At 39.1% G+C, this 576,716-nt stretch overlaps 25 protein-coding genes and 1 long non-coding RNA gene across 35 annotated transcripts; 13 read left to right on the top strand and 13 right to left on the bottom strand.

Annotated features, from left to right (window-relative positions):
- Nucleotides 1–5,696: 5,696 nt before the first annotated feature.
- LOC117381810 (protein sprouty homolog 3) lies at nt 5,697–16,504 on the bottom strand. The gene is made up of 2 exons (XM_033978838.2): nt 16,067–16,504; nt 5,697–7,028 (listed from the first exon to the last, which is right to left on the bottom strand). The coding sequence occupies exon 2, from the start codon at nt 6,961–6,963 to the stop codon at nt 6,082–6,084; it is 882 nt and encodes a 293-aa protein (XP_033834729.1). The 5' UTR covers nt 6,964–7,028; nt 16,067–16,504; the 3' UTR covers nt 5,697–6,081.
- A 7,286-nt stretch (nt 16,505–23,790) lies between these two features.
- Nucleotides 23,791–50,667, bottom strand: pof1b (POF1B actin binding protein). Its single transcript, XM_055226939.1, has 13 exons — nt 50,005–50,667; nt 45,589–45,681; nt 34,467–34,702; nt 32,995–33,019; nt 32,631–32,711; nt 32,041–32,133; nt 30,392–30,505; nt 30,048–30,200; nt 29,636–29,755; nt 29,179–29,322; nt 27,172–27,242; nt 26,795–26,915; nt 23,791–26,203 (listed from the first exon to the last, which is right to left on the bottom strand). Exons 1-13 carry the CDS (start codon nt 50,461–50,463, stop codon nt 26,198–26,200), a joined length of 1,716 nt encoding a protein of 571 aa, XP_055082914.1. The 5' UTR covers nt 50,464–50,667; the 3' UTR covers nt 23,791–26,197.
- Nucleotides 50,668–52,069: 1,402 nt separating this feature from the next.
- Nucleotides 52,070–60,599, top strand: LOC117381732 (putative monooxygenase p33MONOX). 3 transcript variants are annotated; one of them, XM_055226947.1, is made up of 9 exons: nt 52,070–52,194; nt 53,339–53,453; nt 53,535–53,605; nt 55,252–55,427; nt 55,667–55,778; nt 55,893–56,020; nt 58,077–58,180; nt 58,402–58,586; nt 60,013–60,599. In XM_055226947.1, exons 3-9 carry the CDS (start codon nt 53,581–53,583, stop codon nt 60,222–60,224), a joined length of 942 nt encoding a protein of 313 aa, XP_055082922.1. In that variant the 5' UTR covers nt 52,070–52,194; nt 53,339–53,453; nt 53,535–53,580; the 3' UTR covers nt 60,225–60,599. The 3 variants fall into 3 exon arrangements, with proteins under 3 accessions (XP_055082922.1, XP_033834627.1, XP_033834626.1); XM_033978736.2 differs by having other exon boundaries at nt 52,070–52,211; nt 60,016–60,599; XM_033978735.2 differs by having other exon boundaries at nt 52,070–52,211.
- A 2,533-nt stretch (nt 60,600–63,132) lies between these two features.
- Nucleotides 63,133–68,083, bottom strand: LOC117381673 (rho GTPase-activating protein 24). Its single transcript, XM_033978668.2, has 9 exons — nt 67,991–68,083; nt 67,665–67,778; nt 66,603–66,810; nt 66,333–66,465; nt 66,172–66,245; nt 65,963–66,084; nt 65,383–65,554; nt 64,084–64,869; nt 63,133–63,391 (listed from the first exon to the last, which is right to left on the bottom strand). The coding sequence occupies exons 1-9, from the start codon at nt 68,040–68,042 to the stop codon at nt 63,133–63,135; spliced, it is 1,920 nt and encodes a 639-aa protein (XP_033834559.1). The 5' UTR covers nt 68,043–68,083.
- Nucleotides 68,084–75,895: 7,812 nt separating this feature from the next.
- Nucleotides 75,896–76,507, top strand: LOC117381170 (histone H1-like). The gene has a single exon (XM_033978068.2). It carries the CDS (start codon nt 75,902–75,904, stop codon nt 76,493–76,495), a length of 594 nt encoding a protein of 197 aa, XP_033833959.2. The 5' UTR covers nt 75,896–75,901; the 3' UTR covers nt 76,496–76,507.
- A 632-nt stretch (nt 76,508–77,139) lies between these two features.
- LOC117381172 (histone H3) lies at nt 77,140–77,602 on the top strand. Its single transcript, XM_033978070.2, has one exon. It carries the CDS (start codon nt 77,149–77,151, stop codon nt 77,557–77,559), a length of 411 nt encoding a protein of 136 aa, XP_033833961.1. The 5' UTR covers nt 77,140–77,148; the 3' UTR covers nt 77,560–77,602.
- Nucleotides 77,603–78,174: 572 nt separating this feature from the next.
- LOC117381176 (histone H4) lies at nt 78,175–78,521 on the bottom strand. Its single transcript, XM_033978075.2, has one exon. It carries the CDS (start codon nt 78,508–78,510, stop codon nt 78,199–78,201), a length of 312 nt encoding a protein of 103 aa, XP_033833966.1. The 5' UTR covers nt 78,511–78,521; the 3' UTR covers nt 78,175–78,198.
- Nucleotides 78,522–79,117: 596 nt separating this feature from the next.
- LOC117381174 (histone H2B 1/2-like) lies at nt 79,118–79,633 on the bottom strand. The gene has a single exon (XM_033978071.2). It carries the CDS (start codon nt 79,620–79,622, stop codon nt 79,248–79,250), a length of 375 nt encoding a protein of 124 aa, XP_033833962.1. The 5' UTR covers nt 79,623–79,633; the 3' UTR covers nt 79,118–79,247.
- Nucleotides 79,634–92,547: 12,914 nt separating this feature from the next.
- On the bottom strand, nt 92,548–100,168 carry LOC117381672 (histone H3.v1-like). The gene is made up of 5 exons (XM_033978667.2): nt 99,841–100,168; nt 96,326–96,902; nt 95,001–95,348; nt 93,621–93,628; nt 92,548–92,872 (listed from the first exon to the last, which is right to left on the bottom strand). Exons 1-5 carry the CDS (start codon nt 100,148–100,150, stop codon nt 92,553–92,555), a joined length of 1,563 nt encoding a protein of 520 aa, XP_033834558.1. The 5' UTR covers nt 100,151–100,168; the 3' UTR covers nt 92,548–92,552.
- Nucleotides 96,322–96,915, bottom strand: LOC117381171 (histone H1-like). Its single transcript, XM_033978069.2, has one exon. It carries the CDS (start codon nt 96,913–96,915, stop codon nt 96,322–96,324), a length of 594 nt encoding a protein of 197 aa, XP_033833960.2.
- A 794-nt stretch (nt 100,169–100,962) lies between the features above and the next one.
- Nucleotides 100,963–101,348, bottom strand: LOC117381175 (histone H2B 1/2-like). Its single transcript, XM_033978072.2, has one exon. It carries the CDS (start codon nt 101,335–101,337, stop codon nt 100,963–100,965), a length of 375 nt encoding a protein of 124 aa, XP_033833963.1. The 5' UTR covers nt 101,338–101,348.
- A 24,036-nt stretch (nt 101,349–125,384) lies between these two features.
- On the top strand, nt 125,385–136,116 carry LOC117381665 (dual specificity protein kinase CLK4-like). The gene is made up of 13 exons (XM_033978657.2): nt 125,385–125,470; nt 125,970–126,055; nt 129,048–129,145; nt 129,994–130,078; nt 130,546–130,612; nt 130,722–130,835; nt 132,300–132,466; nt 133,126–133,220; nt 134,013–134,142; nt 134,220–134,302; nt 134,693–134,772; nt 135,293–135,383; nt 135,885–136,116. Exons 2-13 carry the CDS (start codon nt 126,022–126,024, stop codon nt 136,038–136,040), a joined length of 1,200 nt encoding a protein of 399 aa, XP_033834548.2. The 5' UTR covers nt 125,385–125,470; nt 125,970–126,021; the 3' UTR covers nt 136,041–136,116.
- Nucleotides 136,117–141,148: 5,032 nt separating this feature from the next.
- LOC117381663 (glucose-dependent insulinotropic receptor) lies at nt 141,149–144,903 on the bottom strand. The gene is made up of 4 exons (XM_033978656.2): nt 144,554–144,903; nt 142,869–142,954; nt 142,196–142,437; nt 141,149–141,499 (listed from the first exon to the last, which is right to left on the bottom strand). Exons 1-4 carry the CDS (start codon nt 144,901–144,903, stop codon nt 141,149–141,151), a joined length of 1,029 nt encoding a protein of 342 aa, XP_033834547.1.
- A 2,458-nt stretch (nt 144,904–147,361) lies between these two features.
- On the top strand, nt 147,362–149,709 carry LOC129456820 (uncharacterized). Its single transcript, XR_008648955.1, has 3 exons — nt 147,362–147,444; nt 148,723–148,839; nt 149,447–149,709. It is a non-coding gene; the product is annotated as an uncharacterized LOC129456820 (long non-coding RNA).
- A 1,758-nt stretch (nt 149,710–151,467) lies between these two features.
- On the top strand, nt 151,468–164,112 carry LOC117381362 (brain mitochondrial carrier protein 1). 3 transcript variants are annotated; one of them, XM_055226943.1, is made up of 9 exons: nt 151,468–151,592; nt 152,489–152,608; nt 156,031–156,169; nt 157,337–157,431; nt 158,182–158,267; nt 158,869–158,964; nt 159,890–160,014; nt 162,087–162,300; nt 163,063–164,112. In XM_055226943.1, the coding sequence occupies exons 2-9, from the start codon at nt 152,545–152,547 to the stop codon at nt 163,102–163,104; spliced, it is 861 nt and encodes a 286-aa protein (XP_055082918.1). In that variant the 5' UTR covers nt 151,468–151,592; nt 152,489–152,544; the 3' UTR covers nt 163,105–164,112. The 3 variants fall into 3 exon arrangements, with proteins under 3 accessions (XP_055082918.1, XP_033834210.1, XP_055082917.1); XM_033978319.2 differs by having other exon boundaries at nt 152,486–152,608; XM_055226942.1 differs by lacking the exon at nt 151,468–151,592 and having other exon boundaries at nt 152,318–152,608.
- A 3,964-nt stretch (nt 164,113–168,076) lies between these two features.
- Nucleotides 168,077–171,130, top strand: btg4 (B-cell translocation gene 4). Its single transcript, XM_033978488.2, has 4 exons — nt 168,077–168,436; nt 168,760–168,897; nt 169,664–169,940; nt 170,665–171,130. The coding sequence occupies exons 1-4, from the start codon at nt 168,264–168,266 to the stop codon at nt 170,875–170,877; spliced, it is 801 nt and encodes a 266-aa protein (XP_033834379.1). The 5' UTR covers nt 168,077–168,263; the 3' UTR covers nt 170,878–171,130.
- A 417-nt stretch (nt 171,131–171,547) lies between these two features.
- LOC117381604 (heterogeneous nuclear ribonucleoprotein A/B-like) lies at nt 171,548–180,940 on the top strand. The gene is made up of 9 exons (XM_033978592.2): nt 171,548–171,660; nt 173,743–173,904; nt 174,534–174,702; nt 175,664–175,822; nt 176,519–176,650; nt 177,145–177,229; nt 177,991–178,152; nt 179,075–179,150; nt 180,613–180,940. The coding sequence occupies exons 2-8, from the start codon at nt 173,768–173,770 to the stop codon at nt 179,137–179,139; spliced, it is 909 nt and encodes a 302-aa protein (XP_033834483.1). The 5' UTR covers nt 171,548–171,660; nt 173,743–173,767; the 3' UTR covers nt 179,140–179,150; nt 180,613–180,940.
- Nucleotides 180,941–184,230: 3,290 nt separating this feature from the next.
- sec24a (SEC24 homolog A, COPII coat complex component) lies at nt 184,231–222,337 on the bottom strand. 3 transcript variants are annotated; one of them, XM_055226937.1, is made up of 24 exons: nt 221,976–222,324; nt 213,563–214,114; nt 212,302–212,499; nt 211,452–211,520; nt 207,628–207,690; nt 207,158–207,288; nt 206,606–206,781; nt 205,149–205,251; nt 203,781–203,907; nt 199,355–199,464; nt 197,177–197,289; nt 196,482–196,600; nt 196,343–196,398; nt 195,059–195,265; nt 194,403–194,526; nt 194,167–194,325; nt 193,537–193,710; nt 192,611–192,721; nt 192,266–192,441; nt 191,819–191,956; nt 190,318–190,422; nt 189,540–189,632; nt 188,963–189,066; nt 184,231–187,322 (listed from the first exon to the last, which is right to left on the bottom strand). In XM_055226937.1, the coding sequence occupies exons 1-24, from the start codon at nt 222,034–222,036 to the stop codon at nt 187,208–187,210; spliced, it is 3,384 nt and encodes a 1,127-aa protein (XP_055082912.1). In that variant the 5' UTR covers nt 222,037–222,324; the 3' UTR covers nt 184,231–187,207. The 3 variants fall into 3 exon arrangements, with proteins under 3 accessions (XP_055082912.1, XP_055082913.1, XP_033834177.1); XM_055226938.1 differs by having other exon boundaries at nt 203,781–203,904; XM_033978286.2 differs by lacking the exon at nt 211,452–211,520 and having other exon boundaries at nt 221,976–222,337.
- Nucleotides 222,338–225,748: 3,411 nt separating this feature from the next.
- sar1b (secretion associated, Ras related GTPase 1B) lies at nt 225,749–238,492 on the top strand. Its single transcript, XM_033978822.2, has 7 exons — nt 225,749–225,960; nt 231,281–231,356; nt 233,335–233,454; nt 233,868–233,933; nt 234,482–234,585; nt 235,120–235,251; nt 236,000–238,492. Exons 2-7 carry the CDS (start codon nt 231,299–231,301, stop codon nt 236,114–236,116), a joined length of 597 nt encoding a protein of 198 aa, XP_033834713.1. The 5' UTR covers nt 225,749–225,960; nt 231,281–231,298; the 3' UTR covers nt 236,117–238,492.
- Nucleotides 238,493–255,859: 17,367 nt separating this feature from the next.
- jade2 (jade family PHD finger 2) lies at nt 255,860–399,052 on the bottom strand. The gene is made up of 15 exons (XM_033978797.2): nt 398,333–399,052; nt 378,931–378,994; nt 376,651–376,733; nt 359,787–359,944; nt 321,538–321,737; nt 317,375–317,586; nt 316,023–316,190; nt 312,140–312,256; nt 308,363–308,740; nt 306,788–307,018; nt 306,266–306,430; nt 285,986–286,103; nt 269,400–269,543; nt 262,468–262,592; nt 255,860–260,376 (listed from the first exon to the last, which is right to left on the bottom strand). The coding sequence occupies exons 2-15, from the start codon at nt 378,992–378,994 to the stop codon at nt 259,753–259,755; spliced, it is 2,787 nt and encodes a 928-aa protein (XP_033834688.1). The 5' UTR covers nt 398,333–399,052; the 3' UTR covers nt 255,860–259,752.
- Nucleotides 399,053–405,058: 6,006 nt separating this feature from the next.
- cdkn2aipnl (CDKN2A interacting protein N-terminal like) lies at nt 405,059–407,436 on the top strand. Its single transcript, XM_033978709.2, has 3 exons — nt 405,059–405,300; nt 406,691–406,796; nt 407,198–407,436. Exons 1-3 carry the CDS (start codon nt 405,089–405,091, stop codon nt 407,204–407,206), a joined length of 327 nt encoding a protein of 108 aa, XP_033834600.1. The 5' UTR covers nt 405,059–405,088; the 3' UTR covers nt 407,207–407,436.
- A 672-nt stretch (nt 407,437–408,108) lies between these two features.
- ube2b (ubiquitin-conjugating enzyme E2B (RAD6 homolog)) lies at nt 408,109–425,226 on the bottom strand. Its single transcript, XM_033978287.2, has 6 exons — nt 425,005–425,226; nt 417,370–417,450; nt 415,896–415,921; nt 413,586–413,675; nt 413,036–413,124; nt 408,109–412,570 (listed from the first exon to the last, which is right to left on the bottom strand). The coding sequence occupies exons 1-6, from the start codon at nt 425,046–425,048 to the stop codon at nt 412,442–412,444; spliced, it is 459 nt and encodes a 152-aa protein (XP_033834178.1). The 5' UTR covers nt 425,049–425,226; the 3' UTR covers nt 408,109–412,441.
- Nucleotides 425,227–439,021: 13,795 nt separating this feature from the next.
- Nucleotides 439,022–453,119, top strand: ppp2cab (protein phosphatase 2 catalytic subunit alpha b). The gene is made up of 7 exons (XM_033978204.2): nt 439,022–439,341; nt 447,561–447,770; nt 448,716–448,889; nt 449,028–449,117; nt 449,801–449,962; nt 451,196–451,314; nt 451,938–453,119. The coding sequence occupies exons 1-7, from the start codon at nt 439,243–439,245 to the stop codon at nt 452,008–452,010; spliced, it is 927 nt and encodes a 308-aa protein (XP_033834095.1). The 5' UTR covers nt 439,022–439,242; the 3' UTR covers nt 452,011–453,119.
- Nucleotides 453,120–454,860: 1,741 nt separating this feature from the next.
- On the top strand, nt 454,861–459,419 carry txndc15 (thioredoxin domain containing 15). The gene is made up of 6 exons (XM_033978203.2): nt 454,861–455,050; nt 455,915–456,207; nt 457,316–457,462; nt 457,776–457,939; nt 458,429–458,559; nt 459,128–459,419. Exons 1-6 carry the CDS (start codon nt 454,960–454,962, stop codon nt 459,322–459,324), a joined length of 1,023 nt encoding a protein of 340 aa, XP_033834094.1. The 5' UTR covers nt 454,861–454,959; the 3' UTR covers nt 459,325–459,419.
- A 965-nt stretch (nt 459,420–460,384) lies between these two features.
- LOC117381727 (pterin-4-alpha-carbinolamine dehydratase 2-like) lies at nt 460,385–481,677 on the top strand. Its single transcript, XM_033978730.2, has 4 exons — nt 460,385–460,579; nt 461,668–461,799; nt 479,295–479,375; nt 480,542–481,677. The coding sequence occupies exons 1-4, from the start codon at nt 460,484–460,486 to the stop codon at nt 480,635–480,637; spliced, it is 405 nt and encodes a 134-aa protein (XP_033834621.1). The 5' UTR covers nt 460,385–460,483; the 3' UTR covers nt 480,638–481,677.
- An 8,916-nt stretch (nt 481,678–490,593) lies between these two features.
- pitx1 (paired-like homeodomain 1) lies at nt 490,594–509,253 on the bottom strand. 4 transcript variants are annotated; one of them, XM_055226945.1, is made up of 4 exons: nt 509,104–509,253; nt 507,676–507,730; nt 494,472–494,674; nt 490,594–491,773 (listed from the first exon to the last, which is right to left on the bottom strand). In XM_055226945.1, exons 2-4 carry the CDS (start codon nt 507,719–507,721, stop codon nt 491,213–491,215), a joined length of 810 nt encoding a protein of 269 aa, XP_055082920.1. In that variant the 5' UTR covers nt 507,722–507,730; nt 509,104–509,253; the 3' UTR covers nt 490,594–491,212. The 4 variants fall into 4 exon arrangements, with proteins under 4 accessions (XP_055082920.1, XP_055082919.1, XP_033834898.1 ...); XM_055226944.1 differs by lacking the exons at nt 507,676–507,730; nt 509,104–509,253 and adding an exon at nt 499,050–499,451 and having other exon boundaries at nt 494,472–494,677; XM_033979007.2 differs by lacking the exons at nt 507,676–507,730; nt 509,104–509,253 and adding an exon at nt 499,050–499,437 and having other exon boundaries at nt 490,595–491,773.
- Between the last annotated feature and the right edge of the window lie 67,463 nt (nt 509,254–576,716).

Genomic DNA, 576,716 nt, shown 5'->3' with positions numbered 1-576,716 from the left:
TTAAGATGGTTAATTATAATGAGTCAATTCCAAAACTTTAGTTTAATACTTTAGTACAGATATCTAAGCGGCTTCTGGGGTCAAAATAGGTCAGCTGTGTATTGTCTGCATTTCATTATCATGCGTTATGTTTCCTAAGAATCTGAGGAATAACTTTGGACCACTGTAAACCTGTAAAAATTAACTAACATTTTTATGACACTAAAAGTTATGCACAGCGTCTTTAAAGCAGAACACGCTTACTCCAAATGGCCAAAGAATTGAACTTAGGACTTTCTTAATTTGATTCTTTTTAGGGGTCAGTGCTCAAATACTAATGGTGAGGGGTTTAATGGTAAGACGCGTATGGAGGGAAACAGTGAATAATTCATTCGGTGTCTCACGCCTGTACTGTACACATCAAGTCTATGTGAGGGGGTAGGGCCTTAAAAGCTGCTCTAATGGACCCTGATCCGACTGGTAAGCTTTTCTATCATAAAACCAGTCACCAAAAATGCAAAGGCTGTAATTCCTACTAATAAATGAAGTCGTGCCGTCCATTATACTGGTTTCACAGTAGGGATGGGCAGTCTGACAAATCAGCTCCCAGTGAAGAGTCGGTTCTTCTGGCTCCCAAATGGCTCATACCACATTTGACTCCCTGATGTGAGACTGCTAAATCAGCACATTTCAAAATGTGTAAACAAGCAATGAATGAATGAATGCTTTCACTACATCAGCTTCCTCAACTTAATCAACTAGATTATTGGTCTACTTACATAACTGCATCTTGTCTTAACATAATAATAATTGCAAGGGTTTCTTAACATATTGTCCTAATAGATAAGTAGTTCTCTCCGTTGATCCATCTTTCAATCTGTGCCACATGGGGTAACTCGCAGAATCATTGGGTAACTGCAATGTGCTGCTTAGGGACAATTCTTCAGATTCTGAGTCATGATCTTTGTCAGGAATACCTATGTGGAGAATAATAATGCAACAATAATATTATGCATCTTCCAAGGACAAGACAAATCCACTGTATCTAAACAAGGGAAAAACCTGCAAACTCCAGACAGGAATGCCAATCAAACTCTAAATATATTGAGTTAAAGGCCCCGTACATGAGTTTATTCATGCATTACCGTAACAGCACAACTCCCGTCTGACCTCTGCGACTTGTGAAAAACACTTGTACAGAAGTTCAGAAAGCACATAAGATAAGTGACTGACACATTTGGAACAGCGCAAATTGGCATTCTTTAAGTTTTCTAACCGAATAGTGTAATCTCCACTACTGTCCCAAACCTGGATGTTGGTAGCATGTTGTAAAGTGCTGGTGCGTTGGGTGTGTGTTGGTGAAGCCTCTCAGTGCTCTGCTCCATTAGAGGCCTATGACTTATTAATGAACCCAGGCAAGTGAAGGGAGTGGTGTGAGACTTCACTCCTATTACCATTGTTATCTGCTCACAATTGGTGTGCATATTTTGTACAGGAATTATTATAGGATATAATTTATAAAGCGCAAATACTTATTTTCCACTTATTCGAAATATGATGAGTACAGATTTATATCTCTAAGGGGGGTGTTGTTTAATTTAGAGAGTTGTAATTTAATTCTGTTTTTTTCTGTGTAATCCTACTGTTATTTCTGTCCTGGATTCGTCCTGCTATAGACCTGGTTTAGATCCGGTGATACAAATATTTTCTTTGGTGATACTTGAACAATGGCCTGTATGAATTTCTAATGCTATGTTCACAGAAATCAATAGTGTATGTGTGATTAAATTACACTTCAGTGAAAGAATACATTTTTGCTTAGCAGTGCAGCCCTAACCCTTCAGGGGACCAACATTTGCCTTAGGGGCCCTCGCCAAGTCACTGTCACTTGGGCTTAAAGGGCCAGTACATGTAGTAAGTAAGTGTGTTTGTAATAACAACATAAAACAGAATTACTAAGATTAAAAAGTAGGTCAAACATCAGCACTGTGACTGTTCTGTAGCAAATTTAACCTTTTTAACCACAGCCATCTTAATTTTATAAACTATAGCTCTTTTCCAATGTTCAAAGTAAGTACAATCCACAACTTGACTTTTTATAACACAGAAAACCAGACATGTTCAGTTTCTAATCACCCTTTATTGGTTGGTCTCAGTGGAGGGTCGCAGCCACGCCACAGACATTCAGTGCTCTTCATAAATTAATATCCATCCACACTTTCCATAGTGAATACTGTTAAATAAATACCAACAGAAGAGGAAATGCATATTGTTCCATATAATATATTCACTTTAGATAAACCTATACATATATTTGTTCATTAACGCTCCTTTATACAAGACGCCAATTTGTACCGGAAGCATTGCTCAGTAAATGATCCTCAAAGCAGTTCAGATCCCACCCAGTCGCTTTTAATCCTAGCCTGGCCAAGTTCCTGCAGTAAAACCTAAAATAGTGTATGCGGTTTTGGAAATTCCTCAAAGTCTGAATGAAACTTATCCATGCAAACCACCAGTAGAGGGCGCTAGGACTGTATCTGCAGGAGGATTGAAAAGTTTAGTAGTTTATATCAAGCTAAAAATGGTAAATATTGCAAAACGGGTTAAAATGTTAAAGCATTCCACATGATTTTTCAATGCAGATGGTTGGCCAAGCTAGAATACGCAATATTGTTCAATTTTACAAGCCCAATATTAAGAAAAGAAACTCCCCTTGAACATGATTATATTCATCCGTACAAAAGTTTGTGATCCCCTTCATGCGTGGTCAGTAAAATAAAATAAAATAAAAGTAAATATAGTAAAAGTAATTTTGAGTGCCCCTGTTTTACTCATTTCAGTCAGTAAATAAATAATGGCTGGAACATTGTTGTGAATGATAATACTGTACTGGGAATATTTCTGTGTATACTGAAATACTTTGATGACCATTTCAAAAATAACTGAAAGAATAAAAATAGTCCTTACAGTAGTTGGAGCCCATATTTATGTACATATAAAAATATAGCAAAGGAATTCGTCACTCACTCAAACTCACGCTTTGGTGTTGTTTTGTGCAGAGGCCTCCCTTTGTAGAAAACAGTGATATTTAAAATTTTAAAGAATATATTGAGACATCACAATAATGGAAACACACTTGTGAATGTATCTTGCATAGTTTAAATCAAGTTTGTCCTGAGCCTCCTCTGTTTTCTGAAAATTATATCGCTCCGGTTTGAATGGACTGAATTCAGAATATTTCTTTTGATTTAAACAGTTGTAGTGTAGTTTAAAACAACATAAAACAGGTGGGTTTAGTGTCTTGCCCAAAAACACAATGGCACAGGTCTAAACAGGAATTGAACCACCACCATCAAGTTCATGTAAATGCTTTAACCACTCAGTTGCTAATTTATTTATTCATTTCATTAAACATTTTTCGTGCAGTGTTCTTACTACAAGTCCCAAAATCTAGACTGGCAAACTAAAAGCATCTCAATTGGTCAAAACTATTTAAAGTGATAGTATGTAACTTTCTGGAGGTTTAGAGTCAAGTGCATAACTCCATGGAAATAGAAAGTTCACTTCAGAACATTCTCAGTGGAGATAAATACGTTTTATGCCACATACTGTGGAACTTTGTCGTCAAAGGAACATTTCCATGGAAACAAGCAGGAGGAGGAGGCTCTTCTCCAGGTCAAATACGAGTCAGGTTTGTGGAGATGCAAATCCGGTCACAGTAAAGATGTGGCACAATAAATACATCCATGAAAGTTACATACTATGGCTTTAAAACAAGAGTGATATTCTGAATCCAAAGGGTTCGTTCATGTGGACTTTTCTCTGTTGCAGTGGATCTGTGGGAGGCGTCGAGTCTGGGTGTCTGAAGCATGACGTCAGTTTCCGGCTCCATCTGCCTCTCTCGGCTCTGCACCATTAGGACCTATCAGCCGCTAATTGCCTGTTTGATCAACTCTCCCTGGACCTGCAGCGGAGGCTTTTAGGCGCGTTAGCACAGGACAGACGCATGGACAGAGGATACGGATACGCTCCTCTGGTCCACTTCATTTATACTTTGTTTTGGAAGGTAAAACTGGAGATTGTCAAGAAATGTAGCTGTATGTCGAAAACAATTTTTATTTCACCCTTCGCTTTGTCATGGGTATTCCAAAGTATGGCATCGAATGTATCTATTTTGCATTTATTCAATTATAAGACTTTTCAATGCTAAAAATACCTCGAAAAGCACTCTTGCTGTAAAGGGGCTTGCCTCTCTAGAGATCTGACCTGTAATTTGACCCAGTAGCATCACCTGCTTCTCTGTATGTTGATAGTTTAACAAAGTTTAGTGCCAAACTGTAGGCTTTGAACATTGTAGACAAAGCACTAACATAAATAATCTAGCTTTTGCTTAGAATAACTTAAGTCGTAGTAATCCTATTGTGTACCTTTTTTGATCTTGTTGTAGACCTAGTTTAAATCTAATAGTACACAGAAAGGCCAAATATTTTCTTTGATTGTACTCAGTAAAAGGTTTGAGAATCCTAACGCATGGTAATGTAATTCGGGTTCATGCCTAAACGCCTATACATAAGAAAAGGAATGCGAAACCTTTAAGTACTGCTTCAAATTTGGACCAAAGAAAAGTTGCTACGTAGAGTCTGTATCTGGGCAGAAAAGAAGTCGTGAGGTACATTTGGCGACAGAATGACTTTGTAAGGAAATCCGACCACAGCGTCAGAGCATCATGGCTAAAAATAACTAAAGCCAAGACAAAGGGAGGCTTCGCAAAAACAACACGCACACATGCACATCACTGTCCACACGGGTACTCCCTCCCAACGTTTAGATAATCCTCATCGAACATAGGTCATCTCTCTTTATCATTTAGAAATCAGAGCATAAACAGTGCATGGTCTTTTTTTTTTATAGATGTGCATAAAGTCTTAGATAAATCCACTGTCTTTCAGAGGCCATTTTGGAAAGCACCTTGGTCCATTGCCCTCTGTTTGTTGCTTAAGAGTGGAGGGATAAAGGTGAGTTTTTGAGCAATAAATAAATAGATTTTGTTGAGTTTGCAGCTGAAGGCAGAAGGAGTGTTTTTGTCTAGAAGGCTGGGAGGACAGGTGTCAGTCACAGGCACAAAACAAGCTTTGGTCCCTCCGGAAATGGAGATAAAGGTACGTTATGGTGAAGACGCATAGTTGTAAGTTCAACCCAGTTAAGGTGTACAGGGAGCTTGGATATGTGGAAGAGTCAGGAAAAGGAAGATGATGTTCAAATAATATCACCAAAAATGACGTCCAAAATGGGAAATGGGGTTTGAGATGATGACACCAATCCCTTTAGATAAGTAGTTTTCTTTTTGTGTTAAGTTTAAGTTTGATTTATGTGGTCTCAGCATCAACTACACCATGTTAAAAGAGTAGGTAGAGTGATAATCAGAAGCACATATCAGAAATCTCAAAATAAAATGTGTTAGTTTTATATGCTAGGCTATTTGTTAAAACTGGCAAAGAGTTAAAATACTCAACAATGACTTTTAAGGGTTGGTAACTGTTGAAACCCTCTTTATTATTAATAATTTTCAATTTTTGTGAGCTTATCCTTCCTGGATAAGCACGTTGGCGTGTGATCTTTAGCATCAGCATTTTGCATTGAATAGTTAATAGCAAGGATTCTAATCTGTTATCACTCCTACACCCACAGGTATCTTAAAACAGTGCATTCTGCTGCTCTCTCTGTTGTGTTTTACCCAACTTGAGTGATTTGTGGTAGTCGGAGAGGCCATTGGCACATTGTTACATCTCAGTCCAGTCAGCCACAAGGCAGCTATGGCTACTGTTTTCACAAAAAAGTGGTGTCTCCCTTAGAAGATTAAAAATTGAAGCTTGAGAACATGTATGCTACAGTAAAAATGCAGTCTGTTTTGGACCATGTGATCAGTGTCAACATAACACATTTGTTTTGCATAGTACTTAGTTTTGAATCCTGACTGTTCCACATATTCTTCTGACCCTTCTTCTGACTGAGTTGATCATAGGTAGGTTTGTCGCTAAATCTTCAGCTCTGGCTCCTTGTTGTTCTCTTTGACGCGTTTAGCTTTAAATTGTTTTAACCCTGTCATAAAAGTTTATCCATGGTTTTGCTTCTCAGCGACGGAGGAGGACCAGCGTTAGGGTTGGAGGCTGAGATCTTGCGGCACACAGTATTGGTGTTGGTACATCTACATCCGGGGCGCGTGGCTCTGTCGTGGGCGCACTGGCACAGGGCAAGGCACAGGCGGGCCGGGGGGTAGCAGCACAGGCAGGGCAGGCAGAGGGTGAGGAACGTCATGGCGCTCCATCGAGAGCAAGAGTGCGCGGAGGAGCAGGAGCACGGCCGATCGGCGCAGTTCTCCTCGTCGTCCTCAGCGGAGCAGTGGTAAAAAAGTCCCTTAACGCAACACAGACATGTCCCGTACTCCACCAGACTTTCAGGAGAGCACAGGCAGCGCTGGTTACACGCCCAACATGAGGGAAGGCGGCGTGGGGTACAGCACTCCAGGCATTTACAGCGACTGCAGCGTTCACAGATAAACATATGCTGTCCGAATTCATCCTCAGTAAGGCCTTTCCCAAAAGAAATGTCCTGTTTTAGATCCGCTTTGGGCTGGGAGCGCACTACAGAGCCCAGGCCGGAGTGAGAGGGGGTAAGACTGGCGATCAAGCGTTGATCAGATGCTGCACTTGTTCGGGACCAAGTGGAGCTGACGGTGCTGGAGCGACTCAAATGGGAGAAATGAGGGTGGTGTTGGTGGCTTTGACTGCGAGGCAAAGCGGGCGGGCCGTGGACTGGGTAGACCCGGTCCTCGTGGACATAGATGAAACCAGTCTGGGGTCCCTGGTCGAATCCCGCCACCGGACGATCCACATAGTCGTTGTTGGCGCGAATGGCTCTGATCTGGTCTAGAGACAGCACCTGGTCCAAGCCGTCGGCATCCGTCCTGAAGGAACGAGGGTCCATCACGGAGAGTCCCGGGTCAAAACCAGGACGGACTGCTCCCCAAAGTCACGGGACATCAGACAAACCTGCACATATAAAAGAAAAAGCTCAGTTACATTACAGGTTACATTTTAGCAGTATCATTTAGGAGTTTTATGTTTTGAACCGCTGGTCATTTAGGCCTACACGTTGCCTACATACAGTATTAGGTTAGCACATTGACAAAACAAGGCTGGAACGGGGTCAGCAATTGCTTATTTTCTGCCTGATTTTTAAACATTGTGTGTAGGACATGTTTTAAAATGTACTGATAGTTTAGCCCACTTAGTCCATTCTCTCACATTGATGTTGAATTCTGAAGAAACATCTGTCATGATAGTTTGCTTTTTCCATGTGGTTCTCGTCCAACAATGTCTCTGATTGGATAAAATAATATGTTTCATGTAGGTGTTTTGATATAGCTTTAATCATTCAGGCTAACTTTTTTTCACAAGCTGTTTTTACATGTTACTGTGTGTAGTAAAAGGCATTTTCCTGAACTAGATCAACATAAGAAACTGTAGCATGAAGTCAATACTTTGAGCGACCCCCAGCACATGCTCCCCCAGGCCCCAGGATCCTAGTTTGAAAATGGCAAAGAGGGAGAGAGACTAGTTTTCAACAGGTAACCCTCTTTTTAGGTTAGTGCTTACCTTCAACACGACCCTAGTGTCCACCTCAAAGCACACTGGCTAACATATGTACATGAGTAGAAGAGTCAGTGAATAAGATCAGCAAACCTCTTCTCTCAATTATTCCAACATAAGTTTTGTGCTGTTTAAGTTCATTAATACAGAGTGATTTTACTGACCTACAATTTCCTATCACAAAGTTTGACATGTGCTCTTAGCGTGTGTCTGGTAGAGCATATAAAGTAATAAAAAATGTGATTTGGAGACAGCTTTGTAAATCTGGTGTGGCCCGGAGCAACATTTTTTGTATTTTTAAGACATACAAATGAAAGAAAGTTGGTTTTATGAATGCTTCTGTTCAGTGTCAGGAGGCCTTTCACTCTTTATCTCCGATCTGCAGCTCTCTCCAATTGGCCTCATTTCTTTGAGAGCTCGGGCTGTACCCACCCATCGGCCCTTTGGACTCAGTACAACATCTCTCTGCCACCAACAGACAATGACAATGTGCTGTATTATGAATCAAAGAAAACAACATAAAACAAAACACTTAACTTTTCTGATGGAGGGCTCGTTGTTTGTATTTGTCTCTATGGAGATATTATGGGTTTGTCTGAAATGATACACATTGATGGAGACGAGCAGAAACCACCAGGCTAAGTTACAAGTCAGGTCTGTGTAGAGGCAACACTGCTCAGAGTATAGTGCGTTTAATGAATACATAGATTAATTTTATGCCATATTGTAATATTTCAAATGAAGTAATAACATGTATCCATTGACAAAAACTAAATACACCTACACCTGTACTTGCTGCAACACTCTTTCCTTCAAATCCACTGGAGCAGTAGAACTATCAGCCTCCTCACCATCTCCATATGTTCCTTTTCACCAGTATCAGAACTCTAAGCTTAAAGAAAACACATTATCCGTTTGCGAACAATCAAATACACTGATCATGATTTTACATTTTGTTGATCGCAAACTGTAATACCTGAAACAACCTAAGAACAGAAACAGGACTTGCATAACTACTTTGATGCCACCAGCCCCACCTCTTTATAGCAGCATTTCACAATAAAGAACAGTGGATTTTAATTTACCATGTACTGAAAAATGGCTGTGCAACAGTTTTTAACATCCGGAGGCTGAATTTTACAGGAGATCACAAGCAAGTACAGGGCAGTGGGCGGAGATATGAAAGAAAGGTAGACGAAAACAGGGATTTTCTGAGCACTCGAACCTTGAATGCAAAACAACACCAGACTTTGCATGAATCAATTGAAATAAATCTTTGACACGTATGAAGGAAAAGCTTAAAACCAATAGAAGTGCAGTTGTGTTGACTGATTATGTAACTGTGAATACATTTCTCAGTAACTACAGCACAGTATGAGTTCAGAGACTGCTCAGAGAAACTGAGAGTGTCTGAAAAATCCAATGCAAAAACAATCAGAGGCAACTCAAGACTGTGAAACCGGAGCTCACACATCCATCACCGGAGGACGCACGCAGAGGGGCAGCCTTCACTTAGACCAGCTCTACTGTGAAGATTCAATGTTACAGGCTAGCCACGCTAATTCAACTCCAATTTATAATCAACTGTATTCTCGGTGGAACGGTTTACTTTGTTTTACTGGATTGAAAATATAACAAAAAGTACACACTCACACATTGCTCATAGGGTTAAAGCTGTAACGTTTGTGGTGGAGGGTCTGCCACTTGCTTGTCTTGTTGGATAAAACACTACTTTACCTGGAATGTTCCACAGTAGGGCATTAAACAGATCTAACTTGCATTTATTCAATAGTAATCACTTGCTTTTCTCCATGGAGATAGATACATTAATAGCAAACTGTGGAATATTCCAGTCCAGTCCGAGTCTCCAACATAAATGTGACACAGTGCAGTTTTGAGATAAAATAACATCTTAAACACATTTTAGTTGACATAAGTTGTTGTAATTTTACCCGTTAAAGCTGCTTGATGGGTTGCACTTGCCAGACCACAGGGCAACAACAGTACAGATGATTTTTTTTCTGGAAATTAGGATCATACATCATGAACTACATTTTGATTTAGCCATGTTTGTTGTAGCAGGTAAAACATCCAGATAAATGCATTAGACAACAATAGAAAAAATAAATAAAATAGACAGATGGATAGATGGAGCAATCCCATTATACTACTGTTAAATATTTTTAGTATATATGACATGGTTAGAATGTTAAAATCAATTGCTTTCCAAGGCTAAATTGTTGATAAGTGACAGTGACACAACAATATCTATTCAATCTGTTCAATTTTAAACCTGCACATGGTGGTGTTGATGAGTTAATAGCGTCACTAACATTACTAAAACAATCGTGAAAGTTCTGCATTTGTAGATTTCAAAATGTATCTTCATTATTCAGTCAATACAATTTATGCTCAAAAAAGTTAACATATGAAGTGCTTTATTAAGGAAATTTTCATTAATTTCAACATGCCATTGTTGTTCGGCCATGGTGTCAGTGCTCGTGAATAATCGTTAAATTGTAAAACAAAACAGAAAAATATATTGTGAGATCCCTACTAAGAAGATGAAAATTTGCAATATACTGTAACTCAACCTCGTTACCTTGGCCTGTGACATGAGAGGTATAATACTCCCTACAGCTGGAGCATTGACTGGACTGAAGTAGAATGGACTGGACTATCAGAATGTCTTGAGGGTTCATGTCTCCTGTACTGATGGTAAATAAACTTCTCCTGCATTTGAACTCCAGCCTCACGTCTCTTCTTCAATTTATTGTACAACAAAAGCCCCTGACTGTATTTGCACAGGGTAAGTGATAGGCTGCTGTCAGCTTGTGCCTGAGTGGGTCCTGTAGCCTGCAGACAGATAAGAGCAGGTCTGACTCGGGCGGATGTGTTTTTAAATGAGTCCAGGACTGAGGACTAATGAGGTCTGGTCTGGGCTATCACCACAATCTACTGTCCACAGCACCAGACGTAACCTCGTTTAGACCTGCTGTACACGACATGGACATGCTTTCAGACCTGGGTTTGGCTAGTGCGATCTTAAGCCGATTCTCTTGTTTTTTTCTAGGTGCAACTAACAAGGATTCGGTCTCAAGATTTGGAGATGGGTCTCTGAGTGCTTCCAGCAAGTGCCCACTGCCCCTGACAAGTTGTCCCAGTGGCATTTATCAAAACTCCATGTTTTACACGTTGAATTGGTTCTATTATTCCAATGTAATAGCATCAATTAATCAAACTGTATTTCTAAATTAATTTAATCCACAGTATGTAACTTTTTAGCTGGTTGAGCTTGGTTGAAATGTTCAATTGCCTATAATCTTTTGATAATCTTCTACAGTATGGCATGAAAACGTGTCTATCTCCATGAAATATAGTTGACTTTTGTATGGAATCAGAGAGATGCCATAAATAAATTATATAGTTCCTATAACTAGTCTTGGATGAGTATAACCTACTTTTTGTATAAAAGAAATCACAACTCTTCCTGGGATGCCATTAGTTGTCATACTGGATAGGCCTAATAGAGAACCAAAACACACAATCTAAACATAAACAACTTCTATTTTATTTTGTTAATAAATAAATACTAACAAAAATAAATGCAGAATTTTAAGGTTTAATTTATATGCATCCATGTAACTATTATATAACTATTTAAGAGAAATTTTACATGTATGTCTACTACCTTTTTTGTTTGAGTGTTTATTGTTCTTGGATTGCTTTGCCTTGTACATTGCAGCGTCTTTACCCAGGAGGAGACTGGAGAGCTGGGAGGCAGTAGGACCCAGGGGCCTTTGGCGGCGCCCGGTGGGACCTCAGTCAGATTGAATGACCATAAACCAGGATGAGTTTCCGGATGTGGCGAATCTGAGCCGAGCGGAAGGACTGAAATATAGACTGTCCAGATCCAAGAGCAGAGCAGGCCTGAGGGAGTGGCCACGCACTGGGAAAGTATTCCAGTCCAAACAAGAGCCACAAATGTTTTTACAGCAGATTTCAAGAAACAGGGGAACTACACTTTAAGAAAGCTGAGCATGTGTTATTAATGCCACAAACATAAATAAATCTTCAGCTACTTCTGAGAATGCAACTCCTGTCAGGTTCAAAATAACATTGAAAGATGGGTCAAATGCAGAGGACAAATTTCCTATAAAGATGGTCAGTGCTGGACTGAGACGAAGAATCTGCTCTGGACATTTTGATCTGGACCGGTCACCCGTACAATCACCGTCTTTATACTGATTCAGTAAAAACATGATGTTTTAATACCAGTTTGATATTATATATTACGTTACAAATTTAATATTTGTGTTTATACCCAGCCGCCCTGCAGGTGGCGCTCACTTAGATATAGGGTGGAGAGCTCAGTCACACAGGAGGAGCTCAGAGTAGAGCTGCTGCTCCTCCATGTGGAGAGGGGCCAGCTGAGGTGGCTAGTGCATCTGTTTCGGGTCACTCCTCCTTCCTGGAGAGGTGTTCTGGGCATGTCCCACCAGGAGGATGCCCCAAGACCCAGGACACACCGAAAGGACAATGTCTCTCGATTGGCCTGGGAATTGGGATTGGCCTTGGTGCTAAATGTAATACTATGAAAAATCAAGTTGAACGAGTCCCCGTGTAGGACCCAGAGTCCCCGTGTAGGACCCAGAGTGCGCTTGTTGGTGCTCAGAGCGCAGAGTCACGATCTGAGCTCAGCAGTGGAAATAGACTGAAGTGGCCCCAGGCACACACTTGTGTCAGGACGTCTGGACTCATGTTTTATGTCACTTTTAAAGAGAATAGTTTTGCTCTTTTGCTGAAATCACGTAAGAAAAAGCGATGTATAAATATATAAATAAAAACTGTTGTGAAGATTGAATAATGCAGAATGCCTTTCAGGGGTTTAAAACATTCCCAGCGTGCGGCCTCTCGAGATCCAGTCTCGCCCCGTCCGCTCTGAGGGGCCGGGCCGTAGTGAACTCAGATGTCAGAGCGTGTACGTGGGCCACTGAAGTGTCACAACAGGTGTGGTGATGCACAGGTCTGACAGTGACCGGCCCAAAAAGCTCCTCGGCCAATTATATTTAACATTTTTAATACAAGACTTTAGTAAAAAAAAAAAAAAAAAAAAAAAAAAAAGTCTGTTTGTTAAAGTTTTATTTTTATTTTGGTGAATTTTCCAACTTTCTGGTAGGAGATAATGCTGTTGCCTGTCAAACATAATGTTCACAGGGACCAATCCGTCTGTTTTACACAATAGTCATTATTACACAAGTGGCAATACCTTTACTTTTTAAAATGAATGTTAAAAGTGTCAAACTCGGTGCTACTTCTTGCTACTTTTTGTTGTTTGTTGACACACTTCCAGTTCCTGGTGTAAAACTATGATAAATATTTACCACAGATACTGGTGAATATATAAATTACCAAGTAAATATATATTACCAAGTTATGTTTAGAAAAACATAAAAACCTGTCATATGCACTTTAAATTCATCAAGGTTAAAGGTCCACTCTGTAACTTTTGTGCTTGTGTCCATGGGGATGTTGATGCTTTGCTTAGAATGTTCCAACATATGGCATTAAACTTATCTACCTCCATGGAGACAAGCATGTTGTCCTCCAGGCCAAGTCACAGGTCAGATCTGTGGAGAGGTGACCCAACCCACAGTAAGAATGCATATTTTTAAGGCATGTTTTTTTAGATATAATTTGGCAGTTAAAATATCTGTGACTGAACACACGGAAGGTTTAATACTGTGGAGCATTCACAGTAAAGCAAAGTACAAGCAGATGGCAGACCTTCCTCAAGAAAAGTTCTGCAGTGCACCACAAACTTCAGGGATAGAATCTTTTTCAAGGCATTCTGTGAAAGAAGGAAACACAAAAGCTAAACCTCTGACAAGAAGTTTTTATATAAAGTAAATGTTTTTTGATTTTTGTGATTACAGGGTGCTTAATAAATTTAATCTTATTAGGAACAGACCTTATGCTAAATACACTTTGATGAATGTGTGGACTAAACAACAAGGTTCAGGTTTTACATGTGTTAATTATCTGTATCAGGATTTCATTCAAGAATACTGCCTTAACCCGTAGAGTTAGAATCTCATTGTAGAACGTGAAAGCTTAAAACTAATTGATTGCATTGCCTCGTACTCTTATGCTTGATAATAAATTCTTAGATCATGCATTTGTTGGCCAGAGTTCTGACTTGGTTTCCTGTGCTGTGAGCTGGAGGTGCTTCAGCGCATTACAGTACATTATATTGCATCCGCTGCCGTCCATTCACTCACATTATGTCGTACACCGCACCCACTAACGGACAGGATCAATCAAGTCTGGGATTTAGGATGCTTAATAACAAAGTTTTAAAACTAAATGATCTGGTTTCAATTATCTGTTTTAGCTATGAATTTTGACATGAAAGCATCTGACTTGTAAATATACATTTCCCTTTAAACATTTTGCATTGCTCGTAGACTGCATAAACATATAGCTGATTATAAAAGGCTAGCTAATGACTTTGAAAGAGCTGTTGCTAAGTATTAAAAATGAAATAAATGTATTAAAATCCATCTTAAAGGAGTTATGAAAAGTGAAATATATTGGATACCAGTTGCCAAATACAGCTGACTTGTACCAAAATTACTAGTTTATTTTATTTTTGGATTTTAGACCTAGTATTTTTTATTCTACTCTAAAATTACATGATGACTAACCCAGAACTAACAGCAAGCACTGAACTACGACTAACCTGGACTACAGAACTAACCCAGGACTTCATCAGGTCTTCAACGGGACAACAAAGTTACCTATAGGACTTGATATACAAGGAGGATTAATGCTGGGTTTAAACTATACGACTGACTGCGACTGAACCAGGACTGAACCAGGACTAAACCAGGACTAAACCAGGACTAAACCAGGACTAAACCATTACTAAACCAGGACTAAACTAGGACTAACCAGGATAGCTCACGTTGGCGGTTGATTGCCCCTCCCCCGTCCCACAGCGGAGATGGGTATCGACATTTTACATCCGACCTTGAACACAATCAATGCCAACCCACATGTCCCCATCACACTGCCCCACCAGATAGACCAGCACAACCAGGACTGAACCAGGACTGAACCAGGACTGAACCAGGACTGAACCAGGACTAAACCAGGACTGAACTAGGACTAAACCAGAGCTAAACCAGGACTCAATCAGGACTAAACCCAGACTGAACTAGGCCTGAACTAGTAATAAAGTGTCTAAGACTAATGGCAAACTTTGACTAAACAAGTACTCAACCGGGATTAAACCACGCCATAGAACTAAACCGAGACTGAACTAGTAATAAACCAGGACAGAACTAGGACTAAACCAGGACTAAATCAGGACTGAACGAACTATAGGACTGAACCAGCACTAAACCAGGGATGAACAAGGACTTTCCTGGGACTTAACCAGGACTAAACCAGGACTGAAACAGGGCTAAACTAAACTGATTACATCTTAAGTAAGGTAAAACTTTGACTTAACAAAGAGTAAACATGATTAAAACCGGGACAAGGACTAAATGAGAATTAGCACAATCTATGCCAAGATTATTCTAGGCAGGATTAATGAAACTTCCTCAACGTGGTTTTATTCAGTCAGGAGAAATCCAACTGTAACTGGACTCCTAGATAGTTTTAGCACTTGAAAAAAGTAATCACTTGGTTTTAAACTCTAACAACACTGAAATGAGATAAACTGCTGCTAATTCAGTTATGTTAATCTTAATAGAATCTTATTTCAAGCTAAATTATCTGTCAGTGAAGGAAAAATGCATCAAAGGGCACTTTCACACATTACATCAAAATTGGGACGGAAGAAATAACTCAACCAGGACTAAACCAAGACTAAACTAGGACTGGAACAAGACCAGTCCAAGTGTACATTAGGACTAAAGTGGACTATAACAAGGACTAAACCAGGACAAATGTCAATGTATCTTAATAAGTCAATTTAATAGGTACAAAAAGAAAAAAAATATCATACTTATCCACCAGATTTGCACTTAAAATACATGGTTACATTATAATAACTACACCTAAAGCATGAAGAAAGACGTACTTAATTAACTCCAAATCATAACCTGTTAATTAAGTAGTTATTAAGCCTGAATCATTCTTAATAAATGCTTTATTAAGGCTAATTATGGTACAATTGTTTACCCGTGTCGTTACAGACTAAGTTTTGGCCTCCTTTCTTAACTCCGAGCATTTTGCTGTTATTTAAAAATATACTGACAAAATATTCACCCTTTCAAGCTAACATTGAATACATTGAAATCCATTGAAATCCATTAGCTGCGATGCAAAATCCCTGTCTCTCTTTCGGTCCATCTCTCTCCACTCGCAGCCCAAGGTCATGCTAATCATCAATAGTTTAACAGTGGATCAAATGGCTGTAGGCTTACCTCTCACTGGGTCTAGCTCCATGCTCTCCTCTTAGTTTATGCAGCTTGCCACGAACTTGCGCCAAAAATGACCAAAAATTGTTGTTTGAAGCAGTCTTGGTTAACCTATTTTCTTGTGTTTTTGTTGCTTGAGCAGGGATTGGCTCTGTGATATCCTTGTAAATATTTAATGACTGTTGGCTTGTTGGGAGGATGCTCTTTCTCAATGTCCTCCTTGTCTTCGTCGGATGAATCCTTTGCAGCGATTTATGTATATACAAAAGTGTCCTGCAAAAAGGGTTTAAGATTTTAGTTTTTAGGAAAGTTTGAAAGCAGCACCAGTCTGAAGTTGCAAAATATATACACTTAAAATAGTCTCCGAAAAAGTTGAAAATGTGTGTTTTTCGTAGTTTTTGTGGGTTGAAATTAGCTAAAGTTTGCTGTCCCGTTTGGAGTTGCTTGTTGTTTGAATCAAAGCAAAATGAATGAGCTGAGCCTGGGATGCACAGTGCTCACAGGGACAGCCCGCCTCCTGCCCCCCTCCTCTTCCTCCTATTCCTCCTCTTCCTCCCCTCCTCTCAGTCTCACTCCCATCATTCAATCCGATTCAATTGTGCTTTTATGAACATGACTCTGCAGAAGAGATCCGGGCTCCACTGTTCCTCTGATCGCTGCACCAAATGCTTCATCAACATTTAGTTCAGATTACTTGAATTCTGAATGTCTATCTTATTTTGAACTAACTAAAAAAATGAACAAAATTTAAGATTTTAAGATGATTTATACATAATGCAAATGCATTAGTCCTTTTCCACAGCTACCCCAGGGCAGACTGATGCAAGCGAGGCGGCCAACTGCACCACTGGCCCCTCCGACCACCATCAACACTCACATACACCATTTTTATACTTGGCAATGTAGGTGAAGTGTCTTGCCTAAGCACGCAAGTTTGCACTAGAGCCACTTCTGCCCCAATGTAACATCTGGTAATCTCTCATCCAAGCACTAAACAGGCCCAACCTGCTCAGCTCCCAAGATCAGACAAGACTGGCCTGACAAGGTGGTAGTTAAAATGTAAATGTTCATTTTGATTGGTTCTGATGAAGTCTTACGTCAAGCTAAGTGTAAAATATTGAGAATTATTATTTTAAAAAGTTGTTATTTAAGTAGTAACTTTTTCATTAAGGAAGATTAATTAAACAGTTTCTAAGCCTGAATCATTCTTAATAAATTGTTCATAAGTGTCAGAGTCATTATGAGTCCAGTCTTTGTTTATGCTTTAGACTGTTAAAAGTGTAGTTATTATAAAGTGCCACCAATATGTCTAATGGCATGACTCTGTGTTGTACCTGCAGTGGAATCTCACAGGAAGCACAGCTGCCATCTGTACAGCGCAGTGTGGAGCTGAGTAAGGCCACAAAGTGCACATACATGACATTTTCACACAAAACATGAAGCGCTCCAATTACAGTCAGACAGCACTATCATTTTTCATCTGCTTTATTACAGCACAGATATAATGCCCTTCAATGTGTTTAAAAGTGCATGTACCCAATGTTTTCATGTATCTGAACAAAAACATGTCTTGCCCCAGTACAAATATTTATAAGCGGCTCTTGAGGTAAAAAAAAAATAAAAAAAAATAAAAAAAAAGTCTAATTATAAATCATTTTCATCAGGCCTCTAAAATTTAATATCATGAATACTTAGGATGCTCAAAATGCAAAAGGTAAGTGAGAGATAACTTTGTTTCTGAACATTTAAGATTATTTAAATGAAATGTAAACTGCAAAATCTTATAAATAATCTGTGTTTTACATGTCATTTTAAAAACATAATCTTTTGACCTTTTACTTGTAACAATTGTTTTAATCATACATAATGAAATACTGGCATAATATTTAAAAGTTGTTTCAGACAAGGATTGAACTGCTTACCCTTTGGTTGGTGGACGATCTAGGTAGGGTTATGAACAAAAAAAAAAAACTGCAATAAAAGTGCAGTATTGTGTCCCTTTTGTTTGCGTCAGCAGAAATAATGACAGCATTGAAACCAGGCCATTTGACATTGATCTTTTCTGACCCAGAATAGTCGTGCGTTTTGCTTAACATGCAGGTTTGAAACATGTGGGATTAACACAAACAATTTACCATGAAATCTGAATTAAAATGTGGAGGTTTACTTCATTTGTTGTGTCATCAAACATCCACTTCATCTATTTGAGCAGCACATGCATAACTGAATGACACCATAGAGACAGAAAGTTAAAGCCATACACTGAAAGTTTAATGCCCTATTGTGTAACATTCCAGGCATAACAATAACATCTCCACAGAGATGTGGAGAAGAAAGGTAAAAAAGGTATTTGTTTTGTATTTTTTATTTGTTATTAACTTAAATTTGTTAAACGATAAAGACACAAAAAAAATCCTACTCTGCTAGAAAATAGTTGCTCAGCTTTTGAATGGTAGTTGGTTTGAACTATAGTAACTTAAAGGAAATAAAGGCATAAATACATAAATATTATAAGTAATACTAAATAATCAAGTCATATAATTTCGTCTTGATTCCAGATAAATATTGTGAATAGTTTTTTCACTCATAGATATGACTTTGTTGCACTGGAGTGAGAGCAGTCTTCAGCAGTCCATTAGAGGCCCTCAGTGATTGGCTGTGGACTCGGGCCCTGAAATAGCAGGATTGGCCACGCTCCAGGCCCCATTTCCTGTGCTGTGTCTGAGAGAAACGCATTTCCTGAGCGCGGATAAAACTTTACTAATGAGACAAGAGCATCCTCGGCTCATCAAAGAGTGGGAGCAGCGGAAGAAGCGGAGCACCGGGCACAGGCTAATGGACCTCAGCATTCAGAGTGTGCACAGTTTAAGGCTTAAGAAACATACTGGGCTACATCATACTGGGATGGGCACGCTGAAGGACTTATGGAACTATATGTACAATTATATTTATTTGGTCTCTAAACTGGAATTGACAACAAGTGGGTTTAAAAGGCACAGTTTTTTTCCCGTCCAAAAGCAAAATACATCTTGCCCCAGTACAGATATGTACATTGTATAAGCAGGTCTTTTAAGGCAAATTAATTCCACTGTGTACTGTCTGCAACTAATAATATTATATTGTGTGAAAATCAGGAAGTATACTAGTTGTGGTTAAGGTTACTGTGATGACAAACTCCACTCCAGTTGTGAAAAGCATTTATAAACTTATTGCAGTCAGTAATTAGGCTGCTCAGAATAGATAAGATAACTTTGAAATAACTTTGGACCACTGCAAACTGTTTAAAATGAACTAGTTCAGTTTTTCACAGTTTGTATCAATGAATCATTGGATTTATATAGCACCTTTCATGACACCCAAAACACTTTACTTGCATTATTCATTCACTCCATACTCTGTGGTGATAAGCCTCTATTGTAGCTACCGCAGCCCTGGAGCAGACTGACGGAAGTGAGGCTGCCCATCTGCACCATCGGCCCCTCCGACCACTACTAACGCACTCACGCACACATCACTTTCACTGCCACAAGCGCCACTACCCACTGTGGCACATGGTATTTCCAGCGGTTTCCCATCCAAGTAATAACCAGGCCCAGCCTTGCTTAGCTTCTGAGACCTGAAGAGATCTGGCTTTGACAAGCCGGTATGGCCACGTGTCATTTTAAGATCAGGTACGGTGCCATAAAACAATGTGTTTGCATTGTTTTCGTAATAGGGCAGATGTAACATTTAAAATAAGAATTATTTCATCAAGACATATTTGATGTGGAAAGTTTTAATTTAATGAATAAAAAAATATCTGAATTGTTAAGGAAAAAAATGCCAAAGATGGTGCACTATGCAACTTTTCTGGTAGAGACCTCCGCCTGCTCGCGTCCAGATGTGAATGCGTTGCCTTGAATGTTCCTTTAAATTGAATTTGTCTTGTTAGTCTTCAGTTGCCTGTGTTTATTGCTTAAAAACACCATGTCAACTATGTCTATGTAATCCCTCAATCGTCCTAATCCATAGCAAAAGACGAAGTGGAGTCTTGCCTTTCCACAGATCTGACCTATCATTTATCCTGGTTGTATCTCCTCCTTGACTCTTTGGTGATAGATTACTGCAGTGTGGAACACTTTGCATAAGGGCAACAAGTTTTTTTTTGCTTATATGTCACTGACATCCTCAAATTGCATTTCTATAGTAATGTAATAACAGGCTTCTTAAAAAGAGCTTGGCTGAGTCTAATGGGGAAACCAGTGAAAATGTGAACTCCACACTGGTAATTTAACACGGGATCTTCTTACAGTTTGAAAGTGCTAACCACTCTGCCACTGATAGGATGACAATGCACTAAAAAGTAGCCCTCACTAAACTCAGATATAGCGCTGCTGCCTCTCTACAGAAATTGTCTAACCTCATCAGATCATATCAGACGGTCACGCTTCACTTTCTCTGTGCTCGGCCTCGTGATGCTACTGAGCAGGAGATATGGAGAGTCCAACAGAGTCCGTTTGGACTCTTTAAAGGTCAGTTTTTATATATAGTGGTAACAAAGTATAATTTACTTATACTGCAATATTTAAGTAACAAGGTTTAATTTGAGAAGAGGTTCATTGACTTGTGTCCTGTTCTGCAGAACTGTGAGGATCCACTTCTTCATAGTGGCATTTCACCATAAAGCAGCAGACTTACATTTATGTGTTTTCAATTTTGTTAAAGTAAAAAAGTAATTTATGGATGGGGACATGATAGGTCCACAATTTCTTAAAGGAGACATACTGTAATCAAGCTTTAATTTCATGTGAATACGCTTTTGATCATGTTATAACACTGTTCCTTCATCATTAATTTACACAAAGTTGTATTTCAGTTAATTCATGTTTGAGTAATCCAGTGTTTTTACCTAAACTTCATCCCCATCCACAGATCTTTACTTACAATGATTCAAAAATAAGACTATCACAGAGCCATTTTTCAACAATATGTAATACAAATTTGAGGCTTGTGAAATAGCACTATGAAGAGGCATCATTAAACATCATTAAAGTGAACAAAATGTAAAATAATGATCTATGTACCTACTGTATTTACCTGATTTTTACTTTAAAGATTAAATCAGGACCAGTTCATTTTAAACAGTTTTCAACAGCCCAAAGTTATTCCGCACTTACCTTATGCATTCTGACCATCCTAATTATTCACCACGATGAGTTCATAAGCACTTTTCACAACCTTCAGAGGCCAGAGTGGAGTTTTGCTGTCACGTTAGGTTAGTCTTGTCACATTTTGAAGTGTGACATATTGCTGAAGTAAATATAGACTATAAATGATAATATTGAAACCAAACCATAAAACAGAATTATCCTGTAAAAATTGTTCCAAACGCAATGTTTTAGTAGTCATAAATATTCATAATTCAACCTTCTACAGCTTAAATCTCATCATAATGCCAAAAATGTATGAAAAATGTCCAATTAGTACAAAGAAAAAGTACATATGATGAATACTGACTCCCAAAAAATGATTGTTCCATCTGTCATGTATTGAAGAATAAGTTGATATAGTGATTGTCGTGACAGGTTAATGCTAACAACAACTAGCATGCCAACCGCACAATTGATAAATCTCTTACAATAAAAGGCTTTATAATTAGATGCAGACAGTACAGAGCTGCTTATACAATAAATATGCACTGGAGCAAGATTTTTTTCTTAACTACATGGAAGAAAATCAGTCACTCAAAATACAACTCTGTGTAAACTGAAAGAAAACCATTGTCAGATAGATATAAGCTCGATAAATGTGTCCTTTAACACAATAGATAGATCCCTTATTGAGTACATGTGATTGTAATCCCTGTTGCATACACTACCCTTACCATAGGCACGTGCAGTGATGAGCTCGGGCAGTATTGGCAGGACGTCCTGTTGATGAGGCACATCGATGGAGCTGAGTGGGAGGGTAATGGGGCAGCATTGATTTTGATGGATAACTCCGGACCATACACAGCGCTGGAGAGTCCTGCCCCTTCTGGGAATCCTCTATGGAAAAATGAATGGGAGTCAACGGAGAGGAGTATGATATTTTTGGTTTTGTTCCTGCGGTCGTCTTTTTCTATTGTCATATTAAATTATGATAACATTACGTTTTTATTGGTCTGTGTTTTGTGTTGGGTTGGTTGGACACATGTGGAAGGATAATGGACCCGTAAATAAATTAAGATAAATTAAGACTTTTCCATCAGCTGCTTGTCTCTATGGAGATGTTATTGCTTTGCCTGAAATGTTCCAGAGTATGGCATTAAACATGTTCTATCTTGCATTTACTCAATTACATGTGATTTTATTGCTCAAACATATTCAAAAAACGTGTATTCTACTGTGATCAGCCCTGCCTCATTTGTCTCCATGGAAGTTTAATGCTATATCATGGGACATTCCAGGCAAAACAATAACATCCTCATGAAAACCTGCCACCAGAAAAGTTACCTAGTGCACGATTAAATCCTCAGGTTCAACATTTGTGTACTTTTGACAGTACAGATGCAACATTTTTAACTAAAACTTGATTTATTTAAAAGATGTTTTGTTTCTCTTTCTGCATTCAATCATACACATTCCGCACACAACAAAATATATTGGAAATGAGGGTGTCTAGAGAAATTATATATTGCACTTTTAAGAAATTAGGTTGGCTTTTATTATCAGGTCCATGGTAAATAAAATGTGTATTAGATAATGTTGTCCCTGCATCTGTAACAGTCCCATCCATCCTGGAGTAACCTACCCCGAGAGAACTGAATCTAAGTAATCCACCCATTACTGCTTCTACAGGCGTGCAAAAGAATGCATTGCTCCCTCATATGACGTGCGTAAAATAATGACACTTAATGAGAGAGTATTTGCAGCTCTTTGAGACGTAGATGCAGCTTCAGTCAGTTTGCTCTGGACCAGGGCTGCTTGTATAGTTTGCCTCTTAGCTCCACAGTGGTTGCAGTTATTGAAGTGAAACCAGTGAACAGATCTGACATGACCTCATTCTCTGATGCCTCTACACAGCACATGACAAAGGGCAGGGCTGAGCGACGCCATCTGCTGGATAACTAGTGCTGACACAGTTGTCTTGTTTCATTATATTAGTTTAATTTAAATACAAAACTCTACTAGTTTAGACCTAATCGTTAATAGGGGAGTCGCTAATTAGACCCTAACTTAATCCCACACCTTTGATTTTTTTGTTATCAATTGCTGTATTTAATTATATTTTGAAATTATTTTTTATTAATGATAGAGAAATAGCACTACTCTGTTATTTGGTTTTGTGGGTTTGATTTTTTTTTTTCCCCTCAAGAGCTCAAGTCAGGTGGAGGTGGATGGATAATCTTTTATTTTCATTTGAACCCCTGAGTTTGGAAATTGTTGTGTTTATAAAATTAAATTAGAGGATGGTATTGTACTAGAGACAAATGTGAAATAATTAGTAGCATGTTGGTAAAGTACAGTAGAGCCAGTTTTCATTCCTGGACCAAGTCGGGCCTTTTTGTGTCGAGTTCTCCCAAGTTTTAGTGTTACAGTTCGATAATCTCCCAAGATGCCATGTGAAACCTGGGTTCTGGAGCATTTCAATCTGTTTGATGGGCAGTGAAGTGTATCTTGATGAAAATAGGCATGCATTTATCTTATTAAGTTTACTTCCTACAAAAAAAAAAACACAAAAAAAAACAACAAACAAACAAACAGACATGATAGATATACAAATAATTTTAATAACAACTTACCAAAGATCAAACATATTTCTGTAGCCTAAAGCTAAGCTCACAAATGTTTGTAAAATATATTAAAACATCTATCAACTAAGAGCATACATGTTAAAATCCAGCCAAAATTTACCCACAAACAGAACAAAAATCCAGTGAAAAATAACAACAGGTGATTTATCATTAGCTTAGCTCGCTACAAAAGTAAACACACTCAACATGATTGAGGTTTGATGCTGTCCACTAGGTTCATCAAAGCCTAAATACAACTTATAATTTTAGCTTTTCTACCAATCAAATCACCCATGATGCCACTGTATGATAATAAGTGAGTACATAGCCTTCTCTGGTGGACATTCATGTTACTGCAACAAAAATGTTCTATGTTAACATGAGATGATAAGCCCTGCATTAGCATTCCTAAAACATCTGTCACCAACAAAACAACATGCTTCAGTCCCATCCCATAAACCACCACTTCCCCAGACCACTTTACTAGTCATGTTTCCAGATATGTAAAGAAATTATGCACAACAAAACAAACAGGCAAAAATATAAACAAAACAAAAACAACATATATCTTTCTACCTGACAAAGCTGCTGTGTTCTGTCTGCATCTAATAAAATGGTTTCATAGCACGATAATCAGGAATTGCACAGTAGCATACTAATTGTTATTAGTTTTAACACAAAAACTCTGCTATGGTTTCTTTAAGTTGTGAAAAGTGTTTATAAATTAATTAGGATGTTCGGGATGCACAAGGCAAATGAGGAGTAACTTGGAACAATGCAAACTGTTTAAAATTCAGTTTTCAGTAAAAAAAATCTGATACAGCAGCTTTAATTATGGTATTTTATAATGAAAACATTTGTCATTGCTTTAAGATTAGGCTTCTCACTACAAAATATACATTGTAATAGCAGAAAACATTGACTTTTTTTGTATAAGTCTTGAGTTCCACTGGGCCCTGAAGTGGATTTATAACATCAACATTTACAGAAAATATAGAAAAGGAAATGGAAACACAACTAGTGCTTAGATTTAATGACCCAAGCACCTAAACAAAACAGACAAACATGAAACTAAAAGTAAACCACTCCCATTTAAAAAATCTTTACAGTGGGCACCTCCAATACATTCAAAGAAATCCTTATCTCTACATATATAAAACACGGCATATATACGTTTCTATTTACATGCATTTAGACATTTCCCTCATGTCTAGGTCAAGGTTGCGGTGTATTCACTGTTGTGCTACAAGCAACAATTAAATAAAACAAACATACATATTTTTTTTTCATTTATTTTTAATGTTTTATTAAAATTTGTAAATGTTTAAAAGAAAGATATGAATTTGTAGAAGTGCTGCAGTCATTTAAATAAACAGATTTTTTTCCACTGTATGCAATGTGCTTTTCGGGCAATTTTTTTTTAAATTAATATATTATTATGTCATATATTATAAATTATCTTTTGACTAGTACTTTTTAAATACAATTGTAAATCAGAGCAGTGAAAGCTTCAGCTGTATTCAACCTGAATAATTTGGCAATACACTAAGCCTCATATATAACACATATAGCACATCCAGAATTTACCAGAAGATGGCAATGTTGCTAAATAATCTGTTCCTACACTCAGCTGTCAAGATTTTACTTCTATGGGGCATTAACTGCTAACATGTAACATATTTAGATCACCATGTTACCTTTTACTGTTTTATAATTGCCGAAAACAACGTAACATGTTATATATATTTCACTTTCGTTTTTGAGTCCTCCCTCCCTTTTCCTCCCTGTGTTAAGTCACTCCCCCTTTAGAGCTCTATCAACACAATCAGCGCGCATCCCACTAATGAAACTACTGCACACAGCTTCAGGTTTGTCACTGGAGGGAGGATGAAGGTTTATGGGCTGAGCAGTGGACAGAATCTTACATTTAAAATAAGGAATAGGGCCACAGAGATATCGCTAATATACTCACACATACATGGAGGACATCTAAAACCCCTTCAAGCTGGTTTTTGATGAGGGAACAATATTATAAAAAATATTATTATTATTTATTTTATTTTTTTTTTTACAAAATAACATATGCTATGAAAACTTTTTTAGTAAATGCTTTTTATGTCATGCAGTGGAAAACAAGCTCCATAGATTTGCTTATTAAATTTGCAGCACAGTTTTATAAGGATTTGACTAGACCCCTTCACAAAGCCACTCCCAAAAACACACCTTGATTTGAGCCACAATTTGAACCACACCACCACCATTGGCCTGAGCACAGAGCAGGGTACTCTGGGTACACCAGGTACTCCGGGTACATTGAGTAAAAGGGATTTTAGTGGAAGGGCATGCAATGGGTCATGCGCTGGTCAGGATCCACGGTCGTTCAATCATTCCTGTCAAAGAGAAGCATTTTCTTTAGGGAATTGTAATGATTTCCCATTTCAAAATAAAGACAACAAGGCCCGATTTTAGTGCTACAGCTAATATATTATTTATATTATATATAGATATATATATAGATATATATATAGATATATATATAGATATATATATAGATATATATATAGATATATATATAGATATATATATAGATATATATATAGATATATATATAGATATATATATAGATATATATATAGATATATATATAGATAGATAGATAGATAGATATATATATATAGTTAATCGTTTGACTAGTTTTGACTAGTTGACTCATCACTTCTATTGTACACATTTTTTTTACATTGTCATCCAAATAAAGATTTAAATATGGTGAGTGAAGGTTTCAAGATAGAGAATATTTATGAAGTGTATTATTCAAGACTCTGTACAGATGACAATTAAGGTCATCAAAATATAACTATGATTATTTTTTTTATACCCAACTAGAATCATGTGCTTAAGGAACAAAGTAAATCAAGTAGAGCTGCAACAATCAATCAACTAATCATGACTAGTTAAGTGTCGTGTTCTGTGTACTGTACCCGTTTGAAAATTTCGCTTCGCTGTGTACGCTCGATGACAACGGTTTTGTCCTGTTTCACCGGGGAGGTCACATTATAGTTATCATATACCAGACCCAGGATGGGATACTGATTTTTGTATCTGTAAAAAAGTGGAAGAAAGTTTATTATTATAATTGTTTAATTATTCTGTATTTAGACTTACCATTTTGGTTCTCAAACTATGGATCAACTAGTATATTTTCATTTATAAATCTTTTGATAACAAAAGTATTGTTTATTTTCATGACAATTAATAATGAAAGGATTTTTTTTTATTTATTTAAGAATACATTTTGTAGCCCCTTCTTATTAAGTATATTGTTATTCTGACAAAAGCATGACATAGTAGACTGTACCTATTGGTAATTGTGGTCCTAGTGACGTTCTCGGACATATTGTTTCTTTCCTGTAGCAACCTCTTGATTTCCTGAAAAACAACAGATTGAATAAGATAAATGTAATATAATTTACAGACATCCAATAATATTCAATAGTAAAAGATATATAAGTATATCCCACATAGTTAGTCAAGTGTCAATGCATCTGTCCTCAATTTAGAAGTAGAAGAAGTACTGCTAGTAACAGTTCGAGGTCGTAGTAGAAGTAGCATTTATAAAGTGTGGAATTCTACATCAAGAAGCCATTTATCCATTCACACCAGCATACACTCACACATTCAACAGAATACACAAACACTGAAGGTAACAAGGGGTTTAAGTATACTGACAAGACTAACTCACATATACAGAAATGCTACGTTTATTTATTTGCATCACTAATTCCCATCAAATTCCGTCTCTATGAGGTTTTTGATGAGTAAAGCTAAAATTAATACATATTTAAACATTTAAAGATGTGTTTAGAAAGGCAGATGTTTGTGTGTCACTGTTAAGGAACTATGCATTATTAAGGAATACATAGATGAATGGATAAATCAGTAAATAGGCATAGTAAGAATTTGCACCGACAACCTTTGGGTTAGTGAGCAAATGCTGTGCCAACTGAGACGATGCAGCAACTGATAATTACCAGTTGCTAAAACTGGATTATGCCGTAAGAGTATAAATAATTATGGCAATTATTAGTTGGAGGATTAGTGTCTTGGTTTAGTTCCTATACATGGTTATTACAGGAGAAATTGATTCCTTAATGTACAGTCACAACTTTCAATTCTTATCTTTCACATGTTAAGTCCATGTTGCTCTTTCATTCATATGCGAACCAATCCAAACACTTAAAGATCAGATAAGAAGCTACAAATTGTCATCTTGTTGTTATTGTTAACTAAATAGGATAGATAAGATTGGTAAAAAGTGAGTATTGTAGTGATAATATCAACAGTGAGGTTTTATCTGTTAACATCTTGAATTCAAATGCATTTTGTGTGTCAGATTTCAGTCACGTGATTTCAAATGTCAGTAGAAACATACCTCAGGTTAGAAAACAAAGAATGCTGCGAAACCAGAAAGTCTAGCACACCACAGAGTCTAATTAAGACACAAACATTTTCCTACCAAACTTTTAGGTATATCTTTACAGCTTAAAAAAAAACTATCCGACCACAAAAATGACCAAAATTTAACTATTTCAAGTATTGGTGGAGAAACAAACACAATTTCCAGTAGACAGTTAACATAGATTTAATTATAATTGTAGGTAGGTGAGGCAGATTGCTGGAGATAAGGAGCAGGTGTACAAAGGAGTGGCTTGGAACAATACAAACACATACATTGAGATGAAAGGCTTCTGCTACATCTATTGGTTAGAACTAAAACCAAACTCATAAATTTAAGTAATTACAATAAGATTATCTATGCAGCGCACAGCCAACAATAACTCAGCCACTTAATGATTCTAAATAAGAAAAGCCTTTTAATATATATAATTACGTTTGTGTTGATTTATTATACACTGTAAAAGATTTTTTTTTTTTTTTTTTGTACTACGTTTAAGATAAACTGTAACTTTTGGAGGTGGAGGGTCTGAGATGCTTTGGTTTGTCTAGCATGTTGCGGACTATAGCCTTAAATTGATATATCTTCATGGAGACAATCCGGTAACGCCAGGCCAAGTTAAACACAAGAGGGTAAAATAATTAACATACAGATGACTCATTACGGATAATAACTAGCTTGTAGCGCCAACTATTTTTGCAGATGATTATTTGTTCAAAATACGATTTCTTTAGAAAAAGGTTAGATTGAGATGATCCTACTTTGGGCAATGTTAGTGGAGTGAAGTGTTTTTCATTGCCTTCATTTATTGCAATATTTTCTGCAGCACTTTCTCACAGTTACATGTGTTATCACAGTAGGACTATGAGCATGAGGATTGTAGACTTGTAAAGCACAGAGTGATCGTACCGCCTCCTGCTTTGTGATGGTGGTCTGCCTTTGTTCCAACATGGCGAGCAGCTCGGAGATCTTCAGCTGCAGGCTCCTCTCTGACGATGAGCTCTGTGTGGTGGTGGTGGTGCTCACTCGGGTCTGCATACGTGCCATCTGGGACTAAAGGCAGCAAAACAATCAACCAATCTATTAAACTTTTATTCATTCCCAAATTTCCAAAGCAGAACTTTTTATTGCTGGATGGAATTTTTTTCAACAAAATATCCTTTTTAGTAGTAGGAGAATGTGGAGCACTCGGAGGAAACCTATGGAGGCACGGGGAGAACATGCAAACTCCACACAGAAGGACCCACTCAGGATATTCTTGCTGTGAGGCTGAAGTGCTAACATCTGCCACCTGATAACACTGACGGATTGTTGATATTGCTCTTTCATTAAATCACATATTTCTACTTGTACTAGTTGTATTTACCTTGAGTTTCTCGATCTCACGGTCCTTCTCTTCTCTCATGGAGTTCAGGTCCTCGTGGTACTGACGGGAAAGTTCCTCTGTCTTTATTTGCATAGTGCTGCTGTTCGCCTGCCCCGCCATCTAGGAGAGACAGGGAAGAAAAACAACACACAAAAAAAACTTGTGTTTGTTATTCAGTGTGGATGAGGCACTTTAGGTGTAAAAGTGAAACATTTAAACATTTATAAAAATACTAATTTCTTTAAAGTCACATACAAGGCATTAATGCATTTACAAATTATATTTTCTTGTCTGGTATTAGAGTTTGGATTTTGCACAAAAATGTATCATTAATAATTTCCTATTCCTTACAAAAGATGTGTTGCACATTCTCCACATCATTTGCAGTTCATGTTTTTGGCCCCAGTGTTACCTTTGTCCGGAGCATGTCGTTCTCCTTCTCCAGTGCACGGAGACGCCCCTCCAGCTCCTTCACCTTAAACTCTCGACTTGAGTCGTTGTTTTTGCTGCTCATGAGCTGAGACTCCAAAGAACGCTGTGAGGCTGTGACATCCTTCAGAGAGCACTGTGGGCAAATCAAAGCAAATATCACAATACATTCTGACAGCTGGCCATCCCCCCAGAGTAATTAGTTTGGCATGTTCATTAAGTCACAGGAGGAGTGAAAATTGAGGCGTCTTTTTCGAGTCTTCATTTAGTCGAGTAAAGAGAGGTGAGCAAACGTGTGATGAATCTGTTAATGTCAGCGCTGTGTACCTGCAGCTGTCTGTTGTTCTCACGGACATTCTCCAGAAGTGTGTCATACTGTTTGGCCTGGTCAGCTTTGAACGCCAGGTCTCGCTCCAGAGTCTCCTTCTCTGCCTCCAAACGCTGACAACACAAACACAACAATCAGAATAAGTTTTATTGCCATTGTCAGCAAACAGGGTTAAAGATTAGAAGAACAAAATTTAAAGAGCTAATAATGTCAGGAAGCAATTACTCCATACAGTGCAAGTAATAACAGCTATTTCTCAAAAAATGAGACTGATATATCAGGGCTGAACGATATGGGGAAAAATATCCCATCGAAAATGTTCTGACAAGCACTGCAATTAGATTTGCGATTTATGTTTAATCAGAGGATTCTATTCAAAGTTCATGAACATTTGAAATGCGTCCAGAAGAATTGATAAAAAAAAATGAAATATGAACTGACAAACATGTTTGTACAGTTCTAAACTACAGGGTTAGCAGTTTTTAAGACTAAGAAGATTTTGTTGTTTGTGGAGGAAATTATAATTCACAAATAACAGCCTTTGATTTGCTAATTACATCCATTCAAATTGCAACATCGATTTAATTTATCTACTGATTATTATTGCCAAATGCCTATACATTTTATAAAGCATTTTGACTGAGACCAAGAGACTAGATGAGAACCAGAGGGAAACTATTGACTTTCCTTTCCAGACAGTTGTGTCTCATCATGATCATGATTCAACATAAAGGTGAAGGAAGTGGGCAGGGCTATCAATTCATTTTGAAACATTTTCTTCAGTCATCGTACAAAATACTGGCCCTTTACTAAAACACACACAACTCTAGGTATGTGAGAAAGTCACATTATGGTAAATTGACATATCAAGCTAAAACACAGTAATTAATGCATATATGTCAAACAGAGACCTGACTTTACCCCCGTCTTTTTACCAGTGATATTATTTTGGCCAGGAGCCTGGGACTTCAGAGAGGCAAAAAAAGAAAACCAATTAAAATCTGTGGGAAGAGCTACCCTGCTGTATGGGAAAATGCCAATACAGAGAGTTGTAGCTACTTGTTCATACAGCACAATCGTTGCACTATTATCAGGTTGTGCAGTGGTCCAAATTGTAAAAATAAAGTAGATATGATTTTGGAGCTGCCTCACTTTTCTCATTTAATTTATCAACAAGGGGAAAAATTTTCAGGACAGATGAGCATTCCCAACCAAAGTAGTTAAGGCTAATGGCTCCAAGTAGAGTTAAAGGATTTTGGAAAATAACTACAATTTACTCTAAAAAACACTACTAAGACTGGCAACATGTTCTCAACCCATAAGAACCCACGGTGACACCAGTGTAACAAACACTTTGCAGAAATGTTTCCTATGTGGTATATCCCACATAATTTTCCTTTAAGGAAAAATGGGTCTGGGTTCTTATGGGTTAAGATTCAGTTCACTTTTCACATTTGAATCAGGAGATGACTATTAAACTCCCCAAATTATATCTTCACAGATGTTTATCTTAGTATTTTAAAGGGCATCTAACATGTTCTGACAGGAGCAAAGTATTAGCTAAATCATCAACAATTTAAAGGCATTGATCAATTGCAACATTATAGTATTCATAATAATTTTGTTTTATGTGTAATTCAGTTCTCACCCGGAGGTCCTCGGACATGTGCAGCAGCTCCTCTCTCAAACTGCTGAAGGTGGACAGCAGCAGGCGCATGCTCTTATCTGCTGTCAGACGAGTCTAAGGGCAAAACACACCAGCTATAACTTTTTTTTTCCTATTTTCATAGACTACACTCAGGAAATACCTGAATCTGTGCAATGTTTAATGAATACACTTTAGAATAATAGAGCAGTATAAATTCTAGCTCCTCAGATGTTATGTCCAAACTTGGGATGTGCAATGAACTTAATTTTAATTGAATTGTGATGTAGTAGTTTCAACCGTTAATGATCATCTTGCTTTTTATTTGAAATGTCTTTAGCCAGTCCAGTACAGGAGTAGAAAGCACTAATTTGTTACTTAATCTGAGGTTTATTCATTTTGTCTTCATGAAGCCCATTGTTTAAAACCATAAGAAAATGTATAAAATATTGCCCAGCCCATGTTCAACTTGATGTATTGAATTTTACTTTTTACGAAACAGCTCTGTGACCAAGAAAGTATAAACACATACAATTATATTTAAGTACCCTCACTGCTGTAACATACCACCAGAGCAGTGTGTTTGGTCTGACCTGGAGTAAGTAACGCATTTGTTGTTTAGTCAGTTCAGTTGCTCCTTTAGGGATGAGAGCCTCCACCTCGTCACGATCCACCTGTATACCACAGTATAAATCATATACAATAAATACATGCAAATGATAAACAGTTGTATTAAATTAGTTAATAAATATCAACAAATACTTAAATATTATACAATACGGCAATCCCAATTGATTAGCACATCTATTCAATGGATTGACATTTTCTTACATTAAGACAGATTAATTGCCTATTGTAAACAAGCAATATTTTCTAATGTATCATTCAATGTATTATTCTGTGGCAGTATTGTTAAAAAAAAAAACATTGGTAACAGTGAAATGCTGTTTGCTTTACCTTGTACTCAAAGCTGTCCATTTTCCTGGTAAGAAAAAACAAAAACAAAAACTCCATTTACCATTTGGTGAAAACAGTGTCCCATCAGGACATTCATAGCTGTGTATATGCTGGTAGGGGTTTTTGGGTGTCATGCAAGTCAAAACTGATATTTCATAAAATGCCCACCAATAATAAATGTTCCCACAGTAAAGATGACTATAAAATGTGTTTCTTTTAAAATGTATCAAAACAGCTGTAGCAACTGGTGAACTAATTTGTTCTTAAAATCCTGTATCCGATGGTGGTAAATGTTTCAGTTTGCATTATAAGGGCGTTGGTAACACCGAAACTAAAGGCCTGCCTTAAGCCTGTTCGAACACGCTGCAAATCAAAGCTTTTCTATTGAGGTATCCTACAGCAACCGTCTAGGAATCGTCTCAGAACGCATGAATAAAAAGGTGTATGTGCTCCCCGGGCTGCCCATAATAATGACACATAAAGATGTCTAGCAAGCACAGCGTTGGAATTAGAACTTAATGATCCAAGAGGTATAAAATGAAAGCACATTAAAGATATACTTTGGAACTTTTCTGGTGGAAGGTCGGCCAGTTTGGCATTAAACCACTTTACATTTGTATTGTTAAAAAATACTTATAAACATATGTTCTACAGTTAGCTGGCTTAGGTGGCTCCACATATCTGACCTGTAAAATGCCCTGCTTGTCTCCATGGAGATAGAAACGTTTAATGCGATGATGATGAACATTCCAGGCAAAGCAATAACAGCTTAATAAAGACTGGTGGGGTGTGCGGACTCTCCACCAGAAAAGTTACATATCAGGACCGGATCTAGGACATTTTGTGCAGTATACTCTACATGAAATATTCCACAGTATGGTAACGTGGTGACTTCTCTATGGTAACATATCTATCTGCACGCAACTCCACCAGTTCTGTGGATGGATGAACAATGTCATACCACGATACTACTATTAACTAATCAATGCATAAGTGAAGCATCAAAGCAATTACCCACAATGCATTTTTCCAAGTACGGCAAACAGGTTTGATCAGCAGACCGTAACTTTAAGTTTGGCAATTAGCTACAACGACCAAGCCAAGTCTAAACTGACTAAATCTTTGTGATGTTCAGGATGGGCCCAAGCTTGTCCCGTGTTTCCTTCTTGTAATTGCATTCCTTAATAAAAAAATAGCTTTGAAAATCATATTCTGGTGACAACGCTATAGAAAAATGTGACGATTTAACTAGAGATCAATGGATAGTTTGGATATTTCATGACCGATGCAGATACAGATTCCCATATTCCAGAGGGTTAAGATTTAAAACAAAAATGGACCAAAGGACAATGATTTAGTAAATATAATTCCCTCTAGTAGCATGTTACTGCAATAAAATAGATGCAAAGCAGCTTTTAATATAGCAGTAGTACTATTTCATCGCATTAAATAAGTCTCATAACTATACTCACTGTCCCTTAATCTTGGACACATGCTCGGAGATGCAGGAGTGGATGTCACAGTTTTTACGGTAGACTTCGGCGAGCAACTCTCCGAAGTATCTTGTGTCCAGTTTGGTGTGCTGTGGCACCTCCGTCAGGGTGGTCTTTACATCTGTCCGTGAGAACTTCTCTATGATCGGAGGAGGCTTGTTCTGAATGACGTTCACAATCTCAACCTCCTCAACCTCCACGGACTCATCCTCCTCCTGCAAGACACAAGGAAAGGAACAATTTCAGTTTACTACAAAGGTTTCATTTTGAATTTGAGCAAAATTTGTCTCGCTCCAATGCAGATATATTGTACAAGCAGCTCTTGAGGTCAAAATAGGTCCACCGTGTACAGTCTGTATGTGATTATTAAACATTGTATTGTTCTGACAATCATGGTTAGCATTCTAGTTGTTAGCAGTACCGTGACCTCTTGCTCTGGCCTCTGAAAGTTGAGAAAAGCAGTTTATAAATTCATGATAGTAAATGATTAGGATGTTTGGAATGCATAATGTGAGTGAGGAATAACTAAAGACCACACAGCAAACTTTTAAAATTAACTAGTTCTGTGTTTCACATTTTTAAGATAGATGAAATGTGCTGTACCTGATTTTTACTTTTTCTGGCATGATGACCAAAAAGTACCTTACTGCTGTTATGGGCAAAACAGACAAAAACAATATACTCCAGTTTGTTTTTAGTATTTATTTAGCCTGTAAATGTCATGCAGAAATGTAACTTTGTACTGTCCACTGAAATATATACTTTTGGCGTACAATATTATTTGATTTTTCTTTTTTTAATGCAAGTATTTCCCACCCCTGGCTATTGCTCTGGAGTGATTTGGTCAACTGTAATCTTACATATACCCGTATATATATATTTTTTTATTTTGTAGAGAAAACAAAAATCCTGTTGCGGTTTGGAATATTCAGTGGAATACATTCTGATTGGTTCATTTGCATCAGAGCTAAATGTCACATGTACCGCATTTCTGTCATAGTCTACATCAACACTATAATGACAAATGATTGTGTTCATAATTATAAAGGAACATTGAGCTCCTTAGTGCCTTAAAAGCTCTTGCATGTTACGTAACTCTAAGTGATACCAGGTGGCCGATAGTGTTTTTAAAATTAGTTCTTATATCCTGTTAAAAACCCATCATAGCATGTGGTTTGGAGTAGAGTTCATACTTTGTTTTGTGTGTTTTAAATGGCAATGGTTAAGAGCCTCTATTGTTTATGTTCAAGAAAGGAATATTGAATAAAAATTAAAAAAAATGAAATTGGATTGAAAATGTGATTAGTAACAATTACCCAAATAGTAAAATGTTTATTTTATTTATTTTTGCAATTTTTGAATAAAGTAAAATAAAATAAAAAAACATTAAATTAAAATTAAAATTAAATTAATAATAATAATAATCTTAATCATAATGATCCAAGACAGTATTTTTGCTGAATCTGTGGGAAACACTGAACATCAAACCTACATGTTGCCATAGAGACAGAGCCCCTCCCAGTGTTGGACCTACAGGAATGTGCGCAAAGTGGACCGACTGAAGCCACACCTGAACCTTATCTCTCTCCCTCTTTTCTCTCTTACGTAATGCGTGTTATCTAACTGGCTCCTTCACTCTCACCTGTCCCACAAATACTCACAGACGACACTGTTACTGAACCACACACATGCCCCCTCCCCGTGGATGAAAATAAGAGCTAGGAAGATTTTCAAGAGACTATGGTACCACAGGCTCATTGAAACTTATTATTAATAACATATTACCTCTAACAGTAAAAAAAAAAAAAAAAAAAAGCAAAACAGCAAAGGTCAAATGTTATAGGGCTGCAAGATTAATCACAATCACATTAAAATCCTAATTTGAATGAATATAGAAAGCAGAGGCGTTTAAAATGTGAACTTTGACCAGATTCCTATTATTAAAACATAAATCACAATGCTTGACAGAAAAATAGCAATTATATCTTTTCCCCAAATCATTCAGCCCTAATTTGTTGAACCAATTTGCGTTCATTTTAGTCCTCTTTAGCCACAAAAGTTATATCACCACAACCTAAAAATACCACCTCACATGACCGTATACAGCGATTGGGCAAACAACAAGCTAGCAATGCCTTTCAGATGAATGAATAAAGGAAAAGTACCGTACCTATTGCATTATGTGCTTTACTCCCTAACCCTGAAATGTACTGCGTGTTGTGATAAGGAAAAGTATAATTTCCTTTTGGATTAGAAATAACCACCTGGCCACTATTGAACTCCAGGCAAACACAGGGTATTTGCCTATCTGAGCTTGTTTTTGATGATGGATGGCTGTGGGAAGAGTTCTACAGTTACACTAATGGTAACCAGGAATGCTGTAATGAAGTGGATTTAGGCACAAAGTACAGTTCAGATTGCAGAGGGTGTGTCTACAGCGGGGCGGAGGCCGGGGGCGGTCATGCCTGACATTTTACAAAGAAAGAGAAAGTTACATGTCTTATGCAGTGAGATTGTGTCGAGTTTAAATGGAGAAAACATACAATAGTTATTATATGATTGGTCAGAGTACATGTTTTATAAATGCTTAAATTTCTCCATGTGTGCAACAGTATTTTGGTTTAGTCCTGGTTCAGACGTGATAGAAACCTGCTTTAGTGCTGCCTTAGACCTGGTTCAGTCCTGGTTCAGCCCCGGTTTAGTCACGGTTAGTCACGGTTTAGTCATGGTTCAGTCCCTGTTTAGTCCTGGTTCAGTCTCGGTCTAGTCCCGGTCTAGTCCCGGTCTAGTCCCGGTCTAGTCCCGGTCTAGTCCCGGTCTAGTCCCGGTCTAGTCCCGGTCTAGTCCCGGTCTAGTCCTGGAGTGATGTAGGTCAGGTGTAACACTAGAGGCCTCTTCTTCGGCACAGGGTCGTGTTTCTTTCAGTTCTTTGTTCCGCAGTGAAAAGCGCTTTTTGTTCCCAGCCAAAAAGGTGACATCACGAAACATTTTTCACAGCCACCGATGTGACACTGAGCTGAGTTCTACTTTTCAAAGACCGTTCATACCACAAGCCACACACCTCAAATATCTCACACATGACAAACACCCTGTTATGACTGTACTGCATGATGCTCTCAGGAATGTCACAACGTTAAACAGTCGTCGCTAAACATCTTGTGAAGTTTTTCATACAACTAAATGGACAGGATATCATTGTCAAGATTAATATTTGTAAGATCAGGGTATTTTTTTCTCATTATAAACGCCCAATATTTAATTTTTGATAAAATATTGGGCTTGATAAAATATTTTTGATCAATTTTGTGAAGTGAAAAGTACATTTTGGGTCTTGATAGTGTCAAATGGCAAATATCAGTGAATGGCTACAACAGCAAGTTAAATGTCGGCATCAGATGAAGAAATTTAAGTGGGACCGTCCCTACACATTTTGACATATCCTTAGGCATATCCGGAGAGCTCGCAACCTGTATGAAGTCTGACTTTAAGTGTCACACAAACACATTTTCAGATACTGCAAGTTTATAAGCATGCACAGTGGATTACTTCCTACTACAATAAGAATGCCTGAGTCACTCCAGCAGTAGCAGCAGTAGATTTTCCCCTGTGGTCAGAGTACACAGAGTTGGCTGGATTACAGTTGCTTTCAGTTGTCTTTCCTTGGCCTTGTTCCCAGGACTATCCCTCACACGGTGGTCCAAGATCCAGACCAGTGTTTTCAAACAGCTCTATTATAAGACACATCTGTCAAGAATTTAGCGTCTAGGGATGGGTCAAATAAGGAGACGCAAGGGATGACTAAAGGCACAGATAAATTAGTTAACCGTTTTAACTTTTCCATCCTTCTATCCTAATCTGCTGTGATCACTGGGTTATCAAGATTAAATGTCAGATCTGTAAACAGGAAACGTGTCAGTAAATAGTTTGTGGCACGAGACTAATCTCTTTACGAGGCAAAGTGTTACTACTGTACATTACTTTGGACCAATTAAACATGTAGTGCAAGTAATTAAGGCTTGAGTGAGTCTAAAATTCAAGCTGATTATTAGCAAGGAATGATGCAGTGAAAGTAACTTAGCTCTATAAGGCTGTAGTTGAATAAAGAAAGTCTCAACTTAACACCTACCCTGTGTATCCACTCATTGACTAATGTGAAGGTGCCACAAATATCTATGATCTTACCACACACCTGATCCAAAACTGCACTAACAAGACAAAAATACATGGCGAAAAGTGCTAGAAAACTGTATGAAAGCTAGCCTGGCAAATCCAGAATGGTATATCTCTGTATTTTTTATAAAGAGGATTATCAGTCACTTCTTGAGCCAGCCCAGAACCAAACATGTTTGTGCAATCAGATTCATTTATTTTAGTGATGTATGTTAAATGAAGAAGCTCATAGGTCAGCTATCACAAACAAAATCACATTTCAGATTGACAGAGTTTAGTCCTTTGCTGATTGATTTTGCAGAAATCTGTTTTCAGTCCCTTGTTATAACTTTTTCCTTGCATTTTTCATTGTACTTGTTTTGATATGGATGAATTTTGTATGTCCCTGATGAGATTCATCAGTGAACAGACTCACACTAATCTTCAATACTTTACAAAGATGTATTCTGGATCCAAGACAATGCCAAAGCGAGACTGGCATCATAATTCACTCATATCAGTCAATCTCAATAATTGACTGATATGAGTCAATTTAAGCATACATTTTTGACATCCAATTTTGATTTTGATTAAGAAATGTGACAGTATGATGAAAAGCTCAAAAAGCCAAGTTTGCAAATATAGGACAACATAAATTCAATGCATCATTGCTTCAGTATCACCCTCTCATTTTCTCCAATGTCTATAATTACTGTGCAATCCACAAAACAACAGCTGGAGTTAATATTCAAATCAACTACACCAAAGTTCAAATGGGGTCATGAAGGGGGCGGGCTCTGTCTTAAAAAATGATAAGAGACAGCCTTCCTAATCATTTTGGAATGCATCACTCTGCAGCATGGCGTTACAATCTGTTGACACTGCGTTTGAACGTCTGAACGAGTTAAGCACTCAAACACTATTTACAAAAAATATCGGGACTTCAGCTTTGACCCACATATAACAGTTCAGTCATCATATGGTTACTCTAAGTATTTTGATTAATGCATGTTTGTATCATCCTGCAGAAATTTCCTGGTTTCACCTACCCCCTATTCCTGCTTACGTCTTTGTACTGACTGGTGAATATTAAAAATTGTAATAACACAATGTAAAATCATGTAAAAAATAATGTCATCCAGCCTTATACCTACCCCTTAAGGCAGTGTCCACCAGTAATCTGACCAGAACTGAAGAAGCCGCTTGGACAAGCAGCAATACATCTTCATTCCTACAACTTTTTGTCCAGTTGATGGATTATATATTTTTTTTCCCTATCTAAAGGTTAAAACACTTGGTTCCACTTGGTGACATCATTATGTGGTATCCAAAAAGTGCTACATACACCACGTCAATGCACCTCACTCCTCAGGGTTAAGTGTCTTTATCACCTCAAAGGAAGAAACAGAATAATGGTTTAATTTGTTATTAAATTAATTATTTGTATAACTTAAAAATCACAAAAGCAGTTGCCTCACATTATTGTTGATTTAACCAACAACTAAGTCAAAAAGTGAAAGTTGAAAACATATGCAAAGATCATCACTTCACATACTTTGAATGAGAAAGTATCTCTTTGCCGTACAGCTAACATTGCTCTTTTGTTCTCGTATCCAACTAACTTGTTCCAACTTTTGCACAATTAATCCCTGATTGAATGAGACAAAACAAACGGAGCATATTGCCAGCACAGGTCGGACTTGAAAAACAGCTGCATGTGTGGCTGTTAAACACTCTGGAGGGCCACACCTCTCACTGTACCACGCTTCATAAATCAGGTGCCATGTTTCAGCTGAATATTTGTCTGACATAGTCTTTAGCACCAGGCTGAGACTCAGGCCTGAGAAAGGGCAAAGGCGGGACAAAGAGTGCATGTTACTGCAACATAAATTATACAGCAAAATGAAATGTAAATCAGATGAGACATTATTGCTTCTCCTGGACTGTAGTGTGGCATCATACTGATATTTTTCCATGGAGACAAGCAGATGACACCACCAGGCCAAGTTACAGGTTGGGTATGTGGAGAGGTGAGTCTGCACAGTAAGAATAAAGGTTTCTCAAGGTGTTTTTGTAAAAAAATGTAAAAATAAAAAAATATGCAAAATAGATGTGTTTAATGCCATAGTGTGTGAACTATTCTAAGAAAAAAATGAAATTGAGACAAGCAGGTAACAGACTCACCAACAGAACATAACATAAATATATCATATCACCTTGTCATTTCTATTAAGCGTCCTCCCCATATTGGGCTTTGCATTCATTCGCTATGTTACAAAACCAAAGACTGTGGATCTATTAGTTGACAGGTCACTCAAAATCAAATGGACAATACAATTTGAAGGGTGAAAATTAACACATCATCTTTTAAACTGTCTTTATCCAGCCTGTCCCGCCATGTCATTTCCTTGAGGCAGTGACAGTATCCATTAGCACAAGCTACATTTAAGAGTGTGGGGCCAATGTCACTTTGTTGTATCCTAAGGGTTTATTTGCCTGTCATTCATAATCCTACATGACATGTTGAGTACAGTTATTTCAGCACTGACAGAAAACTACTACAAACAGAAGAAAGAATTACATAATATAGTATCTTGAGATGGAGGAATACCTCTGTGCAGCTGACACAACTCTTTTTCTATTTTATAAAAAAAAAAATACTGTGAATTACCCAGAGGAACAGAAGGATAGAGAAAAGTAAATTCAGCTTACCTATTTAATAATAGTAATTTGAATATAAAATTCATACATCTTTTTTTTTTTTTTAAATAAAGCTTTATATTATTCATTCACTCCACACCTGGTGATGGTCATGGTCAGCTACAGCTACTGTGCACTGCACCATGAGCCCCATTATTCCAATTCAAGGTGGGTGAAGTGTCTTGCTTAAGGGCACAACAAATATCCATTGCCAAAGACTGTTGTTTCAGGAACCGTTACACTGAGTCAATGGGCCAGATGTCATTTTAATCTTGTTGTAACTGCTCCGATGGCGCCTATTCTGAGGAGCCTACATGAAGGGTGAGGTGAGAGGATCAAATGTAATTACAGCTCAGAACAGACGTGACACACAAATCTCAGTTACTCTTCAGAGAAACTTTAATTGTTTTAAGCATAGGTAAACACTCATGAGGGAACACCCACAACGTACTAATCTCTCATAGTTTTCCCTTTAGTCAGTCAAATAGTAATGCGGGACCTAAGTCCCACATACTATGCAAACTGTTGCATAGTATATGACTAAGTGGCGACAGTGGCTCAGTGGTTAGAGCGTTGGTCCCTCTCGGACCAAGTTCTGTTCGTTGTGTCCTTAGGCAAGACAAGACACTCACATTGCCTAGTATGAAAGTGGTGTTTGCGCAAATGTTTGGTGGTGGTCGGAGGAGCCGATGGCGCAGATTGGTAGCCTCACTTCCATCAGTCTGCCCCAGGGCAGCTGTGGCTACAATAGTAGCTTACCATCACCAAGTGTGGAAGTGAATGAATAATCACTATAGTGTAGCTTTGAGAGGCTTTGACAAGACTGTAATGTGCAATACAAGTGTAAGGCATTATTATTATTAAACATATCTGTCTCTCCACAGATCTGGCCTATTTTACTGGTGGCAAGCAGGTAGCCGACACCACAACAACAACCACAACAAAAACATGTTCATAATGTTGTTTTTCCTAGCATTTCAAATTATTTCAAAGCCATTTGAAAAAGCAATCCACCTTTTACAATGGCACTCAAACTCTAAGCATCTTCCAGTCTATGCAGAGTATAAACAGTCATCTCACAGATCAAACTTGAACAGCCTTATTTTTTTTCAAAAGCCTGATGCTGCAGGTTCAGGTGTAGCAAAGCCTTCTGGGAAACGCAGTCACGCCTACATTCAGTCCTAAAGTTTGTATAGAATGTGACAGCTATAAACCACATGCTTGAAGGAAAGCCTCCAGTCAAAACGCACACATTTTTCAAGTCCCTAACAACAACTTACGTTAGAGAGTTGACACACCCATGTGCATAATTCTTTTGGTTTTATTTTGACGGCCACAGGGCTTTTGAAATGTCAAACATTTAGAGAAACATTTTAGTAAAAGGAAGCATTCTCCATCTTAGCAAACCACATTTGTCACAGCATTTTGTTGAAAGTTAATGTTGACAATGAAAATGCTATTGAGACAGGTCATGTTTGTCATATTTCCTAATTTGAATAACAATGACAGTCACAAAAATATGTCTACATTCAATATATAAATCATCTTTTGTCAATTTGATGCAAAAATATAGCTAGGAATTGTATGTGTCTAAATATACTGCAGAGTTGTAAGATCATATTGTAACAGTACAATGAAAAGTGTAGTTTATTTAGTTCAGTCTCCATTTGAGTCACTGAGGGAGTGGCTGTATTGACTTAAGCCTGTGAGAAGTTCCATGATTTTGACAGAATTGAAAGACAAGGATTAAATCATCATTGTATTTTCAGGAGGAGGTCCACCTAAGAAGTCACACAAGATTTGATACAGTGGAGATTAAATGGAGCACAGATTTATTTATTTTACTTAAAACACGTCTTAAATGTGAAAAACAGAACTAATTCTTCTTTAACAGTTTGCAGTGGTCCAAAGATCCTCACTTACCTGATCCATTCTGAGCATCCTAAATATTCACAGAGAGGAGTTTATGAGTGCTTTTCACAACTTTCAGAGGCCAGAACAGAGTTTACCATCAAGGTAATGCAAACAACAACAGGCATGATAAGCGCGCAATTCCTGAATCTTTGACAATAAAACACTTAATTAGATGCAAACACAACAGACCTCAAGGCAAATTAAGCAATGCTACTATTACAATATGGGTGTGCACGTTCTAGCCTACCAAAAAAAAACAAAACTGATTTCTGGTTTGGCATTGGAAAACTTAAAACTAATTAAAAACACAGTCAGTTTCCATTGAGTGTAAATTACGATACAACCAAGGGAGCTTCTAAAATGAAGGGAAACTGGTGCAACAAGTACTGGGTGAAGTCTATAACCATGGAAATTCCACATGATTTATTACAGTGATCAGATTGAGCTTTAATGGGAATTAAGTCTAAAAAAAGGTTAATAGATTCCTATCCTCCATTCACAACCCTGCACATTTGTACAAGGTTGGGAATGACACTGGAACGCCAACATCTGACTGCTCAGACGAAGCTAATCATGTACATTTATGCAGGAGATAGAAGTGTAGATAGTAGGGCTGAGAGATTTTGGAAAAAATATAGAACTGCAATCTGACAAGCACTGAGATTTATGTTGATCACAGGCAATTAATCTTTGAGAGAAGATGGAAATTTGAATTTTACAGTAATCCAAGAGGTTTTTAATATAATACGGAGATAATTGTTGTTTGCAGAGGAAATTATTTTACGGTAACAATTGCAGTCTTTGTGATGATCACTGAAATGATGATTTTGTTTGATTGTGATTAATCTTGCAGCCCTGATATATCGATAGTATAGATTTAGAGCATCAGAAAGTGGCATTGCTTTAAACAGACTTGTTTGGCAGTGTATTCTGTGTAATCCGATGCAGTTGGACTCTGTTTCAAAGTGCATCGTCAAATGAATGACGATATCGACCTGTTGTGACAAGTTGCACTCTCATCAGCTGAAAAGCCAGTGGAGTTGGCAGGGATGAATCTGCTCTGATGTGAGTATGATATGAAGTGTATGGTATATGATTGTATTTGTATTTATTGTGTTAAGATACGAGTATGTTTTTCTTGAATAATTAAAGAATAAATTACTAGGGCTGGAGGCCTTTAGTCAACATGCATGCAATTGTAATTAGTCGATTAATTGGTTGATGGTGTCTTAGTGGACCAACATTAGTCGACTAATAATTGTATTTTAATTATAAGGTTAAGTTAAGTTCGTGAGTTAGTTAAAGATTTTGGTTTAATTGTTGGTCAGGCTGGGCAATATGGGAAAAAATAATTATCACAATATTTTGCCCATAGTGATCAATCTCGAAAACATAAACAGGTGGACTTCAGGTATACAGCAGGGCATCAAGATCACTATAGTTTTTATTTTGTGTTACAAGGATCAATAATTATGGAGAAATCCACATTTAAAGATTGGAAGTTTGTACAATATGTTAAGCCTAAAAGCACGCGCATGCTGCCACTTTGGGCAAACACCTGTAATGTCAGTGCACTAAATTAGGTCTCAAGTTTAACTCATATATGGTGAGAATACAGTTGTTAACGTTTCTCCTCTTTCATTGCTCTGCTGCTTCTTGTCATTATGATCCAAGTTACAGAAAGTAGAGGAGCTACTGCTAGATCAGAGAGAAGGAGGAGGAGTGGGGGCAGACGGCAAAACTTGGTCACAGTCAAAACTTGTGAAATGTGAGGACACGTGAGGAGACATAAATATACACACTGTGTACTCTTCAGTACCACATGTATACAGATATGTAATACCTTTGAGAACTTTTGCCATGCCCCCTTTTTAGTCGACTAATTGGTTGGCAGGACATCTCTTTAGTTTGCCAGGAATTTCATTAGTCAACTACAGCTGCCCTAATGTTTATATTATTCTCACAATTTCCTTCTTTCTGATGCCACAGAGATTCAACTACCTTCATCTGAACACACTCTGTGGCCCCACACACTTTCATTGCATCTATAAATCTCCCCTTTGGTCTTCATTTAGACGTCCTGTTTCGTAACAGCTCTAACATTATCACATCCTTCTACTCAAATTGCGTATTCCTCCACTGTAAATAGTAATTACAACATTGTTCCATAAATTACCAAGTATAGCAACATTTATAAATATATGCATTTGTTTGGATCTGTCTGGATGCATTTCAGAAAAAAGTAAATTTGCCAATTAGTAGTAGTAGTACGTGCAGTTAGCCTATTTAGCAACAAGTTTGTACATATAGCCAAACAGGATTTCGGATTATTATTTACCTCTTCCTCCTCTTCCTCTTCCTCCATACTGGGCTCTGGGCTCTTAATGGGACTTGACGACTGGCTGAAGACTGAGGACTTTCCACTGACACTCTGTGAAGGGACAAAACAAATTAAATTAGTCCAAACAGACATTAAAAGATAACATTAAATTAATATTTCTATAGCCTCTCTATTGAAATACTTAGATGTTGAAGACTGAAATATTATAATTTATATATAATATGTTACTACCAGAAACTGAAACCAAAATGTTTTAGATGCGTTAGAAGTTTTATTTCGATTATGGGACCTTTCCCATCATTCAAAATAAATACATAATACATAAAAAAAAGAAAAAGAAGCAATGAAAGAAAATTTGTAAACACATTATAGACATATAAAATCAGATAAACAACATAGCAGCATAATCTTTCAGAAAATGATTTAGTCCTTGATTTGTACTTAGGGATATTCCCTGACATGAGACTGCTTTATTTAAAAAGTCAGCTGTGGGCAGGTTCAAGCCCATGTTACGCAATTAACGAATATAGATGTTTCCTGTATGAAAAAAAATAAAAATTATCAAGTCAAATGAATCTTAGTGTCTACGTGTTATTGGGTGTAGTATATCACGATTTACAGTTTTACGAGGGCTCTTTGAGCTCAGGACATGTGTGACGAGGACACACCCCTGAGGACACACCCTGTGCATAGTTCCACCTGGACCAAAAACAAGTCCAGCTCTGTCTCAATCCTAACCAGAATGTTATTATTTAAAATTACTAAATGCTTCTGGAGCACTTGGAGCATGAAGGAACATACTTATTTTTTTGTGTCAGGAGCATTTGAGGAGGCTGTGCTTTTTCAAAATATCACCTGCCTATGGTTGGACAACGATGCAAATCATTATTATTTTAAGTAATTTTATTCCTTTACCTTTTACCAAAAATCAACAGAATTTTGTTCATGTTATGGTATAAATAAATCAAACACATCTGGTGTTCTCGGTCAAGCACTTTCACTCGAAAATATGCAAATGTTGGTGTGGGAATAGAACTGCCAATTTTGTGACTTCACTGAGTCACACCAACGGTAATAATGCGTCACACTACGGTCTTGCTCTTCTATAATCACATGTGACCAGGTAAACGCAGGCAATAAATATTTACCAAAAATAATATCTATATATTTTTGGATTCACCAAATGATAATATACTTGGCAGTCCATCAGAAATGTGCTTAAAAATAAGTATTGTTTGGAAGTTATTTTTCCTTTCATTTTTACTTGCTTCACAGATTTATTTTTAATCAGCTCTTTTTGATGACTTTAACAAAAAAATAAAAAAACACCATCAACCTGAGAATCAGAAGCATATTTTTATTGTAAATTGGTCTGCAAACACTGAGCCACCCACCCTCATATAAAAAAAAACTATCTAATCTTATCTCAGCAAAACCAAGGTTCTGAACTAAAGCCAAAACAAACCTTAATGTTTTGGATGAGAACATCTATAAAAGCAATGAATCTAAGTCAGTGTGACCCTGCTGGGCAGTGGAAATCTAACAGTGTGGAGGATGCACCCAGTTTCCCTTCAATGATTTAACAAGAGACTTCATATTGAGTCCAGATCATACATCTAATAATGTCCACAAAAGTATCATGAGGGCCTGCGAAGTCAACGGTTCCCAGTTTTCAGGCATGCACACTCATGAGCGCACATGACAGGGCTTGCATGCAAAGGTCATAAGAGAAAAAAGGTGTAAAAACTGCAGTCAAAGTTTGGGAGTCTCTTGTCCTCATAGTTACACTGTTGTTTAATCCAAAACCAGCAAGGAGCATGTAGTACAGGCAGGACTCATCTGCCTCACAGGCTCAGTTGTGTTTGAGTGTGCCCTAAGCAGAATTCTCATAAACATAAAACAAACTGAGTAATTTGTAATTGCATGCAGCCTATTCATTCATTTGTTTACTTTGTCAAATGAATAGGAAGGACTTTGACCGGGAGTAACTGAAGCATATTACTCTCTAATTTGAATGTGAAGTTTGTATGAAAATACTGTATTTCAAATTATTGGTGTCTTGTATTGCAATGTAAAAAAGGTTCACTTCTAGTTGTAGTTTCTGATAATATGAAACATGAGACAAAAAAAAAGCAAAACAGAATAGTAGGTTTTAAATTTATATTCCAAAAGCAATCTACATTTTAATGACTTTAATTACCTTGTTTTAACTTGGGTCTGAAATGGTTTTGGTCGGCAGATACATGAGGACATTAGAGCCCTGTCCATCAGATTGAGTGTTTTACCAGAACCTCAGTCTGTGAAATCTCAGAGCTAAGTGTGAGAACTGAGACTGCACCGCCACAGGCCCCTTCACACCACGGGACCAGACCAGGACCTGGTCCAGACCAAGACCTGGTCCAGACTGAGAGTTCAGCGGATGCCTACAATGTTTGTCTATTGAAGTGGCACTACTGTATAACCAATCTAGCGTGCACACAAATGTTCTATTTTAGCAGGAAAACAACTATTAATTTCAAATGTTCCAATTAATCTATCGTTAACTTATGTGGTAATGGAATAATTGTTAGATACTGAGATGGATAAGTTTAATGTCATACTGTGGATCCATCTGCCTGTAACCTGTAATTTGACCTGTAACATGGCCTATTTGAAGAGCACATACACATACATGTTTTTTCCAAGGGGTTTATGAGCAATAAAACACTGGCGGTTTAATAATGCAAGATGCAAGTTTAATGCCATAGTGGAACTTTCCAGCCAAAGCAATACATGAAGGCAAGCCGGTGAAAAGTCCAGATATTGCACAGCCCTAGTCCTACATTTTAAAAGAGGGATGAAGAGATATTGAATTGTAATATAGTTAGCTATAGTTTTTTTTTTTTTTTTCCCTTTGATTTCAGTTTAATCCCATTTGAAACCTGCTTTATTCCAGTCAAACTGAATTTTGTCACTTCACAACAAGGTCTTGGGTTCAGTTCCCAGCCTAAAAGGCCTTTCAATGTCGAGTTTGTATGTTCTTCCTTAATTGATCTTTTAAAATTATTATTATTATGTAAAGAATACCAATTATCACACAACATGAACAAAACAATAAAAAAGAACACACTTTCCCACAAACCTTTATATAAACACATTTTGTAATTAACCTGCACAACTGGTTATACTATGATCTTTGTGATGTCACTTTCAATGGCACTGTTCCATCATATGAGAAAGTGCATTACCTAATAGGAAAATGACCCTCTTTCCACTGTATCAAATTGCAAAGCTCCAATACAAACAGTTTCAAAAGTGGTTCAAAAAAGATATCACCTTTTGACCACAGCAAATCAGGAGCACCCTACAAGAGCTGCAGTTTTAGAGATTATACAGGCTGCTTTGACACTTGTATACATCATATTAAAACAAAGAACACACAACAAAACCCAGTCTATATCAGGACTAAACCGACATCAAAGCAGGGCAAAAATCGCTTGTATTTATGTTTGTGTCTGACCCTTAACATAAAAGCTTTAAAAAAGGTCAAAGTCAAGTGTCATCTGTCAGTCCAAATGGGGGGACAAAATGGAACCATTCAAGTCCTTCAACAACAAAATATTTGCTATGACTTTCTTAAAAAATTGTTTGGCGAAATGTCCACAAAAGAACAGCTATTTGTTGATAGGTTTGGTCAATAATCGCGGATAGGTCTTCAAAGTAAATAGGCTAAAAGACATAAACAATTAATAATTTTAGATGTTACATTGGCTTAGCTTTGCAATAAGGTAAATATCACTTTAATAAACCTTACTTCATTTGTTAATTCAAGCGTCTATATCCTGGTTGGACGATTGGATTGTCATTTACGTTACTTCATCGGTGGATTGCTTGAATAATTCAAATCCCGTCTGTAAGCCTCTATCCTACTTTTTTGATATTATTTGGTCTAATATAACACAATGTAGTTGTTAGATCATATTGTGGTATGAACAACAACATGCTTAGCACAAATGCAACAATCATCTTGTGTGAATTGTCAAAGAATCCCTGCCCACAAGTAAAGCGCTCTACAATGGTTCAGAAAGCAATAACAACAACTTTACATGTATGTGTCAATGAAGGATCAACAGAGCTGCTGAGTGTATAATTTGTCTGGCAGAAGCTTGCATAAAAGACTACACCTTACTTCAAAGGGATTTCATGCAGCATTTGAAGCAACAATATTAGCCTTTGGCACAAATGTAATGAAGTGGAATCTCTTTAAGCTAAATAATGAAAAGTTTAATACCTGTTGATTCAAGTGGGATATTATGGCTTTAACCTCAATGTAAATATAATGTGGTTCAATATCAGAGGTGTTGTTTGTTCATACGGAGAGATCTTTAGTGTCTCTGTGCCAGGGGCGTTAGGGGGTGCGCACTCAGGACTCACCTCCATCTGTCTCTGGAACACGAGATCCGACTCGCTGCTGACGCTCAGGCCCGGTACACTCTGCACGCTCTGCAGGTAAACAGGAGACACCATCTGCTGCATCATGGGCTGCTGGATCATGGGCTGCTGCATGAACACGTAGGACTGCTGCTGCATGGCGGGCTGCACGGGAACCAGGTACCGAACATCGTAGGAGCCGTTCATCGCGTAGGGCAGCGGTGACACGGGGGCCGCAGAGATCACAGTACTGGCTACGGCGGGCTCAGCGGACGCGACGCTCACTGTCCGGTACGTGGCGGTCGTAGGCTCCGGTGAACCAACGCTCAAAGTCCGGTACGTGGCCGTGGTCGGTTCCGGAGACGCCAGTTTGGTGGTCCGGTACAAGGTGGAGCTCGTGGTCGGTTCCTGAGACGTCCTGTACGTGGTGGTAGTCGTCTTTCGACTCGTCTGAAGCGACATTTTAGATCAGCTCAGGTCCAATACTAAGCAGGAAGTTTTAAAAGTTTTCCCAATAAAAAAGCTGTGGGTTGTTGAGCAGCGGAGAGGAGACGCGCGCCGCCCCAGACGTTTTTCCTCTGCGGGACACAGCGGATGGGAGAGTCCGGTCAAACAGACATACCATGGGAAAAGAGCAGAGAAGTGTTGGAGGGAGGCGCCCAGTGCTGTTCTCTGCTGGTTGTATGCAAATTGTAATAGTTTGGAATGGGAGGGGCCAGGAGTCAAGTGGTTCAAAAGGTCAGGTAGTGTGAGGCCACTAGAGGGCGCTCAAGAGTGGAGGAAATGCATGGATCTAAGAAAATGAAGAAAATTGATACATCTGAGAAAATGTGAACTTTTTTGTTATGGCTTTTTTCTTTCTTTCTTTTTTAAAATGCATGGATCTGAGAAAATGACACGTGAACTTTTTTGTTTTTTCTTTTTGAAAACGGATTTGAGAAAATGTGAACTTTTTTTTAACATATTTGAGAAAATGTGAACTTTTTTGTTATGGCTTTTTTTCTTTCTTTTTTAAAATGCATGGATCTAAGAAAATGTGAACTTTTTTGTCATGGCTTTTTTTCTTTCTTTCTTTCTTTCCTTCTTTCTTTCTTTTTTAAAATGCATGGATCTGAGAAAATGTGAAGTTTTTTTGTTGTGGCTTTTTTCTTTCTTTTTTAAAATGCATGGATCGGTAAAAATGCGAAGTTTTTTGTTATGGCTTTTTTTCTTTCTTTTTTTAATGCAGCAAGCTCTGTTATATCCAATAGGAGTGTCTAAACCTTTTTTTTTTTTTTTTTTTACAAGAAACATACTACAGGTGGAGGGCCACATGACTCTGGTATAAAGATTTAAATTAGAAGTAAAGTACCTTATGTGTGTAGTGGTCGGTATTAGTCAGTTAAGGTGGCGTTGCATGTGTGGTGTGTTATAGTTCTTTATATGGCTTTATAACAAATTTTCAGGAGGCTGTGATCAATTCAAGCCCCTGTTTAGGTGTTTGATTTGTTTAACAGCACAAACCAGCTCAATTGATGTAGTTCCAGCTATAAAATGTATATATAGGTTCTTTATAGTCAGATTGTGTTAAAACAAAAATCTGATTAAAGGCTAACTGTCACAGAGTCACAGTGCTTCAGACTGAGTAATACCTTCAGTTAAGTTAATACAAGTTATACAGTTTAACTTTTTAAACAAAATTAATTAGTATTACATCTGTACCACGTATTTTTTTTCTTTCTATGTCTTAGTGAGCACTTTTTGTAAAGCAAGTTGCTCATAAATAACGGGGAAAAAATCATATCCGGAACGCAACGTAATGTGGCTGTATTGTTTTCTATGGTTACCTAGCAACCATTCAACGCAACAACAGCTAGAATGGTTGGAGTTTGGCTTTTCAAAACTAGCTTCCTATCCTTATTATAAAATAAAACATTATTGTCCTAATATTTACAAATATTTATTAGCTCGAATTTGTGAAAGCAACGCGATATGAAAAGGTTAAAATCGGCTAACGTCCTCACCAGAAGGTGCACGTGTTCACTCTCGCGATACAAAACGAGAGCGAGCCACATTCCTGTTCGTTCATTTGAGGAAGTGTCCCTATTATTTATCGCCAACACAATAATGGCTGCTTCTCTACAAATGTGCCTGTATTTACCGTCGAATATAGTCGACATTGTTGGGCCAAAGACGTCTGAGAAGTCGCTGTAGGTTCGTATTTCTCACTGGTAAGACATTTCTTCTCCATCAAGTTATGGTTTGAGAGGACGTGGCTTGTGTCGAGCATCTCTTATTTAACACCAGACTACATATCAGAATGCATGTATTTTACAGCGCTACGCTTTGTTGCCGCCTAAACCTATGATAAGTTTGTCGTTTTAACACATTGCGACACCATAATTTGCCTTTTTGAATTCAGCTTGAACAGTTATTTGGATTTCTCAGTCCTTGCTTTTACTGTAACTTACATCGACATCGACGATTCCAAGAAGTGACACACAATATGAACAAACGAGCACACAAAGGGATCAAATGTCACTCATTAACTATGGTATCTTCATCCATAATGCAGAAGAGCTGATAACATTGAGCAATTCAGTTACATTCTTTGTCTTATAAGCATCTGTCTATCGATATTTGTATGGAACTTTTGTAAATAATTGGCGAGGTTAATGAAAACATTGTGTTGTGGTTGCTATTCTGTAGGGAGGGGGATTATAATGTTGTAATGAGGTCAATACAGGAATATAGGTTCGTGGAGATGGAGAATATTCAAAATACTTGTCATGTCATGTTTTGAGTTCATGTGAATCTCAGTTGATCGTATTCGCACTTAACAGCAGTGCAGTTTAATTGCAGTGATATGATTCAATGTAAAATGCAATGCACGTTCTTGCTTGAGGATATCATCAATATTGGCAGTTTTATTGACACGCTGCTTGTTTGTCGTCCATCAATGCAGCCTCCACTGCAGCAGCGGCGGATTACGTAATGATTCAGCGCGTTCTCCTTCATCCTCTGGTTTAAACCGGTTTGAACTCGCCGCTGATAGTGTTAAAAGTGTATTCTTATTGTGTGTTTTGTGGATAGAAAAACATTAAAATATAGGCTAAATGCATTTCCAAATATAATGTTTGATTGAGGGAAAATAAAAATGAAATTCCGTTGAATGAAACAACAAACAGATGAGAAAAAATTAATTATTTTGAATGAACACCACCAGCTATGTTAAAATAATAATATTGAAATGCAATGATCTCTAATGCAATGAATACTACATTCAAGACCAAAACAAGTTTATATTCTGTATGATTTTGTAACCTCATTTCTGCTTTCTTTTTACTTGTGCACATAGTAAAATCTGTCCTGGCTGATTACCCACAATGCATCACCACAGGGCTTTGTATTCTGTTTCTGACCAACAAACATAACCTTCACTGCTGACCTCTGCAAACCACTGCACAGCAAAGGTACAATCTTCTCTAAATAATAACAATTACACACAATTATCCATTTTTCTCTGTTTAACCAGACCTGTGATCTGTCTACAGTCTGCAACTAAATCTGCTTTGATCAAACTCCTTTGACCCTGAAACAATGGCTGGTTCTGGTGATTTTCCTGGTGAGTAGTTAAATAAATAAATGTTATAGTGAAGTTGACAAGGAATAAGATAATTATATTTTTCTAATACAAACGCTTGTAAGTTTTGGCTTATTAGATACCTTGTCAGCCACGTCACTATAGACTGTACAAAGAAATTGTGGTAAATACTGCCTTCATAGAAATAAATACATCAAGGGAGTATTATGGGTGGGCGATATAAACTAAAATTAATATATTTTATTCAGATAATGTAAAAACATAATAGTAATTTTAACAGGCATAGTTAAACACATTCCTTATGCAGACAAGATATATAAAAAATCACTTTATACACTTGTTTGGGTAATTGCACTACACTCTTTTTACTGTCATTTTTAATAGTTTTAATTCTAAATGATATATATGATATTCTATTTTTGCATATCTAACATAAAAAACAACAAAAAAAACAATTGCGATATTATCCATCACTAAAAGGAGTTGAGTGTTCAGTGATGTTTGTGCAAATTAGCCATGTGCTTTTGTTTTTTCTATTATCTGGCTTTTCTTTTTTTATTTGACTTTTATGTGGTGGGATAAAGTTGTGAAGTGAGGCAGCATATGTGTAATAAACAGAGGTCATTCTGTAATGGTTACCCAGAAACTATGTTGTAAATCAGGTCCAAAGCTCACCTCATTTGTGTAAGACAATGACAGCATATTTTATTCTCTTCAATGAATGTTCAAATTATAAGGAAAATGTGTTTGCATCTGCATTTTGAGTGGATTTTTGTGTATTGATTACATAGAGTATTACCCCTTGAAACTTTTGATGACCAGTCAAAAGTCTTCCTACTCCAGTGCACAAAATATCTGAGCACTGTACATATCAATACCTGATAGTTAGGATATTTTGAATTATTAAATCATGTGATTGTAGAGCTGTTTGAAGAACATACCATCAGTCAGACCCACAGGACTGTTGGACAGTACGCACAGTCGACACAGAATGAGGTACAGAATTTTTCTGTGCAAGCATAATAGGTATAGGAACTTGTTTGCACTCCAGTTCATCATTTATGAGTTTCACAGAAACAGGCACAAACAGAAGAGGAAATGATTTGTGTTTTCAGATTCTTTTGGTATGTTTAGGTCTTTCTGCATACACCTGGGGGTCTCCATACTACAGTATGGGAACCACTGACAAAGGGTTTCCTTTTCAGAATTTTCAAACTGCTACTTGTAGTGTACTGCTACTTGGAAGCTGCCGCAGGCGCCGGCGTCATTATTTGGGTGCTATTATTTTGCATGGGGCTAGCAATTTTGACAGCAGTCTATATGGACTACAGAGCCATTTTAAAGCCTCCTAGAGAATCTGAGAGATGTTGACTTTTTGGTCACATGAACATAGAACATTTTACATAAATCAACACTACTTTATATTATATTTTTGAGGCAAAACTGTTCCTAAATTCGTCATTGAACCCAGAAGTACCACCTCAAAGAAAGCGCAGTTTGAAGCGTTTAGAGGCAAAACTGGGCGGGGCCAAATAAGGTCAATAGAACTGTTGTCGATATTGACCACGGCTGCTGTTTCACAAAACAATGTCCACTTTAAATAAGGCCTTACTGTGTTTGTATATGTTAGACTATGATGTGTTTTCTATTGCACCTTGTGCCCTCAGCGATCGAAGGCTCTGGCATGGGCGGCATGAAGCTGCCCATCGGGATGACCAGACGTGCCCTGAGCTACGACGACAACCTGGAGGCGCCCATGTCCACCCCCCCACACGACATCAGCATCAACAACCTGTGGAGGAGGCCCGTCATCCCAGAGAGGAAGTTCACACAACTGGCAGAGGTCAGGGTTTTTACAATGTAGAATGTGTTGTTTTCTCTCTCTCAGATGGAGACGTTATTACAATATTGAATATAAGATGGAACGTGTTTGCTTTGTGTGGAGAAACTCACTTTTAATGTGTAAACGTGTGAATGCAATAAAAGGAGATTTTTGTGTTGAATCAAACACCTCAAACATCACTGAGCAATTTAAAAAATGGAACATGTTTTTTTTGTCCCAAACTTCTGTTTTGTCTTTAGGAAGATGAGTGCAGTACAGCTATCCGTTCCACAGTGGACAGCGCCCCCTCCAGGCCCCCGGCTATAGTGAAAACCAAAGCTTCCTCTTTAATTGTGAACTCCATCATCACAAGTAAGACAAACACAGCTCATTACAGACCGTAGATTTGATGAGATTGTGAACTTTTACTTGTTCTAGTGTAAGATTATTTTCAAGTGCTAATGTGTTCTGTATTATTTTGCTCAGAGCACACCCATGACAGCATGTCCAAGTTTGAGCAGAGGGCAGGACTCAGTGACACAGGCTACACTCCACACAAAGGACTGACTGCAGAGGAGACCAGGCACCATCACCGCATGCCAGAGGCCCTCCAGGTCAGAGCCAGGACTAACCCAATGCAGACAGGAGCTAATACTAATACAGACACCATTTGATTAACTTTTCTCTAAACTAGAAACATATGTGAACAAGTAACACTAAAATTATTTAATTTAATTGTTTTAATGATTTTGATGAGAGGTAGTATAATGCCACATGGTAAAATTACTATGATTATATGTTATATTAGACCCGCATTGTTTAACACTAAGATGATGATATAGAGGTTAAGGAGACAATAGTTTACTATAGGACTACATCAAAGTTTAAAAAGTGTGTGGAATTATGTTGAGTAACTTTTTCCCTTGGTTCCCTAATTAAGTTTGAAATTTCAGGATAATGGCCCAAACTGCAGCTCATACTAACGGGACACTAAATATCACACCCAAATTTTAACTACTGAAGTAACACCGTAGATCAGTGGTCCCCAACCACCGGGCCGTGGACCTGTACCGGTCTGTGGATCAATTGGTACCGGGCCACCGGCCGTCCAAGAAATAATGAATTATTTTCGTTGTATTTATTATCTGAGTCTGAACAATTGTTTATTTTGAAAAATCTTTTATTTTGAAAAATGACCAGATTCTCTCGGTTACATTTCCGTCACTTGAGCGCCGACAACTTAACCACTTAGCGTTCCGACGGCCCGCCCGCATTACATGTTACAACTTTACAGCAATGTACGTGTATTTCTGCGTCACCCACACAAACAATCTACACATCAAATGAAAGCTACGGCATTCATCTTTCTGAATATGTAAACTATTTACACCTCTAGTCACCACAGTGCTGAGAGGAAAGCCGTTTTTACAGAGAAGTCAGAAATGTAGATTTGGACTTCACTTACCATTGAGCGCTTTGGTTCTGTCAAACATCAACATATTCACACAAAGTTGGTCTCATTCGTTCCGTAAAGGTCCAGAGAATATAATCCAGTCAAGAAATTATGTCCACAAAGGAAGTTAGAGCCTCCATGTCCAATCTGCTGGAGGAAAGTGAAATCTATTCCATCACTTCTCTGCATTTCTTTTGTCAGTTTCAGGCGTAATAAACTTCTGACAGCGCCAACTTTGTTCCTCAGCGCAAAACAAACTTGTTAGCTTGTGATTAACACCAAAGTTGGCCAATAAGGTGGGGGCTGTGGGTTACTGGAGCTGCGGACAGTGAATGAGAGCTACAGATGACTGAAAGAGTACGCCCCACTCTCCCCCTTGTAGAATCAAGCTGTTACATTACACACGTTTAGTGATGTTTTCCTCTTAAAGCCCATGAACTGCGGAACACGCTGATGCATGACATGCAGTGGTTTACTGCAAACAGACGGAGTTTTCTGCGCGTGTAAAAAGACGAGACTGGATATAAAGATCCGTGCGTAAAATTACGCGCGTGTATTGCGTAATTTTACGCAGCAGTTTTGCGTTTTTATGTGTGTCCCAAAGTGTATAAATGCTCAGCAGACAAACTTACAGTGATTCTGACACCTGTGGGTAAAACTATAGGGTGTTACCTTTACAAAGACCCCAAACTAGTGCAGTTACTACTGAGGGTTCAATAATGGTGATTATTTTAATTTGGAGAGGTCAGAACAAAGGCAATTTCACCAAAATGACCCGGAATGCTAAGGGGTTACAAATTAGCAAAATGAGTAAAAAAAAAAAAACCCGGTCCCCGGTAAAATTTTCAAGCGTTGGCCGGTCCGCGGTGACAAAAAGGTTGGGGACCACTGCCGTAGATTGTGTAAAGAAAAACATTATACTGTCTGTGAGTAACACCTCACTTAGTTGAAGTTGGATTCTTTGCAACTTTCATCTTCTTTTTTTAGAAAGTTGCTTGCAAATTTGATAAGTCACGGTTTGCGTTTTCTATTATTTTTTGGTCCTGGGGGGCTCAAGGGGATTCAATCCAAAACAGAACTGCCAAAAATCTGTAAAAAAACATTATCACATTATCATATTATTTTGGGCTGTTTTTCAAAAGCTTTGCTAACTGCTGAAAATCCGGCAACCCTGTTCTCTACCTTTTTTTTTTTTTTCTTTTTTTTTTTTTTTATAGAAGCTGCAGATTCAGAGCCTCGAGCACAGAGAAGACAAACAGAACTCTTCAGCTCAGTCCACTCCATCCACCACTCCACACAGCTCCCCCAGACAACAGCGCAGGTAAACTGGGTACAAAAGGGAATTAAAACCAGGATTAAGCTAAAACAGGTGCCAGCCAAAACTTGAACACTTAACCAGGTCTGAGGTTAACCAGACCACAGTATAATAATCAAAACAGACACTTGACTTATTCTTTGTCGCTTTACACAGTAATAATGTAATTTTGGCTGATAAAACTTAATAAAAACCATCATGTAAAAATAAGTTTTGTTTTTCTGCAGAGGTTGGTTCCAAAGTACCGGCTCTGAGGCCAGTATCACCTCCAGCTCAAACTCCAGTGTGGACCTCGCTGCAGGGGACGCCGGAGGGGGCGTTGTTGAGCGCTGGGGTGTGTTTGGTCCGCGACCAATTGTCCACAAATCCACCTCTGATGTGGGGTCTGTAGGATCTGAGTCCACCAGTGCAGGTAAACACTGAGAAAATTGGGTTAGTATGACATTTGTTAGATGATTACTGTAAAAATAATTATCTTTCAAAATGGCTTAAAGAAGTGGGTTTCTTGATAATGTTTCTTCTATAATGTAGAAAGATAGGTTTGATTTACTGTTTTTCTGAAATTGTTTATTAGGAACAAAACAATATAAGAAAAATGCAGATTTAATACAAGGATTGCGACTGCCAAGATTGGAAAATACAATACAAATCCCATTTACACACCGAGTCCAAATCCCAAAATAATCCCAAGATTTTGATAAATATGTTTCATAATGTTTTGGTTTTTTATTTTATTTTTAGAAATGTCCCAGTACAAGGGTAATGGGTAGCAGTGAGAAATGGGCTCATCATTATGCATTATCTGTTTGTTGAATTTGGTCAAGGCCAGCATGTGGCATGTTTACCTTGTGAAGGCGACCTTCAGACTCCAGTTTTTACGAGCGAATATTTTTTTTCTGCCCAAGTCTGATTTTTGAAGTATGAGAGCATTTTGGGTCAGACAGGTGGAGGTGCACATGAGGCAAATCAGGAGCTTTTGGACACTATTAAAATCCATGTTCCAGAATGACTTTAGGTACTTAACTCACATTTGGTGTAGACTGAGATTAAGGGCCGGCTCATAGAAGAATCACTCTACAGTTCTAACGCCTTTTACGTTGAAGTAGACATAAGAGAAGGGGTTTCCTTGTTGATTCAGTGGTTGATGATATGTGAAGTCTCTTCTCAGAACACTGTGAAAGGTTGTTTTATGTATACTTGAAGGTGTATCAAACAATTCAGCATGTGAACAGTGTATACATTAGCTATTTGTTCTGAAACTTTAACATCTACCTGAGATATTTGACTAAAACCAGATTTATAACTATAGGTAACTAAATCAGGTAAGAAAATGGAACTTAACTTTTAAATTCCAAGCCAATGGCTCAAATTAAACAAGAAATAATTGTATTTATCAAAAAAAAAAAAAATCATATAAATAATAAATAAATACCACCCTGGAGAATTCATATATTCAAAAACTACCTAAACCTAAAACGTAAGTGTTGTTGCAAAGCTTACACTGCTTTGTGTGATGTATTGCGATTAAATCCAAATTACAATTTGATTTTCACAGTCTATAGTCTGTATAAAACCTTCCACTAACTGTGTATGTTCTGAAATACATCGAATTCTGGCATTCGCATAATTTCATATTACAGTCGTCTCTTAAACGTTAATGCTCCTGGTCATTTTGATGGTAGGATTGTGTTCAGATTTTAAACACCAAGTCTCATTGTAATCACGGCACTCGTCACAAAAATTGCAATTGGCCATTTTTCCCCAAATTCGGCCCATCTGTTTTGATAGATTGGTGCATGTACAACGAGGTAATCAAAATCTCCTCTTCACTCTCCCAGCAGGCTTTGCTCTGCAGGCATACCAAGGAGCTAAGAAGCCAACCCCGATGGAGGTGATGAAGTCCCAAGCCACTCGACTCGCGGACCCCACCCCTCAGCAGGTCAACCCCCCGAAACTGGAAATACCCACCATTGAGGGCCGCAAGCAGGGATCGCGGCCTCACAAACTGAAGCACCGAGACATGAACATCCTTACGCCGTCCGGGTTCTGAGGTCACCCGGCACGTCACATGACCCACCGCGCTCCAATCAAATCTCTTCTATGACATCACATCATTCTACAGGCATTAGATGTTTGACTGAGATGGGGGCAGGTAAATTGACTATTGTTCATATGCAGATTTTGTGGTGTAGTTGGACCTAAATTGCTGGATAATTGACCTTGTCACTAACATTGATGCAGTTCATTTTCTGGATTTTATTTTAGATATAGATATAAGATGGATATCCTTACTCCTGCCTCATCTGCAAGAGGGACACTTAATAACACATTCTAAAATCTAAAAACAATGAAAAATGCATAAATTACACTTACATTCTGCACATAACATGCATTCTCTTCACCTCTAATCACAGACTCGAGTGGTGAGATATATATATATATATATATATATATATATATATATATATATATATATATATATATATATATATATATATATATATATATATATATACACACACACACACAGGCAAAGTAGGTTAGTGTATTGCTTAAAGACACAGTGGCGATATGCATTCAAAGCGCCAAACTCCAGGCTTGTGTGTCTCAGTCATTTGCTTATTTTGAGAAGGTTTTTATTTTGTTGTTGGGTAAAAAAAATCTTTGCCAAATGTTCAATATTGTGATTAACTTGGTCCATTGAAATATTGCCTATCCATCATTCCTATGGCGTGTCTGGTATTTTTTGGCCAATGGTACTTCTGTGGTTTGACTTATTTATGTTATGCTCCAAGTTACAAGAACCAACACAATACGGACCTAATAATGAAGATATGAAGACCAATGTGTGTAGAAAGGTCAGGCTATTTTTTGTTTGTTTTCTTTTTTTTCTTTTGGAGGAAAGGTTTATTGGAAAAGAGTTTCAACATTTAAATATAAATTCTGTTCATTGTTGTAAAATGCACTTTATACTAGTTCCATGTTACAGTTAGTTGGTTGATTAAACATTTGTTTGTTATTCATTAATATCTGGGAAATTCTGATTTTAATTTATAAAACCAAAATATTTTCTCAGGAAACTTGAGCTGAAACATTTCAATTTGATTTGTCATTATAGTAAAACCAAACAGTAGAATATATATTTATATATTTTGTAAAAGAAAGATTGGTGTGTATTGCATTAGAACAGATGAGAAAGAGCTGTTTAAATTGTAAGATTTAAGATTTGTAAAATAAGACGAAGTATCAAGGGCATTAATGTTTTGAAACATAAACAGGTTAGTGTTGTTAAAAGGATCATAAATACTGGATCAATAGCTATATTTTCTCTTACTAACCTTGTTTTAAGAAGCAAGTTGCCCAATATTCTAGCATATATTATTGCTTATAGGCCTGCATTTTATTTTATTTTATTTTTCAAATGATCCAAGTAGCAGCTGAAATATATAGCATAAAATTAGAGTAATAGTGACAAAGTAATCTTTTGAGTTTGACAAAAAATCTAATCTTTGGCTGAATATTAGCTATCATATGGTGTATTATTTGTTGTATTACTAGTTAATGGGCACATACATGTTTTAGATTTGTTATGTAATCAAACTTGGTCCGTTTTAATGTTATTTTTTCAGCCAACCTTTTTTGTAAATGTTGACTTTGAATTTGCACCCTGATGATAAATAATGACTAATGACCCTGATGATAAATAATGAATTTTTTGTCATAAAGCTATTACACTGGCTACAAAGTGTGTATTAACATTTCTCCGTTCAACAGGTCATTTATTTACTTTGATGTATTAAGTTTAAAACGTTGTGTGTTTGAATGTGTTTATACCACTGACTGGTTTTTGCATTTATATTGTTTCAATTGATATTTGAAGGTTAATGCAATAAAATGGCTATGGAAGCTAATGATACAAATAATTGACAAAAAGGTTGAAGATGAAAATAAATTGTAATAAATGTTGTGATGTCTTAAAAAGAGGTAAAATAATATTGAAAAACATAGTGTTTACATACAACTTGAAAAATAGCATTTAAGGTGTTCTCTTCAAACTGTTAAAACATCAAAGTGCATTCACCATTTGAAGTCTGTATTTCTGTGCTGAGGTTGTCTCCATTTTGTCTAATTGTAACAAATCCAGAAATAGCAAAAAATTCAAGACTGTTGATATTATTAGGTTTGAGTGAAATGTGTGTCTACATATTCTGTACAAATGTTCTGCCAAATCGGAAATAAATGTTACACAGAACAAAAAAAGTCCAAACTGCTTTTATTTATGTTAATAATTTAATGTAAGGTTATCACAGCAACATATCCCCCCATTGTTTAGAGAAAAATGGCCAGTAGTATGATTTTCTTTTTCATTTTTCAGACCTTGTGAGATCAATCGAATGAAAATCTAAGTATGTTTTAAAACTAAGTGCAAACAAATTAAATTATTGGCAAGTGAGATTCGGAGATTAGTGGAGGATCCGCCATCTGCTGGTCTTCACTGAAATGTTACTGCTTTGCAAAAAACAGCAGTGTGGCATTAAACTCATTTATCTCCATGGAGTCAAACAGGCAATGCCTCTTTACGGATATGATCTGTAAAATCTGGCCTGGTAGCAAGTCCACTTACAAAAATAAACAAACAAAAAAAACTATCCTTGTAAAGCAAAATTTTCACTGAAACAACCAGGTGGTGTACTCCCCATCAAATATGCTACATAGAGTACATTTAATTTCTGTCCCATTGTGACATGACAGAAATAAAATATAATCTTATTGGTAAGAAAGTGTGGCGTTTACTGACGTTTAATAACATTTTTTTGCTGAATTTTGAAAAACTTGACATAGTTCAATCCTGTGAAGACAAGCACTCTCATTCACTAACTGGAAATTCAGACTGAAATTGGACATTTCAGGGTAATTTGACCTAGCAGTATTTCATTATATTTATATGTTTTTGGTCCTTATAGACTTTGTAAAACTCGTGTCCGTGGTTTATCCTCCTTTGTTTCTTCCTCCTCTGGATTCTTGATCTCTCTGCACATTTCCAAGAACTTGTCCATCTCTCGCTGCAGTTTGTCATTGCGTTGGTCGGCGTCCGCTTTGGCCCACTCCATGTGTCTGATTTTACTTTCTGCGACACTGTGGCTGCGCTTCTGCTGCTCCAGGGTAAGCCTCAGGATGGCTATCTGCCTCTCCAAGACGTCATTACAGCACTCCAGTCTGAAGGAGAAATGACAGAAGAGACGGGCAGAGGCGACATAATGACAAAAGATCATCTAATGCAAATAAGAGACGATGGAAAGATAAAAGATAGTGTGTCATGAGGGTAAAATATCAAGCTCAATTTTGGAGGAAAAACTTTTGAGGGAAAAACTTTATACTCCATACAAATTTTTCTACTAAAAATATTTAAAAAAAAACAACAACAAAAAACCACAGACATGCAATATAATGCATTTTTAACATAAAATAATTATAGTTTCTCTAGTAGTACTGGTCTTATACTAGTTCTACTTTAGAGCAAGATCCAAATGAAATATTGAGGAAAAGTCAAACGTTGTACTTTTTATGTGATTTTGAGTGATACTTGTGTCTTTTAGTATTGGTTAATATCTGGGTATTAATTTTTGACAACCCTAAGTGGACAATATTGCGTCGGGGATTTCTATTACTTAAGGTTACTGATTTGATTTATTTTTGAAGACTTTTGTCCTGAAATACTTATTTATATGGCAGTGGTTGTCAGTTGAAATGCATGAAAAAAAAACACAACAAAAACAAAACACAGACACAAACTCCAAGGACAGACTGATTGTAGCTATAGATCTTTGGGAAACCTTATTTACCTTATCTAAAAAATACAATTAATCCTGTTTTTTGTCAGTATAGTCATTTTTGGCACTACGACCCACCTTTGAATCCTGGCCTGATACTCCTGTCTTTGCTGGGCCATCTGCTGCTGCAGCTCAACCAGCAGCGAGTGTGTATCTCTGGCTTCACTCGTCCCGCTTTGTCCCTCCTGGTCGTGCAGCTCTGGAGGTCCTGAGGGGAGGAACACCTCAGAGCTGCCCGTACTTAGTGGACTGATGCTGGGCTCTGAATGCGACGTCGGGGTGGTATAATGCAACGATTCAAATGGCTCTTCATGCTCTTTGTCAAAGTCTTTACCATCAGCTAACTCCAGTGCAGGTAAACTTGTGTGTCTTTTTGCAGAAAAGGCAGGGCTCACACTTTCCTCCAGTGGGATAATCTCACAGGACGACCAGGAACTAGAAGACTCCTCATTTTGTTCATCTAAATTTTGTTGTGGCTCAGCATTTTCAGCTTGGACATTTTCAAACGATCCACTGTTGGAGCTCTCTTTTTCTATATTGTCATAAGCAGAGGGAGTACTAATACCATTTGATATACTACTACCCCCGCTGAGCGAAGCTAGTCCCTCGTTGGGGGCGTCAGGGGTCCAGTAGTCGACATTGGGGTCCCGTAGATCCGACCAGGCCTCAGTCCAGCTCAGGCCGTCTGGTTTGAGGAGGATTAAAGGTGCAGGATGCTCCTCGTGGTCGCCGTTGTGATGCAGGTTAACGTTGTTGTGCGGACCGGGGGAGTGCGGGGCGAGGAACAGGCAGGTTTCAGGATGGGACGATGTGTGACGGTGACCCAAGAGCTTCTTCTGATAAAACTCAGATTTGGGCAAACAGCTGAGAAGACAAAGGAAGAGATGTTTGAGTGTGACATAACCTTCTGAAGTCAGTAACTAGAGAACTACCAATGAATCAGCCCTTTCCTATCCTGGCTCACCCCAAATTGATATCTGTAGGACTCTAAAGTGAGTTCTACATATCAACCTGGAACGGCTCTCGCTGAAAGCAATCGGAAAATGCAGAAGAACATCATGACAGATATTTGAATGTGATTGGTTGACGTGTCACAACAGTGCAACAAGCCGAAAAATCTAACTTTGGTACATCCAGTTGAGAGAAAAGCACAGACATCATCCCTGCCCACAAATGCACAAAGCAGTTACAGAGCTGCAGGTGATTGGTCTCTTAACTTAGTCTCTTAAGATGGATTCACGGGAGTTTTTCTCATTGTCATTAATAAAAACATCGCAGGTCCAACACTTGTGCATCAGCAAACATAAGAAATGTGCATTCTTCTGATATCTCCCTCGGGTTAATATAAAAAAATGTGTAGCTAGGCCAATACTTTACCTTTGTCCTGCCTCGCTGTCTTTCTCTGTGATGAGCGGCAGAGACATCTGTCGCAGGCAGGGGGCAACGTACGGACCCGCAGCAGGTCTCAGAGATGGAGGAGGCACTTTAGAGAAGAGGCTGTGGTACTCTCTGATGAACTCCAGCATCAAGACCTGCACCAGCGCCGCCCCTGAGAAAGACAACAAGACGAACATTCAATGGGCCAATAATATTTAATACAGACTGATTATCTTACAAGGAAATTTTATGGTTAAGTGCAAAGTTATCAATAGGGAAAATCAGGTCATTGCCACCCATCTGAGACTATGGCATCATCACCTTTTAGAATATGAAATCTACTAATATGTGGGCCAAGATCTGCTATGTTGAAGCTCTTAATAACGCCGTCAATGTTCTGATTGAGGATACGGGCACCTACTTGTCTCCTTGCAGATGTTATTGCTTTGCCTGGATCACGTAGGTATGAGAGATAGTCCTGCTCACTGCTTTTTAAGGGATACTTGAGCAAAGAAAAAAAGAAGCCCAGCCCTCATATCACTGTGTGTCATAAAAAATGTGTTTCTTGTGAATTTCTTACCTCCCACGATGCTTTGTGGATCCTCGGCTTTGGAGCGAAGGATGTTTGGCCCAAAAACAGTGGCTAAGTTCTGGCAACTCATTTTGTTGCTACTGGAGTAACTCTGTACTTCATTTAAAAATCTGTCCCAAAACACACAAGAACAAAACAGAATACATCCAGTTTGTATCACGTTAGTTTATGCTGATGATGTAGCGCTTAACACTTACTGGCAAATGAAGTTGAGGAGGTTGAAGTTTGCAACAGGAAGCTCATGAAGCAGGTATCTTAACTCGACTAAACCCTTTGAAAAAAGACAACACAACAGATAAATGTAAATAAAATAAAAGAGGACATATCTGCGATTAATTTATTCAGTGATAGTATTTACACGTGTGCGGTCGGTGGACAGTTTCCTCCCACACTGCAGAAAGTGTTGGTAGTGGCTGTATGGCACCAGAGGCTCAGGCAGCTGACGGAGGTAGAGTTTCAGCAGCGACGCTACTGTGTGGACATCTGTGCTGCTGCAGGAGAGACAGGTCGTTTTATATTTATGACTAGACCCAAGAACTCACTATATTACAATGAAATTCTATTAAATATTATTGGTGTATAGATGATAAAGAGGAGACAGTGTTTAGTTTGTGTGAGTGGAGCTTACCTGTCAAACATGGGCCTTTCCCCGGAGTCATAGGCCTGTCTCAGTTCTTGGACCATCCGTGTCTGTCCCGGTTGTCGAAATAGTCCAACCTCGTGAAGACCCCTGTCCCGAATAAAGTTCACACACTGCTCCACCACTAGAGGCACCAGCCGTACCCCGTATTTACGCTCATATAAAACTGTTTCCTCCAAACGCTGACCAAAAACACCTGCAACAAAAATATGAAAATAATTATGTGCTGCCCACCGGTGTTGGAGGGTTTAATTCCCAGCCCTGAACATTGGCAAAGTGTCAACGTTCTCTGACTATTTCATGCTAATAAGTCTTATATGTGTGTCTAATATAGTGTACAATCCCCAAAGAATCTTTAAAAATTCATCACTAATAAATACATATACAAATGAATAAAAGAAGCAAAAGATTTCATACAACACAGAGACAAGTTTGCCATGGATGTCAGGAATAATGGAAGGCACTAAATGTTAGATAACATTTTAGTATACTATTACTTTTAATGCAAACAGGATAAATATAAATACAGTAAATTGTGGTGAACTTAATTTGTGCAACAAACTAAACTCAAAATCACAATCTCATTTTATTATTATTATTATTATTATTATTATTATTATATATTTTTGCATTATCTCTATACCAATATTGAGATGATATTTTCAAAATGCATCAGGGATTAGCAAAAATGTCTTGTGATATCTTGTGTTGGGTGAAAATGTGAATGAACCATATAATTAACCATAAAAGTGCAGAAATACTATTTTTATGAACTTAACTTTTGGGAAAGTACGTTTCTGCTCATTTTCAATCAACTCTTTTTGCAGTCAGTTGTTTTACATATAGACAATATACTCGATATGCTAATTTTGTACATCTTCAGAGCAACAACATTTTTCCATAAATCTCCCACCCTTAGGTAGCATTTAAATGGACCTCGCTGTATGATCAGGTTTAACATTTGTGGGTTTTCCTTTAGGCTTTACCATATAATTGATACAGGAACAATTGAGAAAGGTCTCTGAAAAAGGCCTGTGCTGCAGTAAATACCTGTGAATGGGATCCAGGCTCCTTTATTGAGAGTCTTGAGCCACTCGTCTCCTTGTCCCGCGCTGTTTGAGAGGAAGAAGTACGAGCCGGGACTGGCCAAGACATCTCTGTTTCCTTCAAAAAGCATCATAGACATTTATGTTGTGAGTTGTGTGATATTGGTGGAGAGTCAGCCACTTCCTTGTCTCCATGCAGATATATAGCTATTGCTTTGTCTGGAATGTTCCATAGTAAAACAGTAAACTTTAAAATCTATCTGACACGAGTACTGCTACTTTTTCCCATTAAAAAGTGAGTATAAAGGTACAAAGGAAGGGAGGAGGTACCTTTATGACGAGTCCGGTCATGTTTCCAGGACTTGAAGCAGCTGAGTCCCATAATGCACTGCTCTGGATCCAAAGAGTCGCCCGCCAATCGACACAGAACTGCAGACAGACATTTACAGATTTTATTATTATATCGGGGGTCTTTACAGCAGCATATTTCCAGACGTCAGTTGTTTTGATAGTCGTTTGGTCAACCTGAAAAAAAGTAGTCATCATTCAAATTATAACCAACTATTTAAACATCACCACCAGTCAATGCACCATCAGAACCATCAGTCACAGCAGAACCAGAGGAGCAGCGAGGGGACTGCATTAAAAAGAAAAAGTGAATTTGATCAAACTCCTTTTTCTGTCCATGCCACCTCTGAGTGTAACCTCACACCCACAACCATTAGAAACACAAACATCTATCACACTTTCAAAACACTATTAATACAATGACTGAGCTGTGGACACTGATCACACCTGCCTGTTGGACTGTTGTTGCTTGTGTCTGTTTCAAGTACATTTTATGCTTTTTTTTGTTTTCTTAGGCCGACATTAAAGAGGGGTGCAAAATCGACTTTTTGGAGCGTTTTACCATGTTATAATGTTGTGCCTTTATCAAAACCATGCATGAAGAGGTTTACATGTCATCTGTGCATGTTTGAGGATTTTAGCGATCTTTCCCGGGCCTTACTCGACCAACCCCTTCTTACGGAAAGCTGTAAGATTCAGTCCACAAGTCTACGTCACTCACACTCCGTTCTATCCTGAAATAACCTGAAACGGGTGCTGCATATTTTACATTCAGATTCAATTGACACCTGGGCTTTGACACTTTTAAAATGAGATATAGTACTGTATATTGTATAGTAAGCACAGGACAGAAAAAAAGTAAATACAATTGTTGACTACATTTTTGCAGCATCTAAATGTTTTTTATGTCAACCTGTATAACTGTCTATAGCCATAATATGGGTCATATTTTAATCTTCTAATTCATGCTATGAGTGCTTTTAACTCACAGTAATAAATCAATCACAAATGTACTCAAAGATGTCTAATGTTTATAAATAAATAGCTTCCTACTCTCTCGTGGGGGCTCCACTGTAATTGCATTATTGGGACATACGACTTTATAGCAACTTGATGAAAGCTACAAATGTCTATTACACACAGAGATGGATGAGCCAGAATACAGACTCGCACAGTATTTACATAAAATGGTCTTCTTAATGGGTAAAACATGTAGACCTCAGTGCATTAAAAAAAAGGGGGGGAACTGAGACGAATTTTAACGTTCCTATAGTTACAAGTCACAGTCACAAGCAATAACTGGGGAGAAAAAATACACAACTCACCTCAATTTCCCAGAAGATACTACATGACATCAGCCCTTTTCATAATGATGGACTAGCCTTTTCTGTTCATTTGCCAAAACTGTTTAGTGTTCTTGTTTTATGCATTTTATTTTTAAATTATGGTGGAAAATCTTAATCAATAAGTGAGATTTCTAAATTCATTGAGGCTTCAGATTTGATCAAATTTTGTCCCAGTCGTGTAAATTGTTGGTCAATATGTCACCGAAATGTTATACAGTTAGTTTGGCGTCATTTGGAGACTAGAAAGGCTAAAATAATACAACAAGCATGTGGCAGGCAAAGCATTTTGTGGGTTATTTCTTATTTGTTATTGCAAAGGCTACTTTTCTGTTCTTCAAATCCACAAAATAGTCAGCGACAAAATCCTTTTCTCAAAAATGGAAAGAAAAAACACAAGACCCATCCTTGTTACTGTGCTTAAAAGTCTAATAAAAAAAACTGCTTCCTCTTCCTCTTCTTGAAGATCAGCTAAATACAATTCATTTGGTTTTCTATCCCTGGCAGAATTTATACGGCAAAATCAATAAGTCTGGTTCTTGTGACCTGAAATCTAACAGCAACTCCGACTTCAGCCTTGATGTTGAGGATGATGCTCCATATAAAGATCCCATGAACAAAATTCCAGCACAGGATATTTATAAAAATCGTGTCACTTTTTGTATCACGTCAATAAAACGGTAACAAAATGTGTTGAATTTAAGTCCACAGTTTGTATTCCAAGCAAGGCATGTATTTTCTTGTATTTCTATTTTCCGCTTTCACAAGAAATCAGAACGTTTGTTTTTTGCAAACGTTGATCTTAAGGCCCATTGTCAAAAATGAGTCTAGACTTCAAATAATAATCCAGCATTGGCAAGACATCCAGCGTTTGCTCCTTATAGTTGGATCTTATAGTTCAAGCTTCAAAAATAATAGAATTTGTCCATCGTTCAAAAGTGGCCCCGCCGTAGAGGACTTTCCTGATTCCTTCATGTCCAGTCTCTTTGTCCCGTCTGGTCCTGGCGTGTCCCTGTCTCGTCCCGTTTCCCAGCAGGCTTTGTGCCCCTCAAGCCTCCCTCCCTCCATTCTGCCCCATCAATAACCGGCCGGTGCGTTCGTGTGACGGCGGTGCATTAGGAAAATTGGATCTCTGCGACGAAGCACTGTTTTACCAAAGTAATCACTGCTGATGGCAATAGACCAAAGAGAGACAGTTTTACTGCAGTGAGAAGGCAGGGGGCTAGGAGGAAGGGAGCAGGACACAAGGAAGCAAATAAATGAACTAAGGATGAAGTGCAGCACAAGTTCTATACTTTATTATTCACATTTTGTGTCTCATTCATTTGGTCATTCTGTGTTGTCAGTAGTTGATCTGGTTGATGTTGGCAATAAAAAAATATTTTCATCATAAATTTTATATCTTATTTATGATGACTAAAACTAACAAGTGCGGCTCCCTTCAGTAAAGTTACGTTTACAGGCACTGAGCACAGCAGCAGGTCCCGGGGCAGGGCTTTGCTCCATGAGACACAAACGTAACTCAAATATAACTCATTTTTTCTGCATAAAAAATATATACATTGTACCAGAATTACTAAATGTCCTTTTGTGAATCATTGAGTCTTATAATTCTGAGTATAATTCAAAGTTTGTGGCTGTGAGACGAGGCAAAAGCTCGGACAAAGGCAACTTCTGGTGGTTTATCATCATTAGCTTTTTGTGCATTTATTTCACTTGTCTGTGCCTCTGCACCAGTTTTAGCATCTCTTTATGCAATGCATTGGGTTTGGCTCATGTTCAAGCATATTATATACCCGGTGCATAATGCATCTAACTTTATATGCAATTGGCATGCATCCATAAACAGGAAACAGCTGTTGAACTCATAGCAATGTAAATGTTGAGCCATTATGCTCTGCAAAACAAAGCTCTCAAAACTGGAAATAGTGTCTTGTTTTCACCTGACTGAGTTCTCTCATCTCACAGAGCCGCACCGGCTCCAGACATTGCTGGGAGCTTGTACCCTCTACAGTTCACTTTAGACAGGAGAGACACTTGCGTCCCATACCAGTCTGCTCCAAAGCAAACCAGTGGAAACAAGGCTAAGGTACATAGTATAATGTTATTCAGATACATGAGGTGAGTGTGAGAATGACTCCAACACTGAACAAAGGGCAAAAGAAACGGAGGCTGCACCTAAAATAAATATATACAAATCAATAAATAAAACATCACTTTACAGTCCACAAATTATCAACAAGCATAACCTCAGTTTAAAAAAAAAAATAAAAAAAAATCACTTGTTCTTGAATCCAAACCAACATGGTATTTTACTATAGGAATGTTTCAAATCATCATTGTAGTATAAATAAATAAATAAATAAAAATAAAAAACACATATCAGCAAAATTTGTATTTTCCTATATCCTGGTCCATACTTTGCACCAAGACAAAACCTGATCTAATTCTAAGAAATTATTTCTTACCCCCTTCCAAGTATAAAGATCTAAGCCATTTCATATTAAGTCAAAAAGACAAATGAAGATTTTGAGAGTTAAATTTTCAAAATGATAGAACTTTCCAAACAGCTGTTCACAAAGAATGGGCTACATTAGAATCAGAATCAGAATCAGAAGACTTTTATTGCCATAGTCTGTGAACACAGTTCACAAACTAGGAACTTGATACGGTGAAAAAGTGCAACATAAACACACTGAATAAATACAAATACAAATAAGGGCATGCACAAAGTTAAAAAGATATGCTTAAAAAAATCAAATGAAATACTTAAAGGGAGAAAATATGTACAACAGCAGCATCAGAACAACAGTGCAAAGTGGCTTATTAAAGTGACCGGTGTTATAAAGTGTCCAGTATAGTGCAGATATTATAAAGTGTTCATGAGACAAACTGCAGAGGGGAAGAAGTTCTTATGAGGAGAGATTCTGGTCCCAATGGACTGTAGCCTCCTGCCAGAGGTAAGTGGCTCAAATAGTCCATGTCCAGGGTGAGAGGTGTCAGTTGCTATACGGCCTGCTCGCCCCCAAGTCCTGGAGACGTACAGGTCCTGTATAGATGGAAGGCTGCAGCCAATCACCTTCTCAGCAGAGCGCACAATGCGCTGCAGTCTCTGTCTGTCCCTGGCTGTGGCCCCAGCGAACCACACAGTGATGGAGGAGGTGAGGATGGACTCAATGATGGAAGTGTAAAACTGCACCATCATCTGGACCGGCAGCTTGCGTTGCCTCAGCTGCCGCAGGTGGAACATCCTGTAATGGGCTTTCTTGATGAGGGAGCTGATGGTTGGCTCCCACTTGAGATCCTGGGTGATGCAGGTGCCCAGGAAGCGGAAAGAGTCCACAGTGGTGATGGGGGAGTCTGTCAGGGTGAGGGGAGGCAGGGGGGCTGTGACTTTCCTGAAGTCCACAATCATCTCCACTGTCTTCTGGGCGTTAAGCTCCAGGTTGTTGCTGCTGCACCAGGACACCAGCCGGTCCACCTCCGTCCTGTAGGCAGACTCGTCACTGTCCGAGATGAGTCCAATAAGGGTGGTGTCATCCGCAAACTTAACCAGTTTGACGGAGTCGTGGCTGGAGGTGAGAGCAGGGGAGAAAGTACACAGCCCTGTGGAGATCCTGTGCTGATAGTCCGAGTGTCCGAGACATTCTTCCCCAGCCGTACGCGCTGCCTCCTGTCCGTCAGGAAGTCAGTGATCCACCTGCAGGTGGAGTCAGGCACGTTGAGCTGATCGAGCTTGTCCTGGAGCAGAGCAGGGAGGATAGTGTTGAACGCAGAGCTGAAGTCCACAAACAGGATCCTGGCATAGGTTCCCGGGGAGTCCAGATGCTGGAGGATGAAGTGAAGGGCCAGGTTAATGGCATCGTCTACAGAATGATTGGCTCTGTAGGCAAACTGCAGAGGGTCCAGGAGGGGGGAGGTGAAGGACTTGAGGTGGTGCAGGACCAGGCGCTCAAATGACTTCATGACTGCGGACGTCAGCGCCACAGGTCTGTAGTCATTAAGTCCAGTGATCCTGGGCTTCTTGGGGACGGGCACGATGGTGGACAGCTTGAAGCAGGCTGGGACGTGACATGACTCCAGGGAGGTGTTAAAAATGTCCGTGAAGACAGGAGCCAGTTCCTCAGCACAATGTCTAAGGGTGGAAGGAGAGACACCATCTGGGCCCGCAGCCTTACAGGGATTCTGCTTCCTGAAAAGCTTAGTCACGTCCTGCTCCAAAACTGTGAGGGCAGTGGGGGAGGAGGGGGGGTCCAAGGTGAGTTTGGAGGTAATGTCCGTGAGGGAGGAGGGGGAGGGGTGTGAAACGGCAAACCTCGCATAAAAGCCATTTAACTTTTCTGCTAGTTGTTTGTTGTCCACGGCGGGAGGGGCTTTGGGCCTGTAGTTGGTGATTTGCCTAAGCCCTCTCCAGACAGAAGCAGAGTCGTTGGTGGAGAAATGCTGCTCCGGACGTGTATTGTACTTTGCTTTAGCCTTTTCCACCTCTTTGCTAAAAGCATACTTGCAACGCCTGTAGCCTTCACGATCTTCTGCCCTGAAAGCCATCTGCTTTTCCCTCCTCAGATGTCTCAATCTGGGGGTGAACCAGGGTTTGTCGTTGTTAAGTCACCCTGGTGCATGATGAAATGATGCTGTCCTCACAGAACTGAATGTATGTCGTCACAGTGTCTGTGTACTCATCCAAACTGTCTGTGGACACTACAGACTGGGATGTGTTCAAGGCTGCCAAACACGTGTGAAGCTCCGCCACAGCCTCACTGGTCCACTTCTTAGAAGTCCTCACAGCAGGTTTGGAGAGTTTCAGCCGTTGTTTGTAAGCAGGGATGAGGTGAACCATGACGTGATCGGAGAATCCCACAGCAGCGCGACACCATGACAACCATGTACTTACAAAACAGTAGTGCAACAGGTTTAAAACAGGCTCACATAATGACTCCCATGCAGTGTACACCCTAAACCTGCATGATTTTGAAAAATAAAAAATAAAAATCAAGTTATCGAATCAGAAAGAGCTGCTTAATACAAGTATCCAAAAAAATAATAATAATAAAATCCCCAAAAATGTTTGTGAAGGTCATTATATAGAGGTTAGAATGCTGTTTTTCAAAAACATAGGCCTATTTATTTTTTGAAGGACATAACTTACGTCAACCCAACTTATTGCAATGACACTAGTAACAACTCAACATTATAAAATCCTTATAAACTGAGCGGGACGACAGGTTTGAATTCTATGGTGGAATTAGCTTTTTCTCTGTCATATTACAGATTTGTTGACCTGGCTTAGGGTTAATATCTCTGTAATTAGTATAAATAATAGTGATATGTCATTGTTGTCAGTTTAAAGTACATTAAGCCATCAGATTGATATTCCAGTCTTGTTGACAGAGTCCATAACAAATAAAGATAAGGTTTATGCTTGTAACATTACCTTTGTTTTTTGTTCCATGGTTTCCACAATAATGAAGGATCCAATACCTTCAAATAAGCAATATCAGAGAAACCATCTGTCCTGAAGTTTTGTAGGATTTGTTGTTACTATTTTGCAGAATCTGAAAAAAAGATATATATATATATATATATATATATATATATATATATACACATACATACATGCATGCATATATATGGTTAAGAAACAGTGCAATCTTATTAAAATTAAGTGTAATATAGGTTGTTTTTTCCCCTTTCACTGCCTTTCACTTGATTAAAAATACCCAAAGTCAAAACTACATTAAGTTGCTACCTGGACAATGAGTAACTAGTCTAATCTTTTACATCTGTAATGATTGAAAATAGTTTAAAAGCAAATACAGGTGCAGAGAGAGAGAGAGAGGGGAGAAAAAAAAAACAGGCACTCAAATCAACATTTGGCTGCTGCACATCTACTGAATAGAGTCAATCACAACTGCCAAAACAACACAACAAGATGATATAAATCACTGCAAAGCGAAATGTAAAGGACTAATACAAACATTCAAAGCTCATTCAAAGCCAGACGAGAGCGTTAGACTGTAATTTGTCATGTAGTGTAGGACATGAGAGACGAAAGCATGACCCGCAAGACGTGTGTTTACTGCAGCTGAAAAAGACCTCTGTTTCAACTAAATGCAAAATACAGACACACAGTTTTTAACACAGAACTATTCGTAGACATGCCTTTTTGCTATAGTGCAGTCAATTTTCACAACTTAGACTAGATTTGATCAAATTTTGAAACAAAACGTAGAAGAAAGTCTGCCTCCAGCGTCGGATGCGCGCAGATATTGACGCGGTTTCGAGCCTTAGGATGTCGTACAAATGTCTTGCCTTGAATAAAAACCATGTTCGTGCGAAGCGGAGGTTGTGAACTTCACGTTGATGTATAATATGTGACAGAAAAATGTTAAAATGAGCGAGATTTTCCGTTTAAAATGCGAGAAGAAAACACAATGCCGAGACAGAGCAGCTGAACAGTCGGCATTGAGTCTCTACGGTTCTCATGTCTGTTATAAATATCCTCCGCGCGCGCTCCTGCCCAAGACTCGGATCTTACCCGACACGAACCATGGCAGAGACAGCTCCAGCACCAGCCCCCGCTCCGGCCAAAGCCAAGGCCCCCAAGAAGAAGGCCGCCGCCAAGAAGAAGGATGGCCCCAACCTCCAGAAGCTCATCATCGCTGAGATCACCGCCTCCAAGGAGCGCAAAGGTGTCTCCGTGGCGGCGCTGAAGAAGGCACTGGCCGCGAAGGGCGTGGATGTGACCAAGGCAAACAAGCGCATCAACACCACCCTGAAGAAGATGGTGACTTCAGGTGCAGTGAGTCAGACTAAGGGCACGGGCGCATCCGGCTCCTTCAAACTGGCCAAGACCGAGGCCAAGCCCAAGACCGTGAAGAAGAAGGCCGCCGCTAAACCCAAGAAGCCCGCGGTAAAGAAAGCAGCCAGCCCCAAGAAGAAGGTCGCTGCTAAGAAGCCCGCAGCCAAGAAGCCCAAGTCCCCGGCCAAGAAAGCGGTGAAGAAGGCAGCAGCCCCCAAGAAAGCGGCTAAGAAGCCCGCCAAGAGCCCCAAAAAGGCAGCGCCCAAGAAGCCCAAGGCCGTGAAGAAGAGCCCAAAGAAGGCCCCCGCTAAGAAGGCTGCTCCCAAGAAGGCCAAGAAGTAAAGTCAAACCTGACTTATTACCCACAAAGGCTCTTTTAAGAGCCACCACATTTTACTAAAGAGTTCTTCTATTTGGCCACATATCTGTTTAAACAGGTAGAGATTTATACTAAATGAAAACAGGGCGGGGAAGTCTGTGTGTCAGAAGACCAGAGTAGACAAATATAATTTATGAACCGTATGAAAAGTATGAAAGAGGTGGATTATTACTATGTTATTGTTTTTGACAAAAGAAGCCACAAATTCACTATGAAAATTCACACTATATATCCCACAATTTAATCCCACATTTAAATTTTGTGAAAAGAGACAGCTGCACGTTCTGGCTTTTAAACAACATAAAGTAAACATGTTTGATCTGCACAGTAGAAGTCATGCGCGTGACACACATTGAGATTAAAACTATAACTAACAACATTTTCTTGGTGTGAAAATTTCGCTGTGTGTTTAGATGCGTCGTTGTGGATTATGTTTAGATGCAGACACACGGAGGCGGCAGAGGGGACCTCCAGTGTCCCGTTTGGAGGCGGGCTCAAAGTTTGAATGCGCGTCCGCAGCATCCACCAATCCGCTCTAAGGTCAGGCTCTTCAAAAAGCCGCTGCTTCTGGCTCAACTGCACAGATCGTCTTGACTGAGAAGTACGAGCGTAAACCATGGCCAGAACTAAGCAAACTGCGCGTAAATCCACCGGAGGAAAAGCTCCCAGGAAGCAGCTCGCCACCAAGGCTGCCCGAAAGAGCGCCCCGGCCACCGGAGGTGTCAAGAAGCCTCACCGCTACAGGCCCGGGACCGTGGCTCTGAGGGAGATCCGCCGTTACCAGAAGTCCACCGAGCTGCTCATCCGCAAACTGCCCTTCCAGCGTCTGGTCAGGGAGATCGCCCAGGACTTCAAAACCGACCTGCGTTTCCAGAGCTCCGCCGTCATGGCTCTGCAGGAGGCCAGCGAGGCTTACCTGGTGGGTCTGTTTGAGGACACCAACCTGTGCGCTATCCACGCCAAGAGGGTCACTATCATGCCCAAAGACATCCAGCTGGCCCGCCGTATCCGCGGAGAGAGGGCTTAAACTGTCCCGTGACTGAACAAAACAACGGCTCTTTTAAGAGCCACCCACAAATTTAAGAAGGGCGACTTGTTTTAAAGACTTAAAATTATTCATCCCCATGTGTTCCAGTATCCAACTTTAAACACCAGGTGCCAGCACAAAAGACAATTTTATTAAAACATTCTGTCTGTCGATGAAAAAGGTGAACATGGTAAACGGTATTAAACAAATTAGTTTTCATTTTTGTTGAAGATACAAATGTATTTTTTTTTATTTTTTTTTAATCAATTTTCTATTTAACGTTCAGGGCAATACTTGGCAAATTGCAAATAAAATACAGTCTGACAAAGTAGTAATTTCCCCACTGTGGGCATGTTTAATAATTAGAACCAAAAGCTTCTCTGTCGATCAAACCCCGTCTTATATTGTGGCAAAATTGCCATAAAAATGCCAATGCCATAAAAAGAAAGCTACTTTACACTTTTTTTATGTGTAAAATGTGTTATGTGTATACGGATTATTTTCTAGAACAGATTTTTATTTTCTAGAATATACATTGTCATAAAACTAAACCAGAAGATTTGAACAATGACCAGAAGCTCATTCTTCCGCGTTGTGGGTGGCTCTTAAAAGAGCCGTTGATGTTATGATGTGGGACGTTTAACCTCCGAAGCCGTACAGAGTGCGGCCCTGTCTCTTCAGGGCGTACACCACGTCCATGGCGGTCACAGTCTTTCTCTTTGCATGCTCGGTGTAGGTGACGGCGTCACGAATCACGTTCTCCAGGAAAACCTTGAGAACACCGCGGGTCTCCTCGTAGATCAGACCGGAGATACGCTTCACACCGCCGCGGCGAGCCAGACGGCGGATAGCGGGTTTGGTAATACCCTGGATGTTATCACGGAGAACCTTACGGTGACGCTTGGCGCCTCCTTTCCCGAGCCCTTTACCTCCTTTTCCTCTGCCGCTCATTTTTGCTGTGTTCACGTTAAAGATGGAAACTGCGCTAAGGCTACTGCTCCACTTGTTTTATATGGCCTGTGCGGACGTTAGAGAAGACTTTGGGCGGGCCGTTCTTTCACCAATAGACATTGTTTACCCAACAGAAATGTGTTTCTCCTCTTTCTAAAAAGAAATATTTATGATAGTATCAAATTAATCAAACAGCAGATATCTTTTTATGCATATTCAAAATACAAACTGGTTTAGACAGTCAAAGGCCGCAATAATTGATAGTATTTACATGTACATGCACTTAGATAAGAATAAGTGAATAGTTTTCATTCGCTTTAGTTGACTCCAGGATTTACTATTGAGACAAACGCCACACCAAAATCAATCAAAATCAAAGTGAGAGTTTATAATGTACGTTGTATGGGCAAATTAGGGTTAAACACTACTGAGAACCAACAGGGCCTGAAACAGTCACTCAGACTCCCCCAGCTGTTTGATTTAGTGCAATTTATTTTATTGTTCCACAGCCCAAAATCTTTAAGGGAAGAGGGAAAATAAAAATTCAACAATTTTAGTCAATAATAAACCAACATTTATGGCAAGGGAAAATGTATAAAGTGGCGAGAAACGTTAACTAGCAACTTTGTTAATTGGCTATATTCTCTTAATATGTGGTAAATACATGAAGAAAAGGCTCTTTTTCAGATGTGGGTGGCCCTGAGAAGGGCCGTTGTTTCGTTTTAAAGAGGCGCAGTTTACTTGGAGCTGGTGTACTTTGTAACGGCCTTGGTGCCCTCAGACACGGCGTGTTTAGCCAGCTCTCCGGGCAGCAGGAGGCGCACAGCGGTCTGGATCTCCCTGGAGGTGATGGTGGAGCGCTTGTTGTAGTGCGCCAGGCGGGAGGCCTCTCCACCGATTCTCTCGAAGATGTCGTTGACGAAAGAGTTCATGATGCTCATGGCCTTGGAGGAGATACCGGTGTCGGGGTGGACCTGCTTCAGCACCTTGTACACGTAGATGGCGTAGCTCTCCTTCCTGGTCTTTCTCTTCTTCTTGCCGCCTTTCCCGGCGGTCTTGGTCACGGCTTTCTTGGAGCCCTTCTTGGGCGCGGTCTTTGCTGGATCGGGCATTTTTTTTGTTCTGAAATCAGGAGAACGAGTACCTCACGAGTGCTCGTCTGCTGTATTTATAGCTGCCCCATGTAAAGCAACTACGCTGTTCCTCAAATCTGATTGGTTAAATGGAATACCGCTCTTTTTTCTCTCACTATCGCCCCCTTTGGTCCGAATGTGACAATACACAGGAGTAATAACAGTTCTCTTGTTCCATTCTATTAGAAGTATGATTAGACGAGAACTGTGCTTCCTTAGCTGTAAAAATATAAAGCCCAATTGGATAAAATTTGATTTTTAATAGGATAATTAGAGGTGGTGATTGGACTCGAGTCAGACTGGAGTATTTTGAAACTTGAGTTGGACTTGAGCCTTCTGATTTGACAAGACTCCATACTTCTCAAATTATTTTAGGATCAAACAGGAACATGTCTCTCCCCACTTACCTATTTGTGACCAGGACACTTTTAAGTACAACAATTTTAGATCACAAGACTAGACTCAACTTGGATTTGTGGTATTATCTTTTTAATAAATGTACATTTAAACTTCATTTTTAAACTTCAGGCATTGCAACTGCATCAAGACTACTTTTGTGATGCATGTTTTCTTTATGTAAAATAAGACAATGCATTTACATCTCACTGAATGTAAACTGTAAGTAGGATGTTGCTATGTAGGCCGATCCATACAATTGGTGCTCTTTTTCGGTTTCTGTTTTGTTGTATGAAGAACAGACACAGAGGCTCGGGAATCGTTCTGTAGATCTTTATTGTACAGTCGGATTAAAGGCAGCGTGCAGGAAAATTCAAAGCAGAATCAAATGCAAAGTCTATGCAGAGTCTAATGCAGAATCTAACAAACTGAGTTTACACCGGTGTTTTAAATCCTCCCAGAGCAGGTGTCACGCACCCAGTATGAAAGAAGCGCGAAATGTGACCTTGGTCAAAATGTAATGTTATGTCTGAGTTTTCTGTGATAACAAGAAATGACACTGTTATATGGGAAACAGAACATTTTGTAAGCAATGTAATAGATTTGTATATTGTCCACATCTTCCTGTTTGAGCCCAAGTGTGAAATCTTATGTTGGAGTTTTTGTGATCACAAACTACATTTTTTTTGCTTTTTAGCTAGAGTTTCTACATTGAAAGTGGCAGAGTTTGGGCCAACAGTCTTTACCACATGTGACCAGGCCTGTGGTATTGGAAAACAAGGTGAATTCACTGATCGTGTTTCTGAATGAGAAATGTTTTTTCATTCTGAGAAAGAGCCTTAAGAACTGTGTGAACTGATGAGAAATATGAGAATGATTTAACCTGTGCCCTGTTCAGAAACATGTTTGAATCAAATTAATTCAAGTCTTTGTCCAAGTTTAGTTTCAAAATGTCTAATCATCCCATTCAGTTTTTTCAATCATTTTTGCCAATGTTTGAACAGAGAAATGTGTCAAACAGCTCTCACAAAATCCTTAATAGAGATTAAATTTAAGACATATGTTCCACAAACACTCTGACATCTGACATGGTAAAAATATTTCGCGGATCGCGGCTGATACAAGCGGCTGAAATGGGCTTCCTCCGCAGAGTGGCCGGGCGCACCCTTAGGGATAGGGTGAGGAGCTCGGTCACACGGGAGGAGCTCGGAGTAGAGCCGCTGCTCCTACACGTTGAGAGGAACCAGCTGAGGTGGCTCGGGCATCTGCTCAGGATGCCTCCTGGACGCCTCCCTAGGGAGGTGTTCTGGGCATGTCCCACCGGGAGGAGGCCCCGGAGAAGACCCAGGACACTGTTAGGCGTGTTCTTATCAAAATGACGACTGGATTCGATCAGTTCAAATCTTAAAAGTTTATTCCCCTGACAGTTACAATCTAATACAGGACCCGGGGTCATATGATCTATCCCTCGTGTGTGCAGCAGGCGGTCTGTCTGCTTTTCCCTGGCCCCGTAACATATAAATATAACATGAAACATGAATATGCAAATATTATGTTGAGTAGGTTGTCGCCCAGGTTCCTCCCTTCGGCCTCGCTCATCTCTCCGGGCTGCACCAGTCTATTTTTCCGGCCTTGAGTCTCATCCGACCACCCTGTAAAGGAGCGTCTACAGACCCCAACAGCCTTCCCCAATTCATATCACACAATATTGCTTTTAGCGTAGTTTCAGTATTATCACAAGATGCTCCACTCTAGTATAAACATCGTGGCTGTCAGGCGACATGATTCACCTCCTACAATGTTGCCTTAACTCGGTTAAAGGAGTTTCTGCAAGGGACCAACTGTCTCCCATAATTCACGTTTTACCTTTAACCTAATTTCAGTGTTAGTAGATGGTATTCAACTTTTAGTATGGTGCTTGTTAGACAACCTCCAAAAAGATACAACATTCAAAGAATATATAAATTCAGTATAAAAATGGTGATTACATAATAATATTCAAAACTTATATGATTTCAGTATCAAAAGATATATATGTATATGTGATGGCCCTAAGAAACTTTATTCAATCAATATGCATTCCATATTTTTGATATATGTATTTGTAATGCAACTTAAAAGCTTTATTACTTGACATACCCTTCATTTCCCCCTTTTGACCTCTTCTAAGAGGTCACATCCCAGAGCAAGGTAACATCATGTGGCAGCTGGTCCCCTCCGTCATCCTCCATACTCAACAAAGGATACTGTCCCCTCTGGTCCGGACAAACTGCAGTGTTAATGGCCTTAAGACACAGGGCACGAATGCAAGGCACACAACAGCATCCCACCAGTGCAAATATAGCAAGCACGGCGACCAATGAAGTAACCAATGAGACAACCAGACCTTTCCATTTACCCAATACATTATTTAGCCACGTATTCATCGGGTTGTCTACTCCAGCCGCGTTGTGCATGTCCCTAGACAACATGCGCAGTCCTTCCAGAGCCTTAGACACTGACCCATCAGGAGCTGTGTTATTAGGAATAAAGATACAACATTGATCATTAAAAATATGACAAACCCCGCCTTTCTCTGCGAGGAGCATGTCTAGGGCCATTCTGTTTTGAAAGGCTACCAATGATGCTGGGTGGAGCTGATCGGCCAAACCTTCTACTAACCTCCCTCGTTAAGTTACTAAACTAAGCCTAAGCAAATTATAGTAAATATAATTGATGGGGTCCACATTTTTGTTTGGGGTGATTGGGAAAATTGCAGCAATTAGAGGTATATTTTCAAAGCCGGACGCTATTCGGTCCGCTAAGTTATATTCATCCAGGACCCCTCTAGGAATGCCAATAGCATCAATATAAGTGGGGTTGTTGTGGTCCAGAGGTTCTGGCATTACCGAACGTTTAGCCCTCTGAGGGTGGGGTAGAGTCTTATTAAGGTGTCCCCAGAGGGTGATGGGCATAATTAGCCACACCATAGCACCAATGCCCATAAATTTTGCCTTCAACTTGTACCTCAATTGCATGTCTCCGCACAGCCAATATAGATCTCCCCGTATCCTGGTGTAGGGCACTGGATTTGGCAGCTGCACCACGTGTTCACACCAGTCTTCTAGAAACTCTCCCCACTGCAAAGATTCGCCTTTAGTAGAATTAAAACAGATATGATTAGCTCATACTGGAGTGAACATCGGGGGCTGCACAGGCTTTTTCTGGAGAGGGTATAATTTGGACAAGTCAATACATATTTCATTCTCTTTAGTGTTATTACTATCAAATAGGTTCAACATACAATCATACCCATGATGATCGTCTAGGTGAATTGGCGCAGGGTGGGTCTTCAGAGTCGGTCTGGCCGATGAGCACACAATACAATCTGTAAAGTTGGTCACTTTGTATAGTTAACACTGGGGGGACAACCCCTTTTTTAACAGGGCATTTGGAGTCTTGCAATAAACAGTGGAACATAAATCAAATTGGAATGTACTGGATGACCCCTTGGTGTCCTGTATGGTCATTTTGACATACTTATCACATTCTGAGATTGACCGTGGGTCAAGTTTTAGGAGAATCTTTTCCACATTGGTTTGTACATGTTTTTGATTTGCTTCCCAGAGAAGGATGGCGAAGGCAACCAGCACACCCACAATCAATATCACTACAATTCCCCATTTCCCCCTTTTGCTCAGGGGGAGCTCCATGCAATCTAAAATAGCTGTGCGTGTGTGTGAGTGTACTTAACCTTCCACCAGGACGTATTACCAAACCATGTACAGGAAGGAGAGACCAAAGCCGAACACCACACCTGGAGTTTAAAACCGTCGAACGTCACCGGAGCAAACAAAATACACCTATGGAAATATGTAAAAAGAGAACAAACAAACAAACACCAAAGATTCAAGGGTCCACCGGTCTGGTCTGTGTTAGATGAAATCACTTATGGCCTTTGCCTTCCAACCGGACAGCCCTGTTGGTGTGAGCAGTCACTCTGTATGGGCCAGTCCAGCATGGTTCAGACCACTTATGAGACAGAACTTTCAGATAGACCTCAGAGGGTGGAGGCAGAGCAGCCTCCTTGGTGGACACCTCCAGCCGTTCTTCCGACACCTGAGAAGAAAAAACTAGATAACAGATGCCGCAATTGATTCCAGTATGGCTTGTACTGGAGATTTGGAAGGGGCTCCTCTTCCTGTGGTACCAATGTAGCCCCTGGCCCTGGCATCAAACGTCCAGTGAGCAAGTCATAAGGAGAGAAACCAGTAACTTTGTTAATAGACTATCTCACTGCCAGAAGAGCCAGGGGTATGGCGTGGAGCCAATTAAGCCCTGAAGTAGAACAGATCTTAGCCAATTTGTCTGTTAAAGTGTTCAGCCCGTCCTTGACTTTCAGGATGATACACAGAACCAAATTTATGACACAGACCAAGCATTTTTTCAACCTTTTGAAGAGCATGGTTGTGGAAATGTGTACCATTATCAGACCTAATCAGAGCTGGAAAGCCATGAGTAGGAATATAATGATTAATCATGACCTTGATCACAGAAGAGTATCCTCGCGGTTCACAGAATAGGCTTCAGGTCAGATACATTCTAAGCTGTTTTTATCCAATTTAGGTTAGTTTACCATTACCAGTCACCAGGGGGTTCTCAGAGACTCTGGACCTGTTGGGAGAGAACTATAGACTTAAGTTAGTCAGTGCTTTGTAATCAAGACCTTATGAATTTGAAGATTTTTAAGGACACTTGTTTCAGGTTGGAGAGGAGTGTCCATCCTTTTCCTAATTAAGATCTCATGTAAAGAGAAATCAAGAATGCTGGCTGTGGATCACGTTGCCATCAGCGCTAATGGCAAAGCATCCAACCACGTCATTCTAGTAAAGTTCATGTTTTGTTTTCCCATTTGCTCAAGTGATGAGGCCCCCCTCTATAAAATATAGCCATATATAACAGTCTGTCAGTTGTCAGGTGGTCTATTGTGACACTTATTTGTCCTGTTGGTTACATATTTGGTACATATTTGTCATATCTGTGCCAGTCCAAATACTGAGCTCGAGTCAATAACCTGCCAGTGTCTATCAGTTCTATTGAATGTTCAGTTGTTTGTACAGTGCTGGTGGTAAATCCCTTCTGTGCCTATTGAGAGGCATCAGTGTGTATAAGATGCCATAATTACTGCCTAAACCATAACTGTCCTTTGGTAATGTTGTCCAGTTTAGCTGTATATTATATCAACTGCAACCTCCTCGTCCAGTTTAGCCTTAAGTTATATAACCTGCAACCTCCCCCTGTTTAACAACTTTATTTTATTTGATCAACATTCATATAATTCAAACATTCATTCACAGCAATAATTTATTCTATTTGTAAATACTTAACATTATTTAATACCGGGTTTTGATTAGGATTTGAAGCGGGACTTATTTCTTTCAAAATTTTTTTCTAGTGTTTAATTATCTCTAAATTTAGACACATTCATACTGCTGAACATTTTGTTTTTCATATGTCAGATGTATTGAAATGGGTTTATTGTGACTCCCCTATTTAGTTGTTGTTATTAGCTCAATTGTTTTACGAGCATTAAAAAGCCACTGTTTTATGTTCTGATAATATAATTCAGTTTAAAATACAAATTTCAAACACATTCAGGAGCATTAACATTTTGATCTAATATAAAGTATCATAGTATATGAACTAAACATTTACACCAAACAATTTAAAGCCTTTCAGACCCCAGCAGTCTCAAATTTCACACATAATAAAGCTACATATTTCTCTCCGCATTGGAAATTCTACTGTCTAAAAACTTTGGTTTCTAATTTTGTTAATTGTGGCCATTCTAAATGCCATTTCAAATACGTTGCATATGCATTATGTAGCAGCCCCAGTTTGACAGCGCTGATGTACAATGAAAAGAAACAGCCTAAATAATGTTATATTGATATATGATTATTTTCAGGAATGGAGGAAAACTATTTCAAATAAATGAATACACTTCTAAATTTTGAAATTAAGTTAAAAAACAAAATCTTTGACTGTGTGGATCCGAGAACAGGCTCCAGTCATGAGTGCCCAGGCAAACACAGCCCAAACGCAGCAGCAGAGACAGTTCTATGGGGCCTTTAGAGGAGCAGCAGAGCACTTGAAGCTTTTGATTCAGTTCATTCATTTGTCATGTGACCAGTAGTGGAGGAGCCCAGTCCACAGATGAGTTTCAGAGCCATCAGGACTTTCTTTGGTTTTAGTTCAGTTCATGTTTCTCAGTGACGCAGCAGCCATGTTTAGACAGTCTTTAGACAACAGCAGAGCAGAACCAGTCCAGGTCATGTGACCTTTCAGTTCAGAGCTGGAGCGATGCACCCAGAGAGCCACTGCACTCAGACCACGCCCACCCAGACACAACAGGCCAAAGACCCATCCCAAATCCACTTCAGTCAAAACTAAAATCTATTCAAAGTCTATTCCAACTTGCATGGACAAGTTGTTCATTTTCACCTCCAAAAAAATATGTTAACAGTTTGCATAAGAAATCTGTATCTATATTACAATATCCTAAAGTTAAAGTGAGGAATTTCCAATAATTATAAAGACATGGTTTGAATTGTCTACTTAAATTTCAGCATGATCTAATTAAACACAAATTCTTCTAATGTTTATTTGAATGCTAAAATAAATCTTTATTGTCCGATGAGTTTAAAACATACTGCTCCTTCTTTGCATTGTACAAACATCATCAACTGTGGCACTTTAACCACTGGTCTTGTATCATGTAGGTGTGGTTAAACTCAAGTTTAATTATATTGCTGGGATCATTATTTAGTAAATTGCTTTCATTTTAAACCACTTACAGAGGCACCAATATGGGATAAAGTGTATTTATTCATCATTTATCATCAGTACAATTTTGTTTGACATTTTTGATCATGGGTTCAGATTGTATTTTATAACTATGTCTGTTCATTTGTTCTGTGTCCACATTTCATTCTTTAGCTCGATAGAGATAGTTACAGATTTTCTGAACTGCAGCTTTAATGGCGTCACAAGCAGCACTGATAGTTATTACACAAATCCCTCATATTTTAGACTGAATTATATTATGATATAATCTAATAGTACAACAATATTTTAGTATAATAATATCTTGTCCTAGGATGCCTCCAATCTGCAACTCGTTTGCACCCTTTAAAAACTCTCCCACTCTTTAAACACTGTCTTGCTCAGTTTAAGAACTTTCCCATTACTTTACAAGACTTTCCTGTCACTTTACTATGTCTAATACAAGTCTGTCAGTCCATGTTTCTTTTGTCATAGTAGCGGTACAATTATGTTTGTACATTGTCAATTCTGTCCGTCTCTAAGTCTGATTTACACACCTGTAATTTGGACCATTGGGAATGAAAATGTTAGTATAAACATAATGTATGGATCCAAATCTTTCACCACACAGAGGTCCCACCAGATTTGACCTTGTCCACCCAACGCAGAGGCCAAGACGTCTGTGCGGGGTGGGGGTTCCAGCGGGACATGTGTGATTTCAGTTTTAAAGACCCGACACTCCTAGACCCCAGGCTTTCACCTTTATTTTCTCCTCCCCCAAATGCAGCCTATGCGGTCTCTGCTCCAGCCAATACTCCATACTCCAAGGCTAAAAAAGAGAAGTCAGAGACCCAAGCCACCCACAGTGATTCCAAAAGAAGAAGTTCTGTCCCTGCCAGTTTATCCAAATATTGCTCAGCTGAGTGGGTCCCAGGCCCAGGGCCCCAAGCCCCCACAGTCCAAATGTCTAGTCAGAATGCACACTCTCCGTCCATGTTGTACTGTATTATTTCAACTCGGTGACACAAGACCTACACAATTACACTAAAATTCCACCTCAGACTGTTGCACCTGCCTGGTATAACTCACTTAATCACACAAAAAATCTTAGACACAATCAGCTCACCTTGTCGGGGAGCGGCACGATTTACTGGGTTCTCAAAAGACTATACGTCTCCGGGCACAATTTCTCTTATCACATAAACACATACATTTTCAGGTCACCACGCCGGGCAGTCCACGGTGGGTCACAGGACTCTAACCTGAACGCAGCCGTTAACCTTTTGACTAGGGACTCTAACCCCGTCAGCAGGACTCTAACCTGCTTCACTATCAGGACTTTAACCTGATAGAGGTCGTTGACCTTGACTAGGGACTTTAACCCCGTCAGCAGGACTCTAACCTGCTTTAATATCAGGACTTTAACCTGATATAGGTCGCTGACCTTTTGACTAGGGACTTTAACCCCGTCAGCAGGACTCTAACCTGCTTCACTATCAGGACTTTAACCTGATAGAGGTCGTTGACCTTGACTAGGGACTTTAACCCCGTCAGCAGGACTCTAACCTGCTTTAATATCAGGACTTTAACCTGATATAGGTCGTTGACCTTGACTAGGGACTTTAACCCCGTCAGCAGGACTCTAACCTGCTTTACTATCAGGACTTTAACCTGATAGAGGTCGTTGACCTTGACTAGGGACTTTAACCCCGTCAGCAGGACTCTAACCTGCTTTAATATCAGGACTTTAACCTGATATAGGTCGTTGACCTTGACTAGGGACTTTAACCCCGTCAGCAGGACTCTAACCTGCTTTAATATCAGGACTTTAACCTGATATAGGTCGCTGACCTTTTGACTAGGGACTTTAACCCCGTCAGCAGGACTCTAACCTGCTTCACTATCAGGACTTTAACCTGATAGAGGTCGTTGACCTTGACTAGGGACTTTAACCCCGTCAGCAGGACTCTAACCTGCTTTAATATCAGGACTTTAACCTGATAGAGGTCGTTGACCTTGACTAGGGACTTTAACCCCGTCAGCAGGACTCTAACCTGCTTTAATATCAGGACTTTAACCTGATATAGGTCGCTGACCTTTTGACTAGGGACTTTAACCCCGTCAGCAGGACTCTAACCTGCTTCACTATCAGGACTTTAACCTGATATAGGTCGTTGACCTTGACTAGGGACTTTAACCCCGTCAGCAGGACTCTAACCTGCTTTAATATCAGGACTTTAACCTGATAGAGGTCGTTGACCTTGACTAGGGACTTTAACCCCGTCAGCAGGACTCTAACCTGCTTTAATATCAGGACTTTAACCTGATATAGGTCGTTGACCTTGACTAGGGACTTTAACCCCGTCAGCAGGACTCTAACCTGCTTTAATATCAGGACTTTAACCTGATATAGGTCGTTGACCTTGACTAGGGACTTTAACCCCGTCAGCAGGACTCTAACCTGCTTTACTATCAGGACTTTAACCTGATAGAGGTCGCTGACCTTTTGACTAGGGACTTTAACCCCGTCAGCAGGACTCTAACCTGCTTTAATATCAGGACTTTAACCTGATATAGGTCGTTGACCTTTTGTCCAGGGACTCTAACCCTGGACTCTAACACATAAACACTTTCAGGTCGCTAGATAAACATACCTACGTCTCAAAGATTATACCAGGCAGGGCAAAACTCTCAATTGCATAACAGTCTAAAACACACCAAGTTCACCGAGTTGAGCAACAGATAAGATCTAAATCTCAACATGTCCTCTATCAGATAAAAACCTTCAACACAACACAGCACCACATCACACAAGTTCACCACATCATATGACCCCGGGTCTGCTCTTGTTATATTAGTACCTTTAAAAGAGAAAAATATATATATGCTCACCTTGTCTGGACCGCTCTTATACGATAATAGCGCCTTTAATACATGTTCACCTCCACTGGGCAGCACCTCTCTCCTTAATTTTGATATGTCCAATAGCAGAAATTCGGTTCTTTATCACAACAGGCTTTCTGCTCACCTTTCAGAGTTGACGGGCCCTTGGAGAGAAGTCCCGTCCAAGCGGAGGCGCGCGGAGTCCTACTCCCCTCGCGCAGTTGTTTACGGCGTCAGTTTTGATCACGTCGGGCTCACCAATTGTTAGGCGTGTTCTTATCAAAATGACGACTGGATTCGATCAGTTCAAATCTTAAAAGTTTATTCCCCTGACAGTTACAATCTAATACAGGACCCGGGGTCATATGATCTATCCCTCGTGTGTGCAGCAGGCGGTCTGTCTGCTTTTCCCTGGCCCCGTAACATATAAATATAACATGAAACATGAATATGCAAATATTATGTTGAGTAGGTTGTCGCCCAGGTTCCTCCCTTCGGCCTCGCTCATCTCTCCGGGCTGCACCAGTCTATTTTTCCGGCCTTGAGTCTCATCCGACCACCCTGTAAAGGAGCGTCTACAGACCCCAACAGCCTTCCCCAATTCATATCACACAATATTGCTTTTAGCGTAGTTTCAGTATTATCACAAGATGCTCCACTCTAGTATAAACATCGTGGCTGTCAGGCGACATGATTCACCTCCTACAATGTTGCCTTAACTCGGTTAAAGGAGTTTCTGCAAGGGACCAACTGTCTCCCATAATTCACGTTTTACCTTTAACCTAATTTCAGTGTTAGTAGATGGTATTCAACTTTTAGTATGGTGCTTGTTAGACAACCTCCAAAAAGATACAACATTCAAAGAATATATAAATTCAGTATAAAAATGGTGATTACATAATAATATTCAAAACTTATATGATTTCAGTATCAAAAGATATATATGTATATGTGATGGCCCTAAGAAACTTTATTCAATCAATATGCATTCCATATTTTTGATATATGTATTTGTAATGCAACTTAAAAGCTTTATTACTTGACATACCCTTCAACACGCTGGAGGGACTATGTCTCTCGGCTGGCCTGGGAACGCCTTGGGGTCCCACCGGAGGAGCTGGAGGACGTGTCCGGGGTGAGGGAAGTCTGGGAGTCCCTGCTCAGACTGCTGCCCCCGCGACCCGGCCCCGGATAAGCGGAAGAAAATGGATGGATGGATGGTAAAAATATTTCATTCATATTTTTGGAAAAAAATCACCTGAATTTGGTATCATTTCTATCACAGACACAAACTGCACAGACTGTACATATTAATCATGGATCTATTCTAATATCTGGGTAATCTGGGTATTGCAGCCAGGGCCCTAAACTGAATTTGCCCTTGGGGGACCAGGTCATCACAGCCACTGATAAAACGACTGCAAATTCTAGAGGCTCACAGCAGCAATAACCACAAGTATAACAGTATAAAAACATGTAAGGAGGGGGGGTCTGCCATTTTTTTCTTGGTTTCTGGTGCATTTTAATGTGTTCAGTTGACTAAAGTGGGCTTACATTTATCAGTTATTTATGTCATAACATGCAGAACTGGATAGAGTAGCCACACAATGTACTTAGGCAAGGGCACATTTACTTCAAAATCATATCACTCAAGAAGTACAAAGTATTGATCCAAGTTAAGAGCTGCATAAGAGAAACAGCCTGGACATAACAGCAGATTTATAATCTTCATCATATTCAGAAATAAACCATTTTTGAATATGATGCCCTTTGTCATGAGAGGGTGGCTCTTAGTTTTCAGTAGTTAGGCAGACGTGTGAACACAGCCAGCCTACAGTTTGTGGTATAAAATTGCTTGTAATTGGGCAAAAAGGTGCTCGGATCGTGCATATTTGTATGAATGAGCGATGCAGAATTGGTTTTTGACATGTTCATCTGATGAGATAATTTGAATAAATTTAATCGTCTGTGAGCGTCATTTGGGTTCAGAGTCAGGAGAAGGCTTAGTATCCACTTTCTTTTGGTTCTACTATAGTGACTATAGTGTTAACAGAACCTCTGAAGAGTACTGGGCTCTGGGCTGGTGAAGTAAGGAACCTGAGGTCTGGGGGAAGAGGGAGTAAGAATGAGCCTGGTCATGAACCTTACTACAATGTCAATTTGTACCCCAGATCCATTTGGACCCAGGCTCCTTTTTATTTGGCAAAGCGATGAAGGAGAATGTGTTAGAGGCATTATTCCAACAGGATTCTAACCACAGGGTTTTTATCTACACAATCAGTGTAACCAAACCAAAAACTGTGTAAACCCAGGATTGTGCTTTGTTCAGAGGAGAGAACACTGGCACACATTGGCAGCCTCGCTTCCATCTGTCTGCCCCAGGGCAGCTGTGGCTGTTATATAGATGGCTGTACTAAAAGTTCCAGCAATACACCATGCTGTGTCTGTCCCCGAGCCAGGTAAATTTACAGATGTGTTAGCATAAATCAATCTTGAAATTGCATGTTTTTGTTCATTAAATATACTATTTTGACAAAAGTGACATTCGTAAATTTGGATATAACTTTGTATTGATAACTGATCTGTCAAAGAAAACTGAAAAAGCTTTAACAGTAGCTTTCATTTAATTAATGCCAAATATATTTACCACCCCATGGGGTAATTGACTCTCTCATCTTTAAGTCAAGAGACAAGTGTGGAGAAACAAAGACATAGTTACTCCCAATGCTGCAAAGGAAAACGCAGGCATGACAATCAGTTAAATCTTTAACTAAGAGTAGGTGGCTCTTAAAAGAGCCGTTGTTTACGTTATGTCGATGTCACAGTTTAACCTCCGAAGCCGTACAGAGTGCGGCCCTGTCTCTTCAGGGCGTACACCACGTCCATGGCGGTCACAGTCTTTCTCTTGGCGTGCTCGGTGTAGGTGACGGCGTCACGGATCACGTTCTCCAGGAAAACCTTAAGGACACCGCGAGTCTCCTCGTAGATCAGACCGGAGATACGCTTCACACCGCCACGGCGAGCCAGACGGCGGATAGCGGGTTTAGTGATGCCCTGGATGTTATCACGGAGAACTTTACGGTGACGCTTAGCGCCTCCTTTCCCGAGCCCTTTGCCTCCTTTTCCTCTGCCGCTCATTTTTGACGCTTCGTCGTTGTGAAAACAGTTGAATAAATTGGCCCCAATACTCCGCCGTATTTATGCGGCCCGTGCGGACGTGGAGGAAGACAGGCCCTGTACTTCACCCCAAAGGTCGTTGACCCACAGAAAAACAACAGATTTACCTTTTGAAAGCACAGTAATCGTAATTGTGTTACAAGATATTGTCTAGTAGCAAACTTTTTTTTTTGTATTATTAATAGATGACTATGGTCATCGAGTGTCGAGAATAAGATCCTTTAACATATAGAAGGTTGTAATAGAATTTAAATTAGAATTAAAGTAAATTTTATGTTTTTCAGAACCTCCACTAACGCCGTCCCGCTGTACTTATGACATGTAATTGATGTCTCTGCTCTGGCAATGTAAACTTGTACCCGTTTTCACAATCCAGCTTCGATGCAGGTAACGCAAAAATAAGGCTGGGGCAGACAGAGCGTTAGCCGCCGTGTAGAGAGCAAAGGTTTATCCAAAGTCTATTCATTTTGAACCACACAGCTGATTAGAGTTTCACTTCTGTGATCTATGAAGATTAGGCAAATGCCGGGACTGTTAAACACGCTATATCTGTGCTGAATATCATTTGACTTTGAGACTGTATGGTATTATCAGAGTTTATGCCCTTAGATGAATGTGGGTGGCTCTTAAAAGAGCCGTTGTGTTGCGGTTAGGGTTAGGGTTTACTTGGCCTTCTCGGTCTTCTTGGGCAGGAGAACAGCCTGGATGTTGGGCAACACACCGCCCTGGGCGATGGTCACTCCTCCCAGGAGCTTGTTGAGCTCCTCGTCGTTACGGACGGCCAGCTGCAGGTGGCGGGGGATGATCCTGGTCTTCTTGTTGTCTCTGGCGGCGTTACCAGCCAACTCCAGGATCTCAGCAGTCAGATACTCAAGCACAGCGGCGAGATACACCGGGGCCCCAGCTCCAACGCGCTCAGCATAGTTTCCCTTCCTGAGAAGCCTATGGACACGACCCACGGGGAACTGCAGACCAGCTCTGGAGGAGCGACTCTTTGCCTTTGCTCTTGCTTTACCGGCTCCCTTACCGCGTCCAGACATGTTTACAGATAGAAGTAGTAGAGCGTTCTCACTTAGAAAGAACAGATAACTGCAGCTGCGCACGGGCGCTTATATAGCAGCGCTGCTGACTCCTGATTGGACAGAACGAGCGTTTATCCGGGCGTCCAATCAGAGGCTTTGTACCGCAACACAGGGACACCCCCCCTCCCAGAGTCCCATTTGATTTCGTTAAATTATAATAACATTATTTTTATTACAAGAACTACATTTTAAGCCAAAGTCATACTTAAATATGTAAAATGCAGTTTCACACCCAGGTCATTCCCACCATCTATTGCACAACTTCATTATTTCTTATACCTAATTTCTGTCCATATTGCGCTTTATTTCATTTTCTTTATTCGCTGCCCTGTTAAAACAATTGCAAAATGTTGTATATAGTGTGTAACTACCCTGGTTTTCTTCATAAAAAAAGGACTTTCATAATGGATGTTCATGTGTTTATTCTCCTGCAACACCGTGAACACTAAAACGTAGATAACTCTGATATATAAAATATCTCTAAAATAATTACTAAACAAAATGTGTTGTTCGCCTTGATCACCAGTGATAGTTGAGTATTTTAAGCTCTCATGTATTTTCTCTTTAACTTTCGGGGAAAAACATGCGCTCACGTGACTCACAAAAGGTAAACTATTTTTACAAATATTAATAACGTAAGAAGGCACATTGACACATCTTGATAATTAAATATAGAATAATATTTTTTAAACTAACTTCTATTAATATAAAAACAAGTATACAGACGTACATTATGCCTTTTTGTACTGGCATTTTATCCTTTGATTAAAATTGAAAACCGAACACGTCAAGAAAACTCAATTTCCTCTTGGGGATGAATAATTCCAAATGTTTAAACTATTTATATGGTCACTAAATATAATAAAACAAGTCGCCCTTAAATTTGTGGGTGGCTCTTAAAAGAGCCGTTGTGTTGTTCAGTCACGGGACAGTTTAAGCCCTCTCTCCGCGGATACGGCGGGCCAGCTGGATGTCTTTGGGCATGATAGTGACCCTCTTGGCGTGGATAGCGCACAGGTTGGTGTCCTCAAACAGACCCACCAGGTAAGCCTCGCTGGCCTCCTGCAGAGCCATGACGGCGGAGCTCTGGAAACGCAGGTCGGTTTTGAAGTCCTGGGCGATCTCCCTGACCAGACGCTGGAAGGGCAGTTTGCGGATGAGCAGCTCGGTGGACTTCTGGTAACGGCGGATCTCCCTCAGAGCCACGGTCCCGGGCCTGTAGCGGTGAGGCTTCTTGACACCTCCGGTGGCCGGGGCGCTCTTTCGGGCAGCCTTGGTGGCGAGCTGCTTCCTGGGAGCTTTTCCTCCGGTGGATTTACGCGCAGTTTGCTTAGTTCTGGCCATTTTCTGTGCTCTGGGTGTTCAGTGAAAACCTGAGACGATATGAAGTGGCCGCGGAGGCTGCTTCTTTTTAAAGACCCGGGACGAAGCGGATTGGCTCCTTAGGGCTCGCGCTCTGAATTCAAACTTTAACCACGCCTTTGTCTCGCGCGCTTTGTGTCAGTTTGAGGGTTGAAATACATTTGGACCTGCCACAGTTCCCTCTGATATGTAGCATCATATTTAATAACACTACATGTATGTATAAAGTAAATGTGTATAGAATTGTTATAAAACAAACTGATCCAAAACTTTTACCATCAAAATTTTCAGACTTTGGTCATGTGTTTTCTGTGTTTCATTCAGTTCTCAGTATTCATTTGACACAGCAGCTCAGGAGTCTTAGTCCTGTTTTCATTGACCACAGAAAATCACTGGATTAGTGCAGTCTGGGCTTCATACTTTACAGTTGAATCTGGGGCTGAAACCAGCAAATACATGCAAAAAACAAAACAAAAAAATGAATTCTGCAGTACGTTTTAAAAAACATCACTTTAAGAAAACTGAGATATGTCAGAATAGTTCTGCAGTGTATAATGTGTTGTGAAAAATTACCACCATTACACAACTATTCATTCATTCTGTGCTTAGTGTGCTGTTACTGTCCCTGTTTGATTCATGTGTGAAATCTTGTTTTGCTTGAGGCCAACATGTGAACAGACAGTATTGGAAAACAAGGTGAATTCACTGATCCACATTGTGCATGAGGTGTGTTCTGGTCTGATAAAGGAAGAAAACTGTTAAATGGCATTGAAATGAGCTAAAACGATGAAAAAACCTCATCGCTCATCTCATTAATTTTCATATTAGTAAATATTATCATAGTGGGATGGATCTGCACTGGTTTGACATAAACACTGGTAAAAGTTGCATATTATACTGGGACAAAGTTGAGCTCTTTTGCAGGAGTGGTGGCTCTTAAAAGAGCCTTTGTGGGTAATAAGTCAGGTTTGACTTTACTTCTTGGCCTTCTTGGGAGCAGCCTTCTTAGCGGGGGCCTTCTTTGGGCTCTTCTTCACGGCCTTGGGCTTCTTGGGCGCTGCCTTTTTGGGGCTCTTGGCAGGCTTCTTAGCCGCTTTCTTGGGGGCTGCTGCCTTCTTCACCGCTTTCTTGGCCGGGGACTTGGGCTTCTTGGCTGCGGGCTTCTTAGCAGCGACCTTCTTCTTGGGGCTGGCTGCTTTCTTTACCGCGGGCTTCTTGGGTTTAGCGGCGGCCTTCTTCTTCACGGTCTTGGGCTTGGCCTCGGTCTTGGCCAGTTTGAAGGAGCCGGATGCGCCCGTGCCCTTAGTCTGACTCACTGCGCCTGAAGTCACCAATTTCTTCAGCGAGGTGTTGATGCGCTTGTTTGCCTTGGTCACATCCACGCCCTTCGCGGCCAGTGCCTTCTTCAGCGCGGCCACGGAGACACCTTTGCGCTCCTTAGACGCAGCGATCTCTCCGGTGATGAGCTTCTGGAGGCTGGGGCCATCCTTCTTCTTGGCGGCAGCCTTCTTCTTGGGGGCCTTGGCTTTGGCCGGAGCGGGGGCTGGTGCTGGAGCTGTCTCTGCCATGGTTCGTGTCGTGTAAGATCCGAGTCTTGGGCAGGAGCGCGCGCGGAGGATATTTATAACAGACATGAGAACCGTAGAGACTCAACTCTCTGTGCTGAGTGGCCGTGTCTCCTCTCTGTGTTTTCTCTTTCCAGTTTAAACTTAAAAATACACAAATATAACACATTTTAGATAAACTTATTTACATCAGCCTTTAGTGCACAATGCTATCTTTTAATTTAACGCACTTTCATAAACGCAGAGTCCTGTGTTTTAAAAAACAAACCATCAAACCCCGACCGTGCCCGGACAACCGAGACGCTTCGCTTCGACTTTTTCCTACATTTCGTCTTAAATTGGACAAACCTTTGATAAATGAGAAACATTTTGTATTTAGATCAAGTAAAGAGATGTTAAACATTATATTTACAAATTAAAATCGTGGTGTGGCTTCAGCGTTTAGTTGTAATGGATGAAGTTTGTGGCGGTAGTAAACACAACTGTGGAGGAGCGTTTTCTCTGTTTGCGCTGCAGCTCTGGTCTTATTCTTCACGCAACATGGGACAAAATAATCATTAATATCATTTTGGCCTCCACATACAGGGTTTATAAAGTGAACATAATGTGTCAGTAGATATGTTTACATGCAAATCTGACCAATACCTGATGGATTAGATTATTAAAATGTAACCTAAACATCTGATCATTGTTATCTGATTTTTTGATTTTCTCTTTAAGTGTAATGTGTATTTATACATTGTAATGTCTATAAATGTGTATTTACTTTATCTACATACACGTTAGTCTAAAGTTTCAACACATTTTTTTTCATTTATGTTTTTTTTTCTTTATTTCTGTGATTATTTGCACTGTAGATTGTCACTGAATGCATCAAAACTATGAATGGACATAATGTAGTACACAAAAAAATGACCAAAAAAGAAAAAAATGTACTTTCTTTTTCCTTTATTATATTATTCCGTGTATCTCGTGCATGTATCTAGGCAAGGCAAGTTTATTTGTTTAGCACAATTCATACACTAAGTAATTCAAAGTGCTTTACAGAATAAGGACATTAAAATCATACAAATCAAAACAGAAATAATCACAAATAATCATAAAATTAACATTAAAACAGAAATCTCTAATATCTAAATGTAGTAAACATGGATTGAAAAGATATGTCCAGATTTTGACTGTTTGTGTATGTCACCAGATGTATTTTTTCATCATATTTATGTTGTTTATGTTAAGTCAGATGTAATTATGTGATCTCTGTATCTGATTTTCACTGGTCACGTAAAATGACTCCTGCTTTGCTTTGCAGATGTCCAGACTCACATTTACTGAGCTCTAATATATTTGATTAATGTGTTTCCTATTAATACAAAATATAATTTCGTTCTTTGTCGCAACACAAATAATTATTAATCCCTTTACTATTTAAATGGTATAACACTACACTTCTAGACGCTCACAGTTTTGATGCAACTGATTTAAAATATATTTCAGTTTGTATTCTGTACGGGATGTATTGAATATTTGCTTATATACTAAAATGCAGTGCAGGTAAAGTGACATTGGAGAGTTTGTGTCATTTGAATGATTGTCATTGAGGGTTGGAAAAAATGAGCAGGCCAAAAATTGTGTTGTACCTGTTAACAGCCAGTGCTGTATTTTGAGAGCAGAAAAACTAGACTGGATATTTTCTTTGTCTCTGGTTGCTCCTCCTGCTGCTTGAGAAGAGCCTCAGTGCAATTACTCTGGTTTTCTTCATTAAAAAAAGACTTCACGCTACACATTTATTGAATATTACATATTCACACATATTCAACACTATGTAATTAAAAAACAGAGAAATCTGCTCATCTCTGTACATTACAATACTTTAAAAATAAATACTAAATAAAAGAAAATTTACCATGTTCACCTACACATCACCAGCAGTAGTTTGTTTTTCAAAGTTTGAAGTGTTTTATTTGAACTTTTATTTGTACTTCTCTCTATTGTCCTTTCTCATTTTCCCCAGGTACTTTTTCTCTTTAACTTCCAGGGCAAGCAGTCACATGACTTTGCAAAATTGTACATTTACTTTTACAAATAAAATACATAAAAATGACAATAGCATTTGAAAAAAAATTATTTACTAAGTTACTCTGAACATTTTTGTACCACAATTTGTTCAAATTATGCAGACGTTACTGTCTTCTGAGTTACCATAGAAATAAATGGGCTGACATATTACTGAGACTCCCACAGATGGACTGTGGTTTTCAGGTCTTGACCATGAGGAGCAGGACCAGAAATGCTGTTGCTTCTGTAGATGTGGATGAGTCTTTAGGTGAACCTCTGTGGATCACATAAGGTTTCTTTTCTCTCTTTTTCTTAATTTTAAACAGGTGTTATTAACAAATAAAATGCATTACAATAACAATTCTGCAACCCAATATAACAGTAACAATGGAATTGGTCTCAAAAAAGACCCAAACAGCATTAAACAATAAAAAGCACACATAAAACAATAGTCAGCATCTCACTAACATTGGTAATAAACATAACTATAATCATTCAGATTAGTGTATTATTGCACAGCAAAACACTCACCTACACACACCACAAAAACAGGTGTAAGAAAACACCACCTCCAGTTCAATAACAGTTTATCTGTTCAAAGTGGTCAGGTTTAGTACTGCACCCGAGTTTAATAGCTGGTATATTACAGCTCTGCTTCGGTGTCAATTGAAATGTTACAAATCTTAATTTAATAATCGAGTATACCCATGGATTATTTTCTAAACTGTGCAGACGTTACACTTAACCAACGTTCTGTCATCAACTGAACCAGAAAACGTGCAGCGCGGTGATTTGAACAATCACCAGAAGCTCATTCTTCCGCGTTGTGGGTGGCTCTTAAAAGAGCCGTTGATGTTATGATGTGGGACGTTTAACCTCCGAAGCCGTACAGAGTGCGGCCCTGTCTCTTCAGGGCGTACACCACGTCCATGGCGGTCACAGTCTTTCTCTTTGCGTGCTCGGTGTAGGTCACAGCGTCACGGATCACGTTCTCCAGGAAAACCTTGAGAACACCGCGGGTCTCCTCGTAGATCAGACCGGAGATACGCTTCACACCGCCGCGGCGAGCCAGACGGCGGATAGCGGGTTTGGTAATACCCTGGATGTTATCACGGAGAACCTTACGGTGACGCTTGGCGCCTCCTTTCCCGAGCCCTTTGCCTCCCTTTCCTCTGCCGCTCATTTTGATTTTCCTTCGTTGTCGATGAACACTGATGCATTGACGGCGCTGTTCCGCTTCCTTTATGTGGCCTGTGCGGACGTAAGAGAAGACAGGCTCTGGACGAGGCCGTTTTTTCACTAATAACCACGCGATATGGGGTCATTCCAAGGGTCATTTACCCTCCTGAAACAGATTTAATATAATAGAGCAAACGTTTGTGTTACAGGATATTATCAAAGTAGACAAATCAAACACGCTCATATCCTTCCATCCTGATACTATCCAAACGAGTTTACTGCTTCATTATGACGGAAGATTACTCTATAAGACCGGTTTTACACCCTGTTGACACTTTACACTTAGAAACTTAAATTACTAAGTTAGCATATTTGTAAAATACAATTTTAATGTTAAACAGTATCATTATGTTCTATTGTAAATTACATCAGAATTTTCTGCATTCTGCTTAGTAAATTGAATTACCTCTATGTAGCTCATATCTACTGCCCACGTTTTTTGTTTTATTAGAACAAGGTTAAGGAAACACTCAGAGTACTGCACCGGGTCCAACTCTTGTGTATGATAGCAGAACATCAATGGACATTAGTCTCCAAACAAAGCTCCCCTGTAACATGACCAAAAACGTGAAAGTAGACAGCACTAAGGTTTCATGGACACAATCAGGAATGCGGGAGACTACTGCAGTTCTAGGCCATATATATGAAGATAAATGCAAGATGTCTTGGAAATGATGTTATATAAAATAGAAAGGCTCTTTTTCAAATGTGGGTGGCCCTGAGAAGGGCCGTTGTTTCGTTTTAAAGAGGCGCAGTTTACTTGGAGCTGGTGTACTTGGTGACTGCTTTGGTGCCCTCAGACACGGCGTGTTTAGCCAACTCTCCGGGCAGCAGGAGGCGCACAGCGGTCTGGATCTCCCTGGAGGTGATGGTGGAGCGCTTGTTGTAGTGCGCCAGGCGGGAGGCCTCTCCACCAATTCTCTCGAAGATGTCGTTGACGAAAGAGTTCATGATGCTCATGGCCTTGGAGGAGATACCGGTGTCGGGGTGGACCTGCTTCAGCACCTTGTACACGTAGATGGCGTAGCTCTCCTTCCTGGTCTTTCTCTTCTTCTTGCCGCCTTTTCCGGCGGTCTTGGTCACGGCTTTCTTGGAGCCCTTCTTGGGCGCGGTCTTTGCTGGATCAGGCATGACGAGGCTTTTCGCTGAACAAGTGAAATAACTGTGTCTCACACAGCCTCCGTCCGCTGTATTTATACCCGCCCCATGTAAAGCAGCTGTGGTGTTCCTCTGATCTGATTGGTCGAATAGCATACCTCTCTCTTTTTTCTTTTTTTTTTCTTTCTCTCACATTAATGACCTTAGGGCCCGAATGTAGCAATATACAATAGAAATACACAGCCATAATATACAGTTTTATTCTCTGGTTGTTCGATTCAATGCTGACATATATATTATAAGTCTATAACTGAAGCATGATTAGAAGAGACTGTGCTCTGTTACTTAGCTGTAACATGGACTGAAGATGACTCAGATGTCCTGATATTAGTGATATAGGGCACACAAAAACACATCTTAGTAATGCAAAATGTGTTAAATTTACAGATGGATCTTTATGTATGGGATGATTTAACTTCAAAAACAAACCCCACTGGTTAAAATCAGACATTCAATTATCAGATGCGGGAGTTGCGCTCAAATCAGACTTGAAATGCTTCTCCTTGAAAAAAAAAAACAGGAACAAACTGGAACATGTCTCTCCCACTTTGTTAGTTCTGATCAGGATGTTTTAAGTAGGATCATTTAGTTTACAAGTTTGCATCAAATTGTATTTTGTAATTTGATGTAAACACTTGCAGGCACTTGAATTTCAAAGCAGAGGATTTGGACTGGACCTAGACTAGGACTGGCTTTGGACTTAGACTGGACTTGAACTTGGACTGGATTTGGACTGGGTCTAGACTAGGACTGGCTTTGGACTTGGACTGGACTGGATTTGGATTTGCATTTTCCTGTGCTCCTTGATTCATCCAGCTCAGGAGCCTTAGTCGTGCTGTCAGTGACCAGTGTGTGTGGGTGTGTGTGTGTGAATGGGTGCGTGGTTCCTTGATGTAAAGTGCTTTGAATGTCTTGAAAGTGGAAAAGCGCTGTATAAAAATGTGACCATTTACCTTAATAGTCAGATACAAAAGCACTACATATAAATTGTACTTTTTTGCAGAACAGATTAAATGCAAATGAGTTAATTTAGCTTCTAAAATGCTCGCAAGTATTATTTTTTTTTTAGCTCATCTGATTATATTGTGACCTGAATAATCACAATGATCTATTGAAATGTAATAATATTGACATTCCTAATGGTGGTGCTTATCTTTGAAACATTAAGACACTTTTTCATAAAATAGACAAAGATAACCATTGTTTGAACTGCTTCTTATGTGAAGGACGTTTTCTTTCAGTGTTTAAGCAGAATTTGTTTATAAGATTTTGAACAAACACTAATCATAATCACTAATCATACAAATGAGTACAGTCATTATAATGAATGACTTATAAAACATTCTCTTATATCATTTTTCTAATGGAGCTAGACAATCTGCTTATTTCCATGTGATGCTCCACAGTGTGGCATTAAACTTGTATATCTAGCATTTAATTCACTTAAGTTGTTTTAGAGTTCAAATACACAGAAAATATTCCAGTGAGCCGGCTTGCCTCTTTACAGATCTGAACTGTAACTTGGCCTGGTGATGTCGCCTGCATGTCTCCATGGAGATAAATCATTTTAATGCCATATTGTGAAACAGTCAGAGCAAAGCAATAACATCTTCTATCCATCTCAAAGAAACGAGCAGTGTCTATTTCTACAGGCACTAAATATTGCTGCACTACAAAACCCTGTGACTGACAGCAGATGTGGAAGAAGTAAATAAAAATACAGATACAGAGGTAAAAAGATATTAAAGTTAAAGTAAAAGTATCACATGAAAAAAATCTTCTTAAGTAAACATATTTAGGTACCCATTTAAAAATGTAGAAAAAGTAAAAGTATTTCACACAACTGTTGTTAATTTGTTAAAGTGTTAAATGTAGTGATATTGATTAAAATTATTCATATTTTGGTCAACAGCAGCAAGACGAATAATGTCTTAATTTTACTTACAAATTTTCTGTATTTATTTTTATTTGCTCAAAGCTGAAGCTTGACCTCGAAAACTTTAGTCAAGATGTTATCACAAACATGGTAAAAATAAACCCTCAAAATATATCAAAACTACTTTTTTATTTTTCAGTCCAGTTAAAAAATGTAGTGGAGTAGAAAGTACAGACACCAGCTCTCAAATGGAGTAAAATAAAACTAAAAAGAATCTAAAGTAAAATGTACAGATACCTAAAAATTCTACTTAAGTACAGTACTTTACTATGTGTACTTTGTTACCTTCCAGCACTGGTTGCTGGGCAGATACTTAAAGCACTGCAGTTTATTTTTAAAGGCTCTCCTGTTAGTGAAAGTTAACAAGAGCTGTTCAGCAGCCAAGGGCAGCCAGTGCAAAACTTCAAATACTGGATTGGAGTCTATGTGACAAATAGAATCCTTGTGGGATATTTCTGCTACTAACTCCTAAGTCTATTTTCCTTTAACATCGATCCTCTTTGAATTGTCAGCCTATTTCTGGACATCTCCCAGTGTTGTCTTTTGAGATTAAAACAACGTCAATGCCACCTCAGACTGCAGTATTAAGAAGAGACAAGTAACCACACTTCGCTCTCCATAAAAACCCTTACAATCCTTCAGTTGGACCATTATAAACAAACATGGCCGCTCACAATTGCATTATTCTTCACGGTAAACAAACCTCCGCACTGTAGACTCTTCCCACGTGCGACAGCTCCGTCAATCAAATCCTTTATCTACTTCCTCGATGAACCACTGCTGCGGTGGCCTGCCAATCAGAAAAACATCGCTGTCAAAAGTATAGGTTACTACGTTATATTGAAAAGCACGGTAGTATTATGTACATTAAAGAGCCCATATCACTCTATTTTCTGTTATAATGTTGTTTCCTCATCACAAACAGACCTGGAGTTGTGTTTTGTTTCATTCACACAAGTTTAACACACAAACCCTGCATATTTAGGCTGAGTTCTTCTCTCAAACTGAAAACACCCTGTTCCACCTTGTGATGTCATGTAGAAATACAGGAAGTGCTCCACTGAGCTTTTAAACTCCATACACCTTCTCTAGAATCACTTAGATCATTTCAGCCCTGGAATTGCCAATCTCCAGTAAACTAACTAACTACTGCTCCATGACATCACAAGGTGGAACAGAGCATTTTGAGCTTGATGTAAAAAGATTAATTATTCAAGGTTTCTCAAACGTGTGGGTGAAGCAAAACACAACTACAGGTATGTTTTTGAGGAGGTAACAGCCTTCTAATATGGCTCCAATAATGTGGGATTTATCAAGAAGCGATGGAATTATATTTTGATAGCAGTGAAAAAGATTTGTTTTAGTATTACTATACTAAGTGTAAACGAGCGTCCAATGACTTTTACAAATGGCACTCAAATTAACTCTTTATTTCTATGGAGACAAGAAAGTGGAGGATGCCTCACCACAAAGGTTAGCTTATCCATGGTAATTAGCCTAAAGTTTAAGACAGTGACTAGTGAAAGTAGCTGAGGTAAATGCTAGCTAGGTTTACAGCTAGCACTTTTCCTCAACTCGCTGCTTATTTAATGTTTACCTCAAATATTTAACCAATCAGTTACTTTTCTAATAAAAAGTAGAGTAGCATCCAGAAAGAAGAACAAAACGGCGGTGTGACTGGTGGTACTTGGGGCACAATGTTTCCGATATCACTTAAATAAATATGTTATTATAAAAGCAAAACTAAGTAGTCCTACACTTAATTCAAAGGAAAAGGGTTAATCTGAGAAAATACCATCTCCGCTCCTACCATCACCTCTTTTCTCTTCCAGCCGTCAACTGAACAGTGACCTTTGACCCCTGTGACTGGCGCAGTGTTCACGCGCCTGGAGGGAGGGCCCGCGCGCTCAGGTGTCCCCGGCTCTTCTACATGTGTTCAGCCCGGAGCGCCTGTGGAAGAGCTGCACTGGACCTGGAGTCTGCCTCTGGAGTCTACACTGTGGGTTTATTATCGAAGCAATAGCGCCCTCAGCTGCGCGGTTTGTGTAGTATCTGTGTTTTTAGAAATGCAGGGTGTAGTTTCATAGTCCACCGCTGGAGGGCAGTGTTTACCTGTGTGTTATACGTATTGTACTACGTTTCAGCTGAAGTCACAGTGGGCCCATAACTCAGAGGTCAGTGGATCGAAACCATCCTCTGCAAAGCGTTTTTTTTTTTTGTTTTTTTTTTTTTTTTTAATTCCACAATCGATGATGTCATACTTTTCGATGGCAGGAAGGTTTTCCACATTGATTATATTGTATTTTGCCATGAGCCAAAAGGTAAATGCACAAATATTGAACCTGATCGTTTCTCTTAACTACAATCTGCATTTTAACAATATTATTTTTTGTATCACCATTGTATAAAGTAATACTCGCCTATAAAATACTGTGATGTCATCTGAAACCCAGTAACATGGGTAATTCACAAATAGACAAAACATTTAGTGAAAAGCGTAGGTTTTATTCTGTAGACTGTATAAAATTTTGTTGTATTTGCATCAGAAGATCCAGGAATAAATAAGATCAGACCTTAATATCTACAATACATAATAAACATTCAACATGTCATTGTAAACGTCAGTCAAAATCCACTGTCTGCTCTGTGTTGTATGTTTGATGCAATTTTTTCTTCTGTTTTAGCCGTTCCTTATTCCTCTTCTCCAGCCTGAATGAAAAGTATTTCCTCATCATGACTTATCTCCTATCTAAAGCATATATAAAATACTTGTGACCTGGTTGTGATCTTCTGTATGCAGCAATTGAGGTTCCTGTGTTGACTCCTGCTCACTTCTGGAGTCACCAAAAGCTCCCGCTGCAAAGATCCAATGGGCTTTGTAAAGATATAATGGGCTGGAGAAGGCTTTAGTATTCCATCCAGTCAGGTCAGATTGGATGGAAATGTGTTGAAGCACTATTATACGTGTGCAAAACTTGGACATAGCTTTTACTAAGAACTGTTGTGGCTGCTGTTTGTATTCATGAAAACAAAACTGTGCTTGATTAATATTTGATAAAAACACATAAAACCTCAAAATCAACAATACAACAACACAGCTTACTCAATGACTTTTGACACTTTTGAATGCTGATAATAAAACAGTTTATTTAGAGTCATTCTGGCGACGGTTGCTTGGGGAAACCCGCTCACATTAAACTGGCTGGATACTGAAGTTGTTGTTGAGTATTTCCAGTGCATAAAGTGATCCGCCTCCTTTTAGGATCCTACAACTCTAAGCCCAGCCACATAGGTGAAACAATTTACAACACAATAATAATAATAATAATAATAATAATAACACCACCACACTCAACACTACACTTTTTAATTTTTAATTTTATTTTTTTCTTAACAGTAACACACATAGATTAAACTATTTTTAACACAATAATAATAATAACACCACACTAAACTTTACACTTTTTTTTTTATTTTGTTTTGTTTTTGGGTTTGTTTGTTTTTTTTCTTAACAGTAACACACAAACATTAAACTATTTTCAACACAATAAAAATAATAATAATAACACCACACTAAACACTACACTTTTTTTTTTTTTTTTTTTTGTTTGTTTTGGGGTTTGTTTGTTCTTTCTTAACAGTAACACACATAGATTAAACTATTTTCAACACAATAATAATAATAACACCACACTAAACACTACGCTTTTTGGGTTTTTGTTGTTTGTTTTTTGTGTTTTGTTTTTTTTTGTGTTTGTTTTTTCTTAACAGTAACACACATAGATTAAACTAATTTCAACACAGTAATAATAATAACATCACAATAAACACTACACTTTTTGTTTGTTTTGTTTTTGTTTTTTTTCAACGGTAACACACAAAGACAAAACTATTTACAACACATTAATAACAACACCACACTATTTTTTTTTTTTACATTTAACACTAACACACTATTTACATGCTATTTGCAACACAGTAATAATACACCACACTAAACTTTTTTTTTTTTTGTTTCAGCTTGCAACACAATTTACATACTGCTATAAAAAGGATACTCCACCTAACTGTGAGGTGGTGTTGGACCCCCAGCTCCTCTTTTGTTCCTTCAAAGAAACACAGAGACAGAAAGGTGGTTATAAAAATAACTAGTACTTGTGTTTTTCCGGTGGAATTGGCGTCTGTGCTTCACTTACCTTTTCCAGCACGTCCAGTCCAGCTCACGCCCCTGCAGATCAGCCTCCATCCGCACCACCCGGTCCGGCTTAGGTCCAGGGAACAGGGGCACAGACTCCACCTCCACCTGTGGGATAAGAGGGGTTGGGTTAGGGCTGGGGACATTGTCAAAAGCAGGTAATGGCTCAGCGACCTCCAGAGAAGAGGAGGTGAGCTTAGCAACCTTAGCTGGACAAGTACGCTTAGCAGAATTGAGACGTTTAAGGGCCTGACGAGCATGGAGAGGAGGGATATAGGGAGGAAGCATAGCGTCAGGAAGAGGAATGATCTGAAGGCCCCTTGCAGAAAGTGCACAGGAGGGCTTAGGGACTTTTAGGCCCCTGGCAGAAGGTGCACAGGGGGGCTTAGGGAACTTAGGAAGAGCGCGGGAGAAACGTGCATGGAGCTTAGCAAGAAAGGAGGGCTTAGCAGGACGACGAGGGAGGAGCTTAGGAGGACCAGCAGAGGAGAGTTTAGCGGGAGGGAGGACCTTAGCAGGAGGAGCAGGGTGGAGCTTGGCAGGAGGGAGAGGAAGGAGATTAGCAGAATTTAGGAGTTTAGGAGGAGGAGCAGAGGAGGGCTTAGCAGGAGGAGTAGGGAGGGGTTTAGTAGGAGGAGCAGGGGAGGGCTTAGCAGGAGGGGGAGGGAGGGGTTTAGCAGGAGGAGCAGAGGAGGGCTTAGTAGGAGGGGGAGGGGGAGGTTTAGCAGGAGGAGCAGAGGAGGGCTTAGCAGGAGGGGGAGGGAGCGGTTTAGCAGGAGGAGCAGAGGAGGGCTTAGCAGGAGGGGGAGGGAGGGGTTTAGCAGGAGGAGCAGAGGAGGGCTTAGCAGGAGGGGGAGGGACGGGTGTAGCAGGAGGAGCAGAGGAGGACTCAGCAGGAGGGGAAGGGAGGGGTTTAGCAGGAGGAGCAGAAGAGGGCTTAACACGAGGAGCAAAGAGAACCACAGCAGGAGGGAGAGGGAGAAGAGTAGCGGAAGACCTCAGCAGGGGAGGGAGGGGCTTTGCAGGAGCAGCAGAGCAGGGCTCAGCACGAGGAGCAAAGAGGAGCTCAGCAGGAAGGAGAGGGGGGAGCTTAGAAGGAGGGAGAGGGAGTAGCTCAGCAGGGGGAGCAGAAAGGAGCTTAGGAGGACGGAGAGGGAGGGGATTAGCAGGAGGAGCATAAGGGCGCTTGGCAGGAGGAGCACAAGGGTGCTTAACAGGAGGAGCAGAAAGGAGCTTAGAAGGAGGGAGAGGAAGGGGCTTAGCAGGAGGAGCACAAAGGCGCTTAGCAGGAGGAGCAGAAAGGAGCTTAGCAAGAGGGAGAGGGAGGGGCTTAGCAGGAGGAGCATAAGGGCGCTTGGCAGGAGGAGCAGAAAGGAGCTTAGAAGGAGGGAGAGGAAGGGGCTTAGCAGGAGGAGCACAAAGGCGCTTAGCAGGAGGAGCAGAAAGGAGCTTAGCAAGAGGGAGAGGGAGGGGCTTAGCAGGAGGAGCATAAGGGCGCTTAGCAGGAGGAGCAGAAAAGAGCTTAGCAAGAGGGAGAGGGAGGGGCTTAGCAGGAGGAGCACAAGGGCGCTTAGCAGGAGGAGCAGAGGAGGGCTTAGGGGGCAACGCAGAGTCACCCAGAACAAAAGAACCAGGCAGCACAGTGAAGCTGAGCTGAGACACCTCAGGAGAGGATGTCAGCTTAGGAACCTCAGAAGGAGCAGAGGGGGGCTGAGCAGAGGAGGGGCGCTTAGCAGGAGGAGCACAAGGGTGCTTAGCAGGAGGAGCACAAGGGTGCTTAGCAGGAGGAGCACAAGGGTTCTTAGCAAGAGTAGCAGAGAGGGTGGGGGGGCGAGAGGGAGGAGCAGATGAGGAGGAGGCAGAGTTCCAGCCAGGCCTGGGAAACTTAGAAAAGGAGGGCATAGCAGAAGCAGGAAGGAGAGAGGGAGAGAAGGTAGGGTGGTGTGTGTGTCTGTGTGTGAGTGTGGACTTAGGGCCTGAGGCGGGGTCCTGCAGGAGGTCTAGACGCCTGATGAAACACTGAGCCAAGGATCACACAGATCTGTGAAGAGGAACAGAATATGTCACACACTGCTCCTCACATGCTGACAGCAATCATCCAAGAGCACAGCACAGACAAAGAATATAAAGGGTTAAACTCATTATAAAGACAGAGCACTGTCCACACTGGAGTCTGACCCATCTCTAATACTGTTTATCTCAAAGACAAACTCAACACATGATATATGCAACACTCATATACAGTGAGGCAAATAAGTATTTGAACACCCTGTGATTTTGCAAGATCTACCACTTAGAAAATTCATGGAGGGGTCTGAAATTTTCATTTTAGGCGCATGTCCACTGTGAGAGACATAATCTAAAAGAAAATCTGAAAATCACATTGTATGATTTTTTAAATAATTTATTTGTATGTTACTACTGCAAATAAGTATTTGTACACCTGTCTATCAGCTAGAACACTAACCCTCAAATACCTGTTAGTCCACCTTTAAAAAGTCCACCTCCACTCCACTTATTATCCTAAATTAGAAGCTCCTGTTTGAGGTCGTTAGCTGCATAAAGACACCTGTCCACCCCATACAATCAGTAAGACTCCAACTACTAACATGGCCAAGACCAAAGAACTGTCAAAATGCTCAAGAGACAAAATTGTAGATCTCCACAAGGCTGGAAAGGGCTACGGGGCAATTGCCAGGCAACTTGGTGAAAAAAGATCCACTGTTGGAGCAATTATTAGAAAATGGAAGAAGCTAAACATGACTGTCAATCTCCCTCGGACTGGGGCTCCATGCAAGATCTCACCTCGTCAATGATCTTAAGAAAGGTGAGGAATCAACCCAGAATAACATGGGAGAAGCTGATCAATGACCTGAAAAGAGCTGGGACCACAGTTTCCAAGGTTACTGTTAGTAATACACTAAGACATCATGGTTTAAAATCATGCACGGCAGGGAAGGTTCTCCTGCTTAAACCAGTACATGTCCAGGCCTGTCTTAAGTTTGACAATGACCATTTGGATGATCCAGAGGAGTCATGGGAGAAATTCATGTGGTCAGATGAGACCAAAATAGAACTTTTTGGTCTTAACTCCACTCGCCGTGTTTGGAGGAAGAAGAATGATGAGTACCATCCAAAGAATGCTTGGGGATGTTTTTCTGCACATGGGACAGGACGACTGCACTGTATTAAGGAGAAGATGACCGGGGCCATGTATTGCGAGATTTTAGGGAACAACCTCCTTCCCGCAGTTAGAGCATTGAAGATGGGTCGTGGCTGGGTCTTCTAACATGACAATGACCCAAAGCTCACAGCCAGGACAACCACGGAGTGGCTCCGTAAGAAGCATATCAAGGTTCTGGAGTGGCCTAGCCAGTCTCCAGACCTAAACCCAATAGAAAATCTTTGGAGGGAGCTCAAACTCCGTGTTTCTCAGCGACAGCCCAGAAACCTGACTGATCTAGAGAAGATCTGTGTGGAGGAGTGGGCCAAAATCCCTCCTGCAGTGTGTGCAAACCTGTTGAAATCTACCTAACCTCTGTAATTGCAAACAAAGGCTATTGTACCAAATTTATTTTGTGTTCAAATAATTATTTGCAGAAGTAACATACAAATAAATGAAATAAAATAATAAATAAAATAAAATTTCAGACCCCTCCATGATTTCTAAGTGGAAGAACTTGCAAAATTACAGGGTGTTCAAATATTTATTTGCCTCACTGTATTTCTCGTGGGTATGTTTTCTTGTTGTTGTGAGGCTATAACGCATTAAGTGTTACATTTATGTACTGCAGCTCATGTTCATGAACATTACTGTGCATATAGAGTAGTTTTTATTTATTTAATTTATTTTATTTAACCTTTATTTTACCAGGCAAAACATTAAGAACAAATTCTTATTTACAATGATGGCCTGGGCATGCCAGAGCCCTACTTTAGGGTCACTGGCATAATCCCATTCAATATTATGGTTTATCATCTCTTTTCTACAGCCATATATCACACTTTAAAATGTGTTATCAGGTCAGGCCTATGCAGTTGTTGATTTAATTTGTGTAAAATTATTACAACTTTGTAAAATATGAAAATAAAGCCAATGTGTCAGAAGATTAACATTTTTTTTTCTCTGAAATATATAACTTAAATACTTTTGCGGTGTAAATAATTGGATGTGTTCGGCTTTGTCAGTCCCTATACTTGTTTATATACTTGTTTATCAGTGCAGAGCCAGCAGTGTCCAGTTCTTTATCAGCCCTTTCCAAAGTCTGTAGCCCCTTTATGTCCTAATACTATTTTATATTCACTAATGTTTTTTCCTTTAAAATTGACATATTATTATAGAATCATACCTCTAAGCTTATTACAGATTCAGCATCGTAGAATGTTTATATATGGTCAATATATAGTCTAACCTCAGGGTGTGGGCAGCACATTTGAGTGTAGCATTACAGTGAACTGGAGGCACTCAGGGGAATGTGTCATCGTCATTTGGTCCAGAGTCTCACAAAATCAGATGCACCTTTAAAAAACTTTAGCCCTTATTAAACTAGAAAAAGGTCTGTACACGTGATGCCAAAGCTGGTCTGAGTGCTCTATGGCTCCATTTCTTGGGCCCTAACAGTGTTTGAGGCCTACAAGTACATGTTTGATTTTCTCCTTGCTCACAATTTGCTCATTAGCTCTGTTACCTTCTGCAGGTGTCATGTTTTTCATTTGACCTCATGTAAACCTCAAGAGCTCACATTTCTTTAAGTAAACTTACCATAACCATGATCTAGACCAGGGGTGCTCAGACTTTTTCAGTATGTGAGCTACTTTTAAAATGATTGTGTCTGAAAGATCTACCACCTAATACAAAAATGTTAAACATATATTCATTTGTAAATGTATTATGAATTCTTACATGTACAGTGCATTTTGATGTAGTTTGCACAACGTCATGAGATAATACTGCACAACACAACTGAACTTCTTACATGTTCATAATTACTTGAATGATGATTACTGCTCTGACTTGCACTGAATGGAATCAGTGAGGGATTTTTTATAGCCATAAGAAACACGTTAAACGAAGTATCAGTATTTACTGCATTTTTTCACACAACTACTTCTGTTTTACACATCCATCCGTATTTTTTCTTGTACGCATCGAATAAATGACAGGGAAAATCCCCGCAGCCCCGCGCTCTCATTCGTCACCTTCGAGGGGCAACAGAGGCAGATTACCATAATGAGGGTAGAATATTTAGACAGCCCCATGTCTCCGCTTTGAGACGCCGTTTGAATTTACATGAGAGCACGACTGGGCGCAGAGTTACGCTGCTGGAAAGTCCGCAACCCGCTCTATCAGCGACGATAGGATCCGACGCTATTGGGTTAAACTAACTCGCGCTTGTTTATGCAGCGCCCATGATGTGACCTAGGGTCAGGTGTAATCTGACTGTTGTCCTGTGTATTAGTCATGTGACTGGATGGATGACGGGACGTGATCTACTCAAAATGCCTTCGAGATCGACTGGTAGATCGCGATCGACGTAATGAACACCCCTGATCTAGACTTTGATAAAAGACCTTTGAGTTTAACTAGTGGTTGTTTTTTGAGTAGTAAAGTCAAACGGGGACTAACAGTGAACCGGTAAACAATCAAACCTCGCGATTTGTCCTCAGTAGAGTCTCGTAGTCCTGGTCAGGGGACGGTCAGTAGAAGTCTGGGTGAATATGTCTTGAAGTGATGTCTCCTTTCTCAAGAAATCGTCAAACGAAGTTCACCAATGCAGGTTTCCGAGCGCAGCCAAAGTTGCAAAATTTGCAGTGAAGTTCAAAAAATGCACCTGGGCGCTAGGCAACAGCAGCTCTGTGCGCACTTGAGGACGCACGCGAGGACGCACGCGTCTGTGGACGGTCAGTGTCCGGCTGTCCCACAGATAAGCGCCCTGTGCATGTTTGTCAATGTTTTTGCGCTATATATAATTGGCTAATGGTTGTGTACTATATATACTAATATAGTTTTATTTTAAAGTGCATTTTTTGAATTGTGGAGTTCACTGGGCTTGTATTTTAAAGCGCGTGTAACCTTTGATTTATCATATATTATTTTGTTTTATGTATTAACATTTATTTGGGTCATTAGTATTTTGTTTATTACTTTGTACTTATTTTATTAACAATTAATATTATTTATTATATTATGCTTGGATGAATTACATTTACTCATTAATAATTTTGGTTCCTATTATTGTTGCAGTACAGCGCATTTGAGGAGCGCACCCATAAAAACGTAATGAGCGTGACGCGCACAGGGCGCGAGGGAGATGAGATGTTGAATAAAAAGACAAGTTGTACACTGTCCTGTCGTGTTGGCCTATTTAAGCAAAGAAAACAGCAAGAAAACATTATATTGAATCTAACTGTAACCCGCCAAACCCACAGCCTCAGAGACTGGTGAGAACAATATTAATATATTATATTATATTGTTTTCCTGTTTTCATGAGATACTTTCCGCCCTTTACATTGAACTTACTTGCGCACCCCTGTGAGGCCCCCAGGAGAAGTGTTTTATGTCTAGTAGAGGGGACGAGACGCAGATGAGACAAACGCACCTGGGGCCAGTCCGCTGGGAGCGCAGAGGGGACAGACCTGCGGGACCCGGGCTCACAGTCCCGGGAGTGTCTTGTAGCATGTGTCGGAGTTGAAGCCTTTAGCAGCTTCTTGGCGCCACACTGCCATTGTTTTTGACCGCGTGGTGGGACAGCCTGGACAGCCCAGGGCCCAGACATTCCGTAGTTTTAAATATTTCAAGGTCACAGTAGATAAGTCACATTTGATCAGCACTAGGTCTGTTACAATACCACATTTTGAAGCATGACATATTGTTATAATAAATTAATATGAGGTTTAAAGACTTTAAAGGTGCACTATGTAACTTTATGCCATAACAGCCTAATGAAGAACATTTCCATGAAAATAAGCTGGCCAACTATAAATCAGGTTTGTGGGGATGCAAGACCCAGTTTTTATATGTTTGGTGGAGTTGTTTTGATGCAGTGTGGTTAGTGTGGTGGTGTTTTGCTGTATTATGGTTAGTGTGGTGGTTGGTGTTGTTCTGATGCAGTGTGGTGGTTGGTGTTGTTCTGATGCAGTGTGGTGGTTGGTGTTGTTCTGATGGAGTGTGGTGGTTGGTGTTGTTCTGATGCAGTGTGATGGTTGGTGTTATTTTGATGCTGTTGGAGCTGTTTCTCTGGGATCAGCCCTGTTTGACTTCATGATGTGGAAATGTTGTTGTGTTTAAATGTGGCATGTGGAATTTTTACAGTGACACTAACCACCTCGACTCAAGTTTCTTTCATAAAAATAAAAATATCCATGCGGTTAGAGCAGGGGTGGTCAACTTTTTGACACACGGGCCACAATGGGTATTTAACAAAAATGTAATCAATTAATTATTAATTTAATTAATGCATTTGGAAAACATGTGTACAATGATATATATATATATATATATATATATATATATATATATATATATATATATATATATATATATATATATATATATATATATATATATATATATATATAGCAGAATAGCTCAAGTTCAGTTTAGCAACGTGACAGCTGATATTTTACTCTTTGAAAACCGTGACAGTTTCTTGGCATATTAGGCATACAACCTTTGATCACACTTTAGTAAAAAAAATATTTTGTTGTCCACTCTGTATTAAACACTCGGCTCTCACTATCCACTTTTCTTTTCTTTGATAAGCAATTTTTTGCAGAAGGACTGATAAGAGAATAAGAGAGTAATACAAGCGAACAATGTTGATGTAACTGAAGCGCGCCATTGTTTGGGGAATCGTTGGCATTACAGGTGAAAGGTAAATTTAACAAGGTTTACCCTTACCTATTTTAATATAATTGGTCACGTTTGGCGGGCCAGATTAATAAACCCAAAATTGTTTCTCAATGTGGTCCCTGGGCCGTAGTTTGCCCACCCCTGGTTTAGAGCCTCGTTCAGACACTGGACAATGTTCATCATATTGAATATTATTTCGTCAAAGCCTCACTGTGTAATTTTTAAGTCCAAAAATAAACTCAAATGAAGCATGATTATTTTGTTGTTGTTTTTTTTTCTTTTCATCTTGGATATTTTTATTACACTTTAAAAAGTAGAAACACACATATCCTTACAGTGAGGGGGCTTGCATCTCCACAGAAGTGACTCTTATTTGTCATAGAATGTAAAGTACAACAATCACGTCTTTGAGGTTGAATAGTGGCACCACGTTTTGAAGCTATTGCAAAGAAAATAATTTTACTTTAACTTGTATTCATAGTGACAGAGAAGACATTGAACTTTGTACCTGTTTTTGTTTCATGTGGATAGGCCCAGTAACTAGAGCCATAAACCAGGTCAACAAATTTGCAATCTGACAGTTAAACAGCAAATTCCACCTGAGGATTCTGACCTGTCTCCAGTTGTGTCACATAAACACAAGCCTAATTTATCATGTAATTCTACTTCTGAGACCTAACCTTAGAAGCTACCTGCTGGACTTCGTGTTCCCATTTCCTGTTTATGGACGTGCCTGCAGGAGCCATGTTATCCAATAGAGTCTGGCTGGAGACCTCCACCCTGAGGACACTACCCCGTAGACCTCTGCAAAGATGCACCTTGTCCAAGTGCCCAAACATAACAAACCTCCACCGCCATGTTCCTCACCATTTTTGATCGCTTTACTGTATGAACGACTTGTATTTTCTATTAGTTGTTGCCTTTGTTCGTGTTTTTTCATGTCTATTGAAGGTGATAAAGTACATTTTAAAGTGTTAAGAGTGAAGCACATCAAGTTTGAAATTAACTAGCTTCCTGTTGTCTCTGCTCTCCTCTGCTTGTGGAGGTAAATTATCCGTTTAAAACATGTGTCACCAAAAAAAACATCAGCATACGCTTACATGTGGGCATATTCTATCTATCTATCTATCTATCTATCTATCTATCTATCTATCTATCTATCTATCTATCTATCTATCTATCTATTTATCTTTATCTCTCTAGCTCTTTATCTATCTGCCTGCCTGTCTGTCTCTCTATCTAGTCTTCTTTATACAGTCTATATCTATCTATGCAAACTCAAAATCTGATTATTCTCATATTTTTGGAGCTGAAATGTTGTTAAAATGAAATGTAAACTGCAGAATCATGTGATCTCTTTGAGCTCTTGGTCTCTCTGATTGCTCACATCAGATTGTGCAGTTTGCATGTCCTTTAAAGTGATCAGATATTACTTCAGTGGGTTTATAAACAGTGTCTTCTGTCATGGCTGCTCTTTGTTTACTTTCAGGGCCCTGTGCAGGTTGGTCTCGTGAGGGTCCTCAGGGTGCAGGTCTGCAGTCAGGTTCGTCTCATGTGATCCGGTGGTGACACCGTGTTTGAGGCCGGTGAAAGAGGAGCCGGGGGTCGCGAGTCGATGCTGGACCAGCAAGTCTCAGTTCACTGCAGCTGGCCCCAGTTTTACGGGGCACAGTTTTACGGGCACAGTTTTACGGGGCGCAGCTCGCAGGAATGTCTTGGGTTTACTGCGGTGGTGTATACGTAACGTGCCTCGTGTTGTTTTCAGCGGGACACGGAGAGAAAAATACTGCAGAAAAGTATCCACCGAGAGAAACACGGAGGAGAAGGAGCATGCACAAGGACAGAGACAGGTAAGAGACATTTCTGTAAAAGACAGACTTATCACGAAGCGGACGACAGGGGGCGGTAGAGAGCAGAGGTAGAACAGGCTCACAAATTACATTACAAATGGTCTGGTTTGTTGGGTGTAGGTGTTGAGAATCTCCACCAGATGTGTTTAACTGAAATAGGCCTGTTTGTTTGGTTCGTTGTTTGGTTGTTTGGTTTATTATCATTGTCTAGTACTAACCCCTGTCAATTTTAGCAAAAAAAACAGCCTAGTCCTTCATTACTGCTTTGCTGTACAGTTGTCCATCACTATAAGCGGTTCACCTTTCGCATATTTGTTTAGTGCAATTTTACATGCTTTTTTACACTATATAAACGTGCATTTTGTTCTGCTTGACTGGTTAAGGGACTGTAGACCATTGTCCTTCAGTCTCCTCTGTGCCGTGTCTCCTGTACAGTACAGAATGTGTTCAGACAAATTTACATAAATGTTCGATCGCAGTGTGACTCTGAAGTGCTGTATGTTTGTAAGTTTTCTCCCCGACAAAACCCACATGTCAATGAAACGTTCTGCACTGACAAAGGCCTGTCTGAGAAAAGTGTATTAAGTGTGTGGAGAGGGGTTTTACAGACTTAAAACATATAGAATAATTGTACAAAATAAAGCTGATACTTCACGGATTTCATCTGTTATTTGTAGAACGTAACCCCCGCGATAAATGAGGGACCACTGTATTCAGAAATTATAATAGAGCATTAAATTTTCAATAAGCCTAATGTTGAACCAATGTTGATTTGAAATAAGATGCTAATAAACTTCATTCAAATATTTTCTGACACTATGGTGATAGATGTATTCAACACCAGGGGCCCAGCAGTTTATCAGTTTGTTCTACTGCGTTTTCATTTAACATTTTTCACTTCTGCCCATAAACTGTGTAAAGAAGGACACTTTTAGAAAGGTACATCTTTGTGTGTCAGATTTGTTGTAAGGACAGCTCAATTATTTTTAGGTGTAGAATACTTCAGTTAGTGGTGTTATGTCAATATTTATTAGGCTCCAAAATTAGCATTAGCATTAGCACTGATCATAGACTGTATAAACAAGTTGACTAAGTGAGTTTGCCGTCCATGAAAGAAGGTGCCGTGTCTGTTATTAATGTTCATATGTTGAATCACAAAAAGATAGCGAAAAACAAAACACCAGGATCATCTAGAGCGGGTTAATACAAACATTTCAAAGTCAAAATGACACTATAGGAGTTACAGAGAGAGTGGTGACAATATGTCAATGTAAAGTGAATTGTAGCCAGAGGTGTGCCCATGCTCACTTTCTATTTGTAACATTACATTACATTGGAAATAGTGGTGCACACTGTCCCTTTGATTGCAACTATCCGGCTACAGTTGTGCACAGAGCCAAGTGTATATCGTAATATTTTCTGTCACACTTCAAAATGTGTTACAGTGACAACAGGTCTGTACAGTGCGTGATCCTTCTGGGGCGTTGGTTTCAGCTGTTTTGGTTTTGTGGTGAGGACGCATACTGAACATTGCATCTGGATCACATCGATGACAACTCAGTCGAATTCAAACTGTCACCAAATAATTATGGTCTTTCATAACTGCGGCACTGTGCCAGCTTTCCATAAACATACTGTGGCGTCTTTAAGCATGTCAGAAAATTTGGTTATGAGAAAACTGTTAGTGCGACTTATAGTCCGGAAAATACGGTATTTTTGGAAGAGTATTGACAACTGGTTTTCTCTCACTTTTTTCGTAGTTTGTCCGTGGGTGTGACTTATACTCAGATGTGACTTATATGTGAAATAATTTAAAATATATAATTTCACATCTTTGTTATTGTCAGACTGACAACTGCGCGAGGCCACTCTAGGCTTGTGTACCAGGATCTACTATTCCTGTACCATTGAAAATAAAAAATTTTCAACATTATGGTAATTTAAATCTGAGAAAGACGGAACAAAAATGTCCTATAAAAGAAAATCATATTCTGCTGAGTCTGATGGCAGCCACACGGAAGCTGAAACGTCAACCTCCAGAGTAGGCGGAGTTTGTTTAGAAGCGACACTAAGGATGAAGAATTCAATGGATTTAGTGATTTGGAGTGAGGTCGAGAGTAAACTTGTTAGCTTGTTTTTTATGCTTTAGTTATCTGATTAACTGTTAATATCTTATGTTAATATGTATTCAGTTCACTGTCTATGCTTTATGTAGGTCTATGCTTTATGTAGGCACGTTAGCGTGCTGTACTACTATTCAGCCTGTTGTTCTCTATTTCATTGTTATTGTTATAACGTGCCTTTAAAGATAAAACTTCCGTTCTCGGTCTCAGAATTTATAAAATAAATTTCCCCTAAAACTGTGACTTATAGTCCAGTGCGACTTACACTCTGGACTGATTTATAGTCCAGGAAATATAATTTTTTTTCACCTTTTTAACAAGTATGTCTATGTCACACTTTCTTTCCCAAAATACCAAGTAAGTTTAAAACATCACTTTATTTGCATTTTCTAGCTTCACTACAGTTGTTTTGTAGATAATTCACTGTAATAAGCCCTTTTCACGGAGCAGCCTGGCTCATTCCGGTTTTCTCAGAAAGTGCAGAGCTGCACTTCCTGCTCCATTAGTTCTGTATTGGGAATTAGCCAAGTCTTGCTAAAATAAATCAATATTTAAATATCTGGCAGCAGACAGCAAGATACAAATAAATCACAGACATCATGTCAAGACCTTTCCTGCAATGTAAGTACCTAACTGGAGGAAGCATCTGTGTTCATAAAAGTAGGTATTTTTGTCTTAAAGCTTTACACGAAGACCCCATGGAGACACAGAGAGGGCAACTGGCACAGTACAGGTTTAAAAATCTACTCAAAAATTTGCAGCAGTTTGCAGTGTTGGGTAGAATACTTAAAAATGTATTTAGTGACAGAATACCGAATACCTGCTTTAAAATGTTCTTGTACCATATTCCGTTACATGGTCCAATCAGAGTACTGCATTCTGAATACTCTGAATACTTTCACGCAGACTTGCATTTAAATTATAATGTAAAATCACAACATAAAAACATCTTTATGTCTGTTTCACTGTTTGTTATACCACAATGATTTTAGGACAGTAACTGTATACTGAATACCACCAAAGGAAAGAGTAACTGTACCGGAATACAGTTACTCTTTTGTATTCTTAATATGTATTCTTGGTACATTCAGTTACTTTCCAACACTTGTAATTCGTTACTTTTCACCCTTGGGAGTCTGGTGCCAGTCCAGGGACAGACCTTGAGCTCATTATCCCCTTGTTGAGGCTCTTTATCGGGCACGTCCTCTGGCAGCAGCCCCGGGGGAAGTCTGGGTGTTGGAGCCTCTTAAGTGAGTGACAACGGTGCTTGTGTTGTCAGCGCCGATTTGCAGTCCATCACCGACACTTGAGCCCGGAGACCCAGAACCCCCCAAGGAGAAAGGGGTGCAGGCGACTATAAAAAGAAAAGCTGCCAAAAGACCAGGCAACTGCAACATGGGAAGTAGTGTGGGAGATATGTCATTATTATAGTATTAACCTTAATTTAATGCATTCCCTTATATTATATTTTAGCATTGGTATTTACTATTATTAAGGTGAAGATACACTTTATTTCTACCATAGTGAAATGTGTCCTTGTGCATTTGACCCATCCTTCAGTGTCTCTGGGTTATACCTGTCAGGAGTAGTGGGACCCACCTCCACATCTTGAGCTAGTCTTGGTCAGGACTTCCTTAGCTGGAGGATTCTGACATATGGTACATACGGTGAAATCGGAGTGCCTGGAGGAAACCCACCCAGACACAGGAAGAACATGCAAACTCATGCACAGGAAGACATGCAAACACACAGAAAGGCCCAGAAGTTTCTTGCTGTGAGGCAAGAGTGAGCCACAAGGATGCATTATTCTTTGTACAACTTGCTTTGGTGATATGATGCAACATAAAACATTTTGTTTACTGACAAAAAATACATATTTTTTCCTGATTCTGATTTAAAAAAATTATATCACAATGGTTGCTTTGGAGATAACACGTATCATCTATAATAAAACTATTTAAGTTTTTAAGGTTGCACATCTTAAAAACATCTATTGTCTAATCTGCCAAACAAGGGTATAAACTGATTTATTTATTTATTTATTTATTTATTTATTTTTGTTACTTTTGTGGTCAGTCTGCATTTTGTGATCAATCAAGACATTTACAGGCATTTTTTTTTTTTTTTGCAGAATTGTTATATTGTTATCCAGATCTTGTTTTTTTGTTAATATCACCTATAGCCCCAAAGGGAAGAGTTCATTACATTCTGCCTGGTCACTACAGACTGCAGCATCTTTTTAGGGCAAAAGTATCTGCCCATATAGTTTTCTATACTTTTCCTCAATTTGAGAAGACTTGTTTCTCCACAGATGTGATCTGTGACTTGGCCTGGGGTGTCAACCTGTTTGTTCTGTGGAACATCACCATGGAGAAGCAGGTGGTAAACCACCCACCAGAGACGTGCTCCTGATGACATGTGGGCCTTATGCACTTGACCCCAGATGAAGATAGGGTCAAATGTAAAGGGCACATTTCCCTATGTTGAGGTTTTCTTATATTTATTTTTAAACTAAACTTTTATAGCTTTCTGGTTTCATTATGGCATATGTAAACATTTTGTACCATTCTCACTGGAACAACTGTACAAGCTCTAAATATCTTTGGGGGTGTTGCTGCTAAAATAGCCAGCTTCTTCCTGGCTCCTCTCTGTGGCCGTGTGGTTTATGTGCCCAGCTGACGTGTAAATCAGCCCTCTGTGCGTGTTGTCACATTAAACTCCACATCTGAGGACAGAGACGCGCCAACGACAGCTCGAGGTGTCGAAAAGATGAAGACCAAACAACGTGCAGCAAAAAGACCCCTGCTATGACGGGCATGTGGGAAATCTGAGCACTGGGGAAAAGAGGGAGGGCGCGAGGGACGGAAGGAGAGGAAGGAGAGGCCTGAGGGGGCAGGGGCAAGTGCTATCCCTTAAAGTAGGGGTGGATAATTTTCTTGGACCCTGATCACAATTTAAATTTTATAACGATTCATGTAAACTAGTTAACATTGTCTTGAAAAGGTAAATTAATCATCTGCCTCTTCTAAACTTCAATGTGATTGGTTAAAGCCAACTGTCACTCACTCACAGGCTTACAGATGGTGACCAATACAAGGCGTGGGTAGGAAAAAAGAGTCTGCTTAGACGATAGACCTGCATTAAACAGAAAATTTGTGAATCACGATATGAAAAAAAGCATATTGTCAATGAGATCACCTTTATTTTTATCATCATATTGTCCATAAAGCCACCGACCCCATACCAAACCCTCTCTCCTTCTTCACTAAAAGTTTAAAAAGAATATTTCTACACAGGGAAAGTTAGAGGCAGAGGTGGAGAGGGGCCGGTGGAGAGGGGGAGATAGGGGAGGGGGGTCAGGGGAATGTAGGTTGACGACTTGACAGATGCTGGGCTACAAAACGCAAACTGTAAGGTTGAAGACATGTTGTTGTCAAGATATCCATCATACTGCAGAGTTTAAAGCACCGTGCTCCAGATTTGAAAAACTTTACAGCCAAAGTGTTTCCATTTGGACGTAGTTTGTCACAATGGAAATTATTACAATGATCAAATTTGCTGTTATTAAAGTGGCATTATGCGTATCGTGAGTAATAAAACTTTGTAAAACATCTGAAACGTGTAGGGCCTGTAGCACCTTTGCATATTCTTCCTGTGTCTGGATGGATTTCATCCTTCCCCAGTTGCCTTGTAAAGTCCAGACTGGGATCTCTAAGTATTTTTTTTTTTTACACAGAGGAATAATAGTTATGCGAAATGAAGGAATTCATTGCTCATCTATCATTTTGAACAAAATTCTCTTAGATGATCAGAGTTTAGTGCTTCAGTCGTTGTTTTTACAAAAATCTGCCATGTTTTTGCAGCCTCCTGATATATTTTTTTCCTTTTTTTTTTCCTTGTAAGCAGCCATATTTGATACAGACGGACCTTGCATGACCCTGATTGGTGTGATTAACAGGTGAATTAGTCAAAGTATAAGTGTAAAGTATAAACATGTTCTGAAATGCATGGGATTCTTTGGGTATTAATTTAGCAGTTCAGATTTCAGTCTTCTCTTGAATGAGGATGCTTCTGAGCGTGTTTACAAATCAACTTGTCTTTTTTTTCTTATTAAAAACTAAAACAATGGCCTTCAATATTCATTTCTTGGTCATAAATAATGCAGACTTTTAATCACTGTCATTTATCTAAAAAAAAAAAAAAAAAAGTCAAATTTCTTTCTCGAAAATCTGTACTCTGCTTCAAACCTTATTCATTTACTTACAGAGGATTGGCTGTAGATATCTCTATTAAAAAGAAATGACCGAATCTTAAAGGTTGTGATGCTACTTTCTGGTCTATGTTATGCTACGGCATCTATGTTACAATGTTGTATCCTCATCAATGTTTGAGTAACCCTTTATTATTAATGTGTTTACATCCCCAATCTCTACATGTTCAGTAGAGATTGTAAATTCCAGGGCTGAAATTATCCACATGATTCTAGTGAAGGTGTGTGGAGTTTAAAAACACAGTGGAGCACTTCCTGTATTACCACATGACATCACAAGGTGGAACTGAGTGCTTCCTGTTTGAGAGAAGAAAGTAATGTGCAGAAATTATGGGGTAAAACATGAGTGAATTAAATAAAATACAACTCCAGGTATGTTTTTGAGAAGGTAACAACATTCTAACGTGGCTTAAAGCTCACACCCTACTTCACATGTGTCAAACTCAAGGCCCGTGGGCCAAATGTGGCTCTCCACATCATTTTATGTGGCCCTTGACAAGGAAAATTAAAAGTTATGATGGTCTTAAAACGTCATTTTATCAGGAGATACACAGTTACAGTTGCCATATTTTTTACATCTAGGCAAATGCATATGCAATATTTGTAACATGTAAGTAATAAAATAAGTAATAAATACAGAAACAGTTAATTAACAAGTTTTAAAAGTAGTTAGATTTATTCATTTTTGAGTTCAGCCATTTTGCTGTTGTGGCCCCCGGTGAAAATGTCTTTGACACCCCTGCCCCAGTTGAACCTCTCAGGAGCAGTGGATTCACAGGGACCCTCCAGATCTGAGCCTTGGTCTTAGTCTGTTCCTATTTCGAAGATGCTGTTGACACTTTATTCATTTACACCTCAGTTTGACTTGGTGACAGAAACATGGTGGCTCAGTCACCACACACACTAACACATTCACACAAATTAAGAGGCGGCTGAAGCGTCTTTGCTCAATGACACAACAATAATATTCAGTGCAGGTGGTGCAGATCAAACTGTAAACCCAGATTCTGTCACATAAAAATGGGTCATTGTTTGTTTTGGTGGTGTTCAAGTTCTTCTGCAGCTCATAGTTTCAGGAGAGAAGGGGCCTATGGGAGATTCACAGCTTTTGAAAGAAATATTCAAACTTTCGATCCACAAATGTTGAACCTTATCATTTTTATTTGTTTGGGATTGGCTCCACAAACTTGTTATATTAATATGATGTCTTAAAGTCCTTTCAGGTGACAACAATCACGTCTTTGGTGTTGAATAACGGCACCACTTTCTTTGATAGCTTCTAGTGGAGGCTATTGTGAACTTCACTTTTGGTTATTTACACTGACAAAGATGTTGAACTTTGTGTCAGTTTTTGTTTCATGCAGCTAGGCCCAGTAATTACAGAGATATTAGCCATAAACCAGGTCAAAAAATCTGAGAATTAAACAGCAAATTCCACCATAGAACTCTGCCCTGTCCTCCATCTCTGTTTAAACTAAAGGATGTCATGTGAAGCCAACCTATTGTTTTGTACCTGTGGTGTTGATAACTACATTACATTCATTCACTGCATTTCTTCTTTTTTTTTTTTTTTTGCTGAAAGTGCTTTGTCTTAATTTGTCCCCGGGGTCTTGCTGAAGGTTAAAGGGACGTAATGCATCCCACAGGGCAGGAAAAGGAACCAGGAAAACCCAGAGCAGGAGCAGGTCCGGAGGTCGTGGGTCTTAACTATGAATAGATTTGAAAACAGAGAAGAGGGAGTGTCTTTAACCCTTTGGACAAACCTGCGTTAACTGGACCACGGTCAGAACAGAGGAGGACCAGACCAGGACTAAGTCAGAACTAGATCAGGACTAACCCGACGTCAAAACCAAACCAGAGACTCAAGCAGAGATTTCAGGTAAACCCAAACCAGAATTTTAAAAGGAATTTGTACATCACTTAAAATTCAGAATTTTTTTTTCCTCCATTTCATTCAAGATTTTTTTTTTTTTTTTTTTTTTTTCCCAATTACTGAAACCAATAAACTCAAAATCAACAATACTCAATCAATACTTAAATTAACATACATATTTAGTAAATTTTTTTCTAATTCAAATTTAAAATCATGCACAATCTGGGACAAATGGAAACACATAAGGACATTCACACTTACACACTACATCAAAATTGGGACTAAACTGGTACTAAACCTGAACTAAACCAGGACTTGAATTAAACTAAACCTAAACTAAAACTAAAGTGTTCATCTGGACCATCTGGCTCAAACTGGGACTGGAGTTTGAACCCACACTCCAAGTCAACTTTTTGATGGAATACTTATGTGTACATGTCAAATTTGTGAAAAATATATATAGGTGTGTGGTTTTATTTTTATTATTTTCTGTCTCTTGTTTCAGTTGTCTTCAGATTGGGCAGAGGCTGAGGAACACCAAAGGTCGACCCAGAAAAATGGGCCAAAACGACCAGAGTGAATTAACTGCAGGTAAAACATATCCTTATTTTTTTTTCTTTTAAGGAGACAAAAAAAAAGTCGCCACCTGGATTTAACTAAGCAAATAGGTTGTAGTTGCTGCAGTTGGTCTGGTCTAGGTTCAGCAGAATGAGGTCAGCTGACACCTGAATATACTGAATGACCAGGTTATTCCATCAATGGATTTTTTCTTCCCTGATGGCACGGGCATATTCCAAGATGACAATGCCAGGATTCATCGGGCTCAAATTGTGAAAGAGTGGTTCAGGGAGACATCATTTTCACACATGGATTGTCCACCACAGAGTTCAGACCTTAACCCCATTGAGAATCTTTGGGATGTGCTGGAGAAGGCTTTGTGCAGCGTCAGACTCCACCATCATCAATGCAACATCTTGGTGAAAAATTAATGCAACACTGGATGGAAATAAATCTTGTGACATTGCAGAAGCAAAATCGACACAATGCCACAGTGAATGCCAGCGAAAGGCAGAACAACCAAATATGAGAATGTGTTACCTTTTTTTTTGGTGGCGACTTTTTTTTGGCCAAGCAGTGTATTATGCACTACAGAGGTGGGTAGAGTTGCCATAAATTGTACACAAGTAAAAGTAGTGTTAACATTAACAAAATAATATTACTCGAGCAGAAGTAGTAGTGGTCCAAGAAATGACTTAAGTAAGAGTAAAAAAGTATTTGGGGAAAGAGTAACTTAAAGAGTAGCTGTTGAGATATAACATCTGATTTACAATTTGAAGTTAACCAAAGCCAAATTCTTATATAATGCACAAAATGCGGTATTTTCAAAAGACAGACACAAAAATGAGAAAAAACAAAATCATATCTGAAGAAGCTGTGCAAGAAACACAAATGTTCAAATCATTTCACATTGTCGACTTAAAGCTTTTGTCACTTGTAGACTTGTAGAGTTGCCAAAACTTTTACTCAAGTAAGAGTAAATGTATGCTACTAGAAAAACACTCTAAAGAAATTGTAATTCAGAAAGTTACTCAAGTAATTGTAACTGAGTACTACCCACCTCTGATGCAGAATTGACTCTAATACCATTTCCTTATCAAAAACGTACAGAGAGTTATATTTTGCTTTATTCACACTTGTTTGATGAATCCTTCTTTAGTAAGTCCACTCTTAAGCTTAATAAAACACATGATTCTGAATTCTCGGTTTTGTGGGAGACCTCTGGACTCCTGCTGTTTTTAAATCTAAATCTGAGCATTTCTGCGTCAGTTTGTATTCATTATAACCACATGTTTCTGTTAGTATGCTGGAAAAAAGTTGTTAATTCTTTAGGCACTATTCCAGTAGTTTTATCAAATCAAACTTTCAGACAGTAAAAAAAAAAAAAACACATTTAGTTGGATGAATTAAGCTATTTTGCTCCTAAAATCCTGATTATTTTTCATTTTTACAGTTATTTTGTAACTTGAATAATCGTTTATCAATAGTCAGCGTTTATTTTTCAGTCATTGGACTAGTCACACAATTTCTTATCATTTGTATTAATGCATTTTTAACGTAAAACAAAAATAAAACACACTAAAGGTTTCTAGGTAAAAAAAAATATTTAGTGGATTGTGGATTTGTCTATAATTAATTCACAGTTCTTTTTTTTTTTCTTTTTGCTTACTTTAATAATGCCACTGTCTTTGTTATAAAAGGTGTTTTGTCGTGTTGTGTCTGCATTGTCCAGATAACAATTACGATTATTAAAATCGTTAACAATTATTGTAGTAGTTGATTATTTATTATTATATTATTCTGACTAATTGCTTCAGCCCTAATTATCAGTCAGTCATCTTGACATCTCTAGTCGACCACAGTCCTGTCCACCTGATCTGGACGTTGCCATGGGCACCACCACCATCGTCATTGAAGTTGTATTATTTTTCATTGGGGCTGCCGATCTTGACAGCAAATAAGGTCTATAGGGACTAAAAAGCAGTTTTAAAGCCTCCCAGAGAATCGATGCAGTGTTGACTTGATGGTGCACATGAACATTTAACATTTTAACAAAAAACAACCTACTTTATGTCAGATTTTAGCGGCAAAACTTTTCTCAAATTCTCCACTGAAATGAGCACGATCCCACTTAACCACAAAGAAACCACAAAGAAAGTGCTGTGGGAATGCAAACAAATAATTTGAATTAATCATTAGATTTGTATTTACTGTGACAATAAACAATCACTCTAGGCTCATGTACATTTGTGTGCCAAACTGTAACTGTTCTGAGATGTTTTTAATCAGTTCTTCATATAGTTGTTGTGGATAAACTAATCACAGCTCGTGCTTTTGGCGAAAATTTGGAGCACAGTAACTTTTGGCAACATGGCAAGCTTTCTGACTGGCCGTAGACCTTAGACTGTATAAAGAAGTGTACTGAGGGAGTGTGGCGTCACCCATAGTGTTCAGCTCCAAACCAATGAAGCCAGTCAAGGCTAGCAGTTATAGCGGCTAGTCTGCAAGCAGAGACCATTTTTGGAAATCAGAGTACATCTATCGTAGCAACCAAAAAGTTAATCCATAGTGAAGGTGTTGAAGTTACATGACCCTTTTCCACCCACTTCACTGGTTTGGCACAGGACAGGCATTTAGTAACGCTGTCAGTCAAACCTGTTGCTAACGCTAGCGGAACGACCTCTGGGAAAGAAGGTGCCTGATTGGTTTGTTATCAATGTTCATATGGAGTGGATTGGATTAATATGAGCAATTTTAAGACCAAAATGATGAGCCTGACAGCAACAGTTACAGAGAGAGGGGTGATGGTCAATAGAAAGTGAATTGGAGCCAAGGTCGATGGAGCCAAATCGTGCCCATGCTCACTTCCTATTTGGAATGCGGCGACTATGTCCATTTTATATATAGCTTATGATTCCACATCATTACATTACATACATGACTCCACTGACACTGTCCTGTCTGCACATGGTGTAGAGGAGTGTCTATTTGTGTCTATAATGTCCACACTCTATTTGTCCCACAGACCCCGGCACTGATGACATGTCCCCAGCCTCAAAGCCTCATAAAACAGACTGCATCAAGGCAGAGCTGACAGAGAGCACCGCAGACGCTACTGAACAGGTATGCACAGCCATCTACAATAACAAACAATACCTCTCAGCCTTACACCATTAATACCATGAGCCTTATGTAAGATATCATACCAAATGTATTTATATAGCGCTTTACATCTGTCAAAGTGCTAAACATAAACAGAAACATACTCACATTATCTATTTGAACGTATTATTTCACGTTCACTGTACTCTCTATGAAAAAGTAATTTGGCCATTGCTATCTGCCAAAAGAGAACACTGTATGAAATGTATCTGTAAGGGAGTACTTCACAGAGTCCCGGAATATCTCACTTGCTTGTTAATCATTGATACAGGAACATTTATTACAAGATCACATGATTGTTTAAGTATAAGGACTAGCCACACCAGAGCTGAGATGGGAAAAAGGGCTTTTGGCTGTTTTTCTTCCTAAAAATTGAATATATTTCAAGGTCATGCAAAATTGGATTCTTTGGTGCCACAAATGCAGTTTAATAATCTGGTAAAAAACATTTATACTCATACCTGGACCTGTTTTTAATGTTTTATATAGACTTATGTTCTTATTTGTTTTGTGCATCTTCAATGCAAAACTCTGCACTAGTCTCATAGGAAAGCGATTATAAACTCATCACAGTGAATTAGGATGCACAAGGTGAGTGAGGAATAACTTTGGACCACTGCAAACCGTTTAAAATGAACATGTTCTGTCTTTCATGTTGTTAAGACAGTAAAAATCAGGTACAGCACCTCAATCACAAAAAAACATTTCAGGTAAAGCAATAACAACCAACCTTGGTGATATTTTCCTCTGCTTCCTGTTTTTATCGACCACAATGGATCTGAACATGGACATCTCTCCTGTCGTCAAAGAGAGGTCAAAGGGCAGAGAGCGGTGACTATAGTGACGAGGAAGGGCATCTGGCTTACCAAGAGGGACTGTTGCTCAATGGGAGATGTATGACAGTAATTCTCAAACATTTAAGTACCAACCTTGCAGTGACATCACACTGGGAGTGTTCTGCATGTATGGCTATGGTGGAATTTTCAGCAGTTCTCACAATGCACACATAAGCAAACACAGCCTGATAAGTTTTTAGATAGTCTCCAAAAATACAAAAATACAAAATGGATTAAACAACACATTTCCGTGAGCCTGTGATCCAAACAACATCAATGAGAGTGACTGAAAAATTGTTGGCCAATGCTAGCTGTCTTGTGACTCTAATGCTATTTAAGAGGGACGTGTTTAACAGCATGAATAACCTCAGATTAAAGTCTAACTTGAGTAGAAGACCTTCAGACAGAGCAATGCCTCTAGTTAGCTTCAACACCCCAGGGCTGCAAAGTATAAATGAACTTTTTATGCCTAGTGAGGCCCTGTAATGAATCTATACTGTTTACATGTATCTCTGTTTTCTACAGATGAGGTTGTATCCACTTTGGGAAAAGGAGCCTTCGGTAAAGTCGCCAAGTGCCTCGATCGACACAAGTGAGTCGGACTTTAATATCTCAACATGGGGTTTGATGATTGTAATAATCCACATATCAATAATAAAACAATATTAAAACATTTATCCCATATATTCTGTTTTCCTCAGAAATGAATACGTGGCTGTGAAAATCGTAAGGAACATCGACTGTTTCAGTGAAGTGGCTCGGTCTGAAATCGCAGTTCTGGAGGAGATTAACTCTTTGGACGATGACAACATTTTGTGAGTAAAACTTTTGTGATAATAGTTATACAAAAGTGACACTATTGATACTTTGCAATGATATCATGCTGGGGGTGTTCTACATGTACTCTACTGTATCATCTGGGTGACATTAGCTCAGTTTGTCCATTGATCCAAAGGCTGGTGGTTCGAATCCCACTCTCAACATAAACATCATTGGTTGAGTGGTCAGATCCATTGACCCACAGGTTGGATTCAAGCTCCCACAGATGAATACTGTCATTGTGTCCTTGGGCAAGACACTTAACCCCCATCACCCCCAATGTCTGTGTACTCTGGTGTGAATGTGTGTGTGAGTGGGTGAGTGGTTCCTTGATGTAAAACACTCTGAGTGCCTTGAAGGTGAAAAAGCGCTATATAAAATGATCATTTACCATGTGTGACCATGTGTCTCTAATGGTTAGGGGTTACAATGGGAACACAATGCACACATTAGCAAACACTGTCAAAAAAGATTGTAAAAACTTGTGAAAACGAGAAAAAACACAGAATGGATTTAAACGAGACATTTTCAGGAACCTGTGATCAATACGATGGTCTGTTTTTTTCAATATAAAAGGTGAGCGTGACTAACTGAAAAACTGTTGGCTAACTAGCTTGTGACTTTAATTTTGTGTGAGAGACTTACACACAAAATTTACAGCACAAATCATGTTGTAGTTCCAGCTAAGTCAGTTCTTTATTGTCAGATTGTGTAAAAATAAAGCCCAGATTAAAGTCTAATAAAACCTCAGACAGAGCAGAGCCTACAGTTACCACCACACCTCCAGGTAATGGTGATGACATCAGCTGCAAAGGATCAATTGTGTGTCTGGAAATCCTGAATGAGTCAATGTGAATAGTTTACATAGTTATTGTCCCTGTGTCTGAGTGCTCCAGCAAACATTTACTTGAGTCACTTCTTAATAAACTTTACTTCTTGTAGTAGTTTTCATATCCCTTACATTTGATATATATTTGAGTATAACTATACATGTCTACTTGAGAAAAGCTTTGGTTACTCTTCAAGCTCATCATATTGACGCTTTAATAATTCTTAAAATCTGTGTGAAATACTTTTACTTAGTAGTAGTTTTTATGTGATATGTTTGATTGTATTTAAGTGTTTTCCCTTTCTATGTGCACTTATACTTAAAGGCTCTGTACCTGACTTTTAAATTTTTTAAATGTGAAAAACAGAACAAGTTAATTTTAAATGGTTTGCAATGGTCCAAAGTTATTCCTCACTTACTGGAGTAAAGCTAACAACAACAACTAATATGCACTTCCTGATTATCTGAAAATAAAACACTTTATAATTAGATGCAGACAGTACACAATGGACTTATTTTGACTTCAAGAGCTGCTTATACAATATATCTGTAGAATTTCCGTTCATAAATACTGTAGTCTACCCACTCCTGGAGATTTAAACATGCCTTCTATGTGTGTGTGTCTGTGCAGTGCGTGTGTTCGGATGCAGGACTGGTTCAATCACGAGGGACACATCTGCATTGTGTTTGAGCTGTTGGGACTGAGCACCTGCGAGTTTCTGCAGCAGAACCACTACGCCCCCTTCAGCCTGGAGCAGATCCGACACATGGCCTTCCAGCTGTTCAGAGCCGTCTCCTGTGAGTGCGCCAACTCAGGCTGTTTAGATTGTACAAGGCGACAATGTGAGTCTGAAGTACTGTGCCGATTATGGACAGTATTGTGAAGTAACTAAATACACACCAAAAGTACAATATTTTAGTAACTATTCCAGTGCAGTTACTTTTTCATTCAAGCTGGGATGAGACCTGCCACAATATACAACTTGACAGGAATACATTGTGGAATTTCATCATCAAATGCAGGCTTTGAACAGCAACGTATTCATGAGAAAAATAGAAAACCCCGCTCTTACAGTGAGTTTATGTGATTTTTTGTTTACTTATAATACTGATAATGCGTAACAAACAGTGAAACAAACATAAAGCTGTTTTAATTGTATGACATGTTTTTTTTTTACACATATTTTTTATACACATTATAATCCAAAGAAATTCAGTCAAATCGATAAAATAGTGGGCATACTTCTCGGTCCAATAGTAAAATTCAGGTTTTTTATTCTTTTTTTTTCAAATGATTCCAAAATAAGTTTCATTAAAACAACATAGCTGATTAGATTACATTATGACATTAGCAGAGTTCTAGTTGCACAAGTTTTACCAGACTGGATTTAGAAATTAAAAATGATTAGTTACAATTTTAAATTACAGCAGAGAAATCTAATGTATTTTTTCTTCAGTCCTTCACAGAAACAAACTGACGCACACAGACCTAAAGCCAGAGAACATTCTGCTCGTCTCCTCTGACTTCAACCTGGAATACAACGAAAACACAGTACGCATCTAAAAAAAATTTATTCGGTAACGTATAATAGGCTGAGTAATAACCAAAATAATAAATTTTTCATAAATACACAAAAGCATTATTCAAAGCAATATACTACAACTTCACAAACCTGATGTGATGTGCAGCAATTTCATTAGTGGGACGCACGCTGATTGTGTTGTAATGTCACTCTGAAGGGGGAGTGACTTGGCACAGAGAGCAAAGTGAGGGGAGAGCAGAGCATCTAAAACAAAACTCATAAAACATGTTAATGCGTTGTTTTCAGCAAATATAACATTTCAAAACAACAAAACGTAACATGGTGGTCTAAATATGTGATGTGCTGGCAGTTAATAGTCCATAGACTGTACAAAGAAGTGGACTAAGAGAGTGTGATGTCACCTATAGCGTTTGGTTCAATTGAAGATCATTGCTCGCTGTTATGGGGCGAATTTAGAGCCGAGGTCCATATTTGGAATTCTAACTATGAGAATTATAGTAACCAAAAATCCAATCTGCTGTCAATCAGAGCTGTTTCTAACGCTAGCAGGAGCAACCTCTGGGAAAGAAGTCGTATGATTTGTCTGTTATTAATGTTCATATGTTGGTTTACAGACACAATAGTGGAATAGAAAGACCAGGATCATGTAGAGCGGGTTAACACGAACATTTTAAGAGCAAAATGATGAGTCTGACGGCAGCAGTTACAGAGAGAGGGGCGACAATCTATGGTTAATACGCCATAGAAGTGCAATACCTCCTCTTTATCTTTTTAATACACTGTTTTATTTTGTTTTGCAGCAGCGTGATGAAAAGAAGTTGAAGAGCATTGATGTGAAAGTGGTGGATTTTGGCACCGCAACATTTGACCACGAATATCACGAGTCTCTGGTGTCCACCCGGCATTACCGCGCTCCAGAAGTCATTCTTGGTAAAAATCTCTGAAACAAAAATGCGATAAAACGATAAAATATGATCATAAACTGATGTGTGATTATGTTTATCCAGATCTTGGGTGGAACCAGTCGTGTGATGTCTGGAGTCTCGGTTGTGTTCTGATGGAGTTCTATGTTGGGCGGACACTTTTCCCGGTAAAAAAGTCATCTTATTAATGCAGTCTGTGCTTTCTGTTTGTATTTCTTTGAGCACACTTCACAATTTGTTTCCAGTGGGGGTATTTTGTGTGGTAATTCATCATAACAAGAGGGGATACATCATGTAAAGAAATACAATTCAAACAAATATTAAAAAACACCAAAATATAAATAAATGTCCAATGTTTTTGTAATTAAGAACAAATCAGCATTACAATTGTTTTCAGTAAAAGCTATATTTGAGTTGAATGCGTTTACCATCTGGTAGTAAGTTTTCACAGTAGGCTAAGTTAACAAAATTGCTATGAAAAAAGTTTGTGGGTATTTCTTGAAAATTTCTGTCTGTCATAGTCATGCTTCATTGTTGTGACACATTTTGTTTTTCAGACTCATGACAGTCAGGAGCATCTGGCCATGATGGAGAGAGTCCTGGGTCCGATCCCTGCTCACCTGCTTAAACAGACAAAGTAACACAAGCTTTAAACGTGCTCTATCAGATTTTTACAGCTTTAAAAACCTGAAAAACAGAACTATTTTAAATGGTTTGCAGTGGTCCAGCATTATTCCTCACTAACTCTATGCATTCTGAACATCCTAATTATTATGAGTTTTGAGTTTTACAAGTGCTCTTCACAATTTTCAGAGACCAAAGCAGAGTTTTGCTGTGACGGTACAGCCAATAACCTCTGGGATACTAACAAGCACTTCCTGATTATCGGACAATAAAACATTTTCTAATTAGATACAGACCATAGACAGTAGACATATTTTCATGTCAAAAGCTGTTTATACAGTGTATCTGTGCAGGGGGAAGACACATTTAGCTTAAGTACACTGGATACAGGGTTTTCAAAGTGGAACAAAACACAGCAGTATTTTGTTATTAAACTATATGATGTTTTAATAGAATTATCTACTGTTCCTAGTCATTTTTTGGCAAGTTTAGTGCAAACTAGGTACATTTGTAACACTGTTTGTGTTTGGCAGAAAGCAGCACTATGTCCACAATGAGCGTCTGAAGTTGGAGGAGGACATTTCCAGAGACACTTACATCCACAAACACTGTAAACCACTGAAGGTCAGAACTCACTGAAAAAAGACATATCTGACTATTGAATTGCGTGATAACGATCTATGGGCTCACCATCATCCAGTTTTGTATCTCTGTTTTATCTGTAAATATGTGTTTTTAACTTTGTCTTGTACAGTGTCCTTGAGTGTCCTGAAAGGCGCTTTCAAATAAAATGTATTATTATTATTATCATTATTATTATGTCTGGGAATCATCTATCAATGTATTTAGATACCAGTACTAAAACAATACCTAGTTTACGTTACAAAACATTTTTGCCCTAAGAAAGGAGGTATGGGGCACTCAGGAGGGGCTGGTTTACAGAAACATGATCCCCTCAGCCATCACATTCCTTTTGAAAAATAATTTCTCAAGGACAATAAAGTCTAAAGTCTGATTGTCTCCCTAGAGATGGATAGGTTTAATGATGAATTAGAGTAAGAATTTGATTTTAGATTAATGCGATGTGTTACTCCTCTTAATGACATCTATGTTGTGTGTTTTCAGGAGTACATGCAGTGCAGCAGAGATGATGAGCGGCAGCTGTTTGACCTGCTCTCACTGATGCTCCAGTACGATGTAGTGCGTAGGATTACCCTGGAGGAGGCGCTGTGGCACCCCTTCTTCATCCCCATCAGAGCCAAGAAGAAACAGTGCATCTGATGTCCAACACAACAACAGAGTTTGGCCTTTGAACTTCTGGATTCAACAGAGCTAAACCCAAGCTAAACATTATCTAAGAAAGCCTGGCATACATTAGTATTTTATTCACGGACGGACTGTCTAAGAAGTCAAATAATCAGTGACAGAAAAATAATTAAATGAGATCTATTCTGCTAAATTGGCTTTTCAGAGCTTTCAACCACGTTATAGTTGTTTCCCTTCTCATTACCCTCTCAAGTTGTATGTAGAGTGATTCATGCACATTTCAGTAATCTTTATTCTCCTGTATTCAACAAGCCTTTGATCTGATTTACCCATTTTCACCCCCACCGGTACACGCCTAGGGCTCTATACTTACTATGTTGTATGCTTTTATTTTCTTAACCGCCTATATAGGTAGGATTCAGCAGAGTCACATAGCTATTTTGGCGCAAACAAAAAAAAAAAAAAAAAAATCAGCTGCTTGCTAGTGTGATGTGCAGCCATCCCATCCATAGGACGGGCCAACATCTTTCACTCTGATTTTCCTGCTCTTTTTCAAAGCAGTGTCTTTCCCAGGATGCACAGGGGGATTTACAGTAGTACAGTTAAAATATGTTTTTTTATTTGGTATTGCTAATTTTCCCAATGTACATGACAGTATACTACTGTATAATCACGGTAATGCAGTTTTTCTCTCCCACCCCTTTTTCTCTCAAAATTCATTGCAATTTACGGTATCTACTATAACAATAGTAAAACACTGTTGGAATTTGGATTATAACTACATAACAGGTAACAAGCACAATATGTTTTCTTTAAAGAGGGGATATTACACCTTTAAGGGCTAGGGTTAACTGTTAACACCTAACATTTATATCACCAGGTTACCTTTTATTGATTTCAAAACGCTATATTTGTTTTACAAGTTTCACTTTTGTTTTTGATGCTCTGTGAACCCCCTCCCTTGGCTTTTTGTACTCCATAGTGGAACAGAGTTGTAGTTTTGTATCATGCTTTTGTATATTATGTAAAAATGTGTGAGGTAGGCTTGTGGGCGGAGCCTTGTACAGGACTAACCATAAGGGCCCAGGAGAGATCATCAAATTACTCAAACATGCATGGATGTTTTTGATGAAGGAACAGCATTATAACTTGACAGAACGCTTCAAAAAGTAAATTTTGCGTAATACCCTCTCTTTAAGATAAATATTTTCTCATTGCATCAGATTTGCCTTAAATGTTATAGTGAGATGAATTGCATAGATTCACATACATACCCCTTTTATGCAGTAGAGCTATGGAGCCTAAAACAATGCACATGGCCAGTTTTCATTGTATTTTCCATCATGATCTACCTCAGTTAGATTATAAATAGTTTTAAACGTGTAGTATAAATGTACAGACGTGTGGAGACCATTCCTTTGTAAATGTGCCTTTGGTTTCAATTAGCAGCAGTTTGTTAATAAAAGTTTTGTCCTTTGAGTATCAAATGAAATCTCTGAGTCTGATTTTAATTTCAGTGTTCAAATATTTCACATTATTATTTTAAAGCACACTGTGTAGCTTTTCTGGCCACCTGCATGTGTCTATGGAGATGCTACTGCTGTACCTGGAATGTTCCACAGTATGGCATTATACTTATCTTGCATTTTCTCTTAATTACAGGTGGTTTTATTGATAAAACACAATGAAAATATGCATTGTTTCCGTGATTGCCAGGTTCAATATGTGGAAGATTTCAGGTCAGAGCATTAACATGATGACAAGCAGGTGCCAGACTCTCCCTCATAAAAGTTACACAGTGCCACTTTCATTTTGTTAACTAAATATTTAAACTTTTATGTTTACATTACCGAAAGGACAAGATCGCGGATACAAGCGGCCGAAATGAGTTTCGTCCGCAGGGTGGCTGGGCGCACCCTTAGGGATAGGGTGAGGAGCTCAGTCACACGGGAGGAGCTCGGAGTAGAGCCGCTGCTCCTACACGTCGAGAGGAGCCAGCTGAGGTGGCTCGGGCATCTGCTCAGGATGCCTCCTGAGGGAGGTTCTGGGCATGTCCCACCGGGAGGAGGCCCCAGGAAAGACCCAGGACACGCTGGAGGGACTATGTCTCTCGGCTGGCCTGGGAACGCCTTGGGGTCCCATCGGAGGAGCTGGAGGACGTGTCTGGGGTGAGGGAATTCTGGGAGTCCCTGTTTAGACTGCTGCCCCCGCGACCAGGCCCCGGATAAGCGGAAGAAAATGGATGGATGGATCGATCGATGTTTACATTTCACCTGACCTATGGATGTTGACCTCAAGAGCTGCATATTTGACTTCAAGAGCTGTTTATAGAATATATCTACAGGGCGTTACAGGGCGTTTTGCCCAAATACATGGGGAAAAAATAGGTACAGGCCCTTGGTGTGACCGTAGTGACAAAAACATTAGTCTAATAAAAGGAATTGTGTTTTGATCAGAGAATTTTCCCAGCAGCCATTCATTTGAGACAGTTTTATGATCATGACACGATTAGCTTACACTGCATGTTACATCTGCTTCGTCACAAAGCACTCTGGGTAATCGACTCCATTTGTCTGCTGAGAGAGTGCGCTGCGACAGCTTAGGTAAATGTCGGAGTGCGAGCGGTTTGTTGATCGAGTGTGCTGACACGTAAAACACAGCGCACATATCAAGATGTAGGAAGTTCCCATGAGCACAGGCTTATCCCATTGTAAACAATCTCCTTTGGTCCCTGCCTGATCTGTGACTCTGAGGGAAGCAGCCTTTTCCATTTATTAGTTTGTGGAGAAGAGAGAGAAAAATAAGGTCTAATCTAGCAGGGCAAGATTGAATCAAAATGGACACAATTTAGTAAATCACAAAGGCAGTAATTTTTGAAGTACAATAAAAATCTCCTGTCTTATTCTGCATAAAAACAGCTGATTATGTAATTTAGATCTGTAAAAACTTATTCTGTAATATGATTCTTGTATTAGTCAGTTTATATTTTAGTCTTTTTGACAATTCTTCTCATAGGTGTAACTTTACATTGGACTGGAGGACATGTCCCCACCAATGTAGAGTTAACCGGAGGCCATCCCGATCAATATTTATGTCACCTTCAATGGCAGATCATCTCCAGACAGTAGTGACGCACAAGACGGCCCGTAATGTCAACATTAAGGCAGATATCTGTGTAAACCCGTCACTCAGTCATTAAGGTAGGTTAGATTACTCAATAAGAAGTGAAGCGAGTGGGGGTGGTTGGCTCCAAACACTCACTAAGTGGAAGTATTTTGAGCTCTGGGGTCTAATTTATAAAAGGTTTACATAGATTATTCTGATGACGCCCAGTCAAACACCAAAGTACGGGGAGAGAGTTACCTAATGAATCCCATATGGCAGACTTGATGTTGGTTAGCCTGCAACCAACTTACCCTACCTACTGCTACTACTGCTCCTACCCCTACTACTACTACTACTACTACGCAGAGAAGGCCTTTAAATATCAATTGCCTGTATTTTTAGAAGCAAAACGAAGCCCAACAAAATTTTGTCAAAAACTCCAAACAGAGAATGTCAAAGTCCCCAATTAAGTCCCCAATCCAGGCCCTGCTCCATTTCACTGAGGAGCACCAGGTGGAGGTGCAGATGGAGGCCACAACTTGTGTATAAGTCTCTCCATGGCCTTGGTCCAAAGTACATCTCCGACATGTTAGTGCCATATGAACCATCTCACACTCTGAGGACTTCAGGGACCGGCCTCCTGCTGGTGCCCAGAGTCAGGACTAAACATGGGGAATCAGCATTTAAGTTTTATGCAGCTAAAACCTGGAACAGTCTTCCTGAAGATGTGAGACAGGCCTCTACTTTGACAATGTTTAAATTCAGGCTCAAACCGGTTCTGTTTAGCTGTGCATATGACTGAAAGGTTTTTATTCTGCACTCTTCTCTTTTAATGGTAAATTTATGATGATTATTTGTGATTATTTATGTTTTGATTTGTGTGATTTTAATGCCTTTCTTATTCTGTAAAGCACTTTGAATTACCTTGTGTACAAATTGTGCTATACAAATAAACTTTCTTGCCTTGCCTTGCCTACTATGCCAAGTTGAAACGTGGAGATGTGGAAGTGACTCTGTCTAGAGCCACCAAAGAGGAGGCCTTACACAAAGCTACGAGTCTAGCTCTGAAGAGGCTGAAGTAACAGATGAGAAGCACTAGAACAGGTTCAGAGCTGGAGGAGAGAGACCAGGCAGACAGGATTGAGGAGCAGGAGCACCAAGTTGGGTCAGGCTGTTTCTCTGAGTGGGAGGTGGAAGCAGAGAGAGAATGTCTGAGAAGAGTGAGGTGGACTTTCACTCAGATGGTGCAGTAGAAAGTGAGTTGGAGTCAATGGAGACGGAAATGGGCCCATGATCACTTATTTGGAACACTACCACAGTGCAACTCATTCATCATTTGTAATACCAAATAACTGATCTCGCTAAATCTCCCACTGTAATGTAAAACAGAACTCCATTTTTTAACCCTAACCGAACTTGTAAAATCTAATATATATTTGATTTGCTATTGAAAAATAAGAACACACTGGGACACTGTTTTTTGCACTAAACCTCCATTTTGCTGTTTTATACAAACAAAAATATCTCCTTGGAATGGCATTAATTAAAGCATGTCAAACTTTTGTTTCATAGTCCATGTCATTGCCAGATCTGGAGCTTTATCCGATTTGGCACCATTTTTCAAACTGAGCATGCCCAGATACTTAGGTGAAATTGGTGCAAGCAGTTAAGTTGCTATAGTAACAATGCTTAGGGCAAACCAGTTTTGAGATTAATTTGATTAAATTTACTCTATATAAATAAAAGAATAAAAACTGCTTTACTGATAAAGTCCATGAAAATTGTGTATTTAAATTGTTAATAAACATTAAAAAGGAGAGCAAAGCTGAAGTCTGACTTCAGTAAAACAGAGAACTTTGATTCTGTCAAATATGATTGTTGTTGTTTCCATTTCTTAGAATCTGTTAGAAATATAAAATTGTCAAACTTTGATATAAATATATTATATTATTAAGCTTAGCAATATTTGGCTGCAATGACAGAACACATTGTTCCAAATCGGGCAATGACAGTCCACGTTAACTTGCACACGTAGCATTAGCATCGTCTCTGTTTGTGTTGTGTTGATGGTGGCCGCTTCCTCCCGTCCCTGATTGTTGTCGAGTTTTTCGTTTACAGCCTGAGAACATTTGAGCGAGCGTCTGCCGTACCTCCTTCTGCCAGAAGGCGTAGACCAGTGGGTTGAGGAGCGAGTTGGACAGTCCCAGTAGAAACAGATACCCCTCAAGGAGCTGCGTGAGCTGACAGCCTCCACACAGGAGCTTCACCACGCCAGTGATGAAGAAGGGGCACCAGAGAAGCACAAAGCATCCCACCAGCATGGCCACGGTGCGCAGGGCCCGGACGTGACTCCAGTAAGGGCTCTTAAGCTGTGGGATCAAAAGGGACATACAACATTATCACACTGCCGTGTTTGCAAGGAGACAAGGGATCAATGACAATGTTTGTTTATTAGTCCGCCAGGGGTGAATAAAACACAGCACTACTACTACCAAAATGCACTTCACCCACCTTGCCTTGTGTAAATGTGATCTGTGAGTATAAGTGTTGGTGATGGCTAATGGTGCAGACTGTCTGTCTCACTTCTGTCAGTCTGCTCCAGGGCAGTAGAAGAACAATAACCGAGTATGGACTGAATGAATAATGCATTATAAAACTTGTTAGGTGTTTTTACAGGCTCAATATAAAGCCAATGTGAGAGAGAAATTGCATTTATGTGCTGTACCAAGGGCACTCACTGCCAGCTCAGTTAACTTGGCCTAAGTCATCAGAGGTATAATACTCCCTACGAGGGAAGCATAGCCAGACTAGTCTGTACTAGACTAGAATGGATTATTCATGTCTACGGGTGCTGGCTCCTGTTCTGATGATAAAATGGATTTGTTCCATACTGAGTATAGCATTTCCATGAACATTAGCTGGTATCCTCCATAAAACTTCCCTAGTGCACCATTAACACAGTTGTCTATGTCACATGTTGTTTAAATATAACTTGTTAAAATATAACAACTTTAAATAACATTGTGTGTTCTACATTTTGTTGTTTCAGTGGTTTTGAAATGTACCTTGTTGTGGTGGTCTGAAGTGCTGCCGTGCTCACTGGTCCTGGACCCTGCCTGTCTGACCTCCAGGATCTGTCTCTGGTGAGAACATGCGATCTTCAGGATGTCCAGGTAGATGTAGAGGAACACAGAGACCACGGGGAAGAAGCAGACGCTGTACAGTATAATGATCCCCACGTCGTAGATCACAGAGAAGAAGTCACAGAAGCCACGGTACAGGTCGGACTGCAGCGCCGGAACATACACTGCCACAGGAGTGTACAGAAATTACTTAACTGTTATGATGAATGGTCTGTTGACTGCTTTGCCTGGAATGTTCCATAGTAAGGCATTAAACTTATTTTTCCCCTCTGACAAGGCAGTATTGCAATGTGGGGTGGGTTTTTGAGGAAGCACCCGAAAAAACCAAAACAAACATGGCGATACTATTTTAGCTGAAATATGGACTATTTTGCTTTGCAATCAAGTACATTTAGCAAGTCTGATTTCTCTATTCACTCTGCTGTTGTGGCGCTTAAACCAATCATCTTAAATTATTCTACTGAACAGCCTGTCTTTTCTCAAGCTGTTTAAACCTGAGCAATCCCAGATTAATCATGTGACTCTATAGTGCTACAAAACAAGTCTACAGTCACTTTCATTCATTCATTCAGTCTAAATATGAGTTCCTCCTCACCTGGCATGAACCCCAAGGCAAAGGCACAGACCCAAAGAGAAGCCAGGGCCCAGAACGCCACTGCTCTGCCCGACCTCTGCGCGTACCTACAAGTGCAGGTACATGTTAGACTACAATTTCACAAAAGCATAGTTAACATCATTATATTAAGGTTTTCAAAATGTTGCTTCCTGGTTGGTCATGGGTAATTCCATAACTGTTATCTAGCAACCATAATGTAAACTAAGCCAAAACATGTCTAATTTATGCACTAGTTATGTTTAGACAAATAAAATGAAATAATAACACTTTTATTTTGTTAAATGAAGGTTTAAACTGTCAGAAAAATCCTTCCTTGAGCATAATTTGTCTGTATTTTGGATGGACTTTTCCGTGTTGATGACATAGGTAGAGGGATTCTGTTTTAGAACTCAGTCGCTCCAAGTTTGATCCATAGTAAAAGCCAAAGCTAAATCTGTCAACTGGACAACACGTTGTAGGAGTGAAGACGTTTCACTGCTCATCCAAGCCGCTTCTTCAGTTCTGGTCAGATTGCTGGTGGACACTGCCTTATATCTATCTGAAAGGAGGAGCTAATTACACAAACTATAAACAGCTATTGTTTACAGTTTCAGCCATAATGGCCTCCATTCAACCTTTAATGGCCCTACTGTACTCGTTTTATTGTTCTTTTTGTTTAATTTGTTAGCTTTGGGTCTGAGAATAGAATTATAAATCAGTAACAGGTGATGTCTGAGGCCCCCATTCCCGTTCAAGGAAGGATTGTCTTTCCTAATCCCTTCTTTAACTCCCTTCTTAACCCATCTCTTTTCTCTGGCTAAGATCTGTCCCTCACTATCTTCAAAGGAGTGGTTAGTGGATTTGAGATGGAGATGTACGACAGACTGAGGTCCAGAGGAGCTCTCCCGACAATGTTGGTACGTTCTCTTATGGAGTGACTGCTTACTTTCTCCAGTTTCTCTTCACTACACTGAAATGAGAGTAAATGACTTTGTTTATGGCCTGGGATTTGTCCTTTGGGTGAACCACTTTCTGTCTTAAACTGTTTGTAGGTTTGAAATAGTCAATTTGGTCAAATCAACAATTGTGAATCAGCACAACCCAGCAAGTAAAAGTAGATGAGTTAGACGAGTAGACGAGCCGACTTAACCTGGCGTGTGACTCCTGTAGTCATTGATTCTACTGATACAGCTCTGTACATTTAAATACACTGAAAATTAATTGGCCTATTTATAATATATTACTATATATTAGATGGCAACATAGAATAAATGTGCAGAGGCCAAGTAAAAAAGGCTGTTTGCTGGATACAGTCTGTGTGGTTCAAGTCAGCTATTTTTCAGAATGGAAACAACAGACGCAGAGGCATCGCGTAGCTGCAGTTGGAGCATACAGAGCAAATTTACTGCCTCAAAAAAAAAAAAACAAGCGTTCAAGAATGATTTTTTTTCTCTTATTAACGCTCTTAATGGGAACGTGGGCTTAAAGCCACAGACTTTTCTATGTTTTTCAGTGCTATAAACCCAACCCGGAAAAAAGAACATACTTTTATTTTAGTCTATTTTTTGGCTAAAAAGCTACATTTTATTGTGGCTTTAACTGATGTAAAACTATGCTAATTATTGATCACAGGTAATATCGAACTACAGAGAGTAATAATTAAAAAACATCAAAACCTGACATACTTTAAGGGCATTTTGATGGCGGCGTAACGGTCCAAAGATATCAAGAACATAGACATGATGGAAGCGATGCATGGAGAACTCACAAACGTCATCCGCAAAAGACATCTGCCCCGACTCTGAGCCATGTTCGATCTGCTCTGTGTAGCATTATTGTTAGCACCATCTGTGTTTAAATCCTCTGTGGCTAAACCTGTGATGGCGACTCCAACCAATGTGTCTGCTACGGCCAAGTTCAACACAAAGCACCAACTTTGACGCTTCTTTTTGAAGAGGATTTTGAGTAGAGCCGCAGCGACGAGCAGGTTGGTGGAGATGATGGCACAAGAGGCAGTGATCAGAATGACAGCCATAATGTGAGGCTGGAGGGCGATCGTAGAGGAGCAGTGGACAGTCTGAGATGAGCCAACTGGATCAACATTGGCAGAGGGTGAAGCCAGAATGGACATGTTTGGAAAAAATATCTGCAGAAAATACAAAAAAAAATTTACATTTTCAGACAAAGTTGAGGGGTAAAAATATATATATATATATTGCTGCAGTTTCATGAGTCAGTTCAGTGGTGTTAGTCCTTCACAAAATGTAAAGCTCCAATGGTCCATAGGAAAAATTTTACTAAAAACGTATTCACGTATTCAATGTCAAAATTAAACAGTTCTGAAAAATAAATAGATAAATAAAAATAGAATATTATTATTAAAACATAAATTGCAAATCTGATCACAATGCTTGTCAGAGACACATAGATATTTTTCCAAAATCCAAAGAAATATCCAAATTCTTCAAGATTACAAAAACACTCAAAACTCAGCAGTTTTAATCCATTTAGACTTGAAAAAATATTTTAAAATAAAAGCAGTATGTAGATTTGTCATAAAAATCACAAAGTATGAATGTGCGCTTCAAAAATTGCTGAGCCGTCCCAGGTTTTCGTCATAGAGTTTGTCTTCTCCTTCGTCTCTGTGAAGATGTGGAATGAATGAGAACAAACTGCACAGTGACAAGGACCGCCCACCTGTGCCCAAGCCCCACCCAGTGTACAAATATGGTCTGATATGTTTGAGGAAGTTACATTTTTATGATATTTTGTATTTGGTCAGCTAGATCACAGCAGGCAGTATAGAGGGATTTTAGGGAAGTATCTGTAAACATTACTGTCTCATGTGATTAAAAGAGCTGTTTCTCATTTTTACTGTTTTAAAAACGTGAAAAAGAGAACTAGTTCATTTTAAACGGTTTTAACTTATGCATTCAGAGCATCCTAATTATTCACCGCAATGAGTTTATAAGCATTTTTCACCACTCTCAGAGACCAGAGCAGATTTTTGCTGTCACACTGTGATGGTCATAGTAAAGCTATAACAACAACTAGCATACTAATGTGCACTTCCCCATTCCCTGACAGTAAAACGCTTTAAAATTTGTTGCAGGCAGTACACAGTTGACTTATTTTAGCCTCAAGAGCTGCTTATACAGCTCAAATACGTGGAAAGAATCTGGTACAGGGACTTTAAAGGTGCACAATTAAAATTTTCCCAAATGTCCCATTGCATGGCATTAAACAAATGTAACTTGCACATATCCAATTAAAGGGTGGTTTTATTGCCAAACAAAAACATGTATTCTGTGTGATCTGCATCCTATGGACAAATCAATCATAATTTTTATAGAGATGAGCAGGACCAGAAAAGTTACATAGTGCACCTTTAATTAAACCTAAAACATGTGCATCATATTAGGTGTCAGTAGGTAAACAGAGCTAGTTAAACTCTAACCACACTGACAGAAAACATGGAGCTGATGGAGCCATTTTCCAGGAGATTTGACACAATAACAGACTAATGATGTTTCCACAGCCGAACACTCAAAACATCATCTGGACTCAGAGAGGAGACAGACGCACTGCAGTTAACACATACAAGATTATACTCAATGTTATAGTCAATTAACAAACTATCACCACCTAGAATAACTGTGTTTTCTGTTATTTTTTGACCAATTAGGTTACTAAGATAATGAGTTTTGTAATCCTTCCTAATCTGAAGTATTTTGTGAGGACTTTTCCCTATTCAGAAGATATAATATTTAGATTTCATTGATGCCACAAATTACATGAAAACACATGTTTGATGTACTGATTTGCAGGGTTGCAATATGTTGGCACCTATTGCCCTTGGTAGAAGAAGTACACAGTACTTTATTACTTTTACATCATTGCTTTACACCACTGCTATTCCAACCTCTCTGTGTACTCTGTGTCACTCATAAAAAACACAAATCATATTATTGCAGTTAATAAGTTAATAAGGTTAGTTGGTTTTAATCCAGTTGCTTGATTTATTTATTCATTTTTTATTAAATTAAGAATTCTATAGTGGAATTTGCTGATTAACTGTGAAATTGCAGATTTGTTGACCTGGTTTATGGTTAATATCTTTGTAATTACTGGGCCTATCCACATGAAACACTGGCACAAAGTTCAAAATCTTCTCTCTCAATTTAATACGATGAGTTTGTGGAACATGTTCCAAACAAATAATGATAAGGTTCAACATTTGTGGATAATAAATTTGGATATTTCAAGAATAATAAATCTCCCATAGAGTTATATACAGTTTGCCCTCCATCTGAAACTATGACACCATCAAATTCTAGAAAGTGAACACAGCCTATTAACCACACAATGCCGTATCTTCTATGGGCTACTGGATGGTTCAGGCTTTTCACTGGTCCATGGACGTCAGCATTATTGTGGCTCTGGCTCTGTGCATGTAAACAAAACAGGGACACCACTTTATACACGGCTGACAGCTTCGAGAGGAAATATATTGTCTGTTGTTTTAGTAATTTGAAGTTTCTTGGACTAAAATCAAATAGGAGGACGAGCAACACTGGTGAGTTAATGTTTCTGGGTTGAATTCATGGCTTTCTGGAATATGGTACTGAAATGTCAGGGGCTTATGTCTATGGTTGATTTAAAGAAATACTCAAATTGAACAGCTATATTTGTTGAATCTTATCATTATTTGTGATCATTTTCTGGAATTGTGTTCACAAATTTGCTATAGAAATCATGTTGTTTAAAGCGGTTTCATCAATCAGGCTTTTGTGATTGAATAATGTCACCATATTTTGAAGCATTTGTAATTCAATAACTACAAATATTAAGCATTAGTTAATATTGTGTGGGGTTTTTTAGACAGACATTTTCATTAGTGAGGTGTTTGACATGTTTCAGATGCTTACTGACAGCCATCTTCTGAACTGCCCCCAGAATAATTGCTTAGTTTCAGATGACATTACAACATTCTAGGCATATAATATCAAATTCTGATGCAGCTAAAATGAATGTTGTTAAAATGCAGATTGTGCAGTAGTATACAGTCAGTTATTGTAGAAATGATAGAAATGATCTGGTTTAGCATTTGAGAATACACCCTTTGGCTATGTCATGGCAAAAAGTTATGTTATCATAAGAAAATCACATTATAGAAACTGAAAAACACCATCTATCTCCTTTGGGACAAGCAAGTAATACCACCAGGTCAAGTTACAGCTCAGATCTATAGAGAGGCAAGCCTACTCTCAGTAGGAATGCATGTTTTTCAAGGTTTTTCAGTAGTAAAAATACATGTAAAAAAACCAACAGCACACAAAATAGATACGTTTATTACCAACATATGTGGAATATTTTGCAAAACAATAACATCTCCACAGAAGTAGGTGATGGACCTCCTTTTAACACAGGGGTGCCCAAACTCTTTTGACTGAGGGCTATATCTTGAAAAATATTCGACACAGAGGGCCACAGACCAGTGGTCAGTACACTGGATAATTCAAATAGTTGCATTTAACATACTTTAAATAAGGCTTGAAATATTAAAATTAGGTCTGTAGGACAATGTGATGTGATGTTATTTAGGTTATATTGGTAGGATTACTCAAATTTGCTGTAAAAAGTACTGATTATCATTAATTGGGCCAGTTCAACTGAAGGCCTGAGGGCCAATAAAAATTGGTCTGAGGGCCGCATTTGGCCCTCGGGCCATAGTTTGGACACCCCTGCTTTAAAACCTTTAACAAGATTAACAAGTAATTTTCAGGTGTCATCTTTTTTCTTGTTGATGATATTTGCATGAAGCTGGTTTGAATTTGACCTTTGACCTTTATAGGCTAATGATGTCTTTGAGGGCGCAGCTGGTTTCCATGGTGCTGTGTTGTGTTTATGGACTGGCGTCTCTTTTCTGTTTACGTCCAAACCGCAACAACTGGATCTCTGTGGGAGGGAGGTGAGTCTCAGGTCTAGAGCTGCACAATTAATCACAATCGCAATTAAGTGGACACAGCAAATCGCAAAGGCTGCAGTTTTTGAAGTACTATCATTTCAGCTGGATATTTTACCCAAATCATTCAGCCCTGCTCAGGTCTACACCTTACATGTTTATGAATATGTCCATGAACAATGACTTATTATCATAATGCGGCGATTTTAAAATTATATCTTGACCATTTTTGAAAACAAAAATTACATTATTAAAGTGATAGTATGTAACTTTCTGGAGGGGGAAAGTCCCCTGCATGATTCCTTGGAAATAGAAAGTTAAAACAGGAGGAGGCCCTGCTCCAGGCCAAATAAGAGTCAGATTTGTGGAGATGCAAGTCCACTCTCAGCAAGGACGGATGTTTTTCTGTGTTTTGTCAGTGCAATAAAACATCCATAATGAAAAAAAAAACATGCTTTTATTTATTTATTTTATTTTATTTTATTTTTTATTTTTTTTGACAAAACAGTTACATGCTAAGCCTTTCAAAACAACTATTTTTTATGTTGACAACAGGATCATAATATGTGACTCATTATTAATGAATTATTAATTTTAGGATTTATGTTTGCAGGAGTCTGTCCTCCATATTGCAGCACATTTCTCAGAGATTCTTTGGATTGCTCCGAACATCTCTATGATCCACAGAAAACACGAGAGTTGAAGCTTCGTGCTTTCAATGTGCCACTCCCTCCTGAAGCCAGCAGAGGGAGACAGACACTGAATCTGAGGCAAGAGACGTGTCTTTATTTTGTGGTATTGTAAACTATTGGAATGTTACATTAAAATACAAACCCTTAAAAAGTATTAAAGCACTGTATTGCATGTATAATTTAAGAGCTGGTTATGGAACGCAAATAATCCAATTGAGCTTTGGCATCAAATATAAGCTTGAAATAGAAATATTAAAATTAGATAATGTATTTTTTTGTATTAAAAACAATGTAGAACTTTCCCAATGTTTTCCCAAAGCCCTCCCAAAGCTTTGTTTTCACTGAGTAATTCCAGCTGTTATGATCAACTTCAGTTGTTGCCAGAAAAATACACAAATCAAATGATGAGAGCTGTCATTTTGAATGAATTAATTTAATTACAACAGCATTTTGCATTGGGTTCATTCACTACAGCATAGCATATATACAAAACCAACGTGAACCACAACTGGTCTCAGTCTGAATGCAAAAATCCAACATTTAACCAAATTTCCCTCCCTTGAATTCATGTTGAATCCCAAATGTCCAGTCCTAACAAAATGAAATTTAAGTCAAATGTGTTAGACTCTGTTTGCCTGTTGTTAACCAAGCAGACTCCTGATTGATAAAGAAGTAATGATACAGAGGATGTGGTGAAAGTGAAACAGTAAGTTAAAGTAGAACGCACATTGGATATTGGCACAGATAGGAAAAGGCTTTGGGCGGGTCTGATAAAATTAAGGTGACGATGAGGTCGAATAGTGTAAGCGAGACTGCTTTGTTTAACATGTAAACAATGTCTAAAGGAGCTCAAACTAATGCTGGTTCATACACGAGACAGGGTTTATAGTTTTTGCATTGTGGATTTGAAATGTAAAGTAAAATGTGTAATTCAATGATATGCTGCTGGTTTTAATCAAAAATGAAATGAGTTTGGGGTGTATTTTTATGTGTGTGGCTTAAGAAAAGGTCTAGGCCTGTAGACAAAGGTGGGTAAAGTAGCCAAAAAATTGTATTAAGTAGTATTAAGTACTAGTAAGTAAGACAACTTAAAATATAATTGTTAGGGTAAAAGTAGAAGTAAAAGTATGCTGCTAGAAAAGTACTCTCAAAAGTACAATTTCTTTAAAAAGTTACTCAAGTAAATGTAACTGAGTACTACCCACCTCTGCCTGTAGATCATATTGTAAGTAGACTTTTCTTAAACTGGTTTTACAAATGCTGTTTTGTTTACCAACCACATATGGGAACAAGTTAAATGTCAAAAACAAACCCTTCAATTGTGCTGATTCTCTGGATTGTATTTTATACTTTTTGGAGTTGATCTAAAATAAAATTATTGTTTGTTTTGTCTGTCATTTCCCCCCCCTTTTTTGTATTCTATAATTTTCGCCAAAGTTAGGCTACAGCTACCTTTTGTTCTCACTAGAGTGCGTTTATATGTATCTTATAAAACGCCAGTTTAAATTGTTTCCCCATCTTTGTTTTGCATTTATCCTTCAGCCTTCAGCTGTCTTCAGCCTAAAATGCATCTTTTTTTCTCCAAAACATTCGCTGGAATAATCAGGTCCTTCTTTGTAGTGAAAAAAAAGAAAAGAAAAAAAAAAGAAAAAAGAAAGTTGTTTAGTATTTTATTTTGAAGCTTGAACTTCCTGTTGCTATGACTACCTTGCACCCTCCATTCATCTGTCAAATAAAATGAAATAAAATAAAACACTACTTCTATTTGGGATGAAGCAAGTGGTGCATTTACCAACAATGACCCAGATTGTTCCACTGCGCTTTTGTTTACTTTTTAATGTTATTTTGGCTAACATGTCTTTATGGAAATTTTGCACCTTTTTCTTCGTTTATTTTGAAGCTCGGACTACCCTCCATCCCCTCCTCTCTCCATTCACCGTTAGCTCATGGTAGCGATAGCAGCCGTAACTTTTGTATTTTTCCTCCACCAAAGTCTCGCCATGTTCGGGCTTTGGACCCTGAGAGCTCAGTCCGAGGGGAAGATGTGTTTTTAACGATCCCCAAAAGGTGAGTGATCCTTTGGTGGTTTTGCTTTTTTGTGGTTTAACTTGTTGCTGAGTGTTCTGTACTGAAGTGTTAGCGGTTAGCATCAGAGGACTACAAGCAGCGCAGGGTGAATTTTATAACATTTTTTTTTTTTTAATTGAATTGTTGATATTTTTACATAGCCATAAAATTCATACGATACACTTCGAATAAACGCAAGATTTACAATTCCGTGTTCAATATTTACAGTAAATACGACTTTAAATCGAATCAGCTGTCGTTGAGCAAACGCCCGCCCAAGTTTCGACGTTAACCAATAGAAATGCAATGTAAATGATTGACGTAGCCACCCGTCAATAGGATTTCTGCAATATTAGTGTCCTGTTTCATGCGTTTATCATTTCAGCTAAAATATACAGATGTTTAAAATGTATATTATAATTACGAATAATTATGGTTTAGCGTGTTACAATAAACGTAATTTTCGTTTATGATAAAAGATGCAACCGGATGCGCATAGTATAATTTTTATTTATATATTTTTTGTTTGTTAATTGTAATGAATGTACAGTTTAAACAACGATGAACTGAATAACGTGTGTGGTTGTTCTTAAAATTATACTGGAAATAAATTAACGCCCGCCCTACAGGAAATATAAGCCAATACGAATGCTCCGTACGTGATTGACAGGTCTCTTAGCCAATAGAAACACCACAACAGAGGACCGGGGCTTTGTGGGCTGCTCTTTGCGCTGCAGTCCGCGGAGATGCTGATGCTGAGGCAGAGCCCGTGTTGACTCGCAGCTAGCTTTGGTTGATTTTTAGTTTAATCTCAATGTTTCTCGAGATGTTGTGTGTTCTGAGGCTGCAGCCTTACTTTGACCTGTGTGTGGGCGCGGTGCTCTTGGTTTTAGCAGGTCTGCAGCAGGTGGAAGCCGACTCCGCAGCCTCTGCCTCCGGCTCTGAGTCCGACATGGCCAGCCTGAACTGGAAGCCCTTCATTTATGGGGGAATGGCCTCGATTGTCGCAGAATTTGGTACGTGATGCATGCGCCACAGCACACAGATTAAACCACATGATAAATAGTGAGTGATCCCAAAGTGCACAGCGCGTAATTGTACTGTAATATAAACATAATTTTAATACAAATATATAGTATTAAATGCAAGATGTTCAAACGAGTGCAAATTAAAATGCTCTATAGATCCCATAGGCTGTATTTATTAGTATTAGGGTTGTCAAAAGTATTGAAAATCAGATACTAATTAATATTAAAACTAGTAATGAAACTAGATACTCATTTGAGTAGGTATTGATACCAAAAAAAAAAAAAAAAAAAAAAAAAACATTCACACGACAGAAATGAGGCTTTCCTGAATAGCTTTAGAATAATCTTGAGCTGTATCAGAACAGGTATAAGACCACATACACCTGTACAACTGGAGGATTACACAGATATAAGGCCACATGGTAATATAAAAGAATGTACTATGATTTTATGTTGAAAATCACATTCTATTGTCTAAACAAATTTCCATTCAATATTTGTCTTATAAAACAATATTAACTTTCCATGGTATAGTTTTTGAACATTTCTGAGACACTTGTGAGTTGGCTGTTACCTTAACAAATACATTTTTGAATAATATGGAAAGTAAGAAAACATGTAGAACAGTGTTTCTCAAACTGTGGCACACATGCTCATTCAGATGGTATTTGGACAGCTCTTCATTTTGTGGGTTTGTCTCAATTAGAGTTAATTATTTCCACTTTTTTGTTCTTCTTTGGATAATTTCATGTATAGAACTACAGTCCTATAGACCTGGATCTGGTAAGTGTTTTGGTTTTAAATTGCAATGAAGTCTTACTAAGACACAACACCTATAAATAGTGCAGTATCATGTTTTAGTTTCTAAATAAAGTCAAATATCAGATTAATATGATCTCATTAGTGAGTTATTAAGTAAACAAAAGCAACAGGGGTGGGAACCCTCAGGCCTTCCTTTTAAAGTCACTTTTTATAGTGGAATTGCAGCATTTTTTAATTTTTTTCAACTTTTGTATTTTTATAACACTAAAAAAAGATTACATGCAACTGTCCATGGCTTTGAAGGGTAAAACTATGAAAATAAACCTACTTTTTGCATTTATGTGAAGGACATGGATAATAATCAAAAAACATTTTCTTTTTAATATTTTTGTAACTTTTCCGGTCCAACACCTGCTCCATGGAGATGTTATTGCTTTGCTAAGAATGTTTCATAGTATGGCATAAAACCTATCTCCATGGAGACAAGCAGATAACGCAACCTGACCAAGTTACAGGTCAGAACTGTGGAGAGGAGACCCTGCTCACAGTAAGAACAAGTATGAACAGTAAAAAACTTGTAATTAAATAAATGCAAGGTAAATAAATGTAATGTCTTAATAATAATAATAATAATAATAATAATACATTTTATTTATATAGCGCTTTTCAAGACACTCAAAGACACTTTACATAGAAGAACAATAAAAAAAAATACAAATATACAAACATTTAAAATCAACACTCATAATAATTAAAGATTAAAAGCTTACTGGAATAGTCCAGGATAATCTATAACACAAGCCATGCCCACCAGAAAAGTTACATAGTGCACCTTTAAGTAAGGCCGCATGTTCTAAAATGGCTTTAAGGGGTGTGAGATTTTTCCCTAGACAGTGCTTAATATATTTTCTTGCAGTTTTGATGCTAAAAATACAAAAAATATTTTATTAATGAACCTGTAACAAAGATAACCATCCTCGCATGACAACATTACAGCAAAAAATAAAGGCCTTAAAGTGTCGGGAGAGTCTGAGTGTTAAATAAACAAAACATTAAGTTTTGTGCCCAAAAGTCGTTCAGAGTCTTTGTGTTTTAGGTTATAATATGGTTGAATTGCAACATCTTGTAAAAGCTTTAACTATGTTAAGATAATGACGTCACAAAACCAAGCTTGCATATAATTTGTATTCATGCAAAACATAAACAAAGAGACTCATTGTCATTGTCTTGCTTATTACTTAATACTTTTCAATGGAATGAGTCAAACTATTGTGTCTAGGGCTGTAGTGGACTAAATAAATTCTTGGTCGACTAAAGACGTGCTGCTGTTGCTTTGGCGACTGAAAAGGGGTTGTAGCAAAGCTCTATGTAACTCTATGTATCTGATCCAGACTGCACTCACAAAACTATACCTGCATGGAAGTTCATTTCAAAAACAACTATGTATGCAGAAAAAAACTACTAGGAAACATTTGTGTATTTATATGTTAAAAAAATACATAGTAGGTTTTAAAATGTATTAAACTCACTATTTATGACTAAATCATTAGTCGGCTAATACAAATTTTGGTTGACTAAGACTCCATCAACAGATTAATCGACTAAACAACTTAAAACAGTCTACTGGCCTAATTGTGTTGTAGTTTCTTTGGTGATTTGAGCCAATGTACCCTTTATTCATTTAATCAACTTAAATTACAAATGACAGGTGAGAGTACTTTTCACTAAAACATAGTTTTAGCCAACCACAGAGGGAAAACCTGTATAAATTGCTTAATAGTTATGATTAGACTAATACAAATAAATGACAACACATTTATTTTGTTAAATCAATTTTTAATTAGTCAAACACAAACTGCCACTTACTGAAGTATTTACCACAGGTACTATCCCACCAAACCATGTCAGAATTAGAAACATGAAGTAAACATGTGCCAAGAAATGTTAAAATTTAAGTGTTATTAAAATTGTTTACAAAAACGTACTACATAGTGTTTATGTTATACCAGCAAGTAAAGTTGGGTGACTATGGAAACAAGGAATACTTTCCAACATCAAGCTATGTATAGTCTCGGGTTTGAATCACTTAGTTTTAGTTTTGTTTTTTGTTTTGTCAGATACTCCCCAAAATATATGGTTTGTTGCTTCTGATTTCTTCTGGTTTTAGTCCTGGTTTAATTCATGAATAACTGCTGGAGCTTTGCCCTCTGGGGGGGTCAAAAAGTCTCCAAATCTCCTCAAAGATATTCACCTCACCACAGGTTTAAAGACGCTGTCTTTTTACTGTCTTAAAAATGTGAAAAACAGAACTAGTTCATTAGTTTTTCTATGGTCCAAAGTTATTCATCACTTACCTTATGCATACCGAGTGTCCTAATTTTTCACCATGATGAGTTTACAAGCACTTTTCACTCTCAGAGTCTAATGTGTAATTTGGCCATCATGGTAAAGCTAACAATGACAGTTAAATTCAGATTTATAATTGGATGCAGACAAGACATAGCAAACTTATTTTGACCTCAAGTGCTGCTTATACAATATATCTTTTCTGGGGCCAGACACATTTTGCTCAAATACATGGGAAAATGGGTTCATTATATACTTGTTACTTGATGATAACATTGTCCTATGTGCTTTTTTTTCTTCAGGCACGTTCCCTATAGATTTGACCAAGACACGGCTGCAGGTCCAGGGCCAGTCCCAGTACACAGAGGTGCGGTACAGGGGTATGTTCCATGCACTATTCAGGATCGGCAAAGAGGAGGGCGTCCGGGCACTCTACTCAGGGTGAGAACACAGCCTCTGGTCTATGTATCAGTGCTTTTCTGATTCTATAATGTGATAATGTCCTACTCCAAGATGAGGGCAAGAGACACTTTTTTCCTATGGATTACATTGTACTTTGCAATGAATTATCTACCTGACCGGATTATTTTAAAGTAAATATTATTAAGAACATGTTAAATGTATTTTGCTATTACACCAGTAGTGTTCAACGATTGATTGAACACTATCACTTATCACAGTATCACTTTACTTGCCCTTTATGGGAGGTCAAAAATCAAGTATGTATTTGTACTGAAGCTATAAATACATATTCATACTAAAACTAATATCAAAACTAGATATTGAACAAGTGTTTGATACTAAAACACACACACATAAAACACTCACATCAACAGAAACAAATCTGACCTTTGCTCGATTGGTTTATACTGTAATGATCTTAAGCTATATTTTGTTATGTTTTAGTAACTAAATGTTCATTTTAGCCCTCTGTGCGTAATCCATTTTTTTATTTATTTTTTTGCTATTTTGCCTCTACATCAAGATATGAACATCAATAACAGGCCTTATTTATGGATCAGACCTGGACGACTGAGGGTCTACACAGACATATTGTTATTCATATTTTCAACATTTCTGTCGTATCCTTTATTTCATTTTGTTAGAATCAAATGTACAAACCAACTTGTGTTGCACTTCATACTCTTTCAAAACATTTGGCACTATACGTACCCTTGAAATGTTACACATTTATCATTTTAATACATTTCCAAATAAGACTTTTTATGCCCTGAATATGTTACATGTTATGTTTTTCAATTGACTAGTTTGATATTTATTTTAATAATTTTGGAAATTCACGTGCACCATACCACGCCCTCAATTTCCTCATATTTTGGCATGGCACGTCTCTTGTTTAGAGCTCCACACAGTCAGCAGTAGCGCTGACACAATCTGCCAGCAGATTATCTCGCTAACACTGCTGCGTGAAGACTGGGGGCAAAATATTGCCCATTGAGTTCACTGTAGTACAATTGCTTAAATTTGCAGTAAAAAAGTTTTGCTTATGATCACTAGGGCCAATTCAGCAGGAGGCCTGAACAAAAAATGCTCTATTTTTAGTTTTTAAATATTTAGCCAACAAAAAAAAAAAATGTCCCTCCACAGGATTTCTCCAGCTCTGCTAAGACAGGCCTCGTATGGGACCATCAAGATCGGGACCTACAACACTCTGAAACGCCTCTTCGTCAGCCGCCCAGAAGGTGAAACAGCCTGGAGATCCTATTCATGGGTGCACTATGTAACTTGGGTGTAGAGGTCCAAATTACAGGGTTAGCTGGTTTCATAGAGAATAAGATGGGGTATGTCATTGTCTGCAGAGGAAACTTTGCATAATTGCATTCTTTGCAATCATTTAAATTGCCATAAATCTTGGAGCTCTATGAAATTGTTTTAGGGTTTCCTAGTTTAGCCTCTTCCTTGAAACACCTTTGGCTTTTCCTCTGAGTGTACAAACCAGTCAGTTCATTTGCAAATTAAATACAAGGGAAAGTTTTACTCTCTCCTCATTGATTTATTATGCATTCCAAAGATCTATTTTAAAAAAAGAAAAGAAAAGAAAAGAAAAAGTGGTTTACAGTTGTTTAATGACACCATGTTAGAGTTACCATATTTAAATAATGTATGACAGGTTAGATAACTAATTTCACTAAAACATAGTTAATATCATTATACTACTATTACTAAATATTTTTTCTTAGTCTTTTGTAGTTTTGTAATTTTGGTAAATGTTCTCATTTCACTACACATTACCTAGCAGCCAAGCAGCCATACTGTTAACAAGTTAGTTACGCTGCTCATGTCCAACCAGGACGTCAAATTATAAGTCCAACCTGTCATATCCATCAGTATTCATCATCTCAAAGTTGAGTCTCAGGTCTTAAAATTGTCACTCTGTTTTTCTTTCTATAGTAATGTTTTAAACCCTGTATCTCTGCTGTCTCTCTGCACAGATGAGACAATGGTGATAAACGTGTTTTGTGGAGTGGTGTCTGGAGTCCTGTCCTCATCTTTGGCAAACCCCACAGACGTCCTCAAGGTTAGAACTCTTCTGTTCTGATCTAATGTTTTTTTATTTATCCATTTCACATTAATGTTCATATTTTTTATTATTGCAGTGAGATGCCAAACTCTATTTAATAGTTTTATTTCTTGTATATCTGACAGTGGCTACAGTTACATGCATATTCAAAACCTGGTTATTCAGATTTCTGGAGTTACAAGACTATTGAATTAAGCAGAGTTATGTGAATTGTTTCTTGGTCCTTCTCAATACCCACATCAGATTTTGCAGGTGGCATGTCACTTATATCATTTTAAAGGCCCAGAAATCAGATTATAACCAGATTATGGTGTATATGTGACAATAAATCTGTTCTGTTTTTTAGCTTCTTCACTGGTGTCATATTATTTTCCCTTTTTAGATTATAACTTTCCTGTTTTTTGTACCTTGGCAAGCCAGCTCCTCCTACTTTTAGTTTGAATGCGGGAGGATCTGAAACTCAGCATAAACTCCATCCAACTTTTTGGCAGTTCAATCAAAGCCATTTATTTGCATTTGGCATATGCATCTCTTACTGGGTGTAAATGCATGTGGTTTTCTATTTTTGTCTTGGATAACATTAGTACAATCCTTTCAGATCCGAATGCAGGCTCAGGGAAGTCTGCTGCAGGGGAGCATGATGTCCAACTTCATCAACATCTACCAGACAGAAGGCACCCGGGGTCTGTGGAGGGTGAGGGCTCAGGGTTCTGCATGTATTTCTATGGAAGAATGTTCAGTAGTTACATGGTGACACAATGCACACTTTCGCAAACACAGCCTGGTGAGGTTTTATATTGTCTGAAACTCAAGAAAAATACAAAATGGATCTAAATAACACATTTCCATGAGCTTATGATTAATACAAGCATTTATGTTGCTTTTTAGGTGTTTGATTTTCAAACAAAAGGTGAGAGTGACTAACTGTAGTCACAAGCTAGCATTAGTCAACTGTTTTTCAATGTTATTTGAGAGAGACTTGTTTAACAGCACAAATCCACTCACCTGTCAGCCAACTGAGTCAGCTATTTCTGGTCAGATTGTGTTAAAACAAAGCTCAATTTAAAGTTTAACTTGAGTAACAGAGCTCCAGACAGAGCAGTGCCTACAGTTAGCATCATCTTCCAGGGAATGTTGATGACATCAGCTGCAATGTATCAATAACAGCTCCCTCTGGTGCACAAACATAGACAAACTACATAATACACAGCATTCAACACAAACCTGGCATACTAATAACTGATGGAAAAGGGCTTGTTAATGTAATAGTCTAGAGTCTAGACTATTACATAGACTCTAGACAGTATGAGGAATATTAATTAATATCTTTCATTAAAATTTGATTTTCAACAATATTTTCCACATTATAAACATTTGCAAGTTTCAGTGGTCACTGGCTATGTTCACATGAACATCAAAATCTGATTAACTGACTTCTGGAGATTTAATATTGCTTAAATGAGAAGCAAACAGCTAAATCTGATGTGACTAATCTGAGGGGCCTTTTATCCTTAAGAAGGAGGCCTTAAGAAGAAATCCAAAATGAACTTGAGTATTTTTAACGTAGATTTTATTTAGATTCCATCTTTGTGATTTGACCCTTTCCTCTTTCTTTTCAGGGCGTGATTCCCACAGCTCAACGTGCCGCCATTGTTGTTGGTGTAGAACTTCCTGTTTATGACATCACCAAGAAACACCTCCTACGCTCCGGCCTCATGGGAGACACCATCCTGGCTCATTTCATGTAAAGTTTAGTCTCTTGAGGTTTCGTTTAAACCATCCATTACACAACACGATACAAAGGCCATGGAACCCACACTTTCGTATTTACCTATTTGTGGTGTACACTGCAAGAGCAAGGTTAAGTTGCCTCAGTGTTTCAGTTCTGATTGTCTAATTTCAAAATCAGGAGTAGCTTTTACTTGTTTTCAGTAATTAACAATTCAAGACAAATATATCCTATGAATGAGTAAAAATTCAAAAACATGCCAGGAGAGGTTTTAGATGTTATCCATGTATGTTTGAGTAATCTAGCGATCTCCCACGGGCCCTATTCGAACCCTGCTTACCGTTAACAGCTGATTGTGTTGTGACATCACCAAAAGAGGGAGCAAAGGGAGAGGGGAGTCAGAGCATCAAAAACTAAGCTAAAAGTAATTTACCATGTTAATACTTTGTTTTCGGTGATTATAGGATTTTCAAAACAATAAAAGGTAAAATGTTGATCTAAATCAGTGGTTCTTAACCTGGGTTCGATCGAACCCTAGGGGTTCGATGAGTCAGTCCCAGGGGTTCGGCGGAGGTCAAGACACGCACCCGACTCATATGATTTGCGGACTGCGAGCGTCTCCAGACGCTGGCCGTGTCCTAATTCGACAAATGCACCCTTTGCTGTGCCTATCAAACACTGCTCCCTCCAAGCTGCGCGCGTGCTCAATTGCGCACTGCTGACACGGTCTCCGCACACAGAAAATCTGTGCTGCGCACAAAAATATCGAACCGGAGTTGAAAATAAAATAAACACACAACAATTCATTCTGCGCTATTTTTCAGTGTGAGTCAGTGAGTGTGGCCGGGGACGAGCTGCTCCAGCCAGTTTTGTGATTCACATACGTATTTGCGCAGCTCATCAACGTCATTGACAGGCGTCCTCATGTCCCGCTCACTGTGTTTCAGCTGATGTGGCCGATGTGGAGTGAAGACTCGCTAATGATTCTAAGTGTTTAACCCCTTAACGTTCCAACGGCCCGCCCTCGGGCAAAGATCCGTGCGTAAAATTACGCACGCGTAATTGCGTAATTTTACGCACTGTTTTGCAACAGTTTTGCGTTTTAAACATGACGAAACGGACAAAACAAAGTAAGTACGCGACCGAGGACACTGTGGATGTTTGTACAAGTTAAACTAGAGGCATCTCGGACCCGGAGCGGTTCGTGGAACCGAGTAAAGATCTCATGGTGGACTGAGGAGTAGAGGGACCTTATGTTTTGATGGACTGGATGCTGTTCCTGATCGGTAAGCGTGGTTTATTCTGCTATTGACTTAATTGTGGGTCAAATGTGTATTATGTGTAATCATTAGCATTAGCTAATGCCAATCTGTGCCCCCCCCCTCCGACTACCAATCATTCACTCACACACCACTTTGGTGAAGTGTCTTGCCTAAGGACACAATGACAAATCTAAAGACACAATGAGAGAAGTTGGTCTGAGCGGGACTCATCCTCCAACCTCTGTCACAGAATGACTGTCACACTGTCACATGTACAGTGTATTTTTCCAGTGTGTGTTTGTTCACACAATAGCAGTGTGTGGTTTGTAAATATATATTTATTTTGACCTATACCACTTGTTTTGAATATATTTTATTTACAAAAACACATTATATATTGTGTTTTGATATGATATATAAATGTACACTAATAGAACAGCTGGGTGTGCAGATACAGTATTGTATGTATTGGTTTTATTCTTTGAACACAGTGATGTTAATGCACAATTTATTTTGTGCACCAGTAAAACACACATATGGCTTGAATTTGAAAAAAAATTATATTTTATCTTTCAATAAAGAAGGGTTCGGTGAATGTGCATATGAAACTGGTGGGGTTCAGTACCTCCAACAAGGTTAAGAACCACTGATCTAAATGGTATGTGTTAGCAGTTAATAACCCCTAGAAGTGTAATTCCCCATCTTTAAAAACACTAGCCAGTGTGAGCAGTTTCAATGAGGCTGAAAACAATAGCTGCTATCTTCAAACTGGGATAGTGCTGTGTTAGTGACGGCATTTGGAGATGATCTGATCTGTCTGTGCAGCTCCAGTTTTACGTGTGGCCTCGCGGGGGCGCTGGCGTCCAACCCTGTGGATGTGGTGAGGACGCGGATGATGAATCAGCGTGTCCTGTCCGGGGCGCCACTGTACAAAGGCACCATGGACGGCGTGATGCAGACCTGGAAGAACGAGGGATTCTTTGCTCTCTACAAAGGCTTCTGGCCCAACTGGCTCCGGCTCGGACCTTGGAACATCATCGTATCCTTCAGAGACTCAGAGTAGGACTACGCACAAACTAAACTCAGGTTAAAGGCCCTGTACCTGATTTTTACTGACTTAAAAATAGGCCGAGCAATATGCTGATGTTATTCCTGGCACAATATGCTATTTTGGCAAAATTGTCATATTGTGATTCTCAAATTTTTTCTTTAATGTAGTGCCATGCTCCTACTCCTCCTATTGGTCAGCCTCAGCAATGCACTGAGTGACAGATAGTTTTAACCAATTGTAATGTGTGAACTTTCAGAAGAGGCAAATTACTTCTTCAAGGAAATAGAAAGATACCATGTTTACATTAATCATGATAAAAGAACTAGCTCATTTTAAACTGTAGTGATCCAAAGTTATTCCTCACCTTATGCATTCTGAGCATCCAAATTGTTCACCGTGATGAGTTTATGAGCGCTTTTCACCACTCTGAAACCAGAGTAGAGGTTTGCTGTGACTTTAAAGGTAACAACAACTAGCATGCTATTGCGCACTCCATGATTCTCAGACGCTTCACAGTTGGGTGCGGACAGTACACAGCTGACTTATTTTGACCTCAAGAACAGCAAATACAATATATCTGTGCTAGGGCAAGCTCAAATGCATGAGGAAAATTAGGTACAAGTAGGCTTTTCCCTCCAGTGCCACTGCTTTCATAAATATATTCTCTGCAGGTGTTTTTAATCAGTGGTGTCTTCTTTGTTTTTGAGATGTTTTAAAATCTGCCTTTTGTCCTTAACTGAAGTCCCTCAGTTCTTCATCACATTTGAGCAGCTGAAGAAACTCCCATTTTAAGCTGAAGGGCTGAAGTTTGTATCTCACACATTTGTCACATCACTGGAGCCTGCAGCCTCCCATGCAGCTCATATTTTATTTACCTCCATTTGGAAAGACTTGAATCTCTCTCCTTTGACTGACACTCCCAAGAAGCTACCAACCCATGATAAGTCACCACACACTTCTGTACTGTGTAGATAATGTACAGATTTCAAACACAGACCTGAAGTAGGCCAATGTGAATAGAATTTTAATTGTAAATCATGAAGTTTATACAAATTTATTTATAGTTTGGTGTGTGTTTGAATTAAATACTATTTATTCTAGTTTTATGAGTTACAGAAATGACCTATACACTAGGTTTTTGAATAGGGCTGCAAAATTAATCACAATCAAATTTGAATGGACACAGGCAAATGAACAAGGCTGCAATGTTTGAAGTATTCCTATTTTCTCCACAAACAACAAAATCTCCTGTCTTATTCTGCATGAAAACTGATAACCCTGTAGTTTAGATCTGTACAAACATGTTCTGAAATGTGATTCTTGTATATGTTTGTCAGTCTTTTTGTCAATTGAGGGAGGCAACAGTAGCAGTAGACAGTAACATAAAAACGTCATTGGTAGAGCAATCAGATCCACTAACCCACAGACTGGCACTGCAATTCTAGCACCCACAGATTAATGCTGTTGTTGTGTCCTTGGGCAAGACACTTAACCCACCTCCTCCCCAGTGCCTGCGTACACTGGTGTAGAGAGTGTGTGTATGTGAATGGGTGAGTGGTTCCTTGAAAAAGCGCTTTGAAGGTAGAAAAGTGCCATGTAAAAATATGAACCGAATCCTCTTATTAAAACAAAAAATCTAATCACAGTCGCAATGTTGACCAAAAAATTGCTGTTAGAGAATTTTTCCAAATCTTGCAGCCCTATTTTGAAAAATATTAGGTTTATATACAACTACATTAGTGACACCGTCTATAGACACTGGATACACAAAGTCCTAAAATCCAACAGAAAACTCCAAGTGGGCCCCACCAAAACTACAGATTGCAGTTTTATTTATTATTATTATTATTATATATATATATATATATATATTTTTTGAATTGACTTTTCCTGACGTTTTTATTTATAATTTTATTTTTTCGGTTTAATTATCAAAGATTGTGAGGCTCACTGCCAAACTGTATGCTACACTTAAGACAAGTGTAAATACTGTACAGAGTCCCTCCTTCTATTCTCTGAGAGGAGTTAAATTGTTATGAAAAATTGTAGCATTGTTAGGTGAATGTGGGATGATGGGAATTATTTGGGGCCACTGTGCCAAAAGAATCAATATGTTTTATTTTAGAGGGGTATTTTATTGTTTGTAAAAAAAATAAATAAATAAATAAAAAAAAGGGGGAAAACTACTTTTAATTAGTCACCTTTATTTAATTTCACATGGGGTTTTCTGATGACATCGCCACTTAAAAAATTAATTGAGATGTGGATATACACATTTGCTTTAGTTCATCTGCAGATGTTGTGGTGTGGTTGGAGAAATTTTAGAGATGGCCAATGCTGATGGTGAGAAACTGATGGCCGATAAGCTCTGTCGATATTTATGGACCGAAATGTGGAACCTAGATTCTGCCATTTAAATTTACTACAGACTCACCCACAGCCCTGTTTTACTACACACCTATAAGTGCTGTGTAATCATATTTTGTGCAATTATCTCTTTGCACTTCAGTGTTCAAGTAAAGCTTTATTCGCATTTTTTAGGCAGCAAGTCCACCAAAATAAAATATTGTCCTCTGCTGGGGAGTACTACTCAAGTAAGAGTAATTGTAAGAGTAACTGTCGGGACATTTGATTTATAATTTAATGGAATTGGACTTTCAAAGAATATACACAAATGAAGCAAACTAAATCATTTGTGTTTCATGCGGTGCAAGAAATTTTCAATGTTCATAATCTCATACTGTCGACATAAAGCTTTTGTCACTTGTGAACTTGCTCACAGTGGGAAGAGTAACCGCAACTTTTACTCAAGTAAGAGTGCTGTACAATATATTACTCAAGTAGGAGTAATACGGGTTTGAAAACTTAATTTAAAAATTACTTAAATAAATGTTCTTGAGTAAAAGTGCTGCCCACCTCTGTATCTGACAGGCCAAACATTCTTAAAGTTTTTTATCTTGCATGTTATTATTGATACTTTGCAGTGAGTTCACATTGGGGGTGTTCTACAAGTGTCGCTATGGTGGAATGTTTAGCAGTTACCTTGATACAATGCACACATTAGAAAAGTGTGAACATGGTCTGAAAACTTAAGAAAAAAAAAATTTAATTGATTTAAGCTACACATTTTCAGGAACCTGTGATCAATACAAGTGTTCATGGTCCTGTTTACGTGTTTGATTTTGAACAAAAAAGGTGAGTGAATAACTGAAAAACTGTTGGCTAATGCTAGCTTGTAATGTTATTTGAGAGAGACTCATTCAACAGCACAAATCAGGTCACCTGTTGTAGTCCTTGCTAACTTAAATCTTTGATTGTATTGTGTTGAAAATAAAGCTTAGATTAAAGTCTAGAGAAACAGGATCTCAGACAGAGCAGTGCCTCTGGTTAGCTTTACAACCCCAGGAAATGATCGCATCAGCTGCAAACTATCAATATTTTTAAAGTTGTCTTACATGTTACTATATTTGATTCAGCCAGCTTTTACATAACTTATCCATTAAGAAGTTTCTGAAGTTGCTTTTATTTGTGTAGTAAGTTACAAAGTCAATTCAAACTTTTTTTTTCCTTATCATTTTATCTTTACTTAAAAACTATGTATAAAAACAAATTTGTTTTGCCAATTTAGAATGTTATTGAAGCACACTTTTTGTTAATGGAATCTACTGTCCCCAATATTTATGTTAATGTTTTGAATGTATTTTTTACAGTATGGGCAAATGTACAAATTAACACATTGTCATTAACACATTGTGTTCATTTGTAGGGATATTACAATATCCAAACCTCTTGGTACGCTATTTTCTCAATATGCATCTCATGGTGCAATATTTATTGCGGTATTTTGTGGAGGCTAACAAAATTGTGAATTTGGTTCTTCCTTTCCTTTTAAAATGGTTTGATAAGCCTTTGGAATTAGCACTTAAAGAGGGGATATTACGCAAAATCGTCTCTCGAGATTCCAGGCATGTTATAACATTGTTCCTCAATCAAAAACATGCTTGAAGAGGTTTTAGACGTCATTCATGGATGTTTAAGTAATCTACTGATTCCTCTCGAGCACTATTCAAACCCTTTTTACGGTTAGCTGTAAGATTCTGTTCAATACTCAGCTCACAAGTCTATGTCACCCATGCTCCCACAAGACAATTCTCCATAAATATACAAATGCATGATACAACTCTGTACACAACAACTTCACAAACCTGATGTGATGTACAGTAGCTTCATTAGCAGTATGCACAGCGAATATAGCATTTTCAAAACAATATAAGGAAACATGGTGATCTAAATATGTTATACATTGGCACGTAATGTCCCTTCTTTAATAAGTTAGTTTGCACTGAAACAGAGCAAAAGTTCATGGTCTATATATATAAGTTTTTTTTTTAGCTGATGACATAACAATGAATTTAAGCAAACAGACTTGTAATTCGATATAGTGTGAAGAGCCGTAATATTTTTGGCAATACGATACGATATTCTGGTTATTGTTACATCCCAATTGCTGTATAATGTGACCCCAAAACTTTTTATTTGAATGTTTGTTCTGCTGTAATTTATAAATGAAATACCATATATTTTTATTTATAGTTACCTTTCTTATTTTCAGAAAGAGGATACAAACCATTTTTTTTTTACCTGTACTTTTGTCTATAGCGCCCCCTACATTCAAGGCGCACTGTTGACTTTTTTGTATTTATGAGTGCTTTTGTGTATCACTGGTCTATTTCTGCTTGAGTCACTTTGAAAGAATTAAATAATGTGTGGATTAATATGCCTTAATTTTGCAAGTTTTTGTTTTTTTTTTCAAAATATTAGCCAGCATTTAAAGTGAGTATGGAGCAAAGGAGTTATTTTCTAGTCATGAAACTGCCAATAACTGAACTAATAAATGCAAGAAGAATATGTTTAAAACTGTACTGTGGAACAATCTAGACAATACCATTTTCATGACACAACCAGACACTCCACCAAAACATACAAAATAGGTCAAATCCTTCAATCCTGACAAAGTCTTGCTCAAGATCAGAAGATGGGCTGTATGCTGCTCATGACATGTTTAACTCAGATACACTGAAGGATGGGTCTAATGCAGGTAATATACTTTAACCTTGGATAGTAATTAAGATCCACCATTTGGAAAAGCAACAGAGCACCCGTAGAGAATTTCTGTATTTGTCCAGAGGACCAAGTCCATAAAAACAGCATTTTCAGCACTGAGACCAATACAGTTTATAAATAAAAGTGCAAAGTTTAAGAGGCATTCTGTGCCCACTGAGCAGTAAACGGTATGATTTAAGGTGGACTGTAACATTTCTGGTGGACAACATCCTTCTCTCCATGGCAACATTATTGCTTTGGTTGGAATATTCTGATGTATGGATTTATCCATGTGCATAGAGACATGCTGCAGTGGCAAGTTCCAAATTATATCTGTGTTTAGGGTATATCAGTTAGGAATAATGAAGATAATAAATACGGTATTTACCTAATAAAACAATTGACTGTCAAAGTACTGCCTAAGTATCAACACTAAAACAGTTTCTAGCTGTCCGGTGATTAATAATCCTGTATTCCCGTTAAATTCCGTGAAAAGCCAAATAAAATAGACTGCTCTGATATCCACGCGTAATTTGCACTGCTAATTTGGACGTTAGTTGCAAAAAAAAACCGATATGTCAAAGCTGTCTTGTCCCACGCTTGTTAGACTCATTAACGTCAGGTGTGCTCCGTGTGTGCGCACCTGAGCTCATTTAACACGCCCCGCCCCGCGCACGCCCCGCTGCAGGAGCGCCTCTTTTAGCTCCTGTTTGGAGAATTCCGCAGTCACGGGCGCGGACATGTTTCCCTGATCTGTCTTTGTTTTAGTAGTTTGTTTTGTAGGGTTTTCCTACTTTACCTGTTTTAATTGATTTTAATCGCTATTCGCGTGAGTTTTGCGCGCAGACATGAAGGAGGAGATCGCCGCCGCTGTGTTCTTCCTCGCGAGGCTCGTGAAAAGATACGGAGCTTTGGACAATGATGACAGGGACCGGTTCGCAGTGGCGCTCACATCCGTGCTGTTTGAGAACTATAAAAACCACTGGCACCCAAACGCACCCTCTAAAGGACAGGCCTACAGGTCAGTGAACGCACCACGCTGTCGTTTGCGCGTGCGCGCGACCGTGGCCTACTTCATTGTTCAGAAACGTTTGTCCATTGAAAAATGTAATTCTCTGCATTTGACCCTCTTCAAATGCTCTGGTTTCTATGTGCAGCAACAGGAGTGATTAGATTTGAAATCTTATCAAAAATCATCAGTTTGTCACATGATTTCTTTCACCTCTCTGACATCCATAAATAGCTTGTGGCGGTGTTTAAGTCTTCAATACATTTATTTCAAGAAATAAAGTCTACATGACCAGTCTGAATGTCTCTTACCTCTGACCCTGTTTTGTGTCTCAGGTGTTTGCGCATGAACCGCACCCGCCTCAGGGACCCCATCCTGCAGCAGGCCTGTGAGCGCAGCCTGGTGCAGTACCAGGACCTGGGGCTGCCTCTGGAGCTCACTGTGTGGGTGGACCCTGGAGAGGTGTCCTGCAGGTCAGAGCCCAAACTTAACCGGCTCATGTGTAGTGACATGGAGCACATTCAAACTCTACAGTTATTGTGTCATTCTTGACCAGAAACCAGAACAATTATCAATATCACTGCATTTAAAACTTATTTAAAACTCAGATTAAAACATATTCATACAGATCTCGAGGGCTGTTAAGTGAACCCATTAGGAAATGTACATTAAATAAAAGCATAGATGCAGTATAGCAAAAATGCTAAACACAATATCTACAAGATTAAGAACTTCTTCCACTGTATTTCTATGGGTGTATTCTCTATCCGTAAAGTATATATACTGAGTTACTTCTATTAAAGTGGTTTCTGTACTGATGACTCCCATAACGGCATTGCCTGCTCTGATTGGCCAGAGCTCATAAAATAAGTAGACTGTGGTTTAGAATGACAATTTTTGGATTAAGTTTTGTATAAATGTGTGGTCTAAAATGCTTGTTAGAATATTTACTACTTTTTGAGTATTTTTCATGTGCACTTTTCACTTTAAGTACAGTTTTGGCAGTAGTATTTGTAATTAAGTAAATGTTTAGTCATTTGGGTAATATTGTACTCGAGTACAAATTTTCATTCCTCTTTCTACTACTAGTATATTCATGTGGAAAATAATTATGACCCTGTTATCCCAAATATCTGAACTAATCCAAGGAGTCTGCTATGGGGCACCCTCACAGACTTGGATCAGGTGAGTATGGCTCCGTGATCAAAATGTCTTGGCCAATGCTCCCTGTGTCTGCAGGTACGGTGAGCACAGCACCCCCTTCTGCGTGTCAGTGGTGAATGGCAGTCGCCACGGAGATGGGGCGTTCTCGCGGCGTATCAATGACGCCGTGGAGCGGGCGAGTCTCGAGATCCAATCAGGAAGTTCTTCAGATGAGGAAGAAGGGGTTGAGCTAAGTCTGAGCATAAGCAGTAACAGCAGCAACCAATCTAGCGTTTGCCCCACCCCCACACCATCCAACAACCCCGAGCCCAAGACCATTCCCACAGTCAGCAACCCCAACAGCGTGTACAGGGTGAGTGAATCTAACGCACCCAACAGTATGTTACTTTTAGCATCGATTATCTGATTTTTCAATACTTTTGAGAACCCTAGTATCGAAACTAGATACTCATTTGAGCAGGTGTCACTACTTAAAAAAAACAAAAAAAAACACACACATTCACAGGACAGAACTGAACCTTTCCTGAATGACTTTAGAATGATCTTGAGCTGAATCAGTATGAGACCAGAGATTAGTATATGCCCATGGACCACTATGGAACCTATGTAGACAGATTACACTAATAAGACCACATAGTAAAAGAAATTGCTATTTGTTTGTCATTCTATTATCTGATGTGTTTTGTTTTTGTCAAAATTATATATTTTTTTTTGGAATCTGTATTTGGTATCAAGTCTATTCTTAGTATTGGAAACAAGTTTGTCCCTGATAAATAAACATTAACCTGCATGTTGTTATGATGCTCTAATTTCAAAGAGGTAATGTTTGCAGATAGAAATAAGCAATCTTGCTTGTTTGTTTATTGCAGTCACATTGGTCTTTGCAAATCTTAAGACCCTAGGAATTGGGGATTTTGTTGCAATCAAAAAGGTGGTGCGGGGGGAAAAAAGCCTAACTCAGTACTTCCAGTATACTTGCAAATTTTGTTTTCAGATTTTAAATTCTATTCCTGCAAGTGCTTAATAAACTCTGTCCTGAGCTCGCTGATGGTGTAACCTTGTTTTTCTGTTTTCAGTTCAGCAAGTTTGCTCCTGGAGCCCCACAGACCTGGCTCACTTACCCAAAGAGGAAGCCCTTTTGTGGGGAAGCCTTTCCACCTTTGCCCCCTCCGTCTGGTCCGGCTCCACAGTTCTCAAACCAGAAAAGCTTCAAGTCGTACAGAGCCACGTTCACCTTCAGTGGGCCCAGGGTGGATAAGTACCACTGGGTCAGCAAATCCCGGTCCTAACGCTCAGCTCGTGCACTTTGGAAAATTATGTTTTTCTTGTCGTGACAGTTTGTTGTTGTTTTTTTGTCTTTAAAAAGTAATACTTAATTATTGAATGGTTTAATTTAGTGCTGTTTAAGCATATTTTTAACTGTAAAACGTAACGTTTTAAAATCTCTTGATGTAAATGTTTTAAACTAAAATTGAAGGAAATGTGAATAAAGTAAAGTGGAGCTGTCAATGAAAAGAAATAAAAGCGTCCTTTCAGTTCAGATATGGCTGTTTTTGTTTACTTGGAGGATAGACTCATTCATAACTTCAGTGAAGTGCGGCTGGATTCTTTGACTACATTAAAGCCAACAGTTTCTGTACTTAATATTTTAATTTTAGCCAGTAAAATTTGAGAAAAGCCATCTTCTGTAACTGCTAGTGTGTTTGTGGTTATTGGAAGATAATTTTTGTGACATGAAATTGGGAGAGTTTAGTTGGTGAGCCAGCAGCTATTTCAAATATATTTTTATACTGTAAACATAAATAAACGTCCAAAATGTTTGAAAAATCTGAACCGGAAACTCAAAATGTGACTTTTTGTTGCGTTTGGACCAAAGCAACTACACGACCAATCACATTCACTTTAAGATGACCAGGTAAACCCCGACAGCCAATCGCAAACAGCGTTGTTGTGACGTGGGTCCAGATTTTGTTCCCTTCCGGTCGTATATATTTTGCCACGAGTTAGCGGCGAATTCGGAGCGTGTCCATTTTGAGCAGCAGTCCGGCGTTTTGTACAAATTTCAATCAATAGTAAGCACAATTTTACTATTAATTTTCACCTAATCAATGAAGAGAAGCCGACACATATGCAGCTTGTTTGTTTTTGTCCCTATATTCACTTAAAGCGCAAGTATTTTGTGAATGCTTCCACGTTAGCCGCTACGGAAGCTAACTATTGGTAGCATCGAGCCAATTCATTGCTTTATAACAATTTGCGATCATTTCCAAGCAAATTTATCACTTGGATCATTTCAAATCTTGCTGAACTGTATTTTAATATGCGTATGTGGGACATTATTAGTTTTTTTTATTGAAACAAAGCGGTTTTTAGCTGCACGGCCTGGTTTTGCATTGGCCGAGCGCGGGTCACTTAAAATGTTAAGCCTCTGTTAGCCCGCTGTTTATTAGCCTTATCAACTCATCAAACTCTGCGCTGTCCCACGGCTAAATTACGACCGATTCCTCTTTGTCTGCACGCATATTTGCGTTATGAAGCTTTTGTAGCAATTTGGTCCGATATTTTTATTTTTAATTTGTATTTTTGGCTTCAATGAATGGCTGGATTAATGGTTTTGGAGATTGCACGTTGTTTACAGAGTTGAAAGGACAGAGGGCTGCTCCTTTTTCCTGTTTGCAATGTGGACAAATCCTCGACTATGCAAAGTTATGCATCCACAACTGTTTTGGAAAAGAGTATTTTTGTCCAGCTTTGTACTACATTAATGGGACTGAACATCAAAACTTATTAAACTTAAATCTAATCTTTGATCTTCAACTTTGTAATCATTGAAATCATAGAATAGGAATCTATCAAAATATGAATAAAAAAAAAAAAAAAAAACTTACTTTGGGCGAATTATGTTACATGTTGGAGTTAGTAAAATTCCAATTCTTATACCACAATGATAATAATAATAATTTAAAAAAAACATAATATAATGTGATTTTCAATATTAAATAATAGTACTTTCTTTTATACTACCATGTGGCCTTTTAACTGTATTCTGTCGGTAGGTTTCATAGTGGTTAATAGGCATATACTAGTCCATGTGGTCTTATACTTGTTTTAATAGAGTTCAAGATCATTCTAAAGCTATTCAGGAAAGGTTCAGTTCTGTCCTGTGAATGTGACTTTTATTGTTGATACTTGCTAAAATGAGTATCTACTTACAGTACTAGTTTTAGTATTACAAAATTGAAGGCAGGGAGTTGCTATAAAAAAATATCATAAACTAAACTTTGCTTTACTTCTACCCCATTTTAATGAAAAAAATTGCCACGCCATTTTCAAAGTTGTTGTGATTTTTCAGGCAAGCATTCGGATTAGATATGTTCAGAGTTCACAGTTAAAGCCGTCCAGAGAAACTGAGAAAGACTGAAATGTGAACTGACAAACTAATACAATGATCACATTTCAGAACATGTTTGTACAGATCTAAATTACAGGGGTAGCAGTTTTTATACAGAATAAGACAGGAGATTTTGTTTATGAAGGAAATTCTGGTACTTCAAAAAGAACAGCCTTTGTGAGTTGCCATTTGCCTCCATCACATTTTGATCAAGATTCACAGCCCTATTACATAGCTATTTCACACAATCTCAGGAGAGGAAAAACACAACTCTTCAATTAATGTGATTTGATATAAAGGTGATGCTTTGTTTTGAAACGTGTGTTTCAAAACAAAGCATTTAAATTGGGAAACTGGCTATGGTTAGGGTTAGGAAAATGTTTTGGGGTAGTTGTGGGGGGTACATGTTAGTTGCCTGGCAAATCCAGATCCTCCTGTGATATTTTTTTCCTTTTTTCCCTGATATGGACAGACCATGCCTGTCTCTGATTCGCTAATCCACCTGGCAATAACACCCATCTGGGATTCACCGGTGACCAGACTCACATCTTCATAAAGTATTGAAGAAGTGTGAATTCTGGATCCCAGGCAAACATGCTGGCAGAAGTATATAAAGCTGTAGGAGATGGGGTTTTTTTGTTTTTTTTTTATCTAAAGTTTTTTCAGCAAAAAAGTTTTTTATAGCTGCAGAAGATAAAATGTTACAGTGGCAACCAAAGCTACTTGATCACTTCCTAACACTAACCTTGTCCCCTCTGTTCAGCCTCTTTAGGAGCAGTCTTGACAAAATGGCCGACTCTGAGACCCTGTTGATGGAGACGTCGGATCAGAATGGAGCAGAGGACGAGAATGGAGCCGAGGCCATGGCGGAGGACAATGACGACGGAAACAAGATCGACGCCAGCAAAACCGAGGAAGACGCAGGGTTAGTGTGTGCGCTCCACAGTGATTATGTCCCCACTTCAAATTTCAACATGCGTATGGGGCACTTAAAAGAGAAAAACGTCTATAAGGCACTTAGTATATTATAAGAGTGTAAGCATAGTTACTTGCCCAATTTTCATTAGAGGAAAAAAATTTTTACTTGTACCAAAATGTATTTCTAATACAATCTGTGCTATTGGGGATGTTTTCATAGATATCAATATTGGCACTACCTAAAGCTGAACGGGAATCGCATTTATTTCAGAAACGTGTAGAGGTCTAAACCACAGGGCCTGTGGTTTTAATGAATATGGTTTGATTGCACTCTTTTTAAAATTGCATTTTTGATTTGATAGCAATTATTGTTCCAGTCCCTAGATTAAAGCCACTGTGTGTAGCTTTTTAGTCACATACTGTGGCTTTATGTAAAAAGTTTTTACTTTATATTCCCAATCATGCAGGTGGCATGCCACCTCCAGAAAGTTACATACTGTACTTTCTAAAGTGTTTCCTGGTTCCATTTGACCAAAATGATTTAAGGCAGCAGTGATCAGAGTATATTAGTGGGTAATTTATTCCTGATCTGTATACCTGCTATTGGACTTACTGGACTTTGTTTTGTGTTGACAGTAAAATGTTTGTGGGCGGCCTGAGTTGGGACACGAGTAAAAAAGACCTGAAGGATTATTTCTCCAAGTTTGGGGAAGTGACGGACTGCACCATCAAAGGAGAACCCAACTCCGGCCGCTCCCGGGGCTTCGGCTTTGTCCTGTTCAAAGACGCAGCCAGCGTTGAAAAGGTGAGTGGGCGAAAAGGGCTGTAGTCAACTGAGGTCACAAAGGCTGAACGATCTGAATCTCACGCTCACTTCCTATTTGGAAAAACTGACAGTTTGTTGAATAAACTTATGGTACTTAAAAATTGCCTTGGTGATTAGCTAATTGCATCCATTCAAATTAATTTCAATTCGATTGCAGTTAATAGTGCAGCCCTAAAAACATGTCCTTCTAATCACTGTTGACATTATCTGTCAAAGGTATCAAAAATATGATGCTAATAGATACTAGAACTAGATTACTCATTTGACCAGGTATTGATACTAAAGTCACATTCACAGGACAGAAATGAACCTTTCTGAATACCATAGCTTTAGAAGGATCTTGAGCTGTATCAGAACAAGTATAAGACTTCATAGACCAGTATACGCCGATGGACTACTATGGAACCTACGTGGACGACTGAGGGATTACACAGATATAAAACACATGGTAATATGCAAAAGTACTGATTTAAAATCACATTCTATTGTGTAGAGTAGAGATTATCACTTGTATTGAGTATCGAGTCTATTCCTTGGTATCGAAATCAAGTTTGAAATCTTAGTATCGTGGCAACACTACAGCATGTAATATAATTGGCCCAAAATAAAAAAAAATCTTTAATATTGTGATGAACATTTTTGGACATGTCCTTCCACAATTATAGTTTATAACTTTTTTGGCCAGTGTTCGCATTTCTGTAAATATTTTACATATTGCCCAAGTGGTGATACTATTCAATCATAAACGGGACACGAAATCACAAAATTAATGCTGATGATGGATTCATCTGAATATTTCACAGTATTGACCACCAATCTGTGGCCCTCCGCTTCAAATATCTTTCTATATACGGACTTTGGTGATAAAAATTTGGACACCCCTGGCTTAGATGGTTACTTTTGTGAGTGTAATGTTGGTGAATGTTGTCTTTTATTTTAGGTTTTGGAGGTGAAGGAGCACAAACTGGACGGACGTCAGATCGACCCTAAACGAGCCATCGCCATAAAGAAAGAGGGGATGAAGAAGATCTTTGTTGGAGGCATGAAACCAGAGACGACAGAAGATAAAATCAGGGAATACTTTGAGACGTACGGAGAGGTGTGTATAAGGCCTGTGTATCGTGTATATACCATAGACCGTATATATATGAATGGACATAGTTGGCCCACTAACCGGCACATTCTAAATGGGAAGAGCATGGGCACGATTTGGCTCCATTGACTCTGGCTCTCGTTCACTTTCTATTGAAAAATGGTGGCCTATCTCTCTGTAACTGCTGTGGTCAGGCTCATCATTCTAGTCTTAAATTGTTTGCTTTAACCAGCTCTACGTGATCATGGGGTTTTGTTTTTAAATTATGATATGAACATTAATAATAGACCTATGAGCTGCCTTCTTTCCCTGAGGTCGCTCCCACTAGCGTTAGCAACAGGTTTTATTGACAGCGTTGTTAAGCACCTGCCCACTGCCAAAAAAGCACGGCGGGAAGGAGCGTGTACCTGCAACAGATTGTCTCTTTGGTTTCACGCTGGAAATTACAAATGCAACTGGGCTCCAGATTAGCCACAATAACTGCTCGCATCGATGAGCTTCATTTGGAGCTGAACGCTGTGGGTGACTTACTTACTCCACTTATATATACAGTCTACGGCATATACACAAACATGTACACTCAGTATCTGTTTTTGTATGCAACTTTATAAAAGTTTGAAATGTTTACTATGTATTCATAACTATCTATATTTTTCACCCTCTTTGTGCAGTTGTTAAAACCTTTTCCATATTTCCTTTCAGCTGGAGTCTGTTGAACTTCCAGTGGACACTAAAACACAGAAACGCAGAGGCTTCATCTTCGTCACATTTAAAGACGAGGCCTGCGTCAAAAAGTGTCTGGAGAAGAAGTACCACTCCATCGAAGGAAGAACGGTGAGTATGAGGACTTGAACATAAAGATGAGAGAGAGGAGAGACAGACGTTCGACACATTTATTAGTAGTACTAGTATTTTCTAGTACGTCACACTTTTACGCTAGTGGAGAACCTTTTATTTTTGTTATACTTGTGGTGCTCTTTATCATAGTTGGGCATTTTTATATGGTAAAAGGAGACATTCTGCAAAACGACTTTTCAGAGCTTTTAACCATGTTGTTTACTTTAACCCTCTGAAGTAGTATTTAGTGAAGCATGTTTGAGTAATCTTTATTCTTCTATATTCAAGATGTCCTTTCTCTCAAAATACTTTTTCCCCTGCCTACCCAATTACCTTTGAGGAAAAATATTTTTGATTCAAAATGTGGTATTATTAGAAAAAAGTGAAGCCTCAGATAATTGTATTTGTTTTTAAAGAGGGGGTATTACATTTCTATGGGGTATTAACTGCCAATACAACCATAGCATAATTGTATGTATTTTTCTTTCCAGTGTGAGTTGAAACGCGCCCAGCCGAAGGAGCAGTACCAGCAGCAACGCGGAGGCTATGGAGGGCGAGGAGGCGGCCGGGGTGGAGGTCAGATTCATTTCAAACACTTATATTAGAGCTGCAAGATTAAATGCAATTAAATCAAAATCACAATTTGAATGGATGCAACTGGCAAATCACAAAGTACCAAAATTTCCTCTACAAACAAGATAATCTTATTCTGCATAAAAACTGCTAAACTTATAGTTTAGATCTGCTCAAACATCTTCTGAAATTCTTGTATTAATTTGTCGGCTCATATATTTTTTCTAGTGATTCTTCTGGACATGTTTAAAATGTGAACTTTGAATATGAACTGACCACTTTCTAAACTGAAATATGCAAGTTTATTGTTTTGGAGACACTGCATTGGCATTCATTTTCTAGAGAATTGTCTCATGAGGTCTTGAAATTCTAACTGTTCCATCCCTACTTGTAGTGGCATAAATATTTCAAGTAATTTTGCAAAATAGACTAAGTTTATTTGGGTTAAAGTTGGGGTTAAGGTTAGATTGGTGACAATTGTGGTTAAGGCATCAGTCTCTAGGAAATGAAGTCAATGGATCCAATGTCTCCAAAATTTAACTTTTGTGCATATTTCAGTTTTGGAAATGGTCAGTTGATGCATTTAAAATGTGAACTTATAACAGAATTCTATTGTTAAAGCATAAATCGTAAATCCAGTCACAGTCACAGCGCTTGTCTGAAAAATCACAATTTGATATTTTTCCCTAATTGTGCAGCCTTATGTTTCATGTGTTACGTTGGTTTCTTTTACTAATTTTAAACTTATCTTTATCTTATTTCAGGCCAGGGCTGGAACCAGAGCTACGGAGGGTACGGTGGCGGCTACGGAGGGGGCTATGGAGGCGGGTACGGAGGAGGCTACGGCGGATATGGAGGTGGTTATGGCGGTTATGGAGGATATGGAGGATATGACTACTCTTACTATGGGCAAGGACATGACTATGGTACGCCACTTAAAGCTCACAAGAATCACTTTTGTATAATATAGGACCTTTAAGCCATGCTGTTGTTGCCTCAACAAAAACATACCTGAAGTTGTTTTGTTTCATTCACACATTTTGAGTAAGTAATCCTGAATTGTTAGGCTCTCTGCCTCCCCAAAGCTGAAAATGCTCTGCTCCACCTTGTGATGTCATGAAGCAGTAGTTTTCAAGTCAACAGCTACGTTTTACCTTTTGTTCAATAGATTGGTAACTGTAGGACATCAGGATTTTACATTTTGACAATCCTGTTAAGTAATTGTGAATAAAGTATCAAAAATATGATACTATTAGATACTAAACTAGTATCGAAACTAGAAACTCATTTGAGCAGCTTTAGATACTAAAAAAAGTCATATTCACAGGAAATGAACCTTTCTTGAGGAGTTTTAGTTTGTATTTGAGCTTTTATCAGAATGAATATACGACCTCCTGGTAATGTAACAAAAGTACTATAAAGTCTTATTATTTTGTATATGAAAATTGCATTCTATTACTTTAAAAAGCATGAGTTATCTTTACGATGGCGTAATCTGTATTGAGTGTTAGTACCTGATTGCCCGTACAATATAAAATTGTATTTTTAAAAATTAATATAATTGAAGCAAAACTTTTTTTTTTTTAATCATGTGTTTTTACTCTATTCCCATAAATTATAAACAACTGAAATGAATACAATAGATTTTTTAATACGACTTGATTTTTAAATGTTTTTGTTTTTTTAAACTTTGTGAATGATGAAAATTGATGTGACAAACAGCCAACAGTACCCTTGTGTTCAGAAAGTACCTTGGACAGCGACAGTTTGGAAGTCTCTATATAGAATCTGTCTTTTTGAAAATTGTGAAAATGATGCCTGATATTAAATATTCTGTTTGTGTTTCAGACCAAGGAAGTGCGAGTTACGGCAAAACTCCACGACGTCACCAGAGCGGATACCGGCCGTACTAAGTCTGCGCGAGGTCAGTATCACCACATGTGAGTTTGAAGTGGAACAGAACCATCTAGTGCTCCAGTCGACAAAACACGTGCCCTGCAGATCAGTTAACAAAAAGGGGGGTGTGGTAAAAACTCTGTTACGCATCCGTGTATCTGACTCAAACTGCACTCTCAAGACCACACCTGCAGGGGGAGTACTATTTATACAGAAAAAAAATACAAGGAAACAATGTATTTATATAAAGACAGATTGAACTTGTAAGTCATGAGTTTAATCTGCCTTTTTACATATAAATACCAAAGCTAACTCACTTCTCCTTTCTGCTGTTGTCCCATATAAATCCTTAGAATATAAATAAAACGATTAGTCGACTAATACAAATGGACTACAGCCATTGACATTTACTTGTTCTTGTCCCAGATGTTTTACAAAATGATGCACCATTTTCTATAAGCGTCATGTTCAATATTGAAGCTGTTTTGGTTTCCCTCCTCAAAGTTGGGGTCCACAATTTTCAAACCGTAAAAGTAGATTACCTAACTGACCCGCATCTTTCTCAAACCCTTTGAAAACTGCAAACTGGTAATGTGACAGACGCATTCACAGCTTTAGAACAGTTTTTTTCACACAGAAGTGAAGCACGTAGGCTGCCCTGACAGCCAATCAGCTCTCAGCACAAAACGTAACAGAAAAGAATCAGTCTGTTGCATCAGTGTTAATCAATACAAAAAATATCTGATCTGGGCAGTGGTTTAATATTGTCAGAAAGTGCTGTTTTAACGAATACAATCTTTAGGAGAAAAAAAAAAAAACAAGTGCTCATCGGCCCCTCTTCTGACCACTGCTGAATCACACCACATTAATCGTAGGTATGGTGGATGGAGTGTCTTGCCTAAGGACACAAAACAGTCTGTATTACTATAGCTGGTGAATGGTCTCACTGTCAAACCACTGCTTCCTAAAAAACACATGTGCAGAAGATCAACATGATGGGGGTGCACAATTTTGGAAGAAAATTGAATTTCAATTTGTCTGACTCGTGTTGCAATTTGAATAATTTGAACAAAATTCTACTTTTTGTATAACTCCTAGAGCAGTAACATCTGAGAGACTTTTAGACCTTTACAAACATGTTCTGAAATGCATGGGATTCTTGTATTGGTTTAAACTACAGGGTTAGCAGCAACTGGTCATCTCTGTTGAACTAAAGGTAAAAGGAGCTGTTAACTTAAACTACCACTTCATAACATCACAAGGTGGAACAGAGCATTTTGGAATTATTTGGAGATGTAGACAGACTGATAATGCTGTTACCTCCTCAAAAACATACCCGGAGTTGTTTTGTTTTGTTCACACGTTTGAGTAATCCTGGTTTATAACATGGCTTAAAGCTCACAAGAATCCATTTTGTGTAATGTAGAACCTTTAAGCTTGTTATTGTTGAGCCTAATGCTAAAGTCCGATTTGTTTTTGCCTTTTTTCAGGACTCCACTGGGACTGACAGACCTCTTTTTATGACAGAAGACCATTTGTACAGAGCCAACCCAAATGTAACTTAACCATGTCTCTTTGTTTTTCACCTTTTTTAAGTTTAATTTTAGTTTTGTTTTTTTTCCTCCTCCCTGTCCGTGTTGTGATGTTTCCTCTCATTTCCTTTTTGGAAGTGAACATTTTACTGTACTTTTTGGTACCTGTTTTGATTCTATTGTATTGTAAGGGTTGTATTTTACATGTTGGCTTGCTTTACAGAGTAGAAACCAAGGCCCTGTAAACAAGCTTTTTGAGGAAAAAAGAAATAAAGCATTTTTGAGTGATGTTTATTTGGTTTTCCATGTTTCCAGCGCTCCTACAACGTCAACGTGTGGGATTACAACTAGTTTGAGTGACTTCTTTTGCATTTTTGTAATAACGTTTTGGTTTTTGTGCATCTTTTCATGTCAGGAGCAAGAAAGTGAAATATTGAAATGAAATCTTTGATTTTGCCGTCAGCGTGGATTTTGGTTAAAACATATTTTTAAAACAAATGTGCTTTTTTTTTGTAACTCCTAAGAACGCCCTAGAAATGATACATGCAGTGGTTTAAACTTGTGGCCCTAATTAAACGTTTCTGTCCTTATTTTGGTTCTAATGTTAAATCTGTTGAATGACTCAAGATTCTGTCTGCTTAGTTTCCCTTTGTCTTAACAGCTGAACGTTAAAATTAATAAAAACATGTTTTATCATTTGCATATTTCATTGTTTTGAACGGTGGCATAAAGGAGATATGATTTGTTGCGCTCACAATCAGCAGAATGACAGGTTATAGGACACGTCAGATTCTCAGGTGGAATTTGCTGTTTTGTTGACCTTGTTTAATGTCTCTGTAATCACTAGACCTTTCCACATGAGCCTCTGTCAGTACAGATAAACTAAGGTTAAATTATTATTCATAATCGCTTCTAAAAGTGATACAAGTTGGTACAAGTAAATGTAAAAAGGATGGTTGTTGTCAGCTGAACTTAAAGGGCCCACATCACTAATTTTTCTGTTTCCTCATCACAAACATGTCTGGAGTTGTGTTTCATTCACATATCTTTAACACAGACTCTGCACAATTACACTGCGGTCTTCTCTCAGACATAAAACACTTTGCTCCACTGTGCTTTTAAACTCCATACACCTTCACTAGAATAGTTTGAGTGATTTCACACCTGGAATTGCCAATCTCTACTGAACACAAGGCAAAAGGAGCTGTTAACTTGAAAACATCACAAGGTGAAATAGAGCATTTTGAGCTTTGGAGATGTAGACAGGCTAATAATGTAGGATAACTCAAACGTGTGAATGAAACATTGACTCCAGGTATGTTATTGAGAAAGTAACATGGCTTAAATTTCACAAGAGCTATTTTGCAAACCAAACTCGGGTGTCCTTTGGTGGGTGCTCTGGGAGTATGGGGTCTGGGGCCCTTTGCTAAGGGCTGTCTGGTCCCTGTATGACCGGAGCAGGAGCTGTGTTCGCATTGCCGGCAGTAAGTCAGACCTGTTCCCAGTGCATGTTGGACTCCACCAGGGCTGCCCTTTGCGCCTAGAAATTCTGTCCATAAATATAATGAACAGAACTGGTGACAGGGGTCTGGTTTGGGGATCACAGGATTTCATCTCTGCTGTTTGCAGATGATGTTGTCCTGATGGCTTCATCAAACCAGGACCTGCAGCACTGGGGCGGTTTGCAGCCGAGTGTGAAGCAGCTGGGATGAGAATCAGCTCCTCCAAATCTGAGGCCATGGTTCTTGACCGGAAAAAGGTGGTTTGCACTCTCTGGGTGGGTGGTCTCTGCCTCAAGTGGAGGAGTTCAAGTATCTCGGGGTCTTGTTCACGAGTGAGGGAAGGATGGAGCGTGAGATTGACAGTCGGTGCAGCGTCTGCAGTGATATCGCTGTATCGAACTGTTGTGGTAAAGAAGGAGCTGAGCCGGGTAACGACCGAAAGGACAAGATCGCGGATAGAATCGGCCGAAATGAGTTTCCTCCGTAGGGTGGCCTGACGCACCATTAGAAATACAGTGAGGAGCTCAGAGTAGAGCCACTGCTCCTACATGTCCACGACCTGAGGTGGCTCAGGCATCTGCTCAGGATGCCGCCTGGACGCCTCTATAGGGAGGTGTTCTGGGCCTGTCCCACCGGGAGGAGGCCCTGGGGAAGACCCAAGACACACTGGAGGGACTATGTGTCTCGGCTGGCCTGGGAACGCCTTGGGGTCCCACCGGTGGAACTGGAGGACCTGTCAGGGGTGAGGGAAGTCTGGGAGTCCCTGCTTGGACTGCTGCCCCCATGACCCGGCCCTTGATAAGCGGAAGAAAATGGATGGATGGATAAATCACCGTGTATTTGCACAGGTGGGTAGCTCAGTTACACTGAATAACTTAAAAGATGTTCAGTGATTGGCCTCTTTACTGTTTAGATTCTTGCGTGTCATTATTTATAGTAATAGTTTTTATTTAAGGGGACAATGTATGGTGGCATAATATGTTCTGCACCAGACTGTAACATAATGACTTGTTTCTATCTGCAGTTCCAATATCTGAAATTACTGGGCCTATCCATATGAAACAAAAATGTCAGTGTCAAACAAATAATAAGGTTTAACTTTTGTACTTTATAAATATAGTTTAATGGACCCCTGTCCTTCATTTGAAAAGCTGACATTAAATAATGAAACTGAACACAAACAATCAGAGCAGAATGAGCTTTGAACTTTGGCCACTTTTCACAACTCACACATACACTGCATCTAGACCTATATCTATATACAGTCTATAGAATAAAACCAGTTTACTAAACACAGAGAGCATCACCTGTTTGTGGGATAGATTACTGTACATTTAGGGGGTTCCTCGAGGTTATGGAGCTCTGGTCCCACTGGGGGCACTTGGCTCAGTCTAACAGAAAGAATATCATCTATTTGTGGGAAAGAATATTATACATTTTGCAGTATCCTGGAGGATTGGGAGTTTTGGTTCCACTGTGTGCAGAGGCGCTTAGGTGATCCTTTCTGGGTTAGACTGAACCGTTTGTGGGATGGATTATTTTACATTTTGGGGTTTCCTGGAGGCTCTGGTCCCACTGGGGGCACTTGGCTCAGTCTAACACAGAAAAGATAACTCATTTGTGGGATGGATGGGGTTATGTACAAAATGTACTGTAATCTATCCCACTAATAGGTAACTCCACTCCAGATGTGGTTAAGATTAACAACATTAAAATGTGATTTAAGTATGTAATTAATTTAGTCATATTTACAATGGGAACTATCCCACCAATCGAGACGCAATTTGCCAAAAAAAAAAGAAAAATATGTTGATCTAAAACATTGATGGGCTCAACAGTGACAGCCTGCTTTAGTTCTTATTTCCCATAGACTTTTGGAAAAATTTGAATATTAAGATTTCCAAAACATTGCAGACTAAGCACAAAATGTAAATTCTTACAAAACAAAAAAAAACAAAAAACAACCTGTCACGTTAAAAAAATAAAAAAAATGGTCATTTCAAAGCTTTCAAATTGTGTTTTGGTCTTCACAAATTTTCACCCAAATAAAAGACACCAAAAAGAGACACTCCGGTAAAAAGTCCCAAACATTTTATTGTAGCGTCATTTCACCTTAAGTTTATACTAAAATCATAATTACCTTTATATAACGCAGTCTGTTCAATGTACAAGTATCAATAAGCATGTTTAAAAGATCACAATGGCTTCGTTATGTCTGTTAGATTCCCCATATCCTATTATATTAAAATATTTCATATATAGAGACAGAGGCTTAATAATTATAATAAAAATAAAAAGTGAGTTCTCGTACAAGGCAATTAGAGCATTTAATCTGATCGGGAGTTTTAAATTAAACAACTGTCAAAAGAAACAAAACTAGGATTTCTGAAAGTCGACACTACAAAAAGCTACTGTACATGTTACAATGACTTGAATTTTACAGGCGAACTACGTAACATTTCTGGAGGACCTGCTTGTCTCCATGGTGACACTTGTTTTGCCTTGAATGTTGTGCAGTATAGCATTAAAACGTGTGAGTTACCTAGATACAGGTCTGATCTGTGGAGAGGCAGCCCGCTCACAGTAACGATGCATGTTTTTGACGGTAGAAAACATGAGTTGAATAAATGCAGGATTTTTATGTTTAATGCCATACTGCGGAACATTCCGGGCAAAGCAATAGCATCTCCATGGAGACAAGCAGGTGGCGAGCCCTCCAAATTTTAAGTTAAATAGTGCATCTTTAATCTTGTTTTGATGGTAAGGTCAACAAAATATGTATCTGTAATATATTTGAGTTTTTTTTCCTTATTTAATGGATTATTGGAACTTGGGTTTAAATACAAAGAAAAAACACACATTAAGTGCAATTTTTTCAAACCCTATAAGCAGAAAATTGTGGTTTCAAAAGTAGTAGTCGTTAACAAATTTGGCCAATATTTCAGACTTGTTTTGTGATATTTTTTAGTTAATGCAGTTGTCAACACTGCTCAAAACAAGATTAAAAATTTGAATTTAAGCCATTTTAAGTCATGTAGAAATGTAGTTTTTGCAGTGAATTGATGAAAAAACAGGACATTTTCAAAAGGATAACACGCAACCTTTTTGCTCTTTCACGACCACTAATGTCCATCTGACTTCAGACAATTCAACAATTTCAAAAATAAACTAGAATTTTGTCGACACACAAATATAATGACTATAATAAAAACCACACTCCTGTATAAACATGTGAAATGCATTTGTATGAGGTACTAGCAGTGCTCTAATGACATTTTTAACCAAATTACGCCAAAAGGATCGACCAAACATTTTTACATAGCTACGCAAGTAAAATACAGGCGTAACATGTAACTTTTCTGGTGTTGCTTTACCTAGAATGTTCCACAGTATGGCATTAAATTTATCTCCATGGAGACGAGCAGGTGATGCCACTGGGCTGAATAATTGCCAGTTCTGTGGATTGTTTTTTTGAAGCTGTATCGTTCGGTACTAAAAGTAGTTCAATAATTACAAGATATATATAACATCTCCATGGAAACAAGCAGGTAGCGGACACTCAAGCAGAAAAGTTACACAGTGCAACTTAAATTTTTAATCTGAATTTTGACCCATCTTTCACCCAAGCACTGTCCAGAATTTGAACCAACAACCTTCTGACTATAATTGTTAGACTGGTACTGGAGTTTTATTGCAAAATTACTGTTAAAAATAAGAAAAACGTTTAAATAGATAACCGTTTAATTATTTATAACTTTGAGATTGCATTCCCCCTTTAAAATGTAAGTTTTTATTGCGATTTCATTTAAGTTTAGACCTGCACTTTAGATTATAAATACAGTGGACAATCCAATATGGCTACCTCATACAAACACATTATAGTGAATAGACATTTAAATGCTCTGTTGACGCCCACTAACAGTCTCAAAAGTAGGTCTTCACTGAAAAACAGGGGTGTTCAGATACACTTAAGTACTTTGTTTTGTCATTACTGGGAATTGTAGTGTCTAATTGAGTTTAGCTATTAGATACACAATATATAGATACTTGCACTGTATAGATCTGGTCGGATTTAATTTGAAACAAATGGACAAATTTGTTAAAAGGTCCAATATTACGCAAAATTGACATTGAGCCATGTTATAAATGTTGTTGCTGTTGTTAGAAACATCAGAAACATACCTGGAGTTGTGTTTGTTTCACTCACATGTTTGAATAATCCTGTATTATCTGTCTGTGTCTGTCTACATCTCCAAAGCTCAAAATACTCTGTTCCACCTTGTGATGTCACGAAGCGATGGTTTTCAAGTTAACGGCGACCTTTTACCTTTTGTTCAGTAGAGATTTGAAATTCCAGAGCTGAAATGATCTAAATGATTCTAGTCAAAGAGTATGGAGTTTTGAAAAACAGTGGAGCACTTCCTGTATTACCACATGACATCACAAGGTGGAACTGAGTGTTTTCTGTTTGAGAGAGGAACTGTTAAACATGTGTGGATGAAGCAAAACAAAACTCTGGGTATGTTTTTGATGAGGAAACATTATAACATAGATCAGGAAACAGTACGTACAACTTTGAATATTGCTTTAGTTTACTTCCTTCATATATCCTTGATTTGTAAATTTTGTAAGTTTAACCATAAGGTACAAGACTAATTTCACAAATATTAATTACTGCTACATCTCCTTACAAAGTGGTATCAGAACATCTCCGTTTTTGAATCATTTTTAGTGAAGAAAGTGAGAGAAAACCACCAATCCTGCGTATCTTCATGCCTGGGGACATTTACACAGCATTGTTCTATGAGAAAAACACTGAGTCATTAGATCTCTATGGACTTGGATCACCTTTGGGTTGTAGTTCGCCATCTGATTCTTTAGCTGGATACAAAAAAGCGCCAGTAGCTTCAAAATAAGTCGTTCATTCCTTCTCTCTGATTGGTCAGTCTGAAAAGTTAGATTAGAGTTTATTTTTGTCCCACATTCGCGCTGATTTACATAGATCTGCACACACGGGAAAGGAGAAGGGTGAGAGGGGCGGGGCATCTGGATTATTTGGAGATCTGTTGTTGCAGATGAAGAAGGAATTCGTAATAGGACAGCGCAGACTCCGTTCGGTCCTCGATCATGTTCTGCAAAAAGCTGGTCTTCAACTGGCTCTCGTCTCTAAAACAAAAAGGGAAAACTGTAAACAAAAAAATACCAAAACCTAGAAACTGATAAAACAGTTTAGATCAGGGGTGTCAAACACATTTTCACCGAGGGCCACATCAGCAAAATGGCTGCTCTCTAAGGCCCAAATGTAAGACAAAGCTAACAAATTTTATAAATTGTTAATTAACTGTTTCTGTATTTATCACTTATTCAAGTTAGAAATATTGCATATGCATTTGCCTAGATGTAAAAACATGACTGTGTAACTGCATATTTCCTGATAAATTGAGATTTTAAGACCATCATCTCTTTTAATTTACCCTGTCGAGGGCCATATAAAATGATGTGGAGGGCCACATTTGGCTTGCGGGCCTTGAGTTTGACACATGTGGTTTTGATTCTCATTTGAACAGGTATTAATACTGAAAAAACACACAAAGAGCAAAAGTGTACAGTTTCTGAATAGGTTTAGAATAGTCTCAATTCAAATAAGAACTAGTATTAAATCACATTGTGCTGTCATGATACAAAAATTTCAAACTATTTCAATACTAAAGAAAAGACTTGATATATATATATCTCGATAAAGATACCACGATAATAAAAACACTAAACAATAGAATGAGGGATTATGATTTAATATTGAAAATCAGTGGTCCAGGTAGGTTCCATAGTGCTCCATGGGCGTCTACAAGTCTATGTGTCTTATACTTGTTCTGACATTCTACATCTATTCAGGGAAGGTTAATTTGCTACTGGTCTTAGTATCGATCAGTATCCGATTTTCAATACAACATGGTCCATGACAACCCTACATGGTACTATAAAAAGGTCTGTTCTTCTATCATCTAAAAATATTTTATGTTTTTCAAGATACCTAAAGCACTAAACATGTTGGCATTTTTCATTCACTCCACAGCTGTCCTGGGGCAGACTGATAGAAGGCTGCCACTCTGAGCCATCCATCACTTACTCACAAACCACATTAGCACAAACAAGGGGGGTGAAAGTGTGTTGCCTGAAGATACAATAGCACTGCTGCTAAACTAATCTGAGAATTTTGAGAATTTTGAGGTTTAAATTACACTGTTAGCAGGGTTAAAACAGACCCCATGGAGACAAGGACTTTACACAAAATATAGCAATACCCAGTCACAATGAAGACACAGGGACATTTAGTGCAGAGGTCATTATATTACAGAAATAATAGAAGCCTTTATGATTTGCGTGGTAAGTTGGATTCACTCTTTGAAGGCTGTAAACTTTTTAAACCACATTAAGATGACATTTAAATTTTATTGTAGGGTTGTCAAAAGTAGTAAAAATCAGATATTAATCGATACTAAAACTAGTATTGAAACTAGATACTGATTTGAGCAGGTAAAAAAAACAACCACAGGACAGAAATGAAGCTTCCCTGAATAGCTTTAGAATGATCTTGAGCTGTATCAGAGCAAGTATAAGACACATAGATTAGTACATGCCCAAGGACCACTATGGAATACTATACTATAAGTACTATTATTTACTGTTGAAAATGGCATTCTATTGAAAGAGTATTTTTTATTATCTTTGTGGTATCTGAATCAGTTTAGAGAATAGAGCCTATTCCTTTGTATCGATAACAGTACTTTTTATAAGTATGTCCTGACCTGATGATGTGTAGTGTGGGAGCGAAGGGTCTCTGGTCCTTGAGCCACCCCACAAACGCTCTCACTCTTTGGGACTCTGCTGTGTCCAGTTCTGGGAGGAGATACTGGGGAGAAAACACAAAATCAGGGCGATCTGAACCAGTCTGAGATAAACAGCAGGAGATGGACTATAGTATGGGATGAACGATTTTCTAAATGCAATTTTTCTGATGAGCATTGCGTTAAGATTTGCAAATTATGTTTTAATAGTTGGATTCTGTTCAAGGATAACATTTTAAACATGTCCAGAGGCATTAACATTTGAGAGTGAATTCTGCACTGTAAACTAATACAAGAATCCAATCCTATCCTATCTAAACTACAGGGTTAGCCTTTTTTAAATAATAAGACTGGAGATTTTGTTCAGAAAAGCCTAAAGATAGCAGAATGCTGCACAAGTGTTGAGGCATACACGCAAGGATATTTTGTTGTTTGCAAAGGACTCAAGTAAATACAGTCTTTGTGATTTCCTAATTATGACCATTTCATTTTAACTGGGATTAAACTTGCTGCTCTAGACTATAGTAGAGTTTAGTACCAGGTTTTCAGGCACGGCGGCGTAGCTCGGCACGCCCAGGACTTGTGTGAGGAAGGCGGGGTTACAGTTTCTACCAATCCACAAATACATCACCTGCACAAACAGAAGAAAAACTAAATCAGAATAGCCAGGTAAAACAAATAAGAGCTATTTAGCTTATACCACAGTCAGGGTGAATTCCAATGTCTAACTGCTGTGTAAAACTTAGAAGTAGTCCAGCAATAGTTAAATCACATCTATTCATGGGTTTCAAGCCATGGTAACCGTCCTCCGTGGTCATAGTAATTAAGCGATTAACATAAAAATATTACATCTTTGTGATGACCCATAAAGGACCTTTCCCCATTCAAAGTCCTTCAAATCAGGAAGGAATTGTTGAAAAGCATTAATTGATACTTTGCACTGACATCACGCTGGGGCTTGTTCAGTAGTTGCTCTGATGACACAATGCACACATTAACACTAAAAAAAAGTTTAGTGTCTGAAAACTCAAGAAAAAATACAAAAAGGATTTAAACAGCACATTTTCAGGATCCTGTGATCAATATGAGCATGCATGGTGCTGTTAGTCGTTTCATTTTCAACAAAGACCAACCTGGGTAATGCTAGCTAGCTTATGACTGTAATGTTATTAAAGAGGGACTTGTTTAATAGCACAAGCTAGGCCTGCAACCAGCAATGATTTTCTTTGTTGTGAGTTAAAACTGCATAACGCACAGCTCCTCATTGTTTAATGCTGAAATAACCAATGAGTGCTGCACACGCTCAGGTCACGTACCGTCCCTGCGTCCATCAGAAACGCCCCCTCTCTGCAGAGCTTCTCCACAGACAGCTGCAGGACTCTGGGCTGAGGGATCGTACGGTCGTTTATGTTTAAAGCGCCCTGGACACAAAATACACAGTAGATGGCATTTTAGTTGATTTCACAATTGGAAAAGATACAATTCATGCAAAAAATATGAAGGCTGGAATGAAGTAATTTCCTCTGCAAGAACTCCTTTAATCTTTTGTGTTTCACGTCCATTAAGTAAAGTTAAATAATCGCATTTCAACTGATGTCACTATTTGAAAATGTGTAATTAACAAATCATGAAGGCTGAAATTATACAAGTGTGTACACGACTGTAGTTTCCTGTGAGAACTTTATTTAAAGAGGACACGTCATATATTACTGTGGCTTTCTAGCTGCTTTTAGGCCCAGCCTCTGTCTAAAAGGTACAGAATCTAAAGAGGAACACGGGGTCACTATGTGCTACTGCTCATGCTTTAGGGCAGCTTTGCATTGGAATCTCATGTTTCAGAAAATGGCTTTTTAGAGATGCACAAATACCACTTTTTCCAAAACGAGTATAAACACTTCATTTGAATAGTTGTCAATACTGATACCAGACATTTTTTACAGGAGTTCTATTACAGTGGTAAATCCAATTAATTATTGAATTATACATTTTATATACAATTTCATTATAGTATAGCCTACTTTTCACTATACTACTAGAATTTACAGTGAACAGCCCCTCAAATAGCCCAATATAATTTAGATAATAATATTATTATATTAATATTTACTACGTATTTGCAGACTGTGTGCTCTGCACTAACTGCTGAGGAGACACTTTTAGCGTAACAGTGAGGGTTTTCTTACTTAACCAGTCACACGTTGACCAATATGTACACGTTATACCTCTTTAAAAAAGCTCTGAACCTGCTCTATTCACTCACTGCCATTTACAATAAGTCCCCATACATGCCCAAATAAAGAATCACCAGCACCACTTAGCCACATTAGCTGCTACAATCTAAACACAAGCACTGCCCTGATGTCCTCTGTGAACTATAAAAAGCCTTGGCAGTCCTACATATTTTTACAGTTTATGTCACATATGATTAAAGCTTAATGGGCAGAACAGTTAAAGTGCACTCTCAGAGCTCACACTGCTCAGTTGAAAGGTGAGCTGTGAGTGTTAAAATAAGATCCATAAAAGGGACCATTTTCAGCATTGTTTCATGCAACACACCCACTTCTGGCACTAGTGGGAATTAAACATGACAAAAAATATTAAAAGCATTCTTTTACAAATGCACTTGAAATCCATGTATTCATAATGAAAAAGATGGAAGTTGTGGCCAAATTGGTCCGAATTATTGCGTGGGGGAAAAAATGACAGCAAAGTAATTTCAAAGGCTCAGAGCGAGAGGAACAGGATTCATGAATTTTTTTTGTGAATGAAGCAAAATACAACTGTGTGTTTTAGATGGTTAGAACATTCCCTCCTCACCTCGTCAGTGAGATCGTCCACTCTGTAAAGTGCCGGGTGGATCATTAACATGGCGTAGACCAGCGGCTGGTACTTGAGCTGACACATGGCAAACACGCGGTCGTCCAGTCTGGTGCTCGTCCCCACTCTGAAGGCTTTCTGTAAAACACAGAAACAAAATCATGCAATAGGTTTAAATCATTCTTAATACACTATAAGTTACCAGCGAAATTCTATTTTTATCCAGTACAAAGTAATTCTGCAGCAAGTATCTGATACTAATGAGTTTTGTAATAAAACACACTGAAACTACTCTAATGAATGTTACCATGGCAATGATTATTTTTTTCATTCAACCCCAGTTTCAAGTCATGTAAAAATTAAACATAAGAGCAGAAAACCTAAAATATAAATAATGTATTAATGTACAAAAACACAGTATTTTCACTGTATGGAACAGTACTGTACCTGTTTGTGCAGCGCAAGCACATAGAGAGGGAACAGTCTTAAACAGGCGGGGGCCAGGAGCCCGGGCTGCTGGATGGTCAGGACAGACTGTCTATAACACAATAGAGAGTCTATGGCTGCGTTCGTCAGAGCGTCTCGGGCATCACTCAGGCTCGCTGTCACCGAACGGTCCACAGCTACAAAGAGAGAAATATATAGTTAGAATAATAACGCTGCTTTCCTCATATTGCCCAACTGAAGAGAGGGACAAAACAGGGAAAAGCTGGGGACTGGTAAAAGTGGGGCCAGACGATATGAAAAAAAATTAATCATGACTCTTTCCTGTTTAAAGTGCATAGTACTCACCCATACAGGCCAAGAGTCCACTGATGGCCTGAACATCAGCTCCAGCAAAAACATCAGACAGAGAATTCACCACCGGCAAACACAGCGTGTGCACTCGGATCCTTCGCTCTCCTGCGAGGACAAGTATGACATGTAAGGAACTCATTTCTCATTAAAGTGAATGCTGCTTTCCTCCCCAGAAAGTGTGTGGAAAACAGTGCACAGTGGTCTCATATTCCTGCCTTTACATCTGATTAAAAAACATTTTGTCTCAAACTTATAAGAAAAAGTAAAGAAAGTCACTACATGCTGCTTTAGGCTGAGAGCTGATTGGCTGTGAGGCCCACCATGGTCTGGTCTGGCCTGAAAAAGCTTTTCTAAAGGTGTGATACCGATTGTTTAATAATATGGAGAAACCATTTGCCGGTTAACTCTCCTGATATTTTGGGGCAATATGTAGGACCAATTTTGATAATTTTCTCCAAATTTGGTATGTTAAAATTACTACAAACTCACCTACCTTTTTGTTACTACAAATCTATAAGAGCTGTGTAGTCACATTTAGTGCAGTTATCTCTTCACAATTAAGTGTTTAAGTAAAGTTTTATGTGTATTCTTTAGGCAGTAGGTCGGCCCAAGCAAAATGTCAGCCTCTGCTGGGATTTGAGGCCCATAGTCGACACGCTGAAAAGTGCAAATATTTACCCAATATATTTGTCTATCTCTAGTATTTTTTATCACTTGCATACACATGTGCTTTGGCATTTCACATTTAAAACTAAAATAAATTATATGTCTACTTTACATATGACAGCTTTGATCATGAGTCTATGTGAGCTGACTCAAATCTGTGTCTATCTAACCATAATTATAACATTTATCCAAATCTTAATCCTAGCCCAAAACTTAAACATAACCCTGACTTTTACTATAACCCAGCCCTGTACCTTTGCTGGAGGTGTACAGCAGTGCAGCCTGGAAGGACACTAGCTGCAGGTCATCTAGGTTTTCATCAATGGACATCTGAACAGCGAATCCGGCATCTGGATTCACGTTTGGGAGCGAAAGTAGGTCTGTGGAGCGGACAAAGAAATTCCCATGGAACGTGTGGATCGACAGGCCTGAGGAGAGACAAGAACAACCATTTGTAACCACCAGTTAATGTAAACAGGTATTTAACGTTCAAGACAAATGATATTTTCACAAATAAAAAAACATGATTTTGTCTACTAAAGATGATTTGGGGAAAAAAAAAAAAATATATTTATATATATATATATATATATATATATTTATTTTTTTTTTTTGTGAAGAGCATTGTGATTAGATTTGTGATTTATGTTTCAATAATAGGATTCTGTTCAAAGTTCACATTTTAAACACATGCAGAAGAACTGACAAAGTAATACAAAAATCACATTTTAAAACATGTTTGTGCAGATCTACCCTACAATTTGTTTGCAGAATAAGACGGGAGATTTTGTTGTTTGTGGGGGAAATTATGGCATTTCAAAGATTGCAGTCTTTGCGATAAATCTTGCAGCCCTAATGCATTCCGCACATACTCTCAGACTGACCTTTAGTGCAGCGTATCCTCATGACTGCCTCAAAGCCGATCTTTCGTGTTAAATATCTCTTTAGATCCTTCTGGAAGCGTTCAACCTGAGCGATGTTGTGCTGCTGATGGTACGAGGGGTAATAATACACAGAGCCTGCAGAGTATCTGGAGATGCAGCCTAGAGGACAGAGGCAGGGGTTTTATCATTAGAGTCATCTCATCGCACATAAACCTAACATGTGACAAACACGTTACCGAGGGAGGCCAGGTCACAGTACTGAGCGCTGAGCAGGAACAGGTCTACTGCCACCTGCTGGCCAGAACAGTCCAGAGCCAGTTTCTTATAGAAGTCTGTGGCTGGAGACAAGTGCTGCACATCCTGGTGAAGAAAACAAACACACTGACAAATCAACAAAAACAGTCTGCTAAATATGTCTATTTACATCTGAGAAATTGCATTTCTGTGATGCACAAACTACAATGGTGTGCTGACCAAGACTGCACTGAAAAAAAAATCTTTAGAATCCAATCATATAATTAGTCGACTTTTACAAATCAAGATGGTCTAAGACACCACTGATCAATAATGGACTAAAATAATAATGTCCTCCAGTTCTATAGCAGAAATGCAACACTGGCTGTGGTCATATGCAAACTCAAAATCAATCATGACAACAGATTTTTTGAGTTATAAGGTGATTAAGATGGCATAAAAGTTAAAAGTGACCTCATGGTCTCGCTGACACTCACATCAGATTTTGAAGTCTTCATGTAATTTAAATTATCTTAAAGGTTCAGAAATAATCTTATAATCAGATTTTAGTGTGCATTTAAACAAAGCCACAGTAGATACATCTAAACTACAGAAACCCAGGTTCACATTCTGCAAAAGTCTTTGCTGTTCTCGTCACCTTTGCGGCGGCCCTCTGGTTGGGGTCTTCTCTGGACTGCAGTGCTCCAGCCCCAAGGTTTGGAAGCTGGGTCTGAAACACTGACATGCGCCCCCCAGTGGGTGACAGCAGCTTGAATGCAGCCTGCAGCGCGGAGCCCAGAGCCGACTGAGTCTCCATGGTCTTCTCAAACAGAGTAGGCAGGCTCTTTAAGAGGTCCTGCACCAACTGTAACACAAAAGGAGAAGCAATATTCATAAGGTTACGTTTTATAGGAAATGAACAGGGACTAAATGGTATATTTGAGAACGGGGTGGGGGATACAGACAAAATGTAGGTGCCTTTAAGGGCTGTAGTCGACTCCAAGACATGTTCTGCCAATCAACTAGTTCACTAAAAAGGGGGCATGGCAAAAGCTCTCAAACTATTATGTATCTCTATGTATCTGACCAAAACTGCACTCACAAGAGTACATCTGCAGAGGGAGTTCATGCAAAAACAACCATTTATGCAGAAAAACGTAGGACAAAACAATGTATTTATATAAAGACAGATTTAACTAGTGAATACAAAAGATGCAGAAGTGTGGACATTTGGACATTTCACCTTATACCAATGTTTGGACACTGTAAATATCTCTTTTTGCAGCTTTTTGATGCTTTGCTTTTTGTGTAAATTTTCTAAGTGTGTAAACCTTCAATTCAATATTGTCTTGGGAACTAGTTCTATAACCCAGCTCTATTTGTGAATGTTGTTCATAAATTGAAATTCAGTCATTTCTAATGGTGAGAAATCAACTTAGGGCTTTTTAATGGAGAAGCCTAAAAGCTGATTACCAACCACATGCTTTTAACTGACGTGAAGAAATTTTACTATTTTTGTTTTAAATGTCAATCATTAAAAGCCAGCATCGTTTATGTTCAGTAAATTCATTTAAAAAAGCCTTTTATATGTCTATCAGTCATCATTAAGACGATATCCCAAATCTTTCTTGATGTAAAGACAGTAGCTCAGTTGGTAAAGTGTTTGTCCACTGATCCAAAGGTTGGTCGACATAAGCATCATTGGTATAGTAGTCAGATCCACTGACGTACAGGTTGGTGGTGCAATTCCAGCTCCCACAGATGAACGCTATAGTTGTGTCCATGAGGAAGACACTTAACCCACCTCACCCTTGTGTCTGCGTACACTGGTGTATGAGTGTGTGCGTGAATGGTTCCTTGATGTAAAGCACTTCGAGTGCAGGGAAGGTGGAAAAGTGCTATATAAAGATGTTAGGATTTGCCATCTATAATGTTTTCTTACCTCTTTACTCTCATTAAGGTTTACTAGAAGGCTGTCTGGTGTTGGTAAAAATATATCTGTGGAATACAAGTACAGCAGTTATGATCTTGTCCCATATTAAACACATTGATCTACAGTGTCTGTACCTGTGAGGCCTTACCTTCTATATCAGACACTATGAGCATCTGTGGCTGTGAGAGACCCTCCTGGAGGTTATAGAAGTGAATGGTGCTGTCGAATGTGATGAAGCCCACTTTAGTTCGAGAGTCTCCGGGAAGTCTGCAAACAGTAAGGAATGAGGTCATAACTGGAATTCTAGCCTTAAGTTGGAATCACACCATTCTTAATACAGTGGCTTTGTCCTGGGTTGTCCTGGATAAAAGGAATGAAAGCCATTGCTTATTTCAGTAAGCTGGTGACAATATGCTCCTACTATTTCAATACAATAGCTACAAGTACTGGCCGACACCCAATTTAAACAAAAAATAAAGACGGAACTAAATCTAAATGTGTTATACAAAGCTGTTCTGTAGTCACTTGAGAGATAAATAACAAATAACAGCTACACAAATAAAAATTAAAAAAAAATTTTGTCCAACTACAACCAGTAAATAGTCTTACTACATCAATACAAGTGCAAATAGGATATCAGCTAAACCGCTATTTGGAAGCCAACACCCGATGTAGCAAAACTTTTCAGGATCGCCACAGATTTCTGATTGTTGCATCCCTAGCTCCCACTTAGTGTGTTTGGACTTTTTTTTCCCCACAGCTGAAGCTGTAGATGTTCTCCAAGACATTATTCCTGCATGAAGCTCAATGTTCAGTTCTATTTTAAAAAAAGTAAAGACATACGAGTTTAAGTTGTCGAGCAGAGACTGACAGAAGACGTGCAGATATCCGGTTTCCACAGCATTATGAGACACATCCAGAACAAACAGGTACACGGCCGGCTGCGGAGGTCTTAACTGAAACAAAAATATTAAGAAGAAAAAGGTTAGTGCTGATAGACAGGTCCGGCGTGATCACGTAGCTCTAGTTGTCACATTAACATGTTAGCTTCTGTTGCCATGAACAGGTCTCAAATGTTATGTTTGTGACTGTTTTACGTTTTATTTTATGGTGTAAGCTGAGATAAGTCTAATCCTAACCTTAATCATAACCTGTTTCCTAACTTAAAAACTTTGAACTCTGGTCATTTGAAGTGATGAAGTACATGAACAATCACAGCAGACTGTCCCGACATTCTAGCATTAACCCAAGAAAAAGGTTTAACAACAATCATAAAGAGACTTTTCATCAAAAATACTAGATTTACAAATTTCTTGAGTAATTTTGATGTAATGCTTTGTCTTCTTAAAGCTTTTATCTTCATCAGATGTTTTGGAGACTGTATCGACAATAGCTCAGTTGATAGTGTCAAATCCTTGAAGGTGGAAAGGTGTATAAAAATATGTACCATTTATCATTTTTAAGTTAATGATTATTTGATTACTTTATTAGCCAACGATTATTCCAGTAATCTTCACCAGATGTCATCTAATTTTCTGCAAGGAGAAGCTTAATGCTACACTCTGGAATAGCAAACAACAAAGTTAAATCTATCAACTGGACAAATCTTGTAGGAGTGGAGACGTTTCGCTGCTCATCCAAGTTCTTCAGTTCTGGTCAGAATGCTGGTGGCCACTGCCTTTTAAATCTAACTGAGGGGAGGGGCTAACTACACTGAAACTGTAAACAGCTATTGTCTGTAGTTTCAGCTGAAACTACCCTATTCAGCCCTTAACGACCCTGCTATTGTTCTCAATGTTCTGTTTAAGGAAGAATTCTCTTTCCTAACAAAAATAGCTTCTTTAACTCCCCTCTCAAACCATTTCTTTTCTCTGGCTAAGATCTGAACTTCACTATCTTCAAAGGAGTGAATACCTGCTGTTTGATTCACACCATCCACTGCAGCACAAACTCGGAGTGCTCCAGACACTACACCACAGAGCTCAAGTGGTGCCTACAAACACAGACGGAAAAGTAAAGGAGGAGCAACATGTGGAGAAAGCCCTCTCTGCTTGTGGATATCCAAAATGGGCCTTCAAAATTCTAAGAGCTAAAAAAAACAGGGAATCTGAAGTTTTTCAGACACACCCGCAGTGTAAGGGATGGTAACACCTCTCCTTCTAGGTTTCAGAATCTTCAGACAGTATGAGATTCCTGTCTTTTTCAAACCCACTAACACTTTAAGGCAAAAATTGGTTCACCCCAAAGACAAAACTCCGAGCCATAAACAAAGTAATGTAGTCTACTCCATTCAGTGTAATGAAGAGTGCAGTGAGCGTTACACTGGAGAAACTAAACAGCTGCTCCATAAGAGGATGTACCAAAACCGACGGGAGAGCTCCTCTGGACCCCAGTCTGCCGTGCATCTCCATCTTAAAGCCACTAACCACTCCTTTGAAGATAGTGAAGTTCAGATCTTAGCCAGAGAAAAGAAATGGTTTGAGAGGGGAGTTAAAGAAGCTATTTTTGTTAGGAAAGCGAATCCTTCCTTAAACAGAAAAGGGGGCCTGAGACATAATCTCTCCCCCATCTACAACTCCATCCTCAGACCCAGAACATTGAGAACAATAGCAGGGTCATTAAGGGCTGAATAGGGTAGTTTCAGCTGAAACTGTAGGCAATAGCTGTTTACAGTTTCAGTGGAGTTAGCCCCTCCCCTCAGTTAGATTTAAAAGGCAGTGGCCACCAGCATTCTGACCAGAACTGAAGAGCAGCGAAACGTCTTCACTCCTACAAGATTTGTCCAGTTGACAGATTTAACTTCGTTGTTTGCTATGGCTCAGACCTGGACGACTGACGGTCTACACAGACATACACTCTGGAATATTCCAAGCAAAGCAATAGCATGTCCAAGGAGACAGACTTGGCCTGTATTTGAGAGCAATGTATTAATTACTGCTATTGATATAATTTTTTGGAGCAGCAATTTGGTCGCACTAATCCAATCAAAAAAAAAAAAAATCAGGTTTATTTAAACGGTACCATGTATTCTGAGGGCGCAATGAACTCGATGGTTGCGTTCTGAACCTCTGGTCTCTTATGGGGCTCTCCGTATGCTCTGCTCACTGGGTTATACATGAACTCCTCTGGAACTGAAACATAAGAGAAAACACAAATACATGACTATAACTTTAGTGAATTTTTGCCATTACAATAAAGAGATACATTTCTAGTAGATTTAGACTTATATAATTTTGGAAAATGTCTGAAAGTAATTTTTCCTGACAAACTTAATTATTTGTACTTTGTTACAGAATCTAGATTCAGAGTGCACATTATAATCCTCACATATTAGGAGCATTACTATTTGAGAGAAGACAGAAAATGGAGCTGCTAAACTAATACAAGAATTAATTTCAAAACATGTTCGTGAAGGTCTAAACCCTTGATTTTCAGCCACTGTGCTAGGGAACAACGTTCCCTGGGGTGTGATGCTAACTGCAGACACTGCTCTGTCTGAGGCTTTGTAAGAGTTTAATCTGATCTTTATTTAACACAATCTGACCAGAAAAAAACTGAGTTAGTTGGAACTACAACAGGGGAGATGATTTTTACTATTAAGCAAGTCCCTCTCAAATAACATTACAGTCACATCTAGCTAGCTAGCATTAGCCAACAGTTTCTCACCCTTTGTTGCAAATCAAACTCCTAAACAGGATTATTAACGCTCATATAGATCACAGGCTCCTGAAAATTTGTTGTTTTTTTATCCATTTTGTATGTTTTTCTCGAGTTTTCAGACTAGCTTAACACTTTTTGGTAGTGTTGGCTAAAGTGTGCACTGTGTCACCATGGTAACTGTTGAACATTCCACCATACACATACATGCAGAACACCCCCAGCATGATGTCACTACAAGTGTCAATAGCCTTCCTCAGAGTGTTTTGAAGGCTATAGCTGAAACACATTATCGCTTTAACAATCATGATCATTGGAGTTTAGCACTTAAGACTTATCTGATTTCAGCCTTTTTTCTGATTTTTATTAGCCACCAGGTCCAATACGAATTTCCTTTCAATTGCAATCAGCCTTTTTTCCCTTGTAAAATGCATTGTGTTTTAAACTACATGATAACTATGATTTTTAGGCTGCTTATCAGATCAAGATAATGCAATATTATGATTAGACTTGCAAAACAAGAACATAGATTTAACAAGTGCAAACCTGTCACAAACTTAATAAACAGGTGTCACTGCTACAGTTTTGCCATTGGCTTTAAATCAGTGTTACATGAAAATGCTAAATATATTACATGCAAAGCCTTCAGCCAAGTTTTGACAGAAAATGTGGCATAGTTACATAACACTGATTGAAAGTAGGTAGACAATTTTAATAATGTAATAATTTAATCACAAAACTGTTCAAACTAAATTTCATATATGCCCTTTAGCAGAGGCGGTTGGAGTACCCAAATCTTGTACTCAATTGTACCATTACTTGAAATGAATATTATTCAAGTAGAAGTACAAAATAGGGGTCAAAGTTTGAAGTTAATGTATTTGAAAGGCCAAAACTTTGTCCTTTAAATAATGCACAAAATCTGGAATTTTCAGACACAAAAATGAAATGAAGTGGTGCAAGAAACACAAATATTCACATCATTTCATATTGTCAATATAAAGCTTTTGTCACTTGTAAACTTACAGTGGGAAAATGAAGCACAACTTTTACTCAGTGTTACATTAAAATGCGAGTTAGAGTACAGTTACTTCAATAAGAATATTACTGAAGTTAATTAAACTTATATTCAGATGCGACTTATGTGAAATTATTCAAGTATAGCATTTCACATATTCATTATAGTCACACTGACAAATGCGTGAGGGCACTCTAGGTTTGTGTACCACTATGGCAGCCACGCAGAAGCGGCACTTCATCCATTTCCGGAGCAGGCGGAGTTGTTCAGAAGCGACACCGAGAATGAAGAATTCAATAGATTTAGTGATTTGGAGTGAGATCGAGAGTCAACTTGTTAGCCTGTTTTTATGCTTTAGTTATCTGATTACCTTTTAATATCTTGCGTTAACATACCAGACATGTATTCAGTTCGTTGTCTATGCTTTATGTAGTTGAGTAAATATGCGGTATGTAACGTTGATTATACATATTAGTTACCTTGTTTGACCACTAGATGGCGCTGGTGTGTTTGTAATACATGTAAGTCTTTTATACATTTCATATTTCATTTATCCTCAATTATTTCCTCTTCAATTATAAGACTATAAATGTGATATTGTTTTCATTTGGAACAATATTGTAAATGTTTAGTTTATCATAAGTCTAGTTTAAGCTCGTGAAAACTACTTCCCGTTTTCCGGTTCAGCCTTTTACACTAATGCAAAGTCTTACTTGACAGAACACTATTTAAGAAACTATTAAAAAGTAAAATATAAAAGTTTTCGGTTCAGGGGTTTGCTTAGTTGCAGGTCAAAGTGGTATGTATATTTTCCATGCGCTCAGATTTTTTTTTTGTGTTTGCTAGTTCTAAGGTGTGAACTGTGATGAAGAAGTAAGACCACAGTAAACATCAGTGAAAAGAACACTCGTGTCTCTAATGTTTTGGACAAGTCGCATATGTTAATATCTTGCGTTAACATACCAGACACGAATTCAGTTTGTTGTCTATGTGTTACGTTAGCGTGCTGTACTGCTATTCAGCCTGTTGTTCTCTATTTTATTGTTATTATTATAACCTGCCTTTAAAGATAAAATGTCTGTCTCCGATTTTGTAAAATCTATCCATCGATCCATTTTCTTCCGCTTGTCCGGTCCGGGTTCGCGGGGGCAGTAGTCTGAGCAGGGGCTCCCAGACTTCCCTCACCCCAAACATGTCGGCCAGCCGAGTCCTGGCTCTTCCCAGGGGTCTCCTCACGGTGGTACATTTTGTAAAATAAATTTCCCCAAAAAATGCGACTTATATATGTTTTTTTTTTTTCCTTCATTATTACATACACTCACCTAAAGGATTATTAGGAACACCTGTTAATTTCTCCTTAATGCAATTATCTAATCAACCAATCACATGGCAGTTGCTTCAATGCATTTAGGGGTGTGGTCCTGGTCAAGACAATCTCCTGAACTCCAAACTGAATGTCAGAATGGGAAAGAAAGGTGATTTAAGCAATTTTGAGCGTGGCATGGTTGTTGGTGCCAGACGGGCCGGTCTGAGTATTTCACAATCTGCTCAGTTGCTGGGATTTTCACGCAAAACCATTTCTAGGGTTTACAAAGAATGGCGTGAAAAGGGAAAAACATCCAGTATGCGGCAGTCCTGTGGGCGAAAATGCCTTGTTGATGCTAGAGGTCAGAGGAGAATGGGCCGAGTGATTCAAGCTGATAGAAGAGCAACGTTGACTGAAATAACCACTCGTTACAACCGGGGAATGCAGCAAAGCATTTGTGAAGCCACAACACGCACAACCTTGAGGCGGATGGGCTACAACAGCAGAAGACCCCACCGGGTACCACTCATCTCCACTACAAAAAGGAAAAAGAGGCTACAATTTGCACGAGCTCACCAAAATTGGACTGTTGAAGACTGGAAAAATGTTGCCTGGTCTGATCAGTCTCGATTTCTGTTGAGACATTCAAATGGTAGAGTCAGAATTTGGTGTAAACAGAATGAGAACATGGATCCATCATGCCTTGTTACCACTGTGCAGGCTGGTGGTGGTGTAATGGTGTGGGGGATGTTTTCTTGGCACACTTTAGGTCCCTTAGTGCCAAATGGGCATTGTTTAAATGTCATGGGTTACCTGAACATTGTTTCTGACCATGTCCATCCCTTCATGACCACCATGTACCCATCCTCTGATGGCTACTTCCAGCAGGATAATGCACCATGTCATAAAGCTCCAATCATTTCAAATTGGTTTCTTGAACATGACAATGAGTTCACTGTACTACAATGGCCCCCAGAGTCACCAGATCTCAACCCGATAGAGCATCTTTGGGATGTGGTGGAACGGGAGCTTCGTGCCCTGGATGTGCATCCCACAAATCTCCATCAACTGCAAGATGTTATCCTATCAGTATCGGTCAACATTTCTAAAAAATGCTTTTGGCACCTTGTTGAATCAATGCCACGTAGAATTAAGGCAGTTCTGAAGGCGAAAGGGGGTCAAACACCATATTAGTATGGTGTTCCTAATAATCCTTCAGGTGAGTGTGTCTTTATGCTGGTGTGACTTATACTCTGGAGCGATGTATAGTCCAGGAAATACGGTACTCTGAAAAGTACAACTTCTTTAAAGTTACCCAAGTAAATGTAACCAAGTACTACCCACGTCCGTCCTTTAAGCTCCTGTATGGGCCGATATTTTATTCAGACTAAAGTGCAAATATCAGTCGAACTTTGGCAAAATCAGTGCATGTGTCCCTCTCTAAAAGCTGTACAGACGGTCCTCACCTTCGTTGACTCTGTAGCACAGGTTACACTTCCACCGTCTCTGGTCCAAAAACGATACAAAAGGATTTATGTATGTCCGACATGAGCGACACCGCACAATCGTACTGGACGTCACCACCGGCAGCTGCTGCAAGAAACCACAAAAAAAATTATTTGTCACGCAAATGTCATTATATTAAAGGTCTTATATGATGCAAAATTGACACTTGTGAACTTTAAGCCATGTTATAATGTTGTTACCTCATCAAAAACATACCTGGAGTTGTGTTTTGTTTCATTCTAACACGTATGAGTAACCCTTTTTTATTAGTCAGCTTTGGAGATTTGGAAATGTAGACAGAGTGTTTTCAGTTTGAGATAAGAACTCCTAAATATGCAGGGTTTGTGTGTTAAATGTGTGTGTATGAAATAAAACAAACTTCAGGTATGTTTGTGTTCCAGATACCACACTACAACATAGATTAGAAAATAGTGACACCTTTGCCCTTTAAAAGGTGCACATGTGTCACTTTTCTGGAGGAGATTCTGCCCATGAAGATGTTTTTGCTTTGCCTGGAATGTTACACAAAGTAGCATTAAATCTAATCATCTCTATAGAGAAGGCACATAAAGCGAAGTTGCAGGTCAGATCTGAAGAGAGGCGACCTGAACAGATACTCATTTTGTGCCTTACCTTATGTACTTTGTTTAGTACGAGTTTGACTTTTCAGTGTTTGTCATTTACAGTAGATATAGAAAGGCAAGGTACAGCTTAAACAGACTTAAACCAGGGAAGTGGGGACTGATCTATATTTACCTATACTAATCGTAATTTTGGCTTTGACCTTTACACATTTGCGTTTTGAGACTTGAAGGAGTTGTCTTTAAAATGACCTAGTTATTTTTCTGTTTTTTCACATTTTTAACGGTTTGCAGTGGTCCAAAGTTATTTCTCACTTACATTATGCATTCTGAGCATCCTAATTATTCACCGTGATGAGTATAAGCGCTTTTCACCAACCCTCAGAGACCAGAGCCAAGTCATGATTAAGCAACTAGTATGATTAAGCACACTCCCTCATTCTCTGCATCTAATTATAAAGATTTTTATTGTCAGACAGTACAGTAGGTTTATTTTAACCTCAAGAGCTGCTAATACAATACATCTGTATATCTGTAAGACAAGGTTGTCTCAAATACATGGGAAAAAACAGGTACGAGGCCTTTACGTGCGTATGACAGACTTTTTTTCCTAATTTCATTCTCTAAATTTATTCAAGGCAAAAGGACTACATCTCCATGGATACAAGCAAGTGATGGACTCTCCACTAGAAAAGGTTGCACACTGGAGCTTTCAATGTGCTATTTGGGTCTAGAGGAGGTACATACCGAGAGGTCTTTGAACGGGTGCAGCAGCAGACCCAGGGGCAGCTTGGCCTTGTTGAGCAAAGACTGGGTCTGAGGGATACTGGTCAGTGTACAACGGAAAACTCTGAAAAACAAACACACACATTTACTTTAGAGTTTGTAAAAAAAAAAAAAAAAAAGTGAAATGGGACAATATGTAAAAATCAACTTTTATCCAAGTTTAAAGTTTATATATTAGGCCATTTTCTGATCCATATTATGTTTCCTCATCAAAACCATACATCTGGATCTGTGTTGTTCAATTCACACATGTTTAACACTGAATTAAACACACTCTACTTCACCTTGTGATGTCAGTCTTTCACTATGTTTTTAATATATAATTATAAATATATAATTAATAATATAATATAATAGTTAATGATTTCAGCCCTGGAAATTCCAACCTCTATTGAACACAGGGTAAAAAGTAGCTGTTAACTTGAAATCTAACTAAGGTGGAACTGAGCATTTTGAGCTCTGGAGATGTAAACCGACTAATAATAAAGGGTTACTCAAACTTGAGTCAATGAAACAAAACAATGCTCCAGGTATGTTTCTGACAACATTATAACATGGCTTAAAGCTCACAAGAGTAAATTTTGCATAATATAAGACCTTTAAAGTTGTTGTAAAGTTAGTGTTCCTCAATATTGCTCAGGGAGATTCACCAGTGACCAGGCTCGCAGTTTTGGACAAGTGCTTATTCTGGATCGCAAGCAATCAACCCCTTATGCCCGCCCACTCCTCTACTTATCCTGCAATTATTCAGACTCCAGGTCATACATGTAGGGTTCAGTAATGTCACATTATACATTTAATGCCATACTGTGGAACACTTCAGGAACCCCACCAGAAAAATTACATAGTCTACCTTTAATAATGTTTCAGCTAGTTTTGATTTGGTTAACTGATAACTGCTTGTTTTGGTCATAAAAAAATTGGAACTAAAGAATCAATCGATCTAGACTTCACAAACATAACCATGAAGATAGAAAACATTTTGGTTTATGTCACATTAACTTCTCTTTCAGAAAGTTTGATTTGGCCTGTTTGGTCATGGTGACAATTGTGAATTTTAGTTAAATATCTCCCTCCCTCTTTTTTCCTCTCCTCATCTTCTTTCTCTCTTACATCAAAGAACCACTCACCCATTCACGCACAGAGTCATACACCAGTCTACGCAGATACCAGGGGCGAGGTGGGTTAAATGTCTTGCCCAAAGACACAACATCAGATCTGACCACTCAATGACCGCTTATGTCGAGAGTAGGATTCGAACCACCAACATCGGATCAGTGGACGGTAAAGCGTTTGCTTTACCACTACTGCCCTCCCTCATTCTATCCCTCCTCTTTTTCTGTCCTTCCTCTCGTCCTGAGTTAAGGATTTCACTGCAGTTTGGTCATGTTGTGTGTATATTGGTGAGAGGGACTGACTCGGGGTTGCAGTTGACCCTCTGCAGGTCCTGGGGCAGACAGGGCGTGGGAGGGATGAGGGGTCCAGGGGGCAGCAGGTTTCTCTCCTGGAGCAGGTTCACGACCCTCAGAGCCTCAGGGGTCCCAGACTGAAGACTCATGGCTGCCAGAGAGGGGCTGAGCTGGGCCGGGCCAGGCTATGACAGAGTAGAAAGGAACATTCAGTAGGGATGGTCCAATATGGATTTAGTGAGCCAGTTGGTGGTTTTCATCATCATGTGATAACGTCATAATTTCAGTTTTTTTATTTGGAATATAAATTAATATTTTTGCTCATGAGTCTGTTCGAAAAGACAAATCTGATGCAGTCAAGACAAACTGATGCATTTCACTGATATTGACAATTGACCAATAAACTATTCCAATGGGTCAGTTTAAAAGGTAATATGTGAAACATGTGCTTGTAGTGGTTTATAAACAAGAACATAATGCCAACAGAAGCTGTGAGTGCGTTATCTGTCATATACTGAGACGTCATATCTTAGTGACATACAACTAGGTGCAGTATCTGACCTGCTGGTAGGGCTGCTGTTTGAGGGGGTAGGGCTGAGCGGTGTGCCCAGGTGGAGAGCTCTGGTACCCGGGCGGAAGAGACGGGTAGTGCCCCAAGTGTCGTCCTGGAGGGCCTGGCTGAGCAGCACCACCTGCAGGGAGAATAGGCATTGATACTCTATACCAATCAAAATTATAATTTTAAGTTTTTTTTAGACAATACAGTAATTTTATTACTACATAATTGTTTATTACACAATGTGGTTTTACACTAGTTCTGATCAAACTCTGAAACTGTTCAGGAAAGGTCCAATTTAACCAGTTGGATGATACTAGTTTTAGCATCGATCAGTATCTGACTTTAATACTTTTGACATGTTCTAAACTGCATGGGATTCTTGGATTAATTTGGCAGTTAAGATTTCAGTCTTCTCTCAAACAAACCTTCATGCCAATTAAAATTGCTAAGAAAATCTTAAGGACAGACTCACTGGTTTTGTTCTCCACGTGATTGTAGCTGTTGGGAGCCTGGGGGCCATTGCCAGCTACTGTTCCTGTTTCAGAGCAAACATTTGAAAACATTTACTAATAATTTAAACTTCTTATAGGGTTTTAATGGAAAAGTAACCACAGATTTCAAGGTTAAAATAAGGTGAGACAAAAAGGAGATACACTGACGGCATTTTACACAAGCGATGGGAGAATGAAAGAGGACGATGTCGAAATAGGACGTTGAACAATACTTAACTACACAACGGGCATTCCAGACACCAAAGTCAAGATTAACAGAACCAATAAAAAAATAAACATATTTAGTGATTTATTTAAAGTGACAGTATGTAACTTTCTGGAGGTGGCACATCACAAGTTAAAGCCATACTTCCTTGGAGATAAATAAGTTTTATACAACACCGTGGAATATGGAACATTCAATTTCCATTTCCAGGCCAAATAACAGTCAGGTTTGTGGAGATGCAAACGTCCACAATGAATAACATGCTTTTGTTTTAAGCTATTTTTGGGCTAAAACTTACATACTGTGGCTTTAAGCTGTGGTATCAGACTTTTTTCTTGCAGATGAGTCAGTTTTGTAGATTCAGAATATTCATCTCATTTTAGTAGAATAATTTAATTATAATTTTATTGATATTGGTATCTGGACATCACTGGACATTACACAATTAGAAAAGTTTATTTGGCAAAATCAGCAGATAGCCTTTGGAAATTCAAAATACAAAAGTACCCACCAGTTTGCCGCCATTTGTATTGGGACTTAAGAATACACAAACTATCCAATTACCAGGCAACTATTGCAGTTGTTGGTTTTGAGATTTTGACTACAGTGGTCCCTGGTTATATCGCGGATCACCTGTCGCAGGTTTTTTTTGGTGAAATTTTGCATGCATGCACTGTAGACCATTGTTAATCTGCTCTGTGCCGTGTCTCCTGTACAGTACAGTACAAAATGCATTCAGCCAAATTTACGGTCAGAGGAACTGAAATACGTGAGCCACAATTAGTTTAAACAAGAGAAATGTGAGAAAATATTACTGCCTGTCTGAGAAACGTGTATAAAGTGTGTGGTGAGGGGTTATACAGCCTTAAAACATATATAATAATTGTAAAAAAAATAAAGCTAAAGGTTATTTTTAGAAGGTAACCCCCGCGATAAACTGGGGACCACTGTATTTCAGATTCCAAGGTTCACATTTTAAAAAGGTATTACACTTCTATGGGGTATTAACTGCTAACACCTAATGTATTTTTTTAGAGTTGTGCGCAGAGGCTTTGGAAAGAATTGTACTGCTAACCGTAAGGAGGGTTCAAATAGGGCCCAGAAGAGACTGCTGGATTACTCAAGCATGCATGAATGACTTCAGGTAAGATTTGTTGACGGAAGAACGGTTAGAACATGGTAGAAGGCTCAAAAAAGTAAATTTGCATAAAACCTCATCTAAACACATCCAGATTTTATACAGAATAAGACCTCATGGAGATAACTGCAACTCAAAAAATTATCAGTCCCACTATGTACAAATAAATACATAAATAAATACATGGTCAGTGTTTTTGCCAAATAAACTTTCTGTGTTATTTCTAAGAAGGGTCAACTTCTACATGCATGTGAAGAAGAGCTGAGAAGAAAGAAAGGTGATGAATGAATACATGAATGAATAAATAAAACTAAAATCACAACTGGAGTAAACTGAATCAGGGATGCACTGAGTGACTTCTGTTCTGGGGTATTGCGTTTCACAGCTTAGAAGTTTTCACCACAGTCATTTACATGGACACGAGGCAAGAGGCAGAACACAGACATTTTGGAAATTATGGAAATGTAAAACAAAAGAGCAAAAAGAGGCAGGGTTGGGCAATTAATCGAAAGACAGATTGTGAATCTGTCATCTCCAATAGCCAGTGATATGGTTGGAATTTTTGAATCGAGAGGTAACTTAACTGTTTTTTGTGTTAAAGAAAAGAAATCATGATTTTTTTATTTTCTCTCAGATCACAGAGACGTGTATAGGCACCAGTGTAGACTGTGGTTCCACATGTGCTCCCACGAAATTGCACTCTTCAAAATGTTCTGCTCAAGCTTGTAGCTTTGCCAGAGGTGTGTAGTATACAAGAAAAAAAGTGCAGAGTTTGACAGTGGCCTATTGATACTTTGCAGTGACATCACGCTGGGGGTGTTCTACATTTATTTGTATGGAGGAATGTTTAGCAGTTACCACGGTGACACATGAGCAAACACAGCCAAAAAAGTTTAGATTGTCTGAAAACTCTAGAATAAATACAAAATGGATTTACACAACACATTTTCAGGAGTCTGTGATCAATACAAGAGTTTATGGTGCAGTTTAGGTGTTTGATTTTCAACAAAAAGGTGACTGACTAACTGTAAAAACTGTTGGCTAATGCTAGCTAGCTTGTGACTGTAATTTTATGTGTGACAGACTTGTTTAAAAGTACAAATCAGCTCACCTGTTATAGTTCCAGCTAAATAAGCTCAGATTGTGTCAAAATAAAGCTCAGATTAAAGTCTAATTTGAGTAACAGCCTCAGACAGAGCAGTGTCTACATTAGCATCACACCCCCAGGTGTTGATGACATCAGCTCTAAAGCATCAATAATGAAATAAGATTTTGTAGTCCCAGTGAAATGCTTGTAAACTGTGGTGCGAGATCCTGTATTGTTGCAATCAGATACTGTATTTACAATCACATAATTCAAGCTGTAGTTTATCCTGTGAGGAGCTCTGTCAGATTCACACTGTATTGTATTGATTTGTATTAAATTTATTTTTTTTAACTACGAACCAGATACTCTGTCCTTAATAAACATTTAACTGAATTTTCCCATATTGCTCTAAACAAGGGGCAGAGTGAAAGTGCAGTTTCAAAATAACACTGCTCATGACTTATTGATACTTTACAGCTAATGTCAAGAACATTCCCTGGGCGTGTGATGCCAACTGTGGGCACTGCTCTGCCTGATGCTCTGTTACGCAAGTTAGACTTTAATCTCAGTTTTGCGAGCCGATTTTATACTATTAAACAAGTCCCTCTCAAATAATAGTCACAAACTAGCTAGCATTAGCCAACTCAGCTTTTTGTTGAAAATCTCTAAACAGGACTATGAATGCTTGTGTCGTTACACTTTGGATTTTTAGACCATTATAAAACTATAGCAGCGTTTGCCAATGTGCGCCTTGTGTCACTATGGTAACTGCTGAACATTCAGCGATACACATACATATAGAACCCCATCATTGCAAAGTATCAATACTAGACCTGGGCTTTTTTAATCCAGCTCCGCACAAGTATCTGATAATAATTGTTAAAGCAATATATTCCAGTATAACTATGTTTTATAGATATTTGCTTATGAGGGTTTGTTACACCAATGATCATATTGGTCACGCCCACCACCGCATGCTGGACTCAAATATGGCCCTCAGGAAAAAACAATTGCCCGTCTCTTCTACATATAAATCATTATTCCAGTCTGTTACGTGGCCTAAACATGTATGTAGTAGATATGACTAATCCAATTTTAATTGAGATGGAGATTCAATTGCACATCCCTACTCATCAATAGAGCCCTGTGTCAGTCCTTGCTTTTAGTCCCGGAATCAGAGCATAAGTTAGTTTTGCTTTGGGGTCAGAAAATCTCAAAAATTTTAACATTGCCATAAACTTTACTAAGGGCACAATATTATCTGAGGGTGCTATAGACTACTGTACTTCTCCCTGGCAGACAGTGCATCCCTGATTAGCGCAGTAGGGATGAGTATGGAGTTGAGGGGTCAGACCTGGGCACTCCACATCCCCCTCCTCAGATTCAGAGGGGGGGGCAATGTGGTTGACCCCATCCCACTGAGCTGCATGAACAAGACAGACCACAGGGTTAGAACAGGAGTAATCACTGGTGTAGAGAGAGACATGAAGTGTATAAAAATATTATTTTTGCAAATATTACATCAACTAACTTCAGATCAAGAAAATCATCATAAGGACAGTCAAAGGTTTCAATGTATGCAAGAATTACATTTTATATTCAATAAACATGACCAAACTGTGTCCCCAGATACAAGGCAGATATGTTCAAATCAAATATAGCTTTGTAAAGCTGATAGTTACAAAAACATTGGACATGATGGCCAAGCTGTTTGTTATAATTTGGTGTTTTGGTTCTCAAGATGATTATCCAATCGGAAAGCAGAATGAGCCTTGCATGAGTTTCTCATTTGAGTTGCAATTTTAAATGCTAAAATCCAGTAGGATCAAAAAAGGCTCTTTCTGATCTAAAAAGGTCACTACCTAAATCCCAGCACCTGGAGCTAATCACTAATCAGTGCTAGTGCAGCCTCTGTAGCTCAGTGAGTGAATTCTGGAGGTTCTGAGCTTTCACATGAGGCCTGTCCATGTACTGACAATGAGAGAAACTTGTGTCCTTTATCTGCAGGTTAAGGCTCTGGCAACCCATGTTCAGATTGTAGCACTTTAAAACAGGAACACAGGATACACACAGTTCCTTTAGTTAGTTTTTTTTTTCCTTTTTTGTGTGTAATTTTAAGAGAATAAAACTTGGGTATAGTGCCTTTCGGTAAACACTGAGGTCCAATTATAACTTTAAAGCCACAAATGTCCAAGAAGTCTTACCGTCAGCCTTTGGAGGGGGAGGGGTGGCATTGCCCATGGGGGGTCCTGTAGGAGGAGGAGTGGGCTTCATTGAAGGCGGGTGACCCATGGGTGGAGGAGGTCCCATGGGTGGCGCTCCAGAAGGAGGGGCACCGTACGGAGGTCTGCCGGGTTGGTATGTGTGGGGGGCCATAGGGGTGACGGGTGGAGGAGCTACACCTAAATAAAGAAATAAAAAGTTGAATGGATTAACCCTATTTGATATGGCTGAGTACAAGTCAGTCATGATCATTACTTATCGTTCAATATATCGTGATAGATGGAACAATTATTTTTGGGGGTCAATATTTATCTGAAGTACTTTTTCTTTGTACTAGTGGATAAGGTTGTTATAAGTAACAAAAATCAGATACTAACCAATACTAAAACTAATGCTGAAACTAGATATTCACTTGAGCAGGTATCGATAATAGAAAAGGCACATTCACAGGACAGAAATAAACCTTTCCTGAATAGCTTTAGAATGATTCTGAGCTGTATTATGACAACATAGTTTGAAATTTTAGTATCACGATAACACTAACCAATATCACCTTTAACAGTTGTAAAATGCCCTGTCATTGCATCAGATAAACCCAAATGTGAACAGATTTAAATAGAAGCTGAACTTTGCCCAAACACAGAGTGTGATGTGAGTGACCAGAGGGCAAAGTGCAGCGCCAACGTATCAGAACAGATAGAGACATGTCTAATCTACTCATGAGAGGACCAGGTCTATACAAAGATTTAACCAAGACTAAACCAAGTCTAAACCAGACCCTTAACAAGAACTAAACCAGGTCTTAACAAGAACCAAACCAGGTCTTAACAAGAACCAAACCAGGTCTTAACAAGAACCAAACCAGGTCTTAACAAGAACCAAACCAGGTCTTAACAAGAACCAAACCAGGTCTTAACAAGAACCAAACCAGGTCTTAACAAGAACCAAACCAGGTCTTAACAAGAACCAAACCAGGTCTTAACAAGAACTAAACCAGGTCTTAACAAGAACTAAACCAGGTCTTAACAAGAACTAAACCAGGTCTTAACAAGAACCAAACCAGGTCTTAACAAGAACTAAACCAGGTCTTAACAAGAACTAAACCAGGTCTTAACAAGAACTAAACCAGGTCTTAACAAGAACCAAACCAGGTCTTAACAAGAACCAAACCAGGTCTTAACAAGAACTGGTCTTGTTAAGACCTGGTTAACAAGACCTACTCCAGGTCTTCTGTGCCCATACCTGGCTGGTTGTACGCATGCAGAGAGGTAGGGGGCAGCGCTGGTCCTGGGGGTAGCGTGGCAGTGTGTGTTGGGGGCGGGGCACTGTAGGCTGAGGTGGGCGGAACCATAGACATTGGTGGAGGCATGTGATTGGTTGCTGGCTGTCCATGGGGCGGGGTCATAGGCGCTGGCGGGTTGGTGGGCGTCGCGTTGTACTGCCAGGGCTGTCCCATAGAGGGTGTCTGGTGCGGGCTGGCATAGTACCCGCTGGAGGAAACTGGGGGTGGTGGAGGTGTGCTCTGAGCAGAGGGCATTCTGGGCACTGGGCTGGCAGAGAGGGGAGGGGTATGGGGCAAAGAGCCTCCTCCCAGGGGCGGGCGGGGCATGAGAGGCTGGTAGGAGCTGACTGGAGGGTGGGTTTGGGGAGGGTGGGACTGGTAGGGGGCAGATGGGGCAGATGGAGGGTAGAGTCCAGGGCCCATGGGTGCTTTGGCCTGGAGTTGGTTGTAGTTCTGGAGCGGAGCCATGCCGTAGTTCACCCCGGGCAGCTGCTGAAGGTTCTGAGAGGGACCTAAACAGAAACAAATCAGAAAATTAACAATTGATACTTTGCAGGGACATCACATTGGGGGGCACTACATGCATGTCTATAGAGGAATGTTCAGAAGTTACCATGGAGACACAATGTACACATTAGCAAACACACAGCTTCAGACAGAGCAGTGCCTCAAGCGTAGCAATATGGCCGCACAATATAATCACAATCAATTCAAAATCACAGATGGAGAATTTCCTCTGCAAAGAACAAAATGTGTCTACAGAAAAATCCTGCTGTACCTGTAGTTTAGTTTAGACTTCTGCAAACATGTTCTGAAATGCATGGGATTCTTGTATTAGTTTATCTGTTCAGGTGTCAGTTTTCTTTAAAATGTTAATGCTCCTGGAAATGTTTACAAAGTCGACTCTGAACCAAATCCTATTTTTAAACATATCACAAATCTAAAGTGTTGTTGTGTCACTGGGCACTTAACCCCACATTGCTTGGATTACAAAAGGTTCTATCCCCATGTGACCAACTCGTCCATGAAAAATTGTACAAAATTTGGATATGTTCATTAATAAAGCGTTTGGCTTGTTCCATTTCTGTATCAAAAACGTGACATTTGGTTCAGTGTATTAAGATTAGATAAAGATGGAGGTTGTTGGAAATAGTTTATCTTTAGAGCATGGCCTTGAAAGTTTGAAGGAACATTGTCACAAAATCTTTCACGATTGAGTGGCCTCTGAACTGAAGCCAATCGAAAGCTCGAGAAAGTTCTGGCCCATAGGTGTTATACTACGCACATGCAAATCCTACGGAACATTTATCAACAAACTTTGCAAAATGTTTTGACAGACAAAGCTATTGCTACAAGCCCTGACACTAAAGGGGACATAATATGCTTTTTTCTAGTACCAAGTAAAACAACAACAAAATAGATCATTATTTTGAATTTAGTTCAAACCACAAAATTCATCTTAAACGGCTTAGTAATGGAAATGGCACCATTGATTTCTTATATCACTTTCACATTGTCAATTATTCTGGATGTGTTTAAAACGTGAACTTTGAACAGAAACCTTTTATTAAAACATAAATCACAAATGCGTTAGTCAGTATCAATCAAACACAGCTGGTATCAATTAGATGTTTTTCCAAAATTGTTCAGCCCTAAACGCAAATTAGCAAAGTCCAGTCCAAAAGGGAGAGGTTTTACAGTGAAACTGCCTTGCCCTTGTTTATTAATTATCATTATTGGTCCCTATTGAGCATTGGCTGTACCACAGTTGACTCAGAATAGTATGAATCCTAGTGACTCAAGATGGTACCATCAAATTGAAAACATGTTAATTGCAAAGACAGTGTCCAGCTGACCAATGAGGGAATACACTGTCTACATGGCTTAAATATATCTCCCATTTATTTCACTACAGGTTTTTATCACTTAAAAATACCTAAACACATCCTTTCCACAGATCTGACCTGTGACTTGACCTGGTGGTGTTATCTGCTTATCTCCATGGTGATTGCTCAGTTTAATGCCATATATGTAACATTTAAGTATATTTTTCAAGGATAGTGTCATCAGTCCAACATTGAAAATCTAGTCAATATTTGTTGCCAACATATTTTCCAAGTTGTCTCAGTCTCTGTGTCCATGTGTCAGTCCTAGTTTGTCTAGGACAGTCCTCTGATAGTAAAAGCATGCGGTTTGGAGCAGAGGTCTGACTTTTTGTATTAAATTAGAAGTCGACCAGTGGGTTTTTCATGTCTGATACCGATACTCGTATCTCCAACAACAGGAAGGAGGCATAACTATGACTGAGTGAGTGAGGACTAAACAAGCACTAAAGAACTAAACCAGGCCTAAACCAGGACTAAAGAAGAACTAAACCAGGACTAAAGAACAGTGAACTGCCATTTTCTGCTATTATAAAACAGCTTAAATTTATGATTCAGAAGTTCAATCTGTCTATTTTGCATTGAAATGTTCAAATTGGTTGTCTGTTGTCCGTCGGTCTGTTATTGACACCGTTTCACTGTTTGATTGTATCACTTTCTGTTGGTTAAATCAAATATCTAGTTAAGCCCCGAGAGGCAATTGCTTCTGCTTAAGTTGAAATAAAGCCTTAAGTCTTTCATTTAATCAGATGGTGAACTCAAACCAAATTCTGGCCTACGCTGGTTATCTGATATGCTAAAAAGTCAAAATATTGGCCAGATATATCAGCCAACCGCTTCATCTATGGCACTGATTCAATGTCTGTCTTGTTTAGGAAATACAAATATAGAAAAACATTTTTAATAAGAATTGAAATAAAATTAATTTAACATAGTTGATAAATACCACATTACGTTCAGAATTGATATTAGTTTTAAAATGTGGAGCAGAGACTTGTCCATGGTCTCTCCTGTAGCTCCATGTTATATAATGAGACAACACAATCCACTTACACACAGACCACAGAGCAAAGCCAGATAAGTCTGAGGAGGACGAGGGATTAAACAACTCCTCAATGAGCCAAGATAGACACGGGACTAAACACAAGATACAAGATTTTCTGCTAATTATTTTGGCTTTAAAATATGAATAATGTTAAGAATTAGAGAGGGGAAAAAAAAAATCACCAAATTGACAAATAATTCCCCATTTACTTTTTGGTATATAATAAATGACAGACCTTATTCGTGGCAGGATACATCTTGACTTGTTTTAGGGTTTTCTTCCTAGCCATTTCCTTTGTTTATCTTTATTTTTTAACACATATGCAGTTTGAGCAAACAAATTCCTCAAACTTTTCAGGTCTCACACTATAATAAAAAAAGGACTTTTACATTCCAGTTAAAAAATGTGAGTAGAAAGTAGACACCTGCTTTCAAATATAGTGAAGTAAAAGTAAAACGCATCCACTTTAAAATATACTCAAGTATAAATTTCAGGTATATGTACTTAAGTACTTTTTTAAAAATACAATTAGCTAAAAATGACTTTATGTTCATGAATTGATATGTTACTTTTTAAAATCACCGTGGTCCAATTTGTGACTATAAAGATTTGAAAATGGCAACAATGGCTGTGGTTATATTCACACAAAATCAGATCATTATCAGTTTCTGGAGTTAAAGGAATGGAGAGGATTTTGCTGTTTACATGACACTTTAATGATACTATAAGATCACAGTCTCTCCAAATACATCAAATTCTGCAGTTTTGCAGTCCAGAAATCAGATTATAATCAGATTTTGGTGTGCACGTGAACATAGCCACTGATTTCTTGTTTAAATGAATTACGGCCTCTACACACTGGATAGGATGGAGATAGTAACACGTAAAAGGAGACATTATATTCACAGATACAATAAAGTCATTAAAACAAGACAAAGGATCTTTTCTTTAACAGTGATTTTTTTAAAATTCACACGACACTCATTCGTTTACAGTGGGCTCTCCTCGGGGCATCTGGGAGAAAAAGGCAAAGATCCCCAATTAAGGTCATATCAAAAGAACCAGCTTGAAAGACTGGTTGAGAAGTGCTTTTTTATATTCTAAAGTTATGTCAAATTATTAAGTTATTCATTAACATTTTGAAAACGCAACAGGGACTGTCATTCCTCAATTTGAGTCAGAGCAGAATTTGTGGCAAAATTCGATGTGGATGCCCAGCTGCTTGTCACTTACTACAGCAACACATACATTATATTATTCTTCAAATATGTTTACAGTGGGTACGTAAAGTATTGAGACCCCCCTGGCCGTCCGGCCAGCTCTAGGCGGGGGAGAAGAGCCGTGGTGAGAGAGATAAAGAACAACCCAAAGATCACTGTGGCTGAGCTCCAGAGATGCAGTCGGGAGATGGGGGAAAGTTCTAGAAAGTCAACCATCACTGCTGCCCTCCACGAGTCAGGGCTTTATGGCAGAGTGGCCTGATGGAAGCCTCTCCTCAGTGCAAGAAACATGACAGCCCGCATGGAGTTTGCTAAAAAACACCTGAAGGACTCCAAGATGGTGGGCAATAAGATTCTCTGGTCTGATGAGACCAAGATAGAACTTTTTGGCCTTAATTCTAAGCGGTAGGTATGGAGAAAACCAGGCACTGCTCATCACTTGTCCAATACAGTCCCAACACTGTATGGTGGTGGCAGCATCATGCTTTGGGGGGGTTCAGCTGCAGGGACAGGACGACCAGTTGCAATCGAAGGAAAGATGACAGCGGCCGAGTACGGGGATATCCTGGATGAAAACCTTCTCAGGAGTGCTCAGGACCTCAGACTGGGTCAAAGGTTTACCTTCCAACAAGACAATGACCCTAAGCACACAGCCAAAATAACGAAGGAGTGGCTTCAGGACAACTACGTGACTATTCTTGTTCTGGCCCAACCAGAGCCCTGACTTAAACCCAATTGAGCATCTCTGAGAGACATGAAAATGACTGTCCACTAATGCTCACCATTCAACCTGACAGAAAAGGATCTGCAAGGAGGAATGGCAGTGGATCCCCAAATCCAGGTGTGAAAAATGTGTTGCATCATTCCCAAAAACACTCATGGCTTTATTTGCTCAGTATTTTGTAGAAGCATCCTTTTGACCTAAGGGTCTGAATACTTATGGCCGTGTGATATTTCAGTTTTTCTTTAATAATTCTGCAAAAATGTCGACAATTTTGTTTCTGTCAATATGGGGTGCCGTGTGTACATTAATGGGGAAAAATGAACTTAAATGATTTTAGCAAATGGCTGCAATATAACAAAGAGTGAAAAATTTAAGGGGGTCTGAATACTTTCCATACCCACTGTATGTTAAGTTAAATATGAGCCCAACATTTGTGTTACCACATTTAACTGTGAAAAAGCTTGAGCAAACAGATCAGTGCAGAGACACATCGAGGCTGACTGATTTCAGTGTAAAATGTAATGTGTGTAATGTGTTGAGTGTGTAATGCCTGAGTGTTTTTCTAAAAATAAAAAGGTTATGAAACTTTCTTTGCAAGCTCTATTTAACTTAAAGGCAAACTAAGGTTTCATTTTTAACAATTTATGGTGAGTAAAATAATGAAAATAAAGTCAACCAAACGACGAGCAAGACTGACACAAATTTCAAATTGGAGAATGGCAGGGATTATCCAAGGCACAATTAACAACATGGAACATTTGGTGCCTAAGATGAGACTTAAAACTGGGGGGACAGGACCTTCTCTGTGGCTGGCCTTAAGCTTAGGAATGCTCTGCCCCCCCACATCCCAACAGCCCCCACAGTGGAGTGTTTCAAGTCTCTCCTTAAGACCCACTTTTATCCTCTGGCTTTTAAAAGCGTGGGAGTTGTTTTTATTTTTTATGGCTTTACCATTTACCCTTTAATGTATTGATATTTTTGCTCTTATTTGATTTTACAAGTTTTATTGCCTTAAAGCAGAGCTATTCTGCAAAATCAACTTTGGGGAGGGGAAACAACTAAAACATGGTTAAAAGCTCTACATTTACTCACCCAGAGTTGTTTTTGGAGTGATTTGTACATGCTTGAGCAATGTTTAAAAGCTTATTTTTCAAGACAGCGTATTGATTCAAGACACTATATTGTCGATTAACCCCTGTTCTCACCGCTACTGGTGCACGCCCACTACTCTACTACACCCTACTTCGTTCTCCAATTTTATTTTTTTTTATCTGTAATATGCATGGGATTCATCAGCATCACTGATCCACAGGTGTCATAGATTTTAACAACAGCAGACACAAGCATAACATTTCTTCTTTAATGAGGACTAGTGGAGTTAAATAGAGCTTTATTTTATATTTCCATTAGAGTTTATATTTGTATTGTGTAGCACTTTTTTGCTTATGAAATGTAAATATAAATAAACTGGACTGGATTTTTTTTTAATGCTTTTATGAAAAAATTTTAACTGAGGGCATATTACTGTTAATTTGCTCTATTACAGATCAAATCCTGAAATGTCTGTGTCAAGGTTTGAACTGGTTTGGAATATTCTAGTTTAATAGGGAGAATTTAATAGTGTTAGAATCATCTCAAGAGATCCAATTGTCTAAATCACATTATGCAACTTTCTGGAGCTGCCACATCAACTGCACGATTCCATGCAAATAGAAATTTAAAACCATTCTCTGAGGAAATAAAAACGTTTTATGCAATACTGTGGAAGGTTATTGCCAAACAAACTAAACTAAATATCCATGGAAACAAACAAACCTCCTCTAAGCCAAGTAAGAGTCAGGTTTGTGGAGATGCAAGCCTGCTCAGCCAAAAGACACATCTCACATTGTTGAAACTAACAGGTCAGAAGTTAGAAATTACACAGCACCTTACTTTGTGTACATTTGTCTATTGTTTGTTTTTGCCAATAATTAGACAGATATTTTTGTGGCATCTTATGAAATACTCTTGCGATTCCATGATGACTCAGTCCCTTGTAGGGCTGTCCTCATCTTTGACTTTAGTGTCGCAAAGATCACATTTTCTGGGTCACATTTTTAGAGAGGAGTTTGTCTTCTAGAGCTGACCCAGAATGCCACATGTGCAGAGACAGGGACAGAGAGAGAGAGGGAGAGAGGAAAAGTGAAAACGCATGCAGCATAAACCTGTCAACCTCAGTTCTGCTTTGCTCACTGCTCCCATTGCACAACACGAAGCCTGCGATTACTCAGAGGTATTCAAACTAGTGACAGAGCATTTACGCCAAGGGACTGGGCGCACTTCTAATAATAAACTATGCCATGGGAATACTATAGGTGCTAACAGACCTGAGTTAGACATTTGAGAGTTAGAATGCCTACTTTATGAATAAGAAAAGTACAGTTTAACAGAATCACGTATTGAGCAAGTTGAAAAGTCGCATGTTTTGGGTTATCCTAACAAGTTTTTTTTAATTGTGTGGAATAGTAAGGGTATAGGTCTTGCACCTTGATATTCCACTTTACATCAAAACTATGCAGTGTTTAATGCTCTAAAAGAAATGTTTTTCTATGACAACAACAATAAATATTTTGAATCTAGGTATTGACAAAAATGTATCTTTTTTGTGTATCCTGATAGCAATAAAAATAAAACATTTTGGCAGCCTAATAAAAATGTGCAAAAATGTGTCCTTTAAAGTATTACTAAGTATCAGATGAATGTGGAAATACACATAAATGTCAGTTTATATCCTCGTTTGGAAGTTAACGACTTAAGTTAATTCAATTTTTATTCATTATCATCTTTTTTGAAATTGTGTTGTTATTTGTATAAACAAAATACAAGATATTCAAAATTTATATATCTTCAAAAAAGGATTGCCTATATTATTGTTAATTAACCTTATTTCCCACCTCCAGAGTTGAGTCAATTGCTTTGTCAAATTTCACATAAAAAAAAGTTCTGAATACTAAAAATGGCAAACAGTTAAGGTTAAAATAAATATATAAAATCATGTATACATTTTGGACTATCCTCACAAGTCTATTTTTTGGGGTGAAATTTTTACATGAGGGATTTATACTCACTTATTTTATTAACTGCCCATTAACGAGCAAAATCTATCAGTGGGCCTGATCTGATCTCATAGTAATATTGATTATACCCGTATAATCCATTGGAGGCTCAACCTGTTGGCTTGCCATATTACCAAACTTTATTTTTAAATTAAATTCACGTAGCATCAAGACTATTGTTGTCCGTAATTATTCCCGACAACGTAAGTCCATAACTTTCCCGTTCAGATTAACTGTAGTTAACTGGGCTACAGCTGACAGCAGGTTAACTCGCAGCATTAGTGAGAAAGCCAGTTAGCTCACAATTAGCAACGGCATCCAAGAAGTGCTGCTACTAGTGCTAGCCAAGTTTATAGCTTCATCTTTAGTGCCACCTTGGATAAAGTTTGCGGATGTTTTTACTCACCGTTCGCGTAGGGCTGCCCTGCTCCCGTCCCGTTCTGGGAATTGAAACCCGCAGTTGACATCTTGAAATAATACACCAAGATGTAGTGGAGAGGTGAGGCTAGTCGCGTCTTCAGCTAGCCCCCTGATGCTAACAGTTTACCGCTACGTCAAAACTGTAGCCGCGGCGCGATGGTTTCTGTCGCTAAATCGGTGTTGTTCACAGTGGAAAAGTGCTTGAATTAGCGTATCAGTGTGCCATGGCCGCTCCCGAGAGGCCGTGGAGCCCGTAGAGCCGTGTCGGGGGGGTATCGGGCCTGCTTTGGGGTCTGTCCGGGTCTTGGAGGAGTGAGAAGATTCGCCTCTTTCACCGGAACTAGCGGCGGAAGTTGGGATCACCCAGAATCAGCGTAAAACAGCCGGGCATGCGCAGTCTGTACACGTGGCATTTCCTCTCGTGCTCCACATATTTCACAGTACTGGAAACAAGAGAGTTTGATTACGGTTATGTATGTTTTACTACGTTATTTAAGGAGTTATTTTGCTCACTTAGGCTGACACTTATGCATAAATCAGTCCTTTAGAACAGGTTTTCTACACTTTAGCGTTGATATTTCACTTCATTTACATCTGATAATAATGTATAGGTAAGAAAAACAAGTCAACATTGCTGAGGATACAAAACGCCACAGGTGTCAGCAGGTGCACTGAGGACTTAAGCTGTGTAAATGAGGCTAAAAACAATAGCTGCAAGATTCAAAGTTGAATACATGTGCTATTTGCTTTGAGCGCTGAATGAAATCAGAATGAGTTTGGTGAAATGCAGAGGAGCACTGCATTATTTACCACTTATTCAAATTGATAAATTAATGTTGAGATATACAGAAAGGTGGGCTGAGTAGCAAAAATTGTCCTCATGTAAGAATAACATTAGTTCAAAAATAATATTATTCAAGTACAAAGAAATAAATGTTTAAATATTTTAATATTGTTGACATAAACCTCCAATGCACGTTCTACCTCCAGTACACTTCATTTCAAACCACTCACACATTCATACAATATCTGACAGAGCAGGAATTGAACCAGCAACCTTCAGATTAGAGGATGAACGCGCTACCAACTGAGACACTATCAGCCGAAGACAAGCACCAAAAACAACCAACAATTAAGATCTGGAAAGAGATGGCTTAAATGCAAATAGGGCTAAAGGCCATAAATAAAACATTGATTTCCATATAGGACAAAGAAATTGCAGTCAGTTTTCCTTGTTCCATTCTTATTCAGAATTAGTTTTATTCATCCAAAGCGGAAAATTCTTTAAAACATGATGTTCACAGCTCACAGCCCTGCTAGAACAGTGGTGTCCACGCAGAAGCTGATGCTGCACTCTACAAGCTAGGGCTGAAAAAATTGGGAAAAACATGTAATTGTGATTAATTGTGTAATAATTCAGCATATTTTGTTGTTTGTGGAGGAATTCTGAGGAGTAGTTTAAAAATTGCAGCCTTTGCAATTTAATAATAGTGTTTGAAATCAGTTAATCTTGCAGCCCTATTGTAAGTCCATCAGTGACGAGTACCTGCCAGTCTATCACTTTAACATATCTGTGACCTGCCTGGTGTGGGAGGAGGATGAGCATATGATTAAATGAAATTAGATGTTTTCATAATAGCACACTTAATGTAGTTTTAGTTGTTGTTAGTTCTTGTCATTCAGAAGTCAATTATAAGGTTTTAAAAGATTTGCCTCCATTGCTTGGTTTCAGATGACATCGCAACATTCTATAGGCCCAAAATATTTACTACAGATATGGGCAGCTAAAATAAATACAGTATTATTGAAATCCAGCCTTTTGTCCAGTTCTTGGGTCTAGTCACTAATGGAAATGACCAGGTTCAACATTTGTGAATTTACTTTTTAAATTGTTCATAACAAATTACAATGTCAGCAAAACAGCTTTAAAGAAGTGGTCTCTTCGACCACTTGTTCAAGGGGCCATCAATAAATTCTGCCCTGGTTTTGTGTTCAGATTATAGAAGTATTTCACTTATTCTGTTATACTCTGTCATGTGGTGGGACTGGTACCTTCCTGCTAACTCTTTTGAGACTGCATCACATCTCAAAATAAGTGAATAAGGTGCATGTTTATAGTTTCGCTGTATATAAGGAGATGAAGTAATGGCTAAATAAGAATTCTACTCCTGATCTTTCATATTACTTATTTTAATGTATGCATATTAAATAAAAACAAAATTTCCTTTTGACATCGTAAAGACAATTGGTTATTATATTGATTACCATTGACTACACTGAGTTTCAAAAGACTACAAAGACAAAACAAGAAGAAAAGAGGTGAAGCTCAAATCCTGATGACATACTTTTCAAACATTCTGTTATTCAGTTTGGTTGGGTGAGTCTATAATAGAGCCACAGGGGTGCCGCAATCATCTACACTCAAGCCAAAAACTTCAGCAAGCTGCTGATGACCTCACAGCTGCCTTATCGTCTGTGCATGACTATCTTAAGGACTTGTGCCTCTTGTTAAACACCACAAAAAACAGTCTGTATGTACTTCTCAAAACATCATACTGAACTAAAGCAATCAAAAGTATTTCTTAACGTACAACTTGATCTGGTCCCAGAATTTAAATAACTTGGAGTTGTTCTAGACCCAACATTGTCCTTTAAAAGTTACATAAAAAGTGTCCCAGGTAATTCAGTTCAATAAACAGAATTTTCGTCACATCCAGAATAACTTATACATCAGTGCTGCTAAAACCCATTTCTACTCTATGAATATTGTTTAACTACTTGGTCTTGTGCCTGCCCCACAACACTTAAAACCATTGAAAACCTCTTTAAAAGTGGCCTAAAAATACTTGATAAAAAAACATTTCCCACCACCACTGTCATGTTCTGAAAAAGCATGGACTATTGGACTTTAACAACATGGTCAACCTTAAAATAACTTGTCTAATTTAATGGCCCTACACTCACTCACACCACCACCATTAAAGGAGTACATTAAATATAAAAGACAATTTAGCAAGGACCACGCGAGCCACCACCAGAGGTGACCTGCTGATCCCCCACAGACGTAGTTTGATCAGAATGTATTATCTGTCCAAGGTGGGATCCTGTGACTATTCCACAGGTTCCCATCTCCCGGTAACCTTGAGAGAATGTCCCACGTATAGTTCTTTTAAAGCTCCAATGAAAAACCAAACATGCACTCATCTATACTGACAATGTGATTTTAACTTTTCTATAGACACATATTTGCATGTACGGGCAAGTATAGAGGGGGTGGGTATAAAATATAAGTGACTTGAATGTGTGGCCAAAAATAATGGGGACTGTGCAATAAATGGAATGTCCAATATTTTGTATGGTGCAATAATGGGAACTGTGCAATGAGTGTGATGTGAAATTAAGGTAATTATGCAATAAGTGGAATGTGCAAAATTAGCTTTTGGCTTTTGGTGTTTATATTCATGTTGAATCATGTCTGTTCATTAACATGCATGTCCCAATCAAATGAATAAATACATCAAATAAAGTATACTTTGAAAAACACGCATTCTCACTGTGAGGGGGCTTGCCTTTCCACAAATCTGACGTGTAACTTCCCTAGTACTCCACTGTCAGGTACATATACTGAAGATTGTCCATAAGTATTTTGCACAATTTCCATTGCATCATTCGACCAGTTTAGTGAATAAATAAACTCTAAACAGTGTGGAAATTACAATTAAAAGTTTTGTTGCGCGTGTGTCCGTTTCCCCTTTCTCTGTCGGACTGATGAGCGTGACACAAACAGGAAGCGGTAGGGCTGAAGGTTTTTTGGGCAGAGTTGTTGGTCAGACAGCCATTGCAGTATCGTGGCTCCGTAACTAAACGTCAAAATCCACGTAAAGGAGGACCTGGCATCACACGGGGAGCCTGTGTTTACATGAATATACGAGCTAACACTCTCACACCACCGATCTACGTCTGAAAAACGGGTAAGTTACGGAATACAGCTTTAAAAACCAGCGAGTGAGCAGACTTGGCTACGGATTCGGCAGCGCTGTTAGCAAATTACCCCGGCTGCTAATGCTAACGCTAACATTACGAAAAAATCCTGTATAATTTAACACCACGTACTCGTTTTATTAGCAAATTCCGGGTGATTTATGGGTTATAGGATATACACACACCATATTGGCCTTGTTACCATGTTCTACGGACTTATTTGGAGGTATTTTAAGTTAATATTTAGGGTTTTGCTAACGTAGCCGATGGGTGCTACGTCGCCGCTATTGGAGAATATGACACGTAGCCGAGGCTTCTTCAGAGCAACCTGTTAGCCATCTGCAGCCAATTCTTATTAAATTACCACCACGGTCATATTTAGGCTTACAAATATGTAAAATGAAGTCAAACCATGTCGTTTCTTCGTATCATACTGGCATTTAAGTCACGAAACCGGTGGCTTTTAGATTGCGACATGGCTAACAGAGAGAATGTATTTTGACACTGTTCTTGGATAGTTCATTACATCACAGAAGATAAGAATTGAATATACAAAATAGTTTAACACTTTTAACTGTAGTGAAAACGAAGTAACATAAAAACAAGTTGGCCAGTACCTTGATTCCTACAACATGAAAATACAAAGCATTTTTTATTTGTATAGAAGAATTTGTACCCAAGTAATTCCAAGTGTTTTACAGAATAAGAGACATTAAAGTTTATATTACTTACTATTCATTTGCCCTGTAGTTTTAAACCTTTACTTATAGGCACAGCTAGACGTTTTAGATGTGCCAACTTTACTAGATAAGTGTTAAATCTCAGAACAGTTGTGTAAAGCAAATCTTTGTCTAAGCCTATTATAAATATATTCCACAAAATGGCTTTACCTGCTCTATATAGCAAGTGGATGAAAGTTATTAGGATTGTCGAAAGTGTTGCAAATCAGATACTCGTCAATGCTAAAACTAGATGCGTTTTCGAAGAAGTATTACTCCTAAAAAGTCCCATTCACAGGTCAGAAATTAACCTTTCCTGAATAGCTTTAGAGCGATCTTGAGCTGTATCAGAACAAGTATAAGACACATAGACTAGTATACACCCATGGACCACTATAAAATCTACCTGGACGACTGAAGGATTACACAGATATAAGGCTACATGGTAATATAAAAGAAAGTACGGTACTATGATTTAATGTATTATAAATCACATTCTCTTGTCAAAATAAAGAGTGTTTTTACTATCGTAGTAGTAGAAATTTTAGTATTGTTACAACACTAAATTGTATACCTTGCTCTAAATTAGTATATATAATTAGTGTATGTAGTAATAGCATTCTGGTTGATACAAATATTCATGGTCAAATCCTTAATTTGGAAGTCATATAATCTAAATGTACCTTGAGATAATTTGTTTCAATTCTATCATGCAAATTTAATACATTCTCAAACTATGTAAATGTTTAAAAATTCAGAAGACATTTTGAAAAACACCAATTCTGTTTCTGTTTACATAATTCAAGATTGTTGAGTCATGAAGCTCACAGGAGACTGGAATCTAGTTTTCAATTAAAGAGGGTAGACCAACACCTGGATTCGATTTACATCGACCGATTCCTTTTTGCTTTAACCCTAAAATGTATAAAGCTTAGGTTTTAGGGCTGCACAATTAATCACAATCAAAGCAGAATCACAGTTTGGACTATGCAGCCTTTGTGATTTGTTAATTGTGTTCATTCAGTCTTATTCTGCATAAAAACCGCTAACCGAGTAGTTTAGATCTGTGCAAACATGCTCTGAAATGTGACTCTTATATTAGCTTGTCAGTTCATATTTCAGTCTTTTAGTCAAATCTCCTGAAAGTATTTAAATGTGAACTTTGAACAGAATAGTTTTATTAAAATATAAATCAGAAAAATCGCAATTAGATATTTTTCCCAAATCATGCAGCCCTACTTAGGCTAATGTTAATGTTGACTAATTATCGTAACAGGATAATTGTATTGTTTGTACATTGATTTTCTACAACTTTCTATAAAGCAAAATTCATTGATGTTCATTGATTTTTAATGTGATTTGCTGCAGCCTCTCAAAACTAATATTGCCTTTACTTAGAATGTAGTTTGATCTAAGTTCTCAGGTAGGACGGCAAGATTAATTTCTGCCAAATAGACATCACAATTTGAATGGACTGGCAATTGGCAATTAGGAATTTGCAAACACGGCACAAGTAACATGCATATCAACCCTGTAGTTTAGACCTTTACAAACATGTTCTGAAATATCCCTGTGTCAGATGCCCTCCCCTGTGTGTCAAATGACTTTCCTATGTCTTATTTTGTGTAAAAGCTGCTAATTCTGTAGTTTAGACCTCTGCAAACATGTTCTGAAATGCAATGTGGGATTCTTTTAGTAGTTCAATTCAGATTTCAGTTTTTTCTCAAATGAATGCAAACTTTGAAAAAAAAATCCTCCTATGAGACAAACAATAAATAAATAAATACCGGTAAATAAAATAAAATCAATAATGTATGTTTCCAAAGAGTTTTCAGAAAAGTTCTAATAACTAAGGAGTCTTCAATTAAACACAAAATAACAACACATTTCTTGTCCATGGGATGTTTGAGTAAAATTCAATACTTAATTTTAATTTGAAACATTGTCCAAAGATTTAAACTAAAAGATGAAATTATCAACATGAGTAGATTCAGATTGTAGCCAGTTGAAGCCAAATGAATGGGAGAAGCATTTACCCCTGAAGCTGCAGCACTGACTTAATGTGACAAACCCTCGCAGTCAAACCTAAGGAGCGTGCTGAGACTGGTTACCCACTGGTGGCTTTACATCGAGAATAGATTAAGCTCAGTTACACAGTGGATACAGGAGGCCAAAGGGATCAACTATAAAAGGGTGAGTCACTGCGGAGAGTTCAGATATAATGTCATCTAGTGTGTTGAGTGTGACGTTCTGTTTGAAATTAGTTTGATAAGTTAAAAAAAGAACAACGCAGTTTTGTTCTGATTTAAATCATGATGATGTTTTAAACGTAATTGACTTATTATGTCTAAAACTAGCAGCTCAGTTTCGTGCAGCAGCAAATCAAACTACTCTTTACTAACCGGTCTTTGAATTAAAAGTCCACTGTAACTTTTCTGTTAGAGGAGCAATCATCAGTTTGTCTCCATAGAGAGGTTATTGCTTTGCCTGAATGTTACACAGTATGGCATTAAACTGGTCTGAGCATAAGCAGGTGATGCCACTGTTATAGGTGAAATCTTTGGAGCTGCGACCCCGCTCTATATTCGCAGTAAGAGCATTATTCTCAAGGTATATTATATTTTCAAGATATATTTGTATTTTTATAAATGCAAGATACATTTAAGGTCATATGGTTCAATAACATCTTCATGGAGACAAGCAGACAACAAAAGTTTCATAGTATATTTAAAAATGTTTACAATAAAATGTTGATCTTTCAAAATGATAGCTGACGTATTGAATATCATTGTTGTATTGGGCATAATTTAACTTTAAACGGTTAGACCTGGTTTAGTCCAAGTTGGTCCTTTAGCTTTAGATTATTCCTGACTCAGACCTCGTTTAGTCCATGTGTTATGATCTTCTTTTGTATGGGCCACATTTCTGTTAAATATGGTTGTTCAGTGTTTCTCAAACTGTGGTACGTGAGCTCCTTCGGGTGGTACTTGGACAGCTCTTCAGTTTGTGGGTTTGTTTCATTTAGAGTTAATTTTCTCCACTTTTTTTGTCCAGCTTTGGATCATTTCATGTTTAGAACTACAGTAAAATGACGTAGTCCACTTTTAGACCTGGTTTAGATCTGGTGGGACTCAGAAAGCCAATTGTTTTCTTTGGTGTAAAAAGTTTGTGAGCCACTGTAGTAGTCAAATCTAAAAAAAAATAAAATATCTTATTTGAAATTGACTGGATTAGAGGCCTGTGTCATATGTGTAATTGTAATGATAGTAGTTCTTTAGAGACTTGAGTGAAAGAAGCCATTTTGAGATTCCCCAGGTCAGATCCTATTAGTTTGCTTGATTTGCTCCTCATTTGTTTGTCATCTGTGCTGTGTTCACTGAACTGTTAACAGTGTAGGAAAATGTACTTTAAATCATGGCTTTTGTTTACATAGGGGCTGTGTAAAAACATAACCACTGCTCAGGCCACAGTGCAGGATGGAGGTGTAGGTACGTCTGTCACAATAACACATTTTGAAGGACAATATATTGCTACAGAGATGTACAGTACTGCGATAAACGATTATATTAAAACTACTTTATGCCACTGACACAAAAGCAATAATGCAGGATAATCTCAGTCAACATTTTTATTAGACTGTGTTAAAAGACTACAACAAATTTACTATTGCGCAATAATTAGCCACAGAAATCATTTATTCAACCTTTTTCAGCTCAAATGTTTTTGTACCACAACAAAAATACCGCACATCTCCCCTTTTTTTACAAACAAAATGTACACATGATAAATATTAAGACCCAAAATATATTGTCCTGCCTTCCATGTACTGAGTGATGTCGATATAGTAATTATCGTGACAGGCCTGGGTGTAGGTGATGTTAGCGCTCTTTGGCTCACTGCTCTTTGGTCGGTGCAGCTGTTGCGTCATGTGGGACCATTATGTGGGACAGAGGTGGGACAGCCTGTGCCACTGTTAGACAAGGAATCCAGCTCCAATCACTGACTTTAGCTGCAACATTTCATCAGAATAATCAGGACAAATCGATCACTAAAATCAGCCTTTTAATTTGATCACTGTTCATCCTGGAGTTTGGCCTGTATGATTTGACTAACGGTTCAGTTTATTTGCCATTTGCAGTATTATAAAAATACTCATATTCATTGCGATGTTTTATGGAGGCTAAAAAAATTGTAAATATGCTACTTTTTCTCTCTGTTTTTAGTTATTGCTGCACCATAACAATGCATTGAAGTAAAGAGACTTGTAATTCAATATATTGTGAGACCTTTGACAATACAATATCATGATATTTTGGTTGTTACATCCCTATAAAAACACATTGGATAAGTGTGAAACCCAACGTGTGCAGCATTCATTCATTCATTCAAATGCCCTTAGCTCAGAAACCTTTTTTTTTTTTTTAAATCAAAAGATGGCAACATTAACATTCCTCTTACATATTGGCTCTATTGGCATGTTTTATATTCCAGAATATGTTTATGTATTTTTACGTTTTGTAGGACAATGTGAAATGTAATTGTACATCCTGATACAAGGAAGTAACATGTTTCATTCTGTGTGTCTGTGCAGGACCCACCAGCTCCGGATATGTCCTTCATCTTTGATTGGATTTATAGCGGTTTCAATAGTGTTCTACAGTTATTAGGTGAGTAATCTATGGCATATTTCTTAACCCCATCGTACACTACTCACTGCCCTGTCACATGAAGCTCTAAGGCCAAAGTATCCTGCAATAAAAGCTAGACATGACAGTTTGGCACATCTCAAAATATTCGTCAGTTGCAGCCCTAAAATGTACAAGTAATGAACGGCAATATGCTTATGTTATACCTAAGCTGTTGCATAATATTACTGTTATATATACATTTTTATCTGTTACTTTCTGATTCCAATCTGGTTAGCTGCTAAAACTTCATTTTGTTGCACTGTACAGTAAAGTTGAATCTGAAACTAAAAATGTTATCACACGGGAGGACCTTGGAGTACAGTCGCTGCTACTCCACGTGGAGAGGATCCAGCTGAGCTGGCTCGGGCATCTGTTCCTGGGGATGTGTTCAGGGCATCTCCTACTGGGAGGACCCAGAACACACTGGAGGAATTATGACTCCGTGGCCTTTGTGTCAGATGCCCTCCCTTTGTCAGACCCAGGACACGCTGAAGGGACTATGTCTCTCAGCTGGCCTGGGAATACTGCGGGATCCCCTTGGAAGTTTCTGGGTAGAGGGAGTCTGCTTGGACTGCTGCCTCCATGACTGGCCCCAGATAAAGCAGATGAAAATAAACTGATTATTATTGTTTTCTATTGACACTTTGCAGTGACATCACACTGCCGATTCTGATAATAACAATTTTCACAGATAATTTTTATCTGCCCCTTTTCCTCTGAGGTTTTCTCCCTCAGTGTACACTCTGAGCCCTCTGCTCCAGCCCCAGGTCAGAGGCAGAAAGCAGAGGACAAATGTTTACATATATGAGCTTTTATTATGTTTGGAGGAAAGATATTTCTGCAGAGCCGCTTTGTACCAGCACCACGACACGGGAGAGGGGATACAGGCTGCTCACGTCAGATCTAAGAAGTGATTTAAAAGTTTTCAATGCGATGACAATAAAAATACGAAGCAGCTGAGACGCTGACTGTGCATTAATGCTCTAGCTTGACATAGATGCTATCGGGCTGACGGGTTTGGACTCTGCGAGTACATAGTTGAATTTTAGTTCTTAATCAAATTAGAGGAGGACTTTGTACAGGACTGTCTGTCTGTGCCTCTCGCCGCTAACTTTAGACTCACCGTTTATATACACAATACAGTTTCGTGTTCAAGGAGCAGCCACAGTGCTGCATCCCTGCCCCTCTCTCTGTGTTACAAAAAGCGAGAAACCCACAGATAGAATATGGCTTTTCTGAAGCATATTGTTCATAATAAGGAAAATAACAAAATAAAACAAATGACATTTACAATGTGGGAAGAAGAATTAATGTGGCCTGTAGGAATCATTAGCGGGACATAGTCTATAATTAATTTATATTGAACATGTGAGCAGACTACAACCCAGTATTGGTTCATTTAAAATGTGTCACTGGTAATGTTATTTCAGAGGGATTTGTTTAACAGTACAAATCATATCTCCTGTTGTAGTTTATGCCAGTGCTGTCTGGTCAGATAGTGTTAAAACAAAGCTCAGCCTAAAGCCAAACTTCAGTAACACAAAGCTTCAGACAAAGCAGGGTTTACAGATATCATCTACATTCCCTGAGAGTGTGATGCTATCAGCTGCAAAGTATCAATATTTGAGTGTATAGGCCTCTTAAACAGCACAGTGAGTACAGTGCGCCTCTCTGCTCTATGAAGTGGCTCCTCCTGTTCCTCCTGTTGGACCAGTGTCTCATATCCAGCCTCAGTCACGTTGCTCCTCTTTGTGTTTACAAAGTTCACACGCAGCAGAATATGGGCTGCACCATTAAAAAAAATAAAAAATCTAATTGCAGTTTTTCTGACGAGTATTACTTTTAAGTATTGCTACTGTAATTATAAAGTGCATTCTGACCAGACTCTTACTCCAGCAGCATTCACATTTTGAGTGATGTGTATGTAATGTATGTTATGTCTCCACCTCTGTTTCAGGACTGTATAAGAAGTCTGGGAAATTAGTATTTCTGGGTCTGGACAATGCCGGCAAAACCACACTACTGCACATGCTCAAAGATGACAGATTGGGCCAGCACGTTCCCACCCTACATCCCAGTGAGTCAAACATTCTCTCTAATCTTTATAAGGCTAGCATCACGGGAAGAGGCAAGTTTAAGCTTATGTGCTGTCGGCTATAGCCATAAACATTTCAGGTAGTTGAAAAATTTGAACGATTGGCACGACTGGATCAACATGTTTCAAACATTGGTCCTCAAATGCCAAGGCGTCTAACTAGAGGCGTTTGACCTGAACGGAGCATAACACCGCATTGTAATTCTGAAGGAGCTATTGTTATTGCTGTGGGGGGAAAAAAATCATATTGTATATCATTGGGGTGTTGAAAGTATGTAGTAAGTCTAGTATCAGCCTTTTCTTTAGTATTGACATTGAATTTGGTACTACCCATTTTTAGTGTCTTTTTGTATCTATTTTTTGTGTAAAATGGTAATCCTGTGTTTGTTTTGCAGCCTCTGAAGAGCTGACAATCGCTGGGATGACCTTCACCACATTTGACCTTGGAGGACATGCACAAGGTCAGATACAGGGTTCATTTATGACCGGCACTGCACCTGATTTTTACTAGTTAATTTTAAACGGTTTACAAAGGTCCAAAGTTATTCCTCACTTACCTTACACATACAGAGCATCTTAATTATTCACCATAATGAGTTTATAAGCGCTTTTCACAACTTTCTGAGACCAGAGCGGAGTTTTTCTGTCACAGTAAAGCTGACAACAACTAGCATGTTAATGCGCACTTCCTGATTATCAGACAATAAAATGCTTTCTAATTAGATGCAGACAGTACTCTACACTTATATTGTATAAGCAGGTCTTGGGGTCAAAATATCTGTACTGGGACAAGACACATTTTGCTCAAATACATTGGTGAAAATTGGGTACAGGATTTTACCACATTATTAATTTATCAGATTTAATAGTTGTAAGAAAAAATACTAATGTTACATTTCATCCATCATATGTTTTACCTGGTCAATAGGGCAGTCACAATCATGAGGTTATAATGTTTTTGTGTAGTGTTAACACAATATAGTTTTAATTTCTGAAATTCTTATTACAGCGCGTAGAGTGTGGAAAAACTACCTCCCGGCCATTAATGGCATCGTGTTTCTGGTGGACTGTGCAGACCTCGGGCGACTGGGAGAGTCCAAAGCAGAGCTCGATGTAAGGAACAGGAATACAATGCAACAACAGACTTTTATTCTTGGGTTTAACTTAAAGGAACTGTATTTTACTAGGGATGCACGATAATATTGGTAACTGAAGCATATTGCTAATAATAAGGGAAATGACAAAATAAAATGGTATTTACAATGTGGCAAGACGAACTGATGTGGCCTGTATGAAACATTAGCAGGACACAGGAAGTCTATAAGTACTATATTACACTACAACCCAATACTTCACAGTTGTAAATGTCATATTTTTTTTTAAATCTCTGTATGCATTATATGATCTGCTTTAGTCACATTTAGAAAATTTCTGTGTAGTTTAGACCTCTACAAACATTTGCTGAAATGCATGGGACTATTGGAGTAGTTCAGATTTCAGTTTTCTCTCAGATGTTAATTCTTCTTGACTGGTTTTGAATTGTGCACTGTGAACTGAATATTTATTTTAAATAAATGCATTTTAAACTCAGTAAAATCTCAGTATTTGTCAGAACAATGCCTAATGTTGTAACTGTTGTGGTTTCAGGCGTTGATGACAGACGAGACGATTGGAAACGTGCCTATCCTGATCCTGGGGAATAAGATCGATCGGCAGGAAGCCATCAGTGAAGAGAGGCTGAGAGAGTGCTTCGGACTCTACGGACAGACCACAGGAAAGGTACCCCCCCCAGTCCTGGTTTAGTCCTGGTTTAGTCCTGGTTTAGTCCTGGTTTAGTCCTGGTTTAGTCCTGGTTTAGTCCTGGTTTAGTCCTGGTTTAGTCCATGAACTACCTCTGAAGAAGGTGGGAACTTCAGGGCGGAAAATCTACAAAACTGTAACAAAATGGTCATGACTTCAACATCAGATAAAGACATGGTTCACATTATGGAGATGCACTGAGATATAGAACAGGCAGGCTATTAATAGCTTGTTCAAATGGTTTGTTTGTATAAAGCTTTTTTTTTCACTAGCAGATGGCAAAACGGAGCAGACTTTCATCTGCAAAACTCTTATGTGGCCAAATAATGCAATGTCAAACTATAATAAATATTTAGCACAGGTACTATCTGCACAACTTTTTTCATTGCCACAGAAACTACTTTTTAGGATAGCCGTCGGTTCCTTATATTTCTCAAGTCTCTGCTACTGTTTGCTTTTTGTCATTCTTGAAAAAGCACCATGACAGAGAATCAAGTGTCTGGGATAGTGTCAGGTAGTTGGTTTCCCATGGTTCTTTGTAATAATGTGCCTGATAAAAGCTTCTATATTAGTTATTACCTGAAAAAATGCTTTGTAAAATGAATACAGTCTGTTGTTGTTGTTTTTGGCTATTTTTCATGATTTAAGGAGTATTTATCTTGACAAAGATACTTGTACATTAAAAGGTACAGAGCCTTTAACTCACCTCTGTCTCTTCTGCCTGTAGGGGACCATCCCTCTGAAAGACCTGAACACACGCCCCCTAGAGGTGTTCATGTGCAGCGTGCTGAAGCGACAGGGCTACGGAGAGGGCTTCCGTTGGCTCTCCCAATACATCGACTAATCAACAACAAACCAACCGACAGCCACCATCTAAAACCACCAACCAGACCAACCCACCTGCTCCATCTGACCACCGGGGGGCGCTATACCCAGCCACACACTCACAGCAGCCATAAGGCCTTCAGAATCCCCCATAGACTGGATACGGTTGGACATTTTGCACTTCAGAAATCACTTCATTTTTCTATTTTTTTTTTTTTTTTCAAGAGGGCAATGTCGCAAATCCGCAAAAATGGTGTTCAAATAAGTCTAAGAACTTTTGTATCTTTTTAGTGTCTGTCTCTTCACCTCTGCTATTCGTATAGATTACTCTATATATATATATATCACTGTAAATTTATAAAACTCATTGGTTTAGTTCACAAATCTTCCTTGTCTCCTCTGAAATAGTTGTAACCATTGCCGTTTTTTTTAACAGTACAAACTCTACCATTCACATTGTAATTTAGCCATTAATTCTCTTCATTTTTACAATAATAAAAAGCTAAATATGGCCACGTAAACAGCACTCACATATAGTGTTGAAACTATTTTAATCATCAAACTTAAAGCTGCAGTGTGTAACTTTTCCACTGGGCGTTATGCCGTCTTGCTCGTCTCTATGGAGATGTTATTTCTTTGCCTATTCCACTATATGGCATTAAATGTTTGTATCCATCTTTTATTTAAGTACAGGTGTTTCTATTGCTCAAAAATGCCTTGAAAAAAACATGCATTCTTACCTGCTTGACTACATTGAGATGGGTCAGTTTAATGCCATACTGCGGAACATTCTAGGCGAAGCAATAACTGACAGAAAAGTTGCATAGTGCAGCTTTTAAAAATCATTCTTGAGGTGAGTTTTCTATGTTGTAGCGTCCAGATAAGCAGATAGAACACATTTTTAAGAGACACTTTTGGTGGATGGATGACCAAATGAGTGGGGATTTTAATAGGAACAACAGGGCTCGACAGTCTCGCCCACTTTGAAGTCTTCTCTGGTTCTGGAAGTAAAATGTCTTTGTATTTCTTGGAAAGGTCTATGGGGAAAAATACAAATATTAAGAGTTCAATGCATTGTGAAGGCTAACCAGCTATGTAACTATGTAACCAATGTCCATAATACGGTTGTTTTAAGCTCAGAAAGCATGTCTAAAACGTTGTGAGGCAAAATGTTTTAATAACTGTGGTTTATAAAGTTTCAGAAGTAGATTTTACATAGAATTATAGGTCTTGTGGTCGTTAGTTACTACATTAGCCATGAGCAAGCTTTCAAACTTTCAATATCATTTTTTTCCTGAATGTTTATGGGAAAAAATAATGGGAATTTTACTTTCAGAACCAGGAGGTGGTTCCATTGGCTCCATTGACTGTAGTTAAATCAATGGAAAAGTGGATATTTAACTCAAATGGCTCGATGCAGTACCTTGTGTTAAAGGAGGGAGTTGTAGTTTAAAAGCCCATATTATTTAAAAGGGTGGAGTTTTAGTGACCAAGCAGAAGTGAATTACAAAATGTGTCCAGAAAGTGATATTTTTAACGAAAAAGTTATAAAGCTGCACTATGTAACTTTGGTTGGAGGGTCTGCCAGAGTCACTCACTTGTCTCCATGGAGATGTTATCATTGCTTTGCCTGGCATGTACCACAGTATGGCATTAAACGTTATTTAGTCCGCACTTATTATTATTATTTGCATTGTTATTGCTATTGAAAAAACACTTAACCTCGATCAATGCGTTTAATGCCATCCTGTGGAACATTCAGTCAAGCCAATAACGTTTCCCTAGAGAAAAGGAGGTAGCAGACCCTCCACCAGAAAATGTAACTGTTAATATTTATCATAAAATGAACATTTAGAACTCGTGAGCAGGGTCGTAACAAAAACAAATTATGAATAAATACATTTTTATCAATCTTACAAAAATATATACTGAAATGTGAAAACAGTAACACTTAAAATACTGCTTTCTGGACATATTTCATAGGCCCTGTAGTAAAAATCGGGCCAAAATCTTGATTATAATGTCAAAGGGACCATACATTTATGAAGTGTACTCTACATCGTACATGGAGTTTTGTATTTCCAAAATGGTGTCCTTTAGACTCTGTGCATTACAACGCAGACATTATGCATGCCTTCTTATTTTTCCATTATTCCGGCAAAAAGGAGGGAGGAAAACATGCCAAAACAAACCAGGAACGCTGAAATGTAAAGTGTTTTTTTAACGTCCCTATGTCTAATACACAGTCCATTCCCATTATGTCCGATTAGACCAACAGAAAGACGACGGGACGATGCTGTTTTTTGAATCAAACAAATGTAATAAATGTTTGCAATGAATAACAGGCTTTGAGTCCATTTGGAGTAAAAATAAATAAATATTATTAGTACAACAATGTGTACACAAGTGAATGTTTCCCAGTTTGAACACTGCAAAGTTCAGATCAGAGGTGGGTAGTACTCTGTTACATTTACTTGAGTACTTTTCTAGCAGCATACTTTTACTCCTACTTGAGTCATTTTTATGAAAGTAACAGTACTACTTGAGTAAAAGTGTAGGTTACTCTTCCCACTGTGAGTAAGTTCACAAGTGACAAGCTTTGTGTCGACCGTACGAAATGATTTGAATATTTGTTTTTCTTGCACTGCTCCTTCAGGTTTGTCTCATTTTTGTGTCTTGTCTTTTAAAAATACCAGTTTGTGCTTTTATTTAATGTTTTTTTTTGTTCATGTTGCATTAACAAATTAGAAATCAGATGTTATGTCCCAACAGATACACTTTAAGTTACTCTTACTTGAGTAGTAGCCATACCAAACACACGGAGACAGACATTTCTCAGACCACTACTTTGTACTTCTACTTGAGTAATATTCTTTTGAGGTAACATTTCTCTTACTCGAGTACAATTTCTGTATACTCTACCCACCTCTGATTAAAATGACTTGAAATCTCTATGTATCTAGTTTTAAGCTGTTTAATTTTCTTAGTTTTTCAAGCCTGTTTTTTTTTATGTATTTATTTATTTTAAAGGAACTGTTTGTACCCTGCGCGCTTTCACATGAGGCATATACTGAGAATCTGTGCATCCTCTTTCTGCAGGTTAGAGGAGAAGTATTGAAAATCAGATACAAAATGGCACTGAAACTAGCATTGCAACTAGAAACTCATTTGAACAGGTACAGACGTATAGGACAGAAATGAACCTTTCCGTAATACGTTTAGAATAATCTTGAGCTGTATCAGAACAAGTATAAGAAACATAGACTGGTATAAATTAATCGACCACTATGAAATCAACTGAGGGATTACACAGATATAAGGCTACGTGACAATATAAAAGAGGAAGATTTACGTTAGGGAAACATCTCTTATCTCTGAATTCCTTCTTGAAATCTCACTCAACATTTCAGAACTGGAGCTGGACCTAAGTTACAAAATCCAATGGCAATAAAACCTTTCCTGTTTGTAGTTGTAGTAGTTTCTCTGCCACTAGAGGGCACACTCATGCTGTCATGGACAAACCTTAATAAGACGTACTGTCAAAATAAAACATTTTAACATTTAATTTAATATATATTTTTTATCTCTGGAGTCACTTTTAACTTATTTTTATGCAGAATACTTTGAACTGCCTTTAACTCACATAAACATATAGAAACAAAATGGTGCTTCAGTAACAAAAACAGATCTTTTTTTTTTTTTTCTTTCAAATAGGGATCTGATCTGATAGCCAGGAAGTGTGCTGTTACAATGCTAGTTACTCTTAACTTTATCATGACAGTAAAATTCCACTTTGGTCTCTGAGAGCTGTGAAAAGCGTTTATAAACTCGGTGAATAATTACGATACTCAGAATGCAGAAGGTGAGGAATAACTTTTAACTACTTCTGTTTTTCACATTTTTAAGACAGTAAAAATCAGGTACATCGCCTTTATGGGCTAGTACATATGGCTAGTACAATATCAGTCCAGTCCTCAGTGACTCAAAATGAAGAATAGTGTAGCTTTGTGGTGCGCCAAATTACTTATTGTTGTTTATTTGCTGAACACAAGGGCTACTGTCCAGAACAAGAACAACAGCCGTCTCAACTCAGCACAGCCAGTCTCCTAACTCAACACTAACCATAGACTGTAAATATACTGTAAATGGATATAGCTAACCTGCTAGACACCGCGCTCCAAGCAGGAAGTAAGAATGGACACACTTACGACTCCATTGACTCCAATTTGGCTCCAATTCACTTTCTATTAAGAAATTGTCGCCCCTCTCTCTGTAACTGCTGTTGTCAGTCTTGTCATTTTGGTCTTTAAATGTTCGTATTAACCTGCTCTACATGATCCTGGTATTTTTATTTCCCTATTGTGTCCTTAAGTACATATATGAACATTAATAACAGACAAATCAGGCATCTTTTTCCCCTGAGGTCACTCCTGTTAGCGTTAGCAACAGGTTTGATTGACAGTGTTGCTAAGCGCCCATTTTCTGCTAAACCAGTGGAGCGGGAGGGAGGGGGCGTTACCTTCAACAGCCTCACTCCGGGTTGGCTCTTTGGTTGCTATGATACTCGCGGTCAGAATTCCAAATATGGAAATCCAAATCTGTTCCCATAACTGCCAGCGTCGATGAGCTTCATTTGACAGGAGCTGGAGCTGTAAAAACAACTGGACTGGAGCTGAACGCCATGGCTGACGTCACACTCCCATCACATAAACTCGTTAGCACAGTAGCCAAGTGTCACAAACAAAAGCAGTTACATTAACAACAACACATAAACAGTTACAAGAACAACAAAAGGTGTCAACTCTGAACTAAACACAAAATATTAGGTCATTACAGTCATTACAGTATTAGATCATTGTAGTCTCAACCTTAAGTATGCTTTCTTTTCAATTTCAGGTCCATTATGAATTCAGTTTCATTTTTTATTTCTCTTTATTTATCCAGGGAGAGCCCAATGAGAGCACTCAGACTCTGCTTTTCATGAGCACCCTGTTAAATACAGAACAATACAGACAAAAAATAAATAACTGCATAGGTCCATTTAAAACGGTACAAAGGAGCAGGAGCAGGTGTGATTATAAATGTTTATCACCAGATTATTAAAGTGTATTAGTGGCACCAATGTATCCAGTTTTGCAATACTGATGTGCTCCATTTTTGGGAAGCAACATAACCAAAAGCTTTTTTTCCCCCTGTTTCAGCTCTAGTGCGGCCACTTTTTAGACATAGACAATCATCAATCAGATCTATTGAAAGTTCCTGTATCAAAGTTCAATAAACAACTGACATATCCAGGTAGTTTATCAAGCAGTCCTTTATAAATACATGTTTTTAGTGTTGTTCTCTTCTGACAGACAGCGATGGCCAATTTTATTTTCACACAGTGCACAGTGATGAGTTTAAATTCATCACCTGAGTGAAAGAAGGTATCTAAAGGTTTCAAAGTAGAGGCTGAAGTCTGTATGTATATTATTATCTCCATAATCCAGGACAGAATGAAAGGTTGCTGGAACTATTTCTTTTCAGCAATTCAATGGAATACAAGATGTGTTTCTATAGTAAATAAATATCATTTTGATTTTAAACTGTTACATAATTCAAAGATATGTATTTTAAAGGATAAGAATTTTGTTAAGCTAAAAAAACAAGATATTTATAGGTGACTCTTTCCATCAATGTATCATTTAGAGTATAAAGATCCAAGTACTTTGCACATCCAAACGTTTTTTAGAACAATTTGGAGGGAATTTTAAATGTATTTAGCATGTGTTAAAATCTCAGACTTAAATAGTGAGTATCAAGGTGACTTAATACATTTATTCAAAGACAACATTTTCCATTCAGTTACAATAATATGGAAAGGAAGGGCATCTGTTGTAAAAATCTGCCAACTTATGGGACATGGAAATACAAACATTTCTTCAATCTTAACGTAGAACCAAACAGTAAATCAACTCTTTTTGGCAACTTTGTGTAAACTAGGCCAATTTGCAACTTTCTGGTCAAAAACACCCAAATGTAAGTTTTTGTGGCCTCCAGTGGCTTCTGGAATTTTAAGTACCGGTACTACATGACATCACACAGGACTGCCCTGATTACATTCAGGTGTTTGTGATTACAAACACCTGGCTACAGCAGTGGAGTTTGAAGTGTGGACACCTGTTAGACAAATCACACTCTCCTCTTTAGTCCTTCAGGTACTATCAAGTTAAGCAGCTCTATTTGAAATGGGGTTGTGAACTTGTGGGCGGAGTTATGTGTTAAGTCCTACTTTAATGTGTGGACGTCTGATTTTCAAACCGCAAAAGTAGGATGTAGTTTAAGTTTCCCTTGTCCCTGTCTCTCTCAAACCCTTTGTCCCATCTTTATTATTCACATGCATACGTTTTTAGACACATATGTTACGACCCAGCTCGGGTGGGGACAAGGAAGTAACAGAAGAAACCAAGATGGAAAATGGTAAATTAAGAAATAATTTAATTAACATGGATGTTAAGGGTAAACTAAACAAAAGTGGTCTAAAAAATTTTGAAACAGACAGTACCTTGTTTAAACAAAAACAATAGTGAAGTTAACTAAAATAAAAATTTTACAGTAACAAAACTAAATCTTGACAAACAAACACAGAATCAGTACTGAGGGCGAGGTGTCTCAAAACAGTCACTACCACTATAGTGACATGACCAAAAGAGACACACAACATGCACACTGGCCACACACAGGTGTCCTGAATCTTCTTAAGTAGGGTGGGAGGCAGCTTAAGGTGGGCCCCAGGATTGGCCAGGCGGGGAAACAGTTCTCCAATCACAACCAACGCTCCAACAGCCATGATTATGGGAAAAGTAGAAGATTCAGTGACGCGCACAAGAAACACAGGACAAATACAAACAACAAAAAGAAATTCTAGGGCCATAACAACGTATTCTGCAAAATTGACTTTTCAGAGGCCTACCCCTCTACCCCTGTTTTCACCACTGGTACACAGCTCAGTACTTACTTCCTTCTTCAATTTTATTTTCTTAATCAGTGATATGCATAGGATTCAGCAGCAAGCACAATATGTCTTCTTTAAAAAAAATACTGATAAAATCGCTTTAGGGTTTTTCCCAGTCTTCAAGTTCATCGTCGTAGCTTCTGAAGCATTCTCCAGTCACTATATCGGCCACACACACCCCCACTGCGATAACAGGAGACAGAACCACAAGAACCAGGGCTAGAACCAGGTGCCTACAAATCCCACAATACTTCTCCCCTGCCCCACACGAGAGCTGGTTTTCCTGGGTCTGTGCACTGCCTTTGTCCCCCTGCTCTGGTGGTACTGGTTTGGGCTGGGAGAGGATCGGTGGTGGAGGGTCGAGTTGGGGGTTGGACTCCCTGGTTGTTGTGGTTGGAGATCCAGGGGAGAGAGGAGCAGAGTTGGCCGATTCCGGGTGCGTGCTGCTGGGACATGTCTGAGCAGAGGAAGGGTGGTCTTCTGGAGGGCAGGAACCAGTCATGGTTTTTGTAACTGTAGAAAAAAGAGAAATTTATTAAAATACATTTGAAAATTCCAGTAAATTCACAATGAAATACTAAAAATATATTAAAACTGTTGTTAAAGAAGGAGTATTACACTTATGGGGTATTAACTGCTAACAGATAGATCACCATGTTTATTGTTTGGAAAATGCTATAATCACTGAACACAACATATTAACATCTAACACAGCTTTGTTTTTGATGCTCTGAGTCCCCTTCCCTTTGCTCTCAGTGCTAAATGAGTCTCCTTTCAGAGCGCTATCACAACACGTGCATTCCACTAATGAAATTACTGCACATCACGTCAGGTTGTAGTGTATTGTTTGCGTGCTTTTAAATAATTGTGGAGAGTTGTTTTGTGGGAGCAGGGGTGATGTAATCTTATGGGCTGAGGCTTTGGACAGACTCGTACTGCTAACCATAAGGAAGGTTCGAATAAGACCCAGGAGAGATCGTTGAAATACTCAAACATGCATAGATGACATCTACAACCTACAACCAAGCTTGTTTCCGATGAGGGAACAACGTTGGAGAAAGCTCCGAAAAGTTTATTAGCATAACACCCCTTTTTAAGTAAGATGATTCTACAGACATAGAAAGTTAAAACCATGCTCTCCATGAAAATAGGTATGTTTTATGCCATAGTATAAAATACTATAGCCAAAAGAACAACATTTCTATGGAAACAAACAAAAAGAGGCCATCCTCCAGGACAAATAAGAGTCAGATTTGTGGAGATGCGAGCCTGCTCACAGTAAGGATACATCTTTCTATGTTTTTCATTGCTATAAAGACATCCAAAAAACAAGCTTTTATTTGTATCTGTGTTATGGCTAAAAAGTTACAAAGTGTGGCTTTACATATATGATAAACATGACCTCTGTGTCCTCAGATATGATGTAAACATGTGATTCAAACATCAGTGCAGAATGAGCTCCTCACTTTGGGTTGTCAGATCCTATGAACATAACCAGTTTGTCATGAACACAAAAGGACTCTGTCTGAAATGAACATCAGTATTGTAAATGTTTTGAATCAGAAGAAGATATGTTACAGCTGTTAAACTAATTATAGCAAAAGAAAAATTCAATTCTATCAACGAGACAGAAAGGTTTCAAAGACAAAGACGTTTCGATACTCATCTGTTTCTTCAGTTTTGGTTAGACTGCTTGGGGACACTGCCTTATATCTGTCTGAAGAGAGGAGCTAAACTGAAACTAACATCTGTTGTTTACAGTTTCTGTTTGTTAGCTAGGTCTATCGAACTGAGCTAAGTGTGAATTGTGCCTGAGTCATATTTGCATAATCATTCAGGCCCCTAATGGTTGACTAAGATCTGACCACTGAAGGTCTAAATATTTTGGTCTGGTTAAAAAAAAAAAAATGCAGCACAACACAACTAGTTATAACTTATTGGTCACATGGCCATATTTTTACAAAGCGCTTTTCCACCTTAAAGGCACTCAAAGTGCTTTACATCAAGGAACCACTCACTCATTCAAACACACTTTTATACACCAGTGTACGCAGACACTAGGGGCAAGATGGGGCAAGTGTCTTGCTCAAGGACACAATGACAGTATTCGTCTGTGGGAGCTGGAATTGTACCGCCAACCTGTGGGAGAGTGGATCTGACTGCTCAACTAATGATGTTTATGTCAAGAGTGGGATTCGTATGAACACTCCACCAACGGAGCTACTGCCGCCCTTTATTAAAGTTGCACTGTGTTACTCCTCGCCATTCGCTTGGTTCCATAGAGGCGACATTTTGAGGACTTTTCACCATTTAATAGAATATAGAATAATATGAATTGTCTATTGCTCTAATAACATAGCTTTTCCTGGAATGTTCCACAGTATGGCATTAAACTTACCTTGCATGTATTCAATTACAGGGGTTTTATTATGATACTGACGGATTTGAAATGACCACTTTCATCATAAAATCATCCTTGTTTTTCTGAGTTCAGTTACAGCCTCACACTGTTCACGTAGCACCACTGGAGAGTCCCTGTAGTTTAAAGATACTGACCATGTTTGATTTGTTGGGCCTCAAACTGCATTGAGATGTTGTAGTTTCACATTTTAGTTAAAGGTCACCTCTCTTGTGTTTACTACAGTCTCTGCCTCATTCATAAAAACATCTTCAGTTTGTTCTTTGCTCCGAGCTGTTTGTAAATCTACACTCAAAAAACACGTCAGCATCGAAACTGCTCTGAACAGATCCACTGTCTCTCAGGAGAAACTAGTAACAATATGTCACCAAGAACTTTTATTTAATTACTGTCAAAACTTACTCTGAGTGGGGTCGCCTCTCCACAGATCTGACATGTAGCCTAATTGTTCTGCTATTAATTGTTAACTTTTGAAACAGATTTTTGCTAATAGACTTATTCTAAAGTAAATCAAAAAGAACAAATGTGTATAACTGTTAAGCAACTGAAAACATACTTATGAGAACATTTATTTACTCCATATGTGTAAAAGTATTTGGCCTTATCATAAATACATGTTGTCCAATAGTTTACACACAAAGTCCTCATTTTTGCACAGGCCAGAATGTTACGAGAAAAAATACGTTTAACTTTTGCAAACTAATCTCGTGTTTATTTTTGTCGACTCATTTTGAGCTGATTTAAGCCACAGAACATTTGGTCCTGTTCAGAATCTGCTCAGTGTTTTGTGCGTTCACTGTTGGTTTGTTTTATGTGACCGTTTATTCATATGGGAAGTTTAAAGCTCTTTTATGGAAATAGGCTGGACCGATATGTGTTTTTTCATGTCTGATGCTGTTACTGATTGCTTAACTCTGCTGATCTTTTTTGGCTGATAAATAGGGTACATTTTGATAATTTTTCTCAAATTATGTAATTGTATTTGAATTTAAACTGATCTACAGCCCTTTTTTTAACCACAAACCTATAAAAGAGCAGTGTATCACATTTAGTTTAGTTGTCTCTTCATATTTAAGTGTTAAAATAAAGTTTAGTGAGTATGATCAAGGACAAAATTGACCAAACCAAAATATTGACCTGTGCTGGAGATTTAAGACCGAATCCAATTATCAGCCTAATATATCAGCCAACCGATATATCGATTTATCTCTAATCTTAGATGGAGGGCAGGGTTCTATATAACTCCACCCGAGAGTCACTGTTTTTGGAAGAAATATCCAAACTTCCACAAATGTTGAACCTTATCATTATTTGTTTGGAACTGGCTCCACAAACGTTTCACATTAATCTTATGGTTTAAAGTCCTTTTGCCTGTCAACTATCACGTCTTTGGGGTTGAATAATGACACCACTTGCTGTGATATTGTGGAAAAAAATCATTTGACTGTTGTTTATTTATACTGCCAGAGAACATGCTGAACTGTGCCCGTTTTTGTTTTATGTAATTACAGACGTATGAATCATAAACAGGGTCAACGAATCTGCAATGTGACAGTGAAACAGCAAATTCCACCACAGAATTCTGACCTGTCTCCAGCTCAGTTTAGACTATAGGGTGTATATATATAGACTATATCATAACAATCCATCCGAAATGTGCCATAAAGTATCTATGTCCCTAGAAACAAGCAAATGATGCCACCAAGCCAAGTTACAGGTCAGATCTGTAGAGAGGAGAATCTGCTGAGAGTGTATGTTTTTCAAGGTATTTTTGAACACTAGAAAAACAGTATTGAAACAAATGTTTGACAGAAATGTTTTAATGTCACACAGCGGAGCATTTCAGGCGAAGCAATAACATTTCCATCCAAACAAGCAGGTGATGGCCCTCCCCCAGAAAAGTTACACAGTGCAACTTTAAGAATATATGCAACTGTACTGTGTTTTTTTAACTGACCAAACAAATGTAAAACAACTTGTCATATTATTATTTTCAGGATACAACAATAAAATACAGAGGCAAGACAATTAAACTAAGTAAAACAAAACTAGACAAACAAAATGACAGATTTGTTCCTTTAAAAATTAGATTAGTTACTTGTATATTTTAAGCTGGTCTAATCAAAGGTTTGGGTCTTACCTGATCCGTGCCAAGCTGTGAGTTTCTATAGAAGTAACTGATGCTATTTCTTTCCTGCGGCATTCCACTCAGAGGGCGGGACTTCCCACCTACTCCTGCCTCCTAACTCCTATTCCCGAAGTCCTAACTCCTGTCTCCTGTTTCCTAACCAGAGGTGGGTGGAGTCGTGATTTAAAACTGTTCACACTTCACTCATTTGTCAATTTAATGGGACAGTACGTGGCCTGTACTCTGAAAAAGTACAATCACAGCTGAATCTGTGCTCCCAGTGCCTTTACCTTTATCATGTGAAAGCTCAGACCCTCCAGAATTCACTCACTGAGCTGTAGAGGCTGCACTAGCACTGATTCATGGTTGGCTGCAGGTGCTGGGGTTTAGGAAGTGTGAACTCAAATCAGAGAGAGTCGTTTTAGGTTTAAACCAACTGAATCTCAGCATTGAAACTGGCAACACAAATGAAACTCATGTGATTCTCATTCTGTTTTCTGATTGGATAATCGTCTTGCGAGCCAAAATACCAAATTACAACATAAACCATCATTGGCCATCATGTCTAATGTTTTCGTAACTAAGAAAAAAAAACAGCATTAGCATTTTTTTTTATTTTTTATTTTTTTTTATCAGTAAAAGTTATATCTAATTAGAATTTTATGTTCAGTTTGTTAAAATGTTCAGTAGTCAAAATCTTACATACAGTCCCTTTAAGTTTCGCCTGGTTCAACTAAATGGTAAAATACTGTATTCCCCCTCATGTTTAAGTGGTTTCTATTATATGAAAATACAACACAATGATGTTTAAGTTTGGCCAGCTGAAATATTAGTTCAAACTGGCTTCAGAAAGTTGTGAAAAGCACTTATAAACTCACTGAATGCATAAAGTCAAACCCAGTGACTCTCCCACAGAGTTATAAAGCCCTGCCCTCCTCTGCTGAAGTTATGACTTAAATCTGTACAGTGTGAGTGCAGCTGTGATAGTTGGTGTGAATTACAAATCGTTCCCGGTTTCGGAGATATCAAATAGTACTTCCTGGTTGAATATTTTGGTCAGAAGCAGAAACGGCGTGGCTCACATAGTTTGGGCGTGGTCATACAGATCTGATTTCAGCTCTGACTCCTCGGTTTATTGTTCTGCATCAGCTGTGAGATGTGCCCTGAAGAAATAGGTTTCACTTTTACCGTAGTGAGATTCCTGGATTCCTGGATTAGATCCTCCGGCCTAGTGCTCAAGTTTACCCCGTTAAATATGCCTGAAAACAATATGATTCAGTTATAAACCTTTTGCTTGTGTACGTTCAGTCAACACAATTAACATGACAATTATGATTTTGCTGAATAAAATGTCAAAGTATGAACTGGAAAAGTAAAGCTGAGTACTCCAGAGATCTCTTCCAGGACCTATTCAAACCCTGCTTATGGTTAGCAGTAGGAGCATGTACAAGGCTCCACCCACAAGCCTACATCACCCACGCTAGCACATGACAGTTCTCCATAAATATACAAATGCATGACATGAAGAAAAATAACTTGACATGATACAATACCACAACTTGACAAACCTGATGCAATGTGCAGAAGTTTCATTAGAGATTGTGATAATGCTGTGAAGGGGGAGTTACTTAGCATGGGGAACAAGGGGAGCGTGGACTCAGAGCAAACTTATTAAACACCATTATTTTTGGTGAATATAGCATTTTCAAAATAATAAAATGTAACATGGGGATCTTATGTGTAATACCCCCTCTTTAAACATCTTTACAGACAGGAGCAGCTTTAGAGACAGGAGCAGACAGGAGTCACTGTGGGACATGACTTCAGAAGGAGGAGTGTGTAAATATGCAGCAGGGAGATTATACAACAGGAACATGTATGATTCAGTATTGAATGAAAGATGAATATTTATACTGTTCAAATATTCATCTGAGGAGTCGATGAGGGGATGATGTGGTAAAGGACTGAATACACAAAGGGACCACATACCACTAATACTGCTACCACTACTACTACTACTACTACTACTACTACTACTACTACTACTACTACTACTACTACTACTACTACTATTACTACTACTACAAGTGTTTTGTACATGATGAAGTCTGTCAGGCCTCTATCCTCTATGTGAAATTAATACATCATCAAAATCATGAACGCTCACTGTCCATGGATAGGACGTTGCAATTTTAAACTAAAGATTATATATTTTGAATGGGGAAAAAATGTAAAATGTTGCATAGCAGGAAGCTTAAGCCCAGGAAGTAATTATTATTATCATTGTTTACACTTTAATGTCCTTGTCATGAATAAAATGTGTGTGTGATGTTTCCTGAGCGCAGGTTTGTTCTGTTAAAAAAAAACCCCAACATTTTCTTAGAGCTGTTCACTGTTACCTATGGAGCTAGTTTGCTTTTTAAAGATATAATCAGTAACATTTCAAATATTCAAAATAGTTAATGGAAATTTTAGATTGCATTAAAAAAGTTGACACTTTTGTGGTCAAATTAAAGGCTGCTATGCACTGTGTAACCACCAGGGGGCAGTATCTGTACAGCAGCGTGACTCTGAATAGATGCCAGAAGTGTTGCCCCCTTTTTTTTTCTCTCTCCTCTTCTTCTCTCATTCATCCCACAATCTCCTTCCTTCCTTCCGCCTCTTCTATTCTCTCTCTTCCTCCTCTTTCCACCACTCCGGTCTCCCTCTCTCCTTATCCCCCACTCTCTTCTTTTTCTCTCCTCCTCTCTCCTCTATCCAACTCTCTCCATTCCTCCCTATCTTCTCTCCTCTCTATTCCTGTCCCTTTATCTCGTCTTTCTCCTCTCTTTACCTACCCCCGTTTTAGTTCCTATTCTCTCTCTTCTCCCTCCCACCACTTTCTCTTTCTTTTCCTTCCTTCTCTCACTCCTCCTCATCTTTCTCACCCCTCCTTTCCTCTACTCTTCTTTCTCATTTCTCCCTCCACTACCCCTCTTCTACCCCTCTCTCTCCACCTCCTACACTCTCTCAACAGATTTTCGGTCTCTCTTCTCTCTCTCCTCTACCCCACTGTGTCCTTTTCTCTCCATCTTCACTCCTCTCCCCCCTCCTTTCTCTTTCGCTCTTCTTTCTCCTCTCTTTACCTACCACTCTCCCTCTTCCCCTTTTTAGTCCCTCTTCTCTCTCTGCTTCTTCTCTCTAGTTTCTCTCTCCACTACCCCTCTTCTCTTTCTCTCCCCTCTCTCCACTTCCTACTCTCTCTCGACAGATTTTTGGTCTCTCTCTTCCCTCTCCTCTATCCCACTCTTTTCTTTTCTCTCCATCTTCGCTCCTCTTTCTACCTCCCAGTATCTCTACCCTCTTTGCTCTTCTCCTTGTCTTCATCTCTCCTCCCTCTCTCTTTCACTCTTTTTTCTTCTCTCTACCTACCCCCCCTTTTTACTCCTTCTTCCCTCTCTCCCCTTTCCTCTAAGTCTAAGTCTCCTCCGCCTCTTTTCTCTTTCTGCCTCTACCACCTCCCTCTCCTCTTTCCTTCTATCTTCTCTCCTCCCACTATCTTCCCCTCTACCTCATCCTCTCCTCTCTTTACCCTCACTCTCTCCCCCTTTCCTCTCTCCCACCTTTTCTCTCTCTTTTTACTCCTCCTTGTCCTCTCCTCTCTTCTTCCTCTCTAATGAAGTTTTTATAAATTCAGATGGACAAAATCATGACAACCACCTACCAAAAAAACCCAAAACACTTTTTTTTTTTTTTTTTTTCAAACAAATTTATTTAATTTTCTTAACAAAAACAGACATTTTAAGCCCATAAATTTCATTCCAACAGCATCGATGTCCTGGAACTAAACAATGGTATTTGACCCATGCCTCTGCAGCCACGAAACTAAACTAAAACTCCAGTTACACAGAGCAGAGCGAACATGTGTTTAAAGACGCTGTACCTGATTTTTACCGTTTCAAAACACGAAAAACAAAACTCGTTCATCTTAAATGGTTTGCAGTGGTCCAAAGTTATTCCTCACTTACCCTATGCATTTTGAGCATCCTAATTACTCACCAAGATGAGTTTATAAGTGCTTTTCAGTTTTACCATCACAATAAGCCAAACAACTCTTTATAATTAGATGCAGACAGTTCACAGCTGCTCATTCAGTGTATCTGTACTGAGGCAAGACACATTTTGATCAAATACATCAGGGAAAAATCAGGTACAGGACCTTTAAATAAAAAAAAAAATCTGCAAAAGTTTGTCCTAAAAGCGTAAATGAACAGGTTTAGCCGTATCAGAGCAAGATCTGAGCGTTCTGTACAGTTATTGTAGAAGAGAAGGAGGAGCTGGACTCAGAGACAGACTGGTCTAAAGTCTATTCAAACTAAAAAGAGGAAGCACAAATGTCAAATGTTGCTTCTAAATCACTACAACCAGTCTGCTGCCTGTGAATGTATGAATTATCTCTGTATCGTTTCTACGTGGTCAGGACGCTGGGAAGTCCTGGTTCTAAAGTAGTCCTAGATTAAACCAGGACTAGTTTAGGCCTTGCTAGTAGTCTTGGTTCAGTCCCGTTCAGGCTTTCTGTAGTCCAGTCCTGGTTTAGTATTGGTTTAGTCTCAGTTCAGTCCTGTTTACTCTTGGCTAAGTCTTGGTTTAGTCTTGGTTCAGTCCTGCTTTAGTCTTGGTTTATATCTGGTTTAGTCTTGGTTTAGTCCTGGTTTAGTCTTGGTTTAGTCCTGGGCGTCTTGATTTAGTCTTGATTTAGTCTTGGTTCAGACCTGGTTTAGTCTTGGTTTAGTCCTGGCTCAGTCTTGGTCTAGTCTTGATTTAGTCTTGGTTCAGACCTGGTTTAGTCTTGGTTTAGTCCTGGCCCAATCCTGCTTTAGTTCCGGTTTAATCCTGGCCCAGTCCTGGTTTAGTCCTGGCTCAGTCCTGCTTTAGTCCTGCTTTAGTCCTGGTTTAGTCCTGCTTTAGTCCTGGTTTAGTCCTGCTTTAGTCCTGGCTCAGTCCTGGTTTAGTCTTGTCTCAGTCCTGGTTTAGTCCTACTTTAGTCCTGCTTTAGTCCAGGTTTAGTCCTGCTTTACTTCTGTCTCAGTTCACAGTTTGACTTTCTAACCATCCGTTGGTTAAATCCACTTTTGTTCCTGCTGTTTTGTCGTGAACTACACAAAAACACATTGAATCGTGTGAAATCATGTTCTGTTTTGAATCCTCAGCTCCCTCAGTCCAGCTCCTTCAGAAACACATGTTGTATTTATTATTGACAAAATAAACCAGTCTCTACGTTAGCTACAAGATGGAAGAAGAGGAAGAAGACGAGGAGGAAGAGAGGGCGTTGAAGCCACACTGTAGACAGATATAAAAACAAACTACCATTTTATTCTCTAAAGCTGCATTTGAACGCACAAAAATGAAAAATGAACCTTATATTTGATCACATTTTCCCATCTAATCGTAATAATTTTGACTTTAAATGTTTGTTTAAAGACGCACCCGCTCGTCTTCATGAAGATGTTAAAGCTTTGTCTGGAATATTCCACAGTATCGCATTAAGTTCATCTATCACCATGGGGACAAACGCACGATGTCACCAGGGAAAGATACAGGTCAGATCTGTGTAGAGCGAGCACACTCACATACAGGTTCAAGATATTTAGCGATAAATACAAATTGTAAACGATTAAATGCAAAATAGATAGATTTAATGCAGTAGTGCGGAACATTTCTAGCAAAGCAGTAACAGAAAAGCTGCGTTGTGCGTCTTTATAATCGAGTTTAAATGGAAAAATGTGACATGTGAGTACGGTTAAAGTATGGTTAAGTTTTCGTGTATCGAGTGTAAAGTTTACTCATTCAAATCCTATCTCTATCTCTACCTGAGCCTTTTAGAAATCGAACTACCACAACAAGAGAATTCAGGTGATGCCAAATTCTCAAAAACGGATGATTTTAGCGAGTGTGAGTTTCCAAGAGGAGAGTGGAAGCTGTGGTCGTCAGAGGAGGGCATCCGGAAAATATGATACAGATGTGAAACTGTATGTCGTCCGCTCTGGTCTGACCCTGTGCTGTCAGAGCTTTAACCTGCAGACAGACGAGTACCACGGTGTTAAACTACAGGATTTAACCTTTCTGTCTCCATGGAAACAAGCAGCTGACAAAAACAACAACAATAAAAAGACCTGGAAGTGAATAAAAAGACAGATAATTTTAATGCCAAACTCTCTCTTTCTCTACTTTCCATCCGACTGTCATCCAGCTGTTTCCCTCGATGCCATGAACAACTGTCTGGAGGAGAGAGGGAGGAGAGAGGGAGGAGAGAGGAAGATAAGAGTTTTTCTCATTCTCAGTTTATGGACAGGCCTCATGTGAAAGATCAGAACCTCCAGAATTCACTCACTGAGCTCACGTGAGGCTCGTTCTGCTTTACAAATGGATCTTCATCATATGGATTAATGTCAAAAGTTGCGTTTCACGTTGTTCCTCTGGTGACCACAGCTTTTACAGTGAGTCGTGCAGATGTTGCTGGTTTGGAACTTTTCCTGCTTTGCCCATAAAACCTGGAACGTCCTAATCAGCTCCGAGTCATTCCCGTATTTGTACAAAACTATGTCTCTTTACATGTACAACCCTGTGTTCAACCTCTGCGTGGAGAGACAGAAGAGAGAGGAGAGAGAGGAGAGAAGAGAGAGGAGAGATAAGAGAGGGAGAGAGGAGAGAAGAGAGAGAGGAGAGAAGAGAGAGGGAGAGAGAGGAGAGAGAGATAAGAGAGGGAGAGAGGAGAGAAGAGAGAGAGGAGAGAAGAGAGAGGGAGAGAGAGGAGAGAAGAGAGAAGAGAGAGGGAGAGAGAGAAGAGAGAGGGAGAGAGAGAAGAGAGGGAGAGAGAGGAGAGAAGAGAGAGAGAGAGAAGAGAGAAAGAGAGAGACAAGAGAGGAAGAGAGAGACAAGAGAGGGAGAGAGAGAAGTGAGAAGAGAGAGACAAGAGAGGGAGAGAGAGAAGAGAGAAAGAGAGGGAGAGAGAGAAGACAGAAGAGAGAGAGAGAAGAGAAGAGAGAAGAAGGAGACAGAGAAAGAGAGAAGAGCAAGAGAGAAGAGAGAGGAGAGAGAGAAGATAGAGAGAAGAAAGAGAGAAGACAGAAGGTAGAAGAGAGCGAGAGAGAGAAGAAAGAAGAGAGAGATAAGAGAGAGAACAGAGAGAAGAGAGAACAGAGAGAGAGAAGAGAGAGGGAAGATAGAGAGAAGAGAGAGATAAGTGAAAGAGAATGAGAGAGACAGCAAGAGAGACAGACTCTTTTTCAAAGAAAGAGAAGAGAGAAATAGAAGAGAGAAAGGAGAAAGAGAGAGAGAGAAAGAGAAATACCAAAGACTAAAGAGATACTAAGAAGGGGATAGAGAAAAGGGAGAAAAAGAGATAGAGAAGATGAGAGAGGGAGAGGGATGAAAGCAGCATTTGGCTTGGTCTAAATGATTATTTCTGTACAAGCTACAGCCTCTTTAACTTTCACTGCACAAATATGGGTAAAAGTTAAAATAAATTGAGTTTTGTATTTTTTTTTATTGCAGTGATGACGTCAAGAGGCTGTTTATTCATCTTTTGTCTTCCACTGTGGATGGGATTTCATGCTAAATAAATATCTGCTGTAACTGCTGCCTCGTGGTGTAGTTTCTGTTCTTTGGTCATCAAGAACCTTCACCATTTTTAGACAAAACGCACAACAGCCATCAGACCTGGGTCAAAATCATTACACTTTAAGTTTTCATTTACTAAAAGGTAAATTTGGAAAAACAGACAGGAGTAAATGAACCACAATGGTATGCAAGATTTAAAGCAATTTTAAGAGGTTTTGTAGTGGGACAAACGGACCCAATCATGTAACTCACCCATTTTGGTTTTCCTTTAAAGACGTTGTACCTAATTCTGCCGCACTACAGTAGATTATATTATAAAAGCAGCTCCTATAGGGTCAAAACTGTGATGACACTATTAGCTCTTGTTTTTTCCCTTCCCATTGTTAGCACCTTAACCTCCATCTGTCACTCTTAGAATTTTTGAACTATTATTTTTTTTTCTATTGACTTCAATTGTAAAGCTCTCCTCCCTTTACAAACCTTTATATACCTTTTTCAGCATTTGAATATATAATCAATATTAACACAACTCTACGGAGCTCTCGCTGTTTAACTTTTTAACTGTTGCTGCCTGAACGCCTCAGACTTTTCTATAGATTTTGGTCTCAGTCACAGCTGACACTGGTGTGACAGGAGATAATCTGCTGTTTTATTTCTACATCAAAGTCTCTGTGCCGATGTAAGACACTGGACTTGAGCTGTGACGACTGAGGCTCAAATCCTGCTCAGTGCTTGAATCGCGACATTTTTATTACCCAGCTTTCTTCACAGCTGGCACTAGTTAAATTTGATTGTGTGAGCAGATAAACGTACGTCCAAACAAAAATCTTTGAGAGTTTCTTATGTCCTGGAAAACTAAGATCTCGGGATTGAGTCTCTTTAATAATATAAATATTACCTATTGTCCCCAAGTCTGCATATATCGAATTCAATATTTTAAAGCCCAGAACTTATTTAAGAATTCAATGACTCTAAAAGGTGAACTTAATATTTTTATTTATTTGAATTTATTTACAGCAAATACAGGCTTCAGTCCATGTCGTTTTACTCCTGTCAATTTTTCCAAACTAATTCAACAACTTATCCACATGTATCCATAAGTATCTCTCATATCCAACTTAAAAAAGCCAATTTGAACTTTTAAATAATAAAAAAAGGTATTTAAATACTCCATCATGGCCTTTGACCCCAGGGCTGATGGTCATGTGATGTACTGAGATGGAGCGTGCTCAGTAGTAGTCTCCAAAGTAAAGATTGTTTTTAAACTTCTAACCCTCACGTCGTCACTTTTACACATTTATTTAACTATTTTTACTTCTTTTTTCTTTTTTTTTTACATTTCTCTGGTTAAAGGTTTGCCCTGAGTTTCACCATGGACTGCTTTAAGTACAAAATACATCAACAAACACAAAATTATTAAAAAATAAATTTACAAAGAAAAAAACAAAAAAACAAAACGCAGGCCTCTAGAGTAGATTATTACATTGTCGTCATTCATGTGAGAAAAACACTGCAAAGAGCAATATCTAGCAGAGTTAACGTTACGCAAATTCAAAATATTAAGCAGAATTTCAGTAGTTTTGACTGTTATGTTTCTTTTACTTTCAAAATGTTTGTAATTTGTTCCAAAAATAATAAATTAAACAGAAAAATCAGCCAATATGAAAAGGGAATTGCAAAAAAAACAAAACAAAAAAACCCAAAAACACTCCAATGGCAGAAAATTTGGATTGAAATTAGTCAAATATATTGAGTCATAGCAAGTTAAAGGTTCAGTACGTAACTTTTCTGATAGAGATGTTATTGCTTTGCCTCTAATATACCACAGTATGGCATTAAACTTATTTATCTCCATGGAAACACCACCACCAGATCAAGATTTGTTCACCAATAAAAAACACCTGTGCTTGAGATAAATAAGATTAATGCCATACTGTGGAACATTACAGCAATAATATATCAAGTTAAAGGAGCACAGCAAAATGTTTCTAGTAGAGATGCTCTTGCTTTGCTCAGAATGTTCCACAGCACTGCATTAAACTTATCTGTTGAAATGAGCAAGTGACACAACCAAAACCAAGATTTGTTTGGCAATAAAAACACCTGCACTTGAGATCAATAAATGCCATACTGTGGAACATTACAACAATAACATAACCACAGGAAAAGTTACGTACTGCACCTTTAAACAAGCTTAGCCCAGTAAAAAGTTTAGCCGACTTTTAAAACAAATATTCTACCAAAATATTCTGACATATATATTTTACATTTCTAAATTAATCTTTTATTCCAATTGTAATAATTTGGGTTGATATAAGAAAATTATATTGGAATAAGTCAGAAATATGTTTAAAAATAACATAAGCTAATTAAACTGCTCGTATATGACTGAACATTCCAGATTAACTACAGTAGATATTGGTGTTTGCAGTGAGAAACAGCGAAGCACAAGAGACACCAGAGTTTAAACTCGAGGCTGGGGCGGCAGACGGGCTGGTGTGAGATTATTTTCTGTGGTTCAAAATGTGCAGACAAAATAATATCAGGTCCACTAATATAAATGTGATAAAATATATATTAATTGTGATTTCCTTCTTCTCTTGTCATAGGTGCATGATTCAGAGGTGATAAACATTAATTAATCTCAAACTCGAGCAAATGTCAATGGTAAAATTATCCCTTTTTGTGATTTGGACTGCTCATTTGACAATAGATTTTTTATTTTTCTTATTTACTTTAAGTGAAATATGATAGTTCCATGTTATTTATGGATTAATCAAAAGTAACTCCGACTTGAATAAAGTAGAATTGTTTTCAGATGGTTGTATTTGCAGGGTACACATCTGTTTATCTTATTATGTTTCGATTGTTTATGGGTAAAGTTGTCCCACATACTCATTTGAATAAATATTGATACTGTAAGTTGGACCTTTCCTAAACAGTTTTAAAATGGCCTTGGTCTAAATCAGAGCCAGTGTAAGGCCTCACGGTAATAATAAAGAAACTACTGTTGTTGTATGATGGAAATTACATTCTAATGTCTAAAAAAAAGTGTTTTCGGTACAGAGCTTTTATTTAGCATTATTTATTACCAGTTCTCCCAAAATTGCCAACTTTTTGCCCCAATCCTCCTGTTTAAACTCCGATATGTCCCACTGTATTTGAACACATCACTGTAAAACCCAAATGTGAAGTTTTGTTTTCCCGATTGACCAAAGAAAACTGCTCAAACTTCCTCATTTTTGTATTTTTCAGGCACTAAAACAGTTCTTAAGGTGACCAGTCCAGTGGCTTTTATTCAGCGATTGTTTCCAGTCCGATTGAACAGCGACTGATTGGGTTTAAGACATGATTGATCAATTGATTGTTGGTTTGGTTGATTGAAGATTTTCACTTTGATTTGGGAGGAACAGGGCACAGGGCGAACGAGAAGGCACAATTTCCTAAGAGAATTTCTTTACAATGATAAAAATGAAACCAGTCGTAGCAGTAGTCGTATATTTGAAGCATTTTTTTTATATATGGCGTCAAAATATCTTGGTTTAGTTGTTTTAAGATTGGGGTCTCGATATGGGAAAGTTGCGTTTTTACTCTGAAATTGCCTGGGATCAAGAACACACACTTCTCCAATACTTTACGAAGATGTGAGTCTGGTCACTGGTGAATCTCCCTGAGTTCAGATGGGCGTGATTGACAGGTGGATTAGCCAATCAGGGACAGGCGTGGTCCGTCCGTATCAAAACAAATATGGCTGGAAGGGAAAAAACAGATTTCTACAGAATCAATGAGCGAATCACTAAACTCTGTTAATCTGAGGTGAGAAAAATGGTTTTCTTCAAAATGACGGATGACCAATAAGCTCCTTCGTTTCACATGCGTCACTGAAATAAACAAATCTGATTGGACGGCTGTGGTTCTGGCTCGAGCTGCGATGGAGGGAGTGGTGACCAGACTGATATCCCTCTGTATCACTCAGAACAACGGTTTTCTTCACAAATAAAACTGTAATTTGTTTGTATTTAAATAAACTTTGAATTGGACCCCAACCCTAATTTATTACATATTTTACACACAAATGCTTCCAGATTCAAAACCAGTCGTGAGTTGTGCTTTTCAAGATGGCGTCTCAAAACTAAAAGAAAATGTTGGAAAAACGTATCTTTGCAAAAAAAAAAAAAAAGATATAAAAGTGAACCAAGATTTGACGCACTGAAATCCATTTATGAGATTATAACTAGATGAACAATGCCCCAAACGTATTATTTTGAAATGTGAATATTGGTAAACAGCTAAAACTAAAGATAATGTCCGTTTCCTATGTCTTGAACTAAACTACATTGCGGTAGCTGTTGACGGGCTACATTCAAAAAATTCCCCCCAAACAAAGATTTTTTTTTGTATTTCCATAAAAGTTTTGGTTGAAGAAAGCGTCACGGATCACAGATGACGAAACCAGTGATAGCTCAAAGTTTAATGATGATTTTTTTGTACGTTTTTTTGTTGTTGTTTGTTTCATTATGAAGCAAGTACACTTCTTCGTAGCATCTCTTCACTCGTCGAATGCAACAGCCGAAGTTTACGGGCTCCGGACCTCGTTTCGGCATCGCTCTGCTCCCCGTCGGAATAGTATCCATCGGTGTCATCCAAAACGCCAGAGTCTTTAGGCGATTTCGAGGAGTCCATGTTCGCGTTGTGATTGTTGTCGTGGTGATTTCGCGATTTGGATTTCCCTTGCCGGGACAAACGCATTCGGATCGGGCTGGAGGAGGACGTGAAACCGGAATGAACGTGGTCCCATGGTGCGTCGGCATCTTCGGAAATGTGACAGGAATCCATTTTGGAGACGGGAGGCTGTGGAGAAGGATCCAGACTGCGAGCTTTGTGGTGGTGATGGGTGAAGGATCTAGAGGCGGACTTAGGTTTGGACCAGAGGGAGGAGGGGGGAGCCGTGGAGGGGCTCGTCCCAGCTGAGGAGAGGGGCGTGTGGGAGGAGGAGGAGAGAGATCGGGGCCCTGGTCTGTGGTGGTGATGGTGATGATGGTGATGGTGGGAGCCCCGAGGTTTCCGTCCGATCTGAGGCGTTTTCCAGGCAGAACTTTCCATCATGAGGTTCAGAAGGTTCTCCTCACCGGACAGCAGCTAAACACACAAGACACACAAGAATCATTAGCATAAGGAAATTTTAGAATTAGACTATAACACACTTAGATCATTATTTTATGTGGGTGAAGTGTCTTGCCCATGGACCATAGACGGTTTAAAGAAGTGGACTGAGGGAGTACGATGTCACCCAAAACCCTGGGCTCCAGCCAAATGAAACTGATCAAGGTTAACAGTTGTAGCGGCTAATCTATATAACGAACACCCATATTTAGAAACCCGAGCTTGTGTATCATGGCAACCAAAGAGCCAATCAGGAGCGAGTTGTTGAAGGTACAATGCCCGCTTCCTGTGGCAGGGGGAGGATGCTGTCAATCAAACCTGTTGCTAGTGCTAGCAAGAGCAACTTCAGCAAAAGAGGGTAACTCGAGGTCTGCTAGTCATGTTCAAATCTTGATATCGGACAAAAGAGTGAAATAAAAAACACAGGATCATATACAGAGGGTTTCTACGCATTTTCAGATCAAGATGATGAGCCTGACAGCAGAAATTACAGAGAGACGGGCGAGGTTTGTTCAATAGAAAGTGAATTGGAGCCAGAGTTGTTGGCGCTGAATCGTTCCTATGCTCAGTTCCTTGCGCCATACCGCTGAAGCAAGTTCCTCGTTTCTGATTTTTGTTCAGTGACAATGGCAATGACTGATTCTTGACATAGTATCATTTATTTATACTGGCATAAAGAGCAGAGTGCAATAAAAGTCTGCAGTGCAAGGATCGGATCACAAACCTGCATAATGCTTTATGTAATTCTCTGCACAGAATCCACACTATTGTTCCTGACCTGAAAATTATGCATTAAAAATCTTCCAAAGAATTGATTTATTCCTTGTATCCGGTTTCTGTGTAAACATGAGTTTGAAGTGAGTGGAAAGTTTCTGGTTCCTGTTTTGTTTCCTCCATAACAATGAGGTTTGGAGTCCTGCTGAGCGACGCTGCCAATCAACACAGTCACAGCACTTTCCTGGAAAATACACCACTTCCTTGGTTCAGAATCAAATTGAAGGAAAGTATAGAGCTCTGGATCAGATCTGTGGAAAGGCGGGTGACTTTGAGGGTAGTTTTAGAGACTTTCTGATCCCAAAAACTTACTCTGAGCAGAAAACCAGAACATCCAGGTCCACGAGTCACGATGAGACTCCCCAGATGTAGCTCAGCCTAAAGGACTAAACCAGGACTAAACCAGGACTAAACCAAGGACTAAACCAGGACTAAACCAAGGACTAAACCAAGGACTAAACCAAAGAGTAAACCAAGGACTAAACCAGGACTAAACCAGGACTAAACCAAGGACTAAACCAAGGACTAAACCAAGGACTAAACCAGGACTAAACCAAGGACTAAACCAGGACTAAACCAAGGACTAAACCAAGGACTAAACCAAGGACTAAACCAAGGACTAAACCAGGACTAAACCAAGGACTAAACCAGGACTAAACCAAGGAATAAACCAGGACTAAACCAGGACTAAACCAGGACTAAACCAAGGACTAAACCAGGACTAAACCAAGGACTAAACCAGGACGAAACCAGGACTAAACCAAGGAGTAAACCAAGGACTAAACCAGGACTAAACCAAGGACTAAACCAAGGACTAAACCAGGACTAAACCAGGACTAAACCAGGACTAAACCAGGACTAAACCAAGGACTAAACCAGGACTAAACCAAGGACTAAACCAGGACTAAACCAGGACTAAACCAGGACTAAACCAAGGTCTAAACCAATGACTAAACCAAGGTCTAAACCAACGACTAAACCAGGACTAAACAGGAACTAAACCTAAAAATAAAAAAATAACAATAAATAACAGCTGCCATTCAAAAGGTCATGTCACAAAAATGAGACAAACTAAATCATATCTGAAGAAACAGTGCAAGAAACACAAATGTTCAAATAATTTCACATTGTCAACATCAAACTTCTGTCACTTGTGAACTTACAGAAAGTGGGAAAAGTAACCAAAACTTTTACTCAAGTAAGAGTACTATTACACTGTACAATATATGGCTCAAGTAGGAGTAAAAAGTATAGGGTCTGAAAACTATGTTGAGGAGCTCGATGTGCAGTTACCTGGTCCGACAGCAGGGTGGCGCTCTTGTCCCAGTGTCCGAGCATGTGGTCAGCGGTAATGTGAACGGACTGAGCCAACCAGCTGTCAAAGAGAGAGCTCTGCAGAGGGAAGGAGGCAGACAGGCCTGGAACACAGACATGGGGCAGAATTTAACTGGGGAAAATCTCTGTGAATCATCAGGCAAATCAATCGTCCTTATTCTGCCTCTAAATGCTACAAAACTGTACTTCTTTGTTCTGGTTAAGCGGGAATCACAGGCATTTCAACGGAGAATCTGAGAGAGATTTCGTCACTACAATATGAAACAATGTAGGTTTCTTTGTGCAAAATGTTCAGTGTTTACATGCAACAAAAAGCCACAATGCACCGATTCTCTTTTAGTCCAGATAAAACTTATTTGCCGTTAAAATCGGCAAAATAATACAACCCCAGTGAAGATGGCAAGTCCCGGAATAGAACAGGTTGGGTCCTCGTGATGTCAAAACATTATAAACTGTCCATAGTTTAATCGGAGTCGGAGGACAGGTCAGTATTCTCTCGTGGAATTTTCTTTTTAACTGTCAGATTGCGGATTTGCTGACCTGGTTTATGGTTAATATCTCTGTAATTACAAACAGAAACTTTAGTACAACGGGCAGAACACAGGAAGACACAGAGGACACATAAAATAAACAAGAGAAACAAAAGGTTTTACTTAAATGAGCTGATGTCATGAGGACAGTGGTGGAACGCAACAAAGTACAAGTAGTAAAGTACTGCATTTAAGTAAAAATACCTAAAACTTCTACTTAAATCAATTTGACAGTGGATACTTTTTTACTTTTATTTCACTACATGAGAGCAGGTTTCTGTATTTTCTACTCACATTTTTTCAACTGGACTGAAAAGTTAAAAGTACTTGTCATGTGATGTGAGGGGGATTTTTAACATGTTCATGGAAACATCTGGACTAAAGTTTTCAAATTCAAGCTTTGGCTTTGAGCAAAACAAAAATAAATACACAATGTTTATAAGAAAAAATAATTGATTTATATCGCTACTGCGAGAGAGAGAGAGAGAGAGAGAGAGAGAGAGAATGAGAGACAGTGAGCGATAGAGAATGAGAGAGCAAGAGAGAAATAGAGAGCGAGAAAGAGAAAAAGAGCGAGAGAGAAAGAGAGAGCAAGAGAGAAAGGGAAAGAGTATGAGAGAAAGAAAAAGAGCGAGAGAGAGAGAGAGAAAGAAAAAGAAGAAAGAGAAAGAAAAAAGAGAAGGGGAGAGAGAGCGAGAGAGAAAGGGAAAGAGAGAGCGAGAGAAAAAGAGAGCAAGAGAGTGAGAAAGAGAGAAAAAGGAAGAGAGAAAAAAGAGAGGGAGAGGTGTGAGAGCGAGAGAGAAAGAGAGAGCGAGAGATAGAACAAGAGAGCGAGAGCGAGAGAGAATGAGAAAGAGTGAGCGAGAGAGAAAAAGAGCGAGCGAGAGAGAATGAAAGCGAGCGAGAGAGAATGAGAGAGAGCGAGAGAGAGCAAGAGAGAAAGCGAGAGCTAGATAGATAGATACACGCACACACTGTGGGGGAAAGTTACGGTGCAGTAGTTCATTCAAAACACATCTTCAAAACATCGTCAAACAAACATCCACATTATGCAGTTGTTCTTCATTTTCTTCATTTTCCAGGTACGGCCTGAATGAATTTCTTTCTTACATATGACTGAATTTGCCAATCAAGTGTTGTCACATTTTATAGTGATAAAAGTTTTGAAAAATTTGCTGTCTGTTTTGCAAATGTAATGTGGTATTTGCCATTTTCAGCCGTTGCATTTGCAGCTGTTCCTTGTAAATATTTCTGTCATGATTTTTCAGAGGAGAACGGCAGGAGGTGCTGTTTGGAAGCGTTTAACAGCAGCTACCATCGAGTACACAAGCTAACACAAGCTAACACACACACACACACACACACACACACAAGCTAACACACACACACACACACAAGCTAATACATGCACAAGCCAATACACAAACTAACACACGCACAAACACACAAAAACTACACACTTGCACACTGTTTTCATGACGCAGCAGGAATGAACAGAGCAAGAGGGAGGGCACGGAGGTGTGGGAGAGAGGGAGAGAGGGAGGGCAGGTGATGAAGGGAAAAGAGGAGACATGCTGAGGAGGGGAGAGAGAGAAGAAGACGGAGGGAGAATGGGAGAGAGGCGGAGAGGGGGAGAGAGAGAAAGGGGAGGGCAGGTGATGAACAGAAAAGAGGAGACATGCTGAGGAGGAGAGAGAAGACGACGGAAGGAGAATGGGAGAGAGGCGGAGAGGGGGAGAGAGAGAAGGAGGAGGCAGGTGATGAAGGGAAAAAGAAGAGACCTGCTTAGAAGAGAGAGAGAGAGAGAGAGAGGGAAGGTGGGAGTGAGGGGGAAAGAGGGAGGAGAGAGAGAAGCAGGGGAGAGCGAGGGCAGGTGACGAAGTGAAAAACAGAAGTCATGCTGAGAAGAGAGAGTGTGAGGGAGAGAAAGTAGGGAGAGTTGGTGACGAAGGGAAAAAGAAGAGGCATGCTAAGGAGGGAGAGAATGAGAGAGGGAGAGGAGGGAGATGGAGAGGAGCAGGGAAGAGGGAGGTGGGAGGGAGGAGATAGAGATGGGAGACACAGAAGAGGGGATGTGAGACGAAGGAAGGGGGGAAGGAGGGCAAAAAAAGAAGTCATGCTGAAAGGAGAGAGAGCGGAGAGTGAACGAAAAGAGGGATGGAGAGAGAGGGAAGGGGGACAGGTGCATGAGAGAGGAAGAGTCGGTGATGAAGGGAAAAAGAGGAGACATGCTGAGCTGAGAGAGAGAAAGAGAAAAGGAGGGAGAGAGAAGAGGAGAGAGAAAGGAGGGGGAATGGAGGTGTGTGAGAAAGAGGGAGGGAAAGAGGACAGGTGACGAAGGGAAAACAAGAATCATGCTGAGGAGAGAGGAGGGAGAGGGAGGGCAGGTGACTAAGGAAAAACAGGAGAAGGGCTAAATAGAGAGGAGGTGAGAAAGAGGGAAAGAGAAGACGTAGGGTGAATGGAGATGTGTGAAAAAGAGGGAGGGAGGAAGAACAGGTGATGATGGAAAAACAAGCGTAATGGCTGAGGAGAGAGGAGAGAAAGATGGAAGGGGAGAACGAGAGATGGAGAAAAGCAGGAGCAGAGGAGGGAGAGGGAGGGAAGGAGGGCAGGTGAAAAAGGATAAACAATATACCGCTGAGAAGAAAGAGGAGAAGAGGAGAGAGAGGAGCAGGAGAGGGAGCACTGAGGTGTTTGAGGAGTACGTGATAGAGGAAAAACTGGTGACACGAAGAGAGAGGAAGAGAGGGAGAGAGAAGGAGAGAAGAAGAAGAGGAGGAGTGAGAGGAGGGGCAGATGATGAAGAAAAAATAGAGACAGGTTAGGAAGTCAGAGGGAGAGAGAGTAGTGAGGGAGGGAGCGATAAGGGGGGATAGAAAGGAGGGGGGAGGATGAGGAAGATAAAGGGAGGGAGAGAAGGAGAGGAGAGAGAGGGAGAGGAGAAAGGAAGGACAGATGATGAAGGGAAAATACAAATAGAAACATGTTGAGAAGTGAGAGAGAGAGAGAAAGAGAGAGAGAAAGCGAGGGGAGGAGAGAGGACAGAGAAAGGGAGAGGGAAAGACTGATGAAGATAGAAGGAGAGAAAGCAGAGTAAGAGGGAGGTAGGGAGGGAGAGAGGGAAGAGAAAGAGGAGTGGGAGAAACAAAGCAAGAAAGAGGAAAGATGTAAGAGATTAGAAGATGGAAAGAGAAGCAAAAAGAGATTGAGCTAAATGAGTGAAGGAGAGAAAGAGCGAGAGAATGGAAAGAGGAAGACAAGAGAGGGGGAGAGAGAGGGAGAGGAGGTGGGAAGAGAAAATAAATAACTTGAGCTTCTGCAAAGACAGATAATACTACAGAGAGTGTGCTGGAGTCTAGAAGGTTTAAAAGGTGCTCTACTGGATTTTTACCATCTTAAAAACATGCTGTGACAGTGCTCTGAAGGGGGAGTGACTCAGCACGGAGAGCAAAGGGAGAGGGGACTCAGAGCATCAAAAACGAAAGTGAAGCTTATTACATAGATTGTTTATGGTGAATATAGCATTTGATCTAAATATGTTATGTGTTACTTGGTTAGAGAGAGGAAGAGAGAGCAAGACGGGAAAGGAGGGAGAGAGAGAGAAAGGGGGAGAGGGTAGGAGAGAGAGAGAGAGAGAAAGAGAGCAAGAGAGAGGAGGAGCAAGATAAAAAGGAGAGAGAAGGAAGAGCAGAGAGGGGAAGAGAGAGACAGAAAGAGGGAGAGAGGGTAAGTGAGCACGAGGATGGGAATGAGAGAATGATAGAGAGGGAGAAAGAGAAAGGTGAAGAGAGGGAGAGTGAGAGAGAAGGAGAGAAAGGGAGAAGCAAGAAAAGAGGGAACAGAGGAGGAGAGAGAGTGTCTTGGTCCCAAACAGTGGCAGGATTGTTGTGCAGAGCCAAATGTCTCCCTGGAAACAGCGGGAGAAAAAAAGAGGAGGAAAAAAGAGGGAGGGACGAAAGGAGAAGTGGCCGCTGTAAGTCAACAAGCTCCGATACTGAAAGCACCAACACAAATAAGAAAACTACAGGAGACGGAGCGCATGAGGACAGGCTGCATGAAGTATTATAGTGTGCTCCTGACAACTGCACTGGAACAAGTACTGTGGAAGTATCTGGGAAAAATATCTGAGTATCTGGGAAAAATATCTGAGTGGGATTTTTGCAATTGAGATTAGCTTTGTGATTTATGTTTTAATAATAAGATTCTTTTCAAAGTTCATATTTAAACACGTCCAGAAGAATTGACAAAATTACTGAAAAATGAACTGACGAGCTAATACAAGAATAACATTTCAGATCTAAACTACACACTTAGCTGTTTTATGCAGAATAAGGGGATTTTCTGATTTGCTAATTGTGTTCATTCAAACTGATTTGGATTTGATTGGGTCTTGATGACGGTACGTAAAAGTTACTTAGTGTATCTTTCATCATAATATATAGATGTCAGTGTATCTACCTACAGTTCAAACCAAAACATGAAGTAAAGTCTGTGTCCTGCCTCGTGCTCAGTGAATGAACAGACTCTGAAAGTAAAGGGAACGTTTCACATCTCAATTTCTTGTTAAAATTTGGAGAATAACTATGAATTATTCAGAGGAAAAGTGCAGTTAGTGTTAGAGTTAGCAGGACCATGCGGAGTGTTGGGCTGATTTTAATGAGACCTGCTGAACATTTCAAATTGGTCCCAAAATAGAACTCAGTAATTATGTTTTACTCCAACTTTTCTTTAACTTGCTGCACAAATGTACAAATGTACATGTGGGACAAGGACGCACATTCATAGTATCTTCATTTGATTATTTCAGCAGGTTAATGGTGCACTATGTAACTTTTCCTATGGAGTGTCTGCCACAGAAAGTCCCACAGTATGGCATTTTCATGGAGAGACAATGTGGCACCATCAGGTCAAGCTACAGGTCAGATCTGTGAAGAAGTGAACCCACTCACAATAATAACATGATAACATCTTGAACTCTTGGTCGCTGTTGCATTATTCATCACGTTGAAGATATCACATATTACGTACCTGGAAAAAGACCTATTGAGGATACAAAAACTCAATATTTTTCACAACCACAGTATGCAGTAGAGTCACTGAGTGATTGGCCAGTGGTGCAGATTGGAAGCCTTGTTCCTGTTGGTCTGCCCCAGGGCAGCTGTGGTTACAGATGATGAGTAAGGAGTGAATACTGCAGTGGAAAGCGCTGTGTATCTGTAAAAGCTCTATATAAGTCCAAAGCACTATCATTATTATCATTAAAGATTACTTTTGTCGCAATACTAAAAGATATTTGCCCTGATACAGCTCAAGATCATTCTAAAGATTTTCAGGAAAGGTTCATGTTCATCCTGCAGCTTTTTTAGTATCACACCTACTCGAATGAGTGTGTAGTTTCTGTACTAGTTTTAGTATCACCTAGTATCTGATTTTCAGTGCTTTTGACAACACTATTAAAGATTAAAGCTTACTCAGATGCTTATCCACTTTTAGAGTCATTTGGGGTAAAAGGTCTATAAATATAAAGTGACTGCACCTCTCTCCAGCACAGACTCATTTGCATGTGGTCGGCCTGGTTCTCGTATACGTAATGAACATAAACTTTGATATTGATGCGCCTGGAGCTGTTTAGCGGTGCCGCGTGGGCGCTAGCTAACACCTTTCTTTAGATTGTTGTGAATCGTCGGTTTAAATAAAAGGTTGAGTAGGTGGGAGGAGAGCTCTGCTGAAATCACATTTATCTCTATTCAATTTTTATTACAATATTGGTTTTATTGTATGACGCTGTCAGCCGTGTGTCAATGACAAGAGGTGAGCAGGTCTGAAAACGCTCAGCGCAAACAAGCTAAACAAATGACTTTTAGGAGGATATGGGACAATTCACAGCTCACTAATGACAAAAGGCAAAGTGAGATAATGATAACTGATGAAAATAGCAGATGCCATTGGTCCAGCAGAAATAGAAAGAAATTAAAAGACGCTGTACCTGATTTTTAGTCTTAAAAATGTGAAAAACAGAACTAGTTCATTTTAAACAGTTTGCAGAGGCCCACAGTTATTCCTCACTAACCTTATGCATTCTGAGCATCCTAATTATTCACCAAGATGACTTTATAGATACTTTTCACAGCTTTCAGAGACCAGAGCCGAGTTTTGCCGTCATAGGGATGCTAACTAGCACGCTAACCTGCACTTCCTGATTCTTGGAAAATAACATGCTTTATAATAGATGCAGACAGTACACAACAGGCTTATTTTGACCTGAAGAGTAGATTATACAATATACTGGGGCAATACACATTCTGATCAAATACAAAGGCCGACATGGAGTTATCAGTGTTGGAATATAGAGCTTACCTATGTCTTTGAGCAGTGATCCATTCTCAGACTTCCATCTCTCCTTCTTCTTGTCTGGACTGCTCTTCCTCCGCTCTTTCCCTCTCTCCTTCCTCTTCTCCTTCACTCCGTTCTGCTTTTTCTTCTCTCCTTTGTGGTCTTTCTCTGCAGACAGACAAAAGCTCAGGTCAGACTCCACTTGTGCATTACAAACACTCAAAAGTTAAAGTGCATATGACAGGTGTTCATTTTTTTCTAATTATAACTTGGTTTGGTGGGTGGTACCTGTGATAAATACTTCAGACTTTTAAATCAGTTCAGTGGTGCGGTGAGCCCTAAAACAGAATCCCTCTACCCACATCGTCAACATGGAAAATAACATCCAAAATGGAGAGACAATTTACACACAGTTTAAATTTTGATGTAATAAAATAAAGGTGTCATCTGTTTTTATTAGTGTAATGATAATTACTTTCGGCCTTCTTAACTTAATGGTTGCGAGGAAACAGTTATGAAATTACCTCTATGTACGAGTCATATCTGATGCCCGTGTACAACCAGGAAGTGAAATTATAAACTTCACCAAAATAAAAAAGACAAAATGGGGTAAATCTTTAAATTAATCTTACACATAATTATGTTTACTATGTTTTATTGAAAAAGTATTCTAACCTATCATAAGCACTTTATTCATTATCCAAAAAAATGACTGAATTCTGTTTTTTTGTTGCAGGTGAAACGTGACATTGAGATGGAGATATGATCCTGTGACCTTCTGGTTTGAGGGCAGTTAACACGTAACAGTATCATCCCATGTGTTGAAATAAACAATGTTTTGTTAAATATAGAAAATATTAGGGCTGGAGAATATATCGGCATCAAATCAAAATCTCTATTTGATTTGGTGCCATTATTAAAGGCTGATGCAATAAGCTGTTTATCTGATCTATGATATAATGTTATTTCCACATCACAAAGCACAAACATACCTGGAGTTGTGTTTAGTTTTATTCATAGATATTTAACTCAAACCCTGCATTAAGGCTGAATTCTTGTTTATGGTAGGAAGTGCTCCACTATGTTTTTAAACACCATACAATTTCACAAAAATCATTTGGCAAATCCAGGGTTGAAATGATCTAATCTCTACTGAACAAAAGGTAAAAAGCAGCTCACAGATCTGTAGTTTCATGCCACAAACCTCCAGCTATGCACAAGGACGTTTGACATGATCCTCAGGGAGATCTGATCCACATGTAGATGATGCATTCAGGGCCTGCCTAAAGCTGGGATATTGAGCTGCATTGAACAATATTATACAGAAAACTAAGAAGATTAAAAACGCAATTTTTATAATGCAACTTTCATACACGTTTATTATTATTATTATTGTTGTTGTTATTTTCAATGTATTGTCTTATCCAGCTGTTTCCAGTTTACGGCTAAGTCAGGCTGTATAATATGGCACGACAGGGCAATGTTTCAAAAAAATGCTCTCAGACTCAATAGTGCATTATTTCAGACATGAAATCAATTTATTGCACAGTATTTTATGGATTGGTTCCTCTTGTTATGTACATCCAGCATTTCTTGCTGCAGTTCAGAGGTGATGGTCATCAGCCTCCATGAGCATTTGGCACAAGGCTTCGAGAGCTGCTTCACAAGAAAAAACATGGGAAAAAACAAATAATTTGGCCTTGCAGTGTCTCAACTATAAGTGAAAATGAATTATACTTTCCCAGTGACGTGCTAAAGATTTAGAAGGCCATTGCTCATATATCTAGTGTATAACAATGGCACTTAGGATATATCAAACTCTACCTGAGTGCATGGTGCGCACAAATCATCCCAAGTCATCATTTTGAGCTCATTGCTTTAGGCATAAAAAAGTTAGGCATAACTTTTGGACACTACTCTCTGAACTTCAGCCAAGAGCAGAAGCATCTGAGTTTGGGTAACAGCAAGTCAACAAGCACTAACTACAGGCCACTGTCTCTTCGGTCTGGACAGGCCTGGGGGTCCGGCCCATGGTCCTGTGCTGTTTTCCACGTGCATTGGTCAGATATGCACTATCTGACCAAGCAGTTCTGTCTCACACTCGCACATGCCTGGTTCCGAGGTTCAAGCATCCAGATCGTAGCGCTGATTCAGTACGGTAAGTCAGATCTTGTGGTTGTGTCCTCTCAGCACTGGTTCCAAGTTGGGAAAGCCAAACCAGTGCACAGTGGACTATAGGTCCGGGCAGGTTCAGACTGTCAGTTGTCCTCCGTTCTCAAGGGTCGTGGCTGGTTTCCCGATATGGAGCAAATCATCCAGACACAAGCAGGGATCCGGTCTGGTTCGTTATATCTGGTTCTGAGTGCCCAGTCCCTCACACACTTGGTTCTTCCGGGGAGAGCTTCTCAGACCGGGGCACCTAAAACCACCACCCCACTCCACCTCATCTGAACCTGGCCTGATCCAGAGCTGCTCTCTGCTGGTCCAGGCTCTGGGTTTGGATCTAGTCCGACTGTAGCATTTCTCACACTAGGCTATAAAATGTATGTCAACCTATTACAATCAGCTGAGGAATTGTACGTTCAACCAAGCACTAGTTGGCACTGTGACGCCATATTATACAGCCTGATAATAATAATAATAAAAGCTTATGAAAGTTTCAGTATGGAAAAATAGTACTTTTAACCTTCCTTGTTTTCTGTATATTGTTCATACTGTTCATATTTTATTATACATACACTCACCTGAAGGATTATTAGGAACACCATACTAATATGGTGTTTGACCCCATTTCGCCTTCAGAACTGCCTTAATTCTACGTGGCATTGATTCAACAAGGTGCTGAAAGCATTCTTTAGAAATGTTGGTCCATATTGACTGGAGCATCTTGTAGTTGATGGAGATTTGTGGGATGCACATCCAGGGCATGAAGCTCCCGTTCCACCACATCCCAAAGATGCTCTATGGGGTTGAGATCCGGTGACTGTGGGGGCCATTGAAGTACAGTGAACTCATTGTCATGTTCAAGAAACCAACTTGAAATGATTCGAGCTTTATGACATGGTGCATTATCCTGCTGGAAGCAGCCATCAGAGGATGGGTTCATGGTGGTCATGAAGGGATGGACATGGTCAGAAACAATGTTCAGGTAGCCCCTGGCATTTAAACAATGCCCAATTGGCACTAAGGGACCTAAAGTGTGCCAAGAAAACATCCCCCACACCATTACACCACCACCACCAGCCTGCACAGTGGTAACAAGGCATGATGGATCCATGTTCTCATTCTGTTTATGCCAAATTCTGACTCTACCATTTGAATGTCTCAACAGAAATCGAGACTGATCAGACCAGGCAACATTTTTCCAGTCTTCAACTGTCCAATTTTGGTGAGCTCGTGCAAATTGTAGCCTCTTTTTCCTATTTGTAGTGGAGATGAGTGGTACCCGGTGGGGTCTTCTGCTGTTGTAGCCCATCCGCCTCAAGGTTGTGCGTGTTGTGGCTTCACAAATGCTTTGAAATAACCACTCGTTACAACCGGGGAATGCAGCAGTCAACGTTGCTCTTCTATCAGCTTGAATCACTCGGCCCATTCTCCTCTGACGTCTAGCATCAACAAGGCATTTTCGCCCACAGGACTGCTGCATACTGGATGTTTTTCCCTTTTCACGCCATTCTTTGTAAATCTTAGAAATGGTTTTGCGTGAAAATCCCAGCAACTGAGCAGATTGTGAAATACTCAGACCGGCCCGTCTGGCACCAACAACCATGCCATGCTCAAAATTGCTTAAATCACCTTTCTTTCCCATTCTGACATTCAGTTTGGAGTTGAGGAGATTGTCTTGACCAGGACCACACCCCATTGAAGCAACTGCCATGTGATTGGTTGATTAGATAATTGCATTAAGGAGAAATTGAACAGGTGTTCCTAATAATCCTTTAGGTGAGTGTAGTTTCACAGCAGTGGGGGTTTGCCCAGTTGGAAAGCTCAATCTCTCAGCTTTAGGTAGGCCCTGAATGTACATTGCCTGGCCAAAAAAAAGTCGCCAGTTGGATTTAACTAAGCAAATAGGTTGTAGTTGCTGCAGTTGGTCAGGACTAGGTTCAGCAACAGTCTGTGCTAAAAGAATGAGGTCAGCTGACACCTGAATATACTGAATGACCAGGTTATTCCATCAATGGGTTTTTTCTTCCCTGATGGCACGGGCATATTCCAAGATGACAATGCCAGGATTCATCGGGCTCAAATTGTGAAAGAGTGGTTCAGGGAGACATCATTTTCACACATTGATTGTCCACCACAGAGTCCAGACCTTAACCCCATTGAGAATCTTTGGGATGTGCTGGAGAAGGCTTTGTGCAGCGTCAGACTCTACCATCATCAATGCAACATCTTGGTGAAAAACTAATGCAATACTGGATGGAAATACATCTTGCGAGCTTATCAAAACAATTTCACAGCTTTTTTTTGGCCAGGCAGTGTATTATCTACATGTTACATAGTTTTACGAGAGGTTTTGCAGTAATGCTAAAGCTACCAACAACTGACATGCTAGTGCGCACATCCTGATTCTCTGACTACAAAAATTGCTATAATTAGATGTAGACAGTACACACACAGATGACTTATCTTGACCTCAAAAGCTGCTTATACAATATATCTGTACTGAGGCAAGACACATTTTGCTCAGAAACATGGGGAGAAAAAAATGAGCTACAGGGACTTTAACCTTCACATCTTGGAGTGTTGTGTTGACAGGAAAATGTTGAAAGCATCACAGGTCGAACTCACACCTCTCACTTTTTCTCATCTGTTTTATGGTAAGAGCAGAGATTGCAGAGGCCTTTTAGCGCTCCCCGGGGTATCTGAGAGGGACTCAGGGGAGCCACTGCTAAAATGTTCCTTTGTGTTTCTTTAATGTGTGGAGCGTTTTATCTTCTGATCTCCCACACAGCACCAGGCGACATTTTCACGATTTAACACAAAACTCATCTGATCTGCTTCTGTTAACTGATGTACCAATGGAAAAGTCTATTTGGGTTTTGAAGAAGGCTTTCCCAGTGTCTTAAAATCATTGAAAAATTAGGAACCAGTTGTATAAAGTTTGCATTAGATAAAGTCTGTAGAGTAGCGAAAAAATGTACAAGTAAACCTCACGTTATTTAAAAAAAATACATTCATCTTATACAGTGCATTTCCACATGCTTAAAGTTGCATTATTGATTCAGTCCACACTTGGTGGTTGTAGACTTCTATAGTAGCCACACTTACCCTGGGACAGACTGACAGAAGTGAGGCTGCCAATCTGCACCATCAGCCCCTCCCACCACCACCAACATTCATACTAGACAATGTGGGTGCAGTGTCTTGCCCAAGGACAGACCAACAGTTTGGCCACTGGCGTCCCACTATACTTCAAAAAATATTACTTAAGGACAATTACAAAGTAAATTACTTCAGTAAAAAAAGGAACTTTAGATGCTTTAAATTAAACAAATTTTAACTATGGCTACAGACATGCAGAATTGGGAATAGATTGGAACTAAACCTAGAATAAGGATGGATTCACAGTTCCCAGTATAGTTCCTAATTTTTATATGTATTTGTATGTACAATTGTGAACGCACCCTAAAGCAAGACTAGAACTGGAGAAAACCAGGACTAAACCAGTACTAAACCAGTAATAAACCAGGACATGTGCGTGCATCCTTGGTCTCTGAAATGAGGTCAAATAGCTGGTGCTGTATGTGTGGGGAGAGAGCTGTTGCTAGGCAGACTTGAGCTAATCCATTTGCAAACCACGCACCAAGGAGAGGCTCTGCTTAACACAGCGCAGAGGAGCAGCCGAACACAAGCTTCAAACAAGCTCATGTAGGGCAACAGCATCTATTAAAGATGCACTGTGTAACTTTTCTCATGGGGGAAAATAGTCACCTGCTTGTCTCATACGGCTGTCAAAAGTATCGGAAATCAGATATAAATAATTGCTAAAACTATCAAAACTAGATACTCAGGTATCAATACTAAAAAAAGTCAGAGTCACAGGACAGAAATTAACCTTTCCTGAATAGATTTACAATGAACTTGAGCTGAATCAGAACAAGTATAAGACACAGACTAGTGTACTCCCATGGATCACTATGAACCTACCTGGACGACTGAGGAATTACACAGATATAAGGACACAAGGGAAAATAAAACAAAATTCTCACATTCTATTGTCTAAAAAAATAATGATTTGTATTATTATTGTGGTATTGTAATTGGTGTTGCGTATCGAGTCTATTCGTTAGTATCAAAATAGAGTTTTAGTATCATGACAAGACTAAATTAAGCTAAAAGCTATATGGTCAGACATAATTTTACACTTTAAACGTTGAATTTTGTGTAAGTTCCAGCAGGTTCTCCTCTCGTTGTGCCCTACTTTCCCTGTTAAACTTCCCCATGTTGAATGACACTTTTGGAGTTGGTTGTTGATGTAATTTCTGGTCACGTTTTGGGTTTTCCGAGGAGAGAAGGGGGAAGAGGGGGGGAGAGAAGGCGAGAAGAGAGGAGGAGAGGGGAGAAGATGAGAAAGGAGGTGAGAAGAGGGGAGAGGAGGGGAGGGGAGAAGGAGGGAGAGGAGAGGTGAGGAGGGGAGAAGAGGGGAGGGGAGAAGGAGGGAGAGGACAGGGGAGGAGGGGAGAAGAAGGGTGGAGAGAAGAGGGGAGAGGAGGGGAGAAGGAGGGAGAGGGGAGCAGGGGAGAAGAGGGTAGGAGAGAAGAGAGGAGTGGAATGGAGAGGAGAGGAGAGTAAAAGATGGGAGAAGAGGGGAGAGGAGGGGAGAAGGAGGGAGAGGAGGGGAGAAGAAGGGTGGGGAGAAGAGGGGGGAGGAGAGAAGGAGGGAGAGGAGGGGAGAGGATGGGAGAGTAGAAGAGAGGAGGGGAGAAGAGGGGAGAGAAGAGGAGGGGGAGAGGGAGTGGTCAAACGGGCTGCTTCAGTCGTGGGGAACATGCACAGTGAAATCAGTAAACCATGACAAGACAACCCCATGATCTGACAGACAGAGAGGGAGAGGAGAGGAGAGAGGGAGAAGAGAGAAAGGAGAGAGAGGGTAGACAGCAAAGGAGGAGAGAGGGGGGAGAGGAAGGTTTGAGGATGGAGGAAGTATTTGTCCTCCGATAATCAGGAAGTGCAAGTTAACATGCTTGGAATGCATTAGGTAAGTGAAGAACTTTGGACTCTGGAGACATAGTGCATTTCTCTGATTGGCACCTGTCAATCACAATGAGATTTTGAGAAGTAAAACTAAACAATCTAGGAAAAATATATAATTATATTTATAAGATTTTTATATTTTTTTATTTCTATTTTTTTTCTGACAAGTATTACAGTTTGATTTGAGATTTCTATTTTAATAGCAGGATATCACTGATATATTGTCCATTTTAATTACATTTCAAATAAGTGAATTTAATTTTTCCTTAATCTTTATTTATACAGGGAGAACACAGCGAGAGTACTCAGACTCTCCTTTTTATGAGCGCACCATTAAAATAAAGAACAACACAAACAAAAACAAATAAATAAATAAGTGCATAGCTCCATTTAAAACAGTAAAAACAGGAGCAGGTGTGATTATAAATGTTTATCACCAGATTATTAAAGTGCATTAGCAGCACCAATGTATCCAGTTTTGCAAGTCCTTGAAATGTATTCCATTTCAAAACAACCAAAAGTGTTTTTTTTCTCCATTTCAGTTCTAGTGCTGGCGACTTTTTGTATCTAAAGGTCTCAAAGTAGAGGCTGCATGTGTATTATATCTCCATTATCTCGTACAGAATGAAACGTTGCATGAACAATTTCTTTTTGTAGTTCAATGGGATACAAAAATGTTGATTTAAAACTCTTACACAATTTCAAGATATGTATTTTAAAAGATACATTTTTGTCAAGTCAAAACCCATTTATAAGTGGTGACCATTTCAATCAATGTATCATTTACTGTATAAAGATTTGTAGCTTGCATGTCACTTAAATGCTTGTTTTTTTCACATTCTTACTTTTATTTGCCTTCAAAGGTAATTTGGGATTTCATTAAAATCTTGCTGCAGTTTCAAAATCCCCTGATCAGCAGAGGGAGCACTTGCATGCAAAACAGCATCATCTACATATACAGTGCTGTGAAAAAATAGTTGTCCCTTTACTGATTTCTTACTTTTTCTACACCTTTGTCACTCTTAGCTATTTCAGATCAACCAAACTTAAATATTATAGAATCAGAATCAGAATCCTTTTATTGCCATCGTTTGTGAACACAGTTCACAAACTAGGAACTTATTTTGGTGATAAAGTGCAACATAAAACATAAAACACACTGAATAAATACAAATACAAATAAGGACATGCACGAAGTTATAAAAAGATATGCTTAAACCACACAGTGATGGAGGAGGTGAGGATGGACTCAATGATGGCCGTGTAAAACTGCACCATCATCTGGACCGGCAGCTTGCGTTTCCTCAGCTGCCTCAGGTGGAACATCCTGTGATGGGCTTTCTTGATGAGGGAGCTGATGGTTGGCTCCCACTTGAGATCCTGGGTGATGCAGGTGCCCAGGAAGCGATACAACGATAACTCGCAAGCAAACGCAATGCAGTTGTAAGTGCTGATTTTATTAAGGGAAAAAGCCATCTGTACTTACATGGTCCATGTGAAAAAGTAACTGCCCTTAAACCTAATAACTGGTTGAACCATCCTTAGCAGCAACAACTCCAGTCAAGCGTTTGTGATAACTGGCAATGAGTCTTTCACATCACTGTGGAGGAATTTTGGCCAACTCTTCTTAGCAAAATTGTTTTAAATCAGCCACATTAAGGGTTTCTGAGCATGAACCACCTTTTTGAGGTCATGCCACAGCATCTCTATTCAGGTTCAGGTCTGGACTTTGACTAGGCCACTCCAAAACCCTCAATTTGTTTGTTTTTTATTCCATTCAGAAGTGGACTTGCTGGTGTGTTTTGGATCATTGTCATGCTGCAGAACCCAAGAGCACTTCAGCTTAAGATCACAAACTGATGGTCGGACATTTTCCTTCAGGATTTGTTGGTAGAGAGCAGAGTTCATGTTCCTTCAATCACAGCAAGTCGTCCAGGTCCTGAAGCAGCAAAGCCCCAAACCATGACACTACCATGTTTCACTGTTGACATGATGTTCTTTTTCCTCAAATGCTGTGTTCCTTTTATGCCAGATGTAACAGGACGCACTGCTTCCAAGTTCAACTTTTGTTTTATCAGTCCACAGAATATTTTCCCAAAAGCTTTGAGGATCATAGAGATGTTTTTTTGGCAAAAGTGAGACAAACCTTTGTTATTTTTTTTTTTTATCAGCAGTGGCCTTCACCTTGGAACTCTGCCATACATGCCATTTTTGCCTGGTCTCTTTCTTATGGTTGAGTCATGAACACTGCCCTTTACTGAGGCAAGTGAGGCCTGCAGTTGTTTAGATGTTGTTCCTTGACCTCTTGGATCAGTCGTCATTGTGCTCTTGGGGTAATTTTTGCTGGCCGGACACTCCTGGGAAGGTTCATTACTGTACCATGCTTTTTCCATTTGTGGATAATGGCTTTGTAACCTTTTCCAGACTGAGACATGCCAATTACTTTTCTTCTTATCTGCTCCTGAATTTCTTTGGATCGCGGCATGATGTCTTGGATTCAATATGGCCGACTTCACCTTGTCAGACAGGTTATATTTAAGTGAAGAAAGGTCTGGCAGAAATCAGGCCTGGGTGTGGCTATGAAATTCAACTCAGCTTTCCACAATAATATGATTAATCACAGTTACCTCATCATTTCACAAGGGGGGCAGCTAATTTTTCCACACAGGATCATGAAGGTTTGGATAGTATTTTTCTCTTAACAAATAAAATCGTCACATAAAAGCTGCATTTTATATTTACTTGCGGTATCTTCGTTTAATACTTTCATTTGTTTGATGATCTGAAACAGTTAAATGTGACACAGATGCAAAAAAGTAAGAACTAAATACTTTTTCACAGCCCTGTCAATGTGAGGCTTTCTCTTAAATTGCAACCAATAGAATTAATACATATAGTAAAAACTAGCAGCCCAAAATTGAGCCTTGGGGCACTCCTTTACTGAAAGCTAAATCAGTCCATTTTAAACCCATTGGCTACTACGACCTGGTTTCTGTTTGAAAGATAATTTTGAAACCAAGCACATGTAGCATTGTCAAATCCAATATGCTTCAGGCACTTCAAGAGGATTTTATGATCTACTCAATCAAAAGCTTTAGTTAAATCAATTAACTGTGCTACACAGTCTTCTCTATTATCAAGGGCTATGAAAATGTCATTTAAAATTTTTGTGGTTGCAGTGGTAGTAAACCATCTATGGTTTGCAGGGAGAAAAAACAACACAATAAAAAAACAATGTAATTATAAACCTCTTAGATAAACAAGGTGACAGAGGCTCAGTGGTTAAAGCACTCATCCCCCGCCTGAAGGTTGGAGGATCTATTCCTGCTTGGAACAAGTTCATTGTGTCTATGGATAGATTCATTGATTATAAATAATTGCGATTAACAATATCATCACGATAATTATTAAACCAAGGTTTACAGTTTTTAAAAAAGTCACTGAAGGTGACTGAGCAATCACCTTTATTGTTTTTTTTAGCAAGTGAAATTAACAATGAATGAATAATAAAAGTGTCAATTATATAACGTGTGATAAAAAAACAAACAACAACAACACATGAACCCACTTGAGAAAGCCCCCAGAAAAAGGATATGATAAAGAATATGCTGGCATTGCGGCCATCATATATGCCAAGATGGCGCCACGTACGGTCGCCCTGGTGATTTGGTGTGTTGGTGTGTTTGTCCTGTGTTCGCGTGCTCTTACACCCGTGAAGAGCTTTTATCCATCAGAACTACCACTCCTGTTGATCTACTGCCAGTCTTTTTAGTACCTGCAGTAGATTTTGTTCACTCTTTGGCCAAAAGAGTGAGACACGGAAGACAAGGAAAGCGGGCAGGGGCCTTGGTGTGCCTTCGGAGACGCGGCGCTCGCACACCTTTACCTGGGATTTTCCTCTCTAACGTTCACTCACTCAGCAACAAGACGGACGAACTGGCGCTGCTGATGAGGAGAAACAAGGACTTTTCCTCCTCTTGCGTCTTATGCTTCACGGAGACATGGCTCAATTAGCTTATCCCAGACTGCGCGCTTCATCTGGAGGGCTTCCAGCTCCTCCGCGTGGACAGACAACGGGGACTCTCCGGGGGAAAGACGAAAGGTGGAGGTGTCTGTTTCTACATCAACAACGCCTGGTGTACGGATGTGACTGTGATCTCCCAACACTGCTCTCCCGCCGCGGAATATCTGTTCATTAGCTGTAGGCCTTTCTACTCTCCACGTGAGTTCACTTCATTCTGGCCGCAGTTTACATCCCTCCGTGCGCGGACACGCACGAGGCCCAGCGCGTGCTCGCGGAGCAGATTCTGAATGTGGAGCGAACCTTCCAGGACTCTTTACTAATCATCTTGGGGGATTTTAATAAAGGAAATCTGAGCCAGGAACTGCCCAAGTACAAACAGTTTATTAAATGCCCGAGGAGAGAGCAGAAGACGCTGGATCATTGTTACACAACGGTCAGTCGAGCCTACAGAGCCGTGCCCCGCGCTTCTCTGGGATTCTCTGATCACGTCATGGTTCACCTCATCCCTGCTTACAAACAATGGCTGAAACTCTCCAAACCTGCTGTGAGGACTTCTAAGAAGTGGACCAGTGAGGCTGTGGCGGAGCTTCGCACGTGTTTGGACACTACAGACTGGGATGTGTTCAAGGCTGCCACAGACAGTTTGGATGAGTACACAGACACTGTGACGACATACATTCAGTTCTGTGAGGACAGCATCATTCCATCATGCACCAGGGTGACTTAACAACGACAAACCCTGGTTCACCCCCAGATTGAGACATCTGAGGATGGAAAAGGAGATGGCTTTCAGGGCAGAAGATCGTGAAGGCTACAGGTGTTGCAAGTATGCTTTTAACAAAGAGGTGGAAAAGGCTAAAGCAAAGTACAATACACGTCTGGAGCAGCATTTCTCCGCCAACGACTCTGCTTCTGTCTGGAGGGGGCTTAGGCAAATCACCAACTACAGGCCCCTCCCGCCGTGGACAACAAACAACTAGCAGAAAAATTAAACAGCTTTTATGCGAGGTTTGACGTTTCACACCCCTCCCCCTCCTCCCTCACGGACATTACCTCCAAACCCACCTTGGACCCCCCCTCCTCCCCCACTGCCCTCACAGTTTTGGAGCAGGACGTGACTAAGCTTTTCAGGAAGCAGAATCCCCGTAAGGCCGCGTGCCCAGACGGTGTCTCTCCTTCCACCCTTAGACATTGTGCTGAGGAACTGGCTCCTGTCTTCACGGACATTTTTAACACCTCCCTGGAGTCATGTCACGTCCCAGCCTGCTTCAAGCTGTCCACCATCGTGCCCGTCCCCAAGAAGCCCAGGATCACTGGACTTCATGACTACGGACGTCAGCGCCACAGGTCTGTAGTCATTAAGTCATTTGAGCGCCTGGTCCTGCACCACCTCAAGTCCTTCACCTCCCCCCTCCTGGACCCTCTGCAGTTTGCCTACAGAGCCAATCGTTCTGTAGACGATGCCATTAACCTGGCCCTTCACTTCATTCTCCAGCATCTGGACTCCCCGGGAACCTACGCCAGGATCCTGTTTGAGGACTTCAGCTCTGTGTTCAACACCATCCTCCCTGCTCTGCTCCGGAACAAGCTCGCTCAGCTCAATGTGCCTGACTCCACCTACAGGTGGATCACTGACTTCCTGATGGACAGGAGGCAGCGCGTACGGCTGGGGAAGAATGTCTCGGACACTCGGACTATCAGCACAGGATCTCCACAGGGCTGTGTACTTTCTCCCCTGCTCTTCTCCCTGTACACCAACTGCTGCACCTCCAGCCACGACTCCGTCAAACTGGTTAAGTTTGCAGATGACACCACCCTCATTGGACTCATCTCGGACGGCGATGAGTCTGCCTACAGGAGGGAGGTGGACCGGCTGGTGTCCTGGTGCAGCAGCAACAACCTGGAGCTTAACGCCCAGAAGACAGTGGAGATGATTGTGGACTTCAGGAAAGTCACAGCCCCCCTGCCTCCCCTCACCCTGACGCACTCCCCCATCACCACTGTGGACTCTTTCCGCTTCCTGGGCACCTGCATCACCCAGGATCTCAAGTGGGAGCCAACCATCAGCTCCCTCATCAAGAAAGCCCATCACGGGATGTTCCACCTGCAGCAGCTGAGGAAACGCAAGCTGCCGGTCCAGATGATGGTGTAGTTTTACACAGCCATCATTGAGTCCATCCTCACCTCCTCCATCACTGTGTGGTTCGCTGGGGCCACAGCCAGGAACAGACAGAGACTGCAGCGCATTGTGCGCTCTGCTGAGAAGGTGATTGGCTGCAGCCTTCCATCTCTACAGGACCTGTACGTCTCCAGGACTCGGGGAGAGCAGGCCGTATAGCAACTGACACCTCTCACCCTGGACATGGACTATTTGAGCCACTTCCCTCTGGCAGGAGGCTACGGTCCATTGGGACCAGAACCTCTCGTCATAAGAACAGTTTCTTCCCCTCTGCTGTTTGTCTCATGAACCCTATAATATTTGCACAAAACTGGACACTTTATAACACTTACCACTTTAATAAGTCATGTTTGCACTGTTGTTTTGATGCTGCTGTTGTATATATTTTCTAACTTTAAGTATTTTATTTGATTTTTAAGCATATCTTTTTTTTACTTCGTACATGCCCTTATTTGTATTTGTATTTATTCAGTGTGTTTTATGTTTTATGTTGCACTTTATCACTAAAATAAGTTCCTAGTTTGTGAACTGTGTTTACAAATGATGGCAATAAAAGGATTCTGATTCTGATTCTGATCAGCTATGTAAAACGCTATTTAGCTAGCGCTAACCAAGCGGTAGCAAAGTCGACACAAACATGTCCCATTATTCATACAAATCCAAACTAACGCAAACTACATTCAACAGTTTATTTCACATGGTAAGTTACTCACGATGGATATTTTCAGCTCAAGTTTGGCAAACAATGCAGGATAATTGTCTCGCAAACGTGCATGTAAGTTGCTCGTATTTGTCCTCGGAGCCACAACTTTTTTTCGGCAGGCTCTGCAGATTGGTGGCTCATCGCCTTGTGGGTGTTGTGTTTCAAAGCCATAATAATTCCACACATCAGCCTTCTTGAATGGAGAATATAAATGTGTGGCATCATCCGGATCCAGATCCACCGCCTGCCCACAAGCCATGACGGTGACTGATGGTAAAGAACCATCCTGAATTCAGAATAGGCACAGAAGCTAACAACTTTGATTGCTGTGGGCAAACATCAGAACTAACATCTAAACCTTGTATTGAAACCGAAAACATGAGGTAGTCTGGTGCCGTAAGGCGATTATAATCTTGTGCGATGATCATGATTATTAAAAAATGCCACAACTGATTAATTGTGAACCTTTTTGATCGTGATTTACGATATTATCGTATATCGTCACATCCCTAATTGTGTCCTTATGCAAGACACTTCACCCACCTTGCCTAGTATGAATGTGGTGTGTGTGTGTGTGTGAACCTGACCCCTCTGACGACCACTGTCAGTCTGTCCCAGGGCAGCTGTGGCTACAAAAGTAGTTTACCTCCACCAAGTGAATGAATAAAGACAACAATTTAGTGTCTACTAAGGTATTATTATGTTATTAAACATTTTAATGAAAAACATTTATATATGTTATATAATATTTGTTAGTCCTAGGGAGAGAGGAAGAGGAAGGAAGCAAAGGTGTGAAGGGAGACGAGGAGTAAGAGGAAGGGAGAAGAGGAGAGGAGAGAGAGAGCGCTCGCGCGAGAGACAGAGAGAGCGAGCGAGAGAGAGAGAGAGGCGAAGGAGAGAAGGAGGATGAGGGAAGCGAGAGTAGAGGAGATAGATAGGAGGTTATGGACTCGACACATCATTACAAAGACAGCACCATTCTTCACTTAAACTGCACCAAAGGAATACAGCTGCAGCCAGGGAGACAGAGGGATAAAGAGAGGGGAAAGGGAGGAGAGAGAGAAAGAAAGAGAGAGGGAGCAGAGTGAAGAGAGAGGGAAAAAAGAGGGAGAGAGAGAGAGGAAGGGCAGAGATGGGGAGAGGGTGGAATGGGAGGAATAGGGAGGATGAGGGGAGAGAGACAGAGAGGGACAGAGAAAGAGGAGCAACAGCGAGGAAAACAGTTTAGAGCTGCACAGTGGATCTGCTGAGTCAGAGAGAGAGAGAAAGAGAGAGAGAGGAAAGAGAGTGAAAGAGTGAAAGAAAGGACAGGAGGAAAAGAGGGAAAGAGTGCAAGAGAGAGAGGGTTGGTTGGATGGAGAGAGGGAGGGAGAGGAGAGAACACAGAATACGTCCCAGGTGATGAGCTGAGCATTCTTTAAAGAACCAGAAGTTGAAGTCACTTTTAGAAGTACTTTTAAAGCCTTACCTTTTAGTCTTTTATGTTTTATAGCTTAAGATTTTGTCAAATAAAAAGCCAGCCCTGTTTCATATCCACACAAACGCTATACTGTTCCAGCACAGTAGATCCAACAGGTTGTTTTCATTAAAGTCAGTGTACCCGTCTTAAAAATGTGAAAAACAGAACCAGTTCATTTTAAACGGTTTGCAGTGGTCTAAAGTTATTTCTTTTCACAACTTTTAAAGACCACTGCAGTGTTTTACTAACAACAACTGGCATGCTAACACACACTTCCTAATTATTGGGAAATAAAACGCTTTACAATTGGATGTAGACAGTACACAGCAGATCTATTTTGACCTCAAGAGCTGCTTATACAGTATATCTGTACTGAGGTAAGACACATTTTGCTCAAACACATGGGAAAAAATTAGATGCGGGCTCTTTTAAATTGTATGTTACAGTGACATTAGAAACTTGCATTTTTAAATCCTATTTCTGGTTTTCTAAATTAACTTTTAAAATGTGTAAAATGGGACAGGAGCTCAGAGGATAAGCACAACTGTGTTATTGGCTTATGTAGTGAAAGCTTTGGATTATAACCCGACAGCCAAGTTTATCTGTCGTTTATTTACCAAGAGACATCTGGTCTGAGGAGATGGACTGACCAACACATTTCACCATACAAATCTCTCTCTTTTCTTCATTCTCTCCTGCCATCCTTCTCTCTCCCTCTCTCTCCTGCTCCCTCTCCCCCTGTACACTTGTTGTAAGATGTGTGAGTTTGATACAGTGAGTGCAGTGAGTGAGATGCAGTGAGTGCGATACAGTGAGTGCGATGCAGTGAGTGAGATGCAGTGAGTGTGATGCAATGAGTGCGATACAGTGAGTTGTGATACAGTGAGTGTGATGCAGCGAGTGCGATGCAATGAGTGCGATGCAGTGAGTGAGAAGCAGTGAGTGAGATGCAGTGAGTGAGATGCAGTGAGTGTGATGCAGTGAGTGCGATGCAGTGAGTGAGATGCAGTGAGTGAGATGAAATGAATGTGCAGAGGCGGAGAGTTACCTGAGGTGAGCTCCTCCTCCAGAAGCTGAATCTGAAGGTCAAATATCTTCTCCTGAAGGTCACACATAGAGTGCTTCATCCGCTCCCTCCGGGTCACCATGTAACACAGGTTACGCACCTGAAGGAGAGAAAGTCACCATATAACACAGATCACACATCGGACAGAGAGACATATATACACAGACATATGTGTGTCTGTGTCACCATGTAGGAAAGGTTATTCCCATAGAGCAAGAGACTAGTATCTAAGATATAAGTGAGAGCAAGGGCACTTCTAGGATCTGGTGAGATGGAGTGACATTTCCGTGTGTATCAGCATTTGTGTATAAAAGCCTATAACAGGCCGTTACGGACCCACTTGAATACCATCAAATGAAAGAGTCAAATGACTTTCATTTGATGGGATTCAGCATTCAGTTACTTTCAAAAATCAATACATTGTGGTATTTGATTTGCAGTTTAGGCATCAAACTGCAATACATTTGTAAGATACGCGCATGTACAGGCTTTTCCTCCTCAAATGAGTGATAAGTAATAAAAATGCTCTGTTTAGTTGCAGTGATTTTCAGTCTTGTGTTTTTGCAGTGATCAGTCTCCTCTGTGTGAGAGGAGCCCAGTGCTGTGTCCCTGTGTGGAACAGGTTATAAATAGACAGGACAAAATGTGCACAGGCTGATTAGAACACTGCACTGAGGAAGAGGAGGAGCAGACAAGTCTATGAATACTGAAGGATTACAAGGAATTATGGACTGTCTGCGCCTGATTCACATAAAACATAACTAATAGGCCTGCACGATTTGGGAAAGAATATCTAATTGTGATTTTTGTGACAAGCGTTGTGATTAGATTTGCGATTTATGTTTGAATAAAAATGATTTTGTTCAAAGTTCACGTTTTAAAGACGTCCAGAACAAAAAAGACTGAAATACGAACTGACAAACTAATACAAGAATCACATTTCAGAACATGTTTGTACAGATCTAAACTACAGGGTTAGCAGCTTTTTTATGTTAAATAAAACAAGAGCTTTTGTTCTTTGTGGAGGAAATGATGGTACTTCAAAAATCACAATAACTTGGTGTCTTGGCCCAGTACAGCTATATTGTATGAGCAAATGAGGTCAAAATGAGTCCGCTGCTGTCTGCATGTAATTGCAAAGTGTTTTACTGTCCGGTCAGGAAGTGCATGTTTGCATGGCAGTTGTTGCTAGCTTTACATTAATGTTAAAACTCCATTCTGAGGAGCTGTGAAAAATGCTTAGAAACTCCTCACGGTGAATAATTGGGATGCATGGAATATCTTTGGACCACCTCTGGAGAAGGAAACACTAAAGCTGTAACTTTTTCTGGTTGCTTTTCCATCTTCCGTGACATTAAACTTATTCCTTGCTTGTTCTCAAAGAGATGGATAACACCAGGCAAGCTGCAGGTCAGATCTGTGGAGAGGCGATGTTGACTGCATGTTTTCAAGCGATTTTCCAACAATAACAAACTAACTGAACAAATGCATGATAGATATGTTCAATGCCATTCTGTGGAAAATTCCAGCTAAAGCAATAACATCTCCATGGAGACAAGCAGGTGGCAGACTCGACACCTGAGAAGTTGCATATTGCACCTTTAAACACTTAGTGACTGTATGCGTCTTTCCCAGTGACACATGTGTTTTTAATCTGCTTCAGAGCTGTGACTTGTTCCTCATTTTTGAAAAGTCGGAATCTGCAGAGGCCCAGAGTTGTGAAAATACAACGTCCCTCTGGCAGATCAATGACACAACATAAATCTACTACACCACTACAGGAACCTCCCCCCTCTCCCCCTCTTTTCTCCTTCACTCCCGCTCTCTCTACTTAAGGTTCACTTTATTGTCCCCCTCCCTCTTAATCACTCTCTTACTCTCTCTCTTTCACCGTTTCCCCTCCCTTGTCCCACTTCCCTTTTGCTCTCATTTCTATCGTTGCCCCATCTTACTCTCTTTAACACTCTCTCATTTCCGCCTCTCATCACCCTTTCCCCCTCTTTTCTATCTCCTTCCTTATCGCGCTCACTTCTTTAGTTTACCCCTCTCTTTCTCTTCTTCTTTTGTTCCCCTTCCTCTCCTTCACCAGCATGTCTCTCTTTTCTTGTCATATCCTCCCTCTGTTTTCCCTCCCCCATTCATACTTTCTCTCTATCCATCTTCTCTCCTCTGTCTCTTGTCCTTCTATTTATCTCCTCTTTCTCTTCCTCTTTCACTCTCTCGCTACTTTATGCCATTTTTTCCCACTTATCTCCTCCTTTTCTCTCTTGGTTTCTTTCTCTTCTTCTCTTCTCTCTTTCCCTCTCCTTCACCCTCTTTCTGTTCTCACCATATCCACCTCTCTCTCTTTATCCCTTTCCCCATATCTTCATTACTCTCTCTCTGCCTTCTCCCTCTCCTCCTTCCCTCATACTTTCTCCTTCACTCCCTCATCTTTTCTTCCCTCTTTCCCCTCTCCCACCTCTTCCTCCTCTCCTCTCTCTACCTTTTTCCTTCCTTTCCCCTCTTTCTTCTCCGTTTCTCCATCTCCCCAGTTTTATCATCTCCTCCTGACTTTTCTCTTTATTTTCTCTCTCATCTCTCTATCCTTGTACCCCCTCCTCCCTTCCTTTCATTTCTCCCTCTCATCCCTTATGTCTTCTCTCTCTCTCTCTTTATCTCCCCAATCTCTCTCTTATTCTCCTATTTTTCTCTCCCCTTTTGGCTTCCTCTCCATTTCACTCTCTCTTTCTTTCCCTTCGCCATCTTTCCTCCCCTTCTCTTTCTTCTTCTCTCCTCTTTCTCTCTCACTTCCTTGGTTTATCTTTCTCCTCCCTTCCTCTTCTTCACCCTCTTGGTTTTCTCACCATATCCATCTCCGCAACTTTCTCCCTACTTCCTCTCCCTCTCTCTCTTTCCCCATTTCGCTCTCCCGTTTCTCTGCCCCTTCTTTCTCTCTCTCTCCTCTACCCCATCTCTCTCCTTCCATCTATCTCTCTTTCCCTCTCTCCTCAGCTCCTCTCCTGTCACCATAGCCAAACATATGAGGCAGAGTAACAGCAGACTGTAGACATAAAGTCCATAGAGGAGGATAAACTGCAGGTATCAGCCACGAGACTCAGATTCATCAACTCAGATTCAATTCACGGATAACAAATCACCCTGGCAACTCACTGCTCCTGACACTGCTCCTCCTCCTGACACTGCTCCTGCCCCAGACACTGACACTGCTCCTGCTCCTGCCCCTGACACTGCTCCTCCTGACACTCCTCCTGCCCCTGACACTACTCCTGCTTCTGTCTTTGCTCCTGCCACTGCTCCTGCTCCTGACACTGCTCCTGTCTTTGCTCCTGCTCCTGCCACTGCTCCTGCCACTGCTCCTGCCACTGACACTGCTCCTGACACTGCTTGAACCAAGCACAATTGTCCAATCAGATTTGTTTATTTCAGTGATGCATGTGAAATAAAGGAGCTCATTGGTCATTTTGAATAAAATGACACTTTTCTCACCTCAGATTAACAGAGTTTAGTGCTTCACTCTTTGATTCTACAGAAATCAGTATTTTTTTTAGTCCCTTGTGATATTTTTTCCTTTTTTTCCTGCTCCTAGAGCGCTGGAGAAGTGTGTATTCTGGATCTCAGGCAAACACTTTATTGGGAGGGAGAAGATGGGAGAGGAGAGAAAGAAACAACAGATAGAAAGACAGGAAGGAGAAAGAAAGGAGGGGAGAGGGGGTACAAGGATAGAGTGATGAGAGAAAATAGAGAGAAAAGTGAGGAGATGATAAAACTGGGGAGATGAAGAAACAGGGAGAAGAAATATTTCATTTATTCCATCACATGTGTTTTTATTCCTCAAAATTACTCAGAGCTGGCTCATCTCCCCACAGATCTGGCCTAGTTGTTTCCAGGGAGATAGATAACTTAAATTCAGTCAATTCAATTTATTTTTGTAAAGCCCAAAATCACAACAGCTGTTGCCTCTTAGGGCTTAACAAGATCCTCGATTTAACCAACATAAAGTCAGAAGATCAAACAAGGTTAGAAAATTAAAAACAGTGCCACATGAAACATTCTAGGCAAAGCAATACCATCTCCATGGAGACAAGAGGGCCCTCTACAAGACAGGTTACACAGTGGACCTTTAATACGACAGGTGAACTGTTTTTGAAAGAAAAAAATGTAGAAGTCTAATGATGTATCTGTTATAACTACATCAGTAAAATTATCTTATATAGGCAAAAAAAAAAAAAAGTTAGAATGACGATTGTAATTAAATATTGAGTATTACGTGAATAAAATATTTCAGTGTCTGCCAAAGTGAATGTTGACTTCATGTTGACAGACATGGCTCCTCTTTTGTCGATGTAGGAGACATGATTTGTGAAGGAAGGAAGGACATAAGGAGGCAACAAAAGGATGCAGTAGGTATAAAAGTGGGTCAGGCAGAACACTGGTGCTGCCCAAAAACACATTAACAACATGATTTATGATCTGAGTGAGAGTGAAGTCAGGTGGAGCGACTGGGACAGGAGCAGTCAATAAACAAGCGCTCCTTCAAGATATATAGAAACTGAATCGCATTTCATCTTAGGGCTCTATATTAGTCACATTTAAAACAAATATGAAAATTATTGTGACCATGGTGACACAATGCACACATTAGCAAACACAGCCTAATAAGTTTTTAGATTTTCTGGATGTCTGAAGTATGGTTTCTATTTCCATGCAGGTGACATGCCACCTCCATAAAGTTACACAGAGGGGCTTTAAAACATTGAACATTCCAAAGAACAGGGTTAGTTTAAACACAGGTCTCTGGATTGAGTTTTTATGTAACAAAAATGGTGTCACATTTGAAACAGAAACAGGATTAACTCACGGTCCAGTGACTGTGAGAAGCACCAGTCACACCAGGGATTAAACGAGACACAAAATCCTCAACATTTACGACACAACCAAGAATCTGGGGTCTCAAATAAAGAGATGCACGAGCTATTTCACTGATGCAATGACAGTACATGGGAAATGTATTAAACAAGGAAACACTAACACACACATTTCACTCAAATGTAGCAGCGTCAAAAACTAAAGGAAAAACCTATAAAACATGTTAATGTGTTCAATGAATATAGCATTTTCACAACAATCTAAGGTAACTTGGTGATCTAAATACCTTATGTGTTAGCAGTTATTACCACATAGAAGTAAAATATTCTCTCTTTAAGAAGCCATTCTCTACCATCTAGTAAATCTTTTCTTCTAAACAAAGGGAAAACACAAGGTGACACTATAAAAACATGACAGACCTGAGTGAGCCTTTGAATGAGTCGACCATCTGGAGCTCGGCTGGTTTAAACACTTCGTAACAGTTCATTTTCTGCTCCGTAAATTCACATAAACAGTTTTTCATCAGACTGAGGGCCTAATTCAAACGCATTAGTCTGTGCATCTGCTACATGTGAGGGGAGGGTCACGCAGGGATACAGACTTTTAAAAAGCAGTACTGCAACTAACTTTATTTTTTATTTATTTTATTCACATATTTTATTTCCATTCTTAAACAACAAGCCTCGAGTGATCTCAACAACTACAGGCCAGTGGCACTTATGCCTGTGGCAAAGAAGTGTGTTGAAAAACTGGTCCTGCAACATGGTAGAGCCAAACACCTCTGACTCCTGTCAATCTGCATACAAAGCTAATCAGTCAACAGAAGATGCCGTACCAATCCACACTGTGCTGAGTCATCTAGACCAGGACCAAGCTATGTGAGGATGCTCTTCATAGACTTTAGCTCGGCCTTTAATACAATCGTGCCAGCAATACATGTGAAGGGAGGGTGAATATTGACAAGAAAAAAGCTCCAACTGGGCCTTCTCCCCTCCATCTTTAACTGGATTGAAAACTTTCTTTCAGACAGGTCCCAGTTCACCAAGCTCAGCTTCCACCACCGTCATGCTGTACACCCGTGCACCTCGGGGGTGTGTGTTGAGTCCTCTCCACTGTACACGCACGACTGTACTCCCATCCTGCCAGCACATTCATCAGCCTATAGAGATGACATTCAGAGGCTGTCAGAAAGCTATTCAGCCAACCTGATCTTAAATTCCACCAAGATTTTGGACGTCTGTATATCTAGATTCAAAACAGCCACCTTCATATCAGCGATAGCGTGTTGTCCCCATAGACTTTTTTGCTTAGGGTCATATAAAGGATGCGTATACCAAATTTCATTAGTCAATGAAAAACTAAATTTATCTGTCCCATAATGACTTTGCAGGTGATGCTAGAGATACATTTTTAAAGCTAGAGGTTTAATTCACATATCATTATGGCCAGATTACCAAAATACAGAGATGCTACTGTACATCTGTCTGAATATGACAAAATTCTGCAAATGTTACAAAGATTTTTATACTTTCAAAATGGTTACGAGCTCATCATGCACACACCCTGACACTTATGTAAATAATTTTAACAACTTTTGATCACAGATATGTCCTGATGATGCTGCCTCAGTTTGCAGTGTGTTGGGTAAAAAAACCCTAGGACAAGTTTGTTAAAGTAAGAGGTAAAAATTCTGCATATTGTAATTCAAAATGACTGCCTTCACGTTGGAGATGGGGTGTGGTCCCCATAGATTTTTTTTTTTTTTTATTGCACAGTGAGACTTTTTAAATATAATCAAATAAAAGATGAAATATGGGGACTGAAGGCTTCTAGACAGAATTTTGATAAAAATTCTGATAAAAATCCAAAATTGTTTCATCTTTTTGACATTTTGGTTTAATAATGTCTTTTTGTATCTGTTTTAGAGGCAGTATAGGCCAAATATCAATTATGATGATCAAAATACAACAATATGATTATTTTTTTTACTGTCAACTAGCTTTGTTGCGGCCAAATTGGGCAATGATGGCTACATGCTACAAGTAGACTTATAGCACGTAGCCACCTCCAGGTGAACTCTGCTGTAGGGATGGGCCAATAAACAGTCATATCGTTTATTGTGATAAAAAGGGTCCACAATAATCGTTTGTGAGACACTTCATATAATCGTGATAGTCATCAACAGAGATAATCACTATTTTTTCACCACAACGTGCAAAACAAACATTCTTAACCATAGTATTCTCTAATTTTGGCCATGATAATTGGGAGACAAAATATCAGTATGGTCCCATGTCTACTCTGGTGTAGAGATGTACTGCTACTCCAACACTGAAACTAATTAAATGTAGACTCCAAATAAATATAATATGACATATTTCCAAATATTGTATGCTAAATAAAATATAATATATTTTACATAGATCTAAAGTATTTGGTTTGAATCAACAGAAATGTTTTATAATAAATCCTTATTTGAGTGAACTATACGACTCTCACTTAACAATTTTGTGGCATGTAGCATTTCCCATTCTCCACACAGTTGAAACCAGAAGTTCTTATACATTATATAAAGACACATGCACTTTTTTCTCACTGTCTGACAAGAAATCAGGCTAAACTTTTCCTGTTTCAGATCAATCAGTATTACCAAAATTATTTCTATTTGCTAAATGCCAGAATTAGGGAGAATAATTTTTTTTAGACAATTTTGGAAAACCCAGGTGATGATGTCATGTCTTTGGAAGCTCTGGTTTAGTGACAACATTTGAGTTAATTAAAGACACACCTGTGGATGTACTTGAAGGCACACCTGAAACACACTGCTTCTTTGTGTAACATCCTGGGAAAGTCAGCCAAGATATCAGGGAAAGAAATCTGGGCTTATACAAGTCTGAATCATCCTTGGGTGCCATTTCCAAAAGCCTGAAGATGCCACATTCATCTGTTCAAACAATTATACACAAGTATAAACACTATGGGAATGTCCAGCCATCATTCTGCTCAGGAAGGAGATGGGTTCTGTCCCAGAGATGAACGTATTTTGGTCCAAAATGTGCATATCAACCCAAGAACAAAGGCAAAAGACCTTGTGAAGATGCTGCTGAAGCTGGTAAGAGTGTGTCATTATCCACAGTGAAACAAGGACTGTATCAACATGAACTGAAAGGCCACTCTGCAGAAAGATGCCATTTCTCCAAAATAAAGATAAGACAATCCAGATTACAATTTGCAAATGCACACAGGGACAAAGACCTTAATTTCTGGACAGATGTCCTTGAACTGTTTTGTCATAATGAGCACTGTTACTTTTGGAGAAAAAAGGGAGAAACTTACAAGCCTGAGATCACCAAACTGTGAAATATGGAGGTGGAAGCATCATGTTGTGGGTTTGTTTTGCTGAAGGAGGAACTGGTGCATGTCACAAAATAGATGGCATCATGAGGAGAGAACATTATGTGGAAACACTGAAGTAATATATCAAGACATCAACCAGGAAGTTAAAACTTGAGCGCGAATGGAGTTCCAAATTGACAATGACCTGAAGCATATTGCCAAACTGGTTACGAAGAGGCTTAAGGGTAACAAAGTCAAGTTTTGGAGTGGTCATCACAAAGCCCTGATCTCAATCCTATTGAAAATCTATTAGCAGATTTGAAAAGGCATGTGTGAGCAAGGCGGCTTACAAACTTGGCTCAGTTACACCAGTTCTGTCTGGAGGAATGGGCCAAAATTCCTGCCAACTGTTGTGAGAAGCTTGTGGAAGGATATCCAAACATCTGACCCAAGTCATACAGTTTAAAGGGAATGGTACCAAATACTAATGAAATGTATGTAAACATCTGACTTTGAAGAAAACAAAATTCTCATTTATTTAGCAAACAGAAATAATTTTGGTAACAACAACAATTATTTCTACTACTACAACTACTACGGTTTAGCTCTAGGTTGTATCATCTCCGTATCAAAGGCCACGTAAATTTAAGCTTTAGTGTTCCCTGAATTATTGATGAGCTCTGCAGCCCTGGCACTGGTCCGTGCACCGCCTGTTTGGAAACACACAGCTCATATAAACTGCACGCACACACACCATATAGACTGCACACAGGAGCACGCATGAATATTAATGGGTCCCGTGGCTCATATTTATTTTATTGGAGGAGTAAGTATCAGAGAGACAGAGGAGTGGACAGAGAACAGGGCCGACAGGTTACAGACAGGTGAGAGACAAGGCCGACAGGTGAAACTACCAAAGGAAAATGGGTCAAAGAGAATCATCAATAATTAATACCAATAAAATGAAGAGAGAGGCTAAAATGTCCAAGGAGCCCTGTTAGCTTGGTGATAGTCATCGCTAAGCATTGTACTGTAGGTTCATGAAACATTTCTGGTGGGGGGTCTGCCACCTGCTTGTGTCCAATCACTTAAATCATGTGACTGTCACATGAGCTATGAAAGCATTCTCCAGTGATATCAGCGCAGTGTTTGTTTACGATAGTAGCATGCTAACGTTGCTAAGTGGTGCTGACAATTTGCTTGTACTTGAATTGCTAATTGACAAACAAATCTAGCGACTGAATAAAACTTTTCAAGCTTTCAAAGAGCAAAGCATGTCCGTATTGGTCAAAATGAGGTCCTAGATTACACAGAATTGACTGTTGTGAGCTTGATGCCATGGAGTTGTGTTTTGTTTCATTTACACGTATGAGTAACCCTGGTTTATTAGTCCGTCTACATCTCCAAAGCTCAGAATGCTCTGTGTATGGAGGTTAAAAAGACAGTGGAGCACTTCCTGTATTACCACATGACATCACAAGGTGTAAAAGGGCAGAGTTTGTGTGTTAAACGTGTGTGAATGAAACAAAACACAACTCCAGGTATGTTTTTGATGAGGAAACAACATTCTAAAATGAAAAAATAGACTTTATTATAAAAAGTGAAAAACTAAACCCAGGTCGTCTAATTCTGAAGTGTTTCACCATTCTGCTCATATTTACAAAGTTATTTTTGGATCGGGCCCAGACTGACCAGTGGAGTTACAAAGACTCCTGAGAACCGACTGGAGGTTTATGAGCTAGACCTGGACTCGGACTCAGTCTTGGATCTGGTCCGGTCTTGGCTTTGGTCCGGTCTTGGCGTGAATCTCACTAATGTCTTCTCCAGAGTCTCCACAGACAGAAGGAAGTCTGACTGCAGTGAGTTTTTTTATGGGAGAATGTGATATTGTTTTAACCATGAATCATCAGAGTTTGGCTGAAAACCACAGTGTGAAGAAACTCAATACAAACAGTCAAAGTGTTTTTGAGTACTTTTAGACACATACATATAAGCGTGCTCTGTGCAACTTTTCATTGCAATGTCTTGAATGTTCCAAAGTATAGCATTAAAGAAGACATATTGTCCTTTTGTGCTGCTATATAGTCATAATCTGTGACACACATCATTGTGTTATAATTTACAGACTTGAAATCGGAATCTTTATCTAAAGCGACTTAAAAAAGAAACAAGTCCATCATTTCCACTTTAGAAAACTGCCACTCTTTCTCCATGGAGACAAGCAGGTGACAACACCATTTCTAACATGTTAGTTCAAGTTCAATGCCATAGTTTAATGTCATACTGTGCAGTGAAAACCACACAATTTGACAAAACTTTACAAAGACGAGTGGGTCTGGGACAGTGTTCCAAAGGCCTGAGTGGCAGGTGGATTAACCAATCAGAGAGATGCATGAGAAACAGCTCAGATTTCTGCAGAATCAGCGATCAAAGCACCAAACTGTTATTCATCTCAAGTAAAAGAAGTTATAGAGTTTGTTCTGGATGATGCAAGAATTTTGGAGAGAAGTCTTCCACATTTGCTAGACATGCGATAAAAATTAGTGTCTGTGGTTGGACCGTCCCAAGTTAGGACAGAGGTCACGCTCTATGGTCCAGTTCCAGACCCTTCTGGATTCAAGCAGAATGTAGAAGGGACTGGCTGGTCAGGTTAACACTGTGGAACATTCCAGGCAAAACTGTCACATCTCCATAGAGACAAGCAGGTTGCAGAGAAGCATTGTTTGGAAGGTCTTTTGTTTAGTAACAAAATGTCAATAGCTATCAAAAATGTACAGCCTTGAATTATAAACAAAGAAGTTGGCTCTGGCTGTAACAGTGTTTTCACAAAGTCTTGTCTAATTTGGCTGGAAGAGAAAGTCTGATGAATGTTTTATGTCATCTAAATTAAACTGATTATAAAATTTGCAGAAACATTAAAATTTTCAGTTGTATATTTAAAAAGAATCTATTTCACCAAACACACCAGAATCTTAAAAAAACTGCTTTAATTTTTAACACTATGAGTCTGGAGAGTGGAGCTGTCAAAACGTTCAGAAACAGAGGCCTAGTTTCTCACAAATCTCACTTCAGTGGTCTGTCTCTGCTGCAGCTCGGGGCTAAAGCCTAAATAAACAATTAATGTAAATAATTTAAACTGAGGACTGCATTTAAGATGTGCAAATGAGCCAAAATCTGTCAATCAAATAAAAAAAAAATCTAACATGGCTTAACACTGAGCTGGAGAACAGGCAGAGGTGGCAAGAGGAGCCAAAACACTATTTGAGTAAGAGTAACATTACTTCAAAATAATATTACTCAAGTACAAGTACAAAGGAGTGGTCCAGGAAATTACTCAAGTAAGAGTAAAAAATATTTAGGAAAAATAATACTCAAGTAAGAATAACTCAAAGAGTAACTGTCGGGATGTACCATCTGATTTATAATTTGAAGTGAATGTAATTTAAAGAACAAAACATTAATGATGCACAAAATCTGGTATTTTCACAAAAATTAGACAAACTAAATCATATCTGAAGGAGTGACGCAAGAAACATAAATGTTCAAATCATTTAATATTGTCAACATGAAGCTTTTGTCACTTGTAAACTTATTCACAGTGAGTAACCACAATTTTTTTATTGAAGTACTGTAACTTCAATAAAAATATTACTCAAGTAGAAGTAAAGAAAAGTGCAGTTGCTCAAGTAAATGTAACTGTCAGACTGCAGATTTGTTGTCCTGGTTTATGGTTAATATCTCTGTAATTAATGGGCCTATCCACATGAAACAAAGAGGCACAAAGTTCAGCTTCTTCTCTGTCAGTATAAATAAACGTGAAATTAAATAAAAGTGAAATTATTTTTTCAAAATTGTTTCATAAAGTGATTATTATTCATTATTCAACCACAAGGATGTGATTGTTGTCAGTAGAAAGGACTTTAAGCCATAAATTAAGACATGTTTATGGTGCCAATTCCAAACAAATAATAATCTTCCAAACTTCTGATCCACAAACACTGAATGTTTATGGATCAGAAGTTTGGAGATTTCTTTCAAGAACAGTGAATCTCCCATAGAGGTACATAGGCCTCCATCTGAAATTATGACACTATCAAATTCCAGAAAGTGACCTTCAAGTGTCTTCCAAGCTGCACGAAACAAAAAAATATATATTTTTGAAATGTAGTTTTTCTTTCCTCTTGTAATTCATAAATCTTGAAAATCACAACCCCACAGAAGTTGGCACACGGTTATAATAAAGACACAGCTCTGTGCTTCACTCATGAAAAGGAAACCAGTTCTTTTTGCCAAGAACGGTTGAAAAATTCATGACTAAAGCAGCCGCGGATGTGAGGGCTCCACTGGGCTTAACATAAGAACAATAGTGATTTGTATAAACGCCACGTCTTGTGTCTGTGGAGGGGAGATCGTGTGAATACTTTACTTTTGCCTGGGTGCAAGACTTAAAGTGCATGTGACAGGTTTTCACATATTTCTAATTCTGGCTTGGTTTGGTGGTATAGTACCTGTGGTAAATATTTATCATACTTTTACATCAGTTAAGTGGCAGTTTGGGGGGAAAAGCTGAGAAGGAAAGTGCAAAAAACGCAGGAAGTAGCACTGAGGTCCAAGACAGAATCCCAATCCCAATGACATCAACTCTGAAAATTCCACCCAAAATGCAGACAGAATTTACGCACAAGGAAGGCATTTTTTTTTTACAGTTTAATCCCTCATTTAACAAAATAGTCAATCCTAACTATTCTGCGATTTAGTTCCCAAGTTTTGTCCCTTGTTTACACTATGGTTGCTAGGTAACAGTTAAGGAATTACCTCTGTGTACGTCACATCTGCTGCTCGTGTCCAAGCAGGAAGTAAAATTATAAACTAAATGTAAAAACTAGAAAAAAACAGGGAAGATTTTTAGTAAGGCCTTAATCTACTTCACGCAGACGAGGGGAGAGAGTAGAGGTATTGTAGCTTTGTTAAAGTCGAGCTAAAAGAAAAAGTAGTTATCTAAACAATACGTTGAGTTCATGTAGTACCATTCAAAGTGTTGTAGTTTCAAACTGATCTTGAATGTGACTTTTAAAGCTACTCACTCTTTTCTTGCGTTAATTCGTAAATGCGGTCCCCCTTAAAGTGCACAGTTATAGTATCAGTCATAATGAGAATGATCCGGATTAAGTGGCTATGTGACGTTTAATACTGAGAGGTGATTGGCTGGGAGGGTTTTGTGCTGAGAGCTGATTGGCTGGGAGGGTTTTGTGATGAGAGCTGATTGGCTGGGAGGGTTTTGTGCTGAGAGCTGATTGGCTGGGAGGGTTTTGTGATGAGAGCTGATTGGCTGGGAGGGTTTTGTGCTGAGAGCTGATTGGCTGGGAGGGTTTTGTGCTGAGAGCTGATTGGCTGGGAGGGCGGTCCACCTGCTTTACTTGTTCTAAAGCTGTGCACGTGTCTGAAAAGTCATGTATGTGAATACTAGAGATGTGACAAAGAGTTTAGGAGAGACAGGGACAAGTTAGATTGATGTACTTCCTCCTTTCACTGTTTGTAAAATGCATTTTGTGCCAGGTCTGATTTTCAAACCTTAGTGTAAATAAAGTAAGCTTTGTCTTTTGTACATTGTTGGGACTCTGCATTATCCCTGTTCAAATAAAGTAATACATAAAATCAATTGTCGCTCATTTTGCTCTCTCTTCCCCTCTCTCTTCTTGCCCTTTCATCTACTCCCACTCCTCTAATTCTTCTTTCTCTCTATCCCTGTCTCTCTCACTCCCTCTCCTCCCCATTTTTCCTTCCACCCCATCTTTCTATTTATCCCTCTCTTCTTCTCTCATCCCAACTTTACTCCCTCCCCCTCTTTTCTCTCCTGCCCCTCCTTTCCCGTATCTCCTCCCTTTTCTCTCTCCCTATCTCTACCCTTCTTTCTCACTATTTCTTGTACTGTTCTCCCTTCTCCCTCTCTCTCTCTCTCTCTCATTCCCCCTTTTCCCTGTCCCCTCCTCTCGCTCCCTCCATCTCTTGTACATACTTGGCAGCACTCTGGGATCAACAGGTCAAAGCTCCACACCCATAAGCCCTTGGTACAATTATGAAACAGTCTGGAAAAACAAGGCTAGCATTTAAGGACTGTGAAACATATCGTGTCTAACCAGAGGAGAGGGTCAGATGGAGCAGAGGATGCAGAGGAGAGGGTCAGATGGAGCAGAGGATGCAGAGGAGAGGGTCAGATGGAGCAGAGGATGCAGAGGAGAGGGTCAGATGGAGCAGAGGATGCAGAGGAGAAGGACAGAGTGTACATGGGAATGGGGAGAGCTTCAGATTGAGCAGAGCAAAATTGGCTGCATTGGCAGGACTTCAAAGAGGGAAGAAGAGGAGGCTGCATGATCCGCATCAATGCTAGCCCCAAGAAGCAGCACGCTACGCCAAAGTGCACATGCATTGACACATGTGCTGGGTTTGGACGACGGCTACGATTGGAAACATGAAGAGGTTTCAGTTTGACATCAGTGGAGAGTGAGTGAAGATGTCACGCTCCTGAATTTCAATGAGTGACTTCCTTATATTTTAGTTAGAAATGGTGAGAGCAGCCAAAACCTGCACTCAAGAGGTACATTACTTCAAAATAATATTACAAGTAGAAGTACAAAGTAGTGGTCCAACAAATAAGAGAAAAAAATATGTTTGTAAATTATTAAATTAAGAGTAAATATAAGCGCAACTGTCTGGACATGCCTGATGTTAAAGGTGGACTATGTAACATTTGTTGTGGTCGGTCCGGTACCTGCTTGTCTCCATGAAAATGTTATTACGTTGCCTGGAATGTTCCACAGTACAGCCACCAAGTTATGCATCAGTTCTGTGGAGAGGCGACCCAGATCGCAGTGAGAATGCATTTTGAAGTATTTTTTGCAATCTTTAACTGGATAGATGCAGATAAATTTATAAATCATATACATTACCAGTCAAAGTTTCAATGTTTGTTTGGGGGTTTTTTTCTTAATTTTTACTACTTTCTACATTGTATATAGACACAGAAGACATTACATACATGAAGTCAGATATCTGGAATTATCTAGCAAAGAAAAAACATTGAGCAACTCAATATTATATTCAAATTATATTCAGGTATTTATCTTGTTTGTTTTACTACATAATTCCATATACCTTGCCTCATATATTTGATGTCTTCCTTATGTATCTAAAATGGAGATAGTAGTCAAAAAAGAACAAAAAAAAAAAAAAGTCCAATTTGAATGGTAGAGGATTTCGTACTCAAAATAGCTATTTCCACATTATCTTGAATAGACAATATTTTGCTGAGGTCTATTGTATAAAGAACTTCTGCTTTCAGATTAGCCATTGCTGGGTTTCAGAAGACATCACAACATTGTATAGGCCAATTATATTTTATATACATGAAGGCAGCTAAAGTTAATCTTATATTGCTTAAAAGGCAAATTTGTGTTGTAATATAGTGAGTTCTTGGGTCTAGTCAGAAATTAAAATGGGCAGATTAAACATTTGTGCATTTACCTTTTGGATATTTCAAAGTGCAAGGTAATCGATACGGAAATTTGGTCCTCGGCCCCATCTGGGACTATGACACAAAAAACTAAGAGACAAACCCGTTGACAGCCTGTGGTTCAGTAGCAGAGCAGTGGACGCTTGGATGAAGAAAACCAATATTAGATCAATGCCTCCTGTTTGTGCGATGGCCCTGATCAATGTCCCTCCTCTCACCTCAGACCTGCAGCAGCTGCTCAATATCTAAACACTCCAGTGCACTGATTTGCTAAAGATGTGTTTGACGAGAAATCAACAGCAACCACCACGGCATTAGCACGAAGGCCTTCCAGACTGCCACCCGCTTGTCTCCAAGGAGATGTTATTGCTTTGACCATGTTCCACAGTGTGCCATTAAACTCAGCTTAACAAAGAGTAAGAGGTGACACCACCAGGCTCAGTTACAGGTCAGATCTTTAAAGAGAAAAGCCAGGTCACAGCAAGAGCAACAAACACTTGTAATTGAAGATATGTCTACTGAAATTCCAATGTTACATTCAATAACATCTCCATGGAGACAAGGTGGTTGATCTTTCACCAGAAAAGTTACACAGCGCATCTTTAAATGTCAATTACGCAAATCTGAACTTGGAAGATTCACCAGTGACCAGATTCACGTCATGGTTTAGAATTGATTAAGTCCAGTTTCAGTCCTGGTTTCAGTCCTGGTTTCAGTCCTGGTTTCAGTCCTGGTTTCAGTCCTGGTTTCAGTCCTGGTTTCAGTCGATTTGTTAACATTGTGTTTTGACGTCCATCAACTGATCACAGCCCTGCGTCAGATCGTGTTATGGCTGATTATTTCGCCACAATGTAAACGTGTAGAGCTCTATCGCTTTCACATGACAGACAGTGGTCCATGGGGACAGTCGAGTGCATAGGCATAAAGAGATCAATAAACCCGACCACAGCACCAGCCCTGATCCAGTTACATACACATCTGCTCATCTGTACATCTGCACATCTGTATAGCTGTACTGACAACAGGCCTCTGTCCATCAAAACTAACACAGGCACTATCCCCAGACTATATGTGAAACTATAAAACTATTTACTCCTTATGCAATCACTTTAAAGGAGACATATTGTGCAAAATCAGCTTTTTAGAGCTTTTAACAAGGAATGGGCCAATATAGATTTTTTTTTTTATCTGATATGATATCTGGCCTGCTGCTGGGGCCGATAACCGGTATTTTCCAATGCCAATATTTAGCTTTTAAAATCCATGTATGTCAAGTTGAAGAACACATCAAAAATGAACTTTCCCCACATCTGTTACATGTTTGTGCAAATATACAGTCATATAAGTCTGTTGTATTTCCATTGTCTCACATTAGTCTGTTTCAAAAAGGCGACACAGAGAATGGGGAGCACAAAAAATATTAGTATCGACTCATACCAAAATCGAAGAATTGTACTGATGTTGGCCTATACAGATACTGGATCCAAAATATTGCCCGACAACACTTCTATCCATATCATAATTCTCCTGGATCTGCAGTACATATCTTTACTAAACGGCCTTGGTTGCCAGGTCCTACAATTAAAACCAGCTTTAATAATAATAATAATAACCCAAAAGGACTCTCAATGATACCATACAACAACCTGACACCCTTTAACAAATCTATTAATTGCACAGCAGGTTGTAATTATGAACCATTTCACAAGCTATGACATCGTCTTCTACACCTGCAATTATCCACCAGCCTATTGGCCCCTGTTTATTCAGTGCACAGGTGTCTGCAGCTAAAGCTAAAGCTAACAGCACCCTCTCCTCCTCCTCCTGCAGTGAGGTGAGACAGGTCATCTGGCTCAACACAAACACTCAGCTAATGGCCAAAAGACTGCGCGCCAAATTACAGCTAAGCTCTGGCCAATCCACCATACCAGGACTCACATCAAAACACAGGAAAAATAAAAATTCAAATCATTACAAATCAGGCAACTGCACAATACGACCGGAAAACATAAAACAATCATAGTGTCGGCACGGGTTACACATTAATTTAACTGAAAAGTAAGGTTACAGATGCACTATGTGACTTTTCTGCTTGTCGCCATGGAGATGTTATTGCCTTGAGTGTTTAATGCCATACTGAGAAACATTCCAAGCAAGGCAACTGCTGAGTTTCAGATGACAACGCAACCTTCTATAGGCAGATAATGAAGGAATATATAATGACTGTTAAGATGCAGTTTTTTGTGTAATATAGTAAGTGATTTGATCTAGTCACTAATAGAAAAGATCAGGTTCAATATTTGTGAATGTACCTTTGACATACTTCAGCAAAGTCCAATATAATCCCCCATCTGGGAGTATGTCGTCATTACATTCTAAGAGCTGTGGGCCTTTAGTTGTTTAGTTGGGTAATTGGTCGATGGAGTTTTAGCCAAAACAACAAGTCATTTTATTTAGATTATAAGGATTTATTTGGGAGATGTTGGTGAATGAGTGAGTTAGCTGACGATTTGGTGTTTATGTGTAATAAGGCAGCTTAAACTCATAATTCAAGTTTAATCTTTATATAAATACATTGTTTTCTAGTACTTTTTTCTGTATAAATAGTTGTTTTTGCATGAACCCTGTCTGCAGGTGTATTCTTGTGTGATATGCAATAGTTCTGAGAGCGTTGCCTCCTTTTTAGTCGACTAATCGATCAGTAGGACATCTCTACAGGCGAACTAGAATTTCTTAAGTCAACTGGAGCCCTACTAACACGTGGAGTAAAGCAGGTGGCTCTCTAACTTTAAAGTTACACAGTGTACCTTTAAAGTTAAGCCCCTTTACAATATCCTGGAGTATTGTCCTTGGAAAAGCAAACTGCACTCTTTCTCTTAAATTTGGTCTCACTCAGATTCGCTAGACTGTGGGTTCAGAGCGAGGTTTTGGGAGCAGAGCTAATCCTGTTTGAGCCGCGAGTCGGGTTAGAGGCACGGGCAGAGCTAACTGCAGCCAACGTCAGGACATTTGCATAGATTTAGAATCCAGTGGCTAAATAAGGACAAAAGTATAAGGTCCAAGAAAGAACTAAACTTGGAATGAATCGTACAAAATTAGGAAAACTAAATCATGTAAAGAACGGTACAAATATTCTGTTACACTAACAAATATATTACTCAATGTCCGTGAGCTAAAGTAGGTCTTCAGTTTCTCTCATAAACTGAGAATATAGTTGTTTGCGTTATGTAATTTAGATAATAATGATAAGAAGCACAAGAGGAGACAGAGGAGCTGCTGCTGTATCAGAGAGAGGAGGGAGCGCGGGCAGACTGCACCACACACAGCGGCAGAGGGAAGGGGACACAGATTTAAACAGGGGGGTATCATGCAGAATTGAGTTTTTGGAGCTTTCTACCATGTTACAACGTTCCTTCATCAAAGCCATGCCTGATGTGGTTTTAAATGTCATCCATGCATGTTTGAGTAGTTTATCGATCTCTTCTGGGTAGAGCTGTCACGGTAACACCAATATTGCAATACCGCGGTATAATCGATCACATCGAGCATGGGCTTAAGTGACCACGATAACCGCATTTTGCATTTTAATGAGGCTCCACGCACATGCCCAGTATAATTTTACTATTCAACTATGAACCCATTCATGTTTCTGTGGCTCTAAGCTGCAGAGACTGTGGGAATGTGTATTGGAAGAAAGTGGTGAGAGGAAAAGTAGCAGTAGCATTTAGCTAAAGCTATAGATAAATGCCACTATGTATAATCCCAAATTGGATGTATCATCATGGGCCTATGTGCTATACCGCATACACCACACACTGCAGCACTAAGGAATGGAGTTATCGCAAAGAAAATTCTTTAACCATAACAGCCATACTCCTGGGGTTATCTGATCCCTCCTTATGGCTCGCAGTACAATCTTATTCAATACATATACAAAAGCAGGAAAAAAAAACAATGCACTGTAACTTCACAAAACTGATGTGGTGTGCAGTAATGTCATTAGTGGTATGCACGCTGATTGTGTTGTGGCAGTGCTCTGAAGAGGGAGAAAACTCAGGGTCAAAAATAAAAGTAAAAAGTGAAAACATGCTAATATGCTGTTTTGGGCTAAAAAAAAACATTTAAAAAAGATATATAAGCTAACATGGTGATCTAAATATGTTTTGTGTTAGCAGTTAATACCCCATAGAAGTGTAATAGCCCCTTTTTAAATCAAAACTTGTGAAACGTGAGGAGACATAGAGAGACTGTGGCTCTAACTCAGAGCTCTCACCTAAATAAGTGAGCAGTCACTCCTCTTAAGCATCACGCGCTCTTACTGACAGGATTGGCTGTAGATCTGCCCATTCAAACGTGCTTGTCTTACCATCAAGATGTTTTGATCGCCATATATATCGATCTCTTAACTCAAAGTACCACCAGGATAAACATAAAAAAACCAAAAAACAGTCTGTTTATCTTGTATCCGTCCCAAAATGACAAAAAGCCACAGACGAGTACTATGTTTAAACAGCAGCAGCAGATGTGAGGTACTCCATGTCACTCACCCGCTCCAGGTCCTGCCTCAGGTGAGTAAATAACTTCAGTCTTCTGTATAACACATCCTGCTCCTGTTGGGCCAGATTGTCCACCTCATCACGGTTCAGAGACACCAGAGGACGGTTAAAGTTCGTCTTCCTCTTTAGCTTCCAGAACTCGTAGATAAAATCCACCTGGAGGCAACAAACCAAAAATATTAAGACCCATTTTCACATAGTTCCCCAGAAAATCCCATAAACTTTCATATTGATCGCAGGTTCCTGAAAATGTTGGGCATGAGTTTTCAGACTATCTTTAAAAAAATTGGCAGCAGTTACCATGGTGACACAATGCACATATTCACAAACATTAACTGCTGAACATTCCACCATAGAGATATATGTAGAACACCCCCAGCGTGATGTAACTGCAAAGTATTAATTCCCCTTTGCCATGGTGACCAACTGTGAGAATGGAGATAAGCAGGTGGCATATATTCCACCTGAAAAGTCCCTCAGTGCACCTTTAAGTCACACGTCTCTCAGTGGTACCTGAGTGTGGGGCAGGCCCAGGCTCTGGCACACGTCTTCAGGGCAGACCAGGCGGTAGAACTCATCCTCCAGCTGCTGTAACTTCTGCTTCCTCTGGCTCACTTTCTCCCTCTCCATCTGCTCCCTGTCCACCCGCTCCATCGCACGCTGTTCCGGCTCACCGCTGCCCCCGCTGGAGAGGAGGGGCGGCGCGCTGTGAGGGTGCAGGCCGTTTGATGCACAAGTGAAGGTCTGTGAGGAAAACAATTGGTAGTTTTCAGATGCTAGAATGTGATGATGTCATACTCCAAGATGGGCGCAAGAGCCAGATTTCTCTACTTTTTAGATATTTCATGGCAAAGTACAGTGTAATAAATAAATACATAAATGTTGTGATTACTGACTAGACCCAAGAACTCACTGTAATATTAATTTTAGCTTTCCCCATGTGTGTTAAAAGGCCCACATTATGCTATTTTATGATTTATGTTATTGTTATAATATTGTTTCCTCATCAAAAACATACCTGGGGTTGTGTTTTGTTTCATTCACATACGTATAACACACAAACCCTACATCTTTTTAGGCTTCTCTCAAACAGAAAACACTCCACTGTTCCACCTTGTGATGTCATGTGGTAATACAGGAAGTACTTCACTGTGTTTTAAAATTCCATACACCTTCACTAGAATCATGTGGATCATTTCACCCAAGGAATTTCCAATCTCTACTAAACGAAGGGTAAAAGGAGCTGTTAACTTGAAAACTACCACTTCATGATTTTGTGCTTTGGAGATGTAGACAGAGTAATGATGCAGGGTGAGTCAAACATATGTAAATAAATCAAAACAGTACTTCAGGTATGTTTTTGATGAGATAACAATATTTTAACATGACTTAAAGCTCAGAAGAGTAAATTTTGCATAATATAGGACATTTAAATATTATTGGTTGAACATTTGTGAAACTGACTTTTTCAGTATTTTATGACAAAATACAATGTAATCAAGTGGAAAATCTGTCTCTCACAAATACAGTAAAAATACAACACATGATATCAAATCCTCCGTAAATTCTTTTTGTAAATTGAATTGTGTTAGAGCTCAGGATGGAGTGTCAGAACACAGCCTTTAGTTTTTTTGATTCATGTTTACCAGGGAAACCCACCCTGTTTTTTAGGAGAGGTGAAAAATTTCCATGGATATATATTACCAAAAAAACAATATAACAAAGTAAACACAAGAGCTGTGGAATTGCATGTTTAGATTTTTTACCACATAGTTTGAGCAAAGTTTGTTTTGCCCCAGTACTGATATATTGTATAAGCAGCTCTTGAGATCAAAATATGTGTGCTGCCTGCATCTAATTATAAAGTGTTTCTCTGAGAGCTGTGAAAAGCCTTGTGGTGAATAATTATAATGCTCTGAATGCATAAGGTAAGTGAGGAATAACTTTGGACCACTGCAAACTGTTTAAGATGAACAGCACCATTAAAGTCTCCATTGGTTTAACATTAGGCTAATTGAGGTGTGACTACACAATCCAGAGCTATATCACATAAGCTGATAATGCTTTGACAGTAATTGGCAGCCTTACATCAGTGTGCGTCCTGTTGACAGCAGGGGGCGTGTGGGTGCTAGGCTGTCCCGAAGAGGTCCCATGGGTGCAGGCTTCTCCCGAGTTGGACCCATGGGTGCTCGTGTCTCCCAGGACAGACTGAAGGGTGCTGGATTGTCCCATAGCGGAAACAGGTGGGTTTGACTGTCCAGAGGGAGACACAGGTGGGTTGGACTGGGAAGAGAGGGACCCATGGGTGCTGGCTGGTCCTGCTCCGGTCCCATGGGTGCTGCTGTGCTCCAGGCAGAAGGACTTGAAACGAACTTCGTCGTTTTCAGCCAAGATGGTTTTCATCTCCAAACCGTGGTCGAAGGCGCAGGTCACGTGGAAGGCCACAATACAGGAGGGCATAGAGCACTGGACACAAGAGGGGACAAGATGTGCTGTTACAAATATTGAGAAACTAATGAGAAACTAGTGCTTATGACAGGTTTTAAGGTTTTTCTAATTCTGACTTTGTTTGTTGTGATAGTATCTGTGCTAAAATCAGTTAAGTGGCAGATTGTGGGGAAAAAATCTACAAGAAAAGTACAAAAATGCAGGAAGTAGCACTGAGTTTTAAAATAAAATCCCTTTGTGTCGGTCATAAACAAGGAAATTCAATCCAAAATCCAGGAACAATTTATGCACGAGGAAGGCATTTTTCTGACAGTTTAAACACATTTAACAAAATAAAGGTGTCATTTATTTTTATCAGTCTAATCATGTACATCTACTGCCCGTGTCCAACCAGGTAAAACGATTTGAGCGTCTGGAAAAGCAATTTACAAGACTAATTATTATTTTATTATATCTGTCTCGCAAGTCCAGACTGATATCTCTCTGTATTATTTATACAGAGGGATGTCAGTCTGGTCCCCACTCCCTAGTTGTAAGCAGCCATATTTGTTTTGGTATGGACAGAACATGCGTGATTGGCTAATCCACCTGTCAATCATGCCCATCTGAACTCGGGGAGACTAACAAGGCGACCAGACTCATTTTCACAAAGTATTGGAGAAGTGTGTGTTCTGGATCCTAAGCAATTATTGTGTGAAAGTGATCTAGAGGAGCTTGCCCACATGTCTCTCGTTGAGCCCTTGTGATAGTAACCACCCCAGTCAAGTTAAATGTGAACTATGCAACTTTTCTGGAGGATCAACCATCTGCTTATTTCCATGGAGATGATATTGCTTAGCAGAGGAGTGAGGATAATGCAATACTGCAGAACATTCCACCTAATGTACCATGAATGCTCATATTGATCACTGAGTCCTGACAATGAGAAGTTTAAATCCATTACATTTTTTCGTGAATTTTCAGATAAACTTCAAACTGTTTGCTAATATGTGCATTGTGTCACCATGGTAACTGCTGAGCATTCCACCATAGACATACATATAGAACATAAAGCAAATAACATCTACATGGAGACAAACAGGTGACAGACTCTTCACGAGAAAAGCTACATAGTGTGTCTTTAATTATCTAACCAAACATAATGGAAGGAGAAACTGTTTGTGATTACTGTGAAAAAGTGTCACTGTACGAACTGCACTGTTCTTCTGATAAAACATTCTTGCCTTTATTTAGAGCTGTGTAGGAGGACACAATGTACACGCTGCGATCACACTTACGTAACCAACTCTGGTACAGAGAGAGAACTGCTGATCAAGTACAGCTATGTAAAGTCCTATGGTTTTGTAACACAGGAAATATATGAGGAATTTCTGTTTTGTATTCAACATTTAGTTCACAATGCAACTTTTAAACATGTCCAGGATCTTTCCCACTGAGAGAAAACTGAAATACAAACTGTTAAACCAATCCAAGAATCTCATGCATTTCAGAGCACGTCTGTAAAAGTTTAAACTACAGGGTTAGGAACTTTTACACAGAATAAGACCCCATGGAGATAGCAGATATTTTACTCCCTAAATAACTTCTGCTTTGGATTTATCACAATTCATGAATAAAATGCTTTAAGGGTAACCAACAGTCAGCTTCTTTTGTGAGTCTAAACCTCACTGTGATTGGTTAAATGCACCTGTCAGTCATTCATGCTTGTGATCTTAAAAATTATCATATTAAGCCACTATACATGATCCTGGTGTTTTTATTTCACATTTTTGAATATTCTACAACCTCGCTCCTGATTGGGTCTTTGGTTGTGCACCAGGATTTCCAAATATGGGCTCGATCAGCTTCATTTGGCTGGAGCCGAATGCCAGGGATAATGTCACACTCCCTCAGTCCACATCTATATACAGTCTATGTGTCCAAATCAAGTTAAAAAAAACACTAAAAACAGCGCATGATACATTCACTTTGAAAGACTAAAACTGCATTAAACCCACATTTGGCATCAACATTAACCCTGCTGTAGATTCTCAGTAGTCCTCATTATGTAAACTTTAAACAGTAAACCCTTTAAACTGGTCCTGCCTCCTGTGCCCTGCAGAGAGACAGCGGTCTAAAGAAATGTTTACACTGAGAGAACGCACCACAGGGAGGCTCCAAGTGCTCACAGCATCATCTGCAGAATCAATATCACAAGAACATACAACAAAGAGCTCAGTGTAAACAAATGGGAGGTCATGATGGGACAGCTGAGTGACAAGAATAGCTGTGGAGTATGTTAGAATGTGCAATGTTAAATGTCTGTATAATCCCACAGTCGTCCAGGTATGATCCAAAGCAAAATAAATACTTGACAAAAGTTTTACAGTGAGTTTCGCACCTCGGATGAGCTCTGGTCAGATTGCTGGTTGACACCGTCTTATATTTGTCTGAAAGGAGGAGGTAAGTAGACTGAAACTAACACATCTATTGTTTACAGTTTCTTTTTGTTAGCTAGGTCTATTGAACTGCACCTGTGCTGGAGTCATATTTTGCATAATCGCTCAGGCTCCTAATGGGTGCTTTCACACCTATTAGCATACTCGCTATCACTATTGGTTTCCTTGTTTTGATTTAGGTCTGAGGATGGAGTTATAAATCGGAGATAAATGATTCATTCCTATTGGATTGTCTTCTAACAAACAGTGCCTCTTTAACTCCCCTCTCAAACCATTTCTTTCTCAGATGTGTACATCACCATCTTCAAAGGAGTGATAGTGACAGTGTTGCGACAGTGTTATTGTGGTATTGGAGTGGCTGTTATGTTTCTCCAATATAATGCTACCGTCTTCACTAAACTAAATGGGATTTTGTCCTTTGGGTGAACCAGTTTCTGTCCAGTGTTTGTAGGTTTGAAATAGAATCTGTCAGAAGCCCAGAGCCTGATGGGTATACAATGTTGCTCTTATAGCCGAGCTTCAGAGTAATACTTATTGGGGCTTCGTACCTAATCTCTGGTTGGGGAGTTGATGTTAACTCTCCTCTGACCTGGCATCCTGCTGTAGCTTTTGTGTTGTGTAAATTGTGATAGCAGTTGCCCTTTGTGGATGTTGGAACATCAAGCTAGTAGTTGCTTAGCCGTAAGCTTGGACAGTGGGGTTCAAAGTAACCATTTCTCCCACATCCCTCAGGGTAGGATTACATTCCAGCAGAGCCTTGTTCTCGCACCTCGCCCATTTCCGTCTTGTTCCAGTAGCTGCACCTGACGCAGACCTTGTTTGGGCCACTGTGTGAAAGTCGGGTGACTAACCAGTTGAGCTAGCCACCTGCTATATATGTTAGCAGGTGTGCATGTTTATATGTCTATATGTATATGTCTGTATATGTTTGTATATGTTTATATGTGTACATATATTACGTATGTGTACTGTGAGTTACCTGTATACATGTCCCTGTGTGCTCCCGGCACAGACTGCAGCTCAGGGCCCAGCGACTGGACGGGATGTGAGACACTTTAGTGATGGGCTCCATCTTCTCTGGACACCCGATACTCACCTGCACAAAGCAGAACATCACAATGTTTATGGACACAGAAGGTTCAATTCAGTTCAGTTGTAGAGCACATTTTAAAAACCACAAGTGTGAACATTTAATAGACTATTACTAATAAAATCAAAAGTCATTCAAATATCAGAATAAGCCTTTATTTTACTGCAGCCTTGCTGAATGTAAAAGCAATCAAAATAAAGGTTAAAGGGTTTAGCACTAGCTGCTAAACTCTTTAATGCTAATACTGACCACTTGCCTGGTCTTTCTCTTTATGACTGTTTTCACTTTTGTCTGTTTAATTTCACTGTAAACAAAATATTTGCGGCTTGTGAACTGTTGTTTGGACCATACGAGCTTCGGTATTTTTTAACGGCCCACATCTGGAACTCATTGTTTCCTGATTGTTTTATTCGGCACTAAAAATCTGGATTAACTTTGGTCTTTGCATGTTCAAAAATGTCAAATTTTCCATGCATCGTTCCCAATTCTACAGATACCAAATGATATAATGGGTTTATTGTTGATTTTTTTTCCACTTGCAAAAGCCAAGACCCCAGGCTTGTAAAAATCTCATCTTCAAAGTGGAAACATGTGCACCCATTGGTAATAACATACGATTGTGCTCAGACTATTGACTGTTTTGGCACCGTGCAGCTTCACCAAATCCAACCGGGAATCATTGACCAGTGCCAGACAGCAGAACAGAGCGGGCTGAATGAGAGAGTTCACAAGCAAACCACCGCATCCGATTTCCTTCCTCTTTCTCAAAACCAAAAACCAATCTTATTTGTCATATTTATTTCAATGGGTGTTTTTTGTGGTGGTTTTTAAAGGCTATGAAAGGGGCAAGAACCAGTTTTGTTATTGATTAATTTGTGTTTTTTTTAATGAAAAATATCTAAAAAGAAAATCTATAAATACAGAACCTGATTATTGATCTTAGTGAGCTGAGTATTGAAATCTGCACATTTTAAATTCCACCAGCATCTATTACCATTAGGTGTATGTATAGTTCACTTCTGGAGGGTTGTTTCCATGGTGATGCTATTACTTTGCCTCAAATCTTCTGCAGGATAACAATACATTATCGATCTCCATTGAGACAAGACTGTAGTGTCACCAGGCCAAGTTACAGGTCAAATCTGTGGAAAGGCTAGCCCACCCACATTAAAAAATGCATGTTTTTATTTTATTCTCAGATGATAGTTTTTTAGCAATATTAACACCTACACATTGAATTAATGCAAGATAGTGGTTTAATGCCACATCAAGGAACATTCCAGGCAAAGAAAAAACATCTTCATGGAAACAGGCAGCAGACCAGAAAAGTACATAGTGCACCTTTAACAATAACAATCAAAATTTGATCAAAATTGCAATTTGAGTTGTTGCAATTATTAAAGAACAAGTTTAAACTTCTACAAACATGTTCTGAAATGCATGGAATTCTTGGATTAGTTTAACAGTACAGATTTAAGTCTTCTCTCAAATGTTAATGCTCCTGGACAAAACATGTAAGGTAAACTTTATTGTCACCAAGGGAAAATTTCTATCTCTATCTCTATCAAATCTGCTAATATTTTCCCCCCAAGTTGTGAAGCCTTACTTTAAATATTACAGATCAGCTGAAAACCCAGCAGTTAATACTTTACAACTGAGGTCATCAACATTCTCTGGGGGGATGATGCTAACTAGAGGCACTGCCCTTTCTGAAGCTGTTATTCAGGTTAAGCTTTAATCTGATCTTTATTTCAACACAATCTGACCAGAAAGAACTGACACAGCTGGAACTACACAGTTGAGTTTTTCAGTTAGTCGCTCTCACCCCTCACACTAAACAGAACCATGACACACTCCTGAAAATGTGCTGTTTAAATCCAGCTTATATGTTTTCTTCAGTTTTCAGGCAATCCCAAAACGTCAGGCTGTTTGCTAATGTGTGCATTGTGTCACCATGGAAACTGCTAAACATTTCTTCATGGACATACATAAAGAACCCCCCACTGTGATGATAAACTAGACATTTTTCTCAATACCTTTTAATCAGAAAACATTTTAAAACAGGAATGAAACCTATTGAATGTTGAAAAATATAAAATTAATTTGCAGTAAAGTCATAATAATCGGCCCATCCCCCAAACAGCGACGCTTCTAGACCTCATTGTACACAAGCCTGCCCAGAAACACACACACACACATTCAACCAAAGACATGCAGCGATCTCTTTCTTCATCTACTCTGTGCCAACAGCAAACAAAAGCGAAACAATTAGACCAATCAGGGGTGACAGAAGGCACTTAGCAATGAAAGCCAAAATCCTCCATTACCAGCAAATCTGCCACTACCATATATGAGTGGAGTTTACTACATGCCTCACCTAAACACAGGGCTGTTTAAGTCTATTCAGCCTTATTCAAAAAATATCTCATCACTCAACAAAGAGGAGACGATTTCGTGTACCTGCATTTTAAAGGGGCATCACGTAAAAGGAGTTGTGAAAAAGTGACAGGTGCGCAACGCTAAAGAAAAATATTTATCTAAATAGAGGTGTTTTTCTGGAGGTAACAGGGATAATTGGAGCCAAACTCAAATCTGTCAAAGTACAAGAGATGGTTGTACAATTTACACGTGAGATTAAACGCTTTCCAAATGGTGTTCAGATGCTGTGGGAAAGAAAGGTAGTTTTAAAGATTTATGTAGTGGGGAACTACCTTCGGATTGGAAGAAATGGTGTTTCAATGTGTTTAGGCTGAGCAACAACGACAACACGGAATTGGAAATGGGAATTTGAACTGCTAAACTAATAGGCTACAAGAATCCCATGCATTTCAGAACATTGTTTGTTTCTAAACTGCAGGTTAGAAGCTTTTATACTAAATTAAATCACATGGACAAATACTGTGTTATCTGTAGTCATTATATATGATAGTAATTAAAATGCATTGGTCTAGTAGTGCTTTTCCTGTTTTTCATATTGATGTATAATTAATTCTCTTTGACCTAAGCTAATTCTATGGTCACAGCTGTCCTGGGGCAGACTGATGGAAGTGAGGCTGCACCACCACCAGCTCTCACACACTCAGCACATTCAGACATAGCTGAGGTCGGTGGAGATAATTAGATAATTGCAGTCATTTATATCGTGATTCAGTTATGATTAAGTCTGTTAATGTGGGCCTCTACTGCATTTGATACTTGTAATATTTAATACATACTTTTATACATTTACAATACAATATTTTTGGGTCAACATTAATTCAAGCATTTATCATTCCACTGCTGCCCATTACTATTGTTGTATTTATTGTCCATTACTATTGCTGTATTGCTGTTCATTACCATTGTTGGTATTTACTGTCCGTTACCATTGTTGGTATTAATAACTTTCCTTACCATTGTTGGCACCTTATCCAATATGATGTAACACTTAAGTTGCATGAGACTAACTCATAGTCCCCAATGTAATCATGTAATACAATCATGAAAAGAAAGTAAAGTATGTTAAATTTAAGAAATAATGACAGAGGGGGTGGGATTAAATAAGTTTTCTTCTTCCCACTCCTTTTTGGGCAATCGGAGATACTCTTTTTTTGTGTGTGTGTTTTGCTTGTCGGTTTTTGTTTATTTTTCCTTGTCTCTTGTATAATCGTGTTGATTGATACAGATTGTGGCTGCCTAGGCTATGCAAAGAGAAAAGAAAAAAAAACAAAAAACTGCTTCACTGTTTAGCTAAAGTAGAATTTGTTGTGGTGCTAAGTGTTCTTGTTCTGACCTCCGGGATCCATAAGGCACAGCTGACGTGGACCCACTTAGTCCCAGAGCGTGTGGGCTTCAGAGCTCCTCCTCGTTTGGGGCAGAGCAGACACTTGGGCTGGACCCCCAAAGCACAGGTCCGACAGAGCCAGTTACCCTGGGGCACCTTCAGGATGCCGTAACACGCCTAAGAGCGGGGCACAAGGAAAGTATTGAAAAATATGACACTGTAACACACAAAATATGAAAAATACATCAAATTAAAATGCCACACAATTTTTTCTGTGTTAAACTAAATAGTAAATATTATAAAAACAGCTGTAAGGGTCAAAATGAGACTATAAATTTAAAGCATTTTACTGTCTGAGAAAAAGCAAGTGCACTGTTAGCATAGTAATGTTTGTTAGGATTATTGTGATGGATAAAGTAGGACTAAACACCTAAACTCAGCCCACAACCACATTTCAAATAGAGCTGCTAAACTGGGCAGTGCCTGAAGGACTAAAGGGAAGTGTGAGGGGGGAGGATGTAGACCTGTCACAGTAACACATTTTGAAGCACAATATATTGCTACATAGAAATATTGTGATAAATGATAATATTAAAACTATTTTATGTCACTGACTCAATAACAATAATACAAGATAATCCTTTTTAAATAGATTCAAAAAGTAGGTGACAACAAATAGATTACAAATAGATTAAAACGTGTCATTAAAAGGTCTGAGCTACAACAAATAAATAACAAAATGAAGCAATAATTAGCTCTAAGAGTGATTTATTCAACCCTCTACAACTCAAATCTTATTGTATTACAACAAAAATACCCCAAATCTCCCAATTTCTGCAAAGAAAATGTACACAGGATAAATCATGAGCCCCAAAACAAATTGTTTCAGCTTTAATATACTGAACGATAAGTCGATATAGTAATTATTATGACAGGGCTAAGCGGATGGGGGTATAAGCAACAGTGTGATCTAACAGGTACTCACACTTCACACACACCGCCCTTGCAGCCAGGTGTTTGTAATCAGAGACACCTGGATGCACTCAGGGCAGTGTAGTGTGATGTCACGAAGTACTTGAAATGGCACTGGCCACTGGAGGGAGCACACACTCACTGATTATTTTGACCAGAAAGCTGCAAATGTTTCTATTTTGCACAAAAAATATCAAAAAGGACTAGGATCAGTAGACAATGCTATTAAAACACAATATACACAGTTCAGTAGCAAAAAAAAAAAAGTTTAGTGTTTATTTCCTCCTTGGGACCGTAGACCTTCTCACGTGTGGCTTATATGGCTCTATGCGGCGTACAGTTGATACCTGGTGATATTACAGAGTACAGGTGAGTGTAGGAGTCGATACCTGGTGCACGCAGACGTTGCACTTGTCGCAGAAAACCATCTCGTTGCCGTCCTCGCCCTCTGGAGACCGACACACATCACACACCACGTCTTCATCGTACTCTATCCCCAGACCCTCCTCCTCCTCGATCGCCTGCTGCATCTTCTGCTCGCACAGGGACTCCAGCTCCACTAGGGCGCGCTCTAGAGTCAGCTCATCCAGGGCAGGTAAGGCTGAGAGAGAGAAAGAAAGGGGGGAGAGAGGAGAGAGAGAGAGAGAGAAGTGTTTATAGATATAATAGAACGCTTTAGTTTGCTTGCACAGGGACTCCAGCTGGGACAGATGTACAAAGGATGGGTGGGAAGAAGGGAGAGAGGAGGAGGAGAAAATGAGACAGGAGAGGAGGACAGTGAAGGTGGAGAGAAAGAGGCGGAGAGGGTAGAGAGAGAGGGGTTGGGGGAAATAGAATAGGTGTGGCGAGACAGAGAAAGAGAGGAGGAGAGAAAAAAAGAGACTGAGAGGTGAGAGAGAGGGTCAGGGAAGAAAGACGAGAAAACGGAGCTAGAGAGTGAGATGTAAAGAGAGGGGAGAGAAAAAGGTAGTAGTGAATGAGAGGGATGGGGAGGGAGAGATTGCACAGAGAAAGACAAGTGAAGAGAAGGTGTGAAGGAGAGAAAGGGGAGAGAGTGAACAGAAGAGAGAGAAAGAACAGAGAATGAGAGGAGAGAAGAAGAGAAGGAGAAAGATGGAAAGATGGAAAGAGAAAAAAGAGGAGGCTTCTAAAACTAAGTGTGTGAAGTTGCTTTAGTTTAACTGGTTGATAAGAAGCACTACACAGAAGCTCCATTAATGTTTTATTTTTTTATGAAAATGGGTTTGAGCTGTAAGTAATGGGCCGAAATCCCTTTTTTTTTTTTTTCACAGTATTGAATAGATTTGAAAAATATCACATCAAACTCTAACCTTATTAACCTTAATGACAACAATTTGACCAGCATGTTTTATCTTTGATCTACTGAACCATTGTAACCATTTCACTTTTACCATTTTGGCTGCAGTATTTTCTTTGTCACTTAAGTTATAAAAGCACAATTTCTTTTGGATGTGTTACAAACCTCATGAGGCAGGAGTAAATGTGCCCATATCTCATTATAAGAAACTAAATCTGCAGCCATTTTTATCAAACACAAAATAAAGCGACTAATTTGTCTTTTCGAGGCCTTTTTGCCAGAATCGCCGTTCGTTAGTGCCAGAAAAAGCGACTAAATTGGCTTCACGGTTTTGCATGTCCTTGCTCAGAGCTGGGTAATGACTGAGAAAAACAGGATTAGCTCAAACGTCGTCTTTTATCTGGATTTGAATAAAGCTTTTGGGCGACGGTAAACGCTAATATTTCCAAAACCAACCCGAACACTCGCAGTTCATTATTTTCTCATTAAGAACAATCAGATTTCAGCGATTAAGCCGAATGTTAGAGGATAAAGTGTTCTAACCAGTGAACTGAAAAAGTACAGTACTGTATGAACTATATTATAGAAACTGACACCAAAACACAGGTTGGTTTTTACTAGGCCAATGTTAATGATGACTTTATGGTGTTGCTTTCTCTTTAAAGGTTGGGTATTATGCAAAATCTACTTTTTGGAGAGACTTAGAGCATCAAAAACAAAAGAGAAACTTATTAAACATGTTAAAGTTGTTTTTGGTGAATATAGTATTTTCAAAACAACAAACATTAACATGGTGATCTAAATATGTGATGTGTTAGAAGTTAATACCCCGTAGAAGAGTAATACCCCCTCTGTAACAATCTTGCTGTAGTTTTGTTTCATCCACAGTAACTCCATTTTTCTCTTCTTCTACATAACTTAATGTTTAAAGGAGCGCTACGTACCTTTACTAATGGAGAAGAATGCAGTAGAACATTCCACACAAAGCAATATTATCTCCATGAAGAAAAGAAGGTGGATGAACGACAACCACAAAAGTTACATAGTCAACCTTTAAAAGTTACACTGTGGATAATATAGCAAGTTTTGCCTTTTGGCTTCATAACAAACATTTGGATTGAAAAGCATAACATTAGTCAGTTATCAGTAAAAATCTATATTTGATTTACTGATTTCAAATGTTGTCTATGAAATATCTGCATATGACACTTTCACTTAGCCTTTTTTTTTTTTTTTTTTTTTAATTGAGGTGAAGTTAATAGTTTTACTTCCTGGTTGGACACAGGCTGCAGATGTGACATACGTAGAGGTAATGCAATATGTACACAGCAACATAGCGACAACGTTAAGCCCAAAACTTGTCTAAATCACACAATTGTTATGATTAGACCATAAATTGTATATATAAATGGACATAGCTAACTTGTCACATGTTAGAAGTAGGAAGTGAGCAGGGGCGCGTTTATGACTCCATCGCCCCCTCCTTGCTAAACTCGCGCGGGAAGAGGTGTTACCTTCAACAGCCTGGCCCCAGATTGGCTCTCTGGTTGGAATGATGTGTAACTCAGCTCTCGCCTTGATGAGCTTCATTTGACTGGAGCCTTGCATGTAAATTGTCTGTACATTTTGGATGGAGATTTCCTTGTTGATGATATACAGGTAAAGGGATTTCTATATTTTTGTACTTTTCTTCTCAAATCTCTCCCACAAACCGCCATTTAACTAATGTAAACGTATGATAAATATTTACCACAGGCACCACTATCCAACCAAACCAAGTCAGAATTAGAAAAAGACATGAAAACCTGTCATATGCAAATCCTATACTTGTACAAGCTCCACTGTGTTAGAGCGGCTTGTGGCTCACCGAGGAAGCAGAGGAAACAGTTACTTATTAACCTGAGTGACATTTAGATCCAAACAAGACACAATATTGACTGTGGCTTATCTTCTGTTTTTCCACATCTGCGCCAGCCCTGGAAATGTCACTGGCACATTCAACACAACACTAACTGAATTCTCAATTTGCATATACATTACATATATTTAAAAGGTGGGGTATTAGCACATAACATATTTAGATCACCATGTTACCTTTTACAGCTTTGAAAATGCTATATTCACCAAAGACAATGTGTTGAAATGTTTGTAAGTTTAAGATTTGAATCCTCTGTGTCCCCCTTCCCTTCGCTCTAAGTCACTACCCCCTTTTTGACGTGCATTTTTACAATACATTAAATGAATGGGGTGGGCCAAACCTCCCGTACAGAGCCAGTCCCACGTGCATGTGATTTTGCAAGGTTATACACGTAAAGACTGACGCATGCAGTTTGTTTAGGGCCCATTTTAAAGGATTAAGTTGAATATGATGATGCATAGCCTTTCTGTCACACTTGAGATCTCTTTGAATAATATATAGTGTTGTTTTATCTAAAGCAGCTTATTTCTTTTTAAATCAATGCATTTTCACAGTGGCCCCTCTCTCCCTGAAGTCATTAGCAGCTGTTGTGTCTGACTGTTACATAACTAAAGTATTATCTTCCCGTGGCCTACAAGGTTAAATGCAATCACACCAAAACTGCTATTTCAATAGTTGCAATCAACAAATCGCAAAAGGTGCAATTATTTAAACAATATACTGTTCTCTGCAAACAGTCCAGTACTTAAAGGGGTACTACAACTTTTTTTAGGTTTGTGCAGCTTTACAGTTTTACAGGCCCATTTATCCCTTGTATTTGAGCAAACTTTTTCTTACCCAAAAATAAATACACTATAACTTCACAAACCTGATGCGATGTGCAGTAGTTTCATTAGCGGGTACACGCTGATTGTAGGGTGAAATACGTGTGCAGTGTGCCCTAGGTCTTTACTTTGACAAAAATGGTAGTGACCTCAAGGGAGGCAGGGTTTGAACACATGTCCAATTATTGTGGCTTTAATTATATTTTAAACATGCTTTTGGTCACCTTAGGATCAGTATTTCACATTTTGTAACATAAAATAATGCATGCATTTGTAAAATATACTTTATACATCTCACCTCTGTTTCCACTGAAGCATTTAGGCGTTAGTCAACAATTCCTTAAGAGACCTTCTCCCCCATGAATGCTATACTAATAGAGCCACATGTTCTTTGTGACCACAGAATGAGTCAGGTGATAGTTTATGGACTTATAGACTGCACAGGAGAAATCTGGATTAGGTGTTTTTAAGGTCTGTTTTGATGTCACTCACCCATTTGTTTGAACTCCTTGTTGACGAGGTTTAACCAGGCCACATCCAGATCGTCCAGGTCGTAACAGGTGTAGAGTCTGTGCCGCGGAGGTGAACTGGTCCCCCTGTGATCCTGGTCCGAGTCCTGGTCCGAGTCTTGGTCCGAGTCCTGGTCCCGATCTGGTCTGGAGAGTCCACAGGAAGTCTGCTCTGTGATTAACCTGCAGCAGAGAGACAAAAATGTAGCTTTAGTAACATGTCACTGTCACAATTGACATTACAGTTTGAATGGACGCGATGATCAAATCACATTATTTAAGTAACATCCATTTGCACTAAAGATACTTTTCAAGTGCGTAACATGAAGCCATCTCCATCTCGGACTCGGAAAAAAATGGGTCAGTGTGTAACAGTGGAGAGTACACCGTCTGATGACAGCAGTAGACTGAGGGAGGAGGCAGGACACAGAGTGAGAGACGGGAAAATAAATGGATTGGCGACTTCAGTTAGTAAAGTAAAAAAATCTGATTATCGCCATATGTCTGCATCAATTCAGAATTGTTTTATTAGAATCGACGATGCATAGAATTGGCAATGATGAAAGGTATGAACCAAAGTTTGCAAAGTCCTCACTTTTTAAACCCATCTGTTACTTGTTATTCTGAAATGCATATTGCTGTTGACAGAAGCCTGCGCACACAAGCTCTGAGCAGTATAATTATTGACCAGAGTGGCCTTTGAGAAACAATGCAGCAGATACAGAGAGTGCACAGACAAGAGACCGATCATAACACAAACTGCAATACTTCAGAAACACAGGGAGGATTCTTAAACAGGGACTTAAAACTTTTTGAGCTTTTAATCTATAAACCTGGTTTAGTGCCAGTCCAGCCCTCATCTAGAAATGGTCACATATATAGAAAAGCACTCTACCAACTGAGCTGCTGTTGCCCCTCTATAATAATGTGTTAGTCTACATAACACTTTACAATTTGTGCATTATTCATTCATGCCACACTCAGTGGTGGTGATGTTCTAGTGTGGCCACAGCTGCCCTGGGGCTGACCATTGGAACCAATGCAGCCAATGCAGCCCCATCGGCCCCTCCGATCACCGCCAACACTCACACACCACTTTTACACTAGGCAATGTGGGTGAAGTGTCTTGCCTAAGCACACAACAGTACGCTCTCTGGAGTCACTGCTGCCCCACTGTGGCACCTGGTATCTCCCATCCGAGTACTAACTAGGCCCAGCCTTTCTTGCTTAGCTGCTGCGATCTGACAAGATTGACTTTTGACACGATTAACATGATTAACACGATTAACACAGCACTGTGGCTGAGTGGCTAACTATCTCTGACAGCAAGAGGTTACGAGTTCGACTCCAGGGCCTTTCTCTGTGTCTGGATGGGTTTCTACTGAGTACACTGGTTTCATCAAACCAAAACCTCCTCCAGCTAAGCTCATCCTGACCAAGAATAGCTCAAGATCTGGAGATGGGTCCCACTGCTCCTGTGAGGTTTAACCCAGTAGCACAGTTTGAAGTACGGGTCAAATGCAGAGAATACAGTATACCTTAAACTTACCCTTGACGAGATGGTAAGGCCAGTCCTGGTTTAGTCCCAGTCTAGCCCTGGTCCGATCAGGGTTTAGTCCTGGTTTAGCCCTGATTAAGTCCTGGCTAAGCACTTGTTTAGTCCTTGATTAGCCCTGGTTTAGTCTCGGTTTAGTCCTGATTAGCCCTGGTTTAGTCCCGGTTTAGTCCTGATTAAGCCCTGATTTATTGCTGGTTTAAACCTGATTCAGTTCATGTTTTCAAAGAAAAACGCTAAATAAACCTCTTCTTTCCTCTGTCTCTCCCTGGGCTCATTTAACAAATGCAGCCGAATATTATTATGCACAAATAAATCCATAAATCTGATAAAGCCTGAACAGAAAAAGCAAATCTGATCTGATCTGCAGCGACTCTGTAATAACTGTGCTTCAATAATGTATTACCCACCTACTTAAGCTGTAAGCTGCTTTAAACGTTGTCTAACCAAAACAACAACAAAAAGGGATTTTAGCTGAATGATTTGAAAAAAATATTTCTGACAAAAATTGCTATTCAATTTGTGATAATAGGATTCTGTTCAAAGTTCAAATTTTAAAGGTGTCCAGGAGAATGGACAAAAAGACTGAGCTATGAAGTGACAAACTAAAACAAGAATCGCATTTCAGAATGTTTGTACAGATCTAAACTATAGACTTAGAAGTTTTTATGCAGAATAAGAATGAGATTTTGTCATTTGTGGAGGAAATTATGAAACTGCAGTCTGTAATTTGCTAATTGTGTACATTCAACATGTGGTTGCAATTAAAGTTGCAGACCTAAAAAGGGATATTTCTTTGCCCACATAGAACAATATGACCAACTATTATAATTTACAGAGGAACAAAAGAAGCCTGAAATATCTGAACAGAAATATGACATTTTGAACCAGAACTTCAGTTGATGAAGGACATTTTCTGTTTGGTTCTCAAGACGATTGTCCAATCAAAAAGCAGAATGAGCTCCTTACTTTGGGTTGCCAGATTCTATGACTAAAACCATCTTTAATAACCCCTAAAGAGCTCTCTATAATCTGTCCTCATATGGCACACTATGGACACAAGTTGGGACGACACTGGAGGGTTTTCTTTTTTTTACTTATACAAAATATTCTAAGTCAAATTTCACATGAAAAATGAATCCAATTCCACATAGTTTTGCTTAACGCCTTAATCGAAAATACAAAAACATCAATTATATCATAGTACACTAATGCAACTAATACTAATACTTCTTAATACTGCCTACTACCACTATAATCCCAACCATTCCCGCTATTCCCGGTCTCTCCCCATCAGGTCCAAACTGTATGTTCTTAGCTCACACAGAGTGACCATATTGCAAATTATTTGTTGCTAAATGAAAAGAGAAAACATTAGGCTTTAGTTCTGGCTGCGGTCCAGGAGTTGAGCTGGAAAATAAAGCTTAAAGTGATGCAGGTTATAAAACACTGAGACGACATAATGGTCCCACTAAATACAACACAATTACACTGGTCTAACTTATGTTATATTAACTGGGTAATAACTTACAATTACAAGTGCTACACGAGTAATTATCATGAACTACACCTGTTCGAGCCAACAGAGGCATAGTGGGTTAAGTGCCCATTAATCACAAGGTTGCCAGTTCAAACCTCATCCAAGTACATATTATGAAACTATTCTGACACCTGTAACAGTTTTTGACAAAACTTTTTAAAAAGAGTGTGTTTGTAACCATAGTGAACTTGTCCTCTGCATTTGACCCATCCTTCAATGCCACTGGGGCATCTCCTCAGGAGCTGCTTACATAACACAGAGGACTGAGAAACAGTGTGGATATCTGCAGAATCAACGTTCAAAGGACTAAACTGTTATTTATCTCAGGTGAAAGAATTTGTTGTTCTGAATGATGCGAGAATTTTGGAGAGGAAATGACACAAATTAGCAGCTGTGGTTGGACATCCCAAGCTAGGACAGAGGTTTTTCATGCTCTACGGTTTGATTCGAGACCCTTCATATTTCAAACTGCCTGAGCGGCCAGTCCATTCTACAGTCTAAGTCCAGTCACAGAAAGAACGCATGATTTCAAGGTATATTTTTAGCAATGAAGACTCCTGCAATTGAATAAATGCAGATACGTTTAGTACTGTACTGTGGAACACTACAGGCAAAGCCACAACTCCATGGAGACAAGCAGGTGGCAGACCCTCCACCAGAAAAGTTACATAGTGCACCTTTAATCTATTTATCAACCTTTTTACAGTGTAGTACTTCTGTTATTTGACTCCTGTACTTTCACTTGGCCTTGTGTAGTCTCACATAACAGCCCATTCACCACTGTCACACAAACGTTTCAGTCCCCACCCAGCCACTGTTCCCCAGAGGCTGCTCCTGTGCAGTAAACCAAGCGCGCCTCTCTCCCTAGGGCCTGAGAGGGGTGTGTTGGTGTGTTGGGTTGTTGTATCAGCACAGCCCTGTGTGTGCTTTGTGCCTAATAAATATTTCATGGAGTGTTTGAGATCAAAGCTGCAGCTGAGAAGGCTCAGACAGAGGCTATCTCAGGAACAAAACTTTGGAGCAATTATTTCAAACTCTAGAAAATCGGGAGGGAATGGTAACAGTGAAATAACACTGGAGTAACTTGTCCCGCCAATTATTAGGGCTGTTGCCTGGTATCCGGAATACACACTTCTCCAATATTTTATGCAGATGTGAGTCTGATCACTGGAAAATCTCCCTGAGTTCAGATGGGAGTGATTGACAGGTGGATTAGCAAATTAGGGACACGCATGTTCCATCCATATCAAAACAAATACGGCTGAACGGAGAAAAAAAGGCAAAAAAAAAACAGGGGACTGAAAAATAGTGTGGATTTCTACAGAATCAATGAGTGAAGCAGTAAACTCTGTTAATCTGAGGTGAAATTGCATTCAAAATCTTGAGTGATCAGTGAGCTCCTTCGTTTTACAGGAGTCACTAAAATAAACAAATCCGATTGGACGATGATGTTTGGTTCTGGCTTGAGGTGCGACGGAGGGAGTGGTGACCAGACTGACATCCCTCTGTATAAAAACACAGAGAGATATCAGTCTGGATTTAGCAGGCGAGTAGGGGTGCGGCCAATGAAAGGCATGTTGTCCTGATCGATTGGCCTAAAAGGGGAAGTGGCAAAAGCTCTCAAAACAATTACATACGTCTATGTAGCTGACCCAAACTGCACTCACAAAACTACACCTGCAGAGAGAGTTTATGCAAAAACAACTATTTATGAAGAAAAAAATGACTATTCAATGTATTCATATGTAAAAAGGAAGATTAAACTCATGACTGACTCAAATTTTCAGCTATACCTCACTCCAGGCCTTTTTGCTGTTGTCCCATATAAATCCTAATAATCAAAATAAAATAATTTGTCATCTAAGACAAATAACTATTAATCAACTAAATGACTCCATGGAGACTCCAGGTCAAGTTCCATGTCAGATCTGTTGAGAGGTGACCTGGCTCACGCCAGATTCTGTCATTCTGAATTGAGTTCTACACATTTATCAATTTGAAACGTCTCTCGCTGAAAGTGATCAGGAAAAAGCCAAAAGTCATGACTACTATTTAAATCTGATTGGTCAAAGTATCAGAACATCAGAACAAGCTGAAAAACCAAACCTGAGTTAGAGCCAGTTGAAAGAAAAACCCACGTTTTACCCATCCACAAATGCACAAAGTGCTTCCCTCTGCATTTTTCTCTAAATAGTGTATTGTATTTTTACTAAAACAGACTGAAGTCTGTCTGCGTCTCCATTTTGTTTTGGTTCTGGAGCGTTTCACCTTTGACTTCTAGGCAAACCCTAACGCTGCTCTGTGATTGGTCCACACGTCCTGCTGGGCGAATTTGAACCTCAGGAGCATCTCAAGGTGGAGTCTCCTGAGTTTGTGAACTCACAAATATCGTGAGGATCCATCCTGCTGCGGAAGGTCAGTGGAGAGGCGAGCATGCACAGAATAAGAATGCATGTTTTTTATGTTTACATTTGCACATTTGTGATTGAAGAGGTCCGAGGCAGACAGGTTTAATGTGATAATGTGGAACATTCTAGGCAAAACAATGCCACCTCAATCAGTCTATCCCCGTGGACTGACAGATCTAAACCTACGCCTCTTCAAAACCACAGAAAACACAGATTTCTGATGGAGAGACAGAAAAAAGTGCCATGTGGTGATAAAAGTAATTTAAATGTGATGTGATGCAGCCCTTTTACTTTTAATGAGAATCCTGTTCCATTTTTGTCTGTCACTTAGTAACTTGCTAATTACTCCAAACCTGTCGTAGATGAGCACTGCTTGGAATAACACTAATGACTAACAGCTAATTAAGTGTGCGACTAAAGCTAACGTTACAGCTACAAATGAAACGTGAGGAGTGATGGCTCTTTCTAATCATGTGAAATGTGCTGAATGAAGCTGGGAAACAGTACTAATGTTAATATGTATATTTAGTAGTAGTAGTAGTAGTAAAAAGAGGTAGTAGTAGTTGTAGGTAATTGCAGTAGTCATCAAGAGTTATGCCAGTTTTGAAGTAAACATGTTCAAACGATTGTGCAGATTCATAATTGTACATTTGATTTATTCAAAAATCATTTCATATTAGGATTGCAAAATCAATCACTTTTGAATCGAAACCAAGACTCAGTGTTTTGTGCACTGGTCAGTGATCACCTTGAGTGTTTTTAATGGAGACATCAACAGTCAATGTATTTGTTTTTAATAACACAAGATAAACTTAACTTGGAAAGATTTCAGATTAAAAAGAAAGATGGAATTGAATAGTATTTGAAACTAAAGTGTTCTTAGAAATATACACTACCAGTCCAAAGTCTGAACACACCTTCTGATTCAAGGCTTTTTCTATGTTTACTACTGTCTACATTTTAAATACATATGTAAGACATAAACAATATGATACATGATGGATTTATATAGCAAAGAAAAAGGTTAAGTAAATCAACAAATAAAAAATATATATATTTTAAATTAAAATCCTCAAAGTAGTGACCAGCTTATAGACGCTTGTTCTTCTCTCAATGAGCTTCATGATGAAGTCTCCTGAAATAGTTTTCACTTCACAGCTGTGAAGGGGCAAGAAATGACAAAAGTGCAGAGCAGTGATCAAAGCCATGGGTGGATATTTAAAATAAATCTAAAAGAAGTTTAGAGTTATTTTGAGTTTATATTATGTTTACAATATTCCATATGAGTCATTCACAGGTGATGTTTTCAGTGAGAATCTACAATGTAAATAATCCTGGAAATAAAGAAGAAGCATAAATGAAAAAGTGTATCCAGACTTTTGATTGGTTGTGTATTGTACATGTTTAATAATGCTTCTGCGGGATCATTTTGACATAAATATTATTAAAATAAGTAAATAGAAGAGTTATTTTTGGCTACTATCACTTCCAACTTGTATATGTAACATTTGTAGTTGTAATTTTATAGCTGTTACCTAGCAACCATAATTTTGGATAGCCGTTGATGACGTGGGTAACAGTATTCTGCGGTAACTCTTCGCTACTAAACGGATGTAAAAGTAAATAAATATTTAGCACAGGTACTATCCCTCCAAACCAAGTGAGAATTAGAAAAACATGAAAACCTGCCACAACAAACTTCAGTCCATTCAAAGATAAATACTTGGATAAAACATTTGTCTGCAGTCATGTTGCCAAACATTTTGTTTACACCCAGGAGCAGCGTCTGAGGCTACGGAAAAGCCTTTTCAGATGGGAGAGTTCCGATATTTTTCCAGACATTCCGAGCGGCTAACATTTGAGTGATCCGAGTATGCCGAGCTTTTGTCTCATTCTTCACATACCGCACTGTCACTGAGGCTGAGACCCTTTTGAACAGTGTAATCCCCATTTACTCCTCTCCCGTTCACACGGAGAGAGAGGGGAGAGGAGGAGAGGGGGAGAGGAGGAGAGGGGGAGAGAGAGATACAGAGAGAGAGACAGGGAGGGAGAGAGAGGTATAGAAAGAGAGACAAAGAGAGAGAGGGAAAGGGGAGAGACGGAGGGAGACAGGGGAGAGAAAAAGAGAAGAGAGAGACTGTAGAAGAGAGAAAGAGATATGGAGAGAGAGAGGAGGGGACGACAGAGAGAGAGGGGGAGAGAGAGAGAGGAGTTGTGCCAAAGTTTGAGTCTCACCCTGACCCCTCTGCTGCACAATGCCCCAGTTCAGAGCACCAGACTGGGGCAAAGAAACAGGCAGATGGCCAAGAAGAACCAGGGTCCCACGTCCCACAGAGCAGAAGGCTATGGGGGCCGTTTAAAGGTGCACTTTGTAACTTTTCGGGTATGTCAAGTGGTGTGATTGAGACATAAGCAGGTGATGGCATTATTGTGCTTGTGTCTTCTATATAGTTATAATCGATGACACCCATTGTATTATATTTAGGACATTTTAGATCACAACATTGATCTAAAATGACTTAATGAAAATAAATAAACAACAAATCAGCTGACTTTCGCAACTGAGCTGACGTCACAGTAAACGTCATCACAACAAAGAGTGGATTTTTTTTTTTTCATTTGTCCTAAAATGACTACACGACGCTGGAGAGTCCTATCACTGCTTAAGAAAATAAAACTGCAGAATGAAATGGGCATGTCCCGTGGTACAGGGGTCGATCGGAGCAATGGCGTCTTGAATATGGGAGATTAAAGATTACTCCAACATGCATGAATCACTCCAAATAATACTTTGAGAGGGTAAATGAGAAGAGAAACATCTATAACATGGTTAAAAGCTCTGAAAAGTGGATTGTGCAGAATAGATCTAAAGCGTGTTATGATGTCATGTCTAAACTCACTGCACAGTGGTCGTGGAGAGCACTTGCTGAACATTAACAATGCATTAGGTTTGAACAGAAACACGTCACGTGTGAGGAAACATCAGTACAAAGGAGTGACTCATGTGCCCCATAATACAAGAATTCAATAATAAAACACTAAAGAATCACCAGTGCGTCATTCGTCCATTATACGACAAGTCCCTGAACACACCACGAGTTTGACCGGAACAGTGACTCACCTCACTACGTTTACATAAATGAGACGGAAATCTGTCAGAACTAATACTGTACAAGATCACATATCACGTTGTGTATCCTTAAGGACATTCTCTGGAAGTAGGGCTGCAATGATTAATCAGAAAACTGTTTTATTTAGATTAGAAGGATTTATATGGAACAACAGCAGAGAGGAGTGAGTGAGCAGAAGATCTGGCATTTTAGGTATTTATATGTAAACAGGCAGATTAAACTCATGATTCACAAGTTTAATCTGTCTTAATATAAATACATACATTTCCTATTATTTTGTTCTGCATAAAACTTTTTTCCATGAACTCCCCCTGCAGGTGTCGTCTTGTGAGTGCAGTTTGGGTCAGACACACAGAGATACATAACAGTGTTGAGCGCTTTGCCACGCCCCCTTTTTAGTCGATAAAGTGATCGACAGGACAAGTGTTTAGTCATTTTTACATCAAAATGTCGACAAAGAAAAGAGTCTCAGTCTTAAGAGTCTCAGTTTACATAAAATAATTGCAGACTAGTCGACTACTACAATGATCGTTTGTTGCAGACATATCAGAAAATACAATGTAGTTATGTCGTCAATCAAAGGTAAAGGAAGTTAGAAAGCCTTTTTTGTAGTTTCAATTAATTTTATGTGTTGCAACTTCATATCAACACATTAATATGAACCATGACATCCTCCAAGTATCAGGTAAATGTAACTGAGGACTACCCACCTCAAAATGTGACAAATATGGAAATAGATTTAGTCAGTTTTAACTTAATTTTAAAAGAGGGATACACTTCTACAGGGTATTAACTGCTAACACATAACATATTTACATCACCACGTTTCCTTTTATTGCTTTGAAAATACTATATTCACTAAAGAAAATGTGTTATAAAGTTTATTAAGTCTCGTTTCATTTTTGATGCTCCGAGTCTCCTCCCTTTTGTCTCCGCCTTCCCCCTTCAGAGCGCTATCACGACCCAATCAGCGTGCATCCTGTATAATAAAAGTTGCCGTTTTGTATCATGTTTTTTTTTTTGTATATATCAGGCACAGACAGGGCTCGGGAGGGATCACTAAAATACTCAGACACGCATGGATGACGTCTAAAACCTCTTCAGGGATGTTTTGCGGAGGGAACAGCGTTAAAACATGGCTCTAAAAAGTGGATTTTTCAAAGTACCCTCTCTTTAAAATGGATCTATGGATAATTATGTGTGTAAGTAAATACTGATGTTTGCAGTGACAGTGGTGAGAGTCTGTGGGTTTGACTGGCACAGGCTCAGGTCAGACTGAGACTTTATTATAAAGTATTACTGCACATGTCACTCACTGCACTGACACACAGGACCAAACACTGTCACGACAACTGTGGACTTATATAGACTTAAGGCCACGGAAAGAGGAATAAAGAGAGAGAGGGAGGAAGGGAGGAGGGGGGAGAGAGACGGGGAGATAGGAAGAGAGGGGGGAACAGGAAAAGGAGGGAGAGAGGACGAGGAGGGGGGAAAGAGAAAGAGAGGAACAGAGAGAGATGTGAGGTAGGGAGAGAGGAAAAAAGACGGTAATGTGAGAGAATGGAGAAAGAAAGTGGAGAGATAAAGAGATAGGAAGAGGGGGGAAAGAGAAAAAGGAAGGAGAGAGGAAGAGACAGAGGAGAGAAAGAGGAGGGGGGAAAGAGAAAGAGAGGAAGAGAGAGATGTGAGGCAGGGAGAGAGGAAAAAAAGATGGGAGTGAGAGAGAATGGAGAAAGTAAGTGGAGAGACAAAGAGATAGGAAGAGGGGGGAAAGAGAAAAAGGAGGGAGAGAGGAATGAGAGGAGAGAAAGAGGAGTAGGGAAAAGAAAGAAAGAGGGGAAGAGTGAGATGGGCGGTAAGGAGAGAGGGTGAAAAAGATGGGAGCGAGAGAGAAGGGAGAAAGAAAGTGGAGAGAGACGGAGAGATAGGAAGAGGAGGGAGAGAGGAAGACAGAGAGAGGAGAGAAAAAGGAGGGGGAGAAAGAAAGAGAGGAAGACAGATGTGAGGTAGGAAGACAGGACAAAAAGATGGGAGTGAGAGAGAAGGGAGAAAGAAAGTGGAGTGAGACAGGAGATAGGAAGAGTGGGGAAAGAGAAAAAGGAGGGAGAGAGGAAGAGACAGAGGGGAGAAAGAGGAGGGGGGAAAGAGAAAGAGGAAGAGAGAGATGTGAGGCAGGGAGAGAGGAAAAAACATGGGAGTGTGAGAGAAGGTAGAAAGTGGAAAGAGATGGGAGAGAAAAGGAGGAAAGGAAGAGGGTTGGGAAGTAGAGAAAGAGAAGGGGACAGAGGAGGAACAAGAGAGGGAGAGAGAGAAAAAGAGAATGAGAGGGAGGGGAGGTGAGGAAGAGAGGAAAGGAGGTGAGAGAAGTAGGGAGGGAACAAGAGCTAAAAGAGGAGAGAAAGAGGATGGGGAGAAAGAAAGAGAGGAAGAGAGAGATGTGAGGTAGGGAGACAGGACGAAAAAGATGAGAGAGGGAAAGAAGAAAGAGGGAAAGTGGAGAGAAATAAGGAGAGAGATGGGAGAGAAGAGAGGGAGAGGAAGAGGGATGGGAAGTAGAGAAAGAGAAGGGGACAAGGGAGGGAGAGAGTGAAAAAGAGGGAGGGGAGATGAGGAAGAGAGGAAAGGGGGTGAGAGAAGTAGGGAGGGAAAGGCAGGGAGGGGGAGGAGGAATAAGAGGTAAGAGAGAGAGAGATAGCTCTGCCTGTCTCCTTTAGCGATACAAGAGGATTTAAGAGGTTTAAAGAGTATGACAGGTTCAACTACTCAATTACCTCAAACACAGTTACATCATTAGACTCTCAATTTTATTTCAAATCTTGCCAAGTTTTCTTCATTTTTTTTCATATTTCTTTTGCAATTCATTTTAGTTTTACTTCCTGGTTGGACACGGGCGTCACATGTGATTTACGTACAGGTAATTCCACAACTGTTACCTAGCAACAATTTTGTTAAAAGGCTTAAAGTGTCAGAAAAATGCGTTCCTGGTTTGTAAATTGTCTCTTCCTATGTCGTCAACTCCATCCAAAATGAAGAGGGATTTTGTTTCAGAACTCATCCCTACTTCCTGTTTTTTTTATTTTACTATTTTTCCACAAACTTCCACTAAACTGGTGCAAAACTATGATAAATATTTACAGCAGGACTAAACTGAGCTCAGGCCAGGACCAAACAAGTACATGTGAGTCAGATAAAACGCAGCTTGAGTAAGTATTGTGCTTTTACTGATTTCTGTGTAAGTATTTGGAGTACAGTAGACTGTGCTGTCAATCAGATAAACCTGTTTTTAATGCTCAGAGGAGGAGTGCTGTCCATATGCGACACATCAGACTGCACCAGACTGTCCAAAAACAACACAAACTTCAGCTCTGCACAAATCAGTACAAATGCTTCACTTTTAAAATATGCTGTGATTTGAGCAAAATAAATTACTACTGTACAACCAGGATCAGTTTAGTTTTAGATTTAATAATACACTAATTGTGCAGTTTTTTTTCTCCACTTTGTAATGTCTGCATCTAATTACAACACGTTTTATTGTCTGGCAATCAGGAAGTGCGTGCTAGTATGCTAGTTGTTCGCTTTACTGTGACGAGAGCCAGATTTCTCCATTGATTGCATTGTACTTTGCCATGAAATATCCACAAATGTCAAACCTGATGATTGCTATTAACGACTAGACCCAAGAGATTACTGTGTTACGACAAAAATCTGCATAATAACTATATTTATTGTAGTTGCTCCTCATCTGTTTTAACTATTATTGGCCCATGGAGTGTATATTGTGGAATATTTCAAGTAAAGGAGACGAGCAGTGTTGAACTCCCACCAGAAAAGTTCTACAGTGCACCTTTCAAACGCCCGGGGTCTATAGTCCTAATAGTTCTATCATTACATATCCCAAATGATTTTTAAACAAATAAACTCATAACATCCATATCTCACTGTGTCCCAGTCTGAATCCACTTTACTGTTTTGGACAAAGACACATTTGTACAGCTGGTTACCGTTCACGTCGCCCGGGGCGTACATGTTTCTTTTATCGCATTTTTCTGCTTTTCATTTGAAAACCGTGAACTTCAAAGTGCTCGCTGCAGGTGGACAGAGGTTTGACTGTCTCACATCTTCATGTTTAGAGATTAAGATTTTATTCTGGAAATGTACAAAAGTGTTGGGATATTAAAGGGGCTGTTCCTGATTTTTACTGTTTTAAAGACGTGAAAAACTGAACTAGCTCATTTTGAATGGTTTGTTGTGGTCCAAAGTTACTCCTCTCTTATCTTATGCATTCAGAGCATCCTAATTATTCACCATGATGAATTTCTAAGCACTTTTCATAGAGTTTTACCATCACAATAAAGCTAAAAACAACTAGAATGCTAACACACACTTTTTGATTCTCGGACAATAAAACATTTTTATAATGAGATGAGGAACAGAACACACTGGACTTATTTTGACCTCATGAGCTGCTTATACAATAAAACTGTACTGGGGCAGGACATATGTTGCTCAAATACATAGGAGAGGGTCTTTAAAGAGGACTCTGCAGCTGCACACCAGACTGTACACAGCTCAGCTTGACTGTCAACACTAATCAGAGTCTCAAGATGAATGTGTCCACAAAAACAAGAACATTTTAAACACATGTTGAATGAACCTATAAAGAGAATATCTATAACATGTGATCCTATTGCTTTAAAACGTCATTACAAACACAACTGAAGCTGTGAGTCCATCATCTGCTCATCATATAGTGAAGACACATTAGATCAACAAAAGCCCTTTTGGCCCTAAAAGACTTCTTTAGACGTGTTTATCTCCAGTGAGATAAGCAGGCTTAAAACCAAACTATGGAACATTATACTTGTGCCGCAAGATGAATTCTCAAGATATTTATGAGTTCACAAATATTTGCATGGGCTGCACTGGGCCAATCACAGAGCACCAGCTGTGGTGTGGGTGGAGCCAAGGGCAAAGCGCCCAAACGAACAAAAACAAACATGGTGACGCTGATACATGCACTTCAGCCTATTTTCTGTGATTTTCTCTCAACTGGATTTAACTCAAGTTTGATTCTTCGGCCTGTTCAGCTGTTGTGATGCTTCGACCAATCAGCTTGGAGTATTCGTTTGAAAGTCCAGATCACTTTCAGCGAGAGCCATCCCAGACTGATAATGTGAGTCAGTTTAGTGGAACAAACCGAGCAATGCAACGGCTTCATGGAGACAAGAAGCCACATGCTACCCTCAACTAAAAGTTCCATAGTGCACCTTTAAGTCAGTTTAACATATCATAGGACTTTAATCCTTTTCTGTTAAATCTGCCTCATAATCTCTCCAGTACTGGCTCCTGCTCCATCTGAGAGAGGGACACACCACACTGGGCTGCCGTATTGAACCTGTGATATTTTGTCCAATCTTTTACGCACTGCCACAGATGTTATCTTGGGTTTCACTGCAGTAAAGGAAGAAAAAAAAGTTAAATCTTTTGACAAATGTTGGATGAAACTCAATCTGGACATGTTTCTCCACAAATCCATATTTAAACATGAGTCAGCGTGAACTCTCCGCGCTAGCTGACCGTTTAAACCCGCTATATTTACTCTGCTTTTATCGCCATAACATTTATTCTAGATTTCCTGCGAGTGCCTCCTACTGATCTGTCTATGAATGAACCAATGTATCCAGTGAGATATTTAAATCCAACTTAAACAAGACAGAGAGGGGAAGAAGCGAGAGAGACATGGGGAGGAGGGCGAAGGGGACGAAAGAACTGCGAGTGGGAGAGAGGGATTTTAAATTAAGTCTTGAAACCATCCCATCTCTCCGGGACTGTTCTAGAGAAGTATTAGAGTCTATTTAAAGAGGGGATATTATGCAAAAATACGTCATCCATGCGTGTTTGAGTATTTTAGCGATTTCTCCCGGGTCCTATTCGAACCCTCTTTACGGTTATCCCGCAAAAGCCTACGTCATCCACGCTCCCACATGACAATTCTCCATAAATATACAAAAGCACGACACAAAACTGTACAAAACAACTTGACTAACTTGATGTGATGTGCAGTAGCTTCAGTAGCGGGATGCAGATTGTGTTGCGATAGCGTCAAAAATGAAAGTGAACCTTATAAAACATTCTAATATGTTGTTTTCTGCAAATATAGCCATTTAAAAACAGATAACAGGTGATCTAAATATGTTATGTGAGAGTTTTGCAGTCATGTTTAAGCTAACAACAACGAGCCTGCTGCTTAGGGGACAATAAAACTCTTTCTAATTAGATGTGTTTTTTAAGCTGCTTATATAACATATCTGTACTGGGACTAGACACTTTTTTGTTCAAATACGGGAAAAATCAGGACTTAATATCTCCACTTCTGCACCTGTTTCCATGACACATTTGAGCATTAGGTCTGAACAGTGAAGTTGGCGCGGACAGCACAGGCTTGTGTATTTTGGCCGGGCGCCGTCATTCCCACGCCGCACCCTGATAGAGAAACACGTCAGATTAAACAAACAGTCGCAGATTACAGCGCCACAAAGCAGCTTTAGCCTCAGACATGGGGAGATACAGGGACATTTTCAAACAGGAGTTGCCCCTGTGCCTGAAAAACAGCCAGGCCAAAAGGAACAAAGCCAAAACCAAACAAGAGATTAGTTTATTCTTTTTTTTGACATTTTGATTTAATATTTCCACAAATACAACTATAATACACGTCACGATTCAACCGAAAACCTACTGCTCACTGCTAACAAAGGATAAGAAGACAGTGTGATGGTAGAATCAATGGTTTAGAAAGAATATGAACAATCTTTGGTAACTTCCTATGATTTACTTCCTTTTTACAGTTGAAAGTATTCACATGCATGAGTTTTCAGACACGTGCACAGCTTTAGAACAGATTTTTCAGGCAAACAAACACAGCAGGTGGACCCCAAAGTTAGGCCCTACTTAACTTTGGTCTTAGTGTCCTCGCCGATACCGATACCAGTCCAATAGTGTGAAGAATTAGACCAACGCTACTAGTGATTTTGAGGACTTAAGTATTAGTCACATGGATGATGGTCTTGGATGACTTGTGCTGATCTTTTACTTTTTTACTTGGTCATTTTTTACCACAGAGAGTGAATAAAAACAGCAGTTAGGCCTGGAAAAAGACGCTCATCCTCTGAGCACATGGCTAATTATGCAGAACAAAAAAAGTCTGTTAGCTGTTGTCGGGCTGCACTCTCCGTGGTTATTCAAATACTAATCGATACTAAAACTAGTGTTGATTAAACTAGATACTCATTTGAACAAGTATCAATAATAAAAAAAAGTCACAGGACAGAGATGAACCTTTGCTGAATTGGTTTAGAATAATCATGAGCTGTATCAGAACTACTATACGCCCTGGACCACTATGGAACCTACCTGTACGACTGAGGAATTACACAAATATAAGACCACATAGTAATATAAAATAAAGTACTATTATTTAATACTGAGTCTATTCTTTAGTATCGAAATCGAGTATGAAATGTTAGTCTTGTGTCACCCCTATAGTGGACCTTTAAGGCCTCGTTAACAGCTTGAATGAGTGGGTTTGACATGTACCGTGCAGTTGGACTCCCTTCTCTCTGTGTGCTAGCTAAACCGCACCGTTAGCCTGCTCTTAATAGGCCAACTTCCTGCAGAGCTCCCCAGCCCTCCGCCTCCCGCTAGCCCTGCAGCTACCCAACGGCAATTTGACGTTTTGCCAACACACACTTTTTCCTAGCTACATTTTTCTCTTTCTTTTTTTTTTTTTTTTGCTAAATCAACAATTCTCAATCTAACGCAGAACTGAGATTCCCGCAGCAGATAAGAGTGGAGAAAGGTGTTGCGTTTTGGGAAATCGTTAGCATAAAGTGATTCATAAGGATTAGGTCTTATTAGCATAAACACACAAAGTCCTGGCCAAGGTTTTCCACCGGAGGAGAGACGGTTAATCTCTGAGGCGACTGCTGTAAGATTTCAGTGCACAATTATGCAGCTATTTACCATGCAATGAACTGTGTCTTTGCTTTTTTTTAGTTTACCTCAAAGATAAACTATTAAAAATAAATGAAGAAGCAGTGTTTCTAATAAACACTGAATAAATTAGGATTACCTGAAGATTTGTTCTAAGATTGTTGCCCCAGTAATTACATTAAAGACCAGACTTTCTCCATGTATTTGAGCAAAATTTGTTTTGCCCCAGTACAGATATATTGTAAAAGCAGCTCATAAGGTCAAAATAAATCCGCAGTGCACAGTCTACATCTAATTAGAAATCGTTTTATTGTCCGATAATCAGGAAGTGTGTGTTAGCGTGCTAGTTGCTGTTAGCTTTACTGTTATGGCAAAACTCAGTGTTGGTCTCTAAAAGTAGTGAAAAGAGCTTACAAAATTATTGCCGTGAATAACTAAGATGCTCAGAATGCAGAAGGTAAGTGAGGAAGAACTGTTTAAAATGATCGAGTTTGTTTTTTTCATGTTTTTAAGACAGTAAAATCAGGTACACCTTTAAAGTAATGGTCCCATATGTTTCTTTTTGTTTGTTTTTTTCACCAATACAAATATTTCTTTTGCTGTTTAGGCCGATAACTGTACCAATCTACGGCAAATCCAAAATTGAAGTTGTAGTACAGTTTTAGCAGAAACAGTTTTAGCAGAAATCACCAAAAATAATTAAATCTGTGTTATAATCGACAGTCACCTACATGATCAGAACAAGGCTGGACAAAGATACAGTTGCAACTTCCTGGAAGGGGCATGATTCTGTGGAAATAGAGAGTTAAACCCATACTTAAGTTTAGTTTTGATTTAAGTTTAAGTTTATGCCATACTGTGGAAGATCACAGCCAAAGGAAAAACATTTCCATGGAAACAAATAGGAAAAGGTCCTCCTCCAGGTCAAATAAGAATCAGGTACATGGACATGCAAGCCCGCTCACAGTAAATAGATACGATTTTTTATGTTTTTCAGAGCAATACAAATATCCATAGTGAAAAAGCATGGCTTTATTTTAAGCAAACAAGTTACATACTAAAGCTTTAATATATGAATTTTAAAAACAAAGAAGAGCTCTTTAGACTAAATCTGCAGGATCACTGACACATGCACAGCTCCTGGCCTGTTTCTGATGAGGATTCACTAAAATGTATAAAACAGGCTCCCATGAGGACTAAAGATTAACATATCTCTTTGTAAACTCTTGTGTTTCTTCTTTGTTTGTGAATTTTAAAAGGCACAGATCTGAGTGAGTGGGTGCCACAGGGGAATTTGAGTTAACATTATAACACCATTTTTCAGTCTTTATAGCCGGAGAGAGCGAGAATGGCATTTTGTTTGTTTATGTCGAAAAATTCCTCTTGGGATTTCCAATGTCTCTTGCAGGAATTCTCAAAGATGGCCGACATGGGTAAACTTCTATCTTGTTGATATTTCTTCTTGTGATAAATTACATTGTTTATTTCTACAGTAGACGCGCCAATAAACAACACAGCTGTTTCCAGTTCAAATTAATTACATGAACTTTGATGATACACGGAGGTCCACTCTGCTGCGCGAGGAACCATCAATTCAACTATATAAGGTATTTATGGATGAGTTATTACTGGGTTTCAGATGACATCACAACATTCTATAGGACAATAATATTTAATACAGCACTGTAGTAGACTGCTGCTGGTGACCTGCCATCAGACGGTGACCTCTCCACTGACACACAGTGACCCATGGGAATATCTCTCTGTTCAGAATTTGTCTGAGGATTTATTTCATTTTATTTCATTCATATTTGAGTTTTGAGGGGAAGATGCTCGTACACAAGACTGATAGTTGTGCCAGTCCATTAGCTTGTAGCGTTTTTTTTTCCCCTGTCCAAGATGGAAATGGCGTCATATTTTAGTGCAAAATGGGCAGATAAACTGTCTAAACGAACTTCACGCTGAGTCCCCACAGAGAGAGGCGTGCGGGCTGTAGTTTCTCTAATAAAAGTCTGCAGAGAAGCAACATAGATAGCATGAAGAGCTGCTAACAGCTACTCTGTAGTAGATCTGCTGTTTATAATCCCTGTCACAGAAAAAATAAAAAATAAAATGCAATTACCCATTTAAATAAAGCAGTTGTGTTAAATAAAAGCCATTGCTTCATCCTGCAGCTCTGCAGGGTTATTTATCTCAGGTAAAATAAGTTATACATTTTGTTCTGAATGTTATGAGAATTGTTGTATTCTATTCTATTATAGAGGAGATGTCGTCTGTATTTGAGAGATGCGATATACAAATTAGCGGCTGTGGTTGGACCGTCTCAAGTTTGGATGAAGGTTTTCACACTTTATGGTCCAGTTCCAGACCCTCCTGGATTCAAGCAGAATGTAGAAAAAAAGACTGACTGGTCCGGCAATGACACCATCACGTTATTAAAATAATAATAATAATAATGAGGAAGTTACAGATGACAATACAGATACACCTTAACTGTGCAACTGGATTATTTGGGTTAAAAAGTTACATAATATGACTTTTCTTGATAGTAATCAGCTGAGAGGCAGCAGAAATAGTATGTCTTTGAAGGTTTGTGTGTGTGTTTTTAAAATAAAAAACACTTGAGGCTACTTGAATAAATGCAAGGCTTTAATGCCATACTTTGGGAAATTGCAAAACAATAATATCTCCATAGGGACGAGCACTTGCTTGCACAAAGTAGATGCAGCTCTTTAATACTAAAACCTGGACAATACGGAAACATGCTGTCATATGTTGCCATTAGAACCAAAACACAATATGTAAACAAAATGTAAATATAAACTTTTACATCCAAAAAATATACACTATGTTTCCAGATTATCAGCCTGCATTAGAGCTTTATCATTTAACTCCTTTAGTTTTGTTCAAAGTGGGTAAAATGAATGAGAACATACAGTGACTTGAGGAGTTGCTAACAGTCCATATGCTCCATATGTGTGTGGTGCTGGAGCCGGGGGCATGCTCCACACATTCCCTGCAAACCGCAGCCTCTGAACCGGTCTCCCACCCTCTTCCTGCATTCCTCCCCAGTCTGAGGCACTTCCAGTAAGCCCACCGCGCCTCCAAAACAGCCAACTACAACGCTAATCTGATAAAAACAAGTCCAAAACAACAAACTGCCTCCAACGCTAACATGCTAACAAGCTAACAAGCTAAAACATGTCCAAAACAACCCACTAACTCCAGTAGCTCCTGACGCTAACAGGCTAAAAACAAGAAGTCCAAAACAACCCGGTATCATCTGCAACCTCCAAAGCTAACACGCTAACAGTCTCAAAACAAGCCCAAAACAACCAACTGGCCCCGACGCTAACAGACTAACAGGCTAAAAACAAGAAGTTCAAACCACCTATTAACCCCTGCAACCTCTAGAGCTAACATGCTAACAGGCTAAAAACAAGGAGTCCAAAATAACCCACTACCCCCAATGCGAGTGATCACATCATTGGTCATTTATTTAGCCTGGTCATGGGTTCTTGAGTTGAAAGATTTTGTGAGGACCTTTCCCCATTCAAAAGATATAATATTTTGTGTGTCACTGCTACACCAACTGGGGACTGTTTCTACACCAATTCATTCAGAGCAGGAAGAAATCCTTATGCCTGACACCCACGAATATGAAATAAACAAGCAACTGCAGTGTAACTTATATTATTAAGTTCTTAACGATGCCCATCCCTACGCTAATACGCTAACCCGCTAACTCACTAACAGGCAAATGGACTAAAAACAAGTTCAAAACAACCAACAACCACCACTACTTCAAACGGCTGATGGGAAGTGATGCGGAAAGCAGAGCCATGTGTTCTCCATACAGTGACAGGAGAGAGGGAGAGACGGGGGGAGGTGGAGTATACAGTAACACTGACAGGTGAAACGTACTCGTGTTTCCAGGAAAGGGTTAAAACAACGTTTGTGGGAAGTGGGTTAGTCGAGAGGTCATAGAAAGAGCAAGTAAACACATTATGTATATAGTGAATATAATTTTTCTCTCTCTTTTCAGGGCGGGTCCTGTCCCACAGCAGCTGCACCTCCCTTCAGTGAGGGATGTTTATTCAAATATATACAGTTCAAAATATACAATACACCCTCCACCTATTAACGGTGCTGTACTTCATTTTTAGCATCTTTAAAAGCATGAAAAACAGAACTAGTTCATGTTAAATGGTTTGCAGTGGTTCAAAGTTCTTCCTCACTTATCTTATACATTCGGAGCATTCTAATTATTCACCATGACATGTTTATAAGCACTTTTCTCAGAGACGTCTGCGTAATCCCTCAGTTGTCCAGGTTTGATTCATGCTAATGCTCACTTCCAGATTATCAAATACTAAAACAATGTATAAACAGATGCAGGCAGTACACAGCTGACTTTTAACCTCAAGAGCTCTTTACACAATATTTCTGTACTTCAAATACACAGGGAAAAAAAATCAGGTACAGGCCCTTTAAAGTAGCTATGTTATTGAAACTGAGGCGACATGTGAGGAAGTGGGTTAAGTCCACCCATAAACTGGAAGGTCAACAGCTTAAATCACACCAAAACCACATACTCTAAGGACTACACGTTTATTTTTCTCTTAACACAAACCATTTTCTTTGTCGACAGTCTAATCCTCTTTCACTTGTGTGGATAGAATAGCTTGTTTCAATTTCTCCCCTCCACTGACAAAGACAGTGTCGGTAAGTCCTTTGAGGTTCAGTCCCACTCGTATTTAAACCCGAGCTTTGATTAAACCATCCACAGGGGGCACCGCGTTCGGGAGATACGTACTGTTGCATTGTTTGGTGTGTGTTTTGTTGTCGTGCGCAAAGCCCCACAGCATCCCCAGTCTACAATCTGTCAGTCTCAAGGCGCTTTAACATTATTCTACGTGGAAACATTTGAATATAACTGATAACAAAATTCCTATGTATATCCAGGAAGAGGAAGTATTTCAGGCGTGAGAAGATTTAGAAGAGAAACAGTAGATTGTGTTCACATGAAACTAGGGATGTAACTGTATCTGTACGACATTTTCACGATGTACAAAATTTACTGCGATATTTTGCGGCTAACAAAATGGTAAATAGGCTACGCTTTTTCCTTTTATAATCCCTTGACAAGTTTATAATCCAAAGAATTTCAATTTAAAGGTGCTTCATAACAGTTTCTTCAAGCTGTTTGCACTGGAACAGAACAAAGGATCATTTTATAAGTAGTTCCTCTGTTTTTTTTTAGCTATTGCTGCACCATAACTTTGAATTTAAGCAAAGAGACTTGACCACCATCCACGATATTATTGTGACGATACGATTTCACAATATATCGGTTATTGTTACATCCGTACGTGACGCCGACGTATTCTACAGTCCCTATAGTTTAAACAGTTTAAATCTACGCTGGAATCGATCTATATCTTTGCTGTCAGATTGCATGTTTGTTGACTTGGTTTATGGCCCATATCACTGTAATTACTGGACCTACTGAACAAAAACTGGCGCAAAGTTCAACGTTTTAAAATACACTTTCATTCACAATACGGTACCTTTATTCAAACCCAAAGACATGATTGTTTTGTCTGTTGAAAATACTTTAAAATATAAGATTAACATGGCAAGTTTGTGGAGCCAATCCCAAACAAATACAGATAAAAGTAAACATTTGAAGGCCATAAGTTTGGATATTACTTTTCAAAAACACATTTAAACTGCGCCGGTGTCAAGATTCTGACTTCCTTCTGGGGATGTCGACAGGAAGTAGCTGAAACGCGTCATGCAGGTAAACAAACCCTTATGTCTCACAAAAAAAAAAACAAGTTGATTCTAAGCTTAAAAGTGAACACAGAATGAAACTCGTTGATATTATTACTTCAAATTAAACATCTCATTAAACTGTCTGCATTTGAAAGTATTTATTGCATTGCGCTTTATAAATAACTCTGCCTTGACACCCAGAAAAGTTACATAGATCAGCTTTAACACATTTTCTTTTCTGTGCATTCATTACACGCCATTACATCATAAACATATCGGACTGCACCCATTGACGCCTCATGTTTATCTCTGCTAAGTTTCTGCTGCTTTTGCATATTCCCCCCACAAACAAGTTAAAAGTATTGTCTCCCATCTGCTGAAAATGCAAACCTCCACAAGTCAAACAGTCCTTTTTTTTTTTTTTCTCCACAACTTTTCAGAGCCAAAGTGCCTGAAAAAAACCAGAGTTCAGCAGATTTGGGAGTCCATCAGTCAAACGTGAGAAGGAGCAGGGCCTGAGTGTGAACATAAATAATGCTGCAGCTTCAGTGATGGAACCTCCTCCAGACAAAGCACCACCGCCGACACAAAAGAGGACTCCGACACAGTTTCACCTTTTACTTTATATTTCAAAATAGACAGGGCTTACTTCTAAAACAAGCTGACGTAAACAGCTTTTGGACACATTCATCTAATATTTCATAATTCATAGCTTAAAACCACAGACAGTATAAAGATGTGGACGAGTGTGAGGTTACTCGTAGCGTTCTTTTCCAGCCAAATTTAACTTATCGAGGCTCGAAGTTATGGGACAAATTTGGAGCAGAGTTTCATATCTGGAATTCCGACCTCGAGTATCACAGCAAACAAAAGAGCCAAGAGTCTGTTATTAATGTTCGTATTTTGATTTATGGACAAAATAGGGAAATAAAAACAGCAGGATCATGTTGAGCGAGTTATTATGAACATTTAAGACCAGATTGAGAAGCTTGACGGCAGCAGTTACGGAAAGAGGGGGCGATGTTTTTTCAATAGAAAGTGAATCGGAGCCAGAGTTAATGGAGCTGATCACTTCCTATTTGGAGCGTAGTGGCACAAGCAGGTAGCGAACCCTCCACAAGTCATAGTTACCCCTCGTAAACATTGATATTTAATTAAAGATTATTTGAAATCATATATGAATTTCAATTTAATGGACGTAATGAGCAAATCACAGACTGTGGAGGAAATTATGTTACTTCAAAAATTACAAACAACAAAACCTTCTGCCTTTTCTGCTTTTTCTGCTTAAAAACTTAGCTCTGCACAAACATGTTCTGAAATGTGATTCTTGTATTACTTTGTCACTTCATATTTCAGTGTTTTTGTCAGTTCTTTTGAAACGGTTTAAAATGTGAACTTTGAACAGAATCCTATTATTACAAAATAAATCACAAAGCTTGTCAGAAAAGAAAAAAAAGAAAAGAAAAAAAAATCACAATTAGATATTTTTCCAAGTCCTTCAGCCCCATCAGCTACGAATACTAGCTACTATTACCACTCAGGGATTACAAACTATCTTTTCACTAATTAGTTTCAAATTTTGTGGATAAATAAAGGTCAAATAAATCAAACTGCGAAACGCTCCACACACTCGTGCCAAAATATCATGGCCAGCGCTGTGTCCACCAGCTCAGATTAAAGGGTTTTGTAATGTTTTCCCCAGCAGCTAGAGCCCGGGCCAAACCCAGCGCGCGGTACCCAGGAGGACGTGCGGGGTGACTGGGTTTAGGAGCGGACCCGGAGCGCAGTCATCGTGGTCGTCCTGAGAGGTAAGACATAGAGCCGGTTCTGCTGAGTGTGAGTCAGTGGGGTCTTATATCGTCTGGCAGTGGGACAGATATTTGGGGTCACAGAGGGAGCGAGCACAAAGAGAGCCAAGTTATGAATCAAGATTATGGTCATTAATTTGGCAGCGCTGTGGCAGAGTGGTTAGCCTCACAGTAAGGGTTCAGTAGGCATGCTAGCTAGCTCACTGCAGACTCTTATTAAAAACAGCCAGTTCAAATTCAAATTAAAAAATAATACTTAAAGCATGGTTGTTTTTATGTGTAGATTACTTCAGTTTGTACCATTATTGTGATATTTATTATGTCTCAAAATTAGCATTAGCGTTAGCACTGAGACAAGTTTTCTCCTCATTTGTAAAGTGTTTAACGTCTTTAAATATTTATTAATTTTATCTTGACTCTGCAAACAATAAGTGGACTCCGGGAAGAACAGCAAGAGCGATGCTGTCGCTAATGGTGATCCAAATTAATAAAACCATTAACCATAAAAACAACTGGACAGGAAGTAGGTGGTTGTTGTGCGCAGAGCTGATTCCGGGACCATGCACTTTTCACTGCGGAGTTTACATGTTCAAATATACTTAAAGGTGCACTATGTAACTTTTCTGAATGGCTACGGTGGAGATGGTATTGGTTTGACTGGAATGTTCCACAGCCTGGCATTAAACATATCTATTTTGCATGTGTTCAGTTTAACCTGTAACTTGGCCTGGTGGCAACGCCTGCTTGTCTCCATGGAAATAGTAAATAAGTTAATTGCCACAGTACGGAACATTCTAGGCAAAGCTGTAAAATCTTCCTAGAAACAAACAGGCAGACGCTCCACAAAAAAGTTACATAGTGCGACTTTAAGCCTTTTTCCTCACCCGTCTTTACTAAGCTTAAACTATTCAGTCATACTTACTACTACTACTGCAGTCGTACTTAGTAATAGTGCACAAATACTGTCAAGAGTATGAAAAATCAGATATTAATCAATACAAAAAAGTATTACCAAAAATAGATTCTCATTTGAGCTGGTGGTGATACTAAAAAACTTACATCGACAGAACAGAAATGAACCTTTGCTTTTTTAGGATGATCTTGTGTTGTATCAGAAGCATAAGGCTGCATAGATTAATAGTGACAACATTATGCTATACTGTGGAACATTCCAGGCAAAGCTACAGCATCTCCATGGAGACGAGCAGGTAACGTTAATCCTCCAACAGAGAAGTTACAACGTGTGACTTTAAGCTTCCTCCCTCCACTGTCATTATAAGGTTAAAACTTTAAATTAGCAATAGTGGATGATAAACGGCCCTCGAGCTCAGACCCTGTGTGAGATTACAGGTTTTGTATATTCAGACCGCTAACCACACAGAATACATTACAGGCTGAACTCGGGGCGAGCTTGTCTAAACTTGTTAACCTTATTTAAGTCAACAGTAGCTCTCTGCAGCCAGTGCTCCACTTTTCTGCAGATCTGAGGACAAAATATGTGAATTCTCTTATTTTTGTTTAACCGCTTCAGACCTTTGTGTAATTGAGGAAGTCTGGCTGTTTTGCCAGACAGCCACAGACCAACCACCCAGGGAGGCACAGGCGGCAGCGACGCAGCACTAGTAGTACTGGTAGTACTGGCAGTAGTAGTTGTTGTAGTAGCAGTAGTTGTTGTAGTAGCAGTAGTAGCAGCAGCAGTAGCAGTAGTGGTTGTTGTAGTAGCAGTAGTAGTAGCAGTAGTAGTTGTAGTAGCAGCAGCAGTTGTTGTAGTAGCAGCAGTAGTAGCAGTAGTGGTTGTTGTAGTAGCAGCAGTAGCAGAAGTAGTTGTTGTAGTAGCAGCAGTAGTTGTTGTAGTAGCAGTAGTAGTTGTTGTAGTAGCAGCAGCAGCAGTAGCAGTAGTAGTAGTAGCAGTAGTAGTTGTTGTAGTAGCAGTAGTTGTTGTAGTAGCAGCAGCAGCAGTAGCAGTAGTAGTTGTTGTAGCAGTAGTGGTTGTTGTAGTAGCAGTAGTGGTTGTTGTAGTAGCAGTAGCAGCAGTAGCAGTAGTAGTTGTTGTAGTAGCAGTAGTGGTTGTTGTAGTAGCAGTAGTAGAAGCAGTGGCAGTAGTAGTGGTTGTAGTAGCAGTAGTAGTTGTAGTAGCAGCAGCAGTAGTAGAACTAGTGGCAGTAGTAGCAGTAGTATAGTAGTAGTAGTAGTAGTAGTAGTAGTAGTAGTAGTTGTTGTTGTTGTAGTAGCAGCAGTAGTTGTTGTAGTAGCAGTAGTAGTTGTTGTAGTAGCAGTAGTAGTTGTTGTAGTAGCAGTAGTAGTAGCAGCAGCAGCAGCAGCAGCAGTAGCAGTAGTAGTAGTAGCAGTAGCAGTAGCAGTAGTGGTTGTTGTAGTAGCAGTAGTAGTTGTAGTAGCAGTAGTAGTTGTTGTAGTAGCAGTAGTAGTTGTTGTAGTAGCAGTAGTAGCAGCAGCAGCAGCAGCAGTAGCAGTAGTAGTTGTTGTAGCAGTAGTGGTTGTTGTAGTAGCAGTAGTGGTTGTTGTAGTAGCAGTAGTGGTTGTTGTAGTAGCAGTAGTAGTTGTTGTAGTAGCAGCAGCAGTAGTAGCAGTAGCAGTAGTAGAAGTAGTAGGAGTAGTAGTAGTAGTAGGAGTAGTAGTAGTAGCAGTAGCTGTAACTCCATTTCAATGGGTTGAGTCTGGTTAGTACACTGGTGTAGTCCATAGGCAACTCCAAGAAGTGTCAGTGTGGCTGAGTGATATTTTTCCTCTCATTGATCGACCTCCTTTTTTTTCCTTTTGAAGAACAGAATAAAAATGGCTTTAAGTATTGATTTCATGAACATAAACAAGACTTTTAATCAGTGCCATAGTCTCATTTCTTCCCCCAACGTCTTCGTCTGCTCCAAACCACATGCTTTTATTGACAGAGCGTTGGCTGTAGACCTCTCCATTAAAAACACCCGAGCTGATCATTCACCATCGGCCACAGTCTGGACCCAGTGGAAAGAACAATGTTTTGTGTCCTTAGGCAATACACTTCACCCACTTTGCATACTAAGAAAGTGGTGTATGTGTGAGTGTTGGTGGTGGTCGGAGGGGCCGGTGATGCAGATTGACAGCTTCTCTTCTGTCAGTCTGTCCCAGGGCAGCTGTGGCTACAATAGTAACTCACCACCACCAAGTGAATGAATAATGCACGAAAATGTGAAGCAACTTTGAATATCTGGAAAACGCTTCATAAAACTAATGCAGATTATTATTAGCAGTAGTACAAGCAGCAACAGTTGTAGTAGTAGCAGTATTAGTATTAGAAGTAGCAGTAGTAACAGTCATAGTAGTAGCAGCAGTAGTAGTAGCAGTAGTAGCAATGCTAGTAGCAGCCATAGTAGCAGCCGTAGTAGTAGCACTAGTAACCGTCATAGTAGCAGCAGTAGTAGTAGTAGCAGCAGTAGTACCAACAATAGTAACAGTTACAGTAGCAGCAGTAGTAGTAGTAGTAGCAGTCGTAGTAGCAGCAGTAGCACCAACAGTAGTACGAACAGTAGTAACAGCAGTAGTAGTAGTAGTAACAGCAGTAGCAGCAGTAGTACTAGTAGCAGCAGTAGTAGCAGCAGTAGCCGCAGTAGTAGTAGTAGCAGTAGTAGTAGTAGTAGTAGCAGTAGCAGTAGTAGTAGTAGTAGTCTGACAGCGTGTATTCAAGTGTCACTTTAAACACGTCAGTAGGCAGTAGAATATTTATCCTCTGTCTGAACGCGGAGGCTAAGGAGACGCTTAAATGTATTGATGAAGTGTCCCTCTGATCGATCGCACGAGTCTATGAGGATCCCACTGGGTTTAGAGCAGTGTGCAAAGTTACAGGTCAGATCTGTGAAGAGGCAAGTCCACTCGCAGTAAGAACGCATGTTTTGGCAAGTAACAAAATAAACCTGTAATTGAATAAATGCAACACAGACGAGTTTAATGCCATACTGTGGAACATTCAAGACAAAACAGGAACATCTCCATGGAGACGACAACAACAGATTCGCTAAATTTGGGGTTGCACAGCATTTCTGGTTTTATTGTTGAAAAAATTTTTGTATAGGGAAGTGGGTGGAGATGGGGGTATGAGAAAATTACTCAAAGATGCTTGAATCAATCAAAATAAGTAAGAAAGTGAACACCATCAGTATGTGTTTAAAAACTCATTTAAGTTGCCTGGGATCCAGAATACACATTTGTCCAATACTTTATGAAGATGTGAGTCTGGTCAACGGTGAATCTCCGGTGAATCGTCTGTATCAAAACAAATATGGCTGCTTACAAAGAAAAAAGAAAGGAAAAAAATATCACATGGGACTGAAAAACATGGCGGATTTCTAAACTGTTAATCTGAGGTGAGGGAAATGTCATTTGGTTCAAAATGATGGGTGACCAATGAGATCCTTTGTTTCACATGTGTCACTGAAATAAACAAATCTGATTGGGCGGCCATGTTTGGTTCTGGCTCGAGATAATCGTGTTAATCAGACTGATATCTCTCTGTATAAAAAAAATACAGAGAGATATCAGTCTGGATTTGCCCGTACGGTTGGAAATGAGTATCAAAAGTATCGAAACTAGATACTCATTTGAGCAAGTATCGATATTCATAAGATAGAAATGAATATTCTTCCCTGAATAGCTTTATTTTGGAAATGTGACAACAGTACTTTAATGACAATAAGTTGATTTTGCACAATAAGTCACTTTAAACCAACTTGAAGTCTGTTTTTAAAAAGGAAACATGTTCACGATGTAAAAGTCTCTTCTGACAGAACTGTGTATAACATTATTATAAAGTATCTCTGGCCCGGGCTCCCATGAGGTTTAACAGATGAGCGCTGATGTAATCTCAAACCTGGCATTATATTTGACATGTTTTGGGTCATGATCGCGGTTTATGTTCCAGTTTGGACAGCGAGTCTATACTTAAGGAAAATCACTTCTCAAACTCTCCAAGTGCCACAGAGCGCATGTGGTCTGCATAACCCCTCGGACTCCGGATAATAAGAGGAGAGAGATGTGGAATCTTGAAGAGAGAATAGGGCTGAAGGATTTGGGGAAAAAATATCTAATTAGGAATTTTCTGACAAGCATTACGATACTGATTAGATTTGGGATTTATGTTTTAATAACAGGATTTTGCACAAAGGTCACATTTTAAACGCATCCAGAAAAATAGACAAAAAGACTGTAATGCGAAGTGACAAGCTAATAATAAGAATCACATTTCAGAACATGTTTGTACAGATCTAAACTACAGGGTTAGCGGTTTTTATGCAGAATAAGACAGGAGATTTTGTTCTTTGTGGAGGAAATTATGGTAAATACAGTAGTTGTGTCTCATGAACCCGGTGCCCTTGTGTGTCAGATGCCCTCCCCGTGTCTCAATAGGGTCTTCTCCTGCACAGAACTTGTTTGTAGAGGACCAAACTACAGAATTAGCACCTTTTATGCAGAATAAAACAGCCTGTTGCTAACTGTTTCTCTCTGTAAATCCTGTAAAGTGTGGTTAGCATTAGCATTAGCATTAGTAGGGCTCACAAAGAGTCCAAATGTACTCTGTGACCCTGTGTCTATGATGCAGCGCTGAGTCACACTGTTATCTACTGTGAGGAGAACGAGGGAGGAGGGACGGAAAGGAGGAGGGAGGGAGGGAGAGAGGAGGAGAAAGCGAGAGACAGAGAAAGAGAAAGGGAGGGAAGGAGAGAGAGAAGGTAGAGAGCAGGGAGAGCGACGAGGAGATAAGGAGGAGTTAGTAAAAGGGAGAAGAGAAGACAGGAGGAGGAGGAGAGAGGAGAGGGAGGGGAGAGGAGAAGAGACAAAACACAGTCTGTCTTACTTTATAAATGAAATATGACCTTTTACAAATTGCATTACAAATACACACTGCGAGCACAACTCAACACTGACTCTAAGTTCAGCTACTTCAGATAAAGTTACTGTTAATCTGCAGATCCTGAGTGTGTGGATACAGGATCATGGCACTGCTTAGACTCTCTAGCTTTACTACTAATGTTTTCACAATACTAATATTTCAAACTATTTCAATACTAAGGAATAGACTCAATACTCCATACGACACTGATACTAAAAAGCACTCTTTCTTTAGACAACAGGATGTGCTTTTCAACATTAAGTTGTTCTTTTATGTTACTTTCTGGTCTTATATCTGTGTATTTCCTGTACTTCAGGTAGGTTCCAGAGTGGTTCATGGACGTATACTAGTCTATGTGGTCTTATACTCTTCATTTCTATCCTGTGAATATGATTTTTTTGGTGTCAATAACTTGCTCAAATCAGTATCTGGTTTTATTACTAGTTTTAATATCGATTAGCATCAGATTTTTTTATATTTTTGCCACCCCTACTCTCTACACATGATGGTTAACTTGTGTAGCCACAGCTGCCCTGAGACACACTGAGACATGGCTGAAACTCTGAACCTGGACTACTTCTTCGACCATCACCAATCACTCATTAATACATAAGGAAGGGGAGTCAAGTGCATTGCCCAAGGACACAAAGTCGGTACGCACTGATCGTAGCCGACAAGGAACTGTCAGCGTTTATAAATTTCCCTTTCCGGTATTCCTCATCAAATTTGAACACACATGAATTTTACAGAGCACATGATTCACCAATAATGTGGCATTTCAGCGTTTATAACATATGTAACTGTAGCACTTAAAGTAATGTGTCTACCACCAGCATCAACCTTGAGTGGAGCAATTTCAAAGAGTGAGTTTGTCCCTGTATAAAAACATGTGGTACTTGTTGCTTCTTTATAAAATAGGACATTTAAGACGCAGGTTTGACTGAGTTCGACTGAGTGCACCAGAGGGAACAAATAATGACAGGTGTAGAAAAGAGTTGTTTTCTTTTATGGATTTAAGTCACTGTTTCTCAAAGCAGTGTTGGGAAGTAACTGAAGTAACTGGAGGGACTGTATTTCGGTACAGTTACTCTTTCGTTTGGTGGTATTCAGAATATAGTTACTTTCCTAAAATCAGAGGAATACTTTGCAGTGTTTGATCACACAATTTTAGCTTCAAACTGCACATAACACTGCTCTTGTGGTGAGTAAATGTGAGATTCCCCTCGTCAATCAGTGATTAGAAATGCTTAACAAACAGTGAAACAAACATGAAGCTGTTTTTTTAATTATATGTTGCGTGGATTTCGGTGTAATCCCTCAGTCGTCCAGGTCTGATCCATAGTAAAAGCCAAAAGTAAAATCTGTCAAATGGACAAAAAGTTGTAGGTAGAAGTCTTCAGGAAGCCCACACGCACCGACCAATACCTGCTGTTTGATTAACACCATCCACCGCAGAACAAACTCAGATTTATCCGTACGCTACAACACAGAACTCAAGTGGTTTCTACAAGCACAGAGGGAAAAGTGGAGGAGGAACAACAGGTGGAGAAAGCACTCTCGGCTTGTGGATATCCAAAAAGGGCCTTCAATAGATCTAAGAGAGCTAAAAAAAAAAAACAGGACAACAGGGAATCTGAACCTAGAAGGAGAGGTGTAAATATTCCTTACACAGCTGGTGTGTCTGAAAAGCTTCGGAGAATTTTCAGACGGTATGAAATTCCCGGTCTATTTCAAACCTACAAACACTTTAAGACAGATACTGGTTCACCCAAAGGACAAAACCCCAAGCCATAAACAAAGCAATGTAGTCTAGTCCATTCAGTGCAGTGCAGTGTGCAGTGAGCGGTACACTGGAGAAACTACAGCTACTCCATAATCTTCCCATCACCATCGCGATATGTGGTAGTCGAGTTCCTTCGGGTGGTACTTGAACTCCAAATGAGACAAACCCACAAACTGTCCATTTTATCCACTTTTTGACCTTCTGTGGATCATTTCATGTTTAGAGCTACAGTAGAAATGATGTAGTCCACTTTTAGACCTGGTTTAGACCTTGATTAGACCTGGAATAACTCCGGTATAGACCTTTTTAGATCTGGTGGTACTCGGAAAGCCAAATCTTTTCTTTGGTGGTACTTGGTGTGACAGGTTTGAGAGCGACTGATTTAATGTACCGCTTTGCATGGAATGTTCAAAAGTATGGCATTAAACTGATCCATCTCTAGTTTAGTCCTGGGTTTAGTCCTGGGTTAAGTCCTGGGTTTAGTCCTGGGTTTAGTCCTGGGTTTAGTCCTGGGTTTAGTCCTGGTTTAGTCCTGGTTTAGTCCTGGTTTAGACATAGTTTAGACATAGTTTAGACATAGTTTAGACATAGTTTAGACATAGTTTAGACATAGTTTAGACATAGTTAAGTCCTAGGTTAGTCCTGACAAATACCGTAGTTGTGTTCTTGGGCAAGACATTTATTCCGCCCCACCCCTAGTGTCTCTTTACAGTCCACCATATGAATATCTGTGTAAACGTGTAGCAGACGCCCTCCCTGTGTCTCAATGAGTTCTTATTCCGCGTAAAAGCTGCTAACTCTGTACTTTAAACCTCTAAAACATGTTCTGAAATGCACAGGATTCTGTAACAGTCCAGATTTCATGTTACTCCTCCTGGACGCGATGTTATTTGATATTTCCTTTAGGACTTACTACACTTGAGCATAAACTTGTGGTCTGATGAACTACAATACATGACTATTGGGTAACCATAAGATTCAAACCATTCGTCTTTAGCATGCAAGAGAATACAGCGGATATGAATCTTACAACTTTACAAGACTTCACTGTATTTCCAGCCAAACCGCAAACAACAGGTTCAAATCTCTGCACTTTATGTGGCTCCAATGGGGCAAAATGAAGCAATAAATAATCCATCTTCTGCCCTAACCCCTCTCTCTTGTTTCTGAATGTTTACAATTATTTCCAAGCTGCATTTCATCAACGAGGAGCAGAGCCAAAGAGTCTTACACTGTCTGCACATAGCAACGTTACGCAACTGTTAATTAGTTCCATTTGGGGCAGTCAAAACGATACAAGGCCAGACAGTGAACGGGAACTACTGATAAAACTAAAAATACAACATGGAAGATAGAGCTGCAAGTACCACTATTTTCTCCACTCAAAACAAAATCTCCTGTCGTATTCTACAATAACACTACAACACGACAGGTTAAACACACGGACATGTTGGGGTCTTAGCTGAAGTGATGTGACATAAAAATACAGGCTCTTGATAAGTTGGTTTAGAATATTCTAGGAGTGAAAAAATACATAGCTCACTCAGACGGCCGATTCATGTTTTTGTATGTAATGTTAGATGAAAAAACATGTGCCAGCTCATTTTGTAGAGTTTAACCATCGTGTCTCTTCTTTAAGATATATTGACATTGAACATGTAAAACTGACCCCTAGAGGTGAGAGTCTGGATATGGTCCTGTTTTTTTTTTTTTTTAAGTAAGTACTGAACTGTTTTTTTCCTTGTTGCACAGTGGGCTGACCTCACACTGGGACCTCCCATTTGTTGGAGAGAGATATGAGCACCTGGGCTGGCAGCCATTAAGTGCACTGTGTTCCAAAGCAAGTAAAAGAAATGACTCTGATGAAGGCTTTTTACCGAAACTTTATCTAAAAATCAAAACAAAGCTTTGGACATCAGCCATCTGGGTCTCCTATGCATTTTTTTCACTTTTAAGTTGCTGTTTTTTTGCATTTGTATTTCTATAAGGACTTTGTTTTTTTGTTTCATTTGATTGAATATTCTAGGGACATGTTGAATTGCTGCATCTGTCTATAGAAGATGTTTAAAATGTGAACTTTGAGCAGAATTCTACACAACATAAATCACAAATCTCATCATAATCACAAAGCTTGTCAGAAAAATTGCAGTTGGGTGAGAACTGGGCGATTCGGCAAAAACATAAAATAAGTTTAATCGGTTTTAATCGAAGTCAGAGCAGGGACGGTTGGTCTTTCACACAGGGGAGCCTCTACATTTTCATTCTTATCAGATCTTATCAGTTATTTAACTACGTATAGATATGTCATAAATCTTTAATACTTTAAATTTGGATATTTTTATACACAATAATCTGTTTTGCAAGTAAGAAAGTCAGGAGCAAAAAAAAAAAAGTTTGATTAATAAAAATTGCAGCCCTAAATTTGATATTTTTTTCCAAATGCTTCAGTTCTGACAGGGGAAATATGGCGAGATAAAGAGGAACCAACAGGTTTTCTGTTTGGATAGAAACTTTGAAAAATAAAACAAAAAAATCAGAAAAAGATTGTGATTTTGAGCAGCTCAGAGCCATATTTGGACAGATCAGACAGAGCAGACACTCGCTCCCTAAACTGAGATTCTAACCAATGATGTCATTATTCAGAAAAAAATAAAAACAGAGGAAAATGTGTGAGTCAAGAAAGACAGGAGAAGATTAGATATGAACAGAGAGGAGGAGGATAAGATAGGAGAATAAGAGCAGGGAGAAGGAAAGGAGGGAGAGAGGGGGCGAGGAGGAGAAAGAGATAGAAAGAGATAGAAATAGAGATAGAAATAGATAAGGGAACAAGGGCAGGGAGAAGGAAAGGAAGGAGAGAGGAGGAGGATAGTGGGAGAAGAACAAAAATGAGGAGAGAGGAGGAGGAGTAGAGAAATGGGAGAGGGAGTAAGAGAAAGAAGAGGATGAAGAGGGGAGCAGGAGGAGGGGAGGACAGAGAGAAAAGAAAGAAAGGGTGAGTAGGAGAGAGGGGAGAGAGATGAGAAATGGTTGGAGTGAGAAAGGGGGAAGAAAGCAGGGGAGAGATGAGGAAAGAGAGAGAGATGAGGAAGAAAGGAGAGGGAGAGTCAGCGAGAGGAGGAGAAAGACACAGAAGAGGAGAGGGCCGAGAGGGAGAGGAAAGTAGGGGAAAGAGAAAAGCGAAAGAGAGAGAAGGAGAAGTGGAAAAAGGAGAGAGGGGAAGAGAGAGTAGAACAGAATAAAAACAGAGGCACAAACTCAACCGAGACTGTCAATCCTCTGGTCCCTCCCCCCGTCACCGTCAAACATAAATCATTAATCATTAATCTAATCACAATCTCAATTTGAGATTTTTCCCTAATCCTTCAATGTGCAGCTAAAACTCTGATGCACTTTGAACACTAGGGATGAACCGATACTGGTCTCTGATATCGATACTGAAAAAAATGCTGCATCAGATATCAGCTTGATAAAAACTGAACAGCTTTATAACAGATTTGGATCAGTTTTGTCTTACTTTATTTTCATTTAAAGGACCTAAATGTTGTTTTCAGTCTCCTGGTATCGGGTATTGGCTGATACTTAAAGCTACAGTATCAGAATCAGTATCGAAACATAAAAACGCTGGATCGGTGCATCTCGACTGAGAGTTGGAGGAGGGACATGTCTCCAGTTCACAGCCCAGTCTGGGGTTTCTTCTGTGGGACAAAGGTTTCCGAATGCCTCCCTGTCTCACCACAACACCACGGACAAGAGAGGGAAAGACAGAGAGGAAAGAGAGCGAGAAGAAATGAGAGAGAGAGAAAAGGAAGGAGAGAGGGAACAAAGGAAAAGAGAGAAAAAAGAGTGAGGGAGAGAAAAAAGAGGAAAAGAGATGGGGTGGGAGGGGGGGAAATATGCCACAAAAAGAGGGAGAGGAGAGAGACAAACAGTAGAGGAGAGAGGAAGTCTGAGGAAACTCCATAAACACAAGACACAAGAAAGAGAGGGATGGGATAGAGCGTGGGGAAAGAGAGGACGAGAGAGGGAGGGAAAAGAGATGATGTCAGAGGATTTCAACACAAACCTCCATAAACTCCGTGTCGGATGAGGAAAAATGTAACAAAAAAAGAGAGAGAAGAGGAGAGAGAAAGAGAAGGAGGGACAGGAGTTGTTTTGTTTTTTTTCTCGTTTAAACTAACATATTTGTTTTGACACAGTTGGATCATGTGTAGGGCAAAGGCGATTTTATATTTCATTTCGTTTAGTCATAAGCCCCAAGTCTGTCGTTATTGAATTTAGTGTTGTTCCGATACCGATACCGATACTTGGCCTTAGTGTAGTCACAGATACTGATACTAGTCCAATATCATACAGTTTGAAGAAGTCGACTAAAGCTACTCAATTTCATTACAGCACAACAGCAAAAATAAAAGAATATCTCTGAAGAAAATCTACAAGGATAAAAGAGATTTTGGAGACTAAAGTATTAGTCAGATGTCTAATGGTCTTGATGATGATTCTGCCGATTTAAGTGCATTTATTTTCTACCACAGAACCTGGATAAAAACAGCGGTGAGGCCTGTAAAAAGACGATCATTCTCGGAGCGCATGGCTAATTATGCAAAGTAAACAAACCCAGTGTTAGCCTGTTGTCGGGCTGCTCTCTACGTATTTATTTTAAAGGCTAAATGTAGGTATCAAAGAGTTAACACAAATGCCATTTCTGTTGTTATTAGCGTGTTTTAAGTGTCTGCAGAGCCTCCACAGTCTAAATTTAATCTGCTGTGGGTGTTAGCGTTAGCATTAGCCACGCATGTCAACAGTGGCAGTGCTCGCATCTACGGTTTTTCATTCTGGAAAACACAATGTTAGATCAGTGATTTGGTCTGAGTACTTGCCAATACAGATACCTGAAAAATCTGTGGTATTGGAGCTTTTGCCGATACAAGTTTCGCTATCAGAATGACACTAAACTGACTTTCCTCAACATAAATAATACAAACTTTTAATCACTTCCATTTAACACAAACATGCAAAATGTCTTCCTCCACAGTCATCCTTTGGAAAAAGCTGTAATCCAAATTTAAAGTAGAGATAAAGGTGTAATTTTATTCATTTTATTATTCATGAACCATCTCTGACACAGGAGACTCACTAAGGAAAGTTTTACAGTCAAACCTCAGGACATTTGAGTGTTTTTTTGTTCAAATACAAAGAAATGAAATGCAACTTTATTCTAAAACAATGTATAATTTATAGACATACATATTTGTCTACTGTTGAGTTTAACTTTTGAAGGAAAAAAACATTATTTAGAAAGTCATTTAAAGTGATGACGCAAAAAAAAAAAACAGGCGTTGCGTAAGTGGTGAGTGAGGGGACTTGACGGGGCACTTGGGCAGTCATGCTCATCTGAACTCTGAGAGGGACAATCCAGTCCTGGACTACAACAATGGAAACTTCAAGTGCCACACTTCAACAAACATGTTTAACTTGTCCAAATAAGCTTCAAAACTTACAAACATTTATCAAACCAAAACAAATTGATTCAGCCGTCTGTGAAATCAATACTGTAGTGCAAAAGAAACATCACGACACATAATACTCCTATTTCAACACAGCAGCAGCAGAAGCAGAAGCAGTAGTTAGTAAGTAGTAGTAGTAAGTCAGTAGTAGTAGAAGTAGTAGTAGTAGTAAGTAGCAATAGGCAGTAGCAATAAGTAGTAGTAGTATTTTGTTCCCACCAGACCACATGTTTTTGCCCCCACACCAGTCAGACCACTCTTGTCAAAGTCTACACCAGGTCAAAGAGCCAAACAGGGGCTACAAGACGTTCAGAGGAGTCTAGTACTGCAGTATTAACAATAAAACTTTGCAGTTTAATTGCTAAAAAAAAAACAACTACCATATAATAACTCTTTTGGCAGATGTAACTGACATCTCACTCACACTGAGCATTTGATTTTCAGACAAGCTAAAAACTGCATTCCTCACTACAATACACCATTCTCTGCAGCACAAATACACATTGAAGATCTGGTAGGTTTCAGTTTCACGTCGCGGACCAAAACAATGCATTGTCATTCGCTGCTGATCTAAAATGAGTGAGTAAAAGTTCAGGTCTACTATTTTCCTGTCTGTTAGCAGTGCAGTTGAATGCCTCTCCTAGTCTGCAGCTAATGTAAATCGGACAGTGCGGTTACAGGCAGCAGGTATTCAAGTATTTAATTCACGAAATATCAAACATAGATCCCAGATTTGTGTGCAGTTTGAAAAAAATGTTTAAACTGGGCCAGCTCTCCGGTTTTCCTGGCGTAGAAGGAGTAACAGTAACAGAAGTAGGAGTAGTAGTAGCAGCAGCAGTATTTAGATCCTACCTGACCACTGGCTGGGGTATAGCCTCCATGTTCGCGGGCACCTGTACTCCCTTTTCCCACTCCTGCCTCCAGGGGTCAGTGAGGAGGTAGAAGTCTTCCAGTGCCAGAGGAGCAGAGTCTGGGAGCTTCATGGCTGTGATCAGGTCTGTACGGAAAACCTAAGGAAAAGAGAGAGAGACGCCATTTTAGTTTAGTCTAGAACAGTCTATGGAAAACCTACAAAAGAGCCGCCGTTTTAGTTTAGTTTGTTACACGGGCTGCGAGATCAAAATCAAATCAACATCACAATTTGAATAGATGTAATTAGCAAATCCTGTCTTATTCGGAGTTTACACCGCGGCATCAAACGTCTCAAGTCGGACGCTTTTCGTTGTTGAGGCAGATGTTTGAAACTCGTTGATGCGTAAACGTTGGACTAGCCTAGACGTGCGTCCCCCCATAGACTTTCATGTAAACCCGACGTCCCTGATGCTGCGGTTTGAACACGGCATTAGAGATAAGTTTGTAGCAGACTCTAAACCAGGAAAAATAGATAGAAGATAGAAGAGGGAGATAGAGAGGGAGAGTGAGAGATGAAGAATGGAAGGACCCCCTCCCTCTACCCCCTGTAGACGAAGAGACAACAATCAAGGACGGTGAAAGAAGGAGGTAAGAGTGGAGAAGAAAAAGAACAGAGGAAAGTACAGACAGGGTGAAAGACGGGGTAAAGAGAGAAAGCAGGGGACAGCGAGAGAGGAAAGGAGGGACAAAGAGAGACAAAGAGATAGACAGAAACGCAGTGAAGCGAGAAAGGGGGGCTGAGGGTATGGAGAGAGATAAGAGAGGGGAAAGAATGAAGGAAGAGGAGACGCGGTGAAAGAGGAGTGTAGTTTTTAAAGGGGAGCCAGAGCCGTGATGGATGCGGTGTTCCTCCGGGCGATACGAAAGGCGGACACAGGGGTCAGAGGTCACGCACTGCTCTTTAATTCACTCTGTCTGCTCACACCTCCAGTACACCTCCACAGGACACAACTATACACAACGACACACACAGAACACACAGTAGACACAAGACTGGGGTGACACAACTGAATTTAAATCACTATTTCAGCAGGTGCAGTTATCGAATCATAAAGGCGCCAAACGTTTAGAAACATGTTCTGAAATGTCCATGTGTCAGATGCCCTCCCTGTGTGTCAGATGCCCTCCCAGTGTCTCCATGGAGTCATATTCTGCATAAAAACTGCTCACCCTGTAGTTTTGATCTGTACAAACTTTTTTTTGTCAATTCTTCTGAACGTGTTTTACTTGTGAACTTTGAACAGATTCCTATTATTAAAACATAAATCGCAATTCTAATCCCAAAGAAAAATCCCAATTAGATATTTTTCCCCAAATCGTGCAGCCGTACAAATACTGGAATTTGAAAAACATTTGCAGCCTGTTCCACAATACAATATGAAATCTAACACACCATTTAGTTCATGGCTGTTTGTTTTTTTTAAGTGGATGAAGAAGACGACAACAAATCCAAAATGGCCGAGACTCAGTCCTTTAGGAGATAATTAGGTTTGAGTTAAACATGTTTATTTACACCAGCGACAGACAGACACAGCCATATTTCACCTGCAAAAACAAAACGAAGGACTAAAAATGATTTGGGTTGTCGTTAAACTGTATTTTTTGCAGGATTGTTGCTGCGGTAACCCCAGAGCTGGTATCCAAACAGCTTAATTACACGATCCGTCATTTGTCACATGTTTGGTTCATTGCAAGGACACTTTGAACATCGATCAGCTGAAATAATAACATCTGATTGAATTTCCACTGCGCTCGCCAAATTTGATAAATCAGGATTTGTACATTGAAATGGCATGTCCCCTCGCCACAGAAACACAACACAAAACATTTGTTAGAGAATGGTGACCTTTTCAAAGAGAACAAAACCGTCTACTAACCTCAAATTATCACTCAAATTATCGCTGAAACATCTGGGGAAAAATATCTTATAGTGATTTTTTATAATTCAGTTTACACAGCAAATGTTAAAGGCCCTGTACCCGTTTTTTTCCACATGTTTTTGAGCAAAATGTGTCTTGTCCCAGTACAGATATATTGTACAAGCAGCTCCTGAGCTCAAAATAAGTCTGCTGTGTAGTGTCTGCATCTAATTATAAAGCATTTATTGTCCAATAATCAGGAAGCACATGTTGGCATGCCAGTTGTTGGTCCGGTCATCGCGGTAAATAATTAGGATGCTCAGAATGCATAAGCTAAGTGAGAAATAACTTTGACCCTCTCCAAACCGTTTAAAATGATCTAATTATGTTTCTTACGTTTTTAAGACAGTAAAAATCAGATACCAGAGGTCTTGCCGTGACAACAAGCATGCTAACACACACTTCCTGAGTATCAGACAAAAAACATTTTATAATTAGATGCAGACAGTACACAGCTGACTTATTTTGACGAGCTGCTTATACAATATATCTGTACTGAGGAAAGACACATTTTGCTCAAATACATGGGAAGAGTTCAGATACAGCGCTTTAATAAGAGGTTAAAGAGAATAGGAGTTTAAAGCTCCTATATTATACAAAATGGACTGTTATAATGCTGTTACCTTCTCAAAAACATACCTGGAGTTGTGTTTTGTTTCATTCCAACATGTTTGAATAACCCTTTATTAATCTGTCTACATTTCCAAACCTCAACACGCTCTTTTTCACCTTGTGATGATGAGAAGTGGTAGTTTTCAGCTAACAGCGAGCTTTTACCTTTAGTTCAGTAGAGGTTGGCAATTCCAGGGCTGAAATTATCCAAATGATTATAGTGAAGGTGTATAGAGTTTGAAAACACAATGGAGCACTTCCTGTATTACCACATGACATCACAAGGTGGAACAGAGTGTTTTCTGTTTGAGAGAAGAACTAAATATGCAGGGTTTGTGTGCGAAATATGTGTGAATGAAACCAATGATAAGGAAACATTATAACATAGATCAGTGTAAATGGGCCCTTAATCTACCTATGATAGTTGGCTTCAGTAAATTTACTTGTACAACTTAGCATAATGTACAACGAAAAAGGACAATCATTTTCATTACAGACCAAAGAAACAAAAGAAAAAACACTTTATCCAATTATTTAAAAGTCTGCAATGCAAATTTATTTTTAATCAGCCTTTTTTCAGCCTCTTTTAAAATAGCTGTTACTACAAACAAAATACTCAAAATTCTAATTTTGCACATCTCCGAAACCACAATTGTGATATTATCCATATTCGGATATCTCTCTCGCCTCTAATCAAGTTCAGAAATCCAAAACCTGAGCATATTTTTCAGTCAAAAGCACCATTCCTCTGATGTTCCACTGCTCAGCATCAGCTCGGCTCTGTCTGTAATAACTCAAAGTGTCGCGCTGTCGTGTCGATGGCTTTCATTGACTCCAGACTGAAAAGATCAATGCAGAGACAGAGACAGGTCCATATAATCTAATGCACTGTCCTGAAGTCTTATAGAGCAGGGTGATGGACGACAGACCCCAGCTCCTCAGGGACATGACCAGAGGAGGGACATGTCATAACTGTGATAACTGAACATGATTTAATATTTCAAGTTAAAGTGGGGCTATTCTGCATTTTTTATCCCTTTCTATCATGTCTATTAAGTTGTCCCCTCGTCAAGATCATGCCTGAAGAGGTTTTATACGTCATCCATGCCTGTTTGAGTATTTTATTGATCTCTCCCGGGTCTTTCTATATGGTTAGCAGTTTGATTTTGTGCAATGTTCTGCTCACAAGCCCACATCACCACTGACATCTCCCACATGACAATTCTTCATAAATATACAAGAGCATGCAAAAAATACAAAATTGTACACAGCAACTTGACAAACCTGATGCACACAAACTTAAAGTGTGTAGAAAAATATTGAGACTTTCTTCGTCATAGATTACACCTGGAGCAAAAATCTGTGCACATGATCCCACCTCAGGTCACGCCCTTTTAACGGCTTCATTTAATCATAAAAAGGACAATGCAAAGAGAGTTCAGAATGAGATTTACCTAAACATGACCCGATAATGAGCAGAGTGAGCAGTGGGTTTGACTGTCCCACGGGGCAAAGAGGGAGGGGCTTTGGGTGCTTTGAGTGTGTCAGGACGAGATACCAGTTGGTGTGTAAGGAGAAGGACAGACAAACACCACCGCGGTCTGGATGTGTGTGTGACGTGAAGAGGGGCAGTCGACTCACGGGCTGTGGTCCAGGTGTTTGTGTGTGTGTGTGTGTGTGTGTGTGCGCGCGCGTGAGGAGGGGCAGAGGACATGTGGGCTGTGATCCCAGTGTGTGTGGGTGTGTGTGTGTGTGTGTGTGAGATGCGAGGAGGCTCAGAGGACTCGCGGGCTGTGGTCCAGGTGCTTGTGTGTGTGTGTGTGTGTGTGGGAGGGGGGGCAGAGGACTTGTGGGCTGTGATTCATGTGTGTGTGTGTGTGTGTGTGTGTGTGCATGTGCAGGGATAGTGAATGGCAGAACGGCGCTGGCCCGGCGCTGTGCAGAGGCGACGCTGTGGTGATGTTTGTGAGGGCAGAGGAGGATGAAGAGGGGTAGTAGAGCTTTGATACAGGTCCGTGCAAATAACAGCAGTGTCTTTGAAACTTGAACTCTTGCTTTATGTCCAGCGATTATGGCATCAGCTTTGCTTTATATAATATAAAACAAAAAATACAAACCATTGTGTCTATTCCCCAAAGACAGTTGTGATTCAGTCAGGACCATTACTTGATATTTCTTGGAAATATAAAGTAAAAGGATCTGTATCCATCGTGCACTAAACACAAACCTCCTCAGACTGCACCTTGTGTATGGAGTTTTCAGAGACGAGGCAGAGGTGATCTGCTCTAGAGAGGAGCCAGAATTAACGGACAGGAGCGCACAATCCCACATCAAGTTGCCTTTTTATAGATCCCACGGCATCGCATGCGATCACACTCAGATTTATATGCCAAAAATCACAGACTTTCAAATGTCTCTTCCTCTTTTTATCATTTCTATTGTTTGAACAGAACTCCAGGTATGTTTTTAATGATGAAATTACCAGTCAATAGTTTGGACACAGTTTCTCATTCAAAGCTTTTTTCTTTATGTTTACTATTTTCTATTTTAGATACATAGAGAAGACATAAAATATGTCACGCACGATATGTGGAATTAATTAATTAGCAAAGAAAAAAAGAACTTAAATATTATTTTTTTTTACATTTTAGATTAAAATCCTCAAAGTAGCCAACCTTGGATTTGTTGACAGTGCTGCAAACCCTTGGCCTTCTCTCAGTGAGCTTCATGATGAAGTCTCCTGTAATAGTTTTCACTTCACAGCTGTGCCTTGGCAGGGTCAAGAAATGCGAAAAGTGCAAAGCAGTGATCAAAAATTTGAGTTTATTTTTTTGTTTACTACATTCCGTATGTGCCATTCATAGTTTTGATGCTTCCAATGAGAATCTAGAGTGTAAATAATTATGGAAATAAAGAAAATATAAATGAAACAGTGTGTCCAAACTTTTGCCTTGTTGTGTAGATTTAAACATGATTAAAATCTGTAAATGTTTACATAGCATAACATTATCTTTCATTATAAAGCACTGTCCAATGTTTACCCTGTTGTTTGCATTAGCAGGAGTAAGTGAGTGTATTTGAATGAGAGGGGGAGTGTGTGTAAGCGGCGTGAGCGTCATGGCTACCTGTCAGCGCTAGTGCGTCATGGCAGATGTGGACTGGAGAGGGCTAATTTTAGCACTAGCACATGTAGCGTGTGTGCTGGCCTCTGACTGGCTGATCTGAAGGACCTCTGATCTGGGCTCTAGGGGAAATCGGCGCTGAGAATAGGATCAACAAACTGTCACAGAAAAATACCAAAACTGAGACAAAACAACATAAGGATGAAGGCATTTCACAAAATCGAATTCACAATTTTACTATTATTCACAATTATTGGCCCCATGCAGTGAGCCAACACGTCAACGAGGTAAATACATCTCCTACTGAATCGTCTTAAAAAATAATCCATGTTTTTTTATGTTAAAAATGTGACAAAAAGACAAGATGAATGTTTTTGGATTACTGCATATTGAATAATCTTGACATGTGAAGTAATCCTAAAAGCTTTTGTAAGCGTTCCTCCTCTCCTCCCTCTGTCTCTTATTCTTCTCTCCTCCTTCCTCTCATTCTCCCCCCTCCTCTCTCCATCCTTCCTCCCCTGCCGTTCTCTCCCATTCTCTCTCCACCACTTCCTCCTCTCGCCCCCTCTCCTCCTCTTCATCCTCCTCCTCTTCTCCCCCTTTTCCCCTCTCCCGTTGCTCCTCTCTCTCTCTCCTCCTCTTACCCTCCCTCTCTTTAGACTTTCCCTCTTATTCCTTTCTCTCTCCCTCTCTCCTCTTCCCCACTCTCTCCCCCTCCTCCTCCATCCCTTCCTCCACTCTCTCTCTCTCCTCTCTTCAGCCTCCCCCTCTCTTCCCCCCCTCCTCCTCTCATCTCTCTCTCCCTCTCTCCTTTCCCTCCTCTCATCTTACGCTTCACATTTTTATATAGCGCTTTACATCAAAGAACCACTCACCCATTCACACACACATTCACACACCAGAGTACACAGTGTGCACTCAGGGCGAGGGGGGGGTTAAGTGTCTTGCCCAAGGACACAACAGCAGGATTCATCTGTGGGAGCTGGAATCGCACCGTCAACCTGTGGGCCAGTGGATCTGACTGCTCTACCAATCATGTTTATATCGAGAACGGGATCTGATCTTTTTTTTTTTTCACTTTTTTTGACGCTCTGAATCAAAAGTCACAGCCCCTTCACAGTTCTATCACATTACAATCAGTGTTAATGAAACGACTGTACATCGCACCAGGTTTGTGAAGTTGTAGTATATTGTTTTGTATCATGTTTTTTCTCTATTTATGGAGAATGGTCGTGTGGGAGCATGGATGACGTAGGCTTGTTGGGCGGAGCATTGGACAGAATCTTACAGCTAATCGTAAGGACATATCAACTTATTGTTTAATATATTAAACCTGGAACAAGATATTAAATTTTATATATTTTTTATATTTTTTTTTGTTATTTTTGTTGTAATATAAGATTTGAGCTGTAGCAACTTTAATTAAATCACAATTAATCTCACAATCCCAATAACGGAACTAAAAACACTCCAGTCTCCCATGTGCACAGCCATGTTGAAGTTGCCAAACCAAACGCATAAAGATCCATTTAAGCGTTAAAATGAATGCAAAACAGCTTAAACGTGGCTCCTTTCATTTCAGAATCACTTCCTGTTTCTTTGTCAAACGTCACATCTGTAGCGATTAGCGTAGCATGTATCTGAAAAGCCTCAGAAAGTGCGCCGCCCATTAGCCAGATACAAAAACGCTTCTTTTGAGACGTCTCTGCGCCGGACCAAAGCCAAAAAATCTTCTCCAAAGGTCGAGCAATTACGCCTTGTTCATCTCTCAATACGACTCCCATCACTCGCTTCAGCAGATGGGATTTTTGGTCTGCGGTTAGCTAAAAAAAAAACAAAAAAAACTCCAAAAATGTGCATGAGACAAAGGAAAAGTTCAGATTAAAAGGTCCTGTACTAGATTTCTTCCCATGTATTTGAGCAAGTACTAGGATTTAATGTTGAAAATCACATTCTGTTGTCTAAATAAAGTCCGTTTTTTAAAGTTGTTTTTTTTTTTTTATTATCATTGTGGTATCAGAATTGGTATTGAGTATCGAGTCTATTCCTTGGTATCGAAATGTTTATATTGTGACAACACTAGCACTGTCTGCATCTAATTATAAAGCAGTTTACTGTCCGATAATCAGGAAGAGTGCAGTTTAGCATGCTAGTTCTTGTTAGCAATATTGTGAAGGTAAAACAGAAAAGCGTTTATAAACTCGGATAAGTCGGACGCTCTGAATGCATGAGGTAAGTGAGGAATAACTTTGGACCACTGCAAACTGTTTAAAATGAATAAGTTATGATTTTCACGTTTTTAAAGACAGTAAAAATCAGGTACAGAGACTTTAAGGTCAAATTAGATCTAGAAGCCCGGAGCAGATTGAACCGTAAGAGTCGGTCCAAGGCTAATCTATTAAGAACAATTACATGAAAATTATCTGAACATGTCCTGAAGTCATTTAACCTCTGAGCCGAAAGTCGTTAGCAGCACGCAGACAGAAGCCAGATCAGGAGGAGACTAATTAATATAATGAAAGGAGAAACCAACAGCTAATTATAAAACATGGACTTACAAATTAGGGGGATTTAAGATCACAAAAACACAAAGGAACGTTAAAGAGAGGGTGTTATGCAGAATCAACTTTTTGGAGCTTTCGACCAAGTTATAATGTTGTTCCTTCATCAAAAAACGCGCCTGAAGAGGGTTTAGGCGTCATCCGTGCATGTTTGAGTAATCTAGCGATCTCTCCAGTTCTCATAAATGTACAAAAGCATGACACAAAACAATGCACGACTTGACAAACCTGATGCGATGTGCAGTAGCTTCATTAGCGAGACTAAAACCGTTTCTCAAACCAGCCCCAAAATGACACTTTGTGATGATGTCATAATTAAACTCAACGCTATTAACGCTGCAGTTTTTCCAGTACCATAATTTCCTCCACAAACAACAAAACTTCCTGTGTTATTCTGCATAAAAACTGCTAACTCTGTACTTTAGATATGTACAAACATGTTCTGAAATGCAGTGGTGGAAGAAGTACTCAATTTGTTACTTAAATAAAAGTATAGATACCGAGCAAAATCAAAACTCAAAAGTATTAAATGTAGTGATTTTAGTGATAAAGATTTGCGCTGGATTTTGTTCAAAAGAAACTCAATTGACAGGTTTGTTCTGTTTTTATTTGTAAATTTTAGTTTGCTCAAATTATTATTATTATTAGTATTAGTTTGTCAGTGCATTTCAGTGGTTTTATTAATTTTATTAATTTTCCTGGACATGTTTAAAATGTGAACTTTGAACAGAATCTGATTAATAAAACATAAATCTCAAAGCTTGTCCAAAAAATATCACAATTATTTTATATATACACTATATTTTTCCCAAATTTTTCAGCCCCATTTTGAATTTTTCCTTATCATTTCCTGTAATCGTGTGTTTCTCATTATTATGTGTGTTACGTCTGTGTATTTTGCAGGTGTATAAATAGGTTATGTGTTTTCTGAGTCTGGGGCGAGTTGCCAGATCTGGTAAAATCTGCTCCACAGATGAAGTGTGAGGCAGCATTCATCACGCACCGGTTTGGTTCTGTTTTTGTGCCACCAAATCTAGGTCACCTCTCCCCTCCATCACCACGGCACTTATCCTCCTCTTCTTCCTCTCACCTGTCTCTCTCCCCTCTGTCCACTCCCACACTCTTCCTCTCACCCGTCTCTCTCCTCTCTCCCACTCGCCCCTTCTGTTTCCTCTACACCCGTCTCTCTCCTCCTCTGCTTTCTCTTCACCTTCTCTCCCTTTCTGTCCTCTCCCACACTCCTCCTCTCCTTCCTCGTCTTTCTCACACCTGTCTCTCTCCTCTCTCCCACACTCCTCCTCTCCTTCCTCTGACCTGTTTCGCTCCTCTCTGTCCTCTCTCCCACTCGCCCCTTCTGTTTCCTCATCACCTGTCTGTCTCTCCGTCCTCTCTCCTCCTCTCCTTCCTCTTCACCTGTCTCCTTTCTGTCCTCTCTCCCATCCTTCTCTTCACCTGTCCCTCTCCTCTGTGCTCTCCTTTCTATTCACATGTCTCTCTCCTCTCTGTCCTCTCTCCCACTCTCCTCCTCTCCGTCTTCTTCACCTGTGTCCTCTGTCCTCTCTCCCACTGTCCCCCTCTCTTTCTCTCCATCCTCTCTCCTCTCTTCCTCTCCGTCTTCTTCACCTGTGTCCTCTGTCACCCTTCTCTCCTCCTCCCACCTTCCCATGCTCCCTCCCCTTTCTCCTCTCCCTCTCTCGCCACTGCTCCCCTCTCGTCACCTCTGGCTCCTCTTCCCCTCCCTTTCTTGACCCTTCTCCCTCTTCCCCCCTTTCTCTCCCTCTTTTTCCAATTCTCCCACATCTCTCCTCTCCCTCTCTCCTGTGCCACCGCCCCCTTTCATCACCACACCCCCTCCCTTTACTTCCTCCACCGGCTCTTTCCCTTCTCTTCCTCCACCCTCCTCTCTTGCCCCCCTCTCTCTTCTTCCTCTTCCTCCTCCCTCCTCTCTCTCACCTCCTTCACAGCCATTCTGCCTTTCTTCTCTCCTCCACAGAAATCACAGATCTGATGTTGGTCTCGTGAGCTCTGCGGGGGACGAACATTTTATCGCTCGTTCTTTGGCACTTTCGTCACTGACCCACTTTTTCATCTCGTAATTTTTTCATCCTTTCTTTTTTTCATCCTGTCTTTCCTCGCCGTATGCTCCTGATGCATATTCATGTTACACAGATTTTCACCTGGGAGCAAAATCATACAACATCGTCTCCCCCTCTCTGCATCTCTCTCCTACTCTTCATCTTTCTCTCCCTCCCTTCCTCTCTCAGTTCATCTCAGCCTGCACTTGTCCCCATCTTCCTAACTTGTTTCTCTCCTCATCCCTCTCTCTCATCTTCCTCCACCTCCTATGTCTCTGTACACCCCCCTCCCCTCTCTCTTTCTCTCTTCCTCTCTTTCTGCCTCACATCTTTCCTCTCTCTCTCCTCTGTGGATGTGTGTATGAATGAACAGAGGAGCAGTGATGTTTAAATTACACAGCCCCAGTTTGTGAAAAACATGACACAAAATATGAACTAACAGACGCACTGAAAAAGCAGGTGTCCAAAGCCCCAGGAGCACTGGACATGCATTGCCCAATAACACAAAGGTTGTCGGTTCAAACCCCAAAGGCGTAATGTTGTCGTCTGCTTTAAGCTGTGGCTATAACATCTGCTCATCAGTGGTACATTAAAAACTTTACATTACTAAAGTCTGGCCAGGACTCATAAGTTTGATTTAACGTATTAAGTTTGAGTTAACATATAGCACAAAACGAGGAACTGAAGGTCTCACTCATCAAATGTGTTTATGCCTCTGGGTTTGTCAAAAGGTGTAATCCTTTATATTAGGAGGAAAACGTTTCTTTTTAGCTGATCTTCACTGTGCTTGGGTTTGTAACAATATTAGCAATAGGTTTGTAAAGCTTTACAGCCAATAACCTTCATTGCCAACACTTTGTTGGCAGCAACAGACTTTGTCAGAGTTTTTCTCAGAGGAAGCACCTGCACATTGTGTCAGTACTGCTTTGGTGCAAAACTGTCATCATATTTGTTGAAAAGATGCAAATGATTCATCGAGTTTGTTTTGTTTTGATTTGCAGATATTCGCTGCTGTGGCTCGTGATCAGCTGAACTTTACTCCTCCACCGACTCCACCCAGACTCACTGCTAAGTCAGCTTAAACATTTAAAAGGAGATATTTGTCATTCTATCCTGCTTCAAACTAAAGACTAACTCTACAGACACAAATCCTCTTTATCCTCTTTTGTTATGTCGGTCTAACTCATAACTATATTTAATATGACTGTTCAGAGTGTGGACATACAGACAACTGAGAGAAACAATATGGAGGCACCACATGTGACTTATAACTCGTGTTTGGAGACGGCTGCTTCATGTTAATCCACATGTGGGAGAGGCAGGAGGAGTCTGCTGTTTATGTAAAAGGTAAATATTTGAATGGCATTTTACTTTGTTTTTGGTCATATTTATTTTTAAAATAGGAATAACTGGACTGATGTTTGTGCTTTGTGGTTTCAAGTATCCAGAGGCTCTCAGGCTCTACAGAGTTAAAAGTATTGTCCATTTCTCTTCTACACTGTGTTGAATTTGAACTGAATTTAGTTCATTTTCAGTTTGTGGTTATTCAGTCATAGAAATAAGACAGTACTGTAAAATGCATTGTTTCAAATGTGTATAGTTAACATAATGATGCTGAATCTGTAAATACCAGAGTTGAGACTTGAAACAGCACATGTGTGGGACCTGTAGCGTTCAGAGGATCAGTCAGTAGGACGGCCTATAATATTTTTTAGTGTGCGTTCAAATATTTACATGTTCCTGCAATCAATTTTGAATAAAAAGTCATTGTTTCTAAGTTTCTGTGTATAAAGCACTTTGATTTTTAAAAGCACAATAGGTTTTATTGGAAAAGAAACTGTAAAAACACAAACAGTAGTGTGTCATAAAAATAAAAATATGAATGTTAAGACCCTGAACACCTGTATACGGTAACAAGCAGTTCATTCATCCACTGCATGACAGTAAATACACGGCTTTATGCAGGCACTTTCTGTTCTTTGCTGTATATTAACGCAGGTAGTTTTAGTTTTAGTTACCATCTAATGATCTTAAACTAGTTCTGGTGTAGATTTTAAAAAAAACGTTGTAAAACTCTTCAGCACAAGTCCAATTTTGTCAGATGTATGTGATTGTTTTTTTGTTTTTTTTTGTTTGTTTGTTTTGTATCCATATCAAAAGAGTGTTTTTATTAGCATTCTGGTATCGGAATCGGTTTTGAGTATCGAGTTATTCCTTAGTATAGAAATGGAGTTTGAAATTGTAGTATCGTGAGAACACTAGCTCAGACTGTGGCTCTATTGAAACTGCTCCTAGTTCACAGTTTCACAGTTAATTCACCTTTTCATTGTTCGGCGCAGACCTGAAAAGAACACATCGTCTGTTGACAATTTGAATAATACGGCTGCATATTCAACTTTATCATTCAACACAAATAGGCTAATTCTGAAGCTGTGAAACATGAATCCTGGTACATTTGTTCTGTCATCTAATAGACTTTTTAGTAATAGTATAGTCAGAGGTGGGTAGTACTCAATTACATTTACTCGAGTAACTTTTTAAAGAAATTGCTGCTAGAAAAAAACTCTGAAAAGTACATATTTTTACTCCTAGTTGAGTAATATTTATATTGAATTAACAGTACAAATCTACAAGTAACAAAAGCTTTATGTTGACAATTTGCAATGATCTGAACATTTGTGTTTCTTGCACTGCTCCTTCAGATATGATTTAGTTTGTCTCATTTTTATGTCTGTCCTTTGAAGGACAAACCTTAAGTAATGCACTAATCTGGTATTTTCAATTTACAATAACTTCAAATTATGAATCAGTTGTTACGTCCCAACAGTTACTCTTTAAGTTAGTTTTGCTTGAGGAGTATTGTTCCCAGATACTTTTTTACTCTTACTTGAGTAATTTCTTGGACCACTACTTTGTACTTGTACTCAAGTAAGAGTAACATTACTTCAAAATATTATTACTCAGGTACATTTTTGGCTCCTCTACCACCTTTACTTTAGTCGTGCATGTTTAAAAAGTGCACGGATCCTGCAGTGTGTATCAGTATCAGATGAATCGTTGGGCAAGAGCCGGCAGGTGTGTCCAAATTAGTTTAAAAATGAATAAATAAAAGAAAAATAGAAACCAAAAAATACTGATCGTCAAAAGACTTAATTAAAGTAACTTTCTGGACGTGGCACATCACCTGTATGATTCCATGGAAATATAAAGTTACAACCATAGTTTGGAACACTCTCCACAGAGATAGAGTTCAATGCCATACTATGGAATAGTATAGCCAAAGAAAGAACATTTCCATAGAAACAAACAGGAGGAGGCCCTCCTCCAGGCCAAATAAGAGTCAGGTTTGTGGAGATGCAAGCCCGCTCACAGTAAGGACGTATATTTTTCAGTGCAATAAACACAACCAGAAAAAAGGAAAAAATGCTTTTATTTTAGTCTATTTTTGGCTCAAAAGTTACAAATTGTGGCTTTACCAAAATTAGTTTGCTGCAGCTTTACAGTGAAATGAATTTTGTTTGTTTTTGTTTTGTTTTTTTTGTTAATGAAATCTGAAATCTGTTTAAAAATCTTTGGAAAAACAACAAACATTCATACTGGGAGTGGGCTCGCCTCTCCACAGATCTGGCATTTCTTCTGAGGCTTGTCTTCATGCATGAGACCAGTTTAATGCTATACTGTGAAACATAGCTGTGGAGACAAGCAGGTGTCAGACCCTCAACCAGAAAAGTTACGTGCTACATCTTTACTGCCCTGCTGTAGGATAAACGTAAAGATAATATATTCTGAGATTTACCAAAGTGTCTCAGTAATCACCAGAACATGTGGATATTTGTGCTAAACCGTTTGCACACATCTGGAGAGGCTTATTATGGTCTGTCAGGCCAGCTGTGCGTCTCCATGGTGACTGAGGTAAACAGCTGGCTGGAGTTAACCCTGGGATCTACCACGAGCCTCCGTAAACATGAGAACTGCACAGAAGGACCGAAGAATCAGGCACTGTCATTTTGGATTTATGTTTTAATAACGTTCTGTTCAAAGTTCACGTTTTAAACTTGCAGCCCTGGTGGTGCACCCTCCATTAGGAAAGTTACATAGTGCAGCTTTAATTCATATGAGTAGCCCTGTCTCCTTGCCCTTGCCGCGTGGATTGGCCCTGATGCCCTCCCTGTCTCTATATTTAGGGACCAGAACATGAGCGTCCCCCTGAAGGTTTCTCTGACACAAATTTAAAACTGCTGATTTTAGCACAAAGTTAAAATAAGACGGTCCAGGTGTGCACTCCACACACCTAACACCTTTAAAGAGGCTAGATTACATCACCATGGTACTTTTTATTATTGTGAAAATGTTATCTTCACTGAAAACAACAAATTAAGTTTGGGTTTTGTTTTTGACGTTCTGCGCCCCCCTCTCTTTGCTCTCTGTGCTAAGTCACTCCCCCTTCAGAGCGCTATCATAACACAGTCATTGTGCATCCTGTTAATGAAACTACTGCACATCACAGTTTGTGAAGTTGTAGTGTATTGTTTTGTCTCCTTTTATATATTTATAGAGAATTATCACATGGGAGAATGGGTGACGCGGGGTGACGCGGGGTGACGCGGGGTGACGCGGGGTGACGCGGGGTGACGCGGGGTGACGCGGGGTGACGCGGGGTGACGTAGGTGAGTTGAGCCTTGTACAGGATCATACTGCTAAAAGCAAAGAGGGAACATTATAACAATTTTATGGAAAGCTCCAAAAAATGGATTTTGTGGACTTTGATTTGAACAGACTCATTGAGCTTTAGTCTTAAAGCAAAGATGCACTGAGTAACTTTTCTGGTGGAGGGTCAGCCACCTGCTTGTCTCCACAGAAATGTTATTGTTTTGTCTGGAACGTTCCACAGTGTGACAATAAATATGCACTGTAGGGCTGGGCGACACAGCCAAAAAAAAAAAAAAAAAATGTTGTTTTTTTTTTATTTTTTATTAATGTGATTAATTGAATGATTTGCCCAGCTCTAATACACTGTACAAGTAAAAGTGTCTCTGAAACGTACTTTTAATTAAAAGCGACTTAAGGTTACGTTTAAGTTAACCTACCTTTTATGACCTTTGAAACAGTCCACGGGGCTTTTTTGATTTGCAATATTTAGGAAGTCGATTAAGTGAGTCACCCATAGAGTTTTGACCACGAGTATCATAGCAACCAAAAAGCCCCCTCCTTTAGCAACACTGTCAATCAAACCTGTTGATTGACAGACAGACAAATCGGGCACCTTCTTTCCCCGAGGTTCAACAGGTTTGTCAGTTATAAGTGTTCATATCTTGATTTATGGAAAAAAAAGAAAAAAAAGAAATAAAAACACCAGGATCGTGGAGAGCGGGTTGTTGAACATTTCAACAGTCGATGGAGCCGAATCGTGTCCATGCTCTCTTATTACTTGGAACATGGCGACCAGTCGATTAGCTATGTCCATTTATATATATATATATATATATATATATATATATACATACACATACAGTCTATGTCTGAAACTAGCAACAAATTTCAGTTTTCTCCATGATTTCCAGAGCGACCTGCAGCAGAGCTCGTGTCAAACTCCTACAGCAGGAAGTCGTGGACCACATCACAGCACGAGGCCTGCGGTTCAAACTAGGGCAGGATATGAAAACAAGATGCCATATTTGATAACTATGTTTTGTTTTACGATAACAATATTATAATTATAACAATATTATAACTTTTTGGCACAATAGGTTCAGTAAATTTAAAAAAAATGCACATGCCTTAATTTATGAGTCAAACTGGGTCAAAATAAAAACTTCACAAAGCCAATTCTAAAGAAGAACAAAGTAAAATCATGAATACAATTTCCCTTTTTTTCGTTTTTACACTTGTGTGGTTTTGCAATTCATTTAGTTTCTTTCGATGAGTGTGTCAGCCAATCAGCCAGTTCACAGATTAAACCTACATTTAAACTGTCAGCCTCAGGTGTGTGGGCTACTGCCGGTCGCCAACTCATTCTGAGAGGAGCAGGTGTGGAGGAGAACTGGAAATTACCGACGGCATCGAACGCGGCGTAATCTTAGTTTCACAAGTTCAAGCCATAAACACAGCCCCTGTTAGGTACTTTTCCTGCGTACAATTTATGGGTGGGTGAAATAAACAAACAAGTATTATATTGTTTTAGTTTCTTATTATGCTTCTAACTGCATTAATGGAAACAAACCACTATTAAAGATCCTGTATTACGCACAAGTGATCGTTATTGGTATCAGCAAATAAATGTTATTGCCTCAAAAAATCCATAATGGCCCATCTCTAATTTACAGGTACATTTTAGCAAATCCAAGAATATCAAGAATGCAAAAAAATATATAATAAAATGAAAAATAATCAAGATATACATTGTCAATATCGCCCACTTTTAGCGTCCCTGTGCATTTTTCAACTCCTAAAAACATTTTCCCCAAGTTCCTGAGGAGCACACGGATGCAGCATGAGTGTATCAGGATTAGACTGACCTCTGAAGGCTTCTTGTGCGGGTGTACGACCCATGTGCTGCTGGTGCCTGTGGATTTGGAGCGCGACCACGACGTCACCGGACCTGAAAGAAAACGTCACACAATCAGAGAATCGTACATTTAAAATCACTAACTTGACCAGCCAGTCCACTCTGCATTTTTACATTTTGTTCTGACCATAGAGCGTGACGTCCATCCTGACTCGGGACGGTCCAACCACAGCTGCTAATTTGTATCACATATTTCTCAAATGCAGAAGAACATTCAGAACAAAATCTGTAACTTCTTTCACATGAGATAAATAAGAGTTTGGTGTTTCATCTGTTGATTCTGCGGAAATCTGCTGTTTCTCAGTCTTCTGTGTTATCATTTTATTTTTTACCTGTAAGACGCCGTGCTCGTTTTGACACGACCGGACCATGTGTCAGCGACGCCCGTTTGCGATCTTAGAGACAGGATACGGTGCTGCAAATAAATCACCTGACCTAAAGAATAGTGCTTAAATAACTCAACAATCCCATGCACTTCAGCACATGTTTGTAGACGTTTAAGCTACAGGGTTTTACATGGAATAAGACGCCATGGAGACACAGGGAGGGCATCTGACACACATGGCCATTTCAAAACAGGTAAAAAACTACAGGGTTATGAACTTTCACACATAATATTTAGTTGCAGAGGAACTTATGTTGATGTAATTTCAGTATTGGGGGTTTATCAGTCGTGTTTTCAAGTCAATTGTGGTTCATCTTCCAACTTTATCTTCACGCCATAAAAATAATCCAAAATATTAAAATTGCATTATTGTCAATTAGCTCACCCAACGCTAAATAAGCACTTGCCAATAGCGTTCAATATAAAACACTCTTATTTTTCTGTAGCGGCTATGCTAATCTGATGCTAATCTCACATTCAGAGCTAGTGCTTCAGGCTAACAGCTAAATGACTTCCCCACATCTGCGTCTCTTTTCTAACCCCATGATTTGATTTAATCTGGTGTAACTCGGGTTTATAAGTTTACTCAACCCTCCGAACGCCTGAGGGGCTAGAAAATATTACAGATATTTTAAAACGTAATTGAAACGCATGTTGACAGGTTAATGCATAGGCAGAAGTTACTGAATACATGAAGTCAATACAAGGTAGAGGTTCAAGTTTAGAAACGATTTTGGGGAAGAAATTATAATAAAATAAAATATGACTAAGGTTATTTGAAATGGTTGACTGGTCACAATTAGTCGATTAATCGCTCCATCCCTAGTTAGATATTTACTTCATATTTAAATTGAGATATGTTTCGTTTATGGCCGATACCGATCAGACAGTGGCCGATAAGCTTTAACGATATTTCTGGGCTGCTACGCAAGGACGATTTTGATTATTGATTATTATTATTGACTATAATACAAATTAGTTTTAGACATCCACAATCCTGTTTTTACTACAAACCCATAATGAGCAGTGTAATTCTATTTTGCACAAAAGTAAAGAGCTTTATGCAGCAATTGTTGAGCCCAAATCAAATATCAGACGAGGCAGGAGTTTCAATGTCGATAGCCGATACGTAAAAAGTCAAAATCTCTGCTCAATATATCGCAAAAGACGAAGTTTAAATCTGTCAATTGGACAAATCGTGTAGGAGTGAAGACGTTCGCTGTGAACTGAAGAAGCAGCTTGGATGACACAGACATCTGCCCGACATATCAGTCTATGTCTATTTTTAAAGAGCATATGACACATTAGACTCTTTTCTCTAAAACATGGTCAACATCATTAGATTTGAGAAAACCTTGACTTGTAATTTTGATGAACATTTTGGATGGAATTGGTGACAGTTCACGACGAGATTCTGTTTTTGAACTCACTGCCACTTTCTGTATTTTGACTTTTTGTCTTCTACTTTTCTTCACAAACTGCCACTTAACTGGTGCAAAACTATGATAAATATTTACCACAGGTACGATTCCATATAAGAAAAAATATGAATCAAATGCTCTTTAAAGTGACTCCTGACTTCTTATAGATAATATAGCTGATATTGTTTTTTTTTTTTTTTTATTCCAAAACTAAAATGTTAATAAAATAATCTTGTATCTATGTAACAGGCCTATCCAGGATTTATCTCAACTGGAACCTGCTTCACGTCTCCCCTTGTAACGGATCCGGCGCTAACGCTAAAGCCAAGTGTGTGTTTTCAGTTCACACCGGGCCTAATGAGCTCTCACTGACGCAGATAGTGCGGCTCCATTTGACACTTTTTCTCAGTGAAGACAAACTTACTGTCAGTGGTGTCGGAGTCTACGCTGCTCGTCGAGTATTTCCTCCTCTTCCTCTCGCTCTCCATCTGTCACACGGAAAACAAGAGGGAGGGGGGTAGGAGAGGAGGGGAAATGAGAGAGGGGAGAGTGAGGGCAGATAGAGAGGTATAGACGGAAAGATAAAGAGACAGAGAGATAGAGAGAGAGGAGAGACAGGAGAGAGGGGAGAAAGAGATAGAGACAGAGAGAGGGGAGAGTGAGAGCAGATAGAGAGGTAGAGACGGAAAGATAAAGAGACAGAGATAGAGACAGAGAGAGCAGAGACAGGAGAGAGGGGAGATAGAGATAGAAACACAGAGAGAGGAGAGACAGGAGAGAGGAGAAAGAGATAGAGACAGAGAGAGGGGAGAGTGAGAGCAGATAGAGAGGTAGAGACGGAAAGATAAAGAGACAGAGAGAGAGAGAGGTAGAGACGGAAAGATAAAGAGACAGAGAGATAGAGATAGAGAGGGGAGACACAGGAGAGACAGAGAGATAGAGACAGACATAGAGAGGAGAGATAGAGAGATGGAAATAGAAAGAGAGAGAGGGAGGGATAGAGAGAGAGACAGAGAGAGGAGAGACAGGAGAGATGGGAGATAGAGAGACAGAGATACAGACAGAGAGAGGACAGATGGGAGAGAGGGGGGATGGAGATAGAGACATAGAGAGAGGAGAGACAGGAGAGAGGGGAGAGGGGAGATAGAAAGAGAGAGAAAGGGAGGGGTAGAGAAAGAGAGCAGGACAGAGAGAGAGAGAGATGGAGGCAGACCGAGAGAGAGAGGGGAGGTGAGAAGGAGGAAGAAAGAGAGGTAGAGATTGAGATAAAGGAGAGGAGAGGGAGGAGAGGAGGAGATAGAATAGAAAGAATGAGAGATAGAAAGGCAGAGAGAGAGCGAGAGAAAAGAGAGAAGAGGCAGGCAGGGGAGATGGGGAGAGAGAAAACAGTGAGTGATAATTTGCTCATATAAAAAAGTACACTTAAATGTGGAGTCATTCACACTTTAGTCAGAGGTGGCCACGGCCGCCCTGGGACAGACTGACAAAAGTGTGGCTGTCAACCTGCACCTATGTCCCTTCTAACTACAAATAATAGTCACTCTCAGCAAGATGTGTAAAATGCCAAGGACACAATAACAGTAACAGAAATTGAATCAAAGCAAACTCAGAAAATGTGTTTCTGTCACCAAAATGATCCAACTACAGTTACGTCTGAAAATGCTATATTTGTTCAAAAAGGCCTCAGGAGAGATCACTAGATTATTCAAACATGCGTCTAAAACCTCTTCAGCCATATTTTAGATGAAGGAACAATGTTTTAACATGGTATAAAGTTCCAAAAAAAAGTACATTTTGCATAATACTGGCCCTTTATAAAATAGTTAGCATAAATAAGATGTGGAATGTTTGTTGACGCGTTAATCTTTAAAAGCACATATTTATCTGTGGCTCGTTTGACGTTGTTCGAACCAAATTCATCACATTTTTGACGTGGACAGATCCAAAGGTGTTTTGTGTTCCTAAGTATTTACCCAGGTGCCTCAGAGCAGCACATTTCTCATCATTAGTTTAAGTTTAGAGCATCATCCATCAACATGAAGTTTGGACAGATCTGATTAAACAGGAGAAAACCAGACCTGCTCTAAAAACAGGCTTATGAGGCGCATCTATCACCAGCGCTAACGTTTGGATTTAAACACAGACAGATACAGAGGAGGGCAAAGATAGACATTTATTAGCCCCATTCACACATACAGCCCGACCTGGGAATTTACCTGCACTTTTCCAGATCAGTGATTATGTGTGAACGAAGCCAGAACAGATTTTACTTTTTTATTATTATTATTTTTTTATAATTTCTACATTTTAGATGCAAACAGAAGACATCAAATATATGAAGCAAGATATATGAAATGATCTAGTAAAGAAAAAAGTGAAACAACTCTGCTGGTAGTGGTGGTAAAAGTAACCATTTGCTTTTTTGAAAAATATTTAGTAGAGTTATTCACTTTTCTTTACTAATAACTTAGATAAAACCATATATCTTACTTCATAAAATTGATGTCTTCTATATGTATCTAAAATGTAGAAAAAATAAACAAAAAAAAACAACAGAGTGAGTGGGTGTGTCCAGACTTTTTACTGGTAGTGCATGTATGAATGAGGCTATTGATACTTTGCAGTTAACGTCATCAACATTCCCTGGATAGTGAAGCTAACTGTATACACTGCTCTGTCTGAAGCTCTGACTCAAGTTAGACTTTAAGGTCAGATTGTGTTAAAACAAAGATCAAAACAAAGATCAGATTAAGGAACTGACTTAGCTGGAACTACAACATTTGCACTGATTTGTGCTGCCAAACCGGTCCCTGTCACATAACATTACAGTCACAAGCTAGCTAGCATTAACCGACAGCTTTTACGTCAATCGCACACGTTATTTATTGAAAATCAAACTCCTAAACAGGACTGTGATCACTTGTATTGATCACAGGCTCCTAAAAATGTGCTATTTAAATTCATTTTGTATTTATTCTTGACTTTTCAGATAATCTTAATGTGCTAATGTGTGCATTGTGTCACCATGGTAACTACTTAACGTTCCGCCATAGACATACATGCAGAATCTCCCAGCACGTCACCACAAATTATCAATAAACACAAAATTCTCTGTCTCTACCCGTCGCTACAACTCGATCACTTGGTGCGACTCTGCTCGTAGTTAGATCAAATCAAACGCTTCTTCACATATAAATAAATGGTAAACAAGGCTGCATAATTTGGGAGAAATTGCAATTTTTTCAGACAAACATTTGCGATTTATGTTAAGAATGTAAGAATAGGTTTTGTGCAACGTTCACATTTTAAAACAAATCCAGAAAAACTGACCAAAAGACTGAAATATGAACTGACAAACTAATGCAAGAATCACATTTCAGAACATGTTTGTACAGATCTAAACTACAGGGTTAGCAGTTTTTATGCAGAATAATGACAGAGGGAGATTTAGTTGTTTGTGGAGAAAATTATGGTACCTAAAAAATTACAGCCTTTGCGATTTTACTAACTGCATCCATTCAAATAGCGATTTCGATGGTATAATGTGTCTGTATTGTCTGAATAGCTGTGGGCTGGGAGAGATCACACTGAAGTTTTGACCAAAGCTGCAGACTTTTACACTGCATCCTCACGTCGGCTGCTAAAGCGACACGAATGTTACTACAAACTCCACCAAATGTCTCACACTTTAACACAACTCAACTGAATAATTAAAAGATCTGTAATTAATTATAAACTAATATCAGATTCATATAATTTGTTTAAACTTTTCTGGAAAAAGGTCCACCACCCACTTGTCTGCATCGACATTAAGGTAAGGTTTATTGTCCCTGTAAGGAAATCTGCATCTGCATTTGACCCATCCTTCAGTGTCTCTGGGTTAAACCTGCATTAGACCCATCCCTTAGTGTCTCTAGGTTAAACTTGTATTAGACCCATCCTTCAGTGACACTGAGGGATGGGTTTAATGCAGGTTTAAACCAGTGTCTCTGGATTAAACCTTCATTAGACCCATACTTCAGTGTCTCTGGGTTAAACCTGCATTAGACCCATCCTTCAGTGTCTCTGGATTAAACCTGCATTTGACCCATCCTTCAGTGTCTCTGGATTAAACCTTCATTAGACTGATCCTTCAGTGTCTTTGGGTTAAACCTTCATTAGACCCATCCCTTAGTGTCTCTAGGTTAAACTTGTATTAGACCCATCCTTCAGTGACACTGAGGGATGGGTTTAATGCAGGTTTAAACCAGTGTCTCTGGATTAAACCTTCATTAGACCCATCCTTCAGTGTCTCTGGATTAAACCTTCATTAGACCCATACTTCAGTGTCTCTGGGTTAAACCTGCATTAGACCCATCCTTCAGTGTCTCTGGATTAAACCTTCATTAGACTGATCCTTCAGTGTCTTTGGGTTAAACCTTCATTAGACCCATCCCTTAGTGTCTCTAGGTTAAACTTGTATTAGACCCATCCTTCAGTGACACTGAGGGATGGGTTTAATGCAGGTTTAAACCAGTGTCTCTGGATTAAACCTTCATTAGACCCATCCTTCAGTGTCTCTGGATTAAACCTTCATTAGACCCATACTTCAGTGTCTCTGGGTTAAACCTGCATTAGACCCATCCTTCAGTGTCTCTAGGTTAAACCTGCATTAGACCCATCCTTCAGTGTCTCTGGGTTAAACCTGCATTAGACCCATCCTTCAGTGTCTCTGGATTAAACCTTCATTAGACCGATCCTTCAGTGTCTTTGGGTTAAACCTTCATTTGACCCATCCTTCAGTGTCTCTGGGTTAAACCTGCATTAGACCCATACTTCAGTGTCTCTGGGTTAAACCTGAATTTGACCCATTCTTCAGTGTCTCTGGGGTAAACACGTCAGGAGAAGTAGGACACATCTCCAGATCTTGAGCTAGTCTTGATCAGCTTTGCTCATCTTAGCTGGAGGATTTGACCCATTGTGCATGTTTTGGGTTGATGTTGAGATGTTTTTGCTTTGAATGTTCCACAGTATGTCATTATAACTTCTCTATCATCATGGAGATACCAAGCAGGTGACACCACAAGGCCAAGTTACAAGTCAGATCTGTGGAGAGACTATGTTTTTCAATTCATTTTGCCCAATAGAAAACTGCAATTAAAAAAATGAGAAAGGTTTAATGCTCTAGTTTGGAACATTCTAGTACATCAGTGACTTCTCCACAGTATGGTATTACACATATTCATCGTGCATTTAGTCAAGCGTGTTCGTCTCCATGGAGATAGACAAGTTTAATACCATACTGAAGAACAATCCAAAGCAATAACATCACTATGGAGATGAACAGGCAGCAGACTCTAGAAAAGTTACAAAGTGCACCTTTACGTTAGATGCCATTGACTTCTTCCTAGATTTGCTTTCACACCTTGTATAACATAATGCGCGAGTGAGACGACAGAGAGATAATGGGAGGAAAATCACTCAAAATGGCCGCTTAAGTCGTGTTTATTCGAGTTTAAATCTGTCGCAAAACGTTTGGTGTAATTCATTCAGCGTTTTCGGTGTTTACTGGGTTCACGTCTTGTCTTCTGCATCTGTACCAAAGCAAAGATGCGTAATGCACTCGGAACATGAACGCGTCAGCTCTTAAGTGGCAATTATATCTAAATGTTACACAATCAAAACACTGCAGATTTCATACAGGAAATACAGGGGGCAAAGAGGGTCAAACTTCAAACTTGAAAACATGCAATTATTTTTTTACTAATCACCATTTCAGTAATATACAGTTTCATGGCAGTTTACTTAAAGAGGGAGTATTAACTGCTAACACGTAACATATTTAGATCACAGCGTTACCTTTTAGGCTTTTGAAAACACTATGTTCGCCGAAAACAACATATTAACATATTTCACTTTCATTTTTGACGCTCTGAATCTCCCCTCTGTTCGTTCCCCGCATTGTCACTTCCCCTTCAGAGCGCTATCATGACACAATCAGCGTGCATCCTGCTAATTAAACTGCTGCACGTCGCTTCAGGTTTGTCAGGTTACTGTTTACAGTTTGAATCATGCTTTTGTACATTTGTGGAGAATTATTGTGTGGGACAATCTCACAGAGAACCGTAAGGAGGGTTCGAATAGAGCCCGGGAGAGATCGCTACAACACAAAAACATGCATGGGTGACATATAAAGGCTCTTCAGGCATGTTTTTGATGAGGGAACAACGTTATAACATGGTAGAAAACAGAACCAAAAAAATTGTTTTGCATAATGATCTTTAAAGATGCAGTATGTAGCTTTTCTGTCACAGTCTGTCACCATGGATATGAACAAGTTAAATGGCAAGCAGGTGAAGTTACAGGTCAGGGGTCTCATTTATAAAGCAAATTATGAAGCCAAGTTCTTTTCTTACAGGAAATGTGTGATACAGGAAGTGCTCCACTGTGTTTTTAAACTCCGCACACCTTCACTAGAATCATCTGGATCATTTCAGTCTTGGAACTGCACATTTCTACTGAACTTAAAAGGTAAAATGTAGATGTTAACTTGAAAACTACCACTTCATGACATCATAAGGTGGAACAGAGCATTTTGAGCTTTGGAGATGTTGACAGACTGATAAAAAAGGGTTATTCAAACATGTGTGAATGAAACAAAACACAACTCCAGGTCTGTTTTTGAGGTCATTATGACATGACTTAAAGTTCATAAGAGTCAACTTTGTGTAATATACGACATTTAATAGTGAGGTTCAGTTCAACCTTTTGACCTTGTCCAGGAGCATTCACTTTTGATAGACTAAAATCTGAATTAATAAGCTGATAAAAGAATTACATATATTTCAGAACATGTTTGTAGAGGGTTAGCAGCGTTTAAACAGAAAAGCTGGCCGTTTCTGGAGGGCCTTAATGTTACTTAAAAGCGACAGTATGTAACTTTCTGTAGGTGGCATGATTCGACAGAAATAGAAAGTTAAAAACATTCTTTATGGAGATAGGTAGCTTTTATGCCATACTGTGGAAAATTATAGCCAAATGAACGACATTTCCATGGAAACAAGCAGGAGAAGGTCCTTCTCCAAGCAAAACACGAGTCAGGTTTGTGGCGATGCAAGCCCGCTCACAGTAAGGATGCATCTTTTTCAGTGCAGTAAACACAACCATGATGAAAACACTGGCTTTTGTTTTACTCTTTTATTATTTGGCTAAAAAGTTACATCCTGTGGCTTTACTAAATTGGACTCATTGCTAATTGTAAGTATTTAAACTGCGATTTCGAGCAGATTGTGATTCATACTGCAGCCCTGGACCCAGCCCCACACGACCCATTCAAACCCTCCTATAAAAAACATTTCACATTCGCGGCTGTTGACATTTGGTTCCGTTTTCTTTGGAGAGAGAATTGAAAACTGTGAATCTCCAACAATGAAACGCTCCTTTTGTGTTGGACTTTTGTCACAGGCGTCTCACTCGCGGTTTCACGTCACCAGCGCAAGTGTTACTACGAATGTTACTACGAATCCTCACAACCTCCTTCACCAAATGTGACCGAGAAGAGCGAGAGCGGGACAATGGACTGAGGTTTGGTCAAGTGCGTGACTACACAAGGATCTAAACTGTCAGAGAAGAGCTGGGCAGTACTCAGCTACATTTACTTGAGTAACTTAAGAAATTGGACTTTCCTAGCAGAATATTTTTACTCCAACTAGTAATAAATTGTACTTTTACTTGGGTTATAGTTTTAGTTACTCTTCTCACTGTGAGCAAGTCTACAATCGACAATATGAAATGATTTGAACATGTGTTTCTTGCATTACTCCTTCAGAACTTTAGATTTAGTTGGTCAAATTGTTGTGTATAACTTGTGTATAACTCCTGACAGTTACTCTTTAAGTATTTCTATTTTAGTTGTAGTGTTCCCAGATACTTTTTACTCTTATGCAGTCATTTCCTGAACCACTTCGTTAAAATAATATTAACCATGTAGAAGTTTAAAGTAACGTTAGTCTTACTTATGTACAATTTTTGGCTACTCTTCCACCTCTGATGCATTGAAAGACTCATTGACAGTAACTCTACAACGAGCCAAACGCAGGTATAAGTTTTGCTCATAACACATTTCTTTCACCTCTGCTCAGTTTTGGATCATCCACATAAATCTGACACCTGTTCTACATTTTTTAAAAATCACAAAGCTTCACATTTTTAAAGTAATTTTCTCCAAAAACCAAAACCTCCTGTATTATTCTGTATAACACCTGTTAACCTTGTAGTTTAGAGCTGTACAAACATACCAAAATATGATTGTTGTATTAGTTGGTCAGTTTATATTTCAGTTTTTTTGTCAATTCTTTTGGACTTGTGAACTTTGAACAGAATCCCATTATTAAACATTTAAACCAAATCATAATTGCAATTTGATATTTTCCTCAAATCATTCAGCCCTAATTGCCAACAAGACGATGTAAAACAATAGTTCTACACTAATTTACTTAGTGAAAAGTTCCACAATGCACCTTTTTAACCACAATGACGAGCATTGCCTGGCCCGTTCCATATTATGGCATTAATCTTATCCATCTCCATGGAGACAAGCAGGTGACAGCGCCACTGGACAGCTCAGATAAACTTGTCAATTTTTTGCCTCTTGTCTCATGTGTGCCCTGTCCACCTCCTCAGAGATCACCACGGCAACAGCTCAATCTGTACTACTGCTGTGTGACACTAAAAGAGAGAGAGAGAAGGAGGGACACGGAGAGAAAGAAAGAGACAGAAAGAAGAGGGAGAGAGGGATGCGCCAATCCAGCTTTTTCAGTTCTGATACCGATACCAGGGACTGAAAATGGTGTTTATTTCCTTAAAACGCAGTTGACTTTACTACTCAAGAGATCCGGAGGAATAGAGCTGTCAGAGGGAAAAGAGGGAAAGAGGGAAAGAGGAGTGAAACGAAAGAGAAGTGAGAGAAAGGACAGATAGAAGCATCTAGAGAGAGTAAAAGAAGCAAAGGAGAGCAAGAGAGGAGAGGGAACGGAAAGACGAAAGCATCTAATGAGAGAAGGAGAGAGGAGCATAGACGAGTGTCACAGGGAGATGGACTGACATTCCCCATTACCACTTGTCGTTGGGGTTTAATGGACAGGTGAAGATTTGTGTGAGAGTTTACCGAGCTGACAGGTGACGGCAGAGGAGAGTTCAGCGACAGGGACAAAGACGGGCACGTCCAAGAGCACTTTATACGCGGAAGATTAGGGATGGCCCGTGATGACGTTATGATGAATTCCCGAGTGTCCCGATAATGAGAACCGGAAGAGATTCGGACAATCCAGGAATCTCGTATCGTCGTTAAGTAAAGGACTGTAAAACTACCCACAAACGTACAGAAATCACTTATGCTCTTGTTTGAACGTTCCAGGCAAAGCAATAACACCAGACCCTCCACTAGAAAGGTTACACAGTGCCTCTTTAAAATGGCATCACTATTTAAAGTACACAGGATCCTAAAAATGTGTGCCCGTGTACTACAGTGTGTATTTGATGAATGAGCCGGCCGTGTGCACTCAGCACTTTCACTGTTCAGTTTTACTCCAGGTGTAACAGCAGCTGCCCCGAGGCTCAAACAGGGAATACACCGCGATGGAGACGGGACCAAAACTCTCCAGCGAGGTCCTGACCGAGATCCAACCGCAGATCTCTTAATTTACAACCAGCAAGTCCCGAACGCCGTAATTATGTAAAGCCACAGTATGGAATTTTTGGTCAGGAATAGACAAAAATAAAAGCTTGTGTTTGTTGTTTTTTTTTTCATTTTCGTTGTGTTTATTGCAATGAAAAACATGCATCCTTGCTGTGAGTGGGCTTGCATCTCCACAAACCTGACTCTATTTGGCCTCTTCCTGCTTGTTTCCATGGAAATGTTGTTGCTTTGGCTATAATATTCCACAGTATGGCATAAAACTCGTCTAGCTCCATCGAGAGTGTTCTGAAGTATGGTTTTAACTTTCTATTTCCATGGATCACGCACCTCTAGAAAGTTACATACTGTAGCTTTAAGTGACATTATGTAAACAGCATGTTCTAAAGTGCTGTGTTTTATTTATTCATTAGTTTTTACTGATATCAATTCTAATTTTGATTTATTTTTAATTGCAAAACACTGGACATGACGGCCCATTTATTTATGCTATAATTATTTTGTTTATCCAATCAGAAGCAGAATGAGCCTCATGTGACTCTCTCCTTTGGCTCGTCAGTTTAAATGCTGAAATTCGATTGGTTTAAACTTCTCCCTGATTTGACCTCAGCACCTGCAGACAGTCATGAATCAGTGCTTCAGTGCTAGTGCAGCCTCTGAAACTCAGAGTGAATTCTGGAGGTTCTGAGTTGTCACACGAGACATGACCTGTCCATGTACTGACAACGAGAAAAACTCATCTCTCCTCCCTCTCTCCTCCAGACAGTTGTTTATTTATGCCCAGGGAAACAGCTGGATGACAGTTGGATGGACAGTAGACAGAGAGAGAGAGAGACAGAAAGAGAGACACTGAGACAGAGAGAGAGAGAGAGAGCAAATGAGAGACAGAGAGCAACATAGAAAGACGGAGAGAGAGACAGTGAGAGACAGCGAGAGAGAGACAGAGGGAAAAATTTGAAAGAGACAGAGAGAGGGAGAAAGAAACACAGAGAGAGAGACAGAGACATAGAGACACAGAGAGAAAGAAACAGTGACAGAGAGACAGAGAGAGAAAGACACAGCGGCAGAGAGAGACAGAGAGAGGCATAGAGAGAGAGCGAAAGGGAGACAGACAGATAGAGAAACAGACAGAGAGAGTAACAAAGAGAAAGAGAGAGTTAGACAGAGAGAGGGAAATATAGAGAGAAAGAGAGCGAGAGACAGAGAGAGCAAAATACAGAGAGAGACAGAGCGAGAGAGAGAGAGAGAGAGAGACTGCTTGTCACCTGACTGTTTCCATAGTTCAATAGAGTTCAATAGTTCAAAAGTGTGGAACATTCCATTAAAAAAAACTATAATATCTCCATGGAGACGAGCAGATCCACCTGAAAACTCCACCAGAAAAGTTACACAGTACAACTTTATGTGCAAGTAACAGTTCCATCAGAACAGATTTTTTCAACATTGAATCGTGTGTAATTTAGTGTGAACAGAAAAAGGACAACAACAGCTTGAAGGCAAACAGGGAAACCTGCAACAGTCTCCTCTCTCTCCTCTCATCCCTCTATCTTTCTCTCTACATCCCTCACTCTCTCTCTCTCTCTTTCTCCCACACAAAACCACAAACGCTATTTTTGGAGTCTGTCACTGTAGAGGAACTAGGCAAAAGTAAAAGAGAGAGGAGGAGAGAGAGAAGAAGAGAGAGAAGTTGGACAGAGAAGCGAGAAAAAGGTGGGTAGACTGAGAGGAGGAAGCGAGAGAGAGAGAAAGGGGGAGTAGGGGGGGAGAGATGAGGGAAGAGGGGGAGAGAAAGACGGTGCAGAAAGAAAGAGGAGAGAGGGGAGGAAGAAAGAGAGAAAAAAGGAGGGAAAGAGAGGGAGCGAGAGAAAGAGGGAAAGGGATAGAGAGAAGGAGTAGTGGAACAGAGGTAGGAGACTCAGGAGGAGCAGGACTCAGAGGAAGTGAAGGAGAGAGAAGAAAAGCAGGTGGGTTATGTTTGAGAGAAGCTTCCTACTGTTTGGCCGTAAACCATTTACCTGCTCTTCAAACGGTGAACGTGGATAAAGGGATAAAAAGAGAGAGAGAGGAGGAGAGAGAGGAAGAGAGGAAGAGGAGGGGTGGTGAATAAAAAGTGCAGATGACGACTGAGGGAGCAGGTGTAGACAGATGCTCCTCACTGAAGGTGAAGAGAAAACCCGACACAGAGACAGGACGGTGTTTTATAAAAGAGACAGGACAAGTAAATATGACCAGGAAGTAACTAAATACATTTACCAAAAATACTCTGAATACTAAACCTGTCACAATAGCAAATGTTGAAGTTAAATGATAATATTGAAACTAATTTAAGCCACTGATATAATAACCCAAGAGCAGATTTAAACCACAAAAACTATTCTAAATGTACAATAGTGTAAAAATATATGAGCTGTAATAAATAAACAGCAGAATGAAACACTTTACTGCTTTAGTTTGTATCTGTAATGAATCATCCAAGTTATTTATTCAACCTTTTACGGCTTCTAGCTAAAAAATAACCGAAAAATTCCCCAGTACTGCAAAGAAAAAGTACACACGATAAATACTGACACCAAAAACATATTGTTCCAGCTTTTATATATTGAAAGATAAGTTGATATAGTAATCAGTATGACAGGCCTAATGAATACTAATTAGTTACTCTTTGATTTGGTGGTGTTCAGTGTACAGTTACTTTTTAAAATCAAAGGAATACTTGGTGGTACTTCATCATACAATTTAGGCTTTGAAGTGCACAGTATTAGTGAGAAAAAAAACATCGCTCTTGCATTTTGTGTGATTTTTATTTCCTAATTGGACATAAATTAATTCATAACAAACCTTGCATTATATTTTAGTGAAAAAACATGATTTATAATTCCAAACATCTTCATTTTGCTGCAAGTCAGTGTAAAATATTCAGAATATAGTACTCTAATTGGACCATAATGGAATACTTTACAAAATCAAAGTATTTTCTCATCACTGAATATAACTTTTATATAGAAGTGATCCCACATAGTTCAGTAGTGCTGGCTGAAAGCTTTTTTAATACTTTTTTTTTTTCAAATGCACTGTTTAGACTTGAGTTTATCAGCACATACATTTTATTTTTAGATAAGTTGAAGTTTAGATGGAGCTCAAATACAACCCCCGGACACATTCTTCAGGAGAGGAGTTTCACTGCATTTTAATAGAGGAATCATTGGTATCGGATCAAAACATGATACTATCCTGCCATAGGATCAGTTGGTATAGGATCAAAACAAAACCCCATCATTACATTCAGAACGACAGGTAAAGTTCCTCCCTCCACTTTCCTCTCCTTTTTACCCTCTCCTCCTCTCCAGCTTTTACATTGTCTCCTCTACCTCTCTTAATTTCCTATCCATCTCTTCCTCTTTTCTCATTGTTTCATTCTTTCTCTTCCCCCTCTTCTTCCTCTTTTCTCTCTTCCTCTCCTGCTTTTATTTTATTTCCTCTTCTTCTCTTTCTTGTATCTCTCAATCTCCAATTTATTTATGCCTCTCCCTCTCCTATCCATCTCTTTCTCTTTTCATTCCTTCTCATTCCTTCTCTTCCTCTCCTCCTCTTCCCCCTCTCCTCTCCTCTCCTCTCTCTCTTCCCCTCTTTCTCCTCCCTCTCCATTGCTCTCCGCACCCTCTCTCCTCGCTCTTAATCTTCTTAATCTGACTGGACGTACACAGACATTTCAAGAGAATCAGAGTGAGTCACCGTGACATCATCAAACTCCATTTCCCAGAAGCCCCTGCAGCGCCTCATCAGTCAAATTAAATCAGATCACAGTTTGAATGGTACCAGCAAAAGCTCCGCACATTTTTCAGGTATTGGTATCGGCGAGTACTCGAGACCAAATCACCGATCCTGACGTGTGTGGCTAACGCTAACGCCCAGAGGAAGTGACAAAGTAGAAAAGTAACACACCTCATCATAAAGACCATTATATTTGCCCAGTACTTTAGTCCTCAATATCTCTTTTATTCTTGTGCTGTGACAAAATTGAATAGCCTAAAGAAAATATACAAGATCAAAAACCAAAAGGCAATCTCTAAAAGGCAATACTCTTCTTCACAGTATCCGGTATCAGACTGGTGTCGGTATCAGACTGGTATCGGTATCAGCAAGTACAATAAGGCCAAGTATCAGTATTGGACTGCATAGCAAAAATATAGTATTGGAACAACACAAATTTAAAAGAAGCTGTACATGATTTTTACTCTCTTAAAAACCTAAAAAACAGAACTAGTTCAATTTGCAGAAGTCCAAAGTTATTCCTCACCGCAATGAGTTTAATGACACTTTTCACAACTTTCAAAGACCAGAGCGGAGTTTTGCCATCACTGTAAAGCTAACATCAACTAGCATGCTAATTGTGCACTTCCTGATCAGCAAAAGCAAGTGGTTAGGAGGAAATTGAGCTATTGACATTAAAGTCTGTATTGTTTAAGAGCAGGTAATCAATACTGAATGCCATTTTTGATTGTTTTTGAACAGAGAAAAATGCAAATTGAAAATTGTGAGTGCGATTTTTGATATTTGTTCATCCTTTGCGATACTTTTCCATCCTGTGCGATACTTTCCCATATGGCACAGTATCTCCCGTCTCTATAGAAACCATTTAAACCTCTCCACTCGAGTATGTTGTTGCCTTATGGTTCGTGGAGTAAAATAACTCTAGAGGAGCAGTGATGGGCAGATGACAGACAGAGAGAGAGAGAGAAAGAGAGGGAGGGAAGGAAGGAGGGAGAGAGAGGGAGACAAGGAGAGAGAGCAGTGATAGACAGATGACAGATGGAGAGAGAGTCAGTAAATATGAATCTGAAACAGCCAACAAGAAAAACTCCAAACTAGAAAAAGAGTAGTAGTTGTATTCCCTGTACTTCTCATTCTCTCATAGTAGCAGTAGTAGTAGCAGCAGTGGTATGTAGTGGTAGTATATTTAGCATTATACATAGTAGTAGTAGTAGTAAAAGCAGCAGTAGTAGTATTAGTAGCAGCAATAGTATAACAGTCGTACTTTTAGTAGTGGTTCCTATTTGATCCTATTCATGCACTTCTCATTCCCTTTCCCATAAAAACATAATGTTCCACACTGAGCTTTTCTGGGCCATGTGTCCTCCTGCAATGACATCACCACTGGCCCCTCCCTGCTCTGCTCCTCTGCTTGCTACGTCACTGCTAATGCTAATCGCCTGGTCACACGGTCGTCCTTACCCCCTCTTTTCCGCCAATCAGGAGGCAGGGATCGCACACACATCCACGCGCACAGGCTCCACATGGAGATGCTCTGGGACTTTGGTCAAAACAAACTCTTGTGTGTTGGGGTCGAGTGGGGGGTGGGGGGATGGAGGGATCATCACAACCTCACAAGAAACAAGAAGATGCCAAACAACTAAAACTGCAATATTGATCTTAAATTGTTTACTAATTGCCTGTGGGATACGGAATACACACATCTCCCAATCTTTATGAAGATGTGAGTCTGGTCAGCTGTGAATCTCCACGAGTTCAGATGGGTGTGATTGACAGGTGGATTAGCCAATGAGGGACACACATGGTCTATCTGTATCAAAACAAATATGGCTGCTTATGAGGAAAAAAGGAAAAAAATATCACAGTGGACTGAAAAACATCACACATTTTTGCAGAATCAATAAGCAAAGCACTAAATTCTGTTAATGTGAGGTCAGAGAAATGTCTTTTTATTCTAAATGATGGTGACCGATGAGCTCCTTTAGCTAATCTTTTACAAATCTGATTAGTGACGGAGTGAGTGGTGACCAGACTGGTATCCCTGTGTATAAAAAAATACACATATAAGTCTGGATTTGCCACACAAGTTTAAAAATAGAGAGCAGTCCTCTTCATAGTCGTACTGTAATTCACCAAACCAAGCAGCATTTTAAATCAGTTCAAGCTTCGACTAAGCTAACAATGATTCAAAGCTCATACAAGTTGATTTTACAATATTTCTCTTTTTTTATATAAATGCATTCTTTGAAATTTACAGTTTACGCTTGAATCTTTCTTGACCCCAGTGTAAACCAAGGAAGTGATGAGTCTGAGCGATCCACTTCAGCTTTTGTAAACAACCACTGTCTCCAGGCAAAAAAACAGAGCTCGGGGAAAAGAAGGAAGAGAGAGGAGAGAAATGAAAGGGGAGGGGGGGAGGGAGAAGAGAATGCGGGAGAGAGGAGAGAGAGAGAGAAGGGGGAGGGGGAGAGAAAGAGGAGAGAAAGCGAGAAATGGAAAAAAAAAAAAACTGGCAGAGGCGCAGAGAGATTGGGCAGAGGAGAGAGAGAAAGGGGGAGAAATAAAAAACTAGAGGAAAGGAAGAAAGGTGGGTAAGAAGGATGAAGGGAAAGAGAGGAGAGGGGAGAGAGAAAGAGGAGTGAGGAGAGCAGGGTGAAAAAAGGGAGAAAGAGAGGGAGAAATGAGAGAGGAGGGTGGGAGACTAAGCTTAGGAGAGAAGAGGGGAGAGGAAGAAGAGGAGGAGAGAGAGGGAGAGATCAAAAAAGAAAGAGAGGGAGGAAGGGAAGAGAGAGGTGGAAGGAGGGGGGGAGATGGACAGAAAGGAAAGAGAGTATAAATGAAGAGAGCTTTGGGAGCAGATATGATGGACACTAGGGAGGGGGGGTCTAACCAAATGCCCCCCACACACAGTGACTCATCTCCGGTTACAGAAAAACAAGAGGTAATAATAGGACTGTAGTAGTAGTAAATGTCATAGCAGCATTTTTATCTTCTATGTGTTTGTGGTAACAGTTGTTTATTCTACTATTGTCTTTTTTCAGCCCAAATGTTGCTGTGACATGTCTCCTCAGCTCAAAAAGAGACCACAAACATGGTCGCTGGATTTAGGAGGCAACAGAGATACAGAAACATGCCAACGGGACTATAAACCGGGACGAGAGAGCCTTGTTACTCTCACACACCTGAATGGATCTCAACAGTCACACCACTCTGAAGTCTGCTCTGGTTCTGGAAGTACATTTTTCATTTATTTTCCCCATAGACTTTCAGAAATATTAAGAGTTCAAAGGCATCGCAAAGGCTATGTGCAAATTAATATCCATAATGCAGTCATTGTAAGCACATTTAAAACAATATTTGGCAAAATGTTTTAATAACTTAGCTCCTTCTTCACCACAACCAATAATTCTAATTAAAATCTGTTTCTGAAACTTTATAAACAGCTGAGTCGAAAGGCAAAGCTTTTGATTTACTGGTAAATCTACATTCCTACTCTCACTTATGGTCATGAGTTTTGATTATCTGTAATGATCGAATGACTAAAGATTACAGATACAGGCGGTCGAAATAACTTTCCTTCACAGGGGGGCTGGGCTCTCGATTGGAGAGCTTGGGGTAAAGCCACTGCTCCTCCACATGCAGGAGCCAGCTGAGGTCGCTCAGGCCGCTGTTCCAGGTGCCTCCTGGATGTCTCCCTGCGGAGGTGACCATTTCTCACCAGGAGATACCCCAGGGAAGTCCCAGGACATGCAGCAGGGACTATGTCTCTCAGCTGGCATGGGAATACCTCAGGATCTTTCCGAAAGAGTTGCAGGAAGTGTGCATACCTACAACCCAGCCCCGGATAAAGCAGAAGAAAATGAATGGATGGTCTTGCGGTCATTAGTTACCACAGAGCTGATTGGCCCTGAGCTTTCAAAGTTTTTGTTTTTTTTTTTTCTTCTGAAAGTCTATGGGAAAAATGAATGGAAAATGTACTTCCAGAACCTGGGTTAGGCGGTCACTGTTGAGCTCCATACTGTATTGAAGAAGTTGCACTGCAGATGGCGTTATCGTCCTGCCTCTGTGTAAATCAGCTGAGGACATCACAGCAACATCACCTGACCACTCTGAGGAAGACTAAGTGAGTAAACGAAACAAAACTGTCAAGTGTGAAAACCAAACTATTGTTGGTCAGAAAAAAATGATCTACTCAAATAAATGATTGGAAGACCACATTAACCTCCCAAATTCAGACAGATATTTCAGTATTGTTTATACAGAGGGATATCAGTCTGGTCCCCACGCCCTCGAGTCAGACCTCAAGTCAGAACCAAACATGTTCATCCAATCAGATTTGTTTTTTCCAGTGGTCACCCATCATTTTGAATAAAATTACGTTTCTCTCACCTCAGATTAACAACTGCTTTGTGCATTGATTCTGCAGAAATCCACCATGCTTTAGTCCCCTGTGATATATTTTTTTTCCTTTGTTACTCCCTTGTAAGCAGCCATATTTGTTTTGATATGGAAGGATCATGCTTGTGTCGTGTCCCTGATTGGCTAATTCACCCGCCAATCACAAGCATCTGAACTTGACAAGATTTACCGGTGACCAGACTCACATCTTCACAAAGTATTGGAGAAGTGGGTGTTCTGGATCCTAGGCAAGACAGGACTAGTAACAAGAGTAGTAGTAATAATAATAGCAGTAGTAAAAATGACCAAAAAAAAAAGGGACAATATAAAGATCAAAGCAGCCATACTTTTTTTTCTCCTTGAATCTGACGAGCACTTTAACTATAACACTAAACTGTTGTCACGGTAATAGAAAAATAAAAAAATAAAAAATAGTATGAATGATCTAAGGCCCAACAGATTAAGCCACCAGTCGATTACATCATCCAAGTTTGGAGTCTTCTGAGAATTTGCACCAGTGTGAAGGTTTATAGGAAGTAACAGGCCAATTAACCACAAACACACTTGTACCAACTTCAATGAATAATTCCTGTGTAGGGCTGAATGATCACGAACAAGCGTATCACATTTCAGAACATGTTTGTACAGATCTAAACTACAGGGTTAGCAGTTTTTATGCAGAGTAAGACAAGAGATTTAGTTTGTAGAGAAGCTAAAAAAAATAAAAAATAAAAACTGCAGCTTTTACGATTTGCTAATTGAGTCCATTCAAATTACGATTTTGGTTTGATTGCGATTAATCTTGCAGCCCTTCTCCACAAAAACAACAGAATCTTCTAGCAAAGCAACTCACTCTCTCTCTCTCTATGTCTGTATAACACTATCTTCCTCCCTCTCTCCTTCTCTCCATCACTGGTCCTCCCTCTCCCACTTTTTCCCAATTTTTCCCTTTCCTCTCTCTCTCTATACGTCGCCCTCAAACTTGCTCCACTGCATCTCTCTCTCCTCTCTCTCTCTCTTCCTGTCTTTTTCTCCTTCTCCATCACTCATCCTCCCTCTCCCACCCCCCTTCACCCTCTCTCTTACTCCTTCCCTCCACTCTCTCCCGCTTCTTCTCTCAAACTTGCTCCACCCCAAGTCTCTCTCGCTCACTCCCCCTCTTATCACTCTCCTCTCTCCAACTTGCTCCATCTCCCCTCTCCCACTCCCTCTCTTTTACATCTTGCCCCCTCTCCCTATCTCTATCTCTATCTCTCCCTCTACCCCACCTCTCCTCCCTCTTTTAATTCCTCTCTCTCTCCTTCTCTCTCAAACTTGCTCCACCCCCTCTCTCCTTTACTTCCTCCCTCCCTCTCTCCTCTCTCTTCACCTCCCTCTCTCCTCTCTCTTCACCTCCCTCTCTCCTCTCTCTTCACCTCCCTCTCTCCTCTCTCTTCACCTCCCTCTCTCCTCTCTCTTCACCTCCCTCTCTCCTCTCTCTTCACCTCCCTCTCTCCTCTCAGCACATTTGTCAACATTTCACGCACAAAATCAGACCTGGCCCGTTTCCAGCTCCTCACACGCCCCCTGGACCCAAACTTCACATCAAAGTCCTGGTTTAGACCTGGTTTAGACCTGGTTCAGTCCTCCAGAAATGTTGGCAGTGATTTAGACCTGGTTTGATCGTAAGTTTAGCTCCGGTTTAGTCCTAGTTTAGACCTGGTTCAGTTCCTGTTCTGGTCCCTGGTTAAGTCCTGGAGCAGTCCTCTCCTTCCCACTAAACACAGGAGTTCTCCACGGTCGGTACGGCCATGGTCAAGTTTTGCCCGCCCCCCCTGCTCCTGCTGCCCGCCTGAGCGCCTCCGTTTCCCCGCTGCAGCTCCGTACATGCCCCGCTGAACCCCCCCCCCCCCCGGGGCAGAGCCCTCACATGCCCGCCCCGCAGGCTCTGATCCTCGGAGCAGAGCCCACACATGCCCGCCCCGGTGTCCAGATGAGTGTTTACCTTGTTCTTGGTCAGCCTCGAGCGCAGAGACGTGCTCCGGAGGTTAGGAGCTCATTGGCGAACAGGGACATGTAGTTTTGGGGTGAGCCGTAGTTCGCGTGTCCCCCGCGGGCTGTGACAGGACTCCCTCCCGCTGCGCTCTTCTGACAGCGCTCCGCTCCAAACCGCGGGCTCCAAAATAAATCCACGAGGATAGATCCAGGGGGTTTGAGCCTCGGTGTCCGCGTGCAGAGGAGTCCACGCGCTCACGCCGCTGTCCTCGCGGTGCGCTCGTGCCCACAGCCCCGCGCGCGGAGGAAAGCGTGTCGCATTTAGAAAAGAGCCAAACGCCGCGCTCTCCCGGAGCTCTCCCGGAGGTGCAGCGGGACCACGGCTCCAAACCGCACAGAGAAGAGATGCTTTAATCCAAACGATGAATCAGAAAGAAGCGAGCGAGTTTTGCAACGTCCTTCTCAAAAACCCAACACTGCTCCGCTGCTCCCGTCCTCTCCCCGGTCCTCTCCCCGGTGCTCTGGTCCTCTTCCCGGGTCCCCGCTCCGTGCACGCCTCTTTGCACGCTCTGGGCTCGTCTCTGCTTCCGGACTCTCAGCCTCTTCAGGGCAACAACACGGAGGACTCTACAAACGAGCTCCAACATCAGCTTGAAAACTCTTTTGGCGCCATATTTATGGCGTACTTTCAATTCACTGTACCACCGCAGAATGCACTTCCTCCTGGCACACCGCGGGGGGACTGCGCCGCGCCGAGGCCGCGGGGAGAACTGCACATGTGCCCATTACTGTATCATGGTTTAAGGCTGAGAGCGTGACTGGAGCATTTCCGAAGTACAACTTACACAAAGTGATTGAGTGTAGACCTGCGTGAGCTACACTGTGTGGAACATGGAGGGAAATCTGTTACAGAGAGAAAACTGTTGTTCAGGAGCAAACAGGTGCTGCATTATTCAACTCCCATGGGAACAACAGGTCAAGTTTGGAGCATTATGTTCATATAGGCCTATATAAATACAATAATAACCGAAGTTCAAACAGTTGGCAAAAGATGTATGTTTAGTGACTGCTCTGCTCTCCTCTCTCTGCATGTGTCTCCATGGACACATGGACATTTGGACAGTCGCCTTTTTCAGTGAAGGCCAGGACACACTGGAACACACTGCCTAATACCAGAAAGTCATGTGTCACAATCAAAGGGTTTAAGATTGAACTAAAAAAAGCACCAAAGAACACCCAAAGAACACCCAAAACTGTAAGCATTCATCTCTTTAGGTCATGCACTTCAGTGGCTCTGTGTGTGGAAGGGTGTGGGAATTTTAATGCACGTATAGTTTTTGTGTTTCATCCCATCATCACTTGTCTGTGTTTTTTCAAATGTTTGTGGGTTGCTCTCTGCTAGGAAACAGAGCCAACTTGCCGATGTAAATTGGCTCAAGGCTAACATGCAATGGCAATATTTATGTTCCAATTGTTTTTAAATAAATAAATGAATACAGTGCATAAGAGCCCCACATGAGTCTCTCATTTGGGTTGTCAGTTTCAATGCTGGAAACTAGTGCTAGTGCAGCCTCTGCAGCTCAGTGAGTGAATTCTGGAGGTTCTGAGCTTTTACATGAGGCATGGCCTATCCATATACTGAGACTGAGAAAAACGTCTATGTGGCCTCTTTCTGCAGGTTAGGGTTCAGTTGTGGCTGCAGTTGCCTTGTTAAACTATAAGAGGCAGGCTACATACTGTTCCTTTAAACTATACCCAAGGCAGATTTTGATTGACCTTTATTTAATCAGATTGAGATTTATTTAATTTAAGATTTTAAGTTTCATTTTCAAGGGGAGCCTGTTGTAGAGGAAACTACACAGACACAGGGAGAACATACAACCTCCGTATAAAAAGGCTCTACACCACCCAACAAATGAACCCTGCTGTGAGGCTGGAGCACTAACCAATGCACCGTCAGTCATTCACCCAGACCCAAATGACTGACCTGTGCCAGTGTGATTACTTTATCTCTCTGTTTCAATCTGAAAACGTGCAACAATTGTGTGAAAACTGCACTCCATGCTCAGTGGACCGTCTGTGGACCTGCCTCTCTTTGACTTAAAGGCTCTGTACTTGATTGTGTATTTGAGCAAAATGTGTCTTGCCCCAGAACACATATATTGCATAAAGTGTTCTCAAAATAAGTCCACTGTGTGCTGACTGCATCTGCACTGCCTGGCCAAAAAAAACCAAAAACAAAAAAACATCGCCACCTGGATTTAACCAAACAAATAGGTTGGCGTTGCTGCAGTTGGTCTGGTCTAGGTTCAGCAACAGTCTGTGCTCAAAGAATGAGGTCAGCTGACACCTGAATATACTGAATGACCAGGTTATTCCATCAATGGATGTTTTCTTCCCTGATGGCACGGGCATATTCCAAGATGACAATGCCAGGATTCATCGGGCTCAAATTGTGAAAGAGTGGTTCAGGGAGACATCATTTTCACACATGGATTGTCCACCACAGAGTCCAGACCTTAACCCCATTGAGAATCTTTGGGATGTGCTGGAGAAGGTTTTGTGCAGCGTCAGACTCGACCATCATCAATGCAACATCTTGGTGAAAAATTAATACAACACTGGATGGAAATAAATCTTGTGACGTTGCAGAAGCGAAATCGACACAATGCAAAAGCGAATATGTGCCATAATCAAAGCTAAAGGCAGAACAACGAAATATTAGAGTGTGTGACCCTTTTTTTTTGGCCAGGCAATGTAATTATAAAGCGTTTTGTTGTCTGATTATCAGGAAGTGCACTGTTAGCATGCTAGTTGTTGTTAGCTTTACTGTGGCAACAAAGGTCCGCTCCGAGAGTTGTGGAAAGCACTTAAAAACTCATCATGGTGAACAATTAGGATGTTCAGAATGCATAATGTAAGTGAGGAATAACTTTGAACCACAGCAAACCATTTAAAATTAACTAGCTTTTTTTTTTTTTTTTTTTTCTAAACAGTAAAAATCAGATACAGCACCTTTAAATTGATTTTTATTTCAATAAAAGTTACCCTGTCCTTCAGTTTGGCAACCGTCCAACCCACACACATCTCTTTATGGACTCAGCACAATCGTGTTTATAGTACTTTTCTCCTCCCCTCCCTCCTTCTCTCTCTCTCTCTCTCTCTCTCTCTTTCTCTCTCTCTCTCTGCTCTCACCATCATTCTCTCTTTTCTCTCCTCCTCCCTTATATATCTCTCCTTCTCGTCTCTCTCCCCTTCCTTCCTTCTCCAATCTCTTTTTCTACCCTCGTCTCTCCTTCTCCATCTCACTCTTGCCTGTTTCTCCTTCATATCTCCACCTGCTCTCTCTCCCTCTCTCTCTTTCATCTTCTCCTCTCAGTTTCTCCACCCTCTCTTTCTCTCCTCCCTTTCTTTCCCACCCTGTCTCTTCGATTTCACTCTCCCTCCACTCTATTTATTCCTTCATTCTCTCATCCTCATTTCCTCCTTCTCCCTCCTTCTCACCTTCACGTCTTTCTCCTTCTTTCCTCCTCCCTTCCTCTCTATCTCTCCATCCTCCCCCTCCCTTTCATACCCTCGCTATCCCCTCTCCTCCCTCTCCCTCTCCTCTATCTCCTCTATCTATCTGCCGTTCTCCTTCTCCCCTCACTCGCATCCTGACGCTCTCTCTCTGTTCTCCACCCCTTCCTCCTCTCTACCCTCTCTCCTTTACCCACCCTTTTCTCTCTCTCTCTTTCCCTCTCTCAGACTGAGCAGTTTGTATCTAAATGATTTCATGAGTCATTGTTGATGCTGCGTCAGAGAAAGTACCACAGACTCACAGAGGGGGCGCTACAGACACTTTAAACTGGACAGAGTGCACAAGATAGGTTTTTTTTAAGGGACTAATGCTGGGTTTTAGATGACATCATAACATTCTGCAGTCCTGTAATAAGGGTGCAGCTAAAATGAATACTTTTCAAATGCAGATTTTTGTTGTAATACGGCTAATTCTGGCATTTAGTCACTAATAGAAATGATCAGCTTCATTTGTGCATTTACATTTTGGATACTTTATCACAAATATAATGTAATAAATAGGGGAAAAAGAGTCATTTTTTATTTACAAAGTAGACGACTATCTTATATATATCTGAAGTGAGGAGCTAACACTGAAAGTTACACATGTGTTTGTTTACAGTTTCGGTTCGTTAGCTAGGTCTATTGCACTGCACTAAAGTGTGAACTGTGGCTGAGACTTAGCATAATCGTTCCGACCTCTAAAGACTGCTCTGACTCCTACTAGCATACAGGCCATCACTGTAATTTTCCTGTTTTGATTTAGGTCTGATGGAGTTAAATAGGAGATAAATGATGTCTAAGATGGATTGTCTTTCCTCACAAATGGCCTTTTTAACTCCCCTTTCAAACCATTTATTTTATTTGACAAAGACCTGTACCTCAGTATCTTCAAAGGAGTGGTTAGTGTCTTTGAGATGGAGATGCACAGCCGATTGTGGTCCTGAGCTGCTCTTGCGACACTGTTGGTGCATTCTCTTACGGTGTTGCTGTTTTGTTTCTCCAGTATAACACTCACTGCACTACATTGAATCGAGTAGACTATATTGCTTTGTTTGTTTATCTGTGGGATCTATGACTACTGCACTTCATTTAGCATTTTCTGAGTTTGAGGGTTATATTTTGAGCCAATTAAGAGTTGCACAAGACCTTTGGGAGTTGTGTTAAAAGCAATGATGTATTCACTTAGAGAGACTGGGATTTGGGATGTAAGTTGTTATTGTTTAATTTTTGGCCTTCTTCATTTATTAGATGATTTGTTCAGATAATTCCCTTGTCAAACCAAGTTTTCAGAAATATTGATTTATGAAGTATGTTTTCAATGACGCACAGGGAGCAGCTGTTTGGCAAGAAGCCCCGCTTGTAAATCAGCCTCCAGGAGAGTAATACTTCTTTGTGAAAATTTGAGAGTGCAAGGGTTGTTTTTTTTTTTTTTTTTATTTTATAATTACATTTTAACAAAAAGTTAATTCCACCTATGGTTAAATAGGTATTTCAGTTTGGTATTCCACAGATTTAGATTCTCCCAAACTAGACAACATAAATGATTTTAAAGATTTAATTTAAGTTTTGAATGCTCAGTGCTTCAAATCCACCTTTTCCTTTTTATCACATAGAATTTCCTTTTTCACAGCACAGGGTTTGCTTTTTCTAGATAAAATAAAATAAAATATGATCAAGTGTTAATTTTAGGAGCCATCTCCATTGCCAGGGATAAGTAAACAGATGATGATATTCCCTCAGCTTCACTGAGTAATGCCATACTCATATTCCCATATACTGATAAATCTCTAATTGGCCACATGTTAAATGTGTTTGTTATTTGCTTAATGACAGGTTCAAAGTTAAAATTGCATCATTAAGTTTAATTGGAGTTTGTATTTACCCCAAGGTAATTAACACTTTACAGGAATAGCATGGATCTGCCGTACATTATATGATTTCAGTGTCAAGATTACAGACTTATTTAGGTTCATTTGTAAACCAGATACATTTGATTTGAAAAGTCTTTGATACACTCAACAACTTTACTAACTTCATCTTGATTTTTAATAAACAGGGCTGTGTCATCAGCTAATTAGGAGATCATAAAATTCCCTCCAGATGCCTGAATACCTTAAAAACTATAATTTTTTATATGCACATTCATTGTTTGTGTGACCAACTTAAACAGAAAAGGGCTCAGAGGACAGCCTTGTCTTATTCCTCTAATGTCAAATCTGGGAGAGGTTCCTGATCATAATTTGACAGAACTGTTACCTCCTTTGAAAAGTATTATTTAATAAAGTGATTCCCAAATCCAAGTATTTCAAGGGTTTTAAAGATGAAATCATGGCTGACCCTGTAGAATGCTTCATAGAAATCCACAAATAATAAAGGCTGTCCTCTGGAATGTATTGATTCATTAATCATATCTAGAATGAACCTTCTGTTATTAACAAGGCTTCTTCCTGACATAAATCCAGATAGTTCTTCATCTGTAATATTGTCTAACCTCATTTTTAGTGTTTTGGCAAATATAGAGGCACATAATTTATCACCATTATAAAGTAGGGTAATTGGTCTCAGATTTTGGTGATGGTGATAATTCAGAATCAGAATCAGACTATTTTTTGAAATATTCTGTAACATTCACTGGTCAATCCATGTAGATGTATTTTCTTTAAGGCCAACAATGCACTTTTCAATTTGGTCACAGATTAGTTTAAAGCCACCAATATTTTTTTTGTAACATATTTTGATATACCACTTTCATTTTCACAAATTTGGATGTTTATTGTGAGTTTTCTCACTTAATACATTTCATTATTTCTTTTCTCCAAATTAAGAAAAAAAAATAAAATACAAAGTTTATTTTTCCCCTTGCTCCAGCCATTTTCTGTGGGATCTAATAAAATTTGTCTCTTGCTCATCTGAGAGTATGACGAGGTCCAATCACACTATAAATCATTTGATCCTTTTAGGTTAAATTAATATAGAGCATCATTTAATAACTGAGTGGCTAATTACTAAATTAGCACTATCCTAACAACATATAATTGTAAAAATCAATCAAATTCATAATGAAATGATTCCACAGGTTGTAGTTCATCTTTCCGCCGCTGGACGCCGCTCTAATATCCTCCCTGGACCTCTGCCCTCAGCACTTCCGCTCCAGACCGGAAGTCCCTTTGTTTTGCTCTTTCTTGGCTGTGTCTGCAGGAGAAAAATGTCTGCTCTGGACGTGCAGGACTTCATCCAGCAGAACCGGGCGGTGGCGGAGCAGGTGGAGACTTTCCGCGGATACTGGGAGAGCGAGAAACACTGGGCCGCGCGGAGGGAGTTTATTCTGCGGAACAAGAGCGACTTTAGCCCGGATCAACAGGACCAGCTGATCTCGCTGTCCATGGTCTGGGCCAACAACGTGTTCATGGGCTGTCGGTCAGTTTACTTTACAAATAATACAGGTTAAACATCAGAATCAAGCGTTTTACAGTGAGTTTAGTCAATGCCATTTTTAATATCACATAATAATATTATTCTGTTCAAAGTTCACGTTTTAAACTCGCCCAGAAGAATTGGCAAAAACACTGAAATATGAACTGACTAATACAAGAATCAGATTTCAGAATAACATCTAAACTACAGGGTTAGCAGTTTTTTGTTGTTTTGTTTGTTTGAGGAAATTATGTTACTTCAAAAATTGTTCCCTTTGCGATTTGCTAATTGCGTTGATTCAAATCGCAATTTTTATTCTATTGCGATTCATCCTGCAGCACTAATTAGAATAAAATAGTTTATTATAGGCTGTGACTGAATCAGATTTTTTATTTAACAACAATTACAAGTTAAAGATGCTAATATGAACGTGTAATCAACATAGACCCATATTTCTGGTGTGTGTTGGTCTTCTCTATTTCTTAAATAATAAATTATGTAAAATTTTACAAACAAATGTAATTTCAGTAGAGAAACCTGGATTAGTCTCAAAATATCTCAAAATCTAAAAACAAGTTTATTTTGGCAAATGACAACCACTCAATCACAGCCCGGTTTAAGACATTTACTATTATAATTTGTTTATCAAATATTAGTTTATAATAGAACAAAGCATTTGTGATGAAGGTTTTATTGGACAAATACTAACAGAAATGCTGTCCCCACAATCAACTTTTTTTTTTTTTTTTAATTATATCTTTCACCACAAATTATACTTTCTTTTTGTGAAGCTCAAATACAATTTTGAGGCCTCCATTACAGAATTTTAACTGTTTTAAAGTGTCTGTTGAGTGATTAAAATGGCCTCGTGCTACTGATCCTGTCATAATAATCACTATCTCCTCTTTCAGATACATTTGGTTTTAGTTATTGAAAAAAAAAAAGGTTTTTTTTTACTTTTATGTCATACTATCACACTCAATGAGACTAATGAACGGCTTTAGAGTTCTGCAATTCATTTATTCCCTTTTTTATATGTGTTCTTTCACAAAAGGTTTAATGGAATAGCCCTATTGTATTAGTGGCATTATGTAGTTTCAGTGTTATCATTTATTGTGATATTTATTGTATATTTAACTGTCTATTCCCCTTTATAATATGTTCTGTGACAGGCCAATCTATTAAACCAGCTACTCAAAGAAGCAAGAGCAGTGGCTTTAAATCTTGACTAAAAAACTAAAGCCAAATGTTCTTTACCATCGTCAACTTATAAATAAATTCAAAGCCAGTGGTTGAACAAAGAAGAGATGACTGAGCAGATACAGATACTGAATAAAACCAAAGAAATTGCATCATAGTAAACTTACCTAAAGAGGTCTTTGTGTTTTTGCAGATACAGCGAGGAACTTCTGGAACGAGTAAAGGAAATGGCTGAAGGCATCGTGGTGGAGGACGCTCCTGTTTTTAAAACCAGAGATGAGATCATGAAAAAGCAACAGGTAATACACTACTACACTACTGTTTACTTTGATTTGGGTTTGAGTTGTAATGACTCTTTTTAAGCCAAATAAACAAGTCAAACATTTAATTCATTAATAAATGTGACCAACTTTTTGTAGTTTGTTAACATTTGAGCTGTAGCAATTTGCATAAAAATAATTAAAACAAATAATTATTCATCTTATATTTTAGCCTCACTGTGTAAAAATACATAAGAAAAAGACATAGCAAAATTCTTAAGCGTCCCTCATGGGGCGTTTGGCGTGATTTGACGCTTTGTTTGTGAATGTGTCAGTGTCATGAATGCTCCTGGCCATGTATTAAAATGGGCACTGTGCACTCAATTCATTTGAAAGGTGATTTGTAAACAGTGTGAATATTGTATTTTCTTGTATTACAGGGTCGGTGATGACCATAAAACGGGACTGAAGGATTTTTATGGACTTTTTCATAAAATGGAGCTGATTTTATTATTGTCTGTTTGATGCCATTGTCCAGACGTGTCCAGACATGTACTCGCATTGGATTTTACTTCTTTTTTTTTTCATTTTAAACATGCTTTTAAAGTTTTTAAACAATGTTTAATGTTTTTTTTTACAGATTTTAACTTGTTGAATTTTTTATTTGTTAAAAATGTACTGCCCTATATTTTTACATGATTCATTACATCAGAATTAATTTTAATTAAAGTCACAGATTTTTACTGTCTTAAAAATGATCTAGTTCTGTTTTTCACATGTGTTAGTTTGCAGTGGTCCAAAGTTATTTCTCACTTACCTTAGGCATGCTGAGCCACCTAATTATTCACCGCAATGAGTTTGTACATGCTCTGAACAACCCTGAGACCAGAGCTGAGGAAATAATTTAAATGCAGCAATGTGTGTCTCTGGTATCTGACTTTGGTAGAAATTTGTGTCATCAAAATACAAAAATTTCAAACTATTTCGATACTAAGGAGTACACTCAATACTCAATACTGACTTTCTTTCGAGAGTAGAATGTAATTTTTAACATTAAATGGTAGTACTTTCTTTTATATGAATATCTGCATAAATCTGTCGTACAGGAAGGTTCCACAGTGATCCATGGCCGTATATGAGTCTGTGTGTCTGATACTTGTTCTGACTCAGCTCCAGATCATTCTAAAGCTGTTTAGCAAAGGTTCATATCTGTCCTGACTTTTTCATTATCGATACTATCGATATAGTAACGATTAGTATCTGATTCCTGATACTTTTGACACCTACAGTAGCAATTAATAGCAATATTAAAACCTCCATTCACATCATAAATTAGGACTCTTCCACAAAGTTCAAAGTCTGAAAAATGTGTTTATTATGTTTTATACAGCATATTGTTATAAGTATACATCATTTAATTCACAAAAGTTTATAACATATCCCTTCTGCTTATTGGATCTGGTGAAGTGTCACGAACCACAACATGTCTCTGGAAATTATGATTTATTCAGGATATATTTCATGATTTTATGAAGAGAATTCATTTGTAAAAAGGGCACGATAAAGACATGATTAATATGTCCGAGTTTTAGTAGCTTAATCTGTGTAGCTTTTCAAAATAAAAGACAAACAGGTGGGAATGCAACTGAGGCTGTTAGAGAAGCAAATCAAAGTTGACTGATAATTTCAACATTTGATGAAACACTTTATTTAGCCTAATTTATTCTTTGAAAACAAATATTCCATCAAATTGTGAGGTCATGAACGGCTTTAATATAAGAAATCCTGTATTTGTTTCAGAACAGACCCATGGTAGCAATCACTGTTATCAAGACGTGATCATTCCTATGCTGAAACTTGTTTTACTGAACTGTGTACATGGTTTTGAATAACATCTTCTACTGTTCCTTGTCATTATTTGGCAACCTTTGTGCAAACTAGAAACACCTGGCTGCAGGGGGCAGAGTTTGAAGTGTGGATACCTGTTAAACCAATCACATTAGATCTAAAACAAAAATAAAACAAAATAGGACAGCCATCATATAAACTAAATCAGTGTTTCTCAAACTGTGGTGCCCTCTGCATTTTGAATAATTTTATTTAGAGAGACCCATTTTCATGTTTTGGTACTTATTTGGGTTAATCATGATTTAGAACTACCTTATTCATATATTTAGTAATTGTAGAGCTGGTTTAGCCCTAAATTAGACCTGATAAACTCCAGACTTCGTGAATGATTCCTATGTTAAGTGATATGTGGATTTGAGTACATTCAGACTATAGATATGGTGACATAGGCAGGCAAAGGCAGTGTTGGGTATATTGTCAACAACATTCTTGCATTTTCCATTCGATATCATTAGCGCCTGGCGTGGTGCATTCATGATTCATCCGTACAGTAGGAACTTGGCACTTCTTCGGTTTGTGACGCCAGAACCTAAACCTACATGGTCCAAAAATAAACCAAGCTAATGACTGCAGGAGAAATCGGCATTGGCAGAGGATATAGAAAACAATGGGCGAGTAATGGATTCTGGGCACAGCTTGGAGACTTTGTCTAAACTAGGACTAAACCAGGTCTAAACAAGGACAGTTTTGATTCTGGTTTAGTTCAAATTAGACTCACTTTAGTCCGGTTCATAGTTGTTGATCAATAGTCTTGGTAAAGTCCTGGGTCAGACCTGGTATAGTCTTACTTTGGAGCTGCCCTATTCCTATTTTGTGGTTTAGTCCTAGTGTACACACAGTTGGTTCTGGTTTACTTCAAATTAGACCCACTTTAGTCCAGTTTATAAGCAATAATCTCAGTTTAGATCTGCTTTAGTCCTAGTTCATACCTGCCCTATTTCTATTCAGAAATGGTATAGACCTGGCTTGGACCTGGTTCTGATTTAGTCCAGTTTTAGACCCTAAATCGTTTTCCTGGCTTTCCTGTATCCTCTATGCAGTGTATAAATACTTATAAGCAACAATGACCAATGGTCTTGGTTTACTCCTGGTTTACTCATACAACAGAACTGCCCTGTTTATATTTTGTGTTTAAGCCACAGTTCAGACTCGGTTTAGTCCTATTGGTTCTTTACTTATTTCAGTTTCAGTCCTGGTTTAAACCTGCCCAATTCCTATTTAAGGCGTGGTTTATGTTTGGTTCGCTTTTTCAAACCAATTTCAGTCCTGGTTTAGTATTGATTTTAAGTAGGCTCACACCCCATGTAGTCGAAATTTATATTCTTGATTCAATCCTTTTCCTGCTATGACATCGTTGAGCCCAAGTTTAGACCTCTTTTAGTCCACTTTTACCTGACACAGTCCTACTTTATACCTAGTTTAGTCCCAGAAAAAACAGGATTAGTCAGTTTAGACCACTTTGATTCTGGTTTAATCCTGGTTTTAGTCTTGATTTCCTGGTTTAGTTCGGGTTTAGACCCATTTTAGACAATTAATCAATGAAAATAGTCTTGCTTTAGTCATTTTAGTCCTGGTTCAGACCTTTTTTGGTTTGGTTTCGATCCAACGTAAACCACATTTCCTGACTTTTCATAGGTAACATCAAAGTTTATAGCGATGAGCAAGTCTCTTTAAGGTTTAGGTTTCTTGACTAGATGGTTCTGTCCCAGTTCTGGCTTAATCTAGATTTAATCCCAGTAGTTTTTACCTGTTTTGGTTCTGTTTCTAGTTCTGTTTTAGTCCCCAGTCTTAGTCCCTGGTCCAAGTCCTCCATCTAAATCCCGGGTTAATCCATTTAGTAGTGGTAGTCCGAGTCCTAGTAGTTTTTACCTGTTGTGGTTCTGGTTTAATCTCTGGTTTAATCTCTGGTTCAGTGCGTAGTTTAGTCTTCTATAATACTAAGCAAACTTTTGTATTTAGCTCTTAGCTCTTTTAGTCTCTTTCAAACACTCAATGTATTAAACAAACCCCTATTCTTATATGGGCCCATTTTGCATCTCAAACAGCCCCAGTTACTTTGGCACCATAAAAAAAAAAAAAAAAAAAATACGGCAAAAGAAAACATGGAACTAATTTGTAAAACTCAACAGCGTCAGTCCAACCAAACAACTTAAAAGATATATTACAAATTCTGTTAGCAATAACTTATTCACATCATGCAATAAAAAAAGTGATCTAACTGACAAAGATCTTCCCACATAATGGTTTGGGCTCCTCCTTCCCTCGATGCAGGTTTCGGATTTATGGTGCATTCAGTGGCACTTTCACTGTAAAAAAAATTTCCTAGATGACGACTTCAATTCAAAATGTTGATCTTGATTTGAGTAGTTCTGACGAATTTCACACTCGATTTCAATACTAAGGAATAGACTCGATGCTCAATACAGATTCCTATACCATGGTGATAATAGTGGCATCTGAATCGGCAATAGAATGTGATTTTCAACATTAAGTATTTTATATTACCATGTGGTCTTGTAACTAATCCCTCAGTGGTCCAGGTAGGTTGTGGTGATCCAGTGCTCCATGGGCGTAGACTAGTCTGTGTCTTATACTTGTTCTGATTCAGCTCGAGATCATTCTAAAGCTGTTCAGGAAAGGTGCAATTCCATCCTGTGAATGTGACTTTAGTATTGAAACTAGATACTCTTTTGAGCAGGTTTTGATACTAGTTTTATTATCGATTAGTATCAGATTCTCGATACTTTTGATAATCTCATTTAGAATCATCTAGTTTGGTTTAGATTTGTGGCATTATTTAAATACATCTTTTTTTCTAATCTCAACATAAATGAGTCAATTGAACAACTCAATAAAATCCTACAAGACAGATAATTTTGCTTAAAAAAAAAGGTGCACTGCGTGACATTTCTGATCCACCACCTTCTCATTTCCATAGAGCTGTTATTGCTTTACCTGAAACGTTCCAGAGTATGGCATTAAACATATCCATCTAGCACTTTTTCCTTACTGGCATTTTCATGCTCGAAAAGACCTGAAAAACATGCATTCTTACAGCGTGTGGGCGGTCACCTCTCTACAGATCTGATCTGTAACTCGGTCTGACGGCTTCACCTACTTCTCTTCACAAACGCAGGCGAGTTGGATAGATAAGTAATGCTATACAATGGAACATTCCAGGCTCTGAGTGAGTCACAACTGGATTTAACCACAGTGAAGAGTGAACTTTCTGAAGACGCAGATTACTTCAATTACCTCTTTAAGCCAATATAAAGATTTCCCAATATCCAAAAGGTAAATTCACAAATGTTTAACCGCATTTCTATTGTGTCTAGACATAAGAATTCACTGTATTATAATAGAAATCTGTGTTTTTAACAATATAATTTTAACTGCCCACATCTTCTGTCACCTGAAACCCAGCAATCAGGGAAACCTGCCTCCACCCGGAAGTATAACATCGTCACATTACAGAACCTGAAAACCACCAACAACATCTCTATGGAGACAACTGTCCACCAGAAAAATTACGCAGTGCAATTTTAACTTTAAGAATCAATTGAAACCAACAGGCTGAAATATGTCCAACTATCTAAACCAACCTAAAATGTTAAAAACTTTTCAAATCAAGACAGACATTTTGAATTGAAGTGCTCTGCCTCTCGGCGCTCATCCTTCTGCAGTGTTGTCTCATACGTGTGGTGGTAATCGTTTATGTGTTTGTCGAGGTAAACATGAGCGATGGGGGAGGAGGATGTTTGGAGGATGTCTTGTGTCTAGACGTCCACCCAGCTCTGCTCCACGATGGCGGTCACCCTCTTCTCATACTCCCGCTTGTTCTCCTGGTACAGCTGCGCCGCCTGGCTGTTCGCAGGGCTGTTGGGGTTCGGCTCGTCCAGGAGAGACTGAGGACAGAGAGGGAAAGGACTGTGAAAGTAATGTCAGAATGCAGATATCCAGAGTGCATCTCAATCAAAATGTAGATATAGAGCACATTTAAAAGAGCTAAGGCTTAACAAAGTGCTGAACAACGAGCAGAACAATACAACAGAATAAAATATACTAGTAAGCGAAACAATAATACAAATAAAAACGTGGGACATGGAGCTAGGAGGTAAGAAGTTGCCATACCGTGGGCTCAACAATCATTCAACTTTTAAAATGTTGCAGTACAGACATATTGTATAAGCAGCTCAATAAATCTGCTGTGTACTGTCTGCGTCAACCTGGAACAGAATCCTTTTACCAAAACATAAATTGTAATTGTATCCGTTTTGAAATACATGTCAGAAAAATCACAATTGGACATTTTCAGATTTTTAGATTCACTTTTAGTTCCACTCTTGGTCACAGACAGATGAGGACTGTACCTGGATGGAAGTGAGGATGGAGGAGACGTCGTACGTGGGGCTCCAGCGATTCTGAAGGATGTCTAAACATATACTGCCATCTGCATAAACTGAGGACACAAAACAGGACCGTGACTTAACTCAGAATCTAAAACAGACGAGGAAACTTGAATATTAATAAACAATTCAATTCAACAATTCATTTCAGTTCACACACCACTTTCGTACTAACTTAGAGTAATCCGATTGTTTTCTGATTGTTCATACCTGTGTGGGTTTTAATAAGAAAAAACCCCAAAACTAATGCGACAAAAAATTCATTGTAGTTTGTCTCTAAATACAACTCTCTAAAAACACGTTGATTCACTGACATGTGTTACCGGGTGGTTTTGATGAGCAGATTTCGCTTGTGCTGTAAACACACGCCACGAATCAGATCTAATTATCAGATTATCGGATTATTCTAGTGATTTGATTTTGACTGGCTATGTAAATAATGTAATAAAAGCGAAGCTTAGAGTAAAGTGAATGTCATGTAACTGTGGGACATGTCGGCCATGTTGTTTCTTACCGTTTGGGTGAAACATTCGGGACACAAACCGCACCGTGGGGGGTTTGTTTGGATACTCCTCGGAAAACTCTATCAGCAACTTAAACGTTCCTGCAGACAAGAGGAATGAGGGAGGGAGAGGAGTGAAAGAGAGAGAAGGGAAGGGAGATGGGGGAGAGCGCGGCAGATAGATAAGCATGGGAAGAGTAGGAAGAGGAGAGGAAGGGAAAGTAAAGAGGAGATGAAGGGAAAGAGGGAGACAGAAAGAGGAAAAGTAGATGAAGGAGGAGAGAGAGTAAGAGAGAGAAGGAGGGGGACAGAGGATAAAGAGAGAAAGATGGGGAGAGAGGAGGGAAAGAGAAAGAAGAGAAAGAGGGGAGATGGAAAAGTTAGATTAAACACAGACAAGAGGAGAAAGAAGGAGGGAAAAGAAGGAGAGAAAGAGGGGTAGGAGGGAGGAGAGGGGTTAGATGAAAACAAGGAACAGAAGGGAGAGAGATGGATGGGGAAAGAGATGAAGAAATAGAGGAAGGGAAGAGAATGGGGGAAAAGAAAAAAGAGAAAGGGTGAGGTTAGACGAAAACACACAAGAGAGGAGGATGGAGGGAAAGAAGAAGAGAGAAGTTGGACAGAAAACAGACGTTGAGTTAAAAATAGCTTTTGCCTGAGACACTGCAGGTTTCACTGGACTCTGCAGAAATAAAGGCTAAAAATAAAATGATGCAGAATTTAAGACTCCATCAAGACTTAAAGTCCCTGTACAGGATTTTTCCCCATGTATTTGAGAGAAATGTGTTTTGCCCCAGCACAGATATGTTGTATAAGCAGCTCTTGAGGTCAAAATAAGTCTGCTGTGTACTGTCTGCATCCAATTATAAAGCATTTCATTGTCTGATAATCAGCAAGTGCACTGTTAACATGCTACTTGCTAGCTTAACTGTCAGGGCATCTTTCACCTAGTTAAAGAGAGAATATTACACTTCTATGGGGTATTAACTGTTAACACACAATGTATTTAGATCATCATGTTACCTTTTATCGTTTTGAAAGACAACATACTTTTGTTTTGATGCTTTGATTCCAACACCCCCCATGTGGGAACATGGGTGACGTACGTTGGTGGGCAGAGTCTTGGACAGAATTGTACTGCTAACAGTAAGGAGGGTTCAAAAAATGAATGGATGACATAGAAAACCTCTTCTTCAGACATGTTTTTTGATGAGGGAACGATGCTATAACATGTTACAAAATTCCAGTAAGTCCATTTTACATAAAAGCCCACCTTTAAGTCAATAATTTTAAGTCAGATATCTGTCCTTCACAGCTTCAGACCGATGACTAAACCATTTTTACTCTGAGTCTGGCACATTTTTAAACACTTTCTTTCATTATATAACCAGCACTTCTTCACAACAATGCAATCTCCGTCTCTGCTAGAGCTGTAAGATTAACAACAATCGAATCACAATTTGAGGGAATGGAATTAGCAAATCGAAAAGGCTGCAGGTGAATTCTTTGATGTACAAGAATTTCCTTCACAAACAACTAAACCTTTGTCTTGTGCTGCATAAAAACTAACCCCGTAGCTTAGATCTGTACAAGCATGAACTGCCAAACTAATACAAGAATCACATTTCAGAACATATTTCAGTCTTTTTGCCAATACTTCCTGAAGAGTTTAAAAATTATTAAAATATAACATGCAATTCTAATCTCAGTCACAATTAGATATTTTCCCCAAACTGCTGAGCCCTGGACTCCAGCACAGATTTCTCATTTACTACTGCACCTGGAGGCTGCAGCAGAAACTTATGAAAATTATGAAAAGCTCTTATAAACTCTGCTCTCTGGGCAAAGACCAGAGTGGAGTTTTGCTGCCATACCAGCAGCAACTAGCATGCTAATGCTTACTCCCCAATTATAGGACAATAGATTGCAGTTCATATTTACATACTTCATACTTCTTTCAAATGTTAGTGCTCTTGGTGTTGTACATTTCTAGAGTTCTACTTTTTAAACATAAATTACAAATTTAATGGAATCACAGTATTGTTTCCAAAAACATGCAAACCTGGCTTAGACTAAACTTAATTATAAATATCATGTTTTATTGTAAATGGTAACATATTGTTTTCAACTTAAATAGATTAAGTTTTTCTGCATTTATTCTTTCTTTAAAACTAGACTAATAATTTAAAAATATACCTCACAACCACCAGCTCAAGCCTCACGACCCCCACTATGGGCATCACTGACTTAGACAACACTGGTTTACAGGGCAGACAAATAAGCACACAGTATTTATAAGAAAAATAACGAGAAAAACCTTACCATCTTCAAATGGTGTCCCCACAGGTCTGAAAAACAATCACATTTATAATTAAAATTACATTATAATAGAGCTAAAGTGTACTAAATCAAAGTATAGCATATTTAGTATAAGTATATTTACATAGAAGACCAGCTTTGATTTGCAACTTGTTTAGGGTACAATGCAGTAACATGTAGTATACTATACATGAATGGAGCAAACGTGTAATACCCATCAGGAAAAACATGATACAGGTCAATGTTTATCTATTATACTTAAATAGTACACTGATGTGTTTGTGAAGAGCACACTAGTTTGTACTCACTCTTAACTACCAATATAATTAGAATTTTTTTGTGCTAATTTTTTGTATATTTCTAACGCACTGATGTCAGGCCCTTCTAACTACTACAAATGTTCTAAATGCATTCAAAGTGCCAGCAGTCTGCAATACATCCAAGTACTAACCAGGCACTTCTGTCTCTTTCTCTCCCCCTCTCCTTTACTCCTTCCTCTTCTCTCAGTCACTCACTCTTTCTCTCTGTCACCTCTTTTGCCCTTTAAATTCAAAGTGTGTCTTGACGCTCTCCCGCTGAGAGCTTATTCTTCACAATCAGAGGATGGATCACAAAAGCTTTGTACTGAGTTAAAGAGGAGGGAGGGAGAGAGAGGGGGAGAGAGAGAGAGAGAGAGAGAGAGAGAGAGAGAGAGAGAGAGAGAGAAAGAGAGGGAGAGAGGCAGAGGGCGAGATGGAGGAGAGAAAGAAAAGGGGAAAGAGTGGGAGGAGGAGAGGAAAATGGAGGAGAGGAGGAGGGTGCAGGAGACCTTACCTTATTTTAAAATCTTTGAAATGCCAAAATTTGCATATTTTATCATACAGTGAGGTTAAAGGTATAATATGAGATTTCGATATGTTACATCTCTATTTAGCCTCGTCAGAGGGAGAGAGGAGGGAGAGAGGAGGGAGAGAGGAGGGAGAGAGGAGGGAGAGAGGAGGGGGAGGGACCTAGGGAGAAACAAGGAAAAGACGAGGAAGAAATGAGGACGAGACGAGGGAGAGACGAGGGAGAGACGAGGGAGAGACGAGGGAGAGACGAGGGAGAGACGAGGGAGAGACGAGGGAGAGACGAGGGAGAGACGAGGGAGAGACGAGAGAGGGAGGAGGGAGAGACGAGAGAGAGAGACGAGAGAGGGAGGAGAGAGAGAGGAGAGAGAGAGACGAGAGAGGGAGGAGAGAGAGAAACGAGAGAGGGAGGAGAGAGAGAGACGAGAGAGGGAGGAGAGAGAGAGAGAGACGAGGGAGGGAGGAGGGAGAGACGAGGGAGGGAGGAGGGAGAAAGAGACTAGGGAGAGATGGAGGGAGAAGGAGGGAGGGAAAGATGAGGGAGAGATGAGGAACAAAGACGAGGGAGGGAGGAGAGTGGGAGGAGGGAGGGATGAGGGAGAGACAAGGGATAGAGGAGAGAGAGGAGAGGGGAGGAACGTGTGCCTCACCCAAAAATAACTGCGTTCCACAGCATTATGTTGTTCTCCGATGGCGCCCCACTCACTCCAGTCGGAGGGTCTTCTTGAAGTCTGAGGAGAGAGAAACATTTATGATTACAAATATAAGAAAGAGACAATACAAAACCATCCATGACAAACAGTAACAAATAGCACTGATTAATGATTAGCTGCAGGTGCCGGGGTTTAGGTAGTGAAGCATTTCAGGGTTAAACCAACTGGATTTCAACGCTGGAACTGGCAACCCAAATCATGTGAGGCTCATTCTGCTTTCTGATTGGTAATCGTCTCGAGCCAAAACATCAAATAATAAATAACTTGGCAATCATGTCCAATGTTTTTGTAATTAAGAATAAATCAGCATTACAATTGTCATCAGTGAAAGTTCTATTTGATTTGAACGTGTTTACCTCTTATGTGGGGACACAAAGGTCAAGTTGAGTTTATGAAATTTTAAATCTAAATCTTATATAGTTTCTTAAAGTTACCACTTTAAAAAGGTAATAAAATACCTATACATGAATTGTGATTAAATCAAAATTGTTATCTGGCTCCAAGAAAACCGTGCAATTCTTTTTTTGGCATATCGCCCTTCTCTACTTCTATGCACACGGTGCGTTGTCTGATTTGAGGTGGAGGCTGTGACAGAGCAGAGCAGTGATCTGAATTAAACCAGCTCTCGTCTGCAGCGCGATTATGAGTCCGAACACGAAGCCTCATCCACACAGATCAGCAGAGAGAATGGTCCACTGCAGTTTACACACGCCAAACCTGCAACTGAGAGTGCAGTCAACATACACACAAGACCTGACCTGGAATGAACCACAAGTGAGAAACGGCTACAGGGTTTATCTCAATCGTACTGAAATCATAATTTGAATGAACGTGTTGAGCACACACAAGGCTGCAATTTTTGGAGTACCATAATTTCCTCCACAAACAACAGAATATTGAAGAGGAGGAGGGGCTGGGCAATAGGAGGAAAAAAATTAATCACGATTTTCCAACATTTTTTCAGTCGCAGTGAATCAGTTTTGACGATTTTCTTTTTGTTTTATTTAAGGGCCATAATACTCTAGTTTGTGATCCACGTTATAATGTTATTTCCTCATCACAAACATACCTGAAGTCGTGTTTTGTTTCATTCACACACATTTAACACACAAACCCTGATATTTAGGCTGAGTTCTTCTCTCAAACTGAAATCGCTCTGTTCCACCTCGTGATGTCATGTGGTAATACAGGAAGAACTCTGTTTTTAAACTCCATACACCTCCATTAGAATTTGGATTATTTGGATGATTTCAGCCCTGGAGCTGCCAATCTCTACTGAACAAAAGGTAAAAAGTCAACTTGAAAAATTCATGACATCACAAGGTGGAGCAGAGCATTTTGAGGTTTGGAGATTTTGCAAATTATAGGACCTTGGGAAATATTTTGCAATTTTTCTGTCAAGCACTCTGATTTATGTTTTAATAATAGGAGTCTGTTAAACATGTCCAGGAGAATTGACAGACTGAAATGTGACAAACTAATACAAGAATCACATTTCAAAACATGTTTATTGTTTGTGGAGGAAGTTATGATACTTCAAAAATTGCAGTCTTTGTGATTTGTGATTTACTAATTGCAATTCGATTACGATTAATCTTGCAGTTCTAGTGTCGAGTTTGTTTGCATCCAAGTTTATCAGATAAAAAAGGAGAGAGATTAATCGTCCCTAGAGTGATCAGTGACTCAGACTCTAGGTTCTATTTAAAGTAGATCTACGACATCACAAGTAGAACCAGAGCCAGAGCAAAGTCGCCATGTTTGGACCTCCACCAACCAACAACAGAGAATAGACAGAAAAAAACGATCGAAGCATATGGTCCATGCAAGCTGAGGAAAGCTGGGAAAAGGCCAGAATATTGTGAAGAATATTTGAAATTTTTAAAAATCCAGTTGAGAAAAGCATCATCAGGACAAATCTGGGATCAAAAGTTGTTAAGAGCTTGTTATGACCACACCCCAAGATTTATGCTAAACCTTTTAACAATGCAGCTATTGTGAACTTTTGCAAACATCACATTTAAACAAACTCAAAATAGTGCTTGTGTATTTTGATGACCTTGACATGATGAGATGTGAATTAAATTTATACATCTTAAAAAATGCAAAATTATAAATGGCACAGAAACATTTATTTCAGTAACAGTGGCAATTTTGAATCAAATGTCGAGCCCGGGCAGCTCTCCCACTGCAGGGGGCCATTCCACGATCACAAGGGCCCTTTATCACTGCTTGCTGTTTTAATTAAAAGGTTAGTATTGTTTATGTTTGGGAAATTTGAAAGTTTTTAATAAAGCCATGTTTCAACCTTTATTTTTTGCCCAGCTCTCAAATGTTTAAGGCAGAACTGAACTGAATTTGGTCTGTTCCGGAGCTTGTTCAAAAGCAGCAGGAGGTCCATTGTGCGACACAGCAACAAGTACCAAGCAACTTCAAACAACAACATGAAAATCCTGCTGATCACTCGACTCACACCTGTCAGCTATTGTTACAGAAACAGAGGACGGCGTGTTTAAGTGTCGAACACAACAAGACGAGACAACCTCCCCATACTTAGCTTATACTAGCATTATGAACAAAAACTACAACAAAAGTCTGATTTGCAATAGGGCTGCAACAGGTAATCAGCTAATCGTGACTAGTCGTGTTTGTAATCTTAAATAATCGTAGTAATATTTTGATAATCACCATCGATATCTGGACTAAAAAAAGACCTAAAATGATTTTCATTAAAGACAGATTATAACTATATGGCAGAAGCGCAATATATGACTCCTGTGGATAGTTATGTTACAATTAACATATTTTAAATCACAGTATTGTCTATCTAGTAAAAGTGTGCTGACTTCCACATTACAAAACTGTTGTGCCCAATGGGAGCTGACAATGAGTCGACGTAAACTTCAACAAAGTGCCACATGCTGTTGGCCCTTCCTATGGACAGCTGCAGATCACGCTAGCAAGTCGCACATTTTTTTTTACATTTGTGACAAAATGGCTAGCGATGCTGGCCAAATAAAATTGAAGAACGGAGTAAGTAGCGAGGGCAGTGAAAATGAGAGATGATCGACAATATGACATCTTGAAAATAAGCGATTAAAGATTGCTGAAACATGCGAATCTCTAAAAACAACTCTGAGAGGATACGTGAGAAGACAACAACTACGACATGGCTAAAAGCTCTGAAAAGTTTAGTCTGCTTTAATATAGCCTACTTTATTTGTAAATATTCTATATTGAAAAGCATTGAGTCCCTATACTTCAACCTTTATTTGACCAACAATGTGTTTTGAAAATCTACATTTACTTTAGAAATTATTGTTGGACAAACAGACTACTAAAATCATTGTTAACTGCAGCCATAATTTAAAGTTTAAAGTTAAACATGCCAAATTCATCAGTTTTAATGGCTGCAACTAACAAAAAAAACACTTGGTCTGTGTAAAAGCTGTTAATCCTTTAGTTCAAACCTCTACAAACATGTTCTGAAATGCATGGGATTCTTGGATTGGTTTGAAAGTTCAAATTCCAGTTTGATCTTTAACAATGCTTCAGGCAAAGGTGTGCTCTCTTTAGGCTTCATTCTAAAACAAATCACAAATTGTCAAGTTCAACAGTTGGAAAGTGTTGTAAGCAGTTCCACATCACCATATTCCATTAAACAGTGGATTAAATCATTGCACTGTTTAAATGTAGGTCAGTTTGTGGAGCAGATTGGAGCAAGTCTGAACGGGAGCTTATCGTGGAACTGTGGATCCAGGTACTGAGACCGACCGTGTAGATTCGTCCTTAAGCTCCGAGCAGCACAGACCCAGGGCAATTAACCTCATTTAGAAAAGCTGCCACTGTCTCAGCCTAGAAAACACTCACCAGTCACACACAGAACTCTGGTTGAAGGTACAGTACGTAGCTTTCTGGAGGTGGCACATCATCTGCACGTTTCCATGGAAATAGAAAGTTAAAACCACACTTCGGAACATTCTGCATGGAGATGGATGAGTTTTATATCTCACTGTGGAAGATTACAGCAAGATGAACAACATTTCCATGGAAACAAGCAGGAGGCCCTACTCCAGACCAAATAAGAGTCAGGTTTGTGGAGATGCAAACCCACTCACAGTAAGGACACATGTTTTCAAGAGCAACAGACACACATGCTTTCAGTTTAGTCTATTTTTTTATGTCAAAAATGACATACAGTGGTTTTAAAGCATCCTTCCTCTGGCATAAGGACCAAGCAAACAACAAGGGAAGAAATCCACATATTTTCACTATTTACTCACAACTTAAATAACAGTTTAAGGTTTTAAAAGTTGATCTGCAAAATTATTGACATTGATTAGATTGCACTATAAATGTGAAGGACACAAATGAAACAACACACGTTTCATAATATTTGAACTTTTATTCATAAATAATTTGTTCTGTAGGATAAATCACATTTAGTGTTTTAAAGAAGTAAATGCATACTATCCCTACACTGGTATTGTTTATCAGGTATTGGCACTTAAAAAGGGAGAACCAGATGTAACCAAACAAACTGGATCAGACAGGTTTATGATGAAGGAACATAATTAAAAAACATGGGAACAAGTCAAGAGAGAACACTATGAGGCATAATATAGTGTTTAGGGAGTATCCACTTCTCATTGTGTAAGCCTAGATCTGAGTTTTGATTAGTCAAGTAAAAATACTGACTCATACTGTCACATGGTTGGGTCAGGACAGACACTGTAATAAATACTTTGACAACATCAAAATAATATTATGTAATAGCATGGCTTATTGAGAGCCAAGAACTAAAACAAAATAGTGTTTGTATTGGAAATCATTTGAGAAGATCTGGTGATTTTGATCATTATGTAATCTTTCATTTATTTAAGTAAAGATCTAGTTTAAACTGTCTAGGAGCTCCAAGATTTCAAAGATCTCAATGAACATAACACAAGTCTTGATTAAAATTAAAGGTATACTTCGTCACTTTTCTGGTGCTTTTCCATGATGTTTTGTCTGTATTTTTCCCCAGTACTGCATTAAAATCATCTCGATCATCTTGCATTTATCCAGTTAATGCTAAAAATATGTTGAAAAACATGCCTTCTTTCTGTGAATGGGCTCATCTCTCCACAGAGCTTACAACATGCCATGCCTGTAAGGTCACAACCTGATATTTGCATCTTTTGCTGTAACTACTACTACTACTAACTACTACTATGAGTAAATGTAGATTTTCAAAACTCATTTTAAACAAATAAATGTTGTAATATGGGGACTGAAGGCTTGTATAGATACAAATAATGTTTATGAAAATTTGAAATGGTTTATTCTTTTTCTGACATTTTGATTTAAAAATACTACTGTCTTTGTAATTAAAAAGGTATTTTCATTTGTGTTTTAAATCAAAATACAACTAAAACTATTTTTTATAGTGGGCTTGTCACAGTTAGTCGATTAACCGTTGCAACTCTATTCGAGTTCATGAGTTTTGAGGTGGTACATTCACTCCTTTGCTGATCCAGAAAGAGTCAGGGTGCTTATTTGGCTGTTGTGTTAAGGTCGGGCACCTGGGGAGTTCAGGGGCAGAGTAGAGTTACTGACACTGTATCCACGCCGCTGCAGAAGCTACTGTTTAAGGGGCTAGCTTAGCATCTTTCTCCAACAGTGTGTGAAGTGTTCTCAGACAGGGAGACAGACAGAGTGTGCCACCATAAGGATAATAAATGTTAGGGGGAAATAGTATTGCTGAAATATTTGGGGGAAAATATCCAATTGTGATTTTTCTGATGAGCATTGTGACTGTGACTAGATTTATTTTTTTAATAATAGGATTCTATTCAAAATTCACATTTTAACACAAGAATCACATTTCAGAACATGTCTGTAAAAATCTAAACTACAGGGTTAACAGTTTTTTTATGCAGAATAAGACAGGAGGTTTGGTTGTTTATGGAGGAATTTATGATACTTCAGTAATCTCACTCTTTGCTATTTGTAATAAAAACTTGCCAAGTCATTCTTCGAGTATAAAGTGATATTTATTTATATATCCTTGTGGTTCACTTTTTGGCCAATTCACTTTTTTTTTATGAAACCTGAATCAAGACACTTACAGGCATGATTTAGCACATTTTGGAAGGATTGTTATATCCAAATAGTATCTATACAGTCATCACTGAGAGCATAGACATACATTATGATACATTATAGGCCAAAGGGCTATGGTCAAAAGCTACTTAAGGTAATCAGTTACATAGGTGAGTTGTATAAATGTGTAAATATAAAATTATGTCATGACAATGGCACCACTTTCTTCTTTGCACTGCATCCCCTTACCCCATGTCTTCTATATAGATACATTTTATTACTATCTAATCTGTATTTGTGCCCTACTTGACACAAATCTTATGCTAGTTTTGCCATTTCATTATTTTGAATTTTATTACAATTAATTCTCTGCTCTTTACAACTATATATTAATGTATGAGCTGCAGTGTCCAACTAATTTCCCTGTGGATCAATAAACTTTGCGAGTAGCGAGAAAACGGCACTTAATGTAGTTAATTGATATCATAGTCTCAAAGAATGGATCCTTCTTTTAAATTGCTTGGGCTGACAGCTATAGTCAATATATTTTCAGATTCATAAATGTTGTGTTAATATCTAAAGCTGTACAATTAATAAACCCTGACATCCCATGGGAGAAATGGGTGTGCTTTTTACAATTAGTAGCCATACTAAATTAACTAAGGTGAACATAAACGTGATTTTTAAATGGATAGACACAATATTGGGAAAAAAACAAGAGGAAATCCAAGTCCCAACAGACAGCCATGCAGAAGATTGTGCAACATCTGGGAACCATGTGTGCCCAAAAACAGCTAGCACTATGGACAATATTCATACTTAAAATAGATCTAGAAACTAAACTAATAGCCAATTGGTTAACATTTAGTTTCATTGTGTTAAGCCAATTTATAATGACTTTGTTGCATCCAGCTATTAGTTAAACTCCCACTAAAATATCACTATATTTAGCAATAGTATTATCTAGATTGCACACTCAAGATTACAGTATAGTATATGTGCATAGTTCCCCATTTTCAGTGTGAGCTAATGGATTGAAATGCAAGGTTTGATTTCCTGAGCATTATTTAGCTACAACCCGGGAAAAAATACGTTAAAATTAGTTTTATTTAACCATTTATGTGCACGAACTTCGTAAACGTACTTGGTTTTCCAGAAAATTCCACCTGTAATTGGCTCCAGCTGATAAGTGCACTTAAATAAACAAGAATGGATCAGAAGACTGTCCACTGTACTGCACAGGCGAGCCTTTGTCACAAACCGGGAGCTAACACAGCGCAAAAATGCACGAAAATTAATGACATCTTCACTGTAGGGGAATCAAAGCGGCATACGTGCGATATAAACGTGTTATATTACAATTACGATGAGTTTAGATGTTGATTTACAGCGTTTTGCGACATCAACAGCGGCTAGGCTAATGCTAATGCTAGGCTAACGCTGCTAACAAACACAAACATATCGAGGAAGAAAAGACAAATGCTTCGGTACCTTTTAAAATCCCGCATAAGTCGTCGTCTGGCCGGTGTCGACATGCTTCAAACTGTATTTAAAGAAACTAAAAGGGACTTAAACGTGTCTCTGCCCCCCCACAAAAAGGTATATTTGGTGTTTTATCCGTCCGGTCCTTCCCTTCCGCCACCACAGCGGCTCACAGCGCTTTTCTTCTCCCAAAACAGCTCGCCAACCTCGGCTTCGCTGCTTCGGTGACGTCGGTGCAGCGGATGTACAGCCCCCTTTATGACACACTTGGCTTTCTTGGGGCTTTTGAGGAAATAGTGTGCGTTTAAAAGCTTCGCAATGACACGAAACCGGACAGAAGATTGACATGGTTTTGCATTTTCATAGAATAACAGAACAAAAGCTAAAGTTAGTGGGAAAGTGGACCTGATAGTAATGTATACAGCCTATATATGAACATTAGAAACAACATTTAACAATAAATAAGACAAACTAAAGCCTACTAAATAAATAATGACCTAACATATTTTTTTTTAAAGTACAAGTATTTAGCATAATGTGGCCAGGGTTTCTAGGTTGGGGTATTTGTTGCTATGGTAACAGTTTGACCGTAAACAAACAAAACAATGGCAGCTCTGGCCCCTGGTATTCCCAAACTATCCAAGCCAGGAACTTCAAAATAACCATGCACTCAACCCGAGACCTTCACTATCAAATCACATTGTTAGATGTATTTATTTTAGAAGGCTTGCTGTATCTGTTGTCACAATACAAAAAATTCAAGAGTAGTTTCAAGAATAGAAAAATTATCTCATAATAAACATTTTGATACCCAAATTATAATTTTTTTGATACCCAAATGATAATTTTAAAAGCTCTAAAAGATCAAATTCCATCAAATAAGTTATTTTGTTGTTATTATTTGATTTGATTTTGTTGTTATTATTTGATTTTGTACCTGTGATGCTGTGAGAAATTGTTTTAGTGTTGCCAAGCAACATGCTCTGTGCATCTTTGTCTTTAGGTAAGACCAGTACTTACAGTCTATTGTAAGTGTATTGTGTAATTGTTAGAACTGTACAGTACCAGATAAATGCATTTCTGTTGCTAAATGGAAAGTGTTTACATTTTAATCTGTCATATTATGGATTCTTGTGTATTGTTTTTATTTGAAATCAAATGTCTATATTTACAATAGGAAAGCTGTGCAACTTTCTCTGAGTAATATTGGTTGGACCGCCTGACACTCACAGCACTTTGTGATTTTCCTATTTCCTATTCTCTTTCCTGTTTTACAATGCAAAGTGATGTCAAAATGGGTGCTGGTTACATTTTGTATTATTTAATATCTGATTTTCAATACTTCTGAGAACCCTGTAGGCTATATTTTGTATTTGTATATCAAAGTATTTTTTCAAGTTTATTAGATTGTCTGCCCTTATTTAATGTTATCATAGTTTATACTATTAATATTATTCTTTGTTTAATGTTGCACCATAATCCCCAGGCATGTTCCTGTTTGTGAATTTTGATCATTGGCAATGGAAATAAAACTACTCTGTAACATTCAGTAGTGGAAAAAATACAGCAAATTTGTACTCAAGTAAAAGTACAGTTACATGGCTAAAATTTGCTCAATTACAAATACATGTACTGCTTCCAAAATTGTACTTAACTAAAGTTAAAATTCTGCATGAAAAATTCAACTCAAAGTACTAGCAGCATTTTCGATTTAATGTTTATATAAATTAAAACATTTAAAGCTGAAATTATTTCATTTCAAACTCAATCTGCATATTGTTTGAGCTCTGGCCATCAGAGGAGACGATGCTGTTATGTGAGTTTGTCTGTAGAGTGGAGCTGAGACAGAGGTGGACTGGGACAGTTGGGACTTGTACAGACTAGTACTCAGTAACTTGTGTGACTTTAAATGTAACTATGATTATATGGCTAGAAATGACTCAATGACCAGCGCAGGGACAGATTTAAATATCTACTCAAAAAAGTATAATTACCCCAAACCTCTGCTACATTAGCATGAGTATTGCAAACATTTAGTGCTTTCAGTACCAAAAAAGTTTAAAAACAGTGCCGTGGGCATGTTTTTAAATGATATTTTCCAATGATTACCAGCCACGACCCTCAGTGCCTCATGATCCCTGGGGGCCACCATTTTTCGAAACAGTAAAAGAATAAAGCTACTGTATAGGCCAAAACGATGAGTCCATTGACAAAAGAATCAGTGAAACTGAACAGGAACTTTTTAAGAACCTCTGCATTTCTAGTGCAGAATGATTCATGTAGATAGAAAGTTTTTTTTTATTTTATTTTGTATTTAACCTTTTTTTAACTAGGAAAGCACCGTTGAGATCGAAATATCTTTGTCAAGGAGGAACTGATCAAGATTTCAGTGACACATATCAAGAGCATTTACAAAGGAACAAAACAATGAACCAACAGTTTCAAAAGTTACAGGCAAAGCAATAACATGGAGACAAACAGATTACCTGCCCATCACTAGGTCCTATTATGAGTCAGGCCTGTGCAGAGGCAAGCCCGCCTACAGTAAGGATGCATGTTTTTCAGGGTGTTTTGTCTATAAATAAAACCTGTAAGATAATATCACATTCTACTTTAATTTATTTGAGGTGAAATCTAAAATATTTTGACGAACATATATCCTTTTTGTGCATTTGATATGATATTTTAACATACATCTTCCCCCTTGCAGTTCTATTAGTTATGAGTCAGCTCTGTGGAGAGGCAAGCCTGCTTTTTTGCCTAATAAAACCATATAACATAACAACACATAATTTTATTTTAGTTTAATTGATTTTTTGGGGGGAAATCTAAAATTTTTTGACTAACATGTAACCTTGTTGTGAGCGGGCTTGCCTCTCCACAGACCTGACTCATACCTTGGCCTAGTGGACGTTAGATTGCAGCTCTGGGTATAGCCTATGCCTCATCATTGTCTGTAGTTATTTAATGTGATTAGATGAAATTATGAAGTATTTTAATATATGTTTTCCCCCTTGCAGTTACGAGGCAGGTCTGAGAAGAAGCAAGCCCAAGCCAAGGCATGTTTTCCCTAATAAAGCCTTTACTATAACACATCGTTTTATTTTAGTTCATTTTTGAGTGAAATCTAAAACATTGTGACAAACATGTATCGTTATGTCAGGAAGCTTGCCTCTCCACAGACCTTAACCTGATGGATGACAGCACATACTTTTTGAAATCATAAAGTATTTTACATTTTCAGCTATCATACTTCTTCCTTGTAGCTCTTTTTTTTTTTTTCTAAATCTCTATAAGGTACCAGCACTAAATATAGGCCCATGCAGCAGTGACCAGAGATGTCTGTTGTCATAGAAACTGTACTCTGTCCTGCAGTGGAGAGAAATTAGATTTTAAAAGTTACAAAACAAAAGTGAAGCATGCAATTAGGTTTGACATCTGATGTGGAGACAAAGACTGTTACAAAACCACATTTAAGAGGATTAAAGCATAAATCTTATCATCCTAATCCAATTGTAATGTAGACTGTATCCTGCCATAAGCCATATGTCACACTGTAATATATTATAAACTGCACTACTGGCTTCACTTAGCCACAACCAGCCCATAAGATATTTGCAGAGCTGGGTAGTACTCAGTTACATTTACTTGAGTAACATTGTACTTTTCAGAATTACTTTCCAGCAGCAAACCATCCTACTTGAGTAATATTATTTTTTGGCCATAGTGCTCTTAGTAAAAGTTCTGGTTTCTCACAAGTGTCAAAAGCTTTATGTTGACAATATTAAAGGATTTGACTATTTGTTTTTCCTGCACCGCTCCTTCAAATATGATTTAGTCTAATTTTTGTGTTTATTCTTTGAAAATACCAGATTTTATTCTTCAACTTACATTAACTTCCAATTATAAGTCAGATGTTACGTCCTGACGTTTACTCTTTAAGTCACTCTTACTTGAGTTGTCGTTTTCCCAGATACGTTTTATTCTTACTTGATTCATTTCTTTGACAACTACTTTGTGCTTTATTTATATTATTTTGAAATAATGTTATTCTTACTTTGGCTACTTTACCATCTCTGCTTATTTACAATTTGAAGGTAATTTTGGTTGTATATTATTTATTGTCGAGGGTCTATTACCTACTTGTCTAATGATGTAATAGCTTTGCCAAACCAAATGACTTGCTTTAGTGGAATAAAATGTATTTTGTGGCTTCTTTAATAATAAGTAAATTGGTAGTACAGTTACATTCGCTCAAACTGATTGCTGTAAGACCTGAGTATTGTCACTGATGCTAACACAAACAGTAATGAAATTAATGTTGTTAGCTTTACTGTCAAGGCAAAAGGCCGCTCTGGTCTCCAAAAGTTGTTTAAAGTTGTTATAAACTCATTGAGGTGAATGCGTAATAGTGGTGGAACAAAACAAAGTAAAAGTAGCAATGTACTGTACTTAAGTATACATTTTAGGTATCTGTACTGTACTGAAGTAGATTTTAAAGTGGATAGTTTTTACTTCAGTACATTTGAGGGGAGGTATCTGCACTTTCTACTTCACTACATTATTGAAATGGACTGAAAAGTAAAAGTATTTGTTATTTTTGAGACCAGCAGAAAAGACTGAGGGGTTTATTTTTAACATGTTTGTAGTGTGAGGAAACAAAAATATACAAAAAAGCTAAAAAAAAAAAAAGGTCAAGTCAATTGTTTCTGTTGAACAAAATTCAGCACAAATCTTTGTAAAAATCACGACATTTGAAGCTTTATTAGATCTGAAAATCTGCATGAAATACTTTTACTTGAGGATTTTCTTTTTTGTTTCAGTATCTGTACTTTTACTTAAATAATAAAACAGAGTACTTCTTCCACCACTGTGCATCAGGTAAATAAGGGATAACTTTAGATCACTGCAAACCATTTAAAATGAACTAGTTCTGTTTTCCACATTTTTAAGACAGACACCTTTGATGAGGAACAATACGTGAGCTTTAGTGTCTGAGGATAAACATGTTCTGAAATGCATGAGATTTTACCATTTTAGTTTAACACTGTAATGGTGATGCTCCTGGATGTGTCTGAATGATGCAGCAATCTAAATTTGGACATGTCTAACTGCAAAAATCAGTGCTTATTCATTCTCTAAATTATGCCATCGCCTATAATAAAAATACTGAGGACACTTCCCTGTGCCCACCAGCAGAGGGAGTGCCATACCTTGGATTCACTGCTGAGCTCTGCTGTTGTCATGGTGACCGGGTTTCCTGACAGACGCTGAATCTGATTGGTCCAAATGGAGACAGGGTTCATACTGATGCTTGGCAGTGACGTCACGCTGGGGATGCTGGCTGAATGTTCAGCAGTTACCATGGAGACACAACGCACACATCAGCAAACACAGACAAAAAAGTTTAAAGATTGTCTGAAAAGTCAAGAATAAATAGAAAATTGATTTAAACAATACATTTTCAGGAGCCTGTGACCAATATGAGTGTTCATGGTCCTGTTTAGGTATTTGATTTTCAACAAAAAGTTGAGTGACTAACTGAAAATTATGCTACGCTCTCTTATGCTAGCAAATTGTGACTGTAATTTCACGTGTGAGAGACTTGTTTAACAGTACAAATCAGCTCACCTGCTATAGTTCCAGCTAAGTCAGCTCTTTCTGGTCAGATTGTGTTAAAAGAAAGCTCAGATTAAGTCTCAGTTGAGTAACAGATTTTCAGACAGAGTAGTGCTTTTTGTTAGCTTCACACCCCCAGGAAATGTTGATGAGATCAGCAAAGTATCAATAGAAGCCTGGATCATAAGACCAATAATAATTGTAAATGGGTATAAAGCCTATCGCTGGTTTAGTCCTGGTTCAGTCCTGGTTCAGTCCTGGTTTAGTCCTGGTTTAGTCCTGGTTTAGTCCTGGTTTAGTCCTGGTTTAGTCCTGGTTTAGATTACATTATTTAAACTTCTGAAATAACAGTGCAAAGAGCCTCATGTGACTTACCTCTATCCACAGCTAAAAGTAAACAAAGAGCGGCCATGCCAGGAGATCACCAAAGTCAACTCTTTCCTGACAACTTTTTCAATGTAACGTTACAAAACTTAACATTGTTTTACACTGAAGACAAGCTTGAACCCTTTTCCTGACCTTAACCATTACAAATGTATACCTAATGATGACATTCATAAACAAACTACATCTAATGCCTGTGCTATTTGTATTTACACTACTGCTGGCTAAATGTTGACATACCCCTTGCCCTGCTCAGCTTGCAGATCGCTATGCAAGCAGAGTGCGGCAGAGACTACACTGTAAAAGCGGGAAGGGTAAATTAACAGTAAATTACAGGGAAATAGGCTGCCTGTAATTTACCGTCATTAAACAAACAGTTGTTACTGTAGCAACAATAACTGTACTTTTTAAGTCTACAGCTACAGTGTGTAATAATTGTACTTTACCATATACAAGTCTACTGCTACAGACCATAAGTGTATACGGTGGATTACTGTTTTTATATGTACATTTAAAGTAAGATGCTGTGTATCATTTTCTTGGTAAATTGCAGTATTTTCACTGTCCAATGATAAATGTACTGTAAATGTACTCAAATACCATGAATAGAACCCAGAATATGCAAAGCCATGTCCCATACAAACCATTAATGCACAGAACAAGATATTTCAAGCTAAAACCCATTTATTAAAACAACCAACAGGTGTAATTAGTCATATTTTGCAGATGATGTGCAGTTAACATTTTGGGATGAGATCCACAGATTAAGTCTTTAGGTCATTCTGCTGCCCCTTTACTCTTCAGTTCATCCTCCTCTTGACACTGATGCAGCTTATCAAAATATACAAGACAAAGTCATTAGTCCCATTATACTAATCAAATGTATATGTATGTAATATGTTACTTGACATCCAAATATCAGCCACTTCAAAGTGTGAGGTGAAACTCCTATGTGTGGATTATGTGGAGTGTCCCGCATCAGGCTGAGGTTGAACTTGTTGTAAAAAAATGCTCATTCAAACTGTCTGCTTTGAAAACTTCCATGGTCCTGCTGGAGAGATGGCTTTGAAGTCCTTTGCTCCCCCTCTTTTTTCCCTCTTTTTCAAAGCAGTGTCTTTCCCTGGATGGACAGAGGAATTTATAGTAGTCCAGTTAAAATATAGTTGTCACAGTATTGCTCATTTCCCATTGCAGCTGACCCAGAATGCATTGCGATTTACGGTATCATTCTGTTTACAGTAAAATACAGTTGGAATTTGGCCGTTAATTTACAGCAAAGTCTTGTGCTCAAAGTTAATTTCAAATGAGGGAACTTTTAGAAATGTATTGGGGATTAAGTCTTCGAAGTGCTGATACGTGCACAAAATAGGAATGAGCTTTATCATCTTTAATAATATTTACGAGCTAACTAAGGCAGCGACTGATAAAAAGTGTCATTACATTAATTAGAGTAAACTAAGGACATGGCGATGGAGGTATAACCTGGTGGAGGTCTGGGTAGAGGTCTGCAGCCAGAGTCTGTTGAATATTGGACCTCTCAGAGCTGGCGTACGGACAGAGAATGTCGTTGTTGTGCAGATTGTAGTTCTTTAAAAATAACGCTTGAAAAACAATCGGGTTAATTCGAAGCTGGATAGTTGGAAAAGAAGATGAAAACCTGTCTCAGATCCCCCGCGTGCGTCAGAGCCTTTGTGGTCTCATTACACTCTTTTAAAGCTGCATTGTCCTGTCCAAATCAGCACAGCCACTTAGTACACAAGCCCCATAAGCCCCATAACAGCACGTAACAGGTGACAGCTCTGCATTTATCTCCAGTTATGGGAAGAATACTTTCACAGAATACTAAATACCTGAATTAAAATGTATTTTGTAATGTATTCTGATACATGTTCCAATCAGAATACTGTATTCTGAATATTCTGAATACTTTCACACGAGATGTATTGAATTATAGTATAAAAGCACATAAAAAACAGCCTCACATTTTTATCACTGATCAGAGAAGGAAAAATTCAGATTAAGCCTAAACTATGTGATCAAGTCCTTTGGTTTTAAAAAAGTTACAGTATACTGAATATCACCAAATGAAAAAGCAACTGTACTAAAGGTAGTGTGGTACTCAGAATTCAGAATATGTATTCTTGGTACATGTATTTAGTTACTTCCCAGCACTGTTCATCTCTGCGGCGCCAGTAATGACAGACTGACCAAAATGCTGTTCAAATCAGTCTGCAAAAGGCAAGAACCAAAAACAAAAATTGAGAATGAATAAATAAAATGAATAAAAAAATTGCCCAACTAAAATTAAAATGTAGCCATCCAAATTGAATGTTTATAAAAAAAAATAAAAATAAATATTGGGCAGAAATACAGAAAATGTGAGGGACCACCACCAGCTTGTGTCCATGGAGATGTTATTATTTTGCCCACAAGTTTCACAGTATGGCATTAAACTTTTCTCCATGGAGACAAGTAGGCGGCACCATCAAGTCAAGCTAAAGATCAAACCTGTCCAAAATTGATCCCATTTACAGTCAGAATGCATGTTTACAGCACTGTTGATCAATTCACATGTAATTAGATACATACTAAATAGAAATAATGCCATATTATGTCAAAGCAATCACCATGGAAAGAAACTGGGTGCAGACACTCCTTAAAAAAGTCACACAATGCTCCTTTAACTATATGTAATCCTTAACGAGGCCATTTAAGAAGACTCATTATCAAATTATATGTACTCGGGTAAATATGATCCTGGCCTGTGATGACCTAATGTGAACCCAACGCTCAGGTTTAAGCCAGGCCTGCATAAACCTGGATTAAAACTGTCAGGATGGAGCCACATGTTATCAGTTATCCAGGATCTAGAGCCCGGCTTACGCAGAATGGTGACCTCCACTTTTACGATCACAAATGTTCCAACCAATGCCAAGACAGGACAAACAAGTAAAGAAGAGGCTGGAGCAAAGAAGAACACTTTCTGGCACATTTTGTGGATATTATGAGATTTGCTTATATATATATAAAAAAAAATCTCCTTTAGTTCAATGCTAATATTTTGAACCCAAATTGTGATTGTTCAGTTTTGAATAATCAGTTACTAGATTGGATACTGGAAGCTTTTAGCAAATAAATGTTCTGTTGTCTGTGTAATACGTGTCATTCCCAGTTGGTGTTCAGTGCATCAGGTCTGTGTTTTTGAACAGACTCATGAGAGAGGACGGAAAAAACACATTTACACAAACATGTAACAACTATTTTATGGCCCAGATAAATATATCTTGTTCTTAGTGAAACTGAAAGTGTTAATTAATGATCTTTACTTCAACTCCAGATACATTTTTGAGCCTCGCTTTGGATGTTAAAAGCTAAATAGGCAAATATCAATTATAGGCCACAGCAGCAGACCACATATCAATATTGGCTCCAAAAATCCATATCCCTGGTGGCAAGCTACTTTTATAGCTACAGCTGCCCTGACAAGAGCATGGTGCATTCTGCACTACTGCCCCTCCTAAACCAGCCTCTGACACAACACACAAACATAATACGGACCAAAAGTCTTGCCTAAAAGCACCATAGATCCATGTAAAATTCACAAGAGATGGAACCATGAACCTTTTCCAATTTTGTACTAGATGATATGTTTATTGATCTTTCTTTTATAAAATTCAGCTCTTTGAAACATCAAGCTACACTACACTAACAAAACATGAATGCATTGCTCCGACCCCCACATAATGGCATAATGACAGTGCCGCTGACTGATCCAAATGCTTGTGACCGCTGAACCAGGGCCAGTGAAATGAGCTTTTGTTTATTTGACCGAGGCTCATGAAGTGTAGGGACATTACATTGGAGTTGGTACTGTGATGTTTACTGTTCTGGGGGATGGAATCAAATAGGGTTCTCAAAAGTATTGAGATACTAGTCAATACTAAAACTAGTATCTAGAAACTAGATAATCATTTGAGCAGGTTTTGACACTAAAAAAATAACATTCACAGGACAGAAATGAACCTTTCCTGAATAGCTTTAGAATGATCTTGAGCTGATGAAGTTTCTAAGTTTATTTCCTGGTGTGGCCCAGACAGCAGATGTGACACATGTAGAGATAATTCTGTAACTGTTACCTAGCAACCGTAAACAAGGGCCAAAACATATCTATTGTTTTTGTCTTATTCTTATATCTTATTATTTGACAACTAAATGTCACCAACTCTACTTTGTAAAATGAACATTAAAAGTGTCTCTTGAGCATAAATTGTCTGCAGTTTGGATGTAATTTTGACATAGATAGAAGGATTCATTTTTAAAAACAGTGCTACTTCCTGCACCTTTGTATTTTTGTCATCATTTCTTCACAAATTGCCACTGGACTGAAACTATAATATATATTTACCACAGTTGCTACCTCATCAAACAAACTAATGAAATAAAATGAACATAAATATGCACTTGTACCCAATTTTTTCCATGTATTTGAGCAAAATGTGTCTTGCTCCAGAACAGATATATTATATAAACATCTCTTGACTCTGCTGTACTGTCTGCATATAATTATAAAGCATTTTATTGTTTGATAATCAGGGCGTTGTTATAAAACAGCTCGCTAACATGCTATATCCTCATGGCAAAACTCCGCACTGATCTCTGAAAGTTGTGAAAAGCACTTATAAACTCATCGTGGTGAATAATTAGGATGCTTAGAATCCATGAGGTAAGTGAAGAATGACTTTGGGCCACTGCAAACCATTTACAATTAACTAGTTTTGTTTTTTAGCATTTAAGACAGTGAAAATCAGGTGCAGTGCCTTTAATCAGTTCATCTGTCATTTTAGATCCTGAAACCTGAAATGTGATTGAATAAAAAAATAAAATAAAAAAAACTATTTTTTTTTTAAATAGTTTTTTTATTTTTAAAAAAACTGAAAACAGCATTTGTTCAGTTTTATTTTTGCCCCGTGACTTCTGATGGACAATTCCTTCATGTTCCCTTCAGAGACATACAGCTGTGGGCTAAAAGGAGGAAGAAACCTGGTGACAAATAAACCTGCAATGAATCACTAAGTCCACTGGCAACAAGAGAATATAACATTGATTTATTATGTTCACAGTCCAATATGTTGTGTGTTTTTATGTTTTTAAGTGACCCAAACATAAATACACTATAGGTCAAATCCTCCAAGGGTAGTCCTGACCAAGGCTAGCTCAAGATCTGGAGATGCGTCCCACTGCTCCTGACAGGTTGCCCCAGAGGCAGTGGTTGAAGAATGGGCCAAATGCACAGAATGAATCTACCTCACGAGTGATAAGTAAAGTATACCTTATCTTAAATAGTGTGATGGCTGCATGATGTTTTCTGGGTGGAGTTTGCATGTTCTACCTGTGTCTGGGTGGGTATCCTCTGGGCACTTCAGTTTGGAATGTTCCACAGTTTGGCATTAAACTCATCAATATTCATGGAAGATTTAGACAGAGCAACAGGAGTAACAAGTAATAGGTCAGATCTGTGGAGAGATGACCCTGTTCTTAGTAAGAATGCATATACCAAAAAAACAAACAAACAAAACATACATTCTGGAATATTCCAGGCAAAATAATAACATCTCTGTGGAGACAAGCAAGTGTCGACCACAAGTTTAACTTTAATGTTCAGTTCTGATTGCTCATGTGTGAAGAAATATATTAACCTGCTCTGGATATCCCAAAATCAACATTAGGCAACAGCAAAAGATGAAGTTGAACTTTGTCTTTTTCTATGGATCAGACCTGGACGACTGAGGATAGACAACATTAGCCAATAGTTACTTTGCAGTGACATCATACTGTGAGGCACTGCATGTATGTCTATGAAGGAAGGTTTGGCAGTTACCATGGTGACACAATGTACACACAGAAAAATCAGAAAACTCAAGAGAAAATACAAAATGAATTTAAACAACAGATTTTCCGGAGCCTGATCAATGCAAGAGTTCATGGTCCTGTTTAGGTGTTTGATTTTCAACACAAAGGTGAGAGTGACTGACTGAAAAAATGTTGGATAATGCTAGTGAGCTGTAATGACTGTGACTATAATGTTATTTGAGAGGGACTTGTTTAATCACACAAAACAGCTCACCTGCTGTAGTTCAAGCTAACACAGTCATTATAGTCAAACTGTGCTGAGTAACAGAGCTTCAGGAATGTTAATGACATCAGCAGCAAAATACTCTGTGGATCATCCAGGTAAAGCAATAACATCTCCATGGAGACAAGCAGGCGTCGGACCCTCCGCCAGAAAAGTTTAACATTAACGTTTAGTTCTGATTACCTTCAGATGAGATACACCTGCAAAAAAAGAAAAGATGAATTTAGATTAGTGACAAGATCCCAAGATCCATTATCCTGCTGTATTTATCACAAAATCAGCATTAGCCAGTCGGAACAGCGCCTGTGATGTGAGACCCAGCTATAGCGCCATCCTGAGGTGAATGAACTGCATTTATTGGGCAAGTGTGTATTCAAGTCACATACTGCCACTCCATACTAAATATTAGTTTTCAGACAGCACAGAAGGTTTCTAAAATATTAACATCAAATGCTTTTATTATTAAAAATGTGTTCAATTGGAGGAAGTCTGAATTAAAGGTGTATTATGGAACTTTTTTGGAGGAAAAAATATTGCATGATGGTATTACATTGCCTGGAATGTTCCACAGCATGGCATGAACCATATCTCTGTCGAACGAAGCAGGTAACGCGGGTAATTAGCCAGAACATTGTCTATGATGTGAGACGGGCCATGATTCCACTCTGAGTTGCAGGTGAATGAACTGCATGTACTGTTCACTTCTTTGTTTTCCTCCAAAAAAAAACTCGACCCAAAAAGAGTGGAAGCATTCAGCAGGATGTAGGCCAGGCACAAACAGTGACATCATTATCCAAGCATCACACTATCAACGTGCTTCCACGGGTTTTCTACTGTGTCTCTGGGCCAATGGGAGACGAGGAAGATCAGGGATGGACCAATGGCAGAGCTTGGCCACCTGTTTCCAGTTATTTGTGAATGTGAAGCTGCTGCTGTTAAGCTGCACATGCCTAACGGGGTGTGAGGGAAAATGGATTTGCTATTCAGGTTAAAGGTACACTATGTAACTTTTCTGGTGAGGAGTCTATGGAGATGTCACTGCTTTGCCTAGAATGTTCCACAGTATGTTATTAAAGTCATTTAAGTTTTTGGAGCTTTCTGCCATGTTACAAGATTACTGTTCCTCAAAGAAATGCCTGATGTGGTTATATATGTCATCCATGCTTGTTTGAATAATCAAGCGATCTCTCCTTAGTCCTGTTTGAACCCTCCTTACAGATAGCAGTGGGCTCAGCCCACAAGCCTAAGTCACCTGTGCTGCTTCAGATAACACCAGGATACAAAACAACATACTACAACTTCACAAACCTGATGCAATGTGCAGTAGTTTTATTAAATGTACACTGACTGTGTTGTAATGGCAATTTTTAAGCTTATCTGTCCTGTATTTATTGCTCAAAAATACATTGAAGAACACACATTCTTACTAGGAGCAGGATCGCTGATCTTACCTGAGCCTGGTGAGTGCACCTGCCCCTCTACCAGAAAGGTTCTATAGTTTATTAGCAATTGGTGGTTTTCAGATTGTAGAATAAGATCATGTCATACTTTCAGATGGGGGCAAGAGCCAGTTTTTCTTATTGATTAACAGAAATCTGCATTTTAACAATATTCATTTTAGCTTCCTTCCATCTGTATTAAATATTTTTGTTTTATTATATATATTTGACTACAGCAATAAACTCGCCCTTGTCAAATATTTACTATATATAAGGCTTATTATACTCATTACTATTTATTATATAGGCTTATTTTGATATTCATGGCAAACCTTTCTTTATCTGACATTTTGACTATTTAACAGTGAATTTTAATTTAGTGAGTGAAAACCAGACTTTTATTGTGAAGGTCCGGCCGGATGTGTGTCACTTTCCCTTCACTTTGGGCGGACTGCACGTTCACGTCTCTCCCTGATCTCACTCAACTCTCCACCAGCTCCAGAGCTCCAGTCAAACCACACCGAGCAGCGAGCAACGCACACCGGCAGACGAGCCTCCTCCCCGGGGAACACAACCAGCAACGCGCCGCTGTCACACGTCTGTTTCCCGGAGCCTGCGACGCTAACTCTTTAACCGCTAAATCACTGTGAACCCCTAAAAACAGACACAAAAATGGACGAAAAGGTGTGTAAAGAATTAGACCAGTGGATAGAACAACTACATGAATGCAAGCAGCTGACAGAGGGACAAGTCAAGACACTGTGTGAAAAGGTAAGCAGTGATTTTGCGCTTTTTTAAACATAATTTTTTGCACATTTTGGCGTCTTGTCCACGCCTCCTTCTCCAGACCTTCTTAAAATGGCGACTATAGTTTACATTACACTGTGCTGTTGCTTATATATTTTATTTCATGTGAGTCAAGTGCACGTTGCTCTCCCTGCAGGGACATTTTATTCGTGACAGAAAAGTCTCGTAATAAAGCTTTAGGAACCGCATGTTTCTAATACAAAGTGGTAAATTTACAGGCAATCATATTTGCCAGTGTGCATTCTACTCACATACTTCCCCTCCATACTAAATATTACTCTGTTTTATTAAGTTTTGACAACAGAGAGGGTTTCTACAATATTAAACACAAATAATTTTATCATCAGAATGTTGTTAAATTGGAGGAAGTCTAAATTAAAGGTGCATTGTGTAACTTTCTTGGAGGAAAATCCATTGCATGTTGTTAATACATTGCCTGGAAGTAGGTAATGCCACTGAGAAATGTTATATAGTTATATTATTTGCATTAAAAACACATTTAATGAATGAATAGTAAGGTAATAATTGTATTAAAGATGTTTAACACCATATTGAGGAACATTTCAGGCGAAACAATACAATCTCCATGCTAGCGGACAGGCAACCATAAAAATACATATAGTACACATTTAAAGACCTATTGTGCTTGTGTCTGCTCTATAGTTTAGACTATAGTCTATGACACCTGTAGATCATTATGTTATAATTTGCACATTTTAAATTACAATATTGATTTAATAGGACTTGACAAAAGAAACAAGTCCGCTGACTTCCATGTTAGAAAACTGTGTTGCCCAAGGGGAGCTGATGTCATCGTAAACATCATCACAACAGTCGGCACCTGCGATGGATAGCACATCACTGGTGAACAGATTTATTTCATTTGTACCAAAATGACTACACGACAGAATTCTACATGTATCACTGATTTAAGAAAATAAAATTGGAGCACATAGTAAGTACAGAGCAGTGGCCTGTGTCAGTGGCGGTGAAAACAGGGATTGATTGGTAATATGGCATCTCGAAAATAAATGATTAAAGATTGCTCAAACATTCACGAAGTACTCCAGATACAAGTTTAAGAGTGTAAATGGTGAGAGGAAACAAGTATAACACAGTTAAAAGCTTAGAAAAAGGCGATTTTGCAGCATAAGTCTGCTTTAAAATTTAATTTTAGTAGTAATTCTTAAAATGCATTATTATTGTTTTTAAATCCACAGTATGTAGCTTTTTATCCAAAACATAGACTGTTATAGAATAGAAAGTATGGCTTTAAACTTAACTTAACTCCAACTTGACCACCTCCAGAAAGTAACATACTGTACCTTTAAATTAATGTATTTTTTTTTCTGTTTGCTTTTACTGAAATTAAGTATAGTCCCACTGCTGTTATTAGACTCTCTTCCTTGAGGTGAAAGTCAAGTTCAGTGGCTCTCAAGAGAAATCAAACCTGTAATTTAGAGGTACTTCTGCAAAGACAAACTGTAATACTAACAGTTCCTACACATGCAGAGGCCAAATGGTAAAATGCTTCACTAACTACATGCTTCTCAAACTGTGGTCCAGGGACCAATGGGACTCTTTGGGCCATGTGTAAGGGGTCCCCTAAAAATGAACAAAATACTAAATACTTTAAAGATGGAGTAATTTAGCGATTATAGGTTATGTGTTAACAATTAGTACCCCATAAAATATAATAATATAATAATACCCCTTCTTTTAAATATAACTTCCAGGCTGCAGTGTTCTTTCTGAGAATACTAGGTCAAAGTGGCAGCTGACTCACGGCTCTAGAAATGGTCTTATATGTGGCAGTGCAATCATACACTTGCATCAATCAATTCTATCTAATTTATCAATATTGCATCTTTTTCTAACATCATGCGGCCATAACTATGTGTTCTATTACAACAACAATATTATTTTGATATTTGAATATACTTTTTTGGCCCAATAAGTTCATTTAAATTCAAGCAAAAAAAAAAATCCATGCTTTCATTTATTACTTTTTTATCTTCTAATAAAATGTTAGAATGTTTTAGTTCTTACAATTATAAATTAACTCAAAAAATCTTAACATCCCTAGAGACAGTTCAGCCATATCTAAATTATATTATATGTTTGGCATATTTGTTTTAGTTACAGGCTATTAGAGAATTACACTAGTAAAAACAATACAAAATGTGTTGCCATGTTGTAAACTGCAGTAACAGTGAGGTGTTTTGAGCTGCTTCCTCTGCTCCCACACAGCGCCCCCTTTGGTTAAAAATAGATCTGTATCAATTTGAGTTACATCACTGAAAATCAAACTCTTTACAGATCACAGGCACGCTCTACTTTATGATTTAGCAAAGAGATGTGCTTCTGTGAGCCCAAATATGCATCTAATTTGTCATCAAAGAACTGAAATTTGATCAGTTATGAGGCTTGACATGGGAGTAGCATTAAAAGATATTAACTATGAAACAAAACTTTTTACATTTCACTGACCAGAAGATTTATTACTGCACAGTCTTGTCTTGGCCTTGGTTTTGTCCTTTATTACACTGTTTGGCAAAATTAAGTTAATATCTGTAACATGCCTTCTACTCCTAAGACATCATTTCAGTCATAACAATCCCAAGAGTCCATGGCTTAATTATCTGGCAACCCAAAGTGAGGAGCTCATTCTACTTTCTGACTGGATAATCTGCTTGAATCTCACTCTACTCTATTAAAGGTGCTGTACCTGATTTTTACAGTCTTAAAAAATGTGACAAACAAAACTAGTTGATTTTAAAAGGCTCCTAGTGTTCAAAGTTGTTCTTCACTTACCTTATACATTTAGTACATCCTAATTACTCAATGCTTGTGAGTTTTTTCACCATCCTCAGATGTCACGGTCATGCTAACAACAACTAGCAAGCTAACATGCACTGCCTGTATCTCAGACAACAAAACACTTTCTAATTAGATACATACAGTACACAATAGATATTTTTTTTTACCTCAAGAGCTGCATATACAATATATCTGTACTGGGGCAAGACAAATTGTGCTCAAATACATAGAAGAAAATTGACTACAGGCCCTTTAATGGGGAACAGTGATTATTCCCCCTTATATAAGGGCTGCTCTGGTTCAGGTCAGCTATGATCCCAGGACTGTTGTTTCCTGTTTGAAGGTTGTGTCCTCATTTACATTCACACTAATGAGCTGCTCTGCTCAGTCTGTTCACTGGGAAATGGCCTCTTGTTCCTTACCCCATTAAACAGAAGAACAAATTCAATTCAGTCGTCAAACAGACACGGCTGTTCTGCCATAGGGATGCGCCAATCCAGCTTTTTCAGTTACAATACTGATATAGATGCTTCGTTTTTAAATATCTGCCAATGTCCAATATCAACAGATACCAGTCTAGGGACTGAAAATGGCACGTATTTCATTAAAATACAGTTAATTTCTTACACAAGAGATCCCGTTGTGTTGCAACTGTTTTCAAATCACTACTGAACAGGTTCATAGACATCAACAGTGTCATAAAGTTAAAAAGTCATCTTAAAAGTTCAAACCTTATGAGATGCTTTATGCCAGGCTCAGCCTGTAAATAGTCTCACTATATCCAATTAATGGTCAACCGGTATTTGAGAAAAACGTGTCTTGCCCCAATAAGTGTACTGTTGGCATTTGATTACAAACCGTTTAAAATGAACTAGTTCTGTTTTTCACGTCTTTGTAATTTCATGATAAATTGTGCATGTTGAAATTCACAAAAAATAAATGCTACATTTTTTCATCGTTCTTGGCCAAGTTATCAAATGATCTACAACTTCTTAAATCTGTGAGCCTTGCTGTATACTATAGTTTAAAATATCGACTGTTGGTAAGACCATTATCGGATCTTGGCATCAACTGGGTATCCGTATGGACCTCCCCATTAGGGCTGCAAGATAATCACAAATTTGAATTGATGTAATTAGCAAATCGCACTGCAAGACTGCAATATTTGATCTTATTCATGTCTATCTTATTCAAATCTACGTATCTTATTCTGTATAAAAACTGCTAATCCTGTAGTTTAGATGTGCACATGTTCTGAAATGTGATTCTTGGATTAGTTTGTCAATTCATATTTCAGTCTTTTGTCAATTCTTCTGGCTGCTTTTAAAATGCAGACAGATCAGAATCCTCTTATTAAAACATAAATTCCAATCTATAGCTGTAATTTACCTTATTACACCAATGATAAAGTCTATTCCCTCCTCGTTGGCTTAATGGAACAATGGAACTCAAATCGAATGGAAAATGGTGCAGGCCTGTTTGGGTCTTGGAAAACATTGAGTGCACTGAAATACCAACGTCCGGAAGGTTCGGGAGCAAAGAACTAGCATCTCCACTCTGTTTACACCCGCTCTGGCTCACTCTTGCTCGGCTGTCTCTCCGGCTCCTTTTCTGGGTCTCCGGCTGCGTATCTCAATCACAGTCTCTCTGCTCATTATGTCATCAGTCCATGGCCATCTTCTCTGAGCCTCCTGCTCACTTTTACCAAATCTGTGGCTTATTTATTTAGCTTATTTATCTTGTGACTAGTTTTAGTGTAATAAAGAAGGATTAACACTAACCCATTTAGTTTCCATTACAAGATAATAATCAAGTTTACCACTGGGCTACGTCACAATTGGATATTTTTCCCAAGTCATGCAGCTCTACTTCCCATTGGCACATAATGACTGTCTAACACATGATTGACCATGTTTTAAATGCAGTATATTATTGGCCTGTTCTGCTGACGTTGCGATCTGCCCAGTTAAACGCTCCATTGTAAAATGTCCCTCTGTAAACATGAGCTCATACTTTGTGCCGCTGACGTTAACTCGATTAACTCCCTCTCCCTTCTGAACAACCTAGGACTCACATATTATGGGGTTATTATAGGGCTTACAAACCCTCTATAAAGTGTTGTTTGAGTTTCAACTTTTAGGGAGTTGTTCCAATTGTACAAAAGACAGTATATCCTTTTTCCTCGTTTTATCAGCCAACCAGTGTTATTTTTATTCACAGTTGCAAAAAATATTTCACATTCAAGACCTCGCAAAATAAAATTGAGAAAATGGGTTTTCTCATGTTTGTTTACTGAACTAAAAAAGGGTCTAAAAAAGATCATTTGTGAAGAGCTATATTTCTAAAAAGCAGTGCTTCAGTGTTAGCAAAAACATGAAATAAAAAATATTGAAACACCAAAATTATGAACGGAATCAAAATGTATTTATTATAAATTAAAAGGTGGGAAGGGCCGTTGCCTTTAACATCCTCGCTCCTGATCAGCTCTTTGGTTGATATTATAAGATACACTCACTCAGAATCCCAAATATTGACCTCGGCTCCATATTAGCCACTACACCTGGTTGCCTTGATTGGCTTCATTTGGCTGGAGCTGAATGCTGTGATGTCACACTCCCTCACTCCACTTCTATACAGCAGACGGTTCTGTCTCATACTCTCAATATTCAATCACAAAGCAAAATGAGTATGAGCTCTGTATGTGAGTCCCCAGACAGATAATGTTCAGATGTGATTGTTTTGATGTTGTTGTTGTGATGTTTTAAGTTTCAGACATTACCCTTCACACTTCCTGTCTGTTTCCTGGTTTTCATTATTGACATGAGTTGTACAGTTTCGCTCCAGGTGTGGCCCAGTCTCTTACATAACACCTGACTTATCATCTTTTGATTTTCTTCAGAAATGACAAACGGAAAAACCTGTTTGCTCCTTCCATCTGTTTATGAAAAATGTAACTGTAAATAATAATTCTTCAGAGGGCAAACTTATTTAAAGTCATAGTATGTAACTTTTAACAAAACTACCAAAATGAAACCATGTTTTTTTTTTTTTTATTTGGATTGTGTTTATTGCTTGTTTCCATGGTATGGCCGTCTCTATAGAGAAAGTGCCAAAGTACCGGTACTTAAAATTTTCTATTGCAACGGAATAATGCAGGTGAAGTGCTACCTCCAGAAAGTTACGTACTGTACCTTTTAAGAGATGGCCAACATTAGAAACAACTTAAGCGGAAAGTGTAATATCCATATTCTAAAGGTCACTATTTAACTTCTCTTTTGGACTTGTTTCCATGGAGATTCTATTGCTTTGCTTGGAATAGCATTAAAAAACGTGCATTCTCACTGTAAGCAGGTACATTTTTTTTTTGTCTCTTTTAACTTGTGTTTGACTACTTGAGTTTAGATGCTACATGTTCATAACTACAGGAGAGTGAAATTGAACCGGGATATTGTAGCACAGTTTAGGATTCAGTTACATGTAAAACTCTGGGGCCATTCTGTGTCAAAGCAAAAGGAGCCTTTGCTTTATATGAGCTGGAATATTTCACAAACACTACAGAACAGCAAGTATAAACACGATTTGGATGGCTATAGGTCAGAAGTATGTTTTTAAACTGCCATACTCTGAAACATTGCCATTTAACACGAAAATGGTCACATTTCCTCCCAAGTCTTGCCTTTGCTCCAAAACACATGCTTTTACTTAGAGGATTGGCTGCAGACCTCTCATTTAAAAGACCCGAGCTGATCACTGACCATCAGATATGACAAATGTGATTAAAGGCCCTGTACTCGATTGTGTGTTTGTATTTGAGCAAAATGTGTCTTGTATTTAAGCAAAATGTCTTGCTCCAGTACAAAAATGTAGTATAAGCAGCTGCTGATGTCAAAATAAGTCTGCTGTGTACTGTCTGCATCTCCTTGTCAGAGAATCAGGAAGTGTATTGTTGGCGTGCTAGTTGTTATTAGTCTTACTGTCACAGCAAAACTCTATGTCTCTACTATGGCCTGTGAAATGTGTGAAATGTGCTTATAAACTCATAGTGGTGAATAATTTGGATGCTCTGAATGCATAAAGTTAGTGAGAAAAAACGTTGCACTGCAAATCGTTTAAAATGAACTACTTCTGTATTTCATGTTTTTAACACAGTAAAAATCAGGTAGAGCACCTTACTGCCCATGGAGACACAGGGACAGTTGTTTTGACCTAAATACTGGTCGGGTTCTGGACAGTTCTCTGGGGCTGTGGTCATGTTGTTTCAGTGAAATGGTTTGGTCACATGACGTCGGGCTGATGTAGGTCACTGTTTGTGCGGAGTCACTGCCCAATCCTGCACTCAGCACTCTGCTCCAAAACACAATCTGTGAACAGGGGAGGATAAAGAGGGTGGGAGAGAGAGTGGGAGAGAGAGAGAGAGAGAGAGAGAGAGAGTGGGAGAGACTGGGAGAGGAGAGAGACTGGGAGAGGAAGAGAGCGAGAGAGAGTGGGAGGGAGAGTGAGGGGGGGAGAGGGGGAGGGAAAGAGAGAAAGGGGAGGGGGAGAAAGAGAGTAGGAGGGAGAGGGGGAGGGAGAGAGTAAGAGTGAGAGAGGGAGAGCGGGGGAGAGAGAGTAGGAGTGGGAGAGAAAGAGTAGGAGGGAGAGAGAGTGGGAGGGAGAGAGAGAGAAAGTGGGAGAGGGAGATTGGGAGTGGGAGAGAGAGTGGAGGAGAGAGAGAGACTAGGAGAGGGAGGGGGAGAGAGAGAGTAGGAGGGAGAAGGAGGGAGAGAGTGAGTGAGTGAGTGGAGTCACTGCCCTACACTGCATTCAGTGCTCATCTCTAAACCATCATCTGTGAACAGGGGAGAGAGTAAAGACGGAGAGAGAGAGGGATTGAAAGGAGGAGGGAGTGAGAGAGGGAAATAAATGAAGAGAAGAGAATGATCTGGAGCAGGAGTTTAATCAGGCCAGAATCCACTGGCCCAATGCAGTAATGTAGTAGATTATGTAGTTTCGAATTGATTTGTGGTACTTGGTTCACAATACCAATATAATCAATAAAATAAAGGATTGTTTTCACACTAAAGATTGAATCAGATATTTGCATTCACAAACTCACTTGCTGAAAGTAATCAAGAAAAGCCAGAACGTTAAGATGAATACTTGAGTCTGATTGGTCAAAGCGTCATAAGATGGGAAAACAAACTTTAGTTCAACTTTATACAAATAAACTTGCCTTGCATAAATCCAGTTGAGAGAAAAGCATTTCTCCCTCCACTTTTTTAACATATATTGCAAAACTAATCACAATACATCACATTTCAACTCATGCAGTCCTGCCTTATTTGAAATACTTAGTTTGATTGTAATTCTCTGTGTATCCTCAGGCTAAAGAGATCCTGACCAAAGAGTCCAATGTTCAGGATGTGACATGTCCGGTCACCGTCTGTGGGGACGTACACGGACAGTTTCACGACCTGATGGAGCTCTTTAAAATCGGGGGCAAGTCTCCTGACACAAATTACCTGTTCATGGGCGACTACGTGGACCGTGGATACTACTCTGTGGAGACTGTCACTCTACTCGTAGCATTAAAGGTAAGCTACGATTTAAGTTTAAAATGCACAGAAATAAGTTGTGTTCACGTTACATCACAACATTGAGATTAAACTGAGCTGGAGGAACTTTGGGGGAAAGTTTAAGGTATCAGTTTTGTTTGAGTTTTGATAATTTTTGATACCTCAGTCAGTATCAGTGTTAGTTTTACGATTGTTCTGCCCATCTGTTGAGGACATTATTTTACCTAAATACTAAACTCTACTCATGGCACTAAAGGTACGCAATTTATTCTGCAGTTTTGCACAGAAAGTCAATGGAACCACAGTATCTGTTTGTTAGCTAGGTCTAAACTGTAAACAAATGTTACTTTCAGTGTAGTTAACTCCTCCTTTCAGATAGATGTAAGGCAGTGTCCACCAGACTGACTGAGGGATTACACATACTTAACTTAAAGTTAATATTGCAACTAATTTATGCCATTGACACAATAACCCTAAAGCAAATTAAACCACAAAAACTATTCTAAATCAACAATATTGTTTAAAAAATCATCAGCTACAATAAATAAACACCAGAATGAAACACCATAGTACTTAGTTTGCATCTGTAAGGAGTTATTAATTCAACCTTTCATGGCCTAAATCTTACATTGTATAGCCAAAAATGTCCTAACAGTGCAAATAAAATGTACACACGGTAAATATTGACCCCAACTTTCATATATTGAATGATAAGTCAATATTATGAGGCCTAAATATTTAACCAACCCAAAAAATAAAGCGCTTATATGGAGCTAGTATTTCTATTGGTGGTTTTCAGTGCAGCACATACACAATAAACAGTAACATAATTGTTGCATAATGACACAAAAACTTATTGTATTGGTGGATGTGGTTACTGTCAATGGGGGGCAGATTGGGAGAGGAGCAACTAACTAAAAAAGGCAGTACATATTTAATTGTAGTGTCTGATGTTGAGTTCAGGTGCGGTACCGCGAGCGCATCACGATCCTCAGAGGGAACCACGAGTCTCGACAGATCACGCAGGTTTACGGCTTCTACGACGAATGTCTCAGGAAATATGGAAACGCAAATGTCTGGAAATACTTCACTGACCTGTTCGACTACCTGCCCCTCACAGCACTCGTTGACTCTCAGGTGGGGTTTATTAGCGCTTTCCACAACTTTTAGAGACCAGAGTGGAGTCTCATTTAACCCTAAGAGCTGCTTTTACGATAGCTGTACTGAGGTAAAACAAATGTTCAGCCCTGCTCATTTTCTGGTCTGTTCTTGTAGATTTTCTGTCTTCACGGAGGCCTATCCCCATCCATAGACACTTTAGACCACATCAGAGCTCTGGACCGCTTGCAGGAAGTCCCACATGAGGTAAACTGCTCTCTACTTACAATGAATCAAACTTTATTTATAAAGCACTTTGTATGAAGTGCTTTACAGTCCCTCATGACCTTCCACCCAAACCGCCCTGCTACACCCACAACTGCCCGACCCTACACACTCAAACTCGCAGTACTTGACACTCACAGTCGCATACACAATCTCACCCACACACACACACACGCTAAAATACATAAGGCTGAGAACAGATGAACCTTGGAGGAAGAATCATCAGAGGAGCCGTCTGTTGCAGCCAGCAGGACACCAACACAGGGCCCAGGGGAGGGATAAGCTCTCTCCCCGTCTCTTTCTCTTCCTTCCTCCATCCCTCTCTCCTCTCACTCACACCCACTCTCTTTCTATTTCCACGTTTCTCGTCATTCTTCCTCTCTTCCTCCCCCTTTCTCTTTCTAAGTCTCGCTCCTCCAACCCCGTTTATCTCTTCACTCCTATTTCTCCTTCCTCTCTCTCTTCACTGTTCATCCCCCCATCCTCCCATCTTCCTCCGCTCTCTACCTCTCTCTTACTTCACTCTTCTTTCTCCTGTCACTCCTCTCACTCCTCCACCTCCTCACTTTGAATTGCCGTATTTTGTGTAGAAATTGTGCCATATAAATACACTTGCCTTGCCTCATACCTCTTCCATCTCTCACTCTCTCTCTATCTCTATCCAGGGTCCCATGTGCGACTTGTTGTGGTCGGACCCGGATGATCGAGGGGGTTGGGGTATTTCTCCTCGGGGAGCGGGCTACACATTTGGACAGGACATTTCTGAGACGTTTAACCACGCCAACCGACTCACGCTGGTGTCACGTGCTCATCAGCTCGTAATGGAGGTCAGACCAACACACAGAAACAAAATATACAGAATGAGTTCACATTTAGTCTGATAAAGCTGCTAGGGCCATGATGCTTTTTAGATATAATATAAGGATTTAAGGATATAAGGACTTATATGGGACAACAGGAGAAAGGATGAGCGAGTTAGCTTAGGGATGCACCAATCTAACTTTTTCAGTTCTGATACAGTTTCCGTGACTATAGCTTTAAGAATCAATCGTTATGAGTGCAGAGACTGAAAACGGCATTTATTTCCTTTTAAACAAAAATTAAATAAGACAGAGCTGATCTTAATGTGTTATGTAGCTGTTATTTATTCCTCAAGTAAGAATAGAACAACTTTAATCAACGAATATGTCCAACCAGGATATCAGTATTTGATTGGTGCATCCCTTTATTTTATATAAAAAGGCAGATTAAACTCATGATTCACAACTTTAATCTGTGTTTATATAAATACATTGTATCCTAGTACTTTTTGCTATGTAAATAGTTATTTCTGCGTGAACTTCCGTGCGGGTGTAGTCTTGTTAGTGCAGTTTGGGTCAGATACACAGAGATACGCAATAGTGCTGAGAACTTTTGTCACACACCCTTTTTAGTCAACTGCTCGATTAGCAGCACATGTCTTTAGTTGACTACAGAAACTTTGTAAAGCTGCCCATAATTTAACTCTGAGATGGAGGACATAATTTGGTGTTTCGGTTTAAGGCGATGATCCAATCAGAAAGCTGACCGAACCTCACATGAGTCTCTCATTTGGGTTGCCAGTTTCATTGCTGAAATCCAATTGGTTTAAACTTAAAATACTCTCTCTGATCTGAATCCTCAAACCCCAGCACCTCCAACTAATCATTAATCAGTGCTAGTGAATTCTGGTAATTCTATGCTTGTACATGGCCTGTCCTTAAACTGAGAGTAACAAAAACTTGTATGTGTCCTCTGTCTGCATGTTAAGTCACTAACAACCCAGATTCAGAGGTTATTGTAGTGCCTTTTTTTAAAACTATAAGAGCACAGGCTACATACAGTTTCTTTAAAACAACATACCTGATATTATGGATATTTTAATCTGCCTTTATCCACACTGAAGAATTAACAAAATACTGCATGTACTATGTGCTATGTTACAACTCCACTGAAGTACAGCGTATTTTACTGATGTTATCTTTACCTGAATAATTTGATTTTTTTTTTTTTGGTTCATTTTAAATCTCCTCTTTCCTCAGGGTTATAACTGGTGCCATGAGAGAAACGTCGTGACAATATTTAGTGCTCCAAATTACTGCTATCGCTGCGGCAACCAGGCGGCCATTATGGAACTCGACGACACTCTAAAATACTCTTTGTAAGTTTCACAAATGTTTTTACTTCATTTTTTAGATTCAGTTTAAAAAAAATTTACTGTGAATATCTTGTTGGAACTATGTTAAAACAATATGTCAGAGCCTAAACAAGGCCAAACCAGTGCCACTGGTAACAAGTAAATATACCATATAATGTTTGTTTTAACCTGCTCTACATGATCCTGGAGTTTTATTTAATTATTTTGTCTGTAAATCAATATATGAACATGACTAACAGATCAATTAGCACCTTCTTTCCCTAAGGCAGCGCCCGCTAGTGTTAGCAAGGGGAAGGAGTGAGTGCCTTTAATAACCTTGATCCTGATTGGCTTTTTGGTTGCACACCTGGATTTCCAAATGCAGGACTCGTGTCCAAATTACCCGCTATAACTGTTAGCCCGCATTGACTTCATCTGGTTGGAGCCGAACTCTATGGGTGACGTCACACTCCCTTAATCCACTATGATTTTAAGGCTGCACACACACCACATCAAAACTGGCACTAAATCCAGAACTAAACCAGGACTGGAACATGACCAAACCAACCAAGAAGTTGACCACTGGAAATGTTCCCTTAGAGGGAATCAGTCAGTAAAACCAGTAATCCCATTTTTTTCTCCCACAGCTTACAGTTCGACCCAGCACCGCGCAGAGGAGAGCCACACGTCACACGCCGGACCCCCGACTACTTCCTGTAATGTGACCCCTGTACAGTCATGTGACCCCTGTACAGTCCAGTCTGCCATGATGGAAAACTTCAAACTTCAACTGAACTAAACTTAAAAACGCAAACCAATAAAAGAGGGGGACAGCAGAGCACACAAGGGCCACTTCCAAGTTCTCTTCATTTTTCTCCTCCAAACGTTAAAATGTGATGGAACATTTTATAAACCCAGCCAAATTGTGATTGAGGAGAGCTAAAGAATCTTATAGTGGATTTTTTTTTTTTTTTTTTACTGTCAAAATGCAGCTTTATTGACCTTGTTTATGGTTAATATCTTTGTAATTACTGGGCCTCCACATGACACAAAACTGGTGCAAAGTTCAACGTCCTCTCTGTCAGTGTGAACTAAGGTTAAATTATTTAGTTTTATCTATATAATTATATTTATAGTGGTTTGTGGTTTAGGTTTGGAGGAGGCAAAAGAACAGAAATTGGATTCAGCCCAATTTCACACAAAGATTTGTACTGCCCTCCATTGATATTGTATCATCTATAAGTTAACTTTGTGTTATAGCACGGGCTAGACCGGGGGCTAGACTGGGGGCTAGACCGGGGGCTAGACCGGGGGCTAGACCGGGGGCTAGACCGGGGGCTAGACCGGGGGCTAGACCAGTTACTCGACTCATAAGTGGGAATTAAACCAGGTACTGAACTGGGCACTAGACCAGGACTTCTTGCCTTACTATTTTGTTAAATTTGAACAAATTAAAATGGTGGCACTTTAGTATTTTTTGTTTTTTTCATTGAAAGCACTTTAATAATCAAAACATAATTTTAAAATGAACTTTTTTCTTTATTTATATTGCAGTGATGGCAATTTGAATGGAGGGCTTTGTAATTAAAAAGTCTTGTGTCTATTGGTGGAGCAGGCAGTGTGTGCCATAATCACAAAATTCATTATTGAAATCATCTCCAAATATTGAGATCCGTGAAACAAGCGCATAACTAACTAAAACGACATGTCACCAAAAGCTGCTGTCGGCCCCATATTGGCCATGGTCTCTTTATCTAGATTTAAAGATCCTATATTACGCAAAATTGACTCTTGTGAGCTTTAAGTCATGTTATAATGTTGCTACCTCATCAAAAACGTACATGGAGTTGTGTTTTCTTTAATTCACACGTGTTTGAGTACGGTAATCCTTTTATTATTAGTCTGAGTATACCTACAAAGCTCAAAATGCTCTGTTCCACTTTAGGGTTATCAGGAAGTGGTAGTATTCAAGTTAACAGCCCAAGTTAAATACCCATCTCTACCGGCAATTTGACGGCTGAAATGATCCGAATGATATTAGTGAAAGCATATGAAGTTTAAAAGGTGGAACAGAGTATTTTCTGAGAAGAGCTCAGTCTAAATATGCAGGGTTTTTGTGTTAAACCTGTGAATGTAACAAAACACAACTTCAGGTATGTTTTTGATGAGGAAACCGCATTATAACATAGATCAAAAAATTGTGTAATATGGGCCCTTTAAACTGTTTGCACTTTTGTAAATTAAAAAAATCTATGTAAAATATGTCAAAAATAGAAAAGATGCTATGACACTATGGATGATCTTTTTCTTGATTTTTATTTTTAAAAGAAATAAAAGCCCCATATTGCTGGTTTTACACATTTTTCCTTTGTCCTGTAAGTTTAAATACCTTTTGTTAGACAGCTCCACAAAGCATGGTGTGTATTATTTAAGAGATCAACTCACATCACACTCTGAACTTCTGTATTTAATCAAATCATTTCAATAATAAACTCAAAGGTGGCTCATCTGTGTTCAATCACTTCACTTTTTTCTGTAAAGTAATTGTTCTTATAGTAATCAGAGGTGGGTATTACTCAGAATACTTTTACTACCACTTGTGTAATATTTTTGAGGTAAGAGTACTCTTACTTGAGTAAAATTTGTGGTTACTTTTCCCACTGTGAGTAAGTCCACAAGTGACAAAAGCTTTATGTTGACAGTATGAAATGATTTGTATTTCTTGCACCGCTCCTTCAGATATGTTTTTTTTAATACCAAATTTTGCGAATTATTTCATGTTTTGTCCTTCAAATTGCATTAACTTCAAATTGCAAATCAGATGTTACGCTCACACAGTTACTCTTTCAATTACTCTTACTTGATTAGTAGGTTTCCCAAATACTTTTTTACTCTTACTTGAATAATTTATTGGACTACTACTTATACTTCAACTTGAGTAATATTATTTTGAAGTATCTTTACTCTTACTTGAGTACAGTTTTTGGCTACTCTACCCCTGATAGTAATAGGATATATGACAGGGTATGATAATATTAAATACATATATTTTTAAGAGCAGAGATCCCAGCAAAACAATAACATTGACAAGCACAGTTTAGCCCTTTCTTCAAACTGTCTAAATGTGCACAGAAAAGCCTTGAAATTAATAATTTATCATATTTACCTGGGTTTTTCAGTGCAGTTTCCATAATCAAAATGACGTAAGGGCAAAGTTTAGTAAAGGAGACACAGCAACGCCCCATGGTCATTTGGTTAACTACATGCACGTAAGTTTGAAATGTTTTACAGGAATATCTAAAGTTTGAGACGAAAGTAATTTATTCATTATGATTTTTATAAGCTTAGAATTTCGGGGCTACGTATATAAAATACCAATAGTGATTTGAAAAAAAAAAAAAAAAAAAAGTGAATGTAAAGGTGCAACCAGTAAAAAATGAAAATGTTCATTTAATTATTTTACTTGTGTTTTTATGTTAATAATAATAACAACGAAGTAATAAAACGAAAAATAAATAAATATATTTGCATTGTATTTGAAATTGTAGCGGAAGTTTCCCTGGTGTTGCACTGAAATCATTCCGCCGGAAATTTGGTTCCTGTCAGTGCAGTACAACAACATGTCGTGATTGATCGTGTTTTTCGGCTTTTATTTCTTCTAATCTAAAAATGTACACGTCTCTAAATATCTTCTACGTCTGGACGTCTCTATTGTTTTTGCTTTATCATTCAGAAGTTTTAAAATCGGCCTCGGCACAAGGTAAGGAATATATAATGTTGGCTAACTGCTAGCATTACACAATACATAAAATCTTCTTAAAACTAACGCTCACTAGTTTGATTAGTAGAACGAGTCATACAGTTAATTTGGCAGTTATTTATTTATACTTCATGTGAAATTTGCGCAATGCAAATTATCTATGATAGTTATTTTGCTGCATTTGCTAAGACAGTCTTATATAATGTTAAATTCTTCAAGGGTTGCTGATAGTTTTCAAATAGTACTTAACGTTAAATCTACTGATATCCATCTCAACTCGGTGCAGTGGCCAGTGGTTCAACGGCTAAAACAGATTTCAATGTTTTGAAAAATTGCCAGAAAGTTCTTTTCCTTTTATTTTTTTATTTTTATTTTTTTTTACTTTTTTGTTATCTTCTTGAGATGTTAACAATAATGTGGAGAGGAGTTTATCGAGAAGGAATGGAATTGTATATATATATATTTTGATGGCAGTAAAATGTGAAAATATGCCTATATATAGAGAGTAAACTACTAAACTAAATCAACTCTTCATTTGAACAAAATTCAGCACAAATCTTTATCAAAATCAATACATTTCAAGATTCATTGGGTCTCAAAATCTGCACAAAATACATTTACTTTTTACTGTTAAAGAATATTTTTAAACAGGTACTTTAATATTTTACTTTAATTTTAGTTTTTAATATGCTTCTTTACTTAAGTATAATTTTGCTCCAGTATCTGTACATTTACTTAAATAACAACATTGAGCACTTTATCCACCACTGGTTTAAAACAGTATATAGTTGCATTGTTAACATATGTTGTGATTGCAAATGAGCATGCAGCCAAGTGGACTGGTTCTTTTACTAACTTTTTCAGAGAATGAAGATGTTTTGGACTTCGGTCTGTCAGAGGAGTCCGACCTGGAGAACATCCCAAAGTTCGTAGAGTCAGAGGAAATTAACTCTTTACCCAAAATGCAGTTCAAAACGGCTGAAATTGCAGACGCCGTCATGGGAACAGAGGCGCCCATCGATCCGGCAGAAATCCAGTCACTGTTTCCCAAAAATGTGCATAATCCTCAGGCCCAGGGCTTCTCTCCTCCCTGTGACGAGGCACAGTGTATTTCAGAAGGACAGTCAGAGGAGGCCAGCACTGAAGAAACACAACAGGTCAGTACATTTAAAGAGGGGGTATTACACTTCTATGGGGTATTAATTGCTAACACCTAAAAGATATTTAGACCACCATGTTACCTTTTATTGGTTTGAAAATGGTATATTCGCCAAAAACTACTTAGGCTTACAGGCTGACAAGATCACACAAACATACACAAATTATTCAAAAAAGTTCAGGCATGTTTTTGATGAGGGAACAACGGTAGACGGCTTAAAACAGTTGATTTAGCATAATACCCCTGTCTTAAAGGAGATGTATGGTCATATTTTTATATAGAGCTTTTCCACCTTCTAGGCACTAAAGGAACCACTCACCTATTCACACATTCATACACCAGTGAACACAGACACTGGGAGTGAAGTTGGTTAAGTGCCTTGTCCAAGGACACAACAACAGCATTCTTCAGTGGGGTCTGGAATCACCAACCTGACGTTTACATCGAGTGGGATTCGAACTGCCAACCTTCGGATCAGTGGAGAAACACTGATACTTTTTATTTGGTGCGAAATGAACCACTGCTCTAAACAACTGCCTTAATTTGGGCTTTCACACAAATTGCACACACATATATTTTTTTTAATGTGTAGATTTTTAGCATTGCCATGAGATTAACAAGTATAGATAGTTATTTGTAAATGTAAAACACGTGGACTTAGCTATTTAACCTCAACCATATTATAGGTCTGAACAAGACCTGCAAGAGTAATCACAATCAAAACAACATCGCAATTTGAATAGGTGCAATTAGGAAATTCCAAACAGTGCAGTTTTTGAAAAATTTCCACATTTTCTCCACAAACTACTAAATATTAGCATAAAAACAGCTAACCCAAGAGTTTGGATCTGTTCAAACATGTTGTGAAATTTTATTCTTGTATATAGTTTGTCAGTTCATATTTCAGTCTTTTGTCAATTCTTCTGGATGTGTTTAAAATTTGAACTTTGAACAAAATCCTATTATTCAAACACAAATCTAAATGCAGTCGCAATGTTTGTCAGAAAAGGTGCAGTTGCATATATTTTCCCAATTGTTCAGCCCTATTTTGAACTTTTATCATTTCACTTTTGTTTATTATGTGCTTTTTGATTGGGTTTCTGCAGGTCTCTTTGGAGATGGTTCACACAGACACCTCGGCTCCAGAGGAATACAACACGACAGAAACCACAAAAACCTTTAAAGTGAACTGTGACAAAAGGAACATCACTGGAGTAGGTCTGTTCACTGTCCACGTCCTCAATGGCTCCCAGGTCAGTCACATTCTGCTGTTTGGACAGACCTATTCAACCTGTGGCCCAGGGACCAGATCATCAACTGCAAATGATCTAATCCCCCTTGCGGTCCACCTTCCAAATATTCAAATATTAGACCTTTTTAAATGGCCAGAAATCAGATAATAATCGAAATTTGGTGTGCCCGTGAACACAGCCACTGACTAGACCCAAGACCTCACTGTATTACAACAACATATTACACAAATATGACTGGCCTCAAGAATGTTGTGAATTGATCTGAAAGGCCTCTGCAGCCTCCTTTAGTCCCTGTTCGCCTTTCTCTGTGCAGGACCTGATGGAGTTTTTAAACGCTAATAGTTCCGAGTGCTCCGTGGTGCTCTTCTTCACAGCCTGGTGCCAGTTCTCTGCCTCTCTAGCGCCTCACTTCAACGCCCTGCCCAGGGTATTTCCCAGCATGCACTTCTTAGCACTGGATGCCTCTCAACACAGCAGGTCAGTGGAGAATATGGCATGGTTATAATTATTGAAAATTATAATCAAAAACTATAATTGTACAATGAGTATTTTTGTCATTTTAGGCTGTGGAAAAATTGAAATATCGTGATACTAAATTTGATGATGCAGTATTGATATTGTGACCTGCTGTATCGATATATCGGCATGAGTTTTTTTTGTTTATTTTAGTAAAAAAATTTGTGACAGTGCTACAATTTTGGGGCTTGTTTATGCAATACATACATTTGATATAGATTATATTTTACAGTCTCTATAATTTTTGTATTTAGCTGCTTTGTATGAGGTAAAGAGCATTTATCTTGGTAAGAATACATTTAAATAAGGTACAGGCATTTTTAAAGTTGTGCCAACATAAAACAGGATAAATAAACAGGATTGCTTGTAGCCAGTAGAATGAACGCTAGATTAGTTAACTCTGCAAAACTAATGCCAAGTGCTAAAATAATCTCTTCTCTGCTTCCTCAGCCTCTCTACCAGGTTTGGAACGGTGGCTGTGCCAAACATCCTCCTGTTCCAAGGAGCCAAACCCATGGCCCGATTCAACCACACAGACAGAACTCTGGAAACTCTCACCGCATTCATCTCCAATCAGACCGGTCAGTTCACCATATTTAACATGAAGTATCAGGGATTTGTTTCTATAGCAGTATATTTTATTCAGCCCATTTCTACTGTATTACTGGGTTTCAAATGACATCGCCATATTCCATAGGCCAATGATATTTTATACACCATGAGTTCTTGGGTCTAGTCATTAATAGAAAGCATCAGGTTTGTGAACATCCTCTAATTTATCCTTATGCCATCTATAAACCACCCCTAATGTAGTCTCCACTTATCCCTTCTTTTCCCTTTTCTTCAGTTTTTATTGGTTGACAGAATACGTTTAGTCGAGATCTGTAGTTGACTAAAGAAATTCTTGTTTGTCTAAAGACATGGGCTACTGATCGATAAGTTGGCTAAAAAGGGGGTGTGGCAAATGCTCTCAACTGTTATTTATCTCTATATCTGACCCAAACTGCACTCACAAGACTACACCTGCAGGGAGAGTTCATGCAAAAACAACTATTTATGTTTTATTTTGTTTTAATCTACAAAATGATTACATTAACAAGAACTATGACAAAATACCTTGGTGATTAAAATGTATGTGATTGTTCCAAGGTTTTGAGGCAGGCCCAGACAGAAACGTGAGTGCCGCAGACCTTTTAGGGCCCCTGAGCTCTGTCCCTGTGCGGGGGCTCGACTGGCTCCTCGTCTTCTCTGTCCTCTTCATCACCGGCTTCAGTCTCTACGCAGCGCTCCGGGCCGACAGTATCCGCTGGCTCATCCCGGGACAGGAGCATGACCACCAGGACTGACATGGAGAACGCAATGGACTGTGTCAAAGATTTAGGAAAACTTAATGTTTAATGTGTGATGAGTTTCATGGATTTTAGTAAATTATAATATGAAACTTTGAGTTAGTTTTATTTTCTCTCTGCTGCTGATCCATAACAAAGAAAGTCATAGTTCAAGATTCAATACATTTGTCATTTCTGTACAGACAAAAGCTCATACACATTGGAATTCTTGTGCAAGTCTCTCAGGGGTTTGAGAAAAAAATGGTAAAAAGTACATTTGCGAAAAACATTCAGAAAAAAAAGCATACACACTCAATATTTAAAAGCAACAGTGAGCCAGACCACTACTGCACATAAACTCAAGGTACCATGAAATACATATATAATATAGTGTTTTCAATACTTTTACCTTGGTAATCAGTCTGACTGTGGTGGTGTAGAAACTGCTGACTGCTGAAAGTGTGATGTCAGTCCTGATGCTGTCTGCTCATCTAATAACATCCCTGAGCAGATACAATTGTCTTGTCTCTGGTAGTTGATTTATTATAGTTCTCATCCAACTAAATGCGTTTTAAAATGTATGTAGGTAATTAATATAGGCAATTAATTCAGTCTAATACATATATTTTCAAGTCAGATTCAAGCACATTAAAATTGGTGGTATTTTTTTTTACATTTTTCAGATTTTTTTTTTCTGACTAAATGATGTAACCATAAAAATTAATATGGTTCAGCATTTTTTATTTATTTATTATTATTATTATTATTTTTTACTAATGCCTGTATTTAAATAACTGCAAAAAAAAAAAAAAAAAAAAAACAGACAACGAAACAACGTCTCCATGGTTACAAACAAACGAAGGGCTCTACCAGTTACACGGAGCACCTTTACACACAAAATAAAATATAACCTGTTTCATTTTTTATTATTTCAGTTTCATTTAAGTGATAACATACAATAAATGCCAATAATAAGCATATAGAGAAATGTGTTATTGCAAATCAGAAGCTCCATGAAGGCGCCACACACGTTCGCCCCGCCCTCTGGTTTGTTTTCACCGGACCCACGTGTGCGCCCTTTGCCCTGCCTACACTCCCCTCTCACGGCGAAGAGGCGGCACTTCTCCGGGACTTTGGCGCTGGAGGAGTCGTGTCTCTGCAGAACAAAGCGCTGTTTATGTCCCGGTTAATGTTTAGCCTGAGGGCGGGCAGCTCGTGGCCGCTTAGCCGTGTCTCAGCGCTCCTGACCCGGCGTGACTCTGCTGCACACATGGTAAGACGTCCACCATCTACAGTGTTTAGCATTAGCATCTGTTAGCATTAGCATTTAGCTCCACGCGCACTGTTAATCTTGCACAAAAGCGAGCGTAAATAGTGATGTGTGCAAGTCTGTTTGTACAATGGCTAAATATTAACCTACTTCTGTGATTAAAATGCTAATATCTCTTTGGTGATCGCGTGCTCTCGCTGTCATTGGTTAAAAGGAACAAATGACGTCATTACGTTCAGTGTTGCCCATAGATTGTATATAGATATATACAGTCTGTGTAAAAAGATGTATACAGTCTATGTACAAAGGTATATACAGTCTATGTGTGAAGATATATGCAGTCTATGTATGAATCAAAGGAAAAAAGAGAATTTTTTTTTAGATTTTAGACGTTTAGTCGATGAATCTGTTGATGGAGTATTACTCGACCAAATTTTGTCTTGGAGAGCTAATTATTTTATTTCCACACCTGCTCCAGAGATCACATCACCCCCTGACTGACTCCCCGTACAATACTGCATCCAATACAAGGTCCTCCTCATCACCTACAAGTCCCTTTATAACCTGACCCCTACCACCCTCCCACCCTCCTCCGTCAGCACTATTCCATCCACCACCTCAGATCAGCTGACGCTAACCTCATTCGCCTCATCAGGAGAAAGCACTGAACCTTGGGAGAATGACCCCTTGCTGCTGCCGCCCCTGCCCTCTGGAGCTCACTCCCACAACCCATCAGGAACTCACTGCAGCACCTCAAATCACAACTAAAATCTCACCTGTTCAATCTGGCACCCCCGATCGTCTTCTACTGTTTTTTGTATTAGTCGTTCTTATTTATTTAGATTTTAAGGATTTATATGGGAAAACAGCAGAAAGGAGAAAGCATGGAATGACTTTGCTGGAGATCTGTTTTCTAAGATTTTTATTTATAAATATTTCAGTTGTAGTGTTGTGAGTTACATGATTTGAGACGCCATCTTTTTAGTCTGCTAATCGATCGGTAGAGCATTTCTTTATATTCAACATTAAATAAAATGGAAGGTCTACATTAGCCCCCAGTCTTTAACAGTTGTGTATTGGTTTTGTTTCAGTCTTCCGGCTCTCACTGGCTCTCTTCTTCCGAGCGCGAGCAGCTTTTGTCTGAGCTCCAAGAGTCAGGATGGATCGAGGTGGAAAACCGAGATGCTATCTTTAAAGAACTACACTTCAAAACCTTCAACCAGGTCACAATCCTGCTTCTGTTTGATTCTATTGTTTACTGGTATCTAGTTGTGATTTTTCTGACAAGCGTTGCTATTGTGATTAGATTTGCTTTGATTTGTTTTAATAATAGAAGAACTGACAAAAACGCTGAAATATGAACTGACAAAGTACTACAAGAATCACATTTAATCGACTGTGATGAGTCAAATATAAAAAAAAAGAAAAGAAAAAGAATTGTAATTGCTTTTTCAACGATACAGACTCCAAACACACCTGAAAAATAAGAGAGTGGCATTATTAAATCGAAAAGTAAAACTATTTCTTTTTTTCACCCATAATACTTATTATTACTAAAAATGTTCTATTTAGAAGCCTGTAGTCTCCATATTTCAACATTTATTTGTTTAAAAATGTCTTGTCTTGTAATTTTCTGTTTTGTTTGGCTCCACTTGCTTGCTGTAATAATCCAAACACTCTCAAGTCTTTTCAGCTGACAACAATCACATCTGGGTTTGTGATTGAATTATGAGACAGTTTTTGATTATGTAATGAAGAAAAATGTGTTAATCTATATGGACAGAGAAGATGTTGAACTTTGTGCCAGTTTTTGTTTCATATGGATTGGCCCAGTAATTATTATATATTATATATTAACCATAAACCAGGTCAACAAATCTGCAATCTCTCAGTTAAACAGTAAATTCCACCATAGGGTTCTTATTTGTCCACCGTATAGCCCTTTTACAGTTGCGTGGATGTTAATAAAATCCATTCCTGTTGTTTACCACTAGATGGAGACACAAAACAAATATACCGTTTGTAAAATTACACAGATTTAAAAGGGCATGGGTTAGGTGGTGGGTTGTAATAATCAGTATTTTAGCTAAATAACACTAATGTATTGTTATAATTAGTCCAATTCGTAGTTGGAAATTTTGAGATTTTAACACAGGTTGTAATTTTTTGCATTACTATTTGTATTGTAAATTAAGCTATACATTAAAAATAATTAAATGCGCTCAAGAATTATTAAAAAACATGTATATTAAAATTGTGCAGGAGCATTCACATTTCTGCATTCAGCATTCACACATATCTGAACTGCTAAACTAATCCAAAAATTCCACATAGTTCAGAACGAGTTTGTAGAGGTCTAAACTACAGGATTAGCAGCTTTTACACAGAATAAGATATTTTATTGTTTGCTGAGAGGAAATAATGCTGCTGTAATACTTACAGTCTCTGATAATTGTGTAATTTGCTAATGGTGAGCTTTTAAATGGCAGTTTTGATTCAGTTGTGATTAATTGTGCAGTTTGTGCAATTGATTGTGCAATTTTTCCCACATTAAAGGATTTTAATTTTTAAGACCTTTATAAGTCCGACCACTCAAGTAGCACCACAGACTTGTATGACTAAGTTAGCAAGATTAATCAGAGTCAAATTGAAATCGCAATTAGAATGGGCTAGTCACAATTGCAACACAATCCCCTGATTTATTCTGTGTAAAACTTCTAGCCCTGTAGTTTAGATCTGTACAAACATGTTCTGCAATGTGATTCTTGTATATGTTTGTCACTTTATATTTTGTTGTCTTTTTGTCAATTTTTCTGGACGTGTAAAAAATAGAAACTTTAAACGTAATCCTTTTATTAAAACAAATCACAAATCTAATCACAATGCTCGATATTTTTCTCAAATCGTTCAGCACTAGAGTAAATGTTGCCAGATTTGCCTGTGTTTTCAGTATCTCGGGCCCACTTAAGGGACTTCCTCTAATCTGAAAGTGAGTAGTTTTAGCAGCTGTTTTTTACACATTTTTGGGTTTGAAGTCGGCCGCTCGTCCCAAATGTCGGTCCCACTTTGTCTGAGCAGATCCAGAGGCACAGTTGGCAGTAATTGAGGTCGATCAGAGCGATTCCTTTCACAAACAAATCAAATTGGTTAAAATGTTTCATCTGGGGAAAACCACCACGAGCTCCTGCATGTTCAGACCACTTTGATTCAACTGGTTTTATCTTTTGTTTTTCACAAAGAGTTTTTGTTTCTCTTAATTGGGAAGATGATCTGTTCAGCTGCAAAACTAAAATATGTATATTAAATTGATATATATTTTTTATTTTTACTGTCATTTGAAAATATTGCAAAGTAAAATAAAATAGTTTAGTCAGTGTGTTAATTTGTTTAATTAGTCAAATTTTACAATACAGTTTCCTAATTCCTGTAGTTTTTTTTGTTTTGTTTTTTTGCATGCTATTTATGGATTTCATCGTTCTGTTATAGGCAACATTTTAGGGACATTTCACCATTAAAAAGATATAATATTTAGTTTTAAACTGTTCATCAATGTGGCTACGACCCTTATTTTTTATCATTCTGAAACCCATGAATAGCCTCGCTTTAACTCTCATAATCACTTGGTTCTAGTTCAAGCAGGAAGTTTGATCACATGCGTCCTGTGCTCAGGTCTCTGCACCGGCTCCTGTAGCTCAGAAAACAGACTTTAAACCAGCTCTGTTTGTGTATAAGTCTCTCCATAGCCTAGCATCAAAGTATATCTCCCACATGTTAGAGCCATATGAACCATCTCACACTCTGAGAACCTCAAAGATCGGTCTCCTGCTGCAGTCCCGGTTCAGACCTTCAGTAGTCCTGGTGTAGTTCTGGTTTAATCTTGGTTTAGTCTTGGTTTAGTCCCGGCCTTCTGCTGGAGCTCAGAGTCAGGACTAAACATGGGGAGTCAGCGTTTCAGTTTTATGCTGCTCAAATTCAGCCACAATATTTAAATACTTACTACAAAGTGTTGTCTAGCAGAATCTAGCAGCAGAATCTTAAATTAAACAGGTACATAAAGAAATATTTTTGCAGTTTATTCACTTTTGTGCAATATTTGATTTGATTCATGTTACCAAGAGCGGCAAAGACGTAAAAACAAATGAAACTATGAAGTCATAATCTCCAGCTCTAATTTCGCCTTAAAGTGACTGTACAAATCCTACGTGCTCTTTTTATTCATTACTGCAGAGTTTTTCTCACGAGGAAGCCGCTGACTGTCTTTAAACAGTTTTTACTGCAGTGACAGACGAGAGGAGCCACTTTACTCTGAGTGATGTGAAATCCAACTCCTCACTTTAAAATAATGACGACACACACCTGCAGGACTGCGCTTTGACCAACAGGGGGCAGTACGACAACAGGCAAGACTCAACACTGAAGGGTTTCACCACTGTCCAGCTCACATTTATTCATTTACAAGTGTTTTTGACACCTCACCTTGACACAAACCTGACTTGTGACTTAGCCTTGTGGTGTTTGTCTCCATGGAGATGAGTTTAATGCCATACTGTGGAGCATTTCAGTAATAGTAATGGCATCAGGAAGGAAGTTGTTACATATAGAGCACATTTAAAGGAACTGCACAACTGAATAATAATTTCTCGTTCTCAGTATTTGGACAGACTCTGCCTCATGTGAAACCTCAAAACCTCCAGAATTCACTCATTGAGCTGTAGAGGCTGCACTAGCACTGATTAATGATTAGCTGCAGGTGCTGGGGTTTAGTTAGTGACCATTCAGATTAGAGAGAGGCATTTTTAGGTTTAAACCAACTGGATTTCAGCATCGGAACAGCCAACCCAAATGAGAGACTTATGTGAGCCTCATTCTGCTTTCTGATTGGATAATCGTCTCGAACCAAAACACCAAATTATAAAGTAAATAAATGGGCCATCATGTCCAAGAATAAATCAGCGTTAGAACTGTTATCAGTAAAAGTTATATTTAATTTGAACATGTTTACGTTGCATCTGGGGACACAGTTGGGCCAAGTTAAGGAATTTAAAATCTAAATCTTAGAACATTCAGTTATTTAATTTTTCAATTTTTGTTTTGTTGTATTTGATTAGATTAAATGGAGAATAGTTTGTAGAAGAATTTGAGTGAGCCATCAGTGTAATGCTAGCTCTAAGTATTATTATCATATGGGATATTAAGTCGGCCTAGTACAAGTCGTCGTGTTTTCGTCAGCAGGAACAGTTGTAGTTAAATCTCGGGTTATGTTTTTAATCCTTACCATTTCGGTTCCTGTTTTTCGCTATGTCTTGACGTTGTTTATTGTTGAATTCGTGTTGTTTATGAACGTACATGTGTTTCTGGTTTTGATGCCCAGAGTGGAAACCGTGACGCAGACTGCCCCAAGATGCAATTTAACTACGACGAGGTTGGAAATGATCTCTCCCAATGCATTTTTCTGACAATTACTGCAAATGCAATTAGATTTGGCCTATTTTGCCTAATAATTTTTCACAGCGCCCCTTTTAAAGATGTGCATTGTAAATAGGACTGCAAGATGAGGGTGCAATTAGCTAATCACTAAAGCTGCAATTTTTGAAGTACCATAATTTCCTCCAGAAACAACAAAATCTCCTGTCTTATTCTGCATGAAAACTGCTAACCCTGTAGTTTAGATCTGCACAAACATGTTCTGTAATGTTATTCTTGTATTAGTTTGTCAGTTCATGTTTCGGTCTTTTTGTCAATGCTCCTGGACGTGTTCGAAATATCAACTTTGGACGAATTATTAAAACATAAATTGCAAATCTAATGTCAGAGCTCTTCAGAAAAATCGCAATTAGAGATAGTGCAGCCCTAATTTTAATCTGAAGTCTGAAATCTGAACTTTAAACTAATCCAAAAATCCCATGCATTTCAGAATGTGTTTGCAGAGGTCTAAACTACAGGGTTAGCAGCTTTTACACATGAATGGCATCCGACAGACAGTGAGGGCATCTGACACACAGGAACATTTCAGAACATGTTGAGGTCTAAGCTACAGGGTTAGCAGCTTTTGTGCAGAATAAGACCCCGTGGAGGCACAGGGAGGGCATCTGAAACACAGGAACATCTCAGAACCTGTTTGTAGACGTCTAAACTACAGCGTTGGCAGCTTTTACACAGAATAAGACCCCATCGAGACAGTTTATTTTTGGATTAATGATTCAGTATGCCGTTTTTGGTAGTAAAGTTCTTCCAGTGGGAGACACATGAGCAGAGCAGTGACTAATTGTGGGATAAACTGGATAATAAATGGCTTACACGAGGCCATGGTGTTGATGATACAATGAAATTCGACGCCGTACTCAATTTTATCTCCTATCATTTTGGTGTTCCATGTTTGATTTCATTTTTATTTTTGATGCCACCATCTGTTTAAATTACAGTGTGGATAAATATCTAATTGCCTTTGAGTGTGTAAATTATACTTTGGAAATCAGGATTCGGTTCACATTTTAAACTAGTCCAGGAGCATTAACATTTGAGAGACTGAAATCTGAACTGCTAAACTAATCCAGAAATCCCGTGCATTTCAGAACATGTTTGCAGAGGTCAGAACTGTGGGGTTAGTAGCTTTTCTGCAGAATAAGACACACAGGGGAGGGCATCTGACACACAGGGGAGGGCATCTGACACACAGGGGAGGGCATCTGACACACAGGGAGGGCATCTGACACACAGGGGAGGGCATCTGACACACCTGGTTGTAGGTCTAAACTTGCAGAATAGACAGAATAAGACATGTTTAGTTGTTTGCAGAGATTTCTTTTTTCTATTTGCCAATCATGGAACCATTCAAATAGCAGTTTTTTTTTTTCTTTTCAGCAAAATAAATGAATACTGTAATCTGAGCTGTTGCTAAAATAGTAATAGTACATTCTCCTCACAAAGATAACTGTAACACAAACATTTGACACTCTGACATCCTTGTACTCGCTCCTTCAGTTTGAGAAAGCCAGACGCTGTAATCCACAGTGGTGTCCTGTGTCCCTCACCGTGTCTACAGTGGGACGTTTGTGAGACTCGAACCATCAGATCTCGGTGTCGCCTTTGTCCTGGTGTCTGCAGGGAAGAGCCGAGGTGTGGTTCCCAAAAGGAGGTGCTCCAGAACAATCCTAATCCCTCTGAGTGTGTCTCAATGCGTACAGGGCTGTGTGTGTGTGTCTGTCTGCGAAAAGCAAGACTCACATACAATGCAGGCCCCCCTCTCGACGCATTCATTATACCCCTGTGAAGTACTCGTTTTATGTCCACTTCGCGTTATAATGTTCGATTTGAGCACTACTTACGCATGGGACGAGATTACACACTTAAGCGGCTGTGCGATACTAATAGGCCCTTCACCAGCTCGTGACGCTCGGGCCTAAAATGCTGTTATAAATGCAATTTCAATATTTGTCAGAGCTCATAAAACATTATTGGGTAGTGTTCCAAAAATATTCTTTCCCTAAGTCTGTTTTGATGATTTTAATTCTTTTTTTTTTTTTACTGTGAAGACTATTTCTATATTTAATTTCTATATATTTTGTGTTAGTTTATACATTTTTTTCTCTTTTTTTATGTTTTTCCAGAGCAGTATTCTCAAACAGCATATTATTTTGCTTGGAATAAGAAAATATATTAAATAAGTCGAACAAATTGGTTATTAAATGTAAATAAATACGAATATTCAAATACATTTCCATTCACAGGAGGTCACGTGTGCCCGGTTAGACCTGGGTTAAAGTAGAGATGGCCGATATCTAGGCCTGTCATAACACATTTTGAAGAGCGATATATTGCTGTAAATATGGACGATAAATTATAATAGTGAAACTAATTTATGCCATAACCCAAGAGCAGATTTAAACCACAAAAGCTACTCTAAATCTACAATACAAAGCAGCAGAATTAAACACTTAAGAGCTTTAGTTTGCATCTGTAATAAGTCACTGAAGTTATTGATTTAGCATTTTACACCTTAAATGTAAATGTAGCCCAAAAATCACCCAAAATGTATCAGTAGTGCAGAGAAAATGTATACACAATAAATACTGACTCCAAAAACATATTATTCCAGCTTTTATGTATTGAACGATAAGTCGATATAGTAATTATTGTGACAGGTCTAGTGAAAAAATGTATATCAGGGTTTTCTTGGAGCCTGATCACAATTTGGATTTTATCATAATTCATGTAAACTTTGTTGGTTTTAACAGAAAGTTAGTTAGTTAGTTAGCTGACTTTTTTATTCTAAGATCTTGTGTATTTCTGCAGGGACATCACAAGTAGCATTTCTTTACACTGCACGGGAAGATGAATTATTGCAATATTTAAATTTTCAAACTCGTTAAAATGCATCTTGACCCACCCCCACTGTTGCGATCCATTACTCACCTTTTTTCTAGTTTTTTTGTCATAAAATCTGATGTAAAAAAACAGACTCGTGAGCGATGAACCAAATTGGACTAAATACTATTTCTTCAGGTACGGCGCCTTTAACAGTGTCCCTGATCTTTCTTATTTACTTCTCCAATATGAGCCCCATTAAAGGCCCTGTATCCATCTTTGAGCAAATTCTAAGCAGCTCTTGAGATCAAATAAGTCAGCTGTGTACTGTCTGCATCTAATTATAAAGCATCTTATTGTCAGAGGATCAGAATGTGCTGAGTTAGCATGCTAGTTGTTGTAACGCTAATTTGTTGTTGTTGCTTGTTGTGATGGCAAAACTCCGCTGTGGTCTCTGAGAGTTGTGAAAACCTCATCATGGTGAATAATTAGGATGCTCAGAATGCAGAAGGAAAGTGAGGAATAACTTTGGATCACTCCCAACCGTTTAAAAACAAACTAGTTCTGTTTTTCACATTTTCAAAATAATAAAAATCACGTACAGTGCATTTAAAACTGGCAGTCCCTGTTGTTTTTTATTTGCTTGTGCCAATATGAACCCCATTAACAACTATCTTCTGTATTTCACAAATCATCAATCAAAACCCATCCCGTATAATCGCCCTTTAAACTGATACAGGCTTTAAATGTGCCTGGAGTCGTGTTTCTCCACAGAGGCTCACAGACCGGCTTAAAAATGGCTGCTTGTTTTGATTGTGGGTTTAAGTTACATCTTTGAGGGCGTCTGGGCTCATCCACTGCACTGCATCGATATATTAAGATGTTGTGGTTGTCATATTTTAGCTGCCATACAGAAACTTCAGTCTTCTTGTCTTTCGTTTAGGTCTTTAGACATGTGCTTTTGATAGTTGTTGATGGAGCATGTTTTGAATCACCAGATAAACTTGTATTGGCTGAGCTGCTTTGTGAATGTGTCAAATATCTTGGAGACAGTGGAACAATTACTGAAAAAAAATGACAAGACTAGATCATTTCTATTTATAATTTAATCTAATTTGTTCTCCACATGTGGTACCCCCTACATTTCAGAATAAAGCATTGGTGGTTTTCAGATTTCTAGAGTGTGATTGTGTCATACTTCCAGATGGAGCAAGGACCAGATTTCCCTATTGGTTAAATTATACTTTGCCATACCCAGTGCACCTTTTTAAGAAATGACAAATTTTGAGACAAGTCGAGTTTATTTGTATAGCACAACTCGTACACAAAGTAATTTAAAGTGCTTTACATAATAAGAAAGATATTACAATCATCATGCAAACAATTCAAAACATAAGTGAAAAAAAAAAAAATTAACATTAAAAGAGGAGCACAAAATAAAAACCTTTCAGTCATCTGCACAGCTAAATAGAACCATTTTGAGACTGGATTTAAACACTGTCAGAGCAGAGACCTGTCTTATATTTTCAGGAAGACTGTTCCAGGTTTTAACTGCATAAAACGCTGATTCCCCATGTTTAGCCCTGACTCTGGGCACCAGCGGGAGGCCGAGACTAAACCAGAACTAAACCAGGACTAAACCAGGATTAAACCTGAATTAAACCAGGGCTACAGCAGGAGGCCGGTCCCTGAAGTCCTCAGAGTGTGAGATGGTTCATATGGCACTAACATGTGGTAGAGCTGCTCTAAAGTTTATTCTCTGAGCCACAGGAGTCAGTGCAGAGACCTGAGCACAGGACTTATGTGCTCGTACTTCCTGGTTCTAGTCAGGATGGAACAGGTTCTGGTTGTACTGCAGCTGTTTTAATGCTCATTTATAGAGGCCAGTGAGCAGGCTGTTACAGTAGTCGAACCTACTGGAGACAAACGCATGGCTAAGTCTCTCCAAGACTGCTTTAGACAGTATACCTTTGATTTTTGCACTATTTTTTGAGATAGTAAAAAGCTGCAGATGTTATTGATTTGAATCAACTTCAAAATTCTCGTCACCACATTCAAAGCTATTTGTAATCTTGCTTCACAATACCTCACACATTGCCACTCCCTCATGCTCGCTCCGGTCCTGCTCCTCTCTCCAGCTCTTTGTTGCTTCTGCTTGTCTCATCACCCTGGGGAGCGCAGAGCCTTCAGACACTCTCCTCTAGAGCTCACTACCACTCGACCTTCGCAAGATCGACTCCCTTCCTCTCTTCAAAACACAACTTAAACCTTACCTTTTCAGACAATCCTACACCACATAACCAATCACAGGTTTTGAGAGGCGATATCTTCTGCATTTCAGACATGAATGACTATGACTATGAATTGGTGTCTCTGAGTGGACCTCCCCAAGTCTAAGAACGGTTAATTGTCATAAATTCTGCATTTGAACAGAAAGTATAAGGATAGTTAAGGTGATAGTTATAATAGCATAAGACTGTTTCTGGAAGGGACTGCAATATCTAGTTTTTCTGTTTTTCCCGGGTTTTCCTGTACATTCCTCTACTCTTCTCAGATATTTTGGCATGAGCTTTAACCCATTGTACATAGTCTTCCATATCCAGTGATTAGCTCCATATAATCGCCCTAAATGCACTCACATGTATGGGGCTCTGGGACTGCTTTGGATTATTACAGATCTGTGTAACTTCAGGTCCAATTACAGGCAGTCTGACAGCTCAAGCAGGACGAACAGGGATGTTTCCTACTGGATTTCCCCTTTTCTCTAGTGTTGTGGTCCCAGATAGATGTAGTTGTTTGTAGTAGAACTTGGCAAGTAAGCCAATTGAGATCCCATGATCTCTACCTTAGCGGGAGGATGTGACCTGTTGTACATGTTTTGGGTTGATGGGAGAAACATTGAGTGCCCACCCAGACGCAGAGAGAACATGCAAACAGAAAGGCCCAGGAGTCAAACCTGGAACCAACATCTCCCAACCATATAAAGGGCATTAAGTCTTTATCAATGCACTGCAGCAGCAACAGCAGCAGATGACATAAGGTAGCAGTAGAGTCCCACATACTAGACACTGTAGTAGTAGTAATAGTTGTAGTTGTTGACAACACTGCTGTTGAGGTAACAGTAGTAGTAATAGTAAAAGCACCATTATTTTTTTTTATTTTTCCTGAGTGTGTCGGGTAGAAAACGTTCCCCTGTTCACAAACTCTGTGATGGTGCTGCTCTTGACCCTGTTGACTTTAGGCTCAGTTGGAGGCAGGGGTCAGCTCTTGTTTTCGTGCCCAGGCCAAGTGCACTTCTCTGGGACACTTGGACTCTGCTTACTCCCCTGAGGGACCACAGCGTGAGACAGCGGCACGTTTTAGGACATTCATGACATACAACCCCCACATGAAGAATGGAGAGATTACTGCCTTCTCTACTGCATTTTTCAACTTTTCTTTCTTGGAAATATATCTGGATGTTTTTGTGTTTTATGTTTCAGGCTGAGCGCTGTGGCGTTAAAAAAAACATTTGATCTGATTCCTGGGGTTGGTGATGTACCAAAATGTATCACAATTCATGTTGAATTAGTTACTATTGTTTAACATCCTTACGAGGTCATTAAACTCAGATCTGTTGCTTTTGAGAGTTCACACTTTGCTGCGATTGGTTAAATCCACCTCACTCACTCAGAGCATGACCCATGTGAGAGGTCATGAGCCGACCTCTGAACGAATTTCTATGGCAAGGCCGAAGGAGACATGTTTACTGATATTAAGTTGATCAAAATTTCCACATCAGACAAATGTGTCAAACAGCGTCTCTGCAGCGCCCAGTCATACAAATATACATGATCTGAGCACTTTTTTTTTTTTTTTTACCTAATCCCAAGCACTTTCACTTTTACCGTGGACTGCGTAGATCGGCCCGAGGTTGGCGGCGTTCACACCACACTCACCCCGCTCCAGAGTGAGAATGAAGCTGCTCTGAGACCTCCTGTTCTATGTCATATACGCTTCAGTCGATAATATTCTGCATTTCCATTACTGAGTTATTATTAGCGCCAGAGCACGTGTAGGCTAGGGCCCATTGTAAATGCACTGGGGCCCAGGGTCACTACCACTGGCACTGATATAATTTAAACTCATGGGTAAAGTTGTAAATGAATATAAACATACACACTGTTGAAATTATGTCTTGTCCAATCACAGTTCTGTCGAAATGACCTCAAAAATCGACAGAATCATAGGCACAGACTGATGTAGGGCTATTTAAAGCCAATTTCCCTCTGCAATCTCAATTAAGCCGCTAAACACTTCCTCCTCGTCTCATTAAATCCACTGGGCGGCCATTGTTTATCTTCCGCGTGGCACTCAACTCAAACCAAGCCCTTTTCACTTCACCGGGACCAATTTAGTGGGACGGTTTTGAGAGGAGAGGCGCGTGTAATTCGATCATCGCGAGGATCTAATTGGTTATAAAGGAAACAGCCTCCTGATCTGTTCAAGTAATTGGCATATTCCTGCAACTTGACCCAGTGGCACCAATTGAAAGAGCTGCAGGTCTGCGATTCGTCAGCACGGTCTTGGGCAGTGAGAGAGACAGTCGAGCCAGGTGTTTTCCAATGTGGTTAAAGAGGGGAGGGGGAATGGACACAAATGAATGGCTCAATATAGGGATGGGCGATATATCGGTTCGAGTATCGGTATTAGCAAAATTCAAAGCTGATATTTATTTTGCGCTGATACTTATACTTGATTTTCTAATTTTGTATCTCTCACCTCCATTTTGAATATATACATTTTTTAAATTATTAATTACAAAGAGTGTTTAAAGCTAATCATCTGGACAAAAGCCTTTTCTACGACAAAACCTAAATAAATGAGGAATTGTTTTTGGAGATATGTAAAATTGGTATAATGAGTACATTGTATAGAAGCAGAACTGCTAATAGAAAATTTTCAGTGTAATCTTCTGAATAAAAATTTCCAAAATCGATATATTGCAAACCTTTAAATTGAATTATTTGTAGTAGATGACATATTTTTCACCTGATGCATGGTGGGATATTCATGGATTTTACTTAAATATCATTTGTTTTGGAAATATGAAGTGTTAAATTAATTCAAGAATTCCATGCTTTTCAGATCATGTTTGTCTAAATTACAGAGCTGGCAGCTTTTCCACAGAATCAATGTTTTGCAATCAGAAAATCACAACAATCTATAGGTAATATAATGTACCTGTGTTTCCATAGGATCTGAAATTGCATAGTCTCAAATATTTGGCAAACTTGAAATCTGACACCCTGGCTCATCTTTTGTCCCATACCCTCATAGTGACATTTCAGCTTCATCTGGGCCATTACACCTTGTATCTTTGTATCAATAACATTTATTAGATTGACAAATGCTTTATATTCACCCTTAAATTCAGGCCCTGTGTAAAACCCTGTAAAATGTCTCTGTGTTTAACTGCCCTGCGCTCTGTCCAGGTTTTAATGCGGTTTTTGGCTGAAGTGGCTCTTTGTAGCAGTTACTCTGGGAACACTTTGAATCATTGAAATTTATTTAGTCCTCAGTTTGGTTTGAATGTGGTTTAGAGATGGTATTTTGCAGGGTTGGTCCTTTTTAGACTTGATTTAATCCCGGTTTAGAACTTGTTTCACCTAGCTGATTCTGGTTTCTGATCATTTTTTGTTTTTAAAGGAGATATATGATGCTAATTTGGCTTTTCAGAGCTTGTAATCATTTTATAGCTGTTTTCCTTCTCCTTCTTTACCCTCTCAAAGTTGTATTTAAAGTAACTCATGCATGTTTCAGCAATCTTTATTCTTCTGTATTCAAGACATCATTGCTCCGATCACCCCCCGGAATCTGAAAACCACCAATACAGCAGACACAAGCACAATGTGTCGTCTTTAAATCCACCCCCACCTCCAAAAAAGGCCAACTTCCAACAAAAACGAAGACCTCTTCTGTGGTCAGATGGCCATGCTGGTTCTGAATCCTTGTATTTGTCCTTGATGCTAAAGTTTGAGTATCAAGTTTACACCGCGAGCTGCTCCAGTGATGACACAGCTGCTGTAATGATCTGTGTGGAGGAGAGTGCTGTAAATTACACTATTAAACTACTGCAAAGTGCAACCCAAGACCAAGAACTGGGAAGAACAACAAGATGGCTTCTCCAAACGTCGGCGTCACAATTTATGTCTAAGGAAACTAATACATCATGTTTCATTATGCTGGCTAATATTGTAATGTTTTTGTAAGGAACAGTTCATAAGACAAATGTACCCACAATGTGCAAAACTGAAGTGATGTTAAAACAGAGTAGCAAAAAAAAAATTAACTATGAATGCACAATGAACCAATATGAGCAATAATCATAGTCTGTGTAAAGAAGCGGACTAAGGGAGTTTGACTTCACCCATAGTGTTCAGCTCCAGGCCGAATTTGGAGCCGACTGCAAGGTATCAGAGCAAAAAGAGCCAGTCCAGAGCCAATCCAAGGTAACGCCCCTTCCCACCTGCACCCCTGTTCCTAACGCCAGCGGGAGCAACCTTGGGGAAAGAAGGTGCCTGATTTGTTTGTTATTAATGTTCATATCTTGATTTACGGAGACAGTAGTGAAATAAAAATACCAGGATCATGTAGAGTGGGTTAATACGAACATTTTAAGACCAAAATGATGAGGTTCACAGCAGCAGTTACAGAGAGAGAGGCGACATTTTTTCAGTAACGACTAAATTGGAGCCAAAGTTTGTTTACGTAGTGCTGCTTCGAACTTTCAGATCTTGCATTACTTGTTCTAATACAAAAGTGAATCTCATTCCTCTGATACGATGCTTAAATTACAGCATATATCTAATGTGCTCTGCCTGTGTCCAACTATAAAGCGAGTATATATAGTTATTTACAGACGACAAAGAGAAAAAGGCACACCAGGGCACTCCAACTATATTAAAAAAGTCCTTTATTGTAAAAACAGGACTTGCTTATACGTGTTTTGGCTACAAGGCGTACAAGAAGAAAAAGATGCCAGGTGCTTTTAAATAGACCAGCAAACAGTTACATAACAATTATAGTACAAAGGGCAAAAAAATAGATTCTAATATTGCAAAGTGGTATGATATTCACCTTATTTCTGAAGTTTCTGTGAGCACTGCCATCATCGTTTGCACTTTGCTTTGCGTGGGGCTGCAGATCCCAACAGCAGATAAGTTCTATAGAGATTACAAAGCTGTTTAAAAGCCTCTCAGAGAATCTACTTTGTATCATATTGTAACAAAAACTTTCTCAAATTCTCCATTGAAATTATTAGGATTCCTGCTTAACCGGAAGTGCCACCACAAAGAAAGGGTGATTTAGCAGCATTTAGTGGCAAATGTGGATGGTGTGGAATAAATTCAATAGAATATACCATTGTAATAAGAAGATACAATGTACAGTCATATACTATACATAGATATGTCCACAACATCAAAAAACACATAATTTAATACGAGTGTATGAGAGCTCCAGACTAGTACAGTGGTCCTTCGTTTATTGCGGAGATACGTTCCAAAAATAACCCACAATAGGGGAAATCCACGAAGTAGAAAGCTTTGTTTTTTACAATTATTATATATGTTTTAAGGCTGTGAAACCCCTCACCACACACTTTATACACTTCTCTCAGACAGGGGTTAACATTTTCTCACATTTCTCTCTTGTTTAAACTCTCTCAAAGTTCAAACCTTCGTTGATTTAAAAAAAAACAACACTATTATAGAACGAAACCAAATACTATTCTGCCCTGTAAATAAAAATGACAGCTTTTAGAAATATTGTAACAAATAAAATTTTAATGATCAACCTACGAGGTTGGACACATTAGAAATGATTAATAGTGACTCAGGCGTATTTCACAGTTCCTCTGACCGCGCCTCTTCGTCCTGGCGCCGCTCCGCTCTAATGTCTCGTAATGTTCTTTTTCCTGCACTCACTGATCCACAAAGTTAAAGCAGACTCCATCCGCACGATGGTCTTCTTGCGGGCAGTTACAACCCTTTCTGCATCCTTGTTAAAACTTATTGCTGCTGTCATCCTTATGTTATTTTCCTCCTTCTTTATGTGACAACGAAGATTAATTTATTCCGTAATGGCGCCCCACATCCGCATAACTTCCACCTTCCTTCAGCATGTCCAGAAGTCCAACTTTTTCTGCAATGCCTTTGTCGGTGCAGAACATTTCATATATTCATATATTCTACGATATAGCGAGGGACCACTGTACTGTAAATTCAGTAATATCCCCAACAACATGAAGGAACCAGGTGCCAACAGTTATAAAAATACATAAAAATCTAGGTCTTCATTGGGACTGGGGTGTATTGTTGCTTTTAGGGTCTCTGTCTATGTGTCCCTCTGTGCTTGTGTCCTGAGTCTGTCTCCCCCTCTGATGGTTTTGGGGATCACCTCAGTGGCCGTTATCTTGAGTTGGTCGACATTGCATTGGTTTGAGAGCTTGGAAAGTTTTGCAGTGGGATCATTAAGATTTTGTGACCTGATGGCATACTTGTGTTCTGCAAATCTGTCTCTCGCTCTCCTTTTTGTGAGCCCAATATAAAAACATCCACAGCTGCAATTTGCATATGGTTTGCAGAAGAACTGATTTGTTTATATGCATACAGTGGTTGCATGATCCACATTGAAAAGTGCCAACAGATGGTGAGAAAAAGGTCCCCAGTTTGCCCTTTAAAGTCTGGGCTTTTCTCACAGCAAATACAGGGTCATCAGCAAAGGTAAACGAAAAGGTGGGATCGCTGCGGAGAGTATTCCAATTGCATTTATTACTCTGTCGAATTGGGAAAACAATCCCTTTGGTCTTTCTTTTTTTAGTTTTTTAAAGAGGAGATTTGTTCTTTCTGTAGACTTGACTTCTGAGTCTCTTGTCCAAATGGGATGTTTGAAATAAAGCCACTGGGGTGAAACTGATTGCCCTGAGATAAGTGTTCTGATCTTTTGTTTTTCTATAGATCGATGTAAAACTCCCTTGGAGTCCACAGTGATATTGAGATCTAAGAAATTAATAACTTATTGACTTAATTAATAATGTTTTGCTTAAGTCCAAACTCAGTTTAATATTTGGATGGAGGTTTTCAGTCCTTCAGTTGCTGTTCCTGGTCTGTAAAAGTGAAAAGTAAATCATTGATGTGTCTCTCATAGAATTGAATGAATTGTCTGAACGGGTTAGAGGGGCTCAACTCATACTGTTCTTCCCATAATTGTAAATAAAGTCCAGAATCATCTGCAGCGTATGCAGCGCCCATGGCAGTGTCTTTGGTCTGTTTGTATAGTTTTTCCTGGAAGATGATGATCTTATTATGTAATGCCCAGTGTGTCAAATCAACAGTGAGATCAGGGGATGAGTAGTATTAGTTCTTTTTTTTGTAACTTCAGAACAGTGATGTAAACTTCAGAATAGTCAGTAGTGGTACACAAAGACTTCACGTCTATGCTCACCAGAGAAATGTCTGTGCCTGTCCCTTCAGTTTTGTAAACACATGTTGTGTCCTGCAGGAAGAGACTGAGTTAGGGGCTTTATAAAGAAATCTATATATTTTGGTGCGGGTTTAGATTTGGTGTTTATTCTGCTTATAATGGGTCGTCTGGGGGGGGGGGGGGGTCTCTCAAGGAACCTTTTTGTCCACTGTAACCTTTTTATCCAGTTACTTTCTAAAGCAGTGTCAAGTGTGTTTTTAAAACATGTCTAATCTGTACCAAGTGGGCACGAGGGATGTAGTAGTGAGTATTGTCAAGTTGTCTTTGGGCTTCTTGTATCGCGCATTACCCCACACCCCGCTCCACCCTCGTCTGTTTGTCTAATGATGATGTCATCATTAGGATCTTTTTTTTTCTAATTGTTATGTGACTCTCATGTGACTGTTTGCTGGTCTATTTAAAAGCACCTGGCATGTTTTTATTCTTGTATGCCCTGAAGAAGGCCCCAAGCGTCTGAAACACGTAGGCAAATAACATTTTTACAATAAAGGACTTTTTAATGTAGTGTAGCGTAATGAGTGACTTGGGTTTTTCTCTTTGTTGTATTTGTAAGTGATGTTTCCGCTGTGATCCTGAAGAGCACCTGAATTGATCCTTGATTGACCCACTGAATCGCTCATCTTTTTAATCTAACTAAAGGCAGTTGTTGTTGGCGAGCTGTGAAATTCAGTTTTGCCTCTGAAAGATGCAGAACATAAATGGATCAGTTAGAAAAAAAAAAAAAAAAGTTAAAGTCAATTGTGGAAATAAATGGCATTTTCACTTTCTGCACTGGTATTGTTTAATTTCAGATACCAGCAGATACTGATCGCTAGTATACTGGTATCTGACCTAAAACAATAGATCGGTGCATCCTTTGTTTTAACTCTTAACTGTCTCTTTGTTGTAGGCATTTGGCTTCATGTCCCGTGTGGCTCTTCAGGCTGAGAAGATGAACCATCACCCTGAGTGGTTCAACGTTTACAACAAGGTAAAGCCCTGTGTCTCCAGTGTCCAGACTCACTCTCCATGTGTTCAGAGGGGTGTGATTGACAGGGGGATTAGCCAATCAGGGACACGTATGGTTCTTCCATATCAAAACAAACATGGCTGCTTATGAGGAGGAAAAAGGAAAGTTTAAAAAATCACAGTGGACTGAAAAACATCATGAATTAATGAGCGAAGCACTAACAAATTTTAATTATGTTCAAAATGTTCAGTGACCAATGAGCTCTTTCGTTTCACACGTGTCACTGAAATGAGCAAATCTGATTGAACGATCATGTTTGGTTCTGGCTCGAGGTGCGACAGAGGGAGTGGTGACCAGACTGATATCCCTCTGTATAAAAAAATTCAAAGACATCATTCTGGACTTGACAGGCAAGTTAGACACGTTTTTAAATTGTTGCTTTAAAGTTACGGCCAAAAATCAACATGCTACAGAGGACTCGTGGGCGTGTGTTAGCAGCGGCTCATGTTTTCGCCCGTGTCTGTGTGCGATCTGAGCTGAGCCGCAGGCAGCAGCAGCTTCATAAGAAAAGGATTTAGCGGCAACATTCCACTGTTAGCCACTCGCTAACTCTGCGGACTCACGTTAATGCGGGAGATTTGGATAGACCCAAGTGGAGATTTTAGAAGAGAGGAGAGGGAGAAAGAGGGAGAAGTGGGGAGAGAAATGGAGGGAGAGATGGATAGAAAGTAGGTGGATTGAGATTGGGGGGGATGGATGAAGAGAAGAGGGAAGATAAAAAGGGGCGAGTGAAGGAGAGAGGAGGGAGGATAAATCGAGAGGAGATAGGGAGGAAAACAAGGGAGAGGGAGGGAGGAGGAAGATGGATAGAGGAAAAGAAAGAAAAGAAGGGTGCATGAGAGTGAGAAAGAGGGAGATCCCAATGACGATGTGCTAAAACGCCTGTAAATGTCCAGGTTGAGCAGGTTAAGCATCACACAAATATTGCACTTTATAAACTTATTTGACAGATTTAGTCGCTAGCTTTTATTTTTAACCAGCGCTATTTCATTTTTTTTTTTCATATTTCATTTTCTAGTGCTGCAAGTACTGAGACTCTAACCTACAACCTTGAGTTTTAGTGAGCACTACCGACTGATCTGTGCCATATTCATTCCTGCTTTTTGTTTATTTTGTTGTTTTTTTAGGTGCAGATCACACTGACGACTCACGACTGCGGAGGTCTGTCCAAGAGAGACATTAAAATGGCCAAATTCATTGACAAAATTACACTTTCAAATTAGCATTATTTTTCTGTGAGTTTGTGTTCTAATCATGTGAGGTTTGATCCACTGTAATATTTTGTACAATAAACATATCTGTATTTAGAGGTGTGTAGCCTGTTACTGTTTCCAGGCATGAACAGGCTATGGATGCAGAGGACACCACCTGCCACTAGGGGAGCTCTTACTTTGCATTGCTGATGGTTTTAAAGATATAAGATGTAACTTGTGCTTCTATTGGTTGATCCTTTAGCTGTCTGCAATAGCGGTGACATTGGCGGATTTGTCGCCTTTTTCCTTTAACTCTTTTAAATGTGTTTATTGTGTGTTCTGTTGCTGTCGGCCCAAAGTAAAACTCAGTCAAGTTAAAGTGGAGCAATCAATTCAATCAAAATCAAATACATTTTTGCTACTAAACTGTATAGAGTTTTAATAGTATTGTCTACTGTTTTTGATCCATGTTTTGAGTGCGTGCTGCCTTCAGTGGCCACTTCAATTTCAAGTACTATGTGACACGACACAGCACTACCCTGATTACAGCCAGGTGTTTCTGATTACCTGGCTGAACCTGGAGTTTGAAACGTGGTAGTGGGTGTAGTTTCGGGTTTAGTCCGGCTTTAAATGCAGTTAAGTCAAAGTTGAAATATCTGATCTGTAATTTGGCCTGTTGGCATGATCATCTGCTTGTCTCCATGGAGATAGAAACGGTTAATGTCATACTGTGCAACATTCCAGGCAAAGCAATAGCAACGCCATTTAGACAACCACATGAAAAATGACATAATAACATTTAACGTTTGCTTTGCTCCTGTTTGGTCTCATGTCTGTGTGTGGCCGTAACAGGAGTGTAATTGCTTGGCTCTGCAGAGATGCGTGGACATTTACAGAGAACAGGAGGACAGCAGCAGCAACGTGAGACCCACAAAATGAAGTTTACCATCGAACAGCTCCACAGAAGTCCCGAGTCCTGTCTGTAAGTCTGTGGATAAAAATCAGCTCGTAATGTGGAGTTATAGTGGTTTGGGAGAAAACTCAAACTTAAGCCAAAAATCCTCTGTGAGTCTTATAAACTGTAATTTGATCATGTCCAGAGTTTTCCCATGAAGCTGCTGGAGATTAGTTTGAGTCTATTTAAATGTAAAATCATCATGAATATGAATTTAATAAACCTATGGATAGTCTTTTCCCATTTTAAAGCTGCACTTTGTTACTTTTCTGGTGGGAGATTTCAGTGTTATCCCTCAGTTATCCAGGTCTGATCCATAGTAAAAGCCAAAACTAAAATCTGTCAGCTACACAAAAAAGTTGTATGAGTGAAGACGTTCCAAAAAACAGCTATTGTTTAGAGTTTATGTGTAGTTAGCTTCTCCCTTCAGACAGATATAAGGCAGTGTCCACCAGCAATCTGACCAGAACTGAAGAAGCAGCGAAACGTCTTCACTCCTACAACTTTTTTGTCCAGTTGACAGATTTAACATTTGCTTTTTACCATTTTCTGGTGGGAGTATTAAAAATATCGGTGTGGCATGTATTCAATTACAGGTGTTTTAATTGCAAGGAATATTAGCATACTCTGAGCAGTGTAGCCTCTCCACAGATCTGATCTTGTCTCATGCTCGTCTCCACATATCGCACTAAAATGAATACATACTTAAAGATCACGAAAAAGACAGGGAGGGGATGTCACTAATAACATGTTAAAAACTACACAAATCTAATACGTCTGTGTTCAGAAAAGGAGATGTTTGTGTCTCGATGCTAATGCTAATTTTGAGGCACAATTAATACTGTGGTACATTACAGACAAAAGAACAACATTTTTACATGGAAACAAGCTGGAAGAGGGTCTCCGAATAAAGAGTCAGGTTTGTGGAGATGCAAGCCAGCTCAGACAAAAAGACATATCATCTGCCTCAAACCTTTTTTGACCAAATTGACTTCTCTGTCTCATTCTATTCTCCAATCTCTGCTGCATCTGTAGGTGTGATTGTCTCTCTCCTCGGCCTATCAGAAAGGTTTTTGCAGTCAAAAAACTACAAATCGTCATTTAACTGATATATGCTTGTTTTTTAGTGCAATAAATGTGACCAAAATGCTTTTATTTTAGTACATTTTGGGGCTAGAGAGTTGCTTTCTTTGTGAACTCCATTTCCCAGGATGCTTTGTGCTTTCTGCATCCTGTTCCTGGGTGGCTCTGAGTGGGACAGGAGCAGAGAATGGTGGGTTTAAGCCTTTGACTCAGAAACCACTCCAAAACAAACTCCCCAAGTCTGTGCATGTTCTCGTCCTCTTTGTGTGAACCGTCGCCCGCTGCTCACTTCTGTCTCTGCTCTGAGTGTCTAAACTTAATCCCCAAATCACCGCTCTGTGTCAGGCCTGTCACACACGCGTCGCAATTATAGCACACATACATGTAATCAACCTAATCCAGCGGGGCGTGTGTGGGAGGCAATAGTAGCTCTGGTTGGGCGGACATTTTGTGGCCTGTTTTTGATGAAGAATAGAAATGATATACGAGAGGAGGAGGGGTCGCTATGGCTGTTCATTTATGGAGAGGTTTGGTCCAATGACACACTGTGGTTTTTTGTTACTGAACTGACTATCAGCACATCAGAAGCTTTCTCACTGGTGGTAAATGTTTATTAAAGGAGACAGTTTGTGCTCGTGTCTGCTGTATAGTTAGAATATATAGTTAGCGCTGTCCCACCTTCAAGACACTCAAAGAGCTTTACATCAAGAAAAAACTCACCCAGTCACATACATTTATACACAGACACTGGGGTGCGGTGGGTTAAGTGTCTTGCCCAAGGACACCACGGCAGCATTCATCTGTGAGAGTACCGCACCGCCAACCTGTGGGTCAGTGGAGCTCAACCAATGATGTTTATGTCGAGAGCAGGATTCGAACCACCGACCTTCTGATCAGTGGACAAACACTCTACCACAACAGTCCTTTCACTTTTTGGTGATCTCTCTCTCCATGGAAACAAGCAGGTGACAACACCAGACCAAGTTACAGGTGAGATCTGTGGAGAGATGAGCCAGCTGACATTAAGAGTGCTGTATCTGGTTTTTACTGTCTTAAAATGTGAAAACCATAACTAGATCATTTTAAATGGTTGGCAGTTATTGCTCACTTACCATGTGCATTCTGAACAAGCACTTTTCACATTTCTCAAAAACCAAAGCAGAGGTTTACTAACAACAACTAGCATGCTAGCACACATTTCCTGATTCTTGGACAATATATATATACTGGGCCTGGACAAATTTTGCTCATATACGAGGGGAAAAATGTAGAATGTGTTCAGCCTTCAAGAACACAGATTTTTATTTATTTATGTTTTTTATTTTTTATTTTAAACCAATATATATTATTATTATTTTTGCAATAAAAACAGACATAATAAAATCAATCCTAGACTGATATATTTAATGCCAATGTGTGAAACATTCCATTCCAAGCACCAACATCTCATCATTCTCGCCCCCGGAGTCAAGTTACACAGTGCAACTTTAACACTTGTATTTTGCATGCACTGAAACTATAATGCTGCATTAATGATTTAATAAAGTTAAGTAAATTATAATACAGAAAATATCAGGTAATTATTATAAGGTTTAACTAAAACTACTTGAAGTCTGTTTAACACTTTACATACAAACTTCTAGGGTTGTTAAAAGTGTCAAAAATCAGATACTAATCGATACTAAAATTAATATTGAAACTTGATACTCATTTGACCAAGTATCGAAACTAAAAATGTCACATTTGCAGGATTCCTGAACAGGTTTTAAATGACCTTGAGCTGTATCAGAACAAGTATAAGACACATTGACAAGTATACGCCTATGGACCAGTGTGGAACCTGCCTGCACCACTGAGGGATTACATAGATATAAAACCACATGGTAAAATAAAAAAGTACTACACTTTAGTATTGAAAATCACATTCTATTGTCTAAATAAAGTGTTTTTATTCTCACTATGTTATTGTAATCTGTGTTGAGTACTGAGTCTCTTCCTTAGTATCAAACTCAAATTGAAAATGAAAATAAACCATAGGCGACAGAGGCCCTTTAAACTCGATGAATAACTTTGTGACAGTGTAATGAGTCTTGCTGATCTGAAGTATGTCGTCTTCACAGCGCTTCATGAACACTTCCTCACAGAAAAACCCAGAGTCAATATTTACGAGAGATAAACCATGACCTTTGAACTGGGAGGAGACCAGTTACTGTGTCACTGCTTAGGGCCAACTCCAACTGTAGGAAAGTAGTGACATGCACATGAACGTAGATTTGGGAAATGTAAACTCAGAGATTATACAAGGAAAATACATGATTACATATGATTTATAGTTTTTATCAGTTACAAAGCACAGAGAGATTAGATTAGCGATAGGTGCCAACATATTCATCTGGAATTCTTTGCCTGTCAGATTAAGTCTGGTCCCACACCCTCCATCGTGCCAAACAGGATCGTCCAATCAGATTTGTTTATTTTAGTGACACATGTGAAATGAAGGAGCTCATTGGTCACCCGTCATTCTAAAAGGATTATATATCTTGTGACCCTTAAACGATGTCAGAATGTTTTTACCTCATCATAAACATGCCCGGAGTTGTGTTTTGTTTCATTCACACATGTTTGAGTAATTCTTTATTGGTCTGTCTACATTTCCAAAACTCAAAATGCTCTGTTCAAGCTTGTGATGTCATGAAATGGTCGTTTTCAAGTTAACCGCTACCTTTTGTTTAGCATAGACTGAAAATTCCAGGGCTGTTCTAGTGAAGGTGTGTGGAGTTTAAAACACAGTGGAGCACTTCCTGTATAACCACATGACATCACAAGGTGGAACAGGGTGTTTTCTGTTTGAGAGAAGCCTAAATCTGCAGGGTTTGTGTGCGAATGAAACAAAACACAACTCTAAGTATGTGTTTGATGTGGAAACAACAATACCTTAATACAGATCCTTTAAACCAAATGTTATTTCCCTTACGTCAGATTAACAGTTTGGTGTTTCACTCCTTCATTCTTCAGATAACTGCCATGTTTTTCAGCCCACTGTGATATTTTTTTTCCTTTCTTCTTTCCTCATAAGCAGACGTATTTGCTTTGATACAGAGATTCACCGAAGACCAGACTCACATCTTCGTAAAGTGTTGGAGAAGTGTGCGTTTTGAACCCCGGGCATGTGAATCCTACTACACCCAATTCGTCTGTGATGTGTAGTTTTTCTTGTAGCCACAGCTGCCCTGAGACAGACAGAAATGAGATGACCAGTCTGTGGCAACACAAATCACTCACTTACACGCTGCATTCATACATGTGTGGGTGAAGTGTCTTGCCCAATGACACACAAAAAGCAGCAGTGGTTCAAGTTTTCAGTAGGTTGGCAAGATTGCTCAGTGTTTTGTTGGAGCCACAAAACCTAAACCTGTACTTGAATAATCCACGATAAATATGTTGCACAGAGAAACGCAGGTGCCTTATGCCCCACCTGAAAAGTTACACAGTGCCTCTTTAAGTCATTCAAACTTGTGTACATCTTGTGTTTTCCTTGTGTTAGCCTCGGTCTCCACACACCCATTGGCTCTGCGTGACTCTTCTGTTGGGACTTGTCACGAATGAAGTTTGAAGAAGACATTTTTTAAAGGTGAGGTTTTTGGAGCGGTTTACACAAGCTGCACGTGTGGGACTGTTAGCTTAGCACCGCTTTAGATGGTTTTGCACGTTTAAAGTATCTGTATCTGATTTTTACTGTCTTAAAACGTAAAAAAGAGTTCATTTTAAATGGTTTGCACAGATCCAAAGCATTCAGAGCACCCTAATTATTCATCTTGATGAGTTTATAAGTGCTTTTCACGAGTTCCATTGACCAAAGTGGAGTTTTGCCATGGCAGTAAAGCTAATAACACTTAGCATGCAAAACTGTGCGCTTTGTTATTGTCACATAATAAAATGCGTTCTAATTAGATGCAGACAGGACACAGCAGACATATTTTGACCTCAAGTGCTGCTTATATAATATGTTTGTACTGGGACGAGACACGTTTTGCTCAAATACACGGGAAAAATCCGGTACAGGACTTTTAAATGAGGTCGGAAAACAGGTGGAATGATAAAAATGAATCGTGCTCTAACCCATTTGAAACATGTGCCAGTCTGCAGAGGGTTTTTTTTTTTTTTTTTTTCCCATAGTGTTTTTGCAGCTCAAACACAGATACACCCACTCCTCCTCCAGCCTCTGACAGATTCTGAGTGACAGCTGGTTTTAACCAATCAAACTCTCACTTGAAGCAGATAGACTTTGAAATTGAACTTGTGAAATTAGATTTTTATTTATTTTGCACAGCTCTGAGTTTTCATTGGCAAAGTATAATCCATTTTGTCCCAGTACAGAACAGCTGTAAAAGCAGTGTCTCGAATACAGGAGAATAAAGATTACTCAGACATGCATGAATTACTCTAAATACGACTTTGAGAGGGTCAGTGAGAAGGAAACAAAGACAACATGGTTTTAAAAAGTTGATTTAGCAGAATATATCTTTCAAATGCATGACCCACACAGTGTTTCTTTGTGTTTATTGAAGTGTGTTTTTATCAAACCAGCCTCAGGTCGATACAGTATCTGTGCAATGACACCTGCAAGAGCTCGTATCTGCAACCAACACATCACAGAGATATGAGAGAGAGAGGGAGGAGGGAGAGGGAGGGAGGGGGAGGGAGAGAGAGAGGAGAAAGAGAGGAGAAAGAGAGAGAGGGGTGACACCTGCACGAGCTCGTATCTGCAACCAACACATCACAGAGATATGAGAGAGAGAGGGAGGAGGGAGAGGGAGAGAGGGGGAGGGAGAGAGAGAGAGGAGAAAGAGAGAGAGGGGTGACACCTGCAAGAGCTCGTATCTGCAACCAACACATCACAGAGATATGAGAGAGAGAGGGAGGAGGAAGAGGGAGAGAGGGGGAGGGAGAGAGAGGGGTGACACCTGCAAGAGCTCATATCTGCAATCAACACATCACAGAGATATGAGGAGAGAGAGGGAGGAGGAGGGGGAGAGAGAGAGAGAGGAGAGAGCGAGTGGGGAGAGAGGTAAAGAGGAGAGAGAGAGGGGTGACACTTGTGAGAGGCCATATCTGAACCAGCACCATCACAGAGATATGAGGAGAGAGGGGGGGAAAAAGAGAGGGAGAAAAGGAGGGAGAGGGGTGGGAAGAGGGTGAGAGAGCGAGAGTGAGTGACACCTATGAGAGTCCGTATCTGCAACCAGCACCATCACAGAGATATGAGGAGAAGAAGAAAGAGATATGACTATGGCACAGGAGAGGGTGAGGAGAGGGAAAAGGAGGGAAAGAGAGAGGAGGAGCAGAGGGGGATGCAAGGGGAGGGATGAGAACGAGGAGAGAAGAGGAGCGAAGGAAGAGAGGAGGAGTCGCAAGGGGACAAACGATGGGGGAAATATCATATCAAACAAGTGAAATATCTTTGACCTGACACTGCTCTGGATGTACATGGGCCTTTATGAAGCTTCTCTTCTTTGTGTTCATTCACTCAGGTGTAAGATACTTCTGTAGCTGCACCAGAAATCACACACCACAGTGATGGTGCACTGGTTAGGGGGAGTCATACCTTTTGAGTTTAGCCGAATGCTCCAAAACCACACAGCCTCTAAATAGATATTTCAGTGTGTCTTTTTCTTACAATATAGAGCTCAGGATTGTCACAAGTCATATTTCCTTTTTACTCTTTAAGCACATTTTAAACAGGTACTTTAATAGTTTTAATTAAGTAGATTTTTTCATGTGATTTTTACTTGAGTTTTTTCCCCCTCCAGTATCTGTACTTTTACTTAAGTAACAAAATGGAGTACTGCTACATACTAAGCTTTGCGTTCATTCAAATGTTTTGTGACTCTATAGGAGACAGATGCTTGGATGAGCAGTGAAACGTCTTCACTCTTACGAGATTTGTCCAGTTGACAGATTTAACTTCGTTGTTTGCTATGGATCAGACCTGGACGACTGAGGGTCTACACAGACGTAAGAGACAGATGTATTTACAGCGGTTTATCAGGTTGTTCCACTGAGCTTTACGATACTGTTTTGAATAATATCTCTTTAAGAGTTTTGCACCACTGCCACAAACATGGCAGATTTCCATGGAGTTGTCCAACTCTGGGTTAATAATTATTTAGAATTATCTCATTAATTATGTAGTCTTATTTTAGAGCTGATCATATTTAAGACCATGATTAGCGTTTAATTAGGCCTATGAAGTATGTACATTTAGAAATGCACACTACTTAAACTTGCATCTCGATCCACTAATGCTACTGTTAATAATGTGTGAATATCAGTAAAATGCACACATAGAATATAATAAAATGAAGTGTTGTTTGAACTCAAGGACAGACGAAGATAACACTATGCACACCCCTACACACACACACACACACACACACACACACACACACACACACACACACACACACACACACACACACACACACACACACTATAAACACTTTAAACACACAGGACTCAGGACTCTCATCTTATCCTTAACGTAGAGTCCGTAGCTCTATTGTTCACTTTACCTGTGTGAAACTCTTTAAGCCCTTCTGACTTTATGTTTCAGACTCTTGGTCCTCTTTGACGCTTACACCAGAGACGAACATTCAGGAAGCCAACTAATATTTTTGGTGTGTTTGGTGTAAAAAGCCCAATTCAAACCCTCCTTACGTTTAGGTGTAGAAGCCTGTACAAGGCTCCACCCACAATTCTCCATAAACATCCAAAAACATGTTACAAAACTGTATACATCACCTTGACAAAGCTGATGTGCAGTAGTTTCATTACCAGGATGGACGCCAATTGTGTTGTTATTGCTTTTGTTATTGTTATTATTGAAAGCAAAACTTATAAAACTATTGTCTCTTAATATGTTAATATGTTATTTTGGGCGAATATAGCATTTTTAAAACAATAAAAGGTAACATGGTGATCTAAATATGCTCTGGGATAGCAGTTAAGAAGTAAAACACACCCTCTTTAAACATTTCAATCAAGTAAATATGATCATCATGATTTCTGAAATGATTTTATCCTGTTTCCTTTCACAGGTTTTCTTTTACACTGAGGATGAGGAGCACTTTAAGGCCGTTCTGAGCGCACTACATAAATATTCTACTTCACCACAAACTGCTTTTAGTCAAAAATGTGAAATGATTTGATAAACATCCTCATATGTTTGGCCTAAACATGTGTGAGCTGGAGTACAGTGTGTTTCATAGAGCCACACCAGAGGAGGACTCATCAAACAGAGTAAATATGAAGTGACACTCTTTGCAAAGTCCATGTATGAATACTGAGCACAGACGACTGGCTTATCTAAGTTTGGACAAAATTGGTTGAATAAACATTGGTATAAGCATTATAACTGATGAAGATATAAATATATGATTTAGTTTGTATATCGACAGCAGAGGTATAGAGCCTTGAATAAGTTCTGTCATCAGAATGTTCAAAACTCCTGAACGGAGGCGAATGGAGGCAAAATGAAAACGACCATAGCACATTTTCAGTTATTAACGGGTCAGAATAGTAATAGAACAATTTTATTCAGTCAGCTGGACCAATACATTTTTTTGAGTGAAGATATTTCGCTGCTCATCCAAGTCACTTCTTCAGGTGTGGTCAGGTGTGGTCAGAGTGCTGCTGGACACTGCCTTATATCTGTCTGAAGGAGGAGCTAAAAACAATGAAACACTAAACTTTACAGTTTCTGTTTGTTACAGGTCTGACCTGCACTAAGTGTGAGATGTGCCTGATTCTTCTATGAATGATTCTTCTTCTTTCAAAAGATGGAACCAACCAGACAACCAGGTATGATACCCTCCACAGGAAAGTCCCAGAGTGCACCTTTAATCACACTCTCATGCGCGGAACACAAAAGACTGGTGCACTGTGCGTGAAATACAAATGTGTTTTTTTTTCTGCTTTATTCAAACAAACATATTTACGATGAACACAAGAATCACCTCATGGACTGTTTACATTTTAAGCATCAACATGGTACAAAACATGCGGGGCTACAGACAGCGCCCCCTGCAGACAGAAGCGCATTATGTACAACACCCGTCCCACTGGGTCAAATGACAGTGTCGATGAGAGCTGCATAGAGGATGGTAACAAAGGTTTATTTCAAAAACGAAAAACAAACTAAATCTTGACTCTTGGACGGTTTCATGTAAAGAGTTTATGGCAAATGTGCAGCGCGTGTGACCAGTTTTCCAGTAGCCCCCAAAGCCCAAACTTCACAAAAATTAAACAAATGTACAAAGAAAACGCGGCACGTGATGAGAACATGTCCCTCTGTGATTGGTCAGAATCCTCCTGGTCACGTGACACGGCCTTATTTACATCATAGACATACAGTAGGTTATGTACAATGTAACACGTCTTCATTAGAAATCCACGGCTGGTAAACGCATAAAACCCGCATATTCCACGTCTGTCTCTGTTGGTGGGAAAGTGACTAATCCAGTTTGGTGTGCGTGGCGCGTGTCCGCGTCAGGGGAGCGCGCGCCCGGTCAGCTGTTGTACTGGCACGCGTTGAGGCTCGTGCCCAGGCTCGTGCCCGGGCTCTGCAGGCCGCTGTAGCTGAACGGAGGATGCTGTTTGGACTTGAGTCTCAGCGTGGCCAGGCTCGAGTTGCACGTGTCCCTGTACACGCTGTAGGGAGACCCCGGGGGGCCGTACGGGCACGCGGATGACGTCATTGCGGAGTTGATGCCCGACGTGCCGATGCCGTTCAGGTTGCTGATATTGTTGAGTCCCGGCGCGGCCATGGCGGGCACCGCGGAGTGGCCCATGCCGGACGCCATAGTCATAGAGATGGAGTTGGGCGAGGCGGAGAACATGGACTGTGACGTCAGCGGGCTCATGGAGTTGAAGAAGGGGAAGTTCTTTGTGGAGAGCGGCGCGGGTGCGAGCCCCTTGTTGGTCCAGTTGTTGTAGGTGTAGGCGGGGTACATGTCGTCATAGGGCTGCACGAGGCCTCCGAACTGCGGCAGGTAGCTGTTTTTACACAGGTCCATCTGCTGGTTCCGCTCGCGCTTCCGCCATTTAGCGCGTCTGTTCTTGAACCACACCTGCACCAGAGACACACGCACTTAGCAAAAGCACATCACATCATTCAAAAAAATCCAAAACAGGTTTGTGGTTTAATCCTGCTTTTAAACTGATGGTTCTAGACAGAGTCTAAATAGAAATATAGCCTAATATCAAACCACTGCAGCACGTTTGTCAGTCATGGCAATTAAAGAGCTGTGTTTCCATTAACATACATGTTTTCATTTTGCCTATAACCACTGTGCGTAAAGTCATTTTTACGCGCAGCCTTTGGTCCGTTACGCACAGCATTAAGTGTTTAATAAACAGGACTTCACTGTCTCCAGATCTAATGTGTGATAATGTCGTGTTTAATTCTATCACTAACATGGATCTATCCCTCAGTCCTCCACATGTTGATGTGTTGTGAACTGTGTCAGACCAGAGTGCGTTTGTTCATATGAGACTTCAGAATCTCTCGCTTCCTGAGCTTTATTTAATCCCCACAAACGGAACATTCCTTAAGATTTGAAATTTGGTGTGCAAAAATGTTTATTTTGAACAACTGCTATATATACACACTATATATTATTTCTTTTGGTTTCTATAAACGTATAAAAGTGCGGTGAGCTACTGCCCCCATGTAATTTCCCTTGTGGATCAATAAAGTTTGTCTAAGTTTATCTCTAACCCCCGTCAGTTCTGATCTGAGTAAATGACGAACACGTATCACGGGACAACGAGGTCACATATTTGTATAAACATCGTGTAAAGTGACATAATTATGGTCTAAACTGCAGAACGAACGCCAAAAGCCAATCTCTTTGTTTTGTGTGAATGTATAGTTCATCCCAAAACAGAAAAAGGAATGTATGAGCTAAAAAATATAGAATTTATTATATAGGCTATGCGCTGGAAAAAGAAAAACAGTGAAATATCTCTTAATACCTGCAAGTCAAAACTACTCCAAAAAGATAAACATTGCACAACTTTCTCCAAATACACACACACACACACACACACACACCCACACACACACACACACACACGCACACACACATTTTAACATTTAGTATGGGCCTCTAAAGCACTGTTGTTACAAGGCCGCTCAGTCCGGAGATTTGAGCACGTGCATGAGGCCCTTGCGTGGGGCTCGTGCGTGGGGCTCGTGCGTGGGGCTCGTGCGTGAGGCCCGTGACACGTGAGACGCGTCTGGAGCAGAGCAGGCGCCAGATGCTGAAAGCTAAAACCCGCCGCGATTGTCTGGTTAACTCCGCGACACATTTACGCAAAGCCGAGTCTCCACGCGCTCACGTCTCGTGTTCGTCCGGACTCATCGCGCTAAGAGCTCTGCGGTAACCTACATCCGGGGACCTACAGAAAGTTGAAATGCTGAGGAATATTATGAACTATAATCCTGTGCAGTCCTGCGCTCGTTTGGTCCTGGGTTAGTTCTCATTTAGTCTAGTTCTAGTTTAGACCTGCGGATTTTGTCCTGGGTTAATTTTTAGTTTTGTTCCGTTTTCCCTCTTAATATCCGATTTAGTCCCAGTTTGGACCTGGTTTAGAGTGTGTTTTGTCTTGGTTTAATCTAGATTTGGCCTGGTTTAGTCCCGGTTAAGATTTTGTCCTGGTATTGACCTGCTTAATCCTGGTAAAAATTTTGTTTCCGCTCTGGATTATACCTGGTTTAGTTCGATTTTTATAGTGAAGTTCTGGTTTAGTCCTGGTTTAGACCTTGTTCAGACCTGCTTTAGACATTTACATAATTATCATAATAATTACTGCGCATGTGTCAAAGGCAGTCGTGTATTTTAGAGTGCGTTCATAATTGCGGACCAGATTACACTACCGCGCTAAACTCGGACTAAACCTGGACTAGACCAGAACCAAACCAGGTCTACATCAGGACTAAACTGGCCTCAAACCAGGACCAGTGTGAGCGCTGCTGTTGCCCTTAATCATTTCTAATGATTGTCAGAGTCTCATTGGTCCTTGTGTTCCCAGTGCGTGGTGCGTCAGTCTGCGCGCGCTCCATCACTGTCCAAAAACAAACAGGTTTTACGCACGGCCTTGTAGTTAGGATCTCGTAACATGGAGCCTTGTAAATGGTGACGAATGACTGACAGCGGGGATGTTTCTGACATGTCTCTCTCTGTTTCTCTCAAAGAGGCTTTTCAAAATTGAATCCTGCTCTCTACTTAATGAAAATGTTATGCGCTACGGTCCAAAAGTACAAAAGATCTGCCTCTGAGCTGGAGACTGCGGTCGCCTACTGCTCCTGACAGGTTTACTTTCATTTGAACCATCCTGCAGAGACACTGGAGGATGGTTCAAATGAAAAGGACGAATTTCTCTGTGCTGTGCCAATTAAGCCATGTACGTACAGCTGTGCCAAAATGTTCGAAATTGTATTTATTTTGTGTCAGATTTTGGTACGTCACCTTTACTCCTACTACTCCTTTTTTGTTTTTTTTGTTTTTTTTATAATTAGCATCTGATCTTGACCCTTCAGATGTTAATGTATACTTATTATATTTATGTTTAGACTGTTAAATATGTTTGATGTTTGAAAAATGCAGTCCTTGTGTTGGCATTATTATTTTGCTGTATTTTTATAGCGTGCCTCTTTCCTGTTGGGTTTTGCAAATGAACCACATCGTGACAAAAACATGGGCCAGAAAATTCATCCATTCCCCTGCGTCGATGTGAATGAACTCGGTGTATTTATGATCTTACCCGGACTCGTGCTTCGGTGAGGTTGGTCCACACTGCGATCTCCTCGCGCGTGCTCATGTCCGGGTAACGGTTCCGCTGAAACGTGGCCTCGAGCTCCTGAAGCTGCTGGCTCGTGAAGTGCGTCCTCTGCCGCCGCTGCTTCTTCTTTTTCGGGTCGTCTGCGCCACCGTCATCTGCGCGGAGCTCCACACTGCGCTCCTTATCTGCTAAAAAAACCAAAACAGCACAAGGAAAATCAATAAACGCGCGTAATTCATATTTTTGTAAGTGACCATGAGTTACATAATAATGGTAAGACCTGTCTATAAGAAAATAAAACCAACATGGAAAACACAAGCTCTCCTACACCTTATATAAAGATTCATAAACGTGAACAAGCACATTAAATTATAAGTACAACACTTAAAAACGTAAAACTATAATTAGATTTACAAGAAGACACAAAACATGAACCCAACACAAAGATTTCAAAGATTTAAAATTACAAAAGCTGTGAATAAAATGATAGGCCTGTGGATGAAAGGATTTAGATGCGTGGATAATTATAACGTTTAAAATGCGCGTATAAAACCTATACAAAAGATCAAATAAAATAATAAAAAATAATATTAAAGACCGAACCAAATTGACATGTAATGATGACTTTATTACACTTTACACAGACGAGATTTCTTTGGAAAACTGAGCTATTTTAGACTTCAAATGTGAGATGTGTTTTTACGCAGGAGAGACTCGAATAATTGTGTCACGAGTGTGTTTTAAAGCTTTTTTTTTTTATTTTATTAACTTGAAATGTGGATACAATTGTGACACGAAACGCCAACCATGCCCACACATACCCACTATAAATCTGTAAATATCAAACACAACGGGAAAGTGTTAGAGATCAGCTTAAATAATGATAAGTGTAAACACAATATCACAACCTACCGCTTTTTATTGTTTTATATTTTTTCTCTTGTACATCTGACTGGTAAGACAACAGGATATTATTATTAAAGTAGCTTACACAGCACAATCTTGAAAATCCAGACACACGAGGCCCTAAGAATAAAATGTAAAGCCTGATTCACGCGCCACTGTTCCCACGGACACGAACAACTGCTCGCGCCACAGCCTTTGTTTATTTGGAAATAGTTGGAGCCAAAAAAAGAGGATTAGACATACCTCAATACTTCATTTGTTGTTTTTAACTTCACATTTTTATTCGTCAAAATATGCCACATTTTCCATTATTTAAATTCGTAAGTTGCACATTTTACGCACATTTTACGCACATTTTACGCACACACACAAAATGATTTATAATTTATTTTAAAGCCTTGCAAAATTTATTATTATTAATATATATTTTTTATATATTTTTTTCCAAGTTATGACTGTTATGACTATTCATTTTCGAAGGAGCATGCGCATTATTTATTTGCAATGTTCCACAGTATGGCATTAAACTTATGTATGCCCGTGGAGACTAACTGGCCACGCCACCAGACCAAGTCACAAATCAGATCCGTGGAGAGGCGAATCCAAACCAAGCACTTTTTTCAACACCTGCAACTGAACCAACGCAAGAGATATGTTTAATGCCATACTGCGGAACATTCCAGGCAAAGCAGTAACACGTCCATGGAGACAAACAAGCGGTAGAAAAGTCACATGGTGCAGCTTTACCCATTATTGCTGTTGGTTAAATGGCGTTTCTTTCCCTTGGAGTCGTTTGGCCGGTGATAAATAAATGTCCTCGTTGTGGCATTTCCCAAAAACTCAAGGCTCGCGGCTCAAACACGTCTCCGCTGATGATTCCCCGCGCACATTCGCCCACAGACGTGTCCGTGCGTCCTGATAAAAAACGCTCTCTGTGTTTTTTATCTGCGCATCTCGCTCGTTCACGGCCCCGCCTCGTTAACTCAAGGGTCAGCACGTGCAAAGGTTAATCCCGCGCGAGAATCCTCCCATGGATGTTTGCCAAAAATAAAACCGACTCCAAACTACAATCTACAATCAGCGCTTTGCAAATACACCCGGTTAAACTCCGCTCTAGTGTTTATTTTCAGATGAAAGATTATGAGCAGAGGATGTGTTTAAGAAATAAACACATGTTAAAGGTAATTATTTAAAACAGTGACAAGGACAAGCAGCGAATCACCGGGAATTGACATAAACCAATAGCTATTTGACATGGCCCCGTCTCCTTTACGCACGACAGACGCATGAGGCTCATATGAGGCACAGCTGCACTGGTGGGAAAAGTAGCAAATGTGAACTCGAATAAAAGTACAGTTATACAGCTAAAATACTCAACAAATACTGTACTGTGTAATTACGCGTAAAATATACTTCTCAGAAATACTACTCGCACTAGTTACTACCGCAATTTTAGAGGAATTTTTGTACAAAACTTTTAAAACCAAATGTTGTTGTTTGAAACCACATATCCTCTGAACTCCGGCCAATCAAAACAGGCGATACTGTGCAGAGATTGGGACTTGTACTGTGCTCCATGATTTTAAAAACAAAGCAAGTACAAATATAATATATATGTTTCAAAATCTACAAATAGAACGAATACCCGAAAATTCTCCTCGCTTACAAAATGGAGTATTTGTAATTCGTTACTCTCCAGCTCTGCACACGGCCCTTGAGTGATTGTTTCTCCGCTTAAACCTTATAAACGTGTCTCCCGCGACCCTGCGCTTTTAGCTGGAGTATTTATAGCGTCTTTAATGCACTCTCTGACGGGGGGCCAAGCGCGCGCTCTGCTTCTCCACGTCGTCTCGCGCATTTTTCCCTGACAGAGCCGAGCCTGCAGCCAGGGACTGTTTGCTCCGCTCTGTAAACACGAGAAAGAGCAAATGCGTGCGTGAGACAAAGCGAGACCCGACGTAAGATTTACTGCCACAAGTGTTTGAAAGTCTCGACTTGTGCAAAGCGAAATGACGCACTGCTGAAAGACGTAAGTTAACGTAAAACGAGAAATAAACTGTACAAAGCGTCAGTTTAAACAAATGGATTTAGAGGATCATACATAACCGCTATAAACGTGCGTAAAAGTGGTAAACGTGTCAGTTACGTGCGGAAAAGAACTCATTAAGCACTACATTAATAACTATGTATTGGTCCAATCGTTTACAATGTTATAAAAGTTTGATTAACGACAATGACGATATTCACGAGAAATATGTGTTTGATTGACACGTTTCTTCTATTAACTTAATCTTAACCCTATTATGTGCAAGACTAAAGGAATATATATATATATATATATATATATATATATATATATATATATATATATATATATATATATATATATATATATATATATATATATATAAGCTGGAAATACACAACACGAATATTAACGTACAGTGCGTAAGTACAAATAACGCAAAACAAAATTAAAAAAATATAATTATATATGTTAAATTGAGCACGACATTAAAAAAAAAAAATAAAACATTAATATGTGGAAACATAATGAAGTTTCTTGTATTATGATTTCAAAATCATTGTTGTTTAATCAATAAAAATAATGGACACTTTTTGGCTCAAAAATAGGAGACAGCCATGAATAATCTACATAAATATTGCACATTAGTCCTGCAGAGTTAAAGGTGAATGTCATCAGTGTAAAATGTCCCGTGATAAAGCTCAGAGTAATATGACAATATGACATTGGGCCTCTGTTATGAATGAGGCGCGTAATGGACTTTTTAACATCAACTTCATCACGTGCGCGCGCTTTATATTTTTTAGCAAACAGTGATATCCAGAAGTAGTAAAACTATTGTCCCTGTGGTAAACCTGTATAATACATGTTTGTTTTGAGTTGGTTTGTTAATCTGTAACGATAACAAATATATGGAACTATCCTCAAGAAAAACAAACAAAAAATAATAATAAAAAATAAAACAATAAAATAAAACAACGTAAATGTGTTTCAAATTTGGTGCAAAAATACACAAATTTCCCACGCGCATTTGAATATATTTCGCCTTTGTCTGTTTGTCTTTCAGGTTCAAATTATTTTAGTCAAAGCTGTGCGTAAAGCGGTAACTGTCAAATAAATCACTGTATTTTACGCTGACAAATAATAGTCTGTGCTGTGTTGGTGCACGTTATGAACTTATAATGAGATATTTGACAATTTACGCAACGTTTTGGGATCGGTGTATTTTTGGTGCTGCAGATTTGTGAATTGGGCTGAGAGTGTTTTTTTTTTCCCCTCGAGTTTCCGGATTCCAACTTTAGGCACACACGCCTGAGGAGACAAAGCGCCATTATTCCGACACGTTTAGACGTTTGTTTATTGAATGAACACACCTACCTCCATTAGGTTCATTTGAGTGTTTTTGGTGTTTAATATGAATTACAAAAAAGTGAATTGGCAACGCATTAAGTCACATTTACAATCACGGAATCGACTGCACGTTTTGTAGTTTATTTCTCGCTACGTGCTGTGATAATTGTCTAACTATAAGAGATATTTATGCGTAAAATTGTGCGCCCTTTTAGTCCACTATTCCTGTGTGTGCGTTTTGAAGCTGTGTGATCTTAATTCATGTCTTGTCCGTGTACCTTGCAGCTCTGTGTCCGAGGACTCGCTGCTGGAGTGCTCCACGGTCTCGCGCCGGTTGTTTCCGCTCCGTCCCAGGTGAAAGTGCCCCATGTCCCGGGCGTGTGAGAGCTGTGGCTGCGGCTGCGGAGGGGGAGGCTGCGAAGGCGGCGGAGGAGCGGCGGAGGAGGCTACTCGGTCCAAATTCATCCCTCCACCAAGCGAAGGGTAAGTGCAAAAGAGCGGAAAAAACTCAAAGTCCCGAGACGCGGCGAAATCATCCGGGTTCCCCAAGAAATCACCACAAAAATCAGGCGTCTACTCCGTGAAAATGAAAAGAACAAGTCGTCTCCGTGTCTGTGTGGAAGCGCGTCCGCTGTGTGTGTGTGCGTGTGTCCGCCGCGGGAGAAGCCTCAGTCCGCAGTGCGCTAAAAGACACTCCGCTCCTCACTGCCTATGCCTACGCCCCGCCCACCGCAGAGTCACCGAACAGCAAAACGAACGGCCCAAGAAGAACGAGACTCAACCCGAGACGTCAAAGCGCGCAGGACTCGCAGCTCCGCCACGAGAGAGATGGCACAAGGCCAAACCCCAGTTTCAGACGCTGGACAAGAAATGAGCTCCAATTTACTTGTAAAACTGTTGTCCAAAGGGTTTGATTGTGAGGTCTAACCGTGCGTAATTGGCACAAGGAGCGCCCTGTCTGGTAAATGCGCTATGGAAAAGTGTAAAAATGTAAAAACAAAAACACAACGTTATATAAAAATGGCCGTTAGAAGGGCGCGTTCTTTATGTTACTCTCTATGGAAAACTAAACTCATCCAGAATATGTGGCCGCAGGATTTGACTATAGCTGCACCAAAACGCACCTAACTGCTGTGCGTAAAAGTTGATTTGAATGTTGGTCCGTGCGTCTTCGCCTGGTTTTCGTTTCTTGTCTCCAACGAGTATTAGCCCAAAGGAAGACATTTTCATAGCCTGCCCAAATATATAGATTTTAAGCAAAAACATAAAAATGGTTTGAAATGAGGATTTAGGGGATTTTTTTTTTTTCACATTGATGCCACTCCGTTTTGACTTGTGCTGAGTTCTGCAGATGCCAATGTGAGATGAGGCACAGACACTACAAATTAAAGTTTTCCACCCAAAAAGACCCGACAAAAGACTTTTTTGACAGTTACTTTGAGCCTAATCCGTGAACTGTTTGAAATAATATGCAACAAATCTCGCCCTTGTGTTTGTGCGTATTCCGCTTAATTAAACCCAGCTTCCCTTAACCCGAACTTTAATCTACGCTTTGAACACGCGATTCTCTGTGAACCTTTAGTCCTAGGAGCTGGACTCACGGCTGAAAAGCGGCGGTCTGCGCAGGCTCCGAAAGGCCAATTTATTTAGGGATTTTGGAGAGGTTTATCCGGATAACATCTTTGGCCTTGGAGCCTAAGAGCGCACGGACCTCTTCAAGTGCTCTTTCCTTTACGGGCAAACTCACATGTATAGACCAGCTTCTACTTATGCACGAGGACAATGTTTCAGGAATTTAACTTATTACAAACTTGGATTTTTAATTCACGTATTTGGTAAAGGTTTTATACTTCGGAGTTGTGTGTGTTTATGCTTGTGTTTTCCAGAACAGTTGGCCTGCATTTCTTTTCAAACAGCCAAGCAATTAATTATAAAAGCAGCGATTTGCACAAGATACAGTAGTTTATTTGTAATATTTTGGATGAATCAGACTCAAAAACACGGTGCGCGCTTCTGTCGTTGGAGCCCTTTTCCCCATTGAGATAAATGGCTCTTTTTGAGGCAGAATGAACCCGCGGACCTTTGGCTTTCATAGATCACACGGAGAAAATGCGGTTGCTCTGTTTTGACATGTGCTCTGCTTTTGAGTGTCTCTACGTTTAACTCATTATATTCGCTACTTCACTGTTCGACAAAAGAAATCTGCTAAATCAAGATGTTTGGACGCACTGTCAAATCTGGTGTCAACGTGGTTTACGCGCGTCGTCTCTAGTTTAGCTACTTGCAGTTTTATTTCTGCAAGTGAATGAGCTCAGGCAATGAAATAAGATACAGACATGGAAAAAAATAGGACATAAATACCATTTGTAGATTTTAAAAGTGAAAACATAAAATAGTTTCGTGCGCATAATTCATCTGTCTTAAACTGATAACTCATTCAAAAATATTCAGATGAAATATACCAAAGGAAAACACATATTTCTCTGGTTTTACGCACGACGCATCCGTGCGCTCTGTGCCGCCATGCCCAGGTGCCTTGAATTGGCTGAACCTAAATAAACACGAGTTTGCCTGAGAGCTGCTGTTGTTGCTACTGTTGCCTTTAAAATAAAAACTGAGCACAAAGAGCGCGCTTTGATCCAGGCGCGCGCACGACACTCTCACTGTGACAAATGAAGGAACTGATAACATGCACGCGCTCTGTCAATTCAACGGACCGTGTAGAAACCGCAGTGAGAGGGAACAGAAAGGGTTACATGAGTGTTTTGTGTGTTCCTAAATAAAAGAACACATCGGTTGGAGTATCAAATTCTTAAAGGGCCAAATTAAAGTAGCTATAGATCGAATAGTTTAAAGTTTATCAGTATATGACGCAATAATTAATTAGACCGTGGTTAACCAGATCAGATCATTCAATACACGGCTGTTACCAGGAAAATCCGCCATGTCTCTGGAAGTAAAAGATCCATTAGATTAAAAAAAACAAAACAACCAGATAAACCGCGGGGTCACTGCTGGTAAATATATCTGTCACTCTACAGAATCAGAAAACATTTGAATGAAGGCAAAGTTTAGTATTTATCATCTTCAAATCTCAAATCCGTCTTGGTTTAACTTTATGCTCACTGGAAATTCTTCTGGGTGTGAGGTCACATTCCCGAGCTCTTTACAGGCTACACTTTCAGTCATTTAATTTGTCATAAACGTGTCTTTTTCTCGGGTAAACCAAATCAAATATGCGCACGCACAAAAACCAAATATGTGCCATTGTTTGAAGCGGTTGGATCTGGCGAGCTACTTGAGGGAAACTAGAACGTCAAATGTTGCATAACTTGTTGCAGATAAAAAAAAAAAATAAAATAAAATAGAAAAATGTACTTTGTTTCAAGCCAAAGTCGTGTATTAATAATATTCTCCTATGATTGCGCGTGTTTGTGTGTGTGACCCCGGGTGAATGCGCATTGTCTGTCCGAGCTCTGCCTCTCCAGTTTGACACATTTCAGGTTAATCCGCGCTGTTGTTGTGTCTGGGCCGCTCCCTCTGCGCGGATTACGCACGTCGGCTCCTTTACGCCGCTTTGGGTGGGATTGTGACAGGGACGGTGGCGCCAGGCAGACTCCCCGGCTCTCGGCGCTCGGCTCTGGGCCTGAAACGGGATCAGAGGCGCTGAATCCCCCCGGAGGCCCTTCTTAAAGAGGACCCTCAGAAAACACTTGTGTAGGTCCGTTTCACACGCGGCGGAAAAAAAAAAGTGCCCACCTCCGCTGCTGCGCGAGGACAGACGCTACTCGGGTTTGATGATTGAGACATTTTAATAACACATTTTAATGAATTTACCAAGATGAGAGGAAAATAATTGACTATGCGAATATGAAATGTTAAATGGACGTTGCAAAAAAGTGGTTGTGATTTCAAACAGTCAGTGGAATTAATAAATACATGGGATTTTATCTATACTCTTCAATATTTATGGTCCTTTACTATTAACCGAACACTTTATAAACAAAATGCAGCGAACGTGCTCAATATATGAACAGATTTGGAGTTGAATATTAAAAAAAGAAAAGAAAAAAGTATATTTTCTAACTCTAAGAAGATTTGCAGAAGTGAGCGGTGTCTAAGGGTCTGAAAGTCCAAAACAACATCAAGGTCTATTTGAAAACTCATATATTTTTGACACTAATTGATTTTACGCAAATGCTACGTTCATGTGGGCCACTGAAACATCTGCTGTAATCACTCAGTTGAAAATTGGCTAAAACTTCATAATTGAGACAGAAATTCCATTGCTCCTTCGGTTCCGCTGCTCAGAAGCGCTTTCACTCTAAATATTTGAACCGCAACCGTGCTCCAACAGTGAAGTGGCTCGAGCCAAACTTTTATTTTCTAAACAAAACCTCTTTCTTAAAACTGAACCGAGTGCCTCCCACGTGGCCTCCGGATGTGCGCTGTTAAAGATCTTATTAGGCCTATAGCTGCATGTCGCTCTATAGAAACGTGGCCTATAAAGGTCACCGTGCGTCATGCGTAAAAGTCATGGTCCAAGTTCACGGAAATTGGGAAATGCCTCTAAAGCCACAGTATGTAACTTTCTTTTTTTGGCCAAAAACATAGACTAAAATAAAAGCATGTTTGTTTGTTTTTTTTGTTGTTTTTTTTTAAAATCATGTTTACTTCACTGAAAAACATCTGTCCTCACTGTGAGCGAGCTTGCATCTCCGCAAACCTGACTCTTATTTGGTCTAGATGAGGGCCTCTTCCTGTTTGGCTCCATGGAAATGTTGTTCCTTTCGCTTTAATATTCCACATTATACCAAAAAAAAAAAAAAAAAAAAAAAACAACACCAAAAAAAACCCCAAAAACTATCACCATGGAGAATGTTCTGATGTATGGTTTTAATTTTCTGTTTCTATGGCGGAAGAACACAACCACATCAGCTCTTCTCCTTCTTCATAAATATTCTGTTTAAATATGAGGAGTGCCACACAGACCCATTCAGAAAACATGTTTGAGTTTTCAGTAAAATAATGGACATCATTTGTTAGACATTTTCCCCACTCTCAACCCCATCCTAAACGCTTTTCTTCCATCAAATCCAAAGTGACGTCTTATTTTCACTAAGCATCTGATTATTTCCTGATATTTTGATTTGATTAAACATTGAAAGCTGAGGATAAGCAGAGAGACTAGAGGAGCTGCTCACAAATGGGACCGGTGAGTGGTGTTGATGCAGAGCAGCCACACAGCAGGGCTAAAAGACTCTTCTTTGTGGCGTATTTTTATAAGGCTAAAACATTGATTACACAAAACAGGTAAACATTAAACTTTAGCATGACCAAAGTATATTTTATAAATATAAATGTATAACTTTATAAAAGAGACCTGTAACATTTAATAACACAAATATTACAACTTTTTTTTTTTTTTTTTTTTTTTTTTTTTATTCTAGTATTTTTAGAGACAAATAAAATCCAAGGACTAAACCAGGACTGAAACAGGATCAAAGGAGATCTAAAGGAGGACTAAAGGAGGACTAAAAGAGGAGTAAGGAGGACTGAACCAGGACTGAACCATGACTGGCCCAGAGCAAACAGATGGAGAAGGATCATAGACTGAGCCAGGACTGAACCGTGACTAAACCAAGGACTGAAACAGGACCAAGGTCTGAACCAGGGACTAAACTACAGGACTAAGGACTGAAACAGGACTAAACCAGGCCCTAACCAGGACCGGCCCAGAAAACAAACAGGACCAGGGACTAAGACAGAACTGAATCTGGACCACTGAACCCAGACTGGTCCAGAGCAAACAACTGGAACCATCTCTAACAAGGTTTAATGAGAAAACAGCACTAAACCAGGTCTAAATAAGGACTGAAATGGGGTTGAAACAGACTAAACCAGGACTAAACCAGGACTACACCAGGACTACACCAGGACTACATCAGGACTACAACAGGACTAAAGCTGGACTAAACCAAGATTAAACCAGGACTGAACTAGGATTAAACCAGGGCTAAACTAGAACTAAACCAGGACTAAAGCTGGACTAAACCAAGACTAAACCAGGACTAAATTAGGACAAAACCAGGACAAAACCAGAACTAAACCAAGCTTAAACTCAGACTGAAAAGTCATAGAAAAAGAATAGCTAGGCTAATGAACCAGGTCTAAAGAAGGACTAAACAGGGATTAAACCAGGACTAAAACAGGACTGAAACAGGATTAAACCAGGACTAAATCGAGACTCAACCAGAACTAATCCAATGCTGACCAAAGCCCAACTCCAGACTAAACCAGTAAACCAGGACTAAACAGAGACTAAACTGCTAATCAGATGTATTATAGACTGGAGGAGGAGGAGAAGAGGGACAGGACTGAAACCGGAGACTACGGAAACCCGAGAGGGACACACAGGAGGTGTTGCCGTGGCGATGGGCCGCTCTGACCCGATAAAACAAGCCAAAGGACAAAGGAGCCAAGCACTTAGAGATGAGAGTGCAAATTAAGCATTGACCTTCGGAGGAGCCATCACGGAGCACAAATACGGGAGCGCGTTAGGAAGTGATTATGAGGTGATTCTTAATAAATCCTGAACATTTTGAGCTCTGGGAATTCAAGTTACCTTTTTATTGTCCCATTGATAAAATGTGGTGTGATGTTGATAATTTTAAGTAGTTTTGGAGACTTTCTGAAACAAAAACCTTTGCTCTTCTTCACTTGTGGTTCAAGGACTAAACCAAGGCTAAACCAGAGACTAGAGAGGAGGACTAAACAGGGGGCAATAAACCAGGACCATGCAGGACTAAAACATGCAGGGGTTGGACCAAGTAGTAAACCAGGACTAAACCAGGGGCTGAAAAGGAGCAAAAAACTCAGACCATGCCAGGACTAAACCATAGGGGCTGAACCAGGACTAAACCGAGACTAAACCAGGACTAAACCAGGACTAAACTGAGACTAAACCAGGACTAAACCAAGACTAAATCAAAACTAAACCAGGACTAAACCAGGACTAAATTAAGACTAAACCAAGACTAAACCAGGACTAAACCAGGACTAAATCAAGACTAAACCAAGACTAAACCAGGACTAAACCAAGACTAAACCAAGACTAAACCAAGACTAAACCAAGACTAAACCAGGACTAAACCAAGACTAAATCAAGACTAAACCAAGACTAAACCAGGACTAAACCAAGACTAAACCAAGACTAAACCAAGACTAAACCAGGACTAAACCAAGACTAAACCAGGACTAAACCAAGACTAAACCAGGACTAAACATGGATTAAACCAGGACTAAACCAGGACTAAACATGGATTAAACATGGACTAAACCAGGACTAAACCAGGACTAAACCAGAACTAAAGCAGGACTAGACCAGGACTAAACCAAGACTAAACCAAGACTAAACCAGGACTAAACCAAGACTAAACCAGGACTAAACCAAGACTAAATCAAGACTAAACCAAGACTAAACCAGGACTAAACCAAGACTAAACCAGGACTAAACCAAGACTAAACCAGGACTAAACATGGATTAAACCAGGACTAAACCAGGACTAAACATGGATTAAACATGGACTAAACCAGGACTAAACCAGGACTAAACCAGAACTAAAGCAGGACTAGACCAGGACTAAACCAAGACTAAACCAAGACTAAACCAGGACTAAACCAAGACTAAACCAGGACTAAACCAGGACTAAACCAAGACTAAACCAAGACTAAACCAGGACTAAACCAAGACTAAACCAGGACTAAACCAAGACTAAATAAAGACTAAACCAGGACTAAACCAGGACTAAACCAGGACTAAACCAGGACTAAACCAGGACTAAACCAGGACTAAACCAGGACTAAACCAGGGACTAATCCATGCAAACCTGAAACTAAACCATGGATAAATCCAGGGCTAAGATTGGACAAGATTAATAAAGAGATATCACGTAACATCAACCTTAAATATCAGGTTGAATATTTAAGTTTTTGTTTTGTTTTTGTTTTTTTGCTTTTCAGATATTAAAAACACTTTCAGCTGCAACAACCCATTAACTTCCTCGCAGAATTCTATGTCATAACGCATAAAGGCTCTTCTCGCTTCAAAATGATGTGGTATCACAAAAAAATAATCCTCTCCTTTCACACACCTTGTTTTGAAGCTGAGGTTTTGTTTAGGAACTGTCCAATTATTTTTGACTGCTTTTCTTCAATAACAGCATCTGGACACTGTATTTTTGTTCTTTGGGAACAGGACCAGATCATTGAAATACGCAGACAGAGTTTGATTGGCCGGGCGCATCTGTCTCCGCATAAAACCCGCTCTACCCCCCATATATTTTAAACTCTGTATTTAAGAATCCTGAGTGACTTCTTCCTTCACAATAATTGGATGTAATGAGCGCGTTCACAGCTGTTCTTGGCATGACATTTCCACTAAACCAAAGAAAAAAAAAAAAAAAAGCGCTCTTTCAATACGGAACATTGTGGAGCAACTTTTACGCACGGCTCGTTCTGGTCCCAAATCGGCTCCAGACCTCAAAAACATGTTGCCTTGCTGCCTTTAGTTTACAATCGTGCACTGTAGTTTTCTCCAAACATAAATCTCTCTTAATGAATCAACCCACGAGCGCGCGCACTGACCGAGCAGCGCCAGCACGTGCCCGCGCTCGCCATTTGCATCTCGTTATCCCGCGCGATCCGCAGCTTCGTTAATGACCTCATATCTCACACTTCTCACACGCAGGCTGGCCCCATAAAAGTGTGCCCGCGTGCGCGCTAACGGGGCAGGCATTGAGGCAGTGCACGCGAGTTACGTCATGTCTGCGTGGCGTAAAGAAAAAACAAAACAAAAACGGGGAAAAAGGGACCAAAAGAGGAGCGCGTGCGTGCGTCTCTCACCTGAATCCACGCATGACAGCACGCTCTTGGACAGATTCAGCTCCATCCCAGACGCCTGCAACACAAAAATATGAACATAAATATTCAACAAAATTAAAAGTTTCATTTTTATTTAATAATAAGGGAGGTATATTATTATTATTATTATTATTATTATTATTATTATTATTATTATTATTATTATTATTATTATTATTATTATATTTTATTTATTTATTTATTTTTTATAAAGGAGAGAGGTGTTTCAACTGCCGAAGAAGTGAGGAAGGTGACATATTCAAGTTTGTAAAATTTTTAAAAATATAAAAATAAAAAACAAACACAAACAAAAGTTATTTATTTATGTAATATTGTGTAGAACATGGTTAAGATTTATTTTATTTTTTTTTCAAAATAGAATTTAATATAAGTAAAATATATAGAAAAAAGAAAGAAAATAATAAAATGCATTTCAGTTCAATATTAGCTGCTTTTCGTTATATTTTTCGTGTTTGTGCGCAACGGCACGTTTTCTCAGTGGTCATTGTAAATGCTGGATGTAATGTATAGGATTCTGATTTTTTTTGTTATATTGTGACCTATCGAGTCTGTTATTGAAGTAATTATTGATCATTTACCTTGTGCATGTCGCCAGCGAGTGATTAGTGCATTTTAATAGACAGTAGTTTTTGTAATTGCAATGTCGATATAACATTTATTTTGTTTTTGGCTGCGATTAAAATAAACGCTTTTCTGTGTTAGGATTTGAAGTATTTTTGCTTCATTTGTGACATAATGAAAGAGACTGTCTGTGCGTACCTGGGCTTTTTTGGTCCAATTCTGAACACATTTTATTCCTGATCTGGAGTTAATTTGCTCCTTTGGTTCTTCTTTACTCCTGGTCTAGTTAAGGTTTAGTTTCTGGTTTAGTTCAAGGTTTGATGTGGTGAATGTACCAAAGTGAACGCACCCTGAGACAAATTAGTTTATTTTAAAAATAAAAATAAAAATGTGACACAGTGATTTTTGCTGCTCATTGACAATTTCCATGTTTCCATGTGTGATGTCTGGAGAACAGTTATGTATTTTCACTCTTTGGCGTCAGTCTTACAATACCATGTTACATTTTTATATATGTTTAAGTTCGCACTTAAATGAAAAGGTTCTATTTTGCAATGTTAACATATTATTAATACAGTTTGAAGGCTTGATAAAAATGAATACTTTAATGCATATCACACACGTGCGTCACCGATGCCAAACCTGATGCTTCTCTGATGCTATGAACGGGAAAAATTACATTATTTTTGTGTTTATTTCTACAAACCATACAACGTTTATTCATTCAATTTGAGAATGCGTCACTTTGTATTTTTGTGTTATTCAGTCTCCTGGGCACCTTTACGCACGCGTCTCCAAACAAAGGCTGAACCTCCGGGCTCCACTCACCGGTTCGTCCCGCGAAAGTGACCGAAATTCTCGTTAAAACTTCAGGCTGAGTCCATCCAGCTTCGTCCGCGGTGTCGTTAAAATCCAATCCGACTTCCAGCTCTGCGTAAACCCGCTCGGAGCGTCCAAAGCTGCGTGCGTCACCCCAGCGCGGCTCTGTCACGCCGTGTTTCTTTCGCATCTGGAGCTGAGGAGACGTGCTTTTCTCGTGCGTCGTGACGTCAGTACCCCCCACGCGACCCCCTCCGTCCACACCACCGCGGATTTGGTCCTGATCCTGATCAATAACCAGTATTTATCATCAGCACGAGGCAATGATAGATCACAAGAAGAGCGCAAACGGCAGCATTACGCACACGCCTGCCACTCATGGAAATCAATCCCGCTGTATTTCTTCAATATGTTTTGTACCTGTTATCTCCCAACATTAACTTGTGCAGTTATTATGTTATTTACATTTTATTTATAATTTCTATTCACATTTGGATGACACAGTTAGCCTACTTACATCCTATGGCGCACACAAACTACCATCACTACAATGTGCATCTTATTGCGCTAAACTGCGTGAAAATGCTCCTTGAAAATGCAACTCACGAACTGTACCTAATATTTTTCCAAACATAATAGCTCATCGGATTTATAACGGTCTCGCTTTGAATCACAAACAGTAAACGGCCTGTGTCCTGCCTTGTTGTAGTCACATGGATTAGTTAAATCGGATTTATTTTTAATCTTGGAACTGCCCACATAATGAATTACTTTACTGTAGATACTTTAGGCTTAGAAGTGTTTAATTATACTATTTATTCTAAGTCTAAGTTGTAGCCAAATGTGACATCGGATTTGATTTGTTGTGTAGTTTTAACAATGAAATAACGCAAATTGGAATTATTATGATATGCATTTGGGTTTTTGGTACAAGGCTAACACTATATTATCCGGGGAATTGAACATGTTTACGCACTTGCAATAATTATATTCACATTTAAGATATTTATTAACTGTTTCTTTACAATAGGCCATTTCACAAACCCTTATTCACCCGCAGCTCTGTTCCACTGTAACTTTTACGCACGGATTTACGCACGACGCGCATCAGTTTGGACGACGTTTTTCCTCCTCCTCTTCTCCAAAAAACACCTCCAAATCGCTGCGTGATCTTGTAGGTTATTAGTGACTGATTTAATTCACTCCAAAAGTACTTCACTTTAGCTCTTGGCTGTGCGCAGAGTGACTGGTGTAAAACAAATGTATTGCCCCGGAGGCCTCGTCATTATGATTGCATTCAAGTCCTCGGTACGAAATCTGTCATCTAATGTTCACTTAACGTTATAGATCACATTTGAATTATTGAACCATTTCTGCAAAACATTAGTCTAATTGCAAGTAATGAAGTGAATGTCATGAAGGAGTGCGTAAAAAGAGAGAGAACTAGCATGACGCACAGAATCCCATAATTAACATGCCTAAAGAAGAAACTCAAATGGTATTATAGTTCAGGTTTCATGGATCCGTCTCAAATGTTTGTGAGATGACATGTACAAGTTGATTTAAAAAGGCTAAACATAAAAATGAAGAAAAACATTTAAGAGAGAAGGTAAAAAAGTGCTTTGTTTTGTGTTTTTTGTAAAAGAAAAACAGTCCATTCCTCTGCAAAAATAGGCTTCGGTGCAATTCAGTTGTTCATCATAAATAATCTTCTGTAGCACCTCCTCAAAACCAGAAAACATTTAAGTGCAAAGTGTGTATTTTACATTTACTGAAAGACTTCAAAGAGTCTGGATTTATTAAGATCCCTTTCCCACGCCTGCTGAAGTAAAGTATTATTCTACACAGATCCCAAGTATACTTTTGATTGTTTTATCAAAGTACATATAGTAGCGCTAAATAACTTCTCTAACTTCATTACTAAAGGATTTTAACACTTGAATCCAAAGTTGTACAGTTAGGTTTATGTGTGTGAGTGTGTGAGGTGTATGCAGACCTTTACAAAGTATAGGATATTTTAAGTTAAAATATCACTAATGCAAATATAGACCAGCATAAAAGTTTGAGCTTCAGATTAAATCACACTGCAGAGAGACATCACACTTTACATATAGTTTTATTAAGACGTCCTGGTGTAAATAACAAATACAAGCTCCACATGTGTTAATCCATTTCATTCTTATTTTGGTTTAAAAAATGCTGATTGGACAATAAACAAATAAACAAACACCATTTATGTTTTAACAGCTGAAAATGTGACTATCTGCAGCAATTTGGAAACTGCTGCTTGAACAATGAGCTGTAGAAATATTGGTATTGGTTTGGACAATACTAATTGATACTTTGCAGCTGATGTGATCAACATCCGCTGGGAGGGTGATGCTAACTGTAGGCATTTAACTGTCTGAAGCTCTGTTAGATGTTAATCTGAGCTGTATTTGAACACAATCTGACCATAAAGAGCTGACTGTGCTGGAAATACAACGAGCGAGCTGAGATGTGCTCTTAAACAAGTCTCTCGCAAATAAAATTACAGTCACAAGCTAGCTAGCATTAGCCAACAAGTTTTGAGTTCATCCCCTAAACAGGACCATAAATGCTCATATTGATCACAAGCTGCTGAAAATATGTTGTTTAAATCCATTTTGTATTTTGTCTTGAGTTCTTGAGTTAGCAGCGTTTGCTAATATGTGCATTGTGTCTCCATGGCAACTGCTGAACATTCCAAAATAGACATACATGTAGAACACCTCCAGTGCAAAGTATCAATAACAGACACTCATGCAAAATATATAAGCTTCCAAAACACCTTTGTACTATTACTGTTATTAATCATTAATTTCCTAATGATTTAGTGTCTGGATTCAAAGCACAGTTACATCTGCAGATTCTGTTTATAAAAATGACACGTTTGCTTCTCCCTCGTCTCCTCTCCGGCCTCCTCATCCCATTCCTGCATTAGCCCGTCGTCCTGTGCGGCTTGCGTTTCCAAATAATGATCTCACGCGCACGCTCACCCCTCCCTCGTGCACGCTCATGCATTAAGTGTAATTAGGGCCGGGCAGGTAGGTGCAGAGGCCTAAGTAGTGCCCTCCAGGTGAGGCCGGAGCCATGGGCCATGCAGGGGGGGGAGGAAGGGGTGAGGTGTCTGGGGAGGGGAAAAAAGAAGGGGCTGGGCCTGTCTGGTGCTCCTCTCCTGGACGTCCAAGCACAAACAGTCATCTGACCACAAACCACCGCTGCGCCCAGATAATGCCACACAGGAGACCCGGGCATAATGATACAGGGCACGCTAAATGTAGAGTATCATGTGATTCTCATGACAAATATAAACGCAACAATTAGAGGTGCACGGGAGACAACAGATAATACAGCAGCTGGTGTGTTTAAAGCCACTGTACCTGGTTTTTACGGTCTTAAAAACATAAAAAAAACAAAATTAATTCATTTTAAACAGCTTGCAATGGTCCAAAGTTACTACTCATTTACCTTATGCATTTAGAACATCCTAATTATTCACCATGATGAGTTTATAAGCATTTTCAACAACTCTAAGAGACCAGAAAGCTAACAATAACGAAGCACGCTAATGTGCACATCCTGGTTATCAGACAGTAAAGAGCTGCTTATATGATATATCTGTACTGGAGAAATTTTAAACCTATTACAACTAATAATACTTTAACGATTACAACTACTACTACTACTTCTACTACTACAGCTGCTTCTTATAGTATAGTAACAAATAATAAGGACTACTACTGCAGCTATTACTATTACGACTAGTTTTATAATTAATCCATTAAAGCACACACAACTTTCATTAAACTATATATATATATTAAAAAAAAAAAAGAAAAAATCTCCAAAAAAGTCTCTTTTATTTTTTAACACATCCATTTTTGGTCATCCATTCTGTCATTCTTGTTGGACCCTCTTCCTCCACTTGACCTTTGACCCCACTCAAAAACTAAAAGCTCTTTCCTCGTTCACTTTCTGCTGATTACACAAAAGCTAGTACAACTTCCCTCTCCCCAGATGCCTCCTCCAAAAGTCGTCCCATCAGGCTGAAACATGCACAGCTAATCCCGTGATCCTAGCTCCCACTGCGCGTATACTGCTGTTATACGTTCGTGTTAGCATGCTAGTTGTTGTTAGCTTTACAGTCACGGCAAAACCTCATTTTGGTCTCTGAAAGCTGTGCAAAGTGCTGGAAATTCATTGCAGTGAATAATCAGGATGCGTAAGATGAGTGAAGAGTAACTTTGGAACACGGTAAACCTTTAAAATGATCTGTTCTAGTTCTGTTTTTCACATTTTTAGACAGTAAAAATCAGGTACAGTGCCGTTAACATCGCCTCCGCAACTTAAAACTCATTAAAAACACACAAATGTTTTCAGTCCCACCTCTTCTCCCCCTGATCTCGGATCTTTTGCTAACTTTGGCTAACTTTCCTGGCAGCTCCTTGTACATGCTAACATCTCACGTTCAGCAATACAAGTTCTCGTCGGGCTCCTTCGGAAAGAAAGTGAGTTATGAATTGACCCCAAAGCAGAGTGAAGTACAGGCTTTTGATTTATCTGCGCTCAGCAAACTGCAGACTCGGCCGTTTCCCAAGAGCTGGGCTGAAACATGGAGGTTTGGGCTCATTACCGAGTTCTGATGTTTCACACTTTGACAGATGTGCTGCTGCTGCTGGAGGGATACTTAGAAATGGGCCGGTTCTATGAGAGAAGCGGACCGGGACATGTCGTTCTGGAAGTCAATGACGCTGTACCTGATTTTTTTCTCTTAAAAACGTGGAAACAGGACTAGTACATTTTAAACGATTTGCAGTTCTCCAAAGTTTCTCCTCATTTACCTCATGTATTCAGATCGTTCTAATTATTCACCGGGATGAGTTTGTACGTTAAGTGCTTTTCACAACCTTCAGTGACCGGAGCAGAGTTTTGCTATCACTGTAAAGCTAACAACAACTGGCATGATAACGTGCACTTCCTGATTATTAGAAGTTTATAATTAGATGCAGACAGTACACAGAGGATGTATTTTGACCTCAAGAGCTGCTTATACAATATATCTGTACTGAGGCAAAACTTTTACCCCATAAAATACAAAAAAATATGTTTCACTTTGTAGCTTTACTGGTGGATAGTCTGGTACCTGCTTGTTTCCATGGAGATGTTTTTACTTTGCCTTGAATGTTCCCCAGTATGACATTAAATCTATATCTATCTACATAAAGAGAAGCAAGTGATGCATTAGGCCAAGTTACAGGTCAGATCTATGGAGAGGCAACCAGTTCACAGTAATGCTGCGTTCAGACCATGTCGTCAAATGCCTTTAGTTGGACACATTTGCATTTGAGCAGACGCTTGAAACTTGTTGACGTCGGCGATTTTGCTGAAAGTTTAAATGTTTAGACTCTGGCGTCTGGCTGTGGTGCTTAGACGGCTCTTCAGTTTGTGGGTTTGTCTCATTTAAAGTTCATTTTATTCACTTTTTTGTTCACCTTTGGATCATTTCTTGTTTTTAAACGATGGAGATTGTGGAATTTGTTTCATCAGATTTTGAATTTTCAATGTCGCTTAACTTCTCAATTTGAATTTTTTAACTCTGAAAAACATGTTTGAATGATTTTTATTCCAAATTCCCGTTGCTCAAATTGTAAGTTTACATTTTCAAAGTGTTTAAAAATTCAACAGTTAAAATTCAGTGTAGTGAATATTTTCGCAGCAAAGATCCAAGATGCCAAGACCCAAGCAACTGATCCTAAGTGAGCTGATTTCACTTAGTAACAACCAGGAAATGCTTTAGGGAATCAATCTGATCTGTCAGAATTAACCTAATCAAAACCTCATCTCTTTGATTCATTAACTATAAGCTCTGCCCACAGAGGAAACAGTCCTGTCCTCAGTCACACACAATCGATTATTTATCCCTTGGCGTCTTGGGTCTTTGCTGTTGAATTTAAGGGCTTGAAAAGATTTGTGCTGGATATTTAAAATGTGTGTTTTTTTGTTTGTCTTTTATTTGAAACACATTGAAAATTTATACTTAAAATGTCATCAACTGAAATTCAGAAATAAAAACAACCGAAACATGTTTTTTCAGAGTTAAAATTCATTTATAATTCAAAATCCGATGGAACAAATGGTTTTCCACAGAAGTCTCCCTTTAGCCCTGAATAGTCCTGTTTGAGATCTGGCTTAGATCTGGACGGACTTGAAAGTCAAATCTTTTGACTTGGTGTGAAAAGTTTGAGAGCCGCTGACATAGTGCACCTCTAATAACCACACTCTCTCACACCTGGGTGAAGTGTCTTGCTCAAAGACACAACTGTTTCAGTTGGGATCAAATCAAAAGGGATTTTTTTTTTAAAATAATCTGCAGCTGTAATTCAAATCAACACAATTAGAGTTACTTGCTGAATATTTCCATTATGTTTGGAGTTTGGTTTGGTGCTCCCCCTCCCTCCGCACACACACACACACACACACACACACACTGTCAGTATTTCCTATGTCACTATGGCAGAAACACGAGCCGTTGTGATTGGACAGACTCAGAGATTAAAGTCACGTAAACAAAGATTCAAAAGCAGAGCATTTCAGTTCAGTGCATGAGACTTCTGCTGTTTGCACTGGGGCCAAACGCTCGGGGATTAAGCCTGATGAGGATCGGACGTCCACAGTTTCAGAGGAAGAGTTTAGGACTTGTCTGGTTAAATGTGTCTTTTACTGTCTCTGTGGCCATATAATGTAATGAAGGATCATCAAGTTTCACTAAATTGGAATCACTTTTGTCACTGAAGAAAAATCACCATGTAAGAAATCTGTTACTTTAAAGCTATACTAACCCTCACGACAAACACACTAAAAAAATAAATGCTGAATTTAAATACATATATAATGTCACTTCTAACCATTTAACAGAGCAAACCTGTCACCAGGACGGTCAGCGTTTGTCAGGAGGGCAGCATGGAGCTCAGTGGATGTGTTTGGGCCAGAGATTGGGATGTTTTATACCAGGACACCAATGTGGACAGTATTGTGGAAGAACTGATAGACTACATTCTTTTGCATTGTCTCTATAATTCCTAAAAAAGACATTAAAATTTGTCCAAACAATACAGACTACATAACATAAGACATTAAAAAATAGCATATGCTGGAAAAAACAAGCTTTCAAGAACAATAATATGCTTGGACTCAAAGAGACCGACCGGGAGCTTAGGAAGAAAAAGATGGAAGCACTTAATATCAGACACTCAAAAAAAGTCTGGAATGTTGTTAAAGACATAACAAACTTCAAATCAAACACAGGCACCGTGCATGTTGTGAATGAATATGAGCAGGCCAATCAGCTGAATCTGTTTTGTATAACAGCTTTGAAATCCCACCAGGTCAATTAGAGCTGAATCCAGACTCAGATCAGGCTTCTGGTTGACCTCGCAGTGGTCACCACCATCTTGAATAGACTTGACACCAAAAAGGCCTTTGGGCCAGATGAAATAATTTGATCCTGTTATAGTGGGGTTTCTGAGGGGGGGCTCTTGTAGACCTCCATCATTTTGCTTACTGCAGCAATGGAAGCACTGTTATTGTTATTGAAACACTTAGAGGATCCTTCATCATATGATAGAATATTGCTCATTGAGTTTAGCTTGATGAAGAAGCTGTTAGAGTTCTCTAAACTGAACAGATTCATTCTTTTGCACCATTAGCTATTATTCTCATAAACTGCAGTTAAAAAATAAAAGTAAATCATAGACAAGTGACAGTGCAGGCACCACTTGCATAAAGCTTAGAGAATGTGCAATCAAACTGCACACAGGCTCAGGGAATGTGCAGTTAATAAAATGACATAAGACTGAAGTGGTTGCCTGCATAGAGTGACTTAAAGGTCCCTGATGGTGCATTACTCATGGTTATTCTTGGTCTCTTATTTATTTATGTTCACTGGTGGATGTTGTTTGTTTGGGCTCATGTTGCTGTGATGTATTTTCTGTGTGTTAGAGCATGTCACTCCCTGTCTCAAGACACATTTCTCCCATGAGAGACAATAAAGGAAGGATTATCTTATTTTATTATCTCATAACATTTGATATAGGTGCACTGTATTTTGGGTGGAGAGGCCGCCACCTGCTCGACTCCTTAAAGGCATTAAACATATCTATGTCCATGGAGACAAGCATGAAGCCTCCAGGACAAATTGTTTTCAAGGTATTTTTTAAGCAATAAAACACCTGAAATTTAATAAATGCTGTTTAATCCCATACTGTGGAACATTTCAGGCAAAACAACAACGATCCATCCATATTATGTCACCTTTACCCATTTTACTATGTTAAGTGAACAAAGTAAATAATGTAAAATCAAAATAATTCACTTGGATTACCATCAAAATCCAAAATGAAAAAGATGACGTAATGTTTTTAAACAGCGCCTGTCGCTCTGGTTGGGCCATTGTGGCAGCTCCCTTTGTGAAACTTAATCCAGGACTCAAGCACCTCAGGCCCGACTAGACACTGTAATCCTGGTTTAGTTCTGGATTAGTCCTACTCTTAGTTTGGTTTCTAGTTCTGGTTTAGTCCTGATATAGTTCTGGGTTTATTTAGACCTATTAGAGTCTCTTTGGTTTGTCCCAGTACAGACCTATCTATCTATCTATCTATCTATCTATCTATCTATCTATCTATCTATCTATCTATCTATCTATCTATCTATCTATCTATCTATCTATCTATCTATCTATCTATCTATCTATCTATCTATCTATCTATCTATCTATCTATCTATCTATCTATCTATCTATCTATCTATCTATCTGTCTATCTGTCTATCTGTCTGTCTGTCTGTCTGTCTGTCTGTCTGTCTATCTGTCTATCTGTCTGTCTGTCTCTCTATCCATCCGTCCGTCCGTCTGTCAGTCCGTCTATCTATCCATCCATCCATTCATCCATCCATCCATCTTGCATTAATCAGTAATAAGTATTTTATTACATGCATTCTTATTGTGAGAGGGGCCACCTCTCCACAGATCTGACCTATAACTTGGCCTGGTAGCATTGCCTGCTTGTCCCCAAAGAAAACAGATAAGTCTAATGCCAAACGGTGGAGCATTGCAGGCAAAGCAATAACATCTTCATGGAGAGAAGCAGTCGATGTATCCTCCAACAGAAAAGTCACAGAGTGTTCCTTTAAATATGTGAAGTACTTTTAAGTGAAACGTGTGGTGTACTTAAGGAGCTCCAGCAGCTGTCCACTTTAGCAGATTTCCTTATAATGAAACAAAGCTGAGTTAACTCAAGAGATTAAAACCTAAATCTCGAGTAGATTAGACAATTATTCAAACCTGTGAAGAATTACGTGGTGATCTGGAGCTTTTAGCCTAAATCCACACACTAAACGTACAGCGCCTTAAAGACCCTCGTGTATTGAAGGAGCTGTTCTGTTGATCATTGCAGGACGGGGGTAGACTCACGCCCGTCCTGCTCTGAGATACCCGGGTCTTAATTTAAAACCGCCACAATGGACCACGGCTAAAGGTTTAATCCCGAAAATGAGCTCTGCGTTCGGGTTTATCCCCTCAATCCTGGAGCATCTATAAATGATACACGCTAATCCCAAAGTGCGCCTGCTTTGTATTCAGAGACACCTCGCTGTAGTCGGATAGGCCTCTGGTCTGAACTCTAGTCCAGCATTTGGTCTAATCACTGGTCCAGTCCATGGTTTAGTCGTTGGTGTATTTTCTGGTCTAGTTCCTGGTCTAGTTCCTGGTCTAGTCTATGGTCTGTTCTCTGGTCTAATTTCTGGTCTGACCCCTGGTCTATTCCCAGGTCTAGTCTCACGGCTAGTTCCTTGTCTAGTCTCTGGTCTCTTGTCTAGTCTCTGTGCTTGTCTCTGGTCTAGTCTCTGGTCTAGTCTTTGGTTTAGTCCCTGGCCTAGTCCCTGCTCTGGTCTCTAGTCTAGTCTCTGGCGTAGACCTTGACCTAGTTTCTGGTCTAGACCCTGGTTTAGTCCCTGGTATAGTCTCTTATCTAGTCCCTGGTCTAGTCTCTGGTCTAGTCTCTGGTCTAGTCCCTGGTATAGTCTCTTATCTAGTCCCTGGTCTAGTCCCTGGTCTAGTCTCTGGTCTAGTCTCTGGTCTAGTCTCTTATCTAGTCCCTGGTCTAGTCCCTGGTCTAGTCTCTGGTCTAGTCTCTGGTCTAGTCCCTGGTTTAGTCTCTGGTCTAGTCTCTGGTCTAGTCCCTGGTCTAGTCCCTGGTCTACTCTCTGGTCTACTATCTGGTCTAATCTCTGGTCTGGTCCCTGCTCTGGTCTAATCTCTAGTCTAGTCCCTGGTCTCCTGGTCTCGTCCCTCTCTGGTCTAGTTCCTGGTCTAATCTCTGGTCTAGTCTCTGGTGTAGTCTGTCTCTAATCCATCCTTTTATGTATTCAAAAATTGTGAAAATGTTATTGTAGTCAGCTGCAATTACTTCTCACAGTAAGTGTTTTCCAGTGAAATACCTACACAGAGTAGTGTATTTATATGAATGAAAGGAAGCAGTCTCCACCAGAAAACTTATATTGCACTTTTGAATATATTTGCCATAACGGCTAGTGCAGGTGCGGACCAAGGAGTGCAGACTTGGGGCAAGTTGACAGTGTTTATTTACAGTTTGTGCAAAAGACAGTTCAGATAGTTCATTTATCATACACGGGACGTAGGTAGTGGGAAGCAGACCAGACGGGCGTAGGGCAGGGCAGGAGCAGGAGAACCAGGACCAGAGTGGGAGCGGAGACTGGCAGGACCGGAGCACGACGAGACCAGGGACAGGACTAGGGAAGACTGAGCAGGGGTAATCCAGAGAGCAGGAGCCAGAGCAGGAGACGAGAAGCAAGCCGGAGACCAAGACAGGGCAGGAGGCAAAGCAGAGGGTCGACTGTACCGGAGCTGGGGCGCAGAGGCAGGAGCGGGAATGAGCAAGAGCAGGAATCTGGAAAATGGCAAAAAACTCCAATGAGCAAACAGGCGGACAGGCAGCAAAATACAAAAACTAGGCTGGAGCATTCACGTTGACATGCGGACGGTCTGGCCCAGAGTGTCTTCTGCCGAGCCCTCATATACTCGGCAGCAGGTGAAGATAATTGTGCTGATGCGCTCCAGGTGCGCGCGGGAGGATTCAGGGACTCCGCCCAGCTCCAGGCAGACAGGTAGGGGAGGGGGAGAGAACACAGGAGGACAGGAAAAACAGGCATCATGACAATATTACACCTTTAAAAAGGGAGTGTTCTTCTACCATGTTATAAAGTTGTTCCTTGATCACATGACTGAAGTTGTACGATCCTACAAGTCTCAGGACACAAGCCTACAAGCCATTCTTCATAAATATGCACAAGTACGATACAAAATTGTACACCATAACTTGACAAACCTGATGTGATGTGTAGTGTGGTTGTGTTGTGATAGCGCTCTCAAGTGGGAGTGACTTAGCGTGGAGAGCAAAGGGAAGGGAGACTCAGACCATCAAAAATGAAAGTGAAACTTATAAAACATACACTGTTTTTTGTCAAATATAGAATTTTCAAAACAATAAAAGGTAACATGGTGATCTAAATATGTTATGTACTAGCAATTAATACTCCATAAAACTAAAATACCCCATCTGTAACTAAGTGATTTTAATTATTCCAATTAACAATATTTATATTTATATTTATTTTAATTTTAATGACACAGATTAAATTCAAATTGGGTTACTTAAGTCTATAGGGAATCTCTATGGTTAAACTGAAGCGTGGAAAAACAGGATAGAACATAGAGAGCAAAGAGTCCCGCCCAGGTCAGGTCCACACAGCCTTTGTCCTGCACTCACACAAGATTTATTATCCAAACATCACCAGCCCAAAAATACATATAGAGACTCATTTTGGGCAAACATGACAGACAAAGTGTCCGTCCAGGCTGTCACGGCGTTTGCGTTAGGGGCAGGGCTTAGCGGGTGGCAAGGGAAGGCAAAAGGTACGTTATAGTCGCGCTTCACGAGGTTTGAATGGAGCGTTCCCATACAGAGACATGTCAGAGGCACAAAGCAGAAGCAGATGATGGAGGACAGAGAGGACCTGCCCCCAAAGACAAACAGCAGAGACAGCCCTGTGCAGCCTGTACATGAGCTCACACAGGACTCAGGTTAAAAGGAGCTGTGGCTCATATTCACTGTCTTAATGTACATTATCTAAACATTAACAAACGCTGACTAAGAGCTAGAGAGTCGTAACGTTCCCTCATCAAAAACAAGAAGAGGTTTTATGTCATCCATGCATGTGTCAATAATCTAGCAATCTCTCCTGGACCTAATTCATATGGTGCACATGTTACACTGGCACACGTTACACAGGGAAATGTTACACAGGGAAATGTTACGCTGGCACACGTTACCCTGGCACACGTTACCCTGGCACACGTTACCCTGGCACACGTTACACTGGCACATGTTACACTGGCACATGTTACACTGGCACATGTTACACTACCACACATTACACTGGCACATGTTACACGGGGACATGTTACGCTGGCACACGTTACACTGGCACACATTACACTGGGACACGTTTCACTGACACATGTTACACAGGCACATGTTACACTGGCACACGTTACACCTGGCACACATTACACTGGTACACGTTACACTGCCACATGTTACACGGGGACATGTTACACTGGCACACGTTACACTGACACAATTACACAGACACATGTTAAACTGGCACATGTTACACTGGCACACGTTACACTGGCACATGTTACACTGGCACATGTTACACTGGCACACGTTACACTGGCACATGTTACACTGGCACACGTTACACTGGCACACGTTACACTGGCACATGTTACACTGGCACACATTACACTGGCACACGTTACACTGGCACACGTTACACTGGCACATGTTACACCAGCACATGTTCTGCAGTGGCACATGTTACACTGGCACATGTTACACTGGCACACGTTACACTGGCACATGTTACACTGGCACATGTTACACTGGCACACGTTACACTGGCACATGTTACACCAGCACATGTTCTGCAGTGGCACATGTTACACTGGCACATGTTACACTGGCACACGTTACACTGGCACATGTTACACTGGCACACCTTACATGGCGACATGTTACACTGGCACATATTACACTGGCACACGTTACACTGGCACACGTTACACTGGCACATGTTACACCAGCACATGTTCTGCAGTGGCACATGTTACACTGGCACATGTTACGTTGGCACACGTTACGTTGGCACACGTGCCCTAAATGCTGCACACTACAGTTACATCCTTTTGGCTCAGTTTTTGACAGTCATTTATTTTGTCATTTATTGATTGAGGTTAGAGGAATATTTGCGTTTAACCTCAGGCCTGTTTGTCCACTAAACAAAAGGTCACCACCATATTTAATCTCCCACAATGCACTGGGCTTGTCTGAGTTATGTTTATGTATGTCACATGTGGGATGATGAATGGACTTTTCAAACGCGACATGACTCCACTCATAGCGCTTTCAAAAGAGACACAACTCTGCCCAACATTTACATGTGATTATTATGGCCACTTATTTTAAATTTCATCTCATTTTCTCTACTTTTGTATTTATTTATTTTGTATAAAACTGAATTAGGTTTGATAAATGTTGATCCATTTCACTGCCTTTTCTTTAAATTATAAACATGAAACTAAAAACATGAAATGCAAATAATTACCATGTCATTGCCATAATTACAGGTTTCGTTACCATGCTACTATCATCCTATTACTGTGTGCAGTAGCCCAGAAGAAACCCATAAAGGCTTTTAAAAAACACAAATCAAGAATGGTATCAAATGTGATAATGATGAAGTTAAATGAAAATTAAATTAAATAAAAATGCAAATGCTCATTATTGTTCACTGTTTATTACACTATTTACTTATTTGCTGTGATAATAAGCGACGAAACTGGATGGATTTACATGACGTCATTCAAAATGGTGTTATTTCAACCAAGTTAAATATTGGTTTTGTTATCAGGAAAATTTACAGATTAAATTGAATTTAGCAAGTGAAAAATGTAACATATTGCAAACTATCCAAATTAAAGTTAAAAAGATATTAGGTCATTGACCAATCCTATTATTAAATGAAAACATTTATCATTTTTAAATAAAAAAAAATTCATAATAAATAAAATATAATAAAATATAAGTTTAACATGCAATGACCATAAAATGGAGTTTATTTACAAACTTTCTCAACTCTGTCTTGATTGTCCTGTCCCTGAGCTCTTGTCGTTCTGAAATATGTTTTTCAGAGTCTCTATGTGTCGTCTCTACACCACGATTTACTGCTGCACCCTGGGAAAGACCTGGTTTAGACCTAGTCCTGGTCTGGACCCTGGTCTTGGTCCCAATCACAGACCTAAAGGCTGGACTTTGATCCTGACCACAAATAAACCAGGTCTGGATCTGCTGAGCGAACACTGGCCTTGGAATTCCTTTAGTTTTTATGGCGAGCTGTAAAATGACGTAAATAATGTTTATACATTTTTATGGAAACTAAACACACTTTTAACTAAGGTCAACACAATAAAGAAAAATATACTTAAGGTTTTACATTTACTGAAGGACAAACTCCCTAAACAACATATCTGAAGCAATGATTAAACTGATAATAATATGATGTAATACTCAATATAATGAGAGATATGATCTCCTAAGATATTTTTACATTTGGATTGGATAAATAATGGTTAAGTGTAGGTTCAAATAGCAGTGCTATACAAGCAAAAAATATTAAATAAAGTAAACAAACAATATTTAATAAAAAAGAAAAAAAAGAACTTTGTATCGTGACTATACTGAAGGAGCAAAAACAGAGCCTTGAGAGACTCTCTGTTTACACCATATTGGGTCAGTGATCTACTTGACTACATGAAAATGTATGGCATGAAATGTATTTAATTAGCTCTGTGCACAACACCAACCTCACTGTTAGTGTCACTACTTCCTGTCCAACTGTCTGAATGCTAAAGCTAATGCTAATTTTAAAGCTTAATAAATATTTAAATAATGCCACAAATTGAAATAATCTACATAGAAAAACAATTGAGTAGGCTTTACTGTAATATATATTTTAAATTTTAGTAGGTTTATTTTATATTTTATGCATTTAATAAAACCTAGCATTAGCTTTGGGGCACAGTGACCTAGCTAGCGTGCTGCTGAAATAAAAAAAAAAAAATATATATATATATATATATATATATATATATATATATATATATATATATATATATATATATATATATATATATATATATATATATGTAATTCCTTTGAGCGGAGTCACCTCTCCACAGATCTGACCTGTAATTTGGCCTGGTGATGCCACTTGCTTGTTTCCATAGAGATACATAAATTTTATTCTGAAACCTTTAAAAATCGGTTAAGCCTAATATAGGAGTCTAATTGTTGACCAAATCGTGGCCTGATGGGACGATGAGTCTGTGTCGTTTTTGTTTCTTTACTTGGTCTTTATTGATTCCACAGTTGCTACTTTCTCATCACTCGTCTCAGGTATTTCGTTTCATGTTTTACGGTCGATTTCAGCAAAGATGGATCTCCGTTTTGACCGGGCGTTTGAGGTCAGTCAAAAGCCTTCTCTGAATATTTTCTTGTCATGTTGCGTGGGAAGGCGGCTCTGGGAAAACCTCTCCTCTGTCTTGTCCTGAGCTAAAGCAGAGGCCTCCTTCACCTCCTACCTCCTACCTCCTACCTCCTAAGCCCTTGCCTCCTCCTGTGTCTCCTAGCTGCTTGTCCTCCCGTCTTTAACCCGGTGCAGATCAGCTACTGTGTGTTCATGACTTACTGCTTGTTTGGTACTGTACCTGGGACTGTGTATGAGCAGAGCATGGAAACTATACAATGCAACGAAATCACGGAAAATGTGGAAAAACAAGAACAAAATTGAACCTTGAAGTAGAGGTCGGATGTACAGAAATTTATAACACTGCAACTGTTGTTTTGGATGAATTCTAAAATCATATATCACTTTGTACTCAAACATGGGTACAAAGTGATACCCATTTTGCACTTCATTTTAAAGTCCATTCACTTGATCCATGTCATCAAGATAATCCAAAGCAGTTTAAAAATAAGTAACAAGCACATTTATGAGGAAGTCAGTGGATACACTGCAATACACTGTGTGTTTTACATTTGACTGATTCAGTATTGAACGTATTACACATTATTTTCTGTAATAAAAAAAGGGAATCTCAATGTAAATACATTTATTTTATCCAATATTTTGGTTCTCTTGGGTCAAAGTGATTTCTTTTGTTTATAAAAGTCTTAACACTGAAAATCACCAAAATGCAAAAATCTGGTTACTATATTTCAAAGCTCAGTGAAAAACTTCCTTTATTTGTTTGTGGAAATGTGTTTATCTGACCTGGTCAATGCCAGACTGACATACAGCACTCTGGACCCGGTTATACACATTTATCATTCTGGGACGAATCGAATACTTGAATCTGATTGGTCGAAGTGGTGTCACAACAAAGGAACAAGCCGAGAAATCAAATCCAGTTTGCAATCAAATCCAGTATATATATATATATATATATATATATATATATATATATATATATATATATATATATATATATATATATATATATATATATATATATATATATATATATATATATATATATATGTGTATATATGTGTATATATATGTATATATATGTGTATATATATGTATATATATGTGTATATATATATGTATATATATATATATATATATACACACACACACACACACACACATGCAGAGATGTATGTAAATAATATATCTCCATCTATCAAGTCTTGCATTGGCCTGATGCTGTGGGAGTGTTTTTCTCATAAATGTGTCACTGAGCTGCTCTGCCTCTGGTCCCAGGTCTGGACTCCTCTGAAGTGTCCCAGGTCTGGACTCTCTGGTTTAAGTCTGCTTTTACGGCCTGCACCATAACTCACCCTCCTGTTTAACTCTGGGACCTGCTCTGGACCTCTCTTATCAGTGTCAAAGAAAAACACTGCACGAAACCAGGCTGAAAGTGCACATGACGGGTTAGACCGCTCATTTCATGAAAACACTGATACTTAACATGTTTGTATTCATTATTAAGATTTCACTAACAAATATTGACACTTTTTTGTATTTAGTTACTTTTATTTTGAAGTTTTTAATTTCACGTGACTTATGCAGAGGTAAATCCATAACTGTTACCTAGCAACCGTAATCTTAACAAGGGTCAAACCTCTAAATTACACAATAGTTCTGTTTAGACAAATAACAGATCTGACATGTAACTTACACCACCGGTACACGCCCACTGCTCTGTACTTACTATGTTCTGTCATTTTATTTTTTTAATCAGTGATGCTCAGGATTCAGCAACGTCGTGTCATTTTGGCTCAAATGAAAAAAATCCGCTGCTCACTAGTGTGGTCTGTAGAGCATAGTCCTACAGAGCATAGTCCTACAGAGCATAGTCCTGCAGAGCATAGTCCTACAGAGCATAGTCCTACAGAGCGTAGTCCTGCAGAGCGCCTCTTTCCCCCCTGAAAGTCAGACTGTTTCTTCTATTAAGTCGTTTTGAATGAATATTGCGAAGATTTAAAATGTCCATATTATAACATTTCCACGGTTGTCATAGATTATAATTATACAGCAGACACAGACACAATACGTCTTCTTTACACACACTTCACGTTAGACCCAAAATGTGCATCTATTTGTGAGTTTGCGTTTGTGTCATTTTTATAATCCACATTGTCTGCAGCACCTTCTCAAATGACTTACCATTGTGAAATCGCTCTTTCCTGTTTTCACTGAGACTATTTGAGCTCATAATATTTATCTTTTTTGCATCTGCAGCGTCTGAAATAAGCGTAAAACAATAACTCGGCGCTGATAGAAGAGGTGCAGCTTAAAACGCGTGTTTGGAAATGTTTGGAGACGTTTGGCAAAAGTCGTAGTGGACTGAGCACTTAAATGTGATCATTATTATACACAAACTCACCAGCCAATGTTAGACGTGCTTATACACAGGACTTATTCTGTCAACAGTGGAAATCTATTTGTCCTTCAACACTTTTAAAGCAGTAGAAATGAAATACTGGGGGAATTAGAGATGTTTCTATGTATTAAAAAGGGGGCAACTGGACTTTTTTGGAGCTTTCTACCATGTTATAACGTTGTTCCCTCATTAAAATCATGCCTAACGAGGCTTTAGATGTCATCCGTGCATGTTTGAGTAATCTATCAATCTCTCCCGAGCCCTTTTCAAACTTTTCTTATAGTTAGCAGTACGATCCTGTACAAGGCTCCGCCCACAAACCTACATCATCCATGCTCCCGTGCGGTCGTTCTGCATAAATATACAAAAGCGTGATAGAAAGCAATTAACTACGACTTCACAAACCTGATGCGATGTGAAATTGGTTCATTAGTAGGTGTGGAGAGCAAAGGAAGGAGGAGTCAGAGCGGTAAAAACTAAAGGGAAACTTTTTTTTAAACATTTTTATACCATGTTTTCGGTGAATATAGCAGAATACAGTATAACAGTAAAAGGCAACATGGTGAACTAAATATATTATGTGTTAGCAGTACCCCTTAAAAGTATAATACCCTGTCTGTAAAGTGATCAAAATAGAAATACAGTACTTTATTAGGAAAAATAAGATGAATTTTAATCTTAAATTGAGTCGTTTTAGATTCAAGGGCTAAGATGCACCTGTGTGTAGTCTACATCTGCTAAAACTGTTAAAATTGTGACATCTTAAAATTTCACTTATGTATTTATTGATATATTTTGAGTGTTTTTTATTTTTACGTTCTTGTTGAGTTCCTTTTCTGTTCCAGGTAAGCTCCTCTCTCCTCTGGTGTGCCCGAGTGTGAGTGGATGTGTGTGTGATTGTGCGTCTGTGTTTGCGTGGCTGACTGTGCCGTGTGTGTGTGTCTGTGTGTGTCTGTGTGTGTGTCTGCGTGTGTGTGTCTGTGCATGTGTGTAATGATTGTGGGGTTCATTTTTTATGTCTAAAACACAATAAAGAAATTTGAATGTTGTGATTTTTGGACTTAAAATGCATATAATAGGTTAGAATACTCATTTCTCTAAAACAAAATTAACATCATTATATTCAAGATGTTATGAAAATCTGTACTGTACAATATAATTAAATAGGGTCAATATATAAAATAATTTATTTATTTATTTTTTTTTAACAGTGTACATATGTATTTTTTGTTTCAAGCTAAATTATCTGCCCCCACAGGATTTTTTTGTACTTATTTGTTGATGTAAAGTGCATATTTCTTACTACACCGAAATACTTAAAATAAACATTTTAAATGAACTAGTTTTGTTTTTCACATTTTTAAGACAGTAAAAATCATGTTCAGTGCTTTTTATAAAGTTTGCAGATTTTGTTCTCTGGGACTCAGGAATGTGCTCAGACTTAAAGCTGCATTACGGAGCTTTATATTTCAACAGAAGCTCAAAGACACTGTGATTCAAACAGACATTTACTGACCCATTTAAAACAGGAGCAACTTCTCCAAAGTTAATCCAGCCACTTGAAGAATATACACAAACCTTTATGCCGCGGTCTAAGAACGCTGTCTCCCTCGACCAAGTCAAAGGACTTTATGTGTCTTTTTCTTCTTTATTTATTTGTAACAGAACAACACATATTAATGAACATTTTACATATTATATCCAAAGTGGCTGATTTCCATCTTCAGTCTCTCGGCAGGTTGATGTCAGTTTACAGAACAGGGATCAAAACAACGACAATCACACAAATGCAACACACCAGCACACACACTGTACACACAAGCAGAACAATTCATTTGAAGTTAGGAGTTAAACCAGCAACCCCGCAAATATATTTGTATATTTATAAATATATAAATATATATATTATATTTCTAAATCACAAAATCCATCATCATTCATCCATCATTTAAATACTACAAAAATATCCATCCATAATATAAGTCTTCTTATAGAAAAGTTCTGCACATAATCTGTCATAAAATTAACTTGTTATGTTTGGGCACCTTTCTCCATATATATATTTTGTACTCTGTATTTTGTAGTAATATTTTTATCTTTGTTTTATTATTATTATTTATTATTATTTGTATTATTTATTTTATTATTTTAAGTCTTTTATTAAAATTGATGAAAGTACTAAACTTGGCCTGGTGGCATCACCTGCTTATCTACATACATATAGAAATATTCTGGGCAAAGTAATAACATCTTCTTGGATACTAGGTGGCAGACCATCCACCAGAAAAGTTATGTAGTGTACCTTTAAACTCAACTTAAAGTGCAAGTGTGCAACTTTCTGGAGGTGAAAATGCTAAATTCCATGGAAATATAAAGTTACAAACCATATTTAAACATTCTCTATAGAGATAGATATGTTTTATGCCATACTGTGGAATATTATAGCCAAAAGAAGATTTCCATGGAAACAAGCAGGAACAGGCCCACCTCCAGGCCAAATAAGAGTCTTTTACTCAGAGATAAATCCCACTTACACTAAGGACACACTCTCTCTTTTTCAGTTCAATAAAGACATCCATAATGAAAAAACATACTTTAAATAAATCTATTTTTTGGACAAAAAAGTTACGTAACCTGGCTTTAAACCCAAGCACAAAGAAATTCTATTCAAACAGTCATTAGGAGAGTCCAAGTGGTGGAGGTTCTTTTTATTTGCAGTGTGACCTTTTAAACGCCAAACGCCACATTTCCCATTCACGTTCAGACTCACAGATCACATCAGTGTCAAACTGTTTTACATCTTTTCAGACTGTCGCTCGAGATCCCACAGCTTGTGCAAACTCCGAGCATTACAGATGAATAATGTCTCCTTTTGATTCATAAAAGCGTCTTTGAACACGTCCTGATAATTCTCGCCGCACTTTGACGTTTAAATTGCATCGTCTTTGGCTCTTCTGAAGTCGGTGGGAGAACAGTGGGAGGAGGGTGTGTCTGTGTTTACCTGTCAGTTTGTACTGGGGCCTCCCACGCTCCAGCTCCGGACGGGACCACCAGCCAAGTGAGCGTGAACGAGCAGAGCGTGCACGAGAAGAGCGTGCACGAGACGAGTGTGCACGAGACGAGTGTGCACGAGATATTCTAGTTATGTTCAGGTGTGTTCACGCGTCTACCTTTTCTCGTCATATGTCTGTTTCACTGTCGAAAGAAAATGTTACAATAAGTTGAATGTTAAAGATGAATTGCGTAACTTTTCTGGTGGGCTTGTGCGCTTGTTCTTATTAGCAGCAGAGATAGGGAGCACACAGTTACATTTACTAGAATAACATTTAATAACAGATATGGTTTAGTTTATCTCATTTTTCCATCTGTTCTTTAAAAATACAAGATTGTGTACATTATTTCATGTTTTGTCCTTCAAATTGCATTAACTTCAAATGATAAATTATGTCCCAACAGTTACTCTTTAAGTTACTCTTACTTAAGTAGTACTTTTCCCAAAGACTTTTTACTCGTACTGGAGTAATTTCTTGGACCACTTCTACTTGAGTAACATTATTTTGAAGTAACGTTAATCTTACTTGAGTAAAATCTTTGGCTACTACTACAACCTCTGCATATTTACTACTTTTTCTCATCATGGGTCTGTTTCAGTGTCTAAAAGAAAATGTTAAAACTTCACCTTTATCTTCTGTGTTAAAGGTGCAGTGCATAATTTTTCTGGGGCGCTGTCATGCTAGTTGTTGTTAGCAGTAGCGTGACGTCAAAACTCCGTAAATGACCTCAGAAACATAAGGTAAGTGAGGAATAACTCTGGCCCACTGCAAACCGTCTAAATGAACTACTTCTGTTTTCTCGTTTTTAAGATCCGGTACAGCGCCTTTAGCCGATGCAGATGTTTTGAACGTGTTTACCTGCTCGTCTTTACGGTGTTGTGTTGCCGGGTGGAGTTGTGTACAAACGCAGAGCCGTGTGACTAATTGGTTTTTGTGTGGAAGCAGTGTTCACAGTGTAGTCTAAGCCAAGGGCGTGTGGAGCCGTCCTTTGTTCGTCTGTTTGGAGATGTGGAAACTCGGCTCCTGTCATTTTAACCGCCTCATTCATCATTCGCCCACAGTCGACCATCACCAGACTCAAAGCGCACCGTGAAAATGTTTTGTCATAGATTTTTAATTGAGCGTAACTTGTGATGATTCAGGTTTCTCGTCGTGTCGTAGTTACACTTATGTGAGCGGATGGAAACATTTACAATAAATCATTCAGCCCCTTTTTAATAACTGTCCTAAATAGCTCCGAGTTGCGCTGTTTTTACTATAAACATCTGATTTGATACTGTTAGTTTTAATGTGTGTGACTGTCTGCTGTTGATACTTTGCAGCTGATGTCATCCACGTTCCCTGCGGGTGTGATGCTCATGTAGGCACTGCTCTGTCTGAACTCAAGCGAGACTTTAATCTGAGCTTTATTTTAATCTATAATCTGATCAGAAAGAACTGATTTAGCAGGAACTACAGGTGAACTAAGTTGTGCTGTTAAACAAGTCCCTCGAAAATAATATTAAAGTCATTAGCCAACAGTTTCTCAGTTAGTCACTCTCATCTATCATAAATAAAGTGATACTGAGTGATTAAATAAACAAATAATATAAAACACACTTGTAATTTCTATTTTATTTTTTTTTAAACCAGGCTCTGATATCTCTCATATATAGTATTCATCTGAGAAATCCATTGTATTTTTTCCTATTTTGTGATGTTCTGTGGCTAATTCCAGTTGAAATCATATTATTTTCCACTTCACTTTTGCCTCCATTCCACAATTTAGTATGTTTTTTTTTTAATTTATAAACATATTAAAGCATCTATTCTAAAGTTCACTGTACATGCCAGAGAAAAAAAAAAAACTAAATGTATGGCAAACAGAATTTGAGAAAAAAGACATGGTGCCAAAACTGAACCCTGAGGTACACCCCCATTATTTACAACTGGTTTGATATAAATGATACAAATGCTTCATAAATAGCTGCAGACAGTACACAGCAGTCTTATTTTGGCCCTAATAGCTGCTTTTACAATATATCTGTACTGGAGATAGACCATTTTTACTATATTACGTCAAAGATTGGGTACATCCCCTTTAAGCATGACTATATCCAAAGTTACACAGCGCATCTTTAATTTAGTCTCATTTTTCTACTAATCGAGTTTTCCCAAATCCCTGTGATCCCGATCTGAGCCGACACATCATTACTCATGTTTGTGATCATCTGAAAAACACACACACACAAAAAAAAAAAGCTCAGTTTCAGTGACAGGCTGTAATCATGTGAAAGTCTGACCTGGCTCTGTTACTGTGGAGATGCGACAAACAAAACACTTAATTTTAATGTAAAGATTATGCAGAATTTAATCTGAAAATGTATTAAAGACAGAAATGCATCGCTCCACCGTGCGCCTGAACAAGACAGCAAAATCTGACTATTGTGGTGTCGTATTTTTGTCGTAAAGCTAAAATTCAGACTTAATTTTGAGACTAAGGAAAAATCTTGATACGGATTACAATGTCACGATAAAAACAGGTGCGGACTTTCCATTACCGCAACTCCGCAACCAATTGCACTCTCATGTAAATTCAAATGGCGTCTCAATGAAGAGGTATGGGGCTCTTTAAATATGTTACTGTCATTATGGTAATCTGCTTACGTTGCCCCTCGAAGACGACCAATCAGATCACAAATGCCACAAGGATTTTCCCAGTCACTTATTCGATGTGTCAAAGGAAAAATACAGATGGATGTGTAAAATAGAGGTAGTTGTGTGAAAAAAAAATGCAGTACACAGACACAACAGTATACACCAGAACTGCCCAACTGTAGCACCTGGTATTCTGTCTCCCATCCAAGTACTAACCAGGCCCAAACAAGGTTGAATAAACACATTTTACCACCTACTTATAAAGTGGTAAGACATTCATGGCTAACCTTAACCCTAATGGATACTATGCTTTCTGGGGACATTACAGTGACTTATATTCATTAACCATAGTCACTGCTTGTCTAATCTTAACCTAAACCCTAAACTTAACCAATTTTAACTCAGATCTGAACCTAAAAACCATGTTGTTGATTTAATAATAAAGGATTTACGGTCACCATGATGTGAGTGTAGAAACTTTGGATTATCAGTGTGAAATGACTTTGCATTTCACTTTATATTGTAGGTTTGTCGCTTGTGTCAATTATCAATTTTTGGACGACACCCTTGTAAAAGATCAACGAGCTCCCAGCCAACACAAATACAGAATACAGAATCCACGTACACGTTCAACCAAACTCGTTGTCAATATATTATTCAAAATTACACCTGTCACCTTTAATACCAGATAATAACGTCTGCACGTTGTAGTAAATGGCAGTCGTAAAAAAACATGGCTTAAAATCAAGACTAACCTGCTTAAAAGGTTCAGGTTTTCCTTTCTCTTCCAAATGCACGACTTAAGTTTTAATCCCGTGAGAAGCCGTGATGATAGTGCTACAATTACAATTAGTTTCTATTAATAGGTTACAACACATTTTTATTGTATATATAAATGAGTTTACTACAAGAATGGCATGTAACATATAGATATTTGTATTTTGGTGAGTTTCTACAGTGTTAATGGTTCACAAATACTTTACCAAAAACATAATCTACACATTATTCTAAAAAAGACACATTTGTATGTTTCATTGTTTTGTTAATTGTGAAAGATGAACAAATGTTGATGGTTGTTTAAGTTCAAGTTGAATGCAAACACAGATATGTTTTAAAAAAAATATGATAGTAAATATGGTTGTTAAACATAAAAATATAAAAGTTGACAGAATACAATTAGCCCAATGCAAACACGTTTAAATTAATCAACATTTTTTCACCTTCTTGTTTAAATGTTTTGCCACCTAATTTGCTGCCATCTAAATTTTATATATTTTAAAGAGATCAAAAAATTAAAAATTAAAAATAATTTAAAAAAAAAATGCTTTGGATCAACATGAAAAAGGGTAACAAAATATTTTAATAAGGTCAACATTTATTCATTTAATTAATTTTTTTGTGATCAACAAAAAACAAAAAAAAAACAAAAAAAACAACAACCCTAAAACGTATTTGAGCCATGCAAAAAGTGGAAATAAAGATTGTAATGAGTTCAATTTCAATGAAGCTCTGAACTTTGATCCCTTTATCTATATTTAAATCCTTCTTAAGAGATGTAGTTTCTGATGTAGCACGCTTTAAGTGTTTTAAGTGTCTCTTTTACACTCTTTTATATTATGAATAGTTTTGCAATGTGTGAAAGATCTGATGTTTTAATTGAATGTTGATTTTATTTTGCATTGTATTCACTGTTCTGCTCTGTGTACACTTTGTGCTGCTGCTTCTCAAATTCTCAATCAACTCACATGGATGAATAAAAATTTTAAGAATAAATACAAAAATATATATATAATTGAAAAGACATATGGCAAAATAACCTAAATTATCACGTACTTATGTAAAAGAGATACAAACAAAACGTAGCTGCGTACAATCCTAATAGTTCTTACTTCTGTATTGAGTAAACTCTATTTGAACATATCAGGATTAAGACAAATTTCCAAATCTGGCTGCTCATTTTAAAATGCATTTGACCACTGCATACTTTGTGTAATAAATGAGAAATTACTGTTGCTTGTGTCACATTTGTCAGTCTGTGAAGAGACAGGTCACTCAATCCTGGATTAGAAAAACATTTTGTAATTCATGACTCAAGATTAAACCACGCTTGTTCTTAAGACCTGATAAAACCTGAAAGACGGCACTGCAATTTCAAAGAGTAATACAAACATAATTATATCAAATCCTACAATTAAAAGTTGGGTTTGATTTTTAAAGGTGTGATTAAGCCACAGGTTGTTTCATACGTCCTGTGAAGCAAGATCTATAAAGCAGAAGCCATTTGCAATGTATTAATCCACTAATTAAACTACAGGTGTTTTTATGGAACTTACCTTAAAAAAAACATGCATTGTTACTGTGAGTAGGCTCGCCCTTCCACAGATCTTACCCATAGACTGTATAAAAAAGTGGACTGAGTGAGAGTGATGTCACAGATAGCGTTCAACTCCATACAAATGAAGCTCATCGAGGCTCGCGGTTATAGGGATGACTCTGGAGCTGAGTACCATATTTGGAATTACAACTGCGAGTATCATAGCAACCAAAGGGCCAATCAGGAGCCTGTCTGCACCGCGGGATTGGCAGGGGGGGAAGGCTCTCAGCAACGGTGTCGATCAAACCTGTTGCTAAGGCTAACGGGAGCGACCTCTGGAAAAGAAAGCAACTGATTTGTCTCTTATTAATGTTCATATCTTAATTTACAGACACAATAATAATGTGTATACGGTTCATAAACCAGAGGCCATTTGCAATTTTCTTGTACTGACACACTTTTGTAGCTCTAAATTACCTAAAAATCCATGTATTTTTACTTTGAGTGGGCTTGTATCTCCACAGATCTTACCAGTAACATTTCCTGGTGGTGTCACTTGCTCGTCTGCATTGAGATTACCCGTAGTTAAATGTCATACTGGGGCAGAGTTTGAGCAAAGCAATAACACCTCCACAGAGACAAGCATGTCCACCAACAGAAAAGCGACATAACGGAGGACAGCCCACGTTCAGCATGAAGTTACTGAAGGGGGGAAATTGGAGCATAGCATGCTAACTTGCACTTCCTGATTATCAATAAAACACTTTATAATTAGAATCAGACAGTGCACAGCAGTTTTAGTTTGACCTGGAGAGCTGCTTATACAATACATCTGTACTGGGGCAAGACTCATATTGCTCAAACACATGGGAAAGAAATCGGATACAGGCTGTTTAAAGAGTGTGTTAGTGTCAGGTTTTGTTTAATTTACTACCTGAATCTCAAGAAAATTGAAAAAAAACAACACATTATTGGGTCACATAATGAAAAAATTACATAGGCTGCAGCTTTTCCTATGAACTGTTTTTACAATGTACTGGGGCCAAACAAACATTATCATATTTACTTCATTTTTACCACACAAAAGCTTAATTATAATGTTGTAAGTCTTTTAAACTTGTTGTAAAATATACTATGTTATCGTAATTTGAGCTGACTCACTTTAAAACCACAGATCCAACACAAAAATGTATCTGCTCTGCGCTAATCACTCAAAACAAACTTGTGAATTCCAGATATTTGAACCATTTGCAGTGTTAATTTGATCTTTAGTCGTGTCCCTGTGAGTGCCTGTCTCCTCATGTGTCTCTGTGTGTGGTAGTCTAAGCTCACTTAAGCCCTGTTTGTCTGAGTCTGAGCTCTGTAATACCACCTGAGTCACTCCTCTTCATCACCCACATGCTAACGCTACCGGGCTAATCCACAAAACGCACACATGCTAACACCAACGGGCTAATCCACAAGCGCATGTATGGTGAAGCTAACAGGCTAATCTAGAAACGTACACATGCTAAAGCTACAGGCTAATCCACAAACGCACGATGCTAATGCTAACAGGCTTGCCATTACCCGATAGCATTTTTAATCATAGTATAGGAAAACATTTATATTTTTATTTCTCCAAAAAATGTTTGGGCCTGAAAACAGGTCTTGATCTTTGGTTTCATTCTATAATACTGTACTTTTTTTTTTTAATCGACAAAGGTTTGAACTTTGAGTGTTTAAACAAAAAAGAAATGTGAGAAAATGTTGATACCTGTGTGAGAAAAGTGTATAAAGTGTGTGGTGAGGGGTTTTACAGCCTTACATATATTATAAATGTAAAAAAATAAAGCTACTACTTCACGGATTTCGCCTATCGCGGGTTATTTTTAGAACGTAACCCCCACGATAAACGAGTCACCACTGTTTTGCATTTGTTTCTAGATTAAAATAATGAAAATAAACCCAAGCTAGCAACGGATTGACACAAATTTAGCAAACGACTTGAATTGGGGAATGACAAAGCTAATCCACAGGCGCACACATGCTAAAGCTAACTGCTAATCCCCAAACGCGCACTTTAATCAGGTAAGTGCAGATGCCCGGGTAAAGTCGTGGTTCACGGGGTAAAGGTGTAATCTGGGTTTTGTTCAGACCTGTGTGGAGTTTTCATGTGTAAACGGCGGTACTGTTTAATGCTAAGATGCAGAGGTGGCTAAGGTAGTTTTTAGACCTCATTCTTTTACTCCTACTTGAGTAATATATAGTATAGTCTAACAGTACTCCTTCTTGAGTAAAAGTTTTGGTTACTAAGTCTGCATGCTGACAATAATAAATGATTTGAGCTTTTGTGTTTCTTACACCGCTCCTTCAGATATGACAACCTTAAACAATGCTAATAAGTAAAATCCTCCAGTTAAGGTAGTTCTGACCAAGAGTATCTCAAAATCTGGACATGGCTCCCATTTGCTCCCGACAGGTTTATCCCAGAGTCACAGGATGGGTCAAATCCAGAAGAGAAATTTCCCTATAGTGATAATGAAGTGTATATTAATAGTGTGAGACATAACTACCTCTTGTGATACTCGGGCTACTTTTGGTGCTATACGGGCCTTACACTTTGAATTTTTGTTTTACTTTTGTTAGTTCCTTTGCGTTATTCATCATTTAAAACTACCTTATCTATTGTTTAGTCTAATTTTAGAGCTGGTATAGTCTGTATGTGTTGAAAAACCACTAATAATAACCACAATACCACTATAATATTCCAGGTAAAGCCCCAGCGTCTTCATGGAGACAATGCAGGTAGCAGACCCTCCACCTGAAAAGTTGCAGAGTGCACCTTTAAATAACACGTGACCTGAAATAAAAAAAAAAATCCACAATAAAAAAATATGTAGTAGAAATATAGCCACATATCTATTTATTTTAAAGACAGACACAGCATTGTATAACAAATTAAGCAGGAAACAGAATGGAGGAGTATGTAACACATGAAGTGACACATGACGCACAAAAACGATGATGTTGTTGTGTTTTTGGGCAAGACACTGAACACACCTCTCCCAACTTTCCCTCGTTTTGTTGTAATTAGCTGTTCTATGTTTGCATGATCTCTTAATAGACTTAGCCACTGATTTATAGAGATTTTAGTTTTGTCTTTCCAATTTAAAAGTATATTCTTTTTAGTGATCGTAAGTGTTATTAGTAAGATGTTGTGTGTGCATTTTGGGATTTTTATCATCACTAGTGTGTACGTTCCCCTCGCTCCCTCTGCTCCAGGTGGTCTCCAGGTGAGAGTGGGAGGTCTCAGCTCATCAAGGGAAGTGCTGCAGTTTAATCCAGTGTTTGTGCTCAGGCTCTGGCCCAGAGTCGTCCTGCCGTAGGCCAGACACCACCCGCCACCACCTGCCATTCACTCAGCAATGCACAGCTTAAAGATGGATTTTCACGTGGATGAGTATCAGGGATTAGAAAAATATGTGATTAACCTGTCATTATCCAAATAATTATCCTTGACTCAGTGGTAGTGCGTGCCTACAATTTACAGATGACGTCAAACATTACTAAAAAGTTCACCAATATCAGCTAATATATAATATCATCTAATACAGTAGTTCTCCAAGTACCACTAAGAAAAGATCTGGCTTTCCGAGTACCATCAGATCTAAACCAGGTCTAATCTAGGGCTAAACCAGGTCTAAAATATGACCTCATAATCACTACAGTCCTAGACAAACACAATACAGAGCAAAAATGTGGATTAAACTGACTTTAAATTTGGTAACTATTTGGACTGCAGAGGAATTCATGTCTCATTATTTGTACAAGCCCCACAGTCTGAGAACCACTGATCTCATTGATACTTTGCAGTGCCATAATGCTGGGGGTGATCTACCTGTATGCTCATGGCGGAATGTTCAGCAGTTACCATGGTGACACATAGCAAACACTGCCAAAAAAGCTTTAAGATAATCTGAAAACTCAAAAATTGATTTAAACAACACATTTTCAGGAGCCTGTGATCCATACGAGTTCATGGTCTTCTTTAGGTGTTTGATTTGCAACACAAAAAGGTGAAAGTGACTAACTGAAAAACTGTTGGCTAATGCTAACAGCTTCTGTGTGAGAGACTTGTTAAAAAGCACAAATAATATCTGTTATTGTTCCAGCTAAATCAGGTCCATCTAATCAGATTGTGTTAAAACAAAGCTCAGATCTCTGTTAATTTAAGTAACACAGTTTCAGACAGAGCAGTGCCTCTAGTTAGCATCACACCCACAGGGAATGCTGATGACATCAGCTGCAAAATATCACTAAGTTTATGGCACAGAAACCTTGTCTCCTTTAGTTCTGCTGCTGACCTGAGTCCAGTCCAGAGGGGAGGGGAGAGTGGGGTCAGAGGTCACATAAACACAGCTGCCTCTCTCTCCTTTTCTCTCATCTCTCTCATGTTCTCCCCTTTCTCTGTCTCTCTATCCTCTCTCTTTTTCTGTCATCCCTCTCATGTTCTCCACTTTCTCTGTGCTCTTTATGTTTTCTTCCTTCTCTCTCTCTGTTCTGCTCACCTCTCTCTTCTTTTGACTCTACAGTGACACCCAGTTCACTCTTAGCCTCACTACTTCCTGTCCTATTATGGGATTCTCTAAATGTTTGACATTTCATTATGGGGCGGAGATTAGCTGTCTGTTTTTTCAAAATAATTTTTAGCAAATGTTTATTTTTGACCTTTATATTGTTTCACTATCCAGTTAAGATTAGGGTTAGGAAACAGTTAATTTGGTTAAGTTTAGGGGTTTAGGTCATGGGCGTCACTGACGTTAAAGATTAAACAAATGAGGTGAATGACTCAATGACTTTAATAAAGGACACTGTGTTTATAAACATATGTGTTTTTGTCTTAATGCTAATACTAGTTTTGAGGCATAACAAATAATTTTAATTTTAAATATGTTTATTTAAATTGCATTTAAATTTGTATTAATTATATTTAAACTTTATTTATCAGGGACAATGTAAATAAAACACTGACCTACACAAAGCGGTAGAGGCCGTCCCTGGCGAGGCTGATGTCATAAACAACAACAGAAGACAATGTATTTATGTATGTAGTGTATAATTATAATTATATAATCCAGTCACTGTTAGGTCAGGTGTGTTTCATGTGGGAGGACGTTCCAGACTGTATTTGAATTGGTTGTTTGTTTTATATTTTATGCTTTGTTAAAAACAGCATTTGCTTTTAGATACAGTTGTCTAGATTCTGAGCTCTGACAAGATCAGGCTTTTCACTAATCTGATAACTCCAGGAATCAGACAATGACCAGATCTTTGGTGTGTGAACACAGCCACTCAAATAATGTCTATACTTTTTAAAACTTTATATTTTTCAAACTCCAAATGGAACATTTCTACATGGAGCCGGTAGAAGCCATGGTGATTGGTAATGGTCAGAGCAGATGATGGATGAGTTTCAGACTGTGCAGAGGGAAGTCTCTCATCGCGATCGTCTTCCACTAAAACTCAAAGATTAAAGTGTCTCTAGAATAACGTGACAACGCTGCATCTTCAGTTTGGTCCAGAGTCCATTCATCAAACCACAGAACTCAGTCTGTGACAGACAGACGATGCATGACGAGGTGTATCGAGTGTTACAGAGGGAGGATTAAAGCCACACCATGTTACATTTCAGACAGGGCATTCGTCACCTGCTTGTCTCCATGGAGATGTTATTACTTGGCCTGGGATTTATTCAAGTACAGGTGTTTTTATATATCGATAACAACATGCATTCTTGCTGTGTGCAGGCTCGTCTCTCCACAGGTTCAAATCCCACTCTTTACATAAAAATATCATTGTAGAGCCCCAGTGTGTGAGTACCCTGGTGCATGAAGGGGTGTGTGTGTGTGTGTGTGTGTGTGTGTGTGTGTGTGTGTGTGTGTGCGTGTGGGGGTGTGTGTGTGTGTGTCAATGTGTGAGTGGCTCCTTGATGTAAAGCTCTTTTAGTGCCTTGAAGGAAGAGAAGTGCCATGTGATCATTTATCATTTACCAAGTCAAATGAAAAAAGAAAAGTCTGATCTTGATCAGGGTTGGGCCTGGTTAGTACTTGAATTGGAACCTGCTGGGAATACCAGGTGCCACAGTGGGGCAGCGGCACAAAGGCTCTTGTTGTGTCCTTAGGCAAGACACTTCATTCATGAATGTGGTGTGTGTGTAAGTGTTGGTTGTGCGAGACTTCAAACATCTGCGGGGATGAATTAAATAAAACTAATCATACTAATCATTGTTGTTATGGACTTTGCACGTGATGTATTGACGTTCAAATCTCCTCTGAACTTTGAGATGAATACTTTATGACAATTGAACTGAAACAAAAACAAACGTGTAGAAAACATATCTATGATAAAATTGCACAATGCTGTTGACGGGTCAGTGGATTGGAAATGTGTTCCTGCCGCGTTGCATTGAAGTGTAGACTCGGGTTTGTGGACATTTCTGTGTGAGGCGTGCTTCCTCGGGCGCGTCCTATTTATATCTGTACCTGAATGATGAGTTACTGCTACTGTCATGCTTCCAAAACCAAACATTATCCTCTGTGTTACCACTGGCATCCTCCCTCCTCTGAGCCACCAGATTCCCATGAACCTGAACCATAGAATCACAGTGATGCAATAGAAAATTCACAGTGGAGAATATTGCTGGGTTTCAGACAGATGTAGGGCAGCTAAAATGAATATTGTTAAAATTATTATTTTTATGGTAATATAGCGAGCTCTAGGATCTAATCACTAATACAAATGATCAAGTTCAACATTTGTGTACTACCTTTTGGATATTTCATAGTAAAATACAATGTTACCACTATTGGAAAAAGTGGAAAACTCCTCTCGAAGTATGACATCATCACATTGTCTGAAAACCACACTCACACTTCTCCAACACTTTACTCAGATGTTACTCACCGGTGATTGACAGGTAGATAAGTCAATCAGGGACACGCATGTTCCGCCCATATCAAAACAAATATGGACCTCAGCAGGTAGAAACATCACACACCAACAATCTTATACTTATCTAAAATTTATCTTGTATCTGACTTTTCACACCTGTGCAGGGTGTGACAAGGAAAATTATGCAAAAAATGATTAAATGCCAAGATTAAAATGAAAGAGAAAATGTTAAAGATTGAAATAGCTATTTTAAATATCATTGTACTTTGTCTTCCAATAGTGACAAATACAGTTTTTTTGTTGTTTGTTTTGATACTAGTTTCAATAACGGTTAGTATCTGATCTTCTTTTTAACACCCTACTCTAAGCATTCACTCATTTACTGACCCATACCAGTATATTTGGTTCACGTAGCACACACCAAAAGTCTGATCTAATTATTGGTTACATTTATCATTGAAACCTGGCAACCCTCCCTTGTTTGTTTAGCAAACCACAATGTCTTCTTCTTTGCCTTGCAGCATTCCAATTATCTTTGTGCCAGTTTGATAATATCCACAAGTGAAAACCGCTAAACTGTTATTGTATTAGATTTATTACTAGGTGCACTGTTTTTCTCAGCTATGTAAATCCCTCTATCACCTTTGCATAATTATCTCATACTTTTCCCACATCACACGTGAAGTAAAGGAGCATTAATAAGGAGCACGATATTATTGACATGTTTTGACATATTGTGAACACCTGTATGCAAACGCAGCCAATCTGTTTTTAGGTCTTTATGTAACTAACATTATTCTCGTGACAGTGATGCAGTGGAATGAGCTCTTTACCACAAACCAGAAGAAAAACTGTTAGAATTTCGCACACAAGCATATTGTAGTTGTGTTCTTGAGTATTTGTACGTGTAGCTAAACAGTCTTAAGCCACATCAAATCAACATCTGCAGCTTTTTACCATGTAAAAACATTGCAAAAATCAAAGGTAAACTGTCAAAATCAGACTTGGAAAGACTTATCCATGCATTTGTCTCCAGTAGGTTAGACTACTGTAACATCCTGCTCACTGGCCTCGACAAACGAGCGTTAACACAGAACAGTACGTCCAGAACACTACTGCTCGGGTCCTGACTAGAACCAGGAAGTACAAGGACATGTGTCCTGTGCTCAGGTCTCTGCACTGACTCCTGTGGCTCAGAGAATAGACTTTAAAGGAGCTCTGTGTGAACAAGTCTCTCCATGGACCAGCACCAAAGTACATCTCCCACATGTCAGTGCCATATGAACCAGCTCAGACTCTGAGGACTTCAGGGACCGGCCTCCTGCTGGTGCCCAGAGTCAGGACTAAACATGAGGAATCGGCGTTTGAGTTTTGTGCAGCTAAAACCTGAAAAAGTCTTCCTGAAGATGTGAGACAGGGCTGTACTTTGACAATGTTTAAATCCAGGCTCAAAACAGTTCTGTTTAGCTGTGCATACGACTGAAAGGTTTTTATCCTGCACTCTTCTCTTTTCATGTGAATTTTATGATGATTATTTGTGATTATTTGTTTTGATCTGTTGTATTGTGATTTTAATGTCTTTCTTATTCTGTAATGCACTTAATTACTTTGTATATGAATTGTGCTGTACAAATAAACCTGCCTTACCTTGTATCACAACAAGTATAACACCACATAGACTAGAATATGCCCATGGACCACTATGAAACCTACCTGAATAATTCCATAGATATAAGGTCAAATGGTAATATAAAAGATGTCTATTTTTATATTTTTTTATTTAATTTATTTTATGTATTTATTTATATTCTTTTCTCCTCATTTACAGTGTCTATATGGTATGCTTTTATTTTAAAAAAGGGACAGTGCACGACATTGCATTGACCTTAAAAAAACATGAAAGCTGTATGGTGCCAGGTTATAGCATAAATACTAGTTTCCACCTGTAGTCCCTGGACAGGTGTAGGTGAATGAAAGACCTGTAAACATATTGTACAAACACATCTCGCCCCTCAAATACACCATTTTCACACACAGACACACAATCACTCAGTTTCAGATATACAAATACTCTTTCTTTCATACTCATTCACTAATGGGTGCAAACTATTAGCCATTTCTTTGTCACGTGTGGAATTTTTTTGAAAACTTGCATGTTATAATCTCATTTAGCAAAATATTCCACTGACTCATGGCAATTGAATAGTTTGCCAATTGAGATATCTTCTTTTCTTGTCACTACTGTATATGACTGGTCACTATGTTTCTACACACACACTCACACACACACACGCGCGCGCACACACACAATAGAGAGATTCGTCACATAGAATTATAAATAGCTGTTACGTCTACAAACCAAACCACGTCTTGATGTGTCTTGGTGTGTCTTATCACCACTTGTCACTACTGTATATGTCTGGTCACTATGTTTGTCAGTCTTGCTTTAAAAAAATAAAAAATAAAAATAAAAAAAACCCTCAAAATCGCATTCTAATGTCTAAATAAAGAGTGTTGTTTTTTTTTGTTTTTTTATATTATCATTGGAATTTGTATTGAGTATCGAGTCTATTCCTTAATAATCAAGTTTGAAATTTTATTATCATGACAACTGTCTGTGTTGATACAGCAGAATAATAAAACGTTGCTATTTAACCTTTACCCTAACTCTAACTACTAATTTGCCAAACGGTTTTACATACACAGGTTTGTTACTTTACCCTCAACAAAAGCTCCTGGCATTTGCCCAGTGATACACCCAGAAATTACACCTCCTGCAGCGGTACACTGCATCACCTTTGATAAACAGAAAAAAAACACACACACAGCATGCAAAGTATATTTAATCCTTTATCTAGCCATACTCCTGACCCTGGCTCAGCTTCAGGAGGTCTCTGGACAGGTTCTGCATAAAAAACATATCTGTTTTTGGTTTCATTCGCACACGTTTAACACACAAACCCTGCATATTTTGGCTAACTTCTTTTCTCAAACAGAAAAGCTCTGAAAAGTCGATCTTGCATCATACGTCTCTTTTAAATGATGGGTCAAATGCAGGGGACAAAATTCTGTATGGGGACAGTAAAGTTCAAAACCAAAGAACCCTAGAAAATGACAAACTCCATACTTCTTCCCTTTTACTATTTCATGTCCCAAACTGGAGCAGGGGTCGCGGTCTGTGCAGTGCTATCACATTATCCCGCTCTTAAATTAGACTTTAGGGTGACACTGAGAGAGTTTTACTAAAGAAGTCCAGAGCCCAGTGGAGCCGAGGAGATCACAGAAATATACGGCCCCTCAAACGTGTTTTATCACCTGCCAAAGTCAATACAACCACAGCACTGGGGATGGTTCGATATTTCAGACGATACCGATGTCTGGTATTTGACTCAGTGTTGTGCCTGATGACAGATATTTGCCGTTATCACAGTCAAAAACAAAATGAAGTGAAGTACTAGTAAACTGGAACTCTCTCCCCATTCACGGTAGAAACTCCAATCGGAAAGTAAAGTTCACCAATGAACTTCGGTAAACAAAAATAATTTTAAAATGATTACACGGTGTATTTCTCTGTGTTTTCTCCATGTGTTGTCTTTATGCTAACTGTGTAAACATATATCCTCCCCTTTAACTGTTTTATTTCCATTAGAGCTCACACATCTGTTTAAAGCAGCGATGTCAAACACATTTTCACCGAAGGCCACATCAGCAAAATGGCTGTCCTCAAAGGGCCAGATTTAAAATAGATGTAACTACTTTTTAACTTGTTAATTAACTGTCTCTGTATTTATTACTTATTCAAGTTTCAAATATTGCATATTAATTTGCACAGATGTAAAAATATGGCTGTGTAACGACATATCTCTTGATAAAATGACATGTCAAGACCATCATACCTTTAATTTAACATGTCGAGGGCCACATAAAATGATGCGGAGGGCCACATTTTGCCCCCGGGCCTTGATTTGACACATGTGGTTTAAAGCAACATCGCAACTGTCTGAAGGCGGCAGGTCAAATGGAAACTATGAAGATGGATACAGGTAATACTGTGGAACATTATATCAAAAAGAAAAACATTTATATAGAAACAAGCAGGAAGAGGCTCTGCTCCAGGTTAAATAAGAGTCAGGGTTGTGGAGATGCAAGTCTGCTCACATTAAGGACACATGTTTTTCAGTGCATGCAAATATATATATATATATATATATATATATATATATATATATATATATATATATATATATATATATATATATATATATATATATATATATGAAAAGAGGTGTTTTTTTCATATTTAGTGTATTTTTTTCACTTATTTTTGCCAATATTCGACCAATATATGAAGAAATCCGTTTGTATCACCAAAACGCAAGTTGCATTGAATTTGATCTCATATATTTGTCTTTCATTCTTTAATTAGTTTAAGTAGAATGAATTCATAAACATTAATATACAAGACCAAAATTCTGTGGTCATTTAACACCAGCCTCCATCCAAAAGAGAGGTGTCTCATGTCAGAGCTGTGTTGTCAGGATACTCTGAATTCACCCATTGTTCCAAAATGAGAGACACAGGATCCAACACATGGAGCATCTTTGTGGACAGATCGCTGTACATTATAAGGCATTAATTTTCCTATCAATTAATTTTCCTGCTCAAAAAAATAATGCGCATTTGTCAAGGTATGTTTTCCGCGACAATGAAAAAACTAAATAAATGCAAGCTGGTAACTTCAATGCGTCGACAAACCAGTGCATAGTTCACCTTAAATCACCTCAAACTATTGGCCCGTGTCTGAACTCCCTTCGTTGAACTTGCCTGGAGACACTATAATTAAACAAGATTAAACTAGTAACATTGTCAAAGCTACGGCATCCCTGAGACCTGCTCCTAAGGCTCTGGTTCAGACCCAGTTCTGTTACGTGGATTTATGCAGCTTGATCTCTGGGTTCAGGAGGTGCCAAAAGTCTCTGCCAAGTTCTCTACAACAGGAATTACAGGTATTTCACACCAGCAGTATTGTCGTAATATCGTAAACATTTTTGGATAATCTGACTCTGATTTCAATGTAAACAGAGCGTTCAAACACATTCTGACAAGTTGATTGGTGCATTTTTCACAATTAGACTAAATTGTGCTAATTTGGATCATACTCATTTAACTAGTCACAACTAAGTGTAATTTCACTGTAAAACTTGACATTATAGTAAGTTCACATCACTCACAAAAATTTGCATATTGTAGCTTTTCTAAAGGATCCACCACCTGCTTGTCTCCGTAGAGATGTTACTGCTTTACCAGAAATGTTCCTTGGTGTGGCATTAAACTTACCTGTCCAGCCAGAACCACACAATAACAAAACTTTTCCCATCTCCCTGATTCCAGATTGAGCGATTGACAGGTGGATTAACCAATCAGAGAGACACATGATCCGTTCGTGTCAAAACAAACATGGCTGCTTACATGTTAGACAGAGAAATAAACAAGCACACTCTTATTTAGCTCAAGTAAAAGACGTTACAGTATATATTTTGTCTTCTTGTCTTTGTCTTCTTCTACTTTGTCTTTTTGTCTTCTGCATTTGAAAGACACGTGCTAGGGTAATTCGCAAATGTTGAACCTGATCATTTGTGTCGATAACTAGACGTGAGAACTCGCTGTGTTACAACAAAAATCTGCATTATTAGCCATCACTATAACAAGATCTTCATGTGACAGAACAGAAACACCAGCTCCGTCTGCTTTCTCTGAACACTATTTATGATTCATGAGCGTTGTGTCAGTGAGACCGCTCTTTGAATCCCCAGGTTTACACAGGTTTGCCAAAGGTCTTGTGATTTAGTTGTTTTCACTGCGTTTTCTGCAAGTCTTATCTCAATTATTCGCAAATGGCACCCAATAACACATGCTGTATCTGATCCCTGTAGAAAACACGGACTCAACGCAAAAAAATGTGGGACAGATATGGGACAGCAGGATTTGGAAAGATTTTGATTTAAGTCCAGCTCTTGTCACTCGGAGATTTGACCTTTATCTGGGAATCTAAGCATTTTCCATGTATTCCTTCAGGAGCAGAGTGGAGGCAGAGACAGTGAAGTGCGACTCAGGGTCTAAACCAGGATTTAGGTGGGATTTTGAGGTGCATATTGAAAACGCGGTCGGCCGTAGTGAGCAGGACAATATCTGTTTGGAAAAGCAAAACTAAAATCGGCTCCGAACCAGGCGAGCTGCATCTTTGAATTTTGATAAAACGCCAATTTAAGGCAACAGGGTCAACAATCGCTCAGCTTCAGGGAACATCACAACATTCTATAGGACATTATTTAATACAGATGGAGCAGCTAAAATGCATTCATGGGTTTCAGATGAACAATTCCTTCCTGATTTGAAGGACTTTGTGAGGAGCCAAGACCTTTCTCCAGTCAAAAGATCATATTTTGATTTGAATTGCTTCTTTGCTCTGACCACAGAGGAACAGAGGAGTGATGTTTCTGCCATGGCTTGAAACCCATGATTATTGTTAAAATGCTGAATTTTGTTTGTAATACAGTGAGTTCTTGGTCTAGTACAGTGGTTCTTAACCTGGGTTCGATCGAACCCTAGGGGTTGGTGAGTCAGCCTAAGGGGTTCGGTGGAGGTCAAGACACGCACCCGACTCATATGATTTGGGGACTGTGAGCGTCTCCAGAAGCCGGCCAATTTGACAAATGCACAATTCGATGTGCCTATCGAAGTACCCGCCCGACTTAAATGCGCCGTTCGAACGCAACAAGTGTTTAAGGGCACTTTGGTGAATTGAGACACAGCATGAGACACGGCCAGAGTGATGCCCCAGCATGGACTGGGAGGATCCCAGCGACAATTGCGCTTTGAGTGGACATCTTCAAGGGACCATGAAAGCACATTACCGTAATGACAGTAACGTATTTAAAGAGCCTCATGTCTTCTTTGACATGCCGTCTGAATTTACACGAGGACACAATTGGTTGTGGAGTTACGGTGTGTGTTAAAATGTTAAAAATAATAAATAGCATGAATACTATACGTTAAAAAATTTAAATTAAAATAATTTCAGTGTGGTAGTATTAAAAAAGGTCATGTCTTTGTGAAAAGGTATGTATGTAGTTTGTTGTGAGTTCATGCATTGTATTTATTCTTTGAACACAGTGATGTTAATGCACGGTTCATTTTGTGCACCAGAAAAACATACATGTGTCTTGAATTTGAAAAAAATTCATATTTTATTTTTCAATAAAGAAGGGTTCGGTGAATGTGCATATGAAACTGGTGAGGTTCAGTACCTCCAACAAGGTTAAGAACCACTGGTCTAGTAACTAAAAGGAATGATCAGGTTCAACATTTGTGCGTTTACCTTTTGGATATTTCATGTTAAAGTACAATGTAATCAACAGGACAAACTGTGGTCCTCATCTGGGAGAATGACACATCCTAGAATAGTTGAAACTGGTTGTACTGGACAAGCGGGAGACGAATCAAGGACATTTTTTTGTGATTTTTGTGATGTGTGAACCACACATTGTAATTTTTGTCAAAGATTTGAGCAAAATTATTGAAGTACTATAGACCTACTATACACTTGATTTGATACAGATCTTAATGCATTTTTTATCTCCATTTAGTCAATTATAATGTAGCATTGTTTAAAGCCCCATTGCATAGTTTTTGCAAAAAAAAAACCCAAACAAACAAAAAAACATTAATAAAATAAAAATAATAATAATAAATAAATAAATAAATGCACACTTTTTTCAAATTTGGAAGTATTTTATTGCAGAGAAAAAACATAAAAACAAACAACAAAAAACAAACAAACCCAAAAGCATACACCCTTTCGCATCTCCACAAATATGACTTTTACTTGTCTCCAAAGAAATGTTCCTTTAAACTGTCTTTTAACCGTCTTACCTGGAATTCAGAATACACATTTCTTCAGTATTTTGCCAAGATGAGTCTCTTGTCTCTGTTGAATCCCCCTGTTTTCAGATGAGCGTGATTTGACAAGTGGATTAGCCAATCAGGGACATGGATGGTCTGTCAATATCAAAAATAATATGGCTGCTTACAACGAAAAAGAATGGAAAAAGTATCACAGGGGCTGGAAGACATGGCACATTTCTGCAGAATCAATGAGTGAAGCACTAAATTCTGTTAATCTGAGGTGAGAGAAATATCATTTTGTTTATAAATGGTGGGTGACCAATGAGCTCCTCCATCTTTGGTTGTTACATTTTCAGTGCGTACTTTTCGTGAGACTTAAGGTTACCCATTTTTCTATGTATAGTTCCTCCAACCACCTCCAATCACAGAATACAGGCGATGTCCATTCTGTAAAGTGTCTTGCCCAAGGACACACTGAAGACACTATGCAATTTCGGTAGCGGATAACTAACCACCGAGCTTCTGCCAACCCTAATATAGCCAAACTAGCAACTTAAATGATTCTCAAAAGTTTATCATTGGCTTTAAACCCGTAATCGTGAGAGAGCAGGGCCTCCGATAGCAGAGGGCAGTACCACAGTAAACAGCCTCTTCCCATGAGCACATATACGCAGGTTTAAATCCGCACGGCTGAACCAACACGACCCGAATCCCGCTTTGTAATTACACCAGAGATCCAAACTTCAATGTCTTCATAAAGCCCCAGCGATTACAGGCTTTTGTCCCGATGGAAGCAGGCCCACTATCATTCGTGTTTACTGTAAATGCTTCCTCTCATTGGGTAAGGTATAATGTTATTTCATGTCTTTCAGAACAAAGCATGTTTAAGATTGTGGTGGTGTTGTTATCCGAATACATTCTCTGACATTTAGTTCAGATTATAAGAGAGTATTTTAAATAGTTGTGCACGCAGCCCTGGTACTGATGTAAATGTAAATAGAAACATGGACAAACTAAAATCTGCAATATTATGTTTTAAAGGCGCTGTAACTGATTTTTAAAATATGAAAAACAGAAGTAGTTCATTTTAAATAGATTGCAGTGGTCCAGAGTTATTCCTCACTGACCTTACACATCCCGAGCATCCGAACTATTCACTACGATGAGTTTTTAAGCACTTTTCACAACCTTCAGAGGAGTGGAGTCTGCTGTTATGGTAATGCTAACAACAACCAGCATCCTAACATGCACTTCCTCATTTTTTGATCGTAAAACTCTTTTAAAATTACCGTTTAAACAGACAGTGCACAGTGGGCTTAGTTTAACCTCAAGAGCTACTTATGCAATGTATCTGTACTGGGGCAAGACCAGTTTTGCTCAAATACATGCAAAAAACAAGCCCTTTAACATGAAACAATCACGGAAATATGTTATCTATATATTATATCTTGATTTCAAAAACACTATTGAAACCTTCTGTGCATTGGACCACTCCTGGACGAATGAAGGAATACACCAACTGTTTTATAATAAATGATCATGACAGAGAAAGTAGGGCAAAGCTGGAGGATCAGTCTACTTTTACAGTCATATGGAGAGATATTATTACACTGTTTTCTGATCTATGTTAAAATGTTGTTTCCTCATCACAAACATGTTCTTCTCTTCTCTCTAACAGAAAAAAAAGTCTGTTCAGCCACGTCACTAGAATAATTTAAATAATTTCAGCCCTGGAATTGCCACTCTCTGTTAAACTAAATGTAAAAGGTAAATGTTAACTTCAGAACTTCCACTTCATGACATCACAAGGCGGAACAGAGCATTTTGAGCTTTGGAGATGTGGACAGACTAATATTGCAGTGTTAGTCAAACATAGACAGATATATCAGTTGGTTGATATATCAGGTTGGTATTTACACTTTGTAGCAGATCGACTATCAGCCTTAAATCCCCAGCAGAGGCCGATATTTAGTTTTGCCAATCACCTGCCAGAGTTTATGCGTAAAGCTTTATTTAAACACTTACGCACACTAGTCCAGAGAGGGTGCTGCAAAAATGTGAGTACACTGCTCTCTTATCCAGTTTGTAGTAAGACAAGGTCGTGGATAGGTTTGTATTAAATTGGAATTGGATAATTTGGGTAAAATTTCCAAAACTGGTCCTACAAAATGGCCCAAAAACATCGGTAGAGCTTATCGGCCATCGGTTTCTATCCATGGTATCGGCAATGGAAAAACTCATATCGGTCGATTTCTAAAACAAAGGGATGTTTTTGAGGAGGTAACAGCATTATAACATGGCTTAATGCCTTTAATGCTACTGATGATGTCATGGGTTTTTCATAGTAGTGGCAGTAGTCTCATTATTGAATTTGATGTTGTCCCAAACAAACACTGGTTTGTTTGATAGTCCTGTTTTGTCAAGCCTTAACATATCCAGACAATGATTCACACGTACATTCATTTGGTTTTTTTTAGAGTCAGTGAGCAGAGCCTCCAAACCCGGTTCAGGGGGAATAAGGATGAGTCATGTTGGACCGTGTGGAGCTTTCACTAAACTAACTTTGATTAAAACAACACACTTCAAACGCGGCTCTTTGTGCTGCTTTGAATGGAGTCTGCACAATGACCACTGTCCAAATGGTTTTTCTCAGCTCAGTGCGTTCCAATGGACGGAGACACAATGCAAACGGCCTCTGGACAAATGTGCACACGCTCTTCAACAGGGAGGACTGCACTATATTGCTTTAAAGGTGCATTATGGAACTTTTCTGGTGAGGGAAACACAGGCTTAAAGAGGGTGTATAATGCAAGATCAACTTTTTGCTGCCATGTTTTCATGTTGTTCCCTCATCAAAAACATGCCTGAAGAGGTTTTAGATGTCATTCATACATGTTTGCATAATCTAGCGATCTCTCTCGAACCTTATTCGAAGCCTCTTTGCTGTTAGCAGTATGACCCTTACAAAGCTCAGTTCGCAATCCTACATCTCCCATGCTCCCAAAGGACAATTCTCCATCAATATAGAAAAGCAGGAAACAAAACAGTATACTACAACTTCACAAACCTGATGCGATGTGCAGTAGTATCATTAGTTGAACTGGTTAAGAAAATAAAATTAGAGAATGAAGTAAGTAAAGAGCAGCGTACTGGTGACTGGTGGTGGGATTGATCGGCAAACAACCCCAAATACAACTTTGAGAGAGTAAATGGTGAGAGGAAACAACTATAACATGTTAAGCCAATATTGCAGAATAGATTTGCTTTTAAATAATAAATAATGAATAGTGCTGGGAGTGTGCCCTGTTTTCTCACATTTAACGGATATTTTTGAAAGCAATAAATCCATAACCCCAACCCTTTTAACATGGCCCTAACCGCAAAGGTCCTGTGCCCAATTTTTCCCGTGTATTTGAACAAAATGTGTCTTACCCAAGTAAAGATATATTGTATGAGCAGCTCTTGAGGCCAAAATAAGTCTGCTGTGTACCATCTGCATCTAATTATAAAACATTTCATTGTCCGATAATCAGGAAACTGCGCTGTTAGCATGCTAGTTGTTATATGTCTTTAGGATGTAAATTAGGATGCTTTGAATGCATAAGGTAAGTCAGGATCAACTTTGGACCAATGCAAGCTGTTTGAAATGAACTAGTTCTGTTTTTAATCTTTTAAAGTACAACACCTTTAACCATAATCTCAAAACGAGGCTCTAATCTTAACCATAACCCTACAATCCTCACCCCAAAGTAAACGTCAATCCACTCCTCAATATAGAGAGGAACTGAAGGGGTAAAACAGGTAGAAATAATGCATCGTTTTGTGTTTATAACTGCTCATAGCCTATTGATGTCATGGAAGCTGAACTGTATTGAATTGTTGTAAAGATACATGCAATTGTACTGTTGCTTTGTCAAAACAATATCACAATTTAGCAACTTCAATGATGAATTATTGTTGTACATTGAGGGATTATATCTTCTGTTTGATTTGGAAAGACTGCACCCATGTGTTTTTAAGGGCTCAGCTCCGTGTTTCTACATTTGTTGAGTTGTAGGCTTGAGGTTAGGACCAGGGTGAGTCTTATGGATATGCTTTCAAAAATACCTTTTAAATATTTGAAAACAGGGTTGTGGGAACATAGGTACTCTTCTGTTTTTACGTTCACTGTTCTTTATGTTTTGTCTCACTGAGAAACACAAGCAATGGATTTCTGATCACTAATTTCTCCCATTCTCTACGTGCCAGAAGTGGTTGTAGTAGTAGTAATAATAGTAGTAGATGAAGTTGTAGAAGCCTAGTAGTAGTAATATTAGCAGACGTAGTAGCCTAGCTGTAGCAATAGCAGTACTGTCTTTGCAGAACAATGAGGCCGTGTCAGAATGTTAGAGATGTTTGAGAAGCTGCAGTGAAAACAGTTTGAGGTTGGGCCTGAACGCTACACTGAAGCTCTTAACTCTCTGTATCAACACGACTACGATTCCAACTCCTTTCTCTCACGAGGCTCGTCAAAACAAAACACTCTTCACCCCCCTCACCGCGCCCGCCCTCCCCGAGCTAAAAACAATATGGCCGAGTTCTCAGGGAATCAAAGGAGTCCTCAATCCAGGTGAAAGCTCCCATTTCCTCCGGAGTTCAGCTGGGAAATCCCGGCCTGGCGTGACAAAAAATTCCCGTTTGCAGAAGGATTTTCGGGACCTGAGCAGATTTTCGGGTGACTGTGAAGTCGATATTGGTGAGGAGCAAGGGGTTGTGGGTAAATTTGGAGAGGGCCGGTGGAGTTTGGAACATCAGGGCTGAATCAGGGCGGATTAAATCAGGACTGTGCAGGATCCAAACGCGGAAATTGTGGGAAAGAAAAGGTTCACTGTGTCAAAGAGGCGAGTTTCTCTCAGTAGATTAAAAAGTACAAAGAAAATGAAGTATGGACCAACCAACTATCAGTGATTATAAAATTTTATAACCTCAAACAATAATTGGCTTTTCAAGTATCACCCTGAATGTAAAAAGGACTAACAGATCCAAACCAGAACAAAATTAGGTCAAAGTCAAAGATGAAATGAAGATTAAACCACAACTCTTCTGTCTTTTTAATGACTGATTACTGTTTGTGGTTAAATTAACATTTTTTTGAAGCCCTGTGAGGTGACTTGAGGTAATACAAAAATACATTGAATTAAACTAAACCAGGTCAAAGCCATCGTCTTAACCAGGATTAAACCAAGACTAAACCCGGACTAAATATGTCCTCACTCATTGGTTGACTATGGACCAGTTTTTCCTAAAGGTTCTTTACCTTAGATTTATTTCGTTTAATGCAGAAATTCCCCTCATGCAGTGTAATGTTAAAGCAATTTCAGAGAATGGTGAACCATCTGGACCAACTGCCAGGGAACATATTTTTGAGTCCAATTATGCTCACTGTTGCACGAGAACCACCTTTTAATATCCCAGACAGTTGTTTCTCTGTCATGGTTCAACATTACCAAGAGAAGAGACTATGTGATTGGAGCCAACTGAGCCATGTTTGTCACTCATTTTAAAATCAGGTACAGGTTTGTTTGTTTTTTTTACCCCAGGGCCACAGTTCTGTGAATGGGCCCCAAGTTACTTATACTCACCAAGTTGAGCCCAGAGGTAAAAAAAAAAGTTAATAATTTCTGCCATAGACAGTGCATACAGACAGATTTATTTAAGATATTAACCCAGATATTGCGCTGGCCCCTTGGATCTTTAAAACAAAACCTGTACACCATCGTCTCCAGCTCTTTTCGGCAGTTTGTTCATATCACCTGTGTGGGCATCGTTTCCATCTGAATCATTTTATTTGCATGTACACCAGGGATACCGGATAACTGAGTCCAATTTAAACCAGTTTAACCTAAATGGATGCAAAACTTGTGAACTGACTCTCCCAGATCCTAAAAACACATCTGCAGAAGTGTGGGCATCCTGGAGGTTTCTTAGCTTGTGCAGTTGAATGCCTCTCCTAATGTAATCAGATTGAACATGCAGTAATCTGAGTACGTACCTGCTTCTCCACATGTCTTGTTGGGATCTCTGAGATTCTCACTACTAAAGAGGACTACACCAGTTATCCGGTTTTCCTGGCGTGTGTGTAAACGTAGTAACTGATTGCTCCTGTCACCGTCCTGTTGTTTACATCGGCGAAGTGGGTGCTGTGTGGCGTCTATAGTGAATCTTTTATGGCTCTCAATCCTCAGGCTGAGCGGCTGCATTCAAAAAAACAGTGGAGCATGTAATGAGGGACACACAGTTAGGCCTGGATTTACTAAGGCATTCTACTGTACGGTCACAATGATGCTGCGGAAATAATACACATGAATATTTAGAGACGCGCACAGTGACGCTAGCAGTGACGGACAGGTGAAGTAGCCAATCAGGGGTGTGTGTGGTTCGTCTGTATCGAAACAAATATGGCTGCTTGCAAGGAAAAAAGAAAGGAAAAAATATATATCACAGGAGACTGAAACACATGGTGAATGTTTGCAAAGTCAATAAGTGAAGCACTAAACTTCAGTGATTAATGACGTGATATGGATCAGTTGATGGATACTAGTTCAGCTTCTTTTTGGGTGATAATGTGTAATATGTTTTTTTTCAGACACTTGCTAATCAGTGTTTGTTTTTAGCACCGGGACTAGGCACAATTTGTAGGTGCCTCAGACTGGAAAGTATTAAATTGCTTGAGAAGTTTGTATTGATACTTTGCAGCTAATGTCATCAACATTCGCTGGAGGGGTGAAGCTAACTGGAAGCCCTGCTCTGTCTGACACTCAGTTACTCAAGTTAGACTTTAATCTTACCATCAGGAACTGACTTACCTTGAACTACCCCAGGTGAGCTGATTTGTGTTGTTGAAAGTCTTCCTCAACAACTCAAAAACACAACAGTTTTTCAGTTTGTCTCTCACCTTTTTTGCAGAAAGTCAAACACCTAAACAGGACCATAAACATTCATATTGGTCACAGACTCCCAAAAATCAGTTTAAATTGATTGTGTATTTTTCTTCTCAGACAATATTGCCTCTTTTTTTTGGCAGTGTTTGCATGTGTGTGTGCATTGTGTCACTATGGTAACTGCTGAACACTCCATCATAGACACACATGTAGAACCCCCAGCGTAATGTCACTGCGGAGCATCAATTAACCAGGTCAATGTGAACAACAACTAGCATACCAACACACACTTACTGATTATCAGACAATAAAACGCTTATGACTAGATGCAGATAGGACACAGTAGACTTATTTTGACCCTAAGAGCTGCTTATTCTATATATTTGTACTGGGGCAAGACAAGTTTTGCTCAAATACATGGGAAAAACTCAGGTACAGTGTTTTAACCATAAACCAGGTCAAACATCTGCATTTTCACAGTTAAAAGGTAAATTCTGACCTGTCACCCAGCTCAGTGTTAAACTCTGGGCAGATTAAAAAGCTGTGATGTCACGTGACCCAAACCATTTGAAGACCCCAGACTCCATCTTTGAACTGCACTTATCATTTATCCCGAGTGCGAGGGTCTTTCAAACACTCTTTCAAACCGCACTTAGAGGATGAAGAATCACCTCCTCCTCCTCCTCCTCGTACACTCTTCGCTCCTCTGGCCTTTTCCTGCCCTTATAATCCTCACACACCTCCCCCTTTGAAAGCAAGTCCACTGTCAGCCGGATAACTGCCCCCCACGGGATGACCCAAACAAGGGCCCCGTCCGCCAATTTAACCCCAAGAGCCTCCACAGCAAAGCAGATACAGGAGTTACACTGTTAAAATAATGTTCTGTGTTAGTTTATGATACTACACTGCAAAAATGAATTATCCACATGAGGTGAAATCATGTTTTTTTCTCACGTATTTCAGCAAAATGTGTCTTGAACCAGTACAGATGTATTGCATAAACAGCTCTTGAGGTCAAAATAAATCTGCTGTGTAATGTCTGCATCTAATTATAAAGCAATTTATTGTCCTAGAATCAGGAAATGCACATTAGCATGCTAGTTGTGAACAGTCACGGGGAAAAAAACTCAGCTGTTTGAAAAGCATAAGGTAAGTGATGAATGACTTTGGCCCACTGCAAACTGTTTAAAAAAGACAAATTATGTTTTTCGCCTTTTAAAAATATGAATGTGAAAATTTGTAAATCGCAAGCAGAAATTTTAGCTTGAAATTAGGCAAACAAAACTCAGAAACTAGTAAAAACAAATGCTTTTGAATTCCAAATAATAGTCTATATAAACAGAACTTGTACAAATCTTCTCAATTCATGTAATGTTATATGAAGCTAACTGCTGTAACATTCTGACTGCTCTAGGACTATGTTTTTGCAGTGTAGCCTTAGCGTTAGCCTGAGTGTTAGCCTAGCATCATGGATATGTATGACAGAAGAGACAGTTGTGATTTCCCAGCAGGCCGCAGCTCTAAGCCCTGAGACGGGGGATTTGTTTAACACAGACGTCAAAAACACAATGGCCCCTGATCTGACAGCGACCAGGATGTGATTGACAGAATCTGCACCGCAAGTAAGCGTCGTACGTCTCCTGAATGATAAAGACATGTGGTAATGTTCACACAGAAGAGGGGTAAAAGGTTGAAAGAGCTGCACCTTAAGTGTGACAAGAAGAGAAGAGCATGCTGGGAATGTCTAAAACACAGACATGATAATGACAGGAAGTACAAATGCACTGTGAGGTAAAGAGTGAAGAGCTGCCATCAGGATTATTTATTCATTTATCTATTTGAAGAAACTGTGATTAGAGTTGTAGATTAACATCAGCATGTTTTCACGTGAACCTGCAGTTTTCAAATGTTGCATAGAAAAACTAAACAAAAGGAAGCACCGAAACGAACCAAAACTAACATGGCGACACCAGCAGACGTACTTGCTGCTATAGAAAAAATACGGACCATTTAGTTTTTCAAAAATGTGCAGAGGGAAGTGCTTTGTGTATTTGTGAAGGGAAAGATGTCTGTGATTTATTTCTCAGCTGGATTTGGAAGTTTGATTTCTCGTCTTGCTCCGCTGATGATTCGACCAATCAGATTCAAGCATTTGTTTGAACATCCGAATTTCTTTTAAGGAGAGTCTCCCCAGATTGCTAATGTGTAGAACTCCATTGACACATATCAGTCTGGTGTGAGCCTGCAGTTTAGGGTCACCACTCCACAGATCTGACCTTGAACTTGGTCTGGAGGTGCCACCTGTATTCATGCAGATAGCTAAGTTTATCCCATACTGTGGAACATTTAAGACTACACACTAACATCTCCAAAGAAATAGGGAGGTGCTAGACCCTCCATCAGAAAAGTGACATAATGCACTAGTGTCACAATAAGAGTAAAAAACAAACTTTATTTAGACGATTGAATGTGATTTTCAACATCAAATCGTAGTACTTTCTTTTATATTACTACATGGCCTTATATCTGTGTAATCCCTCAGTCCAGGTAGGTTCCAGTGGTCCATAGGCGTATAATAGTCTGTGTAGTTTTATACTTATACTCATTATAAAACTATTCAGGCTCATTTCTGTCTGGGACGTTTTTTAGTACCGATACAAAGAGTACGTAGCTTTGATATCTAGTTTCAATATTTGTTTTAGTATCAATTAGTATCTGTTTTTTGATACTTTTAACAACCCTATACTCCACCTTTATTATTTTTTGCTGTCATGACAAATGCTTAAATTATTTCCTGCAAAGATAATAGACTTCCAATGCAACAAAATGTAGTCAAAGGTAAATATGGCAACATTCTCGAGTCTAGCTGTCTGTGTTTAAGAGCTGTAACGGCTGAAAGCACTCGGTCTGCTCTTCTGTCTCCACAAATGGTTTTCTCTGACACAAACTTTTCACCTACTTCTCTCTGCAATGAGGAACTGCTGTCTAACAACTGTCTGCAGCTCCAAGTGTCAAAAAGGTCAGAAATAAACTTGTTGATCTAATCTTCCGAACAGACGAAGCGTACAGCCAGAAGTCATCCCCCGAGGAGGCTGGGACAATGATTGGCAGCAGCCTTAACAAAGCACCTGTCTGTAGAGATGGATAGCCCCGCAAACATGCAAATAAACACAAAACAGCCTATTGTTTCAGAGAGTACGAAAGATGGCCAAATTGGTGCAAAGCATGGAGCAAACCGCATAACAAACCTGGGAATTATGCATCGGAAAAGGTTTCGGTGACACAGAATCTAAATCCAGGAGCGATCGGAGCTTGTTAGTACGAAGCACCTCTCCATTGTCCTCTCCTTCACCCCAGCTCCTAAATTGGTTGCTCCACCTGCAGGCTTGGTTCATACATATGCAATCGCAAATCCCCCCTAGACCCAGGCAGATAGGCAGCCGCGCATTTGCTATACACCTCACAAAAGCAATCTCGTATAGGTCAAGCATAGCTCCGGCGCGTTCCCGTTCAATTGTTTTAATCAGGTTTGGAGGTACGCGAGGCTCCGAGGTTCCTAAAGGCAGTGTGGTCTCTAGCCATTATCCTCAGGAGGGTGGGGTTGTTAGAGCAGATATAGCGTGACAGACAGAAGGGTGGATGGGTCAATTAGGCGAAGCAAAGTTGAGTAAAAGCTACGTGCATACAGAGACGAGGAGGGTATGTCCACAGGCAAAAACACTTGTTAAAGGAGAGACTTGTCAAAAAAACTAGCGACATTTTCGACTGCTGTCTGAAAAATGACAAATCAGGTTCATTTGGTCTGTCTCCTGTGGAAATGTGCCAACAATTTGGTCGTTGAACTTAACGCTGGGGTCTTACTTTTAGGGCCAATGTTTACAGACATGGAGGAAGTTATCAAAATTGGCATCCAAGTAAAAGTTTTGCACAAAAGACATTACTTAAGTTGAAGAAACCCTAAAATGTCTGCACGATTAAAGGCCCTGTAGCTAATTTAGTCCATATATTTGAGCAAAATGTGTCTAGTCCAGTACAGATATATTGTATAAGCAGCTCTGGAGTCTGTTGTGTATTGTGCATCAAATTATAAAAATGTTGCTCCAGCCTCTGAAAGTTGTATAAAGTGCTTATAAAATCATTGCGGTGAATAATTAAGATGCTTGAAATGCATAAAGTAAGTGAGGAATAACTTTGGAGCACCGCAAACCGTTTAAAATGAACTAGTTTTGTTTTTCAGCTACATCGCCTTCAAGTTTTGATTTATGCCTTTCTTTCATGCCTGTAATTGGTTAAATCTTGCTGCTAATTGCTCGTAGCATTCTCATCTGTCCTTAGCAAAGCCAGAAGGCAAAATAAATCACACATTATTACACATGCTAATCGCTACACAGATACTCTAATTCCAGTTATTAATAATTTCCTCATTGTCGTGTCAATCCGACTTCCTCTGCTCTGTAAAATAAAACCGACTTTGTTTCCGTAACAGTAGTTATCCGCCCTGCTAACGTTAACCACATTCCAGAGTGGTACATGGAGCCTCTATGAAATGTATTGTCTCACTTCTAACGATCTATTTTGATAATGATTCAGGAACAACATGAATCTTTTTAATTAAACCATAAAACATCTCTAACTCGTTGGTGCACCTGTCATCTCACGTTGTTTATGGCTACACCTGAGCCTGTGTTTGTTAATACCGTCACAGATTTTAAACCTAATTTATATCTCGGATTAGTTCTTCCCACCTTTTTTAATAATTAGTTTATAAAGATTAGTTTCATAAGACTTTAATCTCTTCATTTACTAAACATGTAAACCATCAGGCATACACTCAATTACAACAGGTTTTATGGCTAAATAAAAACCTTTAAAAACATGCATTCTTTCTGCTCGCCTCTTCAAAGATCTGACCTGTAACTTGGGCTGGTAGTGTCACCTGCTTGTTTCCATGGAGATAGACAGATATGCTGATACTTTGCAGCTGATGTCATCATGTCATTTCCTGAAAGTGTGATGCTAACTGTAGGGATGCTCTGTCTGAGGCCTGTTAGACTTTATTCTGAGCTTTATTTTAGCACAATCTGACTAGAAACAGCTGACTTATTTGGAACTACAACCAGTGTGCAAATTTGCGCTGTTAAACAAGTTTCTTACACATAAAGCTACAATCACAAGCTACCTAGCATTAGCCAACCGTGTTTCAGTTAGTCACTCTCACCTTTTTGTTGAAAATCAAACATCTAAACAGGACCATGAACATCATGTGTCACGTACTGATCACAGGCTCCTGAACATGTGCTGTTTAAATTCATTTTGTATTTATTCTTCCCTTTCCAGACTTAAAAAAAACTTATCAGACTGTGTTTGCTAATGTGTGCATGGTGCCTACATGGAAACTGCTGAACATTCTGCCATAGACATACGTTCAGAACCCCCCTCAGCCTGGTCTCACTGCAAAGTATCAATAATGATGAAGAAAAAATAGCTTTTGGTTACTTTGCTTCCCAAAAATGGATTACATTTTAAGGACGTGCAAAACTGGATACACTGGTGCCACTAATGCACTTGGTGACAAACATTTATAGTCACATGTGCTTCTGTTTTTAATGTTTTAAATGGACCTATGCAGTTGGCATTATTGCACCGTAGACGTGACTTTCACAGAGTTAATTCACTAACTGTCACCTACCTAGGGCCAAACCTTGTCTAAATTACATAATAGTTATAATTAGACTAATAAAAATAGATGACAACTCCTTCATTCTGTTAATACATGTCTTCCTTGTGCATAAATTGTGTCTGTATTTTAGATGGGGTTTGATGACACAGGTAGAGGATTCTGTCATAGAACTCAATGCTACTTCCTCTATTTTTATACTTTTCATGTCAACTTTTGCCCAAAAACTGCCACTTAACTGATTTAAAACTATGATACATATTTACCACAGGTACTATTCCACCAAACCAAGTCATAAAAAAACTAAAAAAAACCATATAATAGCCGAGGTAATGCCCCTAAAGTCTAGGCAGGACTCATAAGTTTGAATTAAAAGTATAGTGCAATACTAATTTTCTTGGAGCATGTGTTTGGTCATGTCAGAGGAGTTTGGGTTCAGCTCTGATTTTACCAATGCTACACATGCATCTTCACTGGATTTATGTTGAGAAAAACACAAAACTGAAGGTCTCACTCATCAAATGTATTTATGCCTCTGGCTTTCTCTCTGCATTTGTAAAAAGGTGGAATTCTTTACATTAGAGGCAAAACTTTTCTTTTTAGCTGATCTTCACTGTGCTTGGGTTTGTAACAATATTAGCAATAGGTTTGTAAAGCTTTACAGCCAATAACCTTCATTGCCAACACTTTGTTGGCAGCAACAGACTTTGTCAGAGTTTTTCTCAGAGGAAGCACCTGCACATTGTGTCAGTACTGCTTTGGTGCAAAACTGTCATCGTATTTGTTGAACAGCTACAAATGATTGATCGAGTTTGTTTTGTTTTGATTTGCAGATATTCGCTGCTGTGGCTCGTGATCAGCTGAACTTTACTCCTCCACCGACTCCACCCAGACTCACTGCTAAGTCAGCTTAAACATTTAAAAGGAGATATTTGTCATTCTATTCTGCTTCAAACTAAAGACTAACTCTACAGAAACACTTCCTCTTTATCCTCTTTTGGATTTGAAATGGACGACATTTGACTTAATTTTCTGGTCATATTTACAGCTGAAACCAGAAGTTTACATACACTATATAAAACGACACATGCACTTTTTTGTCACTGTCTGACAAGAAATCAGACTAAACCTTTCCTTTTTTAGGTCAATTAGGATTACCAACATTATTTCTATTTGCTAAATGCCAGAATAACGAGAGAAGGATTTTTAAAGACAATTGTTGATTACTTCCTTCAAAGTCAGAAGTTTACATACAGTAGAATTACTCATTACTTAAACAGTTTGAGAAAACCCAGATGATGATGTCAGTTTCTGATAGGTTTGTTGTTTCCCATGTTGTGTAACATCATGGGAAAGTCAAAAGAAATCAGCCAAGATATCAGCAAGAGAAATCCAGACTTACACAAGTCTGGTTCATCCTTGGGTGCCATTTCCAGAAGCCTGAAGATGCCACATTCATCTGTTCAAACAATTATACACAAGTATAAACACTATGGGAATGTCCAGCCATCATTCTGCTCAGGAAGGAGATGGGTTCTGTCCCAGAGATGAATGTATTTTGGTCCAAAATGTGCATATCAACCCAGGAACAAAGGCAAAAGGCCTTGTGAAGATGCTGCTGAAGCTGGTAAGAGTGTGTCATTATCCACAGTGAAACAAGGACTGTACCAACATGAACTGAAAGGCCACTCTGCAGAAAGAAGCCGTTACTCCAAAAGAAACATAAAAAATCCAGATTACAGTTTGCAAATGCAAAGAGAGGCAAAGACCTTAATTTCTGGACATATGTCCTGTGGTCTGACAAAACTAAAACTGAACTCTATCCATCCATTTTGAGCAGCAGTCTGAACAGGGACTCCCAGACTTCCCTCACCCCAGACACATCCTTCAGCTCCTTCGGTGGGACCCTGAGGCGTTCCCAGGCCTAAAATTGAACTGTTTGGTCATAATGAGCACTGTTACTTTTGGAGGAAAAAGGGAGAAACTTACAAGCCTGAGATCACCAAACTGTGAAATATGGAGGTGGAAGCATCATGTTGTGGGTTTGTTTTGCTGCAGGAGGAACTGGTGCATGTCACAAAATAGATGGCATCATGAGGAAAGAACATTATGTCAAAATACTGGAGCAACATCTCAAGACATCAGTCAAGTCAAAGCTTGGGCCCAAATCTGTCTTCTAAATGGACACAGAGTATACTGTCAAACTGGTTACAAAGTGGCTTAAGGATAATAACAAAGTCAATGTTTTGGAGTTGCCATCACAAAGCCCTGATCTCAATCATACTGAAAATTGAAAGGCAATAGTACCAAATACTAATGAAATGTATGTAAACTTCTGGATTTGTAGAAAGAAGGTATGTGACCTGTTCAATAAGCGGTCAGAGGATTAAATTGACTGTCTAAGATATTTTGAAACATATTTTAGTGCTTGTTCAAATATTTACATGTTCCTGCAATCAAGTAATGTGTATAAAGCAGTTTTATTTTGAAAAGCACAATAATCTTTTACGGTAAAGAAGCTGTAAAAACACCAACAGTAGTGTATAGTATAGTTTACAGACAGAATAAACGTGTATCTTGCATTACGTACTAGGTGGTCTAATCTAGGACACGTCATTGACATTTCAACATTAAAAAAACACTGACTCATCCACAATAGCAACAACGATAACATTTGCAATTAATACGATCTCTTTAGAGCAGAATTCAAGCATCATTTGTGTCTTTAGTCATTCTCTGCTGTGTTTACTGTCCCTTAGCAACAATATACCTCCATTTTGCACTCCACTGCAATCGTAACGTGTTATTTTAGCTTCATTTGTTTTCATTGCAGTGTAAAGACCTCCCACTTTGCTCATTTTAAATATGATGCTAAATATAACCGCACAAAAGAAACCACTTGACATTTAAGTTTGTCATCAACAGAGACGGTAGAGTCCAAAGATTCCACCAAGTAAGAGTAATGTTACTTCAAAATAATGTTACTTACTCACAGTGGAAAAAGTAACCAAAACATTAACTTATAGTAAGAGTACTGTTACTGTTGCAAAAAAAAATTACTCAAGGAGGAGTAAATGTACGTTTCTAGAAAAGTATTCTGAAAACTACCATCAATTACACCAACCTGAGCTGACCCCATCTGTCATGTACACTCTGACAAAGCATGTTTCACTGCAAAGATGTCTATGGGAACTGCTCCAGAGAAGCTAGCAGAGCAGAACTAACACAAATGTTGTTTATTTAGTGGTTTTGTGTCACCGTCAGGCTGAACGAACCGGTTTGATCCAATCTGGCACCGTGAGGAGATAAGGACCCAGGAATTACAGCATTTTATCTGTTCATCGAGATAGTTAGGCAGACAAAGTAATTGTGCTTTTAAAAATAAGACACACATTTAAAAACATAAATAATCATGATAACATTAACATGAAAAGGGTGCAGAATGAGGTCAGGCGACCTGAGACACAGTTTCCAATTATAAATATATAAATATATATGTACATTTATGAAAGGAAATAACTAATGCACTGTCATGTTCCAAATAGCATAGGTGCGAAATGGTTCTTTCAAGCTCTGGTTGCAATAATTGACCTCTGAAAATACGTCACCCCCCCCCTTTCTGCAACTCACTCTACATTATCCTGGTGTTTTTATTTTGCTATTTTGTCCCTGAATTAAGATTTGAACATTAATAACAGACCAAAGCGGTGCCTGCTTCCCCCACGGTCAGCACTAGCATTAGCAACAGGTTGATTGACCTACAACCATCTCACTCCTGATTGCGTCTTTGGTTTCACTCTTACCATATGGTCCCTGGTTGCAGATTAGCCTCTATAATGGCTCGCCGCGATGAGCTTCATTTGGTGGCAGGCTGACGCTATGGGTGACATCACTCCCACTTCTCTTACACAGTCTGTGATGAAGACAAACAATAAAATCAGACAACTGCAAGAGTAAACTGCACAATCGAAACATTTACCCCACTTTTTATGTAAGGAGTGACATTTTTCCCATGTATTTGAGCAAAATGTGTCCCAGTACGGATATATATATATATATATATATATATATATATATATATATATATATATATATATATATATATATATATAAGCAGCTCTTGAGGTCAAAACAAGTCAGTTTGTACTGTCTGCATCTAATTATAAACTGTTTTATCTGAAAACTTGTGAAAAGCGTTTAAAAACTCATCGTGGTGAATAACTAGGGCGCTCTTATTCATTAGATGAGTGAGGTTTGGACCACTGCAAACCGTTTAAAAGAACAATAAAACTGGGCACAGCGGCTCTTAGGGTTAATTTTACATAATACGTCTCTTTTAATTGCAAAACATTTATGAATTGGTCATATTTCATCCAGAACAAAATCAAACTTCTGTCGTCTTTTAGTTCTAATTAGTGTATTGTAATTGTCTTGGAAATCCCTAAAGTTTGAATCTAAAGTAAACAACCCTCTCTTCTCTGCCTCACCTCGCTCACCTGGTTTCCATGACAACCAGGTAATCACCTCTTTCTCTCACCTGTGTTTCCATAGCGACCAGGTAATGACTGTTTTGGCTGCCCAGGTGAACAATAAGGATGATTTTGAATATAATGACAGGGTGTTAGTGCTAACCACTTTGAAATGTGTGTGTTTTTGTGAAGTAAATCCTGAAAACAGAGAAAAAATGTACCGCAAATGATGACAAAAACTGAACTGAATCATACATATATCAGCCAAACCAAAGCACGTTTCAAAACCGCTCAGTGAGGGCATTTTAAATAACTGTTATTTTGGACACAACACTTTCCGATTTTATATTTTCAGATCAATATTTAGGGATTTGGAAATGTATATAGATTAGGCTGATTGAAAGTTCTTTTAATTCATGACAGGCCAATATAACAGTTTGTGATTCACCAAATAGTGAGTGGAAGGTGTAACAGAGCATTTAGAGTTTTGGAGATGACCAATAATAAAGGATTATTCAAATATGTGTGAATGAAACAAGGAATTTTATTAATCAGGATTAAGATTTTACCAACTTTCCAATACTGTTTTCAAATTTTTTTCCAAATCTAACTTGAAAACCACTGTTCTAACTTGGCTACCACCAGACTAGTCTGTGTAACACTCAATAGGGCTTTTCAAACTAGCTAAAAATAGATTGTAACATCACATCGTAAAGCATTAAGGGATACCCCCTTGGACAAAGAAACGCTGAAACAAAACCAGTATGTCCTCATCCTGTCAAAACAACTTCTTTACTTCCAATTCTATCAAGCTGTAATATTAATTTGATGTTTAACACAATCTCTGGTTTTACAAAGAGTTTAAATGTAAAAAGCCTTGTGCCAATTGTTTGTCTAAGGTGATATCCTCTATAAAACGAGCAATTGAATTGTACACATCAGCCTGGGATGGCTTTTGCTGAAGGAGATCAAGATGTTCAAACAAGTACTTCAACAGACATCTTTCACAAATGCACAAAGCGTTTCCCTTTGCATTTTTCACAAACTAAATACTCTGTATCTTTCTGAAAATAGACTGAAGTATGTCTGCATGTGTCACCATATATATAAATTGACATAGCTAACCTGCTAGCCGGCACTTCTCAGATAGGAAGTGATCATGGGCACGCTTCCTGCTCCATCGACTGTGGCTTCAATTCACTTTACATTAAAAAGCTGTAGCCCCTCTCTCCGTAACTGCTGCTGTCACGATCCTCATTTTGGTCTTTAAATGTTCAGATTAATACGTTCTACATGATAATGGTATTTTTATTTCGCTATTGCATTATTATTATTACTCACATTAGCAACAGGTTTCATTGACAGCGTTGCTAAGCGCCCGCTCCCTGCTAAACCAGTGGTGCAGGCGGGAAGAGATGTTACCTTCAACAGCTATGCTCTGGATTGGCTCTTTGGTTGCTATGATACTGGCCGTCAGAATGCCTAATCTGGAATTTGGCCCCAAATTTGCCCCATAACTGTTAGCCTCAATGAGCTTCATTTGACTGGAGCTGGACGCTAGTGGTGATGTCACACTCCCTTAGTCCACTTCTTTATACAGTCTATGGTTTAGACTCTTCACTTTTGGCTCCGCCCAAACCACAAAGCTGCTCTGTGATTGGTCGAGTCTGTGCTCTTGGTGGATTTGTCACTCTCTTGTTTTTACCTCAGCAAGTCAGGTTTTTTATATGCACATTGGACACAGTGTGTCCAAAACAAAAACTTGTCTTTGTAAAGTTTGGTTCTGGTTGGCCAGGTCACCATTTTACCAGTGGTTATGGTTGACTTTTGTCACCTCCTTGAGCATCTCCAGCCACACAATATTCCATATGTTTGAATGTAGAAATGTCTCTTTAAAATATGAGATAAAAAGAGTTAATTGAACCAAGATCCATTTAAATGAGTTTGTTTATCTCACACAGCTGCAGTTGTAGCTTGAGTTTAAGATGGTGGTTGAGCTGTGCAGGCCTGTGCTCTGTCTTTGGCCCAGGCTGTTACTGCATGTGACATGTTTAACCTCTGAGTCTGTGCGATGTGTTTACTGTCCTCATCCCCATGGAAAAACTCAGCGTACTTGTTTTTAAAACCTAAATCTACTTTGATCCACATTATGTGATTATGAACCAACACAAGATTAGCACAATTCAAAACATGTGACCTGAGATTTCAATGACCACTTCCATGTTAAGCTTTTTAGGTCAACCACAATTATATTAAAAATAAACCACAAGATGATTTTAAGTCAAATATTTAGATTAAAGGCCCTGTGCACGATTTTCCCCCAGGTATTTGAGCAAAATGTGTCTTGTGCCCCAGTACAGATATATTGTAAAAGCAGCTTTTGAGGTCAATACAAATTTGCTGTGTACCATCTGCATCTAAGTATAAAGTGTTTTATTGTGAAAAGCAGTTATATGAGCAGAGAGCAGAGCTAAGCAGTGCCACTAGACCAAGTTACAGTCAGATCTGTGGAGAGGAGAGCCTAGACACACTAGACACTTGCCTTGGATCCAGTATACACACTTGAATGAGTCTGGTCACTGGTGACTCTCCGTGAGTTTAGACGGGTGTGATTGACAGGTGGATTATCCAATCAGGGACACACATGGTCAGTATCAACTAACAAATATGTCTGTTTATGAGGGGAACAAGGAAAAAAAATCACAGGCAACTGAAAAACATGACGGATTTTTACAGAATCAATAAGTGAAGCACTAAACTCTGGTCATCTGAGGAGAGAGAAATGACATTTTGTTTCTAAAAGATGGGTGACCAGTGAAATAAACCAAGTTGCAAGCGAAGGGAAGGAGTCACTAACTTGGTACAACGCAACATTTTTAGTACAGAGCTTTGGGCAGGGACAGGAGTCAGGTGAAATCTGAAATTTCCTGGACATTCAAGCTTCAAACACATGGTCAAAATCTCACTAAAGTTGCGTATATGTCTTCTTATCTTGGTACAAAACCTGTCAGTGGTGATAAGCTTTCTTTGGGTGGTCTTAGTCACACTTTGATACACCCTGGATTACATTATCAGCGGAGTGTAAATGACTCGTGAAGGCCTTTCTTAAGCCCGACTTCGCGCTGTTCTGATGAAATTCAATTGATGCCGTCTGTCAAAGCTTCATGCACCATAACCTCTCACTCAGCAGTGCTCACAAACAGCATCTGCACTGACACCAACGGACTTAACTACACCTACACAGACCTATTAGGACCAATGTAAACCAACTATACAGATCATAAAGGAGGCCTAGTGTGCAAAATTGTTTTTCCCCTTCTCATTCACCCTCTCAAAGTTGTATTTAGGATGATTCACGCATGTTTGAGTAATCTTTATTGTTACATTTCGCGTAGGATTCGGCAGCGTTGAAGAGCCATTTTGGCACAAATGAAAATAAAAAAAGACTGCTCACTATAGTATGATCTGCATGTATGTATACCTGAAGGTTGGAGGTTCAGTGTCCTTCACCCTTATAGCCTATTATGAATGTGATGTGTGTGTGAGTTGGTGATGAGAGGGGCCAATGGCAAAAAATTGGCAGCCTCACTTCCATCAGGCAGCTGTGGCTACAATAGAATCTTACCACCACCGAGTGTGAATTGAATGAATAATGACTAATGCTTTGAGAGGGTTTGACAAGTCTGTAAAGCACATTAGAAGTTTAACGCATTATTATTATTATCAGTGCTGATGCTTATGCTAATTTTGAGGCATAATAAACAGCGCAAACTGAAATAATCGATACCGTCATGTTGAGTGTGCGCCTGCTTCACTCTGTTAGATTTTTGTCACAACAGAGCGGCAAAATGGAGGAAGCCTCACACGGGATCACAGAAGAGTCACTTGTTCTTCTTCAACAAACTTCTGCATAAGCTTATACCTCGAAGCGTAAATAGTATTATAGATCAGAAGTTTACCGACTGTTGCTTTTGCACAAATCCAGGTCATTAATCACAGTTTGTTTGTCGAGACGTTTGAGGTGTGTGTCGTCTGGTTGCGTTTCCGCTCCATTGTGTCCTCGTTCAGTCCTATGGGAACTGTGCTCCTGTCTGCTGTTAGCGGCTGAAGCTAGATCTTGTACAGTGGGTTTCTATGGGGCTAGTCGCTGCCTGCTTCACCTCTGAGTCACGTACAGGTTGATTATGGTTTTATAAATGGCAAAAGAAAAAGTCAAACCTGGATTTTTGCGATGTGGCAAGAGGGATAGAACATGCCACTGCAACTATGGAACTACGACTTTAACTCTCTCATTGCTTTCACCCAGGACCTTCAGGTTTTTGAAATTCACTATTAATATTGATAATAATAATGTTAAAAAAAAATATGGTCACAAGCGGCAATGATTGGCCCTTGCCTGCCCCCAACCAGAGCACTTCCAGAGCACTTCCATTTTTTCTGATAAAAAGTATTCATGTTATTTCAGAAGTTGCTGTGAGCGCCGCCATTGTCATTCAGGTTGTGTTATTTTGCATGGGGCTGCAGATCTTGACAGCAAATAAGTTCTATAGGGACTACAAAGCCGAATCCCAGAGAATCGGTGCAGTGTTGACAAAAGAACCTACCTACTATATTAGATTTTAGCGGCAAAACTTTTCCCAAATTCTCAGTTGAAATGAATGGGATTCCCGCTTAACCGGAAGTGGCAAAAGTGGGAAGGACAGAATAAGGTCAATAGCAGGAACAATTTATCCTGTGGGGTGCTGCCAGATGGGTGAAGACAGTATTCACGGGTACAGGCAGGAATTGAACCTCCGATTTCTCCGACAACCTCACAAAAAGTCTGTCGTGTTTTTGTCGGTCTGGTCCAGTGAACAAAAGGCCTTAGCTGCAGCTGTGGCACACTGGATGGAGAAGACAATAGGAACAGGATGCTCTGGTGTGTGGCCTGTTTGTTCCTGACCCAACCTGGACCTGAGTCTAAGCAGGAGCCATTAGTACAGGCTCATTATAATTAGTGGCTGTTGGTTTGAGCTAATCCTCCATTAACAGATGAGAGGTGAAGACATCAGCCTGGAGTCAGTGCGAGTTTGGAAAAGTCTGGATTCTCTGGAAGCACAAGTTAATCCTCCTCAAACTAATTACCCCCCACCCCACACCCCCGTCCTCTCCCCTCTCCTTCCCCAGGGGTGTAGCACGAGACTCTGGGCCCTGCATTACAGACTTTGTGAGAGGCCCCTCCCTGCACTGGGCCCTTAGATGCCCCTGCTCCCCTCTTTCACAAATAATTCCATCTCTCATCTCCTGAATGATAAGTTGATATTGTAATTAGTGTGACAGGCCTCTCCTTCTCTCTCCTTCCTCTCCTTCTCTCTCCTTCCTCTCCTTCAGTCCTCTCCCCTCTGTCTCCTCCACACCCCTTTCCTCCTACTCTCTCCTTCCTCTCTTCTCTCTCTTTCTCCCTCAGGGTTAATCCAGGGCCACCTTCTCTTCCTAAAACTGCTCTTATCTAAGTCTTGTGTCACCTCTGCCTTTTTTCAGCCTTTTTTAGCTGCTCTCTCTGTACCTTAGGCCTTAGACGCATGTGTCAAATATATATCAACATAATTTTAGTTTTTCACATTTTTATGACCGACAAAATCAGGTACAGCGCCATTAAACGCTGTGTTTAATATCTTTATTTGTTTGTTCACTCGTCTAACTCCCTGTATCTGACCCCAAATCTCCAGTCCGACCCTAATGAGCCCCTGCAGGCGAAGAGGGAGACCCCTAGGGAGGGATTCAAGATGGCCGCCCCTTCAGAGGATGTAGGGATTAAAGGGGCAGTCGCCTCGTGGCTTCACACATGGACAAGCCTCTGATTTCACTGAAGATCTAACACGAGCAGCGTGTGAGGAGCATTTGTGATCATAATAGAACCGGACTAAAGATGAGACTTAAGAAGGTGAGGTGGCTGCTGCGGCTGTGCAAAAACAGCTTCACCTTTCACCAGAAGGTATTTTATTTTTTATTTTTTTTCTGTCATGTGTTTACATAGTTTAAGAGAAAATCGAAATGAAGACCTAGTGCTGAAATGCTGTTGATGTCAAAATTAAATTAAATTTAATTACATTTAATTACATTTAATTAAATTTATTTTAATCACAGTTTGTTAAGGTGGTGTGCATGATTTTTCTCTCTTATATTCTGAGCTATTAAGCTTTTTCTGATAGCCTTTGTGCACACTTCATTTTTGAGATATATTATTGGTTGACTGGCTCCTCCCTAGTGTCCAAATGACCCCAGAATACTGTCATTTGTTTATAAAAATCAATGAAAGATCAATATATATATATTTTTAAGCGTGTACAAATATGCACTGATTATGCTATTACACTGGAGGGCTAACTTTATAAATATTAGCTGGAGGATTCACCAAAACACAGGGAAAACACAGTCAAATCCAATCATTTTTCTAGGAGTTCAAAGCATTGAGTAACATATTCATTTTAAGACAAAATTGCTTTCCTTTAAAGTAAATAATATCCATCCATCCATTTTCCTCTCGTTTATCCAGGGTCACAGGGGCAGCAGTCTACGCAGGGATGCCCAGAGATCCCTTTCCACACACACTTCCTCCAGCTCTTTCGGGCAGATCCTGAGGCATTCCCAGGCCTGCCGAGAGACATGGTCCCTCCAGCATGTCCTTTATTATTAAAAAACATATGTACCTATTTTTAGCTTGTTACGGCCCAGCTCACTAGACCATAAGAAGAAGAAGAAGAACACAGGCATCCATGTTTAAATCCTCTTTTGTGGCATTTATTTAAAAAAAAAAAAAAAGATCAATATTATACCGTTGTCAGTGTGTATAAATTGTGTGCTGCAGGTGTGTGTAGTGTGAATGAGGAGGAGCCGAGACAACCACACCCAAAAATTGGTCCTTTTATGCCACAGTGCCCTAATGCATCCTGGGAGCTCCACATCAGCGCCTCAATAAACAGCACAATAAACATGTGTATGACAGGTTTTGATGATTCTCTATTTGGATTTAATTTGGTGAGATAAAACCTGTTGTAAATATAAATAATAGTTTTATACCAATCAAGAAGTAATTTGTGAAGATAAATTAAATTTTCTGTTTAAAATTACAGGAAAGGTAGAGAGATTTGTTTTAGAAAGTTCTGTATTGATGGCATCACTCTAAAGGTTTGACACAATTTATACACAAGAAACACATTTTTTGTTATACTTTCCACATTATTTCAACAAAATAAAGGTGTTTTCTTACATTTTATTTGTCCCTAGTGTCCAATTTCCAACCAGGAAGTCAATTTTGAAACCTAACAAATTGCAAAGCTGGAAACATTTTTAAAACATTTTTAAAACATTTTTGTTAAATCTTAAATATAATGATCTCAACTGTGTTTTGGTAAAATGCATAGTCCAATCTGTCATAGGCACGTTAAAACTATAACAATAATTCCTAGTCTTGGCCAGAGAGTAAACCGTTTATAGCTCATAGCTCATAGTAACATGTTGAGTTCAAGATTTTAAACCAAATATTCGATATAAAAACATGTGTTCGCTGTGCATACATTTACATGATTTAGGCTTGTGTTGGATCTATAACTACATGCACCTATGGCTGACATTAAAGCACATATTTGAGTCTCATTCCAGCGTTCCCAGTCTCTTATTATTGGCACGTCTTGGAGCGCCGGGCTCGGATCTCACATTAGAATTGCACACTCCTTGTTAGGCCTTGGCTGAATCGGGTGAGGCGGGGGAGGGGTGAAATGATCCCCCGGGTGGCATGTAAATTACACTGGTATGCCCCGTCGACCAATCAGAACGTGGCACGCTGATCTGGAGGGGGCGGGGCCGGCGTTTAGCCATGATGATGTTAATGCGGCCAATTAGAGGCAGTCTGTGCTCCGTGTTCAGCATTTATCCTCCAATAAAAGAGCTTGATCCGGGGCCAGGCCTTTCCATAGATCTGACCTGATTGTATCGTTTTGGGTTTGAGAATGCACAGCCATGATTAGTCAGATAGTGTTTCGTTTGAGAGCAGGGGACAGCTTAGAAACTATTGCAAAAAAACAAAAAAAGGAATAGTTAAAGGTACAGTATAAAACTTTCTGGAGGTGGCAAGTCACCTGCATGGTTCAATGGAATTAGAAGTAATTTGGACCATTCTCCATAGAACTAAACAGGTTTTATGCCACGTTACATAGCAGGAATAACAAAGTAAGAGTCAGGTTTGTGGAGATGTAAGCCCACTCACAGTAAGGACGCTTGTTTTTTTAGTGCAATAAACAACCAAAGTCGGGAAAAAAAGAAGCATGCTTTAGTCTTAGTCTATTATTTGGCTAAAAAGTTAGATTCTATGGTTTTAAAGAAGACGTGTATAGATCACAATTTTATGCTTTGTTAATTGAAAACCTTAATATATTTAAAACAAGCTTTAAATTGTAAAGTATTTCTGAAGGGTGTTAAAAGCAAGTTGCAAATTACCAAGGGCCTCAGCAGGTGAGTATCCAGAGCCGTAAAGGACGTGTCATCGGCATAAAAATGACATTTTGCAGCAGACACATATTGTGCAGCACTGTTAAAGAATGAACAAAAGTGGGCCAAGAATAGAACCTTGGGGTACACCTTTGGACAGTCCACGTAGCTGTTCCTCTACCTGCACACACTGGCAGCAGGGGGTTGTCACTGAATTTTGGGTTGATGGAACAAACTTAAATACCCAGACAAACCCACCCAGACACAGGGACAAACTCTACAGTTTGCTTGTTTTTGGTGAAGATGATTCTAGATATAGTTCATAGATCATAACTCTAATTGGTTCATAGGTCGAGTCAAATTGTATGCACCCACTTTAATGTAAAAGATAGAGCCGTTTTGGCAAACCATGTGGACACCAACAGGACTTGCAGCTATTACAACCTTGGATGAACAAACCAAATATTAAACCCTGATTTGAATCTTAGTTGCATTTTCATTCTGCTGATCACATTCAAAACCTTAATCCACTTTTTAACCTGTTTATTTTACCTAGCTCTGCAGTGGCTTAAACGTTGATACAGCAGTTTAGACTAAACTAAGCCTGGTTTTATCACTTCAATCTCTGTAAGGCAACAATTACACACGGCTAACTTCCTAATGCAGGCTAATTGTGCTAATAGCGGCTAGCACGTTCTTATCTGTTAAGCTAATGGGTTGTTTGCTGTTGTCGTCAGCGCAGAGGACGCTGTAGTGAGCGATTGTTTTAGATTATCTGAATGTTGAATCTTAAATGCAAAATACAAGAGACTAAGAGGAACAGACAATAGTGAGTGGAGATAAGAGTTTGAGTAGTGCAGTACTTATGTGTTTGTGATGAGGAGATTAGCAGATACAGACATTATTTAGACAAATGTAAATAGAACTGTGAGTTTAATTAAAGTAAAAAAGAAATACTAATTTGAAGAGTCCCAGCTACAAAATTTACCAACATTGCAAATATGTATGTAGGCTTAATATTAAGAAAGTCATATTTAGCATATAATGTTTTTCCCCTTAACTTACTTAGAATTGTAGCGGTTCACACATGTTTAGCTAATCGTTATTGTTCTGGTCAGTTTACATCATGTCCTACTCCT

Source organism: Periophthalmus magnuspinnatus, chromosome 14 (genome assembly GCF_009829125.3).
Source record: "Periophthalmus magnuspinnatus isolate fPerMag1 chromosome 14, fPerMag1.2.pri, whole genome shotgun sequence".
NCBI classification, from domain to species: Eukaryota; Metazoa; Chordata; class Actinopteri; order Gobiiformes; family Gobiidae; genus Periophthalmus; species Periophthalmus magnuspinnatus.
The sequence above is the reverse complement of the archived record's forward strand: the minus strand, read 5'-3'. Positions and strand labels throughout refer to the sequence as shown.

Bases quoted from the DNA above. Each gene is read 5' to 3' on its own strand.
- LOC117381604 (XM_033978592.2), top strand. From the start codon at position 173,768: ATGGCCGACTCTGAGACCCTGTTGATGGAGACGTCGGATCAGAATGGA. The intron at 173,905-174,533 runs GTTAGTGTGTGC...TTGTGTTGACAG, and splicing joins AAAACCGAGGAAGACGCAGG to TAAAATGTTTGTGGGCGGCC. The intron at 177,230-177,990 runs GTCAGATTCATT...ATCTTATTTCAG, and splicing joins AGGAGGCGGCCGGGGTGGAG to GCCAGGGCTGGAACCAGAGC.
- pof1b (XM_055226939.1), bottom strand. From the start codon at position 50,463: ATGTCGCTTCAGACGAGTCGAAAGACGACTACCACCACGTACAGGACG. The intron at 32,712-32,994 runs GTAAAGCAAACA...TGTGGTATACAG, and splicing joins TGGACAGCTTTGAGTACAAG to GTGGATCGTGACGAGGTGGA. The intron at 27,243-29,178 runs GTACGATCACTC...GTTGTTTTTCAG, and splicing joins CCATCACAAAGCAGGAGGCG to GAAATCAAGAGGTTGCTACA.
- LOC117381172 (XM_033978070.2), top strand. From the start codon at position 77,149: ATGGCCAGAACTAAGCAAACTGCGCGTAAATCCACCGGAGGAAAAGCT.
- txndc15 (XM_033978203.2), top strand. From the start codon at position 454,960: ATGTACACGTCTCTAAATATCTTCTACGTCTGGACGTCTCTATTGTTT. The intron at 456,208-457,315 runs GTCAGTACATTT...GGGTTTCTGCAG, and splicing joins GCACTGAAGAAACACAACAG to GTCTCTTTGGAGATGGTTCA. The intron at 458,560-459,127 runs GTCAGTTCACCA...GATTGTTCCAAG, and splicing joins ATTCATCTCCAATCAGACCG to GTTTTGAGGCAGGCCCAGAC.
- sar1b (XM_033978822.2), top strand. From the start codon at position 231,299: ATGTCCTTCATCTTTGATTGGATTTATAGCGGTTTCAATAGTGTTCTA. The intron at 233,455-233,867 runs GTGAGTCAAACA...TTTGTTTTGCAG, and splicing joins CGTTCCCACCCTACATCCCA to CCTCTGAAGAGCTGACAATC. The intron at 235,252-235,999 runs GTACCCCCCCCA...TTCTGCCTGTAG, and splicing joins ACGGACAGACCACAGGAAAG to GGGACCATCCCTCTGAAAGA.
- btg4 (XM_033978488.2), top strand. From the start codon at position 168,264: ATGAAGGAGGAGATCGCCGCCGCTGTGTTCTTCCTCGCGAGGCTCGTG. The intron at 168,437-168,759 runs GTCAGTGAACGC...TTTGTGTCTCAG, and splicing joins TCTAAAGGACAGGCCTACAG to GTGTTTGCGCATGAACCGCA. The intron at 169,941-170,664 runs GTGAGTGAATCT...TTCTGTTTTCAG, and splicing joins ACCCCAACAGCGTGTACAGG to TTCAGCAAGTTTGCTCCTGG.
- LOC117381175 (XM_033978072.2), bottom strand. From the start codon at position 101,337: ATGCCTGATCCAGCAAAGACCGCGCCCAAGAAGGGCTCCAAGAAAGCC.
- ppp2cab (XM_033978204.2), top strand. From the start codon at position 439,243: ATGGACGAAAAGGTGTGTAAAGAATTAGACCAGTGGATAGAACAACTA. The intron at 449,118-449,800 runs GTAAACTGCTCT...ATCTCTATCCAG, and splicing joins TGCAGGAAGTCCCACATGAG to GGTCCCATGTGCGACTTGTT. The intron at 449,963-451,195 runs GTCAGACCAACA...CTCTTTCCTCAG, and splicing joins CTCATCAGCTCGTAATGGAG to GGTTATAACTGGTGCCATGA.
- LOC117381174 (XM_033978071.2), bottom strand. From the start codon at position 79,622: ATGCCCGATCCAGCAAAGACCGCGCCCAAGAAGGGCTCCAAGAAAGCC.
- LOC117381727 (XM_033978730.2), top strand. From the start codon at position 460,484: ATGTCCCGGTTAATGTTTAGCCTGAGGGCGGGCAGCTCGTGGCCGCTT. The intron at 460,580-461,667 runs GTAAGACGTCCA...GTTTTGTTTCAG, and splicing joins GTGACTCTGCTGCACACATG to TCTTCCGGCTCTCACTGGCT. The intron at 461,800-479,294 runs GTCACAATCCTG...TCTTTGTTGTAG, and splicing joins ACTTCAAAACCTTCAACCAG to GCATTTGGCTTCATGTCCCG.
- LOC117381176 (XM_033978075.2), bottom strand. From the start codon at position 78,510: ATGAGCGGCAGAGGAAAAGGAGGTAAAGGGCTCGGGAAAGGAGGCGCC.
- jade2 (XM_033978797.2), bottom strand. From the start codon at position 378,994: ATGGAGAGCGAGAGGAAGAGGAGGAAATACTCGACGAGCAGCGTAGAC. The intron at 376,734-378,930 runs GTAAGTTTGTCT...GTTTTCTTTCAG, and splicing joins AGACTCCGACACCACTGACA to GTCCGGTGACGTCGTGGTCG. The intron at 269,544-285,985 runs GTAACTCTCCGC...GTCTGTCTGCAG, and splicing joins GGAGGAGGAGCTCACCTCAG to AGAAAGACCACAAAGGAGAG.
- pitx1 (XM_055226944.1), bottom strand. From the start codon at position 499,236: ATGAATTTGGACCGAGTAGCCTCCTCCGCCGCTCCTCCGCCGCCTTCG. The intron at 494,678-499,049 runs GTACACGGACAA...TGGTTTTTTTAG, and splicing joins CTCGGACACAGAGCTGCAAG to CAGATAAGGAGCGCAGTGTG. The intron at 491,774-494,471 runs GTAAGATCATAA...TCTCTGGTGCAG, and splicing joins TCACCGAAGCACGAGTCCGG to GTGTGGTTCAAGAACAGACG.
- sec24a (XM_055226937.1), bottom strand. From the start codon at position 222,036: ATGTCAACTGCGGGTTTCAATTCCCAGAACGGGACGGGAGCAGGGCAG. The intron at 193,711-194,166 runs GTCAGTCTGAGA...GTCTCTCCTCAG, and splicing joins GAGGATACGCTGCACTAAAG to GCCTGTCGATCCACACGTTC. The intron at 192,442-192,610 runs GTGAGTACTATG...CTCTCTTTGTAG, and splicing joins TGGACTCTTGGCCTGTATGG to CTGTGGACCGTTCGGTGACA.
- ube2b (XM_033978287.2), bottom strand. From the start codon at position 425,048: ATGTCGACACCGGCCAGACGACGACTTATGCGGGATTTTAAAAG. The intron at 415,922-417,369 runs GTGAGGCACACG...ATTGTTTTTCAG, and splicing joins TGGAACGCAGTTATTTTTGG to ACCTGTGGGGACACCATTTG. The intron at 413,125-413,585 runs GTAAGAAACAAC...TTGTGTCCTCAG, and splicing joins CCGAATGTTTCACCCAAACG to TTTATGCAGATGGCAGTATA.
- LOC117381170 (XM_033978068.2), top strand. From the start codon at position 75,902: ATGGCAGAGACAGCTCCAGCACCAGCCCCCGCTCCGGCCAAAGCCAAG.
- LOC117381665 (XM_033978657.2), top strand. From the start codon at position 126,022: ATGGGCCAAAACGACCAGAGTGAATTAACTGCAG. The intron at 126,056-129,047 runs GTAAAACATATC...TTTGTCCCACAG, and splicing joins CCAGAGTGAATTAACTGCAG to ACCCCGGCACTGATGACATG. The intron at 130,613-130,721 runs GTGAGTCGGACT...TGTTTTCCTCAG, and splicing joins AAGTGCCTCGATCGACACAA to AAATGAATACGTGGCTGTGA.
- cdkn2aipnl (XM_033978709.2), top strand. From the start codon at position 405,089: ATGTCTGCTCTGGACGTGCAGGACTTCATCCAGCAGAACCGGGCGGTG. The intron at 405,301-406,690 runs GTCAGTTTACTT...GTGTTTTTGCAG, and splicing joins AACGTGTTCATGGGCTGTCG to ATACAGCGAGGAACTTCTGG.
- LOC117381663 (XM_033978656.2), bottom strand. From the start codon at position 144,903: ATGGCTGTCATTCTGATCACTGCCTCTTGTGCCATCATCTCCACCAAC. The intron at 142,955-144,553 runs GTATGTCAGGTT...CTGCACTTGTAG, and splicing joins GCCATCAAAATGCCCTTAAA to GTACGCGCAGAGGTCGGGCA. The intron at 142,438-142,868 runs GTGAGGAGGAAC...CTCCTGTGGCAG, and splicing joins TGCCTTGGGGTTCATGCCAG to TGTATGTTCCGGCGCTGCAG.
- LOC117381672 (XM_033978667.2), bottom strand. From the start codon at position 100,150: ATGAGCGGCAGAGGAAAGGGAGGCAAAGGGCTCGGGAAAGGAGGCGCC. The intron at 96,903-99,840 runs AAACGTCCCACA...TGGCAGAGACAG, and splicing joins TCTGTACGGCTTCGGAGGTT to CTCCAGCACCAGCCCCCGCT. The intron at 95,349-96,325 runs GTAAAGTCAAAC...AGGTTTTCACTG, and splicing joins GCTCCCAAGAAGGCCAAGAA to AACACCCAGAGCACAGAAAA.
- LOC117381171 (XM_033978069.2), bottom strand. From the start codon at position 96,915: ATGGCAGAGACAGCTCCAGCACCAGCCCCCGCTCCGGCCAAAGCCAAG.
- LOC117381810 (XM_033978838.2), bottom strand. From the start codon at position 6,963: ATGGACCCTCGTTCCTTCAGGACGGATGCCGACGGCTTGGACCAGGTG.
- LOC117381362 (XM_055226942.1), top strand. From the start codon at position 152,407: ATGTTTCTCGAGATGTTGTGTGTTCTGAGGCTGCAGCCTTACTTTGAC. The intron at 158,268-158,868 runs GTTAGAACTCTT...CAATCCTTTCAG, and splicing joins ACCCCACAGACGTCCTCAAG to ATCCGAATGCAGGCTCAGGG. The intron at 162,301-163,062 runs GTATCCTTCAGA...GAAGTCCCTCAG, and splicing joins TCGGACCTTGGAACATCATC to TTCTTCATCACATTTGAGCA.
- LOC117381732 (XM_055226947.1), top strand. From the start codon at position 53,581: ATGGCTGGTTCTGGTGATTTTCCTG. The intron at 55,779-55,892 runs GTAAGACAAACA...TATTTTGCTCAG, and splicing joins TGTGAACTCCATCATCACAA to AGCACACCCATGACAGCATG. The intron at 58,587-60,012 runs GTAAACACTGAG...TCACTCTCCCAG, and splicing joins ATCTGAGTCCACCAGTGCAG to CAGGCTTTGCTCTGCAGGCA.
- LOC117381673 (XM_033978668.2), bottom strand. From the start codon at position 68,042: ATGGGACTCAGCTGCTTCAAGTCCTGGAAACATGACCGGACTCGTCAT. The intron at 66,246-66,332 runs GTAAATACTATC...CTTTTTTCAAAG, and splicing joins TGTCCACCGACCGCACACGT to GGTTTAGTCGAGTTAAGATA. The intron at 64,870-65,382 runs GTAAAGTATTGG...TTGTCTTCTCAG, and splicing joins GACAGCGAGGCAGGACAAAG to CTGTTTGCCCAAATCTGAGT.